Source organism: Schistocerca serialis, chromosome 6 (assembly GCF_023864345.2).
Source record: "Schistocerca serialis cubense isolate TAMUIC-IGC-003099 chromosome 6, iqSchSeri2.2, whole genome shotgun sequence".
NCBI lineage: Eukaryota > Metazoa > Arthropoda > Insecta > Orthoptera > Acrididae > Schistocerca > Schistocerca serialis.
The window spans coordinates 380148087-380724802 of NC_064643.1; the positions used below are offsets into that span (position 1 = coordinate 380148087).

Here is a 576716-nt window from a genome sequence, read left to right on the forward strand (position 1 = left end):
CAAATATAGGGCCCAAGTGATGTCATCGTCACTTCAGTGGGAGTAATATCATATCACGCGAAGCTACGTATACCTGGGAACCCCCACCGCTTCGGGGGTCATGAAACATGCTGGCTAGAAAGTTCGCTAAGTGCATTTTGTATTTAGAGTGAGGGATGATTTCGTGTTGTTCCAGTAAATAATGCCAATAGTCCATACCCGATACCACGGTCCGCGAGAGCACGTTGTGCGATGCGTGTCCTCCAGTCCAGCGAATTGCCGACGTATTCCGTGAGGGGAAAAAGACAGCGTCTGGGAAAATTAAAGCATCCGTCGTGATCGTGGAGTCGTCGGTACGTCGGAAGAGTGCAATGATGTGTGGCGTGAGCCGCCAAACATCCTTCTTCTCATCGCAGAGAATATTCGTTGGTCTCCTGCATGCCAAATATAAGACAGAGCGGGGAACCTGCCATGTCATTGTCGTACAATCGTCGGCGAGTGACTGTCTTGCGGTTGATTAATGTATATCAAGACGATCTCGATGCCGTGATGAGGAGAGGTGTATGGACAGCACGCCATATCTGTCGCCAATCCCTCATTGGGTACTTGAGTTCGACAACACTGCTGCCATGATGACGGCTCAAGTATCGATATATCAGACGGGTAGTGGGGATCCTTGTAGAAGCTATCTGTAACTGAACATAACTAAAATCAACAAATAATTGCGCGACGTGAGAAAAAGAAGGCGATACTGTGCTTACCGCCACCGGCGGTTCAATGGACGGGGGAAGAAGCATGTCCAGGTTCGCCGACGTGACGCCGTGTTGCCGTTGGTTCCATGTCCGTATCGTTGCTCGCAGGTATAAAGATAGAGCCATGTTCCACACATTCGTGAGATTAGGTCCTCCAGAATGGTGTGGGAGAGTTAAATTCTCGTATTTCACCTTAAACAATATCCCTTGGCTGACATAGTATCCAAAGGCCGCCATTAACCTGTCAGCAATACCATGTGGCATTGGCTGTACCTGTGCTAAGTGCGGCAGTCAAATGGTTCAAATGGCTCTGAGCACTATGGGACTCAACTGCTGAGGTCATTAGTCCCCTAGAACTTAGAACTAGTTAAACCTAACTAACCTAAGGACATCACAAACATCCATGCCCGAGGCAGGATTCGAACCTGCGACCGTAGAGGTCTTGCGGTTCCATACTGCAGCGCCTTTAACCGCACGGCCACTTCGGCCGGCCGTGCGGCAGTCGCGAGGCCAGATGAACATTAGTGTATTCCACCCTTTGTAGCAGGTCGTGGGTTGGGAGGGAATTGTTGCGCATGTGCAGTCAGACGTGCAGGAAAAGACGTCGGTAGCTCGCCGCCGCTGATTATCTTAACGATCGGGTGAACAATGCTCCCAAGTATCGCAAGATGTCCACCGTCGTAAACGGACTGCGCAGAGCGTCCAGTCCTCGTCCGATGTGCATAATCTTGGTTTTATTCATGTCGACCTTTTATCCGCCGCTACTCCGTACGTAGGAAGAAGGGCAACCGCCCTACGTACTTCGATCTCCGACCGGCGAGTATCGTCAAGTCGTCGGCATATGCACGACACGTGAAGGAACTCGCACGGGGTCGGACGCCTGTAAGAGTCCGTCCAAAAGCCTGCATCAATGGTTCGAGCGCTTTTTCAAACAGCATCATCGACAAGGGACACCCTTGCCTAACGTAGCTGCAAACAGGAATCGTTCCTACCTCCCTGCCACTGACTCTAATCGTCGAGGAAGAGCCGCGGAAGAGGCGCTTGAGGACGGTAGTAAAATCCTGAGATATCACCATGCGTCGCATGGTCGAGTCAAGGAAATCATGGTTGATCCTGTCAAAGGCATAATCAATATCCACAGATACGAACACCACTCGCATACGACAAGCTTCCGTCAGGGAAATGATGACACGGTATTGGCCTAGGAGAGACTGGATGTTGCTCCGAACCCGTAGACAAGCTTGGTATGGGGGTAATGTCTTGGATAATACAGTATTGAGCCTTGCCAACGACATCCTCGCAAAAATGTTGTAGTCAGTATCGAGCATTGTGAGCGGTCGAAGTTGATGGGCGCTGAGACTCCCTACCAATTTCGGTATCGTCATAAACAGTCACGCCATGAATTGCGACGGGACGCCCGTTCAAAAATGGCTCTGAGCACTATGGGACTTAACTTCTAAGGTCATCAGTCCCCTAGAACTTAGAACAACTTAAACCCAACTAACCTAAGGACATCACACACATCCATGCCCGAGGCAGGATAAGAGCCTGCGACCGTAGCGGCCGCGCGGTTCCAGACTGTAGCGCCTAGAACCGCTCGGCCACTCCTGCCGGCCGGGCGTCCGTGCCAGAGCTCAGTAACTCATTACACATCAACACCCATTAGAAAATCATTAAATTCGCCATAAAATTTGAGTGTCATCGCATCTGGCCCAGGGGATTTATGCATCGTACCCTTCTTGAGTGCCCTCAGTATGTCATCTTCCGTTAGGAGTTCCAATAACACCTCCGTTTGCATCTGCCGCAAACTTTCTTTCCCAATCCGATTTTCCGTCGACGCTCCAGTGAAAAGGAGGCGGTAATGCTTCAGAAATCCAGGATAAATGTCGTGTTGTGACGTCAAGGGTCGACCATCACCATTATGGAGAACAGTGATCAAGGATAGGGGATTACGTGCATGATACATGCTAGTACGTTCTCCATCGAGGTTGCTCAGTCATGGGGCACGGATCGAAAGACCCTCCAATCAACATCTCGTGGTCGATAAAATGCATGCCGAATGCAATAGATTTCAGCTTGACGCTCGTGCGAAGGGGCCCTGGAGGACACGTCACGGAGCACCATATAGTCATAAAGTGTATCTCGGAGCCATGTCGCTTTTTCGTCGCCATACCTTATGAAAGCTCTTCGTACCACCTGTTTTGTCCATGGCAGCCACCATGAAAGAACCATACTGTGCGTCGACAGACGGCGAGTGCATGTCTGCCACGTTTCTTTGATCCATTGGCGACATTCTGGATCCACCAATAAGGAGGTGTTAAGTTTCCGCAAGCTTCGGCTCCGCCAGACCCGCTGTCGTGGGAGAGTTAACGTGCATAAATGTACAAGGTGATCCGTAAAAGTTGTGGGCCAACGTTCAGCAATCAACACTTGATCTCTTAATTCGTCATAAACATAAATCCGATCCACCCTGCTCGCCGAGTGCCTAGTAAAAAACGTGTAGCCCTGTCGCTGTCCATGAATTTTTTCCGAAGTGTCCATTACTTTCATTTCCCTGGCAGATCGCGTGCAATGCGTAGCAGGAACACAAATTAGGGGTTTGATCTTTCGATGTCAGAAAACAGCTAAAATCCCCTCCTACCAAGACGTGGTCATATCTCCCATGGAATCGGGGCGCATTCTCATCTGAGTAGAATGGCACACGCATCCGTCGATTGTCAGATCCGGAGGATGCATAGATGTTGACAATACGATTGCCGTTCACGGTCACCGCCAAACCGAGGTCATACACAGCAATCTCTCCCCGGACTAATATCGCTATGCCACGTCCTCCGTCTGGAGTCGGTGCCAGTTAAGTATTGTAACCATGCACGTCGGGAAAGGCAGCATCGCAGGTGTCGTGCAACAGCAGAATATCCACGTCTGTGGCGTAAATCATTTCCCGGAAAAGTTGCATCTTTGCAAGTGATCATGCGGTATTGATGTTCACTGTTCCCACTTTATATGCTTGGTCCGTTGTCATTGACATGCATGTGTCATGTCATTGTGAACCCCGAGGGCTTTAGTCCACTACTCGCGCTCAGAGAGGTGCCAGCCAACAGGCTGCCCTCCGTTTTTCTTATTCTGTGGTGTTCATCCTATAAATGAGTCAAGTGGGGGTGCCAATTCCTGTATCTCTCCGACTGGTTCTACCCAGTCGCATTAGTCACCAATCCCAGAAACACCCTCTGCTGCATTTCGATGTGACTGCCGGGACATGGTCCTTGACTGCTCCGTCGACAGTACCAGGTCAGTCGGTGTCAATGAAGAGGGACCGTCTGAAAGGCAGGACATCCAGTCACCATCTGATTGAATATTTTTCCATGTCCTCTAGCCTAGGGGAGGACGCGTCACCCGAACTATGGCGACGCTTTTTGCGACGCTTTGGTTATCGTTGTTTGCTCGCCCTGCCCTCTGCCGCCATAGGCGACGCCTCACTGTGTTCGTCAAGCGTTGGTTGGTCCGTTGCTGACGCGACTATCTCGACCTCCAATTCCACGCTGCGTGCTACATGTGAGGGTGCGGAAGGTTCCTCCCTTATCTGACGTGAGGTGGGTGTAGGGGCATACTCCGTGTCACCTCCATGCTGCGCTAACTCGGTTTGCTCTTGCATCAACAAGTACGTGTAACGCTCCGAACTTGGAAACACCTGCCGACGGGTCACAGACAAGTACGTCACCGGCAGTTGCGTGGGAAACTCTCGCTTTGACCCTTCTCCATGTGGCAGTTACATGACCTGGCGTTGTATGCACTCCGAGCGGATATGTCCTTCTCCACCACATCCAGAAGATGTGCATGGCTGACCACCATAAATCACAATAGCTAGACATCCTCCAATATATAAATATGAATGGATTGGTTTGTTAAGAACGATCCTCACCTGTCGGACGCCGTTTAGCACGGGATAGGTGCTAAAACTCGCCCAGCGTTCAGGCATGTGGCTGAGTACCGTCCCATATGGTCGCAAGCGATTCAATAACCATCGATTCTGGTACCTCAAACGGCAATTCAAAGATCCGAATGATCCTCACACCCAAGATTGAAGGAGCTACTGTTACATCGCTGATATCACCATCAGAGTGTCAAAATTTAAATCGTATTTGAGCAGCGGCGAAAGTTCTTTCAGATACAGCTTCATCAGTCATCTTGACTTACATTTGATTACCTGTAGCATGTAAGCGAACTTCTTCCCTCAAAAAAGCTCTATTTTGCAAGCCTTGGGTCTGGCGTATTCGTTGTCAAACGTAAATTGGCGTGTAGTCTTTCTAAAATTGTGTACCATGGCGAAATAGTCAGACAACAACTCGCGCAAGTATCAGTGGTATAAACACTTCTTCTTCCACGAGCACCTGTGGCTGGGACAACAGGCCTGTGTTGCGCCACTGCCTGAGGCAGACTAAACTCGGGACCTTTGCCTTTCGTGGGCAAGTACTCTACCAACTAACCTATTCAAGCCTATGTCCAGTTTTAATCTGCCAGAAAGTTTCGTATCAGCACACACACCGCTGCAGAGTCAAAATTTCATTCGAGAAAATTTTGAGGGTGCTCATTTATGGGTGAATGTGTCTGACTGGGCTGTTATTGAGAAACGAATTTCACTTCACGTTTCCATCCAAACTATTCATATGACAAAAAAGTCATTCTAATTAGGAAATTTAATCTTCTTCCTTTTCGTAATGTGTACTTTTTCCACAATAAATGCAGACACTGAGGAGACAAACGTCATGGAATACCTCCTAAAATTTGTCGAACCTCTTTTTCCTTGCGTGGTACAGCAACTCGAAGTGGCATGAACTCGACAAGCCACAGGAAGTCCCTTGCAGAAATATTGAGCCATGCTGTTTCTATAGCCGTCCATAACTGCGGAAGTGTTACTGGTGCAGGATTAGGTGTGCGAACAGACCTACTGTTTATGTCAAATAAATGTTCGGTGGGATTCATGTCGGGCGATCTGGGTGGCCAAAATCATGCTCTCGTAAGGTCCAGAATGTTCTTAAAACCAATCGCGAACAATTGTGGACCCGTACCATGGCGCACTATCATCCGCAAAAAACATCCATTGTTGTTTGGTCTCCAAGTAGACGAATATAATTATTGCCAGCCAATTATTGGTTGATCTGGACCAGAGGACCCTGTCCATTCCCTGTGAAAACAACGAACACCATTATGGTCCCAGAACCAACTTGTCCAGCGCCTTGTTGAAAACTTGGTTCTGCACCACTCTCCGCGCTGCACCACCGGCGCAGCGCGGAATGTCGGGGCGGTTTGAGGCGCCACGCCACGGATTGCGCGGCCCCTCGCAGCGGAGGTTCGAGTCTTGCCTCGGGCATGGATGTGTATGTTGTTCTTAGCATAAGTTAGTTTAAGATAGTTTAACTAATGTGTAAGTCTAGGGACCAATAACTTCAGCAGTTTGGTCCCTTAGGAATTCACACACACCCTTCCATCGGGTCTTATCAACAGAAATAGGCACTCATCTGACCAGGCCACGGTTGTCCAGCCGATTAGGATCCAACCGATATGGTCACGAGCCCATGAGCGGCGCTGCAGCCGATGTCGTGCTATTAGCAAACAAAGGCACTCGCGGTGGTCGGCTGCTGCCACAGCCCATAAACACCAAATTTCGCCGCACTGTCCTAACGGATAAGTGAGTCGTACGTCCCACATTGATTTCTGTAGTTATTACACATACACTACTGGCCATTAAAATTGTTGCACCAAGAAGATATGCAGATGATAAACGGGTATTTATTGAACAAATATATGAACTGACATACAATTACATTTTCACGCAATTTGGGTGCATATATCCTGAGAAATCAGTACCCAGAACAACCACCTCTGGCCATAATAACGGCCTTGATATGCCTGAGCATTGAGTCTAACAGAACTTGGATGGCGTGTACAGGTACAGCTGCCCATGCAGCTTCAACACGATACCACAGTTCATCAAGAGTAGAGACTGGCGTATTGTGAGGAGCCAGTTGCTCGGCCACCATTGACGAGACGTTTTCAATTGGTGAGTGATCTGGAAAATGTGCTGGACAGGGCAGCAGTCGAAAATTTTCTGTATCCAGAAAGGCCCGTACAGGACCTGCAACATGCAGTCTTGCATTATCCTTCTGAAATGTAGGGTTTCGCAGGGACCGAATGATGGGTAGAAGCACGGGTCGTAACACATCTCAAATGTAATGTCCACTATTCAAAGTGCCGTTAATGCGAACAAGAGGTCACCGAGATGTGTAACCGATGCCATCCCATACCATCACGCCGGGACATACCCCAGTATGGCGATGACGAATACGCTCTTTCAATGTGCGTTCACCGCGATGTCGCCAAACATGGATGTGACCATCATGATGCTGTAAACAGAACCTGGATTGATACGAAAAAATGACGTTTTGTCATTCGTGCACCCAGGTTCGTCGTTGAGTACAACATCGCAGGCGCTCCTGTCTGCCTGTGACGCAGCGTCAAGGGTAACCGCAGCCATGGTCTCCGAGATTATAGTCCAAGCTGCTGCAAACGTCGTCGAACTGTTCGTGCAAATGGTTATTGTCTTGCAAACGTCCCCATCTGTTGACTCAGGGATCGAGACGTGGCTGCACGATCCGTTACAGCCATGCGGATAAGATGCCTGTCATCTCGACTGCTAGTGATACGAGTCCGTTGGGATCCAGCACGGTGTTCCGTATTACCCTCCTGAACCCACCGATTCCATATTCTGCTAATAGTCATTGGATGTCGGCCAACGCCAGCAGCAATGTCCCGATACGATATACGCAATCGCGATAAGCTACAATCCGACCTTTATCGAAGTCGGAATCGCGATGGTACGCATATCTCGTCCTTACACAAGGCATCACAACAACGCTTCACCAGGCAACGCCGGTCAACTGCTATTTGTGTATGAGAAATCGGTTGGAAACTTTCCTCTTGTCAGCACGTTGTAGGTGTCGCCACCATCGCAAACCTTGTGTGAATGCTCTGAAAAGCTAATTATTTGCATATCAGAGCATCTTCTTCATATCGGTTAAATTTCGCGTCTGTAGCACGTCCTGTTCGTAATCTAGCAATTTTAATGGCCAGTCGTGTAGTTTAGCCTGTAAATTAGCGCTAACAACTCTACATAAACGCCACTGTTTTCGGCCGTTAAGTGAAGGCCGTCGGCCACTGTGCTTTCCCTGATGAGAGGTAATGCCTGAAATTTGATCTTCTCGACACACTCTTGATATTGTTGATCACGGAATATTCCCTAACGATATCCCAAGTGGAATGTGCTACGTGTCTAGCTCGAACTACAATTCCGCTGTCATTGTCTGCTAATTCCTGTCGAGCGGCTATAATTACCTAGGAAACCTTTTCACTCGAATCATGAGAGTACAAATGATAGCTCCGCCAATGCACTGCCATTTTATACCTTATGTACGCGATACTACCGCCGTCTGTACACGTACATATAGCTACCCGATGACTTTGTAGTTGAGTTTACTTTTGAGATGTTAGCAACAAACTTACCAAAAACGAGATTTTTCACTACTCCTATATCTCTACTCTTCAGCTTCTTTGTGTTTGCTAGAAACTAATAAGTCGTATTCAGCTACCTGAAATCCTAAAAAAACTGCCGCAAAGTGTTCCAGCAAGCATCTTCTGAAGACGATTACATAAGTCGTAACCGAGTAACATGCATTAGGTCTTAGCAAAACAGCAGATAATTTCTTGCATGCAACTCATAGCGACTTATGCAGTTTATACGCGAACATAAACTGAGGAGCTGTGAAAATGGAAGTGGTGCCGAACGAACAGATTCTGTTGTAAATGCGATAGAAGTTCGGTGGGAGTCCTACTGTTTGCGGTTGACGCTGTACTTGCTTGCAGCGTGTCAGCTGACGCGGGGGAACCACAAGTCGCGTGGCCTAGGGCCAAGGTCAGCGACGCGTCAGCTGCGCGCGCATGCTCGTCATGTCCTCGCAGTCAGCTGAGGCGCTACTTTACCTGGGGTCCCGTTTGACGTACAGTTCGTGTGTCCCCGCGTCTCACGTGACACTGTTCGATGCGAACGACGCACTTCATTCGTGACATCTTATCGATAGTGGCTTCTTTTGCGTTCACGTGTACCCGAGAGAACCGTCACGCACCTACGATTCACAACGCTGGGAGCCGAAAAGGAATTTCATCGCTTAGAACTGAATGTGTCGCTAGAGCTTCCGCCTTGGAGGCACCACACTGACATTGCGCTATAGAGGAATAAACCTTCAAGGTATGAGCGCATGTCCTACTCAGTCATAAGTGTACTTTATTCTTGCAATGTTGCTTAACCTTCCGTTGCTCACACGGATGAAACTCATCATCCACATGATTTTCCCGCTCTGGTTTGACTTACTGGGCTGAGTTGAGTTCGCACCATTTTCAGTACCTTTCCGGTTCACTACATCCGCTAGCTTCAGCCATCATTGGCTTTAGGTTACGCAGGTTTGAATTGTGTATGAAACATTATTATAGCTTGGAAGATATTGGTCATCCATGCGAGTTCTACTGCTAAAATGTGAAACAAAGTAAGTATAGAGAACTTCTTCCAATTCATGGCAGTGTGATGCAAAAGGTCTCTTTTGCAGCCAACACTGTTCATCTCTTTAAAAAAAAGTAGGTACATATATGACTTTACTGCTTTCCATTTTCCATGTGCATAATTTCATGCATATCGAAACTAATAACAGTTAATTCACTTTTTACCTAGAATACTTATGTATGTAAAGTAAATCTTCTGCATATTTTTAGTTTGTGGAATAAATATAAAAGGTAAAAAAAGCGTTGGATAGAGTTTAGCAGAGCTCCGGAGAATGGGTAGAATGGTACCGCGATCTGAGTGATGAAGATCTTGATACTGCTGGCTCAGAGAATGAGGATTATCTAAATGAAAGTGATATGGTTCGGGAACAGAATAAGAAGTGGCAGGAAATGATGAATATGAATCATAGGAAGAAATAACTCGAAAGGCCGTACTCCATTTAAGAAAAGATAGAACGGCTAAATGGAGGAAAAGAAAATATCCTACCAATGTTAGAACTATAATTTGTAATAGTATTACTCCTTTTCCTGGACCCATAAATGAAGCACGTTACAACACGGATAGAACTATTGGGAAGTTATTTTGGGATGAAAATTCCAACAAATGGCTTGGTTCAAATGGCTCTGAGCACTATGGGACTTAACATCTATGGTCATCAGTCCCCTAGAACTTAGAACTGCTTAAACCTAACTAGCCTAAGGACATCACACACCATCCAGCCATCACGAGGCAGAGAAAATCCCTGACCCCGCCGGGAATCGAACCCGGGCGCGGGAAGCTAGATTTGTGAACAATTGACAAGAATATTTACCAACCTAGTGTAGACCTGTACTTCACTGTATTTATGTATTACATAAATTACATTTACATTTAAATAAAACACTCCAGAAATAATAGATATACATCGTTCAAAGTCAGCAAATACACAGTTTATGTTGTGGATCACACCTGTCATCCGCGTCGCGTGACAGTGTCGGGAATTATCGCGCGAGTAACGGTAGGTTGAGGCCATTACGGAGCCACATGGTGTTTTACGATTGTACTGGCCAATTTTCAGCAGAGCTGTCCTAAGCTCTATACACGCAAACAAAGAAAATATTTGATATGGTGTGTGCGTTTTTTTATATAACTGTTTGCAAGTTTAATATTACACGTTGTTCATTTAGTCTTCATGTACATTTCCAACATGCCTTATGTCGAAATTAGGATATACAAAAATAATTTTTACGCTTCAAATCTCAAAAGTTTATGCCATGATTTTTTCTGCAGTAAATTTTCACGTCTCGAGAACAAATTAGTGGGAAAGTGGCGTTGACTTGATTCACTACGGTTTCCATCTAAATACATACTCTGAAAACCACTGGGAAGTACGTGGCAGAAGGTACTTCCCAGTGTACCACTTGTTATGTATTCTCGTCGTTCCATTCACGTATGCAACGCACGACGGATGATTGCTTGAATACATTTGTAGCCGAAGTAATTAGTGTTGTATTTGTTGCTGTCTTGTCTTCGAGGTCCCAACGGATGCGACACCTAAGCGCCTGCAGTCTAGTCTTACATTCTTCATTTAAAGCTGGTTCTCGAAACTCTGTAAACAACATAAATTTCTGTTAGTGGGGCATCCACAACTGTTCCTAATTGAAACTTCAGCTACAGCTGTACAAATTGCAACGGAAGTTTCAGTTACGAACTAACTTTGCAAGTAGGCTTCTGCCTTTTAGTTGTCGTGTACAGTGAATCGGTTACCGGTCAAGGTTTTCCAGCGTCTCCGCAAAACTCCGTTGTGCGTCAAATCTGTGACCATGCGTGGTGTCCTTTTTGATAATATTTTCTTTTTTATCATTCAGTTTCTGTGTTAATTCAGACCATATTTTACAACAGCTGACCAACTTAGCTTAAAATTTCTGTAATATACTCAAGATTGTCCTAAGTCAGTGATTGCTTATCGTAGAGTGCCTTCAACAGGTGACTTTGGCCATAGTTGCTCAGAACACTTCTAATTTCGTGTTTCCTTTCGTCGCTAGTGTTGTGTTTCCTGCGCTTATGGGTGGCATCCTGAGAAGTTTCTGTCGCTCCATCACAACGTTCTTTCTTAAAGTTGTTCGTGCTAGTGTGCTGATGATTGTGCCACTGTGAAGCGGATTTTTCATTATTCTTCGCTTTGCGTCTAGGGATTTGTCCATCATATGATCCTAAACAACCAGAAGTATCAGATTCACTCTGCTACCTGTTTTCCGCGTACTCACCACTTGGCATCCTACAACTATAACACAGTCCTTGTTAATTACACTCCACTGTGACTAGACGAGGCATGGACAGTTCGCTATTCTCCTAGCGGAGGAATACACTACGAACATTTTAGGCCTTTCAGTTCGTTGATTAATATTGCTGTAATTACATTCTTCTTAGCTCCGATTGCATTTCAGGAAGATCAGTTACGTATATGTTTCTTACGAATACTCGTTTAGTGTCTGTAGTCAATATAGTCTTATTATCAAGGCTGAGTCTGGACGTTTGGAGCAGCGAAAACTGGACAGCTTTTGCAGTGCTAGATCGTAGTATTCAATCTACTATCCTGGGAGCCGTTATGGCAGATTCTGAAAATTATTAGAGATGCATGACAAATGAGTAATTGGTTGGTGCCGTAACGCCTGGCCGGAATGTTTCTCGAGTTTTTAAACTGGCGAAAGGATTTACGTCGTTTATTCTTACAGGGAACTTCCTTATGCCCACATTTCCCTGGAAAGCTCTCCCCCAATGACTGGAATCGTGGGAAAATGAATTTGGCCTTAAAGCGGTGTTGCGTCAGATGATAGGGTCAGAATTGTACCTAGTCAGTATGTTGTGAATCACCTGACCAACTTTAAGTACTGTAGTTAATCCATTCACGCAGTACTGAGGGGGCAGATATGCCAGCTAATACTTCGAATAAGTTCTACGGTATTATAAGAGCCGCAATCCTTAACTCGCTTTAACTATATGTTTATATTATACTTTTTCATGCTCTTTTTCATGAGTGAATTGAAACAGATTTTTTAGTATTACAATTGTCTTCGTTTTACGCTGTGAAATCCCCCCATGTTGTGCGACTTCTTTATAATCCGCAAACGTGTTTCTCTTCACAGTTATTAGAAAACCGTTGTGGTTCCCGCAATTGTTAGCACTTTCGTTCGATGGCTAGCTCCTGAGATTCTTTCGTGTCCAAAGAACGTAATTTATAATCCACGTCTTCAACGTTCCTTCCACATGCTGATTCAGTAACAGTGGTCGTATTCTGTGAAAGACTTGTGATGGATCACACAGTGTGGATATATTCCATTATGAGGATGTATGGGGTATGACAGGAGGAATGGTCAGTATTCAGGGAAATACGAACTGAGCTGTGAGCATTTCTTCAGCTTCCATAATGTGAAGCAAATCTCTTCTACTGCAACCTCTGTGCTCTCCATATTTTGGGAGGAGGTGGTATGAACCTAAAGAAGTGCTTATATCCATTAAGGTACTCTTTGTAGTGTCCATGTCCACTTGAATTTTTAGTTTTGCATGACTGTCACAGTAATATCCGTGAATACTGACAATTCCTCCTGCGACACCCATTCTTCGCAGCACAGTATCAAATTAACAGCTGAATATCTGTCCTCTGACGATTGGTGTGGTTTTACAGACCTATCATTTAATTTCGTAATGGAAAGTATAACACTACGAAGCACCAGTCTGACAAATACTTCGTGTTCATGATGTAACTTGCATTAAATAGTTGAACTTCCATACTTCTCGCAATAGATGTACAACATTAGTATATATCGGAAGCACCATATACACAACTTGCCATGCCTAATACGGCGTAGGAAAGACGCTGCCATTCACAACAGCTTCCAATCGACTCCGAATCCGTAAAGAGAGGTCCTGCATTGTTTTAAATGAAATCTTCTACCTACAAATTAGTGACGAGGAGGTGGATAGTGATCAAACACCATTGTTCCAACGCAGAGCACAAAGACCCACCAATATTGAGATCTGGTGACTGTAGTGGCCAGCGGAGATGCGACAGTCATCCTTGAGCCCACAGAACCAGTCCCGGACGATGAGAGTTGTGTGAGCAGGAGCCTGTCATCTTGGAAAACAAGATCACCATTGGAGAATAAACACTGTAACATGGGATGAACCTGACAAGCCAAAATGGTCAGACAATCCTTGACAGTAATACGACATTGTCAAGTAACTGTAGGAAGTATAGACCTATATCTCTAATGCCGATCAGTTGTAGAATTTTGGAACACGTATTACGTTCGAGTATAATGACTTTTCTGGAAATTAGAAATCTACTCTGTAGGAATCAGCATGGGTTTAGAAAAAGACGATAGTGTGAAACCCAGCTCGCGCTATTCGTCCACGAGACTCAGAGGGCCATAGACACGAATTCCCAGGTAGATGCCGTGTTTCTTGACGTCCACAAGGCGTTTGATACAGTTCCCCACAGTCGTTTAATGAACAAAGTAAGAGCATATGGACTATCAGACCAATTGTGTGACTGGACTGAAGAGTTCCTAGATAACAAAACGCAGCACGTCATTCTCAATGGAGAAACGTCTTCCGAAGTAACAGTGATTTCAGGTGTGCCGCAGGGGAGTGTCGTAGGACCGTTGCTATTCGCAATATACGAGGGCAGTTCAATAAGTAATGCAACACATTTTTTTTCTCGGCCAATTTTGGTTGAAAAAACCGGAAAGTTCTTGTGGAATATTTTCAAACATTCCCGCTTCGTCTCGTATAGTTTCATTGACTTCCGACGGGTGACAGCGCTGTACGGAGCTGTTAAAATAGCGTCTGTAACGGATGTGCGTTGCAAACAACAGGCAGTGATCGAGTTTCTTTTGGCGGAAAACCAGGGCATCTCAGATATTCATAGGCGCTTGCAGAACGTCTACGGTGATCTGGCAGTGGACAAAAGCACGGTGAGTCGTTGGGCAAAGCGTTTGTCATCATCGCCGCAAGGTCAAGCAAGACTGTCTGATCTCCCGCGTGCGGGCCGGCCGTGCACAGCTGTGACTCCTGCAATGGCGGAGCGTGCGAACACACTCGTTCGAGATGATCGACGGATCACCATCAAACAACTCAGTGCTCAACTTGACATCTCTGTTGGTAGTACTGTGTCACAATTGTTCACCAGTTGGGATATTCAAAGGTTTGTTTCCGCTGGGTCCCTCGTTGTCTAACCGAACACCATAAAGAGCAAAGGAGAACCATCTGTGCGGAATTGCTTGCTCGTCATGTGGCTGAGGGTGACAATTTCTTGTCAAAGATTGTTACAGGCGATGAAACATGGGTTCATCACTTCGAACCTGAAACAAAACGGCAATCAATGGAGTGTCGCCACACCCACTCCCCTACCAAGAAAAAGTTTAAAGCCATACCCTCAGCCGGTAAAGTCATGGTTACAGTCTTCTGGGACGCTGAAGGGGTTATTCTGTTCGATGTCCTTCCCCATGGTCAAACGATCTACTCTGAAGTGTATTATGCTACTCTTCAGAAATTGAAGAAACGACTTCAGCGTGTTCGTAGGCACAAAAATCTGAACGAACTTCTCCTTCTTCATGACAATGCAAGACCTCACACAAGTCTTTGCACCCGAGAGGAGCTCACAAAACTTCAGTGGACTGTTCTTCCTCATGCACCCTACAGCCCCGATCTCGCACCGTCGTATTTCCACATGTTTGGCCCAATGAAGGACGCAATCCGTGGGAGGCACTAAGCGGATGATGAAGAAGTTATTGATGCAGTACGACGTTGGCTCCGACATCGACCAGTGGAATGGTACCGTGCAGGCATACAGGCCCTCATTTCAAGGTGGCGTAAGGCCGTAGCATTGAATGGAGATTACGTTGAAAAATAATGTTGTGTAGCTAAAAGATTGGGGAATAACCTGGTGTATTTCAATGCTGAATAAAACAACCCCTGTTTCAGAACAAAAATGTGTTGCATTACTTATTGAACTGCCCTCGTATATAAATGACCTTGTGGATAACATCGGAAGTTCACTGAGGCTTTTTGCGGACGATGCTGTAATGTATCGAGGGGCTGTAACGACGGAAAATTGTACTGAAATGCAGGAGGATCTGCAACGAATTGACGTATGGTGCAGGGAATGGCAACTGAATCTCAATGTAGACAAGTGTAATGTGCTGCGAATACACAGAAAGGAAAATCCTTATCATTTAGCTACAATATAGCAGGTCAGCAACTGGAAGCAGTTAATTCCATAAATTATCTGGGAGTAGGCATTAGGAGTGATCTAAAATGGAATAACTATATAAAATTAATCGTCGGTAAAGCAAAGCCAGACTGAGATTAATTGGAAGAATCCTAAAGAAATGCAGTCGGGAAACAAAGGAAGTAGGTTCAGTACACTTGTTCGCCCACTGCTTGAATACTGCTGACCGTTGTGGGATCCGTACTAGATAGGGTTGATAGAAGTAATAGAGAATATCCAACGGAGGGCAGCGCGCTTCGTTACAGGATCATTTAGTAATCGCGAAAGCGTTACGGAGGTGATAGGTAAACTCCAGTGGAAGACTCTGCAAGAGAGACGCTCAGTAGCTCGGTACGGGCTTTTGTTGCAGTTTCGAGAACATGCCTTCACCGAGGAGTCAAGCAGTATATTGTTCCCTCCTACGTATATCTCGCGGTATAAAATCAGTGAGATTAGAGCCCACACAGATGCATACCGACAATCTTTCTTTCCACGAACAATAGGAGACTGAAATAGAAGGGAGAACCGATAGAGGTACTCAAAGTATCCCCCGCCACACATAGTCAGGTTGCTTGCGGAGTATGGATGTAGATGTAGATGTAGACCGATGGAATACCGTGATATGGCTGCACAAATCATTACCGAAACCAAATGTTTCACTCTTGAGGTGTAAACTTGCCAGAACGCGGAGGCAGTGTGACAGAAGAGTCATTCGACGAAATGACTTTCTTTCATGGCTTCATAGTCCAGGTTTTATGGCTTCGATATCACATTTTCTTGTTAGTAGAATTTCATGACTGGTGAGTGATTCTGGAGTTTTCCTATATATTTTATTTGTTATGTCTAGTTTCGTTGGACCAAACTGAATAACAAGTCTCCTTAGTCTTGGAACGAGTCAGTATATGTACGGATTACATATAAAATAAATCTAAAAGAATCCTTTGCAGATGACAAGTTGCGATTACGCATTACCGTAATCAATAGTATCATACAGGAATTAGGTTGTATTTTCCCACGAACTCCGCGGCAGAATACCATGAGTGATCCAAAAATGGCACAAATGGCTCTGAGCACTATGGGACTAACATCTGAGGTCATCAGTCCCCTAGAACTTAGTACTACTTAAACCTAACCAACCTAACCACATCACACACATCCTATCCGAGACAGGATTCGATCTTGCGACCGTAGCTGTCCCACGGTTCCAGACTAAAGCGCCTAGAATCGCCAGGTCACACCGGCTGGCAGTCCATCAGGTAATTCTTCAATTTGAAATGGTGTATCTATCCGCCACTGTGCCGATCGGTTCGGTACGCGAGATATTGTAATTCTTGTAGTAGCTAATTCAAAATGGATATAGCAGAATAATACACAACAGTCGAGGAGGTGCAATCCAAATATAGATTGTATTTCTGCCTAGTATTTGTTGAGTGAAAGTTGCTAATTTCTGTCTGTAATTGCATACTGTTGACTGAAAACGAGATTGGATGCTGTTTACATTATGAGGCCCGTTTCAGTATTCCCGTACTCTTGAACTGCAGTCGACAAGATCTTGGCGAACTTACGCGACATACTTCTCGAACTGCCGGTTTATGACCCAAAAATACCGTTTCTGTATGGGAAGAGTTACCCCAGAGTGTAATGTTCTATACCTTAAGGGAATGAAAATAAGAAAAGTAGACTAACTTTCTTGTGGGCTCTTCACTTAATGCAGATAATGGTCCAACGGTAAATATAGTTCCATTCAGTTTCTGAACAAGATCCTGAACATGGGCTTTCCATGACAGCTTACTATCTATCTGAACACCTAGAATTTTGAATTGTTCGGACTCAATAATCACGTTCCCACTCCGTGTAATCGAAATGTCGAGCTCCCCCTGCAATTTCCAGCTTACGGAGCACCCTTCTTGTTGTTTTGGTGCTGACAGAGTTCGCGACGGCGTCTCAGTTACGCTGTGTCTTTTACACCTATGGTCAACTTATGTTTCGTCACAGATCTGTCCCTTGCGATTACGCAACACACAACTTCCTCCGCGTCATTACTTAGCGGATAATGTCTTCTTGCTTTCTTCGTATGCGGTGTAATTCTTCCATATGGTGCCTCTTGCAACATCAAACACTTCTGCTGCCTTGGTTACGGTAACACACAACATACGATCATCAACAATTAGTCCCTGTTCGAATTCACTCGATATAACACACTCATAGCTATATATAGGACACTGTTCTGGGGCCCTATTCTGTATCGTTCATACCGACCGGTACAGTAGGTTAGCCTCGGTAGTGACGTCAATTTCAATGTCATATCCGAAGTTCCTATTCAGTAAGCTGCTGAGACCTGATACTGATCGGTCCTTCTACCGATTTTACGACACCTGGACCGAGTGGTTTTGAATTTCGACATAGCCCCCTCCTTCGGTTTGGTGTGGTTTGTTTACATCTGGTATTTGCTATATTTCAGCTCCGGATTTAGTGATTATGTTACTGAAAAATCGCCAGGCCGTGTCTGGGTGGTAAGTTAGTTCGTAATAGACTATTTTCCTTTGTTACAAATATGGTTTTTATTGTTGTTACTGTGAATGATTATAACATAAAAAACAGTTTCGGTCAATATTCCCACAAAATACCTGTAATTTTTAGTAATTAAGGGTTTAAAAATAATTAAATTTCAAAAGGTCGGCTCTGTATACGTGTATCTCATGTCTTAGCTGAAATTACTGGTGACTTCGCGTACTCTTTTCCGCAAATGCTTTACTTATTAACTTTCGAAACTCGTTTAAGACTTCTAAGTAACAATGCAAAGGAATTTTGTGAAGCCTGATAGCAGAAACCATCCAAAATTTCATGCGTTTACGGCTTACGCCCGTATCATTCGGCAACGAAGTCAGCCTGCGTCTCTCTCAAATGGAATTATATAAAATGAACCTTTGCGAGTTGTAGTAGCGATGGTGGTAATGTGACGAACTGCCATGGCGAAAGACGTGGATTCGCATACCGCTGGATGCGAAATATATTTTTTCCTCTTCGTGTTTGCAACACATTCTGAGACTTTGTTAATCGTCCAAGTTCACCATTTTTCTGAAGTATTCGTTATAAGTTACACGTAAGAGCGCGCTTTCTCAGTAACGAGTATCTCCGATTTTGTGACTTCCATACGTTTAAGGAGTGAAAGATGAAATTACTGTGCGTGAAACAACTGACAGTGACATTTATACTTCTTCTCACAAATAATTCAAAATTTGTTTAAAGAATACGTAGCGATTTCCGAGAGTGTGATCAGACAGGAATCTAAGAGCACAACGTAAATTGCTGCGAATGGAACTAGCAGCTATCGTCTTTATACTCTAGCTAGTCACAAGTATTTATCTGCGATCGAATCCTTAACAACAATAGACAGAGATGAAAGATTCCCGCCACAATACCACCATACATGAAACATTCTGATTAATCAGATGCATGTTATAAACTACAACGAATTTCTATAGCTGCACTCGCCACTTGTCCTAGAAAAGGTGATTTTTTAAATTTTGTTTTTATGAACCAAATCGTCGATGAATCATATAGGGAAATAGGCTACTTCATAATTTGGATCTCTAGAAGCGAGTTACAACCACAGTCTATGCATCTTCCTATTCTTTGGACGAGTTCCGTCTTTGGAACTAACTGAAGGCAGTTTATTCCCGTACGCGGTTCGCTTCTTTCATTTGTGAAGCACCATCACGAACAAAGGAAGCTAAAGGCTTATGGCAATAAACAAACTGCCTTCAATTAGTTGCATAGACACAACGTACCTCCACGAATTTTGAAGCAACTAAGAAACGACAGAAAACGAAAAAATGACGAATTTTTCTGGTGTTTATATAGATGTATTTGTACAATGCGGTACTACACTCCATTCCTAACTCATATTCCGAAACGTAAATTCCAAAACAAGACGTCGATGTGGATGAGAATAAAATGACATTATGTGACATTTACGACAGTTTCCAGAACTCAGTCAATATCCTATCGTTATCATGCATTCATGGAAGCACGTGGTCAACGAAATTTGAACGGAATGACGTAGTTTAATCATATGCCTGTGTAGGCTGCTAGCCGCTTCCATTTCATGCCGCTGTGGTGGTGTTGTGCGCATGCGCGGATTTGAAGCAGATTGCTTTTGATTGGCTGGCATGAAGAGAACTGACAACAGCGTTTCCATTCGCTAGGACGGTTCGGCATCGCTTCCGAAATGCTTACAGAATAGTGTTTGGGCTCACTTTCAAAAACAAGACCATTCGGTGCTCTCGCGTACCGAACCGATCGGACGTGTTGAGGGCAACCTACAAGCTCAGCTAGTACCTGAATTTACGTTCAAGCATATGTTTCACGTGATGTGCCTTTAATTTTGTCCAGCCCCCTTAAGTATGAAGTATCACCCTGATTGGCACGAATACAGTCTTATACTAGATGTAGGATGGAAACCAAACAGCTTCTGAATATCATGGTTCAAATAGTTCAAATGGCTCTAAGCACAACGGGACTTAACATCTGAGGCCATCAGTCCCCTAGAACTTAGAACTACTTAAACCTAACTAACCTAATGACATCACACACATCCATGCCCGAAGCAGGATTCGAACCTGCAACCATAGCAGTCGCGCGGTTCCGGACTCAAGCACCTAGAACCGCGCAGCCACTTCTCTGAATATCATCTTGAGGAAGTTCGTGCCATGCCATGCTGGAGACTGGTATGGAAGTATACGTCTTCCCATTGCATATTAGATATACTCTATGAACAGCAAAGTAGCGGACCAAGCAGAACTGTCAAGAATCCATTCATTTGTCAAAGTGTTTTTGGCATGAAATTGCATTATTGTCATGAAGGGTACGACAACAAGGTATTACTATTCTTGTCACAAAATGGCGAATATTGAGCCTCTTATCAGTAATTACCAAGTCAGTGCTGTTACCGCATCCAACGGCTCGCCAAACTGGGACTGCAGGAGATGAAGTGGTATAGGTCACGACAAGAGCCGCTTCTTTTTATTTTTCACCATATCTTCTACCGCCTCACTGGCGTCGATATAATCTCCACCAACAGAAGCTAGACTTATCGCTGAGCTCCACAGAATGGCAGTCAATGTCTCAGTTACCTCTAGCTCTTCTCCAAGCTAGTCTCTGTTGGCTGTGATGCGTTGTCAGCGCTTAGTAACGTATGGCAACTCGAGATCTCCACCCGGCTCCAGTAATCACATTTCGTGGTAACGTTCTGCATGTGTCCACTGCCCGGGTCTCTGCTGTTGTCATCATTCTACTCGTCAGAGTCAGTCGAACAATCATACTATCTTTACGTGGGGTAGTTCTTTTCTGAGGTCACATGCCTGCTACTCGTGCCACTCTGTCGAGCTGAGTCCATCTCGTAACCAGTCGCTCTGCAGCCATTGCACTATAGAGTGTGTGATCTGTGATCTACCGATACTTTACTCCCCAATTCCCCATGTCAATAATTTGATTACTTAATCTCCATAAGATGATAACAGCTGTAACTTGCACAACCTCTGCCCATCCTCTGTTCCGATCTCCAATTGAAAAGTTCCAGTAACTTAAGACACGTTTGATTGCCATCGTGTACTCATGGTTATGTTCACACACTGACCGAAAAAAAAAAAATCGCAGCACCAAAAAAAAAAAAAAAAAAAAAAAAAAAAGTTGACTTAGAGTAATGAAATTTGTGGAATACATGTATCTAGGTGGCCTATTTAAGTGATTATATTTGCAAGATCACAGGTTAATGTAAGCTTGAGTTAAGCCATTGCAAATGAAAAATGCTGGTACAGTAATAAGTGGTGTAACCGCCAGAATGTTGAAGCAAGCAGGTAAATGTAAATGCATTGGGTTGTACAGCTGCCGGATGTCTGTTTGTGGGATGGTGCTCCACACCTCTTGCACTTGGTCAGTCAGTATAGGGACGGTTAATGCTGGTTGTGAATGACACTATGTCATCCGATCACGTCTCGCGTGTGCGCCATTGGAGACAGATCTGCTGTTCGAGCAGTCGAAGACAAGATGTCGACGGCCTGTAGAGTCTGTAACAAGAGCGGTATGTGGACGAGCGTTATGCTGTTGGAAAGTGAATACTTAAATATTCTAATAGCATAAGCAATTTTCTGTCCAGTACTTCTGTTACTTTGCCATTCACTTTTTATATGCACTCATATTTCAGTGTTACTGAGACACATTACTGAATTTCGTTTGTAACTAAAAGAATTTTATCTGTACTTGACTCAAAACTTATTTACTCACCTTCATTTTAAAAAAGTTAGTCCACAACAACTATTTTCAGACAACAGAACAAATAGTCCTACTAATGGGAAAGCCACGTATAACACTATTACACAGGGAATCGTGCTTATTGTTATATAGCTCGGGAAGGCCGAAATGCACGCTATAAGCTCACGCAGGATGGCGTGAGGTCTGAAACAGGATACGTAATGAATGCTATGAAGAAAAGTACGTAGCTGCTGGAATACTTAACTTTAATCCATCATCTGTATACATCGTTCTTGATGAGACATGCTTCATACGATAACTATCAATTGCTATGGCGCCTTGCTAGTTCGTAGCCATTGACTTAGCTGAAGGCTATTCTAACTATCTTCTCTGCAAATAAACGAGGCTTCGTCACTGTTGCATCGCTAGCTAAGTCGTCCGTACAACTGGGGAGAGTGCTAGTAAGTCTCTCGAGACCTGCCGTGTGGTGGCGCTCGGTCTGCAATTACTGACTGTGGCGACACGCGGGTCCGACATGTACTAATGGACCGCGGCCGATTTAAAGCTACCACCTAGCAAGTGTGGTGTCTGGCGGTGACACCACACATATAGCATAATGTTACTCCTTTTACAGGATATCACCGTGACGTACGACAGTTAATTCCTTTTCCTATGAGTTTTCTAGGTGTTAGAAAGAAACGCAGTAAAAATGGAATGATACTGAATCGAGGACATTTTTTGTACCAAGTTCATTAAGTGGTTTGTCTAATGGATTTACGGTTGCCAGACTATTTGGGCAAATAAATGGTTAAGTTTCAGAAAAGTAGAAGAAGTAAATTTGTCTTACTTGCTGTTGCCTAATGTAACTTCATAAAGAAATATAACTTCACGAATATAGTTCTGAGAAAAGATACGTGAATCTTTAAGCTTCTACACCCACATACATATATAATTTTCATCTAGAAAGGCCACGAATTTTTAATCAATGCTATGTGCAAACAAAATTTGTTCACGGGGAGATTTTTGCATTCTGTTTACCCAGTAAAGTGAATACTTAAATATTCTAATAGCATAAGCAATTTTCTGTTCAGTACTCCTGTTACTTTGTCATTCCCTTTTTATATGCACTCATACTTCAGTGTTACTGAGTCACATTACTGAATTTCATTTGTAACTAAAAGAATTTTATCTGTACTTGACTCAAAACTTATTTACTCACCTCCATTTTAAAAAAGTTAGTCCACAACAATATTTTCAGACATTTATTCAAAGATGAAAATTAGTGCTTGTAGAATGCTGTTCATTATTGACAGCACCACATGTCGAATCAGTACAATTTGGCAGTCAGGGTCAGTCGGATAACCACGAGAGAGCTACTGCTGTCACACGAAATCGCACTCCAGACTATAACTCAGCATCTAAAATTAGCACGCCGACAGTTTGCAGGCCCTTGACTGGCCTCCTAACCAACACATTGCCATCACTGGCACCGAGACAGAATCAGATTTCCTCAGACAACACAACAGATCTCCACCATGCGCTCCAATGAGCCCACGCTTGACATCACTGAAGTCGCAATTGGCGGTGGTTTGGCGTCAGTGGAATATACGCTACACGACGTCTGGCTCGCAGCTGTCCTTGAAGTAACCGATTTGCAGCACTTCTTCATGTTACTGTTGTGCCAAATGTTGTTCAGATTTCTGGTACAGTTGCAGTACGATACGACAGAGCCATTTAGTCCACTAAAGAGAAACTGAGTCGGTTTCATACCCCGCCAACCACAAACGTTAAGAATTAATTGCATATACCAGAAAATTTGGCACATTGTCTCCTACACCTTTTTTTTTTAAAAAAAAAAAGAACTGGAGCACCTCCACTGGCGCGCTGCCATGGTGACCAACACAAGAAGTGGTACTGTCACCTCTGGGCAGTGGGTGGTATTGGAATTCATGAATCACAGGATGAGGGACTCTGATATTGACAGAAAGCGAGTGAAGGGAAGCGGGTTTACGGCAGAGGGGATAAAAGTACTGCGGCAAGCGCCGTGGTGGGAAGAAAAAGAAAAAGGAAAAGCTCTGCGAGAGCGTAGGCAGGTAACAGTGCTAATAGTGGATTCTTGCCAGTAGCGACAGTGTATGTGTGGGTATTGGGAAATGTTAGTGGATTTACCATTCTAGCTGGCCTCCAACGAATCTCCTGGGCCAATTGCAGAGTCAACGTTCCTATAACTTACCAAGTCCTCATAAGAGTGGTGAATCGGATTATGAAATTTGCCGCTCGTTGTGTAGAGTCGTGTGCGGTTGGTTTGTCTCGTGTGTTCGGATTCCCTGTCTGTGCCGACTGGTTGTATGAGGGTAAGTGGCGGTGGCAGTCAGATCTACAGTAGCGTAGGGATTCATCATTGTTTATGCGCTTAATTTAAGCCTCCCATACATGGTTTATTTTTCCCTAAGGTAAAGTGGTTTGGGCGGTTATGCTTTCACCTGTGGTTTTGATCACAGTTCCGCAGATTAAGGATCAAGCTATGATTGAGTGTCTCGAGTTCCTCTAGAGTCATGCGACGATTTTTTTGAATGCATCCACGAGAATTTCGAGAAGTATTTCAGTACGTAAGTCCGCGGTACGTCTAAATCTCGGGGTATTGTTTATCACCTGTAAGACCTTGTTCTGTATGACCTGCAGGCGGGCAGAGGTGGTGGAGCTGCGTATCTCGTCAGAGGTTTGATAATTGTCATATACATAGACCTCGATAGCTTCCCGTTCACTGTGCTTTGCCTGTTAAGCGTAGGGTACAACTGTTTAATCCTCGCGTCTGCTTTATGGGCAACGTGTTGTATGTGGTCGGCGTCGTTCCCCCATACCCTCCGCCATGTGAGTTCCCTATTCAATCCGATGTATCTGACTTTTCACTGAAACGTGTAGGTCGTGTGTGTAGAGATAGCTGTGTACAGTGTTGGTGTCTCAGCAGTTGCCTCGGTCTGCGTGTGAACAGAACTGCCTCGCGTTAGTCGATATTTACCTTGATAATCCATTTCTCGATCAAGGCTGACGGTTCTGAGTGCTATCTCTAGACATGAGTTAATTTTTGATCATTTACAGTATCGCGTTGGGATGTCTGTGTCATCGGCGTAGATGGCACCATCATGTTGCTGGAATACCGTTACTCAGAGGTTAAATAAGACGCGCCCCAAGGTGTCGTCTCAGGTTATTCCGGCCGGAATACCATCTCGTGTTGATGTTTTTCTCCCTGTATGTCGGTGTTAAAACTTCTGTTATTGACGAAAGAGTGTATCAGACGTAAGAGTCTGTCGGGATAACCAGCGTCACTGAGTTTGCGGATGAGACCGTTGTGCTAGAGACGGTCGGAGTCTTTGTCGATGTCCAGAAACACAGCCTCTATTGCTGGTGTTGTAGCCGTCCGTTATGTATTTCTACTACGTGGAGTTGTTGCCTTGTAGTATGGTGATTCCTAAAGCCGAATTGCTCCGGAATCCTGGCTACATTGTTGATGCAAAACCTAGTGAGTCGTTTTACTATTACATTCTCAACAATCATATCTAGCGAGTTCAGCAGGCTAATACGTCGCTAATTTTGTGGTAGGGAGTGGTATTTGCCTGCGTTTCTGAAAATTAGGACGTTCTCCACCTTCCAAAAGGCAGGGACATGTTGATGTCAAATGATGGCATTCGTGATGTGTGTTCAGTATTCTTCATCTACACCTACATACATGCTCCGCAAGCCAAGGTACGGTGCGTGGAGAAGGGTACCCTGCATTTCCTTTTCTGTTCCACTCTCAAATAGGGCGAGGAAAAAGTCTGGATGCCTCCATACGAGATCTAATCTCATTAATCTTATCTTTCTGATCCTTACGCGAAATCTACGTTAGTGCAGTAGAGTCGTTCTTCAGTCAGCTTCAAATGCCGGTTCTCTGAATTTTCTCATTAGTGTTCCTCAAATCCCGAAGAATCTCTGTAATAATTGCGTGTTGTCGATAACTACTGGAAACAGATCTAGCAACCCGCCCCTGAATTGCTTCGATGTTTTCCCTTCATACGACTACATCTACAATTCTCCAAACTCTCGAACAGTACTCAACAACGGCTCGCAGTAGTGACCTATACGCGGTCCCCTTTACAGTTAAATCACATTTTCCTGAAATGCCCCCAATAAACCGAACTCGACCATTCGCCTTGACTACAGAGATCCTTACACCCTCATTCCATTTCATATTGCTTTGCAACGTTATGCTTAGATGTGCCTGTATAAAGCAGCACACTATTAACACTGTATTTGAACATTATGAGTGATTTTACTACTCATCTGCATTAACTTACATTTTTGTACATGTAGAGCCAGCTGCCATTTATCACACCAACTGGAAGTTTTGTCTAAGTTACCTTGTATGCTCCTACAGCCACTCAACGACGACACCTAATCACACACCATAACATCATCAGCAATCAGCCGCAGGCTGATGATTACCCTGTCCGCCACAGCATTCTTATGGATAGAAAATAACCGTCTTTAGGACAGGGTTTTGGTACTATCATGGACAGTAGCTTTCTTACCTAGGGTGGGGGCTAGTGTTCTGGCCATTATCATATAACCTGTACTACAACAGAACTCATAGTCCTACTAATGGGAAAGCCACGTATATCACTATTACACAGGGAATTGTGCATATAGCATAATGTTACTCCTTTTACAGGATGTGACCGTGATGTACGACAGTTAATTCCTTTTCCTATGAGTTTTCTAGGTGTTAGAAAGAAACGCAGTAGAAATGGAATGACACTGAATCGAGGACTTTTTTTGTACCAAGTTCTTTAAGTGATTTGTCTAATGGATTTACGGTTGCCAGACTATTTGGGCAAATAAATGGTTAAGTTTACGGAATTACTTGCTGTTCCCTAATGTAACTTCATAAATTAATATAACTTCACGAATATATTTCTGAGAAAAGGCACAGGAATCTTTAAGCTTCTACACCCACATACATATATAATTTTCATCTAGAAAGGCCACGAATTTTTAATCAATACTATGTGCAAACAAAATTTGTCCACGGGGGGATTTTTGCATTCTGTTTACCCAGTAAAGTGAATACTTAAATATTCTAAAAGCATAAGCAATTTTCTGTTCAGTACTCCTGTTACTTTGTCATTCACTTTTTATATGCACTCATACTTCAGTGTTACTGAGACACATTGCTGAATTTCATTTGTAACTAAAAGAATTTTATCTGTACTTGACTCAAAACTTATTTACTCACCTTCATTTTAAAAAAGTTAGTCCACAACAATTATTTTCAGACATTTATTCAAAGATGAAAATTAGTGCTTGTAGATACTGAACAAAACGCTCCAAATGTTTCTACGAGTAAAAGAGATTTACTCTGAATGATCAAACACCTGGAAGGAAGCCTATATAGTTGAATGATTAGGAATAAATACAAGGATGAACTCAATTTTAAGTCTGAAAAATTAATTTTTATTAATGGTTCACTCTTCTACAGTTGTAAGTATACTGTTTGTAACCTGTTAGCTGTAGCCGTTGGGAGCGGCAGGTAATAATGGCGGCTACACTGCCCACAATGCAGGGTACAAGTTCCTTGAAGTATGGGCTAATTAATACTTCAGGGCGCCATTCTAACGTCAATTACTTAGCGCAACAACTTGTGCCTAAGCCGTATTAATTGAGCAGTCGTCATATGAGGCTATTGTGCAACAATTTCCAGGCAAGGCATTGCCTGCTTCGTCCGAGTGCTGCCTGTTTCACTGCTGCCTACAAACTGTGTCTTCTCGTTTCCACTCGCTCTACAGGTATCGCACCAAAATCCCAAGCCAACGTTTATGTTTCCCGCAGTAACTACCCTACATTACAAAAGCACTACACATTGTCCGTAAGTGTGTACCATTTTATATATATGACAACTAGCAGACATATAAAAATTACATCCACAAACATTTTTATTTCATTAATCCGTGAAAATATATTATTTCGTAAACTATACATTTAGGATATTTCCTTGCGTAAGTTACAAATATAACTTAACAACGACTCTAACACCACATAATCACATTTTACACGTAGTTCTTGCATATCACAGTTATGTTGTGATAAAATTTGAAGGGGAAAAGTTAGAAATTAGATGAATGCTTGTATTGCGCTATGATCTCCGCCTTCTCCTCTGCGGAGTATGCAGTTCCAGCTGGCCCTTGCAGAGCGGTTGTATAGTGTCGCTCCCTGATGCCAGCTTGTTTTTCGTCCCACTGTGTGTTTTTAAATGTTTAAGTATTTTCCCGATAATACCCTGGAACCCGTCAATATGCAGTTTCAACAACGGGCGCCTGGTGAGCTGCCAGTTTCTGCTGAGACGGTTTCTAATTGAGGCAAGGTCCGGCTCTTTCTGCGGAAGGTCCGTGGGATGTCGCTGTCGTGTGAAAATTGAAATGGCGTCAGCCATTGCATCCTGGATTCTAGAGGTGAGTGCTTCTACAACTCCATCAGGTTCTTCTGTGCGAGTAATGTCGTCTGTTTCTGGGATACTACTATTAAACGTTTCCTTGAATACGGTTCAATTCGCACGCTTGCAGCTTATTATTAGAGTGGTTCTGCGTCCCACAGTTGTTCTTCAGTGTGCAGTGTTACTGGGATGTGATCGGGGATCAGGTCATTCTAACTGCAACGTTGAGTGTTCGTGTGTTGCCCTACGTCTGTTATGTCTGCCGTCTGTCGCCTGTCATTAGGCACCAGCGTGGGTAAGTGTAGCCTTTGTATAATTTGGTTTCGCCGTTGTTAATGCTCGTACATACTGTCTTGAACTGCGGGAAATCGTGGCAAAACCATCGCTCATCCTGTAGAAAGTATATTATTAAAGTAACGACCGATTTCACGCTAATTTAGGCGCATCGTCACGTGACCTAAACAGGAATCGGAAAGGAAGTATTTTACATTTTCTTCCCTTTTTTACGCTGGCTTAGTAACTCTCATTATATGAAGTAAAATAGTAGTGTACATTAGGCACTTATATTGTGACTACAACATTATTTTATGCTTCCCGTCGTTTACGTCATTGATAAATGGAAATACGCTAGAAGCGTTTGTAAGATTGATTAAAGAAGATGTCCCTAAAGCTAAATAAGAATAGGTTTTGCTGCAGAGAGAATAAAATATCTGCTGCAAAGCGTGTGAAAATTTGTATAACCACAAAAAAACCATACCAAATTATCAGCTGGAGGTGATGCGGGCATCGCCGTAAGGGTCACGGAACCCTATACAAGCAGCCATGAGGAAAACTGCATTGACTGTGATACCCGGAATACAGCGAAATGGCGCTAGCGAAAGTTGGGCAGTAATCGAACGGCGAAACATGAAAGAGGGGGAGGTGCTCTACATAAAAATAAATTACGATTTAAATTAGCAAATGATATAAATCACGGACCATGCGTGGACAGAAAACTAATACGGTAAATCCAGTGTGATGCAGACTACTAATAATTATAATGGATATTATTTCACGCTGTGTGAAAACCAATGGAGAATTTCTAAACAGTAAAAGTTTTTCATGCAGTAAAATACGTTATCGAAAAATAAGAACAATGGGCTACCTGGTGGTTTTAATAAAAACTTTGTAAAGCCAGAGCGGAATTTTTTGCCTTCATATAAAATTGTTCGAACAGTTTTTGCCGCTGGAGCTTTTACTCGTGAGTTCCAATCTGGGTCGTTTGCGATAGGTTCTCCAGCGGTGATTACTCGCGATGCTATGTTGAGTATGGTGCTGATATAGCGTATTATAACGTTATTTAGCTGTTTGAATGGCGATACCACAGCGGTGAAGGTTCCGTTGAAATTTTACTACTAGGTCTGTTGGTCGCGGCCTCCAGTCTTCCGAATTTTGGAGCTCTATGTTTGTGTGTTCTGTGTCTTCGTGGACGATGACTGCCATCCCGCCTCCTGCCCTGGCGCCTGGTCGGTCGGTACGATACACGCAGTAGCTTGACATATGAAGCTGCTTGTGCGGTTTCAATAGTATCTCGTTCGCGACAGCGATAAATTGTTCAAATGGCTCTGAGCACTATGGGACTCAAATTCTAAGGTCATCACTCCCCTAGAACTTAGAACTACTTAAACCTAACTAACCTAAGGACATCACACACATCCATGCCCGAGGCACGATTCGAACCTGAGACCGTAGCGGTCGCGCGGTTCCAGACTGTAGTGCCTAGAACCGCACGGCCACTCCGGCCTACTGAACTACATCTTTAAGAGACCTTGTATTGAATGTTATTCACATCAAAGTCTTGGAAGCTTTTATATCTTCATTATTTAATACATGAAATAAAGTGCTGCTGTCAGAACTGTCTATCATTAATATAACTGATACTTTATCTATTACAAATAAGGACGATTCTGTTCCAAATTTACTTTTCAGTAAATTACTCGAAAACTATTAGAGTTAGCTCAATGAGGTCCCATAGTTGATTTTCTTATATCGAACTAAAGCTACATACGAATTTTCATATTTTTAAGTCTAACATTTAGCGCTTTCAATTTTTTATAAAATCTCCAATTTTGGTCAAAATATTGTTCTGAGCAAGTTGAAACTTCTAACAGTTAAGTTTGACATTGATGTGCACATTCTGAACAACTTTCGGTTTTCTGGTTTTATTATTTAGCGCCACTTATTTTTTTCTTAAAATGTATTTAGGGAAAAATATTCATATGATCACTCTGAGATTTAACAGTCTAAACATTAATATTCTGAAGCATGTATTGACGAAGTTAGGAAAAGGAACTTCAAATTTTAATTTCATCCTTAGATTGTGGTGCAAAACTTGTATGCCATGCAGAGGAGCATTGTGATGACATGGCGCTAGCAGCAGGGAACTCGGTACGTCCCTTCACACCCGCTTGCCTCTGTATCTCTCAAATGATACAGCGCTTGTTTCGCCACAGGCGGGTGTGTCGTTTGCGTAGTGGTTTCTCTGATTGAGCTGATTGCTGGCGTTGGGGTGTTCCATCGTTGCTTTGTCTGTTGTGGTGTGGGAGTGTTTCCCTTTTTATTCGAAATGTTTCTCCTACTCATTTCATTTTCTGAAGATTTGTTTGTTTCCCTTGTGTTTGTGCCTCTGTTCTGTTTGTTTGTATGTTGCATTTCGTGGGTTGAGATTTTTTTGAGTTCTCGTGAGTTGTGTCGCTTTCCGTAGCCGGTGTGAGCATTGCTTCTGGCGTTGGCTGTGCGGGCTACGTAGCTGTTGCTGGGTGGGTGTGTTTTGGGCGCTGATGATCGATGATCCTCTGGCCTCTCTGCTCCACTGATGACAACACCAGTGAATCTAACGCCACTCCTCACCAGTCGCGGGGTGTGGGTGGCGGTAGGTGGAGGGGGGGGGGGGAAGGGGGAATTTAAGAATTGGATTGGAGCTGTAATCGGTTTTATGCTTTTGGTGTTCTTGCGCCTCAGCGCCTCCTTGTAGGGAATGCACCCACTGTAGTTGGCCACATGTGGTCCACCACAGTTGGCACATTTGAGTGCACGTGTCTGTTTTTGCCCACGCTGTTGTGTGTGGTCGTTGCTAGTACGTTTGCGGCAGTGAGGTGGCAAGCGTGTGGATGCGTAACCAAATCACTGGCAACGGTGATACTGTTGTAGAGCATACAGTCGTTCATGGAATTCTACTTTTACGACAACATGAAGGAAGATACCTAACTCGAAAATGGTTGCATGTTTAGCTGTATCAGCTAACTGCACAGTGTAATTAGCAGTGGGCCATGTGTTCTGAACTCCCTCACCTCAATCACGCTGATGCACTTCCAGTCTAGTCTGGTGAGTTCTTTCAATACTGTCACGTTCGTGATGCTTATGTCAATCTCTTTGGACAAATACTGATGTGTTTTTCGTCAACATTGGTGTACATTTGATATTCTACTTTGTTTTCCTCTAGAAATTTTACAAGATTTTTGTAATCTGTTCTGGTAGACACGCACAATGCAATCTAATTCCAAGAAAGTTTGGTGTAGTACATGACTGGGCTGTGCCTACTCACGAGTGCTGCGTTTAGGCAACTCACGTCGTCATAGTTACATACCATGACTGGTGCGAATACAGCATTTCTCGTTGTGGTCTGTTCACCGGCTTGTGCCGGCTGTAGTGGCCGTGCGGTTCTAGGCGCTTCAGTCTGAAACCGCGCGACCGCTACGGTCGCTGTCCAAATCCTGCCTCGGGGATGGATGTGTGTCATGTCCGTACGTTAGTTACGTTTAAGTAGTTCCAAGTTCTAGGGGACTGATGACCACAGACGTTAAGTCCCATAGTGCTCAGAGACATATGAACCATTTTGGTCTGCCACTGAGCGGTTGGTGTTGTCACTTGTGTTTCTGTCCCTCATTCCTAGTCCGTTGAGTGTTGGCACAGACGTTTCGTCTTCGCAGCATGAGTTTTTGGGCTTACCTGTCCTTGTGTTTGTTTTCTCTCCCTTTTTAAGTGTAGCCTGTTTCCAGAATTCCTCCCCGTGTAGCTTTTCGAGTTTTGTATCGAAAGTAGCATTTTAAGTTGTGATTTGCGTTATGTCTGTGTAAGAGGTGGCGCTGTTGTGGTGTTGCCTGCATCGCCTTCGCCTCTTGCAGAGCTTGCCTGTTGCTGTGGTTGAGGTGAGGGACTTCTACCGGGGTGGTCCACCATCTCCGCAGCAATCAGGAGCTTTATTTAGGGATAACGGCAATTCTGCATTTTTAGAAAACGTAGGTAAATCGTGTGACCCTACCTAGTCGGTGGCCCTAGATCGAGAGAACGCGGAAAGAAGATAATGGCCTACAGTGCGTGGGGTTATCCGCCGTAAGCGGGCTCTTGACACTGACGCTCCTTATCTACGAACGGGAGAGTCCCGCTGAGGAGGTTGCGGGAACTGTGTGTCATGGACTGTTTTTTCCGCTGAGCGCTAGAATGGGTCAGCCTAATTTCAACACGACTCTCTATTTTTTAGCATTTCACGTTGTGGTCTGCGCACGGGGAGCTGTCGCTGACTCGCTGCATCTGTCCTACCTATACCGCAGTCAAAACAGCACCTAGATAAATTTGTTTGCACGCACAGCAAAAAAAAAAAAAAAGTTTTGCATCACCTCGGTTCAGAGAGTTCTTTGGAACGTGTACAGAAAATTGAAATAAAGATCAACATAAACATAAATTTTGCCCTTTTTATTGCTCATGAAAACCACACATTGCATGTTGTACCGCCATACAGCGTGTCCTTAAGAGTGGTGGTACAGGTTGCTATACACACCGGTACCTCTAGTACCCAGTAGCACGTCCTCCAGCATTGATGCATGCCTGCGTTGGTCGTGGCATACTATCCACAAGTTCATCAAGGCACTGCTGGTCCAGATTGTCCCACTCAGCAACGGCGATTCCGCGTAGATCCCTCAGAGTGGTTGGTGGGTTACGTCGTCCATAAACAGCCCGTTTCAATCTTTCCCAGGGATGTCCGATAGGGTTCATTTCTGGACAACAACCTGGCCACTCTAGTCGAGCGATGTCGTTATCCTGAAGGAAGTCATTCACAAGATGTGCACGATGGGGACGCTAACTGTCGTCCATGAAGGTAAATGCCTCACCAATATCCTCCCGATATGGTTGCATTATCAGTCGAAGGAAGACATTCACGTTTCGTACAGCCGTTACGGTGCCTTCCATGACTACCAGAGGCGTACGTCGGTCCCACATAATGCCACCCCAAAACAGCAGGGAACCTCCACCTTGCTGCACTCACTGGACAGTGTGTCTAAGGCGTTCAGGCTGACTGGGTTGCCTCCAAACACGTCTCCGAAGATTGTCTAGATGAAAGCATATGCGACACTCAACGATAACGTGATGCCTGTCCTGAGCGGTCCATTCGGCATATCGTTGAGCCCATCTGTACCGCGCTGCATGGTGTCGTGGTTCCAAACATGGACCTCACCATGGACGTCGGGAGTGAAGTTGCTCATCACGCAGTCTATTGCGCACAGTTTGAGTCGCAACACGACGTCCTGTGGTTGCACGTAAAAGATTATTCAACATGGTGGCGTTCTTGTCAGTGTTCCTACGAGCCATAATGTGTAGGTAGCGGTCTCCCACAGCAGTAGCGCGTGGGCGGCCTGAGCGAGGCATGTCATCGAGAGTTCCTGTCTTTCTGTATCTCCTCCATGCCCGAACAACATCGCTTTGGTTCACTCCGTGACACCTGGACACTTCCATGGTTGAGAGCCCTTCCTGTCACAAAGTAATAATGCGGCCGCGACCGAACTGCAGTATTGGCCGTCTAGGCATGATTTAACTACAGAGAACATGAGCCGTGTACCTCATTCCTGGTGGAATGACTCGGACTGATCGGCTATCGGACACTCTCCGTCTAATAGGCGCTGCTCATGCATGGTTGTTTACATCTTTGGGCGGGTTTAGTGATATCTCTGAACAGTCAAAGGGACTTTGTGATTCAATATGCAGCCAACGTATATCTTCAGGAGTTCTAGGAAGGGGATAATGAAAAAATATTTTTGTGTGTATTTGCGATGGTTTGTCGTTGCAGTGTTACTTCGTATACCACGCTTCAAAAGAACTGCTGGCAGTCATTCTTGGTGCACAGTATGCTCCGGCCTGAAGTTATTATTCTGTTTGCTACCGCTTGAAACCCATTATCTTTGCAGTTTAGTTCTGCCAGTGCATGCTTCATCACATCATCAATCAGGTGCATGACCTCGCCTTTCATCCGTATCTGTGGTTAGAATGAATGTGATACCCTTGGAAACTCACGGTAGTCTTAGATTTATACCAAAACCATAGCAGCAACTTCTATTTACGTCGCACATAGGTCGCGATGTAACATACCCTCGAAAAACTGCTTATTGGCTTCTGTCTCGGGTTCTTCGGCCGACGTTCATCTAATGATTTTTCTCTTTAGGTGAACGTCGGCCGAAGAACCCGAGACAGAAGCCAATAGGCAGTTTGTCAACAAGTGGCCACGAAAGCCTTAACAATTTTGTATACCCTCGAAATTTCCAGTTACCGAAGCTGGAACTTTGTCTTTCGTGGGAAACATTCTTACTGATTAAGCTGGCCCATCACTGCTCACTACACGCCCTGGAAACTTTACTTCTGTCAGTACCTCCGTTCTACTTTCTACACTTCATGGGAATTCTGCTGCATGTCTTGCGAGAACAGCACTAATGGAAGTAATCAAATGGCGTAGCTACAGTCTTGGATACTGTTTCCAGAATACTTCTTTTACGCTTCTGTGGACCGTTTAGTGTTTCGAAACTTCGCGGCTAAAACTGTATGCCTGGACGGAAACATCCTCGTCAGCAAGAGCAGGACCTGTTATTCCATTCAGGACCCTATGGCGCAGTACTGACATACGTCAGCACATTAGTGAGCCATGACGGTTGAGTCGATGTACCTTTGCGCAAGTATCCTATTTGCCTCATATGTCAGCAGTGCTCAATTCTTCGGTTGTGATTCAAAATAGTTCAAATGGCTCTGAGCACTATGGGACTTAACATCTGAGGTCGTCAGTCCCCTAGAACTTAGAACTACGTAAACCTAACTAACCTAAGGACGTCACTCACATTCATGCCCAAGGCAGGATTCGAACCTGCAACCGTAGCAGTCGCGCGGTTCCGGACTGTAGCGCCCAGAACCGCTCGGCCACCAGCGGCCGGCTCTTCGGTTGTGACCAGAGGATATGAAGGACCGTAGTGAATTGTCAGTAGTGCTCGTTTGGTGAGCGACGTGCAGAGAATGGAAGATTGGAGGGCTTTCTTTGAGACGGCGTGATGCGATCTTAGTGATGGCTGTGAACTTGCTACGGACTTCAGTGGTGATTCGAATCGCGTCGCGGCGACAGAGTTTGCTGGCGTTGGACGTAGCGGACGGGAACTTCTACAGCAGGACTTGGGAGGAGCCATGGCTGTTGTGATACGGCACTATGATGGTGACTTATCGCCTGCGTCGTGAACATCCTGTGGGACCGGTTTGATTTGTCCGCTTGTTGCAGCAAATTCCTTTTTTTGATGGTGAACTTTGATAAATTTCCTTGGGAAATTGTGAATCTTATGGGCTAACCTGTGAGGTTTTTTATATATTAATTTATTTTTTAATGAGTCTAGAGTCCGGGATCGAGCTGAATGTAGGTATAAAGGCTGTGATAAAATTTGACCTGAGGCTTACAAAGTAATTAATGAGTGCTGAGTGCAGGAAAAATTGTGGTTAAATAATTACCTGATTGCGGAAGACACCGGTCGGAGCCGTTGATACACTCCTGGAAATTGAAATAAGAACATCGTGAATTCATTGTCCTAGGAAGGGGAAACTTTATTGACACATTCCTGGGGTCAGATACATCACATGATCACACTGACAGAACCACAGGCACATAGACACAGGCAACAGAGCATGCACAATGTCGGCACTAGTACAGTGTATATCCACCTTTCGCAGCAATGCAGGCTGCTATTCTCCCATGGAGACGATCGTAGAGGTGCTGGATGTAGTCCTATGGAACGGCTTGCCATGCCATTTCCACCTGGCGCCTCAGTTGGACCAGCGTTCGTGCTGGACGTGCAGACCGCGTGAGACGACGCTTCATCCAGTCCCAAACATGCTCAATGGGGGACAGATCCGGAGATCTTGCTGGCCAGGGTAGTTGACGTACACCTTCTAGAGCACGTTGGGTGGCACGGGATACATGCGGACGTGCATTGTCCTGTTGGAACAGCAAGTTCCCTTGCCGGTCTAGGAATGGTAGAACGATGGGTTCGATGACGGTTTGGATGTACCGTGCACTATTCAGTGTCCCCTCGACGATCACCAGTGGTGTACGGCCAGTGTAGGAGATCGCTCCCCACACCATGACGCCAGGTGTTGGCCCTGTGTGCCTGGGTCGTATGCAGTCCTGATTGTGGCGCTCACCTGCACGGCGCCAAACACGCATACGACCATCATTGGCACCAAGGCAGAAGCGACTCTCATCGCTGAAGACGACACGTCTCCATTCGTCCCTCCATTCACGCCTGTCGCGACACCACTGGAGGCGGGCTGCACGATGTTGGGGCGTGAGCGGAAGACGGCCTAACGGTGTGCGGGACCGTAGCCCTGCTTCATGGAGACGGTTGCGAATGGTCCTCGCCGATACCCCAGGAGCAACAGTGTCCCTAATTTGCTGGGAAGTGGCGGTGCGGTCCCCTACGGCACTGCGTAGGATCCTACGGTCTTGGCGTGCATCCGTGCGTCGCTGCGGTCCGGTCCCAGGTCGACGGGCACGTGCACCTTCCGCCGACCACTGGCGACAACATCGATGTACTGTGGAGACCTCACGCCCCACGTGTTGAGCAATTCGGCGGTACGTCCACCCGGCCTCCCGCATGCCCACTATACGCCCTCGCTCAAAGTCCGTCAACTGCACATACGGTTCACGTCCACGCTGTCGCGGCATGCTACCAGTGTTAAAGACTGCGATGGAGCTCCGTATGCCACGGCAAACTGGCTGACACTGACGGCGGCGGTGCACAAATGCTGCGCAGCTAGCGCCATTCGACGGCCAACACCGCGGTTCCTGGTGTGTCCGCTGTGCCGTGCGTGTGATCATTGCTTGTACAGCCCTCTCGCAGTGTCCGGAGCAAGTATGGTGGGTCTGACTCACCGGTGTCAATGTGTTCTTTTTTCCATTTGCAGGAGTGTAGATTTAAAAGCATATTTTGAGACGGTTCCTTAAATAATACGATGGTAAATTCCAAGTAGTTAAATTTTGTTCATTTGTGGAAATCTGAACGGATTCCTTTAAACGGCGCTCATATGTTCTGATCCTGTATTACATTTCTTTCACGTGTTCCAAGTATCTAAATAAGTGTGCTGGGAAACCCCGGAGCTTGTACTGACGGCTGACAACTGGTTTGTACATCATGGCTTAGTAGTCCATAGTTACCGCTGCGTGTAATCAATTCAGCCATCTGATGACTGTATCTACGTCCACTGATGGATGCCTCACTCAGTTGCTACTGCAATTCTTGAGGCAACGTGCAGCCTTATTCATATGAAAAATTTAATTCCTTTAGCGTCTCAGAAATCGTATGCTGTGTAAGATTTTAATATATTTTTAACGTTGTGTCTTGCAAATTCTACTTAAGGCATTACTTAAGACACAAGTGAATTTTGTTTCTATAAGAACTGTTTGACTTCTAGCCGCAGTAATTTTCTGGAGTTTAAAATTAATTGAGCGTTTCAATGTTTAAAAGAGAAGTTAAGATTTAGTTTTCATGTATAATGCATGATTCTTTAAATACACTGTGGACGTGATCAGTTCAAGGTACGATTAAGTTCTTGTTCATTTTATATGTAAAAAATGTATTTTGAAAGCATCAGTCGTTTATTACCTAATCCAGCCCTTCAACACTCCACCAAATAGCTCCTGGCTATCACTTCATTTGAGTTACCTACATTTGAGCTTTAGCTTCTGAGTAAATACTTTCTCGCTGCGTTATCGGGGCCTGAAAGAGACTGAAGATTCCGAACACTGGTAAGGCATTCAGTGGTAATGGCTGCACTCTAGATAATACAGAACACCCAAGTAACCTGTACGATTGCTCCTTATTCTTGTTTGTTAGTTTATAGTCCTGTCAAAGAAAATCAGTGTCAGTACTCCATGGTCGTTGTGCCGGATTCAGATGGACTTTGACCACTGCTGATGATGAGTAGCTAGTTGATACCCTTAGTGAGAATTCGTACGTTTTGTGAAAGTCAAGTTAGAATTGTTGGCGACTCTAGTGTAATCTCTGGGTAATAAGTCCGCAATAACGTAAGACTGCTAATTTAACACCGCCCACGTTTACTTTACTAAGATGTTACTGTATGTTCCACACTCTAGGGTTTGTTATTGTTTAGATGCAAATTTAAATGGAAGTGAAACTTTGCTCAAGTGTTACTGATGGCAACACGTAAAAAATTTGTTGTAGCACTACTCACCTCGGCAGGACCGTGATGGTCTATCTGGTAAAAGAGCCCTGGAGGTTTCGTGTTAAATCCTCGTTCCAGCCGCTCCATGACGGAAGTCAGGCTGACTCAACCTGACGTCAAAATGAGAACCGGTTTCTCTCCCAAGGGGAGAGAGAGACCGAGGCGCTGCACTCAGTACCCCTCGCCCTCTAGTGGCGCTGTTTTTAAAAGGGCTGCACCCTACCTGCAGACAGGCCGATAGTCTTTCGCCACAGACGGTGTCTTCTGCTGCTCACCTCGGACGTCATTACTTTACTTATTTTGAAGCTTCGTAATGAAATACACTACTGGCCATTACAATTGCTACATCAAGGGGAAATTCAGATGATAAACGGGTATTCATTGGACAAATATATTATTGTGATTACATTTTCAGGCAATTTGGGTGCACAGATCCTGAGAAATCAGTACCCAGAACAACCACCTTTAGCCGTAATAACGGCCCTGATACGCCTGGGCATTGAGTCAAACAGAGCTTGGGTCGCGTGTACAGGTACAGCTGCCCATGCAGCTTCAACACGATACCACAGTTCATCAAGAATAGTTACTGGCGCATTGTGACGAGCCAGTTGCTCAGCCACCATTGACCAGACGTTTTCAATTGGTGAGAGATCTGGAGAATGTGCTGGCCAGGGCAGCAGTCGAACATTTTCTGTATCCAGAAAAGCTCCACAGCACCTGCACATGCGGTCGTGTATTATCCTGCAAAAATGTAGGGCTTCGCAGGGATCGAATGAAGGGTAGAGCCACGGGTCGTAAAACATCTGAAATGTAGCGTCCACTGTTCAAAGTGCCGTCTGTGCGGACAAGAGGTGACCGAGACGTGTAACCAATGGCACCCCATACCAACACGCCGGGTGATACGCCAGTATGGCGATGACAAATACACGCCTACAATGTGCGTTCACCGCGATGTCGCCAAACACGGATGCTACCATCATGATGCTGTAAACAGAAGCGTGATTCAGCCGAAAAATGACGTTTTGTCATTCGTGCACCCAGGTTCGTCGTTGAGTACACCATCGCAGGCGCTTCTGTCTGTGATGCAGCGTCAATTGTAACCCCAGCCATGGTCTCCGAGATTATAGTCCATGCTGCTGCCAACGTCGTCGAACCGTTCGTGCAGATAGTTGTTGTCTTGCAAACGTCCCCATCTTTTGACTAAGGGACCGAGACGTGGCTGCACGATCCATTACTGCCATGCGGATAAGATGCCTGTCATCTCGACTGCTAGTGATACGAGGCCGCTGGGATCCAGCACCTCTATCCGTATTACACTTCTGAACCCACCGATTCCATATTCTGCTAGCAGTCATTGGATTTCGACTAAAGAGAGCAGCAATGTCTTGATACGATAAACCGCAATCGCGATAGGCTACAATACGACCTTTATCAAAGCCGGAAACGTGATGCTACGCTTTTCTCCTCCTTACACGAGTCATCACAACAACATTCACCAGGCAACGCCGGTCAACTGCTGTTTGTGTATGAGAAATCGGTTGGAAACTTTCCTCATGTCAGCATGTTTTAGGTGTCGCCACCGACGCCAACCTTCTGTGAATGCTCTGAAAAGCTAATCATTTGCATATCACAGCATCTTCTTCCTGTCAGTTAAATTTAACGTCTGTAGCACGTCGTCTTCGTGGTGTAGCAATTTTAAAGGCCAGTAGTATAAAGTTCTAGCAGTAACTGTCCTTGATGATTGTTACTCTTTTTGCACTCTCACGTTTTACGGCTCTAATTAAAATATTTGCTGCGAAACCTGTACGCTCCATGTTTCGTTTGGTTCCCTTATTTTTATCTGTAGCCTAAATTTATGTTAGAGCTACAGTTTTCCCACGATTCTTAGTCGCTGTCATTGTCGGCCAATTCGAAAATCAACGGTGGTTCCATAGAGTGACTTTATGTGCGATCTTATTTCTCTTACTGCGGCCATGTCGTTCTCGGTGTCTTGGTGCTTATCACTAAATTGCAGCAACTCATAGAGGCGCACCGTGGGCAGTAATTGACAGCAAAACTTGGTAGACATTCTGACGCTGTATGTAGAAGCTATTTACGCTGGAAAAAAAAAGATTCCAATTTTGGTTACTTATTGGAAAATTTGACATCTCTCCAGTCATGTGACAAGTTATAACGTGAATGAACGGTACAGCTATTGAGAAGAGACTCCGTGCGATGTTAATGAAACTCTTTTATGTGAACGGCAGCAACTACAGAGCTCCACCGAAATAGTGTCGTCGACTGAAAAGGTCTGAGGAGAGGCCTGACGTCGTTAAATGGTTTAAAGAAGGTGATGGTGAAATTCGAAAACACGGCAAGGAAGGCGTCCTCTCCTGGTCGAAGTTATTGTCGAGGCTCTTGTTGCTGTAGGTGACTATGTAGCACGTGCCCCACGTAGTGCTACGGTTCGTGCAATGTGACGAGCATTTTCCATGCTATGGTCAACAGTACGGAAGGGATTTTCCACTAGTACCGGTACAAGGTCCAGATGGTGCAGCAACAGGAACCTCATGACTTACAGCAACGTTTTGAATTTGCTCTGCTGTTTCTGGCACGGATCGAAATTGATGACGTGTGGCCGGGCAACATTCTCTTGAGTGACGAAGCACATTTTACAATAGAGGGTGCAGAGAATGCAGAACTGCCGAACTCGGGGTACTGTTAAACCTAGTGTTAACCGAAAACAGCCACTGCACTCGCCGTGTGTGACTGTGTGGTGTGGATTCACAAGGACCTTGATTCTCGGTCCTTTCTTCTTTGAAGGGAATATAGCCAGAAGACCTTTCAGGGGTAGCATGATGTCTGCACGCTATTGAGACCACCTTGTACAGCATGTGATCCCTGCCTTGGAAGAGCACAACCGTGCGGAAAGCACTGTTTTCATACGAACTGGCGCAATACGTTCTGTCGCTCGTCCTGTGAAAGATCTGCTAAATGTAACCCAGACGTTTTCCAGATTCATGGCCTCGAAGGTCACCTGATCTGAACCATGTAACTTGTGGCTCTCAGGGTATCTAAAGGAACTCCATTACCAGGGACACATTCGCTCTCTACCTGATCTGAAGGCCAGCACACAGGAACACTTTGCTTGGATTCCACCGGAACTGCTGCGAGCAACTAGTGATCATGTCGTTGATGTCTAAGTGCTCGTACTGAACAAATTATATAAATGGCGGTTAATATTCTTTCCTACCCAAGTCTCGTTGTTAATCCATTACACAACGAAACATTTCTACACGCCTCTCTTCCATATACAGCACCAGATTTGTACCTAGAGAGTAAAATTTTAACTAACTTTTTCCAGCGTAAATCGGTTTCGCATTGACGCATTAGTATATCTAACATGTTTCGCTACCATACGATAATTACAGTCCACTCGATCCCTGTGAAACACTCGATTTATCCCTGCTATCTGTCGTAATTTTTAAGAGAGTAGATTGCTTGTGAGATTATAGGATGGTAGTAGATTTCACAGAAGTTTAAAAAGGTTGTGCAGAAATCCAATTAATGTTTTGGTGGAATATTGCCTTTCATTCTGAATCTGTTCTAGACTGGAAACATTTCATTGCAGGAGAGATATTTCTAGGACGATAACGGATTGTTTATTTATATACTTGCGGTTGAGTGCTTCCGTTCGTTTACGCATCTATTTATTCATCACGTTTGTCTGTCCCATATTTACGTTTTCTGATATGCCACAATGCTGTACATTTCTAAAAAATATATAATGACAAACAAAATACGTGACAGTCGTTTGTGTATACAGCGAACATAAACACTGGATGCGGAATGTAGTTTTCAAAAGCTGTTGAAAATAGCGTTCGGCATATTTCATCGAGGAGGCGCGTCAGATTCCACGGCTCCTATATATTCTGACAAGTGCCCTAGACAATACACCGATCTTATCAGTATCACCGTATCAGAAATGAGGAAATAAATAAATTATTATTAACAATACATAAACGTATAAATAAGTACACGTGCTGGCTGACAAACACTGGAGTGCACTGAGGCAAGTGTTTTACTCCAGCTTTTATTTCACATTACATGTCTTGCCATTGTTATAAAGAGCGATCTCTCCTAAGTCTTCCATGTTTCATGGAGTATTCACCGTTTTGTTTACGAGGTACTCGATGTATGATGGCAGACTGTCTAGACGAAGGCAACTTAGCTTAAGTGAAGCGAAATAGCTGAATAATGGTTGCTTATTACTGGGAATATTTTTATTAATTTCTTTTTTGTCATCGGCGTATCTGAAATAGCAGGTTAACACATCCACTAGAATTTTACTGAAATGCGCTACGTCAGCCAATATCTACTGTCGTACATTTTACTTTTATGTAGTTTATCTGTACTGTAATCGCCATAAGCAGTTAGGGTAGTTGCTATCCGGTCTTTTCGAAGACTCATTACCCTGCGGGACAAACTTTATAAACTCCCTGAGTTCCATTCAGTACTATGAGTGGTCGAAAGTTCCTTGTGTGACTTGAATATTTCCTTTGTTTTAGTATTATTATCTGTGTGGATAATCGATTATAACTAGGGATTTCGTGAGATGCGTTAAATTCGGTGGTGTTATTTACAGAAGAGTCTTGAGTTTTAAGAGCGAAAAGCATAAATTTTTTTTCAATTTCGTCTACATGTCATAGAAAATGAAAATAAGTGGCAGGCAGAAAATGCACGAAAATATTGCTTAACAACTGTCGAAAATATGCAGAACTATTTATTAGACTTGGGAACGAAGAATATGTGATCTGCCTTGATTTTTAGGCCATATATTCGAGAAGTTTACGTACTGTAGTAAGATCAACCTGTGAGTGCAACTGCGCTATAAAAAACTTTCGTTTTAACTGTGCTGTTTGAAGACGGGTTAGATTCTATCACACTTCGTATCACGACTCTCCACTTCCTCTTTACTTCAGGGAGGGAACAGCTGTCGGGGAGTTCATTGGCAGATGAAGTCGAAATTCTACTTCGTATCCAGAACGCACGTAAAGCGACGTTACAGATTTGTAATACGCTTACAAAATAAAATTCATCTTAGATCTATTATAGAACTGAAGACAAATCTGTGACCTCAGCTTTTATTATGTAAGAGTAAAAGTTACGTTGGGATGTGGATTCTTACGTAAAGTATTTTCAATTATGTCGCAAAGATGTACGATTTTTTAACATGCACGGTGACAAATAATTCCTCCTACCGTGAACAAAAGGGGTCAATCGACTAGCGAAGTATCAACGACATAGCGTTTGTGCATCCTCTTGATAATGAAACGCGAACAACGACGACAGTGAGGTGTATTCGAAGCAAACAAGATAGCGTGTAGTCCAAATAAGACTTAGGGGCAAGAAGCATCCGTTATCGCAACACACTCGTTTAGGTGCTCTCCGGACAGAATTCGTAGGTGCTCTGCGTTAGGCTATTCACAGAAAAGTGATAGTTTCCGTGCTGCTGATATTTTATTTGCCATCTCAGAGCGTGTCATGCACAAATTGAGAAAGATACAAAATCTTAACACACAGTTTTCGATATCTGAATTTAAACGTGCAGGCAATCTCGAACCGACTGTGAGTACCGTACTGGAAATCAGCATAGAGGTGGGATTGGACGAAAATAGTAAGACAGTGCCTGAAGTATCCGAGTATGGACCTTACTATGAAAGTAATAGTTGCTTATAAGAAATAAACACTCATGACGGAATCACAAAGTTTCTTTCAAAAAATAAGTAACAAAATAAGGCGTTTGCATTTCCCGTATGGAACCTGGCATAAAGGTACTCAGTTTCCTTTTGAATTACTGCATTTTAGTACCTTGTCCAAACACCATTCTTCATAATTACGTCAAAAATTCTATTACGCATTGATTTTGTTACGGTTTATGTTGAAACATTAGACATTTGCCCTGTAGGTACTCATACACTCTAATCAATTCTAACATCTCGGTATACATAGAGTTCATTCTCGCGTTCAGCCAAGCGATATGTCATTCACCTTTAGCGCAGATCGTTGCCCAAATAGTAACACTTCCACCATCAAAATTTCTCCTATTACCTGCATATATGTTCTCATATCATACCAATAATACAGAAACCCTTTGTGCTCATCTAAATTAAACTTCGTCTCGTCACTGAAGATCACTTTATCCCATTCTGAAGTCCGTGACATATAAAACGAAGAGCCAAAGAAACTGATACACCTGCCTAATATCGTGTAGGACCACCGCGGGCACGCAGAAGTGCCGCAACACGCCGTGGCATGGACTCGACTAATGTCTGAGGTAGTGCTGGAAGGAATTTACACCATGAGTCCTGCAGGGCTGTCCATAAATCCGTAAGAGTACGAGGGGGTAGATCTCTTTTGAACAGCGCTCTGCAAGGCATCCCAGATATGCTGAATAATGTTCATGTCTGCGAAGCTTCGTAGCAAGAGAAAGTGTTTAAACTCAGAAGAGTGCTCCTGGAACCACTCTGTAGCAATTCTGGACGCGTGGTGTGTCGCATTGTCGTGCTGGATTTCCTAAGTCCGTCGGAATGTATTAATGAACACGAAAGGACGCAAGTGACCAGACGGGATGCTTACGTACGTGTCTTCTGTCAGAGTCGTATCTAGACGTATCAGGGTCCCGTATCACTCAAGCTGCACACGCCCCACACCATTACAGACCCTCCACCAGTTAGGACAGTCTCCTGCTTACATGCTGCGTCCGTGGAATCATGAGGTTGCCTCCATACCCGTTACAAACAATCTGAAACGAAACTCGTCCTACCAGGCAACATGTTTCCAGTCATCAACAGTCGAATGTCGGTGTTGACGGGCCCAGGCAAGGCGTAAAGCCTTGTGTCGTGCAGTCATCAAGGGTACACGAGTGGCCCTTCGTCGCCGAATGCCCATGTCGATGATGTTTCGTTGAATGGTTCGCACGCTGGCACTTGTTGATGGCCCAGCATTAAAATCTGCAGCACTTTGTGGAAGGGTGGCTCTTCTGTCACGTTGAACGGTTATCTTCGGTCATCGTTGGTCCCGTTGCTGCTGGATGTTTTTCCGGCCGCAGAAATGTCGGAGATTTCATGTTTTACTGAATTCCTGATACTCACGGTACACTCGTGAAATGGTCGTACAGGAAAATCCCCTCTTCATCGCTACCTCAGAGATGCTTTCTCCTGTCGCTCGGGCGCCGACTATACCGCCACGTTGAAACTTAGTCTTGATAACTTGCCATTTTAGCAGCAGTAACCGGTCTAACATCTGCGCTAGACACTTGTTGTCTTATATAGACGTTGCCAACCGCAGCGCCGTATTCTGCCTGTTTACATATCCCTGTACCGGTTTCTTTGGTGCTTCAGTATATTGTTCAGCAAACTCAAATATAGCCTGTTTATGTTTGGGTGCTAATGCTAGTTTCTGCAGTCGTTCTTGTGTGCAAGATGTATATCATGTGTCATGGGAACTATAAATCAGCAACCATTTGAGAAGAATAACGGTTTGTGGTTTTTGATTTGCGCAAAGGTAACCCTTTCTATGCCTCAGATAATTTTCTTCGTGCTCATATTTTCCGTTCTGTCCACATCGTGCGCCCAGTCTAACGAAATTACCAATCACTTTGCATGAGCAATTCGCCGTCTTGGCAATTTGACGATCAGATGGTCCCATTTCCTTGTACGTACCGATTTTTACTTTTTCATCACATGATAACTGCTATCCACGTGGCAGTGTGATAATCGTGGTTTGTATACGCAGCATTCACTGTACTAATGGTGTCTGTTTCCTGTCTGCAGTAAGGGCACCTACGTACACACTAACACAGCACAAAGGCCACTTCCCTTATGTGTATTCCACCCTCTACCACCTGAATTGCTGACGTCTCGTTATACAATGTACTACTGACAGCAAATGCAACATCATTTGACTGAATTTATCGGCATACTAGATTTCATACAATTTCATATTCGTTGTGTACAACTATTCCAACCGACATTGTTAATTTTCCTACAATTAACCGTACCTTTATACTGATTTCCACTAGTATAGCGCGATTCGGGGCAAATTGTAATTAGTACCTTCAGCTGTCTTGGTTAAATCTTCAGCGTCGAATAGCTCGGATGACAAATGGTGATAGACTAGGAGCAGCGCAGCAGCTTATTTGTTAATTTATTTCCGACAACAAGGAAAATTATGTGCTACGTTGAAGGACATGTGAATTAACGTAGAACTTGATTACCCGCCATGGAGGCTCAAATTGTGGAAGAAAACGATTCGTACTGTCTTTGCTACGAGACTAGCGTACCTTCTCATGATTATTTTCTTAACAGAAAACCTGCATGTGAATTAAACTGGAACTCTAGTGGATCTGACAACTTCCGTGCTAATAATACTCCTACCAGTTCACGGTTACAGTCTGTAGTACCTCTGTGGAATTGCGTATGTTTATGGAAAGCATTCCGCCATCCCTGCTGCTTCCACTAAAGGACCAATGAAATCTGTGAGTACGAGGGTACAATTAGGATCGGAGGCCTGTCATACTGATAACATTTGAGTTCTCCCACGTGATCAGAAAGTTTCACGAGTGTTCATACAGGAGCAGGTCAAGCTCATTAAGAAGGTGTGGTTGCAGCAAATTTCCGTAGCGCTCCCTGTAATCAGAGTCATACTTTAAATCAGACAGCGTACAAATAGAAATTTATTAGAAAAAAATTGTGTCCTATATTGGATCATAAGAAGCAAAGATCTATCTGGTAGCATAAAATAGAATGAACACAATCAAAATTATATGGGACTGTAAGTCCTGTACCTAAATCTAACCATCTGACTACCATCGGGACTTACGTGTCCGTCGATAGATTATCACAGAGCCAGTGAGAGTTTGCTGCATGTTATTGGTATGTATCAACGTGACCTGGTGAAGGGAAGCCTGCTAACGGTGTGTACAATTCCCATAATTACAGATTGCACCTGTAAGTTGTGTTGCCCTCATGATTCATTGTTAACCTTCGTCGCCCTGTTGTCGCATGTAATAGGTTCGCGCTTGCATACAGCTAACCCAGTCACCAGATTTACAAAGCGGACTAACCGTAGCACCCTCCCGGAAACATCGTGTCAACGAATTGCCACAGCACAAATGAAGTCAATATTGAGCGTCTGTAATCTCATTTACAAAGTTGTGTGCACTCCTGTTTTCTCTACGTCTCGTAGTTTTTGCAGTCACCTTCTGAAACCACGGAGGTACTTACGAGTAACCTTACATGTTCTGCCCTTCTCCGTATTGGAAAACGAAATGGCAGGAAATATTCGTTTCATATCGTTATTAATGATTACTACATTAATTAAAACAACTATTTATTGTCTTTCAAACAAAATTGGTAGTCAGACAATTAAGCTTATTATTTGTTTTCGAAACCTAGCTCAGGCTTTTATAACATTAAAAAATGAAAACATAGTCATCATGTTCATCCCACAGAGAGGGCTGAATAGAAAATGCAGTGTTAATATTATTTTTTTTTAATTTATTGGCCTTTGGTGTGTATAGAGACATGTGGAAATCTGTTTTGGACCTAGGCAAACAAGAAACAACATTTATGTCTTAAAAAACGTTTTATTCAATACAAAAAGCTAAAATAAGGCATGAATTGTGTTGTTTTTTATTCTTTCTTCCAGATAAAAAATTTTGTACCTCTATTTACTTCAATGTGACATTAAAATAATGAACTTGGTTCGTTATAACACTAAGCCACTGACAACATGTTGAAAGTGATATATTTGAGTCTGTAAGCGTTCCCCAGAAGTAACAAAAAGCTATCGAACAACATCTCCTTCATGATCCATCATCTGTTAAAATAAATGCGGTTAGTCAGACTTTTACCTCAAGGAAAAATAAAACATCAACATAGCCTTTGTCTCCATGTAACAAATTTTACAACTATACAATCTCAATCGCTGCTTCCTTTTTTATATATATTTCAATCAGACCTTATCTTTCTTTATTGAGAACAGTACCAAGTGTTTCAACGTTTTCGTTAAATTCATTGTCTTCTCCTCACGGAACACTATTACTGCTGCCATATTCCGAAAACACAACCACACATTTTCAGTTAGCCGAAACCCAAGTCAGATTAAACCATACTTTAAGAAGGGAACTATTGGTTAATGAAATGGGATTGCAAATTTGCTTCCCATAAAATTAAATTAAAACAGCGCAATTTAGATCGATAATAAAAAATAAATTTCGATGTTGGCAAAATGAGCACCACATCAGATCTTAGGCACCTAATGAGCAAAACATCAGCAGACAGTGTCGTAAGTTTTGAAGTTGACAATTTGCTCTCTATATTGGTTCACTACCAACCTAGACAAACAAACATTTGAATTATTTTCCCACTTATCTTCAGAAACAAAGGCATAAAAGTGTTTTGGAAGTTTCGTTTTTATTTACCCCATTGTTCTTATTCACCCAGTTTTACGCTATGCGATCCGGCCTAACTGTCAGTTCTAATCGGAGACGCCCGCATCTCGTGGTCGTGCGGTAGCGTTCTCACTTCCCACGCCCGGGTTCCCGGGTTCGATTCCCGGCGGGGTCAGGGACTTTCTCTGCCTCGTGATGGTTGGGTGTTGTGTGCTGTCCTTAGGTTAGTTAGGTTTAAGTAGTTCTAAGTTCTAGGGGACTGATGACCATAGATGTTAAGTCCCATAGTGCTCAGAGCCATTTGAACCATAACCGGAGAAGCAATGTGTTAAAATGTTCAAATGTGTGCGAATTCCTAAGGGACGAAACTGCTGAGATTATCCTCCCCCAGACTTACAAACGACTTAAACGAACCTAAACTAACTTATGCTAAGAAAAACACACACAACCATGCCCGTGACATGGCGCCTCAAACCGCTCGGCCATTTGGCGCCGTGAAGCAATCTGCTCCAGCGCCTCTGTTACAAATCCTAATTCGTAGTGTGAGAGTGTTAGCATGACGCTCAGCTGACACGTCGTTACCCGGGTTATTGCTGCTAGTCCAGTAAGCAGATGAGTTGAGCTGATGTAGACACACACTGCTTAGAAGATTTAATTTCAAACTGAAGAAGTGTTCTACTCTACATCCCTGTAATTACCTCTCCTACCAAATAAATATGTATCCATGGAAATAGTAGTTGCGGCTATACCTATTTTGATTTTAGTTGTACTAGAAATTTGTTTGATTACAGTTGTGGCACCACATACGCTACGTTTATTTCGAAGAGTCTGTTTTGACAAGACATGACAACGACGAAATCCCTTAAAGTCCACCGTACATGCCGCAAACTACGTCTTCGTCTTTGAGGAGTGGTCTTGAGTGAAGGTTGTACAATTATATTGATATTGTTTCAACTAAACTCTGTTGCCTTTAACATGATATTACATCTCTTTGTCAGGAAACATAAAGTCTGAATTATGCTGCAGAATGAACAATTGAAGCCTCTATAGACAAATTGTTAGGAGCTTCAAGTAAGAAGCACCACCAAGAAACAGCGGCACAATGAGGAATATGGGCTGTATCAGTGCTTCTGAGAGGAGTGCTCAGGATTCTGTCAGGGAGGGTCCACCAGATACCACAGGTATGGAGCAGCAGAAAAACACCAGTAAACTGGCGTGAAGATTACACTGCAGATTACAGAGGTACACGGCAGAGTCCGATGACCATATTTGCAGGGAGGAGTACAACTATCCCACCAGTAGGAAGCAGCGAACAAAAAGTGACCGGTATCTACTATGTTACAGGTTCGTCAGTCTATAACGTAGCCACTGAAACAACTTATTACACACCTGGTGTACAAAATGGAAATAAGAGTACGGCATTGTGTGCCGGGAGTCCCCCATTCGAGGAAGTTCGGCCGCCAAGGGCAAGTACTTATTGCATTCGACGCCACATTGGCTGACTTGCGCGTCGGAGATGGGGATGAAATGATTATGAGGACAACACAACACCAAGTCCCTGAGCGGAGAAAATCTCCTACCCCTGCCGGGAATCGAAGCCGGGCCCCTTGGCGTACCTGATATACAGATTCAGTAATACTGACAGCGGTAGCAATTACACTCTCCAGACTAGCACATTACATACCACTGTACCCTACTAATTGTGATAGTCAGCAAATTGTTTCGGAATCGTCAATGAGTGAAGGCTGCTGTATGTTAACGAGATACATGGCAACCATATCTGTTTGAGCACTTTGCTATGCACTTGCTGTCGTAGTTCATGTGATTAACGTGATAACAAGCGATTATGGGGACAAGTGATTATGAACGTACAACTGCTTCTGTGAAACAGAGTTATGGACGGCTCTTCCAAAACACGAACAGGGCCACTCCATAAGACGAGTAAACAATCCCTTATACAGAAGCAGTAATAGAAGCCATTTGATGGAGGTCAATAGATTATCTCTGGTTCGTGGGTTATATGGAGAAGGAGAATCTGGAGGCATATGGGATGCATAACCTTCTGAGAAGGCTAAAATTTAAGTGGACATTTAAAACATGGTATGAAGAGCTGCTAAGGAGAGTAAGCTAGGTGAGCTGACTACTGAAAACCTACCAGATGAAGTGGCATTACACGATGCGAGGGCAGACAGACAATGTGAAACACTACTGCTACGTAAAAACGGTAGTAGGGGGTTCTGGGTGTCGTAGTTTCATAGGGATGAACAAGTTACGAGGAAACTGTAAACGATGGAGGACGACACTAAACAAGTCGTAAGGCTATTGACAGAAAAATAATAGTGGCTACTTCCAGTGAGCTGAAGCACCTAATAGCGAAGCCTACTTCTGAGCTAAGGTAGATGGTGTCTTATCTATATTTTCGAACTTTTACGTTATGAGGACAAGTCGTGAAGAGTGCTTGTATAGTCCAGTAGCTTAGAGCTTCGCAGCGAATGGCAAGGATCTGCATTCTAGGCCTCTCCCAGTAAGTTACAAACCTGCGCACACTCTCTTCTCCAGAATGAAAGAATCGTTCAGAACCACCATTAGGCTTTTGCCAAGCCATCTTTTCTTACAGGGAATCCCGCAAACTATGTACCAGAGGCAGTGTTACATTTGTGAATTAGGAGAAAGGTTCAGAGAGAATTTGACACTGTGTGGATGCTAATATAAGTAGTGCCAGAGTAGCTAAGAGGGTGAAAGGCAATGTCCCATGTGCCGGCACGGCTTTCTGTTTTGTTCAATCAAGAAGTTGGAAAATAGTGTGCAACAGCACCACAGTGAAAGTTTCACTCTATGAACGAATACTCTGACGACCAAAAAGTAAAGTCTGTGGCACAAGGCCGTAACCAGACGATTGGCCTGATGCCAAGCATAATGCAACCATCCTTCGCCTCGACGCTAGGAGGGGGAGGGTGATGAGTTCATCGACTGGTCCACCTTTTACCCCTGGGGATGATCGCCGGCGCTCACTTGATTGCAGGCTGAATGGACATGGAGCCGCCGTGGAGAGACTAGAACATTCACATCCCTATCCGGGCTTGAACTGGAATCTTCAAGGCAGGCAGGTTCTACGCATTGGACCGACACCATCACACCTTTATGATTATTTAAAATAAATTGCCAGCGACCATTTCGTCAGGGATCATACGGTGTTTGGGATATGGACTTCCATTGGACAGTGTAGTTTTGCCGCTGTTGGCTTTTCGAACAGAGCACATCTGAGATTTCACGTAGAGAATTAATGCGTAAGTCGAGTATAAAAGTAGTGACGAGACGAGATGGAGAGCATCTTAGATGTATTAACTATTGTGCCTATTATAATTGAGGTAAATGTCGACGGAAGGTAAGGACTGGAAGTGCGATAAAAAGAAGCGGACTAATTAAAGAACTCAGGGGAAGGCAATGAAAATAATGAAATTTACTAGACAACAATTTCATCGTAACAGTAACGCAGTCCGCAACCACACTCGTAATTTTCTTTCCAAAACTACTTCGTTAGTTCACTCTGAAACATTCCCTCCTAAAATCACTGAACATTAAGCATTTCCAGTGCAACTAGAAACGGCACCGTTTTCAAGTGCGCCAACTTTTTAAAATCTATGGTAGCATGGAATGAGAAATGATAATTGCGCTAAAAATACTTAATGTTCAGTGACTGTCGTGGGGAATGTTGCAGAATGACTCTAACCAGATAGTTTTGTAAAGAAAATTACGAGTGTAAGTGAGGACTGCATTATTGTTAGGATGAACCTGTTTCTTAGAAACTTCAAGTGCTTCTGTCATTTGTCAAATATAACCTAGGGTATTATATCATACACTATTTGATCAACAGTATCAGGGTGCCCTTATGCAACGCAGAATATACCAGTAGACGTCACGAGAGGTGGACCCTTCATTATAGAAAAGAAACAGCGACTTCGTTCGAGACCCCGACGTCCAATATAATTATCTTCTTTGCATTCGGCTCTTGAGGAATAACGGGCTGCCTTTCCTCCAAAGACATTCAGACACCTCTTTTAAAATACAGCCAGCAGAGTTCAAGCTGTCATAAGGGTGAAGATCGTAAACAAACCACCATAATATCCACTAGCAGGTGTCCGGGTACTTTTGCTCAGAGAATGTACATTAGATTACTGTTAAAAATGCGACAAATGGCTTGGGTGTAACCTCTCACCACCGAACTAAATATTTTAAGGTGACCTTATCTTAAATTTGCGACCGTTAAAATAAGCATTCAAAAATTCAGCAATGTTTTTCGATGTTTTACTAGAAAATGTTATTAAGATATAAGGGACAGACAAATATAAACGAGAGAGATGTAAAAAAGTAAGTTAACTGTTTACTGTCCCGTAAGTGTTCGCTATAACTGTTAATACATCTACATGTACATGGACATTCTGAAATCATATTTAAGTGCCTAGCAGAAGGTTCATCGAACGACCTTCACAATTCTCTGTTATTCCAATCTCGTATAGCACACGGAAAGAACGAACACCTATATCTTTCCGTACGAGCTCTGATTTCCCTTATTTTATCATGGTGATCGTTTTTCCCTATATAGGTCGGTGTCTACAAAATGTTTTCGCATTCGAAAGATAAAGTTGGTGTTTGGAATTTCGTTGGAAGATTCCGCCGTAGCGAAAAATGCCTTTGTTTTAATTATGTCAATCCCAAATTCTGTATCATTTCAGTGACGCTTTCTCCCCAATTTCGTGATAATACAAAACGTGCTGCCCTTCTCTGAACTTTTTCGATGTACTCCATCAATCCTATCCGGTAAGGATACCACACCGTGTGGCAGTATTCTCAAAGAGTTCGTACAAGCGTAGTGTAGGCAGTCTCCTTAGTAGATCTGATAGATTTTGTGAGTGTCCTGCGAATAAAACGCAGTCTTTGGTTAGCCTTCCCCACAACGTTATCTATGTTTCCTTCCAATCTGAGTTGTTCGTAATCGTAATTCCTAGGTATTTAGTTGAATTTACGGCATTTAGATCTGACTGCTTTATCCTGTAACCGAAGTTTAACGGATTCCTTTTACCACTCTTGTGGATGACCTCACACTTTTTGTTATTAAGGGGCACCTGCCAATTTTCGAACCATAAAGATATCTTTTCGAAATCGTTTTGCAATTTGTTTTGATCTTCTGATGATTTTATTAGTCGATAAACGACAGAGTGATCTGCAAACAACCTAAGACGGCCACTCAGATTGTCTCCCAAATCATTTATATAGATAAGGAACAGCAAAGGGCCGAAAACACTACCTTAGGAAACGCCAGAAATCACTTCTGTTCTACTCGATGACTTTCTGTCAATTACTACGAGCTGTGACCTTTCTGACAGGAAGTCACGAATCCAGTCATATAACTGAGATGATATTCACAAGCATACAATTTCACTACCAGGCGCTTGTGTGATACAGTGTCAAAAGCCTTCCGGAAATCTAGAATCAATCTGAAATCCCTTGTCAGTAGCACTCAACACTTCATGCGAGTTAAGAGCAATGTTCTCTAAATCCATGTTGACTGTATGTCAACAAACCGTTTTCTTTGAGGTAAGTCATTATGTTCGAACACAAAATATGTTCCAAAATCGTGCTGCATATGGACGTTAATGATATGTGCCTGTAATTTAGTGGATAACTCCTACTACCGTTTTTGAATACTGGTGTAATCCCTGTAACTTTCCAGTCATCTCACTGTGAGACAAGACGTTGCATGCCTTCATAGAAAAATATATGCCGTTGCCCACGCTATCATGATTGTGCCCAGATGTGCACCACTTTGTACCAAGCAAATCGACGGTAACGAATGTCTTTCTTCAGGGCTCAAAAAATGTAGGTGTCGCGTAGGGGAAGATCTGGACAGGATGGAGGACTTGTAAGCCGCACGAGTTGGCAAGATCATTTCAATTGAGCTGCAAAAGTTTTGCTGGGAGATCCTTACAAGTCCTCCATACGATCCAGACTTCTCTCCATGCAATTTTCATATTCTTGGAGCGCTGAAAAAGACCCTGGTGGCCCTCGATTTGCTTCGGACCATGAGGTCACTCCTGGGTACAATCATAGTTCCGCAGGCAATTGCAAACATTTCTTTCCATGAAGGCATTGGCGGACTTGTGTCACAGTGCGATACATCTGATAACAGTTATGGTGATTACTTTTGAAGTAGTAAATAGTTTACTTACTTTTTTTACAAGCGTATCGTCGTATTTGACTGCCGCATATAAAACGTTTGCTTGTGCTGCAGAAAATTAAAAAGAATTTTCACCAGATGGGTTTTACTTTATTTTTAAATCATCATCTGTGGTCATTCTGGAGACATGGATACATAATAAGTCTATACATATTGCTATTTTTACCTATAAAACTGACGCAGAGTTCACTCACGCTGATTTTTGTCTCTTGTTTACATGGTCTACTAACCACTGGTTTATCCTTTGTGTTTAGCGAAAGTTAACGTCGAAAGAAACTTGATCCCACATTCACTTTTGGCAGTTCTTTTCCTATTTTGAACTCACTGCATTATTGTCCTTACACTTTTCACATGGTACTGATGTACTGATCGTGTTGTGAAGTTTTACAGAAAGTGTGATGAAGTGAAAGAAACAACAATGCAGCGCAAGGAAAATGGGTTTCTTAAAAGGTGAAAAATTGCCGAGATTGAATGAATAACCAATGTTCTGTCGAACTTAACCGCCGCTAACAAAGGGAATGCTAAAGCAGTGGTCTGCAGAGTACAGGGTGATTATAATTAAAGTTAAACTTTAAAACCGCTGTAGAAATAACACCATTGGTCAGAATGACGTTCGATTGCGATGGAGTATTATCGGAGAAGGGGAAAACGTATGGCAGAAGAAACATAAATAGTTACAAAATGTAGCAATAGACGGCGCTTTAAGCATCATAATTTAATAGTGGGCTACTAGAAATGACAAATGAATCATACAACAATGCCTAAGGTATACGTTTGACGTTAAACAAACTGCAGTACTCACTGTGCATGGGTGTACAGGTGTGATAATTCTAGTTAAGTAAGTCTATCCACCACGGCAAGTTCATATGACATCGAATGGGAAAAATAGATTTTTAACTGTCCTGAGGCCAAAAACCGTAAAAAAGCATCATCCACATCAGTTTTTAATTGTCCTGAGGCAAGAAACCGCCTGAAAAGCATCAATAATACCGATTTTTAATTGTTCTGAGGCAAAAAAACCGCATAAAAAGCATCAATCAAAATCAGATCGGATTAATAATTTCCGAGTGAATGGCGCAAAACATGTTCAATATGCTGTCCACCGTTTTCAGCAACGTCGAAATAGAGTAACAGCATTTCTACAGCTGATCGAAGTGTTTCCTGGGTCATGTTCAGAATGTGTTGCGCAGTGCATGCCTTCAATGCAGCTAAGTTTGCAATAGGAACACTGAACGCATTATCTTTCAAATAGCCCCACATCCAGAAGTCACACGGATTAAGATCAAGTGATCGGAATGGCCAGGCTGTAGGGAAATGGCGGCAGATAATTCTAGCATTTCCAAAATGGCGCTTCAGCAGCTGCTTATCTGGATTTGCAATGTTCGGAGGTGCGCAATTTTGCATAAAAATGATCCCATCTACTCGTTCCCGCTGTTGGAGGACTGGAAAGACGTGGTTGCGCAAAAGACACTCATAGTGCTTACCAATGACGGTACAGGTAACAGAACCGGAAGCACCTGTCTCTTCGCAAAAATATGGCCCTATGATAAAATGGTGCCGTAAACCCACAGCACACAGTGACCTTTTCAGGATGAAGTAGTACTGGTTGATTTACGTGTGGATTTTCGGTCGCCGATATTCGGCAATTCTGTGCTTTGACATATCTGGTCAGATGGAAATGGGCTTCATCTGTCCACAAAATCTTCTGCGGCCAATCCTTGTCCACTTCCACACGAGCAAGAAATTCTAAAGCAGAGATCAACAGGAAGCAACTCGTGCACATGGGTAATTTTGAATGGATAGCAAAGAAGGATGTTTCGTAGGATTTTACGCACCGTGCTCACGGGTATGTCCAATGTTCGGGCAGTTCTCCGTGCGCTACACGTTTGCACACCAACACTCATCTTCTTCTGCACTGATATGGTCACTGCTTCCACCGACGCCGAATCAATTCGTTTCCTCCTTCTACCAGGGTCCACAGCTAGTGGTCGTGCGGTAGCGTTTTCGCTTCCCGCGCCCGGGTTCCCGGGTTCGATTCCCGGCGGGGTCAGGGATTTTCTCTGCCTCGTGATGAGTGGGTGTTGTGTGCTGTCCTTAGGTTAGTTAGGTTTAAGTAGTTCTAAGTTCTAGAGGACTGATGACCATAGATGTTAAGTCCCATAGTGCTCAGAACCTTTACCAGGTTGCACACCAAAAGAATCTGTCTTTTCTAATTTCCGAATCATTTTCTCCACACTCATGGCAGTCATCGAACCAACGCCTTTTTTCTACCAATTCATTGTTTCGAACCTCCGCAGAGCGATGTGTGCACAGTCATCATTCATGTAGTACAGCTTCACAAGCAGTGCGCGATCCTGCATTGAGACAGTCATGGCGAACGTCGCAGACACCAAAGGAGGAAAAGCCTTATACCCGGCGTGTTTATACCATCTTCAATGGGTCGTGCGCATGACAAGTGTTTTCATTTACGTATTGTGACACATACAGCGCCATCTATTGATCAATTTTAAAATTATTTTTTTCTTCTGCCATACGATTTTCCCCTTCTCCGATAATATTCCGTTGCAATTTGGCGTCACAGGACCAGTGGTGTTATTTACACTGCGTTTTGAAAGTATACCTTTAATTAAAATCACCCTGTATGTATACTACTGGCCATTAAAATTGCTACACCACGAAGATGACGTGCTACAGACGCGAAATTTAACCGACAGGGAGAAGGTCCTGTGATATGCAAATGATTAGCTTTTCAGAACCTCCACAAAAGGTTGGCGCCGGTGGCGAGACCTACAACGTGCCAACATGAGGAAAGTTTCCAACCGATTTCTTATACACAAACAGCAGTTGACCGGCGTTGCCTGGAGGAACTGTTGTGATGCCTCGTGTAAGGAGGAGAAATGCGTACCATCACGTTTCTGACTTCGGCAAAGGTCGGATTGTAGCCTATCGCGATTGCGGTTAATCGTATCGCGACATTGTTGCTCGCTTTAGTCGAATCCAATGACTGTTAGCAGAATATGGAATCGGTGGGTTCAGGAGGGTAATACGGAGCGTCGTGCTGGATCCCAACGCCCTCGTATCACTAGCAGTCGAGATGACAGGCATCTTATCCGCATGACTGTAACGGATCGTACATCCACGTCTCGATCCCTGATTCAACACATGGGGACGTTTGCAAGACAACAACCATCTGCACGAACAGTTCGACGACGTTTACAGCAGCATGGACTATAATCTCGGAGACCATGACTGCGGTTACCCTTGACGCTGCACCACAGACAGGAGCGCCTGCGATGGTGTACTCAACGACGAACCTGAGTGCACGAATGGCAAAAAGTCATTTTTTGTGATGAATTACAGCATCATGATGGCCGTATCCGTGTTTGGCGACATCGCGGTGAACGCACATTGGAAGGGTGTATTTGTCATCGCCATACTGGCGTATCACCCGGCGTGATGGTACGGGGTGCCATTGGTTACACGTGTCGGTCACCTCTTGTTCGCATTGACGGCACTTTGAACAGTGGACGTTACATTTCAGATGTGTTACGACCCGTGGCTCTACCCTTCATTCAATCCCTGCAAAACACTACATTTCAGCAGGATAATGCACGACCGCATGTGCACGTCCTGTACGGGCCTTTCTGGATACTGAAAATTTTATACTGCTGCCCTGGCCAGCACATTCTCCAGATCTCTCACCAATTGAAAACGTCTGATCAATGGTGGCCGAGCAACTAGCTCGTCACAATATGTCAGTCATTACTTTTGATGAACTATGGTATCGTGTTGAAGCCGTATTGGCAGCTGTACCTGTACACGTCATCCAAGCTATGTTTGACTCAATGCTCAAATGTATCAAGGCCGATTTCAATGGCCAGTAGTGTAAAATAGAACTATGAATATCGTCAGTAAATTGTAAGCAACTTTTGAAAGAAAATAGTGTTTTTAATCTATAAGTAGCTAAAAGTATAGACGTTTTATGTAACCGTGTTTCCAGAATGACTATGTAAGTTGCTTTAAAAACAAAACCGTTGCGTCTGAAGAAAAATATTCCTGTGTTATTTGCTGTAAGCGTAAGTCGCAAAAACCAGTAATAATTTCTGTAACTGATTATACAGCATTGTTGTTTAAAACATTATCGGCTAGAAAAAACGCTTATACTTCGTTATGTGAATAGAACTGAAAGGAAGAGTTGGAATTTTTTGTGGTGGGCAACATTTTTCCGTGTTCAGTGCTCCCAGGCGTTCCAAGCGGACAACATGGCTGTGACGCTGGCGTGTCGCAGGTGTGGGAGAGTGGCCGCAGCGGTTATTCCCTCAGGACGTGTCCCGACCAGTCCTCCCGCGGGGTCGGCTGCTTATTAAGCGGCCGCCTCTCAGCTCTCCCCCCAGTCGGGAGAGGATCACGGGACCTCAGGGAGCTTTGAGTCCGCGCCCGGAGGCGCCTTATTGCCTGCGCAGGTGAGCCGCTTTGCCACCAGATTAAGGCAGTAATTAGGAAAAGGAATCCGATTCCCCGCGCTGGTCCTGAACGAGAGCCTCCAGGCAATAAAATTGCTACGGCCTCACACGACCTTTACTAACGCTGTCGTTCTTCATCAAGGAGCGGGACCACCTGAAATCTTCTTGTAGCTCCGTTGGATATGATTAACTGTTTTAGTAATCCCACAGAAACATATCTGAACTATAGGAAACTTGACAGTAAAAGCTATTCAAACCGGAACTTATTTGTAAAATTATAATTGTGATCGCTGAAATTATAGGTGAAAGCAACTCTTCGCAGCAGCTTTTTATATTGATTGCCGACTCCATGGTGTGTTGTGTGCACCACGACCAAATAGTGGATAGAATTGGAAGGAAAATCAGCCTTGTACGTATTTTGTTGTTTTATTGTCAGCAAAATCGATTTTCGGTCACTTAGTGACCATCCTCAGTGCTAGAAGTTAAAAATTTTCACGTAACGATCATTGAGTATAAAACCGAAAATCATAACTACATTTGCGTATGAACATAACAGTTGGTAGAACATACCTGTGGCCGGCTGCGGTGGTCTCGCGGTTCTAGGCGCGCAGTCCGGAACCGTGCGACTGCTGCGGTCGCAGGTTCGAATCCTGCCTCGGGCATGGATGTGTGTGATGTCCTTAGGTTAGTTAGGTTTAAGTAGTTCTAAGTTCTAGGGGACTGATGACCACAGCAGTTGAGTCCCATAGTGCTCAGAGCCATTTGAACCATTTTGAACATACCTGTAATATACAATTAAAATTGCTAGGCACTGGTATCAAGCTATAACCACAAGCTTATAGCGATCACCTAAACTGAGGCCGCTGTTTACAGACCTCGGTGTGACAGGGCTTGGAACGCCCTCTATGTCACATGTGTCACGTGAAGACTTAATATTATGGGTTTTGCAAGATATTAGCACAAAATACCTATTGTGCATTTGTGATTCATAAAGTAATTAAAATTTAAAATGTACGTAAGAAACATAGCAGACGAATGTTGAAAGAAACATCAAAAACACACTGGCGTAATGGTTTTTAAAAAACCAACTTACAAAACATAAGACAGATCGATACTAAGTTGTCAGAGTGCTGGACAAGCAAAAGAGAAAAAGAAAAGGAAAGCTTTTATATTAGACATCTTTTACATTATTTGCGAAAAAAGTAAAAATGTTACAGTAGTAACGCAATATCTCAAAATGGAGCAGTACTGTTGTTCCAGCTCTGTCTTAAAAACACATTACAAATTCATTTAACAAATGTGTAATGTTAACATTATTCTCGTAACAGACACAGAACTGCTCAGTAGCAGAGATAAAAGAAGGGGTACAGCTTTCTATCTTGGAACATTTTTCAGAAGTTCGTCTCTGGCCAGCCCCGTAAAAGCAGTTTGAATATTTTCCTTTTCCATTTTTTTAATGATGACACTTTTGTGTGCTGCAGTCTTTTAGTCTTTTTCTGAAACTACAAAAATTAGTGTAGAAATGTATGGTTTTGTAAATGTGAAAAAAGTTCCAAGATAAAACATGGTCTGATAGCTTGGAACAAATATTCTGTTGATATTTAAAAGCATTCAGTCGTGAAAATCTTTTCAGTACTGTATTTAACAGTCTGTCTCTTCCATTATTACTGTACTACAGACCAACAGTTTGTAAACAACATCTATCTAACGATAAGCGTTATCGAAAATAAGTTACATGTTAAAACATTTCGAAATACAAGCTAATGAAAATCAGTACAATTTTTTATTTTGAACACAGGCATAATTGTTAAGTTATTAAAGAAACTTAGCCCATTTTCAAGTAACACATTTTCCGTGTGAAACGACCTTCCTTTGAAGATACAAGATGCTACACGACCGACAAAGTATGACTGAACCGTCCAACCATCGTACAACTAGTTTTAAAACTGAATAAAGAATATACTGTAAGGCCCAAATCGTTTTAGCTTATTAAACAGCACTTAAATGGGTAGATTCAAAAGAAACTGATGGAAAAAAATCGCCACATGAAGAAGGAGCTGTACGCCATAAACGAAAGTTGGTAGGCTTGATTCTACGTCCGAAAGATGACGCCTATTCAAATTTAGCGCCAATTGCATATGAGTCGCGCTAGGAGCGCCACTGTCTGGTTTCAAATCTGGTTTACTTTATTGTGTCTACGAATCCTGCATACCCGGTTCGCTAGACAAACAATCAAACAATTCGCATTAATGAGTTTCATTACAACAAGACAGTTACAATAATTAACTTTGATATATTTTTCACAAGCAAAGGGCGACATACACTACTGGCCACCACGCCACACTGGCTACACCACGAAGATGACGTGCTACAGACGCGAAATTTAACCGACAGGAAGAAGTCGCTATGATATGCAAATGATTAGCTTCTCAGGTTGGCGCCGGTGGCGACACCTGCAACGTGCTGACATGAGGAAAGTTTCCAACCGATTTCTCATACACAAACAGCAGTTGATCGGCGTTGCCTGGTGAAACGTTGTTGTGATGCCTCGTGTAAGGAAGGCAAACGCGTACCATCATGACTCCGACTTTGATAAAGGTCGGATTGTAGCCTATCGCGACTGCGGTTTATCGTATCGCGACATTGCTGCTCGCGTTGGTCGAGATCCAATGACTGTTAGCAGAATATGGAATCGGAGAGTTCAGGAGGGTAATACGAAACGCCGTGCTGGATCCCAACGGCCTCGTATCACTAGCAGTCGAGATGACAGGCATCTTATCCGCAAGGCTCTAACGGATCGTGCAGCCACGTCTCGATCCCTGAGTCAACACATGGGGACGTTTTCAAGACAACAACCATCTGCACGAACAGTTCGACGACGTTTGCAGCAGCATGGACTATAATCTCGGAGACCATGACTGCGGTTACCCTTGACGCTGCACCACAGACAGGAGCGCCTGCGATGGTGTACTCTACGAAGAACCTGGGTTCTCGAATGGCAAAACGTCATTTTTTCCGATGAATCCGTGTCCTGTTTGCAGCATCACGATGGTCGCATCTGTCTTTGGCGACATTGCGGTGAACGTACATTGGAAGCGTGTATTCGTCATTGCCATACTGGTGTATCACCCGGCGTGATGGTACGGGGTGCCATTGGTTACACGTCTCGGTCACCTCTTGTTCGCATTGACGGCACTTTGGACAGTGGACGTTACATTTCAGATGTGTTTTACGGCCCATGGCGAAACCCTACATTTCAGCAGGATAATGCACAACCGCATGTTGCAGGTCCTGTAAGGGCCTTTCTGGATACAGAAAACGTTCGACTGCTGCCCTGGCCAGCACATTCTCCAGATCTCTCACCAATTGGAAACGTCTGATCAATGGTGGCCGAGCAACTGGCTCGTCACAATACGCCAGTCACCACTCTTGATGAACTGTGGTAACCTGTTGAAGCTGCATCGGCAGTTGTACCTGTACACGCCATCCAAGTTCTGTTGGCTCAATGCCAGGTATATCAAGGCCGTTATTACGGCCACAGTTGGTTGTTCTGGGTACTGATTTCTCAGGATCTATGCACCCAAATAGCGTGAAAATATAATCACATGTCAGTTCCAGTATATTATATTTGTCCAATGAATACCCGTTTATCATCTGCATTTCCTCTTGGTGTAGCAATTTTAATGGCCAGTAGTGTACAAAATACTCTTCTTCAGCGCTCCGGACGGCCACGTGACACTATCGAGGAAAATCAAGCGCATTCGGTGAATGGCGCATCGTGTTGCATCCAAAGCAGCAATCTGAACCGCAGTTCGCACCACAGTGACAGAACGACCTTGTAACCTCCCCACAAAAAATATAATTTAAATATTATTTGGTTAATGATTCTAATTTTAGTGTAACCTCAGAACAAAACTGGTTCCTATTTAATGTACCCACAAAATTCTGTTCTCATTTAATATAAGCTCGAAACAGAAAAATTCCTAAACCTCGTAATAAAAAATAAATTGAGTAACCTGGTAAAATTTGGAGGACAGCAGTGCTGCGTCATGGCCCTGTAAGATCATTATGAATATAAAGCAAAATTTCTCACCTCGATAAAGTGGGCAACTATCTGCTCTTACAATAGCTCTTTTCCGGCACAGCTCTGTGCAATGCTGGCCTATACATTTGTTATTTATGAAAGGAAGCTAATGATTTTTCTTTTGCAACAATCGGAATGATCATGCATTGAAAAAAATATTAAATTCTTTAAATTGAAATGAATGCTTGTTATTATTAGGACATTTTTAAAAGATATACATGGGAGTTTACATAATATTACTAGATATGCGCAAGGCTGCTTTTTTTACTTTATACAATAATACTCAGGCTCCGGCATCGCTGCACCGCGTCCGGCCCAGCCAACATGATACACCAGACTAGACCAGAGCATACACACACACTGGCACAACTTACTGCTACTGCTACGCATTTCGTACAGTCAACACTGCTCTCTGGTCAGCGATTCTCTTATACCTTGCATATCGCAGGCAGCGTATGAGCAATACCTCGAAATTACATCTGCTCGGACCTCTTGCATAAAATTACATCTGTATTACATCTGCTCGGACCTCTTACAACCTGTTAAAAATCGGTTACTGCAATGACGGCTCCGAGTCAGAAACCCTGTAGCGTGCATTCCACTGACCCCTAACCATCGCCAAAGACTGCAGTGGGGCCAAGCGAGAGTTCATTGTAGTGCAGATTCCAGGTCTGTTGTGCTTTCTGACAACAGCTGGTTCAGCCTCGGTGCCGGTGATGGTCATGTGCTGGTTACAAGGAGGTGAGTTGAGGGCCGGCAACTGATGTGTCTGCGTGCACCCTCTGGACCGACACCTGGAGACGTGATCCGTGGTGCGATTTCGTATGAAAGCAGGAGCACTCTCGTGGTTATCCGATGCAAACCGACTGCAAATCTGTGCCGTCATTCATAAAAAGCATTTCAGGGGGTGTTTTCCAACATAATAACGCTCATCCACATACCACTGTTGCTCTGCAGAGTGTCGCCGTGTTGTCTTGGCCTGCTCGATCACCAGATCCTCCTCCAATTGAGCGCAATGGGACACCATGAGACTCTAGTGTTATCCACAAGACAGCGTTAACTACCCCTGTATTGACCGACCAAGCGCAACAGGAATGGAACATCAGAGAAACTGAGTTCCGGCACCTGCACTACACAGTGCTTGCACGCTCACCTGCTTGCTTTCAACATAACCTAACCTAACCTAACCTAACCTAACCTAACCTAACCTAACCTAACCTAACCAGTTTTTTATTTACCAACATTTCAAATTTCCCATGGATTATCTTGTGCTTGGCATTAACCTTTGATCTGCAGTATTAATCACTTACATATGATACCAAAACAAATATGTTACCGAAATTTCATTAACATGTTTTAATTATTTATTGATGTTGCGATTATTTTCCTTCAATGTATTTACAAATGTTGCACAAAAGATAATTTCGTCTCTGACAACAACAAAAACAACAGATAATGCCAGAAACTCTGTTGTTGTTGTTGCAGTCTTCAGTCCTGAGACTGGTTTGATGCAGCTCTCCATGCTACTCTATCCTGTACAAGCTTCTTCATCTCCCAGTACGCACTGCAGCCTACATCCTTTGGAATCTGCTTAGTGTATTCATCTCTTGGTCTCCCTCTACGATTTTTACCCTCCACGCTGCCCTCCAATACTAAATTGGTGGTCCCTTGATGCCTCAGAACATGTCCTACCAACCGATCCCTTCTTCTAGTCAAGTTGTGCCACAAACTCCTCTTCTCCCCAATCCTATTCAGTACCTCCTCATTAGTTATTTGATCTACTCATCTAATCTTCGGCATTGCTCTGTAGCACCACATTTCAAAAGCTTCTATTCTCTTCTTGTCCAAACTATTTATCGTCCATGTTTCACTTCCGTACATGGCTACACTCCATACAAATAATTTCAGAAACGACTTCCTGACACTTAAATCTATACTCAATGTTAACAGATTTGTCTTCTTCAGAAACGCTTTCCTTGCTAGTGCCAGTCTACATTTTATATCCTCTCTACTTCGACCATCATCAGTTATTTTGGTCCCCAAATAGCAAAACTCCTTTACTACTTTAAGTGTCTCGTTTCCTAATCTAATTCCCTCAGCATCACCCGACATAATTCGACTACATTCCATTATCCTCGTTTTGCTTTTGTTGATGTTAATCTTATATCCTCCTTGCAAGACATTCTATGTTTATTAATAATATCAATAACTGAAAGTTGTATAGGTATTTGTTAACTCATAGAAGTAAAATCATACCACAGTGTTGTTTCAGATAAGAAGTTACCCATATTACAGTATTTGTTAGTCGTTTCGGCTCAGGAAAAACTTGGATTTGCCGAGCTGTAGATTATTAAAGCCATGTGTCACAGCATAAGAAATTTTTTTGCCTGTAGTTTCTGCTGTGTCGTCCGAACAAGACACAGCCAGGGCAAAAGCACCACCAGAGCAAAGATGCGAGCTGGTGCTAGTGCCAAAGAGTCTCACTGTGGTGTCACCGCCAGACACCACACTTGCTAGGTGGTAGCCTTTAAATCGGCCACGGTCCGTTAGTATACGTCGGACCCGCGTGTCGCCTCTATCAGTGATTGCAGACCGAGCGCCGCCACACGGCAAGTATAGTCTAGAGAGACTCCCTAGGACTCGCCCCATTTGTACAGCCGACTTTGCTAGCGATGGTTCACTGACTACATACGCTCTCATTTGCAGAGAAGACAGTTTAGCATAGCCTTCAGCTACGTCATTTGCTAAGACCTAGCAAGGCGCCATATTCAGTTACTATTCTGAACAGATAATATTGTGAACCATGTACCGTCAAGAGCGACGTTCATCATTAATGGATTAAAGTTAAGTATTACGTCCACTTTCTGAATTCTAATTCCTTGTCATGTTCTAGACCTCACGTCAGTATGGTTCTTCCCTCCTCACACCAGCCTGCGTGAGCTAAAACGCGTCCATTTCGGCCTCCACTAGTAACACGGTGTTGGCTCTCCTGCCAACACAACACTCACCGCTTTCACGAGTTCCACCAAAGCCACAGGTTGCGCTGAGGATGAAGATACCAACTTCGCCTGGGCCAATTGCCACCAATGACCGGATGACATCGGATAGAAGTTTACTCGGCACCTTTTGCCCACTTTGTTATAAATCATCGTCCAGGGCTGAGTTAGACAGAGGACGTCGTGTAGTAAACTGTTAGAAGTGAACAGACAGTTGTTGTAATTTGCATTTGCTATGTACTGTGAAGTTTAGCTATGATTATTTTCAACTAGCCTTTGAGGACATCTTTGTGCTAGATTACAAGCAGAGTTGCAGACTTCCTAATTCAACAAGTCACAAAGGTAAGTAAACCTTACTCATTTGAATGACTTTGTTACTAATTGGTTGGAGTGTTGTAGGACCTTCGTTCTCCTATCCTGTTACCTGGCCCTGAGGCAAAGCTGTGTAGTAATGACAGGGAGAAATTATCTTGTCGGTGCACTGAACCAGATGCTGTTTCACGAAATCACAGTCTCGCCCTACCGTAACAACAGTGGCAACTCGGCTTCCACAGCAGTAGCGACGAAGCCTTTACAAAAATGGCGACGAGGGTTTACAAAAGTTTCGATAAGAGAAATAGTGGTAACCAATCAGTTCACATTAACATGTCATATACGTGTAGAAAATAGCAGAGTGAACCTAATCACTATTGTGATTTGAGAAACCCCAAGAAACAGGATTTACAATATTGGTAGCTACCCTTATAGCCTTCGTCCCGGAAACATAAATCGATAATATCGGAAGACGTCTTATAGCACTACCGACTAGTACTAAATTAGCATATACCGATAAAGTTCCTGCTGTTAAAGGGTTTTAATTTGGCCATGATCGTGCGTAGGATGTTTATTGTGTCGTACTATGTTTGTTTCTCTAAAGAGTATCAAGCAATGTAACTGTAATCTTACATGAACAACACAGAAGGAATATTAACCGTTTTTGCAACTACTGGTTCTCAATAACACTTACTATCTGTGCAGTAAAGCAGAAAGCTAATGATCGTTACAGGTCAATAATTCCTAATGCTGGACAATATTACCTTGGACAAGAGGTTCTTATACGAGAATACTGGAAAATACTGTCACTGAAATGGGTTTAGGTAATTACATTCTCCACCCTGATTATCAAGGAGCGTTCATCTCCATATACTATTTAGCTCAAATGGAACATGTGGTACCTGGATCCAGTACAGATTGAGTATATGTAGTCAGCTGCTTATTATAACACATGAATGTTAGAGAACCGGCAAGTTCACTTCATTAATACTGTAGTTATAATATGAAACTTAAATTTCTCTAAACAGTTAGCATCGGGATCCAGAAACTAATCTATTAGTAGACCTAGATGAAGGGTGAATATTTTAGTCACAACATAAAACGTGAAACACTATTAACTACATAAACATGATATTATAAACAGTTACTTCCAGACCTGACAATAATTAGTCCTTAGCCGGTCATTCAAAGTCTACTAGCCAGCTACTGTCATGAATCATCACGCTTTTTGCAGGTAACTGTAATAGTGTACTGAAATTTCAATAAGAAAAATCTTTAAGCTGAATGCTTTAAATCTTTTTTTGGCAGTTGAACTCTGATGGATCCTTAACTATCCTTTTATGAAAAAAAATCATGGAGTACTTGAAAGCTAATGCTCACTGAATAATCATGTAATTTACTACTCCACAAAGTTTATTAACTGTAGAGAAAGTTTACTGAAATGAATTTTCAGCTCAATAAAATAGGATACTCCGAAATATCGCAGCAGTTGGGATAGGGTCAAAGATAAAATACGGGTGCTTAACACAAAGTTAAAAAAACACAAACTCATTACTGAAACAGAAATTGCATAAGTGGTGTATGCATTTATATTGTACTCGAGTGATAATTAGAGATAAAGGTGGTCTTAGAATCGATGTCATGTGGCTTTTAAAAAAATGGCAAAAGTTTCCATGGCTCTTGCTGTGTAATAAGCACTGAAAATTCCCTTCTTACCGTCGGATTTTCGTTGCACAGAGCTAACCAAAGTATGTCATGAATAATAAACCAAATTACTTCCACATCCGAGGCTATCTTATATAATCTTGCTGTTCTTCTTGGCTCGTTTAGCGCACATGATACGAACACTTTGCTTGCTAACCACCGACTAACTCTTCCCACAGAGCAGCCTTGCAGTTTTACCGTCAAATCTGCCTTATCTATTCCCGCAAAGCCAGTTTCGCTGCGGAGGGACTTCCCTCCAAGTTTAACATTGTTACAAACCAAATTTCTTCATGCCTGAACCAGTATTACATTTAAAGTTTTAAAATTCCCTTCATTTTACAAAACGTTATTTTTAAAATTTCATCCTCGGTTTGATTACATTGACATAAATACTGCCTAAAACGTTTACACAGATGTTACATCAAAGAGCTCGGTGATACAGAAATCACAAAAGTAAGAACAGACAAGTACGTTAGATGTAACAAATATAAATAACATCGATAATAGTGTTACAGTGTGTTGGCAGTGAATGTTTTTACAAACGATAAAAGACTGCCGGAGAAAACACCAGGTAGACTAAAGCTGACGGCTGTGCCGTCTTTAAGTCCGAATTATTGAGAAGTGGGTTCAGCTGACGGCTTGTGATGAATTGTCTACTGTTTAAAAAGTTAGTCGCTATCCCCTGCCAGGCCACGCAAGCCCTGAAAATGTGAATTATCGTGTTTTCGTCTTTAGTCTACTGAAGTCTACATGATTAGCCTCATTTCGAGATTGAATGTCCGGATCTGGCTGTAGCTTTCCATTGTTCTTTCAAAATCTGAAGGTGGCAGGGTAAAATACAGGGAGCGAAAGGCTATTTACAAATTGTACAGAAACCAGAAGGCACTTTTAAGAGTCGAGGGCCGTGAAAGGGAAGCAGTGGTTGGGAAGGGAGTGAGGCAAGGTTGTAGCCTCTCCCCGATGCTATTTAATGTGTATATTGAGCAAGCAGTAAAGGAAACAAAAGAAAAGTTCGGAGTAGGCATTAAAATCCATGGAGAAGAAATAAAAACTTTGAGGTTCGCCGATGACATTGTAATTCTGTCAGAGACAGCAAAGCACTTGGAAGAACAGTTGAGCGGAATGGACAGTGTCTTGAAAGGAGGGTATAAGATGAACATCAACAAAAGCAAAACGAGGATAATGGAATGTAGTCGGATTAAGTCGGGTGATGCTGAGGGAATTGCATTAGAAAATGAGACACTTAAAGTGTTAAACGAGTTTTGCTAATTGGGGACCAAAATAACTGATGATGGTCGAAGTAGAGAGGATATAAAATGTAGACTGGCAATGGCAAGGAAAGTGTTTCTGAAGAAGAGAAATTGGTTAACATCGAGTATAGATTTAAGTGTCAGGAAGTCGTTTCTGGAAGTATTTGTATGGAGTGTGGCCATGTATGGAAGTGAAACATGGACGATAAATAGTTTTTAGAAGAAGAGAATAGAAGCTTTCGAAATTTGGTGCTACAGAATAATGCTGAAGATTAGATTGGTAGGTCACATAACTAATGAGAAGGTATTGAATAGAATTGGGGAGAAGAGGAGTTTGTGGCACAACTTGACTAGAAGAAGGGATCGGTTGTTAGGGCATATTCTGAGACATTAAGGGATCACCAATTTAGTATCGGAGGGCAGCGTGGAGGGTAAAAATCGTAGAGGGTGACCAAGAGATGAATACACTATGCAGATTCAGATGGATGTAGGCTACAGTAGGTACTGGGAGATGAAGAAATTTGCACAGGATAGAGTAGCATGGAGAGCTGCATGAAACCAGTCTCGAACTGAAGACCACAACAACAACAATAACAACAACAACATAAATAAACGTAACACACTAAACTAACTCACCAAGCTTCCTTAAGCAGGCTACTCTTTGTTCCAGCATTATGAAACGGTGAAATTGAGAATTTCCCAAATGGGTGCCAATTGCAATTCATCATTTCGTATTTGTTACCAATAGGAGTTTTGCAGCACGATAGCTCTGTGTATCCCGTGCTCCGTCTTCGTCCTGTTTACTCGTTACTATACCGTGAATATAAAATTTGTTTCATTTTGGACTCTGTCCTGTGTTAACTGTCCTGTGTAACTCCCTACCAGGATACTACTTGGACTAATGTGTACTCTGAATTATCAGAAGAAACTGTGGTAGAACATGTCCAGTGTTGAGATAGATGAATGGGCACGTTGCAAAAGAAAATAAATTTTTAAAAAATGATAAAGGAGACTCTTGAAAGTCCACTCCTGATGAAGCGACGGAGCTGCTGTGGACGTGATCATTAAGGCAAAGCGCAATGTAACCAAACAGTGCTCCACGAAGCGCTTGACGGAGACTGCCATAGGGAATTTGATTCCGCTGCAGTTGGCGGTACGCTTCGTAGGCAACTTGACAACAGTATTTCAAAGAAGTCCATAAAGGAAGTCGGCAAGGCACACAAGAGTGGCTTTATTCCGCCTTCGTTTGATCAGCAGTAAGCCAGTGTGCTCCCTATTATGGAAGGGAGAATGACCCACAAACGAAAGAAGCCCGTGCTCCCCAATAGAGTGTGTTGCGTTACACTTTCAAATGAGAAGATGGCAACTGCTATAGCACTGTCTTACTCCAAGTAGCCAGTACTACAATTAGCTAACCGAGAAGTTTCGTGGAGCTACAGAAAATCACTTCTATAATGTGTTGCGAATTCTGTAATGAATAATTACTGTGTACTCCTCATCCTGGGGGAGGGCGGGTGGAGGATATGTGTCCGCTTTTGTCCCCTTGCAGACACGTGTGAGGGGAAAGATGTTTCCGTATCAGCTCCAAAGGTTGCCAATTCTTACTCATGCATTGCCCTGAACGCAGTTGATCAGAAGCTGTGTCACAAATTAAAACACGGAAGAAATAAGATTTCGTGGAAGCACATTGTACAGACACTCAAGTTCAAGCTCTCCTTACGCTATATATTTCCCATTGACACCCCTAACACGAGACGTCGCCATGCCACTAGATCGCTGAGAATGTGGGCAGTCGCAAACAAAAGGCGATGTACGGCCTGTCTCTTGTAATAGTCATTGGGCGCATTAAATCTGATATTTCCGCAGAATTATTCAGTTTAGATTATGCAACGTAAAGCTGGAGTCAGCCCCCCCCCCCCCCCCCAAAAAAAAAAAAATACTGCACATCACGTTTTTCATGTGACGCCCAGTGCCACGCCCATCTGACAGAGCAGTCCGTGTTAGTCTAGTGGGATGGTCGTTTTATCGATGCGTATTAACAGAGACATTAATGCAGGAGGAATAACCAGTACTGTACCAGCGATAGCACTGTCCTGGCCCCCGCTGACTGCTGCTGCTGCCACGCAGTAGCGCTGCTCAGCCTCTGCTGGAGTACTCGTTATTCTCATGTTTTATTGCTCCTGTTAATACATATCGATAAAATTAATACCGCGCTAGAGTAATATGGAATTGCTCTACCAAATGGACCCGTAAAATTCCGATTTAAAAAACAATGGTATTCAAAATTAAAGCAACAAACCGAAATTTTGCAAGGTTGGTTTATTTTACCATAAAAAGGTATAAACAGATGATAGCAAAGTAGAAAGGATGTATAGAATACAGAATGTAAGCAACTGCTACATGCATAACAATAGACGAAAAAATTCTTAATTTTTTTTCCATCTTGACAGGTATGCACACATTCCGACAGCTGGCTAATGTGGTCACCATGGGGTGTGACCACCTCTAGTAGTAATATAGGCCGGAAAACAGTGGAGCATACTGTGAATAACGTCATCGATGTCATGTTGAGTCCATATCGCCCATTCCTCCAGCAGAGCTGCTCGCAATTTTCGGTGAGTGGTTGGTCGATGTGACGTGATGCAACCCTTCTCCCTAGTCCATCCCAGACACGCTCTATGTGATTCACATCGGGAGAGCGAGCAGGCCACGCCATGTGTGCAGTATCTTCCGTTTCCAAGAAAACAGCAACCAGTCGTACTCTATGAGATCGAGCATTATCGTCCATTAATACGAAGTCTGGGCGCACAGCACCTTACAACAACCGTACATGACGTCATGACCTCTCGTCATGATACCTGTCAGCAATCAAACCTTTCCGATTCAGATGCAAAATTTCATGAAGAGGTGTTCGAGTGATTAACATAATCCCTGTCCACACTATTAGCAATCCTTCTTGATATCTGTCTCTTTACACAATGTTCGAGTCTCAAAATAGTGTTACACATTCCCTTCAGATGCGAATCCGTTGAGAATCGCTCTCCACACCAAATCGGAATTCATCTGCGAATAGAACATTGGTCCCCTGTTCGACTGTTCAATGTGGCATGTTGACGACTCCACTCAACACGATATCTTCTGTGAACACGCCTCATAGGCATACATACAGTAGATCGTCTCCGACAATGAAGGCTACTCTGTCGAAGCTTTCTCTACATCGTTTGCCTCGATACAACGCGTCCAATAGATGCTGCGAGTTCAGATGCCAGTTTTGCGCGGTGCTAAGGAGGTACCGTCGTCCACTTACAGCCAAATAACGGTCCTCTCTGTCTGAAGTCACACATGATCGGCTCTGCCCTGGTCTTCGGGAAACAGTTTCGGGTCGCCATGCCCGAGAAACAACAGAACTATTCGCGTTAAGCCATCGGGCCACAGGAGTTTGCGACTGTCCTGCTTCCATTCTTACCATGGCCCTCTACGGAACCATTGGAATGCATCCTCCCTGTGACACACTGCACTATCTGTAACTGTGTACACAACGATTGTGGAAATTGGACTACCCGGCAAAAACTACTCCTTTTGACAGGTGTCCTGACTTCATCGTTGGAGTGGTTTTCCGTCAATCGAAATGCCATCTTGCTGTAGAACACTTCACTGTACGATTATATTGTGAATTAGACACAGGGTGGGGAAGTAATGGTTATTGCTTCAATTTTTGGAGAAAGGTTTTTTTTTTTTTTTTTTTTTTTTTACGGGACTCATTTTCCCGAATGAGATTTTCACTCTGCAGCGGAGTGTGCGCTGATATGAAACTTCCTGGTGGATTAAAACTGTGTGCCCGACCGAGACCCGAACTCGGGACCTTTGCCTTTCGCGGGCAAGTGTTCTACCATCTGAGCTACCGAAGCACGACTCACGCCCGGTACTCACAGCATTACTTCTGCCAGTACCTCGTCTCCTACCTTCCAAACTTTACAGAAGCTCTCCTGCGAAACTTGCAGAACTAGCACTCCTGAAAGAAAGGATATTGCGGAGACATGGCTTAGCCACAGGCTTGGGAATGTTTCCAGAATGAAATTTTCACTCTGCAGTGGAGTGTGTGCTGATATGAAACTTCGTGGCAGATTAAAACTGTGACCCGACCGAGACACGAACTCTGGACCTTTGCCTTTCGCGGGCAAGTGCTCTACCATCTGAGCTACCGAAGCACGACTCACGCCCGATACTCACAGCATTACTTCTGCCAGTACCTCGTCTCCTACCTTCCAAACTTTACAGAAGCTCTCCTGCGAAACTTGCAGAACTAGCACTCCTGAAAGAATGGATATTGCGGAGACATGGCTTAGCCACAGGCTTGGGAATGTTTCCAGAATGAAATTTTCACTCTGCAGTGGAGTGTGCGCTGATATGAAACTTCGTGGCAGATTAAAACTGTGACCCGACCGAGACACGAACTCGGGACCTTTGCCTTTCGCGGGCAAGTGCTCTACCATCTGAGCTACCGAAGCACGACTCACGCCCGGTACTCACAGCTTTACTTCTGCCAGTACCTCGTCTCCTGCCTTCCAAACTTTACAGAAGCTCTCCTGCGAACCTTGCAGAACTAGCACTCCTGAAAGAAAGGATATTTCGGAGACATGGCTTAGACACAGCCTTGGGGATGTTTCCGGAATGAGTTTTTCACTCTGCAGGGGAGTGTGCGCTGATATGAAACTACGTCGCAGATTAAAACTTTGTGCCCGACCGAGACCCGAACTCGGGACCTTTGCCTTTCCCGGACAAGTGCTCTACCATCTGAGCTACCGAAGCACGACTCACGCCCTGTACTCACAGATTTACTTCTGCCAGTACCTCGTCTCCTACCTTCCAAACTTTACAGAAGCTCTCCTGCGAAACTTGCAGAACTAGCACTCCTGAAAGAAAGGATATTGCGGAGACATGGCTTACCCACAGCCTTGGGAATGTTTCCAGAATGACATTTTCACTCTGCAGCGGAGTTTGCGCTGATATGAAACTTCGGGATATATTAAAACTGTGTGCCCGACCGAGACCCGAACTCGGGACCTTTTCCTTTCGCGGGCAAGTGCTCTACCATCTGAGCTACCGAAGCACGACTCACGCCCGGTACTCACAGCTTTACTTCTGCCAGTACTTCGTCTCCTACCCTCCAAAATTTACAGAAGCTCTCCTGCGAACCTTGTAGAACTAGCACTCGTGAAGGAAAGGATTTTGCGGAGACATGGCTTACCCACAGCCTTGGGGATGTTTCCAGAATGAGATTTTCACTCTGCAGCGGGGTGTGCGCTGATATGAAACTTCGTGGCAGATTAAAACTGTGTGCCCGACCGAGACCCGGACTCGGGACATTTGCCTTTCGCGGGCAAGTGCTCTACCATCATTTGCCCGCGAAAGGCAAAGATCCTGAGTTCGGGTCGCGGTCGGGCACACAGTTTTAATCTGCCACGAAGTTTCATATCAGCGCACACTCCGCTCCAGAGTGAAAATCTCATTCTGGAAACATCCCCAAGGCTGTGGCTAAGCCATGTCTCCGCAATATCCTTTCTTTCAGGACTGCTAGTTCCGCAAGGTTCGCAGTAGTGCTTCTGTAAAGTTTGGAAGGCAGGAGACGAGGTACTGGCAGAAGTAAAGCTGTGAGTACCGGGCGTGAGTCGTGCTTCGGTAGCTCAGATGGTAGAGCACTTGCCCGCGAAAGGCAAAGGTCCCTTGTTCGGGTCTCGGTCGGGCACACAGTTTTAATCTGCTAGGAAGTTTCGGGAGTCATTTTCATTGACACTGGGCATCCCATGTAAAGATATGATCAGCAGTATTTGTTTAGCCTGACCTCAGCTACAAACTGCAAAAACGAATTTGCGTTTGTCTGTGAGACACCAGATAAAATGCGCCCGATGACCCCAAGGAGATACATCTTGTATACCGAACTTCCAAACTAAGCTCGTCTTATATTAGTTATACCGTAGATCTCTCAGGTTTCTGGCAGTTGTCAACAAAAAGCAGTCGACACGAGGGTTACCCATATAACAATTATAACTTCGGATGGCAAATTATAGATGCTTTGCAGTTTAATAAATGTGGATTATTTTAAATTTCCGGCTCCGACATGTTCCAGTGGGTTGAAATAAGTTTCATAGGAGGTGCCGGAGCTCAGTTGCAATCGAAATTAAGCCCTGCCTGTAGTGCGTATCCCTTCATGCGATTCTCAAATCGTTAACTAGATGACAACACCCGCAGCAAAACATCATGCGTTCCTGGGTAAACTATCCTGCATGTACAACGATCTCCCCTATTATAAAGGCCTTTGTAGCACATGAAGATTCTTTTACAAAGTTCGAAATGGTTTGCGAAACAATAAAAAAAATGTTGTGTGGCATAAGAAGACTTTGAACGCAGAAGATTCCGAGCACTTTGTTTAGAGGATGACTGAGTGAACGGAGCTGTACGGCACTATGTTTTCCTAAAGGAAATAAAGTCTCTGAAGGAATTACTATGAACTGAAGCCAGTTGATGTGGTCGATGGCACATAATGGAAGAGAAAAATATGAAATCACCACATTAATAGTACTCAGAGGTATCTCAACCGTGAGAAGAGGCTTCAAAGAGCAAAGGAGTAGTGATAGCGGGCTTCGGGAGAAATTCCCAGAAAGATATGTCCACGTTAAGTACCGCAGTGTCAGTACAGATGCGTGAAATGTACAGACCATCGTGAAACTGGAGAACGTGGAAAGTCAGAATTAGATAAGATACAACAAATCAGATTTTCTGGTGTCCTTTGAAAATAGGTTGACAGCTAGTGGAAAATTCTGCAGTCATGGAGTCAGATTAACTCTTCGTATTGGTCAAAAGGGTGTAAGAGTGGATTCGCTATCATAACAAGAGGCAAGTGACCAAAAACATTAAGAAGCGCTTACAGTTACAGTGATCAATCGGAAGGTAAGGATCTGACGGTACAATTAGTGAAATACCAATTACTGAAATCTACTTCTCTACTACAGCTCATGATGAACTAGTGGAATCCAGTCTTAAGACATCGAAGAACTAATTACAGTAAACAAAGAGAATTATGAGTTATAGTAACGAGCCATTTTTACGATTCCATCGGATTTCATTCCAGCAAGAAAACAGCAAAATTGTGAAAATGGCTCACTGATTTTGGCACCCAAAATAAAATAATTGTTACTATTATGTTCGTTGGTGTTCTTTGTACATGAAAATTACTATTATGTTCATCGAAGTCCTTCGTAAATGAATATAGAAATGTAATCCTCTAAAATGTAAAGGACATCAGATACAGCATATTCCTTTTAAACAGCCACGCAGGAATTTAATTAAAATATGGCACAGATATCCACGACCAGAAACGGATAATCACCGCACTATATACCAGCTGAGTGTAAAATTAGATTCACGAAAGCAAAAAGAATAGCACACACTGGTTGACGGTTAGAAATATAAAGCAGAATGGAACAGTTCTTTGAAAAACGTGGAAGTAATAATTCGTACTGCTCAACATGATACTTGAAATGAAATTAAGATTTAATTAAGTTTGTTCAAATAGGTATTAGATTGCAGAAAAGCAGAACCAGAGAACCTTGGATGATGTAAGAAGTATTACATTTAATTCGTGAAACTGAATTCAGTTAACTTTAATTAACTACAAAAATTAAAGATGTTCTACAACACAAAAGAACAAAATATAAACTGAACCAAAATCCAGACAATGTAAAGAAAACTTAGCCAAAGAAATTATGATTGCAAAAAATGAAGGGTATGAAATCATAATAAAGAAACTGTAGAAGATTTAGATCTCTTCACAAGAAATAAAAGATAAATTTGGAAAGCTATTTATAGAAAACGAAGAAAAAATCTGTGGGAAGAATGCACAGAATATCTCCACAGGACCAAATATTACGCAACGTTATAGGAAATAATAATGAAAGTGTAAGAGGAAAGCTATGTGCATAATAATAGGAACCTTGGACTACAGCCATCGTACCCATTCCTTGACAAGTCCAGTACCCATAGTCTGCTTGTATCTGATTTTTTTTCCAGTTTTCATCTGTTGACTTCATTTTTTTCATATATTTTCTCTTAATTTGGTGGTATATAAATGTCTATTACATACTTCCAAAGTAGCAAAATTAATTGTCTCATGTGCTGGAAATTTTAACTTCAAATTCGAAAATGATTGATTCATGTATTACTGAAGTTACGTGGTTGAAGAAATGAGCTTATTCCATTCACGTTAGCAACGCCAAGAAACAAGTTCTTTCAGAGATGGTTCCCGATATCTAGAGTAAAAACAGCACCTGATTAGATTTAACTCCCTTGTTAGAAGCCAGAAGTAAAGAAGGGTCAGACGTTACGTGGGCCTCTAGTGAGGACCTCATTTCAATAACCATGATATGAGCGAACGCTGATGTGCTGCGATATTTGAACACAACGATGGTATCTTTGCATAGCAGTGGGTTACCTGGATCAAACTCCTTGCCTTCTGATTTCCGTTGAGATAATTTGTACAGAACAATAACCCAACTGTAACAGCAGTGGGACTAGTTGAATTCAAAGGGTGTGGAAGAGAGAGCTTCCCCATTGACAGCATCATAGGGAAGTTTTCGGACGATCCTTTCAGGCTGAGTAATTTCAAATGTACTTCACAATGCGAATTTGTGTTTCTGAAACTGCATGTGTAATAACTTCATAGGAAGGAGGGATATCTGCCGTACTGGTAATACACTCTTTTTCACAAAACGACTTATTCTCCTGCAGCAGGATTAATAAAACTACATTGGTGAAATTCATTACGAATGAGGACGTACAATGCTCATGAACTTATTCAGAACTGCTTAAACATGTAAAAGGAAGAAAAAAATGGTAGGCGTTGTCCTCTACAGAACAAGGTCAAAGAACAGTGACAATAGAGGCTAGGATGTAAAATAAGTATTGCTATTTTAGAACATTTTCATTTGAAAAAAACTTACAGCATGACAGAGTTTCACACTAGCATGGGGATAAAGCTGTCTGTTGTTGATTACAAGAAACATTACTACTACGAGGGTGAACCTAACCTAACCTAACCTAACTTCCGTCATGGTTACAGCGAAGTGGACAACCTAGCACGAAACAGAATTAAAGAAATAAGCGATTCCGTCATCACTACGATGACTTTCTTCAGCAGTGCCTAGTGTATCTGTCTCCAACATAAAATTTCCCAAATTCAGCATAGGAAACCTTCTTTCATTTGGCTAAGAAATCATCTTATTGTATGTCTTGTAACTTCTACGTTCTCAGTGATCAACGAACCTTCGTGAACGTCGGTTTGCAGTAGCCGAGCAGGCTTATCAGTTGCTTTTATCAGGCTCATCGGAATAGTGTGTCAGGAGCTTTGGATTTTTTTCAAAGCAAAACTGGCTGTCTGATGTTGACATTCGTCGACAATCACTAGATTATTCACCTTTACGTTGTATGCCGAAATAGCTGCAGTATACTAAAAGTTTCTGCATCCATCACATTTGCTTTCCAAACTTGAATTTATCACAAATTGCCGTCTCTCATCTTTACTATCGGCTGCCTTCGACACCTGACTTTATAACTGAACATGATCTACTTATTTTCCACCTGTTAAATTCATTGCCCCTGTGTCCTGATCCTGATAGAGGTCTGTGGTCCTAAACATTGGCAGCAAACTTGTCTTCTTTCATAAGCTTCTTGTCTTCTTCAGGGTTGTTAGCTTTCAGGTAAGAGTCGGAGAACCTGTTACGGTCTCTCTCTCTCTCTCTCACTTCCTCTTTCACGCACCCCCCCTCCCCCCCCCCCCCCCCACACACACACACATAACCATGCCCGCGCGGTAGCGCTCTTCTATGTGTGTTTTTGTGTCTTTAAAAGGTCATCTAGGTGTCTTAGTGCGACAGATATCTTTACTAACGAAAACATCCTCTTATTGCTGCTGCGACGATCTGTGAGTACGCCGTGTGTAAAGGACAAAATTGACAGGGCTACGACAGCATCGGTGTGCGTTGCTTAGCAACGGTGGGGTGCAGTCTTTAGCCACAAAAGCTGCCAAGTATGGACGTATTCTGCCACCGTGGTTCCTCTGACTGCGGTGGTCTGTTTCGGTACACCTCACAAGGTAGGAAAACTTCTGTAATTACTTTCTGGAGTCCGATACTTTAATCATACGGTCTATCGAATTCATTACGTCTCTGTAGTTTGGACCGGTATTGTATTTTTCAGTCGATGGCATTTGTGACACACAGACTGTTTTTATTAACTTCTAGTGAATTTAACTCTGTTTTGTATATTACGAAATATTAAGGTCTTTCTTTTCAAATGCTCCCATCGGTAGTGTAATATACTTCTAAATATATTTCAGTTTCTTTGCCTTTTTGTGGATTATCGAATATGTTTTCATACAGTACCGAACTAGCACCTCTTACAGAGAGTTTTGGATGAATAACGCAGCGCTTGATGCTGTACGGGAAGATATATGTAAACGATAAGAGATGTGCCTTACAGTAATGTCTTGTAAATCGTCCTGTAGGTTATTGGATTTATGGGTGGTATTATTCGTAACATCGAATGTTTTGCACATCGTCAGGTTAGCTGTTACTAATTATACTTGTAGAATAGCAAGAACATACGATTGAGGATTATATTATTTAAGTCAAGCTCAAAAACAAGTAAATACAGAAAAATAGAAAAAGCTAGAGAGTGAGTCAGTACTGTTAGGGAAACACCTACATATGGTGCTGTGTTAGCAGCAAATCCAACGTTTTTTCAGTTATGGATTAAGACAAGTTCCATGATGCTGTTTGTTGGTGAAATGGAAAAATCTTCGACTGTGAAAGATAATTTATTAATTGCTCTAGTGACTTGCCGGGGTAGGTGCGTTCAGCATGGTAATTGAGAAAATGGTGATAAGAAACACAATCTTAATATGAGAGTGGATAATGCCATATAAATAACTTAAGTTACGGACTGGATCTGGCGAAGGAACATCAGCCATTAAGACTTAAATATTAAATTAAACGACAGTAATGGTAATATGGAAGTCACTTAACCTGTGCTGAAATAAAAAAAAATGCAACATATATATATATATATATATATATATATATATATATATATATATATATTACACACGCCAAGTTCCATTTACACAGTCTGACACTGTGTTTGGGAACACTGTTTATAACTTTCAGGTTCGTCAGTGTAAACGAAGCACGCTGCATTTCAGAGAAAATACATACAAAGCCTCCGAAAATACTGAATAAATTCTTGAGGTGAAGTATGTATGTAAAAGTAAGTGTTTCATCAGTTACATTACATGCTGCCACAACTTAAAAATAATTTCAGTGTGGTACATGTCAACACCACTTATTATGCTTCTTAACAGCTCTCAGGTACAAATTTTCAGGGACGAATTTAGGAACTTAGGAGAGCGTCTTGCACTCCGCTATTAAAGATAACATTAATTTAACCGTAAAGCACGTTTATTATTTTAAATAGTAATTCAGTCAACCTTCTAGGCGTTTATGGAAAGGGAGAAACAATTCTTCTCACCTCGCCTGGTTTCTAGCCATTCAAAGAACTAAGGATGCGAATGTAGATGAAATGTAAATCATTACGTTAGCTTTTCTCTCTGGAAACGTAGTAGAATTGCAGTCGTTTACGGCAGGTAAACTTTCAGTAGCGTCTCGCGGCTTGATTGAGTGTATGAGATACGAAATGAGAAGTAGGAAAGTTGGGCTCGGGCTGCACGAAGATTGCCTTTTTCCAGCTAGTTTTGCGGTCCATGCGAACTTTGCTCAGTTGGTAGGCGGCACGCAGTTCGGTCAGCTCGTTAAAAGTTTTACGCGTGTTGGCCGATGACAAGACATGAGGCTTTCAACTGCGAATCGCTGGGAGCGAGGTGTGCGCGTTCTATCGCCGCTTCGTGCCTCATTGCCTTTGATGGTGTTATCTAAACCCCTTTTACTGGCTGTTCTGTCGAGTTTCTCCAGTAACGGAAAGTGTATTCACGTATCTCAGAAACTACTGTCTCGTGGTACGCGGGAATGAATGTGAACTGTTTGATACGACGGGAAATTGGGCGAGATGTTGGTTTAACAGGCACTTGTAAACACAACCATTAAAACTCGCCGTTAAACGTAGCACCTCCCATCCTCAGTTCGCGAATTATGTGGAAAAGGAAAAGTTCCTAGTCCTGCACAAATAAACGCGATCGTCGATGTACGAGAGATATAGCGTGAAATCTCCAAAAACTCTACTGATTTGCATAACAATTTAATTTAATGTTGCTCTAGACCATACAATATAATCAAAAGAATTTTTTATTCTACAACGTACTGAATGCTGACTTGAAACTTCCTGGCAATGGAAACCTATATGAACAATGTGCCGGGCCAGGACGCGAAACCGAAGCTTTTAACCTTCGCGGACCAGTACTTTACTGGCTTAGTTATACAGGCATGACTCACAACTGACGCTCACAGCTTTACTGTACCTCTTTACAACCTTCTCCATTTTGCAGGAGTTCTCCCTTATGCCTAAAGAACTAGCACTGCTAGAAGATAGGACACTGCGGAGAAATGGCTTATCCACGAAATTGGAATGAATTTTGATTCTGCAGAAAAGAGTGCGCCGATAGACTTTCAGGCGAGTTTAAATTGTCTGCCGCTCCGGGTGTCGAACGCGGTAGCTTTGCCTTCCGGGGACAAATGTTCTGCGGCAGAACTTCTTTGTAGTTTGCAAGGTAGGAGAGGACGCAGTGAGGACGCGTTGTGTGTTGAACCTGAATATCTCCGTAGGTAGAGAATTCGCCCACTTAAGGCAAATGCTACTGGTTCGGGTCATAGTCCGTCACAGAGCTTTAATCTTACGGGAAACTTCAAGACAGAAACGCTTAGATGTGGCTGTTCTGGGTAATGTTTGAATACTGTTTAACTAATTTGACAGGCATTAACACTTGAATATTCTGCTGTATTTTGCAAATGTAATATTATCTCGTCTGCTGCAACTGCCTCCCTACTTCATACATTTCAAGAGAAGAATAAAAAATACACATTTTGTCGCGCTCAAAATAAAGAAACGTCCTGTAACTTGAAGTGTTATCTTGTTGACATGATGTCACTTACAAATGTCTTGATCAAGTTCAGTAGTTCTCCAACTGAATCAATTATAGATCGGTGCGCTATTTTTCGTTATTTGAATAATATTTTTACATACTGTCTTGTGCGTGTTATCTTTCCATGCGAGGTCAGCAAATAATAATAGTTTTATCTCACATGTATACTTTCCTGGCATGACTGCACCCCCCATGCCCCCCATCCCACAGCCACAATTGCACAATAAGTTGGGACTTCATACACATCGCGTTAATTAGTCATGCTGAAATGTCTTTTCGTTTGTGCTAATTTAGCTCACGTAATGTGTGTCACAATGACGGCTAATTTAGCTCACGTAATGTGTGTCATAATGACGGAAATAGTCGTTGCATATAAATCGAAGAACTGCGATGCATGTCATGAATGTTCAGTTCTTTTTGTCATATCCTTATAATCTCTGTCTTACAGATGGCTGACGATGTAGGTGTTATAATTACGCATTCACACCTTTTTTAAAGAGAAGTGAGTGTAAGATTCCGCTGAAGCTGAAGCAGGCAAACGTAGGTTAGACGACACTCTGTATTTGTTGGCTCGACATGAAACAGCTTGAAATACAGCGTGTGACCAAATGTCTCTAAGCATCAGTCTTAGCTCGCTCCAAAGAGTTCAGTCTCGCAGTTAAAGGCATGTAGAACCTCCTTTTCTGGTATGTCAACCTTGATCTGCAATGAAAATATGACACTTGGTTCTCATGTAATGAAGGAACACTGTATTCCATTCTTCCTGAAGCATGTGAACATTATTGTGTGGGATTTTACGCGAACTTCTCTCATACGTAATCAAAAATGGTTCAAATGGCTCTGAGCACTATGGGACTTAACATCTGAGGTCATCAGTCCCCTAGAACTTAGAACTACTTAAACCTAACCAACCTAAGGACATCACACACATCCATGCCCGAGGCAGGATTCGACCCTGCGACCGTAGCGGTCGCGCGGTTCAAGACTGTAGCGCCTTTAACCGCTTGGCCACCCCGGCCGGCCATACGTAATCCACGCTCTGATTAATTCCCTACGTTGTGGATGGTAATTCTGTCGACCTTTGACCATCGAAGTTAATCAGATCCGTTTGAATTTCTTCGTACGGATTTGAGTACGCTGGTTCGGAGTAGGATTAAATAAAACTCGTTACCATAAAGTGCTAAACATACTTCCTTCTAAAATGGTTTGCTAAAAACCTGATTTTATTCTTTTACAAATCTTTAACATCATGCAGCGCGTCCGCAACCGTATATGTATAGAAAATAAACAATTTTTTTTTCAGTCTTCAGTTGCAAGGTAATTTTTACTCGTTTACCTAGGTTTCGATTCCAGTAATGGAAGAAGATTTCATTACTGGAATCGAAACCTAGGTAAACGAGTAAAAATTACCTTGCAAATGAAGGCTGAAACAAAATTGTTTATTTTCTATGATTTTATTCTATTGTCGTATAAAACTGATGATTAAAGGCCAAACAAACCCACTCTGCCACATCACCTCAGTACTCATCATTGCCGCCGTTGGACGATTACTAAATAAAGATCGTCACCCTTCTTCCAGGTATACACACGCCAGTTAGCGTCTCACATAATTTATTATTGTTAATCACTCCAAACACTTTTATTTCGACTTCCAGTAAACCAATTATGACGATATTTGTACGACTGTAAGCGATGAGAGGCATCATTAGCTTTCGTGTAACTGCATGAGACTGAAAACCGAGTGCCAACGCGTCTCCATGCATCGATCTGTAACTGTCCTCCGTGCCACAGTTGTAACGAAAGTCTCCAGCAGTATCGAAGCAGAACATCCAACGTTTGGATGACACAGCACACTTCAGTGGTCGGCATACCACATAATTTCATTTATTGGGCCTAAAAGTCGACGGTTGTTCTTAACCCTGGCGATACCAATGGTTTTTCAATAACGGATACTACCAGTCAGTGGGTATTTTGTAGCCACCACAAAAAGTAGAAATTTCATTATTAATTGTTAATTTTTATCAACAAAATACTTTCTAAAGATACACTAAATTGCAAGTAGGGTCCAGAAACTTCAAATATTCGGCATAACATTCGTTGTGGAAAACTCACATCTTCTACTAAAGGGGGAGGAGTAATGTGACCACCTAAATTAGGTTTAATTTTTCTATGAAGTTTAATTAAAAAACTAGAATAGTTAAGGAATGTAATAAAATAATTCATTGAAAACAATAATTTTTCCTTCTAAATTTAAAAAATGAAGTACATGAGTAGATTACAATATTTTAAAAAAAATGTGGGCATAGGCCGCTTTCACCACCTCCCCCCTTTTCGTGGTACTGCTAAGGATAGTGTTTCTCTGTTGTTCCTACGTCATTGCAACATCAGTAACAGTGGACTGGTCCCATCTCAACTCTTCAGCTTCTATTAAACCTCTCTGACTGGACAGCTGGACATGAACCGCCGCACAACCATAATCTCTTCATATTAATTTCAGTAGAAAGTACGTGAATACTTTTCTCGCATTATGCACGTATAAAGACTACTTCCATGATGAATTTTTTCTTTAATAATTTCCGAAAAGGAGATCAAATTCGTTTCTGTTTCTCCACTACCCTATCACCAGTTGCATTAGGCTCCAGAAGTTCTAGTGTCTTCCATTCAAACATCGTAGTGGCAGTTTTTTCATTTACGTCACGTATTTGAATGATGAAATACCTTTTATATCCCATAGTCCAGGAATATTCCGGTAGTCTTGAATAAAAGCCAAAAGCATGTTATTGTGAGTGGGGGTCACGACGGCAAACGTTTGAAAATCAGCTAACAGGCGACAAGACTGTGCGAACTGTGCGATTACCGGCACGGTTAACCTGAAGATCTCTAGGTCCCAGTGAAATGCCAACGGTGTTGTGGGGCAACATTCTCAGTGGAATCATATAAACTAAGTAGTGTTAATCATATGACATAATAAAATTTTTAATTTTGTATGTAGGCGGTAACATAGGTGGGTAGGCAAAACTGACCAACATGGTGGGGACAAGAAATTCAAATGACATAATGAAGATGTCGTGATGCGTATACAGAATCATGTAACTCAGTGTATACAGAATCATGTGATGCCACACCCGCAAGGAATGAGAATAAAATTTTATAGTTACTGAGATCAATGTAGAAGTGAGAATTATATCAAAACCTTCGAAACAGTCAGAATGGAGCTGCAGCAGCCCATTACAAATTGTATTGCACGGTGTTTAAAAATGCCATTAGGAAGGCAAAAAGCATGTGGTACTCAAGTAGAGTACCTCATTCTCACTATAAAATTGAATCTGTTCGGTCAGTCGTAAAGGAAGCGTCTGGCTAACAGCACAAGGTCGAGTAAATATAGTCAATACGTAGTGGTTAGTAGCTTATGTTGCTAATAAGTCAGTTATATCTATATTAACCAACAATAATTTCCTGAATATGGCAGCTGAACTGCATAGAAACTTAGGTTCTACAGGAAGTAATATAACTCTACTAGAAAATGACTTTCCAAACTGGTACCTGAAATACACCTCTGTGACACTAAAAAGTGGGAGATAGTCAATAATTAAATCGCTGAAGACTACAGACTCTCATGGATGTGATGCCTTATCTAGCAGGATATCAGAGCACTGTGCTGTATTTGTTAGTACTTAGCCGCACAAGTAATTCTTGCTTTAGAAATGGACAGTTTCTTGAACGACTAATGTACTTCATAGTGAAACCACTTAATAAAAAAGGAAATATAAAATGTCGTGTGACGAGGGCCACCCGTGGGGTAGACCGCTCGCCTGATGCAAGTCTTTTGATTTGACGCCACTTCGACGACTTGCGCGTCGATGGGGCTGAAATGATGATGATGATAATGACAACACAACACCCAGTCCCTGAGCGGAGAAAATCTACGACCCAGCCGAGTATTGAATCCGGGCCCTTAGGATTGACAGTCTGTCGAGCAGACCACTTTTTTTTGTTCTGGCCAATCATAAATTTAAAGGAACAGGGATGTTTTTTTATTTATTTTTAATAAAGATCACTCTGTTAAGAGGAACAGGTAGATCATTTCATGGTATAGTATGTGCATGACATATTGAGTGGTGAGAGAACCGTGAGGTTCATTATCAGCTGTCAAATGTGCACACCGACTGCACCCGGCACACACCAAGTGGGTGGTGGGTCGAGGGAGACTGCCTGAAGATAGTAGCCAGAGGTTTTCCGATAGTGTGACCATCTATGAACTTCATTGTGGGCTTGCTGCAAGAAATACCAAAAGTCAAGTCGCGACTTGGCAGCATCCGCATAGAGGTAAGCGATCGTCCAACCTTTGACCCAGATGATCGACTGTGATTTAGTCGCCGGAAAGTAGTCACTCTCCGGATGTAAGAAGGAAGCAGGTGTAATATGTTGCGGGGTCACACGGAGGTAGCAAGCTACAATCTGTCTTCCTAGGAGCCAGACGTCCTCCACCGCGATACAAGTTAAGCGGTGATGGTCGTCATCCACTTTGCGACATTTCGGACATAGTGGAGTGTCCACCAGTCCAATTGAATGGAGCCGTTGGTTGGTGTTGAACTTGCCACGAGCGACAGAGGACCACAGTGCCCGAACGAAGGTAGGAAGGAATTTTCGGTGCAGATGTCTCCAAATCTTCGGCCAATGCAACCTGGGGTGTTTGAGGTCAATGACATTACGACTTATCCGTCGTAGCGGCCAAACATAAAAATCCTTCGCGCATGGCGGTCTCGTGCGCGGAAGCTCGTCTCTGATATAACTAAGTTCCACGATAAATGTTGATACAGGCGCAAAATGTGGCGTAATGTTGCCACCGTAGGTGTGAGGGACGCAAGAACCAGGAGATCCAGTAGGAGGGATGTAAGGGAATCACCCCCGCTACGCCACTGCTTGTACATCGTGGGTAGAAGGAGCGCCGTCGCTCGGCAGTGAACATTCATAAGTCCGAGTCCCCCCTTGTCCACAGTGGGCGTGAGCGTTGCGTATCGCACCTTTAGGGGCGATCCAATCATCACAAAATAGCCTAGTACTGACTGAAGTCGACGTCAGAGCGTGAGTGGTAGGGGCAGGATCTGCGAAATATGCACCATTCGAGAAACCACGTAAGTGTTCAGATACTCGACTCGTTGCAAAGGATCAAGGCGTAGTAAGAGATGTTATCGGACCATGGTACGTGTTGTATGTAAAATACGTCGGTAGTTAACTGTCGCAGTATGTTTTACAGATGAGGTAAAGGCTATGCCGAGATAGTGGAATCGTTGCACATAAGGAAACGGACTGAGTTCTTCCGGCGTAAGGCCCCTTCCAACCGGCATTGCCGCCGATTTGTTAATGTTCACTGCACTACCCGCCGTCACACTGTGGTCCAACAACAGTTCAAGGACCGTCTTCACCTCTTCCTCAGAACGAACGAGCAACGGGAGGTTGTCCGCATAGGCACGAAATTTGAAGGTGTAGCCCCATAGTTCCATCCCAGAAAGAGAATTAGTTAGCCTCCCAATCAATGGTTCCAACGCTATCGCGAACAGCAGCATCGAAAGAGGGCAGCCCTGGAGAAAGGATCGTCGAATTTGAATGGGCCCTACTATACGCCCATTAACCTGTACCAAGGATTGTGCGCCCCAATAAATCCTTCTAATGAGACCAGTAAAACGGTCTGGAAATCCCATTTGTTCCATCATAGCGTACAGATAGTTGTGGCGCACCTTATCAAAAGCACTGTCAAAATCAACCGCCACCATCGCCGCTTTAAGCCGGCACTCCTCCGCTAGCGCTATCACATAACGGCATTCGCCAGTAGCTGTTTGCACATTCACCGTTCCAACCGGTGTCGTCTGTTATGGAGAGAGAACGCTACGAATTAAGATACGACATCGGGACACTAGCAACCGTGCAAAGATCTTATAGTCGGCATTAAGCAGGGTGATGGGGCGATTATGTGCGACCGTAATCCCTGGCTTCGGTTTATGTACTGGCACCAAGAGGCCTTCCATAAAAGCCGGTGGAATAGGCGCATCGGAATTTAACATTTCGTTGTACATTTCCGTCCATCGAGGTGCCATTATGTTGACAAATTCTCGGTAAAATTCAGCAGGAATCCCGTCAATGCCTGGGGACCGATTCAACGCACCTTGTGCGATTGCATCATGTCCGTCTTCACAGCTAATGTCTTCCAGTAACGTTCCCGCGGCTTCCACCGTCAGTGTACGGAAGACGTGCGTGGCTATACGGTCGGGTCATCGACAGGGGATGCTTCTTCCCGATAGATGTGTTGGTAATGGTCGACAAATGCTGAGACAATGTCCGCTTGACGCGTCACTCTTCGGTCTTCGCGGTATTAATTCTCGTAGCAAAACGCGTCGTCGGTGCTTTCGTTCATTCACGACGTGGTGCATTGAAGGAATCTCGTACATTATCGTATCGTGACATCCCTGATGATGTTGCCGAGGTAAAGCCACTAGTTTAGGTTTTATCAAAAATAGTTCAAATGGCTCTGAGCACTATGGGACTTAACATCTATGGTCATCAGTCCCCTAGAACTTAGAACTACTTAAAGCTAACTAACCTAAGGAGAGCACACAACACCCAGCCATCACGAGGCAGAGAAAATCTCTGACGCCGCCGGGAATCGAACCCGGGAACCCGGGCGTGGGAAGCGATTATGCTACCGCACGACCGCGAGATGCGGGCTAGCTTTTATCCTTTTGCGTTAGATCCAGATGTCCTGTCCCGGCGGACCATCATCCAGGTCGCGCAGCAAAATAAAAGTCGGTCGTACGGCGGCGCTATTCTGCCATCTCCGTGCTATATGAGATGAACGTACAGCCAAGCGCCGGTTTAGCACAAGTCTGCCACCAATCAAGCGTCGTCGCATACCTTCCAAACCTTCGCTCGCACATCGTCCATGTCTAAAGGATCCGTTGACGGCGTTCAGGATCATGTAGATGTTGAATCTTTAGTTTCCACGGGGCCTTACTTTTCCACACCTCTCTACGGGAAAGAAGCACCGTACAGATGTAAGCGCTGTGATCTGAAAATCCCAATGGCCAACGTTCCGCGTCCTGGATATCATTTGCATGAGCCCGTGAGATATAAATATGATCTAATCTGATCGCGGAATGACTTGTCACATAGGTGTATCCCGGTGCTTCTCCATGTCGTAATTCCCACGTATCACTAAGTACAAGATCGTTGACAACGTTTCGCAACTCCTGAGTGATGTTTGCCTGCGGCCATTGGTCATTCTGGCTGAGAACACAATTGAAATCTCCACCAATTATTACACATTCATAACGTCCATGGAATAGTGGGGCAATGTTTTCTGCATAAAATGGCGCCCTTTCCCGCCGCCGATTATTTCCCGACGGTGCATAAAGATTGAAGATTCGTGTTCCAAACGCCGTGAAGGCCATTCCCCTGGCCGACGGAAGATAACACACGTTTTCCACTGGGAATCCATCTCGCACGTAATTTGCCACCCCACTCCCATTGTGATCTCCATGTGACGAATAGGATTGGTAGCCTGAGATGTATGGGAGTGCAGCTATGTGGACTTCCTGCAGCAAAGCAAAATCCACATGAGATGCCCAAATCGTTTCCTCCAGTAGGTGTATTTTGGCCGGTGAACGCACGTCATTTATGTTTAATGTCGCAGTTCGGTTCGCATGGCGTTGAATCAAACTCTGTCCAGGCGCAACAACATCTCCCTGCATCGGCGCTGGGGGCTGAGTTAGAAGACGTTCGCCCGCCCCTCTCCCTTCACCTTCAGCAATTATTAGGCCGTCTTAGTGAGTGCCGGCTGCCTCTGTATAACGTCCGACGCCTCCTCAATATCGTCATACCCCGTCTTTTGAGGCAGTGATATATTCGTTTTCATAGCCACAGCATCTACGTCTGGAGATCCAACTGGCTGTGATTCCTCTTCAGAATCACCACGTTCCTGTCCCGTTAATGTGACAGACCGCTGCCGGTCTGATCGAACATTTTCCATTGCCTCATCCTGTTGCGTTGAGGCTGTTGTGTCGTGTTGGTCCACAGGCACATCGTCGTCAGGGCAAGGAGAGTCATCCCGAGGAGATGTCGTGCGACGCCGCCGTTTCCTCCTTTTCGGGGAACGTTGTTTGCGTGACCTTCCTTCCGTGTCCTCAGATTGCAGTGAATCACGTCTGCCCGACAGAAAAACATCCGTAGGAACTGGAAGTGTTTCGAGTCCCATCGTTGTACTTGGCGGTAGTTTGGTCAAAACTGATGTTGTCGTCACAGAGTGCGTTCCAGACGGAACAGCATCCGTAGTGGCTGGAACTGCTTCGTGTACCATCGTTGTGCTTGGTGTGAGTTCGGCCTCAACTGATGTTGTCGCCGTAGATTGTATGCTCGATGGAGCAGCATCGTCTGTCATCCCGACGTCTGCTACAAGGTTTCGGAGAGTGCCATCTTGATCTTCCATCGGGGCTGTGTCCTTTTGGCCATCAGCGGTCGCAGTGAGGGATCTGGCATAGGTGCTCGGTAATACTGCCATCGCTGGAGACGGCTCCCGACAATCTGAGGGCAGTTGCGAAATCCACCGTTGCATACAGGTCGACCGGAGCCAGAGCCAGAACATGTACGTGGTTGATCATCGTAAATCACCACCGCCCGACAACCACCAATTTCGGATAGGACGGTACATGCTTCTGAAGATCAATAGTGATCTGTCGCACTCCGTTAAGAACGGAGTATGTGGCGAACGGCGTCCAGCGTTCTGTCTTGTGACCATTTACCGTGCCGTATGGCTTAAAAGCATAACTTCGTCAGTCGGAAGCTCAAATGGCAACTCAAAAACACGTATTGTCCGTATACCCAGACCAGCATGATCTACAGAAACCGTGCCGACATTCCCGTCACCATGGCATAATCGGAGACCTGCTTTTGGGCCCTGTAGAATTCTCTCACACACCGCGTCATTTACCATCTAAACATACACCGTGTGACTAATGATGGACAGGTGAATTCCGACACTATCGTTTGGCGGTATCTTGACTTCCACTCGAAGGAATCGTTCCACTGCTAAAGCCTTTGGTCGTTCGTAGTCTCTGCAGAAATTGAATCATAATGTAGTTTTCCTGTACTTGTTCGCCATGATCGTTTTTACTAGGCCGCGCGCAGACTAAGTCCACAAGTAAACAAACACTCGCACACGCCGCACAGGCGGAAGTATCGGACCTCCGCTTCGCACGGCCGCTTGCGCCGAACTGACCACTCAGCTACCGGGGGCGGACGATAAAAAAGGAGAAAGGGGTAATGTAGGTAATGTAGACATACATCTAAGTCATCCCATAATGTTTGCAAAAATTGTTGTAATGGCTATATACAGGGTGAATCACCTAACATTACCGCTGGATATATTTCGTAAACCACATCAAATACTGACGAATCGATTCCACAGACCGAACGTGAGGTGAGGGGCTAGTGTAATTGGTTAATACAAACCATAAAAAAATGCACGGAAGTATGATTTTTAACACAAACCTACGTTTTTTTAAATAGAACCCCGTTAGTTTGTTAGCACATCTGAACATATAAACAAATAGGTAATCAGTGTCGTTTGTTGCATTGTAAAATGTTAATTACATCCGGAGATATTGTAACCTAAAGTTGACACTTGAGTACCACTCCTCCGCTGTTCAGTCGTGTGTATCGGAGAGCACCGAATTACGTAGGGATCCAAAGGGAACGGCGATGGACCTTAGGTACAGAAGAGACTGGAACAGCACATTACGTCCACATGCTAACACCTTTTTATTGGTCTTTTTCACTGACGCACATGTACATTATCATGAGGGGTGAGGTACACGTCCACACGTGGTTTCCGTTTTCAATTACGGAGTGGAATAGAGTGTGTCCCGACATGTCAGGCCAATAGATGTTCAATGTGGTGGCCATCACTTGCTGCACACAATTGCAATCTCTGGCGTAATGAATGTCGTACACGCCGCAGTACATCTGGTGTAATGTCGCCGCAGGCTGCCACAATAGATTGTTTCATATCTTCTGGGATTGTAGGCACATCACGGTACACATTATCCTTTAACGTGCCAATTTATGCGTTCTCCACGTCCTATGAAACGCCCGTCGAACATCCTGTCAAGGGTCAGCCTAGTGTTAATTGCGGAATGTGCAGGTGCAGCATGATGCTGATACCACATACGTCGACGCGTTTCCAGTGGGACATTTTCGACCAACGTTGACAGATCATTCTGTAGAAACGCGATGTATGTTGCAGCTGTTTGGGCTCCTGCAATGAAGTGAGTACCAATGAGGTGGTCGCCAATGATTCCGCACCATACATTTACAGTCCACGTCACTTACGTCGCTTACGACGTACGTAATTATATTCTGCGGTAGTTCTTCCCAGTCAGGAAACGTGTTTTTGGCTCAGAAACAGGGAGATGGAGCAAAATGTGGTGTTAGTCCGCGAATTGCAATCTACATCTACATCTACGTACATAGCCCGCAAGCGACAGTATGATGCATGGCAGAGGATACCCAGTACCAGTAAAAGATATTTCCTTTCCTTTCTGTTCCACTATCAAGTAGAACGAGGGGAAAAAACTATTTATATGCGACCGTATGACGCAGCAGAAGAGTCTGGGAATTCTGACATTCACCCCTCAACGTATATTACCTTCAATGATATTTCTTATTAAGCGGTATGAGCTTATTCCCGAGAATTAGCAGCTCTTATTCAGTTAACACTAGCAGACATCCAGTCCGTAATTGGATCGCGCGTCCTTGACTCCTGTGCAAAAAGGCGTGGAGTAGTATGCTTCATCCATTTTCAATAAGCTACCGCAACTATTAAAAATTCTTAACAGTAATCTTGGCAATTTCCAGTTCAAACTGTCCTTCTATTTTGTCGGGGAGTTCGTGGATATAATTTAGCAATGTGCAGTGTTATGTTGTTTATTATGCTAATATTGACGTACCAGCTTGTCTGTATGGGATTCAAACAAATTTCATTTCACCAATAACAAACTTTCATGATGTTAATTTCAGGTATTAACTTGTTTCATGACCATGGAAATTTGCTCTTCATTTTGGTCCTATTGAACTATAAGTGTAGAATAAATAAAACCTTTTAGGCTAGAAACGTATTCCGAAACTTCAGTAACTAATGGGTGCGCATATTTGCACGTCAAGTTAATGTGTGATACGACGGCAGCCGAGACATGAGAAAGAGGTCAGGATGATACATACGTATAACGGAATTTTTTTCCCGATATTTACGGGTCGATACATAGTTGCATTTAAGAAAAGAGGACTATTTGTGCCAAAAGGTATGCACTGTCTGAATTTGAACGCTTTCACGCACAGGGACACACGTGCAAGGTTCGCTGCTAGAAGACGCCAACACTTGGCAACGTTTTGTTCCAGAGTGGTCCTTCCAGAACTATTGCGAACTTTACCGTTATGTTGATCAAAATATCTCTGCGACTTTGGCCTGTCGAGTGTTTTCCTTAGGAGCAAGGGCATTAATAGCACCCAAGGCCAATGGACTCGCATTCGGGAGGACGACGGTTCAATCCCGCGTCCGGTCATCCTGATTTAGGTTTTCCGTGATTTCCCTAAAAATCACTCCAGGCAAATGCTGGGATGGTTCCTTTGAAAGGGCACGGCCGACTTCCTTTCCTAATCCGATGAGACCGATGAGCTCGCTGTTTGGTCTCTTCCCCCAAAACAACCCAACAACCCAAGCACCCAAGGCGGGCAGTGGCTCTCACTTTTTGACCGCCGTGAGGAAGTTAACATTATACAGCCAATAAACCGGCAGTTTCGGTGCCATGTTATAGCAGCTTTTTGAGTGTCGAAACTACAGAAAGTTACTGAACGCTGCCAGCTTTTAATTCAATGGCAACAAGTATACAACCGTAGCCAAACTACGAAGTCATTTGTAAAGCCCCTCATACGAGGCTAAACGTTTACCTGTCGTCGTGGCATTATATAACGGAATATCTTTCTCGAGAGCCCCAATTTTACCGTGAATTCAGACAGTGAATTGTTTCTGATGATGCATCAGGGACTGTCGACCAAATAACCTGTAAATGTTTAATAATTTAAGCGCGCATATTGTAACGGGACATCCTCATCTAGCATAACTTTTTGTTAACAGTAGTTGTCGACACCAGTATTATTTTTCGAATTTAGGACATGTCAATATTACTTCAGTTGCTTTCCTGAAAACATGCGTATAATTTTATGCACAGTATGTTATATTTCAAGCCAAAATTTATGAGAAGGAACTGCTTTATAAAATGTTTTACTTTCATGTTAAAATTGACGAGTACTAGTTCTGAATGTACAGTTAAAATTATTTTTCTTAGAAACATTTGAAATTACGAATTATTAGCACACTTAAAATTTCTATTATTTACTACGCAATTCTGTACTATTTACTATGTTTATTTCAGGTTTCATTTATGAAATAGTAATCGAAATTAATAACGTGACGAGAACTAATAGGCAATCATTTGTTAATAAAAAGTGTAACGCTTTGGAATATGATTGTTTCCGGCAAGTATGGGAGTCGTTCGAACAATGTAATTTCGGCATTGTTGACATGAAAAATCAAAATACTGTATGATATACTAAAATGTGAGAAAATTCAGTGGAAAATATATCTAGGGAAACAATTTTGCATTAACAATCTTCCAATTTATTTAGTACAGGCTAACCGTGAGGACCTGATGTGAGATTTTCAGCTTCAAAGAATAAGACCCTTAGACAAGAAGAACTGGAGCCATCCTAACATGAATAGCTAAGTATTTGCTCCCCTCAAACCTTCATGAAAGACTTTGCTTATTACTAACTTGGACTGGGGATTGTTTAATGGTTCCAATGGCACTGAGCATCTGAGGCCATCAATCCAATAGAACTTAGAACTACTTAAATCTAACTAACCTAAGGATATCAGACAGATCAATGCCCCAGGCAGGATTTGAACCTGCGGCCGTAGAGGTCGCGTGGTTACAGACTGAAGCGCCTAGAACCACTCGGCCACACCGGCCGGCGCGATTGTTTAATGGACAGGGACTGTTTAATGTGGAAAATACATGGAAGAAGAAGGATAGAGGATATTACAATGTCCACTCATTTAAGTTGTATCACGTTTATTGTTTAACCAGCTTCTTGAATCTGTAACTGTGGGCTTTACTCAAAATGTTTGGGACTTTTCGATCATGGCATTACCTGGTGAAGGGGGTTATGTTATCGAAGCCAGTAGACGTTTGTATGAAAGTGGGACTATGAACTAAAGCGGTTAACTTAGTATTCAGCAAATAATGAAGGATGAAGGTACACCAGCAGCTTCCATTTTAAGACAGTGATCGTGGACAGGAATCAATGTAAAACAGTTTGTGTAAACTAATATTTCGAGTCGAAAAGCAAAGGAGAATTCTCCGCATATGATTATGTTTAAAAAGAAGGTAAATCAGATTTTCACGCCGAATTTCAGTTCAGTGGAGAATAAAAATTAGTTCACTCGCAAACGGTGAAGAAAAAGCTGGCCGTGTCTTTCTGGCATCAGCGATCATACGCTTTGTCAAACATGTGTAGGGGAGCCGCGGAAATATAACAAAGTGTGACCATAGTCCCACGTCTCAACCAGTACTGCCTCCCTCTGCACAATGGGAAACAAATACGTCAAATACACTGCCTGATAAAAAGTGAAACACGTAGAAGGGGGACGGAAGGGAAATGGACCTTCGCGGGCTGAGAAGTTATGTGATATTAATTTAGTGATTATGAAATATGTACGAATCTACAAAGAACGTGGCAGTATAACCCCAGTTACCAATATGACGCCGGCCTCTATGGCCGATCGGTTCTGGGCGCTTCAGCCCGGAACCGCGCTGCTGCTACAGTCCCAAGTCCGAATCCTGCCTCGGGCATGGATGTGTGTGATGACCTTAGCTTAGTTAGGTTTAAGTAGTTCTAAGTCTAGGGGACTGATGACCTCAGATGTTAAGTCCCATAGTGTTTAGAGCCATTTGAAACGTCTGAACCAAAATGACGTTGCTTCCCCTCTGGCATTAATGCACGCGCTCATTTAATAGCCATTTCGTCCTCCATGAGGCATCCTGGCCCGCAACAGTTGTAATAGGTCCTTCTTATCTTTGATACTGTCAGTGGGAAGGAGTTGACAGCTAAGCTGGGCCCAAGTAAGTTCCATTGAGAACTAATCTTGGCATCTGGCTAGGTACGGAGGCAGTTCATAGGGACACGTGCCATGTGTAGACGTACATTGTCGTGCAGGAAAAAGGCACCACGTTACTTTCGTATGAAGTACACACAACGACGCAAGATGTCCGGGACATGCCGTTATGCCGTCAGAGTTACCTCTGTAACTACAAGCCATGACGTTCAGTCATATCCGATAGCTTCCGGCATCATGATCCGAGGAGATGATGATGATGTTTCTATTGTGGGGCGCTCAACTGAGCGGTTATCAGCGCCCGTACAAATTCCCAACCTTTTCTCAGACCAATCTTGCCACTTGCATGAATGATGATGAAATGAGGAGGACAACACAAACACCCAGTCATCTCGAGGGAGGGAAAAATCCCCGACCCCGCCGGGAATCGAACCCGGGACCCCGTGCTCGGGAAACGAGAACGCAGCCGTGAGACCACGAGCTGCGGACATGATCCGAAGAGTAAAACGGTGTTGTGCCTCTACAATACACCGAAACAAGATTACCTCTCCGCAAGTCTCCACCTTACTCTCCATCGATAGTCGCCTGGTGTAGTGCAGAACCACGATTCATCACTGAACACAGTAAGATGCCATTCATCAGCGGTCCATGCTTCCCGGTCACGGCACCACTCCAAACCCAGCAGCTTCTACTGTGGCAGCCTACGTATGCTACGCTAACTCCCTCATCCGGCTGCTGCTAGCTGCCGACCAATGGTGTGGGATGACGCAGAATGCTGCACGGAGTCCGTTACTTGTTTGCGGACGGCAAGCACGGATGTGAGGTGAATACCATGTGCTTGGAGCACAAAATGGCAATACTCCCATGTGATGGTCAGACATAGTAGACCATAAAACTGACAACGGGATGCCTGCCATCATGTTCCTACGCAGGCCATCATCGTTTCACTGCCTCATTCGAATACCCCACAAATTTGGTCACTGCATGATTCTACCAGCTGCCTAGATAAAGACCCACAAACAGGTCCCTCTGAAACTCTGGCGGATGCTGATAACGCTGCCTCAGACAAGTACGCGGGTTCTGCGTGCCCTTGGCAGTGGACACTCAACATCTGACATCCTCTCATATACTCTACCAGGCCTGGTAACAACATTAAATCCGTTGGTCGTTCTACCTGCCACTGGGAATTGCAAATCTGATCATTCACCTAACCGCAGACGGTGTGCACGTTCACGAAGTTATATTGACATTTGACCACGTCTTCTAGGTACTTCACATTTTTTTGTCGGACAGAATGTTTCGGAAAAACAGTCACGACAAAAGATGCGCTTCAGAGTGTTTTGGAGGCACGGCATTACGCATGATGGCAGTGTCTGTGATGTAGCTTTGGCTGCCCGCGGCGCCGCGCTGGTTGCCGTGTTGCGCGGCGGTAGCTCACACCGCAGCAGGGGCGGCAGCACGGCCTGCCACGGTGTGGCGCTGCCTTATTTGAAAGAACGAGCGGGCAGCAACATTACGCTGCATTAACGGCGTTCTCTCAGACGCCGGACCAGAGTAAAAGGTAGCTCACACCGCGCCACTACACTGCACCCACCCTGGCAGCACCTTCTGCCTCTCTTACGTTGTTTGGGAGGGTGTCTATATATCTGCTGATATACGAGTAGAATAAGTTAATGACAAAGGTTATTATATAGGTTTCTTCTCCCGTGATTTATTTTCCACGTATCTTAGGCTGGACCCTGTTAGTCTTGTTACGTCGGTATCGGTGTATTTGCGCCATTTCAGGGTAAAGGTCTTTGGTTAGGGTCATTATCCATGTGTTAGGTGGACGTCCAGGTTTTTTCTTCGATTCTTTTAAGTCAATTACTGTTCTTGTCTTGTCTGCGGTGCATCACATGCATAGGCGATTCTCTTGAGGGTTTGCCGCTATTTTTGCTACGTTAAGGGGAGCCGGAACGATCCATCTCCTCCATGTTAATTTTAGCAAATAGAAGGAATATTTTTTCTAAAACCATTAAACATATTGCTCTGAAATTTGGACTGCATGTTCAGTGAATATTTCTCTACAACCTTCTAATGCCATGTTAAGAAATATTTGCTGCTTTTTGTTTTACAATTTTTTTAAAAAGATGCTTATTTTTTTCTCTAAAAATTTGCACTTTTTCTTCTATAACTCTTGAATTATACAATATTCTTTTACAATTTGTTACAAAAATGAAAGAAAAGAAGTAAACAATATTGTGTACAAATTTCATTGTTATACTGTTAGCAGTTTTTGAGAAAATGTTCCTCAAAGATGAAAATTTTAACGTTACGGGAAATGGCATCCAAAGTTTTTTTAGACATATGATGTCGCATATGATGGATTATCAGTATCCTCTTCTTTTTCCAGTGTTAGTTTCCTTTTCACTGGTGTCTTTCCTTCCCTTTTGCTGCATGATGTAGGCTTTTGTCTCTTCGTCCTGCACCTCTTAGACTTTCTTTATCAATTAGGAGCATTGTGGAAATGGTGTTGTGTCCTGGTTGGAAACCTAAACGTTTCAGCACATCAAATTTGATAATGTTTCCTTCATTGTATGTTGCCACTGCATCATACACTCCAAAATGCTTTTATCTGTACAAACACTCTTTTGGGAATCCTAATCCAAATTAAATTATTTACACATTCATTTGGATTTTATGTTTTCCATTGTAAACACTTTTCCAATAAACTTGGCAGTGATAAATCTCTGAATATGGGCTTAATTACATCAGTTACAGCATTTGGCAAGCTGTTTTTATGGGCATATTCCTTTCCTGATTGGTACATACACCATTAGTTATCACCTGTGGGGCACAGTGCATGTTGTGGGTGCTCATTTGTTGATGCAGTATGAGAAAATAATGCCGATTCTACTCTCCTCATATGCTCAATGCTTCTTGTATTTTGCCTAATTGCACACCCGTAATACCTCTGCAATCTATCAATTGCTTCATCTGATAATTTCCCTCTTCCTCCAAGGGTCTTACCATCACTAAGCTTCTGGGATCCTAATGTCTGCTTTAGTTTGCGCAAGCGAGCCCCCATGTGCTTCGGTACATGTCCGATGCACTCCTGTTTTTTAATGTGAATTTTATTGCCGTCAGCTTTGAGTTCCTCTACAGCTTTATATTAATTAGAATCACCATCTCCTAGATAGTTAGGGTATTGTACATTATACCCCTCCTGTGATCTGGAAAAAATTGCTTTCACTCCCTCTACTTCCAACGCTCCACTCATGCCGTGAACATTTGCTACACAACTTTCATTATGTTCGTCCTTGGTATTGCCCTAACATCTACAATGTTTTGAGAGAACAGCAACATCAGTTACTTTGCAACTGTCTCCACACGTAGCTGTGCCAACTCCATTTAGATATTTATGACCTCTACGTTGCCATGATCCATCTAAAGCAACAGTTAATTATCTACAATTCCCATTATCTGTCACAGCTTCTTCAACTGCTTTCTTCATTGCTGGTTGAGCAATATCTTCAGCAGAAGATCCCACCAATTCATTATAGAATCCAAACTTGGTTGGTGGTTTTGGCAAGTTCCTAATTCCACATAACATTGTCCCTGTAGCACTGCCCTTGCCAATGCAACGCAAGCCACACACTAGCCTAATATTTATATCATACACCTTCTTTCCACTATTACCACTATGAGGAATGCTGTTAGAATTAGTAAACGAATCTTCTGCAGAGCATTTCTTACACTTCAATAACAAAAAAATGGCTCTGAGCACTATGGGACTTAATGTCTGTGGTCATCAGTCCCCTAGAACTTAGAACTACTTAAACCTAACTAACCTAAGGACAACACACACATCCATGCCCGCGGCAGGATTCGAACCTGCGACCGACTTTAATAACAGTTTGCATGCCAAACCAATGTTGAAGTTATTTTCAATTCCAACTTGGAATAATACGTTATGTTTCAAAATATTAAAGAATAAGGAAATCTTAATTATTTTATTCACATCATTACTGTCACTTTCATAGTTTTCTTGCTGGAAGAAGTTCCGTTACATTCATTTGGAGTAGTTGGTGAAGCAGTCAGAGCAGCAGCTCCCTTCGAAACAACAAAAATTGTTTTCTTCCAGTCATTGTGCCTTTTCTTAAACACTCAATTGCTGAAACGGGGCATACTGATATCCACGAACAGATACGAGCAAAATCCGTGAAATACGCAAAATTGAACACCTAAACAACACAAAGCAAACTCCACAAGTCAACACACACGGTGTAGCATTTATGTTTACCGATATGAACAGTCACTTGTCACAGAGATAAAGCCATACAACGTTGGAAAACAAAACACTGTCTTCTGCGGCGCCGTTAGATGTGACACACCAAGTTGCTACAATCGTTTACGCGGCGCGTCAGCTTTGCAGCGATAAAAGACACACTTAGAAATCACTTAGAAGGGTGAAAATTGATATGTTTTATTCAGAAAACTCCTAATAATTTTATGATGAAAAAAAAACAAAAAACGTTTATTTTGTCATTTTCATCACTCCGGCTCCCCTTAAACGTGCGTTGGACTCGGTTCTTTCTTCAACCACTCAGTTTACTTTCGGTTTTCAGTCTCTCTCTCCACTGAAACCGTGAATGTTGCTTGGTGTGCAGATGAAACCTCCCTTACTTCTAAACGCAATTAAATAAAACTATGAAACACACATACTTGCCGTTTACGGCGTCATGTAAAGTAACTGGAATAGTTTCGTGAAAATTTATGCAGTTGCATAAGGACTCCGTTCGTAACCCGTTAAAAATGGCTAATCTCAATCCATGCGTGCGCAAGCGTGTCTCGAGTGGCGGATATTATTGCGTACACAATTCGGCAGGGATCGGCAAGGCCAAGTTCAGCCAAGACATACACAATGTCTTTCACATAATACCAGAGGAAGCCCTTTGCTTGATCCATAACGTTGTAACAGTCGCTGGAAGGTGACATCGTGTAAACTCCAGTGTGGTGGAGCATCATCCTGCTGGAAGATCACGTTTGGCTGACATGGAAAACGCTGAGGGACTGCAAACTGTTTAAGAATGTCCAGATAATCGGTACCTGCTCCGTTTGCTCGATGAAGAAATATGGTACAACCATGCAATATATCATCAGTACACATAATTCATTCACCTTTTTGTTGTCCTTGACATGTTCCAGAAAACTGGGATGATTTATTGAACCCCAGATCCGAGTGTAGTGTCCAGCGTCAAAGTTAGGGGTGCAACCCTCAGGGGCAGGGCTTTCTAAGTTATTGTTTTGTTTTTCTTCGTAGAAAATAAGTCTTCGGAGACGCAAACTTAAAATCCAATCGGAAGACTCGTGACGCTAACTACGGCGCTGCTTGTGCATTTGTCCTTTCCACATTTGCGGAAGGTTGCATCGTCAGACAAAATGATATTTCCTCGGTAGATGGGGTTTTGTCCACTCCAGCAGAACAAGTCAACAAAGAATTCGTGGCAAATCTGCAAGTCGTTTCGCTTTAATACTTGGACAATTAGAGTTTTGTATTCGCACAAATTCAGTCGCTTGTGGCAGCATCTTATGCGTTGTTGAGTGAGGGATGCTTAGCTCTCATAATGTTCGGCGAACTGACTTTTATGGGAAGCTCTCTCTCTGTGACCTCCTCAACCACTTCCTCAGATGTGAGTTTTCTGCCCGAACATGGATGTTTACACTCCCAGTGGTTAGCACCTTGTCATACGAAACTGTAATAGTCTTAACGTCTGGTGGCTCCCTTTGAAATCCACGTCGGACATTTCTTCGTACAGCAGTGGGTGATTTTACTTCCGCTTACCACACCACGCAATGGGCTCCCTCGTGAGGTGAAATCATTTCTGGTGAATTTATTAGCACGTGAAACAAAACCAAAGGAATCCCTTCGAAGTAAACGTATACAAAACTTTATGAGTTGCTTCACGTGAAGCCACAAACTGCTCGTATCTATGTCTCACATAAACCACTCCGTCTACAGGCCACAAGTGGCCCATCGGGACCATCCGACCGCCGTGTCATGCTCAGAGGAGGATGCGGATAGAAGGGGCGTGAGGACAGCACACTGCTCTCCCGCTCGATATGATGGTATTCTTGACCGGAGCTGCTACTATTCGGTCGAGTAGCTCCTCAATTGGCATCACAAGACTGAGTGCATCCCGAAAAATGGCAACAGCGCATGGCGGACCCCGGATGGTCACCCATCCAAGTGCCGACTACGCCCGACAGCGCTTAACTTCTGTGATCTCACGGAAACCATTGTATCTACTGCGGCAAGGCCGTTGCCATATCTATGTCTCATAGTATTCTTAATTGATTTTGGAAACCAGGGAAGTTTCATGAGGACACCCTTTATTACCGATTGGAGTTACCTCAATTGATCGGCTGATGTTATGAGGGCATTATGGAGAAATTTAAAACTGGGGCAACCACGGCTACAATATTTCGACGTGATTACTTGACAATTCGTACACTGAACAGTTTTCTAAAACACAGTTGTTAAAACTATAACACTTAAACTGTATGAAAAGTCCAATGGTCCGCTATAGCTGTATTTGTTCAGGTCACATAAACCCACACAACCGATTTCACAACTGTTAACTTGCATTTCTATTCTTTTGCATATGCCGTTTTTCCCGCGGATACGCAGGGTCGGCGTGGTTAATCGGATGTGGCAATGTTAGTGGAAGGGGTGGCAGGATGCCTTTCCTGCCTCACCCCATAACCCCCTCCCCTCCTCCCCGGGAAGGAATTAGTGTACCCCAACTGTCTGCGACTAGCGTAATCCATGAAATAGTGCGAAATTGTTCAGATGTCTGCGAGCCATGGAACTGACGCGAGACGTGCGGACAAGTCCGGTATTCACCTAGGGGGATGTGGAAAACCGCCTAAAAACCACATCTAGGCTGGCCGGCACCCCGGCCCTCGTCGTTAATCCTCCGGGCGGATTCGATCCGGGTCAGCGCGCCTACCCGAGTTCAGGAAGTAGCGCGTTAGCGCGCTCGGCTAACCTGGCGGGTAACTTTTAACTTGCAGCTCCTGTTGCAAATATAAATGCTATGTCATAGGTCACACAATGCCGCATAGTAACAATTGGCATGGCTAGGTGAAGTTTCCAGCCCTTCTCAGTTGTCCATCGGCAGTTGATAAAAGGACCATCGTCAATGATGAATGTAATGTCTCCTTCCGATAAAAATATGCCCTTGTCGGCTTGTATCTGTGAGGGCCATTTTTTGCTTGATTATATGGATAAGCACTTCATTTGATGTAGAAAACTAAGACTTAGATAACTGTGTATTGCAACTCTTACGGTTTGTTTACATAGTTTTACAAAGTCTTCTTTTAACATACGTTACGTATTCACGGAAAGTGAGCCCTTTGAGACACATTAAAGATCCATGCGATCGTCATTCTCATCCCCCGCACTCGCTCAAACGTGTCAGCGGTGATCTTGAGGAAAGCAGTTCTAATGAGTAGCTTTAGTTCCAATACACGTGCCGGAAAGGCAGGGACAAAGTAATTGCATTGTATTATGAGTCATGTGGTGGCCATTACAAGAGCAACTCTCTATACCGCGTCCAATCTATCCCTGTAATAGTTGTTGGTTTAAAACGCTCTGGCGTCTGTGTAGATCTGGCTCTCAGTCTCAAGGCAGTATGAAATCATCATGGTCCTCATGGCGTAACAGCCATCCTGTAAGCATGTACAAGGATGAAATCTCTCATACTGCCTGTCCAGAGAAGAAAAAGAGGGAACAGACCTTCGTCGTCGCAAATGCAGAGAAAACATTCATTTAGCGGGAGTCATTTCCACATTCCTCATAAAAGTAGGTCTCTGCAGCTCACCACATGCTAACGTTTCGTGTTTATTCACTAAGAAGAAATGTTGATTAATCGCTGAAAGCTTCCTATTCTGCTCGTACAGTGTGACGTTAACTACGAATGTAGCCTTGTGTCCTTATTGTTTGCGCCTTCGTAACCCATACCTTAATGTGGTATGAAGTTCGTTCAGTTCCGTGCTGCCTGTAGTCGTTGTCTTAGAGCGACGTAGATAATTTCCCCTTATTTGATGCACTACAGCTTCTGACTTGTGAATGGAAGCGGGATGTCCACCGCATAGAGATTCTGACAAACAACCACTGTCGTCGAATGCAGAGTACTGCCAGCGAATACGGTTGTCGGAGGGAGAATTCTCCGCGTATTTCGTTAAAAAATGACTCCGGAGTATGGTTACGGATTGATATTGACTATAGCGAAGAGAACACAAGGTTCTTTCCTTACCGTTTGCCGGTGTTCTGGAAACATTACTATAACTGCTAACTGACAATAACTGACGCCACTGCAGTGTATGCAGAACAATAGTGCGAGAATTGGTCTATCCATATCATCAGCTATAATAATGATATGTTTTCATTGCCTCTAGAAAAACACGAAACCCCTAATCATTTCCTTACGAAAAACCAAATGTTCTAATGTGTGTGAAATATTATGGAACTTAACTGCTAAGGTCATCAGTCCCTAAGCTTACACACTAGTTAACCTAAATTACCCTAAGGACAAACACACACACCCATGCCCGAGGGAGGACTCAAACCTCCGCCGGGACCAGCCGCACAGTCCATGACCGCGGTGCCTTACGAAGAACACCGGAAGTACGCAAAGAGAATAGGTGAATGGTGACTATCTTGATTGACAATAATGACAGTTCAGCGAATGAGAGAATAATTATTAATTTGAGAACACTGGGATGTTACGCAGTGAGTGAGGGGTAAACTCTGCAACGAATGGCGCGAATGAAAAAATGTCCTGACAGCCTTTGCTCAAAAAACGCATGTTCGTTCCACAGAAACTGCGAGTGCTGCTGCAATACGCTGATCAGCCGAACATTATGACCACCGACTTACTATCGATATGAACCCATCCAGGTGACAGCAGCATCACCTGGCGTGGGATGACTGCGTGTCAGATACACTCATAGTTCATGTATTTCAATGACCATGCTGTCCGTTTGTCGAATGGGAAAGCGCGTGAGCTATGTGAGTTTGACCGAGGGCAGATTGTGATGACTCGGAGGCTCGTCACGATAATTTCGGAAACTGCACGACTTGCTGGACGTTTGAGGAGTGTTTTCAACACGTGGCGAAACGAAGGTGATACAATGTCCAGACGGCGTGGGGTTGAGCGGCCATCCCTCATGACAGATGTCGAACGTCGTACGCTGGACAGACTGGTAAAATAGGAAATGCGGCGAACTCAGACTTCAGTGCTCGCAGAGTAAAAGTGTGTCTGAGGACGCAGTGCACCCAACACTCCTAACGACGGCCCTCCGCAGCTGACATTAACACCACGACATCGGCTACTACGACTGACGTGGGCACATGACCAACGACACGGGAGGTTGGCGCAGTGTTAGAGCGTGCATGGTCTGATAAATCCCAACATATTCTGAGGAACAGCTCCTTGACACCTGTACTACGGGATAGGCGGTGGCTCCATTATGCACATGACCATTCATGAGGGCATCCATGGGTACACTGGAGCTCCTGCAGGGCACCATGATGGCCAAGGAGTGTCGTGTACTGGTTGAAGACCACATACGCCTCTTCATGACGATAGTGTTCGCCGACGGCAGTGGATTTTGCAACAAGATAATGCGTCATGTCACAAGGCCAGGAGTGTGATGGAGTGGTTCAAGGAACACAGGGTCAAGTTTCAGTTTATGTGCTGCCCCCCCCCCCCCCCCCCCCCCGACCCGCTTCCACAGCTTGCCAGATTTGAATTCTATCGAACACGTATGGGATATGATTGATCATGGCCTCGGTGATCATCGCAGCCCTCCCCGCAATTTACGTGAATTAGGTGGCTTGTGTGTGCAGATATGGTGCCAACTCCCTCCGGCGGCCTACCAAGGTCTCATTGCTTCAAATGGTTCAAATGGCTCTGAGCACTATGCGACTTAATTCTGAGGTCATCAGTCGCCTAGAACTTAGAACTTATTAAACCTAACTAACCTAAGGACATCACACACATCCATGCCCGAGGCAGGATTCGAACCTACGACCGTAGCGGTCGCTCGGTTCCAGATTGTAGCGCCTAGAACCGCACGGCCGCTCTGGCCGGCTCTCATTGCTTCCATGCCAGACGTGTCGCCGCTATTATCCGTGCCAAATATGGACACACAGGCTATAGTTAGGTGTTTATAATGTTTTGGCACATTACTTTAAGTCAGCCAAGAGATATCCACGTTTTACGTGCGAGCAGCTTCCATCCAAATCAAGCGTTACTTTGCTGAATCTTTCTGTATATGCACAGGCGCGTTGAGTGGCGGTGGTTAACTTATCGCATTCACTGCAAAACAGAGTGCTCTGAGCAGGAAAGGAGATGAAGCTTAAACGTCTCGAAGGGCTCTGATTGGCCCATCAACGTGCCCTATCTGGCTAGTCTACAACTTATTGTGATGCCATTTGAGATAAATAGATTAAGTGTGTTCTCGGCTACACTAAATATTTCAACAAACCATTAGTAACAATTTCGGTACGGGTTGAAATATCAGAAATTTATGACTGGTGGCAATTACTGAAATAATAAACAGAATGAAAAACTGCAGGTCTGTGAATAAAGCTCAAGTTAGTCATAATGTTATGGGAAATCCAGGCTGAGTCAGACACTAAACATAGTCCAATATCGCAGACTAGGTCGTCAACAAGAGTGAAGACAGTACGTACGAGGGCTGTTCAGAAAGCAAGATCTGATTAGTTGTGAAATAGAAACCATAGCTAAAATCCAATGACGCTTTGCACTGATGGACTGCGCAATGTCTCTAGTATGCCTGTCTATCGTGTCACGTTGAATTTTCCAATTTTGAGCGCACATTGAGCACATAAAGATACCTAGGAAATAGTGTCTTCTGCCAAGTATGGGTGCCTGATTTCTTGCAGTCCAATGTAACGTAACTGTCATGCATTTCCTTCTTAATGAGAATTCTCTGCCGCACGCTGAGAGAACAACTAACACACTCCTGCAGTGTTTCGATGGCAAGCGTTTCATCACACCGGAAGTGGCTCCCTCTAATTTTCATATCTGTTCCCATGAACCGATGGCTATGAAGACAATTTTTTGGCACGGACAATGAGCTGCAGAACAGCGTAGCATATTGGCAGAAATCATAGACGGCTGCCTTCTATGACGAGGGTATTGGAAATTTCCTACAACGCAACGACAATATCTGAGTCGGAGTGGGACTATTTAGGAATTAGCTCAACGACGTAACTAACTTTTTCAAGTAAAAAATTTGCAGATTTTCACTGTGGTTTCCATGTGAAGAGCGATCGGGACTTAATTTCTACCGGCCACTGTGGCCGCTTGGGTTCTGAGGCCATCCTTGGTTCCTTCCGGCGGCTGGCTGATTTGGTGAAGACAACCAGCATCGCACGCGGAGTGCAAGCTGAGCTTAATATCTGCAGCATAGTGCCCAGAGTCGATCGCGGTCCTCTGGTTTGGAGCCGTGTGGAGGGTCTAAACCAGAGGCTCAGACGACTCTGCGACTATAATGGTTGCAAATTCATCGACCTCCGTTATTGGGTGGAGAACTGTAGGGCCCCCCTAGACAGGTCAGGCGTGCACTACACACCGGAAGCAGCTACTAGGGTAGCAGAGTACGTGTGGCGTGCACACGGGGGTTTTTTAGGTTAGAGGGACCCCCCCTTGGGCGAAACGATAAAATACCTGACGGCTTACCAGAGAGGACATTATCATCGATGATAAAGAACGTCCGTCCTCAGAGACCAAAAACAGGAAAAGTCAACGTAATATTGGTAAACTGCAGGAGTATCCAGGGCAAGGTTCCTGAATTAGTATCTCTTATTGAAGGAAATAGTGCGCATATAGTATTAGGAACGGAAAGTTGGTTAAAACCGGAAGTGAACAGTAACGAAATCCTAGACACAGAATGGAATATATACCGCAAGGATAGGATAAACGCCAATGGTGGAGGAGTATTTATAGCAGTAAAGAATTCAATAATATCCAGTGAAGTTATTAGCGAATGCGAATGTGAAATAATCTGGGTTAAGTTAAGTATCAAAGGTGGGTCAGATATGATAGTCGGATGCTTCTATAGACCACCTGCATCAGCAACCGTAGTAGTTGAGCGCCTCAGAGAGAACCTGCAGAACGTCGTGAAGAAGTTTCGTGATCATACTATTGTAATAGGGGGAGACTTCAATCTACCAGGTATAGAATGGGATAGTCACACAATCAGAACTGGAGCCAGGGACAGAGACTCTTGTGACATTATCCTGACTGCCTTGTCCGAGAATTACTTCGAGCAGATAGTTAGAGAACCAACTCGTGAAGCTAACGTTTTAGACCTCATAGCAACAAATAGACCGGAACTTTTCGACTCCGTGAATGTAGAAGAGGGTATCAGTGATCATAAGTCAGTGGTTGCATCAATGACTACAAGTGTAATAAGAAATGCCAAGAAAGGAAGGAAAATATATTTGCTTAACAAGAGTGATAGGGCACAAATCGCAGAATATCTGAGTGACCACCATCAAACGTTCATTTCTGAGGAAGAGGATGTGGAACAAAAATGGAAAAAATTCAGAAACATCGTCCAGTACGCCTTAGATAAGTTCGTACCGACTAAGGTCCAAAGCGAGGGGAAAGATCCGCTGTGGTATAACAATCATGTACGAAAGGTACTACGGAAACAAAGAAAGCTTCATCATAGGTTTAAGAGTAGTCGAATCATAGCTGATAAGGAAAAGCTGAACGAAGCGAAAAAGAGCGTAAAGAGAGCAATGAGAGAAGCATTCAACGAATTGGAACATAAAACATTGGCAAACAATCTAAACAAGAACCCTAAAAAGTTTTGGTCATATGTAAAATCGGTAAGCGGATCTAAATCCCCTATTCAGTCACTCGTTGACCACGATGGCACCGAAACAGAGGACGACCGAAGAAAGGCAGAAATACTGAATTCAGTGTTCCGAAACTGTTTCACTGCGGAAAATCGTAACACGGTCCCTGACTTCAGCCGTCGCACGGACGCCAAAATGGAAAATATTGAAATAAACGATATCGGAATTGAAAAACAACTGCTATCACTCAGTAGCGGAAAAGCATCCGGACCAGACGAGATACCCTTAAGATTCTACAGTGATTATGCTAAAGAACTTGCCCCCTTTCTATCAGCAATTTATCGTAGATCGCTGGAAGAACGTAAAGTACCTAGCGACTGGAAGAAAGCGCAGGTCGTTCCCATTTTCAAGAAGGGTCATAAATCAGATGCGAATAATTATAGGCCTATTTCGCTTACGTCAATCTGTTGTAGAATAATGGAACATGTTTTGTGTTCTCGTATTATGACGTTCTTAGATAATACAAATCTCCTTCATCATAACCAACATGGATTCCGCAAACAGAGATCATGTGAAACTCAGCTCGCCCTATTTGTCCAAGAAATTCACAGTGCCGTAGACACTGGCGAGCAGATTGATGCCGTATTCCTGGACTTCAGGAAGGCATTTGATACGGTTCCGCACTTACGTTTAGTGAAAAAAATACGAGCTTACGGAATATCGGACCAGGTTTGTGATTGGATTCAGGATTTCCTAGAAGAAAGAACACAACATGTCATTCTTAACGGTTCAAAATCTGCAGATGTAGAGGTAATTTCGGGAGTACCGCAGGGAAGCGTGATAGGACCTTTATTGTTTACAATATACATAAATGACTTAGTTGACAACATCGGTAGCTCCGTGAGGCTATTTGCAGATGACACGGTTGTCTACAAGAAAGTAGCAACATCAGAAGACTCGTACGTACTCCAGGAGGACCTGCAGAGGATTAATGCATGGTGCGACAGCTGGCAGCTTTCCCTAAACGTAGATAAATGTAATATAATGCGCATACATAGGGGCAGAAATCCATTCCAGTACGATTATGCCATAGGTGGTAAATCATTGGAAGCGGTAACGACCGTAAAATACTTAGGAGTTACTATCCGGAGCGATCTGAAGTGGAATGATCACATAAAACAAATAGTGGGAAAAGCAGGCGCCAGGTTGAGATTCATAGGAAGAATTCTAAGAAAATGTGACTCATCGACGAAAGAAGTAGCTTACAAAACGCTTGTTCGTCCGATTCTTGAGTATTGCTCATCAGTATGGGACCCTTACCAGGTTGGATTAATAGAAGAGATAGACATGATCCAGCGAAAAGCAGCGCGATTCGTCATGGGGACATTTACTCAGCGCGAGTGCGTTACGGAGATGCTGAACAAGCTCCAGTGGCGGACACTTCAAGAAAGGCGTTACGCAATACGGAGAGGTTTATTATCGAAATTACGAGAGAGCACATTCCGGGAAGAGATGGGCAACATATTACTACCGCCCACATATATCTCGCGTAATGATCACAACGAAAAGATCCGAGAAATTAGAGCAAATACGGAGACTTACAAGCAGTCGTTCTTTCCACGCACAATTCGTGAATGGAACAGGGAAGGGGGGATCAGATAGTGGTACAATAAGTACCCTCCGCCACACACCGTAAGGTGGCTCGCGGAGTATAGATGTAGATGTAGATGTAGTCGCTTCAGTCTGGAGCCGCGCGACCGCTACGGTCGCAGGTTCGAATCCTGCCTCGGGCATGTGTGATGTCCTTAGGTTGGATAGATTTACGTAGTTCTAAGTTCTAGGGGACTGATGACCTCAGCTGTTAAGTCCCATAATGCTCAGAGCCATTTTTTAACTCTCTTTACTGTATTTGTTGCAGATTTAGATCTTGTGACTTTCCTTAATTTTTTGCTCCTACACGGATTTTCGTAGGCCGAGCATAAAGCACGTGAAAACATTTTATAGGTCGAATGTACAGATTAATTACAAGACGATCAGCATTAAATATTGTAGATAGTTCAGCTCGTAACAAAAGATTTAAATTCGACCGTGAAACAACTTTCAAACTAACCAAATCGACAAGCCTTCTTATCACTCCGCAGAAAACGCGAGTTAGTAGTGTTATTACTCTGAACAGTAATAGTGAGTATACAGTAACATGTGGTGCTGTCAGATATGACGCCTAGGGGCGTAATTGAAAGAGAATACCAGGTTTACCGTCAGTGATTGTAGGGTTTCCCCTCCAGTAAAAGGAAATGAGATTTGGTTTTTATAGTAGTTTCCTGGCTGCGGTGCCGTGTCATGAAGCCATGTTAGCAGACATTGTTTAGGGGTCCTTTGTGCCCCTCCACAGAGTGTCACAGACATGTGCTATAGAATTCATGTTGAAAAAACGCGCTGGTTGCAGACGTAGCCCACATAACTTAAAACACTAGGAGATATGGTAACAGCTGCATTTCCTCAAGCTATCGGATAAAGTTAAGGAGTTTAACTATCACATGCATCTAGTATTTTCCTGACAGTTGATTTTCTTAAACCTTCGTTAATACTTTGCGTGCATGAAGATACCATTTACATGATGGTTTTGATTCCACTTTAAGTGGTAAGTTCATTTATACGTAGCTGAGCGAAGCTATTCTGAGGTCGTACAAAGACAAAGAAACGCTGATCAAAAGCTTTTGGTCACCTATTAGTGGACATTAATATGGCATGTGTGCATTCTTCGCCTTCATGACGTCAGGAACTCTGCTGGGTACACTTTCAGTGAAGGGTCGTAGTGACTACGGGGAAATGGCTGCCCATTCTTCCTCAAGAATTGGAAACATAGAAGGTAGTGATATTGGACACTGGTGTCTGGACGCAGTCGACATTCCGTCTCATCCCAGAGGTGTTCCATTACGTTCAAGTAGGGACTATGTGCAGTCCAGTCCATTACAGAAACGTTATTCTTCACAAATCATGCATCACAGATGCTGCTTTATGACAAGGTGCGTTGTAAATCTGATACAGTCGTCGTCTCCGAACAGTTCCTCTGCTGTACGCTGTACACAATATTGTAAAATGTTTTGATATCCTTCCGCATTCAGCGTTTTCTTAAGCTTAGTAAGGGGACCACACCTTAACCACGAAGAACACCCCCCACACCATAACGCCACTTCCTCTGTACTTCGATGTTGGCAACAAACGTGATGGCAGGTACCGTTCTCCAGCCACTCGCCAAACCCAAACCATTCCATCGTATCGCCACAGTGTACAACGTGCTTCATCACTTCCAATCACCCGTCTTACAGTCATCTCTCTCCAGTGCAGTCACTCCTTACATCGTCTCAAGCATCGTGTACTATTGACTACAGAAATATGTGACATATGTACACCCGCTCGACTGTTCTACTCCTTTTTTTAAATTCCCTACACGCAGTCAGCTGGACTTCCAGTAGTGCTTTAAAACTCACGCTGCTTTCATGTGAGTTAAAAAACGTTCCATCGCTATGACTGATAACCAATGTCCACCGGTACATGAGATATGCGTGGTCTTGGTTTAACTATGGCTGTTCCTTCGCGTTTCTATGTCACTATCACATCACCAAGAGTCGACTTCATTATTCAGGTGACATGTAATGAACTGTCCATGTTTGAAGCCAGTGAGATCTGCTGACCAACCCATATTGCTGTTATTACTTCTATACTGACAACGTAGCACTTCCGCCGCCTTTTATATCGGCTTTAATGTGACCGCACTGTCGACGGAACTTCAAACTCTAAATTTTATTCCTTATAATGGCTGGTCTGCCTTACGTGACATGTAGTGGTCGCTTACGCATTGCATACGGGTTTCTGGATAATTTTGAACAAATGGTGTATAATCAGAAATAAGACGACCATCACTTTAAAGTTTTTCACAACTGGCAGTGTCTGGTCATATCAGAGCCGAAGACACGCACGTCCTTCTCGGTATGGGCACAAGATAAGACAAAATGCCGGCTAACTCGATGTTCAGTATTTTTTCTTGAAGTTTAGGTTTGAACGTCCTACCACAAATGTAGTCAAGAGATACGGAACACTAACTCTGGTTTGACATTTATCGAACAGCAACATGCTCGTCTTTTCGAAGGAGCCATTACTGCTTTTGCCTGAAATTACGTAGCGAAATCACGGTAATCCTAAATCTTCACGACCGGGTGAAGATTCGGTCTTAAGTCTGTCGAAAGTGTGACGAGAGATTAAGGGACCAGACGACCCCGCTCGGTTATGCCTCATAAAGCATTGTAGTTTTTGCAGCCAAGACGTAGTCGCTACATCTACTGTAAGGGATCTTTCGTCCTACCATTTTAATGAGATCTATTTCATACTCGTTTTGACATAAATACTAAATTAGGTTTTGCCATTTGTTATTGGATCAAGTATTTAAGTGATTTATTCAACGATTCTTACATGAAGTATGGTATAAGAGATGACGAAGATACACTGCTGGAATTAGAATGCCTCTGTATTGTGACATTCTATAATGAAAAGCACGGGATCCAGAGAGGCTCGTAAGCATCACGTGACCCTCTGTGGTTGATCAGTGTTAATTACATTTTATTTCAATTATGCTGCCAGTGAAACTGAATACAGAATTGTTCATTTCGCCTTTTTCTTTTTGGATGTTTATCCTGAAGCTAAATTCTCTTATCTCCTCCTAAAGGAAGAGATAATCTCTTACGCTGTCTATGACTATCAAAGTTCCGTTAGCATTGCAAATGTTAGCTTTGATAAGATCAACAAACTAAATATTAGTCAGCCGTTAAAAGAGGTTACAGGTAGCTGTGGAGTGCTGTAGACGGTGTAGAACTGGTATCAAGCTACATACTGTACTGACGAGTATATGCCGATTGATTGTATGGATTTAGGACCTATTACACTGTAAAACATCTTTGTCAAAGATCTTTTACCAAAGCTCTTTCGTGAAATTCGAGGGCTATTCGGAAAGTAAGTTCCGATCGGTCGCGAAATAGAACCACTTTGAAAATCAAAAATGTTTTGTTTTCAACAGTTAGCTACACCTTCCACTTCCTTCTACACATAATCGTCTCTTTGGCTTAGGCATTTGCCGTAGAGTTGTGCCAACTTTGCAATACTCTCATCATAGAATGCAGCCTCGTGGGCTTTCAGCCAATATTCTACGCTAGTCTACAGCTCGCTGACTGTGCCAAAATGTTGTTTTCAAGGCCAGCGGTTCACGTGAGCAGAGACGTAACTCAGTAGGAGCCAGATACGGGCTGTGCTGTCGGAGATCAACCACTTCCCACAGAAAACGCTGGAGGAGCATCTTCATTGGCCCTGTGGAGTACGGCCGTGAATGGTCAAGAAGAAGAAACCGCTTTGCTGTACGTGGGCTGCGTGACAGGCTAGATGTCTCACCAGGCCCTCACATTAAGCAAGAGACGGTATTTCCTAGGCGTCTTTATGTGCCCACTGTGCACTCGGAACTGAACAGAGCGACGTGTCGCAATCGACGAGCAAAATAGAGAGATACTGCCCAACTCCTCGTACGTGCAAAGATTCATCGGATTTTCACTGTGGTTTCCATTTCGCAACAGATCGAAACTTACTTCCCGAAAAGTCCTCATGTTTGACAGTATATTGCGGATGCTTTTACAAAAGACATCTCTTGTCAAAAAGATCTTTGATAAAAGCTGTAGCGTGGGTCTACCTTTCATCAAAGTTCGCCATTGTATACTTGTCGCTTCACTTGCTTTAGTGCGTTTAACTTATTAACCGACATCGAAGTATATTTGGTGCGTTGCTAAGCTGCAGTGATCAATGCAAAGTAAGAAAAAAACAAAATTCCTCATAACTCAAAGCACGCTGATAACAAATACGGCAATATACGATAATAATGTTGAAAAGAAATAGCTGCAGCAAACAGCTGTATTCGAAATGGTTGCACTGCGGGTGATGTAAACAAGAAATTGAATGCAGTAAGGAGTCAATAGGTATGTGGAATGTCAAATGTTGTCAGTAAAATGTAGGCTACATGAGTGAAATACAGAGATAAAATATTTGTACTCTTAATAACATAACCTTAATGAATTACTCCTTAAATGATTTATATTTTGGTTCACAGATTTCTGGAATAATACGTGAAATGTTACACTGTGAGATTCGAGTTCTATATTGCAAGCTGGAATAGCTTTCGCTTGACGCTAAAAATCTCAACCTAACCGGGAGACGATCTTCAGTAAAATTGGCATTCGTGGTTTAAAAAGTGCACGCAGCACCAGTTGCACAGTCTTTCATGATTAACACGGTGTGTTCTAAGAATTTATTAAGGTTATCATGGGCAACATTTTACGTAGGTGCCAGGATCTTGTGTAATGTTTCGGAAAATCTTTCCGATTTTCCATATTGCAGTAAATCATAAAAAGAGACCTGCAGAGCACGAAAGGCAAAACTATACACATGTAAACATCACATAATGTATCTATGAAAATATTGTTCTTGATGATGAGAATAAATGCTCGAAATATGTGAAACATGAAAACATACGTAACTATTGCAGTGTTTCATTTTTTAAATCATGAATGACGCAGTTACAGCCCTTCCAGAAACAACGATTACGATGAAAGAAATTAAGAAATGATATTTCTTAAATGAATATCGTGTTTGGAAATACAAGGGGCTACTTTCATAAGGACAAATTGAAATGTTTATTCGCCCATTCTCAAAAGATTTTCGTTATTCTATATAACTATGCATGGTAGCCCATGGAGCTAATTCTGGCGAAGACTTATAGCTTCCTTTCTCACCATCCACAGCTGTTTCCATTTCTCTTTATTTTGAAATACTTGACAAAATCTTTGAGAAAGATCTTTGTCAAAGATCTATTGCAGTGCAATACTGGTCTCAGCGATAAAACGTGGCTCGGCGTGGAGACTTGACAGAATGGCGCCCACGACCGCACCCTGGCTGAAGTTGCCTGATTGGTTAGTGTATCAACAGAAACTGTCCAATGGATCTGCAGTGAATGGAATAACGCTCGCAGCCCTGTAACGCACCGAGGTAACGGTGATCGTACAAATAGCCGAACCCACGCGAACCGAACAGACATGTCACGACTCGCCGGTCACAGTGTGACAGTTGGTATCGAACTCGATAGAAATTGCTGCTTCCATTTCAACTACTTCCCGAGCGAACGTTGCGAAGGGAACTGCATGTAGCGTACATTTGGAGTAGGAGACTTCGCAAAAGGCCATCTATCACAGTCTCATATAAAGCTGCACGTCATCAGTTGATCAAACAATGTAGAAAACAGGCAGCAGGTGATTGGAGGCGAGTGGTCTGGCTTGGTGAGTTGCGATTTTGCCTCTTTTCATGTGATGCAAGGCGTCGAGTGTGTCGACGCCCGAATTAGCGTTTAATTCGCAAAATGTAGAACGTCGGATGTTTTGACGGAGGGGGAGGGGGAAGGGAGGGGAGGTGTAAGGGAGGAGAGGGTTTGCGAAACTTGTTCAGGTTGCGGTGAACATGAACCAGCATGTCCGTTGCATCATTCTCATTGACCAAGTATACATCTTCATGATGTGAATGCAGTGGCAATTCCCATCTTTCAAGATGGCAGCTTGTGACAAAACGAATTTAGAGTCGTCTGGCCATAACTGTGCGTTCTTTGACTGCTCTGGGAGATGTCTCATCGGAACTTCAACAGATGAAACAGCATATCACTTTGTTACGGAATGATAAAAATATTTACTCAACTTGGTACAATCTTCAGCCCCAGGAGTGCTTGAATATTTACAACTCGCACAGAGTGGTAATGCAACACTTGATGCATATAATCATAAACTCTTCTCTTCAAGTACAATGTTCGACAGTTACAAAAGTAGATTTTCATCTGAGACTCGAATAACTCTTTAGTCCTACTCCATTATGTTGACTTTTGCAGCTAAGGTCACCAACTGGGACACAGCGCTTCCACGCACTGCTCTCTACTGACCTCCGTGCGAGGACTCGGCAGTGCTAAGAGAGAGGGTTTGGCTTCTTCAGCCTCAGGTATTCCTCGTTGCAGATTGCGGCGAGACTTCAATAATATACACTCCTGGAAATGGAAAAAAGAACACATTGACACCGGTGTGTCAGACCCACCATACTTGCTCCGGACACTGCGAGAGGGCTGTACAAGCAATAATCACACGCACGGCACAGCGGACACACCAGGAACCGCGGTGTTGGCCGTCGAATGGCGCTAGCTTCGCAGCATTTGTGCACCGCCGCCGTCAGTGTCAGCCAGTTTGCCGTGGCATACGGAGCTCCATCGCAGTCTTTAACACCGGTAGCATGCCGCGACAGCGTGGACGTGAACCGTATGTGCAGTTGACGGACTTTGAGCGATGGCGTATAGTGAGCATGCGGGAGGCCGGGTGGACGAACCGCCGAATTGCTCAACACGTGGGGCGTGAGGTCTCCACAGTATATCGATGTTGTCGCCAGTGGTCGGCGGAAGGTGCACGTGCCCGTCGACCTGGGACCGGACCGCAGCGACGCACGGATGCACGCCAAGACCGTAGGATCCCACGCAGTGCCGTAGGGGACCGCACCGCCACTTCCCAGCAAATTAGGGACACTGTTGCTCCTGGGGTATCGGCGAGGACCATTCGCAACCGTCTCCATGAAGCTGGGCTACGGTCCCGCACACCGTTAGGCCGTCTTCCGCTCACGCCCCAACATCGTGCAGCCCGCCTCCAGTGGTGTCGCGACAGGCGTGAATGGAGGGACGAATGGAGACGTGTGGTCTTCAGCGATGAGAGTCGCTTCTGCCTTGGTGCCAATGATGGTCGTATGCGTGTTTGGCGCCGTGCAGGTGAGCGCCACAATCAGGACTGCATACGACCGAGGCACACAGGGCCAACACCCGGCATCATGGTGTGGGGAGCGATCTCCTACACTGGCCGTACACCACTGGTGATCGTCGAGGGGACACTGAATAGTGCACGGTAAATCCAATCCGTCATCGAACACATCGTTCTACCATTCCTAGACCGGCAAGGGAACTTGCTGTTCCATCAGGACAATGCACGTCCGCATGTATCCCGTGCCACCCAACGTGCTCTAGAAGGTGTAAGTCAACTACCCTGGCCAGCAAGATCTCCGGATCTGTCCCCCATTGAGCATGTTTGGGACTGGATGAAGCGTCGTCTCACGCGGTCTGCACGTCCAGCACAAACGCTGGTCCAACTGAGGCGCCAGGTGGAAATGGCATGGCAAGCCGTTCCACAGGACTACATCCAGCATCTCTACGATCGTCTCCATGGGAGAATAGCAGCCTGCATTGCTGCGAAAGGTGGATATACACTGTACTAGTGCCGACATTGTGCATGCTCTGTTGCCTGTGTCTATGTGCCTGTGGTTCTGTCAGTGTGATCATGTGATGTATCTGACCCCAGGAATGTGTCAATAAAGTTTCCCCTTCCTGGGACAATGAATTCACGGTGTTCTTATTTCAATTTCCAGGAGTGTATGTGGTATCGATGTGCGTTGCCGACTTTGGCGTGGCGTCGCGATCTTTGGAAGATATCACAACAACAGCCTTCATCACAGTGCTACAAGCATAATTGGCTTACTCGACGAAGACTCGGCCATCGTGTCGCATCCTAAATAGCTCTCTAAATCTTTCAATCTTAATATTATAGAAAATGCCTGGGACTGCTTATGACAGCGTCTGAAACGTAGGATTCTTCATTCTCGCATTTTGGTAGCTTTTCCGCATGTAACCATCAGTGAGTGGCTTCTGCTGAATATGGCATACCTGAAGAAACTTTAGGACTCTCTTTCCTCACCGAAATGAGGTTACTGTTAATGGCTGCGTTACGCACTGCTAGACTGATACACTGCTTGACAGTTGCTAAGGAGCAACACCCAGTTGCTATGGAACAACTGACAGTTCCTGCGGTACACCATCCATTAATAGAAAAAAAAAAATGCAGAGGTTGGGACGTGCTAGCTGCAGCTATGTATGCTTTCGATAGTTCATACAGTACGGTGTGTGACCAAAGTTACTCTGTAACCTATTAGTGAGACATTCCGTATAGTATGGCAACATGTTCCCAAGACATCATTTGAGTGGGACGAGCAGGTGGACGGCTAAAAGCCGATCAAAGTATAACTACTGTGGCCATAGTAATGGATGTGTCCAAAAGCGTCATCTCGCGAATAAAAATGCAGATGAAGGAGGAAAAGCTATACGAAAACATGCCGATGGTCGTAGATGGATCACCACACCGCAAGAGCATCGATACGTAGCCCTGGTGGTGAAAAGGAACAGACATCTGACTCGTAGGCAGATTCTTGCAGACCTTGCAACCGCTACCGGTACACGTATGTCTGTCAACACCATTACGCGGCCATTAAATGAGGCCAGTTTGTATGCTCGGACTACTGTTAAATGCGTCCCACTTCAACCACGCATTCGTCGAGAAAGGATGTGTTTGTGTAGGGAGCGTCTTATTTCAGGTCAGCAACATTGCTCCCGAGTGAAATCTCCGAAGAATACCGTTCACTGTGGGAAGGGTTTCCAGCCACCAGTTAGTGTGGAGAGAGTGGGGAACACGTTGCACAGCACACAATGGCCATGAACATCACCGGTATAACCGAAGCGTTCTAGTGTGGCCAGAAATTATGCACAAAAGCCGAACATCGCTGCTTGTCTTTGCGCAAGGTACCGTTACAACACAGCGGTTTGCAGAGAGATCGTTATGCATCATATCTGTCTGTTTAGAGATGCGGTATGTCCCGTCATTCTGTTTAAGGACTACAGCGCCCGCCCACACAGGACGCTGAGGTGCCGGACACACTGGAATGTGAACGTATTGAACGTATGAAATGCCTTACGTACTCCCAACACTTAAATCACATAGAGAATGTCGGGGGGGATCATGTCAGATGTGTTTCCCAACGAACGCCGCATGTCCGAACCGCGCAGGAAATGATAAGCGCCTTGAGAAACGGATGCGACAATATCGGTCAAGAACTCCTCAGCACATTGGAGGCAGCACGAGTAACAGATGCATAATGTGCATTGGTGTTGTAGGAGTTCATATTCCTTATTGAGTGTCCGATATTGACCTTTATGTTGGAAATCTGACCTACGTCAAAGGTTAACTTTATATATGTCTGTTATCCTGCTTCACATGTGGTGAAATCTGTACCATTTTGCGTTACAAATGTACCAGTCCACATCTACCGAGTCGTCTAACATTGCCTGCAATTATTCATGTCCAACAATGTTTCACTTACGTATCAATTGTCAAGCAGTGTATTTCCTGGACGTGACTAAATTTTTTTCCGGGGTGCTTACGTTGACAGCAAGTATAGAAACGAAAAGGAGTCGATATATGAATTTTGGTAAGGACCGAAATGCCATCGTGCATAATTTAAAATGCAGTTACTTTTGTGAATGAAGGCATTCATTTGTAAAAGAAGAAAATAATAACATAAATAAGCCTAAAATGTATTAATTGTACCCTAGGTTCAACGTCTCTTTATTTAAGTATATTCCATGCTAGGTCTTCACTGATTGAGGTACGCAGTTTAATTTCAGTCTAGATTCTTGTTCCTACATATTATCCCTCTGTCAAGTGATTAAGTAAAGAAAATATAAATTGAAGGGAACGTAGGAAACTGGGCGTCTCTCCCATGTTTTCACACTATCTGCACTACTGGCCATTAAAATTGCTACACCACGAAGATGACGTGCTACAGAAGCGAAATTTTACCGACAGCAATAAGATGCTGTGATGGGCAAATGATTAGCTCTTCAGAGCATTCACACAACGTTGGCGCCGATGGCGACACCTACAACGTGATGACATGAGGAAAGTTTCCAACCGATTTCTCATACACAAACAACAGTTGATCGGCGTTTCCTGGTGAAAAGTGGTTGTAATGCCTCGTGTAAGGATTGTTGCCTATCGCCATTCTGTTTATCGTATCGCGACTTTGCTGCTCGCGTTGGTCGACTTCCAATGACTGTTAGCAGAATATGGAATGGGTAGGTTCAGGAGGGTAATACGGAACGCCGTGCTGGATCCCAACGGCCTCGTATCACTATCTGTGGAGATAACAGGCATCTTATCCGCATGGCTGTAACGGATCGTGCAGTCACGTCTCGATCCCTGAGTCAATAGATGGGGGCGTTTGCAAGACAACAACAATCTGCACGAACAGTTCGACGACGTTTGCTGCAGCATGGAGTATCAGCTCGGAGACCATGGCTGCGGTTACCCTTGACGCTGCATCACAGACAGGAGTGTCTGCGATAGTGTACTCAACGACGAACCTGGGTGCACGAATGGCTAAACGTCCTTTTTTTAGGATGAATCCAAGTTCTGTTTACAGCATCATGATGGTCGTAGTTCGCATTGACGGTACTTTGAACAGTGAACGTTACATTTCAGATGTGTTACGACCCGTGGCTCTACCCTCCATTCAATCCCTGCGAAACCCTATATTTCAGCTGGATAATGCACGACCGCATGATGAAGGTCCTGTACGGGCCTTTTTGGATATAGAAAATATTTTACTGCTGCCCTGGCCAGCACATTCTCCAGATCTCTCACCAACTGAAAACGTCTGGTCAATGGTGGACGAGCAATGGCTCGTCACACTACGCCAGTCACTACTCCTGATGGATTGTTGTATCGTGTTGAAGCTGCATGGACAGTTGTACCTGTACACGCCATCCAAGCTTTGTTTGACTCAGTGCCCAGGCGTATCAAGGCCGTTATTACGGGCAGAGGTGGTTGTTCCGGGTACTGATTTCTCAGGATCCATGCACCCAAATTGCGTGAAATTGTAATCACATGTCAGTTCTAGTATAATATATTTGTCCAATGAATACCCGTTTATCATCTGCATTTTTTCTTGGTGTAGCAATTTTAATGGCCAAGAGTGTAGTAATTGAAACAAAATTTTAGATTAGTGAGGCTTTGTACAAACTTTTCTGTTTGTGTCATTTGAACATCTTTATAGACAGAACCTCTATCTAGAAATTCTATACAACCCACCCTATTCGTAACAGAAGAAAACATTATTTGCTGTGCAGTTCCAGTCTGTCACATGAAAATGCAGAAGCAATCTGATTCGTTTATTTCTTCCGTCGGATGGAATATTGCATCAGCTTTCTGGTGTACATCGAGCACATCATTAATAAATAATGACATACCGAATGCGCATTAGAGAAAACTTACGCAATAATGTAATCTGTCAGGCACAAATGCAAACTTCATTCCGAAGAGCCCAAAGAATTTATAGGTCGGTGCTGCTAAGCAGTATCTGGTGCGGATACAGAGACAAGGGTCTACTACCCGCCACACTGGATGCTTGCTACCCCCCCCCCCCCCCCCCCCCAACCCTGTAGGCCGCTCCAGCTCCAGCGCTGCGGGACTGGTACGGAACGACGTGCTGGCCCACGCCCAACTGGGCCCGTGCCACCGCCACTAGTTCTCTAATCTACAGACTTCGCAGACCTTCCCGCGGCCCTGTGACGCTCTCGGCCAGAAGTTGCAGCGCCACAGCAAACTTCGTCACCGAAGGGTCAGTACGGACTTGCACGACTATACCAGTTCACGCCCTCTTCTGAGAAAGACGTTCTGGTTTGCGGGTCTAATTCAGATACTTAGGGCGAAGGATGGCGCTCAAAGTTAGTTTTCCGGATTTAGGGTTTCCACCGAAGTCACCGTGTATTTTCAGTGACGTGTGAGATTAAGTGACGTGTTGGTCAGAATACAGAAACAGAATAATACAGATTACTCAACGGTATTATTGAATTACTTACTGCCCCTGTCAGTTTGTTGGCCATTCAGTTTTAACATAGCACAGACGACACCATACCAGTACCAGAATGTGCTCCTATTGTAAAACAAAAAAGGTGAATGTCTCCTGGGCAGAGTTGGGGACGTAAAAGAAGGGAACTGGCCTTTCGATTTATCCGGCAGCTTCAGAGGCATTTACATCAAAACGTCTTGAAATATTCGTGCTATTTTTCCTTGTTAGCTTTAGTACCCATGTATAATATAACGCATCGTATTGCCTAAAGTAACATCATGCGTGGTATGGTTCAAATGGCTCTGAGCACCATGGGACTTAACAGCTGAGGTCATCAGTCCCATAGAACTTAGAACTACTTAAACATAACTAACCTAAGGACATCACACACATCCATGCCCGAGGCTGGATTCGAACCTGCGACCATAGCGGTCGCGCGGTGCCAGACAGTAGCGCCCATAACCGCTCCGCCACACCGGCCGGCTGATGCATGGTACCATATCGTGTAATATGACACATGCCATCATGTCATCCAACATGGCATTTGGCATGTCTTGCAAACTGACGCTATATGTTGTTAAAATGTAGAATACACGCATTCCTACTCTGGGATACTTCCGCCGCGAGCGATTAACCGAGCGGTCTAGGGCGCTGCAGTCATGGACTGTGCGGCTGGTCCCGTCGGAGGTTCGAGTTCTCCCTCGGGCATGGGTGTGTGTGTTTGTCCTTAGGATAATTTAGGTTAACTAGTTTGTAAGCTTAGGGACTGATGACCTTAGCAGTTAAGTCCCATAAGATTTCACGAACATTTGGACATTCGGATCTTCCTGTTGTGGTTGCATCCTACATTCTAAAACCATACAAGTCTCTGTATACTTGCTGATACACCTTCTTGCCATACATGTAAGAAAGGGTGGGTCTAACAGAGGTCACTGTGCTGGAGGAGTAGCGTTAATCCGTAAAGATGCACGAATATGTTAAGATGTTTAAACATAAGCTGGCAGATAAATTGAAAAGATCGTAATCTTTTTTTTTTTTTTTTTTTTTTTTTTTTTTTTTTTTTTTTTTTTTACATTCCTAACTCTGCCCAGGATACATTCACGTTTTTGTGCTAAGATAGGAGTAATTTTCAAATGTTTCGTTCAGCTACTCTTATTTAGAATAAACAGCAGATCTCATACGGAAAAAAGTTTTTCGGTGAAAAATATCAGAATTGTTTCAAATGGCTCTGAGCACTATGGGACTTAACATCTATGGTCATCAGTCCCCTAGAACTTAGAACTACTTAAACCTAACTAATCTAAGGACATCACACAACACCCAGTCATCACGAGGCAGAGAAAATCCCTAACCCGCCGGGAATCGAACCCGGGAACCCGGGCGGGGGAAGCGAGAACGCTACCGCACGACCACGAGCTGCGGACTCAGAATTGTTTACCAATCGAAGTTCTGTCTTCTTAAAAAAAATAAAACCAGTATATTTTACCGACTTTCGAAAATTCAGGACTTCAGCCTATAAACTGAAAGTTACAGGTGTGCCAACACCTCTTATTTAAGAGAGCACGTTGCGCTGAGGAAGTGGGGTTAAATCGTAAAATAGCGCGAGTATATCAAGATGTTTTGCTTCAAATATCTTTGAAGTAGCCAGATAAGACTGGAAGCTAGTTCCCTTCTTTTACATCCATAACTCTTCCCAGCTCATATTCACCATTTTATGCTACGATAGAAGCATTTTTCATTCTGATTCCCCGCATTTACTCTACCATAATTTTGACATTAGACAGGTTTAGCTTGGAAACCGATGTAGATTTCGAGGCGACCACTAATCTGGTATAGGTTTTTTTACTATCTTTCGAACTACATTGCTTATATCGTGGCAACTGATAAAGGTTTTACAAAACAACGGTACGACCATTAATAACATGTATTTATCTACCTTCTTACAGGACTGAGACTGCTAAGTGTTGCGGTAAAAGAATTCATAAAAAACGCGTCTTTTGCACATAAAATCCGAATGAAGAGAGTTCCCAGTTTTATCGTAAGAGCGCATTTTTATTTATTTGATTTACTTTAAACCATTTCCGTGCATGTAATTCAAATAAAAACGAATTTTATGTGCTGCATGTAGCTCGACTTCAAACCATCGTATTTCGACAACGGATAAAGGTTATTGGATAAAAAATTTCATTCTGACATTGTCAGTTTATCTACCTTTGTAAAACCTTTCAACCAATTCGTACGAGTTTAAAGCATAGATGTAGCTTCAAAAAACTCCGTGAAAATCTTTGGACTATCCTATCCCACCAGCGGATAAACATTATTGGAAAGAAAGTCTATTTTCTACTTTGTCCATTTATCTACCTTTGTGGAAAGTCTGAACCGATACGTACAAATTGAAAGCACGGAAGGGATGTGCTTCAGAAACCTCCTGCAAAACCGTGCCTCTTGCTTGTAAATTCCGAATTAAGGAAGAGTTTTTCAGACGGTGAAAACTTATCTCAGACCAAGGTCTTACACGTCCTCCGTGCTAGCCGTGCAGTCTAACGCCCTGCTTCCCGAGCGGGAAGTCGTGTCGGTGCCCCGGCACGAATTTGCCCGGCGGATTAGTGTCGAGGCCCGGTGTGTCGGCCAGTCTCTCGATTGTTTGTAGGTTGTTTTCCATCTGCCTCGGCGAATGCGGGCTGGTTCTTCTCATTCCGCCTCAGTTACACTATGTCGGCGATTGTTGCGGGAACAATGTCTCCACGTACACGCAATACATAAGGTCCGATACACCAGCGGACCGAATGTCAATCATCAGGCTCGTCCCAGTCCGGAGTTATTTAAGACTGACTGTTTTAGCACGTAAAATCCGAACGACGGTGACTGATTTCGAACATAAAATCCGAATGGGGCACGTACAAATAGTGCCATTAGCGGAGCATTAAATTCAGTCGTGCGGTTGAAGGCGCTGCAGTCTGGAACCGCAAGACCGCTATGGTCGCAGGTTCGAATCCTGCCTCGGGCATGGATGTTTGTGATGTCCTTAGGTTAGTTAGGTTTCACTAGTTCTAAGTTCTAGGAGACTAATGACCTCAGCAGTTGAGTCCCATAGTGCTCAGAGCCATTTGAACCATTAAATTCAGTCTAATTAAAATCTTTTGCAAAAGGATTTAATGGATTCACGTAATTTGCCTGGACGTCAGCTCCGCTTCGTCGTTCAAACCGTGCTTAATACACTGCAACATAGCTACAGTAAGACATATGTTCGAATGTCTATACAATTGGCTGCATGTTCCTTTCTCAAGTAGGAACCGAGCACCAAGCACCCTCTTCCCCGCCCCCCCCCCCCCCCTCTTAAATCGTAACGATAGATTATGGCTCGAATGATTTCTAAAAGGTAAGACCTCTGAACAGAGGAAAGTATTCGATAGCGCCTCAGCATACAAACACTGGAAACAGTCTGATGCAGCTGTTACGTGGAGACAAAACGTAGAAAATTGTGTGGACCTATTGAGAACAGGAACGAAGGATAGAATTTAGAATTTTGCCGATGATGTGGTCATTATGAAGGAGATCTAGTTCTGTTGCACGGGAATGGGGGAAGAAAAATATTCGTAACGTTTTCAGGGAAGTGTCCGTGGTCACTTTTGGGAACTGTATTACCAATCGCCTCTGCAGATTGCGCAAAAAAACAACTGAAATCCTAACGGACGAACCTTCTTGAATAGCTTAACGCTCAGTGCGTTAGTTCGTGACACAGGAAGATGATCGTGACTGAGTGGGATCGAGTCCTCACGGAGGAATTGCAACTGTTGGTCTGTCACATGAGCCAGACTAAGTGTGGTTTCTCATTCCTTTTCACAATCTTTCAGGCTAATTCTGGGCTCGTTCCCAACACCTGCGGCAGAAAATGAGATATATAAATACTCAATTTATAATAACGTAAGGAATCAGTTATCGCCGTTTGCAGACAATGGTGCACGCTGCACGTTCTTATAAAAAGTATCCACACACCCCAACGTAGACTGCTGACCTCGCCGTTTAGTTCCATAACCCCTCTCAGTCAATCAACACCTCAACGTAATGTAGTACAGAGCAGTAGATGTAATGAGAGGCAGACTCACCAATATTAAAGGAGGCGACGAGTATAGTTTTGTCAACAGGGAAAACTTAACAGCCAAATGGATCGATCAGCAGATGTCTCCAGAGTAATAAATCCACCACGAACATTTCATCCCTTCTAAAGTTGCCCAAGTCGACAGTCGGTTATGGGATTGTGAAGTGGAAACTTAAAGGAACAATCACAGCTAACGCTAGACCTGGTAGACCTTACGTACTGAAGGACAGGAACCCTTGAGTATAGAGGAGGATAGCTGTAAAGGATCACATGAAATCAGAGGAAGGCATCACTCGTGAGTTCCAAAGTGCTACCAGCAGTCCTGGTAGCACAATGAGAGCACGTTGGGAGTTTAATATAATGGACTACAATGGTCGAACAGCTCCTCATAAGCAACACATTTCTGTAGTCAACGCTAAGCCACTCTTGACGTGGTGAGAAAAGAGCGACGCTACTGGACCGTGGACGACTGGAAACGAGTGACCTGGAGTGATGAACCACGCTGTACCTTACGGCGATGTAATGGAATGGTTTGGGATGGGCTGGTGTCTGGAGAACTTTGCCCGCTATCATGAGCCGTGTCAACAGTGAAATATGGAGCAGGTTTTGTTCCGATACGAGGGTGCCTTTCATGTTAAGATGTGATCCCGTTATTGCGTTTAATAAAATCGCTAAATGCGGAATGCTATGAACACATTTTAGAGCATTGTGTACTGTGCACAGTAGATTAACAGTTAGGAGATGATAGTCGGATCAGCTTGAAACGCACATAGTCATTAAGCAACTTTTATGGATCAATCGTTTGTGGGCAATAACATTCCTGAAGTGGACTGCCCTGCCCAGAATCCCGATGTGGACTCAGTCGAACAGCTTTTAGGACAGATGGAATGCCGACTTCGCTCCTGACACCAGCTTCTAACATCAGTTCCCTCTCTGACTTCGACTTTTGAGGAGGAATGGGCTACTGTTCCTCCGCAAACGTTCAGACACTTCTTTGAAAGTATCCCGAGGACAGTTAAAGCCGCCCCCCTTATTAATGTCCACTATTTCGTATCTGGATACTTTACATCAAACAGTGAGCTTACCATGATTAGGTTAACTAACGAGTTGCCAAATAACGACAAGAAGAGAAAGAAACAGCGACCATGTACGACAGGATACAAGCATGAAAAGGCAGACTGGCTACATAACTATTTATACACAGATGCCCTGTATCGTGCATTCCACTGACCTCAAATCCCCGCCATTGGTGATTTCAGTGGTACGAAGCGAGAGTTCATTGGAGGGCAGGGCGGAGATCTGTTGTGTTTGGTGATGGAAGCTGGTTCTGCCTCGGTGCCAAAGATGGCTGTTTTTTGGGTAGAAGGAGGCCAGCTGAGGACATTCACCCAACCTGTCTGCATGTAGACACACTGGACCTACAGCTGGTGCTGTGGTCTAGGGTACGATGTTGTATGACTGCAGGAGCACTCTCGTTGTTATCCCACGCACCCTGACTGCAGAGTTGTGCTTCAGTCTAGTGATCGACTTGTTGTGCTTCCATTTATGAACAGCATTCCAGCGGGTGTCTTCCAACAGGATAACGCTCTCCCAAACACTGCTGTTGTAACCTAACATGTTCTTCGGATAGTCGGCATGTTGCTTTGGCCTACTCGATTACCAGATCTATTTCCAATCGACCACGAATGAGACATCATAGAGCGACAACGCTAGCATCACCCAAAACAGGTATATTGACAGACGTATTGACCAACAAAGTGCAGCAGGCGTGGAATTCCATCCCAAAAAGTGACATCCGAAAGCTGTAAAACACTTTTGCGTTCTTGCTGTCAACGTTCTCGCAGTTACAATGGTTACCCATCTACCAGCATTTTACATTTGTAATGGTTTATCTCGCGCTTACATTAACCTGTGATCTTGCAATGTCAATCGCTTGAATATGTCACTTAGACAAATGTATTCGTGAGATTGCATTACTCTACATTTATTATTTTTTCCCGTGAGTGTGCAACATGATGATAAAAGATGCTGAACTGCTACGTAGTCTTCTGCTTGCCTAGGATACTGGCACGTTCAAATCCAGCAAATCGCAGAGACAAATGCATTATAAAAATGCTGGAAAAGGCAAATCCCCTCTAAAAATTAACATGGATTCCATGAACAAATATCTTGCGAAACCAAGCTCGCTTTCCCCGTCTGTGAAACCCAGAGCGCTTTAGACGAAGTTTTCCAGATTTGCGCGGTGTTCCTTGAATTACAGACGGCAGTCGTTACAACTCCGCACTGTAACTTAGTGAGAAAAACAGGAGCTACGCGAGTATTGGACCACATTTGTGATTAGATATCGAATTCAGTATGTTACTGTTAATGGGACGAAAACGATAGAGGTAAAGGTAATTTCTGACGTACACCAAGGTAGTGTCATAGGGCCACTGCTGTTTACAGAACACGTGGAAATGTTGTAATGCATAGCGTCGGAATCTCCATGACATCTTTTGCAGACGCTACTGTTGTTCACTCGTTGTCTCTGAACGTAAATAAAAGAAAATACTGCTCGTAGTTGTGTGAAGAGTTACTTTACCGCTTGATTCTGCTATCGGCGAAAAACCAGTAAAAACGTAAGTACTATAAAATATAAGGGAGTAACCTTCCGCAGTGACCTAACGCGGAATTGCAACATAACATAACATAAAGCTAATTTTAGGCAAAATAGATGACAGACTGAGAATCAGTCTACGAATCTCAAGAAAATGCAATTCATCCAAGAAAGAAATGGCTTACATAAAACTTATTCGACCGATTCTTGAGTGCTGTTCATTAGTCTTGTACCCTTACCATGTTAGAATATACTGATACTGGAGATTCAACGAGGAGCAGGACGTTAGGCTACAGGATCGTTTAGTAAGCACGAAAGCATTAAGAAGGTGCTTCAATTCCGGTGACAGTCTGTACAAGAGGCACTGTGTGTGTCAGGGAGAGGGTTACTGTCAAAAGTGCGGGAATACGTTCTAAGGCGAGTCTAGCAACGTATTACTTCCTCCCACATAATTATCTGAAAATTTCCACCGCCAAAATATCAGAGAAACTAGAGCTCATACTGAAGATTATAGGCGGTCTTTCTTCCCTCCCACCATTTGATAATGGAACGGAGAAGAACAAAAATCGTAGTGGCACGAGAGTTACTTTCTCAACACACCACAAGCTGGCTTCCGGGGTATAGATGCAAATGTAGCTGTAGACAAAATATTTTAATCAGCTCCGTCCTGCCACGTGTTTGCTAACTTACTGGTATTACGATGCTCGAAGCAAGCTCTTGTAGCACAAGCAAGAAAGGCATCACGTGCACAGCTGTTTCAAGCTCGATAAATGCTTCGACCGTTCTGAAGTGGATGGTGACTCGAATCACTTTCTTTACTGGCTTCTATCAGTATAATTTCCAGTTATGGCATTTCTATGTCAATTCTTTATAGGTGTCTAAATTTGCGACTTTGTGAAAGTTATTATGAAATACTTTACCAACGACTGAAAATTTAAGGTAGTTTACGGTAGTTAGATCACATACGTAAGATGGATTTAGTTTTTTATTATTTTATAGGCTATAAAATCAGAATCCAGCTTCAGGCGAGTTTATTATCTGATTTTACAGCCCTATCAGTCTACCCATGTAAAGGGGCTAATCAAGAACTATCTCTACTTTCGTGTAGTTTATGAACTTAAATACACCACGCAACTGGCAGTAACGCAGCAGAACAACATTCATAATTTACTGCAACTGAAATAGTCATTCTGAGCACCCGGCGGCTTCCAATTGAATACAAAAGTCAGTTTCTCGTCTCTTATTGATGTAGTTATTTAGAATTCCTCACAACAGAAACTGCTTTTAACGTCAGAGGATTCAGTTTTCGAATCAAACACGAGGATCGCGAAGCCTATGGAAGCAGTTTACTTCCCTGAAGCTTTAATCGGTCACTGTATTTGAGCTAAAAACTGTTAGAGCGATTTCATGACTTCATGAACAGTAATTGCGAAAGTTGTACTGCGTAGCTCTTCATATTCCGAAGGGATTACTGCAGCACGTCAAAAGCCTAAAAGTGCTGCGGTTTTATTTCCTAGATCAGTTTCCTTTTAAATATTAGTTGTCATTAATGATTATTAAGTTTGTGATTAACCCCATTTAGATTGGAATGATCCGTGTTTCTTTACCATCAGCTTTATTACATGCATTTATTATGGCTTTAAATTTGAAGGTTAGGAGAAAAGTTCGCTACTAGTCACCGAAAGACTGTAATTTTAGGAGAAAAACACACCTGTTATTCGACTAGTGTTCTTTTAGGTTGATGCAGTTCTTCTTCTGATGGCAGTTGGTGAAAGTCTGTAAAATAACCATCAACTGCTTTTATTGAATCTTCACTGTTATCAAAATTTTTCCGAAAGCTAAATTATGATTGTTGCTCTGGGAGTCCATTACTGTTGCTCGGATAGCAGGCGAAAATGTGAAAGGCGTAGACTGTTTCTTATGTACACGGCGAAACTTCGTTATGGTGATCAGATGCGGTCGACTGCAACGTGGAGACATGTATTCCTGCCCTCACAGACCCATGCAGCTCAACATTCGGCCACTGTCAAATCACACTGTCCAACATATCTGGATGTAGCACGATACGTCCATCCGGCAAAATGGAGACCCCTAATTAGGCCATTTTCAAGCTCTGTCCGGTGCTGATAATGCTGTCTTATTATAGTACGTGGTATCCCCATGTCCTTCACGGTGATCACTCAACTTTTGTCACTGTTCACATCTGTTACGTACCCTACCAGTCCTGGAACGTCAGAAAGTCGAACAATTTTAATTGACTCTGGTGGTCATTCTACCTGTCACAGAGAACTGCAACTCTATCGTTTACATACCCACCGATCGTGAAAAGTATGAGTTTTCAACAATTTAAAAGTTTATTTGTAAATGCTAGTAACACAGGAACATAGTTTATAGTATCAGCGTCAACTGGAGCCCTACACGAAATGAATGCAGGTACACACTCTGTGTTAAAGTGCAGGCTCAGACAGCTTTTATAATGCGAAAACAATAAGGAAGTTCACAAGTAAGTGAGATCTCTGTTACGGACAGGTGCCTAAGTTCCTTACAACCTGAGACTGGACTGATTTAAGAATTCCAGCATTTAAGCACAAAAAGCAGAGAGTTCTGTTTCACCTCCGACATGACAACTAGGTCATGTGACAGCCTTCATCGTTAGAAATACCTACAAGAATCTTAGAAAAAAGTTACAAACAACAATAAGAAAACAAAGTTTCATGGTCATTTCCCCTGCAACCATGACTTCTTAATAAGTGGTTCAATATCATTAGTCGAAGTAGTAAAACAAATAAACCGACTGGACGAGTGATATCGCAGCAAATTTTATTTTAGAAGTGACCATAAATTTTAGTAATTTTATTTTTATTTTTATGGGTTTTATTAGATACTTGTAGAGTTATTCTGATATGAAGGCTCGCTCCTTCAAAATGTTTCTGTTCTAGTGCTAGTGAACTGTGCACAGTGATTGATCTGTATTTTAACAATGCGTTTAACGAGGATGACCTCACATGGTTAAAGCGACAACCTCGTTCATTGAAACACAAATGAAAAGATAAAAATCGACTATTCTGTGGAGTTACGGAATGATATACAGCGACGTACGATAACTAATAAGAAATGCTAAAAGAGGTGGTTTCATGTACACAGACAATGCAATGATGATCTTAGAGAGTTTCACAGCAAAGGAAATGAAATGTCCAACTAGTCACACTAACATGCCAGAGAAAGTATCATTTATAATAATTTACACAATAATCCCTACAAACAGTGTCTCATTTTAACATAAAAGGATATAATGGGTGGTTTAGGACAATATGAATTACAAACATTCCAGGAAACTAACGGGAAATATTTGCTTATGACGTTGGCAAACGCTTCTCAAATTCACAAAGTCATGGAGTTAGCAAAGAGGTACCAATAAGTAATATAATACTTCCTAGAAGGTCATCATCATCATCACCATTTAAGACTGATTATGCCTTTCAGCGTTCAGTCTGGAGCATAGCCCCCTTATAAAATTCCTCCATGATCCCCTATTCAGTGCTAACATTGGTGCCTCTTCTGATGTTAAACCTATACCTTCAAAATCATTCTTAACCGAATCCAGGTACCTTCTCCTTGGTCTGCCCCGACTCCTCCTACCCTCTACTGCTGAACCCATGAGTCTCTTGGGTAACCTTGCTTCTCCCATGCGTGTAACATGACCCCACCATCTAAGCCTGTTCGCCCTGACTGCTACATCTATAGAGTTCATTCCCAGTTTTTCTTTGATTTCCTCATTGTGGACACCCTCCTGCCATTGTTCCCATCTACTAGTACCTGCAATCATCGTAGCTACTTTCATATCCGTAACCTCAGCCTTTTTGATAAGGTAACCTGAATCCACACAGTTTTCGCTCCCATACAACAAAGTTGGTCGAAAGATTGAACGGTGCACAGATAACTTAGTCTTGGTATTGACTTCCTTCTTGCAGTAGAGAGTAGATCGTAGCTGAGCGCTCACTGTATTAGCTTTGCTACACCTCGCTTCCAGTTCTTTCACTATGTTGCCATCCTGTAAGAATATGCATCCTTAGTACTTGAAACCGTCCACCTGTTCTAACTTTGTTCCTCCTATTTGGCACTCAATCCGTTTATATTTCTTTCCCACTGACATTACTTTCGTTTTGGAGATGCTAATCTTCATACCATAGTCCTTACATTTCTGATCTAGCCCTGAAATATTACTTTGCATACTTTCAATCGAATCTGCCATCACAACTAACTCATTCGCATATGCAGGACTGCTTATTTTGTGTTCACGTACCTTAATCTCACCCAGCCAGTCTATTGTTTTCAACATATGATCCATAAATAATATGAACAACAGTGGAGAAATGTGGCAGCCTTGTCTTACCCCTGAAACTACTCTACGCAAGGCATCCACAAGATTCACCAGCAGTTTTCCTGACCTGTCCAAAATACTTGTCATTTCCTTCTTACCTCCCTTTCGAAGACTGCTAATTACACTCCAGAATGGTTTTCCAGCAGCTTGACCCATAGTCTCCAACCTGTTTCCAAAGTATTCCCAAGATTTCTGCTTAATTGCTGCAATTATCTGTTTGGCTTTGTTTCTTTCTTCAACATAACTTTCTCTGTCTACCTGAGTTCTAGTATGTAGCCATTTTTGATACGCCTTCTTTTCCCTTCTACAGGCTGCCTTGACTGTGTCATTCCTCCAAGCTGTTTGCTTCATCCTTCTTTTACACACTACTGTTCCAAGACATTCTTTCGCCACTTCTAGTACTGTGTCCCTGTACCTTGTCCATTCCTTTTCCAATGACTGTAATTGACTACATTCAACTAACTGGTACCTTTCTGAGATTGTTGTTATGTACTTGTGCCTGATTTCCTGATCCTGAAGTTTCTCCACCGTTATCCTCCTACATATGGACCTGACCGCCTGCACTTTTGACCTCACAATCCCAATTTCACTGCAGATTAAATAATGATCAGCGTCATCAAAGAATCCCCTGAATACACGTGTGTCCCTCACAGCCTTCCTGAATTCCTGATCTGTTATTATATAGTCAATGACAGATCTGGTTCCCCTGCCTTCCCAAGTATACCAGAGAATGTTCTTATGTTTAAAAAAGGAGTTTGTGATTACTAAGCCCATACTGGCACAGAAATCCAAGAGTTGTTTCCCGTTCCTGTTGGCCTCCATATCCTCTCCAAATTTACCCATAACCTTTTCATACCCTTCTGTTCGATTTCCAATCCTGGCGTTAAAGTCACCCATGAGCAGAACACTGTCCTTGTCCTTTACTCTAACAACTACATCACTGAGTGCCTCATAAAAACTATCCATCTTATCTTGATCTGTCCCTTCACAATGCGAATATACTGACACAATTCTAATTTTGTTGCTAGACACTGTCAAATATATCCACATCAGTCGTTCGTTTACATACCTTATTGCAACTACGCTGGGTTCCATTTCTTTCATTGTGCTATTCCTGCTTTGACTCCTGACAGATAGACCTTGTATTCTCCCACTTCCTCTTGTTTCTCACCCCTTACCCGAATGTCACTAACAGCTAAAACGTCCAGCCCCATCTTACTTGCAGCCTCTGCCAGCTCTACCTTCTTCCCAGTGAGCCCCCATTGATATTAATAGCTCCCCATCTTATTACTATTTGTTTGCCAAGTCGTATCTTAGGAGTCCTTGGTTGGTCAGTTAGAGGTGGGACTCCGTCACCTCCAAAGGTCCGAGGCATTTTGCTCTGATTGTTGCCAGCATCATATTTAAAGTACCAGGGAAGCAGGTTGCTAGCCTTACTTGCCCCGAGTCCCATTGGGTTTTACCCCTAACGGCTGAGGTACTACCCGGTGGATTTGGTAGTCTTTGCCATATGAGCACAAAGGTGACCACAACTCAGAATATGTCCGAGATGCCCAGTTTTATTCCAAAGTAACTGGTATCCCGACTGTCGGGACCACTTACTTGGCCACTCATACGCTGCCCGTGGTTCATGAACTAGGACATGACTACAGGAACCCACACCATGAACCTAGAATGTTAGTAAATAAAATTATGATGCAAAAAGTGAGACTTTAGAGAACAATTGGTGTAAATTCAGACTACTTTGTGGCATGTGCACATGTAATGTTCAATCTCAGTGGTTCAGACACACACAGAGAAAAAAACACATAAAAATGTCAATGAAGGTTTTTCTGCAAAATAAGTAAGGAAATTATATTATGGTGTATGAAAGATGTGTAATCTAGTGTTAACAGAATTAGAAGACATTAGCACAAAAGGAAACAATATCAGAGCCTCGTAGAAAAAAGAGAATTTCGAGTCCTTTGGACTATGTCTAGGCCTATACTGAAAAGATAACTAAAATTTAATCTTCCGGAAAAAAAGGTTTATCGGAAATTATTTAAAAAAGGCAAAAAATACAATGTAGCAAACTGTAAGAATATATAAATATATATGTGGTCAGTATAGGTAACTACATTCCGATGAAGGAGATCAACCAATAAAACATGTAAATCTATAGATAGGGTGGAATGTGATCTACAAGTGATACATGTGTACATAATGAGCATGCATGTTTAATAAATCTGTAATGAAAACAGTCAATGAAAAAGCACATCATACAAGAAAAGATAAGCAGCTACAGTACTCTAGAAAATGGAGGATAAAATAGAAGACATTCACAATTATGACCCAGAGTAGCCCAGTTAGTAAACGGAACAGTGATCGTAGATTTAATATGAGTGACGGAATTGGAACAAATACTGAGGACTCCAAAGTATGGACTGTTTCAGTGAGTGACTGAATAATGAAGGAACGAATTAGGTATACATTACCTGGAAGGATAACGTTTTGAAACTTGTTTAAAAATTTGAGTTCAGAATAAACCAACACATTGACTAAAACTAACCACAGTTGTACGCAGTTTTGAAGTGTAAAGAAAATTAGAGAAACATATAGTTGCTCAACATAAGATACAAGATATACTGATATGTAATAAAAAAGCACAAATGAAGAAATGCAATATTATTAGAGCAAACTACAACAATATTTCACGAAGGACGATTACTTACAGATTATAACAATACCCACAGCCAAATAATGAAGCATAGCAGAAAGCAACACATAATCTGCGATGGGAAGGAGAAAATTAAATCCTTTCAGTATGGTAGGAAATGTTCAAAACACAATGAATTTTTTTATGGCAGTAAACGTTGCTCTATAGCTTAAGTTAAGCATCAACGTGTACTGTTCATCAAAGTCTAGCAGTATCTTGACTGGGGAATTACTCTATCACTATCACTCTATCACTATGGGACTTAACATCTGAGGTCATCAGTCCCCTAGATTTAGAATTACTTAAACCTAACCTAAGGACATCACACCCATCCATGTCCGAGGCAGGATTTGGACCTGCGACCGTAGCAGCAGCACGGTTCCGGACCAAAGCGTCTAGAACCGCTCGTCCACAGTGGCCGGCGCATGAACAATACGTCCAGAGGACTTTTGGTTTGAGTAGATTAACGTCGCAACCACATATGCAGACGATCTGAGACCTTTCATAATATTATTATGGTGCCTTCCTCCCATAGAAAAAGGATTTCCTTGTAAATGAATATTGTTGGCAGCCGCTGGGGCTAGGCGCTTCAGTCCGGAACCTCGCTGCTGCTACGGTCGCAGGTTCGAATCTTGACTAGGGTATGGATGTGTGTGATGTCCTTAGGTTAGTTAGGTCTAAGTAGTTCTAAGTCTGGGGGACTGATGACCTCAGATGTTAAGTCCCATAGTGCTTGGAGTCATATGAGCCATTTTGAATATCATTATAAATTAGTCATCCAACATAAATGTGAAGTTGCTAGCACTATTTATTTAAAAACTGATTTAGAAATGGGGAAAATATCTGTTTATTTGTTCTAACTATGTCGATGGGCATTTATTAAAGGGATCTTTATTATTCTACTCACTCATTGCTGAAGTAATTATACTCTAATATAGAGTGGAAAGTAACTTCTCGTATCTGAATTAATTTAATTACATCCCGTTGTGGCACTGAATATCTAATAATTTCCTTTTGTGAGCAACTCTAAAGGCATCTCGAAGAACTACAAGCAGTGTAACAATAATGAAATATGACCGTTGTTCATTTTGTATTTGTATCTGAGCTGATGTCTTCATGAAGTCGAATCATTCCTGATCGTCACTATCGCTTTCCTAAGCGTTAAAACTTGTTGCAGTATCGGTCGCAACACATGAACGTAATAACAAATGCGAGCGTAGTTCAAAAAGTTGCGTGTGGCTTTCGTTTTCCATGGTGATTACTCTTCTAGTTTTGAATGTCGTTGGTAGATCCAACGTGCTGCGGCAGTAATCTCAATTAAGAATAATTGAAATACTGACCTTTCATTTATATTCAAAATATGAACAAAAATATTGCAATGCGTGTTTTACTTACGTTATTTTGTGATATTACCGTATACAACAAAAGGCAAGTTCTAGAATCGGTCTTAAGCCGTGAATCTGTGTTATTATTGCTAAGAGTTGCTTTTCAGCAAGGTGTTGTGTTGGAGGTTGTCTGTTTACGACCGAAGTGTTCTAGTTATAAACCGGACAATACGACAAATGTTCTGCCAAGGGAAGAAATAGTCTATTATGGACTGTTATCGATAAGGTGTTAGACCCACGCTGTGAGGTTAACATTCATTTGCCCGTTGGTTTTGATACTCATTCCTTGTACCGATAGAATGTTCCATTTTCAACCGGTCAGGAATAGAAACAACCACTCCAACTAAAATGTCTTGTCTTGGGGGACAGTTCAGAAACTGCGCTAGGCGGAAACACAGAAATTTGATGTTTTAGGGAGCTACAGTAGCTTCTCACTCCAAGTTCTGGTAGAACATTTGAGTATATTGAGAATGAGATCAGTAGAAATGTGGTTGAAACGGAGATATAATAACGGACGTCTTATTGTATTAAGTATTTCAGCAATAGACAAGCCCAGAACCTAAGCTAACGCTGTAGTAATCACTAAGATCATGACACACATGCCCACACACTTACACGCATCTTCAATACCACAACTAAACATGCTTGGAGCTGTTTCTTGTAGTAGCAGTGAACCATTAATGCAGTTTTACAAAGAATTCGTAGGTCACTCTTACGCGTACTTAAAGAAGAAGGACATTCTTAAATTAAAGAGATGGGACCTGGATAAATTGAAAGCAGCAGTAGTTGCTGAGAGTTGCAGAGCGAAAATTAGCTTCGCTGCAGCAGGAGAAAGAAATCTGACAAAAGACGAATGGGAAGCTTTGAGAGATGAGAAATTGAAGACAGCACGGAAATAGGTAAAAATACAGGTGTGATGGAAATCCTTGGATTGAATCTAACTGACTAAAGAAGAAAATATAATATACGCAGCAAATGGAGAGGCGGAGGGGAATACACACATCTATAAAATGAGATTAACAGAAAGTTTAAACTGCAAAATGGCTAAGCATGAATGGCTAGAGTGTAAGTGAGTGACAGTAGAAGCATGCATAACATGGTGATAGATAGATGTCACCTGGAATAATGAATGGACTTCCTCTAAAAAGAGAATCAGCGGTATAAGTGTTAAGAGCCCAGCTACTCAATTGAAGGGAAGACTGGAAGATGGAGGCTATATACAGAATGACTATAGACTGGTAATGTACTTGAGAGCGGTATTATAGACAGAAAAGAGGAAGTAGATGTTGAGGTGAGAGATGTGATACTGAGAGAAGAATTTAACAGAACACTGAAAGACCCTGGCAGAAACAAGGCCCCGTGGGTAGACGACGTTCCCCCTTAAAAACTGAGATCCTTAAGAGAGTCAGCATTGACAAAACTATTCCACCTTGTCTGCAAGATATATGAGAGCCGCGAAGTCCCCGCACGTCTCAAGAGAAGTGTAATAATTCAAATTCCAAAGGAAGCATATGCTCACTAATTTGGAATGTTAACGAAGTAAAAGTTTTGTATGTCATGGCTTCAAATTACTACCTCGAATTATTTACAGAAGAATTGAAAGACAGGTAGAGGCTGATGTAGCGGATGACCAGTTTGGCTTCCGGAGAAAAGCAGGAACAAACGAGGTCATAGTGACCTTGTGACATAACTTTGGACATAGATTGGAGGAAGTCGTTACATACACTGCCGTTTGTGAAAAGTGCAGCACCGAGAAGGAATTACCTGAATAGCACCACACTTGGTGAAAGTGGCTACGGGTGTGTAAGCAATACGTGATACGTTTCCCAGCGAGATGGGGTACACGTAGTCCGAGCAGAGCCCTCTCGTGTCTGTCCGACAGAGTGTAGTCGGTGCACAGCTGTCATGCAAGGTGGAAACAATTCGGTGAGTGCCAGTATGCCTCGTCGACGTCAAAGGGAGCCATATCGGCATCTGAGCGAGTTCGAACGAGGCATAATGATCGGTCTCCGGGAAACGGGGTTGTCATACCGTGACATTTTGGCTCGCACAGGGCATGCTGCTACGACAGTAATGCGCGTGTGGAAGCAGTGGACAGAGGAAGGTCGTACGCAGTGACGAGCGGGAACTGAACCACGGAACATGACTACAACAGGGGATGACCGTCATCTTGTCCGCATGACCACAGCGGACCATACAAGCGTCATTCACAGTGTTGGCTCGTTGCTGGAGCACTGCAACAGGTGTGAACTAGTCTCCATCGTCGGTTCGTTGTCGTCTGCTTCAGGTTGGACTGATTGCACGCATACCATTATGTCGCCTTCCATTGTCCAGAAACCGACAGCAATGAGCACGTGAGCACCGTCACTGGGGCGCTGAGTGGCACCGTGTAACCTTTTCGGATGAGTCCCACTTCCACATGTCCCACAATGATGGCCGCATACGTGTCCGGCGGTACCGTGGTGAGCACAAACTGGAGGGCTGCACTGTGGAGCAGCGTAGCGGACAAACACCTGGTGTGATAGTTTGGGGCACCATTGGTTGCAGCAGCCGGTCTCGCCTCGTACGTATTGTGGGCACTTCGAACAGCAACCGGGGGTACCTAACGGAGGTTGTGGAGCCTGAGGTACGCCCCCTGCTTCAAGCGTCCCCACAGGATACATTTCAACAGGATAATGCCCGGACACATATTGGGAGGAATGTACAGGCCTTTTTTGGAAGAGCGACGGGTGTAATTGCTTCCGTGGCCTCCACGTTCGCCAGACCTGTCGCCCATCGAAAATGTCTGGGATATGATTGGTCGGCACCTGGTCCGTCACGGTCCTCCAGTTACTGGTGCCACGGATTTGTGCGCTCGGATACAAACTGCGTGGGGGAAATCCCTCAGGAACGAATTCGGAACCTTAGTGATTCAATGCCCCGGCGTATAGCAGCTCTAATTGCAGCGCATGGTGGCCACACGAAATACTGAATAGTTGGCTTCCAAGGACATGTACAGATTGGGAAAGGTAATCATTTGTTACTTATCGTGTACCTAACCTGTGGTATTAAATCAATTGAATTCATGGGTTCCCTTCTTCGTGTTGCAATTTACACAAACGGAAGTGTATGAAGGTTTAGACAAAGCTTTTGAGACTGTTACAGTACATTCTTTGAAATTCTGAAGGAAGCAGTGATAAAATACAAGGAGTGAAGGGTTTTTTACAACTTGTACAGAAACTAGAACGCAGTTATAAGACTCGAAGGACATGAACTGGAAGGGAGTGAGACAGGAATGTAGCCTATTCCCAATATTATTCGGTATGTACGTTGAGCAAGCATTAAGGGAAACCAAGGAGAAATTCGGAAAGGGACTTAACATTCAGGTATTAGAAATATAAGGTTTGAGGTTTACTGATGACATTGTATTTATGTTAGGAAAAGCCAAGGTCTTGGAAGAGCCACTGAAAGAAATGTTTAGTGTTTTCGAAAATAGTTTATAAGACGAACATCAACAAAAATAAAACAAGTATAATGGAATGTAGTCGAATTACATCAGGTTATTCTGAGCTAATTAGATTAGAAAGTGAGATACTAAAAATACTTTATGAGTTCTGCTATTTTTGCACCAAAATAACTGATGATGGCAGAAATAGAGAGAATATTAAACGCAGACTGGCTTTAGCAGGAAAAGCACTCTTGCAAAAGAGAAATTTGTTGACATATAATATAAAGTAAAGTGTCAGGATGTCTATTCTGAAGGTTATTCTGTGGATTGTACCCATGTACCGATGTGAAACGTGGACGATGAGCAGTTCAGATATGAAGAGCTTTTGAAATATGGTGCTACAGACGAAAACTGGATGGGGAGATCGAGCAACTAATGTGCGGGTACTGAACCAACTTGGGGTAAAAGGAATTTGTTGTATAACTTGACTGAAAGAAGGGATTGGTTTACATAACACATTCTGAAAAATGAAGGGATCGTCAGTATTGATAAAGGAGAGAAGTATGGGAGCTAAAAATTGTGGAAAAACAGCAAGGGACAAAACAGTAATCAGGTTCTCGTACCTATGCAGAGATAAAGAGGCTCGCCCAGGATAAACTAATGAGGAGAACTGTACCAGACCAGTCTTACAACTGAAAAGCAGTACAACAACAACATTCTTAAATGAAAGAGTTGCTACGAAACGAATTTACTCCTTTTAGAAAAGTGCGCTGAATGCGACTTTGTGGTGTATCCACTCTGGTTGCTGGCAAGCGAACTGACTACGTACTATTTTGAGACGGTTTCTGAGAACCTATTAGGCGAAATTCTTGGTGGATTTTCGCAGCTACATCGGAAATATGTAACGTAGAAAGCTAAACAATAACACACATTTGCACTCATTTCACAGACATATTAGTGCTGAGATTATTCTTCCCGTTTGATTCAATAAACTCTGTTGTTATAGAAACAAGTGCCAGATTTATTTAAGAGTGGACCAAACACTTGAGATTTAAAACTATATTGAGTAACGTTTTGTTTGCTGAGGACTGTTCATCATCAGCGACTAACGTTTAGTGTTTGTCTATACCGGTAGCATCAATATTGCGCCCGTAATTCCAAGGTGCTTGGCAATCTAGCAGTGAAATGCGGGCACTGTCCTCCGATCTCATCAGCGGAAGGCAGTATTGAATGGCGACCTTTCTGAGGCCACAGGTCGGATAGCGCCATCTGCGTGGGTCCTCTGCCGACGTCTGACGGACAAGGACTGGTTATCTGGGAAACACTTCGCGAGGAAACGGCCAATAAAACGCTTCGCTCATCCCTGCGACTCTATTATACTTAATCCTCGAACCGCTACAAGAATCCTTTATGGGCGTGCCAGCCACCAAACCGTTAGAAGATGGTCCATAAAGAAGGGCATATAAAAGTTGATGGACGACGGCATGGCGACTCCGAGGTTCCGCTCTTCCGCTGTCTCTCGCTGCAGTTCCCGCCCCGCTTTCGCTCAACTTCAGAGCAATATCTTAAGATAAGATTACGCTCTGCTGTTTACTGACAAAGCCTTAAGCAAACACTCATTTAGCCTCAGTTTCATTTACGTTCAGTGCAGAAACCAGGCGAAATACTACTTTCGAATAGATAACTGCAGGATATGGTCCCGAACGAGACTTCAGTGAGCCACCTTCGTCATACCTCCACCTCACCGATTTCATCTCCTAATGCAACAGTCAAACCTCTCTACACATAGCACAAAATAGCAGGCAATATTCAAATAAACAAAAAACAAAACAAATCGAGTTTCCGAGGCCTGTACCACACAGTTCATAACCTCCCAGTGAACGTAACTAAAATACCATAATATTTTAGACTGACTCACGATTCGAAGCTAACCTGGAATCCAATCCAAAACAAAGCCTACAATAGACTAAATCTAATAAAACTAGTGACATGCCGAACATTGGACTTACAGCCCTCTATCATTCTTGATACCTACAAGACTCTCATCCGTCCCATCAATACCTCTGCCAACGCTGTATGGACCTCCGCCCCCCCCCCCCCCCCACACCAAAATTTTATCACTTCTTCCGACTCCTGGAGCGCCATGCACTGCGCCTTGTATTCCATATCCGTCTAAGATTCGTCACCCGTCTCCTTTGTTACCAGTTAATCAGATTTCGACATCTCCTTCAATACTTCGAACGCCAACTATTTCCTCAAAAAAAAAAGAAAATGTTCAAATGTTTGTGAAATCTTATGGGACTTAACTGCTAAGGTCATCAGTCCCTAAGCTTACATACTACTTAACCTAAATTACCTTAGGGACGAACACACACACCCATGCCTGAGGGAGGACTCGAACCAACTATTTCCTCACGTCTGCCGTAAATGTGATTTCCGTTACCCTACAACATCTCGTACGCTTCTAACGTCTTGCTGCTGTAGCGCCTCTATAAATATTTACAACTAACGCTACATATCCGTGCATTCCAGACCATTTTCAGAGGGGATTTCAATCGCCTTCCCTTGCCAGACCGTGTACTCACTCCCGAAATCTACCATACGTTACAACCCTAACGTACACTACTCATCCCATCTCATATGAAGGCTCCAACCAACTCTTTCCTTGCCCTGCTGACATCCCACTCCTATGCTTATAATTACTCCTCAACAATCAGTTCCTTCCGAAAAACTACATTCCTCGTACTTTTCCATCCAACATCTTTTCCAATACCTACCACACTCCAGTCCTTACTCAAAGTCGCCAGGAATAAAGCCACATACAATCATTCCCATTCTGACTTGTAATATACATCATATCATTACAAGCACCTTCCCGGGTAGGCGCTTGTTAACTCGACAGCTTCCAGACACAGGAGGTCTGCCAGCTCTGAGCGAATCTATCTGGCGGATTAACAACGAGGTGCTGTTTTGCACGCCAGCATGGATGTTGTTTTTAGGCGGTTTCCCACATCCCACTTGATGGCCTCAGCTGTTGTGTCCTCTCAACCACATACTCAGCGTCAGCAGCAACAACATAAACCTTTTGGTGAGCATTATCATCTGTAATATTTTGTGGAGCTGGTGTTATACAGCATAAACGAAGATTAAAAACTGCATTATGCAATACACAACTGTATCAGTATATTTTATTAGAGGTAATCGGTATATATATAGTCTCATGAACAAACACAAGATTATATTTAAACACGTTCGAAGTAATGTGGTGCTGTGTTCTTAGGGAAGATGTTGAAATTAGACTTTGTGACAACAACTTCAAAGAAGACACCGTTCGTGCACTTAACAATGCCTCAGGGCAGGCCTTTGGCAAAGAAAAGTTTTTAAAATGCTTAGGACCACCTGCAAATCTGCGAAACTGTGTCGGCTTAGTTCCAAGACCCGCAGGGAATGAATAAACTTACGAAAACAAAAACAAGCTATAATCTAAATAAATGTTGTTTTAATCATGAGTAGATTCTCCTTGACATGTTGTTCTCAAGACGGTACAGACGTTGCTGCGTTAGCACCTTCTCGTGGGCCATGGCCCACTTGAGGTCACATAATTCGTAAGGATGGTACCTACGAAGGGACACTGCAAATTCCTGCTGACCCTAAGTGTAATTCATGTGGTTAATGTTAGCATGGTTAGGAGTTCACTGGATGAGAGTGGCGTGTTTTGCATTATCGTCTTACAAAACGAACGCATCACAGAAACGTTGATAATAGGACTTAACAATAGGTCAGACGATCCTATACGTATACTGCACAGCCCTCAGACCAACCGGGATTGTAACGAGAGGCGTCCCACATCCGTACACGATAGTGACCCGAAACATGTCCTCTCAGATGAACCTAAGGGGCTGCTTGCCTGAAACGTACGTTGTTCCCTGGCCAATTCCACATTCATCTCGGACAAAACTTGTACAAATGTAGTGTTGGGTCAACACCTTCCCTAGCAGGCGTCACAACCTGTCGTTAGGGGGACCAGCATGAGGCCTGGGAAATGAACCCAAAACACCTCATGTAGTGACATGCAAGCGAGGCCGCTGACGCAGCTACTAACGAGACCACCTCGCTACATGCTGGCGTCCGTGCGGTGACAAAGCATTGCCTTTCGTTACGCAGATATTGATCTGCCGTCCAGGTCGATGCACATCATCGAGACGCCGCCAGTCACTACCATATGAGTTCTTGTTCAGTAAGCTGTGCAGTCTATATCGCTGCATTATTTATTCCACGACCATAGGGGAACTTATGCTTTGGACCTATCGCCGTGCTAAACATCCTGAATGGTATTTTTCATGTTTAATTGTGTCTATGATTATTGGACCATCCTGACACTTGCCGGCCGCGGTGGTCTAGCTGTTCAGGCGCTCAGTCCGGAACCGCGCGACTACTATGGTCGCAGGTTCGAATCCTGCCTCGGGCATGGATGTGTGTGATGTCCTTAGGTTAGTTAGGTTTAAGTAGTTCTAAGTTCTAGGGGACTGATGACCACAGATGTTAAGTCCCATAGTGCTCAGAGCCATTTGAACCATTTGAACCATCCTGACACTTACAGGTCTGCCTAGCTCTAGCAGAAGTGTGCTAAGTATTCCGTAGCCCCAGTATTCGGGCACAGTGAATTTGGGGGATTTGTAGTAGTGTTCGCAATGGATGCCAATGGCCCCAGTTGGTTGTGTGGAGATGGTTGCATATTGTCTTCGTCGACTCAGCCCTCTCAGCAGCCTACAAAACCCATCAACTCGTGTTGATGACTGCGAACGACCAGTACGAGGCAAAAGCAGAGATACATCAGTTTACAGCAATAGACAATTGCCCACATTACGATTACTTTATGGTGAGAAAAGACGAGCACTGAACCATGACATTTTCATCCAAGCATACCTTCATAAGTTTGAACTTCGAGGGTACAATATGTGTCATGCTAACGTGTTCTTGGTACAGTTTAGTGTATAATGGGTATCGTTTATGGAGTGTAACTCATATATACAGAACTTAAAGGCATCACGTTTGGCACGCCATCGGTGGTGCTTTCCCATCGACTGAAGTAAATGTTGTCGTCTTCGTCACGAGCAGTCATGTCCTGCAGTAAGCTAACATCAGCCATGGTGTCTCTAGGCTCCTTATTGTTTTTCATTCCCATTTCAGTCCATTTGGAGCTTGTCATTCACGTTATCACTTCTTCTGTAACCATCATCGTAGTACTGATATCATAGAATAGTTTACTCTTTATCAACTGCCAATGTGTCCCAGTCGATTACAGCGTATCTGTTGCTTCCAAATTTCTCTGGCCTGACTTTAGCTCTAGAATAACATAGCTGTGCATGATATACATGTTCTCACTCAACCTTAATGAAGAAAGCTGTAGGATTTTAAAAATCGACTTTCATCAAATACACAGATACGCGGGCGTTCAATAAGTACTGCAACACATGTCTTTCCTCGGCCAGTTTCGGTTGAAAATATGCGGAATTTACTGTGGGATATCTTAGAAAATGGATTAAGGAAGGGAAAACCTACGTTTCTAGCATTTGTAGACTTAGAGACAACTTTTGACAATGTTGACTGGAATACTCTCTTTCAAATTCTAAAGGTGGCAGGGGTAAAATACAAGGAGCGAAAGTCTATTTACAAATTGTACAGAAACTAGATGGCAGTTATAAGAGTCGACGGATATGAAAGGGAAGCAGCGGTTGGGAAGGGAGTGAGACAGGGCTGTAGCCTGTCCCCGATGTTATTCAATCTGTACATTGAGCAAGCAGTAAAGGAAACAAAAGAAAAACTCGGAGTAGGTATTAAAGGCCACGGAGAAGAAATGGAAACGTTGAGGTTCGCCGATGACACTGTAATTCTGTCAGAGACAGCAAAGGACTTGGAAGAGCAGTTGAACGGAATGGACAGTGTCTTGATAGGAGGATATAAGAGAACACAAACAAAAGCAAAACGAGGATAATGGAATGTAGTCGAATTAAGTCGGGTGATGCTGAAGGAATTAGGTTAGGAAATGAGACACTTAAAGCAGTAAAGGAGTTTTGCTATTTGGGGAGCAAAATAACTGATGATGGTCGAAGTAGAGAGGATATAAAATGTACAGTAGCAATGGCAAGGAAAGCGTTTCTGAAGAAGAGAAATTTGTTAACATCGAGTATAGATTTAAGTGTGAGGAAGTCGTTTCTGAAAGTATTTGTATGGAGTGTAGCCATGTATGGAAGTGAAACGTGTACGATAAATAGTTTGAACAAGAAGAGAATAGAAGCTTTCGAAATGTGGTGCTACAGAAGAATGCTGAAGATTAGATGGGTAGGTCACGTAACTAATGAGGAGGTACTGAATAGAATTGGGGAGAAGAGGAGTTTGTGGCACAACTTGACGAGAAGAAGGGACCGGTTGGTAGGACATGTTCTGAGGCATCAAGGGATCACAAATGTAGCATTGGAGGGCAGCGTGGAGGGTAAAAATCGTAGAGGGAGACCAAGAGATGAATACACTAAGGAGATTCAGAAGGATGTAGGTAGCAGTAAGTACTGGGAGATGAAGAAGCTTGCACAGGATACAGTAGCATGGAGAGATGCATCAACCCAGTCTCAGGACTGAAGACAACAACAACAACATCGTGAAATATTGACGTTTCAAACGCTATAGTTTCATGAAGTTCCAATAGTTGGCGGCTAAACGTAGCCTTCGAAAGTCGTCTATAACGGAGGTGCCTAACAAGCAGAGGGCTATCATTGAGTTTCTTTTGGCGGAAAAGCAGAGCACAGCAGATATCCATACGCGCTTGCTGAATGTCTATGGACTTCTGACAGTGAACGTAAGAGCAGTGAGTCGTTGGGCGAGGGTTGGGTTGTTTCGGGGAGGAGACCAGACAGCGAGGTCATCAGTCTCATCGGATTAGGAAAGGATAGGGAAGGAAGTTGGCCGTGCCCTTTCAAAGGAGGTATCCCGGTATTTGCCTGGAGCGATTTAGGGAAATCACGTAAAACCTAAATCAAGATGGCCGGACGCGGGATTGAACCATTGTCCTCCCGAATGCGAGTCCAGTGTGCTAGCCACTGCGCCACCACGCTCGGTCCCTTGGGCAAGGGTCTGTCATTACCGCAACAAGGTCGCGCAAACATGTCCGATCTCACGCGTGCCGCCTTGCCACACAAATGCGTGAATCTCGTAGTGTTGTAAAGAGCGGTTAGTGTCGTTCGAGGTGATCAATGGATCGCCGGCCGGAGTGGCCGAGCGGTTCTAGGCGCTACTGTCTGAACCCGCGTGACCGCTACGGTCGCAGGTTCGAACCCTGCCTCGGGCATGGATGTGTGTGATGTCCTTAGGTTAGTTAGGTTTAAGTAGTTCTAAGTTCTAGGGGACTGATGACCTCCGCAGTTAAGTCACATTGTGCTCAGAGCCATTTTAACCATTTTTGATCAATGGATCACAGACAACTGGCCAACTCTCGCGCTATAGTATTCGTCCACCACTTGGGGCACTAAAAGGTGTGTGCGCACTGGGTTCCTCGTCACTTAACAGAAGACCATAAAGAACATCGAAGGACCATCTGTGCGGAATTGCTTGTTCGTCACGAGGATGATCATGACAATTTTGTATGTGAAATTCTCACAGGCGATGAAACGTGGGTTCATCTATTCGAACCAGAAACGAAACGGCAATCCATGTAGTGGCGCCACACCAGCTCTTCTCCAAAGAAAAGGTTCAAAGCCGCACTCTCAGCCAGTTAAGTCATGGTGACGGTGTTCTGGGACTCTGAACGAGTTATTCTGTTTGATATCCTCCCTCACGGTGCAATGATCAAGTTTAAAGTGTATTTTGGTCCCGTCAGGAAATTGAAAAATGAGTTCACCGTATTCATCACTACAAAAATACTAACGAACTTTCGATCTTTATAACAACATAAGGCCTCGTACAAATCTGCACACTCAAGAGGAGCCCACAAAACTTCATTGAACTGTTCCTCCGCATCCGTCCTACAGCCCAGATCTCACACCTTCCGACTTCCATGTGTATGGCCCAATGAAAGGTACACTGAGAAGCAGTACTTGGAAGGTCCGGACGCTGCTGATGCAGCAAGGCGTTGACTCCGATATCGACCAGTAGAGTGGTATACCATGTGCGCATACAGGCCCTCCCAGTAAGGTGGCGTAGTGCCGTCACATTGAACAATGAACAGAGATTATATGTAAAAACAGGGTTTTGTAGCCAACAGTGTGGCTAATAATATTGTGTATTGGAATCCTGATGAAAACCAACCTGCTTTCAGAAGAAAATGTGTTTCATTACTTCCTGGACGCCTCTCGTATATGAAACCGTTATAGTCGAAAAAACACTTTTCTGGCACTATGTGTTGCTACGAGTTTCGTGTCACGTGCCACTGCTGTTCTCTAAAGCATAGAGCGTCATGGTTATATTTACGCTAAATAAAAAGTGCCATCACTTTTCCACAGCTACAGGAGAGCTCTTTCGCTTTTAATTGTGCTTTGTTGACAATTTCTGCTGAATTTCGCTTCAAATTTAGCATGCAGCGTCCTCGCGAATGGTACTGTTTCAGGGTGTAGTGGGCGCACCAATTTACAGGCTGTGTAACGTGAACTGGTGTTCTATTTCATAGGCACTTCAAGCTGTCGAAAGATGGTTTCTGGAAAGTGATGATACATTAAGCAGCAACTGTTTAGCTGTATTATGAAGAATTCTAGTTTCATCTGCCGAGACAGTGAACCTGTTAAGATTTTTGAAAAATGGGTAACAAGTGCTATTAACGTCTGTTGGTTCAAATGGCTCTGAGCACTATGGGACTTAACATCTAAGGTCATCAGACCCCTAGAACTCAGAACTAATTAAACCTAACTAAACTAAGGACATCACACACATCCATGCCCGAGGCAGGATTCGAATGTGCGATCGTAGCGGTCGCTCGGCTCAAGACTGTAGCGCCTAGAACCGCACGGCTACTCTGGTCGGTTGCACAACAACAGTTAACGGCTATTAGTTATTTATATCTGGTGTTGCAAGACGTGGAGACCAAGTGCCACTTCTTTGTGGACCACACTTATATCGAAGCACTCGAGCTACAAAGAGGCCTCTCATTCAGTGTTGAGATAGTGGAGATAACAAAAGTGGGGTGACTCGTGTTGTGAGAACAATTCAAATACGCGGGTGATCCAGAGATAATCTTGCACAGAACTTGGAAAAAACATACAAACAAGAGCCATATCAGCATGACTGAGAAATCCAACTAAATTAAAAGTTTTCACATAACGACGGATCTGTGCTTGAGACTATGTTTCCAAAATTGAATTTTTTCAGATAATACTTATACCTATTTAAGAAAGGGATGCAGTTTAATACATAAACGATGTTTTTCGGGATTACTATACATTCTCTTTCTACATACCGTTTAATTTCGATTTTTTCGTCCATTTTCAATTACGTGCTTCATGTGGTACACTTTTAATGTTATAGCTGTTCCTTGTCTCGCCTGCGTTGACAGTTCTTGATCATTCTGAAATATAATATCCAGTAGGGCACCAGTTGTCGCCAACAGTCAGTTCAGACAAGCAACGGTCTTCGACTTTGATGCATAATTTCGTCACCCAGCCCGCCCGGTTACCAGTGCGGTCTTACGCACTGCTTTCCGGGCGAGAAGGCGTGCCGGTCCGTCCGGCCGAGGGTGTCGAGGTCCGGTGGACCGGCCAGTTGTGGACGGTTTTTAAGGCGGTTTTCTATCTGCCTCGGCGAATGCGGGCTGGTTCCCTTATTACGCCTCAGTTACACTATGGCGGCGATTGTTGCGCAGACACTTTCTCCACGTACGCGTCAACCATAATTACTCTACCACGCAAACATAGGGGTTACACTCGTCTGGTGTGAGACTTTACCGGGGGGTCCACTGGGGGCTGAACCCCACAATAACCATGTGTTCGGCGGCGGTGGGGTGAGTGGTCTGCTGTAGCCTGTTATGGCGTTGTGAGCCACTGAGGGCTACGGCGGGGGCAAAGCCTCTCCATCGTTTCTAGGTTCCCAGTTCCATACAGTACAACACAATACAATCGTGACTCAAGACGCGTACGGCACTTAACTTTTTCCAAACTATCGATGTTACCACTGGTGTACGAAAGGAATTCGTTGCTGTAAAAGAATTCTTCTGGTCACTGTTCAAGAAGTTCGATCAGTAACTATTAGAAAATACCTAAGCGACACATGTTAGGAGTAATACATCTGGACGTTATGGGGATACATCTTGTGGTCTAAGAGCTATGGGCATTCACGAAGGCGGCCTAGAAGAAAAACTAAAGTGACTTAATATATGGAATATGAAGTGAAGAAGTAGCACTGTTTTGCACTATTTTCCAACACATAAGGCATGAGTAATTATGAATTAAGGAAGGAGTCGGACGTTATTTGGGAAATAGTCATTATACAAAAAGTCAACGAACTGGTCTAAACCGTCCTTTCGATCTCTCGTGGATACGCCTGGTGTTGAAACTGAATATAGCACACAAAAAGCAGACATATTAAACAGCGCTTCTGAAACTGTATTCACAGATGAGGATACATCTGTATCAATATTGGACCCAACACGTATTCACAGATGAGACATATCTTTGTCAACACACCTGGGATGGAAAAATTTTTAACTGTAGCCTACATGTAGTGAACAAAGCATCAGGGCCTGGACTTTACGCTGAATAATCTGCGGAATTAGTTCCTTTCCTAGCTCATTTTTATCGAGAATCTCTTGCGCAGCAAATAATCACCTCAGTTCAGCGCTGTTTGCAACCAAGGTAAGAGATCGGATGAAGAGAATTACAGATGGATATCAATTAAACCCCTTTGTTACAGAATTTTAGACCATATTATAACCTCAAACGTTGTAGCGTGCCTGGAGCAGAACGATCCGATCAGCACAGGTTCACGAATATCCACTCTTGTAAAACACAGCTTACTTTTTCAAATTATGTCGTCCTGTAGTCCTCAGTTGCTTATAACATTACGGTACGTTGATAAGTTTTATTTTGGGACGATCAAATTACAACTGAATGAAACACATTTTTTGTGCCGGACGCGTTGCGCCTTTATTCTTCGTGAGGCATCGCATTGGCCAGCAATATGTACATATTTTTAATACATTTTGTAGTTTACGTTTAGGACATTGTATACAGGGTGATTTATTCCACCGTGTACAAACTCAAGAGACTGATCAGAGTGAGGGTAATGACCAAAACACTTGCGTCCGGGAAAAATGCATGGTTTCCTTGCTGGAAAGAATTAACTCAATCATATGTTGTTACATAGAATGCGGTCTAATACGCGCTGTACCATGAAGCCACATTTACACTATGTGTTGAAAATGGTTTCCATATGCCTCAGGGCATGCGTGTACGCGCCGTAGCACGTTCTACCTAATGGCTCTGAGCACTATGGGACTTAACATCTATGGTCATCAGTCCCCAGAACTTAGAACTACTTAAACCTAACTAACCTAAGGACAGCACACAACACCCAGTCATCACGAGGCAGAGAAAATCCCTGACCCCGCCGGGAATCGAACCCGGGAGCCCGGGCGTGGGAAGCGAGAACGCTACCGCACGACCACGAGATGCGGACAGCACGTTCTGTCTCACAGTTTACATCGCCCAGGCTGCACGCGAACAGTATCAAAGGCAGCATGAATACGCTGCTCCTGTGTATTCACATCTGGAATGGGCTCTGCTCACACGATACTTTTGAGGTGGCCCCATAACCAGAAACCCCACGTTTTGAGATGCGGTGAACGAGCAGGCCATGAAACTGGACGCCTCGCCCGATACATCGATGAGGGAAGAAACGATTGATATGTGTCCGGATGTTAATGGCGAAATGCGCTGGAGCACCATCACGTAGCAGTCACATAACATTTCGAGTCATCAGTGGTAATTCTTCCAGCAGGGGAGGCAACGTCACCCGCAAGAAACGCCTGTAGTTCCGACCTGTTAGGCGCCGTGGAAGGAAGACTGGTCCCAAAATATGCTCACCAATTATCCCGACCCACACATTCCATCTGCACCGATGCTGATGATTCGCTGTCACGCTACCATGGCGGTTCTGCACACTATTCCACAGATGACTGTTATGAAAATTGATGATACCACTCCGTGTAAAGTTGGCCTCATCTCTGAATAGGATGGATCGCATCATTGACCAATAATCATGCTATGTTAATCACTTTAACACATTATCTAAACAAATGTATTCCCTAAGTCTCATTATATTACATTAATTATTTTTTGGTGTTGCGATTATATTCCGTCAGTTATACATAACATCCTAAATGTAAACTAAGTAAGATAAACAAAAATATCTACATAGGCCAGGCCATTGCGGCTCTGTTGCACAGTAGAAAAGCTAAACATGTATGGTAAAAAAACCTGTGTTCATTCAGTTGTAATTAGACTATCTCAAATTAAAACTTATGAACATAACAAAACAACTGGATTTATTTATCAGCACTATGTAGCAGACATTAGTTTCAGGTGGACAGGCCCGTCTGCTTGCATCTTGGAAAGACATTCGACACGGTACCAGTCAGCTAATGACTAAGTTACGGCCATACGGATAATATTCGCAAAGTGCTTGGCTCGGTGAATATTTATCAAATGGAACCCAGTCCATTACATTGCACAGTGAATGTTCTACTCATGAAATCGTAACAGGACCAATTATTTTTCCAATATGCAAAGACGGTTTTTCGGATACGATCAGCAGCACTATGATACATTTCGCTGACGATGCTATTGTTTCTGAAAGAATAATCACTGGATGATCTTATGGAAATGCATAAAGACTTGGACAAAAGTCTTTATGCATTCTTTAAATATGAATAATGCTTTAAGCATGAATAAAAGTGAGACAGTCCATATAAGACAGACAAAGTGCCCCGATAGTGTCGGATTACAAGATTATTGATGAACATCTTTAGCATATCGAAAAGTGTAAGTAATTAGGGATAATTAGAAGAAGCGACATGAAACGGGACGGTCATGTAAAATCAGTACAAAGGAAGGCGAATGATTTTTTGGGCACGTTGTGGGAAAATGCATTGTAACTGTATAGGAAATCGCATACAAGAAGCTGGTCTTATGATTCTGAAATACTGTTTCAGTGTTTGGAGTCCGTATCAAAGAAATATGTCAGAGATCGAAAGAGTTCCAAGACGTCATGTTTGGATTGTGATAGATTGGCAAAACTCATACGAAAGTGTGTCAGAAATTCTCACAGAACTTAAATGGGAATATTAGTCAGAAGGATAACTTACTTCTCCCGAAATTATAGAGAACGCGTATTGGAAGAACGCTGTTCGACCACGCTATAACTCCTGTACGTACAATAATAATAAGATGAAAGAGGTTGGGACACTATGTTGTTGTCATCAAGCCGAAGACAGTTTTTATACAACTCTCCATACTGACCAGAGCTGTGCATACATCTTCATCCTGCCAACATAGATCCATTTGAACCATCTTCTTGCGGTAATATGGCCCCATCTACAGTTTTCTTCTGGGCATACTCCTCTTGATTATACTGACGATTCCGTGAAGTCTCTGAATGAGTTCACTAGCACTCAAGCATAGTGCCATAACCTTCCTTCCTCCTCCCCCCCCCCCCCCACCCCAAACCGATTCAATCGATTCAGTTCTTACTAGACATGTGAACTGCTTACTGCAGGAGGGCAACATGTCCTCATTTCCTAATTTTGCAGTAGAGACAAAAAACTGAGTAAAATCTGTTTAATGCAGTTTGTCTCCTGACATATAGTTTTGGTTTCTTGGTGTAGAGAAACTTGCACATTCTATGCATGTAAATTTCAAGTATGATGGGAGGGGAAAGAGTGGAACGACTTGATTGGTGATAGAAATGTTCCCTTTCTAGATTATGCTGGATTTTCAAATTAATCTTAGGGGCCGCATTGGCCATGGTGGCATCAAGGCCAGTTGGTATTATTTCATTAAATTTCCGTTAGAATACGCTACCTATCATGGAGGTTCGTGGTAACAATATCGTTGTCTTTCCACGGACTCGTCAGTGCATATACTGTAGACTGTCGAGCGAGGAAGGGCGCCACGCATTCTATCTGTTCTTATTAGTGAAAGTAAATTTTGATTTGCCTCCACAGACAGGACAGAAAACATTTTTAAAAGAAATGTGCATCTTCTACGCAAAAGCCTTACAAAAAATTGTGCGTGGTCAAGTACATCGCCTCAGATAACACGTAGAAAGAAAGCAGACATTCCTAAGAAGATTCTTCAACGAGAAGAAGATGGAGATGAGGACTGTGTGTGGCTTAGATGTCTTAAACCAGTTTCAAACAGAAATCCAGCTGAGAAATGGATAAAGTGCACAAGTTGTAAGCGGTGGGCTCATCTGTTCTGTGTTGAAAATGACGTGAAAGGACTTCTTTTATGAATGTTTGGACTGTGAAGATAAAAACTGTGGGTATACATTAACATCAAACTGTTGACACTGTTATAACTATGATAACACAATTTATGATTATTGTTTTTGTCATAAAGCTGTAGTAATTTGCACTCCAGTAAACTCTGAATATTAAAATCAATATATGTTCAGTTAAATAACCAATGTTATAAGTACATTAATGATAAAATCATATGGGTCAACTTGTCCTGACTGTTGGGCTAGCCTGCCCTGTGGATGGGGTAGGTTGGCCGTGGTGGTATTAGTGTACTAAATACTTTTTAATGAATAAAAATACAGTGGGGATCCGTAATTACGTAGTTGTAAGAATGGTGAAACAATGTACCAATGTTCCTGCATAAAAAGATCAATGGAAACGTTTAAAATACAAAGCAGGAAAAAATCATAATAAGATGGTTCTCAACTTGCACCAATTTCCCCTACTTGTTTTAAAAAAGAATTTTACATACAAACGTCTTTTACTGTAATAAACATCGTATTGCGTATTTATCAATAATATTTGTCGTTTTTTTATGGCTGAATTACTCATTTATCTTCATGTAGATCACGAGATGCCATTGTTGTCGGTCATGATGTGACTGAATTTCCAAACTGCGTCTTGTCTTGAGAGATATACACCAAATATTTCTTGATGTCTTCCATTTTGTTGTTATTTATAGGCAGTACAGATATGCAGACTTTCTTTGAAGAGAGTTCCGAAAGTTGTACCGCTTTCCTCGCTCCAAAGGTGTTCACTGCCAATTCAGAAACATTCGTGCTGCATGTAACACTATACGTATTTTTAGCTGAAAACATCTCGCGGTATTTTGAAATAGTTAGAACATTTCCCAGGTACATAGGACGATTTTGCCATGTTAATCATTGCTGAGGGAGATTCCTTTATAGAATGTAGCCCACGGGGAATTGTAGTCGATAAAATAACCGAGCGTCACATAAACATTGGAAACTTGTAATCGTTTTTAGAGGAAAGCCTTATGAGGACAAGAAAATCGTCTACTACGTAGAACCTTTGCTCCTTTCACCAACATGTCCTAGACTAGTTCCCTGCCCGCAGTAAACCGAAAATTGATGCACTATTGGACGCAAGTTATCGTGCCAACAAGTTTCCTTTTTGCAGTAAGCAATGAGTTGATCCACTCAGAACCTAATCTTCAAAAAGATGGAAGTCTGTAAATATAGGACTACACACCGTTTAAAATTACTTTGAGACTGACAGATTGCAGTTGGGGGATGCAGTGTTGCCAGAGTGCAGCCAGCCACGCAGTTCTGCATGCGGCCGACAAAACAGGCAATGCAGCGAGGACTTGGCCCTCAAAAAGAACTACGATTGAATGGCGACTGGCTCCTACCTTTCGACTACACAAAGTAATTTTAACTAGAGTACTGTTGCCGTTATGCAGTAAAGGATTATGTGATCTACCAATCTAATCTTCGGCATTCTCCTGTAGCAGCACATATAGGAAGCATGTATACTCCTCTTGTCTTAATTGTTTAGTGTCCAGATTTCACGTCTGTGCAGGGCTACAATCCAGACAAACACCTTCAGAAAAGACTTCTCAACGTTCACGTCTGTATTCTACGTTTTGAACAAGGCTGTACTTAACCAACAGTTACAGAATAGCAGGTGAATAAGATAGCCAAACAGTTGCAATAAATAGTGGTTTTCAGTTAAGCTTAACGGGATTGAAACCCGTGTTCTTCAGAATGACAAGAAACCTCCATACAGTATGACAACATAAATTACAATCAAAATGTCACGGACCAGTACTATATGTCATACAAAAACTGCTTCTGACAACAAGTGTGGGCATGTCATAAGCAACATGATATATACCAACATAAGAAGTCAGCCTCATTCTGCCAACGGCCTTGTCAAAGAGGGCGGAGGAGCGGATAGAGGTTCAGGGCACTCTCTTGTCCTAGGGGTGGGAAATTGCCCATAAAGGCGGAAGAATCAGCAATGATCAACGACATGAGGATGCAGACGGCAATGGAAACCACTGCATTAAAGACACGTAACGTGTATCCACAGGACATGTGGCCTGTAATTGAAGAAGTGTCATGATGATCTCTCCATTGGCAAAAGATTCCGGAATAGTCCCCCATTCGGATCTCCGGGAGGGGACTGCCTAGGGGGAGGTTACCATGAGAAAAAGATTGAATAATCAACGATAGGATAACGTTCTACGAGTCGGGGCTTGGAATGTCAGAAGCTTGAACGTGGTAGGGAAACTAGAAAATCTGAAACGGGAAATGCAAAGGCTCAATCTAGATATAGTAGGGGTCAGTGAAGTGAAGTGGAATGAAGACAAGGATTTCTGGTCAGATGAGTATCGGGCAATATCAACAGCAGCAGAAAATGGTATAACAGGTGTAGGATTCGTTATGAGTAGGAAGGTAGGGCAGAGGGTGTGTTACTGTGAACAGTTCAGTGACCGGGTTGTTCTAACCAGAATCGACAGCAGACCAACACCGACAACGATAGTTCAGGTATACATGCCGACGTCGCAAGCTGAAGATGAACAGATAGAGAAAGTGTATGAGGATATCGACAGGGTAATGCAGAATGTAAAGGGGGACGAAAATCTAATAGTCATGGGCGACTGGAATGCAGTTGTAGGGGAAGGAGTAGAAGAAAAGGTTACAGGAGAATATGGGCTTGGGACAAGCAATGAAAGAGGAGAAAGACTAATTCAGTTCTGTAACAAGTTTCAGCTAGTAATAGTGAATACCCTGTTCAAGAATTACAAGAGGAGCAGGTATACTTGGAAAAGGCCGGCAAATACGGGAAGATTTCAATTAGATTACATCATGGTCAGACAGAGATTCCGAAATCAGATACTGGACTGTATGGCGTACCCAGGAACAGATATAGACTCTGATCACAATATAGTAGTGATGAAGAGTAGGCTGAAGTTCAAAACATTAGTCAGGAAGAATCAATACGTAAAGAAATGGGATACGGAAGTACTAAGGAATGACGAGATACGTTTGAAGTTCTCTAACGCTATAGATACAGCAATAACGAATAGCGCAGTAGGCAGTACAGTTGAAGAGGACTGGACATCTCTAAAAAGGGCCATCACAAAAGTTGGGGAGGAAAACATGGGAACAAAGAAGGTAGCTGCGAAGAAACCATCGGTAACAGAAGAAATACTTCAGTTGATTGATGAAAGGAGGAAGTAGAAACATGTTCCGGGAAAATCAGGAATACAGAAATACAAGTCGCTGAGGAATGAAATAAATAGGAAGTGCAGGGAAGCTAAGTCGAAATGGCTGCAGGAAAAATGTGAAGACATCGAAAAATATATGATTGTCGGAAGGACAGACTCAGCATACAGGAAAGTCAAAACAACCTTTGGTGACATTAAAAACAACGGTGGTAACATTAAGAGTGCAACGGGAATTCCACTGTTAAATGCACAGGAGAGAGCAGATAGGTGGAAAGAATACATTGAACGCCTCTATGAGGGGGAAGATTTGTCTGATATGATAGAAGAAGAAACAGGGGTCGTTTTAGAAGAGATAGGGGATCCAGTATTAGAATCGGAATTTAAAAGAGCTTTGCAGGACTTACGGTCAAATAAGGCAGAAGGGATAGATAACTTTCCATCAGAATTTCTAGAATCATTGGGGGAAGTGGCAACAAAACGACTATTCACGTTTGTGTGTAGAACATATGAGTCTGGCAATATACCATCTGACTTTCGGAAAAGCATCATCCACACAATTCCGAAGACGGCAAGAGCTGACAAGTGGGAGAATTATCGCACAATCAGATTAACAGCTCATGCATCGAAGCTGCTTACAAGAATAATATACAGAAGAATGGAAAAGAAAATTGAGAATGCGCTAGGAGACGATCAGTTTGGCTTTAGGAAAAGTAAAGGGACGAGAGAGGCAATTCTGACGTTACGGCTAATAATGGAAGCAAGGCTAAAGAAAAATCAAGACACTTTCATAGGATTGGTCGACCTGGAAAAAGCGTTCGACAATATAAAATGGTGCAAGCTGTTCGAGATTCTGAAAACAGTAGGGGTAAGCTATAGGGAGAGACGGGTCATATACAATATGTACAACAACCTAGAGGGAATAATAAGAGTGGACGATCAAGAACGAAGTGCTCGTATTAAGAAGGGTGTAAGACAAGGCTGTAGCCTTTCGCCCCTACTCTTCAATCTGTACATCGAGGAAGCAATGATGGAAATAAAAGAAAGGTTCAGGAATGGAATTAAAATACAAGGTGAAAGGATATCAATGATACGATTCGCTGATGACATTGCTATCCTGAGTGAAAATGAAGAAGAATTAAATGATCTGCTGAACGGAATGAACAGTCTAATGAGTACACAGTATGGTTTGAGAGTAAATCGGAGAAAGACGAAGGTAATGATAAGTAGTAGAAATGAGAACAGCGAGAAACTTAACATCAGAATTGATGGTCACGAAGTCAATGAAGTTAAGGAATTCTGCTACCTAGGCAGTAAAATAACCAATGACGGACGGAGCAAGGAGGACATCAAAAGCAGACTCGCTATGGCAAAAAACGCATTTCTGGCCAAGAGAAGTCCACTAATATCAAATACCGGCCTTAATTTGAGGAAGAAATTTCTGAGGATGTACGTCTGGAGTACAGCATTGTATGGTAGTGAAACATGGACTGTGGGAAAACCGGAACAGAAGAGAATCGAAGCATTTGAGATGTGGTGCTATAGACGAATGTTGAAAATTAGGTGGACTGATAAGGTAAGGAATGAGGAGGATCTATCCAGAATCGAAGAGGAAAGGAATATGTGGAAAACACTGATAAGGAGAAGGGACAGGATGATAAGACATCTGCTAAGACATGAGGGAATGACTGCCATGGTACTAGAGGGAGCTGTAGAGGGCAAAAACTGTAGAGGAAGACAGAGATTGGAATACGTCAAGCAAATAATTGAGGACTTAGGTTGCAAGTGCTACTCTGAGATGAAGAGGTTAGCACAGGAAAGGAATTAAGGAATTCGTGGCGGGCCGCATCAAACCAGTCAGTAGACTGATGGCCAAACAAAAAAAAAAGTTCGTTTCAGTGCTAGCTATTCCCACAACCTCAAATCGAGCGGCCACCACGCGCCGCTTGATCTTCGAGTTGTTCTTCTATGACACCAGAAGACGTAGGCAGATTAACAACCCCTGATGGCTCTGGCGCATCAACGATTTGGCTTACATCTGCACTAATGTTTACAATTTCAGATGCATTAGCGTCTATGCTAGTAACAGTTTCTGATACTGCTTCCGAGCATTTGGTGAGGATGTCATGTGAAATGCCTAAAGCCACATCTGCTACGTTTACTTAAGCTAAAGGGCGATGTGTAACATACGATGGAGCATGGTCGTATTCTGTAAAAACGTTGGGGTCATAAGGCCTCGTTACGTATATGGGAGTCACTGCACGAGGTAGAGCGTACCTAACATTTTTTGGGATCTCATATATCGACATTGTCTTGCCAGGATTACTGCGTAGCCAATTCTCCTAAGCGTTTGCAAAGTAGCTTTTGAAAGGTGCATTTACTCCAACATCAAATGGCTGTAGGCCGTGTGTGCAATGAGGCGGGAATGACAACTTTATAATGGAGCTAGATTTCGCTTTTTTCAACACGTTCACATCGGTATGAGACTGGTTATTATCGAGCAACAACATAATCGTATATACAGGTGATAGTTTAGTATCTTTGATAAAATTATCTATATATATATCACGAACTACGTAGCTGTCATCCGTCCTGAACTGTTTCCTGCGCAAATAGATCCCGATCGCCCGCCCTTTTTAAACACATCCCTATATTTAAGCCTTGGGAAAATAAACATGGGAGGAATTGCATGACCTAATGCGTTTACTGCCAGTTCCACTGTAACCAATGTCCCTCGTTCAGGAGATACTATGGCTCCAACGTGCTTTATTCCATTCTTGGCAATAATTTTCCTCGGCTTTAGCACTGTGGTAAGTCTTTTTCATCTAAATTATATAATGTTGAAGGTGGAAATTTATGTTTATCCACCTCTTCCCTCAGTTTTATAAAAAATTCGGTAAAATGATGTTTGTTAAATCATGTCGCCCTACTGGCACTCGATGACTCCGGTGTTCTTATTGACAGATGAGGATGTTTTTTTTAAAAAACCAGCCAGCCAGTCTCGACCAGCTTTTTTATATTTGTGCCACGATGGCGGAATATTGCGAGCATTGAATTTCATTGCACATTCGTACGCAAACTTTTTGTTTTCTTCTGGCAGAAGACCAAAGAAAACTGTAGCACATTGCAACAGATATTCTGCTAACTTATCTTCCTGTTCTTCAGTAAAGACCAATCTTACTTTTTTGTAACCAGTCGCGATATTTTCTACCCCAGTTTTTAGAATTCTGTATAAAGCCATATGACAAATATGTAATTTTTGGCAAAAGTATTTATTTTCCTGCCATTGTTGACAACTGCATCTGCTACTTCTTGCTTCAACTCCTGTGACACAGAACATCGTGTTGTTTTTCGGGTATACATCCTCATACTACAAATGAAAAAAAATAACGATATTTATGTTCCATTTGTGGTATTAATGAATTGTGGCAAGTTGTTCCGAGGTCAAAAAGTACCCCCGGAAAACGTAACATCTAGCCCCAATCACACAAGCTAAAATAAAAGCAAGATATTGGTTATGTTGCGAAACATAGGTAATTTACGCATTGAGTACCAAAACAGTAGATAAATCCTTACAATAAAACTCTGAAACACTGAAAGCTACTCGTTAATATTCGTGAGATAGATCAAAAATACCAAAAACGAAAATATTTACTAACTTGGACCAGCGACGCACGTGCTGTCGTTCCGATGTTCCGGGGAACACTAGCCTCTTTATGATGGCTGCCGTCGGTGGGCTGTTGGGTTTCATTTCACTACGTGTTTACCTCATATTCATATCTCTTCCCTCACGGCGTTATTTCAATCGGAACAACGTACCTCGGTAACGTCTAGCCCGGCTCTCCCCTCCATTTTCAGAAGTTACGACCCCTAAAATCAAATCACATCAGTAAAATCAATGCCATAAAATGTCAGACCATGTCAAGAGCTACATTGCACCGATAAAGATGTACACTTGGTGCCTTAAACAGCCAATAAGCTTAAAAAAGTACTAACAGAATTACAGAAACACACCATACAAATAGATGAGTATAGAATAAAATGTTGAGAAAGACAAATACAAAATAAAATATACTAGCAAAGGACTTCGTTAAGACGCTTGAAGAAGCATCAGTACATTATCGTACGAAAATAATTATGTCTGCGCATAAGTACGTCATTATAAGCATAATGACAGTAAAGAGATAAATATGACATCCAGTACATCATCGTACAAAAAGTAATAATGCCTGTCTACAGGCTAGCTGGTGCTGGTTGGTTAGTAAATTCCCATCTCTGTGCAATAGATGTTTATAGATCTCTAATTATTCCCAAATGTCCATCCTAGACCCTTTCATTTCTCTGTGAAGAATAACCGTATCTTCTAAATTTTTCGGATTGTGGATGGCAGTCAGTAGTTGTTCAGAAAACGTAGAGTTGTGTATGTCTGCTCCTTTCTTTCTTAACAAATGCTCTTTATATCTTGTCTTCACAGGTCTTCCTATTTCACCAAATTAATGGCGTGGGCAATTATTGCAGGCTAATTTATAGACACCTGAATTGGAAAACGAGTCGCCAGTATTTTCCCATGTATGCAACAGTCTTCTCTGCAAACTATTGTCTGCAGAGAAAGAGGCATTAAAGTTATTCTTTATTTGTTTATTCTTTAGAACACGTTTAATTCAGTAAGAAACATTTCCTAAGAAGGAACTGCATATGAATTTCTTATTGAGGAAGGAAAGGTTCTTGCACAACATCGAACATTCTTGAGAAGTTTTCTTTCTCAAGATGTAATTTGGTAATGATCTACCATGCCATTCGATCCCTTTAATGACATTAACTCATTTAGCTGACTGGTAGGCAACATAGGAGGAGTTACTAAACGATGAGTGGCTGTCCGCCCCCGGTAGCTGGGTGGTCAGCGCGACAGAATGTCAATCCTAAGGGCCCGGTTCGCCTCCCGGCTGCGTTGGAGGTTTTCTCCTCTCAGGGACTGGTTGTTGTGCTGTCCTAATCATCATCATTTCATCCCCATCGACGCATGAGTCGCCGAAGTGGCGACAAATCGAACGGTCTACCCGACGGGAGGCCCTAGTCACACGACATTTACGATGTGTGGCGGAATGAAAAAGAACGCTGGTTTATGAGCTTTCGGATGCGTCGAATCCCCGGAGATAATATTGTCTCAATAAGTTTGCTTGCGAAAGGTGTTGAAACTAAAGGAATTATTTTCTACAGAAATAGCAAATCAGGAAAATTTTGTTCCCGTTTTAATTTTGAAGTTGTTTCGTGAAGCAAACTTTCTCACTGAAGTTGTTAATACATCAAGAAGCACCTCCAGGTCGTCATCATTACCGTCAAAAGCGATGATAATATCGTCAATATATCTTCCATAAAACGGATCTTTTGACGAAGTTCCGAATAGAACTGAAGAACTCTCAAGCGCGTTGATGAAGACATCAACAAAAACACCAGCAAGTGGACTCCCCATAACCAAACCGTAATGCTGAATATACATGTTTCTGTCGAATGTGAAGTAATTATATTTGAGAGCAACTTACAGTAAACTGTGTTTGAAGCCAGACATAATGCCTGATTACGTGAAATCGTACATAAACGTGAAGCAGTGTAACAAACTGCCTTCCATCAAAAAGAAACTAGTGGAGCAAATCATTTCTGATAGGACAGTATAACTCATAGAAAAAAGACAGTTTAAATAGCTAGGCCAGAGGAGGAACAATGCATTATTGACTTGCTCAAATTGTGAAGCTCTTTCTCTTGAATGATTCATCCAGTTTTTTCTGGAATTGTAATAATTTGTTTGTCTCTAAATGTAGATCGAATCTGCCAATTTCCGTTCGACTCAGGTAACTGCTTCGTGGTGTGTTGGTTTTTTTTAAGTGTATTGTTTTCGTTGGATACGTCAAATGATTTATAAATAATGGAATCGGGGTTGAAACGATATATTTTCTTAATGCCTAACAGTCCACAAGCTATGATGAGAGGAACGTACGGAAGGTGGGAGAAATCAAACAACTGCACTAGGGTTTCGCTGCGCACTGAGAGTCTACCTTTGTAGTGCAATATGGTATGCTACGGCGACAGTTCCTTCAATAGCGGCTGGACCCGTCGTTGGAAACAGAGGGCCATACTTCACGGAGACGGCCGCATACCATGCTCTCTACCACTGTCCTCCGCGGTTGGCTTCAGAGAATTTCCTGCACTTGCTCCACCATTGTTGCCAACCTCTCTGGTCTTTTGAGACACTCTCTTCGAAGAGCAACGGCAGAATAATTCTTCTCTCTTAAGTTGCCTTGTTAAGGTATATTTCGCCCATCTCCTCTGACTGACGTTTCCTTTTGTCCTCTTTATCAAACTTGAACATAAGAGCCTCGCTCTAAATCCGTGTCCCAACAAACGGCTGTTTAATAAAATTCCCTCGACACGCTTCCAAGACCCATGTGACGTCACATTTGCTCCGTATTGTTACTCTGCAATCTGCATCGCTCACATTGTTGGCTGTTTAAATACTGGACTGGATGCGTCCACGCTTTGCTTTTATAGCGGCCTGAACTGTGATGGGGATACTTTCAGTGAGGTGTGTGAATGTCTTACCCTGGAATTGTAACCAGAGATGACAATGCTGTTAGAAGGTGGGGGTGGATCGAAGTCACGCCAAGGTTGTTGCATTTAGTTCAAGTTGGGACGCTGAGCAAGCCAGTCCAATCCAGGAATGTCATTGATCAACAAACATCGTCTAACATATCTTTCTTTGTGGACGGTTAGGCTGATATGAACTGTCATCACCTCCGAACTATTCCTGTACTTTAAGTAATAAACAGTTTTGTAAAGTGTGCTCATATCCTTCCGTATTTTTCTTAAGTGCAATATGGGGACCACCTGTGCGTACTACCCCGGAACACTCTACACATGACGGCAGGTAACGTTCTGGGTCATTCGCCGAAACCAAACGCTTCCATGGGATTACCACAGGATACAGCGTGATTCATCGCTGCGACTTTAAAACCTTTCGAGTTATTCAGTGTCCAGTGGCGTCTATCTCACTCTTTACACCTTTTCAAGTATATCATGGCTTTGGCTACAGAACTGTGTGGTTTTCACATCTACATACGCAACTCCGCAAGCCACCGTATGGTGATTGACGAGAGGTACATTGTACCACTATGTCATTTCCTTTCTTGTTGCACTGGCAAATAGAACGGGGGCAAAACGACACACTTCATGCCTTCGTATGACCCGTAATTTCTCTTATCTTCATGATCATTGCGCAAAACTGACACGTTCCACGACCTTGGAGATTTGCTTCTCAATTTGGTCCTACAGAACTAGACGTGTAAATAAAAAACAAAAAATGTAAATTGGCGCTAGCAGAATCGTTCTGCAGTCAGCCTCAAATGACGGATCCCTAAATTTTCTCAATAGTTTGTATATAAGGCAGATGAATGGGAAGGAAAGGGAAAGGGTGGGTAGAAAACTAGTGATTCCAGCCGCCAAGAGCATTGTGGAGATCCAATGGTGAAAGTTGAACATTTTCGTCGGCCGGGTCTCGAACTCAGATTTACCGCTTCTCGTGAGCGGCTGCCTTAACCGCTTTTTTCTGTACCAGACCTGGCTTTTTAGGTGGGAGTGATGGGTCGTGGCGGCAGAGGGCAGAGGGCATGGGTCGGCAGCGGAAGCCTGGCCACTGTGTCGCCCTGCTCACGGGTGTGTAACGGTGACCGAAGGAGAGGTACCAAGGATTTCTCCTTTTTTGTTATTTATTTATTTGCTTTTATTTTAATTAGAAAATGAATACCATACAACTTAGGTAAAGAAAACCGTACAATAGCTAAGCATGGAGATACTCTAGGTCCTCTTCCCGTACAACGAGGAGTACTATCCCCTGTGTACCTAGACTGAGATCGATCTTCAATCGTGGACCATCATCATCTACCTCTTCTCTCACTTGAAACGCTCCAGCTAGCCGGAGGCTCCTCGAAGAATGAACACAGACAGTTGGCAAGCCGCGCGGGGTAGCCGCGCATTCTTAGGCACCTTGTCACGATCCGCGCGGCTGCCCCCGTCGGAGTTTAGTGTCCTACCTCGGGCATGGGTCTGTGTGTTGTCCTTAGCGTACGTTAGTTTAAGTTAGATTAAGTAGTGTGTAAGCTTAGGGACCGATGACCTCAGCAGTTTGGCCCCATAAGATCTTACCACAAATTTCCAATTTACAATAGTTGGCAAAACAGGACCGGTATTTCACCTGGCGTTGTAAGTTCGTGTGTTTGTCCAGTAGGAAGGGCCAATAATATAACACCTCTTTGTCCCGGGGTGGAAGAAATAGGACAGCGCCATTCCAATTGACAGACGGTTTGGAAGTAGACGGCATCCGGTTGGAATAGAGCTTCAGAGTGAACAAACGTTGGTGGCCGTCGTAAGAGAGCGCTCTGTTTCTGACCATTCGTTGTGTGAGTAGCCGACATGCTGCTGTGGTACCACACGTCAACGGAAGTCTCCTGAATCAGTTATTGCACAAAATGGACACAAAGGTGCGTCGACCAGATGAATGGAGTGCAATTGCTGGCGATTAGCTAATTTGTCATTCACAATCACGTTCCACGAAGCCCGCACTTCCGTGGGGAGAATGGATAGACGGATCGCACGCCATACTCTCTTCCGTTGTACGGCAGGGTAGCGTCGCTCAACCACGTTGGCGTGTTGGTGTCTTTGTAATTCACGGTACTAGTCCTTCGTCGCGGGCGACCATATAGACTGCAGGTCATCCAGTAAATATATATTGCCTACTAGGAACGTCCTAATGTAATTGAACAGCGGCGAAATATGACAGGATCTGGACGCTGCTTTGATTGTGGCGTCATCTCGTCAATCACGAAGCCCGTCAGGTTGACTTACTCAGAATGCATCGTCAGTGCATCTTTCATGTGTCCAAAGCCAAGGTGTCGTAACGAATTTTAAGAACAAGCTCAGCACACATAAAATGTCTAAATGTAGGCGTAGCCTCGTAGCAGTCGTAATGGTAATCTTTAGCAAATGGGCGAAACGGATTAATTTTGAAGCTAAGTAGCCGTAAAAGAATTGTGCCCGCTGGAACATGTTTATCATGCGTAGCTTGTGGAGTCGCACGAATGTACGTACTTGTTGTAACAGCCGACGATATGTGAACGGTGCAGTATGTTGAGTATGGACATGAAAGAATACCCGTAAACATCTGAGTGCGGGTTCTTTAGTGATGGGCACTGTTGTACACTGGGCCAGCTCGCTGCCCACATACATATACTTTGTTTTCCTCGGATTCATAACACTACCCGCTACTGCTGAACCCATCGCAGCGGCGTCTGTATGTCATACCCTCACCGGGCCAGGAATACGACATCGTCGGCATGTGCGCAACATCGGAACTTCGCGGTCCGTAAACATATCCCTTCCAAGCGTCGGCGAAGACCATACAGGGCTGGCTCGGGGTCTACTGTAGATAGAACATCGGACACTAGGCATTCCTGCCTAACGGAATGCTAGATAGAAATCGGTTCTGATCGAGAACCGTTCACCACTACCTTCTAATGTGCTCCGTGAATCAATCGCAGGTCTACATAAGCAAATATGTGGGGGATGTCCATGTGTTCCATGACCGCTCGCAGAAAACTACGATCAACGTGGTCGAATGTGTGGTCGAAATCCACCTCAACCAGGGCGCCCTGGAGACTGCAGACCAACATCAGCGCGATTACAACATTATTCGGTCCCAACGCCATGTGAACATTGCTTCTTCCACCAAGGCGCGTATGATGGGCATATATTGCACCCTTGACTGTGAAGTGCAGACGGGCACGAAATACACGTGTAAAAAGCTTATAACCTACGTTTAACGAAGTCAAGAGGTCGGTCGTCCTGTGGGCGCCACCCCCGCCATTTTTTGGGCACATGGATCATGATGCTTTCCGTAAATTCGATGGGGACTCGAAAGATGGGTGTCATAAGTTCATTATACATTCGGATCCATGTTTCGCTCATAATAGCAGGAAAATAGCATTAGAACTCAACAGCGAGTCCATCAGACCCGGGTGATTTGTACAACGCACCACTCTTCAAGTCTATATCCCGCGTATTTTCTGCCAGAAGTTGGGGTCATCCTGCACAGTCTCGGTTGCTGTCATGTCGTCCAGCATGTCTGCCAGTCCTAACACTCGAGCAATATCTATTTGTGTCACCTTGCCTCCGCCTTTTAGACTGCTGCAATGAGCGTGTGTTTGCACTGACGTTTTTCTCGTACTATGTGATGCAGCGATGCTTGTTCTCCATGAAAATCGTCTTGCATTCTCGCGCAGACTCTGACGCCTTCCAATTTCAGTGCAGTGAGTTGGAGCAGGCAGACTTTCATCCGCTGGACTGTTCGTTAACGGTTTGGTGACGCTGGTTGCATTGCCAGTTCCTTTAATTACATGTCCAGATGGTATACCAACCACGTTTCTTCAGAGTATGCAGACACAATAGCGCCTTTCTTAGCAATGATATACAACCGCTCACTGTTCCTAAAGACTGGAAAGTAGCACAGGTCACACCAATAGTCAAGAAAGGAAATAGTCAAGAAAGGAAATAGGAGTAACCCATTAAATTGCAGACCCATATCACTGACCTCAATCTGCAGTAGGTTCAAATGGCTCTGAGCGCTATGGGACTTAACTTCTGAGGTCATCAGTCCCCGAGAACTTAGAACTACTTAAACCTAACTAACATAAGGTCATCACACACATCCATGCCCGGGGCAGGATTTTGGGAGCATATACTGTATTCGAACATTATGAATCACTTTGATGAGAAAGACTTATTGATACGTAACCAACACGGATTCAGACAAGATCGTTCTTGTGCAACACAGATAGCTCTTTATTCCCATGAAGTTATGAGCTGTCGGTAAGGGATCTCATATCGATTTCATATTCCTATATTTCCTGAAGGCTTTTGATACCGTTCCTCACAAGCGACTATTAATCAAATTGGGTGCATATGGGGTATCGTCTCAGTTGTGTGACTGGATTCGTGATTTCCTCTCAGAGAGGTCGCAGTTCGTATTGACAGACGGCAAGTTATCGAGTAGAACAGAAGTTATATCTGGTGTTCCGCAAGGTAGTGTCATAGGCCCTCTGCTGTTACTGATTTACATAAATGATCTAGGCGATAATCTGAGCAGCCCCCTTAGATTGTTTGCAGATGACGCTGCAATTTACCGTCTACTAAAATCATCATACGATCAATTCCAATTACAAAATGATCTAGAGAGAATTTCTGTATGGTGCTAAAATTGGCAATTCGCACTAAACAAAGAAAAGTGCGAGGTCATCCACATGGGTACTAAAAGAAATCCAATAAATTTTGTGTATACGATAAATTGCACAAATCTAACGGCTGTCAATTCGACTAAATATCTAGTAATTACAATTACGAGCAACTTAAATTGGAAATACCACATAGATAATATTTTGAGGAAGGCGAAACAAAGACTGCGTTTCGTTGGCTCAACAATTAGAAGATGCGACAAAACCACTAAAGAGACAGTCTACATTCCACTTGTCCGTCCTCTGCTGGAATATTGCTGCGTGGTGCGTGAACATTACCAGGTAGGATTGACGGAGGACATCGAAAAAGTGCAAAGAAGGGCAGTTCGTTTCGTGTTGTCGCGCAATAGGGGTGAGAGTGTCACTGATATGATATGCGAGTTTGGGTGGCAGTCACTGAAACAAAGGCGGTTTTCTTTGCGGCGAGATCTATTTACGAAATTTAAATCATCTACTTTCTTTTCCGAATGCGAAAATATTTTGTTGATACCTACTTACGGATAAATTATCATCATAATAAAATAAGAGAAATCAGAGCTCGAATGGGAAGATTTAGGTGCTTTTTTCTTTCCTACGCGCCATTTGAGAGTCGAATGGCAGAGAAGTAGTATGAAAATGGTTCGATGAATCCACTGCCAGGCACTTAAGCGTGAATTGCAGAGTAACCATTTAGATGTAGACGTAGATGCTATAAAATTGAAAAATTCGTTCGTTGCCACCCAGACTTATCTTTGCCATAGCCGACAAGTGAACTATATATGACAGGTTTGACACAACTAATCCACCACAGAAATGTGGAACTGTAGGCTCGTTAGCGACGTTGACATCGGCGCCAAGTATCCTCAATATCGCACCGATAAGCGTCATCGTGAAAGTGGGGAACGTTCAGTTTCCGTAGTCCGGTACTACGTCACGTCTGTTGGTGAGACAAGGCAACCGCACAGACATAAGCTTGGTGGTCCGTAGAATCAGTTGACCACATCTTCGCGCCAACAGTAGCTGCACGGAGACCTCGTGATACGTACACCCTATCTATGTGGCTGTCCGAGTGACTAGTAAGATACGTGTACCTGTGTTTGTCGCCGTTTTATGGTCCAGGTGTCTTGCAGGGCGAGATTATAGACCAGTGTGTGGAACGCTTGTCAGGCAATGAAGTTCAGGTATTTGTCCTTGTGCCGCCGAACACAGCTGAAATCGCTGCCCACTATGTAATGCTCTATATTTCCTTGAAACAACAAGGTAACCTAGGAGTAGAAGACGGTCCTTTCGCGGCGTTTCGACGTGACTCATGGTGAGTAAACTTTCACCAGACGAACTGTACTGACCGTCAGCGCGACATCACACGCCGACGGAAGAAGTCACCTCTGACACCTCAATCCCTTCCCATAACAGTATGAACATGTCACGACTACCTTCGCCACCCAGTAAACTATAAGCGCCGTAGCCATAAAAGTCCAATCTTACGCCAGGTCCCACCTCTTGGAGGTAAACAAAATACATATGCGCGACCCGGAGCGTATCACACAACACTAGTACCTTTCCTGGGATGCGTATGCCGTTGATGTTTACCGCACCTATGCGGTATACTTGTGACATCGCAGTAAATGAAATGGGCTGGGAAGGGTCACGACATCGCCGTCCGGTCACCAGGGCGGCCGACACACAAGTTAGTCACCTCGCGTGCAGGTCCCGTTCGACACAGCGTCGGAGAGAGGCATCGGTTGATCTTACGTCTCCTGCATTACGTCATTCAGTACCACACCAGCCCAGTCTCCCAATGAGTATTGTCGGATGAGTTACTTCGGCTGGCGTGCGCTTCTCCTCGCAACCGTGGAGTCGTCCTGCTGCTCCGCCGTCATGCGTTTTGTGATCCAGGTCAGCCTGTGGCAGCTGTGTGACGGGAGTGACTGCATCTAATCCAGCTGGCAGTGACGTGTTGGCGTCGTCCTCATCCTCCAGCTGCACACCTCCCTTATGCAACTTTTCTTCTGTAGACGGCCTTCTCTTCTTAAGCCGTTTCGGGGACTTCTGTTTGAGTTGGCGTGCCTCCGCATCGGAAGTGGGTCGACGTCGATATTATACTCTTGAACCCCGGCTTCCACATACAGAGGAAAGGTGACTGTGCTGTCGTTTGTTCCCGACAGTGATGTAGTTGTGGCGTGGCGGGATTGAGAAGTTGCTGGATACATATGACTGCTGCAGCACAGGATCGTGGGCAGAACTTACTATCACCTGAGCTGAGAGTTAGTCGTGCTCAGCACCCACATCATTCATCAACACCTCAGCATATTGAAGGGGGGAGGGACGTCATCTTCGGTGTCACTACCCGTTCTACAGGTGGTAATTGCACGAGACGTCGCTGAAGACAGTCCGAGCGAACATGTCCTTCTTGTACACAAATGGTGTAGTAGTTCCTTGGTTGTCTGTCGTAATTGACGATTGAACGACATCAACCGATGGATACATATGAAGTTATGTGATTCCTGAGCTCAAAACGTACTTGGCGCACTCCACAAACTACGGGATACAACTCAAAACTTTTCCATTTTTCCTCCACATGACACTTGAGTTCTCTCATTCGTGTATCTACGAACGGCCGTAAAGTGTCTATGACCAAAGCGGCGGAGACTTCATAGGGGAGCTCGAAAATGCGATCTTTCGAATTCTCAGATCAGCATAATCAAACGCTAACAAACTCACGTTCCCATCAGAATGGCAAAAATGGAATCCATCGGCGGATCGGCGTAGGAGCGTATCACAAGCTGCTTCGTCTACGAGCTTCAGGTAAAACGTGCTGGAGACAATGGACTGATGAATTCCCAGTAGATCTTGTGGTTCTTAGTGCACCACAGCAATCAAAAAACGTTTGGTTTCATGAGCTTTGACTCGATTGTATTGTGCGTTGAAAGTAAGCTTGATCGTCGCCTTTCGGTATGAGAGAACCATCGTGCTTCTAGTCGATCTAAATAACACGATTACACAACGCCACGCAACTGAAGAAACACTCGCTAGCGGCTCGCGGCTCGGAGAGCAGAGCACGTCGGCGCCGCTACACAGCTGAAGGCCAACTGCCATTCGGTCACGGATCCTGACCCACCAAAATTTCGAACTTATCGCATGCTACCATCGTTTGGCCAACCAGATGGCACAATATAAATGCAACCGAACATTTAAGGGATAAAGCCCATTAACCCCCTACTCGCAAAATATTGATTCCCGTAACAATTCTGGCGATATTAGTGCATTCGTATTGAAGTAAATGTGATAGAGACATCACGCTAGTACAAAAACATATATATATAGTGTCTGTTCTGTCGGAGATGTACAACGCAACAGACACTGCTCGTATGTATACACACATTTCCCAGTAGTGTTCCTCTAAAAGAACGTCGCCTTCCCTCCAGGGACTCCCATTAGAGTTCTCTCATTCGTGTATCTTCATAACCCTTTCGTCTTGATCGAACCTGCCGGAATCAAATCTAGCAGATCCTGAATTCGTGAGCTACTCGAAAATTGTACGCCATTCTTTTTAGTACCCTATGCACACTCACTGTGCTAGCTGGAGTGCTGGTAGCATTTTATATCTCATGAACGATTCCTTTCGCTAAATTAATGCGATTTCTTACAACTACCCCTTGCAATTCTCCTGTGTTCCTGTCCGTCAGTACGTGAAGTCTGCCTGTTCTTGGTTTAGCTATAGTTGTTATTTCACATTTTCACTACACTGTCACATCAACAACCATGGACTGGAGCTGCTTTAGAAGAGTTGATATGTCCCTGGCGAATCTCTCACTCATGAGACATCCAGTACACGTTCGAAGCCACCAAGGTGTCCTCAGCAACTCATTTTGGGGTTACTGGTTCTCTGCTGACTGCCCACCGTAATACCGGCGGTTCCGCCATTCTCCGCATATACAGACAATTCAGCTTTATGTAGGGGTGTACGGATACTTTTAATCAGATAGTATAACGTTGTTTGACCATCACACCTCCAGATTCGTGGTAACAAATCAAAATATTCATACCACTGCAGTTTTATATACTCTTTTCAAAACCCTGTCCACGTTTTGAGTCATACACTAAAGTGAAAAATATCGTGGGATCCGTGTAGAGCAGCAGCTGGATGCTGCATGGACTGAACAAGTCATCGTAAGTCTTCTGCAGAAATATTGAGCCATTTGCCCCTATAGCCGTCCATAAATGCGAAAGTGTTGACGGCGCAGAATTTTGTGCACGAACTGACCTCTTGAATATATCCGTTAAATGTTCGATGGGAGTCATGTTGGGCCATCTGTTTGGCCAAATCATTTGCCTGAATTCTCAAGAATTTTCATCAAAGCAATCGCGAACAATTGTGGCACGTGTGAAATGGCGCATAGTCATATATAAAAATCCCGTCGTTGTTCCGAAACCTAAAGCCCATAAATGGCTGCAGATGGTCTCCAGGTAGCTGAACATAATCATTTCCAGTCAATGATACGTTCAACTGGAGCAGAGGACCCAGTCCATTCCATGTAAACACAGCCCACACTATTACGGAGCCACCACTAGCTAGCACAGTGTCTTGTTGACAACTTCTATCCATGGATTAGTGAGGTCTGTGCCACACTCAAACCCTACCACCAGCTCTTACTAACAGAAACAGGGACTCATCTGACCAGGTCACGGTTTTCCAGTCGTCTAGGGTACAACCGATATGGCCACGTGTCCAGAGCAGGCGCTGCGGGCGGTATGTTGCTGTTAGCAATGCCTTTCGCATCAGTCGTCAGCTGTCATAGCCCCCATTAACGCCAAGTTTCGCCACTCTGTCCTGACGGATACGTTCCTCGTACGTCCCACATTGATTTTTGCAGTTACTTCACTCACTGCTGCTTGTCTGTTAGCACTGCCAACTCCCCGCAAAAAGCCGCTGCTCTCGGTTGTTAAATGAAGGTCGTTGGCTACTGCGTGGCGAGAGAAAATACCTGAAATTTGATATTCTCGGAACACTCTTCAGAGTGTGGATCTCGGAATATTGAATGCCCTAAAGCTTTCCGAAATGGAATGTCAGTTACATGTAGATGTAATTACCATTCCGAGTTCAAAGGTGTAACCTGCCAAAAGAACAATACAGGTATAGCATTCACATTTAGTGTAACCTCCCAACGGTTTACTTCCGTAATCTCGCAATAATAAGGTGACTAACTTCTCAATAAAAATGTGGCTCGCATATAACGTTTCACTAATTAACTGACTGTGAATTTAAACTGGCAAATTTTGGACGTCAGCAGTGCTGCGTCAAGGCCCTGAAAGATCATTCTGAACAAATTGAAAATTCTTACCTCAATGAAGTCGCCGGATAACGCGTATATATCTGCTCATATAAGAAATTTTTCTGCCACAGCCCAGTGCAATGCTGGCCACTAGATTTGTTATGTATAAAAAGAAACAACTGATTTTTCTTTACGACAGTAGGGATGACCATGGATAGGAGAAATTAGTAAAATCTTTAAATTCAGATGAATCATTGTCAAAAGTTATCATAATAAGAATGATTATTATTAAAAGATTCCTAAAAACATTTACATGGGTTTTGTTATAACAATAGCACAAATTTAGTTTTAATAAACTACATATGCGCGCGGCAGCGCCGGCCGGAGTGGCCGAGTGGTTCTAGGCGCTACAGTCCGGAACCACGCGACCGCTACGGTCGCAGGTTCGAATCCTGCCTCGGGCATGGATGTGTGTGATGTCTTTAGGTTAGTTATGTTTAAGTAGTTCTAAGTTCTAGCGGACTGATGACCTCAGAAGTTAAGTCCCGTAGTGCTCAAAGCCATTTTTTTTTTTTTTTTTGCGCGCGGCCGCTTTTTCCTTATACTACACCGCTCAGGCACGACCGACGCAACCGGCCGACTGCGAGCTACCACCACTACTACCACTGCTCTTGCAGCAGCCAACACTGCTCTCTGGTCTGCGATTCTCTTATAGCTTACATATCGCAGGCAGAGCGTGAGCAATCCATCGAAATTACATCTGGTCGAGTGCGCTAGCAATAAATTCCTTTGTCATGGACCTCTTACAGAGTCTATTTATTCCCGTTGTGCCGCCATAATCATGCGGGAAACTTTATCACATGAATCACCTGAATACAAATGACAGCTCCGCTAATCCACTGCCCTTTTATTTCTTGTGTACGCGATACTTCGCGATATGTGTGTGCGCATACCACTATCAAAAATGGTTCGAATGGCTCTGAGCACTATGGGACTTAACTTCTGAGGTCATCAGTCCCCTAGAACTTAGAACTACTTAAACCCAATTAACCTAAGGACATCACACACATCCATGCCCGAGGCAGGGTTCGAACCTGCGACCGTAGCGGTGGTGGGGTTCCAGACTGTAGCGCCTAGAACCGCTCGGCCACCCCGGCCGGCATACCGCTATACAACGACTTTTATCATCTCTGTGTGTAGCTCCTTTGCAAGACACTATCCACTTACAGAATCCTGTAATCAATCAGTCATCTCTGTTCGACGAGTACGCGGATGGAACAGGACGTAAAATCGATAATATTTGTACGAAGTACTCGCCACAACGCACTGTACAGTGACTTACGAAACGTAGATATACAATGGATGCTCCTAATGGGCAGCGGCGAAGAGAATCGTGGCGCACGCGCAGCGCAGCTGAGTGCAGACCGCACGCCGTGTGCGGAGGTTGGTAACAAGCGAGTGATTAAGGGAAGTCGGGAAAACGAGCCGGCGAAAACTCATTACGGGTGCCGCGGTACGAGTGTGGCGCCGGGCTTTGAGTCTGGTAGGGCCGCGGGCCGGCCGAAGGGAACGCCAACACGGGCGGCTACTGGCTACAGCTGCGCAGCGCGTCTTTTAATGAACCGCGCGCCGGCATTTAGCACGGCGTCGGCAACTGCAGGCGCGGCGTGCGGCGGACGTGCCGGCTCGCAGGAGGATCGTTATGGACAAATCAGAGCGCTAACTGCGCGACTGACTCGCTCTGCTCTATACTTAGTCACGTCTTTACCTCGCCTTTTGTGTAACCCAACCCAGCGCGTCTATTTCAAAAAGAATTTAATTACACGTATTGCCGGAAGTAGCGCTGAGGGTGTAGGTCGTTAAGTCGTGGTTACATAGCTCACTCGGTGGAAAACTCGCCTGCACACAGTTTTAATCTGCCACAAAGATTCATATCAGCGAACACTCCGATGGAGAGTAAAAATAAAAGTCATTACCCACATTAATATCACTTTTAATACCTTCCCGATGTTCCATTCCCAATGTCGTTAAAAAAAGAGGAAGTTTTCGAGATACGAAGGTAGCTTGCCAGTACTTCCCTCGTCCATTTTCGCACTATGTAATTCAGCATAATGCACTGACGGAAGAAATCGTAACACCAAAAACCGTAGGGTAACGAAATTCCTGCAATACGTTTGTCTAGGTAACATATTCAGGTGATTAACATTGCAAGATCACAGGGTTAATAAAAGCGCGAATTAAGCCATTGCAGACCTGAGATATTGGTACATTAATAGCCGGTGTAACCACGAGAATGTTGAATGCAAGGGGTGCAAACGTGGATGCATTTTGTTGTACATGTGCCGATGTCAGTTTGTGGGATGGAGTTGCACACCTGTTGCACTTGGTCGGTCAATGCAGGGACGGTTAATATTCTGTTTGTGTATGACGCTGGAACTGTCATCCGATGGTGTCCCATATGTGCTCGATTGGAGACAAATCTGGTGATCGACCAGTCCAAGGCAACATGTCGACTGTCTGTAGACCACGTTGGTTACAACAGTGGTATGTAGGCGAACGTTATCCTGTTGAAAAACACCAAAGTGCTACTGCAGTCGCTCGCCGCTGTGGCCGAGTGGTTCTAGGTGCTTCAGTCCGGAACCGCGCTGCTGCTACGGTCGCAGGTTCGAATCCTACCTCGGGCATGGATGTGTGTGATGTCGTTAGGTTTAAGTAGTTCTAAGTCCAGGGAACTGATGACCTCAGATGGTAAGTCCCATAGTGTTTAGAGCCAGTTGAACCTACTGCTGTCATACGAAATCACACCCCAGACCATAATTCAAGGTCTGGGTCCGGTGTGTCCAGCATACAGACAAGTTTGTTGCAGGCCCTCGACTCGCCACCTTCTAACCAACACACGGCCATCACTGGCACGTACACAGAACCAGATTTCATTTGAAAACACAACGGATCTCTACCCTGCTCTCCAATCAGCTCTCGCTTGGCACCCATGAAGTAGCAAATGGCGGTTGTTTGGGATTATTGGAATGTACACTAGAGGAATTCTGGCTCGGAGCTGTCCTTGAATTGACCGATTTCTAACAGTTCGTTGTTTCACTGTGGTGCCAACTGCTGCTCAAACTGCTACCACAGACGCAATACGAAGCGCCAGAGACTTACGCCAAACTATCTCTCGATAGTGCCACGTGGCCGTCTCCAGTACCGCAGAGGAAACATTCAGCTTCACATAGCCCTATTAGACATCCTCGTTCAAACTCAGTGAGATACAACTCACCTCGTCCAGTCTCAAAGGTAATTCAAGACCATAATCGTTACAGCGTGCATTTAAAGCCAACCTCAGTTCCATTGTCATAATGACGCTACTGGCGCAACTCTTATGCTACTGGGGCGAGATTTGAATAGACATCATCCTTCAGATGTAGAAACATCCCTAAAAACTTTCGTTTATGTGGCACAACCTCTTCGTGGTGTTGCTGTTTTTTTCTATCAGCGTATTTTTCCATTTGTAAAGAATGTTACAGACTAAGATCGGATGTGATACTACAAATATCAGTCAGAAAATTATAACACTTTTTGCAGAAAGACATGTAGGATTATCAAATCCATTAATTTTTCTTTCATAAAAGATAGTTACCTACCTCTTCGTCTTTAGATAATTTGTTTTAAAGTTTTTCAGCCCAATATCGGCCAAACCAAGTACTTCTTTCTTGTCAAGCCACAGGTCGTATACGGTAAATCTCGTCGGTCAGTTCGTACGTTGTAGAAGATATTCCCATATCCTGAACTTTACCACAGTCACATTTGTCGTCGGATTCGTCTGTAATGCTCCCCTTCAATTACATTTGTTTACTTGCACTACGACCGTTCTGTAGCGATTCAGTGTTCCTCGAATCTTCCAGCTTAGAGTATTGTCACTGGGAATCTTTTGTGAGGAAAGGCATTCGTCTGGGGCTCATTTGCTTCGGAACTGAGGAATCTCATGCGCGATTTAATACAGCCAGGTCGGCATGAAGCACCACGCAGTGGTGGCACTCATCGAATGTTAAATCTGTAACAGACAATACCGGCGCCCACCGGAAAGAAGACATGGCGTTTCTTACAACCAAAATAATGTGAATTTGTTTAACCTATGTACAGATGAAACAGAAAATTTTCAAAAGTCAAAACAATCTGTGGGTGTTCAAACTGTACTTTGCCTACTGTACAGCGAACATATAAGCGGCAACCGTACTCGCCACACACGAGAAAAATAATCTTTTATGCTATGGTACTGCTTTTACCGAGTCTGATATAATATTGATCGGGTCGGCCCGATTTGAGGGTAGACTTCCACTAGCACAAAAATCTGCAAGAAAAATGTCACATGTCACCTGACCAGGAAATCTCAGCTGTCAGTACGTACAAGCCAGGTCTTCGTATCCAATACAGCCTATTCATCGTTGAGGAAGGAATTGATTCAAAGATGCTCAAACATCAATGTGCCAATGTGGCGGAGTTACCTCATTTTGAAAAATGAAACGATGTGTTGGGTATATCGAGAAAAAAGCTGTCGCTCCAACATATTCAGGTAGTTATCCCACAAACAGTTGCCTCCACAAACTGCTGCATGCTTTGTTTTATGGTAATGCTCAAAAGACGTTTATTCTCGTTGAGTTTGTTGTTTCATTGTTTCACTTGGATTTGATAGACTCCCTATATACACGTCGTGCCTTTTCACCTTACCACTAATATCAACAGTCGCTTCTAGTGTGTGTAGATTATTCATGTCCAATTAATAACCTACGCAATAAGAATTAATTATTCGTATCCACCTTTTCGACTAACGCTGTGTTTCGTCCATGCTTTGTAAATGTTATTTGTTCACCAGCCTTTTCTCGGTTCATTGCATCTCATCAAGGGTCAACTGAGGGACGTAACCACAGATACAATAATATCGGTCAGAGGGAGATATGACCTGAAACAGGAGTTACAAGATATGTAGAAGATGAAATGGCCTTAAGCAAGAAAAACGTAAATGAAACTTCCTTTAACGAGAGAGATGTGGAGAAAATAGCACTTCCTCATTTAAAGCTATGGTAATATTCATTGAATGTGCTGACTGATTTCCCTCCCTACCTTTCCTAACGTTATGTGGAAATTTGCGTTGTACATCAGACGGATGCTTATCCGTCGTAATATGGCAATGAAGTCCCATATTTCTTGAAGAGCGTATGGAAACGATGCGGGACACCAGCGCCACCGTACTACGCAAGGTCCTAGTGGATGTTGTGTAGAACGCAACATACTTTCTTATTGGGGACTGTGGCACAAACAGGAAGACAAGAGATGGAAGTACAGGAAATGCTAGAAATCGATACACATACCTTTTGTAAACGATTGTATTTTTGTTTTGTTTACTTGAGACAACAATAGTGTTGAACATAAATCTTTCGAAGTATACGTACTGGTACAGTCTAGAGTTAATTTACGGAAATACTCGGCTTCTTTCGTCATTTCCCATATTCATATCAAGCTAAGAAGAATACTAGTACACATTAGACGACAACATTATTACAATAATTGTAAAACCAACATCATTATTAGCAAGTGTTTTCATATAAAATCGCTTTTCCACAGCACACTCATTGTTTCAAAACGTGTAACATCTGTCTTATCTAATATCAGATTACGTCGGATGTCATTTTGTCCACAGTTGCCTCGTCGTTTCATGATGACCTAAGGAATCGAAAATTGGATACTGAATCAATAAACATTGGCACAAAACGACATAAAAGTATTTCTTTTTGTAACTTTACGAAGTTTATGTTAGCCACCGAGAGAATTCAGCTAAGGATCACTAGCAGTCTTTTGTTGTCACTGCTGTAGAAAGACCTCTTCTAGACTTGTGTTATTCGCATCCTTGTTTTCCAATATATGCTACACTCAATTATTTACCCCACGGAAACTATCAGAGCACTTCCTTCGTCAAACTACCAATCATTCGCTGCTATAAATGTCCTACCCCCCACGATTTAATCGTCATTAGAGCCCTTGATACGTCTTCGATTTAGTGTGCTCTTTGGCCCATTTGTTTCCTATCTCTATTAGTAATTTCCCACATGCATCTCACTACTCTTCGTTGATCAGAGCTGAGTGTTTGAATGGTTCACGCAATCAAGGTCCATGTCTCTGTCCCATGAGTAAAAAGTGGCAACACACTTATTAGATAACCTGGTAGAGTAGAGCGTAGAATACATTTCTTTCCGACAGCCGCTCGTATTCTTCTTACCACTGCTCTCAATCTTCGATCGTGTAACCAAAGCTTTATTACAATTTGTCGTAACGAAATTTCAGAAACATATAATATATATATATATATATATATATATATAATTATATATATATACGCTAGATTATTATACAGAAAATACAGGGTGTTCGGAAATTCCCGTTACAAGACTTGTAGAGAGGAGTGAGTGAATAACATTTTGAATAGGAACATGTGTCCGTAAACGTAACGTTTCCGAGTTAAAGTCGTTTGAAAACATATTTGCTAGTACGAAATTAGAATTACATTAATACTGTCAGCTGCTCACGGGCGTTGATATATATCAACGGGGACGGGTGAAAATGTGTGCTCCGCCAGGGCCTCGAAGCCGGGATCTCCTGCTTACATGGCAGACGCTCTATCCATCTGACTCACCGAGGGCACAGAGAAAAGCGCCACTGCAGGGACTATCTCGCGCACGCCTCCCGTGAGACTCACATTCTCACCTTGTATGTCCACACACTACATTCGTAGTGTCCCACCCCAACACACACATTACTCGTGGAAGACATTTTTACCAAGTCCCGTAAGAGTTCGAGGAATATGTGCGCATCCACACAGAAGAAGAAGGTCGTGGTGGGGGTGTTTACGTCGGATCGATTGATGTCATTTGACGTCTGTCCAACCTCTAATACGCCGTATGATCCTTGTGAATGGCGAAGCTCATGGTAACGGATGAGCTGCTTGTCGCCTTTATCAAGATCGTTGTCCACGACGTCCGATTCCCTCCATCACATACCATTTTCGCCACAATTACGCAGTGATTTCGATAAAGGATACATTTACCGTCAGCAGACGTGACTCTGGTGTTCCTAGGAGACGCCGTACACCGAATTGGAAGAGGCCGTACAGCATCACGTTGAAAAGAACACGTCAACGAGTACATGAGCAATTTCTTTGGCTGTTAATGTGTGGAACTGTAAAACAAGTTTATGAAGAATTTCGTTAACAGCTTGTAAAATTATTGTTTATTGAAAACACAACAATTTTCGCGGCATAAAGCCGCATCATCAGGTGTAACCTAACTGGCCAGAATATCAAATAGTTTTCGTGAAACAAATGATTAACTCGATCACTCGCAAACAATTACTTGTAAAAGTGGTCGCCTTACCAACGTGTTTACAAATGGTTGTAGCACGGAAATGGTACGTTCCCGGACGTTGGTTCCTGTTCATAATATACTCACTCCCCTCTACAAGTCGAAAAAGTCTGAAACAGGAATTTCCGAACACACTGTGTTCTAAATTAACACTATGATTTCGGATTTATAGTGACTGGGCGATTCCATTTGCAGCACAGTAATTTGACCACAGGCCCGATGTGTGATTTCTGCCTGAACTGCAGACACATCTACATCTACATCTACATCCATGCTCCGCAAGCCACCTGACGGTGCATGGCGGAGGGTACCTTGAGTACCTCTATCGGTTCTCTCTTGTATTCCAGTTTCATGTTGTTCATGGAAAGAAAGATTGTCGGTATGCTTCTGTGTGGGCTCTAATCTCTCTGATTTTATCCTCATGGTCTCTTCGCGAGATATACGTTGGAGGGAGCAATATACTGCTTGACTCTTCGGTGAAAGTATGTTCTCGAAACTTCAACAGAAGCCCGTACCGAGCTACTGAGCGTATCTCCTGCAGAGTCTTCCACTGGAGTTTATCTATCATCTCCGTAACGCTTTGTGAGGTACAATATTTATTTCCATCTTTCCTTGCTGTAACGGAGAAGTGGGGCTACTGGATATCGCGAGTCGTTGTAGAACTTGGATTTTCTCAGCAAGATGCCACTGAACTAAAACTGGGTAGAGGATTTCCAACTGGCCTGGTTTTGGGAGTGATTTCCAATCATGGAATTATCATTGTAACCAAGGAAATCCTCCTGAAACCGCTGTCAGAACGAAGCCTTGGAATAAATTTGCATTTTTTGTTGGGACAACGCTGTCTTTGTTCAATGTGCCTCAGGGCTATTGCAGTAACTTTTCGATGAGTAGAACTGAAAAGTCGATTGACAACTTGCTTTATATGTTCTGAGGTGTATCTGTCTCAACGAGCTGCAAGTCGAGGTATTGCTAGTGTTGATTCTGACTGATTGGAGCCACTACGCCTTTTAAGCGTGTTTATTATTCTGTGGTCATACCCGCTATTCTCTGAAATGTGTGTCTCTTCAGTGGTTTTACACCCTGCTGAACGCGATTACTGGCGACAACAGAGATATGCAATTCTGAAACATCAAGTTTGATTAGCGTCCTAATGTACCTCTTCTTGCCACAAAACTTCCAGAACCCTACTTATGTAATTTTACACTTTTTTAAAAAATTAGTTGCTTTGAACACTCATTTCTACGTTTATCTTGAAAATCTAACGTTATATTGTAGGTGGAAGCGGATCAAAGGTATTATCCCGAGATAACTCGGGATCATCACAAATCGCTGCAAATACTCGCTGGAACACATGGAGTATTACAAAGATGAAAATTTTTTTATTTAAAGATGCAAATCAGAACCTAGGTACATATACACATGAGAATAACACTAGACTGATGTCTTAAATCCGTTTTTGTATGATAGATTCTGAAGCATGGTGCGCAGGGCAGTGGGACCTTGCACTGGGGGCAGTGGTATCGTTTTTCTCTCCGGACGCGCTTCCAATGTTGTGCATACTCGTGTCGGATTGCTCTTCTTTTCTGTTAGTTCTGAAGCTGCTGGAAAATGTCTTTCTGTCCCAACCGAACAGTATGAGGCGTTCGTACTGGTCGGCCTGGCTTTGGAGAAATGACGCTCCCTATGTATTTCTCAACTATTTTTTCCAACAGGGCCAACCTATATTACCTGGATCCCTTTTCTCTCCAGAATAGGCAAACACAATAAAAGAATTCCACACAGAAATTTCCAGTAAACGGATAAATATTCTCTTGCAGTATTTCTTGCCTTGCTATTTGGGTGTGGGATACGACGTTGTAGTCAAGCAAAAGCTTTGGCTTCATTATTTTCTTTGATCTTTTCTGTGTACTATATCCATAGTGTGGATAGTTGAAAGAAGTACCACGTCTTCCTCGTCTTTTCAACGCAGTGATAGATTTTTTCCTCGTATTTCAGTTGCAATTTCCCCTTTCGTAATTTTTTATTTCGGGAAGGTTGTGACGTCTCTTTCTGGGTCATCTTCACTGTTCTGTGATTATTAGTGGACTTCAAAATTAGGAAATCCGCTAACTGTGGGGATGTGTAAAAGCTGTGAGTCGTTAGAGAGCCGGCCGGAGTGGCCGTGCGGTTCTAGGTGCTACAGTCTGGAGCCGAGCGACCGCTACGGTCGCAGGTTCGAATCCTGCCTCGGGCATGGATGTGTGTGATGTCCTTAGGTTAGTTAGGTTTAATTAGTTCTAAGTTCTAGGCGACTCATGACGGCAGAAGATAAGTCACATAGTGCTCAGAGCCATTTGTCGTTATAGAGTAACCTTGCTTCAGACGTGGTGTAACATATGTCAAGAGAACGCCATTGGAAAGTCCGTAAAGTCTGCATCCAGCTTTTTCTCTTTCCTCTTGTATATCATCAGGGACCACACGTATTCGCTAGATGATTCACACAGCATGTAGAATTTTATTCCAAACCTTCCCCTTTTCGTCAGGATAAATTGCACCCAATCCAGCCACCCTTGTAGAAAAGTAGACATTCATCCACCGTAACATAAGAACCTTTTAATTAATATTTAAGGTGCTGGTAAACTGGCCAAATTTTGTTCAGCTTAGGACGTGGGTGATTTGCATCATCATACACTTCGTTATCACAAAAATGAAGATACTTTTTGATCTGGCAAAACCTCTTCTAAGACATTACGTCAGTGAAATCATTGAAATAAAGGAGTTGATATGCTTTTCCGCCGCATCCAGTAGATCTTCAAATCAGGTTTCTGAACAACACTTTGGAAAATGGTTAGCGCAAGGAAAATTTGAAGTTCTTCACGTGATAGAGGCAAAACGTTACATCTGATGGTTGAAACACATTGGCTGAGATATTTAACTGCTTCTACCTGTATCATTTCCATTAAGTCCATATCAAAAATTGTTGAAATATTTCAAGTTCATCAGCGATAAAAGGAATCGTGCAGCCGGGATTAGCAGTAATTGAAATGTTCGTCGGACACAATCAGTGTTTTGATCAACAAAATGCCACACTCTCACCAGAGACGAATCTGTATAGGTGTCTTCCTCAAGTTCTTCATCACTTGCGAAAGTTAAAAGAGTCATCACCAGATTCGGCAACAAGGATATCTTCCCACTGCTCTTCCTCACTGAAATAATCACTGTTTATTTTAGAAGACGGCAAGCAGACGTAATACTTGAACAGCTGCACAAAAATGCTACGAAGTAACACGGCAATGTTGCAACAACTTCACGGGCACAAGCCAGTAGTAATACACTGTAGTATAAAACGAAACTGCAAATGACGCTAACTAATGACAGGAGAACGAACTACAACGACTATAATCTGTATGCGGTGTTAACAAGCAGCAGTGAAAGAAAGTACAACGCTTATAATTCGGACGTTCGTTCAGTGATGCGTAAAATTTGGATGCCCGAGTTACCTTGGAATAATATTCCTCAGCGTAACAGTTTAACCCGAGTTATCACGGGCTAACCTGGAGATAAGATTGAATCTTACATCAGCGCTTATAACATTTTCTGACACTCTTACGTTGATATACTGTGCAGTCCTCTCCGCTGAGGTGTGCTATTCGTTACCAGTAAAAATAAATCAAATGTTCGTTATACGTCATATCAGACGCATCTAGTCAAACTGAATTATAATTACGGGCGGAACTTACGTTTAATCTATAAAACCTAGAGATACTTACGAATGAAAAATAATTTTTATATTTTTATATAAATTCCAAATGAACGCTGCAGTGTGCTGCGTAGAGTACTTCGTGCAGCACTACTTCCTTCGCCCCCCCCCCCCCCCCCCCCGCCCTCCCACCACCTCACAGACACACACAAACTCCTATCCATGTTCCCTAAGCGTATGGTGTGTGGGAAGAATGAGAGTCGATAAGCTTTCATGTTAACTCTATAAACTCAGTTTTACTGACATGGTACTATTGAGTCAAATATTTGGGAGGAAGTAATAAGTTACTTGTTCCTTCAATATCGCAAATATTCAAATTTTAACACTAAAGTCTCTTCGTAATGCAGAACACCAATCTTTTAGCTTTTACGCTGGAGTTCGATGCAGATCTCCGTGAAGTTTCAGCGGTTGCTAAAACAGCCGGAGACGAAACACATCACAAGTTTACGAATCTTACGTATATTTTCTATGAATCCTACTTTGGTAGGATCTCAGAATGATGAGTAGTATTCAGGAACAGATGGACCACTAGATTTGTATTCTACCTCTCTCAAGAGTGAATTTCTGTGGGATTCTACCAGTAGGGGTCAATCCTCCGCAGAAGTTCTTTTCCTTTCGTAGTAGTTTTCTTGTGTTCCGATTTTAATATAAATTAATGCACTAAAATGATGAATGGCGCAATGTTGCAGCAGATGAAAGTAAAAGATTACCAGCTGTATTCTATATTTACACCTGATCTCCTCGACATCTACAACGTTTCTGAAGTACCTCACGGTGTGCTATAGAATAGGAGTAACATTAAGCGCATTTTACAGACTCAATTATTGCTGCTGTGCAAATAGAACGACTGGGTCCGTTCTTGAATGCAAGTCTGGATTTTTGTAGAATTATGACAGCTTCACAACTCGTTAGATAGTTTCAGAGAGTAGATATAGACGTATGTGAGCGACAACAATGTTAACGAACACGCTTTAGGCGAGATGAGTTCCCGAAATCCCAAAATCAAGAATTTTCGTGATGCATTGTGTCTTTACATAACCATCTTTCGCTGTAGTTTGTTGAGCATATGAACGAAACTCTCACTCTGTCGAAATAAAACAGTGACGAATATCACAGCTTTACATTGATAGTAGTCTATGTTGTTTGTTAAATGTGATAAGTAAGGATGTCACGCAGGTAAGCAATACTCAGAATTACGCGTTATTGTTATGAGTCTCTGCTGGCATCTGTTACCTGACAAGCAATAGAACTATTTAATTTTTCAACGAAATTATTGTTGACAGTATTTTCTATGAATAGAAATATTTCCAATAATGATAATTACGAACCACCTACTACGTAGTTGAATATCGCAGAGCGTTGTAATGTACTTTCTCACACAATTCCTGAAAGCTCCTACAAATCCAATCACACAAGAGTGCAGTACCTGTTGCATGATTTTACAGCAGTGACTACCCTCTGTAGTTTCGCAAAGTCTACTAGAAACTCTAAATTCTTTGAAACGCTTTGGTCAGTCAATTGTCTACTTTGGACAGTCAATTGCTCCAAAGACTAAAGATTAACACTTATTAGGAGGAATGACTGATCTGTTACGTATCACAGAATCTAATCAGTGTTTCATCGCGTGATGTGTGACCCTTGCCTGTATCAGGTTAATGTTTTTCGCCTCTCAGATCGTCGCTTTATAAGTGTACTGACATAGCTTAAAGACGTAAAAACGAACGTATAAGTAACATTATGAGCAGAGTCGAAGAACTGTGTAGTAAGCAACAACACAACGTTCAGCTGCACTGAAAAGATTACCGTGGAGTCCAGTACAGCACTGCATCTCTTCAGCCAGTCGAATGTATTATTGTCGGTGAATTCTAACACAGCAGACAACTTAATTTTGGTGCGATTGTTTTTAAAGACTTCAGAATGTTGTATTACGCACCTTGTGAAATCGACGTAGTTATGAAGCTAAGAGCCAATCAGGAGGGCATCGCGGTACACAAAACGCAAGGAACACATATCAACAATGGAGCTTTGCTGAATGAAAAACACTAAAGAAATGTTACTTAAATTACGTGCATGTATATGAGCGGAGAGATATTCTGCTATTTTGAACAATTTCACTTTTTATACTTTCTGACCTCCATCAATGAAATCAGTGGCAGTTGGCGGTAAAATTCATTATCGTATCACAATCTTGAATAACACAAAAAATTTGATTATTTTCCATCGCATGGAAAATAACGCGGAGAAAAATACACGTGGCAACCAGCTGTTATTTCAAAGGAGTCGCAGAACAGGAGAGGTGAAACTCATTTTACAGTTAACTTCAAGGATAGCCATGCGACGCAGCACACCATCTGCTTTCATAGACACAGAGAAAGCATTACGTAAGGTTGTATGGAATAAAACGCTCAAAGAATAGAAGGATGCAGGGTCTGGCCACACGAACCGGATAGAAGGGCCAATATAGTTTGGAAATGGTTCTGAAAGGTCTGAATGTTCACCGTTTGTCGATCTCCAGTATAGTTTTAGCGAGTGATTTCCTTAGATGTGGCCGTTTATCCACTGTCATAATCATTCTGTCATCGTTTATGATAAGTCATGTCGTAAGAACACTGTTGCCAATGGCAGGTGACAAGTTTAGTGCCGTTCATCCCAAATGGACGTCCACGCAGTACAGTCTTGCACGATGCACTTGAAAATCCGCGTGGCTACATGGCTTCTACTTCCGCATGTACATGTATACTCCACACGCAGCATTACGGTGTGTGCCACAGGCTACTTCTTGTACCACCATAATGTCCACCGTCATTTCCTCTCTCCGTAGTTCCATTTGACAAAGGGATTTGAGGAGAACGATCACCGATAATGCTCCGTATGAGCTCTAATTTCTCAGATTTTATCTTCGTAGTAATTTCACTAGACAAACGTGTGAGGAAGTGATAAGTTGTCCGACTCCACCTGGAATTTACACTCTGGGAAGATCAACAGAAAACCTCTCTGTGGTACAGAACGCCTTCCCTGTAACGTCTGGCTTTGTGGTTTATTCAGCATCTCCGTAAACAATTCCGTGATGAAACATGCCGCTCTTCGTAGGACCTTCTCTATCTCTACTATTAAGGGTCTCTGACTGATGAACAGTACTTAAAAATGTGTCTAACAAGCGTTACGGATGACATTTTTTTCTTGAATGAATTAAGTGATATGGGAGGAATCCCAGTCACTGCAGACAATGCCGTTCACTTGATACTGTAGTAAAAACTTCGCCCTGAAGTGTTGTGGCTGTGGCATTACAATCTACTGAACAATAGTAGGGACTAAAGCCACTCCGTCAGCCACTGTCTGCTGGTTCCGCTTGTAAGCAATACAGTTCTTCGAGGTTTTATCACTTTTCTTACTTCTAGTTGTGTGCTTTAACAGAGGTACGTTTTAATATTCTTCCTACTTTTGTAGAATATTTATGATTCATAATTTGTTTGCATACAGAAAATCAATGTGATAATTTGATGCGTAATCTAGACTTCAGTGGTTCAACTAATTTGCAGGATATGTAATGTTTTGTAGCTGGGGTTATGGTATTCAGCATGTTGGGTATTGCGTCCACGACGGCATTCCCTGGCGTAATAATGCTTTTTATTAGACTCTCATGTAGATGGCGAGAACTCGTAAAGAAATGTAGAATAAGGCCACATGGACACAAGAGCACCTGCAAGATGCCTTTAAAGCTTGCAAAGATGTGAAATGTGTAACGTCATGGGCAAAAGAGACGAATTCCTTTCAGCACTCTCCAGGACAGAAAAAAGAAGGGAATAGAGGAGGCCCCTAGAATGGTTCGCAAATCGCTAGTCACTGCTCAGCAGAAGAAACACATTGCAATACGTGTCAAGAACTTAGGAAACGTATTTTATGACCTCTGCCTGCTGGATCTTAGAAAAAGTGCATATGAATTTGCAGAAAGGAACAAAAAAGTTAACAGTTTCAACCCGTCTGCGCGTATGGCTGGTACAGGGTGGTTAGAGAGTTTTCTGAAGAGGAATAATACCATTTCTGTAAGGCACCCAGAATCAGTTAGCATGAGCTAGATTCGAGACCGCAGTAAGAAAGAAGTGAGCACATTCTACGATACTCTGACCGAAAGATGCAGTAACTCAATGACACTCAGAATGCAATGTCTTTCAGCAAAAGAAAGTCATTTGCACAAATATAAAAAATTCCAGGTCCTAGCAACGCCCCGAAGAATAGACAAGGACATAAACGGCACTACTAACTAATTCTGATTGCCGTATGAGGAAAATTGTTGAAGAAAATGGGGCAAAAAAGGCGAAAAGTAAGCGAAGAGAAATCTAAGGCTTTACACAAGGGAAACCAGTCCTTTAGAATAAAAATGTATATCCCAAGACGAAACAAGCCGCTGCATTTGATGATGCTAGATCGGAGAGTGACATTCACAGTTAGTGCAGTGATAATTCGGACGACGACATTGAAACTGGTGGAAAAAACTGTTTAGTTTGTGCAGACTATGGAAAGAATAGGAAAATATGGTGCAAGTGTACAACCTTTTGCCTATGGGTAATTTACGATCACTTCCAGTGGGATGAACCAGACTACTACAATTTTGATATCTGTGTAAACATAACTGGCAGCTAATTAGGAAACATTTACTTGTTGAAGTTTCACCAAGATATTATTTGTGTGAATTTCGTTTTCCTTACATCCCATAATACGGAGTTTAAGTATGATTCAGCACGCATTCTTCTTCATATGAGTATTTTCTCCCTCCATTTCAATGTTATTTTTAGGTTTTTATATGTTTGTGTCCATGTAACAGTTATTTCTTAAACTTTATTCCGTAAAGATTTCTCTGGCCGTTACAACCCCCATCTGTGATTGCTGCTGGTCAAAGCAATATCTTCATTTGATTCACGTAGTACACGAGTATAGATACAGAACTACAGAACAACATTGTTCCTAAATCTATGTATTTAAATGAGTACAAACATGCCTTTTAAGAAACATGCACCCAAGTTTTGATATCCTAATTCTGATTCCTCCTCAAGTGGCCGCCATTTCCCCCATCTCCCCAACATAGCCTTACTATTGTTCCACAGAAACACGTTCTGGAAGAACGTAGCCGTCTGGGTTCCAGAAGAATTTCTCCTTAACTCTCCCATCATATTGCACTGTCTTTGCTTCCTTTTGGATGACGAATTCAAGTGGTTTCTTTCCGTATTCAGGCGTTTAATTTCTGGGCATCTAATGATGGCTGCAGTTTACATCGCCTAACACATTTCTCGTCAAAAATCCTATCCTTCATTTCGAAATATGTGAAGATGGCTGTAGGTCATGTTTCCTCTCTTAACTCTAAGGGCTGTGGTCAATAAATACGGAACCGGACAGCCACAAACTTTTAGGTAAAATAAGCTCTGAAAAATGTTTCGCACTGCCACAAGTTTTGTTGCGCTTTCGTTGCTGTGGTATGTCTGCCTTCTCCATTGAACTCGCCAATTCTCTTGTCATATATCGGAGGCAACCACAATGTGTGTCATGTGTAATGTTCATGAGCCCTTCGGTGAAGTGTTTCACCCGAGATTGAGAGAAATTTCAATAACAGATTTTTCATTTTTAACGAGCAAATCTATCAATGTGAGCTGTCGGAACCAAATTTCGATTTTGGCAATTTTGTAAATATAGCCTGTGGTCACGTGATAGAGGTAATGACATCATAGATCGTCAACAGGTGGAGTGAAGTCTGCAGATTGCTATAATGCAGTTGTTCTTAGATTTAAAAAGATTTCTCGCTGTTTCAAATAAAGGCTTCGATCTGAAAAACAGAAACAAAAAAACCTCTTTAAACGCCATAAAAGTAATCACCTTGGAATAAGAAATGGCTATGTTTATGGAACCTAATGGAAAATACAGTACTCGCCACTAAAACGGGAATGCCTGGAAGGATAGCACATAACAAAATTAAACTTATTGTGATCTTAAAGTATAGCGGGAAGAATCTGAAGGCTGTGCTGGCCTGTGAACCATTCGAAAACCCGCAATATTGAGATAGGTTAGAAAAGCACGGCAAACATGCAGTATAGAGTTATCTTGGGATATACGGGGGTGTTGGAGGTGTAGGTACAGATATGGTGATAACTGGTGCTATAGCCGGCCGGAGTGGCCGAGCGGTTCTAGGCGCTACCGTCTGGAACCGCGCGACCGCTGCGGTCGCAGGTTCGAATCCTGCCTCGGGCATGGGTGTTTGTAATGTCCTTAGGTTAGTTAGGTTTAAGTCGTTCTAAGTTCTAGGGGACTGACGACCACAGTAGTTAAGCCCCGTAGTGCTCAAAGCCAACTGGTGCTTTAGTGTCTCGTTGTTTTCTTCTCTGCGCCCAAATGTCTTCCAGCAAACGCATCACGTAAATTACTATCTGGTGTTTCCTTATGGTCATAATTGTGCCACGAAGTGCGCGACGCCTGTCAATATAGACTTATTGTTTTGAGTGCACTTGTCCACACGTGAATACCTGGCCGTCCGCCTCCATAGCTGACTTGTCAGCTTAGTAGGATATCATTGAAAGGAAATATAACGAAACATCCATTTATAATCCAAGCACAGTTGTTTGTATTATCATTTAAACATTTCATGTTTACATTGTAAAAAAAAACCAGCGTATTGTACATACAGAACAGTACTGAGACATTGCAACGCTGGCCCGATCATGTTTTGGTACACACTCTCGATTCTACTTGGTGTCTCTTGAGTTTCTTGTGCAGTGTTCAGAAATCGTGCCAGCAGATCTTGCTCTGTCTGTACGGAAGTCTCGTACAGCAAACTTCGAGATGACCCCACTATAAATAGTCCACAGCGGTTTAAATCCAGCGATGGCGGCGGCCACGTGGTTGGACCATCTCGGCCTATTCATCTTTCACCGTATCACCTGTTGAGATGTCTCCAAACCGCACCTGAGAATCGAAGTGGTGCACCATCGTGCTGAAACTACATTTCCTGATGGTCATTCAGCGGAGCAGCTTCCAAGAATGGGTCCGGTACGTTTTGTAGAAAGATCAAGTATGCAGGACTAGATAGACTGAGTGGAAATACTTTCCCTCAGTACACGTGGACACGTTACCCATCTGAATTAAAACCGTCGTAGCACGGAAACCGTACCTCTCCGAACATGCGTTCCTGTTTAAAATATTATGTACTTACTCCCCCTACAAGTCCTAGAAGTTTGTAACGGGAATTACCGAACATCCTGTATAACGTCATGGAAATCTCAAACATAGGACACAGTCAGTGATCTTAACACGTCAGATACATAATGGCTATTGTCCAAATTCCCTCTAAAGCAACCAGATGTGATAGTGTTGTGTTCCCAATGACACCATTGCGCCAGCTATTAGGCCCATATGACGATAAAGAACGCAGTCTGGCACCTTTCGTTCTCTCGGAGCCTCCACACATGGAGACGTGCATCGTGATGCTGTACATAGTAGCGACACTCGTCTGGAATGACGACGTATTCGCACTGCTAAGTTCAATAATGTCGTTGTGATCAGCTCCGATAGAGCACTTTTCCCTGCTGTCGTGTCAAGGGCAGCCACAACAGCTGTGCTCCAGAAGGTGTCGCAGTGTCCACGTGGGTCCTCGTCTTGCAGCAATCCAGGTGAACAGTGTGTCTATTCTCTCGGGCGCTAGTCTCATGGGGACATTGAGGTTCTACATTGCATTGACCAGGGTGTTCCTCAACACACTGATGCCATATCTGCATGACAGTCGTAGGAACACGATTAACGTGAGCAGCAGAACGATAAACCACAGTCTCAAAAGACTACGAGCCGGGAGATGTCGAATTCTGAAAAAAGCTGGAAGACGGTTCCCCTTACACGAGAGGTAACAACATCCTCTCACGCAGAACGAACATTATGATGCAATTTATGAATGAAAAGTCAGCCGAGATATTGTTTCTTATGTAATGAATGTACAAAATGTGATCAAAACTATCCGAACACCTGCAAAAACATATGGTTTTCATATTAGGTGCATTGTGCTGCCACCTGCCGCCAGATACTCCATATCAGCGTCGTCAGTAGTCACTAGACATCGTGAGAGAGCAGAATGGGGCGCTCCGCGTAACTCACGGACTTCGAACGTGGTCAGGTGATTCAGTGTCACTTGTGTCATATCTCTGTACGCGAGATTTCCACACTCCTAAACATGCCTAGGTCCACTGTTTCTGATGTAATAGTGAAGTGGAAACGTGAAGGGACACGTACATCACAAAAGCGTACACGCCGACTTCGTTTGTTGACTGACAGAGACAAATGGTTCAAATGGCTCTAAGCACTATGGGACTCAACATCTGTGGTCATCAGTCACCTAGAACTTAGAACTACTTAAACCTAGCTAACCTAAGGACATCACACACATCCATGCCCGAGGCACACTGCAAGTATTGTGACAGTTAGGAGGGAGATCAGAAAACTTCGACTTCATAGTCGAGTGGCTGTTCATAAGTCACACATCACGCCGGTAAATGCCAAACGACGCTTCGTTTGGTCTAAGGAGAGTAAACATTGGACGGTGAACAGTGCAAAAACGTTGTGCGGAGTGACGAATCATGGTACTCAATATGCCGATACGATGGCAGGGTGTGGGTATGGCAGATGCCCGGTGAACATCATGTACCTGCGTGTGTAGCGACAATAGTAACATTCGGAGTCGGTGGCGTTATGGTATGGTCGTGTTTCTGATGGAGGAGGCTTGCACCCCTTGTTGTTATGCGTCTCACTATCACAGCACGCGCCTACATTGGTATTTTAAGCACCTTCCTGCTTCCCACTGTTGAAGAGCAATTCGGGGATGGCGATTGCATGTTTCAACACGATCGAGCTCCTTCTCGTAATGCACGGCCTGTGGCGGAGTGGTTACGCGACAATAGCATCCCTGTAATGGACTGGCCTGCACAGAGTGCTGACCTGATTCCTATAGAAAACCTTTCGGATGTTGTGGAACGCCGACTTTGTGGCAGGCCTCACCAACCTACTTCGATACCTCTCGTCAGTGCAGCATTCCGTGAAGAATGGGGTGCCATTCCCCAAGAAACTTTCCAGCACCTGTTTGAACGCATGCCTACGAGAGTGGAAGCTGTCAACAAGGCTAAGGGTGGGCCAACACCATACTGAATTCTAACATTGCTGATGGAGGACGCCACGAATTTATTATTTTCAGCCCGGTTTCCGGATACTTTTGATCACATAGTGTAAGTGGCGTCACGGTTTAATACTTTGTGCAATTTCGGTGAAAATCTTATCATGTCGTTTCGATGCACGTAATATACTTGAAGCAACTTTGACGTTAGTTTCATGCCACCTTCATTGTACAGCAAATCTGACGGCTACATTGAACAAGCTAACACAGAGTTAATTATTAACGCAGTTCCATCTTGTTGTCCTTTATCGTGTGTAGATTTGTGTTCATACATAATCACTGTAAAACTCGTGGCAGAGGGTACTTCCCATTGTGACGATTATTAGGACTTCTCCCTCTCCATTGATGTAAGGAGCGCGGGGAGAATGATTGTTTAACCCCCTTTGTGAACGCTGCATTTAGTCTGATATTGTCCTCACGATTCCTATGCGAAAGGCACGCCAGTGGTTGCAGTATAGATCTGGATTTGTCACTAAATGCTCGGTCTTAAAACTCTGTAAGCGCGCTTTCTGGGAATGCTACGGTATATTGATAATTTTTCTTTTTGGACGTTCTGCCTACAACTGAATGCAACACAATTTTCGTGTCATACGCATTTCGCCTTTATTCTCTGCAAGGCATCTTCAGTGTCCTTGAATTTGTACGTGTTTTTACTATTTCGTCTACATTTTGGAGCATTTCAAATCTACTTACAGTTTGCGTGGACGATTTTTTACACATTGTGTTTCTGTTCCAGTTTTATGTAGTTCCTCTTCTCATAACTGCCATTTGGCGTTTTATTTCCACATCTCACAGCACTAGGGACTTAACACTTGTTTTGATGCAGTGTTTTGGTTTGTGATACCGACTGTAGGATGTTGCTGCCAAAGATCGAATGTTATTGTCAACTTTCGAAAGTAACTTTTGAAGTATCTGTGATCTGCACGCGTGTGTGTTTTGGTGTGAAATAATATTTATTTTGCTGAGTTTTTTTTGTGGCTACTGGTGTGAGAGGGACGATTTTTATCTTATCATTTCTTTTAAGTGTAGTTCGAAGCATGTACCGGTGTGTGTTTGCTCATTTATCACACGCTTGTTTTCAGCGATGGCTTTCTGAATGTGGAAGTTTTCTTGCATACACAAACAGATCACATGTATTTCAAAAATTGCTCTTGAAAGAACATCCGACAGTTAGCAACACAAACCAAAACACTGCATCAAAACAAGTGTTCAGTTGTTGGTGCTGTAAAAAAAAAAAAAAGTGGCAATTATAAGAAGAGTAACGGCACCAAAAATGGAACAGTAACGTAATATGTAGAAAATCTGTAAGTAGAATTTTAAAATATTACTACATAACAGCATAAAACCAGCGACCAGAACTATTTATAACCTATAGGTACATTGCCCCAAAATGTAAACCAAATTGTAAAAGTATGTACATATTCCACGCCAATCAAGATGCCTTGCAGAGAATAAAGGCAAGCGTGTATGGGACGAAAATTGTGTTCAATTCAGTTTTAGTCAGACGGTCCAAAAAGGAAAAATTACTAGTATACCGTGATATTACACGCAACTGAGGAAGACAGGACTACAAAAGTTTCTGGGAATAGTTTGCGCCTGTCATCAAGCGTCTGCCGGTTGAGTTTCATCCCCGTGATCACAAACCAATGACCATTTTTGGCACCTGCACATGTGCGGTTACTGGTTTATTCAGCTAAGTGTCGTCATTTGTACGATTATCGGGTCCTTGTCGTTGCTGATTAGCGGGAGTCCCCTGAATTACCTTGCCTCACACATAAATAACCACAGCCTCATTTAGTGTGCGAGTTTATTTCGCTCTGGTATTTTTGGATGCCAACTAATAATGGCTGGAGCAGAAACAATTCACTTGTTGCACAGAAGCGTCACAATTAGAATCTATAATTTAGAAAACAATGAAAGACAGGTCGAATGGCTTTTGTGATTAAGTCTTAACACTGTCATGAATTATGACACTTCACAAAGAAATAAGTTTAGCCAGCTAAGATTACCACACATTTAATTACAATAGCTACGAACTAGACAGTCAGAGCTGAGCTATAAATAATTTAGATGCTAACAAATAAATCTATATACAGATAAGCCTGTTTTGTATCCATGGGTGCCACCGCATTTCGGAGAAACATAATACTTGGTATGAGTGGTGCCACTCACGAAACACGTCCGACATTTCTCATAGTTCCTTTCAGAGGGAGTTACTGGCTCTTGGTTTAGAATAGTTCCTGTTGCCTTCCGCTGTCGGAATCAGCCAATAGGCGACTGCCAAATCCTCCACAGCAAGCCAGGCCTCTTTTACTGCATTAAAACTATAGTTTATTTTAGTTTTATACACGCGACGTACATCCCTCTTCCTTAATCTCCGGTATCTGTCTCTTTTATTGTTGATTACTAAATTAGATCGCTCTCTCTGCATATAACTTTTATGTTTAAAAGCTCCCATCTTTATCGCCAAGACTGGGTCGCACAGATACGAGAATCCGTTTGGAAATCTCCCGATGGGGGATGACGGGACGGAGAAATGTCTCACCGATACCTCAACGATCACTTTAGTATAAGACGCACAGGCACGCACATCTATGTTTCCCTTTTTCCACTAGTCGCGCCATGTCGGCTACACTCTTGTTTGGTCACCATATAGACACAAGCGCACTTGCCGTCTGTTATCTTAAAACATCCTGCTTAGTTCGGATCGCACACAGTTGGGTAATGATCTAGACACGAGAGCTTTGGAAGCATTCTCCATTTTTGAGTGATAACGCTTCCCTCATATTCTACCAATAAACCGAAGTCTCTCACCTGCTTCACTTACAGCTGAGCCTGTGCGACGATTGCATTCCATTTCCTACGAATTTTTTACGCACAGGTATTTGTATGAATTGACGTATTCCAGTCGGTTACTATTAGTATCGTAATTAATATGCAGCGTGAGCAGCACTTGTCTCAAGACATGTCGCGCTTCTCGACGTTCCTACCCGTACGCACACGTGCTTTTAAAACGTACGATGCCATTTGTGTATGGGATACTTCACTAAGCCACCTAAATGCTTCTCCTGGCCTTATTTGAGAATGTGTATGTGTGTGTGTGTGTGTGTCTGTGTGTGTGTGTGTGTGTGTGTGTGTGTGTGTTCGTGCATTGTTACATGCTCTTTCAGTAATGATTATACTTCTAATCGCGTATAAACTTTACGAATGTTTGTCATTTTGCATAAAGGTGAAAGTGGTGATGCCCACATTGATAAAGAGTAAAATCTGATATACAGCGATTATTTGTTGGCTTCGTTGCCCTCATCGGCGTATGGCAGTTGACGCATGGTTTGTCAGTTTTAGGAAACGACCGACATCGCTTCATTTGTGTTTTCAAGGAGCTCTTGGTCGTAAACGATAAAAGTTTACATAGAATTTTGTCATCTGAAGAAGCAAACTGTTTCACAATGATAGACTAAAGTTCTCAGATAAACAACTCGCTACGACTGCACAAATATGTCTCTGTTGTACAACCGACTCTACAAGAGTCACAAATAAAAGAGCTCGTCCTTCGAAGCGCGAAGCGGAAGAATGGAGATATTTCAGTTCTAAGCAAAGAGGTTAAGCATTTACGTAGTTGACGATGAAAGTATTTAAATTGTTTTAAAACGAGATTTTACACAAGTATAACAAAAACTTTATGAAGACAATATTGTAAATAACTTTTACGAAATTAATATTTTTGTGTTTCTTTTCTTAATTAACTACTAAATTGCACATTTAATTTCAAATGAAAGCTGTAATTCACGAAGTAAACAACTCAGCAAAACGGAAGTGTGAGATAAATATGATAACGTAACATATTAACTACTAGTTTGAAATCAATGGGAATATTGGGCCGTGTGGCCTGAAGTCATCCAGTCATTTGCATAAAGCTGTACGTCACATGACGTGAGGTGATGTGAGCGTGACTACAGTGGCAAATGGGGATGGCCCGGCAACACGAGGTTGTAGAAGAAATAGGGAAAGGCAGTGCGTGCTAACTAGTGAAAAAAAAAATGGTTGAAATGGCTCTGAGCTCTATGGAACTTAACATCTGAGGTCATCAGTCTCCTAGAACTTAGAACTGCTTAAACCCAACTAACCTAAGGACATCACACACATCCATGCCCGAGGCACCATTCAACCTGCGACCGTAGCAGTAGCGCGGTTCCAGACTGTAGCACCTAGAACGGCTCGGCTACACCGTCAGGCAACTTGTGAACAGTTACGATGCACTGTGGTGATGTGCTTGGCTACAACATGAGCCGGAAACAACAAGGGCATGACTTCACATGCTGAAGAACCATCTGGAATCTGAACCAAGGACGAAGTGTGACGTTCATGGAGAGCGTTCCGGACCAATACAGCAGCAGGCTACCGCCTCACTGTGCACCAGGGGAGAGGGGACTCACATCAAACCGAGAGTGCAATTGCAATCGCAATTAAAGAGGACTGCGGGTCACGCAATGTCACCCTCTATAGTGTCACGGCGACCGTATGTGGGGTGGTCTGTATACCAGAAGATCAGTAATTTGTGTTCCGATAGCACCCGCACATAGGCGGATCCGTTTGCACTGATGCCAAGAATGAGGAATGGGATTGCGTGCCCTTCAGGGATTAGAGCAGATTCAGTTACACCTACCGGTCGACGTTATTGTGATGCTGTTCGCATTTCCCCATGAAGGTCCTTACAGCGGTGCTTTCGGTAATGGCGTCATTTTTATGGATGAAAATGCGGAACATCGAACAACGCTGGTGTAGCAGCTCTTGTAACCAGAGGATATTCGGCGAATGGATTAGTCTGCTCATTCCTCCGTGGCCCGCTCATTCCTCCAACTTAAAACCCATCGAACACTTATGTATCCTTTGAGGAGACGTACTGCAGAACGTCCACACGCAACAACGACTATCCTGTATTGTCAACAGTATTGTAGTGGATTGGGAACGCCAACCACAACAACTTCCTACCAACCTTGTTGACAGCATGGGAGAATGTCGTGGAGCATGCATTGCTGTCCGTGGTGGTCACAACCCATGTTAAGAGCCATGTCCCGCTATTTGTGATGAACAGGGAACCATCATGAATTGAAGCGACTTCAGTGTGAGTATTGCCTTTGAATTAAAGTGTTATTTCCGTTCGTCTCACTGCGTATTTCTTTCAGTTATCTTCTGTACTGCGGGGCGTGGGATCCTTATCAGATAGTATTGACGGAGAACATCAAGAAAGTTCGAAGAAGGCAGCACGTTTTGTATTGTCGCGAAATATGGGAGAGAGTGTCACTGACATGATATAGGATTTCGACTGGACATCACTAGAAGAAAGGCATTTTTCGTTGTGGCGCAATCTTCTCACGAAATGTCAGTCACCACCTTCTTCCTAATCTAATTCCCTTGGATTAGGAAATGAGACACTTAAAGTAGTAAAGGAGTTTGGCTATTTGGGGAGCAAAATAACTGATGATGATCGATGTAGAGAGGATATAAAATTTAGACTGGCAATGGCAAGGAAAGCGTTTCTGAAGAAGACAAATTTGTTTACATCGAGTATTGATTTAACTGTCAGTAATTCATTTCAGAAAGTATTTGTATGGAGTGTAGCCGTGTATGGAAGTGAAACATGGACGATAAATAGTTTGGACAAAAAGAGAATAGAAGATTTTGAAATGTGGTGCTACAGAAGAATGCTGAAGATTAGATGGGTAGATCACATAACTAATGAGGAAGTATTGAATAGGATTGGGGTGAAGAGAAGTTTGTGGCACAACTTGACCAGAAGAAGGGATCGGTTGGTAGGACATGTTCTGAGGCATCAAGGGGTCACCAATTTAGTATTGGAGGGCAGCATAGAGGGTAAAAATCGTAGAGGGAGACCAAGAGATGAATACACTAAGCAGATTCAGAAGGATGTAGGTTGCAGTAGGTACTGGGAGATGAAGAAGCTTGCACAGGATAGAGTAGCATGGAGAGCTGCATCAAACCAGTCTCAGGACTCAAGACCACAACAACAAACCTTCTTCCTCCGAATGCGAAAATATTTTGCTGACGCTGACCAACATAGGGAGAAACGATCATCGTAATAAAATATAGGAAATCAGAGCTCGCACTGATATATATAGGTGTCCCTTTTCTTCGTGCCCTATACGAGACTGGAATAATAGAGAAATGTTGTGAAGGTGGTTCGATTAACCTTCTGCCAGGCACAAAAATGATTTGCAGAGTATTCATTTAGATGTAGATCTAGAGCGCTCAGTAACTTGACAGTTCAAGCATATACGCTTACATGGAAATCTATGTACCGTACATAGATATTATTTTTTTTTATGAAAGAAGTAATCGAGACCCACTGGTACTGAAGGGCTCACAATACGCATAAACCTTGTGATTCTACAATTTCTCCAGGCGTATTTTATGACGAAATAAATCTTGGGTGAACAGCCTTGTATGAGTGTGCATAGGACACAATATTTCGGCAATCGATCACGTTGCCATCATCAGGTGCGCTGATGTACTGACCGGCGGTGAGCCGGCACCATGTATATAAAGGACAATCCCCCTCCTCCCTCAGGCGCTTCCTATGAGTTGGTGTGGTCCGTGCCCCGCGCGCGGTCCAGGTACAGCGTCCGTTCTCCCGCCGTCTGGACGCTGCGTCCAAGGTCTTCTCGTTCAGGAGGGTCTGCCGGCACCGCTCTCGTTATTCTTCCCTCCTCCCACGAAGTCGGTACACTCTGGGAAATATCCTTTTTCTTCTTAATCTGGGTGATCGCGGGTTCCCACGCCTTGCTAAGGATGTAAGCGCTGTCACGATTTAGTTGTGGCTCAAAAATGGCTCTGAGCGCTATGGGACTTAACATCTATCGTCATCAGTCCCCTAGAACTTAGAACTACTTAAACCCAACTAACCTAAGGACAGCAAACAACACCCAGTCATCACGAGGCAGAGAAAATCCCTGACCCCGCCGGGAATCGAACCCGGAAACCCGGGCGCGGGAAGCGAGAACGCTACCGCACGACCACGAGCTGCGGACAGTTGTGGCTCCCTTGCTCTAATCTCTATGGCTTCTTTGATGACAGAGTCCCAGTGTTTGGAATACAGTGTCAGGACTTTGGTTTGGTCATAATCCATGCTGTGGAGTTCCGACGGCAATGCTCAGCGATTGCCGCGATTGCCGACTTACTGGGCTGTTGCAGTCTAGTGTGCCGTTGATGTTCCCGGCATCGTTCCTCAATGGTACGAATAGTCTGACCTGTGTATACACTCCCGCATTGGCAAGGTATCTGATAAAGCCCTGACTTACGTAGACCAAGGTTGTCCTTGACACAACCAAGAAGGCTCTTGGTTTTGCTTGGAGGACGGAAGATGGTTTTCACTTGGTTTTCACGTAAAATGCGTCCAGTTTTTCCGAATAAGGCCCCACAAAACGGAACAATAGCGAAGGCCGCCTCCTCCTGAGGTTCATCCTCAGTTTCCGCTGGTGCTGCAGATGGTACAATTCTTGTTGGAGACTGTCCCTGTCGGATATGGTGTGAGCTCTGTGTACAAGAGTTTTGAGCACTCCATTCTTTTGTGCCGAGTGGTGGCAGCTATCCGCATGTAGGTACAAATCGGTGTGCGTCTTCTTCCTACACACACTGTGACCCAAAGTGCCGTCAGCTCGTCTTCTAATCGAAACATCTAGGAAAGGGAGCATCCCATCCGTTTCGATCTCCATGGCGAACTTAATATTCTCGTTTCTGGAGTTGAGATGTGCGAGGAAGTCTGCCAGTTTATCTTTCCCATGTAGCGAGATAACGAAGGTATCATCTACATATCTAAAGAAACGGATGGGTTTTACATGTGCTGATTCAAGTGCTTCCTCCTCAAAATGTTCCATGTACATATTTGCGACAACGGGTAAGAGTGGATCCCCATGGCTACTCCTTCTGTCTGCTCGTAGCAGTCACCGTCAAATAAAAAGTAAGTTGATGTCAGAACATGTCTGAAATGGTTGGTGGTCTCTTCGTCAAATTTCTGGCTGATGAGTTCCAAGGATTCTTGTAACGGAAATTTAGTGAATAGAGATACCACGTCGAAGCTCACCAGTATGTCAGATTCCTTAAGCGCAAAGTTGTTGATGCGTCCCAGCAAATCCACGGAGTTACGGATATGGTGTGTACATCTCCCAACGTAAGCGCTAAGCAGTTGTTTGAGGTGCTTGGCGAGAAGGTACGCTGGGGCACCAATATTGCTGACAGTGGGACGTAACCGAATCGATTCCTTGTGCACCTTCGGCTGTCCGTAAAGTCTAGGAGGAACAGCAGCCCTCGGGCGTAGCTTCTTGGTAATCTCGTCAGGGAAGCCGGAATCCTTGAGAAGCGCCACAGTCTTCCTCTCGATCCTCTTGGTAAAATCGGTGTCAATCTTGCAGTATGCGCTGTCACCAAGTAGGCCCCCCATCTTCTCAGCACAATCCGGTCGGGATAGGATCACTGTTGCGTTGTCCTTGTCTGCAGGTAATGTTACTATGTCTGGATCTTCTCTTAGGTCCCGTATGGCGGCCCTCTCCCTGTAGGAAATGTTCCGTTTCATCAGCTTTGTTTTGGTTAGAGCTCTGCAGGTTTCGTGACAAACTTATTTAGCAGTTTCAGGTGGAAGTCGAGCAGCTGTTTGTTCCACTGTGCTAGTAATGTTAGCAATGGGTACACCTTTAGGAGTCGGAGCGAAATTCAATCCTTTCTTGAGAAACGAAATGTTGTTTCTCCGATATACGTTCAAACTTAGATGCCTGTCGTTCGGCAGACTTCCTCTGGGTTGAGTCCATTGTGGCCCATGTGACACCATAAACCCAATCCCACGTCCAGATGTTGAACCGGTTGGCCAGTTGTAGATGTAACTGTAGGAGTTCTTTGTTGGTAGTTTCCAAGCTCCACCGCTTGAAGCGAACTCTCACTCGTATCAAAGCTAGGCTGGCACGTTTCTTGATTCTTCTGGCTGCCGCTGAGTCGGATTATGACCAAACCAAAGTCCTGACACTGACTTCCAAATACTGGGACTGTGTCATCAAAGAAGCCACAGAGATAAGAGTAAGGCAGCCACAACTAAATCGTGACAGCGGTTAGATCCTTAGCAAGGCGTGGGAACCCGCGGTCACCCGGATTAAGAATAAAAAAGATATTTCCTAGAGTGTACCGACGTCGGGGGAGGAGGGAAGAATAACGAGAGCGGTGCCGTCAGACCCTCCCGAACGAGAAGACCTAGGACGCAGCGCCCAGACGGCGGGAGAACGGATGCTGTACCTGGACCGCGCGCGGGGCGCGGACCGCACCGACTCATAGGAAGCGCCAGAGGGAGGAGGAGGATTGTTCTGTATATACCTGGCGCCGGCCCACCGTCGGTTAGTACATCAGCGCACATGATGATGGCAACGTGGTCGATTGCCGAAATATTGTGTCCTATGCACACTCATACCAGGCTGTTCACCCGAGACTTATTTCGTCACGTAAACCTTGATTACATCATTCTGTGTGTGGGCGTGTGCTCAGGTGCTTTAAGACTATACCAGTGCAGTAGTTTACGAAGCTCGTATGTGTCTACGACATGTAGATGGAGCCCTCGTATGGGCGGCCAGGGTCCGCCCCCGGCGCCTCAGTGTCAGCTCATGCTGCGCACCTGGCGAGGCGCCACAGGCGACCTGGTCCCGTCGCCGCCGCGGCATTACGTGCCAAGCAGCTCCTAACGACCAGGAGGGCCACCACAGAGGGGCGACTCGCCCGCCGAGTTGCAATTATATTCACCGCGGAGCTGCTAACAGCCGGCCGCGCACTTCTGAGGGCCTCCTTAGGCACAACAGGGGCGGGTGGTCCCGACTGCTGCGCCCCCGCTGGGCCAGCAGAGGAGCGGCCGTTATGCCGCCGCGATACGGCCAACTCGCAGCCGCGCAGCCGTCGAGTGCGGAAGCGATGCCGTCCACTACCGCCGTAATTGCCTTCAGCATTCGCGAGTCGTTAGCTGCAGCCGTTTTACCTGGCCCGAGTCCTGTCCTCTTCACTGAATGCAAATTCTTTACAAGTTACTCTCGATTGCGTGCTCAGGCACACAATCGTATTATCCCAGTTATAAATGACTACTTTCTTGACTGCGGAAAAAGATTAGTCACATATTTGTTGTATTTGTTGTATTTGTGTGCTCAGGCACACAATCGTATTATCCCAGTTATAAATGACTACTTTCTTTACTGCGGAAAAAGATTAGTCACATATTTGTCGTATTACTTATACTTTCTGTAACTTCATCTGTGCGCCAATTTCGTCACACTCGCCGTTTACAGACAGTGGAAACAGAGAGATAGAGAGTGTAATCTTGCTCGAAAACATGGAACCTGCATCTACAGAATGTAGAAAGTATGTCTGCTTCTGCACAAACAGAGGATATCATTTACACGTATCATCAGAAGATTTGCAAGACTAATGTATTTCAAAATTCGCAGCTCAGAAAACAAAAATTGGCTCTGAGGCATGCGTATATGGTCATTTTATTGCGTCCAAATCGTCAAATAAAAAAAAATTAAAAATATAATCTATGATAACAAATAGAGCTTTTGTCATTAGAGGATGGGTGCAGGATGGGGTGGTTCTCACAGTACTCCCGAGCAACGTCAGTCAGAGGTGGAACATACACTTGCTCCGACGCACGTCTGAATCCTTCTTCCAAAGACAGCTTGTTTCATCGATCCTGTGGTGTATTTGTAAGTAGGCTGTTTGGGTTTTTATGTAGGTAACGTCACCTAGCGCTCTGTATGAAAATCACTGGCTGTGCTGTGTGCAGTCTGTGGCTGGTTGGCATTGTTGGAATATACGCCATTGTAGTGCTGGGCAGTTCGACGTGAAAAGCGGGTAGCGTTGCGCAGTTGGAGGTGAGCCACCAGCAGTGGTGGATGTGGGGAGAGAAATGGCAGAATTTTGAGAGCGGACGATCTGGACGTGTCTCCATCAGAAAGAGTAAATTTGTAATATTGGATATCATGGTATATATATAACGACTTTGGAGCATTATTAAGGTAAATACATTGTTTGTTCTCTATCAAAATCTTTCATTTGGGGTAATTATGTCTATGAGTAGTTAGTGCCCTCAGTAGTTAGAATCTTTTATTTAGCTGGCAGTATTGGTGCTCGCTGTATTGCAGTAGTTCGAGTAATGAACACTTTTGTGAGGTAAGTGATTCATGAAAGGTATAGGTTATTGTTAGTCAATGCCATTCTTTTGTACGGATTATTAAAAGTCAGATTGCGTTGCGCTAAAAATATTGTATGTCAGTTTAATGATGATCACAATAAGTAAAGAGAGAAATGTCTGAGTACGTTTAGTTTTGCTCAGCTGTTTGAAAAATCATTTAACGTAAGAGGTTTACCAGCACAGTCATTCACTGATTATTCCAAGGGGACGTTTCATATATTGTAGAAACTAGTTAGTACTGCAGGAGGAGGACGAGCGCATACTACACTGAACAGCCAAAGAAACTGGTACACCTGCCTAATATCATATTGGAGCGCCCCAAGCACGCAGAAGTGTCGCAAAGCGACGTGGCATGGACTCGACTAATGTCTGAAGTAGTGCTGGAGGGAATTGACACCATGAATCTGTTGTAAGAGTACGATGGTTTGGGGATCACTTATGAATAGCACGTCCCAAGGCATCCCAGATATTACTTTTGAATGCATTATGGGAACAGCAGTGATCAATGACTTGTAAATAATTACTATTAAAAACAGTCTTGATCACGATTTATTTTACAAGGTGGCCGGTTTCGACCACTACTGTGGTCATCTTCAGACCTACAAGATGTATACAAAGCACTAATTAGAGGGCTACATGCATTAATGAAAATACATAGAGTTATACGGCTATAAAGCTAAAAAACGTTGAATTACCATTGAGTGGGAACCCCTTTCTGTTGGAGAATCACAACTGGAGAAACCAGTGCACGTCTTACTTTATATAATGGAGGCTCCACCCACTTCTGACTGCATGATGTCATTATTAACCAATGAGTTATAAGTCGAATTACAATTTAAAATTTCTTAGTTAAAAGAACATTGTCAAGAATTAAAAATAAATATACATTAAACTTAGCTTATTTAACAGCTAATGTCAATTAAAAAGCGTTAAAAATATTTAAAAATGTAGGAAAATGAACTTCAGTTTGGCAGTACATGGGTTGCCCTCTCGTGGCCTGTCAGTGAACCATTTGGAACCACTGGTTGCTATGGTGCTATGGTGCTATGGTGATTCTCCAACAGAAAGGGGTTCCCACTCAATGGTAATTCAACGTTTTTTAGCTTTATAGCCGTATAACTCTATGTATTTTCATTAATGCATGTAGCCCTCTAATTAGTGCTTTGTATACATCTTGTAGGTCTGAAGATGACCACAGTAGTGGTCGAAACCAGTCACCTTGTAAAATAAATCGTGATCAAGACTGTTTTTAATAGTAATCATCCCAGATATGCTCAATAATGTTCATGTCTGGGGTGTCTGGTGGCCAGCGGAAGTGTTTAAACTCAGAAGAGTGTTCCTGAAGCCACTCTGTAGCAAATCTGGACTTGTGGGCTGTCGCATTTTCCTGCAGGAGTTGTCCAAGTCCGTCGGAATGCACAATGGACACCATTGGATGCAGATGATCAGGCAGGATGCTTACGTACTTGTCACCTGTCAGAGTCGTATCTAGAAGTATCAAGGGTCCCATATTACTCCAACTGCACACGCCCCACACCATTACACAGCGTCACAGTCCCCTGCTGACATGCAGGGTCCATGTCTTCATGAGGTTGTCTCCATACCCGTACACTCCCATCAGCTCGATACAATTTGAAACGAGACTCGTCCGACCAGGAAACATGTTTCCAGTCATCAACAGTCGAATGTCGGTGGTAATGGGCCCAGGTGAGGCGTAACGCTTTGTGTCGTGCAGTCATCAAGGGTACACGAGTGGACCTTCGGCTCCGAAAGTCCATATCGTTGATGTATCGTAGAATAGTTCGCACGCTGACACTTGTTGTTGGCCCAGTATTCAAATGTGAAGCAATTTGCGGAAGAGATGCACTTCTGTCACGTTGAACGATTCTCTTCAGTCGTCGTCGGTCCCGTTCTTGCAGGATCTTTTCACGGCCGGGCCAGTGTCGGAGATTTGATATTTTACTGGATTCCGGATATTCACGGGACACTCTCGCAATGGTCGTACGGGAAGTTCCCCACTGAGATGCTGTGTTCCATCGCGCGTGCGCCGACTACAACACCAGTTCAAACTCACTTAAATCTTGATAACCTGCCATTGTAGCAGCAGTAACTGATCTAACAACTGCGCCAGAACTTTTTCTCTTGTATAGGCGTTGCCGACCGTAGTGCTGTATTCTGTCTATTTACGTACCTGTGTATTTGAATAGGCATAACTGTACCAGTTTCATTGGTGCTTCAGTGTAGAACAATAACTAATTATCTGTAATTTATTAAAACATGGGCATAATAAATCTTTAACTTCACAAATAATTATTTTCCACGTTGACGACTTGTAATTGAGACAGTCGCTGACAGTTACAACATTTGACACTTCGTCACAGAAAAATGAAAGTGCACGTCAAAGTACAATTGTCTTTATCAAGTTCACAGTAATTGTTCTGTTTTCACAGAGCCGGATGTGTGCTGTGGCGATATTGTCATCGTTAGTATTGATTTCAAGTGGTCTCTGATTTCATAGGGATTGGATGTTTACATAGAGATGGGCTGATCGGCATTGCGCTCGGACAGAAGTAACTTTCCGCCTGCGGCAGCCTGAGGAACGCCCATGTCTCTGATTAGTTGACGCGTCTGGCAGCGACTGGCATTACTTGTGGTGCTGTCGTGTGGTATCAACTTTTGCATGACATCTCTTTCTGCGGACGATACCACAGATCCCATACATGTTGGATTATGTTCATGTCCGGACAGGCAGGCCACTCCGTTCCGGTGATCCTAAAATGCTGACGGATCGTATTCACTGGAACACACGATGAGCACATCAGCTATTATCCATCAAGATCAAAATTTCACTAAAATTTCAGCGATTCGCTCCCACAATTGGTTGCAGACTTTCGTTGTTGTACGGTAGAGCAGTGAGATTGCCATCGACAATCACGAGAGGTGTGCGGTGGCTCCATGTAATGCGAGGCCAGCACACCACTCCACCATCACCTAGTTGTACCTGTGGGACATGGTGTTGGAGGCGTTTGACGCTACGGGATTGTCTCCGAAAACGCTCCTTGCGATTAACAGGGTACAAACGGATCCGAGTTTCGGTTGTAAACAATACCCGACGGCAGTCATGGGGCGATCATTCTTCAAGTGTTTTTGCCCATTTGTAGCGGAGGTTGTGACGTTGTAGTGTACGACGTAGTGCTCGCCATGCTCCTCGGTAACGGCGACTTGCTTCACACAGTCGTCTTCTAACAGTCTCTAGATCTAAAACCAGTTCGTTACGAAAGATACTGAAGTGTGGTATGTACTCGCTGCATCTTTGTCTGACATCTGCTTACTTCTGAAAGTGGGATCTTTTGTACGCTTTCAGATATAACCGGAAAACAGGCAAGAATGCTGGAAGTAAAACTCACGTTTCAGTGTCTTTCGTAATGTGCAACTTTCAGATCTACAGAGCTCTCCAAAAATGAAAAATATTTGACTCTATAGTATTAACAATGACTTACGTCAGTAAAACGATGCTCGTATGGAAAATATGTGCATTATTTAACCGTTGCAAAGAAGGTTTTTAAGTATTTTTAATAATTGTAAATTAATACAAATGATGGTTGAATACAGTTAGTGGTGAAACCTAACACTGATGAAAATGCGAGTATACGATAACACAAGCAAAAGAGCCTCAACAAAAGCATGCACAAAGGCTAATCGTTCGGCAGATAATTGAGAATGGATGATTACGCTTCGCCACTTACTTCAGTATGGCAGTAAGGAAAAATGCATCTGAAATGAAAAAAATTTCGATTAACTCAACATATAATTGGGCTCAGATGTCACTCGTGGTCTACAATAATTACAATAAAGTAGAAACAGCAACCAAACAGTGTTAATATTGCTCTAATTATTAAGGGCAAATAGCACCATTACCAGTTCCAAACTGTCAGGGTCATCTTCAGACGGCTCTTCAAATTTAAATTAATACAATAATTTATATGTTATGTTCACCTATTCCGTCGAATTTCCTTGGTACGGTGGTGGAATCGAAAATCCGGCAGGATGAACCTCTCTGTCTGAAGCTGTTAGCGGCCCCATTTGTCGTTATTAACAGCGACTCGTTGCATTACTGTATAGAAAGTAACCCGTACTTTCATTTTCAGACATCTACAGTCTCTTTTCTAATTTTGGGCTGAAAATGTAGTAGGAGTTACTCCATTATTTGATAATAGAAACGCCACAAAGGCGAGTGATGGGGCCATTTTGGTTGTCAATCGCAACACCCTTCCAGCACTGCGATAGGCTGGCGTTATTATTGATCCGTTTTGTGGTCATTCATGGCAAGCCATCCTGGTATTACGTTCCAGCAAGATAGTGCCTGCCCACACACTGCAAGAGTTTCCATTGCTTTCCTTCGTGCCTGCCAAGTTCTACCACACCCAACAGGGCCACCGTATGTCTCCTCAATTGAGAACGTTTGGAGCGTTAAGGGCAGGGCCCTCCAAACACCTCGGGATTTTCAGGACACAAGGTCCCAGTTGGACAGAATCTGGCACGATATCCTTCAGGAGCATGTCCAATAACTCTGTCAATCAATGTCAAGCCGAATAACTGCCTGCATAAAGGCCGTAGGTGAACCAACACGTTACTGACGTTCTCAATGTGTGAAGCTCTTTCTATTGAGTAAATCATCCAATTTTTCTGAAATTTCTCTGTAAACGTACATCAAATCTATGGATTTCCGTACAGTTCGGAGAATACCTTTGTGGTGCTTCGCTTTTGTTTGTTTTAGAGCGTATTACAGCTACCCATTTACGACATTTTTTTTAATTCAATGTTCGTCGAGGTACAACATTATCGCAAAGTTCTCTTATACTTACTTCTTAAGCTATCTTTCACTATGTGGCCCACATCTTCCCTGGATTTCACTTCGGTTTTGGACAGCATCTCTGTTGTCCATCATCTTCATTTTATGAATGGCTTAAGTTTCAAGTTATTTTCATCTTAGACCCTGTATTCTCGCAAGTTGCATTCAACTTCGCTAAACTAGAATGCTCCGATATTTTTTTCAAATGTAGACAGAATATCAGAATTTCTATCTGTAAACATTTCTGATATTGTACATTCTAGGTGACCACAGGAAGATTTTGTTCCCATATAATATCTGTTGTTTATTCGGCATTTAAGTATAGTTCATTGCTGTGCTTTCTTTGGCATTTCCTTTGTTTCTCTATTATGCCTAAGATCCTTCTAAACAAAGTTCTGTGTCTACCATTTGCTCTATTTAGAAAGTATGAGAAATATTGCAAGGTACTGGGCATCTGGTTCAATAGCAGTCCATTGGAGATGAATTTGAGTGTTCGTGGTTGTTCGTTATTTGTTTCGTAACGTGCTAAAACTTTTCGACCTTATAGATTCCTTTATTTGAATGCTTGTTTATCGCTAGTGATAACAGTAATATTATTGTTAGTTGCGTAAAGACCATGTTTCAAGATTAGTTTTTGTAACCTGATAAGGCTCTTATTCTCTCTCAGTTGGCTGTTACTGTTCTTCAATCTGCTTGGGTCCTGATTTCTGTGGAGACTTATTCTCTCTTTGATCAATCCAACAGTGTAGCTTTGAAGGAACTGATTTCTTCTGAGCGCTCTGGAGGTCCTTATTAAGTTTTTGAATGGTTTGGGGTAATACTGCCGTCTAGAGCAAATTTTTCTATTTGACCCCACTTCGGCGATTTTCATGTCGATGATGATGATGAGATGAAATTGTGGGGATAGCACATATTTCCAGTCCCCTAGTGGAGGAAATCCCTGTCTGGCCGGGAACGTATCCTTGAACTGCAGGATCTGGAACTTGCAGCGCTGACCACTAGGCCACGAACTGTGGACAATTTTTCGATGTATGGCATAATCTTGTGTGTAAGCCTCATTGACCGGAATCTTTTAACATGTCTGTAAAATTACAAACTTCGTTTTCTGATATCTGCTGCCAGGTTTTTGTCTACATCTACTTTAACATCTATAGTTCGTGAGCCACACTGAGGTGTGTGGAGGAGGGTACTTAGTGTGTCAGTGTCGTTTATCCTCTTTCCTTTTCCAATCACGAATAGTTCGCGGGAGGAAATTTGGCGGCGAGCCTCCGTGTGTGATGGAGTCTTTTAACTTTATCGTCATGCTCTTTTTGCGAGATGTACTTGGGACGAAACAATATTCTCGTATTTGTTGACTCTTCTAGGAACGTAGCCTCTGGGAACATTAACAGCTAATCGCACCGCGATGCAGAACGCTTCGCCTGCAGCACCTGACACTGGAGTTGACTAATTGTCTCCTTGACGCTTTTGCCCTTACTAGATGAACCTGTAACAAAACACCCTGCTCTTCGTTGGATCTTCCCTAGTTCTTCTATAAATGCTATCTCGTAAGGATGCCACACTGACAAGCAGTATTGGTCGAACGATGGTTTTGTAACGTGCCTTCTTTGTTAATGCACAAAATTTCATGAGAAATCTTCCACTGAATCCCATTTTGGCACCTGCCTTTCCTGCAATTAGTTTTATGTGGTCTTTCCTCTTGAAATCCCCTGTGCACATAATCAAAGACATTTTATGCAAGTAACTCCTTCCAGTGATTGTTCTGCAGTAGTGTACTCATACAATAATGGGTCTTTCTGTGTATGTACACGCAGTACGTTACATTTGTTGATGATAAGGAACCATTCACACTCCCCGCACCAAAAGACGATCGTCTGCCAATCTTCCTGCGTTTCGCTACAATCTTCTCGCATAGCGACTTCTTTGTGTTCAACGGCAACATCCGATGTTGTCTGCTATGTTATTTACATATATAGTGAAAAGTAATGCACATATGACACTCCCTTGGAGTACGTTCGAAGATACCCTTAAGTTTGAAGACTTCAGTCCAGTGACACAGTTGGTCTGAAATTTAGAACGCCCTTATTTTATTCACTAGGCGGCAGTGCGGAACTGTATCGAATTCCTTACCGTAGTGAAGGAACACGTCATTCGCTTGGGCGCCGGTATCCGCCACCCCTTGGGCTTTATGGACGGACAGATCGAACTTGGTTTCGCACGATCGTTGTTGTCGAAACCCATATTGATTCCCATAGAGTGGAATTTTTGTTCCCCGGAAATGTCATAACACTCGAGGTAAAACACGTTCGAATATTCTGCTTCTGATCGACGTCAGAGAAACAGGCCTACAATTTTGTGCGTGTGTTCGACGTTCCGTTTTGTAGACAGCTTAGACAGCTTAGAGTTTGATCACCATTTTGTAACGTATAACGCTTGCATCTATTGACGTTATTATCATTATTATTGTTGTTGTTATCACCTGTCGCAATGTTCATATAAACTTATCTGAATCATGGATCTCTGTAGATAATAAAAAGTTCCAAGAACTACATGCGAAAAATTTCAGTATGTTCAATTCCTAAATGTTAATAAACCCAACAAAGGTGTATTTCACGTGTGTTTGTTACATCGCAGCCGGTTTCCTTCGAGATGAACGCCATCAGGTGACATTCTTCATCACTAAATTCTCACATTCTTTTAGTTACAGAAATGTGGCGGTCTCACAATTCACTGCTGTTGAATTGCCATATATTATTCTAAAAGGATGATTCTGGAAGACTGACACTGAATAAATGTGCCGGACCCCTGCACCATCACGGCCAACGGAACGTGCAGTGAACATAACAACGGACTACTGTATACTGGGATCGTCTGGCAGGGCCGCGTTTTCGCTCAGTTTTCATGCGTCGAAAAGATAAAGGGCGCAACCACTTGTCTGGACTTTAATATCGTCTACAGAATTTTTCAGAACGCCTGTGTTATCGGAAAGGTGACGCTCTCAGACCTTTGATAATTAAACGGCAATAAAAAGGAGCGTGATTTCCTCCGAAACAGCAGTACACAGAAGTCTCGGTCGGGAAGCACCAGCAGTCGGTGACGGATGGCAGCCTTATCGCACTTGCTTCTGATATCGCTGTAGACTTCGAACAGCTGTTACAATCCCCGCCTCTCTCGTGACGGTAGGTACTGAGCAGCAGCACGCTGAAGCGGAGTAAAGTTCGCTTGACAGCGGCTGCCGCTGCGCTTGATTCGTTCTGAGAGTGAGGGACAGAGAGAGAACAGCCCTACAATACAAGTTGCATTGAAAAAGTTATGGGAATTTCCTAATATTGTGTGTTCTATTAGTCAGATCTGTGCGATTTTTCGTTGTTGTGTCGATAGATTCGTACGAAAAGTAACTGTAAGTGTTATACATTTCGGGTATTTAGTCAGTTGTCAGGTATCAAGAAGGTTAAATGTGACTTGTCAGTGTCGCCGATTTTTTATTTTGTGTAAAAATGATTTTAAAATTTGTATTGCATTTCGTTACGAGAACGGAATAAAGTGCTGCAGTGATTTAGTAACCTTAAATATTGCTTTTGGTCACTGCTATGATTGAATCACGGATTTACGAATGGTGTAAGTGTTCTGAAGTTTGCGGTGAAGATACACTGAAGTTGTTGAGCGACTTGGATGTCCCAGCACACCATAAACCGACGAAATCGTGAAAAATGTGGAGGAAACGATTGTTAACGATCCTGGAATCGTAGTCGGGTAAGTCGCTGACAGTTTTGTGATATTGGTTGCCTCAATACGTGAAACGTACTCACATATTTGATGAGAAAAGTGTGGCAGTAAAATATGTGCAATGTGATGCATTTTGAGCAAAATCATCGGTGAATACAAGTTGCACAGGAATCGTTAGATAAAGTCAACAGCGGCGCAGAACTATGCAGAAAAGTGTCGTAGTCGATGAAGAAACTAAGGCTCATTCGTCCCATTTGACGTATTTTGCATCTCCAAGAGCTAAAAAAATTCAACAAGTGTGGTCACATGTGAATGTTATGCTCACAGTGTTGTTCGATTTTTACTGCATAGTGCACGAAGAGTTCCTGCCACAAGGTAGAATGATCAATAGGGATTACTAATTTCAAGCTCAAGGCCGTTTCCGTCTAAAATAAAAGCCCGGGTTTGGGACAAAACTTTTTATATATTTGGCACCACGACAATGCATCTGCTCACACTGTACTACATTGTTTCTGTCGCCAAAATTATTTTTTACGGAAGCAATACTACAATTTTGCCCCAGCCTCCACTTTCGCCAAATATGGCTGCTTGTGACTTCTTTCTGTTCCCAAAAATAAAGAACATTTGAAGGCACCTCGTTTAGCAATCATACAAGAGATTAAAACAGCTTCAGTGAGAGAGTTGAAACCTATCTCAGAGATAGAGTTCCAGAAGTGTTTCAGAGATTTGACACTATTTTCAGAGTGATAACACCAGTATACACGAATAAATAAAACTTTTCCAAGCTCTGAAAATTCCTGTTTTCTTTTTAACCAACCTTGTACACTGCATGTATGTTACTTTACACCTTTCAGAGAACAATTTGTTTTGTGAAACTGGCGCATAGCAGTTTGCCTACTTAGGAAACACTGCATTTCAGTCCGTGTCACTTCTGACAACATTCCCATCCCCTCTACAGCTGACACTAGTTTCTTTAAGCCGAATTACAGTTCTAGGTATTGCTCCCGATACAGTTTAACAAATAATAATACATATGTGTAGGACATGAAATATCGTTTCGTTACCGAAGTCACCACCGTTTAGGAAACATTTCACGCACGTACACCCCCCCTGGCCCCCCGCTCCTCCTTTATGAAAACTGTAGTACTGTAGCGCGTGGGAAATATGAAATAGACGCGCACCTGTAATCTACCAAAGCCTGGTGTACAGGATTTTCACAAATTACCGTTACAGACTTTGCGAGTTGTAGAGGGGAGAGAGTACATAATATACTGAATAGGAATCCATTTCGTGAAACGTACTTTCAGTTCTAGGGCAGTTTCAATTCATATGTTTAACTCACCCACTTTTGCATTAGGAACTGAAGTAGACGGTGACATTACAGTTATTGGCTTAAAATTTGAAAGGAAACACAACTAAACATTGCTTCATCACTTACGGACATTTGTTTGTATTAACACTTACGTTATTTGAAAACGAAAAAAGAACCTAACTTAATGTACGTACGGAACAATACTAATGTATTATAAAAACGGCTCGATATGGGGGCCACAAATGTTGTTACAGACATTATACTTACGGAGCGTGTTCTGGTAGACACTCTCCATCCCACCTGACGGCTCTTCAATTTCTCGTGCAGCGGCCAGAACTCGTGCAAGCACATCTTCCACTATCTCTAGAGGAGTCTCGTAAATTAAACTTAGCATAAACTGTGATATATGGATATTTCGTTGTATTTCCTTTTGCATTGTTACCTAATATTTCTGCTGCGTCACGCCTAATTCAATTTCTCAAGCAGAACTAGATCAGATAAACATCTGAATTGAAAGCGTTGTAGGACGTAAATGGTACGTTTTTGGACGTGGGTTTCTATACAAAACATTAAGCAGTCACCCCCCTCTACAACTTCTACAAGTTTGTAACGGGAATTTCCGAACGCCATGTATATTGCCATAATAACGGCTCCAGAATTCAACCTGTAAAGATGTTATGAGTTACACAGAAATCCAAATAAATTTAAATTTACCTTCGCTCTGAGGGCGTCATCTGTTTCGTTCCTGACGCGTTTCGTTCAGCTCTAGCGTTTTCAGCATAAATTTTGTTACGAGCGCTCGGTACTGTGAGCAATTCATCGTTCCACTTTTTAGAATACTGTCAACACAGATACCTCGCCTATCGAATACCAACGATATGCGCCAATCATTTGTTATTTGAATGTTGGGTCAGGAAGCTAAATACACCTTTACTTTTTTTGTAATAAGTACAGTACAGATCTACTTGCTCGCCATTGTTACCAAGTTGGCAATTTCTTCACCGCTCTCACACAGATTTTTCATGGTTTGTGTGGATTACTCACCTTACAGAGTGTTGGATGCTATAAGCATGGCATTAAGTATTCGCACCTACAGCACTCAATTATAGGTAAATACAATAGAGAATCACAATATAATACGTTCCCTGTTATATTAATTGTGTCTTTTAACAGCATGTGAAATAGAAAATTAACGGGTTGCAATAAACTGCGGTTTTCAGTTAACCTTTACCATGGTTTCAACGGATTTAAACCCGACTTCCTGAGGAAGACAAGAAACAAACTTCACACCAGCAAACAGTCGATAAAACTATCTCCACATGAAATGTGTCGTCAACGGTCTGTACGTGCATATGTGAAAGTTAATATCCCTAGAATCAAGGGCTTGTCACATCAGTAAAGCCAATATGAACATGGTTTGATATTTTAAGTTACTGGTTTTACTAAAGTGACAGACCCTTGATTCTAGGGGCATTAACTTTCACATATGCACGTACAGATCGTTGACGACCCGTTTCATGTTGTAACGGGACATCCTCCTCTAGCATTACTTTTCCTCAACAATAGTTGTCGACACCAGTATTATTTTTCGAATTTTGAACAGGTCAGTGTTATCTCAGGCGCGTTTCTGAAAACTTTCAAATAATTTTGAACATGCTATGTTATATTTCAAGCTAAAATTTATGAAAACGAATTACTTTATTTTCGGTATATAGCCAATTATAGCCGATAATTACTAGAAGCCGGCCGGGGTGGCCGTGCGGTTCTAGGCGCTACAGTCTGGAGCCGCAGGACCGCTACCGTCACAGGTTCGAATCCTGCCTCGGGCATGGATGTGTGTGATGTCCTTAGGTTAGTTAGGTTTAAGTAGTTCTAAGACTAGGGACTGATGACCTCAGATGTTAAGTCCCATAGTGCTCAGAGCCATTTGAAGTATTTGAATTAGATTAAAAGCCGGCCGGGGTGGCCGAGCGGTTCTAGGCGCTACAGTCTGGAACCGCGCGACCGCTACGGTTGCAGGTTCGAATCCTGCCTCGGGCATGGATGTGTGTGATTTCCTTGGGTTGGTTAGGTTTAGGTAGCTCTAAGTTCTAGGAGACTGATGACCTCTGAAGTTAAGTCCCATAGTGCTCAGAGCCATTTTTTTAGATTAAAAATACTTAATTAGTAAAAAATACTATGTGAACTGTTTGATAATCTGAAACTAACACAACGATATCGTTATAGATCCCACTCTAGATGCCTTAGTTCAAGAAAAAGGCGAAATGCGTCTGGGAAAAATAAATTGAGTCGGAGCAAGAAAAAGCACTTTTATTTACAAAACAAGTATTACTGTGCTTCCTGCGGGGGATGGCAACGCAAGAAAACTTGTAAATTTTCAACATTTGTCATTATACGATCAGTGGGTAAAATATTCAATATGTTCTTGTACATCATTAGGTTATTAACTGTTAACAGAGTCTTCAAACTTGTGGATAACTGTTGTTCACTCCACGCTAGACACTGTCTAACGACTTGTTTCTTGTGGGCGTAGAGGAGGCAGCCAGCACTCACATTCAAATCAATGCTAGCGCCGTCTAAACATTCCATTACTGAAGCGCCGGCTGAGAAATGTCACCAGAAACATCTACTGCCGGAGTCGTACCGCTCTCGCTATGAAGTTTTCGGAACTACTTACATATGTGCCGTCCTTTACATTGATATGAAAGACGCAGTTTGCTATTCGCACCGGGTCTAATTTGCAGCCACAACAATGGGATTACAGTAGCTCTAGGTGCGAAATTTTGTTGTATTGGTTCATCCCTTTAGGCTCTGCCTCCTTCATAATCGTGTCGGAAAATTCTCTTCCTCTTATGTCACAGTGCTCCGTCAAGCAAACAACGAAGAAGTAAGTCTTCCACATGTTTCATTATTAGAAACACCAAGTAATTGCTGTTGTGGACTACATTTGCGTTAGGAGCATTAACGGAAAGTTATGGTTGTACCATCATCTATGTTTCCAGCGTGTCCTCTTCCATTGCTAAAATTTTTTCCGTTAACGCATGGGTTTCTGCGGGAGGTGTGAAGTCCAAGAAATCTCTTACTGCTGGGAAGCTGGAAGCTATTGTTGTCAGGGAACTGCTGGAGGTGTGTACAGACCGGCGTGTAGAATGGCCGGTGTCCATTTCTGCAGCTGTTCCTCTGGGGAGCGAAGTTCGCCCTGAAGTCGCCACTTGTGCGGGCAACGTTATCTGACAGCCGCCCAACATCTTCTCGCTCACTCTCTGGGACGCACACAACTGCTGCACACAAACGTCTCCCAACAGGATGCCGAAGCAACAGTTCCTATCACGACAGATACAGACTTGTAGTGGAAGCGTGTGACACTGCTCATGCAGTGAAAATTGAAGACCGGGCCAATGGTTCAAGTTGTTTCGAAAACGAAGCAAAGAAAAAACGCAAATGGAACACTTCCGTTCCTTTTCACAGTAATCTCCATAGATCTTAATGTTTATTGGGATTTACAGTTTCTTTAAACTGTCAGTGAAATTTTATGTGTTTATTATTATTATTATTATTATTTCTACACGACTTTGAGTGTACACGGAAATGTGATTCACATTATAGTGCCCTGCGGTTTTGATAATTGCTTACCCACTCAGGATTGACCTGGTAGCGGCTTGTGATGATACTCAGCTGAAGACAGCGGAGCTCGATCAATTTGTGAATGTGGTTTCCACCAGTTTCCCACCGTGTTGACTTCTGCCCATCATACAGTTTATGTCCAGATCAGGAACAGGTGTTCCAATTACCCAGACATTTGTGAACTGTAGTGTTACCACTGTCTCTCGAACTCCTGTTATTTTCGATATCAATTCTCAGGGTCACTCACCCTATTTGTGTTGGTATCTGCTGTACTTTCTCTTTCGTCGTACTTTTTGTCGGTTAACCACGTACTGGATGTTTAATAGTTTTCGTTGTATCTGGTAATCGCTTGTACCACTAATCCAATCATAAACACATTTCCTTGCTCACAGTCTGCTTTTCATATATTTACAACAGAATCACATAAGTCTTAAGTCTCAACTTTATTCACAATTTTTCACAAAATTTGATTAGGTCTAACGTTTTGCAATAGATGGCAGTAGCTGCAAGTGGGGTTCGGGTGGTTGGTCATAGGTGTAATACAATAAGCTTAGGCATCGAAAAATATAATGCCAATAAAGTATTAGTCGATTTGTGATTGCATCATGAGGTTATTCTCGATTAAGTACGTCAACTTACGTACCCATTTCTCGCCATTTGCGGGAAGTTTTAATTTTCTGCTTTAACATGAAGAAATCTGCGGGTGTGGCTCATAAAATGCTGGGTAAGACCAATGGTGAGCGAACTATTAGTGAAAGACCGTGCAGAGAATGTTTTCAATGCCTTAAGAACTCTGATTTTGATTTCGAAGACCGGCATGGCGGTGGAAGACAGAACGTTTTCCTAACTACTGAAACAGACGAAAACAGTCACAGGACATGATTACCGAAAGCAATTGATGCGTTGGGGTCCAGAACTGAAACACAAACGGCTGCAATACAGCGGTAGAAACGTAAAGGTAATTTTGCCGCGGGTCAGAGCTCGACCCCATGTCGCAAAACCCGTCAAAATATACATGGAAATGTTGAAATGAGAAGTCTTATCCCTCCCGCCGTATTCTCCATACGTTGCTCTCTCTGATTACCACCTTTTTCGATTAGTGACATACAGTCTGGATGACCAGCACTTCCGATCATACGAAGAAGTGTAAAATTGAATCGATTCATGGATCCCCACAAAAGACGCCCATTTCTTCCGCCACGGGATTCGTACACTATCCGAAAGATGGGTGAATGTAGTGGCCAGCGATGGGCAAGAGTATGAATCACAGTTTTTTGTAGGTTTTTTACAATAAAAAAGGCGTAAGCAAAGTTGTAGATCTAGTATGTTTACTCGTTGCTCCAGTTCACTAAGAAACAATTCCACACATTTACTACACTTGGTAAGCTGAGTAAGACGAAGGAACTACATTTTAGTGCAGTACACATTACTATTCGAATGTGTTCACTAACAAAATTTTTAGACACAGTGCTCTTCACATAACTGTCCACTCTCTCAACTTTTTAAAGACGCTCTATCTTTTAAACATACACTCACCCCTATGTAATGCTCAGTTGTCCACTATATGTCATGAAAGGCCTATCCGTCAGCGTAGGAGTCGGGACGTCTTGTGCTGACCGTAGAGAGCCAGTAACAGCAGCGCTCGTTAGCCACGAGAGCTCAGTGACTTCGAACGTGGACAAGGGCGTTGGGTGTCACCTGGTTAATCAATCTAACAAAGCCATTTCAACCTTTCTAAGGATGCCCAAGTTGACAGTTGCTTATGTGATTGTGAAGTGGAAATGAGAAAGAACAACGACAGAGAAACCCGCACCGGGGTGATCTGAAGTACCGACTGCCAGGGACCATCGAGCATAGCGGAGGATGATCGCATGAAATCAGCGGCAGGAACCAGTGTTGAGTTTCTAAGTGCTACCAGCAGTCCAGCGCATAGAATGACTGAGTTTAGGGAGTTAAAAAGAATGTGGTTCAGTTGTCCTGTACTCAGTGCTACGTGACACTTGAGGTGAAGAAAAGAGCAACACCACTGGACAATGGGTACGTAGGAACGACTGATTTGGAGTGGTGAATTACGCTGTGCACTGTAACAGTCAGATGGCCCCGTTTTGATTTGGCGAATGTCTGGAGAATGTTACCTGGCATCGTGTGTAGTGCCAACAGTGAAGTACACACGAGGCCGGATTAGAAAAAATGGTTCAAATGGCTCTGAGCACTATGGGACTCAACATCTATGGTCATCACTCCCGTAGAACTTAGAACTACTTAAACCTGACTAACCTAAGGACAGCACACAACACCCAGCCATCACGAGGCAGAGAAAATCCCTGACCCCGCCGGGAATCGAACCCGGGAACCCGGACGTGGGAAGCGAGAACGCTACCGCACGACCACGAGATGCGGCCGGATTAGAGTTTCCGTGGTTCTTGTGTAGTCGCCTTATTGTGCTTAAGAAAACGCTAAATGCGAAAGGAAGAGAAAACATTATGCAGCATTACGTACTGCATACAATAGAGGAACAATTCGGAGATCATGATTGTTTATATCAAAATTACAACGCTCTCTGTCATAAATCAGCATTTTTGAGGCAACTGTTTGTGGACAGTAACAGTCCTGAAGTGAACTTGCCTGCTCTGAGTTCCGAACTGAACTCCGTGGGAACTCCTTCAGGCTGAGTTAGAACTTGGACTTCATTTCAGGCCCAAGCGTTTCGGATGTCGAGGAAGAATGGACTGCCATTCCTCTACAGACATTCAGACACCTCATTAAAAATGTCCCCTGCAGATTTCAAAATGTTATAGAGGAGAAGGGTGGACACACGCCGTATTAATTGTCCACTAATAGGTTTCCAGACGTTTTCGACGAGATAGTGTAACTTATACAACCATAACCGCACGTAACAGAAAGTGACAGAGGTTCCGTTTCTGTTACTTTTAAATTGCATGTGATGATTAGTTTCGATCACTGATAGTCGCTAAGATACGGACTCTATAAAAGACAAACGAGACATGGTTGCGTGTATGAATTTGTTACAAACACTTGTATTAGCAGTAAAGACTCTTTCACTTTTGTATATTTCGAGAAAATGGACGGTTATTATTACTGTTATTATCACGATTTACCCATCCAAGACAGTCTATTAAGGTAATTTGCAAATCTGCAAATTTACAACTTGTTTATGGAACATGATGAAGATTTCTAAACATCATATGAATTTTGAAGTCCAGAATTCGTCAGTCTTGCGACCTGGTACATCTGCTGAAACGAAATGATTCAGCGTGCTGGTTACAGATTGTTTAGCGCTGACCAAGAGGTGTTCTGCACCTCGAAGTTTTCTTCATATAAACGTTAGACATTCAGGAACCTATACTCACCTCGCCAAGCTCTTTTCTGCGTAGCATCACACCAGCTGGCACTCTGTCCTTTTGTCTCCCACGTCTGGCAAGACAACTGAAAGCAAACAGCAGGCTATTCAGGTTTTGTGTACGTCTTGCGGGCGCCTTGTTTCGTCACAGTTTCATTCGTTGAGCGGAAGATGATGCAATTCGTGCTGTTGTAAGGAGATAACACAGTCTTGACTTCAGTCTAGGACTTTATGCTTCATTCCCATACACGGAAGGTCTGACGACATCTCCCCGTTCTTTCCTCTCAACCTCTGTCGCTGATCTGAGTCTAAAATCCGGGGCTTCTATGCATATGAAGTGCCTGATTTTGGCAACTGAGGCAACCTATCAGGATATGGTCCGTCTCATGCCTTTACATCTCATGTATTGACTCAAAAATAATCACGTAGCTGATTCTCAGTACAGTCTGTCTCTTATAGGCTTTCGTTGCCTAGATCTAGTTCCGTCAGCAAGAAATCTGGGACAAATAATGTATCTTCAAGTAGGCATTCTACAATGTAAATTAATCCCTAAAAATCCGTTCACTTTTATGAGTGACTTTTATATGGACGTTGTCTCTAACGATTTTCGAGTGGGTTTAAAGTGTTGTCTTGCATTTGTCGAATTGCATACTTTACAGTTAAACAGTACCTTAAATCAGCATTTATAATCTCAAACCATTCATCAAGATGTTTTACCTGGTTTGTTAGAGATTTACTATGCTGCAAAAGTTATTGCCCTGTTCCTTTATAATCTGTAGCACATAACGTTTACAAACTTTCTGACGGAAGCAGAGACAGTTTATTTGAAGGGCTACGAACTGTCATGCTGTGACATTATGAATTAAAGAACGAGCAAAGGATTAAGGCTTAACTTTTAGTTATGGCGGCATCGTTATAGAAGGCGCACGAGATCGGAGTGGACAAAGATATCGGTGGAAATCGGTGATGACTTGGTAGTAGAAACTCTGCTAACGATCACCTCAGCTGATGCATGTAGACCATGAACAACTTAAATGAGTGTCACACTAAATGTTGCTGAAACGCAAGGAATTCGGAAACAAAGGGCACCGCAATTTATCACGTTCACACAACTAAATCGTTAGAGTGTTGTTTATTCAAATCTCGAAGGCAGTGAGAATTCCGAAAAGAGAAAATGTAATATTATAGGTCGGAAGCTCATAGAGCAATGAGAAATCCGTAAAAGAGAGGCATTCGGTGTCACATTAATTATACGTTGTTAAGTCTGTAGGGTGCAGTGGTATACGTTTGGAAGACGTCCTTGATAACAAAAAAGTTAAAAATACATTACTTTCAAATAAGATAACTGATTATACACAGTTCTCATTTTCTATGTAGATGAATGTAAATGGTGTTGTAGTCAAAGTTTAATGTTTTAACATCCGAAAAATTTTAAAAACATAATTTAGTAATAAATCGAATCTTTCTTTACGTGTTGCAGTATATAGAGCGAAATTATTTATTTTTCTGCCTGAATATCCCGGCGGAACTCTTGACTTGATTGATTTTCCATAGTTATTTTATAATAAAATGAAAATAGATCTAACATTATTGAAATGGCAGCCAACTGTTGCATAACAGTTAGTTAAAAGTACGTATGAAATTGTGTTAGAATTAGGACAATTACTCATTTGCGGTTGTCAGTGCTGATCTGCCGTTATCGATTATGATGAGATCGCAGATCACAGCAGAAAAAGAAGAAAAGGACGAAGTATAAATATTTCCTGTTATCCGCTTTATGCCCATTAATAGTTCTATTGTTGTCAGCAGGGAGGAATAAATCTGTTGATAGAGATTCTTTTCGAATTTATTCACTAGTGTGAAACAACAACTTAACGACAATGTAATGAGGCGCGATAAATGCTGGAGGCTTATCGTTTAAGACTGGACGAATTTTAGGGAATTTTAACATTAAGGGTGTGTTCCGTCCACCTTCTAAGATTAGGGCACTGCTCGGCTCTCTGAAAGATGATTTGGGGCGTAGGAAACCCAGTGTGTACAAAATTCTGTGTCAAGGTGGGAAAGCTTACATTGGCCGTTCGATTCGCACAGCGCATGACAGGTGTGTGGAACATCGCCATCATACGAGGCTACAACAGCCGGAAAAATCGGCAGTAGCAGAACACTGCTTAAATGAGGGACACAGTATGAAATTTGATGAAACTGTGGTAGTTGCCAATATTTCCGGTTTTTGGAACAGTGTCTATAAAGAGGCGATTGAAATAAGGTTGGCTGATAATTTAATCAACAGACACAATGGGTTTCCTCTTAGCAAGACATGGAATCCAGTATTATCTCTCATCAAAATTGAACGTTCTTCGGCGCGGCCCTGAGTGCGATATATCGTTGCCAGCAGTGTTGCGATATATCGTTGCCAGCAGTGTTCCACTAAGGGCGACGCCACCTCCCTGTCTTGGAGGGCAGCAACCGTGATGGGCAGTGCATGCGTCGTGTACTGAACGGTGGCCCATATAGGACGTCGATTTGCAGCCTGGCGTCAGTTGTCAGCAGTACTCATCAGCAGAAGCAGCATTTTCCTGTGGATGGAAACCAGTTGGATCGCCGAAATATCGAGTCAAGTTGATTTTAGGATCCGGTAGCAAACCCGAAGAGACTTTCAAGACTTATTATGCCGGGAAAGCCTACGTAATCACCGTAGGCTGCCCATCTGGACGAGTTTCAGGGTGAACGCGTCGTGGGATTGCGGGTGGCGGGGTAGCCTTGTCGCCATACTGTGTTCTACACCGGTCGTACGGAAACCACCATTCCCGATTTCTGGCAGCAATGGATACAGGAAGGTACACATGCACGACATATGGGACGTGGACGTCCAATGTGCATCACATAGAGGGAGCACCGAAAGGTTGTCCGCCAAACGCGAGCAGATCCGACGGGAATAATAGGGGCCATTCGGGGGGCAGTTCTGCCGTCTGTGCAACAACCTAGCAAGTGCTAGTACCGTGTATGACGCAGGGCTCGCTGCACACGCCAACCATTATGACTCCAGCCACTCACATCCCCACAGCATTGCGCCCCATTCAACTGGTGTCAGCAACCACTGCCATCTTCAATGACGAGTCGCGCACTTCTACCTTGGAGGCGACAACCACCGTATATGTGTCTGGATATGCAGTGGAGTGCCCCATGAAGACCGGTTTGTGATATCCCATCACACGTTCCGCCATTCTGGTGTGGTGATGTGGGGAGTGTTATCCTATAGTGCCCATTCACCATTAGTGTCCCTAAAGGACTCTGTAGCAGCTGCACGATACCTGAATGAAGCCGTGCAGGCTGTAGCTCAGTTGTTCGTGAACGTCCACGCCCCTGCCCTGTTTCAACGGTCAGTTCTAGTCCTCAAACCGCTGCCACATGCCGAATGTGCATTTGAATTGTGAATATTCGGCCACGGTCAGCCACATCGCCCGATCTCTTCCCGGTTGAGAATGTGTGGGGTGCCATAGAATGTGGCAACAGGACTCCACCTCCACCCACCAATCTGTAGGATCTGTACGCTCAGTTATTAGCGGCATGGGATGGATAATCACAATATAATGTCTGAGACTTGTAAATCTCCACGCCGCACGTCATGATGCTTGTATTCACAATCAGGGGCCTGACGTACTAACAAGTAAGTTTCGTGCCCATGTAGCACACTACATGTTGGTCCACGTTGAAAGTGTAATCATTTCGTACGCGTGGTACCATCTACTTGCCTACCAAGAGTGATCGCACTCTTCATTGTTCTTGTGGGTGCAGCTCTTTTTCGATTCCCCGCGGGATCAGGGATTTTCTCTGTCTCGTGATGACTGGATGTTGTGTGATGTCCCTAGGTTAGTTAGGTTTAAGTAGTTCTAAGTTCTAGGGGATTGATGACCACAGATGTTAAGTCCCATAGTGCTCAGAGCCATTTGAACTAACCATTTTTGGCAGCTCTTTTTATGGCGCTCGTTATTTCTGAGTGGAAGTGTAAACGATGTTTCTATGACCATTGCCTTATGTATAGAGATGTATTATTTACATTGACCTATTTTCGTTTCAGAATAAATTATGGCGCTAGCAGTGGAGAAGAATTTCGTCTGGGTCCTGGTGGTGCTTGGGTACCTCGTTACCATAAGTCTACAGGTATATAGTTATAATAGATCAAAAAATAATCTTCTCGTCGCTTTCTGCAGATCACTTCTGAATGTTCCAAATCCAGCGCCCTATAACTGTAGTCCCCGTGCAGCAGTATTGAAATGATGTACCGCAACTGAATGTGAACATAATGTAGGAGACAAGGTTCAATCAGGGCTACTGCCAAAATGATTCTCCAGTGGATAAAGTAAGCTAGTTATTTTCCCTCATGACATGTAAGTGATGTCTTATATTTTCAGCGACCTCTATAGTCCCCAGCTCCTGACTGTGGAAACATGCTGTGCTGATATTTGAACTGCCAGTATGCTGATATTTTATAAAATGTAATAGTCAGCCTAATTACCTCGCGGTGACCTCAAGCAAAACCATTGAATAGAATAGTATTATTAACTAGACATTGTATTTGTAATTGAGATAGGGTATCTTAAACCATAGATGAAAGACACGTTGCATGACATCCATATAATGGAAACAATATATCAAGGAGGCAGATTCAGGAACAAGCGCAAATTTTTCTTTGTTGTAATGTTTTCAGCCAAAATTTGTTGAATATAATGGTGAAGTCATAGTTAAATATACGGAAAAATGCGTGAAATTCGATATTAGTTCCAAGGGAAGGAAATTTGGCAACATTAATCAAGCGCTTTGGTAGAGCCACTTGCGGATAATTAATAAACTAGCATCGAATAATGGCGAATGCGGCGCTTTTTGCAGAATTTGTATGACGTAGATGTGATTTATTGGAATATTACTTTCTAAAAATTTCAGTAACTACGATTTGCAGTGAAACTTCATTAATTGAAGTATGACGTTAAGTTATACTTGGAATATATAGCTGCTTCCGAGGTAGTAATTTGTTTCGACATAATACCACAGCTTAAATTGCTGGCGGATTATCATGCAACATTGATTTTTACAAACTTCTTTGTTACACATATCTGGAGTGTCTTTGGGATTATGTCGCGATTTCCGAGATGTTTACTAGATTCAGATCGAGTAGTACAACTTAAATTGGTGTGAATGATATGAGCAGCAATGATATTTACTGTAGTGGCGTAACAAGACAGCTACGCCACACTGAAGTAGCCGAAAGGCACGGGTAATCTCACTTAGGCTAGAGAAAGGTCTGAAACAGGATACGTAATAAATGGTAGCAGGAAAAGTACGTAGCTGCGATAATACTTATCTTTTAATCATCCTTGTTGTATACATCGTTCTTGATGAGACATTCATACGATAACTATCAAACTATGTAAGGCTAATGGCGCCTTGCTAGGTCGTAGCCATGGACTTAGCTGAAGGCTATTCTAACTGTCTCTCGGCAAATGAGAGAAAGGCTTCGTCAGTGTAGTCGCTAACAAAGTCGTCGTACAACTGGGGCGAGTTCTATTCCGTATCTCGAGACCTGCCTTGTGGTGGCGCTCGGTCTGCGATCACACAGTGGCGACAAGCGGGTCCGACATGTACTAAATGGACCGCGGCCGATTTAAGCTACCACCTAGCAAGTGTGGTGTCTGGCGGTGACACCACATTTACATTCATAACCTTCCCGAACATAAGGCAGCTCTCTCGGAATGCTGTATGCCGTGAGGATCCACCATCCTGTACAGTCTGTTGCCAACTGAATCGCTGTATTTCATCTTTCACTCTTAAAAATCATTTTCAGCGTAAGTTACGGCTGGTTTTATGATTCAAGTAATAATACTCTCTCTGTTTACGTATTATATACACTTGGTTTAAAAATCCTACGTATACAGAAATCTAGAGTGTTTAGAGGAGATTAAAAAACTACTTTTTTATGTGACAAAAGTGTCACGGGTGCACTGTCTCGCTGCTACGAGTAGTTGAAGGATCTCACACTGTATCTCCATTAGTCCAAAGATCACAGTTGTTTTGACTGCTTTGTATGCAGATTGCTGACACTGATACCTGGTTTGCAACACAGCCACATCTTAACCGGTAGCAAACGTCACTTTTCATTACTGCCAGCAGCTTCCACGCTCTTGGATAAATAATAATTTTTTTATTGTGTATTTGCATTTTTTATTTTGCGTTTGCGTGTAAGTTGCACGTATGTCTACATATCCTCGATGGGTGATGAGACTCTGTCTCATGACGGTCCCCACAACTGTTAGGTGTACACATCAGAGAACATTTGGGCAATGTTCCTCCTGACGGTTGGATTGGGAGTCGCGGTCGACCACGTTCTCTCACTAATACGGTTTTCTTTTTCTGATGGGGGATGAAGCGTTTAGGGTACGAGGCGCTGGCAGACATGCCGGAAGAGTTGTTTGTTAGCCCCTTTGAGAGAAGCTGCAACTTCATTCGTGAAACATCTGACAAGCGGAGGCCACGATGTTGGGATTACGGATTTTCTTCAAAACTTTGTAGACCATTAGTAGACCATTGTAACAACATAAAGTGCAAGTAGTAAAGTGCAGAACTCTGCAAATTTCGAGAAAATCACAAGAGAAGTCTTACGCATCTATTAAGGAACTGATGAACTTATACGAAGGGATAGTCTGTAGGACGGCCGCTGTGGCCGAGCGGTTCTAGGTGCTTCAGTCTGGTACCGTGCAACTGAAACGGTCGCAGGATCGAATCCTGCCTCTGGCATGGATGTGTGTGAAGTCCTTAAGTTAGTCAGGTTTAAGTAGTTCTAAGTTATAGGGGACTAATGGCCTCTGGTGTTGAGTCCCATAGTGCTCAGAGACATTTGAACCAGTTTATCGCCTGTAGGAGGTCACTGTGGTGAAGCGATTAGCGTTCGTCCCTACCAAGAAGGTCATGAGCGAGGCCATGGCTGGAGTGTTGTAAGATTTCTGCTTCTTAAACTATAGTTTTTCATCTCTGGTTGCATTAATTAATTTATATGACACTTGGGAGGTAATATAATGAAAGAAAACCACGTGCGTTTTCATGAAGTTGTAGTGAATTTCAAGGACGAGGGACAAGCTCCGAAAGCCCAAGTCAGATCTCCAGAAATAATAATGCGAATGAAGTTATTCACAGTCAGTGATATAGTAAGCCACAATGTGGCAGATCATAAAAGTAATGCACAGCTACTCGTCGAATGAGCTCTCGACATCACACATTGCAGGATGGTATTTGTCATACAGACGTGAAAAACCATAAATTGAAATTTGATCCAAGTACTTCATGCAAATACACATGGTTTTTTATCATTATATTACCTCACAAATGTTATATAAATTAAATAATATGACCAGTGATGAAAAATAGATTAATAATTAAGTTCGATTCGAAGTCGAACCACCTTTTTTCCAGGTGCGTCTGACGAAGTTCGAACGCTATTCGCTCGACTACCATGAACTACAACGTACTGCACCTATGCACAGCTACATAAGGCACATAACAGACGCGTAAAACTTCTCTTGCGCTTTACTCGGAATTGCCACGGTAGTGCACCTTACTACTTGCAAATTATGTTGTTTTAATGGCCTACTGTAGGCGTACAAAGTTTGAAGTAAATGTGTGATCCCAACGCCATGGCCTCCCCTTGTGAGTATGCGGAGTGTGTTATACATCTATTAACACCCAGATACCATTTGTGTGTTGCTGTAATTACGACCATTCCAGCAACAACTCGAAACCAGTATTCATCTAACGACGGTTTAAACACAGTCTCTGAGCATCGCTAGTGTCTAAACCTCCATGAAACTGTTGCGGCGAAACAGTGCATCTGTGGCTTTTTTATCATCTCAAAAAGTTTCTCTTAATTTCTCCTCTAAACACTCTAAGTTTTGTATACGTAACGTTTTATACCCTGTACGTATTTAAATAGGATATGTTAATGTCGTGTAGTAGCTTCCGGTGTTCTGCTAGTGTTTTACCAGGGAAAATGTCTGAAAGGAAGTAATATTTCTTTTAAATGGGAAGGGTGTTTTAAAAAGAGCAAAGTGTTGCTAACTGATTTTCGAGTTTAAGACATTAAATTTTACAACGACTACATTATTTCCGCTAATTTAGTATATTTATTTTAGTTATAATTAAACTTTTACTATTTAAAACGTTCTAACATAGCAAGTAATTACCGTATGAGGACCAAACTTTGTTGCATTGATGTCAACGACATGGGGAACAGAAATAATGCAGAATCAATTCAATTGAAACACATTCAATGTGCTGCATCGGTACATCATACGATTACATACCGGTAACATTACCGCTACAAAAGTAGCTCAATATGGCGCCCATCAGTCCAGGAGAGTCTGAAAGCACAAGATTTCATTCTAAACTTCCGAGCAAAGCATGTCGTAGGTATGCTGGCCTCCTCTGTTGATATACTACGCTGTCCTTGAGGTAGCTCCACAACCAGATATCACAGGGAGTGAGATCATGTGGTCGTGCCGGCGAAGCATTTGGAAACGATCTGCTGATAATTCGATTGTTTCCAAGTGTGTTTCGGAGAAGCAGGCGAACTTCACGTGTGTGCGGTGGGGCCCCATCTTGCGTGGAAACTGTTGAGTTCAATGCGTCTCTCTCCCGTAGGGCGCGTATGAAATGTTAACGCAGCATATTGCAGTAACGGTGGCCAGTCACGCTGCACGTCTTTGGTTCTTGAGTGCCAACCTGTTCAGAAAAAGAATGGGCCAATGATGAACGTAGCCGTGAGACCACACCATACGGTGACACGTTCACCATACAGAGGAACGTCACACACAGTGGCTGGAGGTGAAGATCACCACACTCGGCAGCCCTCACCAACTTCAATCCTTGTGAAAAAGTGGAGAGCAAGCTCAACACGTCTTTGTGCGTACGATATGGATCTTGGAAGGATACCATTTCAGAATGTTTCGAAGCACCTTCCGTACAGAGAACCGCGGCATGTTCAACTGCCGTTACACAGCACGCGCACTGCCTGACAATAGCGAATTGCGCGTATCGTTGTCTGCCATAGCAACAGCGATTTCATCAAGCAGCTGTGGTGCAACCGGTCATCGACCTCTTTCCGGAGCGAACCCGGTACTCCAGTTGATTCGAAATTCTTCGTCATGCTCCGTCCAACAGGTGGAGAAGAGGACTCTTCCGTAATTCTTTGAGCCGGCGCTTTTCTTGAAGTGCAGCTGCAGCATTACTGTTGTTTTGATAATAGAGCTTCGCAAATAATGCCCCGCTCCTATTGTGCAAACTCATGTTGACACGGAAACAAGTGCACTGCGGCTGGTCATGAGTGTGAGACAACCAATCACGATGACTGATCACAGCACTTGGTGGCCATAGTTAGAAGAGGACGATGGCGCTGTGACGTATGGAAATTAGGCACCCCATACTCTGGACACTAATGCTATCAAGTTTGGTACTCGTACGATAATTTGCTTCCGTGTTATGGCGTGTTAAATGGGAAAAGTTTAATTATAACCACACGTTATAAAAACTTAAAGTGGCGGGAACACAATACCTACATTGCAGGTTATCAAGATTTAAGTGAGTCTGAACGTGGTGTTATAGTTGGCGTACGAGCCATAGGACAGAGCACCACCGAAGTAGTGATGAAGTGGGGAATTTCCTGTACGACCATTTCACTAGTGTACCGTGAATATCAGGAATCCGATAAAACATCAAATTTCCGACATCGCTGCAGCTGCAGAAAGATCCTGCAAGAACGAGATCAGCGACACCTGAAGAGAATCGTTCAACATGACTGAAGTGCAACCGTTCCGCAAACTGCTCCAGATTCCAATGATGTGCCAGCAACAAGTGTCAGCGTGCGAACCATTCAACGAAACATTATCGATATAGGGTTTCGGAGCCGAGGGCCTACTCTTGTACCCTTGATGACTGCACGACACCAAGTTTTACGCCTCGCCTGGGCCCGTCAACACTTACATTGTACTGTTGATGATAGGAAACGTGTTGCCTGGTCTAACGAGTCTCGTTTCAAATTGTATCGAACGGAGGGATGTGTACGGTTATGGACACAACCTCATGAATCCATGGACCCTGCATTTCAGCAGGGAGACTGTTCTAGCTGGTGGAGGCTCTGTAATGGTGTGGGGAGTGTGCAGCTGGAGTGATTTTGGACCCCCGATTCGTCTATATACGACTCTGACACGTGACACGTACTTAAGCATCCTGTCTGATCACCTGAATCCATTCATGTCCATTGTGCATTCCGACGGACTCGGGCAATTGCAGCAGGAAATTTGTGACTCTCCACACTTCCAGAATTGCTACAGAGTGGCTCCAGGAACACTCTTCTGAGTTCGAATACTAACGCCGGCAGCCAGACACCCCGGACATGAACATTATTGAGCATATCTGGGAGGTCTTGCAACGTGCTGTTCAGAAGAGGTCTCCACCTCTTGTACTCTTACGGATTTATTGACAGCCTTGCAGGATTCACGGTGTCAGTTACCACCAGTACTACTTCAGACGTTAGTTGAATCCATGCCGCGTCGTGTTGGGGCACTTGTGTGTGCTCGCAGGGACCCTTAAAGATATTAGGCAGGTGTACTCGTTTCTTTGGCTCTTCAGTGAATTATCCGTCTGAACCACATCACCCGTTTGATACATTTGTCGTAGCTTTTATGATTTTTCTTCCGGCATTGCTCAATTTATGTACTTTCACTAGAGAACCCAGCAGCACTGCGCCATTGTTAAATATTTATAGGAATTAGATATACATTCTAATGTTCTTCTCACCCCTCTGTCTGTCCATCTCCTCCCCGCCCCTCTCTTTGTCCATATCCTCCTCCTCCCTACTCTCTCTGTACCTCTCCTGCTTCGGTCTGGAACCGCGCGACCGCTACGGTCGCAGGTTCGAATCCTGCCTCGGACATGGATGTGTGTGATGTCCTTAGGTTAGTTATGTTCAAATGGTTCTAAGTTCCAGGCGACTGATGACCTCAGAAGTTAAGTCCGGTAGTGCTCAGAGCCATTTGAACCATTTTGAACATCTCCTGCTTCCTCTCATTCTGTCCATTTACTCCTCCTCCTTTTGACCATCACCACCTACTCCTCTCACTGCCTATGTCTTTGTCCCTCTGTCTCTGTCCATATCATCGTGTCTATGTCCACCTCCTCCTTTTCCCTCTCCATGTCCATTCAATTCCCCCACGCTCCTCTGCGTATATATATACGGGTACGGGGAATATGGACATGGACTGGGGATATATATATATTGAAATATAGCCTTTTTCTGACCGGGCGTTTATTAGAGTATCGTGTCAAACTTTGAATTAAATCGGTCAGGTACTTTTCGATAATCTTAGAAATAATGTTTCCCCTTGATCTGTAGCATACATGCTTTAATATACCACATATATTTAAAAAAGTGTAGCTCGTGTCAGTCCGAACATTTCTTAAGAGTATAGTGTACGAAATTGAAACAAATCAGTCACGAGCTTTTCGACATTCATGCTGACGTAGTTTCCTCGTAATGTGGATAAATACATGGTGTCCAGAAATTCCTATTGCAGACTTCTAATACATATGTAGGGGAGTTAGTACATAATTATTTGAATATAGGTATGTTGGGTATCAAAAAGGAAAATCCATTTATAACTTAAGTACATTTGTTTGTATTAACAATGAGAAATTACGTGTTCACATTATTCCAAAGCCAAAGAACAAACCAGCATACTGTATGTACAGAACAGTACTGTTGCATTACAACAGTGGGTTGATTTGGCGACCATCAATGCTGTTACACACGTGTACCTACGATGCATGTTCTTGTCTACACTCTTCATCCCACCCAGTATAAATTTCGAGTGTAGTAGCCAGAACTAGTGCCATCAGATCTTCCCCTATTTCTACAGCAGTTTCGTAAACTAAACCTTGCAGGCGACCCCACAGGAAGTGTCCATAGGAGTTAAAGCCAGCAATCGTGGCGGCCACGCCGTTGGACCAACTTGGCCCATCTGTCTTTCATTATATATAGTTTCTTGATATCCCTCCGGACAGCATGTGAAAAGTGAGGTGGTGCACCATGATGCTGAAATCATATTTCCTGACAGATCTTCGGTGGCACAGCTTCCAACAACGGGTCCAGTACGTTTTGTAGAAAGAACAAGTGTGCAGGTCCAGTCTGGCTAAGTAGAAGGAGATATGGCCCAGTGACATGGCCATCCAGAATACCCGCCTATACGTTAATATCAAACTGATGATGAAATCCCTGAAGGATTTTCATCTGTCCAGACATGAATATTTCGCGGATTTAGATCACAGTCCCTAGTGAACTTACACTTTGTGTGGTCATAACTCGATGTGAAAACAGGGGTGTCACTGACACTAATTGCAGAGGCAATTGTTCGAGTACTTGTTGACAGAGACTCTTCAGCGTGATGCTGCGCATCTTCTTCACATTTGGACTTGTGGCGTTGCCACGGAGCACAACAGTCCTGCTTCCATACCATCCCCACCCCCCATCCCCAGGGGGGCTCACAGTTCCTTCGTGAATTGGTGTGTGGTGTAGACAGGGCCCCAAGCTATTGCAGCCCATTCTTCCTTCCTGCACTGCATTTCAAACTCTGTGCTCATCCCTCACTGTCCTCACTGCTCCCCCTCTGCTCCCTCCTCCCTCTCTCTTATGTGTTTGTACCTCCGCGTCGGCCGGAGTGGCCGTGCGGTTCTAAGCGCTACAGTCTGGAGCCGAGCGACCGCTACGGTCGCAGGTTCGAATCCTGCCACGGGCATGGATGTGTGTGATGTCCTTAGGTTAGTTAGGTTTAATTAGTTCTAAGTTCTAGACGACTGATGACCTCAGAAGTTAAGTCGCACAGTGCTCAGAGACATTCTGAAGTACTTCTGTTGACCTGGCTTCCTGTATTCAATGCAGTTTGCTCGTGTTTCTGATCTTCCTTTGGGGTCTAACATCTACCTCTAAATTTTCTCTCCATAATGGAAGAACTACCTCCCTAGGCCCTATGGCGTGGATTCCTCTGCCCCCTTCCTTCTCCCTTCCTTCTGTTCTGTAACCCCTCTGTGCCTCACTAGGTTACTAGCGCATGTGGCCAGTCTGGGTGGTGGGGCTGTTATGTGCCCGTCTGGTTGAGCCCCCTGATAACATAGGGATCACTCTTCTGATAGCTGAGCTGTTGCCTCTCCATGTACGTGTAGGAAGGCTTGATTGTCTTTCTGGAGCATCGCAAATCCCAGCAATGGGATAAATCTTCCCATTTATGTTTTACCCACTGACAAGCAGAATATAACAATGAACCTTTTACTGAATGGGAGCATCTTCTGGCTCTCTCTTCTTCACATGATAGTACTCCTGGTTCTGATTCCATCCATAACCAATCAACACCTCAATCGTCCACAACACTACTATCTCGTCCAGGTGTTTAACCATATTTGGCTACAAGGCATTTTCCCCTCTCAATGGATGGACAGTATTTTACTACCAGTCCTTAAGCTTGGCAAGAATCCGTCTTCCCTTGATAGTTACCGACCCATTAGACTGACCAATGCCCCTGCAGATTATTAGACTGGATGGTGGCTCGTGGCTCAATTTTGTCGTTGAATCTTTGGAGCTTTAATCTCATTAGCAGTACAGTTTTCAAGGGGGGATGGTCTCCAATTGACGATCTGCTTTGATTGGAAACTGCATTTCGTGTGTCTTTTCTCAGCACTGCCACCTTGTCACAGTTTTATTCAATCTTCATAAGGCCTACGTCACAGCTTGGACCCATTACATCCTCCTTACGTTCTATGAGTGTGGTCTTTGTGGCTCTCTCTGCTCTGTTTGTGGATGATTTCATTATTTGTGTTAGCTCCCCATCAGTGGCTTCTGTGGATCAGTAGCTCCAGGGAACCACCTGGCGCACCTGGACGGGGACACTCTCACATAATTTTCAATTATCTCCTCTTACGTCGAGGGTGGTGCGTTTCTGTCATCGTACTATGGTCCTTCGTGATCTGGAACTCTACCTCGATGCCTAGTGCCTGACCTCAGTCCCCAGTTCCTTTTCTTGGGTCTTCATTTTGACGACAAGCTAACTTGGCTGCCCTGCATCCATCATATGAACGTTGGCTGTTTGTGTAAACCCAACGTTCTTCGCTTCCTTGCCCACTCTTCATGGGTGAAAATTGTTTGACTTTTTGTACCTTTACCAGGCTTAGTTCTGTCATCTCTGGACTATGGTCGTGAAGTTTTGGATAAGCTGCTCCTACCCTGCTGCTTTGCTTGGACCTGGTTCACCATCTTAGTATTGGCTGAGCCACTGGTGTCTTTCACACTAGCCCTATTGACAGTCTTCTGGTTGATGCAGGAGTCTCTCCCCTTTCGATGTGGCAGTACCAGCTCTTGGTTTCCCATGGCATTACTATCTGCTCCTTGCCTGATCATCCCTCCCATTGTACTCGTTTTGCAGCTTTGGCCATCATTGCCTACCCTTGTGTGGGTTTATTGGTTGGGTTTGGCCTCACTTCTCTCTGCCATGACTTCCATTTCCCCTCCCTATCCTCTTCCGATGTTCTTTCCCAACCACCCTACTCCCCTCCTTGGTTAGTTCTCCAGCCTTGGATTCATCTTATGAGAATTTCAGGATGCACTGTTTTTTCACGAATGACTCTAATTCTGTTGATCATGTCAAATATGCTTTCGCATCATTTGGTGGCATACAACACCATCTCATGCCTACCAAATGTTGTGTGTTTGCTGCAGAACTGATGGTGAAGTTTCAGGTCCTCTATTTTATTAAATGATCCTCCCTAACCTGAATTTTATTATGTATGAACTCGATGAATGGCCTTCGGCCTATCGCTTGGTGTTTTTCCTGCCACCCCTTGCTCTGTGCCATCCACGATGTTCTCACAGATCTTGTCGATGCTGCTTATTTGGTTGACTTCCTTTGGCTTCTTAGAAGCTTAGGTATCCCACGTAATGAACTTGCTGAGGGTGGCCACCTATCCCCGATTCTCTTTAACCTGTCTGGGGATGGATTTGTGGTTTTAAATCAAATCTCTTCTTGCTGAACTGTGGGCTGACTCTTGGTATGCTACGCCCCCCCCCCCCCCTCCTGTCCAATAAACTTCGCATCATCAAGGATACTCCCACGATGTGGCGTTCTTCCGTGTACTCTTTCAGTGGGTATCTATCATTCTTTGCGTCTTCGTATTGCCCATACTAGGTTGACCCATGGGGTTTTACTCCTTTATGAACCGTCCTCCCCCCACTCCCTTTTGTTTGTGCGAAACTCCACTTACAGTGATCCATATTTTAGCCCTTCACAGTAGATATGCCTTCCTGCCTTCCTTGTCTTGGGTGTTAGAGATTGATCCACGCATGGTTATGTCCGTCCTCAATTTTCTTTGGGAAAGTGGTTTGTACTCTCAGGTATAAGTCCTTGAATTTTCCTCTGGAATTTGAGTGCCTCAGTTAGCGTAGGCGCTAGTTGTGGAGGCCTTGATCTTGCGTCCACACAAGCCAGGTTCTCCCCGCTTTCGCCCTATATTTTGTCTGGTCTGTTGCGCTCCGTTTTTTTCCTTTTCTAGGGCCTTTTTCCTCTGGCGTCGTCCGCGTTGTATCGCGGTAATGGTATTGGGTGGGTATCGGGACAGGTCGGTGGCGGTGCTGGTGCCTTAACGCACATAGCGTTTCTGGTGCACCCCTGCTCTCCCCGTTTCCACACCCTCCTCTTCTTTCCTCTTCCTGCTGCCCTGATGTCCTTTTTCTCTCATTGTTTTACCTTATCCCTTCCCCTTGACTGGACTGTGCTGTCTGTGTGTTCCTCCTTTGATTTAGATTTGGGATCGATGACCTCGTTGTTTCGTCTCCCTCCCCCAAGTCAACCAATCAATCTGCCTCCTCACAGTGAAAGTACCTGTTTCTCAGAGCCGCAGCGTAACTTGTGTGAGATGGCGTGCTACGTTGCGAAGACGTTCGTATTACAGCCTACTAGCCATCCTTGAGTTATCTCAAAACTTCGCAATAGACAAGGAGCATCTCTACGTATACCGAAAACGTGTATCGTACCGTGTTTGCTATCTCGGAGGAGCACAGGCACTGAATAGGTTTCACAGAAAGGCAGACGTGAAGTGATGTCATGTGTCCGTCTGAGGTACATCTGATCTGAAAGCGTCCCAGAACAGGAACGTTTTATTTCCGGACCTGGATTCCTATTCAAAATATTATGTTCTCCCTCTCCTCTACAAGTCCTAGAAGTTTGTAATGCGAATTTTCAAACACTCGGTGTATTTATTACACATACATTACAAAAGCATATAGCCTATGTCCGCCCGAACGTTTATTAGAGTATCGTGTATAAATCTGAACTAATTCCGTCAAGAACTTTTCAAAATTTTTAATAACAACGTTAAACAACGACTTGCCTTTATATAGTAGTGTGGATTACCGTGTCGCATGTCCACAACGTCACCAGATAGCACTTAGTCTCAAATTGGGCAGTGCTCATAATGTTTCGGCCATCAGTCAGACGGTATTTTGTTTGTTCTGTTCGGTTGCTAAGAAATACAAATAATGATATGCACTGTAGTGGCAGCTCTACACACCACGTCATCAGCACATCACTTCATTGACAGTATGTATGATTTCCGTGATGTCTGAGATTCGAGTCAACACCTCCGCATAAATATGTAGACATGTAGAATAAAGATGTAGAATGTTAATGACGTTTGTTGTATTATAAACCCTTAAGAGTTTTGTCACAAAACATTCGGAGCGTTGCTTTTCAGTATGCTCTCTTGAGTGTAGATATAAGCTTCATTACAGTAATGTCACGATAAGGTAATAGAGGAATTGTGGCACATTTTGGCAGAATGTATGCTTGAAAAAAAATTTCATTTTACTGCACAATCAGATGGACTGTGAGCTGTGAAATCCGCCTCGTAACAGCCTTGTGGTGGAATCAAACATCTTTTTTATAGATTGTAAGCTATAGAGTTAATACGAAGTATCATTTAGGTGAAGCACATTTTACTTGAGCGTATAGCGACTCGGGGAGCCCTTGCATTGTACAGGGCAATTACACACCAAAACAATTTAGCAGATGAAATGTTAACAGCGCAAAAAAACTATCCGAGGAGGATAAAGTGATAACGAGCTAAGCGCTGAAATGGTAGCAAGTTGTTTCATTCCCTCCAGGAGATTTATCTCAGCTGTTACACCAACGGTGTTATTTGTATGAGAAGTAAATAAATGTTCGTTCCATTAGGGAGTGGAACGAAAAAGGTTTACTGCGAGAAGCCTCTTTCTTTTTGGTTGCAAGTGTTTTTAATCTTTCCAGAATAAAATGTATGTGATATCAAAGTTTACGGCCCGTTATATCTTGGCTGGTGGAGCCTCGCAGCAGACTAACAGTGTATCGGGACCAGTTGCATCGATAGAAATTGCTACCAACTAAAACAGAATATCAGATTACTTTTCGGGAAACCGGACACCGTCAGCTGCATTTTGCAAACGCACTTTGTAGAGATAAAACGGCCATACATCATGAATTCCAGGCCTACACTCCTTCCGGTTTTGCAACACTGAATTTCCTGGTGGCGCTTAATTTCAAAATCATCTTTTCAAATAGATGGAGACCCCTTTAATGAGAGCTGTCAGAAACGGATTCATTCACTCCTGTTAACAAATTCAAATTTCAGCTTGGAAGACTGTAATGTGTGTGTTACTATAAAAGGCATCGCGTTCATTGTGTTAGGCAGTGATCTTAAAGCGGTCAATTAAAAGCCTTTTGTAAGTAATCCTTCAGTTGTAGGAGAATATTAGTGGATGAAAAGCAAAACTGTATTGTACTCGGATAAAAATCTTTTTAAGCTATTCCATTCTAACTTTTTACATTCCGTTCTGTCATTGTCCCATTCAGCAAAATCAAACATGCAGTTGGGGTGATGGTAGACACCATGATGGGTAATGGCACACAGCATGTACAATGACCATAACTGCCCTATTAATATCCATTATGCATTAGTTGAAAAACGTTTTGTACTGTAAGATAAAATTAATACCTTAATAACGGATCATTAGAAAGTATGATGGACTACGAAATGGGTAGCTGAAAGCATAACAACCTTCGTGTCTTACATGTTCAGATATCTGTTATTACTGTGAAGTTTTTGTTACTGGTATGGACAATAAGAGTTTCATGAATCAACAAAAAAACATTTGCTGGTGGTAGGCTTGCTGCACTAAATATTTTTCAATCCTGGAAAGTAGATCGCGAAGTGGTGAACTAGCTGAAACAGCTTTTTGCGAGGATAATATGCTGTCATGCGAGTAACATTATTTACTTTTCAATTCCCGTCGGCAATTTAAGCTGTAAGTTATATCAGCAGTAATGCACATGTGTGTTTTTCCGTGTTACAGAACCGATTTTTATGTATTTTATTTGTGGTACTAAGAGCTGGCTGGAGTGGCCTAGCGGTTCTAGGCGCTACAGTCTGGAACAGCGCGATCGCTACGGTCGCAGGTTCGAATCCTGCCTCGGGCATGGATGTGTGTGTTGTCCTTAGGTTAGTTAGGTTTAAGTAGTTCTACGTTCTAGGGGACTGATGACCTCAGAAGTCTAGTCCCATAGTCCTCAGAGCCATTTGAACCATTTTGTGGGAGTAAGATCAAACGATGGTCATCAATTAATCTATAACTTATTTCAGATGTGTAAATAAGGACGATATGTATTTTAATAGGTATTAGAGACGGTTCAAGGGTGGAAATATTTAATTTGAAAGTGCTTTGTGCCTGCAAAGTGTGGTACAAAGATCAATCAGTGGTCATCAGCACACGGTGCTGGCTAATCTGTAAGTTTTATCAGTAACTGCAATATGTAAGAAATGTGTATTTTATAAAGAGTCCTATATAACAATTGGTGTAAACCGAAAAATTATCCTTTCGTACATGAAATGACATATAGATGAATGGCGAGATCGCCATAGGCTGCCCGCCGAAAATGTAGTAAATCGAGAAGTTCTCCTCTCTGACATGAAGTTACATGTGGACGACTAATGAGATCGCCCCACATTTGGCGCCGAAAAGTAGTCATCGAGAACTCATTTGATTTGTTGCATAAAACTAACATGTAAAGTACTAATTATGGTGCCCCACATTGGAAGCCAATAAGTAAGGGACATGAATAATTAAGTGAGGTTATAAGATTAATGTATTGATAAGCGATGAATAAAACATGAAGCGACTGCGTTTATTTCAATACTTTTTTCGTAAACACAAAAAAAATTACAAGTTTTAGGCATGGACACGACAGAGTTGTTAACGGGAAGGAGGTGGGAGTGCATCATCTTACCATTGCTCATAGCCATTACCATGCGATGACGGCGCCAGGGGCTGGGCAGGTACGGCGCGTCACCTTAGAGCTGTGCGGTGGTGAGTTGACTACAGTCCGCCTTGTCCCAGCCTTGCGGCGAAGCCCAGACCGGACTTCACGTTGACTCCTTGCTGTGGGTTGCGTGGCTGAAGCTGCGATATCACGGTTTCTGGAGGCATATGTAGGCGATGGTTGGAAGAGCCACTATGTCCTCTCCCTTCCGCGCTGTCTCACTTACTGCCCCTTCACTTCTCCTCCCATTGCTAAGCTTGACGGCTCCTTCAAATTTTCCGCCTCCTGGTGGTTTCATATTCAGATAAAAATTTGCGATGCTGCCCAATGGTTGACCACCGTTTCATGACCATGTCTCCCAGTGCTGGGTGGAGCATTCCTACCTTGTGTGGGCTGCTGTGTGATTTGAGAATTGGCGTCTTTCTCACAGGCTGTTCATAGCTTTGATCGCACATTGTTCCAATGTTTTTCTGCGTTCCTACGTTACTGTGACAGCAGCTACACAACATTTCTTTGCAATAGCTATCTCAGCATGAGGTCTGGAAGGCCTCGTGTTCGTGAGTCGACTAAGAATCTGCTGACATTCGTGATTTATAATCACTGTCCTTACAGCCCAGAAAATATTTTGTTAGCAGAGTGAATTCTTCAATAATTATTTAACTTCACACCCCTTCGTGTGGGAATTCTTCGCACTTTGTGTCTACGCTCCACCTCAATTCAATGGGGTCCTTGATTCTCGACACGTTCTCGCTTTTTAACTCAAGTAAAGGTGGCTGCTGCCATCCAGAAGATTCACAAGCCTCTACGTGTGTTGTTCACACATTTGTGTCTATGCTCCATACCTGCGGCTGCACGTTTCTCGTTATCTGCCACACTCTTTGGAAGTGTCTATTCTTAAGTGAGACGAGAGCATCCGTCGGACTACTCCATGCGTGTTTGCAGAATGTGTCTCTGGCACTCACTTTAAGTGGTCTGACTTTCCTCTCGTCCTAGTGCTGCGAGTCGGTAAAAGTGGCCACCTCAGGAGGTATCACACAGTTAAGTTTCGAAAGGACTGCCACATGTGTTCTGTGCTCGAAATATCACATATTTTAAGAAACATTACAATTTGGCATATATTTCGAATACTCGAATATTTGTTTGTGATTTGAAATCTGTAGTGATACTTTTATATTACGACAAGCAACCAGCATGTATTTTGTGCTGAAAATCATTAAATATTAAGATAAGTAACTTTATTTCTATGGCAGAGCTTCGAGACATCGACTATTCATGTATCTTCATCCACCATTATCTTTGGACGTGTTTAAAGTGTGTCTTCTTCCACCATCAACTTTGGTAATGTTGTGATAAATGTAAACAGTTCATTTTAGGAAGGCCTCCTTGTGTATTACCAAACTATACAGCTTAGGCCATACCTACCATTAAAGTCATTCTCAAAACACATTATTCCTGCTTCCTAAATTGATGTTTCGCCAGTTCAAGTGGTATTTGCAAATTTAGCGAGGTTTTACATGACATATTTTGATACTATTTACTAGTTGATTACTTAAATAGTCTCTAAACGTTTTAGAGAGCCTTGGCACTCACTTCCATCATTATCCGCACACCTGGAAGAAAATGACTTACAAGTTCGTGGCGCCCTCTATCTATAACGCGGGAATTCGGTCTGGTGTTGGCCCACACTTAGCCTTGATGACAGCTTCCACTCCCGCAGGCATACGCTCAGTCAGGTGTTGGAACGTTTCTTGGGAAATGGCAGCCCATTCTCCGCGGAGTCCTGCACTGAGGAGAGGTATCGAGGTCGGTCGCTGAGGCCTGGCACGACGTCGGCGTTCCAAAACAAATCCAAAAGGTGGTCTATAGGAATCGTGTCTAGACACTGTGCAGGCCAGTCCAGTAAAGGGATATTATTGTCGTGTAACCTCTCCACCACAGACCGTACATTATTAACAGGTGCTCTATCTTGTTGATTGCTCTTCAACAGTGGGAAGCAACCAGATGCTTAAGACATCAGTGTACGCCAGTGCTGTGATAGTGCCACGCAAAACAACAAGGGGAGCAAGCCCCTCCATGACAAACACTGACCGCACCGAAACACCACCGCCTCCAAATTTTACTGTTGGCACTACACACGCAGGCAGATGACGTTCACGGGCATTCGCCATACCCACAGCCTGCCATCGGATCGCCACATTGTGTGCCGTGATTAGCCTCACCACACAACGTTTTTCCACTGTTCAATTGTCCAATGTTTACGCTTCTTACACCAAGTGAGGCGTCTTTTGGCATTTACGGCGTGATGTGTCGCTTATGAATAGCCGCTTGACCATGAAATCCAAATTTTCTCACCTCCCGCCTAACTATCGTAGTGCTAGCAGTGGATCCAGATGGAGTTTGGAATTCCTGTTTAACGGTCTGGATAGATGTCTGCGTACTACGCATTACGACCCTCTTCATCTGTAGGCAGTCTCTGTCAATCAACAGACGAAGTCCGCCTGTACGCTTTTGTGCTGTGCGTGTCCCTTCACGTTTCCACTTCACTATCACATCGGAAACAGTGGACCTATTGATGTTAAGGAGTGTTGAAGTCACGCGTACAGACGTATGACAAAAGTGACCCAGTCACCTGACCACATTCGAAGTCTGTGACTTCCACTTGGCGCCCCATTCTGCTCTCTCACGATGTCTAATGACTACTGACGTCGCTGATACGGAGTACCTGACAGTAGGTGGCAGAACACTGCACCTGATATGAAAAATGTATATTTTTGCGGGTGTCCGGATACTTTCGATCACATAGTGTAAGAGCTCATTCTGTCAATCATCAATAAAATAGCCTCAGCTTGAAATTTAGGAGTGGAGATGTGATTATAACACTTGGCAAGCACCATAGTACAGTTTAGATGTGAATATATTTTACAAGTTTTTTAGACCTATAAAAATGTGTTAAATAAAGTCATAGAGTAACTGGCACTAATTCAGACTCTTTATTTGATTGTGTGCTTGCCTGGTTAGAATAGTATTTTAGTCAGATCATGTTTTCTACTCTTACAACCTTTCTCAGGATAGTTTTCTTGCAGTGAGTCATTCAGTCCTACACGTGAATTTGACTTGTCTGTTTATCATGTTATTTTTTAGTTACGTGTGTTTCAGAATGTAAATAGCTTTAAGGTACTTAATTTCTGAATGTTTTAGGCACCAATTGTAACGTGTGTGTTTGTCTGTGTGTGTGTGTGTGTGTGTGTGTGTGTGTGTGTGTGTGTGTGTGTGTTTGTGTTGATGCTTACGTAATTTTTCAGGTATTATTGGAACCTACTTTGTGACAGTTACAAACTTCATAGAATAGCTTAAATTTGGAACGTATTAATTTGAGGGACCGTTGTGTCTTAGACAAAGAGCGGTACAAAGTTTGAAGGGTGGTCGTATAAATGCTCCCATCTGTTGGCGACGAGCAGCATAAGGTGCCAGCTTATACGCTACGTAATCAAAGTATCCGGACAATGATTGAAAATGACTTAAAAGTCCGTGGAGCCCTCCATCCGTAATGTTGGAATTCAGAATGGTGTTGCCCCAACCTTAGCCTTGTTCCACTCCCGCAGGCATACGCTCAATCAGGTGCTGGAAGGTTTCTTGGGGAATGGCAGCCAATTCTTCACCGAGTGCTGCACTGAGGAGAGGTATCGATGTCAGTCGGTGAGTCCTGGCACGTATTCGGCGTTCCAAAATATCCCGCAGGTGTTCTATAGGATTTAGGTCAGGATTCTGTGAAGGCCAGTCCATAACAGGGATGTTATTGTCGTGTAGCCATTCCGCCACAGGCCATGCATTATGAACAAGTACTCGATCTTGTTGAAAGATGCAATCGCCATCCCTGAATTGTTCTTGAACAGTGGGAATCAAAAAGGTGCTTAAAACATTAATGTAGGCCCGTGCTGTGATAGTGCCACGCAAAACAACAGGAGGTGCAGGCCCCCTCCGTGAAAAACACGACCAGAACATAACACCACCGCCTCCTAATTTTACTGTTGGCACAACACACGCAGGCAGATGACGTTGACCAGGCATTCGCCGTACCCACACCCTGCTATCGGATCGCCACATTGTGTACCGTGATTTGTCCCCCCACACAACGTTTTTTGACTGTTCAATCGTCCAATGTTTACGCTTCTTACACCAAGTGAGACGTCATTTGGCATCATGCCATTTACCGGCGTGATGTGTGGCCTATGAGCAGCCGGTCGACCAAGTTTTCTCGCCTCCCGCCTAACTGTCATTGTACTTGCAGTGTATCATGATGTCTGCCTATTACATATTAGGTAGATGTCTGCCTATTACACATTACGACCCTTTTCAACTGTCAGCGGTCTTTGTCAGTCAACAGACGAGGTCGGCTTGTACACTTTTGTGCTGTACGTGTCCCTCCACGTTTCCCCTTCACTCTCACATCGGTAGCAGTGGGCCTAGGAATGTTTAGGAGTGTGGAAATCTCGGGTTCAGACGTATGACATAAGTGACACCCAATCACCTGACCACGTTCGAAGTTCATGAGTTCCGCGGAGGGCCCCATACTGCTCTCTCACGATGTCCAATGACTACTGAGGTCTTTGATATGGAGTACCTGGCAGTAGGTGGCAGCAAAGCGTACGTAATATGAAAAACGTATGTTTTTGCGGGTGTCCGGATACTTTTCATCACATAATGTATGTCACGTTTTGAAGTTGTGTTAAATAGCTGTTGAAGTAACATTCATTTTCGGTAACCACGTGTTGTTAGTTCAGTAATTACACTTCATGTTGTAATGTTGGTGTTTAACTATTTATGACAAGGATGTGTTACACCCGTTCTCATATCTCATAACAAACGTTTTCAGTTTCCTGATGTAGAATGAAATGTAGTGAAGATACAGTATGATCTTACAAAGAAACATTGTAACGTTCCTTAAAAAATGGAATAATAAACTAGACGAATTGATTGGGCAATGAAACTCCCAATACCATTAAAAAAGACATTGACTGCAAAATATATTCAGCCCATTAGGCACTGAATCATCTGCTCCTGTTCAAAACAGATAACTTTGGACCCTGTGCACATAAGAAATAAATTAAATTGTCTTTGCTCTAGAGCAGCAACTGTGGAACGCGATTTATTCTAGTCCCTCATAAAAAAATATAAATGCTAGCAACAGGGACATCAATGTGCAATGCTGGCCATAATATTTTGAAATGTACGAGAACATTTAAGAAGATCCAACTTCTTTAAGCAGGTAATCTTGGATGCATTACAAAAGTGAAATATCTAACAAGTCTTTTTATAAAACAGTTTACGTACATTGGGGGGTTACTCAACAACTAGAAATCATCAGAAAACTCATCTATACTAAAGCGCTGGCAAAAACAGAAATCATAATTATTTAACATCTTGACCTTGCTTGCACGACGACTTCTGCTTCCAAGTGCAACAATATTAACATACCTGAATTAATCTAACATTTGGTGGCTTCACACAGCACATCGCAAAAGGTGCCTACTCCATCGTCTTTCCTTGACAGACAGCTACCTACAACTGTGCGCCCATCGCTCGCTTACTCCAACACTTCAGTCTCAGACCAGAAGCATTATGTTTGGCTCTGCGGTCGCGCATAGTCAGCGATCCGCATTATCGAGCCTATCAGAGACTTTCATCGTTTATAGTATACTAGTTTCATTTTAATTTATTAGTTTTCTTATCGTATTCTCGTACCAAATACAAGAGTGCCCCATTAGACTCCTTTCACAACCCTCCAGCTAATATTTGACGATTGATGGGAACGCCTCCAACCGTGTGTTTTTTAAGCTTTCTAGCTGGTTTCGGGGCCAAAATTCACCATCGTCATGTCCTTCGTTGACAATAATTGGAAAAAACCAACTAGGATGGACAGTTGGGTTTATCCGATTACAGCCGATTTAGGACCTGATGATGATAGCTCGCAATTAATAAATAAAAATTTAAGAAACTCACCGCTTAAGGTGGCGCCGTCAGTCCTCACACGCAGAATGTTGTTGTATACCGTTCCCTAGCTGTACCGTTGCGCTGTTAAGTAGCTTGTCATAGTGTTTTCGTTTATTATTTCAGTTCCTGTCTCGATGTATGCACAGGCACAGTGCGAAGTGGACTTTCATTCTTTTCTCGCAGCAGCACCTATGGAATTTGAAATGGATTATCTTATACGAGGTGTGCCACTCATCTCCGTTCGTTGTTGGTTAGGAATTTTTGTCTAGCACCGTAGTTGCACCATGTTAGACGATTGTTAATGTACACGATACGTTGTATACATGTTGGCGAGGAGTCGACGTTGATACACGAACAAACCGGACAGTTTCATTCACACTGTGGTCAGGGGCTTGCCTGAAAACTATAGTTGTTTTCTGCTGTTCCGTCGCATCTTCACGTGTAGGCACCACAGTGCGCTTATTCCATGCAACTGACTCAACCACACGCGCCACTTCACTGCCCCGAGTTACGTCAGCGCTGGAGTACCATTACCTGGTACCAGTTCCTTACAGTATACAGCGCTGCAAACCTCTTTTAAAGGAATGCGTATTTTTCTCTCCTGTAAGCTCATGATATTTTCGCATTAGATATGAACCACGATTGCTAGCGACCCTCCTCGTTAGAGCTATATTTATATATTTCTAATTATGTTTTGCTATTTTCTTTTACTCTGTTACTCAGAAAACAAAAACGAACCAAATGTTGCGCATGAATTTGCATGAATATAGCAGATAATATTTTAACATAATTTCATCCGTGTCGTTATAACTAAGCACTATGGTGTTTAAGGGAAGATATCTGCAGAAAGAATTAAACAGTTTTTAGAGGAAGGAAAAATTTCACATACTACCCTTGGCAATCTGGTGCACAGATGTTCATCCAGAATTGTTGTAATGGTCTATGCTGCACTGCTTGATAGCAAGTTTTGTTGGTTATAGTCCTGGACTACATTACTATACAATACTGCACTACACAGCCATTCGTTACACTAGTGTAGCTGCCATCAGAACCAAGCTATAAACCTCATTCGTCTGGATAGGTAGCTGCCAACGCTCTGAAGTACAACTCAGGATTCACTGGGGCTGTACTGCACTGACACCAAAGGTGTAGATATTGGGAGAGGGCTGTCAAGGTCTCAAGAAATCCCTCCTGGTCCTCTCCAAAGCTCATCTGCTCACTGACTCCGATATGCTGTTGTACGTCGACGTTCTGCCGTGGTGCTTCTCACTGATATGACGTATGGCCTCTTCTCTCATTTCCTCAGCCATGTAGGCTTGCAGTTCATAACCTGATATTTCAACTGTCATCGGGTTCGGATTATGTCACAGTACCTCATTCCTTATTATATTATCGACCACTGTGTTACCGAAGGAAAATAAAAGTCCAAATGGCTCTGAGCACTATGGGACTTAACTTCTGTGGTCATCAGTCCCCTAGAACTTAAAACTACTTAAACCTAACTAACCTAAGGATGTCACACACATCCATGCCCGAAGCAGGATTCGAATCTACGACCGTAGCGGTCGCGCTGTTCCAGACTGAAGCGCCTAGAACCGCTCAGCCACCCCGGCCGGCGTTACCGAAGACATGCCAATCCTGATCTATAACATCTTGTCTAATGGCACACTCCCAGACTATTTGTTCCGGGGTGTCGATGCTACACATTCATAAGAGTGGTGAATTGTTGTATTTTTAATAAGTGATTGGGACATGGGTCGTTTACCGACAGGTATTGCATAGCAGCTTTGGTCAGAAGGAAGTATGACATTCAACATGTTCCTTTAATGTTATAAAGGAAATGCTAAGTTCTCCTCCTTGTTCGTACCCTGTGCCAGATTTCTCGCCATTCTCTAATGAAGCATGCCTTTATTTCTTGATTCGATTTGGCTCTTCTGCAGAGTATCTCTTTAATCTTATCATACTCACCCATTTTGAGCCAATATTGTGAACTTCTCTTTCTTACGGCTAGTTCCAGAGGTAATAAGCCTCGTATCGTTAGCAGCGCTTCAGTCGCTGTTGTTCTGTATGCACGTGTGAGCCGCAGGAGCACTCCTCTCTGCGCTCGTCGTAGAGCCTCTGCTGTCCTCCCGTTTCTGCTCTCTGTGCCCAAACGTAGACCCGTAGCACACAACAGCGATTAAAATTACGTTGTGGTACGTTCTTATTGCACTTAGTGGCAGTTGAAATCTTCTTTGAGTAATTGTTGCTGCTTTGCTATTGCCTCTCTGGCAGACGACTTCTACACATGCATAAAAGTTTTGCTTTTCGTTAGTGTTTATGTCAAGTTACTACATATTTTTTGTCTTTTCACAGGTTATTCATTATTCTGATTTTGGGGTTTCTCGTACTTGACAATGTTCTTTATAGTAACAAATATAGTGTATTGTGTGCTGTTATCGTCATTTTGTTATCTATGGCCAACCACGTAGTCTTTCAAGAACTAAACTACTATTTTCCCCTAATTTAGCCCATCCGTTGGCATATACGATAACTAGCAGATCGTCTGCGTAGGCGATGCAACCTCAAGCGTTTTTTATACTCTGAAGCTGGTAGTGCTTACCAGTGTTCTCCCAATATTCGCAGGCTTCGTCGCGGAATTCGGAGAACTACGTGGCCGCCGTGGTGGAGTACGCGCCAGTGTCCGGAGCCACGCTGGAGAACAAGGATGAGATCTTCATGCAGAACGTCGCCGTCTACGCGTGTTTCATGGAGGAGGCAGCCAGGCAGGTAGGCACGAGCGCTCCAGACTGCCTGTTCATTGTTTAGGTACTGGTATGCAGCGAGATAATCAGAAATAAAGCGCTAACTGATGTGGATAATCGGATGACCCTGCTTCTGGTTACATTTACGAAATCATTGAATTGAACATAACTTCACACAAAATTTCAAACTCTCAGGAAACTTCTTCTCGCTGATAACGCCCACAAAACGATGAAAGAAAAAAAAATTATTGCTTACTTCATTTTCTCTGTTCATACAGTAAAACTGCCGCTTCACGTGTGGTCTTTAAATTTATTACTTCTTTGCTACTAATTCTGTACGTAACATGTACCATTTACAGTATCCGCAGATGCTGCTGAAAGTACCTACAAAATTATATTATTGTACAACACACAGATCAGGAAATATGACGTCGTAAACATTGATCTGCGTGAAACGAAACAGCAGGGCGAAATTCGTTTGACATACAGGTTAAATATGTGTACATGTGTATGTGAACCATATATAATATATGTGATATATATGTGACATATGCGTATGTGAGCAAAAACATGGGTGAAAACAACTGCTCATCCCCTGGATCGATTTCAACCAAACTTGGTACAGATAATACTTACTGCCTGGAAAGAAATTCTGTGGTGATAAGATCTAACAACCTCCTAGAAGACTGGAGTGGTAAGGTGGAGAAAGAAAAGGGGAGGAGGAGATATACAGAGAGAGGGAGCCAGGGGTTTGCAGTCACAGATGTGGAGTAGGGGGAGAGGGACAGAAAGAGGGGAAGGAGAAGATGGACAGAAAGAGGGGAGGAGGAGATAGTGGCGGCGAGGAGAAGATAGAGGGGGCAGGATGGGATAGAATCAGGAAGGAAGGAGCAGATGGACAGAGGGAGGAAGAAGAGAGAGAGAGAGAGAGAGAGAGAGAGAGAGAGAGAGAGAGAGAGAGAGAAAGGAGAGAATAATTTCGTCAGTGCATCGTCCGACCGTATCTTAACGTTTTAGTTGCGTTCATTAATTTGTTTATTACTCAGTTCAATTAGAAATGCGTAGAGCTTACTTGCTTCACGTTGATCAGTCAGGATTTCGTGCGACACTCTGCGTGCAGTGAACGATTTAGTCACCCACTAGGGGAGCCGCGCCAAGTAAATCCTTGCCCTGTATATTAACGTAAATTAACGTAAATACTATTCGCCCCACTTTTCGGTAGTAATCACTGTGAAATCATTTCATGTACAGACAAGAGCTACGAACAATATCCCATTATAATGTATCAAATGAACAAAGAGAAAAGGTTAGTGTTGCAGAATGAAATTCAACACTTACGTTGCTACTCTGACAGGCTGTGCAGCTCACGAATGACTAAGAACTGCGTTGGAAATCAGTCCCGTTATCATTGATAAGCTACTGTCACCATAGAAGGCATGTGACTAGGGGGACAGTAAGAAGAAATATTGTCCCACATGACTGTGACATGTTGGTTGAAATATTAAAGTCTTACTTTTCTATTCCTGTGTGTATTCTTCATACTGTAGGTAGAGCAGGTATTCGAGTAATAACCCATTGCAGAGTAATTGACTATTTAGAAGAATAGTAGGCGAGGAAATAGTCATATAGAAGTGTTCCCAATAGGTACAATTTGGGAGGCGAATATCAATTTTGCCATTTGTCATACAACTACGAAAACCTTGGTCAAAAACGAGAGGCAGGGATCGTTTTTAATTTAATTCTGAGACAGTATATCACGTACAAAAAAAAGTGAAAGCCTAGGTCACGGGTGGGGATGGGGGGGGGGGGGGTGATAGAATATAAACACAACGCATTTCCATGCCTGATGCGATGCAGGACAATTGTTGGAATTCAGAAAAGTTTCCATTCTTCTCTGAACGGATAAAAATGGTTTCTGTATGGTTTTCAAGACCATCTTAAAGCATTCTTGCTGAAAAGTACTGGCAGGTTCAGGTAACGATGATGAAAGTGGATAGAGATCACGGACCCGTCTCTCCAAAGTACACCACAAAGGTTCACTAATAATGAGATGCGGTGACAGTAGTAACCAGGGGAGTTAAGACAATTCAACCTTGCCGGCCGGTGTGGCCAAGCGGTTAAAGGCGCTACAGTCCGGAACCGCGTGACCGCTACGGTCGCAGGTTCGAATCCTGCCTCGGGCATGGAGGGTGTGTGATGTCCTTAGGTTAGTTAGGTTTAAGTAGTTCTAAGTTCTAGGGGACTGATGACCTTAGAAGTTAAGTCCCATAGTGCTCAGGCCCATTTTTTGAATTCAACCTCGTGCACACAAAACCAGGAGCGAACGCTGCGAGTTGCATGGACAGCATCCTGTCGTCTTGAAAAAAAACGTTACCGTTGGGAAACAAAAATTGTACTACCGATGGACCTCGTCAGCTAAAATAACAATTAAATCCTTGGCAGTAAGACGATCTTGTAGAGTACCACGATATGTCTGCCCAAATCATGACAGAACTCACCCCTCGTTTTACTTTTGGGGACGTAAACTCAGTCAAAAGTTGGAAGCAATGTTCTGCAAGATTCATCCGACCAAGTGACTTTCTTCTACTGTACCACAGTCCACGTTTTATGGCTTTGCAACCACGTTTCCCGATTATGGGCACTTGCATCACTGACGTAAGGATATTGGATTTCATCTCGCCCTGCAACTCTCTTTCTATAGAGGAAAAAAAAGTATTGTTTAAATCCACGTGTGTCTGTCTGATCACATAACATACATTAGCTGCATTTCTGAAAAACTTCCACATTCGTACAAATATTTTGAACGATTTACTTTCTTTATTACAATACGGCCTTATTCAAGTGACACATATCTAACCCACGTCATAGTCGTGTGATGCAGTGTTGAATTTCGTACCTTTCCGTTTACATAATTTGATGACATAAAATAAAAAGTTTCTTACAAGGAACCTCTTGAGTGGGTGGTTGCAATTTCAATCTTTAGTAATGCCCTCTGAAAGTGTTGTGTTAAAAATTATGACTGGAAAAATATTAGCTGGTAGTGACTCATCATGTGCATCAGGAGGGCGACGGAAAATGAGCGTCCAGGATATGGTGAGATCAACCTCCCATGGATGTACGTATTACATTTCACAAAACGGGCGTCGGCGACATTCAAGGAATGTTCAAAACAAACCATTAAATTGCGCCATGATCACCGAATGAAAAATGCTGCACCACAGTGATCACAAAGGTTCACACCGTCGAGATCGAAGGTAAACTACTTGGGTGTTACGAACCGATCAGAAGATTCAGCTAGGTATCCACTCTTAAACAATACATATAGAACCATGTTGGTGTAACGGGATAATGCGAAGAGATGGAATGTGAAGGCATGTAACCGAATGCGAAACAGTCTGTCGTGGAGCTTGTCGTGAAACTTGCTGCCCTTTACAGCGTAGCTGCTGATATGTTTCATAAGCATGGAAGAAAACCAAGCATCCAGAGGATGAATTTGTCCAGCGGTTCTATATGATATGAACTGCAATTTCACAAACTTTTCACTTATTCAAAATTAATCCATAAGTGTTCTTTTACTATACTGCGTACGATCTTCCAGGAACGTAATTACGTTTAGTGCCTGCTCCTTGGACAACGATTACCCTTTACTACGTTAGCTGGAAACGGGATTTGTGTCTCCCCGTTGGACGAGGATGATGAACTTCATCATTGTACTACTTAAGTACATTGTCCGCCTAGTCGAATGTATACGACACCGCACATTCCACAGACTCATCTTGCAGAAACGTTAGTATTTCAACTGCACCTTCTTTCTCACTCTGTGAAGTTTCTTGGGTTCCATTCTGAAGCAATGTCAACTTCAGCCACTGTTGTTGTTGATATAATGCAAAGTTTTCTTACTTTATCTTTGTTATTGCCCTGCTTTGTATCAACACCATTGGCACTGTGGCACTGTTGTGAGTTAATCGTAACTAAGGAGTTCAGTTATGGTCCATAGCCCCTTCCTATGTTCGCCATGGATTCCTCTACTCCCGCCTACTGTTGCCATTGGCAGCTAATATTGTGGCTGCATGGTACACAATATGTGGGGCGTCGAATACCGTAAGTATCATTGGCCTTTTGCGACTTCACACTCGACGGATTTCTTGTTAGAGGATTGACATTTAACTACATTTTTTTGCATTCTTACATATTTAACACGAGATTTGACATGCTTATTAACGTACAGAGTGCTTCTGTTGCTTAGTGTGTCATTTCTAGTTGTTGAGATAGTAACCTAGTAATAAAGTTATATTATTTCACTTTATGAATATAAATGAAATGAAGCAATATACTCCAAAGTGACAGTACCATGTGAGCGAGGGGTAGGGGATGGCTGAAGAAAGAGAGAGGGTAAACGGAATTAGGTGTAAATAGGTGAGTGTTTATTGCTGTCCGGAAGTCTGTGTTTACTACCATATATGTGAGTTGACATTGCTGATTTACTATGTTTGTTTAAATCTACAGCTGACGTGTGTTTATTATATCGTATGGCAAATGATATGCCCGTCTTACCTATGTAGAGGGCGTATGGTGTTGCTGAATTCTGGTTGCTTATGTTCATCACTTCAAATTGGTTGCCGCTGTGAAGAAGGACGTTCTTTATTTTACTCTTTATGTGATAGCTCTATGCAATGCCACTCCTTTATTTATAAGAGGCTTTTCCAATGAATAATACTAAAACATTTATTATTTTAGCCTTGTTGGTAACACGTGTATTATTATACTTCTAAAGCTTTTTTTATCTTTTTATTAAGCAGGAGATCAATTGCGGTTAGCAAATATCGCTTACTTGTTTCATTGGAATAGGTTTATCACCAGCATCATTTTGTGCCTTTGGGATGTCCGCTCCAACCTTAATCATACTTCTGTGTGTTGCTAGTTTTTCTGTAATGGGACGGAAGATAGTTCTATCTACATCTGTGTTCAATCCGTATTCAGTGAAGGTGCGTCTCATATTATTTTATGCAAACTCTTAGGTCTAGGATATACAATGCTTTGTCTGCCTCGTACTCAAAGGTGATTTTGATGTTGTCGTGGAACTGGCTCAAAAGTTTTCATAATTATTACTCTTCCGTTTTATTGTCCCGGAAAAAAGTGCACGGCACAAACTGCAGGATATATTCTTCACACGTAGACGAAGAAATTACTTTATATGAAGATGGGTCTGGAAACGCTTTGTTTCCATGTTACAACTCATTTACTCCTACGACTTTCAACGAGATCAGATTTTAAATTTTCACAATCGGTATGCGTGGGCAGACATCAATCCTCCCCCAACTGTTGAAGGAAGTCATCAAGAAAGATTTTCTGTCACCGTTTGGGCCGACATTGCTGTTGACTGTTGGTAGGACCTCACATTCTTCCGCCCAGGCTCAACAGACAAAGTTATAGTTTCGTAGACAATATTGTACGTGATCCTTCAGCTGATGTGCCTTTAGCTGTGCGACAAAACACGTTCTTCGTGCTGGATTTAGTACCTCCTCAGTTTACATATAATGTCCGTCGGCTCATAAATAACGGATTAGGTGACAGATGAATAGAAGAGATGGACCAATTGCGTGGCCTCCACGCTCTTCGAAACTGAACACAACGGAGTTCTGCTTGTCGGGACATTTGAAAGGTGTTGTTTTTGTGGAGACATCTGAAAGCTCTTGTGTACTGAACCCCAGTACAAGATGTTCACCGTCTCCGTGCCCATATTACGGGAGGCCGCGAAAACACACTCAATATTCCACGGATAAATCAGCACATCCGCTACGCCGGCTGCGTGATGTGTGTATCAACGCCCACGGAGGGAATATTTCACATCTCCTGTGAGAAAGAGTTGCATGTGGTATGCACTCTGTTCGTGTGGGATTCCCGTGATTAATGAATTGGAGGAAATGAGTTGTATCCTGGAAACAAAGCGTTTCCGGGACCATGTTCCTATAACATAATTTTGTTCGTCTCCTTGTGAGGAATGTGTCATGCAATTTGTCCCGTACATTTTTGCTACACCTTGTGTAACAAAGTCGTTTACACGTAAGTAAAGGTAAATTATTTTATTACGTAGTGTATGATTTGTACAAAGAATCTGGTTTGTTAATAATGAGTGTGTCAGTTAACAAGCCAGAAACTTGATACCATTGCTAAACCTTTCTGTTGTTCATAAAGTTGCTGTTAAATTGAAAGGGATTACGTTTCAACACAACTTCTTGGTTGCCTATAAGCTCTTTAATTTATATTGATCCGGTTGGCTTGAATGTATTAAAATATTTGTTATTGAGGTGTAATGTTAAATTTTCTCGGACATAGGCATACAGATTTACATTGCCAGAAAATGCTAGTCCAGCTTGATTAGGTACCTGCGTGTCTGTTATTGCCTGTGTTAATTCTCTGTTGTTCCTGACGCACGCGATGGTTTCAGTGGTGTATGCCTTCCTTAGGATTCTGAGCAGTTTCTTGATTAACTTGTATGATGATCTTTTTTAGAGTTCACTATAGGCCTAGTGCGGACCCCATCTTCATGCTTTTTGGCTCAAAATGGTTGGCTCTGAGCACTATGGGACTCAACATCTGAGGTCATCAGTCCCCTAGAACTTAGAACTACGTAAACCTAACCAACCTAAGGACATCACACACATCCATGCCCGAGGCAGGATTTGAACCTGCGACCGTAGCAGTCACGCAGTTCCGGACTGAAGTGCCTAGAACCGCACGGCCACCGCGGACGGCCATGCTTTTTGGGTTAGCACCGAATACAGGTGCTGTAGTGTGGTTATATCTTTAGTTTCTTGAACTGTGAAGAGGAAATTGTTGTTATTCATTGCTTCTTCGATCATCCCTTGGTAACACTGTGAAGGGTATTTCTTAATTTCCCTGACGTTGTTTTTTACAAAACGCTGTTTGTTTTTTATACATAATCATATTTTTCGTTATGACAGGGGCATTATCTTTATCAGCTTCAAGAGCTATGGCCTTGTTTTCTTTCAATTTTTTATTGATATTGTGGGCTGTTTTTCTTTCTTTAGATATGACATACTATTGCTGCTGATGTTCATCAGTTGCTTTATTCGCAGCCAAGTCGACATTATGAGCCACGGTTACCTGTTGCGTAGGTTCTTTTAGCTGTGCATCTCCTACAAGACAGCAACCTGGAAACCTGCAGCACACTGAGGTCCCGCAGGTGTCCATACTTCAGGCATCAGCTGCCTTGATAGTCACACACACCTGCAAGCCAAACAACGATCTCCACTTGTCCCACATGTTTTTTTATTAAATATTATGGACAACAACTTCAGCAACAACAGGAAGATGTCGATTTGTTGTCCCCATAGTTTCTGGCAGCTGCCGTGACTGGTGCCAGGTCAGCTGCCTGCAGAACACACCTCTACAATGGCCCTGTGATCTCTGGCAGTATTTTCCTATGACATGTCACGTGCTCGCCAGTATCTCAAGCTGTATCCGTTTGCTGCAACAGTATACGGCGCTCAACCACGGATTGGCAGGTCAGTCTCAGCTTCCTAACTAGTCACTCCTTCGAGCTCCCTGGGCCAGGTTCTGGCAGCGTCCGCAACCCATCAACCAAAAGATCGCTAAGGGAACGTCATCAGGCAGTGACCATGCCGTATTTACCTCCGAATCTCTACCGAGCCGTGCAGTGTTTATCTTCGAATCCCTACGGACTTTAGGTGAGTGACTTTACTTTTTTTGGACTTCGGATTACACCAATGAAGTACTGATAATGCTATTAAGTTCAGAGCATTTCAAGTGGTAATTTGCACAGGATTGACGCAAGTCAAACATAAGGGAATATAAACGTTCACCTTTTGTCAGCTTTTGCCTTCGGTCACTTAGTCATTGTTTGCTTTGCTTGTAAATATCTTTCATATTCTAATAAAATTATTCTTTTCTGTTTACGTGGACAGAGTTCTCATTATGCGGCTGCCGGTGCACAGCACAATTATTTTATTACAAATTTTGCAGCTGCGGTAATGTCTCTGATCAGATATTCCGTTGCTGGTTGGTTTCACTTGTTCCCAATGTTGTGAGTGATTCTGTTTTCAAGAAAAGGGCTTTTCTCAGCCAAACAGATTTCATCCCTTCCAAAGCAGATGTCATTCGTGCGATAAATGGAGGCTAAAAATTACGTGTGGGACATTCTTCATAGGGGTTTGATGGATTTCGTTGTGTTTCCAGTTTCAGCAGTTCTCTGGGATCGATTTCTTCCAGTTCCTTTGTTCATTGTCGCTTTGCCATTAGTTGTGCTCATTATTTGTTTATACTGGATCCTATGTGCAAACATTACTTTTTGCTGTTGTAATCTGTATATGACTCCATTCATGTGCTGCCTCTTCTTATAAAGGGAGCGAATTTCGCATCGAATCTACAAATTTGGGACATATGGAATCATTTTTGTAATATTTCTGTCGTTTCGGTTCATTGTGATCCGTGCATAGATGGTTAATAGTCCTTTTTCGACGTATTTCGCGAATTATTTTTAACCGAGTGTTGTAACTGGCGGTATTGATGTATGTACTTTACAATAACAGATGTTTATTGAAATGCTTTACCACATACATTTTTGGTATCGAATTTCCATACAACTTATTGACGCAAATGTCGATCCGTCACAGTGCCTAACAGGTGCACACTAAAACGATGTGCTGAGACGTTGAAGAGGCAAGGTGCAGGAAGGAAAAGTAACGAAACAGTCCGAGGAAGGTGTGAGATCGTATGCAGTCTACGGATGAGCTGCAAGATGGAATTAAAACACGTCTCACGAGACAATGAGCTCGCGGGTAGTCATTTGCAGATACTGCAAGGCGGTGTCCCCGGGAGCTGCAGAAGAATGTGCAGCATCGTACGAGGCTTACGTCAAGTGCAAGAAGACACATCGCCGGGCAGAGGCAGGCGTTGGGTGTCTATCGAATGCTCATTGCGGGTGTTGGTTGGTCGAAGCCCGGAGCGTAACTGGCTCTCGAAGTGTGGGGCACCGGCCTAAGCAGGTGTCCACGGAAAAGTGCACTACTGGCCATTAAAATTGCTACACCACAAAGATGACGTGCTACAGACGCGAAATTTAACCAATAGGAAGAAGATGCTGTGATATGGTAATGATTAGCTTTTCAGAGCATTCACACAAGGTTGGCGACGGTGGCAAAACCTACAACGTGCTGGCATGAGGAAAGTCTCCAACCGATTTCTCATACACAAACAGCAGTTGACCGGCGTTTCCTGGTGAAACGTGATGCCTCGTGTAAGGAGAAGAAATGCGTACCATCACGTTACCGACTTTGATAAAGGTCGGATTGTAGAATATCGCGATTTCGGTTTACTGTATCGCGACATTGTTGCTTGCGTTTGTCGAGATCCAATGACTGTTAGCAGAATATGGAATCTATGGGTTCAAGAGAGTAATACGGAACGCCGTGCTGGATCCCAACGGCTTCGTATCACTAGCAGCCGAAATGACAGGCATCTTATCCGCATGGCTGTAACGGATCGTGCAGCCACGTCTCGATCCCTGAGTGAACAGATGGGAAAGTTTGCAATATAACAACCATCTACACGAACAGTTCGACGACGTTTGCAGCAGCATGGACTATCAGCTCGGAGACCATGGCAGGTATTACCCTTGATGCTGCATCACAGATAGGAGCGCATGCGATGGTGTACTCAACGACGAATGGCAAAACGTCATTTTTTCGGATGAATCCAGGTTCTGTTTACAGATCATGATGGTCGCATCCGTGTTTGGCGACATCGCGGTGAACGCACATTGGAAGCGTGTATTCGTCATCGCCATACTGGCGTATCACCTGACGTGATGGTATGGGCTGTCATTGGTTACACGTCTCGGTCATCTCTTGTTCGCATTGACGGCACTTTGAACAGTGGACGTTACATTTCAGATGTGTCACGACCCGTGGCTCTACCCTTCATTCGATCCCTGCGAAACCCTACATTTAAGCGCGGTAGTGCACGACCGCATGTTGCAGGTCCTGTACGGGCCTCTCTGGATACAGAATATGTTCGACTGCAGCCCTGTCCAGCACATTCTCCAGATCTCTCACCAATTGAAAACGTCTGGTCAATGGTGGCCGAGCAACTGGCTCGTCACAATACGCCAGTCACTACTCTTGATGAACTGTGGTATCGTGTTGAAGCTGCATGGGCAGCTAGCTGTATCTGTACACGCCATCCAAGCTCTCTTTGACTCAACGCACAGGTGTATTAAGGCCGTTATTAAGGCCAGATGTGGTTGTTCTGGGTACTGGTTTTTCAGGATCTGTTCACCCAAATTGCGTGAAAATGTGATCACATGTCAGTTCTATTATAATATGTTTGTCCAATGAATACCTGTATATCATCTGCATTTCTTCTTGGCGAAGCAATTGTACTGGCCAGTAGCGTATACACGCGGTGTCAGACGGACCCGTGACCGCACGGCGCCTTTTAGGTTCCTGCAACTGTAGTGCTGCGTAGCGCAACCTGCAAGCCTCGTATCGGCGCTGCTGGTGCCCCCGGACGCTGTGGCAGGTGCGGGAGGCTTTACAGTACACATTTCAGAGACTATTCTGTTGTCAAACATCCTCAGAGGTGATAATGGGGGCCGTACCTGGTCCGCTGTTTCCGTAAAGGCGTGCAAAAATGTAACAGGACAGAGAGAATGCTTCACTGGACAATTTCAGATAGGGAACCTGGGGTCGGACAATCCACCTGAAGATATATGGAAGTAAACGTGCCTACCACTTTTCTAGCATTATAGTTTTCCATCTTATTTACAACTAACATGCGTACAAGTTTACTGTGCTGTGCTGTTTATTTGTACGTAATTCTTTATTTCCTGCAAAGAAACAAGGAGGATGAGTCTGATTACTAAAAAGACATGATGCAGATTTTGTTTACTTCACTTGTCTACGAGGTGGCTCTGTTGTATCGCATTTACATTGTCCCATGATAGAGCGTGCCATGAATCAACGACAGACCCATTCATTACACATTGCTACACAGAGACGTACACTCCAACACGATCGAACAGTTCCGGTATATTGAGCGAGGTGGCGCAGTGGTTAGACACTGGACTCGCATTCGGGAGGACGACGGTTCAATCCCGCGTCCGGCCATCCTGATTTAGGTTTTCCGTGATTTCCCTAAATCACTTCAGGCAAATGCCGGGATGGTTCCTCTGAAAGGGCACGGCCGACTTCCTTCCCCATCCTTCCCTAATCCGATGAGACCGATGACTTCGCTGTCTGGTCTCCTTCCCCAAAACAACCCCAACCCCCAAGTTCCGGTATAGTTTCGTAGAACTCACTGACATGCACCTTGTGTATGAGGGAGTACGTTGCAATGCTGTCGCTGCTGGAGGTCTGCAGAGGGAACAATTTCCTAACAGGCATCGTCGGTCACGACTTGTGTTTATTTTTCCCGATCGACGACTGCGTGAGACTGGTTCATTGGAAAGAGAAAACAAGGGCCTTAGGCAACATGAGGACCATTCACACAGCCGATTTTGAAGAGCAGGTGCTGAAATGTATTGTAGTTGAACCCACTACAGTTATTCGTCGTGAAATTGGCGCTGCACCAACTAGCGTGTGGTGATTACTCCACGAACAACAATTATACCCATACTATCCACAATGAGTACAGTGGTTGCTCCAATAATGGACTGATCGACCAGTTTTCCTTCAGATCGTGCTGTTTACTCGCGAGGACTCATTTGATCGTGATGGTATTTCGAAAAGCAGGAATAATAAGGTGTGGGATAAGGAAAACCCTGCCGCTGTAGTAGAGTCTTTCCATCAAATACATTTTGCTGTGAATATCTGGGACGGCATTGTAGGCGACTATCCCATTGGGTCATATGTTCTACTTGGCCGTCTGAATGGCCACCTGTACTTGAGGTTCATGGAAGGAGTTCTGCCTGAGTTGTTGGAGAACGTACCCTTGTCTGTTCCTGAGATACAATATGACGGTGCACCTCACTTCAGTGTGGATGTTTGCACACATGTAAGTGCTCTGTTTCCTGTTCGCTCAACTGGAAGGGGAGGTCCTATTCCATGGCCTGTGAGGTCACCTGAATGTATCCCCTTGATTATATCCTATGGGGATTTCTAAAGTCACTTGTATAGGAGACACCAGTGGATACGGAGATGGAATTAGTTGCCAGAATTGTAGGTGCCTGCGATGTGATTCAAACACACCGGGGATATTTGTCAGGCTGCATCAGAATCTTGTTCGCCGATGTCATGCTTGCATTTAGGTGATGGCCGTCAGTTTCAACATACTTTGTAAGACACACTACAAATGGTACGTCCATTGCTTCAGTGATGGTATCTCCAATTAACTGTAACTACTGTAAATACGAAAATACACAGCAATGTGATTTTATTCCTGTTATCTACTTAAGTTGGCTTCCCCGACTCCAAGCTCCCTACCTCAAATTGTTCAGTGGATCATCCTCTACATCCTGTTACATTTTTTTACGCTCATACGGAAACATCGTGTACAAGACACTGTAGGGGCCGAGTACGTAGGGGCGCATTCTTGCATACACCACATTTTCAGTTGAAATTTTAATGTAGCAGTTCTTACGTCTGACAAACTTCCGGGTTTCCCTACTGAAATTGATTACATTGTCAACTGATGCGTGGCTCGTTTTGCCTGACAATGTATCATTAGGTTGTAATAGACATTATGCCATGGGCTGTCCGAAATTTCTAGATTAGGCAATATTTCATTGATAATACTCAATGTCTAGTCACAAAAAATGTAGTTTATAATTACTGTACAACCCATTTTGGATTTTAAAGGACTGTATGGGCGTAATGGGCGCTAAATATGCTTCCGTTTTTCACTCAAAAGAAAACGACAGGGTCGTTAATTTTACGAGGAAACTAGCTCAGACTCGGTTAATCTGGGAAATAAAATGTAACACATCATTTGCGTTTAGCCACGTGACATCCGTCTTCCGCACCCCATATTTGTACTTAGGCCTTGAACCATATCGCAAGTTTATGACAGTGCTGCATGAATCAAATGACTCTTATTTGACCCATGCTACAGTGACGTGACGGAGTACTAATTTTCGTAATATTTCCGTTTACATACACTGACGTAATAAAATGAAAAATTACTCGGAGAAGTGAAAATTAATGACTTTTATTTTACATTATTACATATTTAACATGAAATTTCACGCATTTATTAACATACAGTGCGACTCAAAATACTCGTTACAATTTACTTCTTCTATTGCTAGGCGTGTGATATATACTTGCTGAGATTGTAACCTAGTAATGTCATCACATTATTTTAATTTATGCATACAAATAATATGAAACAATTTTTTGAAAAGTGACAGCGACTAAGTGGCCCTACGGTTTAGGGCGTCATGTCACGGACTGCGCGGCCCCTCCCGCCGGAGGTTCGAGTCCTCCCTGGGCCATTGGTGTGTGTGTTGTTCTTAGCATAAGTTAGTTTAAGTAGTGTGTAAGTCTACGGACCGATGACCTAACCCGTTTGGTCCCTTATGAACTGATACACATTTGAACATTGAACATTTGACAGCGATTACGATGTGGGCGTAATTGTAGAAGTGATTTTTTTCTCAAGTCATTAGTAACTAGCACGGAGTAGAAAGCACAGTTGTAGCTGTGATTGTGCTGAGTATCTTCACATTCAGGATATGACACTTGTCGCATCAGTGTGAAAGAAAAAAAATCTTGTAGGTAAACAGCTAAATATTAAAACTCTCGGCCTCGAGGTAAGGAATAAAGTCACTTGAAAGCAGTTTATGTCGTCTGAAAAGTGCAGCACCACGATATTTCGTTCCTCCATGATTTATATTCACTGCGGACGTTTTGCCCCGTCGCACCTGATATACTCTGGAGAAAAGTGTTCCTGGAGATATGTAGCGTGACAGCTGCGAGTGACAAAATGGTAAGGCCTTATAAAAAATGTAACGGCCAGGTGACGTATTTTACTGCAGCGAAGACCAGACTACGAAGAAATTCTCCAAGCAGCAACTGTGTCAAACGACATTCTTCTTCTTGTTGAACAAGCCAGAAGTATTGTAACAGCAACTGAACACCGTTGTTCCTTTTCCAGTTGTTGTAGAAATATATTTTATTTAAAACAAAAGTGCAATAGGTTCCTGAGATTTCAATTGTGTTCTCAGCAACAGAAAACTGAAACAAATGTTCTTCCTTAAAATCAACCAACTAATATGTAAACTAATTTTAATTTAAATAAAATAAAACTAAACTGAACTAAATAACGTCGCTTCTGTCTAGACGTTTCTAGGATTTACAATAAATAGCATTTGCTTTGAATTCATTCTTACTTTTCACTCCAACTATGAAAACAACGTTAATTATTTCATAAAATGTACATCTCAGTCACGAACAATGCACTATCAACGTGAATAAGAGCTTTTAGCTCTTTTTTATTTATTATGCATTAAAGGAAACCTCCGTGCTACACGTTTATCTCTCTCATTTTCCTCGCTCACATGAGTGTACGTGCGTCTCTTACGATCAACGTGCATTAGGCAGGAGAGAAACTGCATACTTAAAAATGACAGTGAGAAATAATTTCTCAACAAAGGACTGATCGACTGCGATACATAACAATGGTGTTCCAAGCTTCAACTCTTCGTGTAGCTTCGTTTTTTGATGTCAATTGGCTATGAGTATCAAGCAATATACACTCCTGGAAATGGAAAAATGAACACATTGACACCGGTGTGTCAGACCCACCATACTTGCTCCGGACACTGCGAGAGGGCTGTAAAAGCAATGATCACACGCACGGCACAGCGGACACACCAGGAACCGCGGTGTTGGCCGTCGAATGGCGCTAGCTGCGCAGCATTTGTGCACCGCCGCCGTCAGTGTCAGCCAGTTTGCCGTGGCATACGGAGCTCCATCGCAGTCTTTAACACTGGTAGCATGCCGCGACAGCGTGGACGTGAACCGTATGTGCAGTTGACGGACTTTGAGCGAGGGCGTATAGTGGGCATGCGGGAGGCCGGGTGGACGTACCGCCGAATTGCTCAACACGTGGGGAGTGAGGTCTCCACAGTACATCGATGTTGTCGCCAGTGGTCGGCGGAAGGTGCACGTGCCCGTCGACCTGGGACCGGACCGCAGCGACGCACGGATGCACGCCAAGACCGTAGGATCCTACGCAGTGCCGTAGGGGACCGCACCGCCACTTCCCAGCTTATTACACTCCTGGAAATTGAAATAAGAACACCGTGAATTCATTGTCCCAGGAAAGGGAAACTTTATTGACACATTCCTGGGGTCACATACATCACATGATCACACTGACAGAACCACAGGCACATAGACACAGGCAACAGAGCATGCACAATGGCGGCACCAGTACAGTGTATATCCACCTTTCGCAGCAATGCAGGCTGCTATTCTCCCGTGGAGACGATTGTAGAGATGCTGGATGTAGTCCTGTGGAACGGCTTGCCATGCCATTTCCACCTGGCGCCTCAGTTGGACCAGCGTTCGTGCTGGACGTGCTGACCGCGTGAGACGACGCTTCATCCAGTTCCAAACATGCTCAATGGGGGACAGATCCGGAGATCTTGCTGGCCAGGGTAGTTGACGTACACCTTCTAGAGCACGTTGGGTGGCACGGGATACATGTGGACGTGCATTGTCCTGTTGGAACAGCAAGTTCCCTTGCCGGTCTAGGAATGGTAGAACGATGGGTTCGATGACGGTTTGGATGTACCGTGCACTATTCAGTGTCCCCTCGACGATCACCAGTGGTGTACGGCCAGTGTAGGAGATCGCTCCCCACACCATGATGCCGGGTGTTTGCCCTGTGTGCCTCGGTCGTATGCAGTCCTGATTGTGGCGCTCACCTGCACGGCGCTAAACACGCATACGACTATCATTGGCACCAAGGCAGAAGCGACTCTCATCGCTGAAGACGACACGTCTCCATTCGTCCCTCCATTCACGCCTGTCGCGACACCACTGGAGGCGGGCTGCACGATGTTGGGGCGTGAGCGGAAGACGGCCTAACGGTGTGCGGGACCGTAGCCCAGCTTCATGGAGACGGTTGCGAATGGTCCTCGCCGATACCCCAGGAGCAACAGTGTCCCTAATTTGCTGGGAAGTGGCGGTGCGGTCCCCTACGGCACTGCGTAGGATCCTACGGTCTTGGCGTGCATCAGTGCGTCGCTGCGGTCCGGTCCCAGGTCGACGGGCACGTGCACCTTCCGCCGACCACTGACGACAACATCGATGTACTGTGGAGACCTCACTCCCCACGTGTTGAGCAATTCGGCGGTACGTCCACCCGGCCTCCCGCATGCCCACTATACGCCCTCGCTCAAAGTCTGTCAACTGCACATACGGTTCACGTCCATGCTGTCGCGGCATGCTACCAGTGTTAAAGACTGCGATGGAGCTCCGTATGCCACGGCAAACTGGCTGACACTGACGGCGGCGGTGCACAAATGCTGCGCAGCTAGCGCCATTCGACGGCCAACACCGCGGTTCCTGCTGTGTCCGCTGTGCCGTGCGTGTGATCATTGCTTGTACAGCCCTCTCGCAGTGTCCGGAGCAAGTATGGTGGGTCTGACACACCGGTGTCAATGTGTTCATTTTTCCATTTCCAGGAGTGTAGATTGAATCACATTGGGGATAGGCTACACCCCTGTCTCATTCCCTTTTCAATCACTGTTTCCCTTTCGTGTCCCTCTACCCTTATAACTTCAATCTGGTTTCTGTACAAATTATAAGTAGCCTTTTGCTCTCTATATCTGACCACTGCACCTGCAGAATTTGAAAGTGATTATTCCAGCCATCATTGCCAATAGGTTTCTGTAAGTCTACAAATGCTAGAAACGTAGGTTTGCTTTTCCTTAATCTGTCTTCTCAGATAAGTCGTAGGGTCAGTATTGCCTCGCGTGTACCAACATCTCTACGGAATCCAAACTGATCTTACCCGAGGTCGGCTTCTATCAGTTTCTTTCCATTTGTCTGTGAAGAATAAGTGTTAGTATTTTGCAGCCACGAATTATTAAACCGATACTTCGTTAATTTTCACACCTGTCGACATCTGCTTACTTTGGGTTTGGAATTATTATATTCTTCTTGAAATCCGAGGGTATTTCACCTGTCACAGTGATGTTAAGGAGCCAGTCGTATCGTCTTAATGCTGTTATACAATTTGGATACGACTTCAACTCTCTATTCCCATCCAGTTTCAACTAAGTGTAGAGTGCTGTGAAAAATATCATTTTACGCCAGCGTTAGCGTCTGCAACTGAGAAACTGACGGTGAGCTCGACTTTCAGAGAGAGAGAGAGAGAGAGAGAGAGGGGTGAGAGAGAGAGAGAGAGAGAGAGAGAGGTGTGGGGGTGGGGGTGGAGTAGGAAAGACTGAAATGATACACAGATAATTTAGATATTACACTGCGACTGTTTTGAAATTGGTTCAATACTGCACCTAACTTAAATACGTCACCTGTAATTTAGCTCATTTTAAACGGGTGGTTGGTTATTGTAGTAAACAATACAATTCCTGCTCTGCGTAAGGCTTACGAGACGAACAGCGTTTCCTATTGTGTCTTACAAGACAGCGGTGAGATTTATATGCAGGTTCGTGATCGCACGATAAAATATCCAAGAAGTGTATGGTAATACAGACACTGACATATACTGTGGAGGGAGCTATCTTTTTCACTTCTGGCTAAAAGTTTTGTCATAGTAACAGATTCAATAACAGCAAAATAGAACAGTAAGTTCCTTGAAACTACGAAGAGAGAAACAACAAATATCAAAACGGTTCTGACAGGCGTATTCCTTGCACAAACTCAACTGATTCAGCATTTAATCTATATTCTTACTGAACATTGTCATCTTATCGCCACCTGACATGACCTTCTTGATAAAGACATCGTACCTGAGATCGTCGTCTCTGTGTTTCTTTATCGCTTCGGATCCATGAGACAACATTTATTGGCTTGCGTACATTTCACTGGTAACATAAATATACTTCCCATTGACGTTGGTTATCCGATCCAGATTACTGTGCTGTAATCATCTGCCCAGACATTATATTTTATGAGGTCGTTTACTGTCCTTTATACAGGTTTTAGCAAAGAAATAGGCAATACTCCCGAAGGTCATAGAAAAGACCGTTCGATGTGAAAATTCCTATTTGAATCAGTTACAACAAACATTATCATTGAACTACACAGAAAACAAATGAAAACGACTAAGTTAACCAAGTCTGTAGAGGACGTTCAAAGGCAGCCGATAGTATAAATGTCTCGTACAACCTGGCGTAAGAAACTTTTGTTGTTAGCTGGCCATGACAGCGAAGACTTGTCATACTTGTGGAGAAGCATGACTGAGCTTGTGTGTGTCTATATGCGCATGCATGTACAGGGCTCAGTGTTGCTCAGAAGTAGAAGAAAAGTGCCTAAATTTGGTACGTTCGTCAATCAACCCCTACTGAGATGTGTTAATCTGTCCTCTTATTTCCATGTGTCTGTTACACGGAAGAAGACACTGTAAGCAGCGCTGCATGTGGTTATCACACAACCTTCCACCCTTCTTCACAGTGTTTCATGCGCTCTGCGATACCGTTGACTCCATTTGGATTGCCTCACAGCAATGGTCATGGGCTGGGTATACCTTTACTGTTGCCACAGCTAAAAATCCAACGGATTCAGACCAGCCAAACGGGGAGACCATTCTACAGGATCTCGTCGACAAATTCATCGTCCATGAAACGTTGCAGTGAGGTACTGTAGCTGTATCCGTAGAAAACTGATACCCTGTCGGTTATATACCACACTTGTCTTTCTGCAAGCGAACCATTCTGCAGTAACTCTGGTAATTCATCGCGTAGAAATCTGTGATACACAACGATTGTTAATGTATTTAGTAAAGCGTATGGTCCAATTAAATTGCCTCGAAAAATTCCTGCCAACATATTGACACACAATCCCCATGATTGGTCGAGGAACTCCTCTCCCCTCACATGCGTGTTGTCGTACTTTACTATGTCTACACGACGAAATGCTACACAATACTCGGAAAAAGTATAAGGGCCCATACAACATCCGGTATCAACTTCCAGGTATGTAAATACAGCAACTTCTATTCTAGTTTCGATAACTATTCTTCTTTCTTTGTCCCACATCGGTCCATGGTTATAAACGGACTTGGCGTGCTTAGTTTAAGGGGTGGCTGCATGCCATTCCTGCCACATCCCAGTTACTCCCTGCGACGGAATATTTGTACCCGAGACTCTATTCGTGGAGTATTGCTTGTGTGAATGCTAGTCAGAGTTTTCTAAATGTCTACGAAACTGTTAACTGAGGCGGTACCTTAGAACCAGCCCGGTATTCAGCTCGTGGTATGTCGATGTCGATACTGAAGCATAAAGGCTTTACTACAGATGGTAATATAATTAGACTGATTAAGTTAGTTAAAGGTAGTAGTTTACAGTAAATAAGTTAGTTAAAATGTGAAGGAATATTAGGAGCCAGAAGTCGTGTGTGTGTTACATTCCGTTGCGCAGAAGGTGTGATACCGTGACATAAGTGTGTCGGTGGAGCGCCGAGTTCCGCAACACGAAAGTGAACGCTGTGCCACCTGCCAGCTCGCCACACTCCAGCGTGTCAACAGAGAGGGCAATAATCGGGCCAAATACGCCAGCTGAGGAACATCAGAATATTCTACCGACCTACTAGGGAAGAAGAAAACAGACATCAGCGGCAGAAGGCCGTATTTAAGGACCAGCAGACAGCTCGTCAATATCGTCCGTTGTAAGGCGTTGGAGTGACGCAGAGCCTGTGTCACTTAGCACCGCCACCAGGTAGAAGTTGTCACTACTACTATTATAGTCACTTTAATAGTCAACGCTGTAGCGCAGGTCGTCGCCTAGGAGGCGTCTGAGTGACACCGCCAGCATAACTATCGTTGGACGACGTCAGCAAACATCCGCCCGTCATGGGAGTCATTGCTCGGGGTGGATTGTGGAAACGGACTGTCACCATCGTCCTGGGACCCTGCCTGCACAAACGCCGTGACTGGGGTCGGAGACCGAGCGAGGTGGCGCAGTGGTTAAACACTGGACTCGCATTCGGGAGGACGACGGTTCAATCCCGCGTCCGGCCATCCTGATTTAGGCTTTCCGTGATTTCCCTAAATCGCTCCAGGCAAATGCCGGGATGGTTCCTTTCAAAGGGCACGGACGACTTCCTTCGCCCGCATCTCGTGGTCGTGCGGTAGCGTTCTCGCTTCCCACGCCCGGGTTCCCGGGTTCGATTCCCGGCGGGGTCAGGGATTTTCTCTGCCTCGTGATGGCTGGGTGTTGTGTGCTGTCCTTAGGTTAGTTAGGTTTAAGTAGTTCTAAGTTCTAGGGGACTGATGACCATAGATGTTAAGTCCCATAGTGTTCAGAGCCATTTGAACCAATCGACTTCCTTCCCCGTCCTTCCCTAATCCGATGAGACCGATGTCCTCGCTGTCTGGTCTCCTTCCCCAAAAAAAACCAACCAACCAAACCAACTGGGATCGGAGCCGAGGACCCTGGCCCGCCGACGCCAGACAACTGCAGCTGGGGATGGTCACTGCTACAGACAACTGAACTGTCTAGCTGCCACGCCCCCAACAGCCACCTCAACAGATGCCCGCAGTGCGTGGTTCTAGCCACTGCAGTACGATCCAGCAAGGCCGCAGCGCCGCCATCAAGGCAGCAGATTCTAATTACGTCAGGGCAGCTACAGTCGTCACAGTACGCGGCATGTGAGCGTCCGCCGACCGCCTTCGTTGCCGCACAGAACATTAAGAGTGGAAGCAAATCGCGCGCAGAGGGCTCAAAACCAATGTATTGCAGTTGATCAATAAATGATGTTATTCTGTCCCCAGCAGCCATCTGTGGACGCATCCCTACCAACCTCTTTCTCAGACCCAGCAGAGAACCCATGTTCGAATCTATCGACAGGCAGTGGAGTTCCGTGCCTCTTAACATGGCCCGTTTACATTACGAATTTCAATTCGTGTACTCATCTGGACAGTAACTATGCCACGTGGACAGACTCGTGAACTTCATATGCAGATCTCAGCATTTGAGAGAGGACGTGTGGGTGGGTTCAAAGAAGCCAGTTCGAGTAACTGGCGAATGGCTCGACATCTGAATAGGCGCACTGCTACTATTCGACGATATTAGCAGGAATGGGTGAATCATGGCCGAACGCAGCTTCTAAAAGGAAGTGGTCGACCTAGTGATACGACAGAACGAAGGGATGGAATAATGCTGAGAAAGGCACTCAGAACCATGGAATCATTAATAAAACATCGATCCCACGTGCATCTTGAGCTTCACTTACAACAACGACCATTAATAGGCGGTTCACAAAAAGGGGGCTGAGATAACGGCGTCTCTTAAGCCGTCGGCACACGGACCGTGCTGTCGAACGTTAACGTTGAGCGTGCCAAGTTCAACGCGCTGCTGAACGCTCAGGAATGATGTGACTTGTGCATACGGTACGTTGGACCCAACGTGGTATACGCGATCGCAACGCACTCCAGCGGCAGTTCTAGGATGTTTCAAGTTCGCAAATCACACTATTTACACAACGGGCGCGCGTAGAATTCCCACCTTACCTCTATTAAAACGCACATTTCCGCCATCGTCCACTAAAACGAAAGTACCATGTCCAATCATTAAAGACACAGACTTATAAAAGTACCGTTACAAACAGTGCGGTACAAATTTGGAATACTTCTCCGCATAAGATAAACATTATTTCATCAATCCCACATTTTAGTAAATCCCCAAGGTCAGTCTCACTTGATCACTGTTCTTACCCAGTAGCAGAATCTTTGCAACATGTGAATTACGAAGCGTAAAAGAAAAAAGAGCAAAATAGCGTTATACAAGTAGCGCAAGCTGTCCTGTAGATTAAGCCAATCGAACAAAGTCACCCCTCAAAAATAAGTGAACTTGTACTTACATAACATCAACTATTATAGTATTTACTTATATTAAACTAATAATAAAATATCAGAACCTAATAAAAACGCGAATGTTAGGAAAAAAAGCATCGGAAGTATCAAGATGCGAACCACCAACCCAACAAACATCTTACTTCTGACCAGAGACGCTACTCATTACGCTAAACCCACGCCACATCCAGTGCATCTAATCATATTATGTTACACCTTTCTGAAAACCTTAATCGTAGATATTTTACTAATTGAAATTTAATTATAAGAAATTGTATCAAGAACAATGCGTTTTGGGTGGATCTTCAGTGTGTCACTGCCTTCAAATAGCCTACTTTCATAATACATAAGTTACAATAATTCTTTTGCCACGAATATGATGTTTCCCATTATTTTATTAGAACGAATCACACAATTAACAACGGGTTTTTCAGTGATTCTCAACTTGATGGTGCTCAGAAACGGCATATATACATATAGGCTTGAAATGAATGCCAATATGGCGCCTCAAAACTCTGTAGTGAAGGGAGACGGCGTGCGTGTGACGTAAGTGGCGTTGTGCCACCTCATTGGTCAACGCTCAGACGCACGCTGAGAATATCTGACATACCAGATATTGCTCTGCACGTTCGGAAAGATTCCCGAACGTGCTGTTCCACGCTATGACGTCAGCAACTCGGCACGCTCAACGCTCAACGTTCAGATGCACGGTCCGTGTGCCGACGGCTTCACACCGACTGCTATTGAACTCTGTACGCCATAAGCCCCTTAGCAGTGGTCTCGGACTGATTCGACCTGGACTCTTATTGGCTAGAGGGAAACCATTTCAGTGTTGAGTCCTACTTTGAAGTGATCCCGATGACCAGCAGAGAGGTGTTTGGAGGTGCCCCGAACAGTGGTGGGATACCAACCTGACTCTCGCCCGCCATATAGCCCGGCAACCAGGAGTGATGGGCTGGGGCGCCATTTTATTTCATAGCAGGACCCCTTTGGTTGTCGTCCGCGGCACCCTTACACCAGTGCGTCGACGATATTCAGCGCCCCGTTTTGTTGTTCTTCTTGGCAAGCCATCCTAGGTTTACAGTTAGCAATGTAATTTCCGCCCGCACACGGCGAACGTTCTTAATGCTTGCCTTCGTGCTTCCAAAAACCTACCTTGGCCGCCAAAGTTGCAGGATCTCTCCCCAATTTAGAACGTTTGGAGCATTACGGGCAAGCTCCTCTAGCCACCTTTGGATTTGGACGATATAAGGCCCCAGCTGAACCGAATTTGGTGTGATATCCCTCAGGAGGACATCCAATAATTCTGTCAATCAATGCGAAGACGAATAACTCATTGCATAAAATCCGGAGGTGGACAACGAGCTATTGCTTTGCTTATTTTGTGAAGCTCTTTCATTTGAACAGATTACCTAATTTCTCTGAAATTGTAATCATTTGTTTGTTTGTTCGTATACAACATGTATACCGATATCTGTCCCATTCTCTTAATTCCTTCTTGTTGTGTCTTTTTTCTCCCCTTAGAGTGTATGTAGAGGATGGTCAGAAAGAGTCTTATAACTTGTAAGAGTGTTTAAGGGAAGGTTTCCCTGATAAAAAACTGTTAAGAAAAGTAATTCGATACGTTGCTCCTTTTCCGAGTTAACTGGCATTGTATTTAGCGAATAAATTCCTTGAGCGGGCAAATCCCAGAGGCCCGCCAGATACAATTATGGTCGGTTGTTCTCATAGCGTAGATGATGGCTCACGAAACTGTTCAGCCTTAGCTCGGATTCGATCGTCACTACCATTCCCGAGTTCAGTTTTTGTATCGCTCTGTTGTTCGGTTTGGGAAGCCAAACAAAGTACAATTTGGTGACACCGTGTTTGCCGAGCAGCTTGAATTTGCTTGCGCAACAGCCTGATGCTTAACTTCAATGCAAATTAACTCGGGAAGATCGATAGATATCGAATTCTTTCATAACAGTTATTTCTCAGAACAGCCTATCCTGAACTCCCATTCAAGTTTTTCAGACGGTTTCTGGGCAACCTTTACATGTACTATGAGAAATTCATAAACGTTGAAGACCTGTAGCCTCAGTACGTATGTTGAGTTAATGATTATTTTTATTTATGGAGTGAATGATACCTGGCTTGCCTCCTGGGACCTTCGACAGCGAGTTGCCTCATAAACCGTGGAGTTGGGTGTATACTTTTGATGACAATGTAATTAATAATGGGCTTGCCGTCTACGTTTGTTGATGAATCTATTTTTTCTTGGTAAAACAGAATAGTTTGTATTTTCATACCAGCGAAACAGGTAATGCTTCGCAAGTCCTACCCCCTCCCTTTGTTCGCCTTCTTCTGCCCCCCCCCCCTCCTCTCAGTGCCCATCGCCTACTCTTCTCTCTCTGTTCATCTCCTGTTCCTCCCTATTTCTCTCTAACTCCTCCTCCCACTCTGTCCATCTCCTTCTTACCCCTCTCTATGAGCATTTCCTCCCTCTCTCTCTGTTCATTTATTCCGCCCTGTTTCCGACGGTGGGCTTTCTTTATTCTTAGCGCCAAAAAATCTCTATGATAATTCAAGTGAAGTCGCTAAAAAAGACTGGATAAACCAACTGGAATCACTGGTATAGGAGGTATAAGAGACCTCTTTGGAGCTGTACGTTTGAAGACAGGCATTTCAGTGACAGTAGAAGTTTATAGTATCGGACGGTTCAGATTCATAGTAGTATTCAAATCGTAAGCCGATAAGCCATAAATAAGACTTCCATGTTTTCTGTTGAAACTGACAGCGAAGGGAAAAAACAGAACAGCGCATAGTTGTCTAAATAATCTTTATTTAAAATTATATATAAATCGGAAGAATTTACATCGTAGATGTGTAAGAATTTGAAGAAAATCGGCCAAGAACTTTCCGTGAGTTTCGCTAAAAACATTTCCGCTTTATATGGTATATGTATATTTATTTACTATATATCTTAATAAAATTTGTATTCTGTGCCCCTGCTATTACTTATTAGAGTTTCGTGGAAAAAAGCTGAAATAAATCGATCAAGATGTTTTTCGAGACTTGTGGTAACAACGTTAAACACCGACCTGCCTTTATACAGTAGTATAGGTTATTTTGTAGATGTTTAAAAATAACCTTCGATAGACACCGCCTGCCGTACTATTACAACATAAAATATAATTATAGCCTGAAAATACCTGTTAAAGAATAGATGGACACGCGTTGCACATTTGTGTTTGTTTCTCTAAATCCAGTTGTGTCGTTCGATACTTGAGCCCTGCTTAAAACGCAGTGCAACCTTCGTGCCGCTAGCTACGGTCGCCCGGAGGGCGGGAGCTGAAACTCAGCGAGCAGTGGTCTGCCACAGCCGTGACGACCTAATGGAGCGCGAAACTGGAGTACTCCGCTGGGCGGAGGTTCAAAGCCGGGGCTAGTTTGCGGCCGACCGCCGCTTTCCAGGTGTGCGTGAGAGGGACCTCGAGCAGAATCCAGGCTGTACTGCCAGTCTATACGAACACTGGCATTAGGGACAGCATTTGATGAACCAAGGCAATTGGAAACTGTGTTTCTGTTGCAACATCTAACTTCATAGGTATTCTAGATGATCAAGTAGGCTTTGAGAGTGCAAAGAGTCGCTTACTAGCACTCAGTAACTACCTACGTGTATGAAACAACCTGTTAGTACTCAGAAACAACCTACATGTACGAAACATCCTTTAGGATGTGATAGGGAACCTACACTATGTGATCAAAAGTACCCGGACACCTGGCTGAAAATTACCTACAAGTTCGTGGCGCCTTCCATCGGTAATGCTGGAATTCAGTACGGTGCTGGCCTCCCCTTAGCCTTGTTGACAGCTTCCACTCTTGCAGGCATACGTTCAATCAGGAGCTGGAAGGTATTTCGGGGAATGACGGCCCATTCTTCACGGAGTGTTGTACTGAGGAAAGGTATCGATGTCGGTCGGTGAGGCCTGGCACGAAGTTGGCGTTCCAAAACTTCCCAAAGGTGTTCTATAGGATTCAGGTCAGGACTATGTGCACGCCGGTTCATTACAGGGATGTTACTGTCGAATTACCGCTCCGCCACAGGCCGTGCATTATGAAAAGGTGGTCGATCATGTAGAAAGATGCAATCGCCATCCCCGAATAGCTCTTCAACAGTGGGCAGCAAGAAGGTGCTTAAAACATCAATGTAGGCCTGTGCTGTGATAAAGCTACGCAAAGCACCAACCTGAGCGTGATTCATCGGCGACGTTTCCAGTTCATCGGCAGCGTTTGCAGTGCTTTGGAACTTCTCCAAACTAACCGAATGTTTGCTCTTATTGGTGCTGTTTGAGAAATTTCACCTTTACCTGTGTTGTACCCACAGAAAAAATAAACCGCGAAATCGCTCACTAACGACACCCACAGGTTTTTTAAGCGTACACATTTTATGGAGTGTCCTGGAAGAAAGCAAATCGGCTCCTGACATCGCAGAAATAAATTACAAATATCTAAATGTACTCATTACTTCATAGAAATGGATCGAAACTATATGACCATCCTGAATTGTAAGTTCCCTCCATAACGGCCTGTGCAGCGAGGTCATAAAACAGTCTTGGCATCAAATCTTCGACATCGCGTCGGTCGGGTAAAGATCCTGCAAGAACGCGACCATCGACGACTAAAGAGAATCGTTCAACGTTACAGAAGTGCAACCCTTACGCAAATTTCTGCAGATTTGTATGCTGGGCCGTCAAAAAGCGTCAGCGTGCTAACCATATTCGATATGGGCTTTCGGAGCTGAAGGCCCACTCGTGTACCCTTGACGACTGCACGACACAAAGCTTTACGCCTAGCCTGGGCTCATCAACACTGACATTGGACTGTTGATAACTGGGAACATGCTGCCTAGTTCGACTAGTTTTCTTTCTAATTGTATCGAGCGGGGGGCCGTGTAGGGGTATGGAGACAACCTCATCAATCCGAGGACCCTGTATGTCAGCAGGGGACTGTTGAAGCTGCTGTAGACTCTTTAACGGTGTAGGGCGTGTGCAGTTGGAGTGATATGGGACCCCCGATTAGTCTATATACGACTCTGACACGTGACACGTACGTGAGCATCCTGTTTGATCACCTGCATCCATTCATGTCCATTGTGCATTCCGACGGACTTGGGAAATTCGAGCAGGACAATGCGACACTCCACACGTCGAGAATTGCTACAGAATGGCTCCAGGAACACTCTTCTGAGTTTAAACACTTCCGCTGTCCACCAAACTTCCCAGACATGAACATTATTCAGCATATCTTGAATCCCTTGCAACGTGCTGTTCAGAAGAGATCTCCAAGCTCTCGTACTCTTTCGAATTTATTGACCCCCCTGCAGGATTTATGACCTCAGTTCCCTTCACCAATACTTTGAACATTAGTCGAGTCCATACCATGTTGTGTTGCGGCATTTCTACGTGCTCGCGGGGGCCGTACACGATATTAGGCAAGTGTACCAGGTTCTTTCGCTCTTCAGGGTAAATGTTCCTGATGGTTACATATATCAGTTGGTAACACTTACAACCAGTCACTTCTTGAGGATAAATGCTTAGTGGCCAGCGTCAGACCACAGTCTACGCACTTAGAGCAGGCGGTTTGCCATTATTCTGCTTGAGACTTATCAGTACAATTTGGTGTGCTTCGTGTCTAGAACGTATCGTTTTAAACTGCTGACATCCGTAGCAATCTAACAGTTACTGTATTACAAAAGGTTTTTATGTCATCCTATTCCTTACTACACGTTAAGTACCTCGTACATAAACGTCCCTAAAATGCAATTTGTTAGGTCCGTGTGTCGTTACTGCCGTGCAAAGTGATTGGTTATATGGGGTAGGCGTTGGGAGCAGTCTACAAGAGAGAGAGAGAGAGAGTGAACGAAATACTTCCTCTTTTCCACTCTCGTGGCCTGGCAGCAACAGTCACTAAACTATCCCTTCCTGTCGGCACGTCATGGGCGGAGGGCTACGCGAAATAAACCATTAGTGCGTAGCCTGTTACGATTATTAAGCGCTATTGTCAGTATTACCAATCTCTGTTCACCACTAAACGGAGAAAGACGCATTTGTGGTTCCGATTTCCTTGCGAGACCAACTGAGATGTACACATTCTCGTATTTTCACCATTAGCATTACGAAGGCAGTATACATACCAGTGTAGTAAAATGGCTGTTTTAATTAGTTAATTTAATTAGTTTTAGAATGAGTGAACGTGGAACTGAAAATTCGCAGAAGACTCCCTAACAGAGAAAATTGAAATCTAAGCACGTTGAAGCATATCTAAAGATTTAGGAAAATACGTTTTCATGGATTAAAAGCGGGACCGAACGAATATCGGGCATTTCGTATTTTATGCAGAAGAGATTTTAGCGTTTCTCACGGCGTCAAAAAGCAGAATGTAAGGGACATTCATTAAAATAAAAATGTAATTGAATCAAAGAAACTACAAAAATTTTTAAGTAAAAAGAATACAACGGAACATCATAACACAGCTTCAAGTGAGCTGGCCTTAGCCTGTCTTGTAGTCAAAAACAGCCACACTTGCTCCAGTTTGGACTGCGGAAATAAGCTCGTTTCAAACATTTTCGAAGATTCTGCGAGGGTTTCAAAGTTTTCCTGTGGACGAACAAAAGCGGAAATATTGATGAACGCGCTGGTTCCTAAAAGTGTGCATGACTTTTTAGATGTTTTAAGAGGCTCAGAAGAAGCTCAAAGTTTTTTTTTCCATACGCAACAGACGCATCAGATAAGGGCAACAAAAAGATGTTTCCTATTTGCATTAGCTATTTTGACCCACTGAAAGGAGTACAAAACAAACTTTTGGTTCCATTGAAAATGCTGATGAAACCTCATATTGGGTGATTGATTTGCTACTGTGAAGTATAGATATGCACAATTTCAGTCTAAATAAGGTTTTCTCATACAATTCTGAATGCAAGCGTTAATTTTGGCCCGGATAAATCAGTTTTTCGGTCACTTCTCAATAACAATAAAAATATTATAAAGACGAAGTGCACTAGCAAATACTCCACAACGCAGTTCAAAATATGGCTGGTAAATTAGATATCAGTGTGGAAAGCATAGTTCTAAAAATTTCTACTGATTTCAAGGTTGTTTTTGCAGAAAGAAAAGAGGAACTGAAGTCTTTTTCCCAGTTCGTGGAACTGGAATGGACAGAAATATTGGGACTTGTTCCTACAATGTGACTTTCTTAGATTACAGCTGTAAACAGGATTCTTCTGAACTGGGATTCCATCAGGAGCTATTTTGAAAGTACTGAGGAATGTCCAAAATTTTTATGATACGTTTTTCCGAATGAGAATCCTGAGCAAGACATCATGCCAGAAATGCACCTTAATTTTGTAAAAATAGTTGGAAATCTGTTGGATACAATTAAAAGATCATTAAAGGGTTCTGTTTTGAGTGTCTTGGAGACCTTTAAACAAATTTGTCCTCTATCTGAGCAGGTTAAACAGAGGCAGGAGGATAGTTTTTATGGCTGCAACGGAAGGGAACTATCGGATGGACAATAGCAGATATGGATGATTAGCTGGTTCTTCCTTTAAGAGTGAAATTGAATTTAAAGACTTTGAGATTGCAGTGAAAATTCTTACTGTGAGAGATCACGTTTGTATTGATAGCTTGTATGATGAATTCACTCAGTTCAAGACAAACATACTTGCAAGTGTGTACAAGGACGGTTGTGATATATCTATGTGGTTCTTTTCAGCTGTGCCAGAACATAAAGGGCCAAATATTTATAAGATAGTGAGACTCTTGTTTAGTATACCAGGACCCAACGCTTTTGTGGAAAGAGTGATCTTATTAATGAATAAAAAGTGTAATGAGACAAATAGATGTAGTACAAAACTGATCGAGGCAGAGCTCCAATTAACGGGAGTGGTTCTTTTCAGCTGTGCCAGAACATAAAGGGCCAAATATTTATAAGATAGTGAGACTCTTGTTTAGTATACCAGGACCCAACGCTTTTGTGGAAAGAGTGATCTTATTAATGAATAAAAAGTGTAATGAGACAAATAGATGTAGTACAAAACTGATCGAGGCAGAGCTCCAATTAACGGGAAAATTCAATCAATCATGTAAAGAATTATTTGAACATCGAAAATAAGATTTTTGTTTTACATCATTGAAAGAAGCGAAAAACTCTAAAAATCAGTAAAAGTTAGTTGAATTTGTACAAATGGATTTCGTAATTGCAAATAAATCTCATTATTATAATAGGTGGAAACATTTAGTATATCCACAAACATTTAGAAATTTCGAAAATATTACGGTTTTTCCCCACAAAAACGGAGCAACATCAAAAGTGCTACGTTTTTCCCTAAAAAAAAAAAATCTGGCAAACCCCAGTTACCCTGTTATCGGACAGAGACGTGAAGCTAACAAAAAAGGCCGAAATCAGTGTCAGGGTTTCACACTTGAGCCTATTGCCCAGTTGATTATTTCATGAAGATCATGGTCGATCTAAGGCAAACACATTGTGTAACTCAGCTCTGATCACCTAAAAACCGACGAAACGCAAAACCACTCCTTACTTTCATTCCTGTCTCTTACACAGTGCCGACAATAATATTTATAACCTCTACTACACACTTATATACGCTGACGGGGATAACGGCAACACTCAATAATAATTAATGTAAAACATTTAGGCCCAGTGTGTGTAGCATGTAGACAGGTTGGTTGCAGGCCCTCAGCTGGCCCACTTTCTAACCAACACACGGTGATCTTTGATGCCGAGGTAGAACCAACTTTCATCAGCGAATACAACAGCCCTCCACAATGCCCTCCAGTGGGGCCGCGTTTGACACCGCTATAGTCGCAAATGTCGATGGTTTGGGTCATTGGAATGCACGCTACAAGGTGTCTGGCTGGTAGCTGTCCTTGAAGTAACCGATCTGTAACAGCTGGTTGTGTCACTGTGGTGCCAACTGCTACTGAAACAGCTACTGCAGATTCAGTACGATCCGCCAGAGCCGTACGCCGAACACCATGGTCTTCCCTCTCGGTATTATCACGTGGCCGCCCCTAGCGCTATTTTCTTGCGACCGTACATTCTCGTTGCCGCGGATGTCAGCAGTCATGTACGGTAGCTACAGTTCTGCCTAGTTTTTATGCACTGTCGCGGAAGGAACTTACGCCTCTCGTTCAAAGTCAGCGGGGTGTTGATAGTGTCGTCTTTGTCGTTTTAAAGGCATTCATGACTAACATCAACTCAGTACGTCCAATGTCAAAGGTAAATAACGCTCACAACCGGTCCAGCTTGTATTTAAATCAAACCTGATTTGCATCCTCACTGGTGCTACTGTGACACTCTTATGCGGCTGGCGCGAAATTGGAATCGACATCGTCTTTCAGACATAGAAGCGCGCCTACCAACTTCCGTCTACGTCGCGCAACTCCTTTCTTGGTGTTGCGATATTTTTCTGTCGTGTCGATAGAACAGTGATATTTACATTATCCATTACTTTTCTGGTATCTAAAGGTGTTAAAGTGTGTAAATAATGGAAACATTACCCTTCGCCTCTCTATCTCTCCGGCTGCCCCACAGCCTAAATGAATACCATAAGATCTTAACATTTGTGCCATATTCCTTGTTCATGTTTGCATGGATGAATTAAATATTTTTCAGCAACGGTTTAACCATAAATTAATACAGAGTAATGGTTATTGAATCATGTGTTACTTGAAGCTGCTATGCGACGGTACTTTAGAGTGTGACTGAAATACCTTCAAAAATCGATTTTTCTGAAGGGTGGAGAACATATCTGTCGCGGATTATTAACTCACTTTGACGAAGTGTTCAATACCGAAGATCTAGAGCGTGTGGGTTGACTAAATCCATTATGGGTGTGCGGAGCATAATGATGAATCTTGACGAAATGAACACGGAGCTGTAACAAAGGAAGTGACACAGTTGTAAGACCCTGGAATCGCATCCGAGAAGTCTGCGGTTCATATCCCCTCCAGGTTACCCATATCTAGGTTTCCTATGATTTCCCTACTACCTTAAGACAAATACTGTAATGCTTCCTTTCACAGGACGCGCCCTGTTTCTGTTCCTATCCTCCCCAAATCTGAGAATGTGCTCCGTCTCTAATGACACAGATACAGACAGCACATTAAGCAGTAATTTCTCTTCGTTCCTTTCTTCTGTGTACTGTTGAATGCGAACTAAACTCGGTAATGGCATTTTGGAGCTCTGCAAAACAGTCGATAACTTCATGCAACAAAGACCCACATTTAATCGTCTTTGGACTATTTGTACGTAAATTGTGTGTGTTTGTGTGTGATCTTGTTGCGTGTAAATTCATAATTCTGGTGCTTTTGTATAATTTTCTGATACTTCTGAAATAAATTATTTTCCCCTTCAGCAGCTGAAAACAAACCGAGAAAATTATGTGATATAATTTGTTGAATACTGACTGGAAACAGAATATTAATTATTATGATTTTATTGCTGGACAATATCAGAGCAACAGGTAATACATGACATTAGAACAGACTCTCTAAAAATGCACTTGAGCTCAGAATTACGCCACACTCGATTCGGGAAAAGCTGGGCTCGAATTGCCGTATGGACATTCAGATCCAGGAAATTACATCCGCTGATTATCAAGATGATGACATTGGACCTATTTCCAACTCCATCCTTTAACTATCCGAGCTTGTAATCAGTCACTAACATTTAACTCATCTACAGGATGTCAAACACTATTGCATTTCCTTCAGCTTCCAATGTATAAGAAATTCCGCGTGAAAATGTAACTTGATAACAGATGCGAAAATAGCAACTACACGTTTGATATCATAGCCGTAGACAGGCTATAAGAGATCTATATGAAATGCTAATAAATTATGTACCTTCACAGCACCCTCGTCGTTAACAGCCGGCTTCAGGCGATTGTATTTTTTAGATCTGCTAGCTGTGTTTGCTTGGAATTACAGTGTATCTATCAAGAGGAAAGCTATTTGAAGTATCTTGCCACTGTGTGTAGCCGTGTTCGTAATGTTAGCTAGAAATATAGCCGTATTGGCACTTTTAATCTGCTGAAATGATGTTATTGCCCTTATTGTAACGCTGTGAAAATATGGACGGAACCAGTTAACGGCCGTGCTCGAATATAGATAAGGCTGTACCAGATTTTACACAATTTATGACGTCATTTCGCAGTGAATGTACGATCTACTTCATCGATGTATCTACGCCAATAAATCAAAAATTTCCCGATCTTACGAAACGTATCGTGCTCTATAGAGGCTGTAATCAATAGTTATTTTGTGAACAGGCGACTAGAGGAACCATGTTTTTATAATACTATCAACGTTTGAGTGCAAAGTCTGGAACTGAACATGTACTTCAAAACCAGAGTATCCCACTAATACGGAAATATAAACGTAGAAGAAAGTATTTTTATTAAAAAAAAAGAACCTTCCTTACTGATTATGACAAATATAAGTAGTTTCTTTGCCATGATACCGCATATTCCTAGGTTTATTGGTTGCAGAACGTGCGTTAAATTATTTACGAGGATACAGAAATTTCAGACTTTTCTCCTTGTCTTACATGTGAAATAGAACTGCACTTGTGGCCGTTGCAGGCGATATAGATCGTCTTACCGGCCAACATGTCATACGATGTTGTACGGTATACAGATTGGAGTCCGTTTATTTCCGCTTGTATTTACACGCGTTCACAAACCATTACCTATACACAGTAAATGTACATTTCGACATAGTCTTTTCTGATTTTACGTATTTACTAAGAACATCAGTTTTTTCGCCGATATCATATAAGAATAATTTGACAAAATCAAGTAACCATATTTCTCCATCGTCTGATAACTGAAAAAATTGTTCCGATGTCATTTTTAAAGGTATGGAAGGGAGACTGTTTTGTATTCCAAGGCTAGTCTTAAAGTAGTGCGAGAAATTGGACTTCAGCTACCATTTTCAGCTTTCACTTTCCTTTGTCTAGATAAAGGATACTGTACGGAACGACGTTTCAGTTGAATGTTACCTATTTACGCGTAACATGGAGCGCCTATTTTGTAGAAGGAAAGTGACATTTGGTATTGATTACAGGGTTTGTTTCAAATGTTATGCTGTCTCTGGGATGCCTGTAGCGAGTCAATCTAAATGGGTTTCCCACTCTCATGTTTTATGCACGTCTTTTAGCCAGTAACTCTTCCAAGTATTGTGAACAAGTAACCCTTTACTGGCGCTACAGGTTTGCACAGCATCCTTACCTAAGCCAACTCAGTCGAAAGGGTTGCCTTTGGCTGCGATTTTCGTGAAGAAATACGTTGGACCACATAACGGAGGTTATTAGATACTTAATATTTTTCGCCAGACCTGGTATTTTCTCTTTTACGTATATACTTGTCAGCTTAACAAATTTACTTGCAGGTGATTATGGTGTACTGTAGGAGACGGTACTTTGAAAACGTAAATAACCGGAGCAATCATTTTCATCGTTGTGCAAGGCTTATTTATTTTCCACAGCAGTACTGATTTTATGGAGTGAATTTTAAAAGTTGTCGCAGTGAGTACTGTCTTGCTTTATAGACTATCCCCAAAAGAACTTTCCCGATTCTAGTTGTGTTTCTGGATAATATGATTGAAGAGATAATAGATAACTTAAATGACGCGATACAGGTGGACACTATTAGCTCAAAATGGTTCAAATGGCTCTGAGCACTATGCGACTTAACTTCTGAGGCCATCAGTCGCCGAGAACATAGAATCAATTAAACCAAACTAACCTAAGGACATCACACACATCCATGCCCAAGGCAGGATTCGAACCTGCGACCGTAGCGGTCGCTCGGTTCCAGACTGTAGCGTCTAGAACAGCACGGCCACTCCGGCCGGCGCTATTAGCTGATACAGAGTTAAAAAGAAACAGCTGCGTGATATTTGTTTCGTTGAATCATGAACTTTTATATGATCAACAAAATCTTTGCAATTTAAAAGTTAGACTATCGTGTTTGCTTCCTCAGGTAACGAGTAGATGTATCTTATAGTTTCAGCAGCGAAACGCGGAACCTGTCAACACATATGCGAGTCCCATCAACCGTACAGTCTTGTTAGCGTCCATAGCATTCACCAGAACTGTTTGTAAGATTCAGAGAAACATTAGTCGGGAACTCGTGAGCTGCTTGGTTGGTTGGTTGATTGCGGACCAAACAGCGAGGTCATCTGTCCCATGGGATTAAGGAAGGATGTTGAAGGATGTTCGCCATGCCCCTTCAAAGGAAGCATCCCGACACGTGCCTGAAGCGATTTAGGCAAATTGCGGAAAACCTAAGTCAGGATGGACGGGCGGACGGATGCGAGTCCAGTGTGCTCACCACTGCACCACCCAGCTCGGTAAAATCGTGAGGTCTCGCTGGTGAGTGCGGTGCTGGTAACCTAGGTAACTTCAGTAATACTAGGTATGAGAGCTAGGTGCACTGTCATACACGTCGCACAATCCAATGACTACACTCTGTTACTAACACTAAAATGGCCTAGTGATATAGTGGTAAATTGTGTGCCTTGAAACGGAGCCAATGTTAGTCTGCCTTTAAACTATCTCTCACCTCTCAGTGATGTGAAGATTCGCCAGGAACGACACAGTGTTCGCATTCCATGTTAAACTGTAGGTCCCACTTTCCGCAGTAGTATTGCTGAAGTAGGTTAGGAACACGCAAGTCGCCGGAGTGGCGCCTAATTGAACAACAGGAATACTTTTAACCAGGCTGTTTAGCCACACAGTTTTATTTCTACACTGTTCAACAAACGTTTGCAATATTGCGTTTATGTAGTGTACGATACTGGAGTTCTCACTGACCTAGGCACATCACGCCTTATCCAGTTAGAGCCCATATGCCGGGCCGTGTTTACTATAGTTTTTACTATAGTCACGTAAACATACCACTGCCGTAGCTGCATACCGCAACTAGTCCAGTATCAAAACAGCTCGATTCAGCTTGTGTTCAACACTGCAGTAACATGCCACGTGGTATGCTACGTAGAGTTATACAACAAGTTGATAGAGTCACGATAGTGGCTTTACTTTCAAGAGGCCACAAACAGCAAGATGTTGCCGACCGGCTGCAGTGGAGTGTTTAAGGCGTGGAGAAAGTACAGAGAGACGAAATATATGAACGATTGACCTCGCCGTAGTTGTCCTCGAATGGCAAAATCAATGCAGGATCGTTTCCTCCAATTGTCGGCTCTCAGGCGTCCAACATATGGTGTCAGAAATATTAGAAATGACTTCTGGACAACACAGATTCATATTTCAGTGCATAGAAGATAGCATCAGGGTGGTCCTCATTCCAGAAAACCAATGAGAAGTTTTTCACTGAACCAACGTAACCGATACAATCGAAGGACCTGGGCTCTTGCATTGGACCATTGCAGAATGGAGTAATGTCATGTTTGCTAATGAGACCCGGATGCGTTTGCGACCAGACCAGACACGTGTTAGGGATTGGAGAAGCGCCAGACGAGCCAGAAACGCCGATCCGTTCAGGAAGTCCATCCGTTCGCAGTTGGTAGTGTAATGTTCAGTGCGAAAATAATGAGGGGAAGGCAATAATGATCGGTGGGCGGACCCCTCCAATTCCCATCTACTGCAATTTGACTGGTCCCCGATACTTCGAAGGTGTCCTACAAACGATTATAAGGTCGCACAGTGATCTAGCAGTGTCTCGGTATCTTCATAGATGCAACATCTACTGAATGAATTGAGCATCACAGTCTACAGGTATAAATGCAACTGAGCATGTGTGCACCCTGTTGGAGGTGGCCATTGCGCAGCGTCCGAATCCATTTCACAATCTTCAGGACCTCACCGAAGCTATAATTGAGGAATGGATCTCATACCCCAAGATAAGCTTGATGGTAGTATCCAGAGCATGCTTAGCAGAGTGAAATAACCCTTCCGTGTTCAAATGGTTCGAATGGCTCTGAACACTATGGGACTTAACTTCTGAGGTCATGAGTCCCTTAGGACTTATAACTACTTAAACCTAAATAACCTAAAGGCATCACACACATCCATGCCCGAGGCAGGATTCGAACCTGCGACCATAGCGGTCGCGCGGTTCCAGACTGTAGCGCCTTGAAAATCTCGGCCACCCCGGCCGGCTCTTCCGTGTGTGGGGAGAACTTATTGGCTACTAAAGACTGATAAACATCGTCATGAGATAAAGATTTTCACTATTTTTGTTTAGAAAGTGTACACTTAGGAGAGTCTGCTTTCTTTTGTAATGATTTTTTGTAACTAACCGAAATAGTTCTTCTTTTCACAAGAAATTCTATTCATTTGATAAGGTATTGTACAAACTTCAGTGGTTGTACTATAAGAAATCATTATAGTAAACACTATGATAATCCAAACTTTTGTTGAGGTGTATGTATCTAAACAACTACATGAAGACGAGTCGTTGATTAACGTTGTTACCAAAAGTCTCGAAGCGATGTACTTCAAATTTTTACACTATACTCTCATAAATGTTTGCTGACCAAGGCAACATTTTTTTTAAACTCCAAGTCTGTTAAAAAATTTCCGGACCATTCATAATGTCGCCCAAATGTTGTGTTGGAGCGAAATGCGGCTGGCATCCCTGCTGCACATGCCTGTGTTTAATGTGGAACTACCAGAAGTTTCATTGTTGTTTGTCTGTCAATTATTGTTCAGTGCTGTATTGAGCAGAACGTTGCGTCGCACAGTTTCCGAATTTCGAAATGGCAGCGTTGGAGGAGTGACGTGTCTGCATTAAAGTTTGCTTGAAACTCAAGAAAACCTTTACAGAGACATGCCAAACGATGTAGAAAGTCTACGGTGAAGATTGCTTAAGCCATGACTGGTGCTACCAATGGCTCACGCGGTTTAAAAATAGGCAGACGGCAGTTAAAGATGACCCTCGTTTAGGACACCCCTCGACGCCTACCGACGACGCCCACGTCAGCAACGTCAACTAATTTCTGCGTGCCAATGGAAGAGTGCAGAGATTGCAGAAGAATGTAGCATTTCATTTGGATCAAGTCACGAAATCCTGACGCGGCACCTTGGAATTCATTGTGTTGCCGCCACGTCTGTCCAACCAAATCTTCACCTCGCATTCTGTGAAGGGCTTTTGGATCGCGCAAATGAGAACGAGATGTTCCTGAAGAGAATCATAACTAGTGACGAGGCATGCTTTACGGTTATGACATTGAGACCAAGGTTCAATCTTCACAACGGCAAGCGAAAGGTTCTCTACTACAAAAAAAATCTCGTCAGGTCAACTCAAATATCAAAGTCATGCTCATTGTTTTCTGTGACTTTGAAGGATTAGTTCATCATGAATTCGTACCACAGGGGCAAATCGATGGTTCTATCCGAACGTGTGGCGACACGTGCGAGAACGTGTGAGAAGGAAATGGCCTGAAATGTGGCGAGACAATTCATGAGACTTGCATCACATTAACGCACCCGCACGTTCATCCAAGTTGATCCGTGACTGATGCACGAAAAACGAATTCACTGAGCTGCCTGTATAAACAGGTAATAGTAACGTATAAATCGTGTAAAGAATACAGAACGTAACATGCATGACGGTATACAAGAATGTTCTTCGTTTATTTCTAACTTAACGGAATTGCATACACATTCCGACAACTGATTAATGTGCTCATTAGGGGTGAGACCCTCCCTCTTGCAGCAATACAAGCTTGATAACGACGGGTCACGCTGTGTGTGATGTCATCAATCTCATGTTGAGACAGTAATCCCCATTCTTCGTGCAGAGCATTCCAGACATGCTCTATGGGATTCAGATCGGAAGATCGAGCAGACAACGTCATGCGTGCAAAATCTCCTCTTTCCAAGAAAACATCAACCGCTCGTGCCCTACGAGATCGCACAATATCGTCCGTTAGTACGAAGTCTGTACCCACAGCACTTCGAAACAACCGCACATGTGGTCTCAAGATCTCGTCGCGATACATGACAGCAGGTAAACCTTGACGTTTCCCCCGTAAAATTTCATGAAGAGCAGTTCGAGTGGTGAACATAATCCTTGACCACATCATTAGGGATCCTCCTCGCTATCCGTATCCTTCCACAATGTTTTGGTCCGGAATCGTGTTCCGCGTTCCCTCCAGATGAGAATTCGTCGGGATTTACTCTCAAGAGCAATTCGGGACTCATATCTGAAGAGAACGTTGGCCCGCTAGCAGGTTTACGACTCCACTCTGGACGTGAAGACGCGTCAGAGGTACACATACAGCAAGTCTCTGACAATAAAGGCCAGTCAGCCGATGCCTTGTGCACACCATTTGTCTCGAAACAACGGGTCCAATGGATGCTTCGAGGTCAGATGCCAATTGCTGTGCAGTACTAAGGCGGTACCTTCGTATCCTTACAGCCAAATAACGGTCTCCTCTCTCTGATGTCAGTCCGCAGCTCGTGGTCGTGCGGTAGCGTTCTCGCTTCCCGCGCCCGGGTTCCCGGGTTCGATACCCGGCGGGGTCAGGGATTTTCTCTGCCTCGTGATGACTGGGTGTTGTGTGATGTTCTTAGGTTAGTTAGGTTTAAGTAGTTCCAAATTCTAGGGGACTGATGACCATAGATGTTGAGTCCCATAGTGCTCAGAGCCATTTTTGAATCTCTCTGATGTCACACATGGTCGGCCCTGCCCTGGTCTTTACGGTGTCTACAAACTGTCGCCACATTCGAGAAACAACAGAACGATTCACTTTAAGCCACCGGAACACATCAGTTTTGCAACTGTCTCATCATATCGCACCGTCTGTGTCTTTGTAAACAACGAGAATAGATGTGGGATTATCCGACAAAGACAACCAGAAGTGCCATTTCTTTTCTTAGCGGGCCCCGTTTGGTTGTTATTCGCAGCACCCTCACAGCACAACGGTACGTCGACGATATTCTACGCCTCGTTTTGTTGCCTTTCATGGCCAGCCAGCCTTGGCTCACATTTGAGCAAGATATTGCCTTCCCACACACAGCGACAGTTTCTAATGTTTATTTTCGTGTTTGCCAAACCCTACCTTGGCCAGTAAGGTCGCCGGATTTCTCCACAATTGAGAACTTTTGGAGCATTATTGACTGGGTCCTCCAACCAAAACAAGATTTTGACAATCTAAGGCGCCAATTATATAGAATTTTGCACATGTCTTACAGGAGATATCCAAAAACGTAATTAATGACAAGCCGAATATTTGCTCGAAGAGTCCACGGGTATACGGCCGGTTCATTGTGTCCAACGGGCACCATATTTCGGCGATCAGACATGTCGCCATCGTCAGGTGTGCTGACGAACTGAGCTCCTGAGGGCGGGCGGCCGATTTAAATCCCCTAACCCCGTGGGCCGCTCTCTCCGCCGTCCGCGCCCGCGCGCCGGCTGTCGCGAAGACGTGGGCGTCGGAATCTGTCGTAGCGTCGATGTGCTTGCTGCGTTCGCCCTGGTCGCCAGTTCGTACTTCTTGCTGAGAGTCTTGTTAATTACATTCAATGCCGGGTCGCAAGCCATGCTGAGATCGTAGCCGCAATCTCGGTTGATAAGATCTTTCCTGATACGAATTTCGATAGCCTCCCTTATAACGCTGTCCCAATATTTAGAGATCTGAGATAGGATCTTGGTACGCTCATAATCCATCTCGTGTTTCTCAGACAAACAGTGCTTTGCTACCGCCGACTTACTTGGATATTTCAGTCGAGTGTGCCTTTAATGTTCCCGGCAACAATCTTCGATGGTGCGTTCTGCCTGTCCGATATAAGTCTTCTCATACTCACAGGGAATTTGGTATATGCCGGCCTTCCTCAAACCGAGGATATAAGACATATCACCTCAGAAACAAAATAATACTGTAGCAGATCCGAAGAAAGGACGTCGCTGCCAGTGGCAGTGAGCTTGGCGAGAGTGCTTCGTGCGCCTACTTCGACCTGTCATGTACTTGAGTTTGTATACGTCTCTTTGGCAGTGCCTCGGTAGTGCCACAGCTCCACACGCACCTAGTGGTTTTGCACCCACCAGCTTGCAGGCAACGGTACTGATCGAAATCGCCCGCATCTCGTGGTCGTGCATTAGGGTTCTCGCTTCCTACGCCCGGGTTCCCGGGTTCGATTCCCGGCGGGGTCAGGGATTTTCTCTGCCTCGTGATGGCTGGGTGTTGTGTGCTGTCCTTAGGTTAGTTAGGTTTAATTAGTTCTAAGTTCTAGGGGACTGATGACCATAGATGTTAAGTCCCATAGTGCTCAGAGCCATTTGAACCATTTTTTGATCGAAATCGGCAAAAGTACTATCAGGAGGGAGGGAGCTTATTTTGCTGACACCACTGTAACTCGAGCCTTACTCTTCAAATCAAGATTATCTGTAGGTTTCAGGTGATCTGAAAGTAAGCACTGAAGTGAGGATCACTCCTATAGACCCTTCGTTGGAACTCCTCTACTCCTCCCCCAAGCTCGAGAATGTGGGAAAGACTTCTTTGAGAAACGAGAGGTAGGATCGTAATATTTGACATGATGTTGTATCTCCTGCAAGAATTTTACATGTTAAACCTCGTATCCTTACTAGGTGCCGGAATTTTATAATATTACAATCAGATGTACTATGATATTGTGTACAGTGATACTGCAGTCGCACAGGCTGATATTGGTACCGTACGAGTTCTTTTACAGGGTGTCCTATTAACGTTGACACCCAAAGTTTTACAAACTGTCCTATACACCGAAACAAGGATCTCGACGAATGACAGCATGCACAATTGGTGTAATTAGACTGAATTACTTGGGCCCCTCAATTTTTCTACCTGCCGAGACTGGATCAAAGGCAGAACGAGTTTGCTCACTTCCTACATTGGACTGGAAATCTCTTGAAAGTACCACTGTGAAATGTTATCGCTTCTTCTTATTTTCATTCAAACACTTCGGAAAAATACTCCTGAAACGTGTCATATGTATGTTCGATCTTACCGCCGAATCAGTCTCAGGATGTTTTTCATGTAGTGAATCTGAATCTTTGCTGTGCAGGAAGACATCGATCCAACATTTATCACTTACACTGGAAACAAAAACAAGTGCTAAATCAGTAAAAGCCCCATTTTTAAATTATAGTTTGAAATAAATCGACGATCATGCTAAACCCTTTGAAACATTTGACGTAAGGTAGCCATCAGTGAACCAGACAAAAATTAAACGAAAAGGTAATGGTAATGAATGGATATGAATAAACAATGTTTACAAGGATTTCTTTTTTAATTTCAGTTCGGAACCGTGACGCAGTAAAAGTTCAGATAATCTTTTAGCTGTGTAGCTGATTTTTGATATCCAAAAAATCTTACTCTTACTGGTACTATCTCAATCTTTCCTACCCACAGCTGCTGTCTCTTCCGTCTGTCACTATCTCTGTCTTCCTCGTTTGTCACAGTAATACACTTCTGGCCATTAAAATTGCTACACCAAGAAGAAACGCAGATGATAAACGGGTACTCATTGGACAAAAATATTATACTAGAACTGACATGTGATTACATTTTCACCCAATTTGGGTGCATAGATCCTGAGAAATCAGTACCCAAAACAACCAACTGTGGATGTAACAACGGCCTTGATACGCCTGGTCATTGAGTCAAACAAAGCTTGGATGGTGTGTACGGGTACATCTGCCCATGCAGGTTCAACACGATACCACAGTTCATCAGGAGTAGTGGCTGGCGTATTGTGACGAGCCAGTTGCTCGGCCACCATTGACCAGACGTTTTCAATTGGTGAGAGATCTGGAGAATGTGCTGGCCAGGGCAGCAGTCGAACATTTTCTGTATCCAGAAACGCTCGTACAGGACCTGCAACATGCAGTCGTGCATTATCCTGCTGAAATGTAGGGTTTTAGCAGGGATCGAATGAAGTGTAGAGCCACGGGTCGTAATAATCTGAAATGTAACGCCCACTGCTCAAAGTGCCGTCAATGCGAACAAGAGGTGACCGAGACGTGTAAGCAATGGCACCCCATAACATCGCGCCGGGTGATACGCCAGTATGGCGATGACGAATACACGCTTCCCATGTGCGTTCACCGCGATGTCGCTAAACACGGATGCGACCATCATGATGCTACAGTCTGGAACCGCGCAACCGCTACTGTCGCAGGTTCGAATCCTGCCTGGGGCATGGATGTGTGAGATGTCCTTAGGTTAGTTAGGTTTAGGTAGTTCTAAGTTCTAGTGGACTGATGACTTCAGAAGTTAAATCCCATAGAACTAGAGCCATTTGAGCCACCATCATGATGCAGTAAACAGAACCTGATTTCATCAGAAAAAATGACGTTTTGCCATTCGTGCATCCAGGTTCGTCGTTGAGTACACCATCGCAGGCGCTCCTGTCTGTGATGCAGCGTCAAAGGTAACCGCTGCCATTGTCTCCGATCTGATAATCCACGCTGCTGCAAACGTCGTCGAACTGTTCGTGCAGATGGTTGTCGTCTTCCAAACTTTCCTATATGCTGACTCAGGGATCGAGACGTGGCTGCACGATCCGTTACTGCCATACGGATAAGATGCCTGTCATCTCGACTGCTAGTGATACGAGGCTTTTGGGATCCAGTACGACGTTCCGTATTACCCTCCTGAATCCACCGATTCCATATTCTGCTAACAGTCATTAGATCTCGACCAACGCGAGCACAAATGTCGCGATACGATAAACCGCAATCGCATAGGCTACAATCCGACCTTTATCAAAGTCGGAAACGTGATGGTACGCATTTCACCTCCTGACAAGAGGCATCACAACAACGTTTCACCAGGCAACGCCGATCAACTGCTGTTTGTGTATGAGATATCGGTTGGAAACTGTCCTCATGTCAACACGTTGCAGGTGTCGCCACCGGTGCCAACCTTGTGTGAATGCTCTGAAAAGCTAATCATTTGCATGTCACAGCACCTTCTTCCTGTCGGTTACATTTCGCGTCTGTAGCACATCATCTTCGTGGTGTAGCAATTTTAATGGCCAGTAGTGTAGATACGTCTACCGTTATCACCGTCTCTCGCCCACTTTCTCTTTCTTCTTCTCTTTATTCCTCTCCCACTGGCTCTGTCTCCTTCGCACATTTCCTAGCACTGTTCCGTCGCTGTCAAGTATGTTTCACTGGCACTTTGCCGCTCTCGTTCTCTCACACTGCCATTTCTCCATCGCCCATTCTATACCACATCGCTGTCTACTGTCTTCCTTTATTTATTACCTTTCCGCATCTTCCACACTGCCGCTGTCTCATTCTCTCTCAGCATAAGAAAGGGCGAACATGTCCACATGCCAAAATTTCTGGAAAAATTTTAAAGGTGCAGAGGAAGGTTGAATGAGACAGCTGGCACTCTACTTTTCAGTCAGAATCTTTCAAACAGGAGCATGTTCGCCTTTTTTATGCCACGATAGTAGCATATTTCCCGCTGGTATCTTTCTTTTCCGTGGCGCAACAGTACATCCCACTCACATGAAAAGAACGTTTTGTGGCAGTAAAATTTTGACTATTTATATGTGTAGAATTCAAGTAACGCAAACGTAATTTGCAAACCTAATTGCACATCATAGACAGGATATTACGTGCACAAATATTTTCCATGTGCTTCACTAGTATAATATGAAGTTGTTATTTTACGTATACAACGAGACTAAATTTGAAACTCTGTGTCTCCGGGAATGGATAGAGATAGAAGGAAAGTTTTAAAAGTTGTTCAAGAATGGGATCTTAGGCATATTTTGTAAAAAATTGAGCTGTTTGCCGTGCATAGCTGTCTTGCAATCGGCGGCGCGGCTTTGGCACGAAAAAATGACAAAAAACCCTTTTCTGTTATTTTGTAAAGAACCGACTATGAACTGATGGTGCCTCCATAAGCCTTTACATCCCACCGTAGACCTTGAAATGCAAAAGGATCCACCTGATGTGATCGATTTGCCTAAGCAGGAGGAAGGCAGTAATATTCATTCCTTCACTGTGTACTGTAGGGTAGTAACACTAGGAAGATGCTTCTGTTGGGTATACAAATGGTCACTAGCTCTATAGCTGTTCAGACCATTTGATCATACCTTTCTCTCACCAACAGAATCAGAGATATGAGCATCGAAAAATCTCGTTTCTATGCGCGCCCTTTTGGAAGATATTAGGTAGCGAATGCTGTCGCACGGTTACTGATTATATGGCCCTCAAACCTGGCTCCAGTGCGAGAGAGAATTCGTCACACGTGAGAGCTGCCACCAACCATTGCTTCGAATATAACCATGAAATGAAAGACGATGAGACCAGTATCGTGGTGCAAACGCCAACTTTCTGCGACAGCCTCATTAACGAGTCTATCGAAATAAATCGGTCAAAAAACTTGATAAACAGGGATAGTGGCTTCAGTGTGAATAACGCGTGGGTTCCGGAACTCAATTTATTAAAATCTCGCAGGCTATTACATCCACCAGAGTTGAAAGACGAATAGAGAATTTTCGTTTCACGGAATACGTAATGAAAAACAGAAGAGCATCAAATGGCGTAATGGGTGTCGGGAATCGAACTCATCTCTAATTAGCGGCGTGACAGCAACGCAAGTTCACAGACTGGTTCGAGTCGAGGCAGCATGTAGATCTACACATAACAGTAGAACTCGCAGCACCTGAGTAAGATGGTTGGGCCGGTCGTCGAAATATTATGCATAGAACGAAAACAAGAACTCGGCAGAACACCTGGAAGCACACTACCAATTTGATGAAAATTCGTTCTTCAGACGACTCTGTCGTAACCTTTCATCGATTCCGTTCGGTTTTGGATTGTCCGTCATAAGGGGCGGCAAACCTGCCGACATTTTAGCTGTCAGCGTGTTCTGGCCAACCATCTCCATGTAGGCCGATGAGCATAGCGTATTCACGGTAGAGGTACGGTGCCGCAAGAGGCTGCATATGGCTACCGCTATCACTGAGAACTGCACTCGCGTGAAGTCTGCTCTTTCAGCCGACTGCTCACCACACGCCGATGCTACTTTGGTAAGAATTGGCGCACACGCCGCCCTTTAAAAATCGAACTTCGTTCACCTTCATGGTCAAACAATATCGCTTCTCTTTATCACAGGGCTGTTTCCAGCGCTTTTTAGCAATTAGAAATACATGGGGACTTTACGAACTTTCTATTCTCTTATGTGTTCTTAATTAGCAAATACTTAATTCCGAGTTGGACAGGTGATTAAAATGAACGTATCTGAATTGTCAATTGTTGCTGTCCCACTCTGTAATGGCTGCCTCGCATTTCATTTGGCTTCATGGTTCAATACATACAAAAATTAATTTACTTCCTGCGTTTTTGTAGTTTCCTGGCTTCTCTGTCCCTAATTATGAAACACTTTTCCGCCGAAAGACCAACTAAAGGTTTCTCTCTCCAATGTAGCTGCCATTAAGAAAACGAGGGTGGGGGAATCTTTTAGGTAAGCTCTTATTTACCTGGAAACACCAGAAGGAAGTTACAGTTTGGGCAATATCTCGGACAGTTACCGTAAATAGTATGCCGACATTCGATGTTGTATCATTTTTACTTGATTCTATCCGTATTACTACACTTTTGACATGATTCTATCCGTATTGCTGACCGGATATTCCATTTCACCAGTTCATGGCTTACGATTCATGGCCCACAACTCAGGTTGCATGTTGTCTATCAACTTCCAGAGGCAAGAAAAGCTTGATTTTCAATATTTCACTTTATTATTGACCAAATTTAAATATTTAAAACGCTGCCCTAACCTGCTCATTAAGAACGTGTTATCGTATGGTGGTGATTTAACACAACAATACAGGTGCGTATTACAGTTATAGACAGCATGTACGTCTTGAGGAAACGTAACTCTCCGCGGGCAAATACCTACATTACATTCACATATTACACTACTGGCCATTAAAATTGCTACACCACGAAGATGACGTGCTACAGACGTGAAATGTAACCGACAGGAAGAAGATGCAGTGATATGCAAATGATTATCGTTTCAGAGCATTCACACAAGGTTGGCACCGGTGGCGACACCTGCAGCGTGTTGACATGAGGACAGTTTCCAACCGATATCTCATACACAAACAGCAGTTGATCGGCGTTGCCTGGTGAAACGTTGTTGTGATGCCTCTTGTCAGGAGGTGAAATGCGTACCATCACGTTTCCGACTTTGATAAATGTTGGACTGTAGCCTATCGCGATTGCGGTTTATCGTATCGCGACATTGCTGCTCGCGTTGGTCGAGATCCAATGACTGCTAGCAGAATATGGAATCGGTGGGTTCAGGAGGGTAAATCGGAACGCCGTGCTGGATCCCAACGGCCTCGTATTACTAGCAGTCGAGATGACAGGCATCTTATCCATATGGCTGTAACGGATCGTGCAGCCATGTCTCGATCCCTGAGTCAACAGATGGAGACGTTTGCAAGACGACAACCATCTGCACGAACAGTTCGACGACGTTTGCAGCAGCATGGACTATCAGGTCGGAGACCATGGCTGCGATTACCCTTGACGCTGCATCACAGACAGGAGCGCCTGCGATCGTGTACTCAACGACGAACCTGGGTGCACGAATGGCAAAACCTCATTTCTTAGGATGAATCCAGGTTCTGTTTACAGCATCATGATGGTCGCATCCGTGTTTGGCGACATTGCGGTGAACGCGCATTGGAAGCGTGTATTCGTCATCACCATACTGGCGTATCACCCGGCGTGATGGTATGGGGTGCCATTGCTTACACGTCTCGGTCACCTCTTGTTCGCATTGACGGCACTTTGAACAGTGGACGTTACATTTCAGATGTGTTACGACCCGTGGTTCTACCTTTCATTCGATCACTGCGAAACCCTACATTTCAGCAGGATAATGCACGACCGCATGATGAAGGTCCTGTACGGGCCTTGCTGGATACAGAAAATGTTCGTCAGCTGCCCTGGAGAGCACAATCTCCAGATCTCTCACCAACTGAAAACGTCTGGTCAATGGTGGCCGAGCAAATGGCTCGTCACAATGCGCCAGTCACTACTCTTGATGAACTGTGGTATCATGTTGAAGCTGCATGGTCATCTGTACCTGTAGTCGCCATCCAGGCTCTGTTTGACTCAATGCCCAGGCGTATCAAGGCCTTTATTATAGCCAGAGGTGGTTGTTTTGGGTACTGATTTCTCAGGATCTATGCACCCAAACTGCGTGAAAACGTAATAAAATGTCAGTTCTAGTATAATATATTTATCCAATGAATATCCGTTTATCATCTGCATTTTTTCTTGGTGTAGCAATTTTAATGGCCAGTAGTGTGTTTGAAAATGAGAGCACTTTGTGACTTGCAACAAACTTTTACATACAACGTCAAACATTTAGGAAACTTTTTAAGTTATTACATCTTTACTACTATCTGTACTCCCAACACATTTTGCAGACAGTATCCACATATGCCTCTGAACATACCTGCAAAATTATATAATTGTATGACACATAGTTCAGGAGATATGAATTCATATACGGAGCGCAAATTACCAAGACATTATTATCCAGTCTTTGGTAATTGAATAACTTAGAGACTTCGAACAATAGTTGGACATATTTCAAACTTTTTGGAAACATTTTCTCTCGTTCATACTTAACGTGAAATATTTAACACATTAACTCATTAGAGTAATCGGAATTTTTAAGATGTTTCATATATGAAAACTAGATTCTTAGTGATGTGGTGTTTCACTGGTAAAAGTAACGTACGTGACCTTCGTTTGATACTCGCCTCTTGAGTTGCCGATTCAGCGGCGAACCATTTATAAACTGCCTAAGGTTATACACAAAAGGAGATACAAGTCAAACACAGTTTGAAAAATTGAAAGGAATGAATTGTCGTGGGCAATGCATTTTAGATAACTGACGATGTTTTGTTTCAGGGTGCGGATATCATCGTGTTTCCGGAGGTTGGACTGGCGTCCATGGGAGTGCCTCACAACCCAGACGGTACTCCGTCCCTGGCCTTCTACGTCCCTGAACCAGGAGCGAATCCTTGCAACGACAACAGCTCGGAAATAGCACAGGTAAACGCCGATCCGCTGTTTCTACCCTACTTGAGCGTTATCGATAGCTTCCCATTTCCTGAGATTGTGGTAGCCAAGTCGCGATAATGATGCTTTCCTAAAACAAGTATGAAGTCATGTAAGAAAACAAGTAGGTAGTAATCAACAAAACGTTTCGCTAGTACCATACTAGATCTACTAGCTTTTGGTCGTATTGTTGAATGTGTTAAATGGTGTAAGGTTTCCTCTAGTTCACGAAGAAAATTAGAGCTTGAGTTTTGAATGTCAACACTTTCACCATTTGCAGCATGTATTTATTGTATCAACCATAACTGCAGATTCAGCTTTAAGCCATTGCAATGTGGTTTAGCTGAAACTAAGAACAGATCTTAAAGCTAGATATTCCGCAAGAAAGAGACAGACTAATTGTACAGTGCTTACAAGAACCAACCACGTCTGCTAATTATCAAAAATTACTCACGTGCTGAAACACAGCAAATGTCAGGATCCTCAAAATAAATGAACTGGTGTCAGCTTGTACGTCGCTTGGCATAGTAATTTTCTTTCTCTATTGCTAATTCATCCGACGCGCTTCATTTGGCCCGGTGGTGGGCTATCAATAGTACGATCGACTCGTTCTTCGTTCAGAGGATATGTAGTATATGCGGATACAAAAAAAATATAATAGGTGAGTTGTTTTGACTTTTGTCACTGTAAATTTTAAAACAGTGGTGCTAAAAGGCAAAGCAAAACCAACAAGAACACATTTAAAACACGTTGTAGACAATACGGTCTTGAAAATGAAGCACTGTACCGTTATTGAAAGTTTAAGTACCTGCCGTAGGAAAATCGTCATGCGTTGGAGAGGAGAAGGTTAGGCGTTTATGGGCACTAGGGTGCGTGTATAGGTATGGAGGACTGAAGGGGAGTCTCGACGGAGAAGAACTGGATGTTGCATACACAGGAAAGGAGGAGGAGCTGGGGTTGTCGGTAAGGCCATCATATTAAGGGCGAAAAGGGATAGGGAAAGATAGATAGGCAAAAGAAATGTAGATCTTAGGAGGTGAGGTAGTAGGGAATTATAGTTGGTAGCATTTCGTTGTCAGGGAGAGGGAGACGGTTAAAATTGCATTGGTAGAGGACGTGGCGAGTGTGTTGGTGCAGGATTGATGGAATGAGTCAGTGTAGGAGCGGCAGCGTACTAGGAAGAGAAATTAGAAGGGAGATAATAGGATTATTGGAGTTAGGTTTGTTCATTTAGTAGGTTGTTCGAAGGAGTTCGGTGTGAGTTAGAAGAGGTGGTAAATTGACGAGATGCGATAGTACGGTGGATATGTATACAACACCAACGTAGAAGAGGACTGGTCAGATTAAGATTTTGTGGACGCTTGTAAATGATGACCTAGAAGGCGCTGAGGATGAAGCTGAGCGTGGTTTGTCTTGCAATTATTGCCTGGGTTTTTGTTGAGTTGATTTTGAGGAGACATTAGTTGTGCTAGGAAGTAAACTGATAGACATGAATTTAGAAGGATGGTTGGGATTTCTGAAATTTAGGGTAGAGGACGAGAAAACGGTGTAATCAGCATACTGAAGAAGGTGGGCTGGTGTAGATGGTTTGTGCATATTGTCAGTGTCGAGGACACAAATAATAGGATAGAGGATGGAGCCTCAGCACAAACCCGCGATGGGACTCAAGGTATTGGAATTGGTATTGTTATTAGTCACAAAGGATGGGTGATCAGATAGGACGGATGCAAAAAGTGAAACAGGATTAATTAAATGTAAGTGCGGAGTGTGAAAATAAGACTGGAAAGCCGTAGATGATCATAGGCTTTCGGAGTACATTGTACACACTTTTAGTGTAAATGATCAAAATACAGTAACACATCACGAGAATGTTTCATAAAACTTTCAGAGGAATTTAGCATTCTTGCTACGTTTAGCGGTATATATATGGAAACATTTCCCAAGTAATTAGCTTCTTGTATTCAATAAAAGTCTTTATAGAACACCGATCGCGGAAAGATGCTGGAGTCACGGTTTCTATCGAGATACACGAAGATTAGGATCTACAGGAGAGTAATTCAACCTGTCGTCCTATGCGGAGCAGAGACCTGGACAATGACACAAAAGACAGAAAGAAAATTCCTGGCTTTGAAGTTGCTCTTCGGAAAAGGATTTCTGGACCGGTGGAGGACGGAGACATCAGGAGAAAAAGGAAAACCCGCGAATTGTTGGATTTGTACAAATCGCTGGATCTCGGGACTGTGATTACACAGAGAAGACTTAAGTGATACGTGCACGTAACGCGTCGAGAATGCCAGATCACCATGCAGGTGGTAGTAGAAGACATCAGAGGCAACAGAGCGAGAGAAAGACCTCGGCTGAGATGTACGACGGTATCAGGGAGGACATGAGAAAGATGGGACTAACTGGAGAAGAATGCGTGGGCCAAAGAAGATGGAAGGGGCCTAACGGCGACGTAAAAGGCCGACAGTGGCTTGTGTGGCCAAACTAGTAATGGGTATAGAGCAACACGACAGATGAAAAAAGACAGAAACTTGCTTCACCGTCTTTACAGCAGTTCGAAAGACTATTGTCAAAGCTCACGAAGGCACCTTGATTCAAAAACATATATAACAAAAATACAATTAATTTTGCATATGAAACAAAGTTACCGCGAGTTTTAAAAGTCCAGTTTTATTTTAAACGGAAACAGGACCTGGTGGTGCTGTTTGCCAGTTGACACACAAGTCGTGATTAGATATAAAAGTTTCTTTGCTACAGTAAACGATTGATGAAAAAGAGTACCACTTGCGTTCTGACTGTTGAACTCTCAGGACTAGCTTCATATTTTAACATAATTACTGCGGTTTTCCGCAAGAGATACTTTTAGGGCAGAGCGCCGGTCCTTCCGTTTGATATCGGGTCAAACACGTGTTTCCTTTGTGCCGTAAAGACAGATTCGCTACAGTGAACGTTTCATTTCGAGTTTAAAATTTCACTCTTGAATTCAAAACGCGTTTGCCTTTTGTGAGTTTATTTTTCTTACTTTTGTTTTCAGTCCTGAAAATTAATATTAATAAGGCTTACTATGTCGACTTCTTGGAAACAATTTTTATTGGCCGTGTTGTTAAAAAACCTACCAAATTCAGACTTTTAAAAGCGAACTGCAATGAAAATTGATACCTCTTGATATTTTCGCCCGTCTAATACACCAGTGTTGCCATGATGACGGTAAAAACACTCAAGTATGGCGAGAAACAGCATGTGAACCATTATGAGGTAACTGTCCCTGGTTCGAGAAAACTAATCTGAAAGTTACGAAAGAAAATGTGTTTCCAGTCGATTCCGTATGTGGGATACGAAGTAACTATGAATCGTTGTTTGTACGATATAATAAATTGATGATTTCTGTAGGTAGTTGGTATCATTATTAGATAATCATACCCGAGCATGACAGGTGGAGACAGGTAATTTCTCTGATACAATGCAGATGGTATGATGTGAAAAGTAATGTGGTCATTATTTCCGTTCTGAAGGCAGGTATAATCGCAGCTTGAGCTTACATCTATATGTACATGAAAACTCTGCAACTCACCCAAAGGTGTCTGGCAGAGGGTCCAACGATTTATACTACTTCTCTACCGTTGCACTATCGAACAGTGCGCGAGAAAACTAACAAACAAATATTCCTGGACGAGTTCTGATTTCCCTTATTTTATTAAAATCTACATTTCTCCTCGTGTAGATGGGTGTCAACAAAACATTAGCGCTTTGGGAGGACAACGTTAGAATTTGAAATTTCGTGAGAAGGTCTCGTAGCCACGGAAAACGCCATTGTTTTAATGATTGCCACCCCAACTCGCTTATCATATCTCTGACACTTTCTCTCCTGTTCCCCGGTAATGCAAAACGAGTGGGACTTGTATGTGCATTTTGTTCAAATGGCCATGAGCACTACAGGAGGTCATCAGTACCCTAGAACGTAGAACTACTTAAACCTAAGGACATCACACACATCCAAGCCCGAGGCAGGATTCGAAACTGCGACCGTAGAGGTGGCGCGGTTTCAGACTGAAGCGCCTTGAACCGCCCAGCCACAGTGGCCGTCCTGCATTTTGTCATCCGTCGATCCTATCTCGTAAGGATCCCATAACGGACATCAATACTGTAGCAGAGAACGGAGAACCCTCCACCGTGTTATCCTCAACCTGTAGCCATCACTTGATGCGGATACGGACATTGCTCTCCCAGCGTTGTTAGTTTTCGTGACCAGAGCTGCCACTTCTCAACCAAGTGGCTCTTCAGTTTGCCTCACAAAGGCTACGCGCATCCCCCTCAGCAACAGCCCTCGGCAGCCGAGACGGTCACCCATCTAAGTGCTAGCCAAGCCCAAAAGTGCCTCACTTCGGTGATATGATGGGAACCGGTGTTAGCACAGCGGCAAGGCTGTTGGCTCACTGATTACAGTATCGGGTCAGATTGAAAAAGATGTCATATAGTGCTGTGTCCTCTGAGGCAAGCTAGACCACAACTGTTGTAACAGGTCTTGATATCCCGGATACTGATACTAAAAGTGTGTTGAAGCCCTAGCTGGTCCCACATGTGTTCTGTCAGCGACTGGTCGGGGAATAGTCCTGGAAACAGGAGCACCCCATCATCGCGAAGGCAGTTCATAGAGTGCCATGTGCATTGTCCTGTTGATAATGGTACCACAACAATGTCGCATTAGAGGTTACATATGAGGACACAGGATGTTCGTGCCGTACTGTTGTATCGTCAGATTTCCCTCAATCAGCCGTGACCTGAAGTGATACCTGATGGTTCTCCACTACTTGACGCCGCAACACCGGTGTTCCTTTCCCAAACATTGTAAGAAATTAATTTCTCTCGAGCGCGCGGCCATACTCGCAGACGATGGTCTTCCGGGGTGGTGTAGAATCACTGTTCATAGTTCAGCACGATGCGACGCCATTCATAAGCAACCCGTGCTTTCCGGCCATGCTGCAACACCAAACACAGCGTTTGGGATGGGGTATTAAGGGCAGCCTATCTCTGCGACACAGATTCCCTAGTCCACCTTCTACTTGTCTCCGAATAATGGGTCAGCATAACACAGAATGTTGCAGAGACTGCATTACTTGTTCTCGGGTGGCAGGTGAATTTGAGAAGCGATTACAAGGTGTCTGGTGCGCGATACGTTGATTCCCTCTTATTGTGGTCAGACGTGGTCGACTGGAATTTTGACGACGAGTTGCCTGCCTTCACCATGCCATCCAGTCTAACACGGGCCAATTGTCGCATCTGAATGTTCCTCGAATCTGGATATTTCATGATAGGATCGGAGACAAAGTGCAACCCATAATGAGGCCATTTTCGAACAACGTTACATGGTGATAACCCTGCCTCACGCGTTTACATAGCGTCTCTATGTCCTTCACAGCGATCATTCATCATCTGACGTTGATTACGCCCTTTATACAGTTATAACCTACTAGACCAGGCAACATTACTAAATACGAACATCACTAATAATACCTGATGGCCATTCTACCTGCCACAAAGTACTGAACTGTAATAATTTACATACCTGCCGATGGTATGTATGTGGAGGAATGTACATTGCCATCCGACCATGTGCTTAACTTTTCTTGGCAGGCAGTGCCTTTCCGTAGTGGTAACACTGGTTCTCGTCAGATCACCGAAGTGAAGCGCTGTCGGGCTTGCTTAGCACTTGCATGGGTCACCATCCCGGTCTGCCGGGTGCTGTTGGCAAACGGGGTGCACCCAGCCCTTGTGAGGTCCATTGAGGAGCTACTTGATTGGGACGTCGGGGCACCGGTCACAAAAACTGACAATGGCCTGGAGTCTGTGTGCTTACCACATATCCTCCCGTATCCGCATCCATTGCCACCTAGAGGTTGAGAATGACAAGGCATCCGGTCGGTATTGTTGGGCCTTAAAGGCCTGTTCCCAAGGTGTTTGTTTGTTTGTGGAATATGGGAACTCCAACTACACCTCTGCCTGTCACAGAAAACTCGATCAGTAGCCCGTGCTAACCTTGGATCCCGCAACGTACTGAGCAAATGCGTTCTGTGTGATTGTTCCTCAGTTTTCTGCGTGCGTAGTTCTCTAAGCTTAAACCTGTTCCATCAGAGGCAGAATGCATAATACCCATATTAGTCGTTTTTAGTTCATTTAGAACTACCACGTTTTGTTGGGAAGAGAAAACAACAGCGATTTGCGGAGAACATTCGGGCGGGCGTAGACACTCTTCGGTTAAAATTCGGCTTCCTTAACTGCTCCAGTGTAGGGTGCAACTCTGAAAGACAGACCGCAAACGTTGTTCGAAGCCATTCCATTCATTCTTCACGCGCGTGTATGGTCTCAATATGATGGAGACCCAAACCATTTTGAAAATCTTATTAGCAAACACGAGCGTTAGACGGCCCATGTAAGTTGGGTCGTGTGAGCAGGTCATGTTTCATAGCTAGCCCTTTCACTTGGTCTCATCCCTCTTCTGAAGTCATGTGAAACATCCTGTGAACGAGAAACATTTCGAGCGAACCTCCTGCCAACAACTCTCGCTACCTGTGATGTTCGTTTCGGTTTTGTTCGAACGGTTACAAGAGAACTCTGAAACGTGGCAGTTCGGAAAAGCCACTCTGAACAAGTATTACGAAAGTACCCCTATTTAAGCAACGCAGAAATCTTTTGTCAAAGCTTTGATTCTACTTCGATTATTTTCATCATTATTTTAATAACATAAAAGTGGAAATCCAAAGATTTCGTTTATAAATTTTGACTCAGTCGTTTACACATCAGTGTTCCTAATTTCGGATTAATATGTAAGCATTTCTGAATCATCCCCAAAACTTTTACTATAATCACCGAAATGTCCTACATAAAGCACACTGCGTGAAAACTCACAGTTGTCGTAAAACTAACACATAAAGCTTTCCAGTTTAATTAGTTCTTTGAAACAAATAAAGATATTTTGGAAGACTGAGCCATAAATAGATATGCATTCCTTTTTCTTTCTTTCTGTAGTGTTTAAAGTTAAACAGTCTGCCTAAAATTAATTTGATCGCAGTGTCCCACATATGACCTTTATAAACTAATTAAACGTTACCTGCCGTACAAAAGCGTTGGGCGATGATATATTATCGCTGTTTATAATATGGCAACCACATTGTCCTGGATGAAATCAGGATGCCATAATGGCAAAGGATAAACTCATCTACGGTACGTCCCACAGTATAATGAAACAAACTGCTAGTATCTATAACGTAACATGTTTCTTTTCCAGTGACATATATTCCAGGATTTTTTCGGAAACCCGTACGAGGAGCGGCGAGAAATCTTTTCAGCATTAAGACTCTGAGCTGAGCTGACTCAACAAAGCCATAGCTTGCCGCACTACCCCACGTCACACTTGTTTAACGGCCACAGTTATTTTATGCTTAGCGCGTTTCAGTGGGATTAGGTTTAATTTTCCGAGTACGACCACAGCGGAAATCTCTCTCCAATTTTGTAAGCCCATTACAATATACTTTTATTTTCAGTAAACCAACACAACCGACGAGTGTCACGCACTCTGCCAGTTGTCAGCTGCCACATTAAGACCTGCAGTCACAACAAAGAAAAATAAACAAAACAAATCTTAAGTGTTACGCCAACCAGTCCACCAGATTGGATGGCGTTATTGATTTCATTCACGTTTCTTGTCAGGATTGTATTCACCCTTACTACACTTTCTGGTCCCTTTTGAACAACAGTGTATCCAATTTTCGGGCACTCGTTCGATGCAACTTACATATCTACAGGACACACGCGCTTTTCGGTTTTTGCAAGTGGTTCGTTTCAGTGAACATGCTGTGTTCATTCGAGCGTTATACCTAACAGAGTTTCAGGATTTGCAAATTGACTGTACTCTGCATGATCGGCCTTGAATAGTTTGAATACGTTTAGGTATTCACACTGCTAGAACGCTTGTTATTTTCTCTTCGTAGTTGTTTTGGTGCCCGTGCATTTTAAATACCACATCGGACTGCTCAACGATTCCTGCGTATTATGCGTTGCAGCCAACAAATATAACTGCATATGAAATCGTGTGACTGCACTAATATTTTATTACAATACATAGACATTTTTACGAACGAATCCATTACCAACTGTGAGTTGCATCAGAAAATAAAGACAGTTTCATGATAACCTTATTAAATACATTACATCTGATGTCAACGACACGAGTGGCGTTCAGTCAGTAATGCAATACATTTTTTTTCTCTGCCAGTTTTGGGTTAAAAATGCAAAATTTATTATGGGACATCGTGGAATATTCCCGATCCAGTCCCTATACTTCTATGAAGTTTGGATAAGTGGAAATGCTTTATGTATTCTTCAAATGGTTCCGTTGAGGTGCCTTCCAAGTAGAGAGATGTCATTGTGTTCCTTTAGGCGAAAAATCAAAGCATCGCAGATTAAAGTCTCTTGTCGACTGTCTACGGAGACCTGGCAGTGAACAAAAGCACGGTGAGTCGTTGGGCGAGGCGCCTTTCATCATCGCAACAAGGTCGCACAAACCCATCCGATCGCCCGCGTGCCGGCCGGCCTCACATAATTGTGACTCCTGCAATGTTTGAACGTGCGCACACTCTCATTCGAGATCATCGACGGATCACGATCAAACAACTCGCTGCTCAACTTGACGTCTCTGTTGGTAGCGCTGACACACTCGTCCACCAGTTGGGTACTCAAATATGCGTGTCCGCTTGGCTCCTCGCCGCCTAACAGGGGACCACCATCTTTTTGGGCCAGTGTATGATGCACTCCTCGGAAAGCGGAATATGGATGATGGGGAGGTCTGTGAAGCAGCAGGACGTTGACTCCGAAGTCACCCAGTGGAGCGGTACCATGTGGGCATCCACGTCCTACCAGTAATGTGACTTAAAGGTCGTCGCATTGAATAGACATTATGTTGAAAAATAGGGTATTGTAGGTTAACGAAAAAATGTAGTGTACTGGAATTCTGAATAAAGCCATCAAAGCTGCATGTGCTGCAAGCTATTCAGAATGTACCCTCTCGTATTTTGCAACGCGTATAGCGCTGGCTGGTAAGACGGGGAAACGCACGTCAGTCATAGGTTGAACCCGAGAAACAGATTAATTTGCGTTGAAATGGTACAGTGGTAAAGCAATGTAGAATTTGTTAGGTGGTTTCCCACACATGTCTTGGTAAATTCGTGAATGGTTCCGCATATCGAATTCAGCAACTCGAAAAAATGAACAAAAAAGGTACAGTACGAACGCAGACAGAAAATGCCGTACATAGTTTTAGGCTTTCCAAGCGCTGTAAAGAGTTGGCGTCAATGTGTGTAAAGTCGTCGGGTATGACTTCCGGTGACGGCTGGTAGTGATCGACGGAACTCTGATCGCACAACGTGACGTCACGGACGCCCTGCGTCCTCAGTTGTTACCTCTCATGCGACATTATCCTGGTGCTATTTTCCAGCACAATAACGCTGGTATACGTAATGGAGTGTTTCATTGAACTGTCTCTTGTGGCGAGCAGGATGCCCAGGTCTGTTCCCGATAGAACATGTGCACGACCATCTCGGGCGTCAAGTCCATCCCAGTATCAACATCGAGGATATAAAGGAGCAGTTGCAAAAACTGTGGGTCACCTAGCCTCAGGAGGGCAAAAATGTGTTTGTGAAACCCTTCTCCAAGAATCTGCGCATGTAAACATCTACATCTACGTGATTACTCTGCTATTCACAATAAAGTGCCTGGAAGAGGGTTCAATGAACCACCTTCGAGCTGTATCTCCCTACCGTTCCACTGTCAAACGGCGGGAGAGAAAAACGAGCACTTAAATTTTTCTGTGCGAGCCCTGATTTCTTTTATTTTATCGTGATGATCATTTCTCCCTACGTAGGTGGGAGCCAACATAATGTTTTCGGAATCGGAGGAGAAAACTGGTGATTGAAATTACATGAGAAGTACCCGTCGAAACGAAAAACGCCTTTGTTTTAATGATAGCCACTCCAATTCACCCCTATTATTTCGAACTATCTCCTCTATTTCGGGATAATGCAAAACAAGCTGCCATTCTTTGAACTTTTTCTGTGTCAACCGTCAGTCCTACCTGTTGCGGAGCCCACACCGCCAACCAGTACTCCAGAGTAGGGTGGAAAAGCGTGGTGTAAGCAGCCTCTTTGGTAGGCCTGTTTCACCTTTTAAGTAAACTGGCAATGAATGGCAGTTTTTGGTTTTCTCTGCCAATAACACTACAGATGTGACCGTTCCAATTTAGGTTGTTTGTAATTGTAATCCCTAAGTATTTCGTTTAGCGTGACTTATCGAGTAATCTAAATTTAGCGGATTTCTTTCAGTACTCATGTGAATAACTTCACACTTTTCTTTATTCAGGGTTAATTGTCACTTTTCGCAACATACAGTTATCGTATCTAAATCATTTTACAAGACGGTAAATTATAGCATCATCTAGAAACAATCTAAGAGGGCTACTGAGATTATCTCTTATGTCGTTAATACAGATTCCGAACAACAGGGCTCCTATAACACTTCCTTGGGGAGCGCCGGATATTACTTCTGTTCTACTCGATAACTTCCCGTCTATTACTACGAACTGTGACCTCTCTGACAGGAAATCACTAACCGAGTCGCACAACTGAGGCGATATTCCATAGGCACGCAGTTTGGTTAGAAGACGCTTGTGAGGAACGGTGTCGAAAGCCTTCAGGAAATCTAAAAATATGAAATCAATTAGACATCCCCTGTCGATAGCACTCATTACTTCATGAGTATAAAGAGCTAGTTGTGTTTCAGAAGAACGCTATTTTCTGAATCCGTACTGACTATGTTCTAATAAATCGTTTTGTTCGAGGTACTTCATAATGTTCGAATACAGTTTATTTTCTAAAACCCTACTGCAAATCGACGTTAGTGATATGGGCTTGTAATTCAGCGGATTACTCCTACTTTCCTTTTTGGCTATTGGTGTGACTTGCGCAGTTTTCCAGTCTTTAGATGAGGTTCTTCTGTGAGCTAGCGGTTGTACATAATTGCTAAATATGGAGCTATTATATCAGCATACTCTGAAAGGAACCTGAGTAATATACCATCTGGACCGGAGGCCTTGCCTTTATTAAGTGATTTAAGCTGCTTTGCTACACTTCTATGTTTCTCATCTTGGGAATTGTTCTTCATTGGAAATCAGGAATACTTATTTCGTCTTCTTTGGTGAAGGAGTTTCGGAAAATCTTGTTTAATAACTCTGCAGCCGGCCGATGTGGCTGATCGGTTCTAGGCGCTTCAGTCCGGAACCGCGCGACCGCTGCGGTCGCAGGCTCGAATCCTGCCTCGGGCATGGATAAGTGTGATGTCCTTAGGTTGGTTATGTTTAAGGAGTTCTCGGTTCTAGGGGACTGATGGGTCAAATGGTTCAAATGGCTCTGAGCACTATGGGACTCAACTGCGGAGGTCATTAGTCCCCTAGAACTTAGAACTAGTTAAACCTAACTAACCTAAGGACATCACAAACATCCATGCCCGAGGCAGGATTCGAACCTGCGACCGTAGCGGTCTTGCGGTTCCAGACTGCAGCGCCTTTAACCGCACGGCCACTTCGGCCGGCCTAGGGGACTGATGACCTCGGATGTTAAGTCCCATAGTGCTTAGAGCCATTTGAACCATTTTATAACTCTGCTTTTGTGGCACTGTCATCAGCGACTTCAACGTTGTTATCGCACAGTGAAGGTATTGATTTCTTCTTGCCATTGGTGTGCTTTGTGTATGACCAGAATCGCTTTGAGTTTCTTCCAGATTGCGAGACAAGAATTTCGTTGTGGAAATTTTTATAATCATCTCGCATTGAAGTACGCGCTAATTTCGAACTTCTACAAAACTTTGCCAATCCTGAGGATTTTGCGTTATTTTAAATTTTGCATGCTTCTTTCGTTGCTTCTGCTACAGCGATCTTACGCGTTTTGTGTGCCACGGGGGATCAGTACCATTACTTATTAATTTATGTGGTGTATATCTCTCAATTGCCGTCGTGCATGCATCCTGGAAAGGGACGTGCAACGTCCACCTGGTAAGTGGGCTCGTAGAGCCAAGTTTTTTTGTAAATTTGATTCGGTTTTCCTGATCAGTGAAATAACATCACACACTCTGTCAACCCGTAATGTTTCATTTCGTTTTCTAGTGCCCTTCTGGTTACTTAATTTGTTTTACTAGACTGTTTAGAATGGTGACATACCGCGACTGTTCTCAAGGAAAGTCGGAATTGTGTATCTACGACGCCTTTTACATTGCGCACCATTTTTGTTCCGTTTCCACTTGCTTCCTTCAGTGGTAGGTCGAATTATGAAGTACACCTGCTACTATTCGTAGATATTCGTTTTTTACGAACTCCAAGTTTAACCGTTACGTCACTAAATTTTGTTTTATTCTTGATATGTTCCCTTTCGAGGGCACGTACACTGATTTCTGAGGAGCTAGTGACAATTTGACAGTTCAACTCCCTCCTTAAAGTTTATGGAGCGCCGTATTACACTTGACTTTTGCAGTTCATCTCGAGCCACTACTTGCGACGAGCAACTCGTTGTCTGCAAATGTTGTCAGTCCGTTCCTCTTTCCACTGTTGCCAAACGTCTGCAGAATGGGCTCCAACGCTGCATCACAAAATTCTGTGATACGCACTGACCCCTGTGGACATGCTTTCTAGATACTCTTCATCATTTCCTACCCTGGGCTCAGTAAAGGCGCTTGACCTACACGACAATGGTCTCGGAGTCCTGTGGACATCAACTCCCTAACGTGACCAATGAAGGACGGCCATCATTGGTTATGAAAAGGGAGAGTAGCATCTGTGACCATGGCTAGATCCAACACGATTGGTCAGAAGTTTTCGATCGTCAATAACAGCTGTGGATTTCTAGTTAAAACAGGGATTTCGTTTCGATTATTCTATTATATCCCCGTTCTGTTAATGAAACAAGTATAAACATGTAAAGACAAAACGCCTCTGTTGTGTATCTGGTTATTTATATACAGGGGCGCTGATGAGTATCCGCATCACTGACGTACATTTACCTAAGACGGTTCCATTCGAATAGCAATCATTTCTTCACCTCTCTGTGTAGCAATGAATAGACATTATATGTAAATAGAAGGTGGAGAGGGGTAGAAAGGAAAGGAAATGGGAGGGATCACTTTGTTAGCTGCATTGAGACATTACCCGGAATCGACGGTGATGGTTGAAAATGTGTACCGGACCGGGATTTGAACACGGGACCTCCTGCTTATAGGCAGGTGCGGTAAACCGCTGCGCCATCCCGGATACAGTGTTTTCACATCTGCACGAACTATCTCGGCTCGCCTCAAGGCCGATCCACACTCCCATCGAGTTTCACCTATCCGCAGCTCCTATCTATTTCCTTCATATTCGCTCTTCCAAGGTTGCCACAGGAGGTTGGACGTATTTGGTCATTCGCACATGTCCGAAAACACAGACACCACACATTAGCATAAAAACGCATTAGTTTACAGTACATTGTGTGAATCTAGCAGTGTGTTTGTATACCTGATCAGGTTCATACTATATTACCTTCTTATGGGACGGAAGCGGCAGCCGTATTGTAATTGCAGCTGTTCATCAGGAAGGCTATTATAGTAGGACAATTGGTACAAATGTCGGCGTAGCGCAATCTACAGCGGTGTATACGTTGTAACGGTGGAAGCTAACTAGTGACAGTGCAACTCTTTTCCCCATCTGGAAGACTCCGAGTAACATCACACTTTGAAGTTCTGTTCCTATGTGTACAAAGTAAACCTCAGAGCACTCGTACTGTACCTGACAGTCGCGAGGAAGTAAATAGTGTCGGACAGGCTCCAATCTCCGTGTCAACAGTACAACGCTGTCTGCGTGAGAAAGTTTTTAAAGGGATACAGAGTGGCCAAAACACCTTTACCACGCAATCAAAATAATGTGAAAAATTTGCAATAGGCGGAGCAACATGAGAAATGGAGTGTGTAGTAACGGTGCAAGGTGTTATTCACGGACGGATCTAAGTTTGAAATATTTGGAAGCCATCGTCGAATTTTTGCTCGTCGAACTCGTGGAGAACGCATGAAGAGTCAGTGTGTGACGCCAGTGGTGAAACATAGTGGAGGGCCGGTCATGGTTTGAGGATATTTCACTCTCGATAAATTTAATGATCTAACAAGAAGAATTATTAAAACAAAGGACGACATAACAAGTACTGAGGAACAATGCTGTCCCATCTGGCAAGAAGAGGTTTGTTTTGTGGAAGCACAATGAACCCAAACATGTTTCTAAATTGTGGAGACGATAAGTCAATAGACAATCTACATCTACCTCTACATCCATACTCCGCAAGCCACCTGACGGTGTGTGGCGGAGGGAATAGAAATATGGAGAGCTGAAAAATATGGTTTAGCAACGTCAGTCACCTAACTTAAATCCTACTGAACTCTTATGGGACGAAGTTCGAGTCCTCCCTCGGGCATGGGTTGTGTGGGTTTGTCCTTACGATAATTTAGGTTAAGCAGTGTGTAAGCTTAGGGTCTGATGACCTTATCAGTTAAGTCCCATAAGATTTCACACATATTTTTTTCTTATGGGATAAACTTGAGAGGGAGATCACAAAATCGAGGTCACATAATGCTGAAGATCTATCGAATAATTTACAGACGTGTTGGATTGCAATCTCTGCAAAAAAACACTACAAAATCTTATATCCAGAATGCCAAGAGTTTGAGCACGTGTTCTGAGGGCAAAACGCGATTATTTTCGAGATGCTAAAATCTAAACCAAGTTGTATTTTGCTTAATGGTAGAGAAAGGAAATATTTATTTTGTTCGTGTGTTTAGCTTCGAAGAAGTGTTTGTACACTGAAATAAAGTATATAATTTTTATCATGGGTGACAGAAAATTCTTGACCTGTAGTGTGCCTTGAGTGAGTTTCCGTCGCTATCAGAGCCGTATCGGCCCACGGCAGCCTGGAATGACTCGAGGGAGCAAACGAGGCGCCGGCCCTTGTTTACAGGGCCTGAGGGAGCTGTCGTGCGCCGCCCGCCGGCACGGGCTGTACGCGGTGGTCAACCTGCCGGAGCGGGTCAACTGCAGCGGCTGCCCCTGCCCGGGCTTCCCCGTCACCGCCGACGGCGAGGAGTGCCCGCCGTCCGGCGCCTACTTCCACAACACCAACGTCGCCTTCGACCGCACCGGCGCCATAGTAGCCAGGTACCGTTCCGTTCCGTTAAGGCAGGCGCCTACCGTAACAGCAGAATCTGTCGAGTCCTAAGTTGTGAGACTATGAAGCCTAGATGTACCTGTCGGTATACCGCAATGCTTTGAGAAATACGAAAAAGTTATGTGAACCAGAGTCAGTCGATCTGTTGGACATGATAACGTCAGGAAACACTGGTACGTTGCCCTTTTCTTGCCTTAGTCTAATGCAGAGTGTATCGGAAAGAATCATCCGATTGTTTAACAAAATCGTAACTATTATGTTGTTTGAGTTACGTGCGTAAACAACGTACTGTTGTAAAGCGCAACCTCTCGAGTATTATATGGTTCCCGTTAGGTAGCAGCGGTGTGTGGCAACTTCAGTTCCAGTAAAAATGCTGTCGGGGCAACAGCAAGCGGTTTGTGTTCTACGATTTGATCAGTGCTAGTCAGTAATAACTGTTCAGCATGAATTTCGTACTAGGTATGGTGTGGATCCTCCTACGGCACAGTGCATTAGACGATGGTGTGAACATTTACGAGGAACGGGTTGTTTGTGTGAAGGTAAATTGCGAGGCAGTCTCCCAGTGTTTGACACAGACGTCTACATCTACATCTACATTTACGTGATTACTCTGCTATTCACAATAAAGTGCCTGGCAGAGTGTTCAATGAACCACGTTCAAGCTGTCTCTCTACCGTTCCACTCTCGAACGGAACGCGGGAAAAACGAGCACTTAAATCCCTCTGTGCGTACCCTGATTTCTCTTATTTTATTGTGACGATCATTTCTCCCTTTGTAGGTGGATGCCAACAGAATGTTTTCCCAATCGGAGGAGAAGCCCGGTGATTGAAATTTCATGAGAAGATCCCGTCGCAATAAAAAACGATTTTGTTTTAATGATTGCCGCTCCAATTCACTTATCATGTCTGTGACACTATGTCCCCTATAATACAAAACGAGCTGCCCTTCTTTGTACTTTTCGATGTCATCCGTCAGTCCCACCTGATGCGGATCGCACACCGCACAGCAATACTCCAGAATAGGGCGGACAAGAGTGGTGTAAGCAGTCTCTTTAGTAGACCTGTTGCACCTTCTAAGTGTTCTGCCAATGAATCGCAGTCTTTGGTTTGCTCTACCCACCATACTATATATGTGATTGTTCGAATGCATCCGCCATAGTTTCACAAGGAGTCCGCAGAAATCCGTTCGCCGTGCAGCTCGACAGCTCAACGTGCCCCCTATATCCGCCTGACATGTGGTTGCGTCGACGTTTACACATGAAACAACACAAAATTCAGCTACTACAAGCTCTTCGCCAAGGTGACAACAATAACGTGTGGAGTTCTGTAATTTCGTACTTGGCTAGATGCAGGATGACAGTTTTCTTCCACGTCAGGGGTTTAGTGACGAGGCAAAATTCCCTGTAAATGGAAAGGTGATCCGTCGTAATGTGAGAATATAGGGTACGGAACAAGCTATGAAGTTGTACAATATGAGAGGGACTTTGCAAAATTTAACATTTTTTGTGCAGTTTCAAGGGAAAAGATGTATGGTCCATTTTTCGTTACCCAGAACACTGTTATAGGATGCATATATCTCGATATGCTTGAGAAATTTCTTTTCCCGCTACTGATTCGAACGACTTCATTTACCAACAGGATGGGGCACCACAACACTGATATCTGGAAATGCGGGAATTTTTAAATGAACGGATTACTGAAAGATGCATTGGCCGCACAGGAGCAAATGATTCAGCCTTACATTACAGGCTTCCAAGGTCACCGGACGTGACTGTTTGTGATTATTTCTTGTGGGGTTTATAAAAGACTATCTTTATGTGCCTCCATTACCAACAACAATGAATGAACTGAGACATCGTGTGGAAGCTGTACCCCAAGACATACTCGCAGCAGTGTGGGAACAATTTGAGTAGCGCGTTGACATATACCGTACATCTCAAGGGGGTCATGTTGAACAGCTACGGAAAGGTATAAAAAAAAAAGAAAACTTTTTGAGTTTGCCGTTCATCAAACCCAAAATTCATTGTATATGTTTATTAGTTTTAAAAATATAGACGTGCCAAATCGGTTGATTCTTTTTGATGCACCCTGTATTTCAATATTTTATTAGAACCTAACGAAAATGTGTTTAACACTCCCACCGTCCGCCGCCCACCATCAAAGCTCGAACACCCACTAGTCTGGGGTAGGGAGAGGGTTGACTACCACTCTCTTAACACTTGTAGTCATGACAGTCCGGCTTGTTTTTGTCGTACACTGCAGTAAGAGCGTGCCTAACGGCCAACATGCTTAACTGCTCAGTAAGACATGTGGTGAGCGCGGCTCGAACTATCGGTATTTTTTTCTTAACGATCGAGAACGTGAGTAATGGAAACGTTGGACAAACAGCAAAAATAAGCCACTCAAATACCCTTTGACATCACTATATTTGAATAACTTAATACGAAATACTAATAAACAACAATATCGGCGGAAACATTAGCCACACAATAATAAAACGGCCTTAATACGAAGATCAACAAAGCTGCTCTTGTTTCATAGGCCACAAAAGAAATATTCCATTTATTCTGGATCAAAAACAAATAATTCTGCGGCATGTTTCTGTCAGTGTGTCAACACAATCTTTGAGACTGCGGGTGGTAGTACGTTTTCTGCTGGTCATCTTCATCATTGTTGTACCTGACTTGTAATAATATAATGACTACACAACGTAGATTAAAAAAGTTCATTTTCTGTTGTAAATTTCTGGCATTATTTATTGTACTTCAAAAAAGAAAAAAAAAACGTTCAAACATTTGTGAAATCTTATGGGACTTAACTGCTAAGGTCATCAGTCCCTAATCTTACACACTACTTAACCTAATTTATCCTATGGGCAGCCGGCCAGGGTGGCCGAGCGGTTCTAGGCGCTGCAGTCTGGAACCGCGCGACTGCTACGGTCGCAGGTTCGAATCCTGCCTCGGGCCTGGATTTGTGTGATGTCCTTAGGTTAGTTAGGTTTAAGTAGTTCTAAGGTCTAGGGGACTGATGACCTTAGAAGTTAAGTCCCATAGTGCTCAGAGCCATTTATCCTATGGACAAACACACACACACTCACGCCCGAGGGAGGATTCGAACCTCCTCTGGGATCAACCGCACAGTCCACGACTCCATCGCTTTAGGTATTGTACTTCATTCTGTTTAAAGTAGGGTATTTTTATATTATAAACATGATCCAATTTGGGATTACTCCATACTTCTAAACACTAAAAGGCACAGAACGTAAAAGATTCTTGCTTCATTTGTTGTACGTGAACTGCACTGATATATTGTTGTGATCACGCTTCACGGCATAAATCTTTAACTAAAGTTTAGCTCTCTGCACACTCTTTTGTTGTCTCCCAAAGTTAATCTCTACTGTTCTCTCTAAGTTGAAGGTCATTAATCTTTTATTAAGTCTCTCAATTATCTCGTTTACTATACGTCTGTTGTATATGTCTTTTCGTTCAACAGTTTATTTGATGCTAATGTGCTGCCTGGAGCCTTTCCAGTAACAAACTGCTTGAGAATCGTGGGAATGAAACGCACATTAAGTGAATTGTTACGTAATGAGCGTGTTTTAATAAAGATAGAAACATATTTCTATCGTTAATTCGCGTACCTCACATTGCTTGCTATAATTAAGAGGGAAATAAGTTTTTGAACTAGCGTCCTACTGATTACAAAGCATAACGAAATGACATGGAGTGTCTTTCCTATTTACGCTTGAAAGAACACGTCCTTGTATGTTTTTCATGTAATAGTATTCATGTTCGCTTGGTTACAGTGGGGTAAACTAAAGTTACGGGTACATTAATCAATAACTGATTACATATATTCATGTATACGCTATAGCATTAGTTATTTAAGTTATGAGTTTTACTGTGCAGATGACGATTTTACAATCATTCAGAAATCAGACTAATGCCTAGAACGTTGATAGATGCTAAAAGCTAATTAAGTACGAAAATGAGTGTCGGTAAGGCATAAGCAAATATTTATCGGTTGCCTGTCAGAGGACAGGACAATCAGAGTACGGTACCTAGGGGTCCCACAGTAATACAGGATCTCATGATTTATGTTTTCATTTCTAGACTGAAATTTTCAGAATTTCACCCAATGTCCAAAATCTCTCAAGAAAAAGAATCGTTTGGGTTGGTTTGTTTGTGGAAGGAGACCTGACAGCGAGGTCTTCGGTCTAATCGGATTAGGGAAAGAGGGGGAAGGAAGTCGGTCGTGCCCTTTTTGAAAGGAACCATCCCGGTATTTGCCTGGAGCGATTTAGGGAAATCACGGAAAACCTTAATTAGCATGGCCGGACGCTGGTTTGAACCGTCGTCCTCCCGAATTCGAGTCCAGTATCTAACCACTGCGCCACCTCGCTCGGTAAAAAAAAAAGATAAAAAATAGTAATTAGTGAGGACTAGTCCATTTACTGGGTCTTGAAGTATCGTTAGAGAAGGATATGTTTGTTCATCATAATTCTTGGCAATATTTTGAAAAATGTTTCCACGCTGAAACTATCGATCATTACGTCGCTATACTCTGTCTTTCGACGTTTTGAGAATCCCTTGAGATGTACATCACCCTACTTGTAAGAGCACGGGAAGAATAGTTGTTCCTACGTCTCATTTCGAACGACAAAAATGTATTATTTTGTGACTAATTCCGATCCAGTCTGTCCCACAGCAATGGCCACATGCATGTTAGACACTCCTAAGTTTACCGCAGTCAGGCGGTCAACATTGCTGAGTGATTTGACGTAGAAACACTACGTTCAATGGTTTGGGGTGCCATTAAATACAATAACCGATCTTAGTTCCTCCATAGCCATCTGAATAGCCATTGCATCGAGGAGGCAAATTCCGTGCCCTACTTTGATAGGAAAATTCACTATCATATATGACGACGGTTCTGTAAGAGTGTATACGTTATACATGTGTTCATCTGATGTGAAACCCATCGAATAATTGCTCGACATAGTTAATGGTAACTAAATAGGAGTCATTGCTGAAGTTGCTTTGTCGAGTCACTAAGGTCGACTCACTAAGGTCCTTAACACATTAATATCGTTCAATGCTGTCATCCTAAAAAAAAGACATAATTATGTTGGTATTTTAGAGAGTACTGATCACCCTAAAATCATAGAAGATGCTCGTAATCTTTCGAATTAAGCAACTTTTTATATCCTTCATAATACAGAAAACGTAACAGAGATACAATAACAGTTATAGAAAACATCATATCTGTAACTGAATGCAGAATGTGATCGCTGTTTTCAGAAGTGCATATTAGATGTAAAGAGAATAATGACGAAATTCGGATTTTGCAGTTTGAGTCCGTATGCAGAAATGAGTTTCTATGATGGAGCGTCTTTACCGTTCACGAATCATTTGAGGTAGCAAAATAACTTCTCTTCCGCGTACAGCTTCAAACCATTCTTGGTTTTCGAAACTGTTAATATTTACTTCACTTCTCTGTTAGGAAGTGCCGGAGAGTTCAGAATTCATGCACTTTAATTACAAAGAAATCTTACAGTTACAAGTGTGTACTGAGAAACGATCAGTAAGTTTTCATGGACCTTGCGTTTGGATTGGTCATGAAGGTGCGAAAATAATCAGTCTTAGTTGAATAAGGTTTGCGTTAAGAACATGTTGTTGGTGATCGAGGAAAAAAGAAATATGATCTTACCGTAGATTATAATTTCTGTAATATAATCACCTTTCATGAACTGGACTCTCGTTTCCAGCATAACAGCTAACGTGTTTTTCTGTTCCGATACCATCCCCGAGAAAATAAAGAGTACCAGTCATATTCATTTCAGCTCCATTCTATGGTTTAGGGATGCCTTTAATTAATCGGTCATTAGGGGTACAACTGAATTTAAATGAATTCCCCTAATTTCGGGGACATTTAAATTTCAAGAACTTCTTTTACATCATCTTTTGGCAACAGGGCTTTTGCTCTTCGAAATTAAATTACCACAGGAAATTACGTGAATTAATTAGACGCGATCATAACGCTTTTAGACTGTACAGACTGTACACAGGCAAGAAACAATTTGTATTTGTTATTCATTTCCAAGTTATCCTAGTGTCAATAGGCAACACAGTACTACCCATGATATTAATTATTGCTTCATATCTACCACCGGCGTAAATTTTCGTTTGTCAGGACATGTTCTTTACATTTCACGCCCAGGATTTCTGAATGGATTAACTAGTGTCATTTCGTATCGATCCATTTCATTGATTTAAGTAATATTGATTCCAAACATTTCCTTCCAGTGAACTGAATTCAAATGGTAAAAACGAATACTAATACCTCATTTCTGTTACTAAGACCATCATTCCCTTTATACAGGTGTACTAGTATTACTTCATCACTGTTAATATCAACACGAGTGCTGTCACTATTGCTTCGACTACTTGGACTGCCCTTCTGCCCCCATTATTTCACATATCATTGTTTACTGTTTCTTTTAGCGCCCTAATGTACCTACTCCCACAGATTTGTTTGCCGCTAATGGATCCATCCTGATACCACCTCCACCACTGGGTATTGCGTTCTAGACTGGCAGGGCAGCATAGTAGAAGTATTCTCTTTGTTGCAGTCTGTACTACGGCTCACTGCAATAAAATGCAGCCACGTTTCTGAAAACCTTGGCGCAGACATGATGGAGTCTCTAGGAAGTCATTCTCTTCAGACGACGCACACGTCTGTAGTCTTCCCTCGACACCTACGGACAAGATTAGGCAGGTTTATGACGAGTAAGTAAAGTATAGGGGGTTGAAAGATTAGACAGTTTCCTGTGGAGTACTTCCTCGATACTGGAGCTTCAGTGTCGTCCACGATAGCACAAAAATTAAAGATAATTTTACGTTCGGCACTGAGAATAATTCATAACTGAGAAAATTGTATTGTTGAACTCTGTGTACAAGTATGCGTAACTTGTGCACTGAATTATATCGATTCATTAGAGTCCTGAATAATTAAAATCTTAAGCTGTCATATAGTATGTTCTTGGCAATGCTTGTTGTCGTTTCGACGAATAATGTCGTCTGTAAACTGCTCACGCCATGTAAGAAAGGCGAACAGTAACGTGAAGTTCCCATACCGTACTGTGCACAGATTTGGCTATAAAACTGAATAATTTACTGTAAGCTCAGGAGAAAATCGAATAAGTTAAGCAGAAACAAGAAGTTATGCTTGAACTGTTGCTCTTGGGAGTCGTGCTTGTAGGTCGGTCGCGAGATTTGCGTGTCTTTGCGGCGTTACGAAGTTATTCTCTTGTTGAGCAAACTTTGTGCTACTGCTGTAGAAGGGATTGTCAGTGATTGAATCAGAACTTCGCTATCAGAAACATTGTTTTGTAAGCCACTAGCAATATTTATGACAAAGTTGGGATTAATACAGTTTTATTTAGTCTGATATTTCAAGAATTTAACAGCGTCTTACGTGCTTCTTGTCAAGTTATTTAGGATCGTATTTCCATTCTTACACAACTGAATTATATCGCTCTCTACGGATAATACAGCTTAGTAGTGAACTATTCCTATACGAGGTAGTTACCAGTTGCACAGAATAAAGAATGATTTGATGATACTGCTTAACAGGTATTAGACCAGTTTTTAACTTCCTGTATTCACATGTTTCCATAATATTTCAGGTCTCGGAAACATACTGTTTACGAAATTTCATATCACCTGAACCATACTCTTACACGAATGCATGCGACGATATACGTAATGATTCTGCTAGTGGATCTTTCTTCTGTTGCTGATGTAGAACATTCCCTGATGTTCTTCTTTCTTTGTTTTATATGTTTCAAAAATCATTTGTAATTAAGGCTAAATCTGTATCTTCAAGACTGCTCCGCAATCCAAATCAATGGCCTGACAGAGTGTTCATCGAACCACCTTCAAGCTACTTCTCTATTGCTCCGCTGTCGTACAGCGCGTGGGAAAAGTAAACATTTAAGTTTTCCGTGGAAGCTCTGAGTTCTCTTATTTTGTTATTATCATCATTTCTCCCTATTTAGGTGGGCACTGTAATATATTTTAACACTATTAGGACAAATTATGTGACTGAAACTTTAAGAGAAAATCCTGCCGCAACGGAAAATGCCTTTGTTTTAATGCTTGCCGCCACAATTCGTGTGTCATATCCGTGGCACTCTCTCCTCTATTTCGATATCATACAAAACGAGTTGCTCTTCTTTGAATTTTTTCGATGTCCTCCGTCAGTCCCATCTGATACGGGTCTCACACTGCACAGCAGTGCCCCAGAAGCGGGCGGACAAGCATGGTTTAAGCAGTATCTTTAGCAGATCTGCTGCATTTTCTATGTTTTCTGCCTATAAAGCGCAATTTTAGTTTGCATTCCTCACATTATCTGTGCGATTGTTCCAGCTGAAGTTATTCGTAATTCTAATTCCTAAAAATTTAGCTGAATTTACAGCTTTTAGATTTCTGTGATACAACCGAAATTTAACGGATTCCTTTTACTAGTAGTATTCATGTCGACGACTTTACACTTTTCGTTACTTAGAGTCAACTGCCACTTTTTGCGCTAAACAGATATCTTGTCTCAATCATATTCTTATATTTTTGATCATGTGATGACTTTATAAGACGGTAAAAGTCAGAGTTACCCATAAACTCTCTATGGGGGCTGCTCAGATTGTCTCCTAAACCGTTTGCGTTGATCAAGAACAGCAGAAGGCGTATAACACTTCCTTGGGCAACGCCAGATATTACTTTTGTTTTATTCGATAACTTTCCATCAGTTACTACGCGCAGTGAGCCTTCTCACAGGAAATCTCGAATCCAGTCAATCAACCAAAACGATGCTCTACACACACGCAATTTGATTAGAATCCGCCCCTAATGCCTTCTGGGAATCCAAAAATATGCAATCTATTTGACATCTGCTGTCAACAGCACACGTTACTTCACGAGAATGGCTCTGAGCACTATGGGACTTAACAGCTGTGGTCATCAGTCCCCTAGAACTTAGAACTACTTAAACCTAACTAACCTAAGGACATCACACACATCCATGCCCGAGGCAGGATTCGAACCTGCGACAGTAGCAGTCGCACGGTTCCGGACTGCGCGCCTAGAACCGCGAGACCACCGCGGCCCGCGAGAATAAAAGGCTCGTTGTGTCTCACAAGAATTATGTTCTTTGAATCCGTGCTAGATATTTGTCAATCAGTCGCTTTCTTCGAGATAATTTACAATGTTCGAGCGGAGTATATGTTGAAAAATCGTTCCGCAAATCGACGTTATTGATGTGGGTCTGTAATTCAGCGAATTACTTCTATTTCGTTTCTTGGGTATTAGTGTGACTTGACTCTATAGACGGTAAAACTTGAGTAATTTATGCGCTTCGTAATTAATAAATAGCAATGAGACTAAAAACGGGGAATAATTTTGATTTAAATTGATGTGAAGCCTGTGACGTAAGCTTTTACGGAATTATCACGAATTCCCTTGTTCCAGTTTCGCTGTTTGCACGTTTAATAACGTGCGTTTTAAAGTGTCTTTGTCTGCCGCCAGGGGACAGTGCTGGCGCAGCTCCGGTTTCTTATATTATGTAAATGGCGTGCTTTCTAATATGGCAGGTGATTCTACAATATTTGTTTACTAATGACACCAGTTTGGTAGTGAAGGATGCTGTAAGTATCACAGGGTAGGTATTAGATAGTGCGGTTAAGGACATAAGTTCACGTTTCCTAGAAAATAAACTGATGCTAAATCACTGTGAGATTCAATTGTTAGTTCCTAAAACACTATTCAACTAGGACCAATATTTTGATTACACAGAATGTGGATATCATTACAGAGTCTGAACAATTAAAATTCGTAGGTGCTCAGATTGATAGGAGGCTGTTGTGGAAAACATATTTTCGTGATCTTGTTCGAAGACTTAATGCTAATACATACGCGAGTAGAACATGTCCCAAAGAAGTAATGGTACAATACGAAAATTAATCTACTTTGCTGATTTTCATTCACTTATGACTTATACAGGTTGTTTCTCCTAAGAGCCATCAGGCGCATTTTCTCTGATTTTTCAGTAGATATTTGAACTTTCATTTATGCGTTGTCTAGCTGGTCTCAGCCCAAACCAATAGTGCTCGTCACGTTTTCTTGAGACGCTCAGCGTATTGGGCAAGCATCAGTTTATTTCCAAACACAAAAAAAATGACTTTTGAAACCAAATTTTATTTGCCCATTAGTAGGAGCGGTCCCAGATTAGTCTAGTGGAATGTTGTTATTACCGATGTGAACTGGCAGGGAGAGTAAAACTCGAGGAATAACCAGTAATCCAGCAGCTATAGCACTGCCTTAGCAAGTGCTTACTGCTACCGCCAAGAGTGCAGGGCCACTGATTCGCTGCTGGATTGCTGTTTATTCTCCGTGTTTTACAGTCTCTTTTACTGCATATCGATAAAACGAATACGTGACTAGACTAACTCTGTGCCCTCTACCAAATGGGCACATAAAATTCACTTAATTCTGGACAGAAGCCTAATCAGAATTTCGATGCCAGCCGCGGTGGCCGAGTGGTTCTATCCGTCTCAGTCTGGAACCGGGCGACAGCTACTGTCGCAGGTTCGAATCCTGCCTCGGGCATGGATGTGTATGATGTCCTTAGGTTAGTTATGTTTAAGTAGTTCTAAGTTCTAGGGGACTGATGACCTAAGATGTTAAGTCCCATAGCTCTCAGTGACTTTTTTTTTTTTTTTTCGTTTCGATCACACTTAGTTGACTTTCGTCAGGAAGGCTTACATAATACTTCTGCGTCCTTTTCCTGTAAACTACTACAAGAATTAAAAATGTTTACCAGTAATTCGCACACTTGCCAGTCAAACTGAAGAATTTCCTCTTGGCTCACGCCTTCTGTTCTGTCGGGGATTTTCTGTAAAAGAAATTAATGAAGTTCGCTTGTTATATTGTTCAAAATGGCTCTGATCACTATGGGACTTAACTTCTGTGGTCATCAGTCCCCTAGAACTTAGAACTACTTAAACCTAACAAACCTAAGAACATCACACATACCCATGCCCGAGGCAGGATTCGAACCTGCGACCGTAGCGGTCGCGCGGTTCCAGACTGTAGCGCCTAGAACCGATCGGCCATCCCGGCCGGCTTGTTATATTGTTCGTCACGCTTTGACAGTAACAGAAAAAAAATCACAACTCCAACTAGGAGTTGCGTGATACAAACTGAAGTTAGTAAGCGTTTCTCTACACATGAAAGATGATGTCAATTCAAATTTCGTACCAGAGGCATAAGAGTGGCCTTAGTGGCACCACTATCAACACGAAAATCATTTTTATTTAAATACACTCTTTAATGGTCGTGAGCATTGGTTAACTTCGAGATTGGACGTGAAGAGTTGATGTTAGTCAAGAGAGCCTTTAACGTTTTAAGATCCCACTATCAACATCTCACTGAGTTTGAACGACGTCATGCAATAGGGCTACGAGAAGCTGGATGTTCCTACAGCTGAATTGCAGAAAGTCTTGGCAATAACGTTGCCATTGTACATGATTCCTGGCAGCGGTGGTCACGGGAATGTACGGTCGCTATAAAACCGCGCTCCGGACAGCCACGTGGTGCTACCGAGACGGAAGACCATCGCGTGCGGCATATGGTTCTGGCGCACCGGTACTGCGTGTGCAGCAGCACATTGAGCAGCATTTGGCGCCACAGTGACACAACTCGCTGTTGCAAATCGGTTACTTCAAGGACAGTTCCGAGCCAGACAACCTGTAGCGTGTAGTCAACTGAACCCAAACCACCTCTGTTTGCGACTTTGGTGGTCTCAAGCGTGAGGTCATTCGAGGGCAAGTTGGTTCTGCCTTGGTGTCATTAATGGCCGTGTGTTGGTTGGAAGTAGTCCTGTTGAGGGCATGTAACCAATCGGTCTGCGTGCAGTACTCAGTGGACCTTCTAACAATACCACCACTTGCAAAGTAGGTTTGAAATCAAATTAATAATGTTGTTCACGCAGCGTATGTTCGGTTTATCGGGCAAAAACAAAGTTATTGACAGTGGATGGTATCGTCAGAATGGAAATAATGAAGTCACTGTAAAAAAGTCATTAATTTTGGCACTTATCTTGAATGGATTCCCACGTAGATTTCGTCGAACTTGTTATGGCTCATCTTGTTGATTCTAGGGCAATCCCACTTTGACTGCTAAGAGGTCCCGATCTGTATTTTAGCAATATTTGAAGACCTAACAAATACGTTTTTCAGGAAATTCTTAATGATCGAACAATCCCAGATCAGAACGATGGTATGGTGGAAATAATTTTTGACTTGGTGATCACGATCCACATTTTTATTAAACTTCTTGTAAATTCACATATACTTCTTCCTAATTGCCACATAATCAAGAAAACAGTTTTGTATCAATCTTCACATATTTAATTTCTACTTTAACCAAACACAAGACTTGACTGTTCTTTTACAAAGCGAAATAACAACTTAACTTCTGCAAAGTGAAACAAAGACTGCTGTGTGCGCATTCGCCCCAAAACGGTTGCAAGTAAGTCAAAGATTATGACAGTCTCACAGAGATGAATACATACAAGAACCATATCATTGTAATACATCGATACATCGGAGTACCTATACATTAATAAAACCAAATGTGAATATTGTCACAAAAATCTGTCTGGTACTTCGCAGAAAAGTAGTACGATATTACTGGTATCGAGAACTGGGATTGGAGCCGGCCATGGTGGCCGAGCGGTTCTAGGCGCTACAGTCTGGAACCGCGCGACCGCTACGGTCGCAGGTTCGAATCCTGCCTCGGGCATGGATGTGTGTGATGTCCTTCGGTTAGTTAGGTTTAAGTAGTTCTAAGTTGTAGGGGACTGATGACCTAAGAAGTTTAGTCCCATAGTGCTCACAAGGGAACCTCCCCATCGCACCCCCCTCAGATTTAGTTATACGTTGGCACAGTGGATAGGCCTTGAAAAACTGAACACAGATCAATCGAGAAAACAGGAAGAAGTTGTGTGGAACTACGAAGAAATAAGCAAAATATACAAACTGAGTAGTCCATGTGCAAGATAGGCAATATCAAGGACAATGTGAGCCGAGGAGTGCCGTGGTCCCGTGGTTAGCGTGAGCAGCTGCGGAAGGAGAGGTCCTTGGTTTAAGTCTTCCCTCGAGTGAAAATTTTACTTTATTTATTTTCGCGAAGTTATGATCTGTCCGTTCGTTCATTGACGTCTCTGTTCACTGTAATAAGTTTAGTGTCTGTGCTTTGCGACCGCACCGCAAAAGCGTGCGACCGTGCGATTAGTAGACGCTTTTGCGGTGCGGTCGCAAAGCACAGACACTAAACTTATTACAGTGAACAGAGACGTCAATGAATGAACGGACAGATCATAACTTTGCGAAAATAAATAAAGTAAAAGTTTCACTCGAGGGAAGGGTGAACCAAGGACCTCTCGTTCCGCAGCTGCTCACGCTAACCACGGGACCACGACGTTCCTTGGCTCATACTGTCCTTGATGTTGCCTATCTTGCACATGGACTACTCAGTTTGTATATTTTGCTTATTTTTTCATGGTTCCACACAACTTCTGTTTTCTCGATTGATCTGTGTTCAGTTTTTCGAGGCCTATTCACTGTGCCAACTTATAGCTAAATCTGAGGGGGATGCGATGGGGAGGTTCCCTTGTCAGAGCCATTTGAACCATTTGAACTGGGGTTGGAGTGCCGTAATGGTCACGTAAATAAAGATCCATTACAACCCACAACAGGCGTTATGGTCTGGGGTGCTATTTCGTATCACAGAAAGAGCACTTTCGTGGTCATCCCACGCACCCTGACTCCAAATTTGTACATGTCAGTCTGATGATTTGGCCTGTTGTACTGCCATCCATTAACAGCATTTCCAGTTGGATAACGAACCGCTGTTGTAACCCAACGTGCTCTACAGAGTGTCGACATAGTGCCTAGGCCTGCTCGATCACCAGATCTGTCTCAAGACGAGCACATATGGGATACCATCGGACGACAGCTCCAGTGTCATCCACAAGAAGCAATAACCGTCCCCGTATTGACCGTTGCTATTCACGGTATACATAAATGACCTTGTGGATGACATCGGAAGTTCACTGAGGCTTTTTGCGGATGATGCTGTGGTATATCGAGAGATTGTAACAATAGAAAATTGTACTGAAATGCAGGAGGATCCGCAGCGAATTGACGCATGGTGCAGGGAATGGCAATTGAATCTCAATGTAGACAAGTGTAATGTGCTGCGAATACATGGAAAGAAAGATCCCTTATCATTTAGCTACAATATAGCAGGTCAGCAACTGGAAGCAGTTAATTCCATAAATTATCGGGGAGTACGCATTAGGAGTGATTTAAAATGGAATGATCATATAAAGTTGATCGTCGGTAAAGCAGATGCCGAACTGAGATTCATTGGAAGAATCCTAAGGAAAAGCAATCCGAAAACAAAGGAAGTAGGTTACAGTACTCTTGTTCGCCCATTGCTTGAATACTGCTCAGCAGTGTGGGATCCATACCAGATAGTGTTGATAGAAGAGATAGAGAAGATCCAACGGAGAGCAGCGCGCTTCTTTACAGGATCATTTAGAAATCGTGAAAGCGTTACGGAGATGATGGATAAACTCCAGTGGGAGACTGTAGGAGAGACGCTCAGTAGCTCGGTACGGGCTTTTGTTGAAGTTTCGAGAACATATCTTCACCGAGGAGTCAAGCAGTATATTGCTCCTTCCTACGTATATCTCGCGAAGAGACCATGAGGATAAAATCAGAGAGATTAGAGCCCACACACAGGCATACCGACAATCCTTCTTTCCACGAACAATACGAGACTGGAATAGAAGGGAGAACCGATACAGGTACTCAAGGTACCCTCCGCCACACACCGTCAGTTGGCTTGAGGAGTATGGATGTAGATGTAGATGTAGACCAACCAAGTGCACCAGGCATGCAATTCCGTCTTACAAACCGACATACGGTACCTGTGTAACACGATGCGTACACATTTGCATGCTTCCATTCAATATTCTGGCGTTTACACAGATTAATAATGCATCTGCATTTCGCATTTGCAGTGGCTTATCTCGCACTTGGAAGTTGTCGTCTGCATAGGATTCGCATTTATTTTCTTATCGATTATTACTTTTATGGTGTTAATTTGATGCACCGATCGTTCCATGACCTTGCAGAGTTTCTCCTCAATTTGGCACTACAAAACTAGATATGTAAAATAAATAAAAAATAAATAATGGCTTCGTCTGGTGGAGAAAAGTAAAAAAATCCGATGTACAAACACATACAAGTATTGAAGTGATCCTGTACCACGAAACGAGGCTGCTCATATTGTTTTACCCAACCTGTGTAAATGAATCCGGTTTCCAGAACTTATTGCGCTGCAAAGCCGAGACGATTTCTGAAACCCCAGAGCAGCAGTTTGCTCGCGCTGTCGGCTGGCCTTTCGCCCACAGCGGTCGGTGAGAGCCGATCGGCGGTGCGGAGCGGTCCTGAGGTGGACGAACAACTTTTCGTGCTGTCCCCACCACGGCGCGGTGGAGCTCGGCCGAATCAATTTTTACTGCGCCGTGATACGAGAGCCCGCGCCTGGCGGCACGCATCCCCGGCTGTCAGCGACCGGCTGCTGGCCCACTGCGGCCCGCCGTCCGCTACTCTATCTGCCCAGTCCTACCACGAAAAAATAAAATAAAAAATAAAACTTCCACCAGAACCGGCCGCTTATCTCGCAAATATTGATGGCGTACACACTGCTTTTTATTGCAAAAGAAGTTTTGTCGTCACAGAGGCAGCTGTGAGGGGTTTCTTGTTGTTCGATTTAACGGCCACAAAGGAACTTTCTGTATATTGTTGTAATTGAATTATCGGCTGGACGGATTTGACGGTTCCGGCGTTTAACTTGAACTCCAAGTGACTTCAGAAGTTACATTACTCCACTATAGCTTTCTTATGTGACGAATGATGACCGTGAGCCACGGCGACAATGTTGTAAGGCCATGATAATTGACTTGTCAAATACACTACTGACCATTAAAATTTCTACACCAGGAGGAAATGCAGATGATAAACGAGTATTTATTGGACAAATACATTATACTAGAACTGACATGTGATTACATTTTCACGCAATTTAGGTGCATAGATCCTGAGAAATCAGTACCCAGAACAACCACCTCTGGCCGTAATGACTGCCTTGATACGCCTGGGCATTGAGTCAAACAGAGCTTGGATGGCGCGTACAGGTACAGCTGCCCATGCAGCTTCAACGAGATACCACAGTTCATGAAGAGTAGAGACTGGCGTATTGTGATGAGCCAGTTGCTCAGCCACCATTGACCAGACGTTTTCAGTTGCTGGGAGATCTGCAGAATGTGCTGGCCAGGGCAGCAGTCGAACATTTTCTGTATCCAGAAGTCCCTTACAGGACCTACAACATGCGGTCGTGCTTTATCCTGCTAAAATGTAGGGTTTTGCAGGGATCAAATGAAGGGTAGAGCCACAGGTCGTAACACATCTGAAATGTAACGTCCACTGTTCAAAGTGCCGTCAATGCGAACAAGAGCTGGCCGAGACATGTAACCAATGGTACCTCATACCATCACGCCGGGTGATACGCTAGTATGGCGATGACGAATACACGCTTCGAATGTGTGTTCACCGCGATGTCGCCAAATACGAATGCGACCATCATGATGCTGTAAACAGAACCTGGATTGATCCTAAAAATTGACGTTTTGCCATTCGTGCACTCAGGTTCGTCGTAGAGTACACCATCGCAGGCGCTCCTGCCTGTGATCCAGCGTCAAGGGTAACCGCAGCCATGGTCCCAGAGGTGATAGTCCATGCTGCTGCAAACATCGTCGAACTGTTCGTGCAGATGGTTGTTGTTTTGCAAACGTCCCCATCTGTTAACCAAGGGACCGAGACGTGGCTGCAAGATCCGTTACAGATGCCTGTCATCTCGACTGCTAGTGGTACGAGGCCGTTTGGATCCAGCACAGCGTTCCGTATTACCCTCCTGAACCCACCGACTCCATATTCTGCTAACAGTCATTGGATCTCAACCAACGCGAGCAGATAAACCGCAATCGCGATAGGCTACAATCCGACCTTTATCACAGTCGGAAACGTGATGGTTCGCATTGCTCCTCCTTACACGAGGCATCACAACAACGTTTCACCAGGCAACGACGGTCAACTGCTGTTTGTGTATGAGAAACGGTTGGTAACTTTTCTCATGTCAGCACGTTGTAGGAGACGCCACCGGCGCCAACCTTGTGTGAATGCTCTGAAAAGCTAATCATTTGCATCACAGCATCTTCTTCCTGTCGGTTAAATTTGGCCTCTGTAGCACGTCATCTTCGTGGTGTAGCAATTTTAATGGCCAGTAGTGTAATAGACGGTGGTCACGTTTCTCATTTTTCGATCTTCTTCTTCATTGAAAGTTAATTACTCTTCTTTGCAGGATGTGCAGCTGATAGGATAAAAGTTAAGTAACTAAAGTCGTATCCAATGAATGGTTGGGAGACGCGGAAGGGTTTCTTCGTTTACGATTTTTTTCAGCAGTGTACATATAAGAACAACTGACAAAAAATTTGTCAGGTCAAAGAGAAATCATCTTAGCCTCGGTAATGACTTCATTCCAGCGAACTTATTTTACTCAATGCAGCTAAAAACATACCAGAGCAGTTTTGAACAGCAGTTTCTGTGTGTAAGGTTTCTTTTTTTTTTTTTTTTTTTTTTTTTTATACACACTAATCTACAAGCAAGCAGAACTGGCAAAAAATCAGTCAGCTCGAAAAGAAGTGATGCGAATTATTTACTTTCGTAGACTCACCTAATTGCGTGGGCGATGGATCCTACTTATCGCTCGCTGTTACAGATATTCTGAAAGTCATAAATATTGCATGATTTAGCGGCCTAATAAAGGTACGATAAGTTGCCTGAACGTAAGAGCGCATACGTGTAGCCCTCCGTGACCGTCTTGGAAGATAGGGTTGTCCACAGTACATCTATAGGGTTGTGGATGATGGGACCGCAAAAATGTCGAAAGACCCAGCGTGATATTCTCAATGAGTGGACTCAATTATTCCAAACGTATTTTAAAAATGGGCGTATCTGTGCGTGTGTGTGGTGGTATGTGTATGTGTGTACAGTGTAATGTTATGTTCGTGTTGGAAATTTGGAAATTTGTGGTAAGGATCTAGGGGACCAAACTGCTGAGGTCATCGTTCCCTAGGCTTTCACACTAATTAAACTAACTTAAAACAGCTTACGCTAAGAACAAGACACACACCCATGCCCGAGGGATGAGTCGAACCTCCGACGGGTGGAGCCAAGCGAACCATGACAAGGCGCCCAAGACCGCACGGCTACCCCGCGCGGCTCGAGTTGGACATGATGGGAGAAGGGAGAAGGTGAAACCCCATACCGGCACGTACCCTCTCGAACAGGACCAAGGGGCCGCAAGAATCCTACGGACAGATCAGCATCCACTGTGCCTCGCTTCATGAAACAGTGCAGAGAGGGACATGGGATTGAATCCACCACAATGGCGCAAAGATTGGTGACCACCGCACCAACCTTCCTGTCCCCTCTGCTTCAATGGCAAAGAGAAATTTTCAACAGCACACGGCGTACCCGAATGGTCACCCATCCAAGTTCGGGCCACGCCTGAAGTGCTAATCATTGCTGGTACGGCGGAAACCGGTGTACTCACATGGGCACGGTCCTAGACAACTGAGACGTCTTTATTCGTAGTGAATTCACTGTTTTCTTTGGTTAATGACACCTACACTAATACATACACGATCTGATCGAAAGTATACGGTTACCTATTAGCGGGCCATTCGCCTTTATGACGACTTGAGCTCTGCTGGGGACATTTTCAGTAAGGTGTCTGAATGTCTGTGGAGAAGTGGCAGATCAGCAATGCTCAAGGGCCGAAACCAGAGAGGATTGTAATATTGGACGCTGGGGTCTGGGGTGAAGTCGTCCTCTAACTAATCACAAAGTCATTCCAGTTGAATCAGTTCGGGGCTCTGGACAGACGGTCCGTTACAGGAACGTTACTGCACACGGCACGCGGCAGGTAACGTTCTCCAGGAATTCGCTAAACCCAAACCCTTTCATCGGACCACAACAGGGTAATTACCCTTTTCCAGTCATCCACTGTCCAGCAGCATCGCTCTTTACACAACCTCAAGCGTTGCTAGGCACTGACCACAGGAATCTGTGACTTACGGGGAGCTGTTCGACCATTGTACATTATCCTTTTTAAGACGCTCCCTACTGTCATTGTGTCACTTGGACTCTAGTAATACTTTACAAATCACACCTGACTGCAAGCAATAGAACCTATGCACCATCAACCTACAATATTGGCCACTTAATTAATGCAACGAGTACAACGACACTTTTCTTCCAACGATTCCCGTTTAAGTTTCCTGCACGTTTCTGCTGGTCTCTACCAATTTTAATGCCGTGCCATTGCGTGGAAGAATTCTGTTGATATGGTCTTTCTGAGTGACGTAGCGCTGTAATCAGAGACTGGAATTTTTTTCTGTGAGGGGTTGTACGTTTCAAATCCCAGTGCAGCCACAGTATGTCACACTGGATGAAATAAAAAAAATCTGTGAACTGTGAGTATTTTTTCTATTTTTTTATTTTACTATTTTTTTTTTTTTTTTTTTTTTTTGCTACCAACACGTCTTACGAGAACTTTTTCAATTTCAATCATACTATGGATTCAGTACAATGACAGTAACAGATCTGCGAATTAAATAATTACAACAGAATTACAGCTTTTCTAATTGCAGTTTAATACAAAACCATAGTTTTTCTTGGGTCCTAGGTTCAAAGTCTTCTATCTTTCCAATCTTCTGCCTGAAAATCTCTTCCCACGTTGTTTTCTGGCGCCCCCTTATTCTTGTGTTAACTGGATTCATTCCATCGTTTTCTAAGCCCATCTGTCCCCACGCAAAGGGTGAACGTACTCACATCATATGAATTATTTTGGTTCGATTGTATCCATTACTGTGGTATGTCTTCATTTTTAATTTTATTCCATAGTGCCAAGTTACAGTAACACCTCCAAAACTCCATTTACATTGACAAAATGTTCCTCTTAATTCTTCTATTTCACATGTTTCATCTACATACAGCACTACATTTTCTACATTGGATTTGGATACCCTAATCTTCGTTTCTGATCAAATCAGTTTGATCCATGAAGTTATATTTAATATTTCATTAATAGTCTACCTTCGCCAATGTGGTTCTGTTTCTTTTTTCATGGACACATCTTTGCTAATAATGACTCCCAAATAATTATTGATAATTAAAGTTTGTAACCCTTAAGTAGCAAATACTAGATTAAGAATATTCACAATGTGAAACTGGCTGTAAATGAAAGCCTTCTCAATGAGATTATTGGTAAAAAATTTCGAATGTGCTGGTGTAGATAAATTAGACGTGCACTACAGTGACGATAGGTCATGCAAGCCTTAAGACGCAGTACACGTGCTCCAAACCGTGATTAGATGTACAATGACTAACGAACACTAGAAATACCCCAACAATAATTCTTCTCTCAAAGTCAACAATTTTCGAAACCTTATTTATCTAATGGAGCACGTAATTAGTTTTGAAAGAATGAAATGAGACTCTTAAATTTTCACTATCTTCTAATTGTATTGCGTTTCCCTCCATTCTTAGAGTTACTGCTCAAATAATACGTGCACATCTGAGCGTCATGAAGTAATGGCAAAAGGCCATTATAGAAACAAAAACTGAAACACATCTGCTATAATGTGAAATCTTTTTTCTCTACATGTGTGTGTTTGCTGGGGTGGGGGGAGGGGAAAGGTAAAACACGGGGCAAACATGTGTTTCTGTAAGCCACAAAATATCATTAACTGGAGACATATCATTTGAAGCTGCGTCTTTACATGAGCCTCGGACACAAATACCACTCGACTAGCTCTAAGGGATGTTTCCTGTATCTTCAAACTAATTATAATGCAGTCTGTTTTGGATTTGATGTGATAAGCTGAAGAAGTCCGTTGCATAACATGGGCATGCTGTGGCCGACTACGTTTGCTATGTGGGAAACCAAACCACCCAATTTACTCATCATCTGTAACATCTGCTGTCTTTGGTTCGTCGTCAGATATCGCAAGTTCAACTTGTTCGGAGAACCTGGTTTCGTGCCGACACCGGAACCTGAGTTTTCCATCTTCGATACGGACTTCGGCGTAAGCTTCGCCATGTTCATCTGCTTCGACATCATGTTCGAGAAGCCTGCGGTAACGCTCGTGAGAGAGCACAACATCTGCGACTTCGCCTTCCCCACTGCGTGGTTCTCTGAGGCGCCCTTCCTTACAGGTACGTCGAAGAAATTAACGTGACTATTGTTTTGAATGTCAATTTTCTATTACAGGGTGTTACAAAAAGGTACGGCCAAACCTTCAGGAAACATGCCTCACACACAAAGAAAGAAAATATGTTATGTGGACATGTGTCGGGAAACGCTTACTTTCCATGTTAGAGCTCATTTTATTACTTCTCTTCAAATCACATTATTCATGGAAAGGAAACACACAGCAACAGAAGGTACCAGCATGAATTCAAACATTTTGTTACAGGAAATGTTCAAAATGTCCTCCGTTAGCGAGGATACATGCATCCACCCTCCGTCGCATGGAATCCCTAATGTGCTGATGCAGCCCCGGAGAATGGCGTATTGTATCACAGCCGTCCACAATACGAGCACGAAGAGTCTCTACATTTGGTACCGGGGTTGCGTAGACAGGGGCTTTCAAATGTCCCCATAAATGAAAGTCAAGAGTGTTGAGGTCAGGAGAGCGTGGAGGCCATGGAATTGGTCCGCCTCTACCAATCCATCGGTCACCGAATCTGTTGTTGAGAAGCGTACGAACACTTCGACTGAAATGTGCAGGAGCTTCATCGTGCATGAACCACATGTTGTGTCGTGCTTGTAAAGGCAGATGTTCTAGCAGCACAGGTAGAGTATCCCGTATGAAATCATGATAACGTGCTCCATTGAGCGTATGTGGAAGAACATGGGGCCCAATCAAGACATCACCAACAATGCCCGCCCAAACGTTCACAGAAAATCTGTGATGATGGCGTGATTGCACAATTGCGTGCGGATTCTCGTCAGCCGACACATGTTGATTGTGAAAATTTACGATTTGATCACGTTGGAATGCAGCCTCATTCGTAAAGAGAACATTTGCACTGAAATGAGGATTGACACATTGTTGGATGAACCATTCGCAGAACTTACCCGTGGAGGCCAATCAGCTGCTGATAGTGCCTGCACACGCTGTACATGGTACGGAAATAACTGGTTCTCCCGTAGCACTCTCCATAAAGTGACGTGGTCAACGTTACCTTGTACAGCAGCAACTTCTCTGACGCTGACATTAGGGTTATCGTCAACTGCATGAAGAACTGCCTCGTCCATTGCAGGTGTCCTCGTCGTTCTAGGTCTTCCCCAGTCGCGAGTCATAGGCTGGAATGTTCCGTGCTCCCTAAGACGTCGATCAATTGCTTCGAACGTTTTGCTGTCGGGACACCTTCGTTCTGGAAATCTGTTTCGATACAAACGTACCGCGCCACGGCTATTGCCCCGTGCTAATCCATACATCAAATGGGCATCTGTCAACTCCGTATTTGTAAAAATTGCACTGACTGCAAAACCACGTTCGTGATGAACACTAAGCCGTTGATGCTACTTACTGATGTGCTTGATGCTAGTAGTGTAGAGCAATGAGTCGCATGTCAACACAAGCGCCGAAGTCAACATTAGCTTCCTTCAATTGGGCCAACTGGCGGTGAATCGAGGAAGTACAGTACATACTGATGAAACTAAAATGAGCTCTAACATGGAAATTAAGCGTTTCCGGACATATGTCCACCTAACATCCTTTCTCTATTTGTGTGTGAGGAATGTTTTCTGAAAGTTTGGCCGTACCTTTTTGTAACACCCTGTATATCCGTATTCTTCGTATCCTCCTGGACTACACGATTTCTTGCAACTTAATTATGTCACATTAGATAATTACGTTAGTAGATAGTCGAACAGTGAAATGATAAAAATATAGGTGGCGTTGAGACACCGTAGGAGGGTTGTGATAATGAAGATTAATAACCCAGAATATCTACATAGTTTAGTGAACTCGAAAAATTCTACTTTGTGATATCACGTAACGCTAAAATTACCAACAAGATCGCTCCACACTGAGGAGCCAGTAATTAAAAGAAATCAAACACGAAAGATTGTGAGATGAAGGGATTGATGTGTGATTTTAACAGACTGCTTAGATGATTAAAACGAGAAAGAATTGTATTTCTTTCTGTACTTTTTACACAAAATAAAACAATATTATAGATCTCAGGGCTGACATGACTGGGCATGGACACAAATGTGTTATTAAGGGGAAGGAAGGAGTAAGATTCATTTCGCCATGATTCGTGATCATTCGTCGCGTGGCTCTGTCGGCGGCAAGCGCTGCGTCGATGAGTCCGCTCGGAGCCATGCGGCGTTAGTTGGCTGTTCTCATTGGCAGTAGCGGCTTTGCAGCAAGGTCCAGGTACAATCTCCGCGTTGTCTCTCCGTTGTGGGCTGCGTGGCCAAAGCAGCGATATCACGGTGTAGGAAGGTGATGTTAGCCATGGATGGAAGACACCCCATGTCCTCTTGTTTCCGCGCTGTCTCACCGACTCCCGTCTACACTCCTCATCCATCTCTCAATCCCACGTTTCCTCGAATTTTTCTCCTCTCGCAATTTGATGTTTCATGGCCACGTCAGTCTGTGTAGGATGGAAATTACCCATCTTGCAGGGGCTGATGTGTGCCTCAGGAATTAGCATCTTTCTCACTATTTCACCTGCATTGGTGGCACATTCTTCTGACGTCTTCCTGCATTCCGGAGTTGTTGTGAGAGCAGCCATACAACATTTCATTGTAGGCGCTAACTCTGCATGAGACCTGGATGGAATCATGTTTGACCTTTGTCTCAGAGTCCGCCGGCGTCCGTGGGTTTATAATGAATGTCATTACTGTCTAGAAAACATCTGTTTATGAACGCTGGCTTCCTTCAGACGCCTCTCTGTGCGAATTCTTCGCGCTTTGCGTATTCCCCTCCCAGTGCCTGTGGATTTCTGGAATTGTCGCCGCATTCCTGCCTTCTAAGGCAGGGAAAATGACTGATGCCTGGCCAGAAGAACTCATATCTTTCGCGCATACATTCTTGACGTTCCATCCTAATGGCTGCAGGGGCCCATCAGTTTTCGGCACGTTCCTCATTCTCCGCCAGGCTCTTCGCAACCTGTCCATTCTTAAGCGAGGTGAGGGAGTGTACTCGGCCACTCCTATGCGGTTGCAGAATGGGTCCATGTCCGTTTCTCGGCACTCAGCACTTGGGGGCCGTCCGGCTTTATTCTGGGCAGATGGCGGTCTGTTTTGGCAAAGAAGGCTCCGGGCAGAGGTATCACAATAGCGTGAAGTCATCAGTTTTTATCCATAAGTACTGCAGACATGTATTCTCTGTTCAGCCGAGTCTTAGCAAAATACCTAGTACTGTGACGATGCGCACTTCTGCTTCTTTGGTTTTCAGGTACTGGGTAGGGGGAAACCATTGTAAGCTTCATGGGAAGCCGTGACATGAATGGAAAGCTACACTGCGTTGCGCGATTTCGGCAAATCACATATTCGGTCTAATTCTTTATGATAATGTAGCTTTTAAGGCAGTAACTGTTAATTCTGAGCGGTACAATGATGTAATTCATGCCTGTATAACAGGAAATAATTATTTATTTACTAACTGCAGGAACCAGTTTCGGCCGGCCGCGGTGGTCTCGCGGTTAAGGCGCTCAGTCCGGAACCGCGCGACTGCTACGGTCGCAGGTTCGAATCCTGCCTCGGGCATGGATGTGTGTGATGTCCTTAGGTTAGTTAGGTTTAAGTAGTTCTAAGTTCTAGGGGACTGATGACCACAGAAGTTAAGTCCCATAGTGCTCAGAGCCATTTTTTTTTTTTTTTTGAACCAGTTTCAGTCTAACCGACCATCTTCAGAACAGGTGTTCTTAAAGATGGGCCACGTATGACAAAAATAATCACCTTAAAAATTAATATACAAGGACTGTAATAACAATAATACAACGATGTGCGTACCACTGATGACGTGTGGAACCATGTGACCGGTAACACAAACGGTTCGATTTCACAAATACGGGGGGACCCAAAGGAAACCGTACTCCAAGGGCGCTGCCACTCGTAGACGTAATGCAGGGTTCTCACGCCAGATAGTGTTAGTAGAGACCTTCGTGAAACAGCTGTGCAGACGGCGTCGTGCAGAGCTGAACGTGCGAGTGTGGTATTGTGTTTCTCTGTTGGCGGGTTACCTCTGCAAAGTCGTGATGGCAAGTTTAGAAGAACAAAGAGTGTGTGTGAAATTTTGTTTCCAGCATAAAAACACTGCAACGGAGATACACCAAAGGCTTCAGGAAGCTTTACAGGAGGACGCTATGAGCCGCACACAGGTTTTGGAGTGGTTTGGGCGCTTTAAGCGTAGTGATATGTGTGTTGAAGACCAAGCTCGTTCTGGACTCCCTTCAGCATCGCGAAATGAGGAGAACTTTGAAAAGGTCCGCCAAAAGATCAACGAGGATCGTCGCCAAACGATCGACCAAATTTCAGCAGAGACAGGAATCTCTTGGAGCTCGTGCTAACGGATTTTGAGTGAGGATTTGCACATGAGACGTGTTGCTACTAAATTTGTCCCGCGCCGTCTCACACAGGAGCAAAATACCATCCGCATGAATGTGCGTGACCCAACGTCTTGAATAAAATCATTACAGAGGATGAGACTTGGTGTTACGGGTATGACCCAGAACCAAGAAAGCGTCAAGCCAGTGGAGTACTCCCAACTCTCCCAGACCAAAAAAAGCAAGGCAAGTGAGGTCAAATGTGAAGACGATCATCATTGTCTTTTTTGATGTTCGTGGAATTGTGCATCGGGAATTCGTACCCCCTGGCCAGACTGTTAACCAGCACTTTTACTTGGATGTTTTTAGGCGTCTGGAAGAGGACGTGAGGAGGAAACGACCGGAACTTTGGCGATCAGGTGATTGGTTTCTGCATCAAGACAATGCTCCAACACACACGGCCTTACGAGTGACCCACTATATGGCATCTCAGAGGTGGTCTGTCGTTCCCCACGCTCCATATTCGCCGGACCTAGCCCCGTGCGACTTTTTCCTATTTCCACGAACGAAAAAAACGCTAAAAGCGGAGCGTTATGACAATGTGGAGGCGGTAAAAACAGCTTCAAAAAGGGCATCGAACAATATCAAACTTGAAGAATTCCAAACATGCTTCCAACAGTGGGACAAGAGGCTTGACAAGTGCGTCGCATGCAATGGAGAGTATTTTGAAGGTGACAGAAGTAATTTTGTAAAAGGTTTCATCAATAAATTTTTTATGACAACAATCCGGTTTCCTTTGGGTCCCCCCTCGTAGCCTCGTAGCATGTATATAAATAAACTGCTCTCCATCCAAAATGTAACACCAAGAAAAAGCGGATGTACCACAGCCAAACTAATTTGGGATATAACACGTTGTACAAAGATCACATGATGGAAAACACATCTCCATGTGAAGAGAAGAAGTTGATGAGGTCTGTTGTGACTTGGCCAGACAGCCAAGCCACCATGAGAGGAAGCCGAAAGGCACGCGTTTAAGCTCACGCAGGCTGGCGTGAGGTCTGGAACATTACAAGGAAATGAGAACTTAGAAAAATGGACGCAGTTGCTGTAATACTTAACTTTAATCCATAATTGTAGAACATCGCTCTTGATTGTACATGCTTCATAAAATAATATCAAATGCTATGGCGCCTTGCTAGGTCATAGCAAATGACGTAGCTGAAGGCTATGCTAACTATCGTCTCGGCAAAGGAGAGCGTAGTTGTCAGTGATCCATCTCTGGCAAAGTCGGCTGTACAACTGGGGCGAGTGCTAGAAAGTCTCTCTAGACCTGCCGTGTGGCGGCGCTCGGTCTGCAATCACTGACAGTGGCGACACGCGGGTCCGACGTATACTAATGGACCGCGGCCGATTTAAAGGCTACCACCTAGCAAGTGTGGTGTCTGGCGGTGACACCACATTCCTCCCCCGCAAATCGGCGAACGGTTGTGTTATAAGGCTTCCGCCCGCCGTGGGGAGGACCCCATGTTGACGTATGCGACGAGGTGGGGAGCCTAACAACAGGCGAGGCTGTGCCACCCGCACCCGGCCATTCGGTCCGAGGGGAGCTAGGAAACGCCTGAAAACATAGTCCAGGTTGCACTCCAACATGCGGTGTATGCGCCCGTAGAGAGACAGGAGGGGCCGAAGGGTCGACCTCCATCGCGTCGGGGTACCCGACGGGCGAAGACGACATCTGGTCTAGAGCGGGCAAGAGGTCCATGTCGAAGGATAGCTGGTCACGGGAAGCGATCGGCGGCGCGTGACCCAGGGAGGCGCTTGGTGGCTGCAGCAAAGCGTCCACTGCGGGCGTCGCCGGCGGGAGAACAGGCGGCGGCGGCGGCGGCGGCGGCGGCGGCGCGTCGCCATGGGGCAAAATGGAAGGCAGCGTCGGTAACACCTGGGGATGAGGCGAGCCAGTAGATGGGTCCCCAGGGCGCTGACCGGACGGCACCGTCGCTGAAAGCAGATGGGGAGCGGCAGAACCCGTGCGACGACAGAGGCGCAGCTGATTGAGATGCCGACGCACCTCACCAGAGGCCCCGAAAACCAGATACATAGCGCAGCCAAGGCAGCGAAGAATGCGCCCTGCGAGCCAACGCCGTGAACCTCGATAGTTGCGATAGTATACAACGTCGCCTGGAGCAAAAGCAGGCGGCTGCCGCTGCACACGATCCTGATGCGGCGGATGTAGCAAAGACATCAAGGTTCGATGAGGACGACCATGGAGCAACTCAGCCGGCGAGCGACCATCTCGGGGCTGAGAGCGATACGAAGACAAAAAGAGCAACAATGCGTCCTCCCGAGAATGCGACGCTTTCAACTTCAACATCTGGGACTTGAAAGTCTGGACCAATCGTTCCGCGGCACCGTTTGACTGAGGCGAAAACGGCGCGGATGTCAGATGTTGAATACCATTGGCCGTGCAGAATGACAAATTCTGCGGACATGAATTGTGGGCCATTGTCGGAAACAATAGTCTGTGGAAGACCTTCTATGCAAAAGATAGCAGATAACGCTTGGATGGTGGCAGATGACTTCGTGGAAGACATCCGTACAATAAAAGGAAAATTACTGAATGAATCGACCACAACCAACCATCGAGCATTCCAGAATGGACCAGCAAAATCAATGTGCAAGCGTTGCCAAGGGGAAGCGGCTTGTGGCCATGGAAAGAATTTCCGCGGTGGTGCGGATTGTTGTTCGGCACACGCCATGCAAGAAGAGCACATATTCGTAATCGGAGCATCGATTCCGAACCAAGTACAGTGCTGACGAGCAAGTTATTTCGTTCGCACTATACCCCAATGTCCTTGGTGGAGAAGCCGTAAGACAGAGGACTGTAACGAACGTTGGACCACGTTCCGGGATTGATCATTGTCAGAACGCAACAGCAAAACACCACGTCGTACAAAAAGTCTCTCCTTGTGAGCAAAATATCGGCGAACCAACGGATCCTCGATCCGTGACCTTGACAAGGGCCATTGCGTAGCAACAAAACGCAAAACCGTAGCAAGGACAGGGTCAGCAGCTGTGGCTGTAGCTACCCGAGGAAAATCAATCGGAAACGATTCGACCACGTCATCGGTTTCCATATCAACGAACATGCAAGCAAGTTCGGAAGAATCGAATGCTCTATCCTCAGCAACAGGCAAACGAGACAACGCATCAGCGTTTCCGTGCTTAGCAGTGGACCGACACAAGATATCGTAGCAGTACTGCAAGAGGAAAATTGACCAGCGAATAAATTTCTGCGCTATACGTGGAGGTACAGGCTTGTTCGGATGAAACAGCGATGTCAAAGGTTTGTGGTCTGTGATGATGGTAAAGTGACGACCATACAAGAAATCATGAAACTTAGGAACACCAAACACGAGAGCCAAAGCTTCCTTCTCTATCTGTGAATAATGTCTCTGCGCAGACGAGAGCAATTTGGACGCGAAGGCAATAGGGCGATCATGCGATCCATCTTTGTGCGCAAGCACAGCACCGATCCCGAAATCCGATGCATCTACCATCAACAAAAGGGGTTTCTGGGGATCGAATGGCGTAAGGCAAGTATTTGAAAGCAACGCCGACTTCAACTGGCGAAAGGCGCGTTCGCATTCCGTCGTCCAGACAAACGGAACACCTTTACGGCGTAAGCGATGAAGCGGAGCTGAAATGGAAGAGGCATTGGGAACATAGCGATGATAATAATTAATTTTTCCCAACACACTCTGTATCTGCTACAAATTCTGCGGCGAAGGCAAGTCCTGTATGGCACGGAGGTGCTCTGGACTCGGATGTATTCCTTGTGCATTGATTACATGTCCCGAATATGGTAAGTCACGAGAAAAAAACACACATTTGTCCTTCCGCAAGCGAAGACCCTTTGTCGCAAGACCTGAAATAATGTTCTGAGATTGGCTAAATGTTCTTCTTCCGTCTTTCCGGAGATCACAATATCGTCCAGATAGTTTGCTTCAGTAGGGACCGACGCACAAACTGTTTGCAGATATTGCTGAAACAATGCAGGGGCGGATGCACACCCGAATGGCAGTCTTTTGAATTGATACAAACCAAGATGCGTGTTAACCACCAAAACGCGATGGGATTCGTCGTCCACTGGTATTTGCAAGTACGCATCTGCTAGGTCCAACTTCGAAAAATGTATACCCGGGAACAGTTTGTCAAAAAGATCTTCCGGGCGGGGTAAAGGAAAAGTTGCAATCACTAGTTGTGGATTCACTGTGGCCTTGAAGTCCACACAAAGTCTCAATTTTCCGGAAGGTTTTGGCAAAATTACTAAGGGTGATGCCCAGAGAGAAGCCTGCACACATTCAATCACACCTTGTGATTCTAAATCGCTTAATGTTCTTGCGACCTCATCACTCAATGCGTGAGGAACATTGCGCGCTCTGAAAAATTTCGGTTGCACGTTTACTTTCAGTTCCAAATGTGCTTCATAGGTCTTAGCGCAACCAAGGCCCGGCGAACACTGGCTGAAGGCACAGTCTGATTCACTGATAGTACCTGATTTACTCTGGACATAAAATGACACAAGTTTTGTTTGTCCCTTGTATGTTGCAAGAGGGCTGCATTGTCCTAACATAGGGATATTCTGACCGGAATAGCTATTTAACTTAACATTTGCAGCACACAATGGAGGTGTGCCCAGTTGTTTGTACGTGTCTTTATTGATCAATGAAACAGCAGCTCTGGTATCGAGCTGGAATGGTATCACGGTGCCATGAATGTCCAAATCTACAAAAAGTTTATTGTCCTGCTGACGACAAGAGCGACTGTCTCGTGCATCGTGAACTGACACTGGTACAGAATCACAAGCGACCTGACGGGATTTCCGTCGATTTCGACACACACTATTTGTGGGACGAACATAGTCACTGTTAGAGAGAGTGGCACTGGGCGGAGTGGAATGAACTACATGAATGTCCATGGGCGAAGGTTCATGAGCCTGAGTATTCTTGGTTCGATTCCGATTCCGGCGTGAAGCAAAGGGCCTGGAATGGTTGTGAGTGTCCGTTCTGAGCTTTTTCTGGCAAACACTCTGAACATGTCCTTTTTTATTACAGAAAAAGCAAATAGCTAGGCGTGACGGGCAATTCTCACGCGAATGTCTAGTAGCACACTGCGGGCATGATTTTGGCACTGCATTTGCGTGCTGGCGCGGCACACGCGGCTGCGCGGATGGGCGCGAGGGCTGTTTACTGTTCCATGCAGCTCGCCCGGCGGGCCGGTTAACGTGACACACGGCTGGCGAAGTTGCAAATGATTCCTGAGCAAAGTCAAGTGTGCCGTGCCTATCCAATATGTCCATCACTTGTTGAAGGGAGGGATTGACGAGTTTCAAAATCTGTTCCCTTATACGAACATCAGAAACGTTCTGTGCAATTGCATCACGCACCATAGTACTGAATAAGGGAGGCCACATTCACACTCAAAAGCACAATCCCTAGTAAGGCCTTGGAAAGTTGCAACCAACTCCCGATTAGTTTGACCGGCCGTACGTTTTGTACGAAAGAACGTATACCTTTTTGCAACCACATTGACTGATTCTTTGAAATATGCATCTAATGCCGACAAAATTTCGTCGTAGGATAGAGTTGCTACGTCGTGTCGGGGAAATAATTTCACTATCACTCGGTACGTGTGCACCCCGACGGATGCTAACAAAAAAGGCTGCCGCTCGTTACCTTGAATTCTGTAGGCGGCGAGATGGAATCCAAATTGGCGTGACCACTCCGTCCAGCTTTCCAGTGCCGCATCAAAAGGACGAAAAGGTGGTGCAACTGCATGTTGTGGCTGCGGTAGCGGTGGAGCGGCGGCTGCCGCATCGTTTTGCATTGCACGTTGACCCTGGACGAGCTGTCCAAGGGCATCCAATAAGGCCTGCGTCTGCTGATTCTGCAAGCGATAAAATTCGGACAGTACATCTGGAGATTGTCGCGAAGCCATGACACAAGTAATTTAGGCAAGATCAATTGGTACAAACGCGCTTTATCTCGTCGCCAAAAATGTTGTGACTTGGCCAGACAGCCAAGTCACTATGAGAGGAAGCCGAAAGGCACGCGTTTAAGCTCACGCAGGCTGGCGTGAGGTCTGGAACATTACAAGGAAATGAGAACTTAGAAAAACGGACGCAGTTGCTGTAATACTTAACTTTCATCCATAATTGTAGAACATCACTCTTGATTGTACATGCTTCATAAAATAATATCAAATGCTATGGCGCCTTGCTAGGTCGTAGCAAATGACGTAGCTGAAGTCTATGCTAACTGTCGTCTCGGCAAATGAGAGCGTAGTTGTCAGTGATCCATCTCTGGCAAAGTCGGCTGTACAACTGGGGCGAGTGCTAGTAAGTCTCTCTAGACCTGCTGTGTGGCGGCGCTCGGTCTGCAATCACTGACAGTGGCGACACGCGGGTCCGACGTATACTAATGGACCGCGGCCGATTTAAAGGCTACCACCTAGCAAGTGTGGTGTCTGGCGGTGACACCACAAGGTCAGTATTGAGTGTTCCTGCCAGTGCTGCCTATAGACGCTGCTAAACGCCTTCCATCGAATCAAACAGGCTCTGGATGTGTTTTCGGGGTATAGCAGTCCATACTGCTTCCACATATTGCGAATGTTGATCGTAGAACTAGGTGGTACATCCCAGGCCATTCGTTCCGCAGTCGTGGTCTAGACGTTTTCTACAGGCGACATATCGGAAGAACAGGGAGGCAAAGGCAGCAAAGCAAATCGCTGGCCGACGAAGAAGTTTTGAACATTACGTGCAACGTGAGGTCACGTATTGTCCTGCTGCAATGTCGTCGTCGGCAAGCTCCGAACGTAGTGTAGGAGTAATCCATCGAACTACGGACCTATATCATTGACGTCGGTTAGCAGTAGGGTTTTGGAGCATATACTGTATTCAAACATTATGAATCACCTCGAAGGGAACGATCTATTGATACGTAATCAGCATGGTTTCAGAAAACATCGTTCTTGTGCAACGCAACTAGGTCTTTATTCGCGCGAAGTAATGGCAGCTATCGACAGGGGATCTCAAGTTGATTCCGTATTTCTAGATTTCCAGAAAGCTTTTGACACCGTTCCTCACAAGCGACTTCTAATCAAGCTGCGGGCCTATGGGGTATCGTCTCAGTTGTGCGACTGGATTCGTGATTTCCTGTCAGGAAGGTCGCAGTTCGTAGTAATAGACGGCAAATCATCGAGTAAAACTGAAGTAATATCAGGTGTTCCCCAGGGAAGCGTCCTGGGATCTCTGCTGTTCCTGATCTATATAAATGGCCTGGGTGAAATCTGAGCAGTTCCCTTAGGTTGTTGGCAGATGATGCTGTAATTTACCGTCTAGTAAGGTCATCCGAAGACCAGTATCAGTTGCAAAGCGATTTAGAAAAGATTGCCGTATAGTGTGGCAGCTGGCAGTTGACGCTAAATAACGAAAAGTGTGAGATGATCCACATGAGTTCCAAAAAAATCCGTTGGAATTCGATTACTCGATAAATAGTACAATTCTCAAGGCTGTCAATTCAACTAAGTACCTGGGTGTAAAAATTACGAACAACTTCAGTTGAAAAGACCACATAGATAACATCGTGGCGAAGGCGAGCCAAAGGTTGCGTTTCATTGGCAGGACACTTAGAAGATGCAACAAGTCCACTAAAGAGACAGCTTACACTACACTCGTTCGTCCTCTGTTAGAATATTGCTGCGCGGTGTGGGATCCTTGCAAGGTGGGATTGACGGAGACACCGAAAGGGTGCAAAAAAGGGCAGCTCGTTTTGTATTATCACGTAATAGGGGAGAGAGTTTGGCAGATATGATACGCGAGTTAGGATGGAAGTCATTAAAGCAAAGACGTTTCTCGTCGCGAGGAGATCTATTTACGAAATTTCAGTCACCAACTTTCTCTTCCGAATGCGAAAATATTTTGTTGAGCCCAACCTACATAGGGAGGAATCATCAACAAAATAAAATAAGAGAAATCGGAGCTCGAACAGAAAGGTTTAGGTGTTCGTTTTTCCCGCACGCTGTTCGGGAGTGGAATGGTAGAGAGATAGTATGATTGTGGTTCGATGAACCTTCTGCCAAACACTTAAATGTGAATTGCAGAGTATTCATGTAGATGTAGATGGTTCAGTCCGACATGATTACCGATTTCTGACGGGAAAGGCGCAATTCCTATAGGCAACTATTCTTCCTCTGTCGAACTCCGAAACGTGCTCGAAAGACACTCTCTGTCTTCTACGAGGCATACTGAAGAAGGTTACGCAAAATAGCCGCACGAAAGAACAATTCCAAAAGTCCACACGGGCCCTCTATTCCCACTTCACACAGCGCCTGCAGATGGCGCTTCTGGTGCCTGTGACATGCGTCTACACCGAAATGCTAATCATGTGCATCTCTTGTCACCGCGAACGCATGCTGTAAATTTTACCTGATTTGAATGCTTCCCTCAGGAGGTTGCATTTTTGTGGCAAACAGTGTAGAAAAACGTCATACCGTACATGCAAACATAACACAAAGCATTTAAAATCCCCAAATGCATTTAAAAACGTTTTAAAAACTTGAAAGGCTGATAACAGTCGCCAGAAGATAGAAAATACCGTCCTCGTTTGTGCACTTCACGAACTATTTGATCGTAAACACGCTGTCAGAGTGCCTAGAATTAATGATACATGCAGACAAGGAAAGATTACAAGGGCTCCAAACGTCTTAAACTGCATACACATCATTCTGTCGTAACTATTTGCTTGTCTGTTGGTTTTTAAGGTGAATAGTCTTATCACACGTGGCCCATCTTGTTAGATGCTTTTCAGAGATTATGGTCTGAATATGGTCACTTGGACAAGAGAATATTTCCGAAATTTGTAAATAAATAATTACTGCCTTGCGCACTGGTTTCTGTCACACAGTTGAAAAGGATTGCTGTCATTCAGCTATGACATAAAAATTATTTCATTCGTAGCTGTCTGAAAGAACACATCACACCTTATCCAGTAATGTTCGCGCACATTCTCAACAAGATATGGCTACAGGGCACACTGCGAAAGGCGGCAATTGACCCAAAATAATGAAATGTGTGAGGTCATCCACATAAGGGCGAAAAGGAATACTCAAAAGTTCGGGTATACGATAAATCACACAAATCTAAAGGCTGTCAGTTCAGTTAAACAGTTAGCGGCTACAGTAACTATTACCCTACATTGGGGAATGATTACAAAGATAATATTGGAGCAAAGCTAACCAAAGACTGAGATTTAAACGCATAACACTTAGAAAGTGCAACAAGTCTATTAAAGACACTGCCTACACTACGCTTGTCCGAACTCTACTGGAGTACTACTGTGCAGTTTGTGATCCGCATCAGATAGAACTGACAGATGATATCGAAAAAGTTCAAAGAAGGGCGCCTCGGTGTGTATTACCGCGAAACTGGGGTGAGAGTGTCACGGCTGTGATAGGCAAGTTGGGCGACCGTCTTTAAATTCAAAGACTTTTTTGTTGCGACAGGATCTTTTCACGAAATTTTCAATCGCCAAATTTCTCCTCCGAGTGCGAAAACATCTTTTTGGCACCCATCAACTTACGGAAAAATGATCGCAGTAATGAACTAAGACACATCAGAACTCACATGAAAAGATTTAAGTGTTAGTTTTTCCAGCGCGCTTTCGAGAGTGGAACGTTAGAGAAACAGCTTGGACGTGTTAGACGAATCCTCTAGCAGCACTTTAAATGTGAACTGCAGAGTAGTCATGTGATGTAAATGTTAATGCGCGTGCGCAGTGAATGAATCGAAATCCTTCTAGCAGACGCTAGCCGTCCCATTGTTAGTGTGGTATTCAAGTCCAAGTTGAAGAGTGTTGACAGTCCACGCAGTAGCGACGGTCACAGCCGACATACCTAGACGTTGCTGCGACATCTAATGGCGTGAAGTTAGTATTGTGTGCCGGCCGAAGTGGCCGTGCGGTTCTAGGCGCTGCAGTCTGGAACTGCGAGACCGCTACGGTCGCAGGTTAGAATCCTTCCTCGGGCATGGATGTGTGTGATGTCCTTAGGTTAGTTAGGTTTAAGTAGTTCTAAGTTCTAGGGGACTGATGACCTCAGACGTTGAGTCCCATAGTGCTCAGAGCCATTTGAACCATTTAGTATAGCGTACGAGACTGTGACAGTACCTGTCGATATCCTGCGAGATGTTACATTCCAACACACATGACTTAAAACGACGAATATTTTCTAGACGATGTGTTAATAAAATATTTATCTTTGTATTACTTCCCTAAAGCCTGGCTTCGACACTCAGTTTACGTACCTTTACAAATATGGAGGAGTCTTGTGGAGATACACAACAACTTCCTTCTAACGCGACCATCGGCCAACAACTATTTCGGACACTGAGAAAACTGAGAGGTCTCAATCGATATAGGGAATGAAGAAATCTCGTGTGAGCATTGACATATGATCGTTATGGTGTAACTGAAGGCAGTTGACGCAGCTCTTCGCTAACTGGGACAATAGTGCTTTACAGTATCTACGTTCCATAAATATGCACATAAAAAAGCCAGAAAGACGCTTACGCTACATATCTGTATAACGTCCCTGGGCGTATAAAAACATGTTCTTAACTTTAGTTCGGGTGAGAATTACTTACATTTATTTGAAACGGGCGAGATTTTGTCGTCGTGGAAACAGCTTCAACGCTGCCACGTCATTCCCCGAACACTATCGAACTCACCAAAACAGTTTTTTCCCCCTTGACAATCACAATATCTCGCTCGGTAACAGATCTTTCAAAACTTCGATATCCAGTTGTATCTGCTGTAGTGTCCTGGACTGTGGGGTTTGGAATGAAGTCGATGTTGTAACTCATCCCACAAGTGTTCCACGAGGTTCAGCTTGGGACTCTGGGCAGGGCTGTCCATTTCAGGAAAGTAGTCGTCCACAAACCACTGCCACATACTTGCTTTTTTATGAGAGTGTGCGTCGTCATTCTGATACAGCCATCATCTCCGAACTGTTCTTCTACCGTATTCAGTAGAAAACGTCACTGAATGTGATCATATCCTTTCGCAGTTAGCGCAATAAGGTGACCATAACCTATCCTCGAAAAACACCACCATACAGTAACAACATCTTCCCGTATTTTACTGTTGGCTCCAGATATTATGACAGATGCGTTCTCCAGACATTCCTGTAACCCAAAGCCATCAGTCGGATTGCTGCAGGGTTTAGCTTGACTCATCACTCCGAATTCCTCGTTTCCAGCCATGCAATGTCCAGTGATAATGCTCTCTCTGAGACGACATTCAGCATCAATTATAGAAACACGAGGGCTGTTCGGAGAATGAAGGACGATCGGTCGTGAAATGGAAACCGCAATGAAAATCCGATGAAACTATATGCAGATGTACTGGGCAGTGTCTTCAGTATTCCCTTAGACCGCGTCAAATCGCTATTCTCAGTTCTGATCGAACCGTGACCGCATAAAGGTGCCTACAGACTGTCTTCCACCAATTATGGGTGCCTACCGAGAGATTTCGTCTGTTTTTATGCAACCCCACTCAAGGTAACTATCACGGATTTCCTTATTTATAACAATTCTCGGACACACACTGCAGGACCAGTGAGAATTCTCCTACATCATTTTCCACGGGAAGTGTTTGATCACCCACCATACAGCCCGGACTTGGCTCCTTCTGATTTTCATCTCTGCTCAGATGAACTGCTGGCTATGAAGACAACAATTTCGCTCAGACAGTGAGTTGCAGCCCCCCGTAGAAAATTGTGCACAGGAGGCTGCCTTCTACGACGAGGATATTGGAAAGTTCGTACAATGCTACGACAGATGTCTAAGTCGGAGCGGCGACTATGTAGGCAAGTAGCTGAAAGGTGTAGCAAACTCTTACAAATAAAACATATTTGATTTTTTCAATGGTTTCCATTTCGCGACCTATCGTTCCTAACTTCCTGAATAGTCCAAGAATATTCCTTATGAGGGGCTGTTCGATCATTGCACCACATTCTCTTTAACTCCATAAGCACAGTTATGCTAGTTGAGCCGATAGTAACCCTTGGCAACTCACGAGTGATTCCTTCCCCTGATTTCATGAGCTCTTTTAGAACCACCCTCCACAATGCATGACGGTCCCTGTCCGCCAACACATAAGGTTTCCTGGGTCTTCGTTTGGTTGTGTTCCTTCCTTCGCGTTTCCACTCCGCAATCACATCGCCAGAAGCCGACGAGGACAGCTGTAGAACGGTTGAAATCTCCTTGCTGGATTTGTTACTCAGGTGATATCCAATGACTGGTCCCCATTAGTAGTCACTGAGCACTTCTGTTTGATTCATTCGGATGTTACTGCTCCGCTCCCGATAAAATAATGCTCCCAACCTACTTTTATATGATGAGGTGACAAAAGTCATGGGAGACCTCCTAATTTCGTGCACAACGCAGTGCAGTAGCTCGACATGGTACGCGCTCGGCCAGTCTTTCGAAGTCCACTGCAGAAATACTGAGCCTCACTGCCTCTACTGCGGTCCATGAAAGCGATTATTTTGGGTATAAGTCTACCTCTCGATATTAACAGAGTCTTCCGTCGGTTCTTGGTAGAACAACATTATAATAAATGAAAAGCACCATTTTGCTTTTGTTCAACAATATTACTTTTATTGTTAACCGGTTTTCGGCTTACTAGGCCATCTTCAGACATTTACTGAGTATTATAACCAAAGAAGTTAAATGTTAGCAAACAACATTGGAAGAGAAGTAACACATCTAGACTGAAGTAGAAACATACAGTAAGTAACATATTTACAATGAAAAAGTAAAAACTGAACAGTACATAAATAACAATGGAGTAGACAGGAAAACCTTCAGCACAAAATACGAATAGCATGCCTACATAACAGTTTCTATTAATAAAAAAAAACTAATAAAATAAAATAAAATTAGTACTAGACACGGATGCATCAGGAGGTATAAACATGGAGAGTGATACACAACCAATTAAAGAGACAGTAATCAATGTAACTACAGAATACATAAGGAACTTAAGCAATAACATTTATTTATTCCTGTTTATCTTATTGATATTTCATACCTCCTGATGCAGCGTTGTCTAGTATTAATTTTATTTTATTTTATTAGTTCTGTTTATTAATAGAAACTGTTATATAGGCATGCTATTCGTATTTTCTGCTGAAGGTTTTCCTGTAAGCTCCATTGTTATTTATGTACTGTTCAGTTTTTACTTTTTCATTGTAAAGATGCTACTTACTGTATGTTTCTACTTTTTCTAGATGTGTTACTTCTCTTCCAATGTTGTTTGCTTACATTTAACTTCTTTGGTGATAATACTCAGTAAATGTCTGAAGATGGCCTAGTAAGCCAAAAACCGGTTAACAATAAAAGTAATATTGTAGAACAAAAGCAAACTGGTGCTTTTTATTTACTACCTCTCGATTATTTCTCATACATATTAGATGGGATTTACGTCTGGCTATTTGGGTGGCCAAAATCGTTCTCTCGTAATGACCAGAAACTTCTTCAAGCCAATCACGAACAACGGTAGCCCGGTGACATGAAGCATTATCATCCATAAAAATACCCTTGCCTGGATACGATGTCCATGAATGAATGCAAACGGTCTCCAAGTAACTGAACGTAAGCATTTACTTTCAATGAACGGTTGAGTTAGATCAGAGGACTCCGCCCATTCCATGTAAATACAGCCCACACAATTATTGAGCCCTACCAGCTTGCTCAGTGCCTTGTTGACAATTTGGGTCCATAGTTTCGTAGTGTCTGGGCCAACTTCGAACGCTGCCATCAGATCTTACCAACTGTAATTGGGATTCATCTAAACAGGCAATGGTTTTCCATTTGTCAAGGGCCCAACCGATATGGTCATGAGTCAGGAGAGGTGCTGCAAACGATATAGTACCCTTAGCAAAGACACTAGCGTTGTTCGTCTGCTGCCATAGTCCATTAACGCCAAATTTCGGAGCACTTTCTTAATGTGTACATGTGTCGTACGTCCTGCATTGTTTTCTGAGGTTATTTCATGCAATATTGCTTGACTGTTAGCACTGAGAACTCTCTCATATCGGTCGTTAACTGAAGGTGGTCAGCCACTGATTTGTCCATGGTGAGAGATAATGCCTGAATTTTGATATTCCCAGCACACTCTTTATATTGTGAATCTCGGAATATTTAATTCCCTAACCATTTTCGTAATCAAACCCCCATGCGTCGACGTGTAACTGTTATTCCGCGTTCAAAGTATGTTAGTTCCCGCCGTGCGACCGTACTGACGTCGGAAATCTTTTAGGATGAATCACCTGAGTACAAATGACCGGTGTGCCAATGCACTGCCCTTTTATGCGCAACCGCCGTCTGCATATGTGCGCATTCACATCGCTATCACATGGCTGTTGTCAACACAGTGCACTGTGGGCGCTGATGACCACGCGGTTTAGCGCCCGGAAACCTCAAACCACACACACTACTTATGACGGTTGGTGCTCAAAACTTCCGATCAGATAGTGTATGATACAGTTAAAAGCAATTGTATTTGTTTTACTCTGTGTCATATTTTATTATTTTTACCTAAATTAAAAGTACTCACCACATTTCGTTGTACTTTATTGTGCCCGTGTATCTTTGCAGCTGTGCAGACGCAGGCTGCGTGGGCGTATTCCCTTGACGTGAATCTTCTGGCTTCCGGCTACAACAGGCCAGAAGTAGGGAGTGCTGGCAGCGGCATCTTCCTAGGCCGCAACGGCGCCGTCCGGGCGATCATGCCCAACACCACGACCAGTCGCCTCCTCGTGGGAACTGTGCCGAAAATGCAGCGCTGCCAGGAGACCTTCGCATCGAGGGCTCGCAGCCGCCGTGCCGCTCTGGCTGGTGAAGGCGAAGACGATGATAACAGTGCTGTCGAGCGCACTCCTCTGTCCGCTTTCCACCACATTGTTCGGCAGAGGAAGTTCGGCCACTTGGACATGGACGTCGCCGAATCTTTGGTGGACGAATCGGCACCAGCCTTCATTCACCATAAAATGTACGACCAAGCAGACGACGCAGCTGAGGCTGACGACAATTCCGGGCCTCCGTCTGGAGAAATAGAGCCCAAAGTCCCTCCTCATTTTATGGGTCTGCATCAGACGGACCAAGTCGAAGATGATGAGGAAACTAAAGACATATACGAAACGCATGGGATGGCAAGTGAAGACGCAGGAGACAGGGCTGCATTACAGAAAACTGAGGAGGGGAAGGATGCGGAGGAGACTCTGCACAGTAATTCTCCATATGTAGATGAACAGAAAGTAGACATCCCGGAGAAGAAAATACCTGCCAGTACAAGGACTGATCCACCCGATTATAATGAACCATCCACGAACCCAGACCTCTTAAGGCTCTACCAGGATGAACCTGAGGAGCAGTTTCCAGAAGAATTTTTAGAAATAGAAGTCCCAGAAAGCTACGAACGTCCTTTTGAGCCAGAACGTGACCAAGAATACTTCAAGCTTCCAGATAAACAAGAAATTCTACTCGCGGATGAAGGAAAGAAAGAAAGCCGGGAAGAGTCGGATGAAGAAAACCAGCAGTTGTTGACTGCTGATGACAGCGCTACAGCAGCTGCTGACAATGCTGACCTGACCGTTTCTGGCGGTGAACATAATGCCACTCAAGAGGAGATAGAAGCTACTGTAAAGAAATTCGAATGGCTGGTGGAAGACAAAGAAGAGCCGCTCCCACGTGACTCTCCCGAACGAAAGGCGGACATTCCGTCTGCACCAAGTGCTGGCAACGAAGGCGAAGAAGTGCCCAGAGAGGAGCATATCGACGATACTGATGATCTCCTCGCGGATGACCATGGTTTGCATTTGATAGATGATGGAGGGCAAGGCGAAGCAGCGCCAAGAGAGGAACACGTCCACGATACGGAGGATATCCTCGCCGACGATCATGGTTTGGCTGAATTACATGACGATGAAAAGGCAGTAGCTGAAACTGATGCCAGTCCAAAACAGGACCTTGAGGGTGCTGGGGATCAGTCTGAAGCGAAAACACTGACAGACAGTGAACAGCCTGCAGAGTCAGAATGCGAATTTAAGAAACCTGACAAACGCGGAAAACTGAAGTGCCATCGCAGAGATCGTGTCAAGCGAAGTAAACGCCCACGGAAGTGCAGGGCGAGACCAGAAGGACAGAAACCGTCTAAAGAGCCCGACGGTGTCGTTACTGATGACAAGCCCGTGGTGGAGACTTCAGAGAATGTCCCCGAAGACGTCGTTGAAGACACCAAAGCGGAAGAGCAGCCAGTAAAATGTGAACCTGAGGTCACCACCAGCGAACCTAAACGTCCCTGTAAAAAAAGAGAGCGTCGTGAGAGTGGCTGTCCAGCATTCAGCGATGGAGTTCTGGACGACGGGAGAGTCAGCAAGAGTACGGCAGGGCTCTTCCTGAAACGGGACCATCTGGAGGTGTACAAAACCTTCACGCTGAGCACAGAATCGCTTATCGAGAATAGTACGGTAGTTCTGTGCGACGGTACCTTCTGCTGCAACTTCACCGTGGTTCTGGAGGTGAACGCTGAACTGAGTCAAGCGAGGTACGCCTACCGGCTTGCAGTCTTCGATGGTGTTCGTTCTTTCGATGGCGTCGCTACTGGTGGTCTACAGGTAAACAGCTTGTCACCTATCTCCGTCATAAGATAAATATCTAAATGTTAAAAAGTCACAATACACTGAGTAATTTCCTATAAAGCTACACGCATTCAGTAGACAGCATCCCATCCTTGCCCTGAAATGTAATAAAACACATGCTCACAATCATAGTTTCCAGTGTGATTGCAAGACACACCGTGAGATACAACTTGGTAAAGGCTCTCGAGTACAACCAAAGACTGTGTAACAACCACTCTGGATTTCATCACCCACTACAGTCTCTCAGTATTGTACAATTGAGAGTACTCCATGTTTTGTAACCCTACGGCGGCTTGTGATACAATTCTGTATATCAGGCTTTTAGGCTATCCACATACCGAAAAGATGGGACCTGTACATCCTTCCTATGTTCTCCCAAAAGTCTGTGAGTCTTATTTTTTCTGCGTTCACTGCATGAGGTTGAATTGCTTCGCTATCTTGTTGGTTTTTTAAGTAAACTGTCCTCCGATCTGCTTTTCAGGTTCCTAATCATAAGTTATAGTGAGATCATGTTTTCAAGCTTTCGCATGATATGAAATGTGTATGAAAATCTTTTCTTCTTCATAAGCATTTCGATATAAGCGTCTTGGGGCGAGGAGAGCTTAAGTCTTGACAAGTGATTGAGCGTTAGTTGTTTTAAATCTCCACAGACACGAATTCTGCCAACGGGCTTCCAAAGAAACACTAACGGAAGACGTATTTTCCTTCTTTAATGACATTTACGCGTTTTGACTGTTAACTACTAATTTTACATAAGCATCATTTCAGGTGTATAGCCTTTTCCAAGTGCAAGTTGACAGGCCACAAATTATCCGGCATGTGTAAATGATAGGTTAGCGTCGTAATAACACGTATTTCTTCTTATAAACCCGATTGACACTGCGTACTGTGTATATTTGATATGCTCTCGTATTTTGTATAACGACGACTGGCTTATGAGACAAGACATGTATTATCCCCTCACTTTGATATTTCAGCTTTCTGTTGAGAATGGCTGTAAAGCCGAAATCATGATTATGTGAAATAAACGAGTAGCAATTTATAGTCAAATGGCGGGGATTTCTGTACAGAAAGCTGTACATGAGTGTCCCCCAGGAAAGAAAAGTAATTAACCAACGGAGAAGCCCGCAGACTTGTACCACGGCCGCCACTATTCCTAACGCACTGAGACTATCTATTTCAGCTGCGAATGAGTGGCGGAGACGTGAATTGGGTGGGAGCTAAGGAAAGATAAAGTGGCGGTTGGTTTCAGTTGAATTCGTGCTACGTAACTGGTGGCTCATCCGAGCCCGGATTCGAAGAGAGATCAGAATTATTCATATAGGAGAGCAATATCGTCGAAAGGGACGACAGGAAATATTATTTCACTTATCAGTCTCTTAGCTAATTTAATGTGATCCGCCAGGAATCGAGTTCCTCTCCTGCTCCATCCTCATTATCTCAGAGTAGCACCTGCACCCTACGTCCTCATTTAATTGGCGGATTTATTCCTATCTCTGTCTTCCCCTACACTTTTTTCCGTCTACAGTTCCCTCGAGTACTGTGGAGGTTACCCCTTGATGCCTTAACTCTCGTTCTGTCATCCTGTCCCTTTTTATTCTCAGTGTTTTTCAAATGTTCCCTTCTTCGCCGTTTCAGCGAAAAACCTCCTCTTCCCTTACCTTATCAAATGGTTCAAATGGCTCTAAACACTATGGGACTTAACTTCTGAGGTCATCAGTCCCCTAGAACGTAGAACTACTTAAACCTAACTAACCCAAGGACATCACACACACCCATGCCCGAGGCAGGATTTGAACCTGCGACCGTAGCGGTCGAGCGGTTCCAGACTCTAGTGCCTAGAACCGCTCGGCCACCCCGGCCGGCTTACCTTATCAGTCTACCTGATTTCCAACATTCTTCTGTAGCACCACACCACAAACCCTTCTATTCCCTTCTGTTCCGGTTTTCCCATTGTCTGTCGTTCACTACCGTAAAATGCTGTGCTCCAAACGTACATTCTCAGAAATTTGTTCCTCATATTAAGGCCTACGTTTGATGCCACTAAACTTCTTTGGCTCACGAATGCTTCCCTTGCCTGTGTTAGTCTGCGTCTTATGTCCTCCTCTCTCCATCCACTATGCGTTATTTTGCTTCTAAGACAGATCCTTAATTTCGTGTTCCTTACGACCACCGATTCTGACGTTAAGACACGCGGTGTTCTCAGTTGTTCTACTTCTCTTTACTCTTGTCTTTCTCCAGTATACTCTCCATCCATAATCTGTACTAATTGCGCTGTCCATTTCATTCAGTAGATGCTGTAACTCTTCTTAACTTTCAATAATGATAGCAATGTCATCACTGAATCCTCTTATTGACATCCCTCAACCCTAAATTTTAGACCCACTATTGAATATCTCATTTATTTCTCTCATTGATTTTCGATGCATACATTGAGCAGTAGGGGCGAAAGACTGCCTCCTTATCTTACACATTTTTTAATCCGAGTACTTCGTTCTTGGACCAAAACCTTATAGTCCACTGGTCCACTCTCGGCTCTTGTACATCTCCCATTTTCCCGTCTTTCCTCGTAGCTTACTACTATTTTTCTCAGACTTTTGTAAACCTTGTGCCACTATACTGTGTTGTACTCTTGTTCTGATTTTCCCTCAGTCTTGTCCCCATTATCAAGCGCTGTTTCAGAATTGACTCTCTTGTACCTTTATCTTTCCTAAAGCAAAATCTTCATCTAACAAACCCTCAATTCTCTTTTCCATTCTTCTGTATATTATTGTTACCAGCAGCGTGGATGCATGAGATGTTAAGCTGTTTGTGCATTAGATTTTATACTTATTTATGATTTTAGAAATTCCATTGTACTGTTATCTATCCATTCTGCTTTATTTGATCATATTTTATGTCTATGTGGGAAACTAAGGGAATGGAACTTGGAGAAGTTGGAAGAACCAGGGGCAACTGAAAGTTTCAGAGAGAGCATTAGGCAACGATTGACTAGAGCACTGCGAAGGTTCAAATGGTTTAAATGGCTCTGAGCACTATTGGACTTAACATCTATGGTCATCAGTACCCTAGAACTTAGAACTACGTAAACCTGAGGACAGCACACGACACCCAGTCATCACGAGGCAAAGAAAATCCCTGACCCCCACTGCGAAGGAATATAGTAGATAGCGACTGGGAAACTTTAAGAGATTCAATAGTGAAGGCGGGAGAGGATCAAATAGGTAAAAAGACATGGCCTAGAAGAAATCATTAGAAAAAACAGGATGTATGGAATTTAATTATTGAAAGGAGAAAATATAAAAATGCAACAAAGGAAATATAGACGTCTAAAAAGTGAGTTTTCACGGAGTGCAAAATGTCTATGTAGGAATAGCTAGAGGAAAATTTAAGGATTTAGAAGCATATTTCACCAGGTAGTTGATAGATACCACCTACAGGAAAGTTAAAGAAGCCTTGGAGAAAAGAGAAGCAGCTGTATGAACAGCAAGACCTCAGATGGAAATCAAGTCCTAAGCAAAGGAGAGAAACCTGAAAGGTGGAAGGAATATGTAGCGGTTGTCTACAAGGGAGAGGACCTTGAAGGCAACATTAAAGAAATAGAGAAGGGCATAGAGGAAGATGACGTGGAAGATATGGTACTACGAGAAATCGAAACAAGGTTCTGGAGTAGAAGACATTCCGTCAGAACTACTGATAGCCTTGCAGGGCCAGGCATGACAGAACTCCTCCATCTGGGGTGCAACATATATGAGACAGTCGAAACAAATCCATTTCCAAAGAAAGCAATTGTTGACAGGTGTGAAAGCTACCGATACAAGAATGAAAAAAACGGTAGAAGCCGATCTAGGTGTAATGTAGGAATACTCGAGGCATTACTGACCTACGACTTCTCTTGTAAAACCAATGGCAAGTCTGAGAATCAAGGGGCATGAAAAGGAAGCAGTGGTTGAGAAGAGAGTGTCACAGGATTGCAGACTGTTCTCGATATTATTCAGTCTGTACATTGAGCACACAGTAATCGAAACCAAAGAAAAATCTGGAGCTGGAATTAAAGTTCAGAGAGAAGAAATAACAACCTTGAGGTTCGTCGATGACATTATAATTTTCTCAGAGACAGAAAGGACTCGGAAGAGTAGATGGAGGGAATGCACAGTGTCTTGAAAGGAGCATATAAGACGAACATCGACCAAAGCAAGACAACAATAAAGGAATGAGGTCGAATTAAATCAGGTGATACTGAGCGAATTAGACTAGAAAATGAGACACTTAAAGCAGTAGGTGAGTTTTACTATTTGGGCAGCAAAAACCTAATGATGGCCGAAGTGGAGAAGATATAAAATGTAGACTGGCAATGGAAAGAAAAGAGTTTCTGTAGAATAGAAATCTTTTAATACGGAATATAACATGGATTTAAGTGTCGGGAAGACTTCTATGAGGGTATTTACCAGGAATGTAGCCATGTGTGGAGGTGAAACATGAATGATAAATAGTTTAAACAGAAAGAGAATTGAAGCTTTTGAAATGCGGTGTTAGATTGGTAGATCACATAACTGTTGAGGACGTACTGAATAGAAATGGGGAGACAAGAAACTTGAGTTAAAGAAGGGATCGGTTGATAACACATTGTGAGATATCAGGGGATCACCAGTTTAGTACCGGACCGAAGTGTGTGGGGTAAAAATTGTAGAGGAAGGCCAACAGATGAATACAGTAAGCGGATTCAGAAGGATGTAAGTTGCAGAATTTATTCGCAGACGAAGAGGCTTGCAAGGGACAGAGTGCTGCATCAAAAAAGCCCTTTGGACTGAAGTCCACAACAACAACAGCTTCAACATGTGCTGCTTACCGACTTCATTTTCTTCTCCTATTAGTTCACCACACTAGTCTTCCTCCTCATGACTGGCTCGTATGGGCTCTTTCCACCTCTCTGCTTTTTGTTCCGCATTTGGCAGTGGAATTCCCATTGCTCTATTAATGTTATAACCCTTGCTTTTAATTTACCGAAGGTAGTTTTGGCTTTTCTATACGCTGAGTCATTCCTTCAGACGACCATTTCTTTCCCGATTTATTCACATTTTTCCTGCAACCATTTCGCCTTGACTTCATATTTATTTCATTCCTAAGTTGTTCCCACGGCTGTATTCCTGTGTCTGTCTCAACTAATTTGTGGTTCCTCCTTCCGTCGATTGATTGAAGAATTTCTTATGTTACTCAAGCTATCTTCGGAATAAGTTTCCTTCTACCTGTTATGACACATCGTGTTGTGAACATCCACTAAGAACGCTACGTGTGGTGACATGCTTATAGGCGGCCGCGCAAGGCCCGGAACAATGAATGAGTCTAAATGTCATTAATGAAAATGATTTAAGTGACTGATTCGAACCTTTCAATGAGGATCAAGTGACTGATTCGAACCTTTCAATGAGGATCAAACATATCACTTTTACTTCGAGGTATCCAAAGATTCAACCTCGGATTAAAGTGCCTAAATAATTACAGAAACGATGTAAGCCCTGTAATAATAATTTCCTACATACAGAGGAACTGAAATCTGTAAACAGATTCCGGCTGCCGTCATTTTGTGAGGAATTAGAAAATTGTTCATTATGGCGGCGATCATTAAAAAGATTCAGTTCTAAAAGGAGCATCTTCTTTGTCTTGAGGCCCGCAAAAACACATAGAATCCCGCCGACCCAACGACCGCGGCTACGTCATGTTCGGAAACTTGTGGTGCGAAAAGGAAGCGGCCAGTTCTATGGCCCAGCTGGCGACAACTGTCCGCTTGACCAACTAGCAAGTTGGCACCAGAATACTTTTTTTAGCCGTGGGCACACTAGTGTGAGCTGCCGACCATCCAAAAAAAAAATCCCTGAATTTCACTGCTCCAGCCCATTCTACAACGTCTTCTTGGAAAGTCCACCAGCTGCCGTCTCGGCAACTGCGTCGTATCCGTAGGTACACTCCGCCACGCTGCGGTAAAGTGTAATGGTTTGCGATACCACGGGAGAGCAGCAACGTGTTAAGGTTCACTGAAACCTACCAACCATTTTCCGTTGCTGAAACCTAGTTTTCGTTGTTCAGTATTCTCTCTCTGAATTGTTCCGGAGTTAAACTAGTGTAGTTATAGTTCCATACTCTCTCTCTACACGTCGTTCAGTGAATCTGTGTGTGTCAGTGGAGGCTGCTCTCGGTTAAAGTATGTTGTTCTGTTGTAATTTCAGAATGTATCTTTTGGTGTGTTTCTAAATCTCTTATTTTTGTTGCGATTTCTACCACCTTTCTCACAGTATCCATTCAAATCAGTGGCTCCTTGTAAGTACGGTCGTAATCCGTGCCTCCTCACGGTCTGTTGCTAGATAGAATAATAACATGACATATAATAACACTAGATCCCCATAGCCAATCAATACTTATTTCGCCCGCTATCTGGGTCAAGCTGTTTCCATTCAGGCATCCTATTACACGAAAACTGTGGCAACCAGTTTAGGTGAGGTAGCCCACACTACCTGATTGTCAAATATCAGTGATTGCCCTTTTTAGAGTCGTTCATTCCTCTTCAACTGAACTGCCTACTGTGATATTCCTAATCGCGACATCCACATTCGTAGCGAATTGGAAACGTGTCTCAACATTTCACATTAATTCAATGCCCCACATCCTTCCACATTATTTATTCTCTCTAACTCATTAGTCTACTCTTCATCATTACTAAATTGTGATTTGAGTGTATCTGCTCCTGAGTACATCTTACAATCTGATATCTGTTTTCGGAATCTCTGTCTAGCCGCAATGGAACCCTGCTGATATGTTCTCGCGTCTGTGAGCCTTTTCCAAGTTTATATCCTCTTCCTGTGATTTTTGAACAGTGTAATCTCAATTATGCTCTAAAATGTACTGCAGAATTCAATAAGTCTTTCTCCTCTCTCATTCCTACGGGCAACGCTATGTTCTCCAGTAACCGCGAAGGGTTGTGATAGGAGAGCGACGATGACAGGCGCCTCGCCCAATGAATGACCGTGTTTTTGTTCACGGCCAGGTGAATATAGGAGTAACAGGCACGAGACATACATGTTGCAGCTCCGTATCAGAAATGTTACGTCCTTGGAAGTTGACGGCGGGAGGGGATGGGTTGGCAGCAGGTTATAGTTGTCCCATATCTCAGCGCCTGGCTGAAAAGGTAGAAATGAAGTACGAGCTCCGCTTGACGCAGCACCATTTGCTGCTTTAGCTTGGCTTGTGACTCCTGTCTTTCAAGCTGTCTGTAGCTGTTGTTTTGCATATTGTTTCTATTGCTGTTGATGTTTTTGCTATTGCTGCCTTAGTTGCTGCTTCCAAACTTGAAGAAACTCGGGATCCATGTATGCATTCACTGAACATGCGTGGCGCTCAAATTACCTGTCGTTGAAATGTGGCTGCAGTCTTCGTCGCAGCTTTTGTAGACATTGTACCAGTGTACAGTGTTCACAGCTTTTATTAACACACAGTTTAACAACCACGAAACGAGCTGCAGTTCATAACAGCCTGACCGAGCTGGGTCAGCGTGAGCGGACAAACTTCACTGTAGAAGAATGATAGAAGATAGTCCATAAAGCCTCGCAATAGTTTTCATTTGTTTACTTGTTATTTTAACGTGGAAATATTAGGGCATATCGCCATCTCTTATATTCTCTGGCGCGTGGTGACAGTATTCTCTGCCCAGCTGAGATGCTATCTGACGATACCCTCAAATCTGACTCCGTTTTCAGAAATGGTGTTGGGATACCGTCGAGCAGAACAGAAGGCTCCTGTTCGCGGAATTCTGAACTTTTTGATTTTCGATTGGATTCCAGTGAAGACAAATATAATTCCTCTGGACGATCAGACTATTTATATCTTTAGGTCTTTCACTTAATTAGTGCTGGAGGTCTTCGGCGTATTTACAGAAGGACAAAATCGACGATATATCATCGACATACAAGGAAAACAAAAGTTGGCCTAAGACTCACTCCAGCGGCACTCCTGAGAGAACAGGATTCTAGGACGATTTTTCATCCACACAGGCGACGACACACTGCTGTTCGTTTTTCAGGTAGCTTAGCATACAATCTTAAAATTCAGTAGACACATTTTTCTGACCAGTATGTCAAAGCTGACACTATCAAATCTTTCCTGAAGTCTAGTAGTGTCAATATTGTTACATTACAGTTGCACAGGGCATGTTTCAGATCATCAGTTAGCCATCAGTGCTCGTGATGTGGTGTTTACGGAAACCGGACTCATATAATCATATAGGTTGCATTCGCGCAGGTGTTGCGTCGTGAACAATATATTCCAACAATACATTTCGACCGTGCGCGTCACGGTTCTGACCTCCATTGTAGAGGCTTAAAAAAATGGGTGAAATACGACTAAGGGGAAGTGAGACGACCTTCCTACCGTGCGACATATCCGCGGTGGTGTTGTGCAGAATTTTGGTGAAATCTGGTGCAAAGTGAGATCGTTAACCCTTCTGACACGAGAAATGAAATTCTGGGTTCCGGCCATTTTTTGGCTTTTGTTCACATTTGCTGTCTGAAGCTTCGTCGAGGCCGAGAGAGGCGTCGCAGGGCGGCCTCACACTACTGCACCATCACAGAGAAAGGCTTTAGGCTTCTTTGAACCAAATTTCATATCTCTGCGTCGTAATGGGAGACAGTTACGGAATTTTGAAAAACTTATCCTTGCATTGTGTTACGCAGTGTAGTTTTTCCTGTTCCATGGTGTGTGTGTGCGTGTGTGTGTGTGTGTGTGTGTGTGTGTGTGTGTGTGTGTTCTCGTTGTAATGTTTTAATCAACTTACTTCAGAGTACTCTTGCCTACAACTACATGCTAATGAAAACATAATGAAAACGTAGTTCCTCAAGCATAAAACTGTACCGTTGGTTAAATCTTGTTATTAAGGTCCGGAACTTCTTTTTAATGAAAAATTTATCTTCCTGTTGCGTTCAGTAACGAAGACAGGGAGGAATTATTTTAGTCTTAGAAAAATAAGGCCACTGTCAAAATAATTACAGTACACGAACCACTCCTGCAAACAGGAAAAGAAATCTTTATTGTATTTGAAATGGACAAATTATGTAATCATACTAGTGGCGTTTGAATCAATTTCACTTGCACCCAACCAGTACTGTGCTGCCTTCCGACCTACGAAGTGAGCAGCGGAGCTGTGACTGTGCTGGAACGTGCCCGTTCACGGTCACGATCCCTCGGCCCGGCACCAGAAGACATTCACATTCGGATGTTGCAGCATCTCTAGTCCTATGACAAGTGCTTCCGCCTGCAAATCTGCATTTCCCATAAGTTTTCGCATAGCCAGGCTTATGATCTTATTTTTTAATTCGAAACACGCCTACAACACTTGCTGAAGGAGGAGCGTCCTCCGTACAGTGCACAAATGAGGCTTCGTAGCTCACCTCCGCTACTAGGTGTTAACATTCGTGAGATTTTAAAAGATCAGATTTTTAGTGCACGCTTATGGAGGGGGGGGAGAGGTTGGGGGTCGGCTCTGTAGGACATTTTCACTTAGGTGAACGGCGTACCTGAGCGCAACCTTATTTTCTACAGACATCACTATCGACTATTTTCTGCCGGGTCTCACTTCTTCGACGATTTCGCGGTGAATAGCACGAATAAAATAAACAGAAAGTGCAGGGAAGCTTAGGCAAAATGCCACCATGAAAAATGTGCAGAAATCAAAAGCGAAATAATCAAGGAAGGACTGACTCAGCATATAGAAAAGCCAAAACAACCTTCGGTGAAATTGAAAGCAGCGGAAGTGGCATTAGGTGTGCAATAGGAATTTCATAGTTGAATCAGAGGAGAGAGCAGATAGCTGGAAAGACTACTTTTAAGCCCTCCATCAGGGGGAGGACCTGGTCTGATGACGTGATGACAAAAGAAACAGGAGGGAATTACTAAAATCATTGGGGGCAGTGGCAACAAAACGACTGTTCCCGTTGGTGTGTAGACTGTTTGAGACTGGCATTATACTTGCAGACTTTTGGGAAAAAATGGGAAAATTGCAACAATCAACAAGTGTGAGAATTACAGAACAAACGGTTTGACAGCTCACTCACTATCATCCAGATATTAAAAAGTAGGAGACTGCAACGGGCTGGACATGTGGCCAGAATGGAAAACAACAGAATCACCAAGAAAGCATTTGAAGGAAGGAACTCTCCTAGCAACAAGACCATTGGGCCTAACTCGTACGAGGCGGAAAGATGACATAGAGAAGGTCATCGCAGCATTAGGAATTTCTGCAAGGTGGAGAGGCTGCGAGAGACAGAAGGCGGTGGAAGCAGATCGTTGATGCAGTGCGTGGTCTACAGGACCTATGATAGCTGAGAAGAGAAAGAGAGAGAAACATGGACGGTGGGGGGACCGGAACTGGAGGGAATCGAAGCATATGAGATGTGATGCTACAGAAGAATGTTTAAAATTAGGAGGACGGATAAGGTGAGGAACGAGGAGGTGCTCAGCAGAATCGGCGAAGAGAGGAGTATATGGAAAACACAGAAAGAAGGCACAGAATTATAGGACATTTGTTAAGACATCAGTAAATAACTTCCATTGTACTAGATGGACTTGTAGAGTGTAGAAACTGTAGAGGAAAACTGAGATCGGAATACATCTAGCAAAAAATTCAGGACGTAGATTGTTAGTGCTACCTTGAGATAAAAATCTGTCAATGAAAAGTAATTCGTGGCGGGCTGCATCAAACCAGTTCAAAGACCGATGACTTAAAAAAAAAAAGAAAAAAATAGTCACAGCTGTCAAAGGACCTGTTTATTCGAGCAGCGACTTCCGCACTGTCTCTAACACCACTACTCGTTGAGAATAAATAACGGTTTCCACATTTCCATCGAAAACTTGATGCACATGAATTCTGACAGCGAAAGAAATTCCTTCCACCATGCTTACGACTCCGTCCCTCTGCTCTCCTGTTCGTCGAAACTGCGAAATACTTTGGGTTAACACTAGATATTAAACCCCGCTGGTCCTATATTACAAAAAGTTATGATCGTGTTCTGTATGTCGTACTCGTTCCTAAGTGGCACCTCACGGTGAGCAGACTGGACAGTCCTCCTTAGTTTGTATGATTCTTTAGTCTGCCAAAATATTGCTGTTGTGATGTTCTGCTCTGCAGATACACTTCTCGACTGTTCTATTCATTCAGCCACCCATGTTATGTTCCCTTTTCAAAACTCCCTTGATATCGCATAGAAGGCAAACTCAGCTTCCTCGTTACCTCTTAGAGTTCGCTTTCGTATTCTGCTGGGAAAACTTCATCTCGAGTTACCAGCTACGTTTCAAAGAGAAGATAGACTTTCTTCCTGCCCCCTCCCTCCCATTCTCACACCCACAGGCAGTCCCCTCTCTCCTCCCGTGCAAAGCACTGTATCAATCTTTGAGTTAACTCACACCCCTGCCGAAGAACACTCGACCATCCACTACACATTTGTGGAGCTCCGGAGCAGCGTGAGGACACCTTTATCTGCACAAGCGGCTCTGAGGATGACCATTTAGGATGGCTCTTATAAAACGTTTTTCAGTAAAATTGGTAATATTTCTGGAGGTACTTCTCAGTTTTGTTTCATTCTGTGTAAAAATAAGGAATGCCGGACATTTGCCACACTTGCCCCTTCGCCAGGTAGCGATCCCTCAGGTAAGGGACGCCCTTCCTCGTACTTCTTCTGTCCGCTTTCATACCGCCGTCTCCACACATACTCGATACAACCGGTACGTAAGGGTCCTTCTTCTTTGACATCTTGGCGAAATACAGAGCTTCTTTTCCGAAATCGATATATTTATATCTTTTGGGAAACGAAAGCAATTCCGACGATTATGTCAGTATGTAATTAGTTCTGCCAAGTATAAATATAGATCCCTCTGTCTGTGCGGTAGCTTCCTTTCACGCTTACTGATTGCGATAGAAACAGTCCATCGCCAAGGGAGCAACAAGAAAGGAACGTTGTAAACAGATTGCGAATGTACGCTAATCATTTCTTTTTGATCGCTGCTTTTGTGCCTACTTTAATTACTACAACTGCATGCCCAAAAAACAATAAGGAAAGAAGATATGGGTATTTCAATGTTTGAAAAGAAGAACGACGTACTCCATATTAATTTACTCTCTAAAATCCGATATCCCTTGCGGCGAAACATTAATTAATAAAGTGTAGTGGCACAATGTTCAAAACATGACTGAAAGTACGTTCATAAACGGAGATAAGAACATCTAAGATTGACATGTCATGTAAAGTTGACGTACAATTTTAAAATGTTAGAAATAAGGAAATGAAGTAATACTGAATGCTATGCTTGTACCATACGTTGTTGTTCTACATTGTTTAGCTCTGGTATTTACAGGGTCACAGACAATGCATGCTAGGTTTTGGAGGCAAAAGCAGTAATTGTAATGATCTCCACTACAACAGAAACAAGAAACACAACTTAAGGAAAAATAATGTAATGTGTGTTCCAGCTCACAAGCGACATTGAAGCAGGTAGTGACTTAGTATGGACAGAGGTTATATTCGACAGCCGGAATAAATTAATGACTGGCTTCTTTTACCAACCTCCGGTCTCAGATGAAACAGTTGCTGAACATTTCAAAGAAAACTCGAGTCTCATCGCAAATAGGTACCCTACTCATACAATTATAATTGGCAGTGACTTCAATCTACCTTCCGTATGTTGACAAAAATACATTTTCAGACCCTACTGTAGATAGAAAACAACTTCCATAATTGTTCTAAATGCTTTTTATAAAATTATTTTGAGCAATTAGCTCACGAGGCCATTCAAATTGTAAATGATTACGAAAACACACTTGACCTCTTAGCCACAAATAATCGTGAGCATCACGACGGGTACAGGAATTAGTGAACACACAGTCGTAGCGAGGCTCAATTCCATAACAAAGAAATTCACCAAATCTAAACGCGAAATATACATCATTATAAAACCAACTAAAAATGCTGTTGACATCTTTCTAAGAGAAGGTCTCCAATTCTTCCAAACTATGTAAGTGAAGACCATATGTGGCTTCAGTTCAAAGAAACAGTATCAACAGCACTCTAGAGATTCATACCAAATAAATTATTATCAGACGGAACTGATCCCCCATGGCACACAAAACATGACAGAAAGCTGCTGCAGGAGCACCGAAAAAGGCACGTATAATATAGATATTCTGGTCCTTTGTTAAGAAAACCAGCGGAAACGCTGAGTAAGTACATTTACTGCGGGTCGAGCGGCGAGTGAGGAGAAGGAGGAGGAGCAGGAGGAGGGGGAGACAAGAGACCCAACCCTTCTGAGCAGGTAAAATCGTGGCAAATGTCCGCCGAGGCAAATGTCCGCACACCAATATAAGCTTCTTGTAGTTTGGGCTTTCGAGTAGAAGGGGAAAGGCTGCTTTAGTGCTTTGAGAATGAAACCCATAAACTTCACAATGTACTTTGTTTGGTTGATGAAGTAGTCTGTTGCCTAATGTTGCACGGTTGTTTACATCTATTTCCGTAACTGAATGCGTTCTGATTTCACAGACCACATTGCTCAAGTGACATGAAGCAGTCACTGAGTACAAGGCAGATAAAGGGCAGAGCGAGCCGTACCGTTTCTTTTCCATGAGAGAATGCGGTCCGCTCCATAGCATTTTACTTTAGAAAGAAGGAAGAAATTAAAACACTCACAGTATTTCCGTATTCAGTTCCTTTACAAGAGATGATAGCCATTGCCTCACAAAAGAAGTACAACACCCAGATGAGGTGGAGGAAACGAGATGAAACTTCGCGTATTGAGAGGATATTTGGTGTTATTTCAGCAATTACAGTGATTAAACTATCGAGTCACATTCACAGAGAACTTGACAATGTATGCCCCCATATCAGTGTGTCGTTGCTCACCCTCTGGAACAGATATAGCAGTGATTCAGTTGGGAAGGATGTTTTAACCCCATTGTATAATTTCCTAAGGCAAGCTGGCTCACAATTGTTATAACTGATAGCGTCCAGACACTGTGACTGGAACGGAATTGACGTTCGGGATGGTCCGACACGTGATCTGTCAGAGTACAACCTGAGGTTCTTGCTGGCCACAGGAGCACATCAACGTCACGTAGACAGTCCATAGAGATATGTGCCGCGCGTGGATGAGCATTGTCCTAATGAAAAATGTACTGCGATAACATCCATTGAAAGTAACACGCTAAGACGCAGGATGCACATTTCGTATCGTTGTGCCATCATGCCATCAAGCCGAAATATGAAGTCATGCACCATGTCTCTTCACACCATGACGCCAGGAGTAACTTTGTTGTGTCTCTCACCAAATCGCAGAAATAGGACTTCTCCCCAAGTCGCCACCGTACTTATCGACGATGGTCTTCCACGGTATTGCAGAACGACCATCCTTATACCTACAGAATGCGCAGCCATTCGTGTTAAGGTGTTAAACGTACCTGTCAAGCTCCATCACGTCTCCCACCTCGCCATGACACAGAGTGTTGCAGGCTGTTCGTTGCTTGTTCTAGGGTGGCAGGCACACGTGTAAAGTAGTTACAATGTGCTTGGTGCACAATACGGCTATCCTCCCTTGTGGTAGTCAGTGTGGTCAACCACGACTTGACGACGAGTATGCCTGGCCTGAAGCCCAACACCCGGCCACTGTCACATCTGAATGCTGCAAAAACCAGGATGTTGCACGATTCGACCAACCGGCCAAATATAGACCCACAATGAGGCCTTTTTGTACCTCTATCTTATGCTGATTCCGCTGTCTCTCACGAGTAGGCGGACCCTCCGTGTCGTTCACAATGATCACTCAACACCTGACCCAGCTAGCGTCCCTTATATATGCTACTAGGCCTGGAAGCAATACTGAACGGGAAGAACGCTAATGTAGTATCTGTGTGACCATCTTTATAGCGATGGTTGCGGGACTCGGCTGTTCGATGATGACGTCAAATTAAAAACCTTTCAGCCGTCAATTTACAACCTTATTTTATTAGGCAAGCAGTTTCGGCGTTTTGTTACGCCATCTTCATGCCCTATGTACTGACACCAATGGTACGAGTATGAAATAAGTATCCAAAAAAGGGGGCGTGGGGCAAGTCTTACATACATGGTAATATGTAATATTATAACAATAACAATATCAAATAGTATAGGAAATTACATATAGTTAAGGGTAAATTAAGGAATAAAATAACATAAGAGAACGGTGCGCATCATAGGAACTTAAACTAGTGAGCAAAGTATATACATCAACTAATCGTAAGAAAGGAATCTACGAAATGTAGGTCAATATTTCACGTTACGCATAGAGAATCACGGTATAAAGCTAAGGCAATTCCCGTGAAACAACTGGAAGAAAATAATGTAGTCATGTACTGAGGCGTCCAGACTGAACACAAAACGTTTGATTACATGCTGTCATATACTACACTCCTGGAAATGGAAAAAAGAACACATTGACACCGGTGTGTCAGACCCACCATACTTGCTCCGGACACTGCGAGAGGGCTGTACAAGCAATGATCACACGCACGGCACAGCGGACACACCAGGAACCGCGGTGTTGGCCGTCGAATGGCGCTAGCTGCGCAGCATTTGTGCACCGCCGCCGTCAGTGTCAGCCAGTTTGCCGTGGCATACGGAGCTCCATCGCAGTCTTTAACACTGGTAGCATGCCGCGATAGCGTGGACGTGAACCGTATGTGCAGTTGACGGACTTTGAGCGAGGGCGTATAGTGGGCATGCGGGAGGCCGGGTGGACGTACCGCCGAATTGCTCAACACGTGGGGCGTGAGGTCTCCACAGTACATCGATGTTGTCGCCAGTGGTCGGCGGAAGGTGCACGTGCCCGTCGACCTGGGACCGGACCGCAGCGACGCACGGATGCACGCCAAGACCGTAGGATCCTACGCAGTGCCGTAGGGGACCGCACCGCCACTTCCCAGCAAATTAGGGACACTGTTGCTTCTGGGGTATCGGCGAGGACCATTCGCAACCGTCTCCATGAAGATGGGCTACGGTCCCGCACACCGTTAGGCCGTCTTCCGCTCACGCCCCAACATCGTGCAGGCGGCCTCCAGTGGTGTCGCGACAGGCGTGAATGGAGGGACGAATGGAGACGTGTCGTCTTCAGCGATGAGAGTCGCTTCTGCCTTGGTGCCAATGATGGTCGTATGCGTGTTTGGCGCCGTGCAGGTGAGCGCCACAATCAGGACTGCATACGACCGAGGCACACAGGGCCAACACCCGGCATCATGGTGTGGGGAGCGATCTCCTACACTAGTCGTACACCACTGGTGATCGTCGAGGGGACACTGAATAGTGCACGGTACATCCAAACCGTCATCGAACCCATCGTTCTACCATTCCTAGACCAGCAAGGGAACTTGCTGTTCCAACAGGACAATGCACGTCCGCATGTATCCCGTGCCACCCAACGTGCTCTAGAAGGTGTAAGTCAACTACCCTGGCCAGCAAGATCTCCGGATCTGTCCCCCATTGAGCATGTTTGGAACTGGATGAAGCGTCGTCTCACGCGGTCTGCACGTCCAGCACGAACGCTGGTCCAACTGAGGCGCCAGGTGGAAATGGCATGGCAAGCCGTTCCACAGGACTACATCCAGCATCTCTACGATCGTCTCCATGGGAGAATAGCAGCCTGCATTGCTGCGAAAGGTGGATATACACTGTACTAGTGCCGACATTGTGCATGCTCTGTTGCCTGTGTCTATGTGTCTGTGGTTCTGTCAGTGTGATCATGTGATGTATCTGACCCCAGGAATGTGTCAATAAAGTTTCCCCTTCCTGGGACAATGAATTCACGGTGTTCTTATTTCAATTTCCAGGAGTGTATTAAAACTTATACCACTTCCCGAATGAGGTTTTCACTCTGCAGTGGCGGAGGTAAGGCTATGAGGACGGGCCGTGAGTCCGCCGCTCGTGGTCGTGCGGTAGCGTTCTCGCTTCCCGCGCCCGGGTTCCCGGGTTCGATTCCCGGCGGGGTCAGGGATTTTCTCTACCTCGTGATGACTGGGTGTTGTGTGATGTCCTTAAGTTAGTTAGGTTTAAGTAGTTCTAAGTTCTAGGGGACTGATGACCATAGATGTTAAGTCCCATAGTGCTCAGAGCCATTTGAACGGGCCGTGAGTCGTGCTTGGGTACTTCAGATACCTGCGAAAGGCAAAGGGCCCGAGTTCGAGTCTCGGTGCGGCACACGGTTTTAACCTGCCAGGAAAGTTTCTTATGCCACTTACTGGAGGACAGCCGCATCATTATCTGTATCATCATTAAGTAGTAATAATCAATAAAAGGAGAATAAAACTTCATCAGTGCAATTCATGGATCACAACTCAGGAGATGCAACAATTTAATAAAACATTTCTAGTGAATCAAACTATGAATCTAACGCAAGACACCGTAACGAATTTCCACTAAGCGGTAAGTATTGAAATCTGGAAGAGATAAAACCACAATATCACGAATGTGATAAGTTTGCCAGTAACAGGCGTGTGGCTAGGTGAGATACTAAAGCATAAGTTATGGAATAAGCATAAAATCGCTACGGTGCATACGCAGTATATCAGAAAGACACAATTACAATCTGAACAACCAAATGCGTTTGCCTCTACATGTCATGTAGCACTTAAACAAGGGAAGAGAAAAGATAGTATGATATACGACAGAACACCATCTGAGCACATGTGTCGGAGTATCATGAGATTGAAAATTGACGGCTAAAAGGTGTTTAATTTGACTTCCTCTAATGCAGTATGGTGGCAGTTCTACCTGTTACAGACAAATGTAGTTCTAACCATTTACTTACACGCTGTTGCTGTGTGTGTGTATGCACGTAGAGCCACAGGTGCTTGACTTTCTTTGTCAGGTAGTGTATTATTTGGATATTTTTCATGTGACGTGATTGGAAGTAAACTCCCATTTGCCCAACATACGTTCATAATTCGCCGATGTCTAAATTGACTTACACAAAAATTCGACATTAGTTTTTCTTTAACTTGGTAATCTAATGGGAAAATTACTCATTCCCTAATAGGAGTTAAGGAACTGCATACAAGAATTTATGCAAAGATGAAAGCAAAAGAAATTATTCTAGAAGTTTGGTGGAGGTTCATAAGTGAAACTTAAGTTGAGGGCAAATTGCTCTTTCCTAATTCTCAGAAAATCATTGCTGTAGAAGAAGACAATCGGATCCTGATAAATCAACAAATAAAAGAAGCGCTAAGGTTGATGCATGGAATCAAACACCGGTTGGAAAGGGTCTGCGCGGGCATAAGCAGTTGTGAGGAGGCAAGAATGAAACAACATAAAATCCAACAAATCAGTAGCACGTATTTTCTTTGACGACCTTTAAGCATAAGTAGTTTCCTGAATGAAAACTGAAAGAATGTACGACAATATTCAAATTAATTCAAGTGGCTTTCGAATAATCCTAGAAATTACCAACAAAATGACTTACAGTTTAATACTAGTAAAATTAGAGTATTTTTTTTTACCAGAATTCATTTAACTGACAAATTTCTTAAGACAGATCCTGCACAGTGGTGTGAACTCAAATTAAAATTTTTAAAAGGATAATTATTAAACTGAATATTGTAATTGATCCAACTAAGGGTGGCAACAAGCTCGTGTTGTACTACAATAAATAATTTTCCCAATAAGGATCAACGTAATTAGTACTTCGGGTTGTGAACCGAGTACTGTTTTCAAAGCATAGCGACTTATCAAGGATTAACAACGTTTAAGGACAATGTGATCTTCTCGTCATATTGGCCTCGTGAACAATGTATGTGTTATGTTTAAGAACGATGTTATTAACGAAATTAGAATTATATTAATACCTTCAGATGAAGGTATTAATATAATTCTAATTTCGTTCTAGAGAGCTGCAGGTCATCGTTGGTGTCTGTTCTTTCGGACATGTCCGAAAGATCAGACACCATATCCATATAAGTACGATGTTATTAAAGTTAATACAGTAATATCAGTAATTAACTTCAAAGTAGTGAAGTTATTTGTTAATGAGATACTTCCGAACAAAGTGTTAGAAATAAAAGATAATATGTTTATGCGACTTTTGGTTTTTTTCCCAGTGTGGTGGCCTAGGGGTACGCGTTCCCACTATCACATTGACCCCAAAGTACAGAAGGCGCAAATTTGTGCAGTAGAACCAAAGTAGGAGGTTTCGCGAAGAATTAATGATCGTGGTGTGAGATGTACCTCCGTTGTCGGCAGAGAGTGATTTAGTTGTCGTCTTTTAGATCAGTGTTAGATTTATAACGCCAAACATTTTGTTCTTTATCACACGACACTGTATGTCCGGCGACACACATTCTCTAAACGTATTGCGTGCTCAGATCCTCTCAGTGCCATCCAGAGGCTCTGCGTACTCTGCAATTAGTACAGCGGAACCAAGACTGCCTTCAGTCGTACACTGATGCTGATCCAACGTGTCGTTCGTATGGATTCGAGAAGAAGGAATGAGGCGGCTTCTGCTAAGGCTGCATCTCTGCTTAGGGGCATTCAACTATTCTGCCCCATCGAATGATATCAGCGTTGTTATGAGTAGGCACATTCCGCATCTTTATGAGGAACATTGGTCGTCTCTTCATCGGCACATACTCGAACTCGGGGAGATCAAACCCCTCCCTACAGTTTGAGCAACTTCCTCTCGTCCATCTCGTCGCGAGGAGAGAATTCCAACTGGGCTACGTTTCGAGGACTGCCTTCTCAACCTTCGTCATCAGTTGGAGGATTCCGCACCGCTTGTCGCCAACTATAACGATCAGCTGACGGTGCGCGACTTTCTAAACTTATATCTTTGCTTTAAGCCCTTATATTGTAATGTGATTTTGTAATCTGAACTAGCTGAGGTAGTAACATATGCAGGAACGGGATGTAGACGTCATTCTACTCTTTAATCGCAGGAGCAACGTGGCGAGGGTAATTTAATTTTTGATCGTGGATTCCTTTGGTCATAAAGATGTTTAACAAGCTGCCTGTTATTCGGTTGGGTCGTTCTAAATTTTCATTTCTTTTGCAATGTGTTTGTCACTTTTTAACTACTTTTCGAGGGTACTTGCCATTGGTCTTTATAGTTTTATTCACGTGGTAATGCCTTTTAGCTTCCTATGAATAAATTAACTCCAAGCACCACAGAGTACTGTACTCAGAAAACAGAGGTATGATTTGGGCGCTTCTGACCTCCAGTTATTTTCGGTTGAAAGCTACAGAAAAGGACTGCTGCGTCTCCCACATTTGTTAACCTTGGGGGATGGAATAAATCTGAGCTCTATTAGACTGTACTGACGTGCATAGTGTTTCATACTGAAGACAACTATCTCTCAGACGACTCGTTGGGAGACCCATGTTTACTCGAATATCTTTGCTTCCTTTGTGACTTACTTTGAACAATTTCAGTTTTCCCTGTCAATAGGTGAGTGATGGACTATGGGCGTAATTGCATTTACGCCCTTTTCCCATCAAAGTGACAAATCGATACCTCCATATTTGAATCACTCACCTTGAAAATTTTGACTTGATATCTTCGGTGTAAGCTAAGCAATCATCTTAAGAAGGCAGTGGGTGACAGGCAGTTGTGATCCTGTTTAATGCGTATAGGATATTGTATCGACTCTGAGCTGCGTTGCGTGTTAACTTGTGTGATATAATGAGTGAAGTGAGTGATAATGAGTCAGAAAATGACTTTACAGACAAAAAGAAGTCAGTGTCACCGGAAGTTTGGCATTTATGGAAGAAAGCTCAAGAAGGGGGAAACTGTACATTCAAAAGAAGAGTATGTCATAATCTTCAAACAATGCAGAGAGAAACCAGAGCCATTTCACCTCATTGAGGGAAGTGAGCTTATTAAAGATTGGAAGAAAAGTTTAATGGGCTTCTTCTCATTAAAGCCACAGGGGAAAATTTCCTTTCCAGTTGCAGTCTTATGTGAGGATGCACTTTGGGAATTATGAACCAATCGGTGCTTCAAAATCATATTGGAAGGTTGAAACCTTCCCGTCTCCCCTAAATCTCTTTTGTTACGCAATCGTCCCTTCTACGATAACCTATGAAACCTTCCCTTAGGATTTATATCTCTTGCTTAATAATAGCAAATGAAATCTTCCCTTTGAAATTAAATCTCTTTCTCAATAATAGTAAGTGCAATCTTCGCATACAAATTTAAATGCTGCTTATTAAAAGTGATTTGCTGATTATTTCGATGAAACATAGAATGTGTCGTCGTCGTGGCCCTCACTCCTTACCTGCAATAACGCAAAACTGTTCCTTACCTTTTTTACTGTTACTGGATCGCCATCTGACTACTACATCGAACTGGGACATGAATATACTTACTCTGTTTTACTATACTCTATTTGCTGCTGGTGGGCTGTCGTAATAAGTGGCTGTATTTATTACCAAAGCTGACGTTATTTTTTAATAACAAAACTGATGTTATTCTTTAATTAATTTGACTGAAGTTACTTAATTCAAAGTGAAACTTTTTCTTGACAACAACAAAATTTTGCAAAGTTTTACGTTGATGGTTTTGGGATGGATTATAATCAGTAATGCAATATTGCTGGCAAAAATGAATTATATTCTGAATGAAATGATTTTACAAACGTTCAAATGGGTCTTACTTTTTACAATATCCTTACAGCTCACATTGCGCAAACATACTTTCAGCAGTCTTGAGTTTCTCAAAAAAATTATTCAATAATATTAGTTCCTCTTGTGATAATAGTTAGCTGATGTCTCTGTACATCCGTTTATAATCTGTTGTAAATCATAGCTAGTGGCTGGCAGGCACACCGCTCCTCTCAACCTCTCGCTTCAGACCCGCTACCGACTCGCTTCACTTCTCGCTTACTACTGACTTCCTACGAACGCTAAAGTGCGGTCTCTCCCTCGAGCAATGCTTTCTGGTGCAGACAATCCCGGCTACCATTACAAAAAGTATCAATGCGCGGTCTTTCCAGCTCTTTTCTTAAAATGTATCCATACGGGGTCTCTCCTGCCCTTTTTAAAATTATATCAATGTGCGGTCTCTCCCGCCAACAATTCTTTGTTGCAGACATTCCCTGCAACCACAGTTATCTCCATAATGACAAATATTAATTATTCCTACTTAATCCTATAAATAAAATATAAACATCTTTCAAAAATTGTGGTTTGTAAATAGCGAATAGAAATATACACGTCTTACAAGGTCTTTATACCCTTTAAGTTCATTAAGAAATCAACAAGACTCCCTGAAGATATTTAATTTTTGTCATTAACAGAGAAACCAACCGTAGAATAAAAGTTGAAGGACATTCAAAACCTGTTGCGCTTCCTTCCTAATACAGTAAAAGGCTGGTATGAAGAACTTCTAGACATAGTAAATAGTGTAGAAGCTACCGATCCTGAACAGGAGCTATAATGGCCATGAAGGTATAGTTTTTGTTAATGTAAAGTTTAACTGGATAATAAAATAATAAAAAAAATTTCAACTGGATTCTTGTGATATTTTGCAGATGTATCATGGTTTGATGGAGAAAGGGCGTAAACCATTCATCTTATTTTGGATAATATATCACAAATGGAAGAAATCTCTTCAGTTGTAAGGAATGATTCTGTATGTTAAAAGTATGGTCTATGACAGAATTATTACATCATTGAAATATAACTGTTTTTCAATAAGACATAATCATGCAAATATTCAGCTTACTTTTGCCGGAAATGCACTTCCCCTACTTACGCCCATAGTCCAACAAACTCGTCAAATATGATGTACCCTGCGTAATAGCACTTCTTATCAATATCTACTACTCAGTTGCCTGCATAGCATAAATGTACAAGGCTCAGAATAAACTGCTCTGCCCAGGTGTGCGGCGTGATTCCCTGCTCTCGAGACGACATGGATTCGTGCGGCATGTTGACGCTACCCGACGAGGCCGCACACGCGACGGTGTTCCGGACCATCAGCATCAGCGGCGTCTTCAGCACCAACCACACGCTGGTGACGGCCAACACGCTGCTGCCGGGGCTGGCGCCGCTCCCGGCCGACAGGTTCAACATGACCACCGCGCCGGCGGGGGAGAAGCTCAAGCGGTTCACGCTGAAGACTACTGCCGCCGTCATGGAGGAGGGCGTCTCGCTCTTCACGTTCGCCATATACTCGAGAGTCTACAAAAGAGACGGCGAGCCGGCGACCACACCACAAGAGACCTTAGTCGACTCTGACAACTGTTAGTGCTCTGAGAAATTTCGCGACTCCGTATCTGTTATGTGCTATTAAACTGAATGTCTGTACTGTGGCAACAGAGAATAAAATGTTGAATGAGGTTTCCTGTAACCCGGCTCTCTACCCACTGATCAATCGTTTGATGCAAATCCAGCGACAAGTGGTACCAGCTAACATTCCACTTTGAAAACTAAATGTAAATTCCTGAGCTGGAATACAGACAACAGAGAATAGGCAATTAATTTAGCCAACAAATCAACGTTGGATTATAGGTCGTTGGAGTATATCAGTAACTCACCCAAAGTTCATGTCAAGTAACGTTCAACGATCTCGAAGAATACACAAATATAAAAATGTATGTATGTTCCACGTCTCCTCCTAAACCACTTCACTGATTTCAACCAAACATGCTACATATATCAGTTACTGTCTGTAAAGAGTCGCTGTAGGGGTAAGAACCACCTACCTACCAAAGGGGTGCATGTGAAATGGAAGTGTACTCAATGACGTGCAAACACCCAGACTTCATTCATCCAGTATTTGTAAATGAGTGCACTTAGTGACTTGCAACAAACTTTATACATCATTTAAAACCATTAAGCAACTTTTTCTCGCTCCGAACTCTCCTGCTCTCCCCACCCGCGCCCCAGGAATGCCTTCTCAGGCTCGGAAGCTCGCTCCCATGGACTACTAAAATTATTACCCGGTGTTCCGGTTCACGCTCTTCTCACACAATACAATTTATACTGAAATGGAATGTTTGTATTGTAGGGCGGGAAACCCCGTCTGGCGTTCTTCGGCTGCCTAGTGCAACTATTTTTATTCGACGCCACTTCGGCGACTTCCGCGTCGTTGATACTGCTGCTGCTAATGATGATGCTAGTGAAATGATAATGAGGACAACGCAACGCCCAACCCCTGAGCGGGTAAAGTCTCTGACTCTGCTGGAAACGAACACTGACCCGCCACATGGATGTTAGGCACGCTACATTTTTTCTCCTCACTCACTTTTCTGATTCTAAGACCGAGATTCGAACTTGGGTCTCCTGCTTACCAGACAGATGCGCTGAGACGACACAGCTGCGAATGCTGACTGTAATAACAGAATGTACGTAGGTGTGTGTATTTCCCATAGTCAGTACGTCTTCGATGTTTTGCACATCGCTCAGTAATGGTAAGGATATATTGACCCACAAGTAAATATATGTATTCCACTGACTCTGAGACCAAGAGAGTCCTTCTTCAGATGCACAATCTGTATGTTCTCGATTGCTTGAAACATACACACAACAACAAAAGTTTTGCTTCACTTCGGTTCCGACAGTTCGGGAACCTGTACGGAAAATTGGAATAGAGATCAAAATAAACATCATTTCCGCCCGTTTTATTGCTCATGGAAACCACACATTGCAAGTTGTACCACCATACAGAAAGACCTGCAGAGGTGGTGGTCCAGACTGCTCTACACACCGGTCCCTCTAATACCCAGTTGCACGTCCTCTTGCATTGATGCGTGCCTGTATTCGTCGTTGCATATTATCAAGTTCATCAGGGAACTGTTGATCCAGATTGTCCAACTTTTCAATGGCGATTCGGCGTTGATCTCTCAGAGTGGTTGGTGGGTCACGTCGTCCATAAACAGCCCTTTTTTTATCCATCCCAGGCATGATCGATAGGGTGCATGTCTAGAGAACATGCTGGCCACTCTAGTCGAGCGATGTCGTTATCCTGGAGGAAGTCATTCACAAGATATGCACGAAGGGGCGAGAATTTCCGTCCATGAAGACGAATGACTCGTCAATATGTTGCCAATATGGGTGCACTGTCGGTCGGAGGATGGCATTCACGCGTCGTACAGCCGTTACGGGGCCTTCCATGACCAACAGCGGCGTACGTCGGCCCCTCACAATGCCACCCTAAAACAACATGGAATCTCCAAGTTGCTGCACTCGCTGGACAGTGTGTCTAAGGCGTTCAGCATGATCGAATTCCCTCCAAACACGTCTACGACGGTTGTCTGGTTGAAAGTATATGCAGCACTCATCGGTGAAGAGAACGTAATGGCAATACTGATTGGTACATTCGGCATGTTGTTGGGCCCATCTGTACCGTGCTGCATGGCGTCTTCGTTGCAAAGATGGACCTCGCCATGGTCGTCGAGAGTGAAGTTGCGCATCATGCAGCCTGTTGTGCACACTATGAGTCGTAACATGCTGTCCTGTGGCTGCAAGAAAAGCATTATTCAACGTGGTGTCGTTGCTGTCAGGGCTCCGTAGGTAGCAGTCATCCACAGCAGTAATAGCCCTGGGTCGGCCTGAACGAGGCATTTCATCAACAGATCCTGTCTCTCTGTATCTCTTCCATGTCCGAACAACATCGATTTGGTTCACTCCGAGACTCCTGGATACTTCCCTTGTTGACAGCCCTTCCTGGCGGACGCGATCGAACCGCGGTATTGTCTGCCATGGTTTAACTACAGACAACACGAGCTTTGTTCCTCCTTCCTGGTGGGATGACTGAAACTGATCGGCCGTCGGACTCACTCCGACTAATAGACGCTGCTCATCCATGGCTGTTTACATCTTTGGACGGGTTTAGTGACATCTCTGAATAGTCAGAGGAACTGTGTCTGTGATACAATATCCACAGTCAAGGTCTATTTACAGGAGTTCTAGGAGCTGGGGTGAACCAAAACTTTTTTTGACGTATGTGTGTGTGTTACATATCTTATTTTCAGGTCCTTGCGTCTTTTGCTAGATGTAAAAAAGCAGAAAAATAGAAGTGCAATGTGATTATTCAACATTTTCGTGGTTTTGTTTACAGAGGGAAGAACGTTTATGTAAACCATCTCTTATCCCAGGCTTCTATATACCGCGATTTTGTTTCAAAAGGAGCAGTAGAATGTGCAACAACAGCGGCAACTGGGACAGCGGCTGTTATAGCCGCTTAGTGCTGTGTGGGGAGCAAGCCCCCGTCCTGAGAAAACACAGATACGCGCTGGTTTGTGTATATTACTGTGAAAGCACTGCTATTATCAGCGCAGACGTGGAGACACTTAACCGTACCATAGATAAGGATCATAACAGTTGAGTATCTGTTGAGAGGCAGAGTCGGAGAACATATTGTCTGCTGCAGTCGGTGTCAAGACATTATTAGCAAACTCTGGTTGTTAGGACACATAGTTGAGAACAATGTGACAGTAATTGCGGAAATACGCAGTTTGCTGTGGCCTTCTCCACCAGACATCACGGCGCCTAGAGTATCAGCAACCAAACTGACAGCTTGCAGCCGCAGGTTGCCCGCCTCGCAGGCACACAGAAGCACTACACAACCGACAGGCAATATTGATGAACGGCCACAACAACAACACAGCAATGACACCAGCGGCCACTACCTGCCCACATAAACATAAGGAAGAGGTCGCTGCAGATCCCAGAACTATTTTCACACGTTAAACCACGTGATGGAAAGTAGTTGCGAAGTACTCATTCGCCGAAGCCCTATAAAGGCCGGCGCTCGGCCACATATCGGCAGTTGATCGACCGCTAGCAGACGTGGATAGCTCCCGCCACGGCAGCCCGGCTGGTCTTTGGATTAGGCTTGGTATATCGGATAATTCTCTGGTGGGGACTAGTAGGAAATTATTTCAGTTGTTTTCTATATTATTCTTTTATGTAGTTGTGATTCGAAGACGGATCACTGTGTTGTGTTGGTTTTATGCTTGGAAAATTTTTTTGGTTAATTGAATAGTCCAATAAATTGTTTTCGGACTTTGATCGTTAGTTTCTCTTGCTTAGGCAGACATATCACAGTTCATTATTTTGTTGAAGAATGCAAATTATTTGTGACTCTAAAATAGAATGTAAATGTGCAGTTTCTAGTGTTCTGCTAACAAAAAGCGAGTGGCGTCCCGTATAAACAAACTTATTGGAAAATTAATTATTTCTAAAATATTTGTTCCTTCTAAAGAGTTTATTACAGCCTCAAGCTAACCGATATGCGACTTACGTGCTGTTTTCTGTGCAGGGGACAACTACTATAGAATACTGCAGGTTGGTGAACACTTATTAAATGGTTCAAATGGCTCTGAGCACTATGGGACTTAACAGCTATGGTCTTCAGACCCCTAGAACTTAGAACTACTTAAAACTAACTAACCCAAGGACATCACGCAACACCCAGTCATCACGAGGCAGAGAAAATCCCTGACCCCACCGGGAATCGAACCCGGGCGCGGGAAGCGACAATGCTACCGCACGACCACGTGCTGCGGACTACACTTATTAAAACTTACGCATTCCACTCAGGACGCTGAAAGCAAACAGGCACCAATTTTAGAACAAATGTGATCAGTGAGACGTCATCTGTGATAACACGGAGGACGTATGAAGGAGAAAAATTTCCAAGGGAAGGGATTTATCATGCGCACGTATATACACTCCTGGAAATTGAAATAAGATCACCGTGAATTCATTGTCCCAGGAAGGGGAAACTTTATTGACACATTCCTGGGGTCAGATACATCACATGATCACACTGACAGAACCACAGACACATAGACACAGGCAACAGAGCATGCACAATGTCGGCACTAGTACAGTGTATATCCACCTTTCGCAGCAATGCAGGCTGCTATTCTCCCATGGAGACGATCGTAGAGATGCTGGATGTAGTCCTGTGGAACGGCTTGCCATGCCATTTCCACCTGGCGCCTCAGTTGGACCAGCGTTCGTGCTGGACGTGCAGACCGCGTGAGACGACGCTTCATCCAGTCCCAAACATACTCAATGGGGGACAGATCCGGAGATCTTGCTGGCCAGGGTAGTTGACTTACACCTTCTAGAGCACATTGGGTGGCACGGGATACATGCGGACGTGCATTGTCCTGTTGGAACAGCAAGTTCCCTTGCCGGTCTAGGAATGGTAGAACGATGGGTTCGACGACGGTTTGGATGTACCGTGCACTATTCAGTGTCCCCTCGACGATCACCAGTGGTGTACGGCCAGTGTAGGAGATCGCTCCCCACACCATGATGCCGGGTGTTGGCCCTGTGTGCCTCGGTCGTATGCAGTCCTGATTGTGGCGCTCACCTGCACGGCGCCAAACACGCATACGACCATCATTGGCACCAAGGCAGAAGCGACTCTCATCGCTGAAGACGACACGTCTCCATTCGTCCCTCCATACACGCCTGTCGCGACACCACTGGAGGCGGGCTGCACGATGTTGGGGCGTGAGCGGAAGACGGCCTAACGGTGTGCGGGACCGTAGCCCAGCTTCATGGAGACGGTTGCGAATGGTCCTCGCCGATACCCCAGGAGCAACAGTGTCCCTAATTTGCTGGGAAGTGGCGGTGCGGTCCCCTACGGCACTGCGTAGGATCCTACGGTCTTGGCGTGCATCCGTGCGTCGCTGCGGTCCGGTCCCAGGTCGACGGGCACGTGCACCTTCCGCCGACCACTGGCGACAACATCGATGTACTGTGGAGACCTCACGCCCCACGTGTTGAGCAATTCGGCGGTACGTCCACCCGGCCTCCCGCATGCCCACTATACGCCCTCGCTCAAAGTCCGTCAACTGCACATACGGTTCACGTCCACGCTGTCGCGGCATGCAACCAGTGTTAAAGACTGCGATGGAGCTCCGTATGCCACGGTAAACTGGCTGACACTGACGGCGGCGGTGCACAAATGCTGCGCAGCTAGCGCCATTCGACGGCCAACACCGCGGTTCCTGGTGTGTCCGCTGTGCCGTGCGTGTGATCATTGCTTGTACAGCCCTCTCGCAGTGTCCGGAGCAAGTATGGTGGGTCTGACACACCGGTGTCAATGTGTTCTTTTTTCCATTTCCAGGAGTGTATCTCACCCCACCGCTCCCTCTCACCCTCTCTTTTTCATCCTGCTATAAGCTTGTGGATGTTTTCTCTCAGCTTCAGGCTGAGGCTGATTTAGTTGGTTCGATAGGCGGACGTGCTGTTCTCGTCGACGAGCAGAACTGCATTCAATGTGGTAAATACCAAATCTTTGCGGTTGACTTAACAAACCACACAGAAAGAATCTCAACACCTGAGATACGATTAGGGCTTTCTACCATTCCAGTAGGAATCTCTGGCAAACAGCTTGAATTCTATATCGACAGCAAACTGTTGTGGCCACGCCATGTGGAATATTTGATTTCCAAGGTCGATCGATCACTCATTGTCACACGAGCGGTACCTCACGTGCGAGACATGATTCGTTCTACAATGGATTATGGGTGCATGTTACATGAAAATGACTCGACGTCTGTCAAGCGAGTTCGATGCTCTGCAGTACCGTACCATACGAATCTGTCTTGGGGTAATGAATTCTGTATCCTTTGGTGGAGGCAAGGGAGGACTTTCTGTGCTCAGAAATTCATACGTAGTAGAGCAACGCAAACAGTTTCTCCTCTCCTACATAATCTTATCAGCCTTACCGGGATAAATGGGAATATCAATAGGATTTAAAGGAGGAGAGCACACACATTAGTTCAAAGTTTCAGACAGTAACGATATGTGATACCCCTCGTCCTGAAAGACTCTCTGCTTTCCGCGTACCGATCTACAGGCCCAAAATCTTTTATCACACCGGCTGGTCGGACCCATCATACTCTTCTCCTTACGGCCCCTCCAATTGGATTAAACGTGCTGTCTTCGTTGAAAATATTTGCTGATGGCTGCAAAACAAGAGAAGGACCTGTTTGATTGCTTCTGAGGCGATCCACAGTCTTGGGCTAGCCAGCATCTTCACTGCCGAAGATCTTGCACTTAAGGAGGCCTTTCGATATGTGGTTCGATGTTGTTAAATTACTCTACCAGTCTGAAAGCCAACATAAACATGTCCAGTTGTTACGTGTCAAGGAATACTCTGGCATCTCATGCAAAGATATGGTGGACGACCTGGCGAAAGAAAGAGTGACTGAAGGCCAACCTTACTACAATTGTCTTCCACTCACAGATTTTGTTGCTACCGTCAGTAGAAAGTACCTAAAGAATTGTCACAGATGTAGCAGATCTCATAACATTCCTATGGAAGACATGTAGCCGCAATAGTGTCGAGTATTCAGCGAAAAATCAGGATATCCCAAATCAATGTACCTCGACGTCATATCGCCACTATAACGCGCCTCCGGCTGGTTCACGACCGTTATCCTTGACATCTTTATAGGATGAAAGTTCAATCATCCATGTATTGCGATGCCCACCAACTGCGATTGCAGACCTTAACTACGTGATAATAGGGTGTTGGTGTTACGAAAGACAACGCTGAAACTTTTTCAGGGCCTTTATAAGAGCAGGAACTCCGCAACCTATTTCTGTGACGAATCTCTTTCGGCAGCTGTCGACAACGGACTATGTCAGTGTTGCCCTGTTTCAGCAAGAAGCAGACATTCTGTTATGTCAGACACAAAGGATCCAGCTTGAGAAGCTGTAATATTATGGACTGTGTTGTATGTGTGATTGTACAAAATGTACCATGAAGTTTAACTGCTATTAACATAATTTCCGTTGCCTTAGCTATAATGTATGTTCTATACCAAATCTGTGAATAATTAATTCTCTGGAATAAATGATGACTAACTGACAACCTCAGCTGCCGACAGGTGTTGTTGATATACCTCGATGTAGACAGCTGAAAATGTGTGCCCCGACCGGGACTCAAACCCGGGATCTCCTGCTTACATGGCAGACGCTCTATCCATCTGAGCCACCGAGGACACACATGAATAGCGCGACTGCAGGGACTTATCCCTTGCACGCTTCCCGTGAGACTCACATTCCCAACTGTCCACATTTCTACATATGTATTGTGCCTGATAGACATTTGCCCACTCACTCATTACTCGCGCACCTAACTAACCTAAGGACGTCACACACATCCATGCCCGAGGCAGGTTTCGAACCTGCGACCGTACCGGTCTCGCGGCTTCAGACTGCAACGCCTAGAACCGCACGGCCACTTCGGTCGGCTGAGGTTGTCAGTTAGTCATCATTTATTCCAGGGAAAAGCTGCACGGTCATCAACAGTAACTGTTCTTTCGAGAACAAGTTACTATCTTCGTATATATAGTTAAAGGCTACCCAGCCATTGACCTTCGTCTGTGCGAATGCGCACAGGTTGCCCAAACTCTTACGGGAATCGCCAAAGCGTGCGTGAGTGATGAGTGAGTGGGCAAATGTCTATCAGGCACAATACATACGTAGAATTTTGGACAGTTGGGAATGTGAGTCTCACGGGAAGCGTTCAAGGGATAAGTCCCTGCAGTCGCGCTATTCATCTGTGTCCTCGGTGGCTCAGATGGATAGAGCGTCGCCATGTAAGCAGGAGATCCCGGGTTCGAGTCCCGGTCGGGGCACACATTCTCAGCTGTTCACAACGAGGAATATCAACAACACCTGTCGGCAGCTGAGGTTGTCAGTTAGTCATCATTTATTCCAGGGAAAAGCTGCACGGTCATCAACAGTAACTGTTCTTTAGAGAAGAAGTTTATGTCTTCGTATATATAATTAATTCTCTGGCTAAACACTTATCTCCAAAGGTCAGCAAATAAGTCAATAAAAAGCTCCGTATCTAGTATCGCGTAGCAGCTAAATTACTAAAGAGGTTACGGGACTAAGAAAATGACTCAGTAGCTCATGTTCCCTGACATTCCCATTAGCCTGCCTTCTCTGAAATACATTTTCACGTTTTTATTTGGGCAACCACAATGTAAAATAATTTTAACGCTGGTGTTCTATAGGAGACTAAATGTATAAACAACTGCTCCGGAAAAATCGAACAAATGATCGTGTGCAGCACATTTACTGCAGAAAACGACAATACCTGAATTTTTTGTGCTGGCTCGCACAATTCAGTTCCACAGTGCTACTCTGATAATTACCGTGCTGTTGCATTTGTTAGCTTAAGTGATTCGTTTCCGAATTTCACTTGTAATCCTGGTGCAACACAGCGGTTTTTGTCGTGAAATTTCAATCAGCAGAAGCGCTAATTGGCCCCAGTACTCGTGTAAATGCGAAACGCAGTTGTAGCCATGAGTGACATTTTTATTGCTCGGTTTAATTTCGAATTTCATGTTTCTTGCTAAATAGGTTGTTGTCTCCGAAAAATCGGTGATTCATTATGGAGGGTGATTAAACCGACTGACAAACATCATTTAATTTATGTTTTCGGGTTATGACAAGTGCACTGCAGCGTAATCTCGTAACGTTTGTACAAGAGAACTCGTTTCAGAGCGGAATTACCCCACTCTCATGTTAGTGGCACATTAGTTAGAAAATTGTTACCATCGAAGCTGTTAACATATTATGAAGGATAAAGATAAAATAGCCTTATATTCATTTTAATCTCGCTTCCCAGCTTCCACCTCCTTCTGTCATTCAAAAACTCTTCACGTATTCTCTTTTTTTCATTTTAGCACGAATATTTTCGTATTAGCTTCTGCTTGGCTGTTTGCACTTTATTTCCCTCTAGGCGAACTCCTTCCCGTATTCTTCTCAGGTATATGCGACTATTCATCGTTCTTAGATATCCATACCGGAGCAGACGTTTTATTTTGATGGTCTTTTAACGTTACTTCTACATTCATACATCCGGTTACAGAGTCAATTCGCACATGACAGATACAACTGTTTCTTCTCCAAAAGCCCATTTTCAGCATGAATAATCTTCGACGCTATCTTTTGCTCGGCATCAAAGAGTCTGTAGACAACAAAACATTCCGAAACAAATTTGTGCCACCTGCATATTTGAGAAAGAGCGTGGGCGTAAGTAGAAGTTTACCAGGTAATTATGGAACAAGCCTTATGAATATGAGTAAATTACTTTATTGTAGAAAACTTAACTGGAGCTTTCGAAAGAGCAATTTTATGGGTGAAATTAGAAACACAGTTACTCCACCCCATTCGGTCTCACACTTGCATCCTCCTTGGCAAGCTGTACATAAGTTAATCGAGACATAATCTATAGGTTTTTTGTTGCGTTTTCTTTATCGGTATTGCATTTGCTTCGGGAATGGTTTTTCTGACGCTCGATGACCTGCTTGATACCTGAATGCTTTCAGTTGCAATTATTTCCTTAGGGAAAACCCGCACAACTAGGGACTAAATTACAGAAATGTAATCACCTGCATATAAACTATTTCTTGCTTATCGTGAACAGGTCCTGAGTACTCTGACTAGTCAGAAGAAATCAATTCTAAAACGCCACCATCCTAACCACACCTAAGGAAAAATTCACGAGAAGCCGAAGAATAATTCAGCTTCGCGTAAGAAATCCGAAATAATTCGTAAACTGATCACTGGCAGGAATCCAAAGTTATCAATACCTTAAATTACTAATTAACAGGGCACTTTTTTTCAAAAAGGAAGGGATCATAACTTACTGATAAAAGATGGGTTACTGTACTTGCTGTACCTCCAACCTGCAATTACCTTTCACTATTACTACTCGCAGAAGGCAGGCTAAGTGTCGTCTTCGTATTACTCAGTACTGATAGTCCTGAAGTCTGCGACTGAACTTGGCCCGACCAGCAATGGGCGACTGGTTAAGCCAGCGTTGAAAAGGGGCGCTGAATTATGCCTTCCTGGAGGTTTATTGCTGTCCACTCTTTCGATTGGCGCACGAATCAACATCTTCTTTGTGCCTTTTTAGCTTTAGGACTGTACATGTTTTCAACGACGGACAACGATAATCTTTTGTTTGGCATTCAGTAGCAGCTCCGCTGCCTGGCGCCGGCTATTCAGTCTTCTGGTCGCAGCTAACTGCGTTGCCCACAAGTATCCTACCGCCCTGAAACAATTTAATATCGTTGAAGACGGAATTTCCCTTTCTTGGACCATGTTGGTTTACTTGCCTGCCAATGCGCACTCACATCACTTAACCGATCCCATCACTAGAATGTGACGTGGAACATAGTGACATCTCGGCAACATGCGGTCCCTTACAGCTCAACATGTTTGAAGCCAGTGTATAACGCATTCTATTTGATCCTGCCCACTGGGATCTGTTCTCACAGATGCGAACAGGAAGAACTGGAAAATTGGGTATTCTATGGGATTAATGATTCGAAAAAATTTATTCGACTCTGGTTAAAACTTCAAAACGTTCTAGAGTTACCGTCATTGACCAGTAACAAAAATATTCTAGGTACCAGATTAGAATCCAGCCACAGCTTAAACTCTAAAAAAAAGTCATCAGCAACCGAGGCTGAATTCAGCTGGTATGTGGAGTCACCCACATTCTCCCAGTGGCCTAGCCAAACGGGTCGGAGTATCAGACAGTCGTAGAACAACCTCTCGCCCTAGGGGTACCTCTAAAGGGCTGAACATTCAGCAGTGATCACCGGCATATGATTCAGTAGAGATGGAAACCACTGTTTTAATGACACACAATGATTATGCAGCCGATAGGTAGTCCGTAATTGAAAAAGTGTCATAATCTTCTATCCATTGGCAAAACATTCCACCTAAGTCCCTATTCGGATCTCCGGAATGGGACTGCCAAGAAGAAGGTAACGATAAAAAAATGGAATAATGAACGAAAGGGAAACATACTGCCAATCGGAGAGTGGCATATCAGAAGCTGAAAGTGCTAAAGATTTATCAAAATCTCAAAAGGAAATCTAAAGGCGAAGTCTAGATTTAATGGCAGTCAGTGAAATGAAATGGAAAGAAGACCGGTTTTTCCGCTCTGACGAATGTAGGGTAATACAAACAACCATAGTTTCAATGTTAAAAACTCACTTGAGGATTAGACACACTTGGAAAGAGCCTGGATATACGAAAAGATTACGGCTGGATAACATCAACTTCAGACGATATTCCGAAATCAGAAATCTGATGTAGACAGGAGCAAATATAGATTCAGATCAGAATTTAGCAATGATGAAGATTAGGCTGAAGTTTAATAGAGTCATCTCGAAAAATGAGTGTCCAAAGAAATGGGATTCTGAATTACTGAAAAATTACGAGATGCGTTTAAAGTAATCTGACGGAATAATGAATATAACCGTTGGCACTTCGGTAATCGACTTCTCTAACGAAGGCACTCACAGAAGCTGGACCTACAAACATAGATGCAAGGAAGGTAACTGCAAAGCAACAACAAGGATCAGAAAAAATGCTTCAGTTGATAGCTGAAGTAATATACAAACATTCAGTGACATTCTGGAACTTAGGAAGCAAAAAATAGTTAGTGCGGGGAAGCCAAAGCGAAATGTCTGCAGGAAAATGTGAAGGTATCGAAGCAGGAATAATTACCGGAAGGACAGATTCAGGTATAAATGAATCAAAACAATCTGTAGTGTAATTAGAAACAAAGGCGGCAACGTTAATAGTGCAACGGGAACTGCACTATTGAGCGCAGAGGAGAGAACAGACATGTGGGAAGAGCACATTGGAGGCCTCTACGAAGTGGGTGACTCGGGTAATGATGTGACTGAGTAAGAAATGGTAGTCGATATGGTAGACAGGGATCCAGTTTATTTATTTATTTATTGTTCCGTGGGACCAAATTAAGGAGAAGTCTCCATGGTCATGGAACGAGTCAATACATGAAATTATAACACGATAGTAGAAACAGATAAAATGAAATACAAGAAACGTATTCAGGCGACAATTCGTAAATTTAAATAAAGAAAATCAACAATATAACACTGGAATTTGCTTAATTTTTCAGCTCTTCCAGGAGCTCCTCGACAGAATAGAAGGATTGAGCCATGAGGAAACTCTTCAGTTTAGACTTAAAAGCGTTTGGGATACTGCTAAGATTTTTGAGTTCTTGTGGTGGCTTACTGAAAATGGATGCAGCAGAATAGTGCACTCCTTTCTGCACAAGAGTCAAGGAACTGCATTCCACATGCAAATTTGAGTTCTGTCTGGTATTAACTGAGTGAAAGCTGCTAACTCTTGGGAATAAGCTAATATTGCCTACAACAAACGACATTAAAGAAAATACACACTGTGAGGGCAATGTCAGAATTCCCAGACTATTGAATAGGAGTCGACAAAAGGTTCTCCAACTTACACCACATATAGCCCGAACAGCCCGTTTTTGAGCCAAAAATAACTTTTTTTAATCAGAAGAGTTACCCCAAAAAATAATACCATATGACATAAGCGTATGAAAGTATGCGAAGTAGACTACTTTTCGTGTGGAACTGTCTCTTATTTCAGATACTGTTCTAATGGTAAATAAAGCACCATTTAGTTTCTAAACAAGATCCTGAACATGGGCATTCCACAACAGCTTACTATCTATCAGGACGCCTAGGAACTTGAACTGTTCCGTCTCGCTTATAATATGCCCATTCTGTCTGATCAAAATATCAGTTCTTGTTGAATTGTGAGTTAGAAACTGTAAAAAGTGAGTCTTACTGTGATTTAGCATCAAAGTATTTTCCACAAGCCACGAACTTATTTCATGAACTACATTATTTGATAATGTTTCAATATTACACACAAGATCCTTCATTACCAAGCTGGTGTCATCAGCAAACAGAAATATTTTTGAATCACCTGTAATAATAGAAGATATATCATTTATATAAATAAGAAACAGCAGCGGCCCCAGCGCCGACCCTTGGGGAATGCCCCACGTAACAGTGCCCCATTGTGACTGAAAATCACTACCACTCTCAATATTGCGGACAATTACCTTCTGCTTTCTGTTCTTAAAGTAAAAGGCGAACCAATTGTAGGCTACTCCCCTTACTCCATAATGGTCCAACTTCTGCAGTGATATTTTGTGGTCAACACAGTCAAAAGCCTTCGTTAAATCAAAGAAAACACCTAGCGTTCGCAACCTTTTATTTAATCCGTCCAAAACCTCACAGAGAAAAGAAAATATAGCATTTTCTGTTGTTCAACAATTTCTAAACCCAAACTGTACATTTGACACCAAATTATGTGAATTTAAATGCTCCAGTAACATTGTATACACAACCTTCTCGATAACTTTAGCAAACACCGATGGCATAGAAATAGGTCTATAATTGTCAACATTATCCCTGTCTCCCTTACCCCATCATATCCATGAGAGTTCTTGATCTTTAGTGATGTAATTATTAACTCAATCTCCCTCTTGTCAGTATCATGGAGGAGCATTTCAGGTAAAAGTCTCGGAACACTTTTTTCTATGAGCGCTATATGATTCCCTGTTGGGACTGGGTTTCTATTTAGTTCACCTACTATATTCAAATAGTGATTATTAAATACTGCACACATATGTGACTTATCAGTAACACGGACATTCCCACTACGCACTGATTCCATATCCTCGACCTGTCTGTTCAGACCAGCCACTTCCTTTACGACTGACCATATGGTTTTAATTTTATCCTGAGACTTGGCTATTCTATCTGCATACCACATACTTTTTGATTTCCTAATAACTTTTTTAAGCACCTTATAATATTGTTTGAAATGGGCTGCTGCATTTAGATTTTGACTGTTTCTAACGTTTTGATATAATTGCCACTTTGTAGTACAGGATATTCTTATCCCTCTAGTCAGCCACCCAGGCTGCTGTTTGTGCTAGTACCCTGTGTTGAACGTTCTAACGGAAAGCAACTTTCAAAGAACACGAGAAAAGTCTTGAGGAAAGCATTATATTTATTGTCTACTGTATCAGTACTATAAATATCTTGCCACTCTTGTTCCTTGATAAGGTTTACAAAGGTCTCTACAGCAACTGGATCAGCTTTCCTAAAAAGTTGACAACTACATTTAACATGTGTTGCAGCACAAAAATCTTTTATAGTTAAAATTTGTGCATCATGATCTGAAAGGCCATTCACTTTTTTGCTAACAGAATGCCCTTCTAGTAATGAGGAATGAACAAAAATGTTGTCTATGGTTGTTCTACCGTTCGTTTGCACTCTCGTCGGAAAGAATACGGTTTGCATAAGATTATATGAATTAAGGAGGTCTACCAGCATCCTTTTCCTTGCACGATCACTTATACAATTAAAATTGAAGTCACCACATATAACTAACTTTTTGTATTTCCTATAAAGTGAACCAAGTACCTCCTCTAGCTTTACTAAAAATTTTGTAAAATTGGAGTCTGGGGATCTATAAATAACAACAGTTAGAAGTTTAACTCCACTAAATTTAACCACACCTGCGCAACATTCAAACACCTTTTCAATGCAGTACTTTGAAACATCAATTGACTCAAATAGGATACCGTTTTTCACATACATGGCTACTCCCCCACACCGCAAAGAACTCCTAGAAAAGCTGCCAGCCAACCTGTACCCTGGTAAAGGAAGCTTCTTAATTATCTCCTTATTTAAGAAGTGTTCAGATATAAAAAAATAATTTCAGAGTCAACATCTATAAGCATTTCACTAACTTTATCTCTAATACCTTGTATATTTTGATGAAATATACTAATTCCCTCATTACTCGGATACCTAAGCTTTGTCGAAAGTGGTTTCTTTGTTAGAGAGACTTCCCTTAAGCAGGAATGCCTATCAGGAGACTTCAGTCTAAAAAAGGTACAGCTCTAACACCCACAACTACCGGAATTTTCCCTTGAGTGATCCCACCACCCCCACCTATGCTGTCACCTATAAGCTTTGCCAACCTCCCCTTTCCATACCTGTTGAGGTGCAGGCCATGTCTAGTGAAACCCGTCCTACTGATAGACTCCACTGACACCACTGAAATGTGACTCATGCCTTCTGTCATCAGCGCACCCCCAAGTCTCATGTTATTACGACTGACGGCTGTATTAAGATGAGGCTGATCGTGGCGCTGAAACAGTTCCACGAAATGCACATTCGTGTTTCCAGTCTGAGTGGCTATCTTTTCCAGGTCACCATCTATGTCATACTTCCCATCGCTATCAATACTATTTCCAGCCCCACCCACAATCACTACATGATCCTCTTTAGTAAAATCCCTACATAACCCCCCCATGTTAACAGTCACCTGAGCCAATCCTGCATTAGGCTTCATAATGCTGCTGACCTGGTACTCACTCCCCAACACTTCCTGCAACTGCTGGCCTAAACCTCTACCATGAAAACTACCTAACAGCAGAACCCTCTTCTTTCTCTTAGACCTTGCAACTGTCCTAGCCACAGTAACTGCTTAGGTCTGCTGCACACTTCCTACATCTACAGCTACTAGACATTCCGCTCCACTAAACTATGACAGTTGGTCATATCTATTGCAAACACCAATAGTAAAACTATCTGAAAATCTTCTCCTAGCAGATCTCTTGCCAACAGCCAGCTCCCATTCCCCAACTCCCTTCTCCCTCCCCATCCTATCTAGCTCCTCCTGTGCGTTTTTCAACTGCACCTGAAGGGCACAGATCTTACGCTCCTGCTCCTCTATCAACTTACTCTTGCTACATAACCTACAGCTCCAGGAGAGGATCTCACCAGAATGGCCGCTGGATTCCCCACTGCATTCCCCCCAGTGAAAATACTTCGAACAAGTCTCTCACCGCAATCCACTACTCACGAACCTACCGCAAAGCCCACATTTCTCACTCATGGTAAAATTTTATTGTTATTGAAACAAGAAAACTACTTTATCTACGTTCCGCTAGTACAATAAGAAGATGTTAAAAAACTGACTACAATAATCACAAACTTACTCTGGAAGGGATGTAACTACTACTATTAACAGTATTAATAAACAGCAAATGAGAATATAACAAAAGACTAACACAGAAAGAAAATCAAACGTCTAATGACACAGTAACGAAACTGAAAGCTTTTTCCAAAAAATTCTTCTGAAATTATTTCACCAGAAAACACCAAGAACATCGGTTGAAGATTACTAAAGTTCCTAAATAAACCACTATACACAAACACTTAATTAGTACTTAGCTTCCGATGCGCAGCTACAGCTGCAACTGGTCAGCCCGGAATGTAAACACAGGTAAAATGTTAAGTTGCTCGATACGAACCACTCACGAATATCAGGTCATAACTCAAAAAAGGCGGAGGTGAATGAAGAAACCACTAATAAGTCACTTATGTAGTAAATATTATCACAAAAACCGTTAAAATATGTATCTGAAGCCTAAAAATAATGAAAAATTAGAGAGCGATCTCACACGCAGTCATGCGCTCCAGTATTGGAGTAGTTTTAGTAAAGCAAGACTTGCGATCAAATAATGTAGAAGGGATACGTAACATCCCTTAAATTTCCGAAATCATGGGGGGATACTGGCAATAAACAATTATTCAAGTTAGTTGGTAGACTACAAGTCTAGAAACATAACATCAGACTTCCGGAAAAAGCATCATCCACACAATCCCGAAAACAGCAGAAGCTTACTATTTCAAGAATTAGTGCGCAGTTAGCTTAACAGGCCACGTGTTGAAGTTGCTGAGTTTCTGAGAAGATAATACAAACAAGGATGGAAACGAAAATTGAGGATCTGATAGATGTCGATCACTTTGGCTTTCGACAAGGCAAGGACACCAAAGAGGTAGGTTTGACCTTGCGATTGATAATGGATGCAGGACTTAAGAAATAGCAAGACAAGTTTGTAGGATTCGTCCACCTGGAAAAAGTGTCCGGCAACGTGAAATGGTGCAAGATATTAAAAATTTTGACATAAGTGGGAGTACTGTAAAGGAAAAAACGGTTAATATACAATATGTCCAAGAAACCATAAGAGAAAAAAATTAGAATAAAAAAATCTTTATTACATGTAATACAATGCTGTAGTCTTCCACCTACATTGGTCCATCGACATACCAAAGAAACAGTGACTGCAATGAAGGGAAATTAGACGAGTAAAGTTAAAACTCAAGATGAGATATTTTCAGTGACAAGATTCGCTGATGACATTCCTGGTACGCATTGCTGATGTAAGGGTGCCTGGGAGTGAAGGGACTGGGCAAAATAAGGATTTAAGATCATTCGTATCAAGATCTTTATTAAGACTCCTCATAAAAAATAACTTTACCAATTAGGTCAACAGGACCTTCACTTATAAGACGAAATCATTCAATTAGATAAAACAATTTAAGAACAGCTACTCATAAAACAATCTCTTAAAAGGTACTTTTCGTTTGTTAAAAGCAGAAACGGTTAAGTAAAACACTGGAGAATTCCCCAAATAACAGTGTTTTATAACAAGGATAACATGATAGGAAAACAGTCGTCAAAACAGGCAGGCAATGAACATCTTAAAAATATATTTCACTAACATACAACAAATAATTCATGTTTACCTGAAATGAGTTCATTAAAAGGAAACCAAAACATCAAAGCTGCTTGATATGAAACCAACACGAATCGGACAATGTGGTCTGGATGAAAGTCCCATAAATTACTTAGGGCATGCCCGATACCCTGCTCACCATACTCATTCTTTTCTAAACAACCCATGTGTACAAGCACCAAGTCACAAACGTACAATTATAGCCTAATGGACAGAGAAGCAACTTTTAAGTAAAACAAGTAAAAACTTATGTCATCAACTTACACTCTGGCAGCGTAGACAAAAGAGTTGTGATAAGTCGCGAAAGGATAGTGAGGAAAGCACCTCCACTTACTTCTGACTGTAAAGTTCACAGGCCAACCGAAATTCACCTTCAAATCACGCCATAAGGCGGAAACCGTAAATATCCTACAGTCGCAATGTAGGTGGAAGGAAGATGCGAATGGTTGACTGGTGAACCTCGCCTAAACATAAGCTTGACCTAGGGAGTGTAATCCTAAAAAATACATGCAACAAGATCTGCCATCTTAAGACGCATAATATTGTTGGTTCCAAATACCTAAAGATAACTTCGTGATTTTGTGCACAACATAAAAAAATATTGAATGTCACGAATAATCACTCGATATAGAGGCAGCAAGACACAAATACGCACAGGAAACGAACCAGTCACAAGTATCACACTCAGAGCGGGAAGCAAGTTCAGTCTTTACGAATGTTGCGATACCGAAGGAACAAACTAGAAGTAGCGCACCGGGCATCCAAGTCCGCTGTGTGGTGACAAACAGTGGAAAATCTTGGAGCCGCCAGGAGATGCGTGGATGACGACGATCCTCTAAATCTGGTCAGCCAAAAGACGCCCCTCGCGTCCGAAAAATGCTCTGCCAGACAAACTTGGAAATCACTCGGGTGGCAGAAGAAACAGTCAAACCCGTCGCCCGCGCTGCTTCAGTCACTCCCTCTGCCGCGAAACGGCCTGAACGCCACTTGGCGGCATACGTTTCACGTCCCCTTCACGCCAAAGATCGTGTTCGAGGAGACGTGGCACGAGCTACGCAACGGTTCAGTGCCTGCCTCACTGAATGGATAGAATTAACAGTGTAGTGAGTACAGAATATGAATCGAGGGTAGAAGAAAATAATGAGGAACAGAGGAAAATACTAAGAACCAGTAGACATGAGATTGAGCGCTACACTTTATAATGAATTTGAGGGTCCGGAAGCATAAATAGTGAAGCTGTTCTGATAACGTGGAAGCAAAATAACGTATGACCGACTAAGCATGGAGGGCATAAAAAGCAGAGAGTAGCTTTGGTAAAAACGGCCTTCCTCGCCAAGCATCAAACATCTACCTCAATTTGAGGAAGAAATTTCAAAGAATGTACGTCTGGAGCTCAGTATTGTACGACTATGAAAGATGAAGGGTTGGCAAACTTGAACAAGAGAGAATGGAAGCAATTCAGATGTAGGGTGTTCAAAATTAGATAGGCTGACAGGGAATGAGGAGCTTCTCCACGGAAGCAACGAAAAAACTAAGCACATGGAAAATATTGAAAAAAAATGGAAAGGATGATAGGATATGTATTAAGACAACAGGGAATAATCCCCATGGTCCTAGGGAGAGCTGTGAAAGGTGAAAGTGTTGTAGCTCTCCATGCTACTTTATACTGTGTAAGCCTGCTCATCTCCGAATAACTACTGCAGTCTGCACCCATTTGAGCTTGTTTACCATATTCATCTCTTCGTTTCCCTATGCAGTTTCTGCCCCAAATACTTCCCTCCAATACTGTCCTAAACTGATGATTCAATGATGGCTCAAGATGTGCTCTATAGCCGATCTCCTCTTGTTGTCAAGTTGTGGTACAAATGTCTCTCCTCCTCATTTATTAGTAATTCCTCATTAGTTACCAGATCTGTCCACCCAATCTTCAGAATCTTCTGCGGCATCGCATTTCAAACATTTCTGTTCAGTTCTTGTCTGAACTGCTTATAGCCCACTTTTCACTTCCATACACTGCAGAAAAATACATTCAGGAAAGACTTCCTAATACATAAATTTATATTGGATGTTCACAAATTTCTGGTCTTCATAAATGTTTTTCGTGCCATTGCTAGTCTACATTTTATATCCTCTCTAATGCGATCTTTTTGCCTAAATAGAAACATTCTTCTGCTTCTGTTGGCTCCTCGTTTCGTAATATAATCCCGTCAGCATCACTTGATTTAACTGAAAAATTAAAAAAGCAACATACTGTTATGACTGAAGAATGGGTTGGAAGACCAGGTCTACGTTATAGATTCTGGGTTAGCAACGGGATGGTGAGCAACAATACACTTTCGTAGACTATTTTTCACGCCTGTGAAACTTAATCTAGATGAGAGCCTGGACCGTGATTTGTGACGCTAAATTTTTTATGATGGACTGAGGAAGTGGAGGAGAAGGAGATTAATGTTTAACATACAGTCGACAGCAAGGTCATTGGAGACGGAGCGAAAGCTCTGATTAAGGAAGGATGGGAGAGAAAATTCGGCCGTGCCCTTTCAAAGGAACGATCCCGGCATTTACTTGCAGCGATTTAGGGAATTCACGTAAAATTCAAATCATGATAGCCAGACGAGGTTTTGAAACGTCGGCCTCCCGAACGTGAGTCCCGCGTGCTAAGCACCGGGTCACCTCGCGACTGAGGAAGTGTTTAGGCTTATTGCCAAATGTTGAACTGGAATTGAGTATTATTGCTGAACGGAAAACAAAAGAAGACTGTTCGTAAGACAAATAGAAGTGCTCAAGTTGTTTCATTCCCATCATCGCGAAATGGAGCTTAACGAAAGAGAATGTCAGTATCTATAAAAATAAAGCCTGAAAGATTTGAAAACAAATAAATCCGAGTTAGATTTTACAAAGAGTACTCTATGGCATTGGCCCCTTAACTAGTTTGCGTTTATCGTGAATCTCTCGTCCAGCACAAAGTCCCAAGCGACTGGACAAAAGCGCAGGAGACTCCAGTGTATGGAAAAGGTAAAACAACGAACCTGCAAATTACAGACCAATATCCCTAACTTCTGTTTGCTGCAAAACCCTTGCACATATTCTTAGTTCGATTATAATAAACTTTCTTGAGATTAAAAAGCTTATGTGCACGAACCAGCACGGTTTTAGAAAGCATAGTTCGTGCGAGACTCCGCTTTCCATTTTCTCACGTGATGTACTGAGAACCACAGATGAAGGGCAACAGGTAGATTCCATATTACAGTCTTTGACACGGTGCCCCATTGCAGGTTGTTAACGAAGGTACGAGCATATGGAATAGGCTCACAGATATTTGAGTGGCTCAAAGACTTCTTAAAAAATTGAACCCAGTATGTCATCGACAGCAACTGTTCATCAGCGACAAGGATATCCTCAGGAGTGCTCCAGTAAAGTGTGATAGGACCCCTTTCTTTCTCTATATACACACATGATTTGGCGGACAAGGTGGGCAACAATCTACGGTTGTTTAATAATGATGGTGTGATTCTCGAGAAGATACCGAAGTTGAGTGACTGTAAGAAGACACAAGACGACTTCGACAAAATTTTCGGTTGGCGTCATGAATGGCAGCCAGCCTTAAAAGTGGAAAAATGTAAGGTACTTGCGGATGAGTAGGAAGAACAAACCTGTAATGTTCGGATACCGTATTACTGGGGTCCTCTACGTTTAAATATCTGGGCGTAAAGCTGCAAAGCGACAAGAGGTGTAAGGATCATGTGAAAACTGTGGTAGGGAAGGCAGATGGTCGACTTCGGTCTAATGGAGGGATTTTAGGAAAAGGAGACGGCGTATAGTACCCTAGTGCGACCTAATCCTGAGTACTGTTTGAGTGTTTGGGGTCCGTGCCAGGTCGGACTGAAGGAAGTCATCGAAGTAGTTCAGAGGCGGGCCGCTAGATTTATTACCGGTAGGTTCGAACATAACGTAAGTGTCACGGGGTTGCTTCTGGAAATCAAATGGGAATTCCTGGATGGAAGGCGATGTTCTTTTTGAGATACAATATTTTCACCCTTCATTATGCCAAACAGATTGAAGCTGGAAGATGCGACATCCGTGATGTTGAGTGGATGCGGAGGAACAGTCCAATGAAGTTCTGTGAGCTCCTCTCCGGTTCACAGACTTGTGTGAGGCCTTCCGTTGTCATGGAGGAGGAGAAGGGCATTTAAATTTTTTGTAGTGACGGAGACGCTGAAGTCGTTTCTTCAGTTTCCCGAGGATAGCACTATATACTGCAGAGTTGATCGCTGTGCCATGAGGGAAGACATCAAACAGAATAACCGCTTCAGAGTATGTCCAACATTGCGGGAGCTACAGTTGTGTAAGGCCGGCAGACGCGGAGGAGCTCGCACAGGTTTTGCGCGCCCTTGTTGCGATGGTGATAGCCGTCTCACCGAACGACACACCGTGCTTTTGATCAGGGCCAGGTCTCCGTAGACATTATGGAAGCGCCTATGGACATTTGCGATGTTCTGATTTTCCGTCGAAAGAGACTCATTTACAGTTCTCTGCTTGGAACGCACCTCTGTCACAGACTCCATTTTGAAGGCCGCTTATGGCGCCGTCACCACTCGGAACTTCATGAAATTATAGGGGCTGTAGCACAAATATTCCGCGACGTCCCACAATACATCCCGCATTTTTTCAACAGAAACTGGACGAGAAAAGAAAAATACATTGTATTACTTACTTAACGCGATTTTTACATCACTTATGTAAGTTTGAAACTGTACCGTATCTACTGTTCCATATTTGGTTGAACCTTTTGATGTTTTATGCATGCGCTGGATGCTACCCATATCGATGTGCGTTTGTCTAGACTGTGGACCAATGGTCTGTGGTAGAGCAAAGGGGGTTGGTGCTTAACGTATTTACTGATGCACATACCATCTGGCCTTTTGTTCCTTCCTTCAGAATAATTTATGAAAGATCATGTGTGAGTCGAGTGTTTGAATGTTGGCGGGAGTAACCACAGATGCATTTCAAGGGTACAGTCATTGCAATCCTAAACTCTTGGGCAGGTTCACCTGAGATATAGGATCCTGCTGGTTTTGGATTCAGGCATCAGAATGTGTGGCTTAGTTATAGAATCCACTAATCCATTTTCTTTCAAGTTTGTATATGCCAGGGAAGAGTTGCAAGGCCCGATAAATTTGATTATTTTTCTGGTATATGCTTGGGGACGTGAAGTTAGGTGATCGCCCTTTATAAAGGCCATTGGAACCAATTGTAAGTGGCAAAGTGTTGTAGACCATCCGAAGTAGGGGTTGGTACTTTGGTGGTGTATTAATGAAACGTTACTTTTCGAGTCAATTTAATTAAGTTCAGGGATGATCTCTTTGATGTAACTCAGAGTACCGTTCTCTGATAACACCCAACACATGTTTTCCATTTCACCACTATCAAAAGTTATTGCTTTAGTTTAAGTTAATTAACATATTCCGCGTTTGCTTTCACACAGAGGGCGATTCAGTACGACAGGAAGAACCTTTTGTGTGAAGCATAATATTAAAATTATTACTGCGTTTGGAATCTCTTTGGTCCGTCCAGGAACGTTAGTGGCTGTTGTGGCGCGCACACAGATGAACCAAAACGTTATTACCCCTTGCTAAACAGCTTGTTTGCCCCTCTTTGCAGCGTCCCCGATTCTGCATATCACGGATCCGACAGTTTTTTGGCACGTTTTTGAAGGTATGTGGCATTAGATGTCTGCGTGGAGGTCATGTAATTCTTGATTCACGTAAAAAACAGAACACTGATTTGCGTATGCCGCTTTGGCGTCCGATATCGACTAAGGTTGGGTCCATAGGATTTAAATCAGAAGAATTTGATCGCTGAGACATCAACGTAAGTTCACTCTAATGTTCGTCAAACCATTGTAGCACAGTTCTGGCTCCGAGATATGGACAGCTATGCTGCTGAAAGATGACATCACCGTCGGGTAAGACGTCAAACATGAAAGGACGCTGGTGGCCCGCAGCTGTTGGCGTGTCTTGGATTGCTACCACAGGTCTCATTCAAGGGCAGGGGAATGTCTCCCATAGCATAATGTGGCTCCCTGGCTCACTCTAGCCAGCATCCGTAACACGCTGCACGGTTTCGAGCCGCCATTTACCTCGATAAGGTGTCTGTGGAGATGACCATCGAACTAAGATAGCAATAATTTGGTTCAACCGAAGAGCCGACTCGTTTCCATTGATCGACGGTTGAATCCCGGTCGAGCCGTGTTCACTGCAGTAGCAACTGACGATGTCGTTGGGTCAACAAGTGAACCCTTAGGGGTGGTCTGCTGTGGAGTTCCATGTTTGACAATGCACGATGAACAGTGTGCTCCGGAACACTTGGGCGGGCACCAGCATTGTGCTATTTCGGCAGAGATGCCACAGATCGCCGTCTATCATACATCTGAGCAGACAAGTGTCCAAACCACACGTTCTGTGAAGAGTCGCGGATCTCCAACAATTTAGCGCCTAGTGGTAGTTTCGCCCTCCTGCCTCTTCCCGTAAATCCTCACGATAGTAGCATGTGAACATTAGATCAGCTTCTCCGTTTTCGAGATACTCGTTCACAGGCTCTGGATAGTTATAATCTACGCTTTGTCAGAGTTGCTTATTTCAATGATTTCCCCATTTGCAGCCCATATCCTGTCCGCCTCTGCATCGCTTACATCCTTTTTTAAATCTCAATTTGTTCGTTTTCGTTCGTTTCATCTGCTCCGCGCGGACGTCGTAAGTCACCCGTTTAAGTTAGTCGTTGATCCGTTAATTCAGTTTTTTTTTACTACAGAGGTCAAGTTCAAATGGCTCTGAGCACTATGGGACTCAACTTCTAAGGTCATCAGTCCTCTAGAACTTAGAACTACTTAAACCTAACTAACCTAAGGACATCACACACGTCCATGCCCGAGGCAGGATTCGAACCTGCGACCGTAGCGGTCATGCGGTTCCAGACTGTAGCGCCTAGAACCGCTCAGTCGCACCGGCCGGCGCTGAGCTACCGTGCAGGCGTCCTTTTGAAACCGTGTCAAGTGCCCACAACACCGCCAGGCGACATCCAATGTCGCGGGGGGCAGTGGTCATAATGTTTTGGCTTTTTCTTTTTTGAGTCAGCCCACCACGAATTCCCCTCCTGTGTCAACCTCTTCTTCTCAGAATAGCACTAGCAACCTACGTCCTCAGTTCTTTTCTCGATCTATTCAAATCTCTGTCTTCCTCCTCAGTTTTTGTACTCCACAGATCCCTCTAGTACCATGGAAGTCATTCCCTCATGTCTTAACAAATATCCTACCATCCTGTTCCTTCTCCTTGTCAGTATTTTCCACATATTCCTTTCCTCTCCGTTCCTGCGCAGAACCTCCTCATTCCTTGCCCTATCTGCCCACAATTTTCAGCATTCGTCTGCAGCACCACGTCTCAAATCCTTCGATTCTCTCCTGTTCCGGTTTTCCCATGGTCAATGTTTCACTTCGATACTATGGTGTGACCCAAAAGTACATTCTCAGAAATTTCTTCCTCAAATGGTGGCCTATGTATGATACTAGCAGACTTCTCTTGGCCAGGAATGCGCTTTTTTCCAGTGCCAGTATGCTTTTGATGTCCTCCTTGATCCCCCGTCAGTGGTTATTTTGCTGCCTAGGTAGCAGAATTTCTTAACTTTATCAACTTGGTGACCGTCAATTCTGATGTTAAGTTACTCCCTGTTCTCATTTCAGCTACTTCTAATTACTTTCGTCTTTTTTTTCGATTTACTCTTAACCCTAACCTGTACTCATTAGATTGTTCATTCTATTTTGCAGGTCATGTAATCCTTCTTCACTTTCACTCACGATTGCAATATCATCAGTGAATCGTATCACTCATATCCTTGGTCGTCCACTCTTATTATTCCCTCTTGGCTTTTGTACGTATTGTGTATTACCCGTCCCTCCCTATAACTTACCCCTATTTTTCCCATAATTTTGAACATCTTACGCCATTTTACATTGTCGAACCATTTTTATGCTTCAACAAATCTTATGAACGTGTCTTGATTTTTCTTTAGTCCTGCTACCCCGACGTCAGATTTGCCTCTTTCTTGCCTTTACCTTTCCTAAAGCCAAACTGATCGCCATCTAACGCATCTCCAATTATATTTTCCATTCTTCTGTGTTATCCTTGTCAGTAACTTGGATGCATCAGCTATTAAGCTGATTGTGCTATAATTCTCGCACTTGTCAGCTCTTGCGATCTTCAGAATTGTGTTTTTGATATATTACCCAAAGTCAGATAATATGCCGCCAAACTCACACATTCTACACACCAGTGCGAACAGTCGTTTTGTTATCACTTCCTCCATGATTTTAGAAATTCTGCCTTATTTGATTTTAAGTCCCTTAAGTCTTTTAAAGTCTTATTCTAATTCTGTATCCCCATGTCTTCTAAATCGACTCCAGTTTCTTCTCCTATTATATCACACAAATCTTCCCACTCATAGAGGCCTTGAATGTACTCTTTCCATCAATCCGCACTCTGATCTGCATTTAACAGTCAAATTCCCGTTGCACTCGTCATGTTACCACCCTTGCTTTTAATTACACCGAAGGTTGTTTTGACTTTCCTATACGTTGGAGTCAGTCCTTCCGACAATTATTTCTGTTTCCATTTCTTCACATTTTTCATGCACCCATTTCGTCTTAGCTTCCCTTCGTTCCTCAGTGACTTGTATTTCCGTGTTCCTGAATTGCCCTGAACAATTTTGTACACCTTTCTTCCATCGATTAACTGAAATATTTCTTTGGTTTCCTTTTGTTTGTTTTCAGTTACCTTCTTTGTACCTATTTGTTTCTTTCCAACTTCTGTGGTTGCCAATTTTGGAGATGTCTATTCCTCTTCAACTGTACTGCTTAGTGAGCTATTCCTTATTGCTGTATCTGTGACCTTGTCATAGCTTGGTACTTCCGTATTTCACTTCTTTGCGTATTAATTCTTCCTGACTAATTTCTTAAACTCCAGCCTACTCTTCATCACTACTAAATTGCTATTCGAGTCTATATCTGCTCTTGGGTACACCTTACAATCCAGTACCTGATTTCGGAATCTGTGTGACCGTGATGTAATCTAACTGTAATCTTCTCTTATCAGTTAATTATTCAGTAGTACCATGCGTATGGATATGCTGCGAGTGCTCAACTTTATTTTTCCACCTATTGTTGTGATCCGGTACAAATTTCTATCCGCAGTACCGAATAAATCTTCTAACGATATTGGCAATTCCAGTCAGATCGCTTGATACGGGAGTTAGGTAACTACTAGTCTGAGTCCCCTATATGTTTAACGTCAATGTTTGAGGGAAAGCTCATGAATCAAAAACGTGAGAAAAAGAGGAATTCGCCTGCACGGCCAAGTGCTATTGCTGTTACCCTCTTAAGAAACCCCCATACTATTCCAGATAATATGTTTCTTTTTATTGCATCGTCGACCAGTCCTAATGAAATGTATGGTGTGTTTGGGAGGTGAATGCACTGGGTACTTTCCTCTAAAGGTTCGCACAATCCTACATTATCCCTTGCGTTATTTACCAATTTAACGTCATTTTTGGGCATTATTTGTTTGAAATCGGGAGCTTAGTCAGCCGAAAGGGTAAGTGGAAGCCCTCCTCGATTGATGAAGGACAGATACGAAATAAGTATGACTGTTAAAGGGGATTAATAATTGTACTCCTATTGTAGGCCCATACTAGGAAGGTTTTAAACACAACTTTTGATCCGGGATAATCAAGTATAGCTATTTTAAACACACGCTATCACGTGGTCGACCCAGCTCTTGATCCTTTCACCTCTGAACACTATTTTGTTCCGTGATGAAGGCAGATGTTAAGGATCTAATAACTAATTTACAGTTTTCTTCATGTTGGCACAAATTCTGGCTTCTCGTTATCGGCGTTGGTCAACATTCTTGCTTTTCATTGTGATTAACCTGTTTTAATGCAATTTTTGTGGAAAAATATGTTAGGGGATGTAGCTGTTCATTAACCATTTCGTGTATAGTAGGTAGGCAACGTTAGCGGTGTCTGAGTGGCATTACTGAATTTTCTTATTTTTGGGAATATCATGTGATGAACAGTTGATTAATTGATGTTTATTACAATTTTCACTAGGTCTTGCGCGAAGAGCTTGTTAACCATCTATCGCACAGAGCAAGGACACTCTGACTGTTTGCACCAGGGCATCGGGCAGTGCGGAATGCAGAAGATGGCTTCGCTATGTTGACGATGGTTCAAACCCACAGTCCTACACTTTGCGCTGTAGCTCTGTTTCTCCTTTCCCTTACGCTTGCCTTATACGCTCCGCTCCACATTTTCCAAGGCTTCACGTCTGTTTCCTTTGTCATTGCCGAATGTTTATGCGCAGTGAATTAAGAGCTTAGTTTTTATTGGGACAAGATTAACGGTGGTAAATGTATTTAAATAGCACTGATAATAATAATAAAAATAATAATACATTTAAATCTGGTTTCCATAGAAAATCATATCTTGTATTTTCTCCTTTTTTATTTTTTATTATGCTACTAATGTCTGGAACAAGGGATCGGCTGACAGCAATTCTTAGAGCATTTTTTAAAATTACTGTTAGAAACACTTCTCCGCAATCCAGTTTTCTTACAAGGCAAAAAGGAATAAAATGCGAGTGGAACCAAATATGGAACTAATCTTTGCTGCTTCTCTGTGCAGCTTTGGAGGTTCTCCCTTCGACAAACTCTGGTAGAATCATAGCAAACCTTTTGTACTGTGAACTAAATCGTTTCGCAGACAACCGGTTTGCTAATCAATTAGTTCTAAATGCAAATTGAGAGGCGCACTTTCATTTGCTGTCGATAAGGGCTGTTTTTTGCTAGAATTGAAGTACCGGTTCGTTCCTGGTGTTGGTCGCTAAACCCATTTTCAAGAGACAGAAGCATCAACACGTATTTTTCAAATCTCACTCTTTCACGCGCAGACGCTGTCAACGTAACAATAGCGCTTTTCAAAATCCAAATGCCTTATTAGAGGTAACATTTATAAATCGCTTATCTAGCTCAGGAAAGTGTTGCGTACTTTCATCTAATGGGTTATTTTTGGGAAGCTGAAGTATACGTTAGAAAGTTTTTATTTTTTCGGTCATACGGCTGATGAGATAGTTTGTCTTTTTATGTTTTCTTCAGGTTTAAATCATAGCGTTTGCTAAAAATTCTAAATGACTTATCAATTCAGGGCTCCGGTCATCCTTTGTCCTCCAAAAACTCATCCCATTAGCGTCGTAGTAGAAAAATTAGAGAAATTACTTTCGTATTTGCTCAGAAAGCTTACGTCAAAACGGTAGGAGATATATGGATACTCCCCTTCAAATGAAATCAAAAATTTAATGAATTTAAGTAAATGAGACTCTGAGGACGAATATAGTTCAGGATATAAACCACTACGTTCATGAATGAGCCCGTGAGGACGAATATTCTTCCACCATTAAGTTCATCATGTGTTGAAGGCCGGTAAATTTTGCACAAAGAGTCTGTTGGTGTGCAAACAATGAAAGTAATCTAAATTCGGCATGAATTTTTTCCACTGTAGCCCAACAAACTCTTTTACCTTACCGCTAATTGTCGGTGTCTCTTCTGTGGTTACGGAAAACAACTTTCCTTAAGTGAGATCCAATCATTCATCCGCCATTCCGACCACTTCTAAAATATTCACTCCTGGCAGCAGTGTCCTTCGTGGAAATCACATCCGTTACATGTAAGTCGTCGTTCACGCAACGCAGAAAATGGCTAACTGCGCCGTGTCGCTAACACAGGTAAACTCATAAAGTGCGATGGAATAAGCTAGGAGGTTTTCGAATTTTGCTGCCAGCTGTTCATACAAATTCCCGGTAATGTCGCTGGTTCGCCGGGAGGAAAATTGTATTCGGCTGTATGCAGGAGAAATGAAGAATTCATTGTCCCTGCTACGTCCATTAACGTATTCCTCATTAATGACGCTCCCATAAACAACTTCACAGCTCTTGCTAAACATAGAGCAACTTCATAGCTAGCTGTTAGAGTCTTTCCGCAGTAACCTTCATCATCTTGGGTGTAAGTCAGAGAAAAATGTTGTGTTAGCAATAATAAGAAGCTAAATCTGGTACGAATACACATTTGAGAGGAATATAAACAAGCTTCAGTTCGTTTCGCAGCACTTTTCACTAAATACTGAAATATTTGTATAAACCTCATATGAGGATACAGAATTCTCTTCCATAACTCTTTCTCTGTGGAAGTCCCTCTTATTTCTCTATACTTATCTGAATGGAATTTTCTATATTGTCTTTTAGTGGACGATCTTCTTACACAAGTAATTACGGTACCACAGATTACACATTTGCCTTTCTTGCACAACTAACAAAAAAGATCCCATTCCGTTTAAACTGTCTTTCGTAAGTCTTTGCTTTTTTCGGAGCAAATAACAGTCTTGCGCTTATCTGTTTCAGTGTTGAATGAGTCCTCTATCAGCGCACTCGGAAGCTCACCATGGAGGCTTCACCATACAAACCGATTTAGGGCGAGTTATGTCGAGTTGGACCAGTGCACCCTCTGCACCTCGCTTTGCACGTGCGCGGTTTTCTGCATGTGAGAGGCCCTGGCATAGAGAATAGTAGACATGTAGAAACAGGGGAAGTAGTTACGCTGTAGAGGCAGGTTCATCTAGCATAGAAAAGTAGTTAGATGCGGCTTTGTTGGAGACTGTGAACACACTAGTGTGCAGACCAGACACAGGCAATAGGGGAGCAGTTCGACGGGACTTGGGAAAGCTGGTAATGGCACTTGTCCGGTGCTAGCACCGTCAAGGGACAGAAAGGTCCATGTTGGCAGCTGCTCAAATACACCTGCTGAATGATTCACTGCTGGGGATTTCGGGAAGTTTAAATAGCGTAAATGATGGGTTTAATACTCTGAATGATAAGCGTGACATATGGGGCATGGAACTTGATCAACAAGGTGAGAGGTTTGATTAGCTCAAGGCGCATGTTGATAGCCAATCCGAAGAGAAGGATAAGTAATTCGAATCTCAGAATGAGATACCTAGAGAGCTCTTGCTGAAAATCAGGTGACCGCTAAGGCAATTCAAAAACATGTAGCGGCAGTATGAGAAGAAGTCAGGGACGTAGCTGAGCGCATTGAAAATCGCGTGGCGGCCATGGAGCACGACTTCATGCGGTGCAGAAGAGTGGCGCCAGGTAGTGAACAGATACGGACTTTAGTTAAAGAAGGGTGTGGCAGGTGCCTCAGGGATATGGACAACGTGTGTCAGTAGGTAGCTTAGCAAGAGGCCACGCTACCGGCACAGTCGAATGAGGCCGGTGAAGTGGCAGGGGAGATTTAAACACTTGCACTAGTGGTTGAAACAATGCGACTTCGGAGCAAGAGAGAGTTTAGCTGGACTCAGTCTGTACCAATAGGAGACACCGAAGAGGAGCATTTGCTGTTACGATTCAAACAAGTGCAAATGGAAATTAACCAACGATATTAAGATGTACTAGATGAATTTTAGTAGGTGAAGCTGCACAATGGTGTAGGCCATGCGGAGATCGAAAACATAGTCAAGCATGGAGAAAAAGGAGGTAGTTGATATAATTGCGGGAATTAGAAGACCAAATCTGTAACATTCGTAGGTTGATGGAAAACATGGTACAGTTGAGCGAGAGTAAAGGAGAACGCAACAACTGCAACATCGGCCGAGCGGTTCTAGGCGCTTCAGTCCGAAACCGAGCTACTGCTACGGTCGCAGGTTCGAATCCTGCCTCGGGCATGGATGTGTGTTATGTCCTTAGGTTAGTTAGGTTCAAGTAGTTCTAAGTCCAGGGGACTGATAACCTCAGATGTTAAGTCCCATAGTGCTTAGAGCCATTTCAACATTTTTGAACTGCAACATCCCAATATGTGGCTTTCGCAGTTGGACTACCCACTTCCTGCCTCCTGGAGTGATTTTTGTGCATTCACCTCTATAAAGAGGTGGCTGTGAGAATTCAGACCTTACTGTATAAATGTAAAACTTACAGCGGGATTTACACTGCATTTCTAAGTGAGTCTGGTCAAATTGTGCGCAGGTAAGGATCAAGGAGGCATCCTCATGAATGAGATCTGTAATTGCACTAGTCTCCGTGACCCAATAACTTTTCTCATGGATATGGTAAGACACTGCCAGTTCCAGACATACCTTACCGACCAACTGAGCTATATAGGTCTTTTTAACTAAGTTGCCCCACAAACTGCGTCAAGGGGCCTTCAAGATACTACCTCTTTCCAGAACTTTTTTCAGGAACTATGCAGTTAAATGTAGTACAGCAAGCAGAGGTGCATCTGGCTCACCGAAGAATAAGGGCAATGGTCATAGGCAGTGGCAGACTCACTTCCCGTCAAGTTCTGTTTCAGATAGGTAGAGAAGGTACCTTGGACGTGAAGAGTCGACACGACGTCCCTTCGACTATAACCGTCTGCTAGATTGAGCAACAGAGACTGTCCAACCCACTTCTAAATGATAATGGATTGGCAGTGATGAATAATAAACTGGCATGACTAGATGAAGGAGAAGTGAACTTCAAAAATTAGAGGGAGAGGGGGCAATAGGAGTAGCAATATTTTTTATAGACTTCGATGATATTAGGGAGCTGCTACTTCAAGAAAATGATGAAATTACATTAGCTAATTGTCCTGTAATCAGAGTAAAGATAAACGATATTTTACTCCCACGTGTACTTGATTCTGGCAATCAGGCATCGGTAGAATGTGAGGGGTGTCTGTTCCACATTTCTGCATCTACATACATATTCCGCAAGTCTCCGTACGGCGCGTGGCGGAGAGTGTAATATACCACTACTAGTAATTTCCTTTCCTGTTCCACTAGCAGACAGGGCGAGAAGAAGACTGTCTATATGTCTTTGGATGAGCACTAATTTCTCGTATCTAGTCTTCGCGGTCCTCATACGCAATGTGTGTTGGCGGCGGTAGAAACGATCGACAATCAGCTTCAGATGCCGGTCCTCTAAATTTTCTCAATATTGTTTCTCGGAAAGAATTCCAACTTTCCTCCAAAGATTCCCATTTGAATTCTCGAACCATCTCTATAACACTCAGGTCTTGTTCGAAACTACCGGTGACAAATCTAGCAGCCCGTCTTTGAATTGCTTCGGTATCGTCGTCCAGTTCGACCTGGTACAGACCCCAAACACTCGAGTAATGCTCAATGATAGGTCGCAACCAGCATCCTGTATTTGGTCTCCTTTACAAGACAGCCACTCTTTCCTAAAATTCTCCCATTAAACTGAAGTCGACCAACTGCCTTCCCTATCACAGCTTTCACATGATCGTCCCACCTCATATTCCTTTGCAACGTTACGCCCAGATATTTAAACGACTTGACTGTTTCAAGCAGGACTCTAATAATACTGCATCCGAATATTACAGGTTTGATCTCCCTAGTCATCCGCATTAACTCAATTTTCTTCACATTTAGGGGTAACTGCCGTTCATCAGGCCAACTGGAAATTTTGACTAAGTCGTCTCGTATCTTCCTAGTCACTCAGTTTCGACACTTTACCGGAGACCATCGCGTCATCAGCAAACAACCGCAGACTGCTGCCCACCCTGTCTACGATCAACAGCATGCGGAGTTTGTTGCGGTCGCAAGAGAATGGATATCCAAAGAAACAGTGAGTTGGAGGCGTCGGCAGAGAGTTCAAAAATTAGAGTGGGTAATGAAACGCTGTCTGCTTTCACAGGTTTTTGCATATGCACCGCTTTCGGTGCTATCTGTGTACTCTTCTGTACAATGTATGATATTCCAGTACAGCTTACATTGAAGAACTGAGGACCATGACGTCCATCGTATTTTGTAACTTCACAAACTTCAAACCCTGGAAGGAGTAACTGGGTGTGTAGACATAAGGCTGTTTGCTCTTCATGCACTGCATCAAGGAATCAATGAAGGTTCAGTAGGCAACACTTATCTTCTTGTTCGTCCCCTTTGTTGTTCTCTCACTTCGTTTCTTGGCATTTCCGGTGCATTCGAATTACACATTACAGTGTGTTCGATACAAAGATGTGTCAACAGCGTGGTGTGGTATGCCTCGGAAATACTGAAAGGTATCTGAGGGTAATTTTTTATGCAGATCAGCGCTGATGTACATACACAATGTGTAGTTGCATTTTAGACATAGTAGTTTATGTCTAGTGGCATGAAGCGAAGCGCCTGAGTGGATTGTAGTTGGGTATGCTATGTGTCTTTTGGATGAATAAACTGTATTGCTGCCACTGTTTAGACACCTTCCACAAGGAGACAAGATGGGGGTTAATCTGCGCCAAGAAGAAGATGAGGAACTGGAGGAGGAAGTAATATGGAGTCCAAACCACCAGATAACAGCAAGTAAAGTCAACAATTTGATATATATCAGCCTGATTATTAATGAAGGAGACATTAAGAAGTATGTAGACTAAGGAGACATCTGAATTAAGGGGATTGTAGTGTAGAGAATTAGATGGCCGATGTAGCCGAGCGGTTCTAGGCGCTACAGTCTGGAACCGCGCGACCGCTACGGTCGCAGGTTCGACTCCTGCCTCGGGCATGGTTGTGTGTGATGTCCTTAGGTTAGTTAGGTTTAAGTAGTTATAAGCTCTAGGGGACTGATGACCTCAGAAGTTGTCCCATAGCGCTCAGAGCCATTTATAGAGAATTAAGGAGACTGTAGTGCAAGGTTATTGCAAAGTATTGCTGTAATGATGTGTATCCATGATAACAGAACGCAATGACAGCTAGTGTGAGATGCAGGTAGAGGAACATGTGTATGACGAGGTGGCGCCTTCTGAGTCCCATAGGGCCCTCGTTTTGGTAGTGCGAGTTTCTTGAGAATTTCATAGTTCTCGTCAGTGTGGAGTAAAAGGAAAGTCTAAGTGGTCTAATGTGTGTGAGACTTGTTCTGATTAGTCTTCCTACCACAGTTGCACAAGGACGCTCTGTGAGTGTTTTACGAATCTGGTGTGGGACCTATGACCTGCAAGCTAGGAAGATATCGTATAACACATGCACAGTTCTGAAGAGTTCAGCAGTATGGACAGGGATGTAATCAATGGTCTCATTGTCGTTTCCACTACAGTGCAAGCACAGGAAGCGTTATCGATAACAGAGAGTAGTGTGCAGGTTCAGGCATGACTATACCTTAGATTTTCATTATCAAAGTTTATTTTTTCTCTATGTATTACTTCATAGCATCATAATTATAACACGCATAGGATGGTAAAATATTGATAATGAGTGTTCCCAACTATGAAGGGAAATTCCTAACTATTCTAAGGCTGTTTAATAGTAAGATGGTTGATCACCTATGTCTGGGAGTCGATAAAATTGAAAGAAATTAAATACATATGAGGCCAGAGATATCAATTAAGATAAGAATGCGTAATTAAAATAACCAATTAATTGAAGGGGTTCGGTAAAGAGCAATGAGAAGGAAGTAGACAATTTAAATAATTCAATAACTTTAGGGTATAAAACACTCTACATTGGCTGATCAGTTCTTTTTGTGAAATTAGTCCAGAAAATCACGACCATTTATAACTACAGGTCACGGTTGAATGTACAGAAAAAAATAGGAGAGACGAAGACGACCACAGTACTGAGTGTCAATTTACGAGGTGCATTCAAGTTCTAAGGCCTCCGATCTTTTTTCTAATTAACTACTCACCTGAAATCGATGAAGCTGGCGTTACTTCTCGACGTAATCGCCCTGCAGACATACACATTTTTCACAACGCTGACGCCATGAATCCATGGCAGCGGCGAAGACTTCTTCAGGAGTCTGTTTTGACCACTGGAAAATCGCTGAGGCAATAGCAGCACGGCTGGTGAATGTGCGGCCACGGAGAGTGTCTTTCATTGTCGGAAAAAGCCAAAAGTCACTAGGAGCCAGGTCAGGTGAGTAGGGAGCATGAGGAATCACTTCAAAGTTGTTATCACGAAGAAACTGTTGCCTAACGTTAGCTCGGTGTGCGGGTGCATTGTCTTGGTGAAACAGCATACGCGCAGCCCTTCCTGAACGTTTTTGTTGCAGTGCAGGAAGGAATTTGTTCTTCAAAACATTTTCGTAGGATGCACCTGTTACCGTAGTGCCCTTTGGAACGCAATGGGTAAGGATTACGCCCTCGCTGTCCCCGAACATGGACACCATCATTTTTTCAGCACTGGCGATTACCCGAAATTTTTTGGTGGCGGTGAAGCTGTGTGCTTCCATTGAGCTGACTGGCGCTTTGTTTCTGGATTGAAAAATGGCATACACGTCTCATCCATTGTCACAACCGACGAAAAGAAAGTCCCATTCATGCTGTCGTTGCGCGTCAACATTGCTTGGCAACATGCCACACGGGCAGACATGTGGTCGTCCGTCAGCATTCGTGGCACCCACTTGGATGACACTTTTCGCAATTTCAGGTCGTCATGCAGGATTGTGAGCACAGAACCCACAGAATTGCGAACTCTGGAGGCGATCTGTTCAACAGTCATTCGGCGATCCCCCAAAACAGTTCTATCCACTTTCTCGATCATGTCGTCAGACCGGCTTGTGCGAGTCCGAGGTTGTTTCGGTTTGTTGTCACACGATGTTCTGCCTTCATTAAACTGTCGCACCCACGAACGCACTTTCGACACATCCATAACTCCATCACCACATGTCTCCTTCAACTGTCGACGAATTTCAATTGGTTTCACACCACGCAAATTCAGAAAACGAATGATTGCACACTGTTCAAGTAAGGAAAACATCGATATTTTAAGTATTTAAAACAGTTCTCATTCTCGCCGCTGGCGGTAAAATTCCATCTGTCGTACGGTGCTTCCATCTCTGGGACGTATTGACAATGAACGCGGCCTCATTTTAAAACAATGCGCATGTTTCTATCTCTTTCCAGTCCGGAGAAAAAAAATCGGAGGCCTTAGAACTTAAATGCACCTCGTAATATCACTTGCAGGCATAGCGAGAGCATGCGTGTTTACCTTTCGTCGGGGGAGGCAGCAGCGGCTGTTGCTGAGAGCTGTGAACATGATAATCTATTCTAAGTCTCTCTGGACTGATAAACTCCAATCTGATACATTTCCTATGTCTTTGGTGAAGCCTAGACTCCTAATTGTTCTCTAGCTAATTGGCATGGTACATGCTATTTGGCTGGGAAAGTAGTTATTACTCTCAAATCGCTCACAAGTGTAAACTGCGAGTGCTCAGAGAGATCCTCCATACTAGAAGACTTTGTAGTTTAACTCATTACGAGTTAAGACGAGCCTGTGAAGAAGTGTTCACATAATGACTCTCCCAATCGTCTCGGTATGACATGAGTTGCCTTGCTCAAACACACAACCATTTTCTGCAAGAGAAGAAGCCATATACCTTGTATACAGTATGCCTATATCAAAGCTGGTAGCCACGCATTTTCTTTCTGGCCATTTAGAGCGTTCGTACTTGTTATAACTCCACCCACTAGAGTTTGTGTAGCCTATTACAAGCCTAGTTCCTTTCGTAGAGCAGTGCTGAATATGCTACGTAATACTGGGATATGAGAGTATTAACACAAATTAATACAGTGAGTTACGAGTGTTTTGAGTTGGGTTTTCCCTGAGGTTTATCTGTCATCTCCAGCCGAGATCCTGTAGAAAAGCTTTCTGAAGTTTCATTGTTAAAAGCAGGGACAAGGGTGGCTTTTGCTGATGGTCTGCGTAGTGGCTCCGGCGTCTCATTGTGTCCACTAGATGTCCTGCTGTGTGGGTTTTGTACTAACATTTGGTCAGGCATTGCCATTGAAATATTCTTCTTCCCTGAGAACCGCATCTCATTGCTCGGCTTGGGGAAATTACTTTAGTGCAATTATTAGTTTGGGTGTTAGTGTTTTATATTCATACAAGGCTGGCTTGTTTATTCGATTTATCTATCAGTAGTTCATACATTTTCACATGACTATATCTTATGACATACTGATTTAACAGGAATTGTTTCAGGAATCCAATGTAAGGGGTGTTATTTGTTCGACACCTTAGACATCACCATCCTTGCGCAATAATTTTTGTACTGAAGTTAGACAATGATTTAGACATTGTCTAAGTCAGTCAAAAATTATAATTTTTCTCAAGCACTGAATATTGGTCACCCACTTGGTCTAGTCCTTATTCTATTTAATTCTATTGGTTGGTGTAGTTTAGTTTTTAACATGGCTACTTTGTTATTGATTTAATTGTGTCCCTTAAGTGAAGACTATAAATTTTTGTACTGATATGAATTTCTTCTTCATATTTATTTAACGAATTATGTGTATTTTAGATTTTGTATCAAAGATGAGGAGCCCCTCACATCGATCTTTTAATGCTATTTTCTCAACCACTTACAATTTAAATCAGTTCAAAAAGTTAAATGACTTCATACATAAAGCAAAAATACAATGTTTTCAGTTAAAACTTCCGGGCTGAGAGACCGTAGTCGTTGTATAAAATTTCCACCTGACGTTTCGTCTCCATCTGCGGGAGACGTCTTCTGAGGCCGTCCGTACGACCTCAGAAGATGTCTCCCACAGATGGACACGAGACGTCAGGTGGAAATTTTTATACGTCGACCACAGCCTCTCAGCCCGGAAGTTTTAACTGAAGACAACACCGGCCGTGAAAGCCTACATTGTATGAAAAATACAATGTTTACATTCTGTTGCTTATTTTAGAAAATTTATGATTCTAACACTAATATAAGGATCAAAACAATTTTTTAGCAAATCCTACTCATGTCAAAATTTTAAAGATTTACATTAATGATTTATGCAAAATTAAAAATTATTATAGTTACAAACGATGTTCATAGACACATATTATTCATAAATACATTCTATTCCAGCAGTCAGTGTGGTTTTCAAGAAATATTGTGTTGATAATTATGCATGAATATAATTTTAAAATATTACACTCACAAACCGTAAATTAACTTTCCAAAAAATGTTAAACATTCTCTTATTTTCGTGGTGGGTCTGAAAACAGTTTCCGCATCGCACTTGCTTAAAATTTTTCCAGTGCTATCAGTGACCTTACTGATAAATGGTAAGAACACTTTTCCCTTGGGTTGGTGTCGTTCCTCGTCCGTCCTTACATTTAGAACTAGGGAAGTAAGTGTAGAAATATCAGTGATTAGACAAAAGAGGAAGTTCGATAGCTCACAGAAGATCACGTAGGGAGGCACAAGAAAGGATAATTCTCGGACAGTTATTAACCTGTCAGACAAAGTCTTGACTGCAGATGAAGTTTCAGTACTTCCTAAAGGTGAAAATTTTGCAGTGACAACCCGAATGGTTCCCACGGATGATATTGTGGCTAATGTTGAGGCAGGTATCCGTCAGCTGTCATAGCAGTCCGTTGGTGTTATGAGAATGGAAACAGCTAGAATTTTGCGCACATGTAAGCCACTTAATAGTAATCTATCACAGGAACAAAGGAAGGCACTGAGTGACATCATCGCAGATGAAAACATCATCGTGCTTTCTGTAGATAAGTGGAACGCTGCTGTCGTAATGAAGAGTAAAGATTGTCATGAAAAAATCATGGACATTCTGGATCCCAAAAGTTACAAACAACTTCAGAGGGATCCGACACTGAAGATTTTAAAAATGACCAATCAATTGGTGAAAGCGTCTTCCTTCTCTTCAGTCTACAAGAAGCAACTCTTTAAATCAGAAGCTTACTCGCCCAGACTCTATGGGTTACACAAAGACCACAAACCGTTGGTACCTTTGAGACCTATAGTCAGCGCAATAGCGTCCACGACCCATGACTTAGCTGGACACCTAGCCTCGCTGCTGAAACCTCATGTTGGTGGAACTGAAAGTCATGTTAAAAATTCATATCACTTCATCGATATTAGGGTGGGCCCTAATGATATCCTGGTCAATTTTGATGTGGCGTCGTTTTTTACCATGTTCTCCGTGAATGAAGCGATCATATGTACTGCGGACATTGTTCCTAGTGATATTTCGGCATGATTCAGACATTGCCTTACAACAACTTATTTTGAATATAATAATGTTTTTTATGAACAGATTGACGGGGTGGCTATGAGAAGTCCTCTTCGTTCAGCTGTGCCTAACTTGTTCATGGAGAACTTTAAACATCGGGCGCTCCAAACAGCTAGGAAAAGACCAGCCAAAGGGTATCGTTGTGTAGACGATACATTTTTTGTATGGACCCATGGGGAAGAGGAACTGGATGCCTTCCTGTTACATCTGAATAGTATTAATCCAGGAATTAAATTCTCTATGGAAAAGGAAATCATTGGTCACCTAAACTTCTTAGATGTGACTGTAATCAAACGAGAGGACGGGTCATTGGATCATATGGTTTTCAAAAACGACACACACACAATGATCGTTATCTGCAGAAAGATTCTAACCACCACCCAAGACATAAAAGAGGGGTGATTAAAACTTCAATAGGCCATGCGCACAAAACATGTGAAGCAGCTCAGTTAGGTGATGAGATTGAACACCTTAGAGCGACCTTCAAGAAGAATGGGTACTCCAACAGAGAGATAGATCGTGCACTACGCCCTAAACTGACAACCAGGACAACGAGGATCCACACCAGCCCAAGGGGAAAGTGTTCTTACCATTCATCAGTAAGGTCACTGATCACATTGGAAAAATTTTAAGCAAGTACGATGTGGAAACTTTTTTCAGACTCACCACGAAAATAAAGGAATGTTTAAGATCCGTAAAAGAGAAACGACATCCTCTAGCCACACCAGGTGTCTATAAAATTCCGTGCAGTTGTGGAAAGGTCTACGTAGGCACAACATAAAGAAGCGTCAACATCCGTCTGAGTGAACATGAAGGGAACTGCCGCCTCGGACATATTGATAAATCGGCTGTAGCGGAACATATGTTTCAGGAAGGTGATCATGAAATATAGTTAAGTGGGGCGATCGTGATAGCAAAGAAGTCGTATCATTATGCGTGAATGTACAGAGAGGCCATTGAGATTGCAAAACACTGCAATAATTTTAATAGAAAAGATGAAGGCATTAAGCTGGATAAGATATGGATGTCAACATTGCAGCAACAGCGTGACAATAGATTAATTTCAATTGAGAAATTTGGCAATATCAGAGATCATAGCACAGCCGACATCACGTGATTGACAGCGGCGCCCTCTGGATGGCTTATATATACGACACTCACTTGCGCCTTCGTTGCAGTTCGCCAATTGTCCTCGGAGAATGCTTCCCCATTCGAAGGCGAAACGTCAGGGGAGAGTTTTATGTATGGACCACGGCATCTCAGCCCGGAAGTGTTAAGTGATGAATCCAATGTAAGTTGTATTATTTGTTTGACACCTTACAGTGGGAATCGTAAATGTAATCGTGAAATTTGCTAACTTTGCCACAGGTGCATGTTGAGATCTGAAGAATGATGTAGATATTTTATTTACGTCTGTTTTCCCACTGACCTGTGAGAAAACGGCCATGAGGCGTTCTGCATTGATTCACCAAAAAGAATCAGTCAGTCTCAGTCGCCCATGCAGGCACATTTGATTTCATTGTTTATGTGTTGACATGAAGCTGGATGTGGTTTGGTCTGTGTCAGACTTTGTTCATAGGTGAGGGATCTGGTTGAGTCATGGTTTAATACTAGGTGGTTGAGGCTCGTAGCTTAGTTAGGAACAAACTTGGCTAACTTTAAGAAAAAGAAGTAGCTAGAGTAGATCATTCCCGCAGGACGTAATTTGACGTGAATGGAAGCGATATGTGTATTTAATGGTCGACTACTGGATATGGAGATGAAGATACCCAAGAAGTAGTAGATAATGATATGTGCCAACAATCCTAGGTTTTATCTTACAAGTTACCATATGGCCGCAAAGATCATGTAGAAATTCTTCATCTTACGGTGGCTGTATCAACATCTTGGTATACAGATGTTTTTCCAAATTGAAAAAGAAACAGAGGGAGAGAGAGAGAGAGAGAGAGAGAGAGAGAGAGAGAGAGAGGAAGAAAGAAGGAAAAAAACGTTTGGGAGGAGATTATGTCAAAATTACATTTGTTACAATATGTGTGGACAACACTGAATAATTAAATGTAGTCCAGTAATGGATGTTTCAGTTTCTACAACTCAGATACCTAAGGCCGAATATATAACCATTTGATAGCAGATTAACAAAAAAAAATGACCTAAGATGAAGCTTAGCGCGGAAATCTGCGTTTTATAAACTTTAATCCCAGATTATATCGCTGTAAAGTAAGATTACATTTGACGTCATCCATGTGAGATGTTAAATGGCAGGACCAACGGAAGGCGAGGGGCCAGGGACGACAGGGCGAGAAAGATTAAGGGTTTTTTGGAGGGCAATCCTGCGCTGCAGACAGAAAAGTCACAGCGGCGTGTTCCGATCGTTAGAAGATATCCCTCCAAGAATATTGGAAGAATCTCCTCCCGCACGAGATTGATAGCTGGGTTTGATAATTTCTAGCACAGTATGGTTTATCACTTCGTGAAGAATGGATATCGTTTCTGTTGTTTTAGATACGATACGGTTCGCCAGTGGACAAGCTAACGTCGGGATTACTCAGTATATGTATTTGTTTATTCCATACTGAGGATAGTCAGGAGGTAGAACAAGGACTTCGGCTTTGGGCAGTTCAGTTTTGCTGTGTGACTGCGTACGTTTTTGTGATTGTCTCTGATCCTGGCACATAATAGTAGAATATGGATGGGTTGCGTGAAGTGAGCCTCTGTCCACGGGCAAGCCATTTGTCGCATAACAACTAGGTTTTGTCATGTTCTTTGACAGAAGTTTGTCAGCAGTTTAGTTAAATATTTTCTTGGTGACTTTGGTTCATGTCTGTTTGCAATTCTCCTAACAACAGCCTTGCCTTCAATTATACTGACAGGGTGGCAATAACTACATAATTTTCTTTGTGCTCCTTGTTTAATAGTTTCGCTTAAAATAGCCGAAATGCCATTTCTGTAATAATTATCTAACATTCTTTGAGTCCTGATTAACTATTTCGCTTCCGATGATATTAATGCCGTTGTCATAGTAAATGTGTCCTTTTTATTTTTTTTGCTTGACGTCTTGTCTACCGTGCCTAAAGGGCCTAATGGTTATTTTATCTACTTGTATGCTTTGGGTGATTTTTATTTACAGTGCAACTGACAAAATTCAGAAATTTATGTAATCCTGTTGTATCTTGTTCGATATTTTATTCTGTTACTGACAATTTTGTAATATTTCGGTATTTGATCACGGGTGAGAATTGAAATTCTGTTTGTCATTTATGTAAGTAGGACTTGAAGCTAATGGCCTCCTCCATGAACTTACCTAAAAGCAAAAGGAAAAAAATGTGGTTTCGAGTTCACTGCAGAAGTTTTCCTGGGATGTTCTTACATGTCGTCCGTGCAGTTCCGATTTCTCCCCATGCGATGTCCACATTTTAAGTGAACTGAGAAGATACATTCGTGTCCCTCGAATTGCTTCGGATGAAGAGGTGCATGCCTGGGTACAATCCTGGTAGCGTAGGCAAACGCTGACAGTGTTCCATGAAGGCATTAACCGTCTTGTCTCAGAGTGGGATAAAAGTATCAACCATTACAGCAATTATTTTGAAAACAAATATTTTACTCAGTTTTGTACATCTGTCTCCTTTTAAGTTTACTACCCCTTATAATTTCAGTACCTCTTGATAGTACTGACAAATTTACCCAGTATTTTGAGCAGGTAGGAAGACTCGCCGGGGGAGAGGATATAGAAATGTTGTTTTAGACATTGTGAATCCTTCATATGGAGAGATTAGTCTTCAATAGAAGTTATATAAAAACATTATGCCAGCAAGTTTGCTGTCTTAAAGAAAGCAGAGGACTGAAGTCGTAGGTAGGTCTCGAGCACCGAGCGATATACCATCCAGTAAATGACTACGGAAGACAGTATATACTTCATTACGCAGTACAGGATCCAATGAAAAGTATACACCTGAGGGAGTTTGTGGTTAATTGTAAGGTTTCTATTCGAAACCGTACAGAACGAAATTTAATTAGTCATCTGCACACCAGTAATTTCACTTGCATGTTTTGATCATAAACACTCGTTAAAACGACTTTTTATGTGAGATAAAAAGGATAATTTTCCAATTAGTTTCACCAAAACGTCAGAATCTTTGTATGCGTGCTTAAGTGCAATAGGAGCTGAAGCATACAACCAGAACACCATAGTAAGCGTTTAGCAACCGCAAGAACGTGCGCATAAACTTATAAATCAATTTTAGTTATAATCATTAATACAAAAAAAGGCCATGCAAAAATGCAGGTTACAATGATGTCTGGAATTATACAGAACTTGGCTGAGTAGAAGTATCTTTTATTGCACGAAAAATAGCGATATGATACCTAGTGTTTTCTTTCACTTAGTTTCTTTTATTTTTTTCAAATTTTTTTCGATACTTTCACACCGTCACATCAAACATTAGAAGCTACCATGGAAAAGCTCATTTTATAAATACCTCTATACTCAGGAACACATTCACAGTTTAGTTTTAAACATGGAAATCTGGTACAAAATGTCCATTGAAATACTCCTTAGGCAATGCTCTTGTACGAATCACGTTACATTTATTTTGAGGAAGAAAGCTTGTGCCTCATAGTAACTGTAAATTTCTTGTAGCTCGTGGTGCTGCTTAGTCGAGTACAACAGAAATCTTCTTCCTCCTGCTCCTCTTTTGAGAATGTGCAAAATCTCGTAAGCCCCTTTGACCATCTGACGGCATTTTTCTTCATTTTAGAATAAAGTGTTTCATCTAGTTGCAGCACGCACGTCGGTTTTATCGTGTTTGGCGATGTAGTTTGAATACTTTCTAATTTTTCTCGAATGAACAACCATATGTTGCTTGCATAACTGTAAATAAATTTATATTCTTCGGTGTCAATGAGAGTGCAGGTGGCTCACAAAAGACAACAATAGTTGCGAGTTAGTTGGCACTTTTCAGTGGATAGCGCAGCACTACTTTCTCCTTCCATTAGTCAGTAATTATTCTCCAGATTTTTCACCACTGAAGGACTTTTCACTTTTGCTCCATGACTTCCTATTTTTACTTTCTATCAGGTTCTCGTGCACGTCTTTCACGCTGATCATATGTTTTCTTCAGGAGTTTTAATAATGTATATTCCGTGAAGTTATTTCAGTTTTTATAATTCATTCTGGGTATCGTGAGCATTCATTGGTGGTCCAGCGTAGCCAGCGCTATGTAATTTAATAGAGATGCTGCTATGTTCTTAGTTAATCTCTTCAACTCTTCGTGCATTTTACAGATACACAGATCATGCACTGTATTAAGAAATATCAAAATTACCTCTCACCATTTTCACAGTGGTCAGTAGCCAGCCAGAAGAGTACTTCATTAACCTTCATTTTTGAAACCGTGTTGAATGGGATAATATTTTCGCTACTTAGTATGCATTGTTATTAAAATATGAGTAAGGATGTCGTTTAATGACACAAAATTATTACAAGATATCCAACTGTCAATAAAATTCTTCTGGGCTGTTGGCCGCATTATCACTATACAATATTGTCCGACGTTTAGGACACTATTGCAAGGGGCCTTCCTCTGGGCAGTGAGCTCAGCCCTGCGGAATAGTGGCCGAAACGTCGTATAGTTTTGTGTATTGGCAACGCGGCCAGCAGCCCAGAAGAATTTGATTGACAGCGGCAACGGCCGCGGAAGCCTACGCTTACAACATATCCGACTGCCTATCCCTAGAAAGAATATAAATTACGTCTAGGGGCACTAGCGCTGAAAGGTCTGGGGCACTCAGATATTTAGGACGGGTGGTAGGGACAGAGCATCGAGTGACATTATACTGAGTGCACTATCCGAAAATTACCTCGAACAATTAAACAGAGAACCGACTCGTGGAGATAACATCTTGGACCTACTGATAACAAACAGACCCGAACTTTTCGACTCTTTAAGTGCAGAACAGGGAAACAGTGATCATAAGGCCGTTGCAGCATCCCTGAATATGGAAGTTAATAGGAATATAAAAGAAGGGAGGAAGGTTTATCTGTTTAGCAAGAGTAATAGAAGGCAGATTTCAGACTACATAACAGATCAAAACGAAAATTTCTGTTCCGACACTGACAATGTTGAGTGTTTTATGGAAAAAGTTCAAGGCAATCGTAAAATGCATTTTACACAGGTACGTGCCGAATAAAACTGTGAGGGACGGGAAAAACCCACCGTGGTACAACAACAAAGTTAGGAAACTACTGCGAAAGCAAAGAGAGCTTCACTCCAAGTTTAAACGCAGCCAAAACCTCTCAGACAAACAGAAGCTAAACGATGTCAAAGTTAGCGTAAGGAGGGCTATGCGTGAAGCGTTCAGCGAATTCGAAAGTAAAATTCTATGTACCGACTTCACAGAAAATCCTAGGAAGTTCTGGTCTTACGTTAAATCAGTAAGTGGCTCGAAACAGCATATCCAGACACTCCGGGATGATGATGGCATTGAAACAGAGGATGACACGCGTAAAGCTGAAATACTAAACACCTTTTTCCAAAACTGTTTCACAGAGGAAGACCGCACTGCAATTCCTTCTCTAAATCCTCGCACAAACGAAAAATGGCTGACATCGAAATAAGTGTCCAAGGAATAGAAAAGCAACTGGAATCACTCAATAGAGGAAAGTCCACTGGACCTGACGGGATACCAATTCGATTCTACACAGAGTACGCGAAAGAACTTGCCCCCCTTCTAACAGCCGTGTACCGCAAGTCTCTAGAGGAACGGAGGGTTCCAAATGATTGGAAAAGAGCACAGGTAGTCCCAGTCTTCAAGAAGGGTCGTCGAGCAGTTGCGCAAAACTATAGACCTATATCTCTGACGTCGATCTGTTGTAGAATTTTAGAACATGTTTTTTGCTCGAGTATCATGTCGTTTTTCGAAACCCAGAATCTACTATGTAGGAATCAACATGGATTCCGGAAACAGCGATCGCGTGAGACCCTACTCGCTTTATTTGTTCATGAGACCCAGAAAATATTAGATACAGGCTCCCAGGTAGATGCTATTTTTCTTGATTCCCGGAAGGCGTTCGATACAGTTCCGCACTGTCGCCTGATAAACAAAGTAAGATCCTACGGAATATCAGACCAGCTGTGTGGCTGGATTGAAGAGTTTTTAGCAAACAGAACACAGCATGTTGTTATCAATGGAGATACGTCTACAGACGTTAAAGTAACCTCTGGCGTGCCACAGGGGAGTGTTATGGGACCATTGCTTTTCACAATATATATAAATGACCTAGTAGATAGTGTCGGAAGTTCCATGCGGCTTTTCGCGGATGATGCTGTAGTGTACAGAGAAGTTGCAGCATTAGAAAATTGTAGCGAAATGCAGGAAGATCTGCAGCGGATAGGCACTTGTTGCAGGGAGTGGCAACTGTCCCTTAACATAGACAAATGTAATGTATTGCGAATACATAGAAAGAAGGATCCTTTATTGTATGATTATATGATAGCGGAACAAACACTTGTAGCAGTTACTTCTGTAAAATATCTGGGAGTATGCGTGCGGAACGATTTGAAGTGGAATGATCATATAAAATTAATTGTTGGTAAGGCGGGTACCAGGTTGAGATTCATTGGGAGAGTGCTTAGAAAATGTAGTCCATCAACAAAGGAGGTGGCTTACAAAACTCTCGTTCGACCTATACTTGAGTACTGCTCATCAGTGTGGGATCCGTACCAGATCGGTTTGACGGAGGAGATAGAGAAGATCCAAAGAAGAGCGGCGCGTTTCGTCACAGGGTTATTTGGTAACTGTGATAGCGTTACGGAGATGTTTAATAAACACAAGTGGCAGACTCTGCAAGAGAGGCGCTCTGTATCGCGGTGTAGATTGCTCGCCAGGTTTCGAGAGGGTGCTTTTCTGGATGAGGTATCGAATATATTGCTTCCCCCTACTTATACCTCCCGAGGAGATCACGAATGTAAAATTAGAGAGATTAGAGCGCGTACGGAGGCTTTCAGACAGTCGTTCTTCCCGCGAACCATACGCGACTGGAACAGGAAAGGCAGGTAATGACAGTGGCACGTAAAATGCCCTCCGTCACACACCTTTGGGTGGCTTGCGGTGTATAAATGTAGATGTAGATGTAAATATGGCAGAGGACACATTGGTGCTGATTTACGGGACGCTGGTCTTCCAAGATTCTACGAAAGTGTTATATTAGACATTATTATAGATTTTCAGCCTGCTACCAGAGCTGCTGGAGTGAACCCTTACAGTGGCATCAACAAAATTCAGGTATGTCCGATTAACATATTTCTTCCTTTTTCCAGTTTAAAATTCTGGAAGTTCTATCCAAGAGTACTGAGGACAGTGCTGGAGATAAGGAATGTCTTTGCCTGACTACAATTAAAATTCTGATTTTACCGTTGTCCAGTGGAAGTGTAGTATAAATTGTAGCTTTAGTTTCTCATTCTTTGTACTTAAAAAGGAAATAGGTTGAATACATGTCTCGTTACTTTTCTCGAACCGGGCCGGGAGAGGAGGGAGGGGAGGGACTGGAAAAGGTTGTACGTAGAGGCCTTGTTGAATGGAATCAAATGCTTTCAGACTTTTCGAACGCCAGGCAAAGTTGAAAGACCCCTTTCTAACAGTCAATCGATGTTAGAGTACTGATAATTACTTCGATGTTAAGGCATAAAGGACGCAAAGGAATGGCGTCTATATATATATATATATATATATATATATATATATATATATATATATATATATATATCACGTGGTCCGCGATGGGCAAACGGAGAAAGTGGGCGTTGACCAGCAAGTGCTCCCATTAGGCTGTACATCACTCTTTCCTATATTAAGGTAATGATACGGAGGTAGGAAGTGTGGTGTCGCAGTATGAGAAACACATTTTCCGAAGAAACCTCGTTCTGTCACGTTCCTAGTCTCTCACATGCTGATATTGCTGCTTTTGATTGCGACAAGATATACTCTAAAGGGTTGCCTTCTAAGAGTTCTCTTGGCTCACTCTTATTGTAACACTTATCCTTCTGTTAACACACTAGTGGCTCTTGCTTGGTAAAGTATATCTGCGATATTAAATACCGATATAAAATACTAAATGCTGGTGTAGTGAACAGCTGTAATTTTCACCGATGTTGATGTACACTCCGGATAAACTGATGCCGGCCGGTGTGGCCAAGCGGTTAAAGGCGTACAGTCTGGAACCGCGTGGCCGCTACGGTCGCAGGTTCGAATCCTGCCTCGGGCATGGATGTGTGTGATGTCCTTAGGTTAGTTAGGTTTAAGTAGTTCTAAGTTCTAGGGGACTGATGACCTTAGAAGTTAAGTCCCATAGTGCTCAGAGCCATTTGAACCATTTTTTTTGATAAACTGATGCTGCCGTGCCAAAGATATCAAAAATATAATCACTTTTCAAGAAGAAATAGTAACTTTGTAAATACAAGCACTTCCCCTCAGACAGGGTTGAATGCTTGAGATAAGACAATCAAAATCCTACAGCAGCAAGAGAGGAACAGGGCTTTCGGAACTGTGCTTCCAAGAGCGGACTGCATCTGCAGCTAGTAATTGCTTTAGGAGAACGGAGATTTCAATGGCTCCAGGATATGCAAATGTTATCGGCCACGGAAATTGATTTTCTCCTAGTACTACCTCGTTGAATTGAAGTCGTTGGGAGCGAAGTAACAGGAGTCGCCTGGAATACAGAAATATGCAACGTCTACCGTAGGTAAGCCAACGACGGTCGTTCATGTATGGTAAGTTAGCGTCAAATAATGTGCTAGTTGAGTATTTCTAGAACGTAAACAATTTTTTTCAGCCTTCAGTTGCAAGGTAATTTTTACTCGTTTACCTAGGTTTCGATTCCAGTAATGGAATCTTCTTCAGAACAAAAAATTAAATTATTTTGAGAGCCAAACAATGGCCATGTCACAGATTAAAAATTAAAACAATAAAGATGCATAATCATAAGATTATGTCTGTCAAGATTAAAACCATTAAGGCGAACGTAGATGGAGCTTCGCCGGCCAGAAATAAGGACCACATGTTTTACATCAATTACACATTCAAAATTCTTTGCTAAGCTGAGTTTATCCGAAGTTTTACTTGTGCGCCTCATGTGTACCCCTCACTTGGTTAATTACTCTTTCCAGTTCAGTATTCGGGAGGACGACAGTTCAATCCCGCGTCCGGCCATCCTGATTTAGGTTTCCCGTGATTTCCCTAAATCGCTCCAGGCAGATGCCGGGATGGTTCCTTTCAAACGGCACGGCCGACTTGCTTCCCCGTCATTCCCTACTCCGATGAGACCGATGACATCGCTGTCTGGTCTCCTTCCCCAAACAACCCAAATTCCAGTTCAGTAGTAAGTTTTCTATCTCAGTTCACTAGGGTTCACTCATCAGGAATTGTCTCATTTCCAGTTATCCTCTTCTAAACATTGCTGAATTGTCAATTTATCTGCTGTACTGCTTTAATCCATTAATAATTCAAAGTCCACCTTCATCCATCTACCTTCTGTTCACAACGTCAATAGATACTCACTGTAGTCTATATGAGCTCTACACTCCCTCAGTATATCCGTACCAAAAATTATCTGTACCCATTACAGGTAGCTCTGTGATACAGTCGAAACTTGGAAGAGTGATATAAGAATGAAAATAAAGGGATAACTCTTTCGTCTTCTTTGCCAACAAGTAGTAACTTCCGAGAAAATAACGGCAACGTTGCGACGGGACTTCATCAGGCTACTCGCGTGGAGTTAATCCAAGCTAGTTGTTAGTATAGTGGTTAACAGCACAATTTCGAAATTTTCCTCCCTCTGTTGAAATCCAATTTTATGTGCTTGTTTTCTTTTGCTGTCTTGTAACTATGTTACACCACTGTTTTAATGACATCGGTAAATACAATGGAACTAATGGCAAAAGAAATAAAATATTCAGATTTTACTAAAAACAGATTTTATCATCACATTTGACATGGAAACCTTCGGGGAAACGGCGAGCAACAGTTTTCATTAGTCTCCAAGACGTTATTGACACATTTGAACCTAGAATCCATCAAGACGTAAACCAATCAACGATACAACCTAAGAATAAGCACGCAATAAACACAACATTGGAAAAGAAGATACAAGAACAGTTTCTGGGCAAACGTTTGTGACTTTACTTAAAAAAAAGGAACCGTTTCTGTACATTATTGATCTGTGGGGTGACCAAAACGATCCCTACCTTTACAATGGGCTGTTTGTCCATAAAATGTAAGTGCTTACATGTTCATTGAAAGTAATTCCGCAAAAGCTTATGTCATTATATAAACACTGACCCGCTGATTGCTCTACTCCCATCGCACAGCAAGAGAAATTACAAGCAGAAACGATGAGATGAAAATACACAGCTTGATCTATAATAAATTTAAGCTCAGCTCTCGAGGAAATGCTTCGACATGCGCGGTTCACCGCAAAGTTATGACCAAATCTCAAGGTTGTTGTCCTGATGATATCAACACAAATAATGTATCTGTTGTGTATGTGTCTTTTAACGTTGCTTGTGGTGCTCCGAATGTTTATGCCTGGAATGTTTATGTCTCGAATGTTTTTATGAACGCACTGGTTCTCTTGAAGTATAAAAGTAAGAATCAAGTAAAAATTGAAATATTAGAATTTTTTATGCTTTCAGTTTTCAAGTGCAGTTAAGTATATACGCTTCTTATATAAGCTTCTGTAACATTTGAGAAGATACAATTTGTTTTTAATAAGAGTTGAATGCTTATTTCTTTTGTCAGTAATTCCATTACATGTTACGAAGTCATAAAAATATTGATGGGTCATACTTTCGCGCCAGCAAAAGAATAACAAAGCATGAGAAGGAATTTGAACATGGGGTGAAAAATTTCGAAACGTCGTCGTAGCCACTGCTCTACCAACTCGCCTAGTTTTAGTATGCGTGACTGGACTGATGAAGTCCCATAGAAAGCTTGGCTGTCATTTTCTCTAAAAAATATTGAGTGTTGTAACCTCCACTCCTCTTTCACCATGCTAAGTTTCGGCTTTATGAGAGAGCGACCTACTGCGATTTCCCCTTGTCAGATCAGTAATTCCAGGCGTATTCAAAAAATGCTATGCTAGGCCTGAATGAGATTTCACCCACGGAGCACTATTTACTGACACTTCAAGAAACTTCTGCAATGTTTGTTTGATTCAGTGGGCGTCTGCCACTTGGTGAGAGGAGGTCGCAATGGTTGAGACAACCATAGACCCTCGCCAGTTCTGAAGTGCGTCGTATGATTAGGTTTTTGCTGGAAAAAGGATACTCAGTTGCTGTATTCAATCGTGAGTTATTAATAACGTAATTTCGCCAGCGACAGATACTCATTCTACATACGCTCTAGCGCTAGTGATCGATACTGCTGGCGCTATCGATAATCAATGGTGGCCGTCTTTCTTTCGTTGCCTTAGGGATTTGGAGTGTCCAGCAGCGTTCTACAACCAAGCCCCTACCACGCCGTAGCGGAGAAGCGAGGCAACTGTTCCCCAATTGAAGCAGCTGATCGCCGCCATTTGCAGGGATGAATCCTTAGTATTGGGGTTGTGATTTGAAGTATATGAGACGCAACAAGACCAAATTGAAGCACAAATTAAACACATGTTTCTTTAAAAAAGTACTGAGTATTCGAGCCTATTTTAAAAGTATACTTAAATGAATGAAGTTTCCTAATTTCCGAAATACGTCTGCATAGAGACGCGAAATTTAAGAATGTATGGCTCTTTCCTGACAAGGTGGAGCGAGTTTACATCGAGTTATTTGCATTTGATAATTACACGAAACTTTTAAAGTAGCAGACAGTACGATTATTATTTAATTCAAGTAATTTTCCAGTCAGGTCCTCTTTGGTGTTAGCCGATTACTGTGAACATTTGCACGATTACTTTTGTTTAGCACAGGGTTGTCTACACTCAAATATTGGCATGATTAATTGTAATAACCCATATCACTTTAAAGACCGTATGAATTTCATTCGCACATTAGTTTTTAACACTGATAGCACCTATGAAAGTGGTTGAGTTTGCAACATTTGATCAAATATTTGACCATTTACGATATATAATCATCACTTGACAACACATGTTAAGTATCTAAACGCAATTATTCGACCTACCTCTGATTAATACTTAATATATATTTGATTGCCTTGGTAACCTGGGAAACAAACGTTCAAAATTATTTACACTGACAGTATTTCCACACTATTTAACCTAGGCCTATATTGCACGATTTCCAGGACACTATACCTTTTTCAAATGAGTTGGAAATCCAGATACTGTCGGTATAGCATCGTCCTTCACTTGACATCTATTTACATAATTTTCCATGTAACAATTCTCTTCAGAATGAAGAGAGCACAGCAAATAATTTGCTGTCGGTTCGAAGTTCTCTTTTCGAGTAGCAACTATCCATTTCCGATTTAGAAATTCATTTGTAAATGGAAACTTAAACAAAAAAAAAAGAAACGCTCAAACTGCACTATTTCTCCATGAAAATACTATATACAAGTAATGGAAAGTAACAAACAACCAGAAATGACTGACCTTTGAAATGTAACATTGTTTCCGTCTTTGTCTTTGCTTCCATTATACTGTTACAATTATAAGCAGCACACGAACGAACCATGTTTACGCACTGTTTCCCTGCAAATGGCGGCTTCTATCACGTTCAATGTGGGGACGCGACACTAGCGCCAATGCACGGTCTAGTTTTTATTTAGTAAGTCTATGTCTACAACTGCCTGAGAGATGATTGTCACGGGCGACATTTATCTTTGACATGCACGGGAAAGAAAATAACGAATCTGATAACAAAAGACAGTCCGCAATGATCTGTATGCAGTCCAGAGTTTAGGAATGTAGCGCTGGAGCCCTTACTGTAGAAGTTATATGACAGTGGTAATATAAGAGAAATGATAGCACTTGCAGACGTGCTGTTCGTTGTAAGTGCTGAATCCAGAAGAGTTATAGAAGACAAATGTAATACGGTACTTCATGAACTTGAGGGAGGTGTTGAAGTGTTAAATAAGAACTAACACATCACAAAACAACGTACCTCCTGCTGATAGGAAAAATAGTAAGAAACCCTAATATAAAATTAAATGATTTAACGAATAAGAGAAGCACAGTAACGAAACATCTATGGGTATTTCTGGACGAACGCCGTAACTTTGCACATCATATATAGGAAGTATGTAGAAAAGTACAAACGAATTAATTTAGGCATGGAAAATAGGCAATTTCGGCTTGCCTTGAAAGCAATCAGAATATACCACCAATCTATATTACCATCTGTCGTAAGGTACGGAGCGTACGTTTGGCCTCGCAGATTTCAGCTAGTGGTGTCAGTCTCATTAATGAGACGACTTCAGTGAGGGGTGCTACTAAAATTAACGGGCGCCGAGTGCGCTACCCCGAATGATGTCTTCTTAGTACTTCTGGGAATATGATCACTGGACTTGAAAATTAGAAGGGGAGCCTTTTAATGGTTACAGAAAAGCAATCAAATGGGAGTACGAAGGGTTGTTGGAAATGAGGCCAGTTAGAAAATGGCAGTAAAAGACCGCATATTACTACAATGGCAAAATGAATGGGGCACTACAGGCACATGCAAGAGAACATAAGAATTTCTCCCTGACATGAGGGAGAGAATAAAATTAAGATTTCATAACCCGTCGAGTGGATTGATACATTACCTGACTGACTATGGACCGCATGCTAGCTATCTATACAAAACGAGGAAACACATGAATGGTAGATGCACTTGCAGCAGTGTGGGCACACCAGAAAACACATTGTGGGAAGGCGTGCCATATGAAAACGCGTCGGGTAATGGACGTCAGGTATTAAGGATACGGAACTCGAAAAGTAGCACTAAGGAGCGAGTCGACTTGGTGCATCTTGGACGATACTGCAGCCGCTTTATCCAGGTAGGCCAAGGGAGACTTCATGAGGCATTCGACCATAAGTCATCATGCTACCATCCAGGCTAGAAAACATTCTCTGCAGATTGCGAGAAAAGTAACTGAGGTCGACGACCACCGAATGAAATAGAATCTACATTACGCTGGTTCAAGTTATCATGGAATTGTGGAATTTAAGACGTATCAGTGATGGGTGGAATTACGTGCTATAGTGGAAACCCGCTGCTGACGTGCGGCCCGACACCCAAGGAATCCAACAGACAATGGCTCCTGACCGGTGCAATAAGATGGCGTATCCAGTAGCGGAAACAACCAAGAACAAGTAAAATGCATAAAAATAAATGAACAGAGAATTTACTCCGTAGTCCTTGTAGTAGTACAATTAGTAGGGTAATTGGTAAAGTGTTTCAATGAAGTTTTGTTGTAGTAGAGGCAGTTGTAATATATTAAAATTAAGTATCAGAAATAAATAGGAATAGATTATTTACGACTATCCAAGGAAATGTGGTTTGTGAGGCGTATTTTAGCTTTTCAAATAATAGACTGTAATTATGAAGAATAAATAAATATAAATAAATAAGTACAGTCGCCACCAACGAAAAAGTTTTCGGAAAAGGAGTTTAGTATTTCGGCGTTCTCTCTGTCATCCTCTCTTTCGACGTCTTTATGATCTCAGAGAGTGTGGACAGAGGCCATCGAGCCGTTTATTGATTTAGCATCAGTCCAAAACTTCTTAAAATATCTATCAGATCGTTATAATTTTATCTACGTATTCGCTGAAGACTTCACGCACGTCTCCCCTTTCTGTATTCGTTCAAATTTTGTTTGTTTTGTCTACGTATAAATAAGCAGTGGAAGTCTGTTTACTATTTGGGGACTATATAACTCGGATGTCGAACGACGGAGCATCTTTCCCACTCCGCACAAATCTGCTCAGTACAACCTGTCCAAGGCGTATCTTACAATACTCTTCAACTTTCTCCAAGGCTTATTGTACGAAACTCTCCAACTTTGTCCGATGTGCTAACTATTTCGGTTTGGAGATGAAATTTTCATGTTGAACGATCACGTAACGTGAAACCTGTTACAGCGCTCTTCTCAAGAAGAAATATTTTCTGCCTTTCTTTATATTCCTGTTTACACTTATATTCAGTGATCCTGGGACGGCCTTATAGTCACTGATTCGCTGTTCTACGCTGAGCTGAAAACATCGGAGTTGGTGATCATAAGATCGAATACATTACCTTCATGTGTTTTATCTATAACTGCTCAAGGTAATTTTCTGGTTGAGGGTTTTGAACGATAGTACCTGATTACCCGTCCCTACTACCTAGTCTATTATATTGATATCTCTTCTTAACTCTTAATACTGCAATACGGGCACGAAATTCACGCAATATTCTCCAAGTTTCAACTCAGATGTTCCAAAATGGCTCTAAGCATTATGGAACTTAACATCTGAGGTCTTCAGTCCCCTTGACTTAGAACTACTTAAACCTAACTAACCTAAGGACATCACAAACATCCATTCCCGAGGCAGGATTTGAAGCTGAGACCGTAGCAGCCGCGTGGTTCCGGACTGGAGCGTCTAGAACCGCTGGACCACAGCGGCCGGCAGAGATATTTCGCCACAACTGTTCCTTATCAATCTCAAAATATTTCGCTTTCCGACTCTGTACTAATCCCACTAGATGCCATCGCATTTTTTGCTGCTATATATACGCCTCCATCACCTGCGCCTAACCTACAATACGCAACACAATTTAAATATCTCTTTTTCGAACCTCAATAATTGTCTACAATTATGATGCAGAAGTTTGAAATTTGACTCACAGGTGCCTACGAACTACCTCTGTAATGGTGCCAACGCATGACGCCCTGTGACGTTACTTACGCGCTCAGCGACGCCTTTAAGAGCAAGGTATCGACATATGCGAAAGTAAAGGTAGAGCTCAGAGGTTTACTAGGGGTATAAGGTTGGGCAATGACGCCCCATTAGTACCAGTTTTCACCACAGTTCTGCCCAATGTTGCAGTGGACGTGTCGCACAATGGGAAAAATCCCCTCTTACCGACATGTCACCCACTTTTGATGCTTCTGCGATGGATGATAAGACTGTGATTCACAGAGTTACTGGTAGCCGGGAAAACACCTGAGGCATACCGCTACTCACAATCGACACGAAAAGGCATTATGTGGTGGCATAATAACGACAGTTTGTAGTGCGATCAGCAACAGAACGACATTTTTGAGAACTTTTGACATTACTAAACCCTCCAGACGATTTAACGCTTTTCTAATGACATCGCGTGAATAGCACTCACTGAACGTGATCGCACCCATCTCGATTGTAGCTCGACCACAGGTTTTGTTGTGATACACAGTGTGGAACCACTACAGACTCTTCAAATGCATTCAGCGTAATTTGAACTTGACCCAAAGCAGCAAGTGTGTTTGCTATACTTTCATCTGTCCTTTCTCGTATCTCCCTGTGTTGTGATCATTGAGGAAAGGGGGAAAGTGTTAGGGGTTGCAAGTTGTAACACTTCCGATTTACGTATCCCGCTCGATCGGGATCTGATAGCAGCCCAAATAAATATTAATTAATGTGACCGTGTACCTAATGGGGATGGCAATCGGATTTGACTGCTACGGAGTTGTTACATTCCATTTTGTCCTTCTCAAATGCTGTAATAATGAAATGTCCGTTTGCAAGAAGGAACGCCAACACAGCTTCACTAATCAAGAACCTATATTCGTCTCAAAAACACAAAAAAGAAGGAGACAGCCACTGCCTTCGTCATACGTATTTAATAACGGCTAATCTCAGCACAGGCTTCCTCGCTATTCATTATTGTCACACGCAAATTCAATCACTGCAATCCAACACTGCAATCCAAATGATGCCGGCGCGGTAGACGCGAAACCACAAATATCGGCACAGAAATATCACTGATAACTCTCGTAATTATATTTTTTTCACTTTCCCGTATTATTCTAACACAACGGGGTTAAACCGCGGCGATGGCCACTCCCTTTGTCGGTAAAGCCTTGCATTACAGCAACCGGCCTCCACACGGCTCGGCCCCCAAACCTGGAAACAGACTCAACTCTACACTCGCTCTCGCAACACGACACTGTCGATTGTTTGCCCTATTGACCTGTGCCGAGTGCAAACTTATAGTAAGGCCCTACGGACCCCTTACATCCCCGCCCTCTAAAACTTCTTTGGAGCCACTGGCGTAAAAGACTCGGCAAGGGAATTAGACATTGCTACATCTGAACAAAACACATAGTGTAAATAATTAATGAAATTACAATTCACCAAATAATCCCTCGACTCCGGTAGTGGGCTGCCTCCACAATAATATTCTACAAAAGGTTATTACACCTCATAAACATGGCATTGTCCAAATTACAATTTTTCATATCAAATAGCAATAGTCCTCTACAGTCCAATATTGAATGAAACACACAACATACAATCAAAAATTATTACTTGAACACATGACATATAAATTATTATACTACAAATTAGTTGTTACAGGTTTTATACCCATTCTCAGGTAATCGTCGATATGAAATATGCAATTCTAATTATAATAAATCAGAAAACACAATGTAAATAAACATTTTCCTTTTTCAAATGTCCGTTTAACAACTAAATGTTCTAAACATGTGCTACCCAACTACATCAAGGAGCTTGAACACTCTCATTTCAGACATTCGCCCTAATCGAGTTCCCCTTCGTCATCTGGGTTATCCCTGTTCTCGTGTGAGTAGTACCTTTTTATGTTTTCCACATGTTCCTTACCATGCACTATCTTTGTCCGTGCATATTCCAACTCCACAGTGTTAGGATGACCAATTTTTATATTCCTGTATGGTCCCTTATAAACGTGGTTTAATTTATATATTTCGGAGTTTATTTTCTTTGATTTTGCATGAACCTTTACTAGTACCAAGTCTCCCACTCGGTAAGTTATCAGTTTCACTAGCTTGTCGTGTCTTTCCTGTCTTTTCCTAGCCTTCTCCTTCATACTTAATTCCACTAGCTCCAATTTCCTTTCCCAAGTCAATGAACTTCCTGGTGGGTAGACTAACAACTCATGAAAAATACTGTCGGGTTCTTGATTGAGCAATACTTCACACAGTGCAAACCCTGTAGAATCATGTGGGAGGTGATTCCTGACCTGCTCAAATTCTTCCAGATATTCTTTCCATGAACCATGCTTCCTATGACAGTATGTTCGGCATAAACGCTTCAATTCCTTCATTGTTCATTCTGCAGGGTTAGAAGCTGGCCTATACCTAGAAATGGCAATTTGCTCTATTCTGTGCTCATTTAGCATCTCTGTCCACTCCTTTGACCTAAATTGTGACCCATTATCACTCAAAATTCGCTTTGGAATACACACCTTTTGAAAATAGTCTTTCTCAAAATGGTTAATGATGGCTCTACTAGTAGCTTTCTTCAACAGGTAAAATTTTATGTACTTGGAAACCAGTTCTTCCACTACTAAGATTTGTGTGTAATTCTGTCGTGAGGCAGGAAGTGGCCCAAAGAGATCCACTGCAACTATGTCCTTAATTGCTGTTGGTACAATTGGATGCATATATCCTTTGTGCTGTACTGTAGTCGTTTTAGATTTTTGGCAAGTGTCACATGTACTCAGTATCTTACGTATACGCCTTCCCATGTTGTTGAATGCACAATCTAACTTCAACTTTTCCAGACACTTCTTCGGTCCATAATGTGCATTACTATAGTGCGTATACCAAATTAATTTTTCTACCACATGCTCAGGCACACTGAGTTTCCAGTTTTCCTCACTCTCCTTGTTTATGAATATAATAAAATGTGTGAATTCTTTCCTCTCCCGCACACCTGTATTTGGTTTTAATTGTCTTTATTTTTCGTCCTCGATCTGTTCCCTGCGCACATTCTTTAGGAACTTCCTTATGAATTCTGTTGTGGCGTAGGTTAACAGCCACGCCACTCGGAAGTAGCCGAAAGGCATGCGTTAACTCACGCAGGCTAGAGATAGGTCTGAAACAGGATACGTAAATGAATGCTATAAAGAAAAGTACGTAGCTGCTGGAATACTTAACTTTAATCCATCCTTGTTGTACATCACTATTGACGATACAAGTGAGACTCTGTAGATTCAGGCAATAAACTACTAATGGCGCCTTGCTAGGTCGTAGCCATTAACTTAGCTGAAGGCTATTCTAACTATCTGCTCTGCAAATGAGCGAGGCTTCGTCAGTGTGCATCGCTAGCTACGTCGTCCGTACAACTGGGGCGAGTGCTAGTCCGTCTCTCGAGACCTGCCGTGTGGTGGCGCTCGGTCTGCGATCACTAACAGTGGCGACAAGCGGGTCCGACATGTACTAATGGACCGCGGCCGATTTAAAGCTACCACCTAGCAAGTGTGGTGTCTGGTGGTGACATCACATTCCTTCCCCGCAAATCGGCGAACGGTCGTGTTATAAGGCTTCCGCCCACCGTGGGGAGGACCCCATGTTGACGTATGCGATGAGGTGGGGAGCCTAACAACAGGCGAGGCTGTGTCACCCGCACCCTGCCATTCGGTCCAAGGGGAGCTAGGAAACGCCTGAAAACCTAGTCCAGGGTGCACGTCAACAGGCGGTGTATGCGCCTGTAGAGAGACAGGAGGGACCGAAGGGTCGACCTCCATTGCGTCGGGGTACCCGACGCGCGAAGACGCCATGTGGTCCGGAGCGGGCAAAAGTTCCATGGCGGAGGACATCTGGTCACGGGAAGCGATCGGCGGCGCGGGATCCAGGGAGGCGCCAGGCGATTGCAGCGACGCGTCTACTGCGGGCGTCGCCGGCGGGAGAACAGGCGGCGGCGGCGGCGGCGGCGCGTCGCCATGGGGCAAAATGGAAGGCAGCGTAGGTAACACCTGGGGATGAGGCGAGCCAGTAGATGGGTCCCCAGGGCGCTGACCGGACGGCACCGTCGCTGAAAGCAGACGGGGAGCGGCAGAACCCGGGCAACGACAGAGGCGCAGCTGATTGAGATGCCGACGCACCTCACCAGACGCCCCCAAAACCAAATACATCGCGCGGCCGAGGCAGCGAAGAATGCGCCCTGCGAGCCAACTCCATGAACCGCGATAGTTGCGATAGAATACAACGTCGCCTGGAGCAAAAGCAGGAGTCTGCCGCTGCACAGGAACCTGATTCGGCGGATGCAGCAAAGACATCAAGGTTCGATGAGGACGACCGTGGAGCAACTCAGCCGGCGAGCGACCATATCGGGGCTGAGAGCGATACGAAGACAAAAAGAGCAACAACGCGTCCTCCTGAGAATGCGACTCTTTCAACTTCAACATCTGTGACTTGAAAGTCCGGACCAATCGTTCAGCGGCACCGTTTGACTGAGGCGAAAACGGCGCGGATGTCAGATGTTGAATACCATTAGCCATGCAGAAAGACTGAAATTCTGCAGACATGAATTGTGGGCCATTGTCGGAAACGATAGTCCACGGAAGACCTTCAATGCAAAAGATAGCTGACAACGCTTGGATGGTGGCAAATGACTTCGTGGAAGACATCCGGACAACAAAAGGAAAATTACTGAAGGCATCTACCACAACCAACCATCTAGCATTCCAGAATGGTCCAGCAAAATCGATGTGCAAGCGTTGCCAAGGGGAAGTGGCTTTGGGCCCTGCAAAGAATTTCCGCGGCGGTGCGGATTGTTTTTCGGCACACGCCATGCAAGAAAAGCACATATCCGTAATCGCAGTATCGATTCCCAAGTACAGTGCTGACGAGCAAGCTGTTTCGTGCGCACTATTACCCAATGTCCTTGGTAGAGAAGCCGTAAGACAGAGGACTGTAACGAACGTGGGACCACGACTCTGGACTGATCATTATCAGAACGCAACAACAAAACACCACGCCGTACAAAAAGTCTCTCCTTGTGAGCAAAAAATCTGCGAACCAACGGATCCTCTATCCGTGACTTTGACAAGGGCCATTGCGTAGCAACAAAACGCAAAACCGTAGCAAGGACAGGGTCAGGAGCTGTGGCTGTAGCTACACGACGAAAATCAATCGGAAACGATTCGACCACGTCATCGGTTTCCGAATCAATGAACAATCAAGCAAGTTCGGAAGAATCGAATGCTCTATCCTCAGCAACAGGCAAACGGGACAACGCATCGGCGTTTCCATGCTTAGCAGTGGACCGATACAAGATATCATAGCGGTACTGCGAGAGGAAAATAGACCAGCGAATGAATTTCTGCGCTGTACGTGGAGGTACAGGCTTGTTCGGATGAAAAAGCGATGTCAAAGGTTTGTGGTCCGTGATGATGGTAAAGTGACGACCATACAAGAAATCATGGAACTTAGTAACACAAAATACGAGAGCCAAAGCTTCTTTCTCTATCTGTGAATAATTTCTTTGCGCAGACGAGAGCAATTTGGACGCAAAGGCAATAGGGCGATCATGCGATCCATCTTTGTGCGCAAGCACAGCACCGATCCCGAAATCCGATGCATCTACCATCAACAAAAGTGTTTCTGGGGATCGAAAGGCGTAAGGCAAGTATTAGAAAGCAACGCCGATTTCAACTGGCGAAAAGTGCGTTCGCATTCCGTCGTCCACACGAACGGAACACCTTTACGGCGTAAGCAATGAAGCGGAGCTGAAATGGAAGAGGCATGCGGGATAAAGTTATGATAATAGTTAATTTCTCCCAACACACTCTGGAGCTGCTTCAAATTCTGCGGCGAAGGCAGGTCTTGTATGGCACGAAGGTGCTCTGGACTGGGATGTATGCCTTGGGCATTGATTACATGTCCCAGATATGGTAAGTCACGAGCAAAAACACACATTTGTCCTTCCGCAAGCGAAGACCATTTTGTTGCAAAACCTGAAATAATGTTCGAAGATTTGCTAAATGTTCATCTGCTGTCTTTCCGGAGATCACAATATCGTCCAGATAGTTCGCTGCTGTAGGAACCGACGCACAAACAGTTTGTAAATATTGCTGAAACAATGCAGGGGTGGATGCACACCCGAGTGGCAGTCTTTTGAATCGGTACAAACCAAGATGCGTGTTAACCACCAAGACGCGCTGGGATTCTTCGTCCACCAGTATTTTCAAGTACGCATCGGCTAGGTCCAACTTAGAAAAATATGTACCCAGGCACAGTTTGTCAAAAAGATCTTCCGGGCGGGGTAAAGGAAAAGTGGCAATCACTAGTTGTGGATTCACTTTGGCCTTGAAGTCCACACAAAGTCGCAGTTTTCCGGAAGGTTTTGGCAAAATCACTAAGGGTGATGCCCAGAGAGAAGCTTGCACACGTTCAATCACACCTTGTGATTCTGAATCGTGTAATGTTCTTGCGACCTCATCACGCAATGCGTGTGGAACATTGCGCGCTCTGAAAAATTTCGGTTGCGCGTTTACTTTCAGTTCCAAATGTGCTTTATAGCTCTTAGCGCAACCAAGGTCCGGTGCAAAAATTTCTGCAAATTCTTCACATAGACGAGAAACACTTGCGGAAGGCACAGTCTGGTTCACTGATAGGACCTGTTAGACTATTGACAAGTTAAAGAACTGAAATAAATCTAAACCAAACAAGTTCACTGCAGAAGAAGAATGAAGGTCATAAAAAGACACAAGTTTTGTTTGTCCCTTGTATGTTGCAAGAAGGCTGCACTGTCCTAACACAGGGATAGTGTGACCTGAATATGTAGTTAGCTGAACATTTGTGGCATGCAACGGAGGAGTGCCCAGTTGGTTGTACGTGTCTTTAGTGATCAGAGAAACCACAGCTCCGGTATCGAGCTGGAACGGGATCACGTTGCCATTAATGTCCAAGTCTACAAAAAGTTTATTATCCTTGTGACGATAAGAGCGACTGTCTCGTGCACCGTGAACAGACACTGGTACAGAATCACTTGCTAATCGACGTGATTTCCGGCGACGTCGACGCACATTTTTTGTGGGACGAACACAGTCTCTGTTAGAAAGAGTGGCACTGGGCGGAGTGGAATGAACTGCATGAATGTCCATGGGTGAAGTTTCACGAGCCTGAGTATTCTTGGTTCGATTCCGGCGCGAAGCAAAGAGCCTGGAATCGTTGTGAGTGTCTGATCTTAGCTTTCTCTGGCAAATACTCTGAACATGTCCTTTTTTATGACAGAAAAAGCAAATAGCTTGGCGTGACGGGCAATTCTCACGCGAATGTCTAGTAGCACACCGCGGGCATTATTTCACTGCATTTGCGTGCTTGCGCGGCACACGTGGCTGCGAGGACGTGCGCGAGGGCTGTTTACAGTTCCGTGCAGCTCGCCCGGTGGGCCGGTTAATGTGACACGCAGCTGGCGAAGTTGAAAATGCTTCCTGAGCAAAGTCAAGTGTGTCTTGCCTATCCAATATGTCTATCACTTGTTGAAGGGAGGGACTGACTAGTTTCAAAATTTGCTCCCGTATACGAACATCAGAAACGTTCTGTGCAATTGCATTACGCACCATAGTATCTGAATAAGGGAGTCCACATTCACACTCAAAAGCACAATCCCCAGTAAGGCCTTGCAAATTTGCAACCCACTCCCTATTAGTTTGACCAGCCATACGTTTTGTATGAAAGAACGTATACCGATTTGCAACTACATTAACTGATTCCTTGAAATAGGCATCTAAAGCAGACAAAATTTCATCGTAGGACAGAGTTGCTACCTCGCGTCTGGGAAATAATTTCACTATCACACGGTAGGTTTGCACCCCTACACACGCCAATAAATGAGGCTGCCGCTCGTTACATTGAATTCTGTAGGCGGCGAGATGAAATTCAAACTGGCGTGACCACTCCGTCCATGTCTCCAGAGCCGCATCATAGGGACGAAATAGGGGTGTAACTGCATGTTGTGGCTGCGGTAGCGGTGAAGCGGCGGCCACCGCATCGGTTTGCATTGCCCGTTGACCCTGGACGAGCTGTCCAAGGGCATCCAATAACGCCTGCGTCTGCTGATTCTGCAAGTGATAAAATTCGGACAGTACATCTGGAGATTGTGGCGAAGCCATGACACAAGCAAAGTAGAGCAATACGAACGCTAATTCCTCTTTTAAGCCTTGTCGCCAACTGTTGTGGCGTAGGTTAACAGCCACGTCACTCGGAAGTAGCCGAAAGGCATGCGTTAACTCACGCAGGATAGAGATAGGTCTGAAACAGGATACGTAATGAATGCTATAAAGAAAAGTACGTAGCTGCTGGAATACTTAACTTTAATCCATCCTTGTTGTACATCGCTATTGACGATACAAGTGAGACTCTGTAGATTCAGGCAATAAACTACTAATGGCGCCTTGCTAGGTCGTAGCCATTAACTTAGCTGAAGGCTATTCTAACTATCTGCTCTGCAAATGAGCGAGGCTTCGTCAGTGTGCATCGCTAGCTACATCGTCTCTACAACTGGGGCGAGTGCTAGTCCGTCTCTCGAGACCTGTCGTGTGGTGGCGCTCGGTTTGCGATCACTAACAGTGGCGACAAGCGGGTCCGACATGTACTAATGGACTGCGGCCGATTTAAAGCTACCACCTAGCAAGTGTGGTGTCTGGTGGTGACACCACAAATTCTTCATACTGTACTCCTTTCATCAGGTTAATTCTAAGTCCTTCTCCTTCTGGCCTATCCACCAACATTTCTCTCGAGTCAGCTGGTAATCTTGATAAAGCATCAGGTATTATATGTGTTGCTCCTGGTTCATAAATTATCTCGAAGTCATAGTCTTGTAATGCCAGGGGCCATCGCGTTAGTCTGCTACGCCTCAACTTGCTTGTAGTCAGAAATGTAAGGGCCTTATGGTCATTCACTACTTTCATATGCCTCCCGGCCATATAATACTGGAAACGCTTAAACCCCCACACAATTGCCAATGCCTCCCTTTCAGTAATCGAATATTTCCTCTCCCAAGCATTTAAACTTCTGCTACCGAACGCTATTATTATTACACTCGCACCATTTCCGCTCCTCTCCATTTGGTACAAATGTATTCCTAGTCCATAGTCAGAGCTGTCTGCTCCTAAATAAAAATCCTTGGAAAAATCCGGGTGGTACAATATGTCTGCACTATATAGTGCTTCCTTGATATCCTCAAACTCGGTTTGGCACTCTGCGCTCCAATGCCACGGCATCCTCGCCTTGGTCAATTCCCTCATACTCGGGGCATTAAGTACAGATCCTTTGAGAAATTTTCTATATAACTCACAAACCCCAAAAAATGCTCGCAACTGCTTCTTACTATAGGGGGTTGGAAAATTTCTAATAGCCTCCATTTTACTAGGATCAGGATAGATACCCTCCTCGGATATTATATGGCCCAGGAATTTTATCTTTGATTTGCCAAATTCCGACTTTTCCAGGTTTACAGTTACCCCTGCGGCTTCAAAAGCTGCCAAGATTGCATCCAATCTATTCAAATGTTCTTCCCATGATTCACTTGCTATCAAGAGGTCATCCACGTAGACGGTGACCTTTCTAAGTAACTCCTCGCCTAGTATCTTATCCATCGCTCTTATGAATTCTGACACTGACACATTAAGCCCAAATGGCAACACTTTAAATTGATAGCACCTTCCTCCATAAGTAAATGCTGTATACTGGCGGGACTCTGCGGCTAATGGTATTTGCCAGTAACCAGCAGTTAAGCCGATACTACTAAGCACCTTTGCTCCTCGGAATTTTTGAATCAGTTCTTCTATAGTCTCAGGTTTGTCCGCTCTGGCTCGATGATTTTGTTTACTGTTCATGCATCCAAAACTATCCTCACTTTTCCATCCTTCTTATCAACAACAAATAGGGGGTTGTTATATTGACTGTTGGCCCTTTCTATAACACCAAGGTCCATCATCCTCTGTATCTCTTCATCTACTGCTCTTCGTTTCGCCTGGGGAATGGAATACTGTTTTATATTGAACGGTTTATGGTTCTTTATCTTTAGCTTACACTCCACCCCTTTCATGATACCTGGCCATTGAGAAAATACCTTACAACGCCTGTGTAATACTGTGCCTAATTTTCTCTTCGTCCCCTCATCTAGGTGTGTCTTCTCCTCCAACTTTTTACTGATCTTATCCTCTTTATGTCTATCCTCTCGTGCTAATCCCTCAAGGTATATCAACACTTCTTCTTCTAGTTCCTCTTCCCCGTATCCCATGGTGGGTTCCTCTTCATGACACAAATTTATCCTTCTGAATTCCTCCTCTTCTTCGATTGCACTCTCCTCAGCAAAATTTAATCTCTTTTCCCTTTCTTCCTTTGACCTTGATAGTACCTTCATCAGAACTCACTACTGCATCAACATCATTCAACCAATCTATCCCTAAAATAATTGATGCGTTCAATCCAGCCATCACCAAGACTGTTGCTTTGTATTCTTCTCCCTCTATCTCGAAGGTAATCAACACTTGTTCTTTAATAGGTTTACTCCTTGCACCCAACGCATTCACAATTCTAACTCCATTCACCGGGAAACTAGGTAAGCTAATATTAGCTTTTAGTACCTGTTCTTATAACCTCTTGGATACTGCACATGCTTCACTTCCTGTACCGACTAATGCCTCGATATTCAGTCCACATAGCTTGATCCCTATCATGGGTAGCATGGGTTCTTTGGGAATCCTACTTCTTTCCTCAAGTAGATCTTCTCTCAAATGTTCACCATTGTCGTGTCTTAGTAGGTTTACTCTGGTCCTTGTAGCTCTCACTCCTGACCGGACCTTATCTGGAGTGTCATTCAGTTTTCTGGTCTCTCTGCCTCTTCTATATGCACTGTGTCATTCATTCGCCTATCCCATCCTCTCTCATGATTTCTTGGTTCTTCACTCCTTCTCCAATCATTTCTCCATTGCCATTCACCACCATGGTTCCTGTACCTATGGCCACCACCTCCTCCTCTATAATTAGACGAATTACCAAAATGATTCCTTGGGTCATTACTTCCCCCTCGGTTTTGATCATTAGCTTGATGGTGTTCCTGTGATCGAACAGATTCCAACTGTTCCAGTTTTTCCATCAAGGCCTCCCTATCTTTAATTAGGCTCCTGGATACAGTTTCTTGCATTCTCCAGCTCATTCTTCTTTTTATCGCTGATATCATTACGTCATCACTCAGGGGTTGTTCCAAGGTCTCGTTCAATTTCCATAAATGTTCGGCAAACTCTCTCAACGTTCCTCTCCAGGTACTAAGTGACTTGCGGTGGAGTAGGTCCTCAATTGCTGCACACTGATGACATTTGGACCAGTATTTCTTCAAGAATTCCCCTTCAAACTGATCAAAACTAGTAGTCCCTTCCTTCTTCCTGACTCCCCAAGTGAAGGCCTCACCTTCCATTCTATCTATTGCAAATTGTCTGAGTCTTTAAAATGTGTTGGGAAAACTCCTTTTAACCATTTCATAAATATCATTGGGTGCAACCCTCCTTTCGGTCTAAATTTCTGCCCTGTATTATTTTGGACGTACCGATTATCACTGCTCATCAAGGTAACGACTCTACCTTCCCCAACGGTTAAAGTGGCATTACTAATTCGTTAATCAATTTCTTCTGTCTTGCTCTCCAATTGCTGCACTCCCTGTTGTAATTGCCTGACCTCCATTGCAACCCTCTTGTTATCCTCTTCTCGTTGCACAGCTAAAGCATTTCTCAGATTGACAGCCAGTTGGTTTTGCCTATCTCCTATCCCCTTAACTGCATCATTGCATTGTTTCTGCATCTCCGTCACCTCGGCGATCCTTTCTCCCAATTCGGCTTTAGTTTCTTCAACATCGTCTTCTATCTTTTTTGTCAACTTTCCTTCCATCTTCTCCATATCTCCCTGGACTTGGTCTACGCTCTTCTGTAGCTTCCTCTCTCTCTCGTCGATGTCCATCTTCTGTTGTTCTTGTAACTCCTGCATTTCCTTCTTCAGATTACATTCCATCTTCATCTGCGATGCTTTGATCTCTTGTGCTATAGTTTCTTGTAAATCTTCCTTTAATGACTTGCAGAATATTTCTTCCCTTTCTCTAGCTTCTTGTAAACCTTCCTCTAATTTATTTATTTATTTATTTCGAGTCAAAAACATTACAACAATATTTACAATATATACAATATAACAAATCAGGTCAAATCATAAAAGAACAAACTAAACGGTATTAGCCCAAAATTGTGCAACGGCAACAGCATTGTCTGAAACATCAACAAGCTCTTGTGTGGAACATGATACAGGACATCTAGGACAGTTAATTAAATGTTTGGTTGTCTGTTCTTCTCCGCAGTCACACAAGGTGGAAGATTCCTTCATGAAGCCCCATTTAAACAGATTGTCCTTAGTTCGTCCGACGCCACTCCTGAGCCGATTTAGAGACTTCCACACTGTCCAGACTTGATTTCCACCAGGAGGAAGGGTCTCAGAAGGAGTCATCCAATCGTTACTGTCAGATTTTGCTGTCCACTGAGATAGTCTGGCTGCTCCAGTCCGACCGGTGAGGGGTGTAGTAGTTCTCATGAAGCTCCTCCTAGATTTGAGTCTACTAATTGGTAGCTGGTATCCATGTAGCAGGTGATCGGTGTTATGATCTGCTTTATGTCTCTCAAGTTTGGCTGCGACTTCACGCCTTATGTCTGGAGGAGCAATACCTGCTAGTTTATGGAGTTTATCAATAGGTGTAGCTTTGAGGCATCCCGTTACTGTCCTGCAGGTTTCGTTCAGGGCCACATCAACCTGCTTTGCATGAGATGACTTGTACCATACAGGACATGCGTATTCAGCTGCGGAATAACACAAGGCCAAGGCTGATGTTCTTAGTAGTTTGGGATCTGCACCCCAAACGCTGCCAGTGAGCTTCCGCAGGATGTTGTTACGAGCAGCAACTTTCTGCTTGGTGTTAGTGCAGTGTTTTCTGTAGGTCAACGTTCGATCTAAGGTGACACCCAGATATTTGGGGTAGAAACAATGTTCAAGCTCTTGATCTTCCCAAAACACTGTAAGTTTTCTATAGGCCTCTCGATTGCGTAGGTGGAAAGCACAAACTTGAGTTTTAGCAGGGTTCGGTCTTAAGTTATTGACTCTGTAGTACTCAGATAGGTCCTTGAGAGCAACAGTAAGCTGGTTTTCTACTGTGTCAAAATCTCTGGCTTGTGTGACTAAGGCAAGATCATCTGCATAGATGAAACTCTTTGTAAGAGAAGGTTGAGGCTGGTCATTTGTAAATATGTTGAACAATATGGGGGAAAGGACACTACCCTGAGGCAAACCATTCCTTTGACTTCTCCATCTACTCTTTCTTCCTTGGAACTCCACATAGAATCGCCGGTTTTCCAAAAGTGTCTGCACAGTTCTGGTGAAATTAATGTCTCTAGTGATGTAGTAGACTTTGTGCAATAATTGTCGATGTTGAATGGTGTCATATGCTGCTGTGAGATCCACGAAGACAGCCCCGGAAATGTATCCTTTTTCATATCCCTCTTCAATATGTTCAGTCAGATTAAGGACTTGTGCTGTACAGTTCTTTCCAGGTCGGAAACCTGCTTGTTGAGGTATGAGTTGTTTTTCAACAATGGGAGTGAGTCTATTTAGCAACATTCTTTCATAGATTTTATACAAATGGCAAAGGAGCGAAATCGGTCGGTAGTTCTTGGGATCAGCTGCACCCTTTCCAGGTTTTAGTAAGGGAATAACTTTAGTTTTCCTCCAGATGGCAGGGATCTGTTTCCGCTTCAGACAACCATTATAGAATTGCAGAAGCCATCTTTCCGTGATGGGACCAAAATGTTTAATTTGCTCAATCATTAGGTCGTCTAGACCAGGCGCTTTACCATTTTTGCATTTCTGAATTGCGGTTCTGAGTTCTTGTAAGATGAAGTCATTTGATATATGGTTGTTTTCACGTTCAGGTTCTCTTTTGAGTTTTGTTCTATCTTTAGAACAATTGACCCTTCCATTCTGAACTAGATGATGGGCAATTTGATCTGGTGCAATGTTTGCATGGCCATGATTGTGGACAGGGTCGTTGTTCAGGCGTCGCAGCAACTGCCAGGCTTTCTGACTGCTTTTAGACATATCAAGGTTCTCGAGTAGCTCTATCCATCGTTCTTTTTTGGATTTGGCTAAGGCTGAGGATAAATTTTGGCCAGCAGTTAAGGTTTCAATGCTGTAAGGATTATTATTGAAAAGTTGGATATAGTTATGTAGATGCTTCACGGATTCTTCTGTCAAGCCAGGTATATAGTTAACTCGACAGCCTCTGGGAGTTGAGAGTCTTGAGCATCTTTTCACGGCTTCTACAAACTCATCATAGTTGGAAACTGAGGGTTCTATGCGTGAAACTTCTGAGTCAAGGAGATCAGCAAACTTCTGCCAGTCTGCTTTCTTGAAATTGTATCGCCTTCGGAATGATGTGATTCTAGGAGTAATGGCTGCAAACACTTGGCAGCCTATGGGGCGGTGTTGAGTATTTGGTATCGGATTTAGAACAGTTTTTCTGCATTGGTGAGCTATGTTCTCGCTAACAAAAATTAAGTCGGGGTTATACCCACGTTTCCAACGCCCACTGTTAAAAGATGGTGGGAGTTTATTATCATGGACAAGATTAAGATGGTTGGTATCAGCCCAAGTCAAAACTGCTTCACCATTACTGTCGTCCTCAGCATAACCCCAAACACTGCTATGACTATTGAAATCTCCAACAATAAAGTGAGCTTGTTGATTGGTGTAGTTGTCTGTAGGTGAAAATTGGAAATCTGCTCCTGGGGGTTTGTAAATTGACGACACAATACAACCATTCAGTTCTACAGACAGTATTTCAATATTGTTGAATTCTGTAAGTGAGGTAGAGAGAACAGCTATATCGTTCCTCACAAAGATAGCACTGCCATATTGTCTATGGGGTCGCTCAACTGCCAGTTTCATCCCAAGGATTTTTGGTCTTCTCATGGTGTCATCTCGATGGGTTTCTTGTATACATAAAATATCACACCTAGGTTCCTTGGCAATATGTTGCAGGAGTTCTTCTTTGGCAACAGACAATCCTTCTATGTTGATTGATACAATCACAAGGTGAGGTCTTGATAAAGACCTTTGGTTTCCATTCATAGTGAAACCTATAATGCAATGCTTTTGGAATGCTGACGTTCAGTTCAGTACTGGAGAATCTAGTCCAGTACCTATGCAGGGGCACCACGTGCAGGAGTCAGCTTCACCCCCACCTTCCTCTAATGATGCATTATTTTCTTGTAAACCCTTTAGTGATTCTCTTGTTTCTTGTAAACCTTTCTCTACTGATTTGTGGAATTTTTCTTCCCTCTCTCTAGTTTCTTTTAGCAAGGTTGCCAACATCGATCGTATATCTGCATCCTCTGAAACTGGCTTATCTCTCGTCATTTGTCCCGGCGTCCCAGGATAACTAGTTGAATGTGCTAATGGGCTATCTAATGACAATCCATAATCACTGATTCCTGAATCATCTCTGTCCTCCTGTCCTATCCTTTTCCTTTCAACTATTGCCTCACAAACCTGCTTATCTTCAGTAGACAAGTTTGGTTTATTTTTAATGCACAGGCAAGTAATATAAAATAACCTCTAGTAACCCAAAACACTCCCAATTATCATGAAACTAATCAAACAGTAACTGCAGTATCTTCAGTTATTCCCAAATTGATACAATATGCATGAGTACTGAACATAACGACCCTCAAAACCTAATAATTTCAAATATCAATATCCACATACATAGTTTATGTAAAATGTTTTAAATAAGATAAATCACACCACTCATAAGATCTATAAATGTAAAAACCCCAAAAACAGTGAGCATATCTGTATAATCACCATTTAGACTGCGCAACATGCATCAATAAGTATGCTATATTTCAGAGTATGTTTCGCAAACTTTTCGGAAATTACTGTAACTGGGCACTTTTCCTAATGTGAAACTCAGTTTACAAACCTTTATTTTCCGCGAAGACTGCACACTACAATTTAATGTTAAGTCAACCAGTCGTCTTCACTCACCAACTGACATTACCACGAGTCGCGATGTTTTGACGTTTGAAGTGGGCATGGCGCTGTACTGCCGCCGGAGCCACGTGAAGTTGCGCTGAAGATCTGTGGCGAGTCGTCGTAGTTCTCCATCAGCCGCTCCGTGGCGCTGCAGGCGGGTGTAGTTTGTAGTTCGGCCACTAGATGCTGGGTCGGCGCTCAGTGTCTCGAAGTCACGCTGAAGACCGTCGGTGTAGTGCGTCTGTGCTTGAACTACTCCTTACACAGGTAGTTGGGGTGACGTGTGAAATCACCTCGTGGATCGAAGCTCTTTGGCGCAACTGCTACACGGGTCTGCGTGACGTCACTCAACAATTGCGTCGCCACATAAATTGTCGTCCGCTTAACAGTTTATGGGTCCACATGAAGCTGTCCGATTTTCACTATTTAAAAAGGAATTGCAGTCACAATATTACTATTAAACACTTCTGTAAAACTTTCGTGACGAATTCTTAGTTCGTTTTGCTGTTGTAATGTTCACACGTGTCTTTGTTTAGTGTTCACTTCTCACAGTTTTTCGCGCGGATTTACGCATTTGCACATTATAACACAGTTTATCGACACTATTATTCTTATCTAATATGGCAAGAAAAAACAATTTAGTCACAATCGTAAGATGCTATTACTTCGTATTATTCAGAAATGCACTGACTCTTGTCGCGATTTTAAAGTTTATGCTCTGTCTCGATCCAAATTGAAAAATACTTTCTCGCGTTAAGCAAGGTAAAATTACCTATTGTTCTTTACGATTCGTCCGAAAATTGCACTTGTCCTTTCACGGTAAGCCAAGGGTGTAACATCTCCGATTTACGTATCCCGCTCGATCGGGATCTGATAGCAGCCCAAATAAATATTAATTGATGTGACCGTGTACCTAATGGGGCTGGCAATCGGATTTTGTCCTTTTCTAATGCTGTAATAATGAAATGTCCGGTGACAAGAAGGAACGCCAACACAGCTTCACTAATCAAGAACCTATATTCGTCTCAAAAACACATAAAGAAGGAGACAGCCACTGCCTTCGTCATACGTAATTAATAACGGCTAATCTCAGCACAGGCTTCCTCGCTATTCATTATTGTCACACGCAAATTCAATCACTGCAATCCAACACTGCAATCCAAATGATGCCGGCGCGGTAGACGCGAAACCACAAATATCGGCACAGAAATATCACTGATCACTCTCGTAATTATATTTTTTCACTTTCCCGTATTATTCTAATACAAAGGGGTTAAACCGCGGCGATGGCCACTCCCTTTGTCGGTAAAGCCTTGCATTACAGCAACCGGTCTCCACACGGCTCGGCCCGCAACCTGGAAACAGACTCAACTCTACACTCGCTCTCGCAACACGACACTGTCGATTGTTTGCCCTATCGACCTGTGCCGAGTGCAAACTTATAGTAAGGGCCTACGGACCCCTTACAAAGTGAAAGTGATAGATGCGTAAACAAAACAGCCACGCCCTCAGTGCCACCCATGCACCTTTGTTGAGCACTTTCTAAATATACGTATGCAGAGATAGGCAGCCAACAGTCACTAGGCGCCAGGGTGACAGGCAACTATTCCGACAACCCACAGCTTAGTGACGCTACGACGCTGAACTAGCACCTAACGGCTGCATGTCAACTCTAAGGGATGCCTATCATACTGGCACATAGTAATCAGTCACTGCCTGTCTATGTACAGCTGCATAAAGAACTCATGACCAAACGAAATTTTAAAAGGGCTACAATCTGCAATAAAGTACTCACATCTCTGGAGATGGCAATTGTTTTGGTCGAGTTTATGAAACCTGTTATGTAGGTATGTGTGTAGTGCACCTGTCCAAAATCGCTTTTACCCGTTTGGTAATAAGTTCGCAGAAACTCGTTTTGCACAGCCAGAGTTGCTTTATATGGACACGGATAGATTCATCTTTTGGGTGAAGCATTGTGATCGATATGAAGTAACATGCCAACCCAAAGCATTTGACATGTCCGGCTGTATGGACCATTAAAGCCTACTAACAATAACGTTATTGCTGTAATGAAAGGGAATTCGAATAGGTTGCAGATTGTGGAGTTTGTAGGTCGTACATCGAAAACGTACACGTACTGTACACATAGCTGCCACTCAAAGGAAGACGATGAGTGTGTGATGTGTGGCTCGCATGGGTGTCGATTACTTCTAATGACTGTGTGACTCTTAGCCTCGACATATGGTACAGCAAGCTAATATTCAATGGTGAGAGAATGTGGTACTATATCACAATTGACAATCGGTGTGCCATGTCATGACAGTAAGTGGGTAATGTGCGATGATGGTACGGAACCCTTTGCACTCGCATTGCTCATTTGGCTGATACAGAGCATATATTTATAAATGTATTGTATGTATGTGGAATACTGCGACCAGTTTACCATAGTGTAGTAGATGGTACATATGTATGTGTGCTTGAATAGCAAACTATGTATGCATCACAGTTGATTTCATCTACATGCTCAGGAATTTTCCATATTTTGTGTGTGTGTGTGTGTGTGTGTGTGTGTGTGTGTGTGTGTGTGTGTGTGTGTGTTTCTGTGTGTGTGTGTGTGTGTGTGTGTGTGTGTACTATTGTAGTTCAGTACATTTAATTTTTTCCTGCTATGTTAGGTACTCTCTGCACAGCTGTATCACAGAAAGGGAAGATAATTCAACACACCATTTAAAGACTCTCAAAGGAAGCATTTGATACATAAATGATGTAAACAAAATATTATAACTATGTATAATAAAGAAAATAATTTGTTAGCATTCATCTGTGTTTCTATTTTAAAGAAAGTCACCTACACATGTAGTGGAGCTTGTTCAAACCTTCCAGTAGAAGACGGAGGTTCCTACAATAATTAGCTTTTTTTTTTTTGAGAAAAATTTTATTTCCTTCTCACCCAACTTAATAGCAATTTTACATTATGTGAAGACTATGTAAATACTCCAAATCCTATTGCATTCTGTCATACATCTACTTAAGTTGCTGAAGATATGGGCAAAAATATAGTTCCAGGTGCCAAATTGTTGCGAGTTTCTAAACATCATGTATTCACACAGCCTTCTCACTGCCTTTCACATACATGATCATGTCTGTATGCCCAGATACTCATAGTGAGGTCATTATATATATGGAAACTATCCTTGGATTGTTCCAGTGTATTCGATGCCAGTAATTCAACAACCATAAAGCAGTTTTCCATGTCTTGGCATATATTTTGCGTCCCTCAATGTTTTCACTGGTGCAATGTTTGTAGAGAATGTTACGCTAACATGTTCAGAATTTATGAATGCAGAAAGCAATTACTATATATATATATATACCAAGAGGGAGGTGATCATGAGAAAAAGATAGAATAATCAACGAAACGACAACGTTCTACAAGTCGGGCTGTGGAATGAAGGAAGCTTTAATGTGGTAGGGAAGCTAGAAGATCTGAAAAGGGAAATGCAAAGGAGGCAGTAAAGTTAAATGGAAAGAAGACAAGGATTTCTGGTCAGATGAGTGTAGGGTAATATCAACAACAGCAGAAAATGGTATATCGGTTGTAGTGTTCGTTATGAACAGGACGGTACTGCAGAGAGTGTGTTACAGTGAACAGTTCAGTGATACGGTTGTTCTTGTCAGAATCGATAACAAACCCATACCGACAACGATAGTTCAGATATACATACCGACGTCGCAAGTTGAAGACGGAGAGATAGAAAAAGTATAAGAGGATATTGAAGGGGTAACACAGTACATAAACGGTGATGAAATCTAATAGTCGTGGGGGATTGGAATGCAGTTGTGGAGTAAGAATGAAAGGTTACAGGAGAATATGGGATTCAAAGAAGGAATGAGGAAAGATAAAGTCTAAATGAGTTCTGTAATAAGTTTCAGCTAGTAATAGAGAATACTGTGTTCAAGAATCACAAGGGGATGAGGTATACTGGGCTAACACCGGGTGATACGAAAGATTTCAGTTAGATTACATAATGGTCAGACATAAATTCCGAAATCAGATACCTGACTGTAAGGTGTACACGGAAGCAGATATTGGCACTAGAGAGGAATTCGTGGTGGATCGCATCAAACCAGTCAGAAGACTGATGATCCAAGAGGGAAAAAAAAAAATTGTGTCTATGGTCCTCCTGGTTCAAGTGTGAACATATCAAGATTTATTCCGTTCAGAGGTCGACTAGGTGCCCATCTTTTTCTATAATATTAATCTCGAGATGATCTAATGTTTAGTCACTGGATGGTATATGACTTTCGTGATTACGTTAATGATTTTATATCCTGTTCAACCAGTATTGAAGAATCTGTAGAGTGTACGAATCAATTTGGCATTGAGATACTCATCTTTCGTAAGAATTGTGCTAACCGGTCGTATGTTTATTGGTTGAGCTGATGTATAAAATTTGTCATAATCCTCATGCAAAACGTCATTTCTTGGAAAACCTAGTAGTGGTTCTGGTGTACTTTTATATTGAAACTATTGTTTCTTCATTGTATTTATTTCCGTTTTAAGTGTGTTAACTTTCTGCGAACCAGGGGTTATTCCCACAAATTCACAATTTCCTAGATGTCGCTTTTTGTTTGCCACAATGTGATTAGAATTGATGTCGTATGATTCCAACCCACACAGTGCAGTACTCCATTTTCCATTACTTAAATCAACTGGTGGAAAGTAATACCCACACAGAACCGATGTTCGTCGCTGTAAAGTCGATGTGTACATCACATCGAAATTTCAGCTGATACAATGATGTTCAGTGTGGCTGTTTTAATTTCGTCTTCTTTGCATTCTTCAGGAGGAACGTAAGTCATAAACGTTCACACAGATATATATAAAAGTTTGGTAGCACTGGTAATTGTAGAACATATAGTTGTTGGTGAAGTAATGACATAATTCTTCAATGGGCATGGATTGCTGAATGGAGTGAATCAAAGCAAAAGACGTTGCCCGTTTCTATAACATAGGCCACTCAGTCGGTTCCATGTCGTCCCGCATCATCTAAATTTACAATATCATAGTCTTCAGATTTGTACATAGTCTTAGGCACAGTGTACTGCATAAAATATCCCCCCAAATTTTTAAATGGTTAACTTTTTGACGAATGTAGTCAGACTGGTATTTGGAAAATGCCTGGTACTTAGTGTAGCCAAAAGTTTTTCATGAAACTGTTCAGGCCGTTTGTTATCTGGTTTTAAATATTGGTCTTCTCAAACACCGAGAACCTCCATCATGCAGTTGTGTTTTTCCATCTTCCCAAGCTGTTATTCAGCTCTTTTTGCATTTTTCACTCTTCAGGCGATGGCTGATGCTCCTCTGCCTAATGATCCCATTGCTGAAAGTCCTACCAGTACAATAATTAGTAACAGAATAATTCCACCTGATGTTTCAGTTGCACATGTAACTTGAGGTACTTTAACCAGTCTTCTTCTAATTCCTCTCTGCTTGCGGGAACTGATGCATGGATCTATTTTTTTTTAACATCTTTCAGTTTTCATCTTCATAAGTTGTCAGAAATTCATCCCAGCACCCAATTTAAGTTTGTCACACAATGCCTTATCAGCTACAAATGCTTCAGTACATTCCCTTTTACGGATGCTAATGTCCCTTTTTGCTCTTATTTGCTGCGATAGTTCGATCTGCACTGTGACATTTTGCCAAACCTTTATTTTTAGAGGATGTGATAGTGTGTATCTTGCAAGCTTCATTCAACAGATTAATATCTTTCTGGCCACCTGTTAGCAGCTTTATGGCTTTCTTCCTGGTTCACAGTGGTTACATGAGAGAATTCTGTATGTAATTATAGAGGTAATTTTCGCGAATGCCTCATCTACAATGTGCCTGATTTCGGAGATGTTATGCTACTGCAAGGTTGGAAGGTGTGCTTACCTTACTATAGATCCATCTTTAACCATCGGCCTGTTATTGTATGATGAATGGAAGCCAAGCCACTGGATCAGAACCTTATTCTTTTCTCATCTTATGACGCACACTGTGGTAAATACGTTTCACTGCTTCCCTGTAATTCTTCTTTACAAAAACCTCTAGCTGTTCCACTGCCATTGATGTCCCTCCAGATATAAGTTGTAGGATGGGTATTTTGCACTTAATAAACTGATGAACTTGGTAGGTATGATTCCTCAAATGCAATCTTGTGTTTTAAAACAAATGCTAAATCGCATACATTAAATTTCTTTGTGACCAACTCCACCACCTTAATTGGACTGTATATTGTATTTACTAGTTCATTATCAGAAGCTACAGTTGGTTTCACTTACTTAATCGTTCAACATACGGTTTGGCTGTAGGGTCCAATTATTTGTGGAAGAACGTCTATGAATTTGTATGATCCATAAGGATTAAAATATATACACATATGGGCTGTTATCATTGTGCTCACCATTTCACTACTCTTGCTGTAATGCGGGTGAGTGTTGAGTAGTGGTGTGTTCTGTACTGTTCCAGTACTGTCTAGAAGTATCTATTATAAAAATCACCATCGAGATCGGTTTTAAGATTAACGGGACCATCTGTAACAATTGCTTCATCACTCATGGAACTTCCTTTCACTTGTAGCATTGAAATGAATTTGGAATACGTATATGGCAGATATACTATGATGAGTTATCTGCACAGGTATGACAATGTCACAAAACAGTCCTTTCGGCACAAATGTCAGTACTGTAACCAACAGTGGATGTGCTATCTAGAAGCGGTGTAGATGGACCCTGAAAAACGAAAGCAAACCTTGATGAGTGATCATCTATAGGTAAGATGGAGGTGTGAACACCACATAGAATGGCATGAAGAATAACAATTGTTGTGACCAGCATGAATGAAAGGAATTAGCTAGTACAGAACCATAAATATGTCACAGTGTGGAAGACAGGTCTGACCAATTTCATTTCAGTCTAAGAATTGGCTAGCATGGACTATCACTGCTGTCAACTAAATACCTAGATCAGAGCATACACAACACAAGCTGTTTCATCCTGCTGATTCCATATAATTTACCTAATTTTGTATCGTTATAATGACTAATTAAATAACCAATAGTATCTTCTCCTTCGCATATAACTAGCTTCTTTGTTGTTCTCAGATACAGTTTTTAATGCATCTGAGACTGTTGATCACATTCCAGCTGTCCTAATATTAGCAACCATAGGCTCTATAGAGCAGCCTACTGGGCTTCGATAACTTTGCACTCGTCCTATGCGCTGTTGCATCCTAAACAAACGTTAGACAGACTGATGACATAACGATTTGTCACCATAGACGTGAAGTAAATGAAATTTATGCTTTTACAGTATCACTAGCCTTTACAGTTAACCTGGTAATCAACTTGAAAATGGTTCTAATTTTGCCTTCATACTCAGTCATTACATCCCTGAAATGTTGATCGTTTTTCTTTTCAAGCTTGTATATACTCAATACATTTGTTGATGAGATTAAAATATATACACATATGGGCTGTCATCATTGCGTTCAGCATATCATGACACATGCTGTCATGCTGGTGAGTGTTGAGTAGTGGTGTATTCTATTCTGCTTCGGTACTGTCTAGAAGCATCTATTATAAAAATAAGCTTAATAAATGCACTATCACAGTAACTTAGACAGCTGGGATGGGGCGATAGTAACGGAACCATGCTGTTTTATATAAACCTACATTTGTGGATCAGCTAACTTTCTGACTGAGCTACAGTGACTGTGCATCTTTATAAGATTTTAGGAGCAAATCTGGCATGAAATAAAACATATTAAAAAAACTTACTATTTTATTATTATACATTTTGATTAATTATTAAAACATTCTCACTGCATTTCGTTGAGTGTAATTGTTGTTTGTAAGAATAAAATTGAGACTACACTGCACTTCATAATATTTGAGGAATGTTAGATCTAGGAATAGCATTCTAGGAACAGAATCAGCAAATTTTATTGAATTTCTGATTACATCCATCTCTACACGTGTGCAACTCTTCCAATTACATGAACCTTACATGCTTTATGACATTGGCACACAGCACTTTGACCTATGGTCACAATGAATCTCAATCTATCTGTGGCATTCCATATGAAAGTGTTCAAGTGGCATAAGATCACATCAGTTACATATTTAAATATACACCCCACTCCATGTATTGTGATGAAAACTTAAAAAAATGGTTCAAATGGCTCTGAGCACTATGGGACTTAACATCTGTGGTCATCAGTCCCCTAGAACTTAGAACTACTTAAACCTAACTAACCTAAGGACATGACACACATCCATGCCCGAGGTAGGATTCGAACCTGCGACCGTAGCGGTCGCGCAGTTCCAAACTGTAGCGCCCAGAACCGCTCAGTCACACTGGCCAGCTGAAAACTTCAAGTGCTGGTGCTGATGTCAATGTTTAGATGTGGTTAGTTATAGCTGAGCTAAACCAGGATATGCTTCGCATTTCTATACAGACGTTGCCACTGTCAAATCTTACTGAACATTTTCAGTTCCCATAACAACTTCAAAAACTAGGTCTGGTGCTAAGGCCACACTGAAGCATTTCGACTCATGGGCAGTCATGTGAAATGTAGTGGCGAAGAATAATATTTGGAAATGAATTAGCTAGGTAGATGGACAGGTGGGGCTTGTATACAGGCGAGCCTCTCCCCACTCCCAAACTGTGACATCATAGAGGCCACAATATTATGCAACACACCTTGACTGTGTGGACCTATACTGCACTTCATTAAGCCCTGTGGCATTATCACCTCCACAGGATGCAATTAGTCTAGTTCTGCCATCTTGGCTAGGGAAGTGCTCCCCGTAGGGCTGAATTTTTTTCTTGTGTTGAATTTCTGCTTACATGCACTTATACATATGGCCAACTCACCAAAATGTGTGATCTTTCCATTGTATCATATTTTCTATAGTTCTCTGATTATGGTTACCATAAACCCAGTCTATTCATGGTATTTATTATGATAGCAAAAAAGTGGCATAAGATCGCATCAGTTACGCCTTTTAAATATACACTCGAACCTTTTGTGGCTATTTGGGAGTGGGTGGGGCAGGGTGAGAGTAATAAATCACTTTTGTACTTGTATTCCCCAACAAATTAGACAGCTGTTCTAGTTGGGGGAGGGAATCATGAATCACTCTGTTTTTCTGTGGATGGTAAATAATCCTGGGCCTTCACGACACAGTTGAACACGATCTCGAATTTTTGGCAGTATGCCCATATCTCCATCATCAATACTACGTCAACATTTTCGTTCTCCAGTCTACCGTGACAAAAGCTATCAACACAGCTGTAGCGTGGAGTAGCAGCCGGAAGCCTGTCAACCATGACCAATAAAGCTTCTAGCTATTCACTGACAGCAGCCATATCTTCTTGCATCTGTAGACAACACGAACAGTCTGCATCCATCTTCAATGAATATTTGCCTGCATAACAGGGAATACAACACTAACACAAGCAGTTGCTAGATGCAATCTAAGCCATGGTACTATTTTAGTTCTTTTTTACGAAAAAATCTGGCAATAGCTGTGTAGCACTAGCCAACACGTTCAATACACAAATAGGATTCCACTTTGTCGCAGGAGCACTTGAGAACAAAAACTTTATTTACTGTGCAAGTGTTGTAGTCAACAGTCACAAGATTCAAACTGAATCAGGCAACAGTGACACAGAATTTTTGTACATCCTTAGGTGACAGGTTTTGAATCTGCATAAGTTACAGAATAATAAATACTACTTGTAAACCAGCAAATGAAAACACCATGACGTTGAGAGATTAGAAGTGAATTAAAGTGGTACATTTTTGGTTCGATATGTGTAAAAATTTTAAAGTAGGTAATCAACTTGTGTTAAATTACTCAAATGGGGAAAGGCTCATAGTCCAGAAGGATATCCCGCTAATCAGGAAATTATAGTGAACAAGGAGACAAATAACAATGACATAATGCTAGGCAGGAGGGAACTCTAGATATTTTAGAACATTTTCACGTGGTCAACGTTTGTGCAGTATTGAACATATTTCAACATTAACTTAGTAAGCTATCACAAAACAACGAACTATACAATATGACGACGAGTCACCACAAACTTTGCTGACACACCCGTCAGAGAATAACAGACAGTCACATGTGCGTCCGCTGGTCCCCCCCCTCACCCCACCCCAATCAAACACACACACACACACACACACACACACACACACACACACACACACACACACACACACACACAGAAGAGCAAATTGCATAATTGGATAATAGAACAATTATGGAATGCAGCTACGCTGTGCTCATTCAAAACGATGAAAACCGGATGTTCCTCACAGTAATGAACTCACAAACGAGCTAAACGCATCGTAAGCACTGAGCCACAAGGCTATGGCGACGAGCGACAGCAATTTTCTGTGGAACTCCGGCCATCACCACTGATCACGACAGAGAATCTTGAAAAATTCATGCGACTGAAATCCACGATAGAATAGAGTGAGAAATCGAGATGATTCTTGTGAATATATCGTTCCGACATTTCTGCGGATAAAATGTAAAATTAATGCAGGGAAGTAGCCAAATGCGTCGAAACTTTCCAAATTTATTACAAATTGCGTTAACTCTAGACAATATGCTGCTATAGTGATCACTCGGGTACTTTGCAACTTGGCAGCATCTGTCTGATATCACCATTTTTGTACTGTATGGATTTTCGTTTCCATTTTCAATCCTTAGACGCTCGTAAAAAAATGGGCACCCATAACTGCAAACGCGCATAAAACAGGCACGGAGTTCAGGAAGGAACTAAACTGCACTCTGGCACTCGACATGTACGCCGTGACTAAAGGCGTGTTTCTCCTCGGACACTTTCCAGGCGCATACAGGCCAACCAGTCGGGTAACAGACGTGTAGCAATAATCTCCAAAACACTGTTCAACAGGTAATACAGTTATGACTACATCTTCAGTTTCAACAGTGTATGAAATCTGTGGTACAACTTCGTAAACTAAAACTGGCTCTTAGAATTGAACATGTACTAGTGTTTTGGAGGAAAGAACTCTTTTATAGAGCACTTGCAGGAAACACAAGGATTTATCTTTTATTGGGCATGGTTCACAGCTCCGTACAGCTTTTTGAAGGACAACATTTTAGCCGTTCGCTACCAGACGTACTACCGTCCCCACGATCGCGGTTCCGAACGTTGAATAGCTGTAATAGTTTTCCCTTTACTGGCACAAAATGTGCATTTGTCTTGCGGCCCTTTACAAAATGTTGGTCCGAAACGTAGTTCTTCGTAATACAAACTTAGACATCTCTGATCTCACTGAAACTGTCTGGAACTCATTACCACTGTAGCGTAGGATAGTCCATTGTTGTCCTTTCCTGCCAATTCAGCGTGGAATCTTTCAGCGTTGTTGTGCTTCAAATGCAAAATACGCATTACCGTACGATATTTCACTACAACAATTAATTTCGACGTTTTTCTTTTTTTTTCTTTTAGCTCCTCTAGCGGCATCAGGCAGTACGAGAACTGCAGACAACTTCTTGGAAACAAAAAGTAACAATTACCTTACGTTAAGTTTTCGAGCTTCTTATAAGTGAAGTTAATCGCGGCCCCTTGCATTTCGTGGATGGTAAAATCATTTTCAAGCTGTGGGACAGGTAAATCAGCATTACTGTACTTAGTGATGCTGGGAAAATTGACATGCTGTCTCGAAGTAAACGCTGAACATATAAGACTTAAATGTTTGTGGGAAATCGTGTATTGGTATTTCTGGGACATCCGTTGTTTATTGTACCGTCACTGGACAAATATATTTCAGTTTACTCAGGTGATATCAGACATCATGACGCATACGGACTTCCCCTACGGTGTGTTAATTAAATAAAAAAAACACGTTCGTAGCATCTTCTAGTAAGAAAGGTTGGGTTACTAAAACAAGAAACAAGGTAGTTAATGGATTAATAAGAATGAAATTTTGCTGCATTGAGTATAATTGTGCAGAAAATTGTAAAGATGGCACATAAATATTACACACCAGAAAGAAATAGATGGTGACGGTAGTTGTGACATTCACTATTACATTTACATTCATCCCCTTAATCTTGCAGTGATGTCGGCTATGAATTTATCTGACTTTAAAAGGGCGATGCCATCTTGTGTAATTATGATCTGCGAGCTGCTGTTTCACTCGTAATCTTTTGGGATGTTCTCTTCAAGACAACAAACTGTCAAGTAACTCATTATTTCTTCCTGTCGTCATTAAACCACAGTGAGAAGCTACTTCTTGGTTAGCTTTCTTGGTAGAATACATTTAGTCTGTGCCCAGATTTTTAAAACCCTCACAGTGTGTGCGCATAATTATAAAGTTTAGCAAGCTGTGTTTGAAATGTTGCATAGAAAACTAGATAGTAATAAATGCATTAACGTCGCCAGTAATACTCGTATCTCGAGAGATTCAACAGAATATCTGACATTTTTTTAGATCAGATGTAATTTCGACAATGTTAACAACAGTATTATTGAGTTTCAAAACAAGGAGCTTCGATAAAAAAACACATCAACTACTTTCTGAACAAAATAGCTGTTATATTTTGGAGTCATCCTGTCGGACGCAGTTCTGCATTTAATATTCATCATAAGTTAAGAGAGGGACAGCGAAGTACATAAACGTATCCAGTGGCAAATTTTTGTTAATAGGTATGCTTCCTTCCCAGCAAAAGTAGTATTGGTAAGCGTCAATGATCGCTTGCTTTGATCCCACGACCTCCTAAATCGTTACGGCGTCGGAATTTTAATTATTGGCTGTGACAATGTTAGTGGCAAAGGGTATCCGGATGTCCTACCTGTCGTCAAACCCACAACCTCCAATCTCCACTGCCAAATGTCGTGACGGAATTTGTATACCCCGTCTGTCTGGAACTATTGTTAATCCATCTGAAAATGTGCAAATGAAATCTAAATGTTTGCGAACCATGTAACAGCGACTGAGCTTGGGTACTAACCTGGTATTCATGTAGTCTGGAAAACCACCTGAACACCGCAACCAGGCTGGCTGGTACATCGACCACGGCATTAATCCGTGCGGATTCGATCCGGGGCCGGTGCGTCTCCCCGAATCTCGAAAGCGGGGTGCTTAAGTGCGGATGTTCGGGCGGGTAGTGAGTTGCTGTACACTATGGAAGATATACTCACCGCCGAAATTCTGGTACCAGGTGGTCATAGATTTGATAGCAGGTGCTCATCTATCAGTACACTGCTGGTGGTAGATCATGTGAATCAGCTGCTGTGTGGGAACCCGTCGGTTGTATGGAATCAGCGCAGTAAGACAGCTTGACTTTGAGACGTGACAGAATGGCAGAATTAAGCGAACGTCATTGTTAGTGTCACTGACAACACACTGTACGATGTTGCCCGAATTCGTAGTCGCTCAACACGGACTGCCCAACATTGTCAACAAGGTATGGCGTCCACTCACAATTATTGTGTCCACTCACAATCGTGTAATACTGTGTAATAACTGTGCTTGAGAAAGATATTAACCAACATCCACACCTACCTCTATATACTCCACAAGCCACCGTATGGTACCTGGCAGACGGTACTCTGTACCATTACTAGTTTCCCACTCCACTTGCAAATAAGGCGACGAAAAACGACTGTCTATATGCTTCGGTCTGAGCCATAATCTCTCTGATCTTATCTTCATAGTCCTTACGCGAAATGTACTTTGGTGGCAGTAGCACTTGTCCGCAGTCTGCCTTAAATACCCAGTTGCTGGTTCTTTAAATTTTCTCAGCAGTGCTCTTCGAAAAGAGCGTCGCCTTCCCTTCGGAGATTCCCATTTGGGTTCCCGAAGCACTTCCGTAACACGTGCGTGTTGTTCTAACCTGCCGGAAACAGCAGCCAGCCTCTCAGTTGCTTGCATATCATCCTTTAATCCTACCCCGTGCTGATCGACAATGAGTCGCACTAATGTCGTGTACGCGGTCTCCTTTACTGATGAAGCGCACTTTTCTAAAATTCTCCAAATAAACCGAAGATTGCCGTCGCCATACAATCCTTACATGCTCATACCATTTAATATAGTTTTACAATGTTAGACCTAGATATTTAATCGACGTGACCGTGTGAGGCAGAACATTAATAATGTTGAATTCGAACATTATGGGTTGATTTTTCCTACTCACCTGCATTAAACTACATTTTCTTCATTTATAGCTAGCTGCCATTCATCATACCTACTAGAAGTTAGCAGTCACTAACGCCGGTGTCAGCAAACGTCTACAGGGGGGCCTAATTACTATTAAATGGTTTTAATGCAGAGGAACTAAATTCATAACTATTCTCCTGACATATAGGTACGTGACCAACAGAACACAAATATATGTCGTTGACGGTCGGGTCGAAGTTTTCGAACCTTTCTGCTGTGGGACATACATAAAAATTATCCTGTTCGATGCTTTTGTAATGATTCTGTCTTGTTTCGTCCCAAAAAGATGAAAAGAATGCAGTCCTTCAAATCTTTCCAGCGACTTTCTCTGTGTGTTGTTGCTTGGTGTTGGGAAGGCAGACCATTACGTCGGCTCCAACGACATACGAGTATTTCATAGAGGTTTCCAGAAGGCTTACAAATTACACTACTGACCATTAAAATTACTACACCAAGAAGGAATGCAGATGATAAACGGGTATTCATTGGACAAATAAATTACACTAGAACTGACATGCGATTACATTTTCATGCAATTTGGGTGCATAGATCCTGAGAAATCAGTACCCAGAACAACCACTTCTGGCCGTAATAACGGCCTTGATACACCTAGGCATTGAGTCAAACAGAGCTTGGATGGTGTGTACAGGTACAGCTGCCCATGCAGCTTCAACACGATACCACAGTTCATCAAAGGTAGTGACTGGCGTATTGTGACGAGCCAGTTTCTCGGCCACCATTGACCAGACGTTTTCAATTGATGAGAGATCTGCAGAATGTGCTGCCCAGGACAGCAGTCGAACATTTTCTGTATCCAGAAAGGCCCGTACAGGACCTGTAACATGCGGTCGTTCATTATCCTGCTGAAATGTAGCGTTTCGCAGGGATCGAATGAAGGGTAGAGCCACGGTCGTGACACATCTGAAATGTAACGTCCAATGTTCAAAGTGCCGTCAATGCGATCAAGAGTTGACCGAGACGTGTAACCAATGGCACCCCATAACATCACGCCGGGTGATACGCCAGTATGGCGATGACGAATACACGCTTCCAATGTTCGTTCACTGCGATGTTGCTTAACACGGATGCGACCATGATGATGCTGTAAACAGAACCTGGATTCATCCGAAAAAATGACGTTTTACCATTCGTGCACCCAGGTTCGTCGTTGAGTACACTATCGCAGGCGCTCCTTTCTGTGATGCAGCGTCAAGGGTAATCGCAGCCATGGTTTCCGGCCTGATAGTCCCTGCTGCTGCAAACGTCGTCGACCTGTTCGTGTTGATGGTTGTTGTCTTGCAATCGTCCCCATCTGTTCTCTCACGGATCGAGACGTGGCTGCACGATCCGTTACAGCCAAGCGGATAAGATGCCTGTCATCTGGACTGCTAGTGATACGAGGCCGTTGAGATCCAGCACGGCGTTCCATATTACCCTCCTGAACCCACCGATTCCATATTCTGCTAACGGTCAATGGATCTCGACCAACGCGAGCAGGGATTTTCTCTGCCTCGAGATGACTGGGTGTTGTGCGTCTTTCATCATCATTTCATCCTCATTCTCTCGCAAGACGCCGTAGTGTTGTTAAGGAACTTGTGGAGCGGCGGCCGAACTGCCCCGCGAGGGGTCTTCCGGCCACCAATGTCATACGCTCATTATTATTATCAGTTTGTTAGTGAATTCCGTTATGGCTATTCACAGAGAAAAAAAAAAACTGAAGCGATACACATCGGTAATCCAACGAGATTTGCACCAGCCATTACACTTGACTTAGATCAAGAGGCGATCATGGTACCATGAACCAGACATGACAGTACAACGCTTATCTTTCTGCCATATGCTTTGTGGGTAGTTAATGCAGACTGTTCACAACATAATATACATAAACAGTTGAAATTTGAACATCGGATGACTTTCCTAGGTTCGCAAAATAACATACGATATCGATGGCTTATTAATGCTATGGCTATTCATCAGTTACGAAAGGTGAATGTTACGAAAGTTGAGCGGGGTCACATGGCACCAATCCCGAAAGGTTGTGAACGCTCACGAAGTGCCAAAAATAATGCCGAGTCACAGCTGCACTAGCAATATGAAGAATTTCGTGGGGAGTTCACAATGCCCTAACTCCTAACCACAACCTACTGCAACCACCTCACTGGTGATGTGGTATGAGCCGCCAATGCAAGGGACAGCTTCAAACCGATAGCTGATTACACCATTGAGAAACCAAGGGAGACACACTTATCCTATTCAGTTTGCAATAAAAGCTTATTTTAAGAAACCTAAAAGTGTGTGCAGAAACAACCTTGTCCAAAATGTGAAGAAAGTAAGATAATATGCACCGTCGACCTCAAACAGTTTCAGTGTTTGATCTAGAGGCATACGAAACTATAATATCAGGAATGCCAGTAAAATATGGAGATATTATGGGCAACAAACTAATAATTCCATACTTCGGCGTAATAAATCAAACTGACGGTTCGCAAGACAATGTTGAAAATACGACTACTGAAAAGAAAGACAGAAGATATTGCCAAATGTACAGTTGTGTATTTTCATATGTTTTTCAACACCCGATCTACCACAGGTAATACTTACTAGCTTGTTCACTACTCCCCTAAGTTTTCTCACCTATCTTGATTTATACTGAGATGAAGAACAAAGTACTGACTCGTGGCACTGACCGTTGCTCTGAAACTGATCAGAAACTTTCTCTTGTTTTGTTTGTAATGTTAGTTGCTGTTCGCGAGGCAGATGACTATGGCTAAGCACGGCTGCTCCTGCGATGTGGCCATGAGACTTGTGATACGAAGGGTTAAAGGTCACTTACTTGTGGCAGTTAGCAGCTCAGTTAAAGTAGCAGTGACTTATGGTACATAATGCTCATGAGACACGGAGAAGGAAAATTTTCGTTTTGGATGTCAGAAATGCCATACTTAACATATGTAACAGGTGGTCTTATCTGTAACGTTGCCTTCTGGGGTTCAGCAACCAGTATAGTGATGAGAGAGACCTCATCTCGTTAGCCCAGTGATTCTACACAAGTGCATATGCGTGGCGATTCTAGGTAGACGGGACGGGGGGCTGGTGAATTGTCATTTCTTGCTTTCTGTTTTATACAACGGAGCTGCAAAATGCCACAAGAAATTTTTTAACAAAATCTGTGAAGAACGGTTATGAATCAGTTCTTCTCAAAAGCTAAACTCTCTATGCTGTGTTAATTGTCAGATCTACATGGTGAGTACCAAGTTCCTTCACTATACAAATGTCTCTGAAGAACTTCGACCTGACCATTAACCATACGACTTTGTATTTCGTTCGTGACGCAGAACCCATATGTCAGGGGAATAACTGTGAAGTGAATGTAGTTACTCACTCCTAAGCCTGCGTAACAGCAGTTTGGCTGACACCGGTGTTAGAGACTTGTTGCACTCTGCCTATCCTCAAAAATGGGAGAATTTGTTGGATTAAATCCAACTCAATACCATAAATATCACATTCGATCAGATTTAAGTTCTCCATGAAACCATAGGTGGTTCCTCAAAATGTGCCGCATGCTCGCATTACCATAGAGGATACACTGCAACGTATTCAAACAGTTTAATGCTTTATCCAACAAAGACAGTGTAAAACTCATTACATAGTTCATTACTGTGGCTTGAAGAAAACGTGTGGATTCCTGAAAAATAAGTATTGGATGAAGGTATGCTGCTAGAAGGAAAAGGAACGAGATGTGAATTGTTAACAATAACAAAAAATTACATAGTGTGGGATTATGATTTAATCACAAAGTATAATGTTAATCTCCAGCCGTAATCATGTTTTGCATATTAGTGTACGTACAATACTGTCATATTAGAAAGGGTGGTCTGCCTCCGTGGCCATCAAGCGTGAAATACAAATCGTACACCTTTTTTGTTGAGCATCACTCAACTATATTAAAGCATTTTATACTTTCCAAAGCGAATAACAGTAGCTGACGCTTTCGACACGGACGAGATGGCGCCACGCAGCCACGGAAGTCGCTGTCTGGTGTCAGCAATTCGGCCTAGAAGGGCGCATGCGGTGTTGGAAAGCACACAGTATGTCCTGAAAACTGTCACAAAAACTTTATTACCGGTGTTTCAGAAGGTTAAACCCATTGTAGCTGTCCAGCCATTATGCTCGGGATTTCAGCATTCAGACGAAAGGCGCTACAAAAATTTAAGCAACGAGCACCTTCGACCATGAGACGTTGTATTAACACGAAGCGTGATTTGCCGCTAGACGATGAGCATATCCATAGCATAGCCACACGAACAGGAGATAAGATTTTCTCCACGAACAAACGCAAGCTGTGGTGTTGCCAGTTTGAAGAGATAGCCGGCCTTAGAGACCTACCAATGTGGCCATGTTATTTGTAACATGTCTGATAACCCGCGGTCTTAGCCTCTGCAGCGGCCAGCCCCCAGCCAACTTTTATGTCAAAGAGTGCACCTCACGTCTCTGAGGCACAGTACCTATTTCCTGTATTCTGTCGACTATGGACCATTTCTATGCACAATTGCGTCATAAAAGAACTCTGAACAGCTAGAAGCACAATATCCGGTGTTACAGACTTTCGAAATTCTGACAGGTACAACAGAGTAAACTTTTTCGGTCTTTAAGATGTCAATTGAAATACAATATTGTTGTTAAATATCTCCCTGCCGTCTTTTCATCACACTTGAACCTTAGTCAGAGACACATCTAACGAATCAATACATATCATTGATAAACCAAAACGAAATAGAAAAAATAACATTTCTACCTTCAGAGATGGAATGCTCTTAAGATATTCTCCCTAAATTTAAGCGTAATGACGTGTTTTCTTGTCGACGAAAATTAACACTTCTGTAATTAAACATTCAATGGCAAAACCAGTATAAAGTGAAAATTTACTAATACCTAATGAACCAAAATAAAATCAAAACACAATGTGAAATTTCGTAAAATTAATGTTACAGAGTACAAAAATTTTATCTACTAATTCTGACAGAAATAGGCAGGTAATTGGAGGCACCTGGAATGATTAGATTTGTGTTAGACTGAATGATGTGGATGTTTGCAGAACTGAATATAAAGAAAGAGAAAATACTTCGTGACGCGCAATAGCAAGAGTCGATCCACCACATCTGACGTACAAGGAAATCGCATAACTGCCGTATGTAAAAGAGCGTTAATAGAAATTAAATACAGATCGTCTCCTACAGTTGCAAAACTGTTTGAGAATGGCATAGTTTGTCTTTCGTAAATGAGTATCGTATACTGAATCCTCCTCGATGTGGCGTGTGCACGTTACACGTTTGCGGATGTAGTATACACATTCGTTATCGTACACGCCGTGGTTTCGGGAAGTGATCTGTTTCAGGTTAACTATCAAAGGCTCTCACGCAATATGTAATGGATATGGAATGTGAAGTGTCTTGACGCAGCATCGGTAACAAAACGAACTTAGGACGGTACTTGTTCGCTGCTTGGATTTCACTGGTAATGAAATTCGTGCAAGGACGGTTGTCGACTTACAATGAGAAATTATCGGCCCTGGTCACGCGTAGTCCTTGCTGATTCGAACATCGACAAATTGAAATTATCGATGTATCGAGATTTCTTCGATTTTCTTAGAAGTACCTCAATACATCTAAGAAAACGTGTGTGTTTTGCGTATACTCAAAGCGTCGGCCACGACAGATCACCGCGCATGCACTCTGTAATTCGAGGTCGGCGACCAACTGACTCTCAACAATTTGAATTGTTTCGTCAGCTATTTAGGTAACTGTTTCGTCATTCAGCTCTTGCCGACACTCCTTTATTTTCTCAATTGTGCATAAATCATCATGTACAGAACAGTTGTAAAAATGACTTCAAAGAAGAACAAAACGGTCGACTTACGAAAAAAAGGAGTACGTTATTAAGGCCGCGTTACTTGGACCGGGGGAAAGTTTTCGGATTTCGACATCCACGCTGTTGGTAATCCTGAACCGCAAAGATGATATTTCTGGAGAAAGTAACATAATGAGAGAGGAAGCGAACTCGGCAATGAAAGTTCCCTCCTATTGGAGATTGTTGCTTGAAATGTTTTATTCATTGTGCAGGACACAATATACCTAAAGTAGATTTCATGCTTACAATAAGGGCTAAGTTATTCGATCTTAGTATGGGCACTGAAGGCTTCGCCACTGTGTGTCACTTGACAACAAACTGCCTTTTAGGAAGATTTGTGGAGAAAGTGCGAGTGCTAATGACATGGTTTCTGCAAGATGTAAGAATGAAAGAAACTGAAATTTCCTGTGTACGCTGCAACACGTTTGTGTGTCTTTGATTTGAAACCTTACACGCCCTGGCAGATGACGTTCACCGGGCAATGGCCATACTCACACCCTGCCGTCGGAATGTCACATTGTGTACAGCCCCAGTCTACTCACTGTCAGTCATACCAAGCGACACACTTCCATACAATTGTTCTGTCTTCGTAAATAAAAGTGGTTTCACCTGTAAACAGTTAAATGGGACTATTTGACAATTCGGAGTCATTCAACAAAAAAAATTACCATCACCTACTTACAAATCCTTCGCGAATGCACTGAATCCACTTTTAAGTGATAAGGATAGAGGCCGTGTATACTTATTGTACTTTGGAAAATCGGTAAGTACGGAAATTTTCTGCGAGCTTGTTGAAGGACTACGCACTATTTAAACTACTTCTACTTCATTCAGACCGTTAATTTGCACGTTTAGATGAAGTATGATTTCTGGGCTGTGGCAACCAGTTCAGTAAATACACGAATAAATAGTAATTAGTCGGAACATTGCTGCTCCGGAGTAATATACTGTATTCTCTGAAAGCAAAATCAGCAAACCCATTACGAGACGTTTACACAGGTACACAGTGGCACACTCACCTTTTTCCAAAATTGCCGTGAGCTCTTTTGTGTAAAGTCATAAGCGCGTGACTGCGTGTGAGATCGCTCTCTAAGTTTTCATTATTTTTAGGTTTCAGATACATATTTTAACGGTTTTTGTGATAATATTTACTATATAAGGGACTTAATAGTGGTTTCTTCATTCACCTCTGCCGTTCTTGTGTTGTAACCTGATATTTGTGAGTGTTTCGTATCGAACAACTTAACCTATTACCCGTGTTTACATTCCGCGCTGACCAGTTGCATCTGTAGCGGCGCATCGAAAGCTACGTACTAATTAATTGTTTTATTCAGGAACTTTAGTAGTCCTCAACCGGTGCACTTGGTGTTTTCCGGTGAAATAACTTCAGAAGAAATTTTTGCGAACTGCTTTTCAGTTTTGTTACTGTGTCATTAGACGTTTGATTTTCTTTCTGTGTTAGTATTTTGTTATATTCTCATTTGTTGCTGATTGATACTGTCAATAATAGTAGTTACTTCCCTTGTAGAGCAAGTTTGTGATTATTGTAGTCAGTTATTAACATCTTTTTATTGTAGTAGCGGAACTTAGATAAAGTTGTTTTCTTGTTCCAATAACTGTAAAATTTTACCATGAGTGAGAAGTGTGGGCTTTGCCGTATGTTCGTGAGTAGTGGATTGCGGTGTGAGACATGTTCGAAGTATTTTCACTGGGGGCAATGCAGTGGGGAAGCCAGTGGGCATTCTGGTGAGATCCTCTCCTGGAACTGTAGGTTATGTAGCAAGAGTAAGTTGATAGAGGAGCAGGAGCGTAAGATCTGTGCCCTTCAGGTGCAGTTGAAAAACGCACAGGAGGAGCTAGATAGGATGAGGAGGGAGAAGGGGGTTGGGGAATGGGAGCTGGCTGTTGGCAAGAGATCTGCTAGGAGAAGGAGATTTTCAGATAGTTTTACTATTGGTGTATGTAATGGATATGACCAACTGTCAGAAACTAGTGGAGAGGAATCTCTAGTAGCTGTAGATTTAGGAAGTATGCAGCACACCTCAGCAGTTACGGTGGCTAGGACAGTTGCAAAGTCGAAGAGGAAGAAGAAGGTTCTGCTGTTAGGTAGTTCTCATGGTAGAGGTGTAGGCCAGCAGTTGCAGGAAGTTTTGGGGAGTGAGTACCAGGTCAGCAGCATTGTGAAGCCTAATGCAGGATGGGCTCAGGTGACTTTTAACATAGGGGGGTTATGTAAGGATTTTACTAAAGAGGATCAGGTAGTGATTGTGGGTGGGGCTGGTAATAGTATTGACAGGGACGGGGAGTATGACATAGATCGTGACCTGGAAAAGATAGCCACTCAGACTGGCAACACGAATGTGCATTTCGTGGAACTGTTTCAGCGCCACGATCGGCCTCATCTTAATACAGACGCCAGGCGTAATAACATGAGACTTGGGGGTGCGCTGATGACAGAAGGCATGAGTCACATTTCAGTGGTGTCAGTGGAGTCTATCAGTAGGACGGGTTTCACTAGACATGGCCTGCACCTCAACAGGTATGGAAAGGGGAGGTTGGCAAAGCTTATAGGTGACAGCATAGGTGGGGTGGTGGGATCACTCATGGGAAAATTCCGGTGGTTGTGGGTGTTAGAGCTGTACCTTTTTTAGACTTAAGTCTGCTAATAGGTATTCCTGCTTAAGGGAAGTCTCTCTAACAAAGAAACCACTTTCGACAAAGCTTAGGTATCCGAGTAATGAATGAATTAGTATATTTCATCAAAATATACAAGGTATTAGAGATAAAGTTAGTGAACTGCTTATAGATGTTGACTCTGAAATTATTGGTATATCTGAACACTTCTTAAATATGGAGATAATTCAGAGGCAACCTTTTACAGGTTGGCTGACAGCTTTTCTTGGAGCTCTTTGCGGTGTGGGGGAGTAGCGATGTATGTGAAAAACGGTATCCCATTTGAGTCAATTGATGTTTCAAAGTACTGCACTGAAAAGGTGTTTGAATGTTGTGTGGGTGTGGTTAAATTTAGTGGAGCTAAACTTCTAACTGTTGTTATTTATAGATCCCCAGATTCCGATTTCACAACATTTTTGCTAAAGCTAGAGGAGGTTGTTGGTTCACTTTATAGGAAATACAAAAAGTTAATTATATGTGGTGACTTCAATATTAATTGTATAAGTAGTGATTGTGCAAGGAAAAGGATGCTGGTAGACCTCCTTAATTCATATAATATTATTCAAACCGTATTCTTTCCAACGAGAGTGCAAGGGAACAGTAGAACAACCATAGACAATATATTTGTCCATTCGTCATTACTAGAAGGGCATTCTGTTAGCAAAAAGGTGAATGGCCTCTCAGATCATGATGCACAAATATTAAGTCTAAAAGATTTTTGTGCTGCAACACATGTTAAATATAGTTACCAACTTTTTAGGAAAGCTGATCCAGTTGCTGTAGAGACTTTTGTAAATCTAATCTAGGAACAAGAGTGGCAAGATGTTATAGTGCTGATACAGTAGACGATAAATATAATGCTTTCCTCAAGACATTTCTCGTGCTGTTTGAAAGTTGCTTTCCGTTAGAACGTTCAAATCAGGGTACTAGCACAAACAGGCAGCCTGGGTGACTGACTAAAGGGATAAGAATATCTTGTAGAACGAAGTGGCAATTATATCAAAACATTAGAAACAGTCACAATCTAAATGCAGCAGCCCATTAAAAACAGTATTGTAAGGTGCTTAAAAAAGTTATTAGGAAGGCAAAAAGTATGTGGTATGCAGATAGAATAGCTAAGTCTCAGGATAAAATTAAAACCATATGGTCAGTCGTAAAGGAATTGGCTTGTCTGCAGAGACATGTCGAGGATATAGAATCAGTGCGTAGTGGGAATGTCCGTGTTACTGATAAGTCGCATATATGTACAGTTTTAATAATCACTTTCTGAATGTCGCAGATGAACTAAATAGAAATCTAGTCCCAACAGGGAATCATATAGCGCTCGTAGAGAAAAGTGTTCCGAGACTGTTACCTGAAATGCTCCTCCATGATACTGACAAGAGGGAGATTGAGTTAATAATTAAATCACTAAAGACCAAGAATTCTCATGGATATGATGGGGTATCTAGCAGAATAGTGAAGTATTGTTCCATGTATGTTAGCCCAGTACTTAGCCATATCTGTAACTTTTCCTTTAGGTGTGGTCGGTTTCCTGACTGATTAAAGTACTCGGTAGTGAAGCCACTTTATAAAAAGGGAGACAGGGATAATGTTGACAATTATAGACCTATTTCTATGCAATCGGGGTTTGCTAAAGTTATCGAGAGGGTTGTATATACAAGGTTACTGCAGTATTTAAATTCACATAATTTGCTGTCAAATGTACAGTTTGATTTTAGAAATGGCTTAACAACTGAAAATGCTATAGTCTCTTTTCTCTGTGAGGTTTTGGACGGATTAAATAAAAGGTTTGCGAACGTTAGGTGTTTTCTTTGATTTAACGAAGGCTTTTGACTGTGTTGACCACAAAATATTACTGCAGAAGTTGGAACATTATGGAGTAAGGGGAGTAGCTTACAATTGGTTCGCCTCTTACTTTAAGAACAGAAAGCAGAAGGTAATTCTCCGCAATATTGAGAGTGGTAATGATGTTCAGTCCCAATGGGGCACTGTTAATTGGGGAGTTCCCCAAGGGTCGGTGCTGGGGCCACTGCTGTTTCTTATTTACATAAATGATATGCCTTCTAGTATTACAGGTGATTCAAAAATATTTTTGTTTGCTGATGACACCAGCTTGGTAGTGAAGGATCTTGTGTGTAATATTGAAGCATTATCAAATAATGTAGTTCATGAAATAAGTTCGTGGCTTGTGGAAAATAATTTGATGCTAAAGCACAGTAAGACTCAGTTTTTACAGTTTCTAACTCACAATTCAACAAGAACTGATATTTTAATCAGACAGAATGGACATGTTATAACCGAGACGGGACAGTTCAAGTTCCTAGGCGTTCGGATAGATAGTAAGCTGTTGTGGAAAGCCCATGTTCAGGATCTTGTTCAGAAACTAAATGCCGCTTTATTTACCATTAGAACAGTATCTGAAATAAATGACATTTCAACGCGAAAAGTAGTCTACCTCGCGTATTTTCATACGATTATGTCATACGGTATCATTTTTTGGGGTAACTCTTCTGATTCAAAAAGGGTGTTTTTGGCTCAAAAACGGGCTGTTCGAACTATGTATGGTGTAAGTTCGAAAACCTCTTGTCGTCCCCTATTCAATAGTCTGGGAATTTTGACATTGCCCTCACAGTATATATTTTCTTTAATGTCGTTTGTTGTTAGCAATATTAGCTTATTCCCAAGTTAGCAGCTTTCACTCAGTTAATACTAGGCAGAAATCAAATCTGCATGTGGAATGTACTTCCTTGACTTTTGTGCAGAAAGGAGTGCAGTATTCTGCTGCATCCATTTTCAATAAGCTACCACAAGAACTCAAATATCTTAGCAGTAGCCCAAACACTTTTAAGTCTAACCTGAAGAGTTTCCTCATGGCTCACTCCTATTCTGTCGAGGAACACCTGGAAGAGCTAAAAAATTAAAGCAAATTCCAGTGTTACATTATTGATTTTCTTTATTTAAACTAACGACTTGTCGCCTGAATATGTTTCTTATATTTCATTTTATCTGTTTCTACAATCTACATTTGAATATGTTTCTTATATTTCGCTTTATCTGTTTCTACAATCGTGTTATTTTATGTATTGACTCGCTCCATGACTATGGAGACTTCTTCTTAAGTGGTCCCATGGAACAATAAATAAATAAATAAAAATAAATAACTGTCATGAGTCTTTTCCGGTTTTCCCACAGTTCATCTTTCACTACCGTACAATGCTGTGCTCTGCACGTCCATTTTAAGAAATTTCTATCTGAAATAAAGGCCTATGTTTGATTCTAGTAGGCTTCTGTCGATTAGTAAAGCCTTTTTTGCCAGCGCTAGTTCTTTTGTTTTTATCTCCTCCTTACTCTGGCCGTCATGTGTTAATTCGGTGCCCAAGTAGCAGAAATTCTTAACTGGATCTTCTTCACCAAGCCTGATGTTAAGTTTCTCGATGTTCTAATTTCTGTTAGTTCTCATTACTTTCGGCGTTCTTCCGTTTACCCTCAGTCCATACGTATTATGTACTTATTAGACTGCTCATTTCATTTAGCAGATATTGTCATTCTTCTCCACTTACACTAAGGGTGGCAATGTCATGAGATAATCTTACCATTGAAGTCCTATCACCTTGACTTTTATCTCCGCTCTTGAACCTTTCTTTTATTTTCTTCATAATTCCTTTGATGAGTAAATTGAGTAGTAGGAGCGAAAGACTACATCCTGTCTTACTCCCTTCTTAGCCCCAACTGTTCTTTCATGGTCCCCGACTCTTCTACAGCTGTTCTTCTACTTGCCAAACTCTACTTTGGCCAAGAAGGTGGCCGGATTTATCCCCAATTGAGAACGTTCGGAGCTTTAGGGGCACAGGCGTCTAACGGTCTAACACACCGATTGGATAGAATTTGGCACTATATGAAATCCAGTAACTCTTTCAATCAATGCCAAGCCGAATAACGGCTTTCATTAGGGCCTGAGTTGCGTCGGATCGTATCGATTGCGGTCTGTAGATCGTATCCCTGGTTCATTTTCCTTCTGGTCGTCTGGTGGCGCTCTTGCACCCTGTCTTCCGGTTTGAAATGTGTGTGACACGGGTGAGCGTGGAAGGCAGTCACGGGGGAACGAGGAGGAAGCAAGTCGCTTGGGGTAGAGGTATGCTGTCTCGCGCCGGTGATCAGCGTCTTGATCGAATATATTTAACCGTTTAAATATCTGCTTTAATTCTGTTAGCTCTTCTGAAGTGATGTGTAAAATGTTGATCTGTAATTTAAAGTCATTCTATTACCTTGCTCATTTAAATTTCCTTTAACTTTTTCCCTGTTATAAAATTAATGCTAGTCGTTTTTACATTTGACATAAAAAACTTTTAATCTTTAATTTAAAACAGTTCGGTTGGCTTGGGACATTTAAATTGTTTAAACAGTTTACCTGTTTCTAAATTTGTGCTGGTCGTTGTTGCATTTGATCTTCAAGATTTTGATTTGCAATTGAAAGCGTTGTGTTAGCTTGGGACCTTTAAGTTCATTTAAACATTTTATTTGACCTCCACAACTTTTGATTTAAAATTGTCAGGTCTTTTAAGACACCGTGTTAAATCATGGATCTGTGATTCAAAATATTTATGTTAGCCTGGTATTATTTTGCTACAATTGTATTTTACTATTTTTGCAAATTGTTTAATAAACATAAATCACTTGGCAGATAGTGAATGATGTCATAACCTGGGACCTACGCTTTCCATGAATTACTGTTAATGTAGCTTGCTGGAGTTCATTTAGTACAAGATAGCCTGCAGAACCAATCAGACACCACGAATCAGGTACGGAATCGCGCCTTACTACACCCAACGGCGCCAACACAGAAAATTTCACAGCTCACCGACAGTGCACCCGGTATGCTAATATATATGACCAGCTCAGAATCTAAAACATATTTATAAGAACATATTTACCATAAATGTTCATAACAGCATCAGCAGCATTTGCGGAAGCCTTCGTAGTCTTGCCGTTTGCACGGACGATGACAGTAATAATGTCAGACAACACTTGGCAAGGAGAAACGTTACTAAAACCAAACAATAAAAAACTATCACCACAATCGTCAAAACGAAACAACAAAAAACCATCATCACAATAGTCCCAACTGGGGATCACAATTATGTCACTTTTCAGGAAAGGAACACAGGTCGCTCAGCGAACACAGAAGTGGGCAGACTCAAATAGATTCTCAACCGATACAGATCACACTACGGCGGATCATAACTTCCCAGAAAGCACAAATTTATAACTCAGGGAAAACTCACATTGGGTAGGGCAATAACAAATGGCTCTGAGCGCTATGGGACTTAACATCTGAGGTCATCAGTCCCCTAGAACTTAGAACTACTTAAACCTGTCTAACCTAAGGACATCACACACATCCATGCCCGAGGGAAGATTCGAACCTGCGACCGTAGCGGTCGCGCAGTTCCGAAGTGAGGCGCCTAGAACCGCTCGGCCACAACAGCCAGCTAGCGAAATAACAACAGATCCCACTAACAACAGACCAGGTCGGACAACGCGGATCGACAAAAGGAAAGCGGTGCCCTTTCACAATACTGAAATCAGCTAATCATAATCATCGTAGTTCCCGTTGCTGCGGTTCCCTCAGAATGAATCGGTCAAGACACCGATCACCGTCGTTGACGAAAGAACTTTGCTGCAACCGACTTGCTTCCTCCTAGTTCTCCCGTGACTGTCCGTTCCACACTTACCCGTCTCACGCACATTTCTAATAGGAAGACGTGGCGAAAGAGCGCCAGCCGGCGACCAGAGTGGAAACGAACCAGGGAGACGATCTGGAGACCACAATCGACACGAACTCACGGCCAGACGTAGACTAACGTGTTACTGAACTGCTTAATTTGTGAAACTATTTCTCTCGAATAAAATTTTTCAGGAGCTGTAATCATTTATTCGTCTGTAAGAGTACATCACATCTACTGATTTCCATCCCTGTCGGATAACTCCTTCGTGTGGAATTGTTTTTTGTTTTTCCTTAGATTGTACATCTTCGTCCATAACTGCTTAAAAATCGGAAGCAAAAGCGAGAAGAACCACCATCTGTCTTGTGCTGGTATGCAGTATCAGCCATGTGCTTAAGTTGTTCAGGTTGCTGCGAGTAATATGTCATCCGCAGTTCTTATGACCCTTTTTGTGCAATGGCTTTCAGAAACTGGTCCTATTACACTTGTTATGCAGGGCTACCAGTGAAAACTGACACGAGTGTAAGTATACAATAAAAGGAGAAAAGTTGTTCCAGCCAATATGGGTTCGTAAACGAGCCGTTTGGTAGATAATGTGGTTTTGATGCGCCTCCGATTAAAGTGTGAAGTATTGTCGTAATAAATCTAAACCTATTTGAAGAAGCTGAAAAAAAATCAGCCAACCATTTGTAGACTGCAAGTTTATTTAGCCCTTGACCTAGATTTTGATATTTATGAAAATGTCTTTTTCAGAATTCAAATTTATGCATTCGCTGAATCGCAGCTATATTTAGTGTAATATGGCTTCTGTCTTAAGCCATGGCATGTGATATTTCTGGTTCATATATAACAAATTTATTTATGACAAAAGCTGCTGTGCGGCTGGTCTCGGCGGAGGTTGGAGTCCTCCCTCGGGCATGGCTGTGTGTGTTTGTCCTTAGGATAATTTAGGTTAAGTAGTGTGTAGGTGTAGGGGCTGATGACCTTAGGAGTTAAGTCCCATAAGATTTCACACACATTTGAACATTTGAACAAAAGCCGCTCAGTTTCAGCAAATGTAATTTACTACCATGTGTTGTAACAACGCCCGCTCCTCCTGATGAAGATATTTTTGTAAATATCGAAACCTAGGTGAAAGTCTGAATAAACGTTTGGTTTGCAACTGTCTGGCTGATTTTTTAACCTCTTCAAAATTTTTACGGTTGCTGAATCGCAGCGATGTTCAAGGTTTTACAAACGTGTTGGATAAGTAAACTATTCGATTAAGCCGCCATCTCATCGGGCTCAAATTTCACCCACAGTCCATCATCTGATGAAACTGGACCTTGAAGAACCAGAATAAAAGAAGGCAGTCATAGTCCCTTGAGAAAGAGGACCAACTTCGACTGTACACCCCTCCCCTCCCTCTTTGAAAGTAAAAATTATTATGGAGTTTTCAAATACCATAACGGAAAAGAGTCCCAGTAGAACGCTGCGCCTGCGTAGCACCACATATGCGCAAGTAAAAGTCCATTTTTGGGAATTTGACTGAGCCCTGCGCGGCTCTTGTTCATGAAATTTATTGTTTGTCATCTTTGTTTACTGTACTGCCGCCTCGTTTTCTTACTCCATTTAGTGGCGTCACTAACTTCTGCCTTACTTGCCCATGAGTGGCAGCAGCAGTCCTTATCGATAAGTCCACTGTCATACCATCTCTGGAACAACCAATAGTGTTTCCGGGTCTTCGTGTGTCTGTAAGTCAGTTGGAGACGGACGAGGACTGCAGACTGGCACGGAGCAACGTCGGGGACGGAGAGCCAGTGAGAACCTGACAGACAGTACCTGCCGACGGCTGGGCACAAACATGCACTGTCCGACGGAAGGAGACTGGAGTGGGAACGTCCATTGGTTGGTCGTGCGATCTGTCGCCTCATCAGCCGACGTGTATTTGGTCTTTTGAGGGTTTCCTTGTGTGAGGCAGTCGGTCGGTTGGGACAGAGCAGCGAGCAAGTCTCCGTGGCGCGTAGTCAAGCCAGCGCCGCTGGTGGCCTGCACTCGCAGTTGGAGTTCTGAGGAGCTTCTTGCGAGGGTTACGAAGTTCGTCGCCCACCGATCCTGGACACTCAAATTGAGAGCTCACTTAACCTACTATCAAGCCTCAACTGCTATCACATCTCTTCGTTTGATCCTGGTTGTCCCTTTCTGGGAGAATCCCGCGAGGAACAACGTGTGTGCACTGAAGTCGGCTAGAGTTGCAGCCCTTTTCCTGTGTGGTGTTTAACTTAATTTAATTAATTCCTTCATTAATGAAGTGTACCAGCGGTATCTACTGCCTTGTGACCGTTGACGTTCCAGTTACCTGCCCTGGGTGGTGACATAGTTTTCCGCAGTGTATTTTCCCTGTCCAGCATGGAGTCTAGTTTCACAGCTGAGGTGTTGCTCATAGTTTTGGGCGTTTTTCTGACTTGGCTGGATTGGGAACCAGTATCCAGAACGTTGTGCTATTGACATCTTGTTGTTGTTTTGCTGGCGGGGTGGAGCAGAACTAATCTTGTTGATTGGTTCGACGGCTGGCCTTCGGTTGGGTTGTCTTCCGATTAAGAGTTTGTCGGTCGGGCTGCCTGTCTCACCTAAACGTGTGTTAGTGTTACCATCCCAGGCCGACCCCTGGAACATTCTGAGGGCTGCTCGTTGTGTTTTACAAGTGATTGCCTTTTTAGTCTTAAGTGCTCTGTGTGGCATTGAGCCGACTTTTAGCTTATTAAAATTGCAAGGGTTTCCTTCTTAGGACTTAAGCCGTAAAAAATATTGATCTTGTTTGGTATGTGGCCTTCAGCCAAGTTTCATCCTTTAAAATCAAAAGTTGAAAAATTATGTCTATGCCTTAAGCTGTAAGAAATATTTTCTAATTTTTATGTCACCTTCAGCTGAGTTTTCCAGCTAAATTAAAAATTGGAAATTTCTTTGTCTGGGCTTTAAGCCGTTAGATTGTTTGTGTTTCGTATGTGGCCTTCAGACGAGAGTTATGGGAAGCATTTGAGGATAAAGCTTTTAGTCGAAATTTAGAAGCTCTTCGCTTTAGACCTTAAGCTGCAAAAATTATTTCTGCATGGTGTGTGGCCTTCAGCCGAGTTTTAATCGCTCTTAAATTCAAAATCCTTGTCTTGCCCTTTAGTCATAAGTATGTTATTCTTTGGTATGAGGCCTTCAGCCGAGTTTTACACGAAATATTTTAAGATAAGGCCTTCAGTCTTTTCAAATTAAAAGCTTTTCTTCCTAGGCCTTAAGCCGTTAAATTGTTTTGTTGATATGTGGCCTTCAGCCGAGTTTTCAGCCTAGTTAGATCAAACATTGAACATCTTTGTCTCGCCCTTAAGCCGTGACACTGTTCTTGATTAATGTGGGGCCTTCAGCCCAGTTCTATGGGAAAAATTTAAGCTAAGGCTTTCAGTCAATCTATATTGAAGATAAATTCTTTTTATAAAGAAGTGAAACCTCCAGAGGAACTCCTGTACCTCAGTTCCTTGCTTAGGCCTTGTGCCTTGGATTTTCGATGTGGCTTTCAGCCGATCTAAATTAAATCAGTCTTTCGTTAAAACCTTAAAAGTTTTGATTCTTGCTTGTGTGATTGTGTGTTTTAAAAAGTAAAGTTTATATGCTGAGTGCAACTGACAGTAACTTATTTTGGCCCCTTTCCACAAATATAACCGCATCCGCTCTGTCCCGCTAGCCCATGGATTTCAGTGACAAAAGCATGGCTGGTCAGCGGCTTATTTTTCTACCAGCATGGCAATATTGTCCAAGATGGACATGTCGCGCAGGGCCTGCACTTTGGTCTCCAAGATCATCCGATGTCAGTTCTCTTTAATTTTTCTGTCCGGTGTCATTTCAAATATGTATAGCTGTCCCCTTAATAGGGTTATAGAAATGGGCCAGCGAATGGTAGAGTCTTATCAACATTTATGATATGATCCTTTTGTATTTAAAGAAACTACTAACTCAGCGTAGAGATAAATGCGTCCTAATGTAGGGACGATACGTGGAAAATATATTTCTTACGACAGACCATCGGTGAAATTGAATCCAGTTAGATGAGGATTTAATCTATAAGTTCATCTTTGATGTACTTTTACAATTACTAGGTCAAAAAAAGATCCCGGCGTGTGTGGCGGCTCGTAAGCGAACTCTGGAGACCACCCTGGTGACTGGTATTTTGCAGACCGTTTTCCACTGACACGAGTGTCTTCCGTTAACGTGTATTCAAACCATAGCATAAGGGACGATCGAAAATGTTCCGTTCGAAAGCCGTACAGTCGAGAATCAGTATGACAACGAACCAAACTCCGTGACCATTGAGGGAATCATCCCCTCGACGCACCAGCTTGAAGATACCCATTTGGTAAAACACCGTATCCTGCTGCGTGAAGAAGTCAATAACTGGCTGCAACACATCCCCCTTCCGATAGGGATCGGCGACCCTTGAAGGCATTTCTTAAGGGACCGAAGGCCTTATAATCGCATAAGGAGAGATCAGGATTATATGGCAGGTGCCCGAGTGTCCCCCAGTTGAGTTGGCGTAACTTCTGCATCGCGACATTTGTGATTGGGGACGACACAGTTACTATTATTGTATTTACTCCACGCCCGTCGAAAAGATACGGTTGGAACACTAATCCGTTGCCTAAATGTCGGTGCTCATAAAAGGTGATTCCCATTAACGCTGAAAAAGAGTAGATGACGCTACTACGATTAATTTAATATAAGCCACATTGGGATCGCAAATGTCGGGGAATACCTTGCCGCACGTGCAGCAGTGGAGCCTATTGGTTTATCCCACCTGATCATTCCACCAAAGTCAAGAATTCAAGTCGGTATGGCTCCATGCCTACATGGGCGACTTTGCACGAGAGGCTCTGGGTTTGAGTCTTACGTCTACCAGACATTATTTCATTGGGTTAGACAGTTACGTGATCACATTGAGGTAAGTTTCATTATTTTATTCACCTTCTCCGCTTTCGTATTGCAAAATAAAGTACAAGAAGAACCTATCGTATTACGTTACAAATAAATGAGAATCGGCTGATGTAACACGTCGTTATCAGTAAATGACATATGCTTCCTTTACTAAATAAGGTCAATAAACAGAACAACAAGGGACAAAAGGAAACAAACACAAAAATAAGAACAACTTCGTTACAGCAACTTCTACGTTGACTGCCGGATCACATTTACAGAAGTTGGTCGAAATTTACACCGTTTGCTCGAATGCAAGTACTGCATCGCTCAATTATCCCTTCACGACAAACCCGAATTGCTGCACGTGTGGCGAGGTACATCATCTGGTGAGTCACACGTTCAACATTTCACATTCAATATTGGGGTGTTTCCAGACATTTGCGATCCCATGTGTCTGAAATTAAATTACTTGTCCCTGTGTTCTACCTCACTTCGGAGGTTTTTAACCCATCATGTATACTGGCACCGTCTGCCCCCGGTAGCTGAGTGGTCAGCGAGACCGAAAGTGAATCCTAAGGGCACGGGTTCGATTCCTGACTGCGTCGGAGATTTTCTCCGCTCAGGAACTGGGTGTTGTGTTGTCATAAACATCATCAATCATTTGATCCCCATCGAAGAGCAAGTCACCGAAGTGGCGTGAAACCGAAAGACTTGCACCCGGCGAACGGTCTATCCGACGGGAGACCCTGGACACACGACGTTACTGGCACCAGAGTAGCGAAAGTTGCGTATACGCTGGAGCAACGCCTTCAAACGGAACTGATTGATAGCCCTTTATGATACTGCATTACAACAATTAAGGCAAAATGCATAGGATTATGTAGAGAATTTTCACTATGCTGAAGGTATTGTACTACGTGACTTAAACACACACAAGGGCAAGTCTAACAATTGCAATAAGTAAATTATATTTGAATCCCCTCACTTTTCGACGTTAGTTGCAATGAAATAGAGTCGGATAACCTGATGTATAATAAATTTCATTGACATTGATATTTATTATTTATTAAGAAATATAAATATAGTAGAAACACAGCACGGCAGTACTTTACGTTGGGCAACTTCGGTACGTTTCAGATTTCGCGCACGGATTCTTTCTCAATTCAAGACCAGATAAGTGGATTAGAATGCATTAGAATGCGGAATGCTACAATTTATTGATATTGTCATACAGCATCTACAGAATAATTTTTTTTTAAGCACGCGTCGGAGATAGGGATTACTTTCATCGCTGAATCAAGTGGTTTTTTGTTATATTCAGTACGTCTAATTTTACTTTTAAAAGCGCTCAGAATAACCTGTCTCTAAAATAACCGATTTTCGGTTTTTTATTCCTGATATTTTCTGTAAAATTTTGGCTCCCTCAGTTTCAAGATTCATGGAATCAAAATATTAAATTACATAGACAAATAAAAGAAAACTTACTGACTTCAATGATAGTTGTTTTTCTCTAAAAGAATAAGCGGATGAATACTACAGAAAATCACCGGTATTCTCTTATTGATTCTAATTTTTTGAAACTGTGCTCATAAATCATGTCGTAATCGAGAATCATACCACTGTTTGGGCATTACGAAGAGTCAGTGCCAAAGAGTGAAAACTGAGGATGAATAAAGCTGGCTTCACACTTGCAGGAACGTCACCCTCACGTAACCGTCACGTTTTTGAATGTCGACTGTCAGAAGAATTCCTAAACATTCACAATGCACGGTGCGTCAATATCGAAACAACGTCGTGTCATTACAGCAGGTTCATAAAATACTCAGCAGAGGCGCTATTTCGTAGTTCATGCCAGATCTTCATAAAATATCGAAATTTAGTTTAAAGCAGTTCGGAATGATTGTTGTTGCATTTGATGATGACGAATAGAGAGCAAGAAGAGTATGCGTTAGATAAATGTTAAAAAATCGACACTGTGGAGGAGAATTCCACACTGGTTACAAGGAGCTGGAAGAGGAGGAGTCATCGTTCTAAAAATATTTCAGAATGTCTAAACAGCAGTTTTTTTTACCCGTTAAGCAAGATAAAAATAAAAATTACTAAGAGAAATTTAAGATTTAGGGGTTCGCATATCACCTCGACAGAAGCTGATGGTTTGCCTACGGTATGTCTTTATGAGCCGTTTTATAGTACGTGAACTACATTTACATATATTTCTGATACCTGCTGTTCGTCGTTAATTTATTACGAATCTTATTTTAAATTTCTGCATGTCGCGTCAGCTTTACTCACGTTTTATCTTTTCACTATTCCACTGGAAAAATCGTGAGTAAAGCTCACTGAACAAGATATGATTGTTTTATTTTACGATGTATTCTTTGAGTGTATAAAATAAAATGCTTTGACTTAATATTGTCTTACAGTACATATTAAGACCTTATCACAACAGCAGTGAGTGAGGAATACTTCCTTATTAGTTCACATTGTGTACTTAATGTAACAGTTGCTCGCCAAGCAGGTTTCACTATGAGCTGTCGAAACATTCTTTTCGAGAAACCTTGACGTGACGCTGGGTGACGTGACGTGTCGATGATGTTCTGTTGACAGCGTGTGTTAATGCCACCATTGAGCTACATAGCAGAACTTTTCGAAGCCACGTACTTGACGGTGATGTTCCGTCAAGCGTGAATTCACCTTTACTGCGTGTTAATTTGTCGTTTTCAAGGGCTACGAGCAAGTAAAGACATATTATGTTGACGTAGGAAACAGATCGGGTACAATGAATGAATTCTAAAGTTTCAATTTTTTTTTCATTATGTAGTGACGCAAGTCTGATGTGGTTCCTCCCCTTTGTAATCTTTTAAAGCGAATGTATCTTTGTACTTCATTGGTATCGCACTTCGTAAAATATTCCCATAGTAGGGATGGTACCATTCTGTTTTACAGCTGATGTCCAGATACGACGAGAAACTACCATATAGACCGGAAACATTACCTCAGCTATTCTGTACTAGCTCATATGCTATGTGTTTGTTGCTCATTTTTCTTCATTGTTGCTAAACCGTCATTGATCACTTTTCCCATTTTCTATAACGCAGTATTTCAAAGAACAAAAATTACTGGTCAAAACTTTCATCTCAAACCAAAAATTTTTAGCTCTGCTGCTATGGATAACTGATGTTTCGTTTTTTTACCCAGTATTACTAAAAAATGAAAAGCACTTGTTACAACCGAGACGAAACAAATACCGAGGCCTAAAGTTTGTTCACAACTAGAATACCAACACTGGTCGGTTTCTCCCATCCCAATCGGAGGGTGTCGCCTACATGCATATTTACAGCGGGCCCGATGTTTTCTTCGCGGGTAGTACTTGCCGGAGGGCGCGACTCTGGCGGCGCTACGCGCTCGCCGCGACGCCAGGCGCCGCGCTCGTCGGCCGCAGTAGCCGGCGCGCCGCGTCGCAGTCGACATGCAGCGAGGGCCACACGTCTAGCTGGGGCAGGGCCGTCGATACATCGACTGTCGACGATCGCAAACATTGTCCCTCTACCGGCGGGCGACAGCCTGACGTTCCACCGAGCGCGAAAGCGAACCAGTCCCACGTACTAGTACAGGTAATCCCCTACGTCCTCGAACCGATAAGAAACAGTGAACATAGGACGTTTATCGAAGATAAATTATTGATAACTGAGGTCCGATTGCTTCTGCAGCGACTTCGGGCGTTATACGAGCAACTGAAGTCATTTGACAGACATCCTTTCTTTATCGTGTGAACTGTGAGCGGTATTTCGTGGAAATCTTTCCGCTGTGCGTGTGTCAGGTGTTCCGCGTCCCTCGACGGCACAAGAGGAGAGCGGCCTGCGCTGTTGGTTGCCTGCCCGCGGGATGGAAGGGGCGCTGAGAGGCCTCGCCCCGGGCTGCAGATAAGGCGGAGCAGAACTTGTTGCGGTGAGTGTCGCTCGGCAATTAGCGGGATTGGGCCTCCCGGCAACCTCCAGTAGGCCCACCCTGCTCTCCACCTACACATCCCCTCTGCTGTACCTCCCCCGAGTCCCCACCCCCTCCTCCTCTCATAGCAAACTACTGAGGGCGTGTGCCCACTTCCCCTAAGACTGTTTCTAATGTACCAGTACATCCTGCGCTCGTGCGATTTTGCTATATACTCTTTGAAAGAAGTATAGCATCCAGCCATTTTTTGCACAGCTATGTTTATACTAAATCGTGTATCAGACATTTTTCACCTATAGTTGGTATATTCTATATTACTAAACGGCTAACCTGGTTCATGGTTCACGGTGAACGGCACCAATGGCACGTTGCCTATCCGATTTATGGTTTCCCATACCGTGTTCCGTAAAACGCAAGTGTTCCGTGGCAGAGAATAACTGCTCCGCGAAAAACTACTAACAAGAAGACGTTTCCTTCCAACAATTTTTTATTTTTTAAAAATTTTATTTTGATTTCTTTGTTATTAGTTATTATATAAAACCGAAGTGACCACTGAGTCAAAAAAGTTTCTCTCATTTTTTAAGTTTTTATTAATTTCATTAACTTTCAAATAAATATTTTCCATCAAAGAACCTGGGTTCTCAAATTGTTCCGTCAGATCTAACTACTTCCAGAGCAACAAAAATTAGATTTTCAGTGCTTCGTTTATTTATATAAGGCAGCGTAGTTCAGAGGGCTCAAGTTACGCAGACTACATTTATCCAGTATTTGAGCACGAGAACATTTAGCGACTTCCAAGAAACTTAATACATAATTCCAAATTTTTACGAAATTTTGTCTCTCTGACACAAAAAGAATTATGAAAGGAAGAAAAGTACATCGATTACTATATTTTCGCTGTTCACCCATTAAAAGTTGAGCTCCTGACATGACGTTTTTGTTTAGTATTTCTTTATTATGAACTTCGTTCCCAACGCATTTTGCAGAGAGTTTACCTGGAAAATCATGTCTTGTACGATACAGATTTCACGATTCATCATGTCATAAACACTGAAATGCATGAAAAATTAGATTTTTCAAGAAAACTGTCCGCAAATTACCACGCTATGTTCTCCCAGTGTTTGATAATTAGAGCACTTACCGACATCCAAGAAACTTCAAATGTAGTTTCAAACATTTTTCAAACTTTTTCTCTAACTTGCTTAACGCCAAATATTTAAAACATTAATTCATTTGTAAAGGGACCAGACGTCTGAATCTTTTATACACAGGAGAGTTCGATTCTTAAAAGAATTTGGTTATGTGGTTTACTAGTACATTAAATCCTCATCAGTATAGTGTTTCAGTTCACAGCATATAGAACGCCTGCTGTTAAATCTAATTCTGTAACTAGAAGGCAGCAGGAACATTCAAAATGCAGTCGACAAAAGCATATTGACAAAGTTACAAATGTATTTCCTTACTTGAAAATGACTGGGAGTCTGGAACGTATCTAGGCATAAATGAGTTGCATAAAGGGTTACTGGTTACTGTATTGCTTCCAAATAATTTAATCTACAGGCGCAGAGCCTCGCCACTATCATCACGGATACGTTAAGCTTACTGGTGTCTTAAAGCACACGGTACTTCTCTACCAAGGGAATGCGCAAGTACAATAAGAAGGAAGGTTCGCGTTATATTGTGATTAATTGGCCTGTCAGGTTTACACACACATTAAAAAAAATGAATTTCAGAACGCTGTTGTAAAATGAAGACCACACTGATTAAAAAGACAGATTTTTGTAAATGTTTTAACTAATTGTAGAGTTGGTAATCGGCAAATATGAGTGCTTGCACATGAGCCTTTAACGCAGAAGATGTGATGGTAGAAACGTACTTTTTGAACGTAGCAGAGACGTTCCTCACTCCTGTTAAAGTATAAATTTTGCATTCGGGATCTCTAAAAATGTTATCGATCTTAGGACAACCTTTAACGGTATTGTGTAGTATGGGAATGTAGCAGTATTATTTCAAAACCTCCTAGGCGCCAGACTGTAAGGCATATTCATCTTCAAGCCAAGAACTTCTGAAGTGAAGTACAAATTTTTTAATGTAACAAATAACTTCCTTACCTCTCACACGCAATGTTTATTGCACTGTTTGAGAATCAAAGCTTTCTTACACCACCATAAGTCTTTCCAGGGATAAAGCAGGACTCTCCTAAATATGTTCACGTTGGATCACAAAGTAGTTCAGTTCCTTACCCACAAAATATGTAAAGTAGTGTAACATAAACCGTAAGTTAGTACTGTTAGCAAACTTACAGTCGAAAAGTCATGTTCCTTGCTTCGATTTTTCTTTTTTTCTCCTCTTTTGTCATGTTTGTGTAACTTCGCGCTGCTACATCAGTGCGACTGGTGAACTCACCTAAAGCGTATATCGCTCCACCTGAGAATTTTAAGTACAGACCCGGTACATTTCATCAGTGAGAACATTTTTTCCCGTCAGTGCGTTTCAGAGTAATAGATATAGTCACAAGTACAACATTAAAAGCAAAATGCTTCTACGTCAAGAAGCGCGTGAAAGTTGTGGACGTATTGCAGAAAGTACTTCGGTTTCTTTCCATATTCCTTCTTGGCAAGCTAAAGACTATTTTATTAGATGGACGTCGGTGTGGAAACTAATTCTCACTTGAGGTTTTCGTGTCTTACTTGTTGCTGAGAGTGATCTGACAGTATTATACTTTAAGTACAGTAATAGTATTATTTTTCTTGTGTTTGTACATATACCAGTTCTCTTCTACATCTACATCTACATGATTACTCTGCAATTCACATTTAAGTGCTTGGCAGAGGGTTCATCGAACCACAAACATACTATCTCTCTACCATTCCACTCCCGAACAGCGCGCGGGAAAAACGAACACCTAAACCTTTCTGTTCGAGCTCTGATTTCTCTCATTTTATTTTGATGATCATTCCTACCTATGTAGGTTTGGCTCAACAAAGTATTTTCGCTTTCGGAAGAGAAAGTTGGTGACTGAAGTTTCGTGAATAGATCTCGCCGCGTCGAAAAACGTCTTTGCTTTAATGACTTCCATCCCAACTCGCGTATCATATCTGCCCCACACTCTCCCCTATTACGTGATAATACAAAACGAGCTGCCCTTTTTTTGCACCCATTAGATGTCCTCCGTCAATCCCATTTGGTAAGGATCCCACACCGCGCAGCAATATTCTAACAGAGGACGAACGAGTGTAGTGTAAACTGTCTCTTTAGTGGACTTGTTGCATCTTCTAAGTGTCCTGCCAATGAAACGCAACCTTTGGCTCGCCTTCCCCACAATATTATCTATGTGGTCTTTCCAACTGAAGTTGTTCGTAATTTTAACACCCAGGTACTTAGTTGAATTGACAGTCTTGAGAATTGTACCATTTATCGAGTAATCGAATTCCATCGGATTTCTTTTGGAACTCGTGTGGATCACCTCACACTTTTCGTTATTTAGCGTCAACTGCCACCTGCCACACCATACAGCAATCTTTTTTGAATAGCTTTGCAACTGATACTGGTCTTCGGATGACCTTACTAGGCGATAAATTACAGCATCATCTGCGAACAACCTAAGAGAACTGCTCAGATTGTCACCCAGGTCATTTATACAGATCAGGAACAGCAGAGGTCCCAGGACGCTTCCCTGGGGAACACCTGATATCACTTCAGTTTTACTCGATGATTTGCCGTCTATTACTACGAACTGCGACCTTCCTGACAGGAAATCACGAATCCAGTCGCACAACTGAGACGATACCCCGTAGGCCCGCAGCTTGATTAGAAGTCGCTTGTTAGGAAAGGTGTCGAAAGCTTTTCGGAAATCTAGAAATACGGAATCAACTTGAGATCCCCTATCGATAGCGGCCATTACTTCGTGCGAATAAAGAGCTAGCTGCGTTGCACAAGAACGATGTTGTCAGAAACCATGCTGATTATGTATCAATAGATCGTTCCCTTCGAGGTGATTCATAATGTTTGAATACAGTATATGTTCCAATACCCTACTGGAACCCGACGTCAAAGATATAGGTCTGTAGTTCGATGGATTACTCCTACTACCATTCTTAAACACTGGTGGAACCTGCGCAATTTTCCAATCTGTAGGTTCAGATCTATCGGTGAGCGAGCGGTTGTATATGATTGCTATGTAGGGAGCTATTGTATGAGCGTAATCTGAAAGGAACCTAATCGGTATACAATGTGGACCTGAAGACTTGCCCGTATCAAGCGATTTGAGTTGCTTCGCAACCCCTAAGGTATCTACTTCTAAGAAACTCATGGTAGCAGCTGTTCGTGTTTTGAAAATTCTTCATGAACTTTATTTCTTTTCTAGTCACCGTTACTCGAACTAGGTCATTTAGAGGCACACCCTTTAACAGTAACTTATCTAACAAAGAAAGTTAACACCATCTTAAATTATAAATTGTAAATTTGATTTGAAGGGACCTTCTGTAGCATCGAAGTACCGTATCCCAGAAGCCGCAGGCAGTATAACGAAAAACAGATTCTGCATGGAAACACAGTCAACCTCGTCCTCTGATCTACAAAGCGATATATGACAGAACTGGGAAACAAATATGTAATCAATTACTAAGGCAGTCCACTTTTAAAAATTCACTTTAGGATCAAGTAGGGTTGTAGTCCCAGAAACATAATTTTCCAGTCAAAAAGCAATTATTTGGGAGCACCATTTTCAGCTACAACAATAATTATTGCAGCTCTTACTCGCATGAACCCCGAGACGCACCGTGTCAGTTACTGTAACATTATTCCTAGGGATTATGATTCCAAAACTGAGATGGCGCCTGGGTTAGGGTCCGGAATTTGCATTCCTCAAGAGCGAGCTTCAAAGCCCTTTCCTATCGTTCCGCCTACATCCCTACATCCCTCAGTCTCATAAAGTAGTTTATACTCTGGGCATCCTTAACTGCTGACATCTGGTAAAATTTTTGTTTCACGGATACACCATCGGTTTCGTGGCCTAAGGCCACATAATCAGGTGCAACGTACGTGGTAAATAGCTATATACAGTGTCTCAACTTTGTGGATATTAAAATTAATAAATTTGATATCTAAAATATGCTCACGGTGTTAAAATATCGTATATATACCCATCGCTCTTATTCAAGATACATTATTCAGTGAATATTGTCTACTTTATATTGGCGAACGAAGAGTGACGAAGACGTGATCCATTACTTCAGTAAAAATTGTTGGGGGTATTGACCATTGAGTTTTACCCTGTTTTAAGATTTCCCAGCATCTAAATGAAGAAAAAGTATTTTATGGCGAGAAGACGCTAAATAATTTTTTTTAAAGAGTCGAATTAGCAATAAAGAATAGTCACTACCAACACGATTAGTCGGAGCACAACATAAATTACTGTGTATAAAGATATAAGATGGCACTTCCATACCGCTGGGACGGCAGGGCAACCCGGTGTTAGGAGGGGTAGAAGCAGGCAACATATGCGGCTAAGACGGATTAACAGAGTGTGGGGACGGAGGCTATCTTGTCGACAGTATGATGTCATGTACTCATGACTGGGAGCACTTGGTCACTCCCTTCACAAGCCAGAATAACTCTGAATTTTATTGCATACTAACACATAGTCGTATAAACAAAGTTAGCCGTAATGCTATGATGCTTTAATTCTAACTGATTATTGAACGTGAACTGTGAATTTTCTTTTTCTGTCCAAAAATTTGTACTTCCTCTAACATATACAAAATATGGCTTTTTTCTTTTTTATGTAGTATTTGTTCTTCTCTTAGGTGCAGGCAAATTTTAAAACAAGAGTCTAAACTAAATAATCCATCCACTAGCAATTTTTACGGAAGTAATGGATCAAATCTTTCTCACCCTTCGTTCACCAAAACGAAGTAGACAATTTTCACTTAATAATATATCTAAATAGGAGCAATGGGGATACATATGGCTTTTAACATCGTGAGTGTATTTTGGATATTACCTTTATCAGTTTAATATCCACAAAGTTGAAACACTGTATATTATTATTTGTCATGTAGGTTGCATCTGATGATGTGGTTTCAGGCAGCGAAGCCGGCTGTGTATCAATAAAACAAGAATTTTACCAGCTGTCAGCGGAGTTCTTATTAATATCCAGCCCTCAGTCTCATTCCCCGTTCTATCTTTCCACCATTCTGCATCACTTCCTTGTCATTTATTCTTTGTCTTCTTCTTAGCTAGCTTAGTTGTGTGCTGCGGTGCTGGATTCTGGAGCTCTACGGATAACTATTTATGAAGAACGAAATCGTTTTATTAATATACCAGTGACAGTAACGATAGTACTAATAACTGTGAGAGACAGCCTGCAGTTTCTTATAGAGGCAGGCCATATGTAAAAACAGCAAATAATAATAAAAATATCAACTGTAGTGAATTCCGGGATCGTTCCATTGGAAAAGACAGATCTGATCTACTTCCCAACCCATTGCGTATCCTGTGCTCCATCTCTAATAACTTTGCCGTCGACAGAACATTAGATTCTAAACTTCCTTCCTTCCTTCCTTTACTATACTGGATATCAGGAAAGAAGAGATCCCATATTTTCAGAAAAGTATCTTACGCTAAGGACTTGCTTCTCTTTGGCGTGGAATGCTTGAAGATTCTCACGCCGCACGCAAGACGAATTTACCTCATTAACCACTAAATGGATTTAAATTGTGATTTGACTAAACCCATGTTACTGTAACCGCAGTTTGGCCTACTCGTGTGATAATACGCAAAAAATTAGACGGGCACAGCTTCTAACCGACTGTGAACATAAATGCACACGTCCGTTACCAAAGTGTTGTTCTCTTTAGCTGGAGGAATGCGCGGTGTTGACTGGCGCTAATACAATGCAGTTTTACTGTCCAGTACGTTTTCTGTACTGAAGTCTACTTCAAACTTTGGGAACCCGAAATAGATGGTAATTATTCGTTGATGAAAATGGATATTTCTAGTATGTGATTTTCACACTGACCGGACGAGTATCATTAAAAACCCAAGTTAACCACGTATTTTGCTCTGATTTTTTTCTAGAGCTGACCTAATGAACACATTTTACCTAAAAACTACGTATGCAGTAGGAAAATGCTGAACGCTGTATCATCTGCTCACCTTCGCAAAGCTGTAACATGTAAGTGACTTACAGATTTCTGATTAGCAAAACCGTCATCTTTCATTCTAACCTAAACCTCGAGCTACGTTATAGATCAGTCTGTCACAGTAACCTACATCTAAGTTACAAATATAAACACTAAATATCGTCAGTGTTTCGTTTCTTTCTTTTTGCTCGTGTATGATGCTACACATCATCCGTTACGGTACTTTGTCGGCATCAGGTATTGGTAATTTTAGTTGCCCTACAATAAACCTCACATCCATCGGAACACGAATACGAAGGTTCAAAATGGTTCAAATGGCTCTGAGCACTATGCGACTTAACATCTGAGGTCATCAGTCGCCTAGACTAATTAAACCTGACTAACCTAAGGACATCACACACATCCATGCCCGAGGCAGGATTCGAACCTGCGACCGTAGCAGCGGCTCGGCTCCAGACTGTAGCGCCTAGAACCGCACGGCCACTCCGGCCGGCTACGAATACGAAGGTGGTGGTTAATTAGTTCCTTTGTAGCTCCCTGCCGACTGATTGCCTCAGTTATATGCTTTCCCGGCGGTTGTCCTGTGTTACGAATATGTGACCTATTAAAAGCAATTAACAAGAGCGCGGTGGAGGGACGCATCGGTGTCGGAAGTGATGATGATAAGAGTGGGGTACAAATTTCACAAATAAAATGCATATTAAAAACTTGTACAATTTAAATAGTGATCCGCCCGGATAGTCGTGCCTGTTAAAGCGCTGCTTCCGAGAACGGAGAAAGAATCTTCATCTGCTAAGTGTTTGGCGACTGCAAGCAGTAGTTCCTGGTGTCAGTGGTTTCTGTAGCAGCAGACACGAAAATTAGAGGATGAGTGGACTATTCGTGTGTCATGTGGCGGGCGTATAATAGTTTTTGTGTTACCTGGCCACTTTGAATCAACTGATCGGAAAATTGTGGCTGGTGGCAGCCCTCATTAACCAATAGATGTGTGCTGTGTGTGACGGTGAACACAGGAAATAGTACCAGTTTACGTAATACCAAGGCGGAACTAGACCCAGGACGGAAATATCATTGAGAAAAAAGCGAGGAAGGCAGCAAAGTGTGCTAACGGAACTATACGATACAACCTGATCGGAATTACAGTGTCCCCTGTTCCATAGCTGGACGAAACGAAGAAGAAGATAAGCTTAAGTGCGGTTGCTGCAATCACAACAAGATACTAGAGTTCTTCAATGTTTTATATACTGCCAGCATCCCGGCTGCGAAGTGGCTTAGTGGTCAATGCTCTGGGCTCTCATTCTCAGGAGAAGAGTTCAGATTCTCATTTAGAAACCAAATTTAGGTTAACCATAGTTTCCCTAACACGACCATTCCAAACACTATCTGTAAATCTAGTGAACTAATACTCTCAATAAGCCTGATGAACAGAACTGCGCCAAACCATTTCGCCGTAACAGCAATCACGGCAACAGGCCTTAATCCATTTCGTGCCTGCAAGAAATCTGCCGCCAAATGGATAGTCGCCCACAAAGCGCACTCCATTTGTCACCTTGTCACCTGCGCCATACTGAAATACTACAATTTCCTTTTATTCATTGGACCAGAATGACAAAACAAGGAAAATACCGTGACATGGAGAAATTTTTGTGAATTTCATAACTACATGTGCAAACGAAATTGACAACCGGCGCGGTGGGTGATAGGAGTGACCGTAAAAGCATTTCCCATGTACAGTCGCTCCCATCAGCCACTGCGCCGAGTGTCAACTATGTTTGCGTGAACACTATGTGCTGTAACAACAACAAACTGACGGGCTCCTGTCAACATTAGGACGCAGTAGCCCTCCGCGTCAAAGTCTGGGGACGAATAAAGCTGCGGCAGCCGCAACAACAAGTCGCCTTCTACGAGGGATGCTCAATAAGCAACGCAATACACTTTTTTTTTACAGAAAGCATGTTGGTTTTATTCAGGATCACAATCCACCATATTATTCCCCACACTTTTGGTTACAAAATCCTATTTTTCAACACAGTATCCTTCAATGGACTACCTTATGCCACCTTACTGGGAGGGTGTGTATGGCCGCACGTTAGCACTCCACTGGTCGACATTGGAGCCAACCCCCAAAGTTCTAGAAATCCTTCTTCAGATTTCTTCCACATCTCTGTTGTAGGAGTAGGTAAATACTTGGGTTGTAGAACAGTCCATATTGCCTGGCGCACTTGTTTCACAATTTCTGAGACTGTTGAACGTCCCAACCGAAAAGAAAAAGCTATTGTCTGGTGACTGTCACCTGTAGTCAAGTATATGGAAAAGATTAAAATAAATAATGCCAATAGAACGAATAGATAAGTTAACGACGAAAGATATGTTTGTTTAAATTCAATGACAATGTTATGAATACAATGAAACAAAACAATCTCTTTTAGTAGAAAGTTCTCTCTAGCGGGACATACGGAACTAGATGTTACTACCGTTTGCTGTTTTCGTAAACACTGCAGATAAATTTATCATACCACTCGTAACTACATTGTGGGAAAGCACTTACTTCTGCCGAACCTTTCATATGATACAGCAAAACTGAAATGGAATAATTTATATGACTTCGGGAAGCACAAAGAGGCTACAAATGGTAAAACGTACCTCAAACAAATGGCTAGTCTGTGCCTTGTATCAAATGGCTTTCTCGAGTTCGTTGTGCTACCTTTTTATCATGCGATGCAGTTCATCGAAACATTCTCGCGACATACGAAAATATTTGAAGAACCTATCTTCAAAAAAATCAAATGGCTCTGAGCACTATGGGACTTAACATCTGAGGTCATCAGTCCCTTACAACTTAGAACTACTTAAACCTAACTAACCTACGGACATCACACACATCCATGCCCAAGGCAGGATTCGAACCTGCGACCGTAGCAGTCGCGCGGTTCCAGACTGAAGCGCCTAGAACTGCTCGACCACCCAGGCCGGCGAACTTATCTTCGTCAGACTCTAGTTCAATACACAGACGATGGTATTCTACTAAGCTTTCTGTCTTGCTATTAATATCGTGCATCCAACATCTCCTGTTCTTGGTGCCGTTTCGTATCGCTAGTGCGAGTTCTTCCTCGTCCGAGCTGCTCATTTCTGCACGTAAAAAAAAAAAAAAATGAACTCGCACAAAGATAACGCGTCCCGCGTGAAGCTTCAAAATCGTCTAACGCCAAAACAAACGCGCTACGCATGCAAGCTTAATAATGGGGTTCGGCCCTTCCACCCTGTAACAGCTAACGCATCAACAGTCACTGCTGCGGCCGGCCGTTGCCTGTGTGGCGTCCCTGGCCGCTGACGCGCCCGGCCTGCCGCTGCGCCGTCCGTCGCAGCGGCAGGCCGCATTCTGTCTGGCCAGGCCTTTAGGTGGCGAGGAATCCGGCGAGCACACGCCATTAAGAACCCGAAATGGTGGACGAGTGAGTCAGGGCTACCAACAGAGACGTCCAGTTGTGCAGTGGGGTATTTGACTGTAAGCCGTCTGCCATCTTGAATGGGAGTGTCCGTACGCTCCAACATTGCAGGAGTCACAGCTGTGTGTGTCTGGTCGGCACACGGGGGATCGACTTGTTTCGATGATGACAGGCGCCCAACGACTCAAAGCGCTTTTGTTCACAGTCAGCACGCTGTAGATATTCTGCAAAGGCCTGTGAATATGTGTGATGCTCTGTTTTTCCGGCGAAAGAAACTAAGTAACAGATCTCTGTTTGGAATGCACCTCCTTTACAGAGGCTGTTTTGTAGTGTACATATAGGACCGCCACCTAACGACACTTCGTGAGACTATGGGTGCTGAAGCGGGAATATTCCACGATGTCGCAAAATAAATTCCGCATTTTTTGAATCGAAACTGGCAGAGAAAAAGAAATGTGCCACCTTCTTCTTCTTCTTCTTCTGTTACGGCCTCTGTCGGACCACGGGTAGCCCCTTTGTGGACTGCATTTTCCTCTTCTTCTCCCAGACCCTCTTCATTCTTTTTCTTCTCTTCAGCTCTTCTTCGGAGATCGTCAGTGTACTTTTCTCCTGTCGGCTCCACTGGTGACACTCTAAATCTTTTCCTGTATTCCTCTCTGTCGTTGATCTCCGGCATATTGGTCAGCGTATATTTGTTCCTGCACCTCGTATACGAATTCAGAATCCCAGTAACACAAAGTCTCAATGAACAGCATGAAGAATTAAATCATTTGTAATGTACAATGTTTAATTAACTACGCAATTTCATGATGTATGATATAATAATAGGTATTTAAAAAAATTAGAGCGTTAACTCCGCCTCCTACCTCGACCTCAGTGGGACGCATGTCCCTAATTTTACCTTTTCTAGTCGTATTTGTCCACAACTCGTGTTTTTTTTTAATATTAACCAAGGTCTTTGTATCCAAAACGCACAAAATGTATGATAAACAATGTTTTTATGTTTTATCGTTTTTCAAAATCGATGACAGAACTGAGTCGAGCTGATCACTTCTCGGGCTAATAACTAGGTAGTGGAGAGATGACGGTCATACTTACACAGCGACTGTACTAAATCCATCAAATACTTACCTGAAGTTGTTAGAGGAACTGCAACTTAAAAGGTACAATCGTTGTGCAGTTTATTCGATGCACTCATTAGACGCTCTTGCCGAATATTAGTTTTGGGCTGATATTGTTACTTTAACACGAATGAGGTCAACTGAGGGTATGGGAATTGTTAAATAAATAAGATTTTCTGTAATAGAGGAATCCCACGGAAATTTATAGCTATAAATGCAGTGTCGTTAAATAAGATGCTTTGGATTTTTGAAAAGTCATAAGAATGATGTGAGCACCATTTTATCTGCTGATTTCATGCGACTTCTCTTCTCATGAGTGGTCATGATGAAGTGCTCCCGTTTTCAATGCTAACTACACATCGTTCGTCTATTGGTTTTACTAAAAAAGGGACCGCAACGAATTCGGGTTTTTGTAATTTTTTACTTATGGGACGTGAAGATCAGCCAGAACAGAAAAAAAAATTCTGTGAACCTCTTAAATATTCTCGAGGAAATCAGCTTTGGAAGAAGATCAATTTCTCTAGACATATCGTGTGGATGTGTCCTGGAATGCTTGCCTTTCACGTATGTGACGCAGAGTTGATTCCCAGCCCTGTAAAACCCTTAAACTAATTCGCATTTTCCATGAATATTTCCATGAACTGTAAAATACAACAGTATGAAACAGAATTCGTTTTTTTTCTCTAATTTAAACTATCGTATATAGAAGTTCTGTAACTAAGATCGTTTATTTGCAATGAAAACTTGATTTTTTAGCGATATGTAATTAAAAATAAGAAGGCATACATTTTGCATAAAAATATTAGTTACATATCTGATGGCACAGATGTGATGACTTTCAGATTTAATGGCCTAGGTATTCGCACTGAATGAAGAAAAGGAAAAAAAAGCTATAACCGGAATGTGACTCCAACCGGTGATAACCAGTCTTGAGCGCAACTTATCTTTCCCATCCTTATGTATTTAAAGCTTCACGAAATTGATAATAGAGCAGGAAAATCTATTTAATAATCTGCGTCAATTTGGAATCGAAACTGAAACCCGTATGTGGCAGACGAGCATTCCACCACACACCCACCTGGTCTGTAAAGAACATAGAGCTTGATTTAGTGTATTAAAGACGGCGGTAAAACTGCAAAGCTGTTTTCCTCGAGAATTTGTGAGAGATAACTCGAACTGTTTTCACGGATTAATATGTAAGCTCTGAACTTCACGTACCAGAAATGCAGAAAGTCCAAAAATCCGATTGCCGGTAGGTCAGCTCTAAGCCACCCGAACGAGTGCGCAGCATGTGGGAAGTACAACAAATAGCAAATGAACGGTTGTTGACATTGCTTAAACAAGCATATATTTCAGAACATAAGACATTACGTTCTTGAATTCGTAAACATAATATATAATACTGATATTACCATAGATGATAATATCGCAGACGAGTTTTGCAATTTTCATCAGCACATACTCTGTTTCCTTTTGTGTCTGCAACTTCCTTTATTTCGTTATAAAACGTCGACCTGAGATTTTCAATCGGTTGTTTTCTTTCGGTTACATACATTATTTCTGAATATTTCCCCTAATATTTCAAAGATTTTACATTAAGTCTGGATCTCCTGCATTATTTTTATAGTATCTGTTTCTTAGATGTCAAAAACACGGAAACTGCCTATCAAGTTCAATTAATCCAATTACAAGTTCTACAGATAGCTTAGCGTCTAGGAATTCTCCGCACACGGCACATTTCATACTGCTGAGCCAAAACATTACGACCATATACTTAAATGCAATAGGTCCACATTTGTAAAGTAATTCAGTAGCATTTCGGCATTGCATGCTCGTCACAAGTTGTTGGTAGGTTTCTGGAGGTAAAGGTACCAAATGGCAGTGCACTCAATTCAAGTAAATTACTAGCCACTGGTTTCGTATAGTCCTAGACCTGGCGCCTGGTATTCAGATCAGGCGAATATGGTCGCCAAGACAGCATTATGATATCACTTCTACGAGCCTTAAGCCACTCGAGCACGATTCTGGCCTTATGACAGTTATCATGATGGAAGATGCCATAGCCATTCGGCAAGACATCAAGCATGAGAAGGTGCAGGTGGTCCACAAGAATGTCGGCAAAGTCACGAATGCCATGCCTCCTTTAATTATTACCATAGGTCCTCTGTAAGCGCAACTGAATCTTCCCCGTCAGTGTTCGTCTGTAGCGTGATGCTTGCTTCGATCAAAGGTTCGCCTGCGTGACGGCGTAGCTAGAAATGACTACCATAACAACCACCATCACCACCACCACCATCACCATAACCATCACCACAACCACCACCACCACCACCACCACCACCACCACCACCACCACCACCACCATCAGCCTCGTGTAAGAAGAAGCGTGATTCATCTGACTAGGCATCAAGTTTTGACAATGATCCACATTCCCACCTCAATGTTCCAGTACCACTGCAATCTTCACTGACGACATATTGAGTCAACACCGGATAGTTTTCTTAAAACTGGATGACAATTACTTCATAGCCATCGGCAAGTATGCTAAAGGACATCACACACATCCATGCCCGAGGCAGGATTCGAACCTGCGACCTTAGCGGTCGTGCGGTTTCAAACTGAAGCACCTAGAACCGCTCGGCCACTCCGGCCAGCTTACGTTGAATCTTTTGAACATTTTCGCCGACCTGCGGCGAGCTGCGTTCGCATCTAATCGGTTATGTAGGACAAGATCATATATTTCCCTTGCCGCGTCTAGCGCTTTTCAATCTGTCTTGAAAGCGATTAGGATCATCACTTTACCTACACCAGCTAAACGGTGTAGGCTGTGGAATGCGGACACTGAGATATACATGCAGTGGTTTTGCCAGAGATTTCCGAACACGACATTTTTCAGTGCCTGGATGCAACAACGGCGTGCAATTTAAAACAAACGTTTCTGCTGCATCCTATAAAAATACGGATAAAAATCTTAAATATATATAGGATTCGATTTTGATCAGCACTGTTACAACTCGATGTCCACATTTCTAATAATTTGTGATCATGACTGCATTTCGCAGACTACCAGTTATTATATAAATACGGTGATCTGTTCGAAGTGAATGCAGTTTTACGCAACTATAATGTGGAATACTGCGGAGATATAATTCGACGAGATAACTTTGCGTTTTAATATTTAAAATCAAAGCAGAGTCCCATTGAATCATTTACTAACTACGTCCTGTTATTCCGCAGAATTTAATATCAAAAGCTATTCATAAAATTGAATCTGAGGAACCAGATTTTCATTTTGTTTCAACTGTGTAAAATGAAGACAAGCAAAGATGCATATATTGCTATTTTAGATATATGCTGAGGCCAAACCAAACTTTCTGTTGGCAAATAGCCTGGAAAACATGGACTACTATTTGAAAAATCAGGTTTTCAGGTTAAATACCACCGTGCCTTTTTCGGTAGCAATTTAGTGGTGGTAAGGATTCTTTCTATTTATCCCACATAGTATATAAGTGCTCAGTTTCATAAAATTGCCCGTGAGGGTACTCTCATGTTAGATACATTGCAGCAATGATTACAGATGTTTTCAATGCAGCTTATAATTTATTGAACTATAAAACTACAATGTCAATATCACTACCTAAAATTGTATATTATTAGGTGACCTCCTATTGTATACATGTTCGTCCACTGTATTTTCTCACATGAGTTCAGTGTTCTCGTTTACATTTGCACTTTCATCATCCACCGACAACGTCGGAATTCCCGACTTATCACATGCACAAAAATTATTGGCACGAGAGCAAGTAAAATAGTTTGTTAATTTGCTGCACATCTTACCTTAAACTCTAAGTTATTTTGCATGGAAATGAATTTCACATCCTAAAATCACACGTAAAACCAAAAAGAAGTGAAGGGTGGATGAATAACCAAGTATGCCTTGTGCCATGTGACGGCTCACTCTCACAAAAAAGTAGACTCACTGTCTAGCTACCAGCCATTCATTTATCGAGAGCGGTTTTCTGCCGCTTCAAAACGTTCGAAACAGTTAAATGTATAGCTTTTCCCACCAGAAACTGCACTAGCATCGTCCATATTGCGATTACAAATATGAAAACATGAAATAAACCAGATTTACGCCCGTGAAATAAATCGTTGGCAAACTTTTAAGCTCGTCAAAGTCGTAAAGAAAGTGTTTTGTGGGCAGTGAAGATTATGGATACGCGTCCCACAGACGTAAAGCACTGAATGTAATTCAAGTTAAACAGAGACCAAAAAACTTACACAGCCAAACGGATATTATGGACGTTAAAAATATGAAAAGTTAACATTTAAAAATGGGTGAAGGACAGATCATTTCAAGGATATATTTCAAGTAAATACGAAACGAACACAATTTGTGTACATTGTATCACATTTATTTTTGAAACTCATTACTCACGCCGACAAATCACTGGTATTATCGACGAAACATTCACATTCGTTTTACTTAGACTACATGACTTATATGTTAGATGTGCGGTACACTATATTTATCAATATAAGCTTCTTTAATATAATTAACAATTTTTACCAAATAATGAACGATGATTCAGTGCCTTTCACAGCATTTCAGTATGTTACTTTTAGCCCTACAATAGGTAAACGACCACATAATTTCTATTGTACCTTATACAATAACATATAAATCCAAGCCAATGTAGATGATACATAGGTATCGCAACATGTTCGGGTGAATGAAAAAAAGCAAATTGTGTTTCGCTTAAGGCACAGATCAAAATAAACTAAAATTTTAAATCGCAAACAGGCAAAACATCAAGAGGAGCTTCCAACCTAAGAAAGCTGATTCTACGGTGACGGTTTCCAATAACATTATTTATTTTGTTGTGCTACTCTTCAACAGCGTTCGTCGTTTAATGTGTTTCTTTTGGTAGTGATTCCACATTGCTATGGGGATAACCTCTTTCTGTGGCCATATACCGACTAAGTACTCTTTCCTTACCAGTATGTTGCTATCCACTGCTTGTGTCCCCATATTTTACAAAAGCAAGTACTGCACAGATACTGACGTGGTATTAAATCTCACTTCTAATGGCACTCGCCAGTTACACTTTAACTTTTCTCCACAGTTTTTATTCATACGGAAATAAAATCAACTTATACCACCTGAGAAAACTTGACAAAAGGCCGAAATTGCAGCGGCCTCGAAATCAACATTCACTGTTCTCGGACACAGTTGAGAAACTACTTATTTAATGAGACGAAACATACGTGTCTTTCTTCTGATTAAAGAGCAGGGCACACACCACGAGAAGCTTGTTTGTTTCGTCACTCGGGTTTCCTAGATTTGTGCAAACTGCTTACTACAGCTCATAAATACTCTATCCATAGAAAAATTAGAAGATTTTCAAGCTTACTTTCCCTTTGAGTCGATTAAAAATGATTAGCGTTTCCTCTAATCTAATATCATCTAGAAGAGAAATACTGGCGTCACCTATTTTAATTGATCTTCGGGAAGGTAAGTTTCAAAACAGTTCTTAGCCCCTTTAGTGATTTCCTCACATTTGACTCCATTGATAACACAATGTCTTCTTCATACTTCCTGAGTGAAGCGCTATGGTAAGAAAATCGTAATCTTTGTTGTGAATATTTCCTGCTTCACCCATGTATATTTCGGACAACTTGAGAGGAGAACACGGCAAATGTCGAAACACGGTTTCCCAGGCCGGCCGCTGTGGCCGAACGGTTCTAGGCGCTTCAGTCCGGAACCGCGCTGCTCCTACGGTCACAGGATTGAATCGTGCTTCGGGCATGGATGTGTGTGATGTCCCTAGGTTAGTTAGGTTTAAGTAGTTCTAAGTCTAGGGGACAGATGACCTCAGATGTTAAATCCCATAGTGCTTAGAGCCTTTTTTGAACGATTTCCCAATAACTTCCTTTAGTGGATGAGGGATCAAAGTATACGAACACGTATCTCGGCTTATTCGTAAATACTCGCCTATTCCTGAGAAAACAACGGTCAAACTTTCTGAGGTACTTTATCTGGCTTCTAACGAGTAATTAATAAAGCGGTGGCTAGCGTCGCGGTTTCGAACTTTTGCGCACCATGTTCGAAACCTGATTATTATTTTTATGTCTGTTTTTCATTTTTCTACCCATGTCCTACAAGATTAATACACGAATGTTTCCCTGAAACGACGTTGTCCATATTCTTCTGCTAACTGTATGTCTGATGAACGGATCTGAAGAAACAGTAAATGAATGAGAAAATTACTTACAATTGTTTTCGGTAAAATTCATCTAACGTATCTTGATTCGTAATCAGTTGCAACTGTCATTTTTCGGTTAACATATCCTAATGCGTGGTGTACTAGAAATTATTGATAACGCATGAAATCTTCAGCAAAAGGTTTCTTTCTCGAGCGATATTCATGCGATGGAATATCGCTGTGAAAAACGCCTTCAGGCGATGCTTGTGGTGATCGAGATTTCTATTTTTCGTATGTTTCTAAGATCGGTCTCATCCAATATAATGCATCAGATCTTCCTGAAGAATAAACATAGTAATAAAACATAAGAAGTATCGTAAGGTGCGATATAAGAATGAATTGTAAGAACATGAATTTGAAAAGATCATAAGCTCTGAAAATATCATACACACATATATTATGTTATAAATGGATAACATTTATTGTTAAACCCAGTTGTAACCTTCTACGAACATGGGCAGATAAATGAGAAAAAAATAAAAATTAAATTAAATGAATGAATATAATAATTAGGTTTCGAACACGACAAGCAAAAGCGAGGAGCCGCGGTGTTAGCTTCTGAGACTCCATTTCCGTTGAGACTACCGCACGCCAAAAAAGCATCTAGATTACGCCGAAAACCTTGAACTTCGTTTTCTCAGAAACAGTCGAGTGTCTACGAATAATCCGAGACAAGTGTTTCCTTATTTTGACTCTTCTTCTACTTAGCCAAGTTCCTTGCAAATCGGGTTATGGCACTTGCCCTGTTCTCCTCGTTGCTACTTCTTATCGAGCAATCTTAGGTTGCTTCTTCATTTATAGAGCGGGGTTGTGAGATAGACGAAAGAGATCTTCGTAAAACCCTTCTGCAATCTTCGAACGCGTCTTCGGCTACCAGTAATCATATGTGGGAGATAGCTCTCAAGTCGCTCTTGTGTGGAGCTTCAACAGTACCATTTTCACCAACCACCGTGTTCTATGTTGTTGCGTTTCCGCAGAACCCGGTTCTCCGCATTTTCTGTGGCGACGTATCACTAGCCACAAAGACTGTGGACTGTCAACAATAGATGAATCTGGAGCGTTGTCTCGCTTTAGCAAATCAACCCACATCTCGCTCTTAGAATCCTTACACTAAACGACACACTACACACATACCTGCCGATAATGACTTCACTAAAGAAATACTGGTCATATTGCTCGGTAAGTCGTGCCCCTAATATTGTTGCCTTCAAGATAACGCTGGTACGTCAAGATCCAAACAAAATTTTCAGAACTGAACCAGCTACTACGAACTAGGTTCCAATAACATAAAAATTTGTCGAACACAACACATATTTGTGAATATATTCCAGAGGATACTATCTTGGTTAGCACCGGACAGTGTAGTATAGCGTTCAAGGCATTTTGGGAATCTAGGAAGCGCAAGCGTTTACTATTTGTGAGATATCGTGTGGCAAAGCAACGAGCTCTTTCATATCGCACTGAAGTCGGCGAATTAGCCTACTGTAAATGTACAAGTTACTGGTAAACAAACAGGCGACTGCCATGATACTGTAAGGGAAGCAACTGCAATAATTGTAGAAAACTCAAAGTAAAGAGCTGGCGTGAAACTTTACATATTCACAAACGATTCATACAGCATTTAATATGCAACAGGCCGTACCGCACACTTTTTCTGTTTCTAAGACAATCCCGTCATTTTAGCATTTAAAAAGAGACTTTGAGCGGCTGGGCTGGTATACTGACATATGGGACATATGCAGTGACGTTGAGCATGTATTACAATTCTCGTAAGACGAGTGAATGGAGAGTTTCACAATTCCTGTTCCAGGCTTCTAGGGACTGTAGATACACTTTTGGTAAGCAACCCATATTCAAAATGGTTCTGTTTGGATGTAAACGAAGAAGTTTTCAGTTTTCCCTCTTCACAATGCGCACAGAGCGGAGATAATGTGCTCTTACCATTGAATTCCACAAGAGCCAATGAGATAGCAACATTTCGAGTACTCATCGCCGCGTTCTCCCCTACGTAACGAAGGGTATCCCCTTCCAAGTCAAGAGTGCTGCCTACATCTACATTTACATCTACATCTATAGTTATACTCCGCAAGCCACCCAACGGTGTGTGGCGAAGGGCACTTTACGTGACACTGAATTACCTCCCTTTCCCGTTCGAGTCTCGTATGGTTCGCGGGAAGAACGACTGCCGGAAAGCCTCCGTGCGCGCTCGAATCTCTCTGATTTTAAATTCGTGATCTCCTCGGGAGGTATAAGTAGGGGGAAGCAATATATTCGATACCTCATCCAGAAATGCACCCTCTCGAAACCTTGGCAGCAAGCTACACCGCGATGCAGAGCGCCTCTCTTGGAGCGTCTGCCACTTGAGTTTGCTAAACATCTCCGTAACGCTATCACGTTTACCAAATAACCCTGTGACGAAACGCGCCGCTATTCTTTGGATCTTCTCTATCTCCTCTGTCAACCCGACCTGGTACGGATCCCACACTGATGAGCAATACTCAAGTATAAGTCAAACGAGTGTTTTGTAAGCCATCTCTTTTGTTGATGGACTACATTTTCTAAGGACTCTCCCAATGAATCTCAACCTGGCACCCGCCTTACCAACAATTAATTTTAGATGACCATTCCACTTCAAATCGTTCCTTACACATGCTCCCAGATATTTTACAGAAGTAACTGTTACCAGTATTTGTTCCGCTATCATATAATCATACAATAAAGGATCCTTCTTTCTATGTACTCGCAATACATTACATTTGTCTATGTTAAGGATCAGTTGCCACTCCCTGCACCGAGTGCCTATCAACTGCAGATGTGCCTGCATTACGCTGCAATTTTCTAATGCTGCAACTTCTCTGTATACTACAGCATGATCCAGGATATTCCGCATGGGACTTCTGACACTATCTACTACGTCATTTACATATATTGTGAAAAGCAATGGTCCCATAACAGTCCCCTGTGGTACGCCAGAGGTTACTTTAACGTCTGTAGACGTCTCTCCATTGAGAACAGCATGCTGTGTTCTGTTTGCTAAAAACTCTTCAATCCAGCCACACAGCTGGTCTGATATTCCGTAGGCTCTTACTTTGTTTATCGGGCGACAGTGCAGAACTTTATCTAACGCCTTCAGGTCAAGGTTCAAATGGCTCTGAGCACTATGGGACTTAACATATGAGGTCATCAGTCCCCTAGAACTTAGTACTGAAGCCTAACTAACCTAAGGACTTCACACACATCGATACCCGAGGAAGGATTCGAACCTGTGACCGTAGCGCCTAGAACCGCTCGGCCACACCGGCCGGTCAAGTAAAATGGCATCCACCTGGGAACCTGTATCTAATATTTTCTGGGTCTAATGAACAAATAAAGCGAGTTGGATCCCACCCGATAGCTATTTCCGGAATCCATGTTAATTCCTTCAGAGTAGATTCTGGGTTTCCAGAAATAACATGATACGCGAGCAAAAAACATGTTCTAAAATTCTACAACAGATCGATGTCAGAGATAAAGGCCCATAGTTTTGGGCATCTGCTCGACGACCCTTCTTGAAAACAGGAACAACCCGTGCTCTTTTCCAGTCATTTGGAACACGTGGAGCACCACGACCAACCATCCTTGTTGGGAAGGTATCAGTTTCTCTCAACGGTTATCGTAGTCAGACGTGAGTGGTATGTGACGTCATAATTACTGCACGGACTAAGGATGGCGCCCTCCTCTCGGTAGGTGTGCGTGACGTCATGCGGACGATTTGAAAGTGATCCGAATTTCGAACTATTTCGGAACCAAACGGTTCTTTTGCGGCTATCTATATCTCGTCATCTATATACACACTTCACAAGCCCCTTTCCTGTTCCAACCACAAATACAGTTAAGGAGAAATAATAGGCTCTGTACGACACTAATTTTTGGTAACTTCTCTCCGTGATCCTTATGTGAAATATAAGTTGGCGGCAGTAGAATCGATCTGCAGCCGGCCACTAATGCCGGTTCTCAATATTTCTGCAATAGTGCCCCTCCAGGGACTCCCATTTCAGGTGACGAAGCGTCTCAGTCATTCTTGAGTGATGATCGAACCTACAGATAACAAATATAACAGCTCACATCTGAGTTGCTTCGATGCTTCCCTTAAACCGACCAAGTGAAGATCCAAAACATTCGAAGAGTAATCGAGAATTTGTTGTCCTAGCGTTCTAAGCCCTGTCTCCTTCAAGGGACAGCTACGCTTTCCATAAATTCACCAAGTAAAATCATGTCGAGCATTCGTCTTCTGTACTACCAACATGGCGTGCTCAGTCTATTTCATATCGCTTTGCAACATTGTGCTGTATTGTATCGTAACAGGATTGATTTTCCTACTCATCCGTACGTATACAGAGAATGTGATCGGTCCTACACACTTCCCTGGGGTTCACATGAAGGTACTCTTTTCTCTGATAAACACTCGTCGTCGAGGATCAATTACTGTGTTCCCTTATCTAAAAAGGTCTTCGAGCCACTCACATAATTGGGAACCTATACTGTAAGCTCTGCAGAGGGGCACCGTGTCAAATGCTTTCCGGAAATCTATGAATACGGAACTTCCATGATATATAGGACATCGTGTGAGAAAAAGGCATGCTGAGTTTCGCAAGAGCGATACTTTCAAAATCCGTGCTGATTTGAGGAAAGAACCTTTTGTGCTTCAAGAATGTTTATTATATTGGAACTCAGAATATGTTAACCGATTCTGCAGAGAACCGATATCAGCGATATTGGTTTGTAATTTCGCGGGCTCATTCTTTTGCTCTTCTTACATACAAGAGTCACCTGTGCTTTCTTCAAGTTACCTGGGACTCAGTGCTGAGCGATAGATTCACGATAAATGCAAGCTAAGAACAGGGTCATTGCTGCAGAGTACTCTTTGGGAAACCTATTTAGGTTTCCATGTGGAAGTGGCAAATTATTTCTTTTGAACTCTTTCAGTTGTCTCTACGCCACATATGACTATTTCTATGTGGGCCAGGCGGAAGCCTGTACCACGCTCAAACTGTAAGATCCTCCTGGTGAATTATTTCTTAAACGTGAAATTTAGTACTTCAGCTTTCCTTTGAGTGACTGCTACGGTTTCGTTAGCAAACATTATCTTCTAAGTCCCCTCAAAATCCTATAACAGGAATTGTGGAACGCTCCCTGTATATAAAGCATTCTGCTTATACTTGAAAACCAGTAGAATTACTTGATTGCAATAACACCAAACGACGAAATAACATTGAACGCCTCCTTTGTAATCTTCCAGAAGTCTTCTGGAAGATACAGCAGTTATTTCAGATCATAGGCGCAGCTAGTCTTCGATAAGTGATGCCAATAATTTTACCTCGCTGTGACTGGGGGATTCCTACACACAAACTGAGTACTGTGAACGAAGGACTCCACAGACATAATACGAATACCACCTTTTGATGCAACACCTGTGTCCACTATGGTGCCACAAATAAAGATTTTAGATACCTATAACTACAAATGATGAACAGGATGAAGGTAAGGTTAGGAAATTCGGCCGATGGGGAAGGCTAAACAGTGACGATTTTCTGCAGTAAGGGGACCATTATTCTGAACAACACGTCGGCGGGCATGCAGGATGTGTAATCGATTCATTCCATCACGCCACAAATGAATTGCCTTTTGCATCGTAGACAAAGGCAAAGAATTAACGGATTGCCTGCTGCAGCGATTGGACGAGTTAAAACAGACATTACGCAAATTAGCTTTAGAATATTCCTCACGTCTGTTTAATTCTGTCCAGGCTTTTGGCGTGAATAACGATTAGACATCAAGCAACACGGTAAACTGAACAAATTTTTCAAATGACTGACAATATGAGACACAGAAGGTGCAAAGCAACTTGTTCGTTTCCAGGACGCACATGTATTTGACAACGAGAAATATAGTGTTCCTCTTAAATTTAACCATTTTCTGCCCGAAACGCTCGTATAATGAATAAATCACGATGTTATCGCGTAATTAGTAAACAAATTTTCTGTGTTTATATATTTATCAAATATCTGAGGCGGAGGAATTAAGCGATGCTGGGTAGAAATAAAAAAAAAATCGTCAGGAAAAATAAAAATAGTGTGCTGTCACACGGAAAGCGTTTAGAACTGAAGCCGGCCGAGGTGGCCGATCGGTTCTAGGCGTTACGGTCTGGAACCGCGCGACCTCTACGGTCGTAGGTTCGAATCCTGCCTCGGGCATGGATGCATGTGATGTCCTTAGGTTAGTTAGGTTTAAGTAGTTCTACGTTCTAGGGGACTGATGACCTCAGAAGCTAAGTCCCATAGTGCTCAAAGCCATTTGAACCATTTTTTGCAGTGCAGCGCACTAGCAAATCCTGAGAGGCCACCCAAGGAAACAGTATTTTCTGGTTTGGGAATAGTCACTAAGTGTGTACTACAGGGATCGATGTTCAGCACACTCTCGTTGTTATTGTGTACTAATAATACCCCGCCACAAACCAAGAAGCAGAAATAGTTTCCTTTCGTGACGATGAAAGTTTTACAATCAAGCCAAATGGAGAGGCTTCACAACTGCTGCTCTGCAAACGACCTGTCACTGAACACAATACATGCAATTCTACGTTCCACAAGACCTGACAAAATCGTGACTGTGACTCAGTAAGCGAAACAGAATATTTTGAATTCGTAAGTATTCAGGTAGGATCCTGTACTAAAAGGAAGTCACATAATGCACATCGTCTTAAACGTGGAGGCTTTGTAATTTATGCATTACGGATAATAGATTTTGTAGATTAAAACTTCAAAGAGTAGATCACTTTTACTAGTTTCATTCTTTAATTCCCTTTGGCATCATATTCTAGGATGACATTTAATTAAGGAAAAGTTAGTCGTCAGGAGCATGTAATAAGTATAATGGATGGTGTGTAGTCCAGATTTCTTAATAGAACTGGATGTACTGACAACAGCATCACACTATACATACGCCCTTTTGAAGTCTGTTGTCAACAGTTAATCTCAATCTGAAATAAAACGGTAATTTATTAACATAATGCTAGAAGGGCAGATGGCTTATATTAGCTTCCTCTCATACTACACCTTGCATAAAAAGGAGTGAGATAACCATGTACCCAGATTATAACATTAACTTCAAACACAAAATGAAATAATATCTGCTTGACACTTACTTTCACTCCATAGAAAAACCTCTGATTGTGTAATAATATAACGTAGGCCTATGGATGAGCGTATGTGCGTACACTGATGAGCCGAAACATTGTGGCCACCTGCTTAACAGTTTTTCTGTCCGTCTTTGGAACTAAATACATCACTGATTCTGCCTGTCAGAGATCCGACAGTCTGTTGGTGGGTTTGTGGAGGTAAGTGGTATTAGATGTCTACGCACATGTCATGTAATTCGCCTAAATAACGGGCCTCTGATTTGCTTTCTTGTTGACAGCACCCGACAGCGACCCAGATGAGTGCCATAAGATCTACATCAGGCGAATTTGGTCCCCGAAACATCAAAGTTCACAATAACGCTCCACAAACCACGGTAGCTCGGTTTTGGCTTCAAGACACATTGACGATTATACCTCTGTATGAAAACTTGCAGGTCGTATGCAGCCGTCAGCGTGTCTTCGATTACTACCACAGGTCTCGTGTAAGCGCAGGAGGATGTCACCCATAGCATGATACTGCTCCCACGAGCCTGCATCCGTGGCGCGCTGCACATTTCGAGCCGCCGTGCTCCTCTATGACGGAGTTTGTGGAGACGACCAACGATCTAGTATAGCAACAAAATGATTCGCCCGAAGCGGCGACACGTTTCCAATGATCGACGGACGCAACCCGATGGTCCCTCGTGCATTTAAATCGTATCTGACCACGTCGTGGAGTCAACCCGTAAACGCTGTCGGCTTATCTGCTGCGGAGCGCCACGTTCAACATTGTACGTTGAATGGTGTGCTCCGAAATACTTATGAGTGTACTAGCATTGCGCTATTTCGACAGAGATGTCCTACCTTACGGAGGAGACAAGCTTCCGAATACCATGTTCTCTGAAGGGCCGTAATCAACCAACCATTTAGCTCCAATTGGTAGTTTCACTGTCCTTCTGCCTCGTTCCATAGGTGCTCACGACGGTAGCACGTGAACATTCGACTAGGTTCGCTGTTTTAGAGAAACCCGTTTAAAAGCTCTGCGTAATAAAATCGTCCCGTTGTCAAAGTGGCTTATCTGAATGGATTTCCCCTTTTGCAGCCCATCGCTAGGGCAATCCCCCGTCAGTGTCTGCTCCGCTTACATACTTTTGTTACGGCGTCACTTACCCGCATCGCCACCAGAGAGAGAGAGAGAGAGAGAGAGAATGAGAGAGAGGGCCTGAGACTGAAGTATAAAACACTATATGAAAATACTCGTATTTAGCTTAAGACAATCATCTGGGAAGTGAGCTTATTGCCACATTTTTCACTGAAATGTGTACTGTGATAGTAACTTCCGAATCGTTACAGTCATGATGAGAGATCGGAATTGCGACACATGCAAAATGCAAATAACTGAAATAAACTATGTATCTATGTGTCATGTTGTAACTCTGAACGAAGAAGAATTGAACTTGTGTGCTCTTCAGGGTATTGCTGCACGGAAGTATAAGTAGGTTCGGATGGTTGTTTGTTGATTGAAAAAAAAAAAAATTACTTCCGATGATGGTATTCCTTTATAGTTTTTGTTCCTCGTGTTTCGCACATACAGGCAAACCATTCAACTCAACAGAATAAATCATCGGATAACACAGGTACTGCTCTCAGGTACATGTGGCATATAACGTGAGTGTCTACAGGCAAGCACTGCCGAGAAAACTGTATGTACGGTGGGTGCCCCGAATGTTCGCTCCTGACATGAAGCTGAGGGGACTGGTCATTTGTCAAAAACGTCTTTTCTATTTTGAGCATCAGGATGATGAGTTTTGTATTGTTTGTGTATTGTGTATTCAACTGGGAACCTGGAAACGACGGAGAGGTTTCGTCTCCGCCTTAGTCCTCAGTGGTTCACAGCCCCACAACAGGCTAAAGCAGTCCATTTACTCAACCGCCGCCCCACACCGAACCCAGGGTTATTGTGCAGTTCGGCCCTCACTTGACCTATCCACTCCGGGAACTTCTCATACCCGACAAGTGTAGCTCCAAATGTTTGCGTGGCAGAGTAATTATGGTGTACGCATACGTGGAGACAGTATTTGCGCAGCAATCACCGACATAGTGTAACTGAGGCGGACTAAGGGGAACCAGGCCGCATTCGCCGTGTCAGATGGAAAACCGCCTTAAAAAACATCCACAGACTGCCCGACACACCGGACCTCGACACTAATCCGCCGCGTGGATTCGTGCATGGGATGGTCACGTCTCCGCGCCCGGGAAGCAGCGCATAGACCGCGCGGCTAGCCGGGCTGGCTATGATGGTTCCTTAACAACATTGTGACAGGCGATGAAAGCTGCGTTTACCATTTTGACCCCAAAACAAGAGATCATCATAGGTGTTCCGCCACAAAGGGTCACTGACGTCAGAAAAGTTCAAGATATAGTGCAGTTGCTATATGTGACACTCGTTCCTTACGAAGTATGCGTGGCACATCGAGGTAATGAATACGTAAATGTTTCACGCAGACGAAACTCTAAGCGCATCATAAATGTAATTTTTCTACAAGTAACGTAAAATATTTGAAAAGAAGAATTTTAAAGGCAGTTCCTCCAACGGAGCGAAGCAGAATTCCTCAATCTACGCACCCAGCATACAGGTCCGCGGAACACCACGACTGTTTATAACATTTTCTCCCGTATTCAGTTCATCAGATATGTTATTGGCTGTAGAAAGAGCTAATACAGTGACATGAAGTATCATAGAATGAGCTAGTGCAGCCAGATGAAGAAGTTAACAAAGAAGATAGCTCCGATGATTTCTGGGAACGATAGTGTTAACTCATGAGCGTTTGTTTCCCCACATATTCACGAAACGAGGGAAGGCTTTCTTTATGCCTTGGTGCCCAGATCTGTAGTTATTTCAAATACCTTGTGTTATTTTACACCATGTATCACGCATATAGTGTTACATTTTGAACTTCACAATCGGCACTGCTGTGATGCAGTTACTATCGTCATTCACTGCTCACTAATGATTATTTTCATTTCCTTGTTATGGCAGTGTGTTTGCACTTTTGTACCTGGACATCCTGTTTCGCTCAAATTCGTATGTAGCCTGCCATAGTGGCTATTTTCAAGCAACACTTTGCAAAGTCACTGACTATGATATCTTGAGAGTCGCATTAAAAAATGTACTTCATCTTCCTCCGACTCATTTTTGACTAACCGTCTCCTCTCAGGATAGTAACAAATAGCATCACTAGATGATTTACGAAATTTTTGCTCCATTCATTCCGGTTTAGCCCTCCGTGGCTCAGATGGATAGAGCGTCTGCCATGTAAGCAGGAGATCCCGGGTTCGAGTCCCGGTCGGTGCACACATTCTCACCTGTCCCCGTTGATATACAGGGTGGTCCATTGATAGTGACCAGACCAAATATCTCACGAAATAAGCATCAAACAAACTACAAAGAACGAAACTCGTCTAGCTTGAAGCGGGAAAACAGATGGATTGCGCTGCCATAGGTCAAACGGATATCATCTGCGTTTTTTTAAAATAGGAAGTACATAAAGAAATATGAATGTTGTAGTTGGATCACTTTTTTAGCCTTGTGATAGATGGTGCTGTAATAGTCCCAAACGTGTAAGTACGTGGTATCATGTAACATTCCGCCAGTGCAGACGGTATTTGCTTCGTGATACATTACCCGTGTTAAAATGGACCGTTTACGGATTGCGGAAAAAATCGATATCGTGTTGATGTGTGGCTATTGTGACCAAATGGCCAACGAACGTGTGCTATGCATGCTGCTCGGTATCCTGGAAGACATCATCCAAGTGTCCGGACCGTTCGCCGGATAGTTACGTTATTTAAGGAAACAGGAAGTGTTCAGCCACATGTGAAACGTCAGCCACGACCTGCAACAAATGATGATGACCAGTAGGTGTTTTAGATGCAGTCGCGGCTAATCCGCACATAAGTAGCAGACAAATTACGCGAGAATCGAGAATCTCAAAAACGTCGGTGTTGAGAATGCTTCATCAACATCGATTGCACCCGTACCGTATTTCTATGCACCAGGAATTGCATGGCGACGACTTTGAACGTTGTGTACAGTTCTGCCACTGGGTACAAGAGAAATTACAGGACGACGACAGATTTTTTGCGCGCGTTCTATTTAGCGACGAAGCGTCATTCACCAACAGCGGTAACGTAAACCGGCATACTATCCGCTACTGGAGAACAGAAAATCCACGAAGGCTGCGACAAATGGAGCATCAGCGACCTTGGCGTGTTAATGTATGGTGCAGCATTATGGGAGGAAGGATAATTGGCCGCCATTTTATCGATGGCAATCTAAATGGTGCAATGTATGCTGATTTCCTACGTAATTTTCTACCGATGTTACTACAAGATGTTTCACTGCATGACAGAATGGCGATGTACTTCCAACATGTTGTATGTCCGGCACATAGCTCGCGTGCGGTTGAAGCGATATTGAATAGCATGTTTCATGACAGGTGGATTGGTCGTCGAAGAACCATACCATGGCCCGCACGTTCACCGGGTCTCACGTCCCTGGATTTCTTTCTGTGGGGAAAGTTGAAGGATATTTGGTACAGTGATCCACCGACAACGCCTGACAACATGCGTCAGCGCATTGTTCAAAAATTGTTCAAATGGCTCTGAGCACCGTGAGACATAACTTCTAACGTCATCAGTCCACTAGAACTTAGAACTACTTAAATCGAACTAACCTAACGATATCACACACATCCATGCCCGAGGCAGGATTCGAACCTGCGACCGTAGCGGTCACGCGGTTCCAGACAGCAGCGCCTAGAACCGGTCGGTCACTCCGGCCGGCTCAGCGCATTGTCAATACATGTGCGAACATTACGGTGGACGTACTACTCGCTGTTGAGGGAAATATCGTTATACGTGTTGCCAAATGCATTGAGGTTGACGGACATCAATTTGAGCATTTATTGCATTCATGCATTCTCAGTAATGATAAATTCACAAAGGTACATGTATCACGTTGGAACAACCGAAATAAAATGTTCAAACGTACCTACGCTCTGTATTTTACTTTAAAAAACTACCTGTTACGAAGTGTTCGTCTAAAATTATGAGCCATATCTTTATGACTATTACAGCGCCATCTATCACAAAGCGAAATAAGTGGTCCAAATAAAACATTTATATTTCTTTATATACTACACGAATATATAATAAAAAATGGGGGTTCCTATTTTAAAAAAACGCATTTGAAATCCGTTTGACCTATGGCACCGCCATCTAGTAAGCCAACCATAGCTCCATCTGGCTTCAAGCTAGAGAAGTTTTGTTCTTAGTAGTTTTTTCTTTTGACGCTTATTTCGTGAGATATTTGGCCCGGTCTCGACCAATGGACCACCATGTATATATATAAAACTCACGTAAAACGTAACAACACTCGTATTTTGTTAACGGTTACACATAACGAAACTCAGTTTTCGGCAAATGTTAGAGTGTCGAGGGTACGTAGATTTTTTTTGGGTAATGTTTTTAACGGTGGCATCAACGGACATATTGAAACAAGTTCTTTTTTTAATGTAACCGAGTACTTTCTATAACTGCATTCGATAGTTCTTGAGAAGGGCTGTAGCGTTTGTTAATGTTAACATTGAAACGTGACTTAAAAAATTCGAGAAATTACCTAGAATTTGAGAGCACTGTGTCCAGAATCGGTATTAACTGTGCAGTCGCAACCAATCAGAGCTCTCGTGTTACGCTGTGTCAGAGTATCAGCAAGTTTGCCACTTTACTTGTCTCCACTGCAGGCTGCTCATTTTTGCTTCAACATCTACATCTACATTTATTCTACGCAAGCCACCCAACGGGGTGTGGCGGAGGTCATTTTACGTGCCACTGTCATTACCTCCCTTTCCTGTTCCAGTCGCATATGGTTCGTGGGAAGAACGACTGCCGGAAAGCCTCCGTGCGCCCTCGAAACTCTCTAATTTTACACTCGTGATCTCCTCGGGATGTAAAAGTAGGGGGGAGCAATATATTCGATACCTCATTCAGAAACGCACCCTCTCGAAACCTGGGCAGCAAGCTACAACGCGATGCAGAGCGCCTCTCTTGCAGATTCTGCCACTTGAGTTTACTAAACATCTCCGTAACGCTATCACGCTTACCTAATAACCCTGTGACGAAAAGCGCCGCTCGTCTTTGGATCTTTTCTATCTCCTCTGTCGACCCGACCTGGTACGGATCCGACACTGATGAGAAATACTTAAGTATCGGTCGAACGAGGATTTTGTAAGCCACCTCCTTTGTTGATGGACTACATTTTCATATGACTTTCCCAATTAATCTCAACCTGGTACCCGCCTTACTAACAATTAATTTTATATGATCATTCCACTTCAAATCGATCCGTACGCACACTCCCAGATATTTTACAGAAGTAACTGCTACCGCTTTCATATAATCATACAATAAAGGATCCTTCTTTCAATGTATTCGCAATACATTACATTAGTGTATGTTAAGGGTCAGTTACCACTCCCTGCACCAAGTGCCTATCAACTGCAGATCTTCCTGCATTTCGCTGCAATTTTCTAATACTTCAGCTTCTCTGTATACTACAGCATCATCCGCGAAATGCCGCATGGAACTTCCAACACTATCTGCTATGTCATTTATATACACTGTGAAAAGCAATGGTCCCATAACACTCCGCTGTGGCCCGCCAGAGGTTACTTAACGTCTGTAGACGTTTCTCCATTGAGAACAAGATGCTGTGTTCTGTTTGCTAAAAACTCTTCAAACCAGCCACACAGCTGGTCTGATATTCCGTAGGCTCTTACGTTATCAGGGGACAGTGCGGAACTGTATCGAAACCCTTGCGGAAGTCAAGCAAAATGGCATCTACCTGGGAGCCTGTATCTGATATTATCTGGGTCTCATGAACAAAAAAAGCGAGTTGGGTCTCACACGATTGCTGTTTCCGGAATCCATGTCAATTCCTACAGAGTAGATTCTGGGTTTCCACAAATGACATGATACGATAGCATTCGTTGCGCCCTACAAACAGTACAGCGGTATAGAGCTCTCCATCCCGATCGCTAGTGTTCAACGCGCCAGGCAATTGCATGAATATTAAGACGCTACTCAGACAGGCGGTTTGAACTTCAAAAAGAGGACAGGAAAGTTGTCCTGGCTACGACGGTACTGAATCCGTGCAGTGGTACGACACATACTGCCAAGGAGTGCGGTAACAGCTAGATGAGTGTCATTCACATCCTGCATCGATAGAATTTCCATCCCTGTCATGTGTCACTACATTAGGCACTCGCATATTATGATTACGAATGTCGTACAGTATGTTGTCGGTTTTCCCTTCAGCAACTGATAGACGACCCTACGTTTTTCCAACGTGTGCTCTTTACCGATGAAGAAACGTGTATTAACCAAGCTAGAGTAAATTTGCTTAACATGCACTACTGGTTAGCAGAAAATCCACTCTGGCTTCGTCAGGTGTATCATCAACGACCGTTGTGCTTAAACGTATGTTGCAGCATCATAGGAAATTACATTGTTAGATCTTACTTCATCTCAGGTGTACTGAATGGTCATTCCTACTCACACTTCAAGACTAACATTCTGCCGGCTCTTCTAGACGAGGTACCACTGGATATTTGACTGTGTGTGTGGCTGCGACACAAGGTTTGACCTCACTCGTACCGTATTGTGACGCAAATACTGAATGAGAACATTTCTGGATGCTGGATAGGACGAAATTCTGTTGTTAAATGGCCAGCGAGGTCCCCTCGATTTGATTCCTCTTGTCCGCAGCTCGTGGTCGTGGGTAGCGTTCTCAGTTCCAGCGCCCGGGTTCCCGGGTTCGATTCCCGGCGGGGTCAGGGATTTTCTCTGCCTCGTGATGACTGGGTGTTGTGTGATCTCCTTAGGTTAGTTAGGTTTACGTAGTTCTAAGTTCTAGGGGACTGATGACCATAGATGTTAAGTCCCATAGTGCTCAGAGCCATTTGAACCATTTGATTCCTCTTGCTTTCTTTCTTTGGGGAGCACTCAAACATGCGAACTATGACGAAGCCACAATTACGCTAGACGATAATGTTCAAATGTGTGGGAAATCTTATGGAACTTAACTGCTAAGGTCATCAGCTAGATGAGTGTCGTTCACATCCTGCATCGATAGAATTTCCATCCCTGTCATCTGTGACTACATCAGGCACTCGCATATTATAATTACGAATGTCCTACAGTATTTTGTCGGTTTTCCCTTCAGCAATTGAGAGACGACCCTTACACACTACTTAACCTAAATTATCATAAGGACAAACACACACACCCATGCCCGAGGGAGGACTCGAACCTCCGCCGGGACCAGCCGCACAGTCCATGACTGCGCGCCCTAGACCGCTCGGCTAATCCCGCGTGGCTATGTATAGTTGAATCGCCATGTATACTCTATCATATCATCCACTGTAATTAATCAGTTCATCGTTCTTTCGAACGGCGATTGCAAATATGCCTTCCAGTTCATGGTCGACAGTTTGAACACATGCTTAAATAAAGGAAAAAGTTATGTTTTTGGAAGACGAAGTTATTGTTATGTGATTTGAGTGGTTACCAAATCATTGTCAGTAAATTGTTTACTTCATTTACATGTGTACAAAATTGCACTGAAATTTCAAGTATATCGACAGCGTGTGTTGCACGTTGCTGGTAACACTGTCATTACGCGCTTACATTCTGCATGAGACGACGTTTCGTTACGAAGAATATTTATTTTGCAGTGTACAGGTGGTCACCTATCTATTTTTGAAAAAAAAATGTTTAGTTCAGCGAATGCATCCCACATGACATAATTCTGAGGAATGTAGGTAGAGACAGTTGTTCGACAGCATGCATTTTACCTTTGAGAAGCGTACAACCAATTATGAAAAAAGATAGATTAAATATTTCTTCTAACATTTCTTTGCAGCGTATGGGACCGCTTTATTTTTGAAGAAATTTCTCTGTTTCAGCTCATGTAAATCTGGGAGGATACACAAATAGAAAAGTTTTCCTAAGCGCTTTGTGATACGCTACATTCTAGCCTATGTCGTATTTCCATATACAACATTCGTGGGTGAAGTTGCGTCTAGGTCGTAAGTTTGTTCCAGGGGAAATAGAGCTTTATTCTCGTAGCGCAAGCTTACCTTCCGAAATATGACTACGCCGCCTGCTCCGAGTTACATGCTTGGCAGTGTCAGAACCGCAAATGCCGTTTCTGGACACAGTACTCTCACAATCTTGGCCATTTCTCGAATTTTCTTACGATGGGTTTTAACGTCAACATTAACAAATGCTACATCACCGTAATTGTCTTCTCAAAAGCTACCGAATGCATTTTTAAAAAGTATACGGTTGTATTTAAAAAGAGAAAAAACGTAATTTCTTCAACATATCAGTTGATAACAGCTCTAAAAACATTAACCAAACAAAAACATACGTGCGCCTTGACTCTAACATACGCCGAATTCTGCGTTTCAATGTATGTAACCGTTCATTAAATAAAAGGCGTGTTACATTGAAACGTCCCCTTTGAACAATTCTACATGACTGTCCTTAAACTGACACACAATATTTTGTTAGCGCAACGCAATCTGACTTTCAAAAATCCCTGCAAAAGAATGGCCCTGAGTAACATTAAACTATACCTTTCACAAATCACTTACCTCACAAAAATCTTCGCTACTCAAGCTACTGCAATACAGCGAGCGCCACTACTGCCAGCTAAATAAAAGATTCAAACTACTGAAGGCACTAACTACTGATAGGGATAGTTAGCAAATGAAAGATATTAATAGAGAACAAACAATGTATTTACCTTAATATCATCAAAAGTCATAATATATATAGCAGTTCATCACAAATTTCAAAACTCCGCCATCTCTCTCCCCACATCCACCACTGCTGGCGGCTCACCTCCAACTGCGCAACGCTACGCGCTGTTCACACCAGCTGCCGCTGCCCAACACTACAATGGCAGACAACAATGCAAACTAGCCACAGACTGCACACAGCACAGCCAGTGATTTTCATACAGAGGTGGCGTTACCAATAAAAAAACCTAAACAGCCTACTTACATAGAGAAAACATAAACAGCCTACTTACATAGCCCCCATGCTCCCCACAAAAAATTTTACAAATTGGTTTGGGCAGTGCCCAATACAGATTTGAAAAAATTTTTCATAATTGCAATAACAAAGATATCGAATGCACACACTTATTGATACAACGTTGGTCAAAAGCTAAAATTTTGTCACAGTCCATAAAGACAGTCCTGATCATTCATTACGGTAAAATATAGTGTTTTTCTCAAAGTCTGAGCAGTAGAAGAAAATGCACACGGAAGTAGTGGATTTCCATGCAGTCTTGAAGAAGTAGTGTTGTCCTTCCAACGGAAAGACAGTGCTGACTCTTGACATGCAGACAAGTAATGGGCCACAACAGAGCAAACCCACAGCAGAGTCAGTCGAAGTTTTGAAGAATATTGGTAGGTAGGTCATCACAGAGCAGACCCACTGTAGTCCTGGTAGAGATTAAGGGTTTGGTGGGCCATCAGAGGTGCAGACCCACTGCAGTCCTTGTAGAAATAATGATATTGATGGATCATCAAAGATGTAGACCCACTGTAGTCCTTGTAGAGACGGCCAGCAGCCATCTGTTGCGACTGTGCAGGTGCACAATCACCATCGAAGAGTCTTGCGGAGAATATAGCAAGTCCATAAACCACCACTTGTACACTCACAAAAAATTTGTTTGACATGTCCTTAGAACCAGCAATGCTGTTATCCAGTCCCTTGCTGAATTAGTAACACACGTGCAAACACTAACAGTCCCAACTTCTCACATATTGTCCATATACTATGACCAACAGAAACGTGTGCAGTGAAATGTAACTAACAAGTTAATAATATCATGAACTGGTGACAATTACAATTTTATAACATAAGAATACAATAACAAAGTTACAAAATACATCATTAAAAACATAACAATACAGATAACATTCGTTGTACAAGCTTTACAAAAGAATAGAAATAAACATATACATCAGTGTTACAGGAATTATGACATGAGTACAAAAATAAAAGATCAGAATCACTTTCGAAACATCAACTTCACACATGAGCATTAAAACAAAACAGAATAAATAATGTGTAAGCATATTTATAAGGTAAATAACATATTATTAATGCCAATTATATTTGAGGATAACAGTATTCCTCATCATAGTGAATGTAGCTTAATATTAAAAGAAGAAAAAATTCTATGAAACTACACAGAGACAGGAAGAAAACAAATACACAAGGGTACACAAACACATAGTGGGATAACACCAATAGGAAAGGACAGGGTTCGTTTTCAGTGTAACATTTGGTACTGCAGTCCAACCCAAAACTTCATATATCTTTCCTCTTATTTAAAACTTCATATATCTTTCCTCTTATTTCATCCTTTGTTTCCACCAAAAGAATTCTATCTAAGCATGCTGTCTGTATTTATACGTTCACACATTTCTTACCTCAACATATATTTCCAAGAAAATCCTACCTAAACCTGTTTTCTCAATGCATTTCTTCCAATTCATCGCAACTCATTCTCTTAGAGGCTACCCCCTCATAAGCTAACTTAAATCTACTGAGCTCAGATGCTAAACTAAGGGACGAGGCAATGCAGCAGCACATAAAACAATTAATATAAACAGCAATGAAAAAAAATGGAAAATCGCAAAGCAAGCTACAGTAAATCTAAATTACCAAGCAATGCAACATTGCAACTAATATGAGCCAATGTGCAGCAACAAAAAAATAAATCTGGCTTAGCAGAGTAACACAAATTAAAGTTCAGTAGCACTATGCCTGGCAAACAGCAGATATCTAAACATGACATAGCTCAAGCAGAAAAAATAGTACACTAAAGATAACAATGCAGATAAGGGAAATGTATATTCACATCTTAATGTCTATGTAATTAAAGTGGTGCACCACAACAACTGATTGTAAAAAGAAATATTACCATGTACTTGAAAAGAAAATTACGTGTTACTGTTACTAGTTCCTTCTTATTGTTCTTTCCTTTCCAAGTGCTCCTTTTTTAAAGAATGTGGATCATAAAATAATTATTTAATAGATCTGTTGACAGAAAGTGTTCACATTAGCAAATGCATCTAAGTTTATTTTATAAAACTAATGCTGTAACACAGCTGGAAACCAGATATCAAATGAAATAAGCAACTATGAAAAGCAAAGCATAAAAATATCATTCAGTAGTCATGTGACATTTCATAAGTTAGTAAAAAAATCTCTCATCTAGAAAGACAGTAGTCATAGTCAGGTGTGTAGACAAACTATTTCTTGTCATTTCATTAGGCATTTCAGTAAATATCAGAAAGTACGATATGTTTCCAAGTAATCAGCGTGTCGGATTTGCGATGCTTTCTCTAAAGGAATGACAATAGCCAGGATAATGGCCTCCCTTTTTTTTTTTCTACCTGTCCCGCTGAAAGGCTAATGGCTTTTTTTCAGGCGGCTGTCGACCAGGTGGGTGCCCGCGACGCATTACGTGCAGGTGGGCACTTAACTTTCTTACGGAAATATTTACGACAGCGGTTTCCGCTACAGTGACAGTCTCACATAAAAATATTTCACAGGTCAAGAATTTGCGTTGCAAATGTGTAGAAGCAAAATCTTACAGCATAATACACATCGTCGTCGTAAAAATAACATCATAACACCTCAGTCAAATCTCAAAATCGTCGTAACTTCCTCCAATAATTTCTAAGCCTAAAAAAATTCTCTGCTCATGTCAGAAGTGTCAGCTGCCTCAAACGTACTTTAAAAATCATGATCTCATACCAAATACATCATTCAAAGCTCTCATAGTATCACAATGATTCCGAAAGTTTACAAAGTACAGACAAAATACAGTTTCATAAGTGTGAAGTTATTCAACTGTGTATTGCGTAAACATGTGTCACTGATGTAGTAAAAAAATGTTTATGTCTCAGTTAAATGATCAGATAGCTGTGTAATTTGTGTGTTAGAGAAATATGGTACCGATGTGTAAAGTTGTATAAGCAAATACCATATTAGCTAGGGCTCCTTGTGCTTGCCAAACACATGGTACACAAAGTAGGCGTGTACCCCCCTGAGGATTAATGTAATTATACCCTCAGGTGTTACAGATTACACCAATGGAATGAAATATATCACGGAAAACTTTCTTTGTAATTCAAAAATCTTTAAAAATAAATGTTTTAAGTACAAAATTAATCACTGAAATGCGTGTCCTGTAGCGCTAAATGTGCGTCTTGTTGCAACATAATCTGTGTGGAAGTGTCGTAGTTATCGTCCTCCGAAAGCTAAGTTCTGCAGAAGTCAATGTACTTACCTCATAATACACAAAAGTGAAATGCTTTGCGTATAAATGTCTTAGTTATTACGCTTATTGCCGTGATGAGGAAAGTACTGTGCTGTAACGTATTGTTGTGCTACGGAAAAGGCAGTCTCATTGTAGCTATACCACAAAAGTTACTACTAAAACATGTTTTACTTTGCAGAATAAAACAGAAAAACTGTGCAGAAATAAAACAGAAACACTACAAAAGCAACATTGTAAATTGTCACTCATTAGTAGCGTCGTGATAAAATCGTGTAACTGTCACATACACTAACCTCTGTGTCATCTGGTATCTCTCAGAAAGCACTTTAAATTCAGAATTTATTTTCAAATAAACCAAAATGTTGCATTAAAATCTCATTAGCAGTACCAGGTATAATGTTATTTTTCTCGGAGCCAGCCGGCGCACGTGTATGCCTGCCGTGCGAGTCATTGTCTGTCTCTTTGTTGCCGCGCGTCGTTACTGGGATTTGGAGACCTAACTTCTACAAATTCACCGTGACGAGAGGGCCCTGCCCTGTTTAAATCCCGCCAGTTCTGATGCAATTCAGGTCTGTCGTTACGATCATATCGTCTGTCGTCATGTCGGTAGATTCCATAGTTTCTTTCTTGTCGGTCACGTGGTGGAGAATTTCTCCCTGAGTCGTAACTGCGCCCTGGACCGTTGCGTCTAAAGTTATTCTGTCTCCCTTGATAATAATTATTTTGGTTCCCATATTGTCTGTTTCTCTGATTGTCTCTGTGATAGTCATTACTACGGAAATGCGATCTTTCTCTGTAACTATTATTACTCTGCCAGCGGTTGTCATATGGGTGGTGTCTGTTTTGGTCACGATTTGCGTTGTAAGAATAGCCTTTTCGTGTCCAGTTATTGTTTCTGTCATCACGGAATTGTGACGTATGTGACCTGTAATTGTTGTGTTCCTGGTTTCGCGTTCTGCGATTGTCAGTGTCAATTTCTAATTCTTGTAAGAGTCCCTGAAATGTTTCAATGTCGTCTTTGCAACGTCCTGCCAAAATAATATGTCGTAAATGTTCAGGCAGTTTGATTAAGCAAATGCGGATGAGTTCTGAGGGGCTGTATGGGTTTGAAAGATACTGATTCTTATGCAACATGTCTTCAAAATATTTCATAAGACTGGAAAATTCAGATTGTTCGAAACGTTTCATCATTATGATGCTATGTTTTACTCGATCTTGTGTGGCTTGAGACCAATATGCTGAGAGGAAGGCATGGTAAAACTCTCCTTCACTGTGGCAATCGTGAATGACCGATCGCATTCTTACAGCTGGTTCATTCTCTAAGTAGCCACACATAAATTCTAATCTGTGCTCCAATGACCAGTTGGGAGGAAAACAATGAGAGAATTGATGGAGCCATGCTTGTGGATGAATGTCGTTGCCAGAATTCTTAAATGTTTTGAATTTACGTGTAGTAATGAACAGCTTATAGTCAAAATCATCTTGTCGTCGAGTCGCATATCGGTCATTGTTAGGTCGTGTCGGCCGTTCCATCTCAAAATTCGGTGCACATTGCCAATTTCTTTCATTACTTCCGAAATGCCCTGTGTTATTATTTTGCGGCTTTTCCGTATTTCTAAGTCCCTCTTCCCGTGTTGGAGCGCGAGTGTCCTCTGAAATACGTAATTCTTGTATTACCTGTGTCAGCTGATCTTGTACTTCCCGGATTTCTCTTTGGTGTTGTGTATTAATTTGATTCTGATTTAGTTTGAATTTCCTAATTTGTTCGTACTCTTCTGTGTCATTAAAGACTACCGGTCTTGCGTCAATCAGATTATCATCTACCTTCGTAGATAAATTAGTGAACTGATCCAAAAGTTCGGCTACTTTCTCCGATAGTGTACTTATTTCCTCAGTGTGTTTTTCTGAACCAAGTTTCAGAGTATCTACTGTGTCCTTAAAGTTTTCCTGAGTTTTTGCAAGTTGCGTAACCGAATCGGTAGATGCAACTGAGTCAAATTTAGCTTGCAAGGTCTCATGATTTTCATGAACAATAATTTGCAGTTCTTTTATGGCTGCTTCGTGATTCTGTAATGCATTTTCATGCCGCGAAAAAATAGGTTGAAAATGCTCACAAATTTGAGTTTTTACGTCATTACAGACTTTTTGACATTTCGATTCAATGTTATGTAACTCAGTAGTTAAATCTTCACGCGTTTGTTCAAGAGTTTGTTCCAATGAGTCTAACTTTTGAAGCTGTTGCTGTGTTTGTCTCTGATTTTGTTCCAGTGTGTCTAACTTTTTGAGATTTTGTTCCACTGTGTCTAACTGTTGCTGTGTTTGTCTCTGGTGTTGTTCCATTGTGTCTAACTTTTCAAGCTTTTGTCCCATTTGTTGCATTAATTGTAATAACAATGCACTGGTGTCTGAAACATGTTCCTCAGTGCTTTTCGGCAGTGAAGTTGCACCGGCAACATTCACATTTTGACAAGCGGAAAATGTGTCTTGACTCATTTGAGAAAACGGTGAGAACCCAAAACCTGAGTCTGCAGTATTTGCAATATTGTGTTCTGTCATTCCCGATTCCTGAGGCGAGCTGTTGCCGACCAATCTATCGATAACGCTTCCCTGTTCACTACCTGTTTCACTGTCTACACCATTGTTTGCCGCCCGCTCCATTTCCCTATGCGCAGTTACCAAATTACTACTTTGAACATTAGTTAATTCATTACTCTGCGGCGCTAACACACTGCCTTCGTCTTCACTGTCATTTCTCAGTTTACTTTGGAGCCTAGTATTACGTTTTTCACACGCCATAATTGTCACAATATTTCACACGATAACACAGAAAAACACAATTTGAAGATCAAAAATAAGAGAACACATTAACATAGCACTGAAAATAATATCTAGTTAATTGCAGCTGCGAAATACTTGGTGCAAATCTACATGCATACCACAACTGTTTTACTGTACAACAATAAAAGACTGCAACTACAAAGGAGATTTTCTCTACAATTACGCGCTAGCAATAAACAAAATCTACACTAATTACACAAACTACAACAAAAAATCAGAAGATTCCAGTGAGGTATCCTCGGCTAACGGTCGACATATGAAACGTCCCCTTTGAACAATTCTACATGACTGTCCTTAAACTGACACACAATATTTTGTTAGCGCAACGCAATCTGACTTTCAAAAATCCCGGCAAAAGAATGGCCCTGAGTAACATTAAACTATACCTTTCACAAATCACTTACCTCACAAAAATCTTCGCTACTCAAGCTACTGCAATACAGCGAGCGCCACTACTGCCAGCTAAATAAAAGATTCAAACTACTGAAGGCACTAACTACTGATAGGGATAGTTAGCAAATGAAAGATATTAATAGAGAACAAACAAGGTACGCTCTCCTGCCGTAAACTCTATTTAACAGCGTTAACGTACCGTTTCCACGCGGTATATGACTGCATCATTTCACTGAGCAGTCTCAGTCCTTCATGGAGTCACGCAAGTACCGGTAACGTTTTCATCGGGCACAAAAAAATGGTTCAAATGGCTCTGTGCACTATGGGACTTAACATCTGAGGTCATCAGTCCCCTCGAACTTAGAGCTACTTAAACCTAACTAACCAAAGGACATCACACACATCCATGCCCGAGGCAGGATTCAAACCTACGACCGTAGCAGTCGCACGGTTCCGGACTGAAGCGCCGAGAACCGCTCGGCCACCGCGGCCTGCTCATCGGGCACAAGCTGGCCGTCTTTCCCTTCCGAACCACAAGAAGCGGTATTATCCAGCAAAATTCACACCAGCTGCACTGGACTAGCGTACCCAGGTCTGTCCGACAACCAACTGACAGCTGCTTTGTTGGAAGTGAAATGGTCCGTGACTCCAACTACCTCAGCTGCTAAAGAGTGTGCTTCTCGACACCGCTTCGAAGTGGCGCTATTGTGAAGCACAGATCATTTCATGCGAAAGACGTGCCACTCCACGGCATACCATATATAAGGCGAGCTGTTGTAGCGTAGATTCAACGTAGCGTGACTCCGATGCTGGTGTATAAGCATCAATATATAGGCAAGGGACTAGAGTTGCAATTTTGTCGTTGCTATGTGTGTGTAGTGAATGCGGAAAAAAGCGGAAACGTTATCCATGGCGACGTTACTAACAAATGTGATCAACCAAGTGATCCAACCGATATACTAAATTGAAGATACTAATTTGATAAAACAGCGTGTCCTGTTATATGAAGAAGTCCGTAACTGCCTTCTGCACATCCTCACCCGGCAGGTATCGCGACACTTCAAGGCCTTCTTCAATGGACCGAATGTGTGACAGTCGCATGGGGAGAGATTCGGTCTGTAGGACGAACACTGGCAGACATCCATCGGAGAACGAAGAACGTGTATGAGGATGCTGTTGTGTCTAAGAGTACCGATTTGGAATGGTGCGCCGCCGGCCGGTGCGGACATGCGGTTCTAGGCGCGTCAGTCTGGAACCGCGTGACCGCTACGGTCGCAGGTTCGAATCCTGCCTCGGGCATGGATGTGTGTGATGTCCTTAGGTTAGTTAGGTTTAAGTAGTTCTAACTTCTAGGGGACTGATGACCACAGATGTTGAGTCCCATAGTGCTCCGAGCCATTTGAACCATTTTTGAATGGTGCGCCAAGTTCCGTGCTGGTCGCGATTCGGAACAAGACCCCAACCGATCCAGGAGGCCACCCTCAGCCACTCCGCCAGTTCAAGTAGACCGAGTCTCCCCCCATGCGATTATAGCACATTCGGTCCTTTGAAAGAGGCCTTGAAGGGTCGGTGATACCTGTCAGATGAGGATGTGCAGCAGGCAGTTGCAGACATCTTCACACAACAGGAGACGCTGTTGTATCAAACGGGTATCTTCAAGCTAGTGTATCGTTGGTATGATTACATCAATGCTCACGGCAATTTTGCCGACTGACGTACCGATTTTGTACTGTAGGGCTCTCAAACGGAAACTTTTAGATTACTCTTTGAATTAGGCTTAATTCCCACACGATTTCCGTATGGAGTGGGGGAAGAGTCACTGCTATGTTCACAGTGTAACAAGTCTATACTCTTTCACGGCCGAACGGTGGTGAAACGTAGGGGCCAGCAGTGACGCTAATTGTGTGATCGCGCCTTACATACCGAGAGTCGGCACATCTTTGGCATGAAGCGACCTGCGATGGACATCAGCGACGCCCCGAAGCGGTGGCGAGAAGAGTACTAATCAGCGGCTGAGGCAGCCAGCATCAGCGACTGGTGTGAGACGGTCGGAAGGGACTTGCAGCAAGGGAGTTGTCAGCTGGTTGTCGGTCAGACCAAGGCGCGCCAGCTGACTGCAGCTGGTGTGAGCTCTGCTGGACTCTAATAGTATACAGTTTATAGATGTGAGGGACTGGTTGGCATATTTTAGTAACAAAAGTATTGTTACCAGTCGACAGTTTTAAATCCAACACTCTAAGGCTGAAACTCCAAAAAGTGTACCAAAGCATCTGATCTGCTTGTAAAATAGAATAAAAACACCTCAGACATGTCAGTTCACAACAGTCATCGGACAACTGGGTAAACGCCAGCGTGTCAGTCTTGGCGCCCTCAACCCCTAGAATTTACAACACGCCATGAGAGTGCGGGAGAAATTACATCGGACAGTCCATCCACATCCTTTTCCATGTCATATTGAAGATAGACAAGTGGGGAAAAATGCAGTTTGTGAGTGCAGCCACACAAACAAACCTGAAATGCCGTTTGACGAAACAAAAGTTTTGGTCAAATGGTTCCAATGTCTTTAAGCACTATGGGACTTAACATCTTAGGTCCTCAGTCCCCTAGACTCAGAACTACTTAAACCTAACTAACCTAAGGACAGCGCACACATCCACGTCCGAGGCAGGATGCAAATCTGCGATTGTAGCAGCAGCGCGGTTCCGGACTGAAGATTCTAGAACAGCTCGGTCACAGCGGCCGGAAAAGTTTTGTCCCAGGCTCCTAAATACTCGAACTCCATAATTAAAGCGGCTGTATAAATAAGAATAGAATGTGCTAGAAAACCTTAAACCAAGACGATGGATATAATCCTATTGGTGCATGGAAACGAACAATCGATGCAGAGAAGAGATAGACATGGTATCCGCAGTGTTTACTGCGTGAGCTGTGGCGCCATCAGCATAGACGTTTACACTGTCTGCGACAGCATGACGTAACTACCTACCAATTAGAAGCCGTCTTTGGGCTACATAAGGCCTCCATAGCAGCAATTTTGACTATCATTTCCTCCTGACGAAGACGAGGGTGGAAGTCGTCGAGAGCACGAGGTTTTACCTTGAACTGACGCGGAGAGAGCTCCGAGAACGTGTTATACAATAGTGCTTCGTTCTCAAACCTTGAAGCATCTCCGTGCACTTTAAATGTCTCCCAGAAATTCTCCTTGATCTTTACTGTAACTATTTTTTGTTTCATTAGGGATCATTATTCTAAGAGCAGCAGTATGGTTCTATGCGGCACATCCCGGTATTGTGAGAGGAGAGGAAGTGAATAAAATAGAAACGTTTAAGACGAAACTTGTATTTAAGGTAATATAAAACTTCGCCACTCCCACGCCACTTTTAACGTGACTTCCGTACGATATATTTAATGCGCAATACAGCAGTAATCTTCGATTGCTTGAAACTGGTCGTAATGGCCATCCGATCCCCGGGAATCACCAGCAATTATCGGTCTTGGCGCAGCTGGTTATTACACGCCGGAAAAATGAGGCTTCCGCGGTCTGCAGTTGCAGCTGCTGCAGACCCATTTGGACGTCGTCCACGTAGTCGGCCGAGGCGGAAGAACATCTGAGCTGGTGAACCCGCGACTGAACTGCGAAGACAGCCTGCCGTCCGCCAGGCGCTGCACAGACCCGGCGCCCGCGCGGCGCTGGGGCAGCGTAAAACGGCGATCGGCGGCGGGTACCCGGCGCAGTCATTAATTGCCAATTACGCGGTAATTGCGAACGTGCCCGCCGGCCGACAGTCTTTGAGCGGGTCGCCATTAACTGCAAGTGGCACGCCCAACGCTGCCCTGCTCTGCTCCGCTCTCAGCTAAATGCGGGCGCACCAGCGTCACAGCGGCGACGGGCCGAGCGGGCATGCGGGCCGCGCGAAAGAGGAGCGGGGGGACGCCCGGCCCCTGTGAGCGGCTTGCGTTAGTATGCGAGCTGCACCGGCAGCAGTCGGGGTCATGCTCTGATTAGGCGTTTACTGCTGGCCCTCCCGGCCACTCCCCTACACATGAAAGGGTACTCATAAGTAGGGCTGCTCCCCTACTTACCTCCCCTACATGATCACAAGTAAAAGGACACCTGTTAGTAGATATTATTGTTGTTGTGACGTATTCTTGGTGTTGGTGAGGTACTTCAATTTACTGCTTACTGAAACCACTACACAAATTATTTCGAGTCCAGTGTACTCTTATCTGTTACATATAGAAAGTAGACTGTATGTGTGTGTACGTATGTTAGTAATATCCTCCCAAACCCCTATATGGATGTCAGCCAAATTCGGCAGAGAAACAGCAGACCTCTCGACTATCAGCACTGCAGATTTTATAACCTCCTACCTCCAATAGAGTCAGAGATACAGGCAAAAAGGTTTCTTTCTGTTCCTGATGTATAGCTTGGGAGTAGTGATGGTTCTACCAAATCAACCGGCCGGCTGCGGTGGTCTCACGGTTCTATGCGCGCAGTCCGGAGCCGCGCGACTGCTACGGTCGCAGCTTCGAATCCAGCCTCGGGCATGGATGTGTGTGGTGTGTGATGTCCTTAGGTTAGTTAGGTTTAAGTAGTTCTAAGTTCTAGGGGACTGAAGACCACAGCTGTTAAGTCCCATAGTGCTCAGAGCCATTTGAACCAAATCAACCGGTTGGTCAAAAAGTCAGTATAAATTTGAAAACTGAATAAATCACGAAATAATGTAGATAAAGAGGTACAAATTGACACACATGCTTGGAATGACATCGGGTTTTATTAGAACCAAAAAAATACAAAAGTTCAAAAAATGGCCGACAGATGGCGCTTCATCTGATCAGAATAGCAATAATTAGCATAACAAAGTAAGACAAGTCAAAGATGATGTGCTTTACAGGAAACGCTCAATATGTCCACCATCATTCCTCAACAATAGGTGTAGTCGAGGAATAATGTTGTGAACAGCACTGTCAAGCATGTCCGGAGTTATGGTGAGGCATTGGTGTCGGCTGTTGCCTTTCAGCATCCATAGAGATGTCGGTCGATGACGATACACTTGCGACTTCAATTAACCCCAAAGCCAATAATCGCACGGTCTGAGGTCTGGAGACCTGGGAGGCCAAGCATGACGAAAGTGGCGGTTTAGCACACGATCATCACCAAACAACGCGCTAGAGATGTTTCACGCGTCTGTCGGACATTTTGTAAACTTTGTTTTTCTATTTGGTTCTAATAAAAACCCATGTCATCCCAAGCATGTGTGTCAATTTTTACCTCTCTATGTACATTATTCCGTGGTTTATTAAGTTTTCAAATTTATACTGACTTCATGATCACCCATTACTTTGCAGGGCAGTCTACGTGTCTACGGTTTTCTATGCCCTTCGTGACAGGCATGCCATGTTGGGGAAGTATCAGCCTGCCTTATCGACCTGTTTTACATGGCAGCCTATATGTGAGGGACAAATAAATGACTTTCAAACCGAAGATGTCCAGCCTGCCCAGCGTGACAGGTGTGTTGGGAGAGAAAAACTTGCCTGATTGAATTGGGTGGCAAGGCTGGCTGAGGATGAGGATGGTGGGAACAGACTGAGATGGGAAGAGCTGAAGATGAACAGACTATGGGGTAAGAGGAAATAAACAGAGAGTAGAAAGAAGAGGAAGATGTAGAGTGGGAAAGGAAAAAGGGATATGGTTGTCAAATAGAGGGTGAGGGGTATATGGTTAGAAGAAAGGGGCAGGAATGTGTGGTCACAGAGTAAGTGTGGAGGAGATGAAGAGACAGAGATTGGGGAGGAGGAAATAGAGGCGAGAGGATGAGCTGGACTGACAGAGGTAAGGAGAGGTGAACACAGAGAGGGGGAGCAGGAGGTGTTTCAGTATGTGTGATGAACTCATATGCAGCTGAAGCTTCAGGGAAAAGGCTAGTTTTTTGTAAGTCACAGTAGTCTGATTGCAAGTCTGAACATAAGAACAGTACTTCCACTAACGCAGTCTCTCTCAGAGGCTATGTCCAAGCAGCAGTACAGTGTTACACTGTTCTGGTTACAAAAACAAGTCCCTCACTACTGTTATGTTTTGCAGGATGCCTATGAGCCTCCCAGTGAGACTGTTTCTGCAGCCCTCGGTCAGGGGTTACAATACCTGACGCTTTTGGGGACAGCAAACTCATTGCCAGTTGGCTTTTCTGACTTGTGATGTCATCAGTCTCGGACTGATGCCTGCAGTAGGTGTGGCAGAAGTAGTTCCGCTGCTGAAGGCGACCTCAGCCAATAATCTGTTATACTGACGCTGCTCACTAGGTGGTCAGCAAACCAGAACACAGAAATGTGGGATCTGTCTGTCATTACTTGCTGGAATATTGTAACTTCCCCTTTTTATATTGATTATATGTTAAAATGAAGCTCGCCGGCCACGGTGGCCAAGCGGTTCTAGGCGCTTCAGTCCGGAACCGCACGACTGTTATGGTCGCAGGTTCGAATCCTGCCTCGGGCATGGATGTATGATGTTCTTAGGTTAGTTAGGTTTAAGTAGTTCTACGTTCTAGGGGACTGATAACCTCTGACGTTAAGTCCCTTAGTGCTCAGAGCCTGTTGAACCATTTTTTTTTTTTTTAAATGAAGCTCAGGATGTGGCTAGCTCGCAGGAGAATGTTTGCGAGGAAAGTCACAAAAAAAAGAATTGTCTTGCTGCACTGTATTTACAACGATTGCATGTTAGTTGTAGGGGCTTACTCAGATGAGTATTTGCTCCACGACGTGAGATGGTATTTTCCTACCTTGCACGTCGTAGGTCCAACACCAAATTCGTAAAACACTCACAGAGCGTCCTTGCGCAACTGTGTTAGGAAGATAGATCAGAACCAGGTTCACATGTGTTAGAGTGCAGTGACTAATAGTAATTATGATTCGCTCACACAGACAACACAGGAACGTATTGTCTGATAATTATAGTGTCACAACTTTGGGGTCGCTGAGGCTAGCAGCTTCTGAAACTGAGGACAGTGGACAGGGACTGCCAGTGCTTGAGAGCCAATGGTCATCTTTCCACGCCTCTACTGTATCTAGTCTTTTGGGAGCTCATAACATATCAATTTACGTACATTACCAATTAATAATAATTTCTTAAATCGTTTATTACTATCTGTCAACATTTGCAGTATTTATTAGGCAACTAGTTTCGAAACTTGCAGATACATATTCAATACTAGTCTATTTTGTCTCCACTGAAAGTGCCTTGCCTTAATAATAAACATTTACTATCAGCACATGCTCTATATATTTTTGCAGTAGGAGTGTCATAATCCACACATGCCTGTTACCAAGTCAAAATCAAACGAAATATTGAAAGTGAAGATTTAATGACAATATCAGTACATATGAGCCCCGAGGAACTGACCCATAATGTCAGTATTAGCTCTTGAGCAAAATGGTTCTACAACCAATGTCCTGACTCGTCCCACAGACGTTCTATTGGCTTCAGGCCGGCACTCTGAGCAGGCCAGTCCATTTCAGGACTTATTATCCACAAACTACTCCCTTACGGGTGCTGTCTTACAATAGGGTGTACTTTAATACTGATACAAACATCACCTGCAAACTCTTCCTCTAGTGTATGCAGTACACAAAACTATAAAATGTACTCACATCCTTCCGCACTGAGCGTTTTATAGCCACGTAAAATCATCCCGTACGACAAAATACAATACCGTACTTCGTGGTGGTCACTACTCAAGATAGCATGTAATGTTCTACAGGCATTCACCAAACTCAAACCCTTCTGTCGGATTTCCGTATGGTTTAGCGTGATTCGTCGTTTCAGATCCCTCTTTTCCAGTCGGCCACTGTCCAATGATGTCCCCCTTTATGCTAACTCAAGCGTTACTCAACACTGACTATAAAAATTTGTAGCTTAAGAGGACCTGCTCGATCGCAGTGTCCCATTAATTTTTGCTCCGTATGTACAGTCATCGCTCTAGCTAGACTTCTGGTAGCGCTTCGGGACTCACATACCTGCTGCTGTTTTTATGCATTTTTTTACATCCACCACTGCTATGCTCTACAATTCTTGTGTGTCAATACACTAGGCTATCCTGGTCTTGGTTCACCTTTAGTTGTTGCTTCCCGTTTCCACTTGACAGTCATTGTCAACAGTCCATTTCGGCAGCTGTAGAAGGTTAGGAATATTTCTCTTCCATGCTGGTACATCGTGGTGCGATTGAGTATCGACAGAACCCTCTGGCTGGCAGCAGCACTGGCGGTGGTACAAAGCGATTTTCCTCCTCCAGAGGGAAGAGCACTGACGATAAGATAGACTTAAGCTCTCAGTGATCGGGTGTCGAGCGGCTGTGTGGCGACGGCGGGTAGTTATCGCCGTGACATTGTGGCCGATAAGATCCTTGGCTCGCTGGCGCATTTAGGTTGTTAGTGCGGGGTACGTGATGTCCTGCGTCGGCCGTATCAATGGATATTGCCCGACATAGAAGCTGATTCGGTGTGTTGCTTCGGCATCTACATGTACTTGGTTTTGAATATTTCGGAAGAGGCCTGTGTCGAGTGTGGAGTCGGTTTGGTTTCCTGTCAGCTAGTTCTAAAGGACTGAACACGAGAGCGACTGGTGGACAGTCTCAGTTGATTACAGCTACTGATCAGGCGGCTGTCAACTTGCGTTATTACAACGTGGAAATTATTGTGAGCATTCAGAAAAATAAAAAAAAGGTTCAAATGGCTCTGAGCACTATGGGACTTAATATCTGATGTCATCAGTCCCCTAGAACTTGAAACTACTTAAACCTAACTAACCTAAGGACATCACACACAGCCATGCCCGAGGCAGGATTCGAACATGCGACCGTAGCAGTCACGCCGTTCCGGACTAAAGCGCTTAGAACCGCTCGGCCACCGCGGTCGGCCGGTGAGCATTCAGTTATAGTTTACGTGTGAAAAACCTTTTCTCTTACTTACCATCCTGGTTAACCGTCGTCGTCAGTAAAGAAGTTCCCTTGTGAATCTTCGAAGTGATCTCATTCAAGTTATTAAATTGTATGTTTTTGACTATTAAACAGGCGGTGTGGAAGCCTCTTGCCTGCTTTTGGCAGCGCTAACTGACATGAGATAATTTAAGCAGTACATAACGTGATTTCAGCACACGACTAATTTTTCAAATTTTCTTCAGTATATTTTGGTGTTGCAATATTTTCTAAAATTGTTAACTGGTGATTTATATGTTCAGGGATAGCGTGGGCACGTATGTGGTTTATATTGTAAACTCCGCTAGAAGGATCTTCAACAAAAGAAATGGTCAATCCTAAAGTGGTAGCTCTCTCTGTTAACGATACCAAACTAAGAGCCTAAGAACTCAGCTGGCCAACCAGGTTGAGTGTTGTTTATAAACAAAACAAAGATGTTGTTTTGGCCCTACTGGGCACTTTGTCTGTCCTACCAACTGATTGTACCTCCCGCGAGACCCACACACGAATGAAGTGTGTGGAGATACAAGGTGAGAATGTGGGTCCCGCGGGAGGCGCACGCGAGGTAGTCCCTGCAGTGGCGCTATCCTCTGTGCCCTCCGTGGCTGAGATGGAAAGTCGGCTCTCAGCCGTGGCAGCGTGCGGACGGTCCCGCGAGCCGGCCAGTGCTCCGCTGCAGGCGTTGCTTACTTCCGCGTCGTAGCTTTAAGGCTTGTGTCCGTCCACCGTAAACAACATGTCGAGCGCTTACCGCCGTGCGACCATTAAAGTCTCCTTCCCAGCTGAACATGCGCGACTTCATGCACATGATGTTGAAACGTTCATACGTGAAGAAGTTCGTTTAGATCCTAACCACGTTATCGGAATCCATTTTTCGATCATGACTAGTGTCGTTTATATTAAAATGACAAACACCGTGGTGTGTGAAGATGTTATTCGCCGCCATGCCAATGGACTTAAGTTCAAATACTCTGATGGTCACGTCGGAGCTGTAACACTTGAACTCGCAGAGTACTGTCAACGCAGATTAGGTTGTTTGAACTACCTTTTGAAGTGCCGAAGGACGAAGTTCTCTCTGCGTTACAACCATACGGTAAAGTCATCGGTTACGTAGAGGAAAAATGGCAAACCTTCACGACCTACCATGTACTTAATGGTGTGCGTCAGGTCAAAATTGAACTGAAAAAACATATATCATCATACCTGACAATTGGCGGGGTGCGAGCCATTGTCATGTACGACGGCCAACCCCGAACATGTGCGGGTTGTGGACAAGAAGGCCACGTCAGATCTGCCTGCATTCGACGCCGCCTGATCCAGACGCCGGTTGGCGAGGAAGCGTCCCCAGCGGTGATTACTCAGATCCCTGTCACATGTGCCAAGGTTGCCAAGGAAGGCAGCACCTCTACACAGGGTCTTCCGGCTTCGTTGACGTCGTCTGATCAGGTAGATGCAACCGCTACTGAGATTCCTTCTGAGGTGCCACGGACGCCAGATCCTGATCTGCCGAATCTTCGCAGCACTGTGACTGAATTATTATTCCTGTACATAAACGGCATGGTGGCAACAATATCAGTGATTATCGGCCCATCACCCTCCTTAACAGTGATATGAAAATCTTCACTCGCCTTTTGGCGGCACGACTTAAAAACGTTGCCCGATATGTTGTGTCGCCAGATCAAGCATCTTTGGGAGGGGATAATAATATCCGCACGGCTTTATGCCGTTACAGGGATATGATCGCTGTTACCCAGGCACAACGCCTCTCTGGGGCACTTGCGTCTTTGGACATTAGTCAAGCTTTTAATAGGGTTGACCATTCGTTCCTTACGGCCGTTCTCCAACATAGGGGTTTCCCAGTCACCGTTATCACGGTAGTGATGCGCCTTCTGCGGGGTGCCTCATCCAGGGTTATGTACAATGGCAGACTCACTCCTCCGATAAAAATAGGTCGATCCGTACGTCAAGGTTTCCCTCTATCAGCGATTTTGTACGCCTTTTCCTTGGAATCCTTGCTATGTGGACTAAGACAACGTTTGGTAGGGTTGTCCATAGATCGCTACCGATTCTGTTGCACGGCCTATGCTGACAATGTAATCATCTGTTTACGTAATGCGGACGAGGTTCGAGCAGTTTTGACGTGGGTAGCGACTTATGGTGAGGCATCGGGTAGCTCTTTAAACGTACGTAAGTCACAAGTTATGTTCATTGGCACGGGACTTCCCGTGGAGTGCGTTACACCTCTCACCACCGTTGATACAATTCGCTGTTTGGGAATAGATTTTTCATCTGATCTCCGGCGTTCAGCCACCATCAACTGCCGACGCCTCCTTTTAATGATCAGAGCAGGTCTTATGGACCATCGCCTTCGATCCTTGGATATTATCCAACGAGCTCGATACGTAAATTATATATATATATATATATATATATCGCATCCCGACTTCCTCATGTAGCACAAGTTCTACCTTTTCCTCTTACTGTGGCACGTCGCATGTTGGCAGCGATGGCATCTTCCGTAGCTCTGGGCTGTTGTTCAAAGTTAACTATGCAACCCTTACTCTTCCTCGTGAACGAGGTGGGATAGGTCTGTTTCACGTGCCGGATAGAGCACGCGCCCTATTTGTCAGCTCCCAGATGACGGTATGGACACGTTGCCCAACGAGCCTCACTGGTCTCCTCCTGTCGGCACATTCACCGGTCTCACTGTATGCCCCAGTGATGATTCCGATGTTCCGGCCCAGTTCCATTATATACGACACTTCTTTCTTGAACTCAGTTATCTACACCTCACCTTACCAAGCAACTTTTACTCAAGACAAAGGCAGTATACAATGTCCTCCAATTAGGTCGTCCACCTAACCCGATTGAACAAAAGTTCCACCAGGTTGAGTGGCGTCATGTATGGCGCTCGGTGTTCGCCTGTTACCTTGACACGAATGTTCAATCTGTCTGGTACCTAACTGTCAATGGTAAGCAAATCAACCAATTTCGCCTTCATCGTATCCACCTCACCCAATACCCTCTATGTTCCACGTGTGGAGTGCCAGACAATGATGAACATCGATTTGTTTGCTGACCGGCGGCGGAAGTTTGGCACTTGGTTCGTCGTATTGTGGCTTTTCTAACGCGGACATTCCGGATCGGATTACTCCCCTTTCATTATTATTTCCGGAACGTGACTATTTTCCTCGGGCAAAGACCAATGCTGTGAATTGGATTCGCGGACATGCCATTCATTACCTATTTGGACAAACTGTAGACTCTGTACTCGATTTTTGGACATACCTCAATGACCGTCGTTATGTCGTTGTCCGTCACCCAAAATATAGACAATTTTTCTCAAACTTCCTTGGGAATACTTTCCACGACCCGCCTGGCAGCTGGAATCTGTTAATCCAAGAGAGAAGAAGGGTTTCCTGTTTGAACCAATGAACATTTTTGAAAAACTTAACGGAACACATCACTTTCGAGAAGACGTGACTCAACATATTACCAGCGGGGCGCCGAAGGCCTCTGATCAATTACACAACAAAAAGAAAAAAAAGGAAAAGAGAAAAAAAATTTAAAAAAATAAAAATAAAAAAATAAAAACAAAATTCAGAAAAAGGAAGATTTTGTTTTGTTTGTAAGGATAGCCCTAACCTTGATTTCCCATATTTCCCCTGGTATATAGGTAGCTCTCTGGAGTAGGTTTAGTCAGGAGTAAACGCCTGAAGTGGACCAAACTTTTTTTAATTTTTTTATTGTTAGTGGATGAAAAGTGGCGGTGACACTTGGTTTTTTTTATAGTTCCAAAAGAAAAAAATAAATAAAAAAATATAAATTAAAAAAGAGGTAGAGCACTTGTTTCTTAAAAAACGAAAAAAAGATAAAAGCAAAGAAAAAACAAAAAGAGATTGATAAAGCGTCTGTAATGTAAGCAGGAAATCCCGGGTTCGAATTCCGGTCGGGGCAAATATTTTCACCTGTCTCCGTTGATATATATCACCGCCCGTCAACAGCTGAAGGTATTAATATGTAATTCTAATTAGAGTACAAGTCTACGATCTAAGTACTCTCACTTAAAATGTATTCTACTTTTCAATCTACACATAGAGGAACTAAAATAAAGCGAAGGTTCAGGTGAGGAATAAGATTCAGGCTGGAAGCATATCAGTATTCGCAGATGACATCGCTGTCCTCATTGTAGCTTAGAAAGAATTACACGTCTTTGTGAATGGAATGAACAGTCTAGTGAGCAGTGGGAAAGAAAGACGAAAGTAATGTGTAGTAGCAGATATGAAATTAGTGACACACTTAAGAATAAAACTGGGAACCCGAAATGGACGAAGGATGAAACCGCCGCCTAGGAAGCAAAAGAATATTACGCATTAGCAAATCATTCGTGGGCGAAGGACGTCTAGTAAAATGTTTTCGATGATGCTGGGCCACAGTCATGCAACATCTTTTGAAAAAATAAACCGCCATTTGACTGCAGGTAACTGTATTTACCTTATAGAATATTTAGATTTCAGCTTTTCTGCCATTATCGAGTGAAATGCTAAAAGTCCATTAACACGTCATATCTAGTAAATTCAGTCCTGCTTCCGACTGACTTTATCAGGTATGACTTGGTAATGATCTAAGAACTTTTAGCATTGTACTTGATAATGGCGTAAACGCCGAAATCTAGTTCAAATGTGTGTGCATTCCTAAGGGACCAAACTGCTGAGGTGATCGGTTCCTGCACTTACACACTACTTAAACTAACTTAGGCGAAGGGCAACACACACAGCCATGCCCAACGGAGGACTCGAACCTCTGGCGGGAGGAGCCGCGCAATCCGTGACATGGCGCCTCTAACCGAGCGGTCACTCCGCATGTCACCGAAATCTAGATAGTACAGCTGATAAATGTATAATCAAATGGCGGCTTATTCTTTAAAAAAGGAAAAAGGAATGCAAGTCTAGTTTCGTGAAATATGGGTCGTAACTTGAGAGAGAAACTTATGAGAGGGACATTTGAACTGGCCGCGGTGGCCGAGCGGTTCTAGGCGTTTCAGTCCGGAACCACGTGGCTGCTACGGTCGCAGGTTCAAATCCTGCCTCGGGCATGGATGTGTTTGATGTCCTTAGGTTAGTTAGGTTTGTGTAGGTCTAAGTCTAGGGGACTGATGACCTCAGATGTTAAGTTTCATAGTGCTTAGAGCCATTTGGACCAGAGGAACATTTGGAGGGACCGAAGACCAGGGTCAAACCTTCTCGATGACAATCAGACTAAAATCAGACACGAATGGCTGCCTTCACTGGATAGAGTTCTATCTGCACGTATTTTCGGGTCATTGTTGCAAATAGAACAGCATGCTATGGAAATTTGGCATGGTGTACTCCACGAAAGGCTGTTTCTCATATTGGAAAGTAAGGTTGCTGTCTTCAGTGGGACAAGTTACACAGAAACTGGAAAGTGAATGACTGGAGCCTTGTAGTTTACTCCGACGAGGCTCTTCTTTGCCTCTTTTGGAAACTAGAAATTTGTGGTGAGTTCTATGGGACCAAACTGCTGAGATCATCGGTCCATAAGCTTACACACTACTTAGTCTAACTCAAACTAACTTACACGAACTTACGCGTAGGACAACACACACACCCATTCCCAAGGGAGACCTCGAACCTCTGACGGGGGAAGCCGCACGAACTGTGACAAGGCACCTGAGACCACGCGGCTAACCCAACGGCCTCTATTGGAATGATGGAATACGACATGTGAACCAACGGCTCAAAGAAGCTATTTGGCTCCCTGGTGAAGAGTGGGGCGAGCATGAGCCAGGATACTGTGAGCGGTTGGCGAAGGCGAGGTGGAAGCCTAGGCGGTTCCAGAGAAAGGCAGCTACAAATGTACCATATTGATTTACTGGCGCATCTGTGCTGCTTGCTATACTAGGACAGTGGCCAGCTGTCTGCTGAATAATGCTGCGCTGGCTGTCCGCACACCACGTGTTGCTGACACGCTACTACGTTGCGTCCTTATTACCTAACCCCGCTGCGCGGACCCTGCGTCAGCGGTGTGTAAACTCGACCTCGCTGCGGCCGCTATGGACCGTTGCGTCGTTAAGCCTCGGCACACGGACCGTGCATCCGAACGTTGAGCGTTGAGCGTGCCGAGTTTCTGACGTCATAGCGTGGAATAGCACGCTCGGGAGTCTTTCCTAACGTGCAGAGCAATATCTGGCATGTCAGATATTATGAGCGTGCGTCTGAGCATTGACCAATGAGATGGCACAACGCCACCTACGTCACACGCACGCCGTCTGCCTTCAGTACAGAGTTGTGAGGCGCCATATTGGCATTCGTTTCAGGCCTATATGTATATATGCCGTTTCTCAGCACCAGAAAATTGAGAATCACTGGAAAACCCGTTGATAACTGTGTGATTCGTTCCAATAAAATAATGAGAAACATTATCTTCGTGGCAAAATAATTATTGTAACTTGCCTATTATGAGAGTAGGCCATTTGAAGGCAGCGACACACTGATTATCCACCCAAAACGTATTGTTCTTGGTACAATTTGTTATAGTTAAATTTCAATTAGTAACATATTTACGATTAAGGTTTTCGGCACGTCGTAATGTAATATGATAGAGTTAGGGGTGTGAAGTTCGTACAGCGTAATGAGTAGCGTCCCTGTCCTCTATTGAGATGTTGGTTGGGGCGGTGGTTCGCATCTTGACAATGCCATATTTTTTTCCTAACATTCGCGTTTTTATTAGATTCTGATACTTTATTATTAGTTTCATATAAATATATAATATAATATTTGATGTTATGCAAATATAAGTTAACCTTTTGTTGAGGGGTGACTTTGTTCGATTGGCTTAATCTACAGGACAGCTTGCGCTACTTGTATAAAGATATTTTGCTCCTTTTTATTTTACGCTTCGTAATTCACATGTTGCAAAGATTCTGCTACTGGGTAGAAACAGTGATCAAGTAAGACTGACCTTGGGGTTTTACTAAAATGTGGGAATTATGAAATAATGTTTATCTTATGCGGAGAAGTATTCCAAATTTGTACCGCACTGAACGATGGAGGAAATGTGCGTTTTAATAGAGCTAACGTGAGAATGTTACACGCACCCGTTCAGTAAACAGTGTGATTTACGAACTAGAAACATCCCTCAACTGCCGCTGGAGTGCGCTGCGATCGCGTATACCACGTTGGAGCCCACGTACCATATGCACGAGTCGCATCATTCCTGAGCCTTCAGCAGCACGTTGAACTTGACACGCTCAACGTTAACGTTCGACAGCACGGTCCGTGTGCCGACGGCTTTAGGTGGAGTTCAGGGAGAGGGATGCTCGCCATGTTGAGCGCTGGTGAGCGCTGGAATCTACTTGCTGCCCCTAGGCAGGAATCGGCTGTGCTGCTGAAAACAACCCGGTGTCATCTGCGTTGCGACGATAAGTCCGTATCTTAAAACACTACTGCCAATGTCAGTGTCGAAATCTGCCTTTCCCGTCGCTGCACCAGTTGGTGCAGTACCACTGAGATTACTGTTTCTGCAAGATAAACTGCGTAGCAATATTACGCTGGCTCTCTTGAACTGTTAGTGACAACATCTCACACGTGAACACCACCAGCGATGCTGCAAGGCGCTGCACAGGCTCACACTGATATGCCCATATATGGCGTTAGCTTAAATGCGTTTAACCTGTTGTGTGCAGAGGACGTGGTTAAGGCGGCTTTGTGAGGATTTGCGGGCATTTTCGTAGCATGACTTGGACCCACTCATTCAGGTAACCATGAACGTGAACCAGCATGTTCAGCATTCTCTATTTCATCTCAATAAACATAATAAACCCTAAGTGGCACTCTAAATTACCTGATCTTAACCCCATGGGACGTACCTCGAACTATGTGAAACAGGATGTGGAACATAGCAGTAAACATCCACACTGTTTGGTACATTTACGCAATTTAATCATCAGTGATTGGCTTCATATGGGTAAAGAATTCCCTAAGAAACATACTGAAGTTCTTCGTCGCCCAATCGAGGCCATAATTAAGGCTAAAAGCTGGGGTACAAAAATGTTTCAAATGGCTCCGAGCACTATGGGACTTAACATCTGAGGTCATCAGTGCCATAGAACTTAGAACTACTTAAACCTAACTAAACTAAGGACACCTCACACATCCATGCCCGAGGCAGGATTGAAACCTGCGACCATAGGGGTCGCGCGGTTGCAGACTGAAGCGCCTAGAACCGCTCGGCCACAAGGGCCAGCCGCTGGGGTACACGGTAAATGTGTGTTGTCTCGTGAAGGTTAGTTTTAACTTACACATTTTATTTAGTTTCATTCACAGTATGGCTCTGCAGCTAAAGGGTAAGTGACAGACTACATTACAAACATCCGTGGTCTGATTTTCGGTCTGACGTGACACTTTTTTTTTTTAAAAAAATGGCTCTGAGCACTATGGGACTTAACATTTGAGGTCATCGGTCCCCTAGAAATTAGAACTAATTAAACCTAATTAACCTAAGGACAGCACACACATCCATGCCCAAGGCAGGATTCGAACCTGCGACCGTAGCGGTCGCGCTGTTCCAGACTAAAGCGCCCAGAACCGTTCGGCCACAACGGCAGGTTGTGACACTTTCTGTCGCTTCTTTCAACTCTACCAATGGTTTGTTAACAAGAAAAATGACATGCTATTGTTCGAAAGCACAATATAAGTAAGTGAACATCGAAAACTGAAAGTTTACAGCAGGTCAATGAAACTTACTTAATTAGAAAGATACTTTGACACAGATGTGCACAAACAAAAAACATGTGCTTAGATTGCTGTTAAGTCCCGGATTATAGGCCGGCCGAGGTGACCGAGCGGTTCTAGGCGCTTCAGTCCGGAACCACGCGGCTGCTACAGTTGCGCTTTCGAAACCAGCCTATGCCATGGATGTGTGTCATGTCCTTAGGTTAGTTAGGCTTAAGTAGTTCTAGGTTTAGGGGACGGACGGCCTCAGCTGTTAAGTCTCATTGTGCTCTGAGCCATTTGAACCGGATTATAATGGAGCGAGGCTGGGCGCAGTGCGTATGGTAGCTGCTGCAGCGCTGCTTCGCTCCCGGATATGGTGGGGCAGGGAGTGGTGCAGTCAAGCTCGATTGGTTTAGTGGAAGGCAAATGAGCAAGTCGGCAAATCTGCAGTCTTTCTAAAACGATTTTAAACAAACTTTTGGGTGGCAAAGTTTCATTCTCACGTATCTCTTAGCCTTAATCGTCAGCTTCAGGATGAACTATCATCTCCTTAAGGGGCTCCGGAACGCCCTATACTTGCAATGTTAAAATAACGCTTATAAATTACATCTTTCCTCACAAAGTATTTGAGGTAGGAAGTTGAACTTTTTACAGATTATTTATTGGAATATGGGCTACAACTTAACACGGGATTTTACAAAATTTTAGTTCAGTTATTAAAGATGATTTTTTTTTCAATTGCAATGAAAATTCACAACATTTTTTTGGAATTTTTTATTTATATATTTAAAAATATACAGTTTTTTGGAAAAAGGCTGTGTTAAATTATGCAGCAGGTACTGTGTAACATTTACTGAAAGTTTGAAACAAATATGTTTGGAAGATCCTTAGAAAACATGTAATTAGTATGAGAAAATAAAAGTTTTGGGAATCGAGCGACAAAGATTGGATTAACTTTTTAGTGCATTCCAGGTCCATAGGATGGATTATCTTCATCCTCTGCAAACTCCTCCTCCAGCTTCCTCTTGTTCCTCCTCCTGTTTACTCTTGCTTGTATTTCTAGACTCTTTACAGCCCTGTCTGCAGCCCGAAGGCGTTCCTTGTCTAAAGCAAGCATCGCTCGTAGTTGTGTTCGTAGATTTTGCTACCATTTTCTTCAGTTGCAGTTACTGCAACACTGTTCCAAAAGGTGGTCATGTATGAACACTTATCACATTTCAGTTGTATTTCACTAGCAAGTCCTACGTGCTTTATTATGGAGAGTTCCAGACCAACTTCACTACAATGAATACATCTTACACAGTTTGAAAAAATTCCGTTGAGAACCGACATATCAAATATTTCATTCACACCCGATTCGCCCATAAAACATTCATAGTTTTCACTCATTGAACCAAGCTTCTTCTGTGAAGTATTTTCTTTCCCACTTTGACTGCTATGGGCAGGTGTACTTGAGAGGTTAGGTTCACTCACTTGGTTGTCGTCTTTATTGTTTACAGTAATAACACATCCCTTTGGCTTTCCAACATTTCTCCTTTTCTTAAAAGCTTTCAGAGGATTTCTAATAACTTTACTTTTACTCATTATTATACTTCAACAAAACAGAGACTCAAGAAACAGAATTAATTACGAATATTTTCGAGATAACGACAGAGTAAATAAACATGAAACAATCGACAATCACACCAGCGATATATATTGAACCATCACAGGTTAGCCACAACACATACTTTATCTCACATCACTAAAATGTACATGATGAACACGGACGTTAATAATAACACCATTTGACAGCAATTTAACAGCGCCACAGTGGGTCACGTCCATGTAGAACACATTTCAAAAAGAAATTAAAAATAGTTGTAGTCTTCGGAATTGAATAAATTATATATCTATTAAAAGGTAATAGTCTGCAGATTCAGAAAACGAAAAAAAGTAAAAATTGAACTTTTCATGATTTTGAGCCTTTCCGGAGCCACTTAATGGTCATACTTATTGTAATATTTCAAAATCAAGTAATTTATTGCAAGCATTTCGAAAAGTTTCCACTGAAAAATAGGGCCGTTATGAATTTGCGTTTGGTACATGTTAGGTCTGGAATGTAGCTAACATACTGAATTCCTTAAAATTAGATTGCTATTAATTTCTAACACTAATCTCGAGAAAACTGTTCGTGTGTAAAGCGCTTCGTCTCCAACTCGCTCGCCAGCGCAAAAGCCGGAAACATGAGTAACGTTTTCGTGTCTTATAAACGATTTGAGATATGGAAACAAGATTTTAGTAAATGATAGTACAGAAGAAAATGAATATTTTTCCATATGATTAGTAGTCGAAATTTCCCTGTATAACCGATATTCAAGCTACTACAAATTTTTCCAAAAAGAAAATAACGTCATTTTTAAGAGCCATCGACATCTCATGAAATGGAAATTGTTACAGGTTTGTAGAAACCAGAAGAAATTATCGAGACGTGGCTCTGACATTTACAACAGTTGTAAGTATTGTGCAATCAACAACAAAAAAAATTGTGGCATTGCCTCCAGCGACTCCACTTGCGATTGTCTTTTTTATGTACTGTAGATTATTTATATCTCATTCAAAAATTTTCCAGCGCAGTCGGTGATACTGTCCGAAAACACTTTCGCCTAAAATGCCCAGAAAATTCCTGGTACAATATTTTATAGTTACAAAAACTTTCATTGCACCACACTACTAGCAGTTGGAGATCATCAGGGAAAATTCGTTACCATATATGGGGGATATGGGACGGAAAGGGAGGTTCGTAGGTTTTATTCTTCTATCGTATTTCACTCGATGCTAGAAAAGGGGCTTCACACTCCACCAGACTCTCCACTACTAAAAAAACATCAGTTGGATTGCCTTTTGTATTCATTGGGGATTAGGCATAACCAATGTTGAGGTATTTTGTTAAATATTGCAGCCAGTGTCTTTTAGAGTCATGGAGTGAATAATTCCTCGAACACTTTTCCAGACCACGACAATTAAAAGAATGTGCTTTTCGAATAATGAGCACTAAGTGGAGCATATTTTGATAGCCAACAGAAACTTCACTGGAATTTGCTGCCGTTATTATGAAATGTATATATTCTTCACTATACTTCGATTGACCTACAAGTATCCCTCAGTGGCAATGAGCACGTACGGCAGACATCGAGCGTTCTATGCAAGGCATTTATCAGGCAGAACAGTTCAAATTAATACCTCCTCATAAATCGTAAGAATTCTTCCGTCCAAACCGATTTGATACTCAATACGTTTAACCTCTGTACTGTGCCACTTACATATAACGTTACACACCAAATAATTTCATGAAAGACTTCCTAAAATTAAAACTTTCATTTGATGTTCACGTATACAACTCCATTTCATAAAAAAATGTGTCTTGGTTTTGTCAGTCTGCGTTTTATACCACAGTTACTTCTGCGACCTTATTTGGCTCCCCAAATAGCATAACTGGTCTAGGCTCCTCTTATCTCTCCCATAAATTGATCACAACCACCACACTTAACTTTACACGTCAGTACAGTTGTTTCCTGTCTTTTGATGTTCATCATATAACCTTCTTCCAAGACACTAGCATTCCGTACAAAAACTGTTTTGCTATCGCTGAGTCAATTACGTATTCGGTAAGCGATCAAAATTTTTAAAGTTCTGTTTTGTCTTAAATGTGATAAACTATGCAGAAGAAATATGCTAACGTTGATCAAATTTCATGAAATATTCGTCAATATGCTGATAGCAGCATACATAACAATGACAAGTTAATCAAAGACAAATTTTCTGCTTCGTGGGAAATCTCATTGTAGGAAACTGGGAAGATTTTCATTGGCATCATGACACTGTAAACATTCATAACTGATTTATATATCACCATGTGAGTTGTGTTCTGTCATCTGAAGAACAAAGTGTTCGTTGCTGATAATCTGGAGGAATAATAATTAGTTTAAAAATCTATCACTTACTCTTTGCTGTTATGAAACTAATTCTATCATATAACCATGAAACTAGAAAAATGAGCTCGACTGACATTTATTTTAAAAATTTCTTTTAGGGTCTGAAAAATTCTTGTATTTTCCAATTCTTCCTCAGTTTATACATTGCATAACATGGGTGTTGGCTCTGCCTTATTTCCCACTCAACTACTTTCTGTCACGCCCTTCGACTGTTACAACTGTTTTTTGGTTACTGTACAGGCTGAAGATAACTTTTTGCTTTTTTGCTTTATTATTGCTGCCTTCAGAAGTCAAGAAGCATATTCCAGCAGACAATGTCTACAGCTTTCTCTAAGTCTACAAACGCTGTTAGTGCGTCTTCCTTTAGTCTACCTTCTAAAACACAGTGAAAAAAGGGAACATTAGGACCACCTGATCAATAGGGCATACACAATACAGCAGTGATTCTGCATGGCACAAATTAGAACTGTCCTTGGAAGGTTCCTGGAGGAATGCGGCGCCAGATGTCTATGGTCAGGGCACGCGGTTTCGATGAGTAACCGGCTGGTTTCTCGCGGGTGCAGAGCTGGCGCTAAGTAACTTCCCAAATGTGTTCCATTGGGCACCGACCCGGTGAACCAGCTTACCTGTACTTCGTCGTCATGTTCCCGCTTCATGTTTCCCAGACAACTGTAGATAGATTCTGGCTTTGTGAGTGGACAGTTATCGTGCTGGAAAATGCCGTGGCCGCTGATATCAATGCATATCTGTTTTATATAAAATGCATGTTTGACCATCAGCTGCTTTTATATTTAGAACCCAAATATCGACCGGTTTCAGTCACACCATCTACACAGACATGGGTTAAAATAGGTTAAGCCACAACAGCATATCAAATCTGTTTCACCAGACGTGGCCCTGTATGTGACATACCCTAATTTCTCTTTAACCTAAAAAATAACTTCCTCAGGTGCCTACACTTTAAAGTGGGATAGTATCGCCTGTGGTCGAAATTTGACCAATTGTACTTATAAAGAAACGAACCTCAAATATTCATATATAATTATTTGCAATTTATTCGTATATATATTCTTAGTTTTAACCTGAACACTATGCAGATTCTTATTTCTTAAATATTGCCTGTTTTGTATCTATATTTCTAATAGGAAGATCAATGCAATTAATTTTTAAGTAGGTTATGTGGTGGCAAACTACTTATAGACAGAGAATTTGAAAACTCTACTGGATAGCGATTATTAATTTCGTAATCATTATCACAAATTATTTGATCAGAGCTGCGATAAATTTTTGCTTCACCTGGCATACCACTGAGTAAGCGAAAAAACGACGCCAATAAACAAAGTTATGTACGGTCTCTGTGACACCCCTGCCCCCCTCTCTCTCCCCCAAAGACTTCACTACAACTGATACGTTCGTTTTTCGATCTATCAGCTTCGCTGACTCTCAGGTTGGACAACCTACCCATTGCGAGAGTGCACGCGCGGCTGTTTTGGGATTTTCTGAAGACGTCCGTAAGCTCGGGTGTGCTGCTGCGTCTTGTGACTGCTGCCAGAAGGGACCGTCCAGGCTGAACGCTGGAGTGTGGCATACTGGGTTGACGCCGGGAAACGTGATCTTCACGGGGGCAGCCTGCCTTGAACTGGGGAGAAACGAACGTCTTGGCCCGGATGACCAGACGTATTCTTTGGTGTCAAAGAATAGTTAATTTGGCAATGGAGAAAAGTGTTCGTGAAGGGGGGGGGGGGGAAATAATATTTTACAGGCGTACCAAGAACTGATTACAGTAAGAATGCTGAAATATGTATGGGTAGCAGTAACAATGCCGACATGAAAAAGCTTGCTCAGGATAGGTTACTATGGAGAGGTGCATCAAACCAGTCTTTGGACTGAAGACTTTAACAGTATAGGACCACAGACATCAACAAGCAGACCAGTACCTCAGGATATAATTTATCAGAAAGCAGGTTCCTGAACAGCAAGCACCGTATTACAACACAAACGCCGGCCGCTATGGCCGAGCGTTTCTAGGCGCTTCAGTTCGGAACCGCACTGCTGCTACTGTCACAAGCTCGAATCCTGCCTCGGGCATGGATGTTTGTGATGTCCTTAGGTTAGTTAGGTTTAATTAGTTCTCAGTCTAGGGGACTGATGTCCTCAGATCTTAAGTCCCATAGTGCTTGGAGCCATTTGAATTGGAACACACAAACAGCGAAGCTACTGGACAGATTTAAGTAGTAATCAACCTAAAACAACAACATATTAATTCTCGCCGCCGGTTCGATGGAATTTCTTTGCACATGTTTCTGAGTATTGGAAGTCGATGCAATGGCATGAATGCTAGAAGTGCCGGCTGCGCCAGACAACTATGTACCGTTGATACACTCGTATACCCGAGCTGCAGCGTCAGTCGAACACCGGAGACAAAGCTGCATGGTTCATCAATGTCATGCGGACAAAATAACCGTAATCTCACACACCTGTCATATTGCGTGCTCCAACACCTACTGCGTATGACCCTCTTTTCCCACATATCCACACAAGCACAACTGTTGCATAATCACAGCCATATGCAACACTTAGTTTCACATTTACTGTTACATTAAGCAGTATTCATAGTTTCAGTTCAACGTAACACTACAGGACTCTTCACATATGCCTTTCTCCGAAGTCCTTACGATGTGTCTTACAGCTGATACATGGCACTACACGTTCTATGAACTTGGAGTCATTCTTCCAAAGTGTTGCAGATTTTACAAACGTTTCTCTTACCTATGAGCTAAAATCAAAGTAAAATGGTTCATTTTCTACGGCGTTTGACAAATACTAAGGAAGAATAGGATCGAAATTTAAGTCCGGCTTTCCAATTTTAGGTTTTCTGTGATTTTTCGAACTCTTTTGAGGAGAATCGTGAAACTGTTATTTAGGTAAGTGCATTCCCTCTTTCCATCTCCACTCCTGTCCACTCCTAGCTCCTCTTTCATCTCTCCTATCACTGTTGCTGGAGGAACGTTGATTTTTCTTCATTACCGTTTTTAAAATATTAGAGAAACTTTAAACTTACACTGAAAAAGTAACCTGTACTACACGTTTTTCTCCTGGCCTGTAAAAAGATAATTACATTTCGTCCATTCAGTCCGTACTGAATTATTATAGGTTATATACCTGCGTCAGTACAACCGGAAATCCTCCAGTATTTAACCGCCATTATTGGATAACTGGCTGTATCCAGTAGCTACAACACAACTATCGCCACCTAAACTTTTCCTTTGAAATATTTAGCCACCCAGATGATTAAAGTAAGTAACGACGAAAACATAATTACTGATATAACGTGCTTGTCACAGAGCTGCCTAATCACTGGACGTAGTCGTGCTGTTGCTTTATGATCTGCCAGGTTGTTAAGCAAGTCGTGAATCGTATTACTGTCTTAATTAGTTGCCTGTTAATTGGAGGGAATAATCAAGGACATGATCCGCCACTAATGATCAATATAGCGGTGTAGCTCAAGCTGGTGCCAGCGTTGGTTTCGTGTCTAGATACCGGAGATTGTGGATTGAAGATAGGCAACAAAAACAACATTTTAATCAAACTGATTTTGAATATCCTTTCTCAGTGGCTCCGACGTCATCTTGTAGCGACTAGGCCACACAAAACTGAAGTGAAACATAATTGAACAACAGCTTTAGGCAAATTTAACCTTATATGCTTCCACGTTTTGTCACACAACAGATAGTTCTTTTCCTGGGGCATTAATGACTCATTTTCCTATCAGTCGAGCCAAACTCTTTACTGATGAATACCTCTTAATAACAAATGTGTGATGTCATCCAGAAAAGATCTATTATTTTTTGGTAAGGAGCGCAAACTACAGGGTTATTACAAATGATTGAAGCGATTTCATAAATTCACTGTAGCTCCATTCATTGACATATGGTCACGAAACACAACACATACGTAGAAAAACTCATAAAATTTTGTTTGGCTGAAGCCGCACTTCAGGTTTCTGCCGCCAGAGCGCTCGAGAGCGCAGTGAGACAAAATGGCGACAGGAGCCGAGAAAGCGTATGTCGTGCTTGAAATGCACTCACATCAGTGAGTCATAACAGTGCAACGACACTTCAGGACGAAGTTCAACAAAGATCCACCAACTGCTAACTCCATTCGGCATGGTATGCGCAGTTTAAAGCTTCTGGATGCCTCTGTAAGGGGAAATCAACGGGTTGGCCTGCAGTGAGTGAAGAAACGGTTGAGTACGTGCGGCAAGTTTCACGCGTAGCCCACGGAAGTCAACGAATAAAGCAAGCAGGGAGCTAAACGTACCACAGGATGGTGCTCCACCGCACTTCCATCATGATGTTCGGCATTTCTTAAACAGGAGATTGGAAAACCGATGGATTGGTCTTGGTGGAGATCATGATCAGCAATTCATGTCATGGCCTCCACGCTCTCCCGACTTAACCCCACGCAATTTCTTTCTGTGGGGTTATGTAAAAGATTCAGTGTTTAAACCTCCTCTACCAAGAAACGTGCCAGAACTGCGAGCTCGCATCAACGATGCTTTCGAACTCATTGATGGGGACATGCTGCGCCGAGTGTGGGAAGAACTTGATTATCGGCTTGATGTCTGCCGAATCACTAAAGGGGCACATATCGAACATTTTTGAATGCCTAAAAAAACTTTTTGAGTTTTTGTATGTGTGTGCAAAGCATTGTGAAAATATCTCAAATAATAAAGTTATTGTAGAGCTGTGAAATCGCTTCAATCATTTGTAATAACCCTGTATAACCACGAAAGTTTTCTTTTTGTAAACACGTGAGATTTGATAATCTCAAATGAATACAATTATTTATAACCATCCAAACAATATTAGAATTAAGGATTTAATAGTACAGATTTGATGATGGTAATTTAAAATTTAAAATCATGACCTTGGGTAGCCCTGCAAGTCACTCGGGTAGTTCTGACTCAAAATAAATTCAACAAAGCACAGTATGAACTCAGGTATTACTGGAAGAGACAGAAAAGCATCTCATTCGACAACTGTTTCAGAATAATACATCAAGCATGAATTAACATTTGGTTAACGCATCAGTTAGCACATGTAAACGCCACACTATCTATTTATGAGTGTTTAAATGGCCTTCCTCCGATTTACATAAAGGTTAAATTTTAAATAGTTTTCGTTCTCCCTTATATCCTGTTGTCAACTGATTCGTATACAAATATTAACTGATGCGTTAACCATATGTTTATTCACGTGTAATGTGTTAATCTGAGACCATTCTACCTAATTCAGTGTTTGGCTAGTTGTTCCGAACCTCAGTGTCTTTTAGGGAGACGGCTAACAAAGAATGTATAAGGAAAATTTAAACAACAATTCTCATGGGCTAATTGAAGTTATATAACTCCCAAATACCAAATGTGTGACATAATATTATATTACAACCAATCCAAATAATGTTCGCAAATTATGGACACGTCTCAAATCAGATAGACAGGGACTATACAACCCACCTTGAATGACTGTGGAACAAACAGTTTTAGCAATGTAAGCTAGCCAAGTCGAAACCGATAAACTTTTTAAATAAAATAGTTGTTAACTCGAACGTGAAACAATGTAACGCACATTGTTGAAAGAACCCTAAGGCAAAGCAGATAGGTGCGAATGATTGTTTGGACAGTGCATACAATTAAGACCAACAAGCGCCGTAAAGTACGGCTAGCGCACCTTACCCGTGAATTCTGTCGACAGTTCAAAAATGGCTCTGAGCACTATGGGACTTAACAGCTATGGTCATCAGTCCCCTAGAACTTAGATCTACTTACACCTAACTAACCTAAGGACAGCACACAACACCCAGCCATCACGAGGCAGAGAAAACCCCTGACCCCGCCGGGAATCGAACCCGGGAACCCGGGCGTGGGAAGCGAGAACGCTACCGCACGACCACGAGATGCGGGCTCTGTCGACAGTAATAGCAGACAATGTTCCAAGTCCGTCTTCCAACAGACCTGAGCGAAGAGCTTCTCGGGCATGTGAGTTGGTAGAATGGAGACACACAGCCGCTCTAAATCATGTTCAGTTCCGGCAAATGCTCATAGCATCCACATGCCCAATTACCGACAACACTTGTCCTTGGATGGCCATCCTACCGTGACCGGTGGTAAGTGATTGAGAACGGGCTCGTGCGGAACTCTGTTAAGTCTGTGTGCTGGGGAGTGCTCGTGCCATCACGTGGGTCTTAAACGAGGCAGATGCTTAGCTTCACTAGCAAAGAGATTATGCCACACATTCGAGTTCATGTCGAAGCACAAATATGGTTCAAATGGCTCTGAGCACTATGGGACTTAACTTCTCAGGTCATTAGTCCCCTAGAACTTAGGACTACTTAAACCTAACCAACCTAAGGACATCACACACATCCATGCCCGAGGCAGGATTCGAACCTGCGACGGTAGCGGTCGCGCGGTTCCAGACTGTAGCGCCTAGAACCGCTCGGCCACCCTGGCCGGCTATCGAAGCACAACCACGCGTGTCAGAAACCGATGAAGAAATGTGGAACTGCAATCCAGGTGTATAATAAATACGCTGTCGAATTTCTGTTTATGCTGAGGACGAGTAACAGAAGAGTCGGTAGAGAAGAGCTAGAATTAGAATCATAATTTAAAAGAGCTTCAAATGACTTAAGAGCAAACGAGGCAGAAGCAGTAGTGGCAACAAAACGATTATTCACGTTGGTTTCTAGAGTGTATGAATGCGGCGATATACCATCAGACTTTCGCAAAAACATCATCCACAAAATTCCAAATATAGAAAGACACGATAAGCGCCAGAATTACCGCACAACCACCTTCACAGCTCATGCATCCAAGTTCCTAACAAGAACAATATATAGACGAATGGAAAAGAAAATGATGATCAGTTTGGAAAAGTAAGGACACCAGAGAGAAATTTCTCGTGTTGAGGTTGATGATGGAAGAAAGGGTGTAAAAAAAGGAAGGAGGCATGTAGAAAGCCTCAAATGGTGCAATTTGTTAGATATTCTGTGAAAAATAGGTTTAAGGTTTATGGGATGACGGGTATTATACAACATAAACAAGAACCAACAGGGAACAATAAGAATGGAAGATCAAGAACGAAGTCCGCTGATTAAAAATGGTATACACAACGAAGAAGCAATGACGGATATAAAAGGAAGGTTAAAGAGTGGGATTCAAATTCGGGGTGAAAGGACTTCAGTCGAAAGATTCGTTGATGACATTGTTCTCCTGAGGAAACGTGAATTACAGGGTCTGTCGGCTGGAATGAAGTCTAATGAGTACAGGATACGTAATGAGTGTAAACTGAAGAAAGACGAAAGTAGTGAGTAGTAGTACAAGTGAGAACATCAGGATTGGTGATCACGAAGTAGATAAAGTTAAATAATTTTTCTATCTGGGCAGCAAAAAAAGCAATAACGGGCGGAGCAAGGAGGACGTCAAAAGCAGACTACCACTGGCAGAAAGGGCATACCTGTCCAAGAAAAGTCTACTAGTATCAAAAATAGGCCTTAATTTGTGGAAGTAATTTCTGAGAATGTACGTTTGGAATACGACATTGTATAGTAGTGAAACATGGACTGTGGGAAAATTGCAACAAAAGAGAATCGAAGCAATGGAGATGTCATGCTGCAGAAGAACGTTCATAGTTTTGTGGAGTGATAAGGAATGAGGAGATTATCCGCACAATCGACGAGGAAAGGAATGTAGGGAAAACTCTGACAAGAAGAAGGGACAAGATGATAGAATATCTGTTAAGACATCGGAAAATAACTTCCATGGAACCAGAGGAAGCTGTAGATGGTAAAAATTGTAGCGGAAGGCGAGACTGGAGTACTTGCAGCAAATAATTGAAAACGTAGGATGCAAGTACTACTATGAAATGAAAAGATTAGTACAGGAACGTCGTTCGTGGTGGGCTGCATCACATGATTCAGAAGCACGTCTAGTGATTAAGAGGGGGACTTACCCTTAATATTGCATTCATCGGGTTTACTGACAGCGGACATTCGTAAGAGCGGAGCAGAGATGCCTTGAAACTGTGAACTTAGCATGGGCGTCCTCAAGAATGCGGTTGATAGGAGGGTGGTGAGTGCCGGTGAGAAGAGATCGCTTCCCCCCCCCCCCCCCCCCTACCACTTCCTCCCAACCATGTAATCTCGATGACAAACTGTTGTGTTGGCAGAAGAGCCAACACCGTGTTACTAGTGGAGGCCGAAATCCACGCGTTTTAACTCACGCAGGCTGGCGTGAGGAGGGAAGGACTATACTGACGTGAGGTCTGGAGCATGACAAAGAATTAGAATTCAGAAAGCGGACGTAATTAGTTTTATACTTAACTTTAATCCATTAATGATGAACGTCACTCTTGACGGTACATGATTCACAATATTATCTGTTCAGATTATCTGAATATGGTGCCTTGCTAGGTCGTAGCAAATGATGTAGCTGAAGGCTATGCTAAACTGTCGTCTCTGCAAATGAGAGCGTATGTAGACAGTGAGCCATCGCTAGCAAAGTCGGCTGTACAACTGGGGCGAGTGCTAGGAAATCTAGACAAGACCTGCCGTGTGGCGGCGCTGGGTCTGCAATCACTGATAATGACGACACGCGGGTCCGACGGATCGAACGGACCGCGGCCGATTTAAAGGCTACCACCTAGCAAGTGTGGTGTGTGGCAGTGAAACCACACAAATCTTTTATTCATTACAGAATTCGGACATGCTTTTGGAGATGATCGTCTATAAATCCATCAAACTGCAAGTTTAGGCAGTTCTACAAAGAGGTGGTCACCCATAATAAGATACACTGTAGTTTTGTTAATCGTTTCATAACTTACGCTGTATTAACTGTCACAATGTTCGGGTGTCATTAGCCCGTTCCCTTCGGCATAGCTGCGTTTTTGCACTGTCCTAAACTACTGCGCTGTTCAGCAACGAGAACAAAAACGTCAAAGGAAGAATGATTCACGAAGGAACGTAATTTGTGCTCCATAATCGAGTGCCTTATTTTACCCGTTATCGTTGCCAAAATTTAGCTCTTGCACTATGACACTTATCAAAACTAACCAACTCATTTAAAGAGCTGCATTATGGAACCATCAACAGTTGCTGTAATACGTATTTGCTCATGGACATCCGTTTTCGCCCAAGTGACCGTCTAGGCGTCACCGATAGCATTTCATTAGGCTAAATGACGGTTCGTTACCGTCAGGTACATAATATTATCACTAGCTACAGCATCCGACACTTCTGTAGCTGACATTAATTTTGTCCGTAACGCAGTTGGTTCAGGCAGTCCGAAGAGGCAAGAGCATTTCTAGGATACGGTAAAATATGCGTTACGTCATCACTTAACATGACTAACTCATGCCGCCGCAGGAGAGGTTATAAGTTCTCGTCACCTCTGTTCAGTTCAGTCCACCTACCTCGATCGGCTTGTTGATGTCAGTCCCCTGCTCTGCGATGGTAGGTACTGGTTCAGTCGGCAAAGGGAGCGTTGAAGAAAAATCTATTCAATACCCACCAGCAAAAGCAGCATAACTTAAGCTTGGAGACGTAATCTGTAAGTTCGCAAAATTTCGGGCATTCGGGGTTCTACAGTACTTCCTTGAAAATGCTTTACAATCCAACTAAATGTTCTATTATTCACAAAACGTGTTGTTAATAGCTCTTAAGTCCGTATTTACTGCCAAACTATTAGTGTTGCAAGTGAATGACTGTTTTTCTACAATTTCTCCACACGAAAGCATCCAGAAATTCATTAGTATGATACGAATGATTTTTCACGTTCTGTATTGACTTTGACACACAGGTAATCGGGAGTTGATACATCGAGTCGTTCAGTGGGATTTCTAGAAAGAAGTGCTCGCCAAAGTGTTACGAGGTTTTCATAAAACGTCCCACGTGGCGTTTAAGTACGACCAGAAAGTTCACACGCAAGTAAAGTCCAAATAAAATCACTTAAAAGTCCAAACTTCCTCTAAAATTTTCAATGCTGTAGTCACTTTATAATTGCGATACAAGAAACGACAAAATGCAAGATTTCCTTCTTTTTGACATACATTTGTGTAGGGCAGTTTGAAATTGACGTGCAGCATAAAACATTTCCCAAGTGACTCCTAGAGACACAGAATTGTATTGCAAAGCACTACACAAAAAGCGTGGAAGGTGCTTAATTCCTATTGGATTGTGATTTAGGCCGCCAGTCTGAAAAGCTCCAGCACTCTAATACCCGCGGTGATTCCCAAGTCATTTAATAGTGCTAGAGAGAGCAATTTTTAAAATAAATTCTATATTTACGTAAGCTAAATTTATTTAAATAAAACAAAATACGAATTATTCTCAGAAACGTACTAGTTATTGATTTAACATTCCTTCTGACAACTTTAATGCAAAATCGTGCACACTAGGACATATATCACATGACTGATAATTGCACTAGATCGTTTCCACACATAAATTCTATATAGTTATCAATACAGTAAAACATTCACACTTTACGTATGTTTCCCATAAACTCCTTCACCATTTCCACATCCCACACTCACAAAATCATAATTAAATGCGATATTTTGAAGTTATTCCTATTACCTTAGCTAGCTATTGTAACGAAAGTAGTGAAAAGTCTAGAAAAACAATTTCAGCTAATTGAATCCTTTTAGTTGTAGTTTCAACTGTTATTATAAATGAGTGCCTTACAATTTTCTTAACAACATAAAAGTTATAACGGATTATAGGTAAAAGTTTGCACCTAAAAAATACTGAAGGTAATGAGTTGAGCTTCTCACGGTGCAGCTGTATTATAAGCAGAAGTCAGTAAATGGAATGAAAAACATAGAATTAATTTTTATGCGATTTCTTTATATTCATAGGAAGTGTGCATAACAGTCTGAACTCGCGCACGAGCAAGCATCAGGCCCAAACGACTAGCGACAGCTGTGCTAATGTGATCATAAAAGAAAGATAAATAAAAAAAAAAATACTGCTCTCCGAGCGAACAGCAAGACACGCTTAAGATTGACTGCTTCACTGTAAAGTGTAACGACTCAGAATAATTTGCTACTTTGCAGGGTAGTGGAAGAACGGGCAACGTGGATGAGGCTAGAATATCTGTTCTTTTAAACGCGCAGAAGTTTTACTAATGAATTCGAGCTCGAAACTACATTGACGAGAACATTTGATACGATCAGGGTGCTGTAACGTATGTTTATTGCGTAAATTGTGCCGTACGAGTAAAATTCATGTAAAAAGGTGCACTCATCAGGATTTTTAGTGCGTCTGGAATAGACGGGAAAGCTTCGTGCGCCAGATGGCTGAATTCAAAACCACAAGCGAACAAGCGGAGAGCAAAGTATGAAATATGGTGGTGTGTAGAAAGGCATTAAAATATTTGCTTTTTCCTGTGAATATCTGCGGCGCATTTGCTTAATCCGACGCGACGTGCGTACAGCAGCGGGACACTTATTTTCACGCCAGAGCGATGGTGACGCGTGGGGAGGCAAGTACGATCCTCGAATGAAAACATTACGGGCCTATTCAGTCGATGCGTGGCGCCGCGGCTGAATTCCGTTGACGTCAACGCGTAAACTTTGAGAGCAGGGAGGTTTTCCCCATCTCCTGGTGGAACCAGATACCGCTCAGCGACGAAAAGGCAGGCAGGCCGGCCGCCGAGCGGAGACCATTGTCTCCATTCACGCATTGTTGCGGCGGCGTTCTTCTCGAAAACATGCGTCAAACAACGGCACTGGGAGCAGCGACACCTCAGAAAAACCGCCGCTGAATTTCCCGTTAACACGTCTCTCCCCTCTGTTCCAGCGCTCTGCGTTACCAACTTCAAAGTGTGAATTCCCCTCGACAGTAATGACGCTTATGACGCCGAAAGAGCCCAATGAAAATGTGCGCACAGTTTTTATGAGCCGCACCGCAGCCGAACTCTCAAACAGAATATTCGGCCACTGGATGTATGTCAAGTTATTTTTATACGGAACGGGTAATCTCCAAAAGAGCAATAAACGTGCTGCGATGAGGAGCAAGAGAACGCACGTTCACAGTGAACTTAAATAGCCTGTATGAAAGTACGGTAGCAGATCTAGGTCAAATACAAACATGATGTAAGGGGAAAGAACCATGAAAGAAAAACCATATACGAATACGGTATGAGTATTCTAAATTCCATGTGGCTACGGAGATTAGCACATAACGTGTAAAAATCTGCATTTACAAATTTTACAGTGCTACTGGTTAACCAATTTTAATCAGTTTATTTTTGACATTTTCGTTTTTTCTTTGCTGCTATTAATAGAATGGTTTCAATTCTGTTGTACCTAGTTTTAAATTAATAACAATTAGTCTGCCAGTTATACAAACGAATACAACAGTGCTGCCTAGTTCTTCGGCACAATGACTGCTTTGTAGGTACATGATGAAAGACCCCCAGAATATGGTAAAGTTAATATTTATTAAAGAAAACACAAAAAATGGAACACAGATCAAACATAAGAGTTGGCAAAGATGTTAGTTGTCAATGCACAGTAAGGCACTGTCAAACGAAGAAACATTTATTCAATTATTTGCACAGTTTGTGTTTTTACATACTCTCTCTCGTTTGTAGAAGGACGATGAAGATGTGCGATTTTAAATATGAACTATTACGAGTTCAATGTATCATATGTGTGCATGTATAAGAGTACATAATAGCATATTGAACAACAATTTTCAGATTGTTTAGTTATTGAAGTGAGTCTCGGAGTTCGCTGCCTGCAACTACAACTGAAATGTATGCAAAGTCTGATAGCCAAGAAAAATTCAAATAACCACAGAACATTTCTAATAACGCAATCGTAATATATCCTACAAAAATGTGTTTCCATATGTTCATATATTCAATAACATTTAGTAATAATAATAATAATAATATTTTATTTTTCATTTTTTTTATTATTACAACACAACTGTCGACCTGTGTGCCTGGACTTCAGGGCACCGGTTTTAGATAGTGTTTGTTAACTATCGTTATAGTAAGAAATATCTATGACATTATTATGAGTCATAAAAACTAACCGTCATAAAAACTGATTTTCTGTTTACATGAATTACGACGGGGAAAAAGTATTGCAAAAAGGCAAAAGTTGAGGAGATATTTAGGAAAGGAATAAGAATTGGATGCAGGTTACGTGAAAATTTTCAATAGTAAGCTGTTTTGTTCGGCGCAGCAAAGCTAGGACGGCTACGAAAGTTGATTGCATGGTTACGCTTGGTAGCGCCTCTTTTGAAGTGAGTAGAAACCTTTTCCTCGTTATTCCCTTCCTTGAATTTTATTTGCGAAAAATTTACAGAAATATTTCAGTGTAATACGCATTGTCCGTAAAACATGAAGAGTTGTGACACAACATATTGCACGTGATGACTGACGTAAAACATGCTTTGACATCACGTATATCATAATTGCAAGTATAATAATTAGCATATGAAATTTTAAAAGTCTTGTGAAATTTCTATTTTTTGCATATTCATACAACATGTCAGAAAAATATCTGTCCATTGTTGATAGCGATAGCGAAACGCAATCAGCCAAGATGGCGTGGAATTGGGTGATCGAACAATTAAAGTTCATACACCATGCATGCCTATTGCAGAAGGTTTAAGTAGATCAGCGATGAGTGTCGCAGGAGTGACAAATGATAGCGACGCTCCACAGCAGAACAGCCTTGACGACACAATGTTTACAATTGACGAGACAATGTCACGCATCTCCCAGAGCGACATGCCGCTCATGAATGAAACACTGGAGAGCGATTTCAATATGAATTTTGAAAAAATGTTACAAACACCACTTGGTCACAACACAAACTTTAATTGGGGAAGTACTGCTGACAGCTACCACAGTAGTACAACTGGAGCACTGCTATGGCAGTTACTGTCCAACATAAATGCGAAATTAATTATATGAAACACAATATGAACACCAATTTCAGGAATTTGACACAAGATATGAACATGGTAACACAGCAACAAAACACTGGTACATAAGATCTAAATGCAATGAAGCAAGAGCAAAAACAAGTATTCCAGGATTTGCAAGACACGGTCTCACAGAAATTCGATGACTTAGATAAAAAAATTTGCACTGAAATCGACGAAAAATTGAATGTTATGAAAACACAGGTAAAGCGTGAAGTACTTTCTGAACTTAACTGTAACATTACGGAGTTAAAACAGACGGTAGACTCTTTTAATGACCATCATGACCTAGTAGAGCAACAGATAATGAAAATCACAGACGCAAACACAAACATTGACGGAAAAAAAGGCAACCACTCTCGTTAACAAACTAAATAAAAACTATGAAAGTTTACCTCTAGCAGTAGAAAAGCTTACTTTAGAGGTAGCAACATCAGAAGTTGACTCAGCATGTGCTAAGAGACAGGATCAATGAAAATATAAGTGATATCATTAGTCAAGCTGAAGCAGTAACGCTAGATAAGTGTAATACCATTGCAGAGTGGTAACCGATTGTAAGTTATACACAGATGTAGTAGAAAAGGCTATTCAGAAAAAAAGAAATGAAATCGTGAACAAGGTAAACAATAACCTACAAGCCGCGCAAGATAGGATCAGCAATCTTTTACAAGAAAATATCACCGAATCTCGAAATATGCATGTAAATAATACACAGGCTACAGTGAACAAACCACAACCTACTGGTATTTGTCACGATCCCCACAGCAGGTACCAGTGACAGTTGTAGATTGCAAAACGTAAACATACCCACAACTCCAAATCCTGAACAATTACCAGCCGGAATTACAGGTAACTACAATAACAACATAAATAAGACCGAAAATGCCACTATTTTTGCAGATGAAAGTTTGCTGAGACATCGACAGTTTCACTATCGAAGGTAAAAGAATGAATCCCGTAGTATTTATCAGTGCTTTTCGTCATCTATTTCCACGCAACTGGACGGAAGCACAGAAAATCGGATTTCTCGTGGGATATAAGCAAGGTAACGTGCTCTTATGACAACTGAAGTGGCCGAACTTTGAAGCAGTCATATCCAATTTGAACGAGCTTTCCTCGACAAATACTGGTATGGGGCAGTGCAAGAAAGACTCAGACGTGCGGTTTATAACGCTGCACCAGTCAATGGCAAATCGGAAAGTCTACGTGGATATCTTGAAAAATACCTGAACAAGACACGATGCTGGACTAACCCAATATCACGGGTAGACGTGTTAAAAATTTTCAAAAAGTCATTTACCATCGCACATTAGAGAAAAAAAAGCACAACGCCATAGCAAGACACTGAATATTTTCTGTCAGTGCTTGACTTCATCGACTTAATCTATAAGGAAAGACCTGTATCCCACAGAGCAACAGAAAATCAGGTACAACAACAACATATTTATGTAAATCAGTCAGTAAAACGTGATTTAAACACACAGCAAGGTTGGCACACACAACAGCAAAACTACATACCAAGAAGTAACGAGTACGGCAACGGTGTCACAAGGCCCTGTGCCGAACATGACTGGAAACAGTCAGCCGAAGCATAGGTCTACGTGCAGCAACAATGCCATGCTTTACCGTGTACCGTAGCCGACCTTTTGGCAGCAAAATAACTGCACAACAACTAACGACACGAAGTATCCACACAGTGAAACTAACTGAAATTCCTTTAGGTAATGAATTAAGTCACACTAAGCCGTCGGAAGACACCAACCGGTCGTAGTGAAGTCCCACGCTATTGACCTCTCAGGGAGTGGGGCAAAGTAAAACTACAAATATGTTTCATAAGGTTTGACAAACAAGGTGACATCAAGGATGATTTGTATCAGCATGAATAAGATATAGTAGGTAAAGTCAAGGAAGAACAAGTACAAGCAATCATTAAGGTGAAAATATTTGACACTGTCACACATTTAATATTAAATACAGGTTCAACTGCCAACGTAATGTCAAATGTACGTTTTTGTTTTTGTGAACTGGATAAAAAAGGCAAATTCCACACATTTCCTGTTCGAAATTGCAATGTGCAAACTGCTACAGGCTGGAAGACTAAAGCATCAGGCACTTATTCCATTTGAAATTGAAAATTTTACAGTGAAGTACGACTTCCTTATAAACCACAAACTTGTAGTTAATTGTCTTATTAGCATAGACACGTTTAGAACATACAAAACAAAGATTGACATCGGTAATGGTAAACGCCATATTTTTTTGTAAAGGGTCAGATCTTTTCTATTGATTTAGTCAAAACACTTGGTAAAAGTAACAAAAACAAACCAGAGTCAGATGCAGTAGTACCAGTTTTCCTTTCCAGCTGTATATTTCACAAACATATTTGATGCTGAACAAGAACCAAACGCCAAGGTTAGTTATGAAATGGTTGAGCAGAGACTAAACGAATCACAAGTACTAAGTGAGATGCATCAACAAGCTTTCTAACTTGTTATTTAAGTACGCCAATGTTTTCAGAAAGGAGCCAGGAGTAATCAGAGACTATGAATATAATTCTGATGTCCATCCACATGATACAGTTTGTTTGATTTCATATTCTATTATATGGGCAAAACAAGAGGCAGTAACGAAAGATCAATCATATGATTATATAGGGAACTACACAACCTTCATTTTCACCCTATTGCAGTCCAATATTACCAGTAAGCAAACCAGATGGTTCTGTAAGATTGTTCTCGATACTAGAGGTATGAGTAAGATTATAGTATCAGTACGCATAAGACCAGACAACTTGGACGAACAGCTTCTAAGGTTTTACAATACAAAATATTTCAGAATACTCGATCTCAAGAAGTCCTACTGGCAAATAAAGCTCCACGAAGAAAGTCGAAAATACAGCATTTATTTGCTGTGTCCGGAATTATGAATTCCGTGTTCTACCTATTGGACTGAGCATTAGCGCAGGAGTGTTTATATCTGCATTGGACAAGGTTTTAAGACCAGGATTGCTTAACAAAGTCATTGTTTACGTAACAACATGCTAATAGCTAGACCCACTTGTTAGAAAATATCCGGTACATTGAACAGGTGCTTCAACGATTTGCAGGTTACGGAGAAACAGCCAATTAAAAAGAGTCTAGTTTTGGTAATGAAGAAGTGAAATTTTTAGGACATGTTCTGTCAGAACGATGTATATTACCCAATCCGAAAAAACATGATGCCATACGCAGTTGTCCAGCTCCATGGAATATCAAACAACTAAAAGCCTTTTTTAGGACTAGTTTCGTTTTTTCGTACGTTTGCACCGCAACAACTGATGAACAGTGATGCATTGCTCAACTTGTTACGAAAAAATAGTCTTTGGTTATAGGATGATAAGAGTCAGGAGGACTTCAATAACCTTAAGCAGGGATCAGACAAAGGAAACATTCTTAACCAGCCTGATATGTCCAGGGATTTTTGTCTATACACAGATGCCTCATCTCAAGGGCTGGTGGCATGCTTGTTCCAGATGCAAAAGGAAGAAGGTAAGGAAGTACCCAAGCTCCCCAGGTTTTGCAAGTTGCACATTATCATAAGTAGAGAGATCTTACTTCGTGTCAGAATTGGAACGTTTAGCTGTAATATGGGAATTTAAAAAGATTGAATATTTTTTTTTTTTTTTTTTGGGGCGAGAATATCGAAGTTTATTGTGACCATCAGTCACTGTCATTTCTTTTAACATTTAAACTATTACACCATCGGTTAGCTAGGTGGTGTCCATATTTACAAGAATTCTAAATGAATTATATTAGAGGAAGTCAAAATATTATTGCAGATGCCTTTTCTGGGCTACCACAACGTTTAGTGGAATTTGGTGAATTAACAGAGCAGGACGTGGGACTCAGAACGTTATTAATGCAAGGTACAACACAACACTCTGATTACAATAAGTTTTGTAAGCAATTAAAAATTATACAACAGTAAGATCTCAGATGGAGAAAAGTCATGCAAAACCTTAAGTAGGATGAAGGTGGAAAGGTTTGTAAATGGTATCAGGAGTACAAGGGCGTTTTGTTTCATAGGAAACATGAAAAATCTGATCAATGGTGTGTGTGCGTTCCTGAAGAATATATCGACGAATTTATAAGACACACACGTCAAGTAAGGGGACATTATGAAGTGAGCAACTCCATGGCAAAAATTGCAACGCTTTGTTACTTTACAAGTTTGAGAAGACGAGTCCTGCAGACTCCTTTCATGCAATATGTCAAAAGTCAGAATAGTCCACTGTGTCAAAATATACTGAGCTACAACCAATACTCACAAAAAAGCCTCTAGATATATTATCACTTGAGATAGGTAGTATGTATCCAAGAAATAAAGGA

At 43.0% G+C, this 576716-nt stretch overlaps 1 protein-coding gene across 3 annotated transcripts; it reads left to right on the forward strand.

Annotated features, from left to right (window-relative positions):
- The first annotated feature begins 8783 nt into the window (after positions 1 to 8783).
- Positions 8784 to 384246, forward strand: LOC126484137 (uncharacterized). 3 transcript variants are annotated; one of them, XM_050107520.1, is made up of 8 exons: positions 8784 to 9030; positions 229774 to 229856; positions 253742 to 253885; positions 302849 to 302992; positions 318073 to 318269; positions 339530 to 339744; positions 358811 to 360828; positions 383776 to 384246. In XM_050107520.1, exons 2-8 carry the CDS (start codon positions 229782 to 229784, stop codon positions 384142 to 384144), a joined length of 3162 nt encoding a protein of 1053 aa, XP_049963477.1. In that variant the 5' UTR covers positions 8784 to 9030; positions 229774 to 229781; the 3' UTR covers positions 384145 to 384246. The 3 variants fall into 3 exon arrangements, with proteins under 3 accessions (XP_049963477.1, XP_049963475.1, XP_049963476.1); XM_050107518.1 differs by lacking the exon at positions 8784 to 9030 and adding an exon at positions 216733 to 216851; XM_050107519.1 differs by lacking the exon at positions 8784 to 9030 and adding an exon at positions 216909 to 217425.
- The last annotated feature ends 192470 nt before the right edge of the window (positions 384247 to 576716 follow it).

Bases quoted from the DNA above. Each gene is read 5' to 3' on its own strand.
- LOC126484137 (XM_050107520.1), top strand. From the start codon at position 229,782: ATGGCGCTAGCAGTGGAGAAGAATTTCGTCTGGGTCCTGGTGGTGCTT. The intron at 302,993-318,072 runs GTAAACGCCGAT...CCTTGTTTACAG, and splicing joins ACAGCTCGGAAATAGCACAG to GGCCTGAGGGAGCTGTCGTG. The intron at 339,745-358,810 runs GTACGTCGAAGA...GTATCTTTGCAG, and splicing joins TGAGGCGCCCTTCCTTACAG to CTGTGCAGACGCAGGCTGCG.